A 567,913-nucleotide genomic window follows, 5' to 3' on the forward strand; every position below is an offset into this window, starting at 1 on the left:
GCCAACACTGTTTATAGTGGGGGTGGGAGGCTGCTGACCTCGACTGAGGACATTATCGGGTGGTGGAAGGAGTACTTCAAGGATCTCCTCAATCCTGCCATCACGCATTCCCTGGTGGAAACAGAGGCTGGGGACTCAGGGTTGGACTCTTTCATCACCCAAGCTGAAGTCACCGAGGTGGTTAAAAAGCTCCGCGGTGGCAAGAATTCGGGGGTGGATGAGATCCACCCTGAGTACCTCAAATCTCTGGATGTTGTGGGGGTGTCATGGTTGATACGCCTCTTCAACATTGCGTGGCGGTCGGGGACAGTGCCTCTGGACTGGCAGACTGGGGTGGTGGTACCCCTTCATAAGAAGGGAGACCGGAGGGTGTGTTCCAACTACAGGGGGATCACACTCCTCAGCTTCACAGGTAAGGCCTACGCCAGGGTATTGGAGAGGAGAGTCCACCCGATAGTCGAACCTCGGCTTCAGGAGGAGCAGTGTGGTTTTTGTCCCGGCCGTGGAACACTGGACCAGCTCTATACCCTCAACAGGGTACTCGAGGTTTCATGGGAGTTTGCCCAACCGGTCCACATGTGTTTTGTGGACCTGGAGAAAGCATTCGACTGTGTCCCTTGTGATGCCCTGTGGGGGGTGCTCCAGGAGTATGGAATCGGGGGCTCTTTATTAGGGGCCATCTGGTCCCTGTATGAGCGGAGCAGGAGTTTGGTTCGCATTGCCGGCACTAAGTCGGACCTGTTCCCGGTGCATGTTGGACTCCGGCAGGGCTGCCCTTTGTCACCGGTCCTGTTCATAACTTTTATGGACAGGATTTGTAGATGCAGCCAAGGACCGGAGGGGGTCTGGTTTGGGGACCAGTGGATTTCATCTCTTCTTTTTGCAGATGACGTGGTCCTGCTGGCCCCCTCTAGCCAAGACCTACACCATGTGCTGTGGCAGTTCGCAGCCGAGTGTGAAGCGGCTGGGATGAAGATCAACTCCTCCAAGTAAGAGGCCATGGTTCTCGACCGCAAAAGGGTGGCTTGTCCTCTTCAGGTTGGAGGGGAGTTCCTGCCTCAAGTGGAGGAGTTTAAGTATCTCGTGGTCTTGTTCACGAGTGAGGGAAGAATGGAGCGGAAGATCGACAGACAGATCGGTGTGGCTGCCGCAGTGATAGGGGCACTGTGCCGGTCCGTTGTGGTGAAGAGAGAGCTGAGCCGAAAAGCGAAGCTCTCGATTTACCGGTTCTGTCTACGTTCCTACCCTCACCTATGGCCATGAACTTTGGGTCATGACTGAAAGAACGAGATCCCGGATACAAGCGGCTGAAATCCGTGGCTGGGCACTCCCTTAGAGATAGGGTGAGGAGCTCGACCATCCGGGAGGGGCTCGGAGTAGAGCCGCTGCTCCTCCACATCGAGAGGAGCCAGTTGAAGTGGCTCGGGCATTTACACCGGATGCCTCCTGGACGCCTTCCTTGGGAGGTGTTCCAGGCACGTCCCACTGGGAGGAGGCCCAGGGGACGGCCCAGGACAAGCTGGAAGGACTATGTCTCTCGGCTGGCCTGGGAACGCCTTGGGCTCCCCCCGGAGGAGCTGGAGGAGGTGTTTGGGGAGAGGGACGTCTGGGTGTCTCTGCTGAGTCTGCTGCCCCCGCGACCCAGTCCCGGATAAGCGGAGGAAGACGACGAGTATGAGTACGAGTACGGGTACTACACATAGAATAGACATTTTTTTGTCTTGTCGTTTTGATGATTATGACTCACAGATAATGAAAGCCTAAAATTCTGTCTCAGAAAATTTGAAATGTGCATCATCAACAGGGATAACAGCCTTGAGAGGACTGTCAAGTAAAATCCAAGATTTCGGTAGTCCTTAATGAGGAATGAATTAAGGCCGGAGTCAGTGGATCAGGAGCCACTGCACACAAACAAGTCCTACACACGGGTTTCAAATGTCTTACCTGAGCTAATGAGAAAAGTAACTGGACCGTTGCTCAGTTATCCAAAGTCCTGCTTTTAGATGAAAGCAAAGTTTGCATTTCATTTGGAAATCAAGGTCCAAGAGCCTGGAGGAAGAGTGTCCAGTGTGAAGTTTCCACATTTAGTGATGATTTGGTGTGCAATGTAGTCTCCCGATGTTGGCCCACTGTTTTTTCTGAAGTCCATAGTCAATCGACTTGCAAATCTTAGAGCATTTCATGCTTCCTTTGGCTGACAAGCTTTTTAGAGATGCTGATTTTATTTTCAAGCAGGACTTGACAGCTGCCCACACTGCCAAGACCTTTCAAACCTTTAAAGAAAAAGCTTAAAGAAACGCTTTAACCTCTTAAACCCTATGCCTCTTTTTGAGAGTTCTGCTTGAAAATGAAATGCCCAAAATTAATTGAATATATCTTAGGATCTACTAGGTTTATTTGAATGGTTTATCACAATAAAGGTAACACTTCAGAGAAAAGATATTTATTTTACTGAGCAAGAGAAAATAAATATGGTACATGGCAATGAAAAAAAAAATATTTCTGCCTAAATAATTGCACTTTATAATCTTGTTTTTCTTTTGGCTTTTCCCTTTCACAGGTTGCCACAGCGAGCCACTACCTCCATGTCCTCTGTCACTCCATCATCTCTTTGGTCTTTCCTTTGCCTACCTGGCAGTTCCAGCCTCAGGATTCTTCTACCAATGTACTCACTATTCCTCCATATACATGTCCAAACTATCTCTGGCCTCTCTTGCTTTGTCTCCAACACATCTAACATGAACTGTGTCATTGATGTACTCATTCCTAATCCTATCCATCCTCATCACTCCCAAAAAGAACTTCAAACTCTTCAAAGTATTCCTTCCATCTTCCTATCACAGTTGTTGCACCTGTTAATACATTTCCATCTTGATCCTTAATCACCCTAACCTGCTGAACATCCTCTCATCTCTGTCTCTCTACCTCGCCAATCTGTATAAATCCTTCTTTCCAACCTATCTTTGAAGTCACTGTATGCCCTTTGTTTGTCCCCAGCTACCTCTACCTTCACTTTATTCTGAGTCTCCCTGTACTTATGGCGACACTCTTAAGTCCTGTGTCCCATTTCTTCTTAGCTGATCCCTTTCTCTGTACACACTGTACACATTGATACATGACCATTGGGTCCCAAAGACTTATTCCTCCAAAAGATCAGTGTTTATTGGACACAGACCTGTTGCTTCCACTCACTCCATGAAGCAACCCTGACCAGTCTTAAGGCTGGTCAGGGTTGCTGTGAGTAGTCAGTAGTCAACAGAGACTCTGTTGACTACTGAGAGCCTGAGATCCAGTAGCTGACCTTATCAAATCAAACATAAGGTGGGAAAATCCTGCTTTATCCTGCTGATGTGGACCAGACGAGAAAGAGAAAACATTTCATCCCCCTTTTTTCTTAGTTTAGGTCAAATTAGATTAAGTGGAGATATGTCACAAAATAGGGAAACGTTAATGAGGTACAGAATGAGTACTTCTGCATGGCACTGTGTGTCAGTATGATGTTGGTCTCTATTTGCTGGTGATAAAATCAGATGTCAGCCATTAGTGTGCTGAAATACTGCAATCTACACAGTTTCGTTGAAAAGTGGACAGCAGTCCTCAATAAATGCCACCAGGTGGGAAGGTTAACACAGAGCAATAAATGAAACCAGAGAGAATGGAAATGGAGCTAATGAGAAGCGATAAGATTCACTCCAGTCTTCAATTTCAAGCATGGAGTAGCTGGGATCTCTGAAAGGACAAGAGACTGACATGAGGATGGAGATCTTTAATGAGAAACATTTATAGAGGGCAAAAGAGATACTGGTGTGTCAGGCAGAACAAAAAGCACACGCTGACAATAATTTCTGATTCTGTGAGGTATTACTTTGGGAAGTTTAAATGTTCCAAATGATATGTCATGTTGTCATATGTAAAGTCTAATCTGAATAATTCAAAATCGTGAATATGGCTAATGAAAAAAGGAAATAGGGCCCTAGTAAGTGGTCTCCATTGACGTCAAACTCACTGATATGGTTTGAGGACACACAGAAGTAAGCAGAAACCATTGTCGGATTCCTGTTTTATTTTTTTTGTGGTAAAACTCATTTATGAATTTCAGACTCGTCAGCCCCCTGAGAAGAAGTGAATATTTAACACCTGACCTCACAATGTAAAAAGGCCAAATGGTTTAAATCAAGCAGAAGGGGCTCTGGGGACATCATCAAAGGAAGAGGGTGAAAAAGGACAAATTTTAACTCGGCCTCAGCAATAGGAAGTCATGACTTTTTTAACAGAAACAAGGACACTAAACAACGTTAGAGCAAAATAATTACACTAGTCTTTCAGTTTTAGAGAAAACACGATTTTTGTTTTTGCTGTGGATATTAGTGGCTTGGACAGCACAATGTAAGAATAAAACTGTCCTCTCAATGTCTGATAAATTCAAGATAAAATTGTATTTGAGATTAATCTATGGACCAAAACATTGTTTAGGATAAGATACTTTCTTAAATTGATTCAAATAAAAAATAAAAATAATAATAATTTCCTTGTTTAAACCCCAGAATATGCATGAGTATAACATAAAATCAGGGACAGACTTAGAAAACCGTAGCATGTTGCATGTAGCATCCTTCACATTTTTTGGAAACCCTGGTAAAGTTTGTGAAAAATATATTTACCTTTATTGTAGTAACATAAATTTTAAATAATACAACCTTTAATTTAAGGAAAAGGGGAATAAAAAGATCTTAGGAAGCTATTGTTTAACACAAAATCACCATCACAAACATGCAATTTGTTAAAAAGTTGTACCACCCTCTATTGCTAATAGGACAGCAGTTAGTCTTTTCCTATAACTTTTCACAAGGTCAACTGATAATATTGGCCTATTGATATTATTTGCCTACCTATAAATCGGCTGATATTCTTTCAGTATTGGTATTTGTTCTTGACGGCATAAATATAACATATTTTTTGAATAAAAGCATGTATAACCTTAATAGTTCAGTTATTTCGCTGTAGTTTAGCTAGCAATAGTTTCCAGGTGGGCACAGGTCTCAAAGCTAAGTCATTAAAAACCTTCGTATTTGGGCGGAGTTCATGGCGGAGTGCATTGTAGAGCACGTGACCCACATACGGAGGCCTCAGTCCTCGACGTTGCAGTCCCAGGTTCAAGTTCAGACCCCGGAGACCTATGGGGCATCCCTTCCACCTCTCTCCACTCCAATTCCTGTCTGCCTACCTTAGAAAAATAACACAAAATAAAGGCCATAAAAAACCCCCAAAAAACATTCATATTAAAAAGTTTCCATACATAACCACGTTTTTCAGCCATGAAATAAACAAACATTGTATTGCTTAAATTTTACTTTGTCATATTGTGCAAGGCAAATGGTCGTCTTACTTTGTTGCGTTCCAGGGAGAGCTGCTACTGCTCTGTTGCTTCTCTGCGAAGGGTGCGTTGACATGCAGCCAGAAAGAGAAGCTACACATGCTGTATTTGTTTATGAACAGTGAGGTGAGCTTGTCCGCATGTTTACTTACCTGCTTGAGCACACCATTGACAGAACGACAAGAAACCTCCTTTGCAGCTTTGTGGAACAAATCAGAACAAGCCTCTCCTTTCTGGCACAGCCTCTATGAGCCCTGCCCCCCACACACTGCTGTTATGTATGGACTGTTGGTACAAAACTCTCATGCTCATAGACTAAAATGATAAACAATGACTGAAAAACTTTATGTTAAAAAGAATATTACACTGGACTGGAGGTGATGCTGGAAATAGACACTGTAAATTTAGCTTTGGATGAGAGGAATGTTTTAGTTACGGACATGTTTTACTAAATAAGTGAACTGACCTAATTAAATAGATTTATTAATATATGTTATTCTTAACAAAGGTTGTTTTTTATTTTTGCCTTTTGAACAATGTACCAGGGTTGCCAAAACTCACACTATATATATATATATATATATATATATATATATATATATATATATATATATATATATATATATATATATATATAATTTTTTTAATAATAAAACTGCATGCCTCATTGAAATTTACAACAATTTAAATGATTTATTAAAGAAAATTTAAAAATACTGCCATTTGCAGCTTAGTTTGCCACAGCTTTTGAAGTTTTAAATGCTTTAAAGATTAAAATTCTGTGTTACTCTGCTGATCCTAATAAAAATGAATGGAGAAAAGACAACTTCAAAACCTTTTCTCTTCCTTTTCTCTTCTCTTTCATAGGAGCCGTTACATTAAGCTGATATCTTTTCCTACAAGGTGTCATTCAAGTCTGATGAAGTCTGCGTATTCTTTAAAGCTTGTTTATTCGTTACCTTAGATACTAACCTTTTTATTAATTGTATGCAGTCTTGTTGTTTTGTTTATTTTTCCTTAAATATGGTGTTCTTTTGTTGAGGTTATTACTTATATTTATGAGTAAATCTGTATAAATAATAGCACTTAAAATAAAGGTTGGGAGATTTTTCTAAGATTTTCAGTATGAGATTGTGCTACTGCAGCAACATTTTATTTGACAGGTTTACACATATTTACCAGATGTGCCAACAGCTGTGGAGGGTGTTGCTGCATTGTATGTTACAGATACAACAAAACACATTCACAAAAATAAAGACTTAAGATTGATCCACGGAAACCTCAACATTTTAAATCTGGTTACAAGTTCATTTACAGGCGGGGGCAAAAAAAGAGAGAAGAAATGTTGTGAGAAATGTATTTGCCGAGTCATGCACTGCATGATGCTACATTTTACATAGGCCGTAAATTCAAAATGCATTATTTATATTACCCAAAACCTCAGTGATGTCTGATAGCAACAGGATCCAACTTTCCAGATTATACACTTTTAAAGAAAGGTGGTCAGGTTTTGCAACGGAGACTTGACGCCTGTCTTTACCTTGTAAACATTTTCAGAGGGTTTTTAGATAATTTTGTTGTATTTCTGTACAAAAGAATTTGAAATGGTAAATGGTGATAATAGGATCCTTCTTTAAAAAACAAATTGAATTAAAGAGCACTAATTACACCCTGAGCATCAAAATTAGAGTCATCAGTCCAAAAATACTAGATATGTTTTAATTCAGTGTATGATAACATACAGAAAAAACATGAAACTGAAAAATTTCATGTTATAGATTTGTTTGACCAGATAACAAGCCCTTGCTGTGGCCACAGTGATTAACTAGGAGGTTTGTTTCTCAACGTGATACAAGAATTATGACAGGTCTTTCATTATGAGGCAAAAAGTGGTTTAACAACCATTCATTCATTTTCTTCTCTTGCTCCCACAATTTACAGACCTCTTTGTGAGCCCTGTTTGAATTTTGTTCAGCTGGTCTTCAAGAGGTCCATTACAAAGAGTCATATATGATTATCTCCACAAGTCTCAACTTAGCAGTATGCAGAGGGTATATCATTTGTCATTCCCTCTTTATGCTCAGAATCACTGAACGCTGCCAAGGCCAACCACTTAAAATTTCCACAGAGAATTTGGTCTCCAGGTCTACAGACAGAGAGTTTAACAGTATGCTATGATTGTGTTTTAAATTTTTCACTTTTTAAATCAGAAAAAAAATAAGTGGCACAAGAAAGATGGAAACAACTTATGTGATCCTCCTTTTGGTTTTCACGTGCGATCCCAGATCTTAAAACTGAGCGTAAAATGGGTTTGTAATTTTAGGAATAAAATATAGCAAAACAATTTAGAAATAGATACCGATCACTGCTATATTCTTCAGATTTTGATGTGTTTTTTCTTGCAGTTCCCAGAGATGTGATACAAAAATGTAATCCTAATGTCTGTGCACTTTACTATATATGCAATCTATATTTTGTCAAGTCAACTTGCTGGCACAGTTATTTTATGGTGAATACGCCAATTATAGGTACTTTTGGCAGTGTGAGCAGGTGCCAAGTCCTCCACATCTCCATAAAACTTGACAAGAGTGGGAGAAGTTAAGTGCTCTAAAATTTTCTAGATGGCTCCAGTGACTTTGGACTGGATAAAACACAGTTGCCCAACACAATATGTCTCCCTAAATCATGACTGACTGTAAAAACGTCACCTCAAGTAACTTGGACTATGTGCCTTTTCACTTTTCCTCCAGACTCTGGGACCTTAATTTCCTTTATGCAAAATGTACTTTCATCTGAAAAATGGACTTTGGACCACAAAAAAACAGTCCAGGCTTTTTCTCCTTAGACCAGGTAATACACTTTTGACGTCTGGCTCAGGAGTTTTAGCACTAGAATCTCCAAGGAACTTGTGAAAGGGGGTTGCTTCACAATAATCTCAAGTCTGTGCTTACCCCTGTTACTTGTGTACCTTTTTCCTTCCACCTACTATTCTATTAACATGCTTGGATTGAGAACTCTGTAAACAGCCAGCTTCTTTAGCGAACACCTTTTGTAGCCTACCCTCCTCTTTGTTAGTGATTGTCTGCTGGACAGTTGTCAAGTCAGCAGTTTTTCTATGATGGTTTAGGCTATAACATGGACAGGTACATCTCCAAAAATCTGAATATTGTAAAAAAGTTCAAACTATTAGTCATTCATTTCAGAAAGTGATACTCGTATGTTATAAAAGTTTGACATACATGGAGTGAAGTATTCTAAGCCTTTATTTCTTGTAATTTAGATAATAATGGCTTAAAGGTCATGAAATACAAATCTACCTACATTTATGCATTATTTTTAATTAGTCTTGTGCAATTTTTACATTTTCTACAAAACTGAGGCGAATCCTCAAACAACCAACAAATTATTGTTCTTAAGTAGTTTTAAAACTAATTTTAGAACAAATTAGCTTTTGAACTAAGTTCTAAAACTAATTTGTTCTCATTTCTAGATTCCTCAAGATAAACCTTGGTTTTCATATATTACCATTTCAGTGAATGGTAATATAGCATAATTCTATAGGTTATGGTTTTCAACCATTTTTATCAGTTTTCTTGTTACTTCATTTGTCAGTCAGTCATTTTCTACCGCTTATTCCATAGTGGGTCACGGGGGAGCTGGTGCCTATCTCCAGCAGTCTATGGGCGAGAGGCAGGGTACACCCTGGACAGGTCGCCAGTCCATCGCAGGGCAACATACAAACAACCATGCACACACTCATTCATACACCTAAGGGCAATTTAGAGAGACCAATTAACCTAACAGGCATGTCTTTGGACTGTGGGAGGAAGCCAGAGTACCCGGTGAGAACCCACACATGCACGGGGAGAACATGCAAACTCCATGCAGAAAGACCCCAGGCCAGGAATCGAACCCAGGACCTTCTTGCTGCAAGGCAACAGTGCTACCAACTGCGCCACCGTGCATTTGTATATAATTAATTAGTTTTCTTTTTTCCTTCATTTTGCGTGGTAGTTTTAGTTGAATTGTTCTAGCCTAGTAAAGAGTTTGTTAATTGAAATATGTTTAACTTGGAGTTTTTGTTAAGAAATTCTTAAATGGACTGCGTCCGTGACACTGCTGGACGGTTAGGCAGTGTCTTAGCGTGGTTTAAATCATCCCTCTCTGACAGAACCAAATATGTTTTGTTAGTATCATGTAAGTCCAGACCCCTCCCTGTTACGTTAGGTGTCCCCCATCGATCAGTCTCGGGCCCCCAGCTCTTTTTCAACAACATACTTCCACCTGGTTGTGTCATCAGCAGACACAATTTGTTGTTCCTTTGTTTTGCTGATGACACACAATTATACATCAGAGCTGGTCCCAACCTCTCCATAGCCCTGTCACATGTTGCTGCCTGCCTTGAGGAGATTAAGGCCTGGATGAACGTCCAGCTCCCCTCTACTAGGCTTCGAACCATTGGGGACAGAGGATTTTGCTCAGCTGCAACCTGTCTCTGGAATAGCCTCACTCTAGAGCTGAAAGAAGTGCAGAGTCTGTAATCTTTCAAAGTTGGACTTAAGACAATCTTGTTTAGGAAAGCTTTTAACTGCTCTAATATGTTGAACATTAAATTTAAAATGCATACCAAACAATTGCAACAAGCTTCACAGATTGTTTTAAAATGTGTTTAACTTGTTAGCTTAACTATTTGTATGTCTTTAAAGTCATAAACAAAAAAGTGGTGATGAAAAAATTGCATCTGAGCGTTTCATTTAAACCAACATCAGTCATTTATTACAAACAAAAAACAAAAACAAACTAGATTTTTTTTAACTTAATTTCCCTGTATTTTAGCAGCTGTCACTGTACAAAAATGTTTGTGATACATGCTATAGAATTTAAACAAGTCCTTGGATGTCTAAAAGGTGTACCAAAATGTTGGGATTTTGACTGAATCTGTAGGTTTTTCCAAAATATCCTTTGTCTCATAAATCTTTTGCAAAATTGAATTTCATATTATAGTTATCCAAACCACCAGGTCAGCCGAGGGATATTTAGTACTGGCTTCATGAATGTACACATTCATTCATTTTCTATATTATAAATGGACTGAACTTAGCGCTCTTCCATTCATACTGACCACTCAAAGTGATTTAATAATAATTAATAATTTAGACTTTATTATTCTCAAATGGATAAATTATCCTCTGCATTTAATTCATGCCTCAGGGAGCTGGGCTGCCATTGTGCGGCTCCCAACATGTAGCAGGAGGAAGCTGGTCCAAGTCACTATTTGAACCCAGGACTTACTTGCTGTGTCAACAGTGCTAAAACCTGCACCAGCAGTGAAGCCCAATACACTTTAAAAGAGGTGGAATATTTCATTCTCTTAAAGGTGCAATATTAAGGGCTACCTCATGCTTTACATGTGTATATAGAACTTTGCAAAGTTAATTTCAGCTTCACTATTTAAATGTGTATATTTTTTTTCTTTTTTGCTTTTCGCTGTATATATTTTTACTGATTGCTATATTTTGTCTTTTTAATGTTAGATTTAGCTTTGTGTGTTATACTTAGTTTTCTTTTTAATTAAGTATTAGGCTTCTTATCTGGGACCTGCGTAACAATTTTGTACCTTAACATGTAAATGTGAACTGATATGACAACAAAAATCCTTGAATCCATGAAAAAAAACGTAATTATTGTAACAAATCCAAAATAAAAACGGTTAAGAAAAATCCAAGATTTTATTTGAGTACGTTAGGAAATAATAGTTAAAAAAAACAAAACACTTGTGCCTCAAAAATAAATTTGTCTAAAGCCTTCTTTAGGTTTATATTTTAAAGTATGATCAGTGTCAGAACTTTTAATTATTATTTAATGTCCTACATTTCCCCAGGGGCATAAAAACGTAGAAAGGTAAATTTCTCTTAACCACTTTTCACAATGGGAAAAACAAGAAAGGATGTCATTCAAGTACAGTAAGCCATTTCTGTACCTGAGAAATCTTTGGAGGGAAAGGTTTTCTCCTGATAACTTGTTCTAAGTTTTAACCATGTACATAAGTGTTTCTCATATGGCAATGCCTTTGCATTTGTTACAACTTCATCGTAAAAATTTTAAAAAGTGGTTAATTTTGCCAAGCTGGCTTTTTTCTATTTCTTCCAATGTGGTAAAAGTAAAAAACAAGTTTAATCAGAAACTGAGACATGAACTCATACCCATTTCTGTACTGATTCTGCGGGGCCAATTTTGCATCTCCTTACCAGTTAGTCAGTGTGCGTTAGGGTATATAAGCTATACACAAATTCTATTGGCTAACTTTGAAGAGCTTGACATTATATTATTATCTCATTTTTGTCAAATGTTGTCACTGTCAGATGCGGCGACAGTGTTTGCCAATCATACGGACTCTGATCGAATTCAGCTGTCAGTCAGAAGCAAACCAAGTTGTTTTCCTGACTTCAAAAAGCTTTTTTTTCAGAAATTATGACAAAAGATTTTCATCTTAAATTTAAAACCCCTCTGGGTGACAGTTGTTTCAACAGAACAAGTGGTTTTGAAAAAAAGATAACAGAGTTTTGAAACATTTGGTATGCTTTCCTAACAGCAGAATGTTTCACTGCATAAGAATAAGCATATAATGTCCAAAGAAGGACATGCAGAGATAATTTTTTTCATGTGCATTTGTGCTAACAGTGGATAATGCAGATGACATTGTTGTGCAGATAAGGTGAGAGCAGTCCATTATATGTTATTTTGCCTCTGTCTCCCCCTCCCAGTGCCCTGATTGGGCTTTTCTCATTGCAGTTCCTTTTTTGGAGTAATGCCACAGATGGTGACGAGCTTGTGTAATCCCCGTAGATTTCCACGGTTTATAAACAGCAAAACAAGCAGCAGGTCCCACCGATCTGAACAAACACGTCTAAATCAGGAGGTGTTTATCATGCCTGTTTGGGTTGGAGGTTGTAATTATTGCAAACAAGAGCAAACATGCAAAGTAAAATTGATTTCACAGATCTAATTGATTGTGGGAGAAGCATAAGATTTGTCTGCTGTAAAGCCAGACTCCCCCTCCCATTTCATTCCTCATCACATGATTGTATAAGAGTTTAATATTCATCATATTTGACAGCACCTGAAGTATTTTTGACTTTAAATAAGGTGCAATTTTAGGCATGGTATTATATCTGCTTGCCAATCGTCTCTGCATAGATTATGAAGAGCAAAACAAGCAGTGATTAGCTGGTTTTCTAGTAAGGTACTCAGTATGTTCTGCTGTAGCCAGCATGTAGGCTAAACAGAAATTGGCTCTATTTTGCTTCTCATGTCCCCCAGTGGGCCCACCACCTGCAGGGGGAACCGTGAGGGACCGGTGCAAAGAGGATTGGGTGGCGGACGAAGGTGGCGGACGAAGGTGGAGACCTCAGCGGCCCGATCCCCGGATGCTTAGGCTGGCTCTAGGGACGTGGAATGTCACCTCGCTGGGGGGGAAGGAGCCTGAGCTTGTGCGGGAGGTCGAGAGATATCGACTAGAAATAGTCGGGCTCGCCTCCACGCACAGCGTGGGCTCTGGAACCCATCTCCTTGAGAGGGGTTGGACTCTCTTCTACTCTGGAGTGGCCCACGGGGAGAGGCGGCGGGCTGGTGTGGGTTTGCTTGTTGCACCCCAGCTCAGCCGTCTCATGTTGGGGTTTACCCCAGTGGATGAGAGGGTCGTATCCCTGCGCCTTCTGGTTGGGGAGAGGTCTCTGACTATCATTTCAGCCTACGGGCCGAGTGGTAGTGCAGAGTACCCAGCCTTCTTGGCGTCCCTGTTGGGGGTGCTGGATAGTGCCCCTCCCGGGGACTCCATTATTCTGCTGGGGGACTTCAACGCCCACGTGGGGAACGACAGTGACACCTGGAGAGGCGTGATCGGGAGGAATGGCCTCCCCGATCTGAATCAGAGTGGTGTTTTGTTATTGGACTTCTGTGCTAGTCACGGATTGTCCATAACGAACACCATGTTCAAACATAAGGGTGTCCATCAGTGCACTTGGCACCAGGACACCCTAGGCAGGAGGTCGATGATCGACTTTGTTGTCGTATCGTCAGACCTTCGGCCGCATGTTTTGGGCACTCGGGTGAAGAGAGGGGCTGAGCTGTCCACTGATCACCACCTGGTGGTGAGTTGGATCCGCTGGAGGAGGAGAAAGCTGGACAGACTTGGCAGGCCCAAGCGCATAGTGAGGGTTTGCTGGGAACGCCTGGCGGAGCCCTCGGCCAGGGATGTATTCAACTCCCACCTCCGGGAGAGCTTCGACCAGATCCCGGGGGATGTTGGAGACATAGAGTCCGAGTGGACCATGTTCTCCGCATCTATTGTCGATGCTGCTGCCCGTAGCTGCGGCCGTAAGGTCTGCGGTGCCTGTCGCGGCGGCAATCCCAGAACCCGGTGGTGGACACCGGCACTAAGGGATGCTCTCAAGCTGAAGAAGGAGTCCTATTGGCTGTGGTTGGCTTGTGGGACTCCTGAGGCAGCTGACGGGTACCGTGAGGCCAAGCGTGCTGCGGCCCGGGCTGTGGCAGAGGCAAAAACTCGGGCCTGGGAGGAGTTCGGTGAGGCCATGGAGAAGGACTACCGGTTGGCCTCGAAGCGATTCTGGCAAACCGTCCGGCGACCCAGGAGGGGGAAGCAGTGCTTTGCCAACACTGTTTATAGTGGGGGTGGGAGACTGCTGACCTCGACTGAGGACATTATCGGGCGGTGGAAGGAGTACTTCGAGGATCTCCTCAATCCTGCCATCACGCATTCCGTGGTGGAAACAGAGGTTGGGGACTCGGGGTTGGACTCTTTCATCACCCAGGCTGAAGTCACCGAGGCGGTTAAAAAGCTCCGCGGTGGCAAGGCTTCGGGGGTGGATGAGATCCGCCCTGAGTACCTCAAGTCTCTGGATGTTGTAGGGCTGTCATGGTTGACACGCCTCTTCAACATTGCGTGGCGGTCGGGGACAGTGCCTCTGGACTGGCAGACTGGGGTGGTGGTCCCCCTTCATAAGAAAGCGGACCGGAGGGTGTGTTCCAACTACAGGGGGATCACACTCCTCAGCCTCCCTGGTAAGGCCTACGCCAGGGTATTGGAGAGGAGAGTCCGACCGATAGTCGAACCTCGGCTTCAGGAGGAGCAGTGTGGTTTTCGTCCCGGCCGTGGAACACTGGACCAGCTCTATACCCTCAACAGGGTACTCGAGGGTTCACGGGAGTTTGCCCAACCGGTTCACATGCGTTTTGTGGACCTGCAGAAGGCATTTGACTGTGTCCCTCGTGATGCCCTGTGGGGGGTGCTCCAGGAGTATGGAATCTGGGGCCCTTTATTAGGGGCCATCCGGTCGCTGTACAAGCGGAGCAGGAGTTTGGTCCGCATCGCTGTCACTAAGTCGACCTGTTCCCGGTGCATGTTGGACTCCGGCAGGGCTGCCCTTTGTCACCGGTCCTGTTCATAACTTTTATGGACAGGATTTCTAGACGCAGCCAAGGGCCTGAAGGGGTCTGGATTGGGGACCAGAGGATGTCGTCTCTTCTTTTTGCGGATGACGTGGTCCTGCTGGCCCCCTCTAGCCAAGACCTACAGCATGCGCTGTGGCGGTTCGCAGCCAAGTGTGAAGCGGCTGGGATGAGGATCAGCTCCTCCAAGTCCGAGGCCATGGTACTCGACCGGAAAAGGGTGGCTTGTCCTCTTCAGGTTGGAGGGGAGTTCCTGCCTCAAGTGGAGGAGTTTAAGTATCTCGGGGTCTTGTTCACGAGTGAGGGAAGAATGGAGCGGGAGATCGACAGACATATCGGTGCGGATGCCACAGTAATGGGGGCACTGTGCCGGTCTGTTGTGGTGAAGAGAGAGCTGAGCCGAAAAGCAAAGCTCTCAATTTACCGGTCGGTCTACGTTCCTACCCTCACCTATGGCCACGAACGTTGGGTCAAGACCAAAAGAACGAGATCCCGGATACAAGCGGCTGAAATGAGCTTCCTCCGTAGGGTGGCCGGGCACTCCCTTAGAGATAGGGTGAGGAGCTCGGCCATCCGGGAGGGGCTCGGAGTAGAGCCGCTGCTCCTCCACATTGAGAGGAGCCAGTTGATGTGGCTCGGGCATCTATACCGGATGCCTCCTGGACGCCTTCCTCGGGAGGTGTTCCAGGCACGTCCCACCGGGAGGAGGCCCAGGGGACGGCCCAGGACACGCTGGAGGGACTATGTCTCTCGGCTGGCCTGGGAATGCCTTGGGCTCCCCCTGGAGGAGCTGGAGGAGGTGTCTGGAGAGAGGGACGTCTGGGTATCTCTGCTGAGTCTGCTGCCCCCGCGACCCAGTCCCGGATAAGCGGAAGACGACAAGTACGAGTACGAGTACGAGAACGAGTACGAGTACGAGTACGAGTACGAGTGCTTATCATGTTTAACAGTATGGATCATGGTGTTTTGCCTTGTTCAAGTTGGCCTATTATATTTTGTATACAGGCCAAAAGCTTTAGTTTTGGTCTTATTATCCTGGGTGATGCTTAAAAAACCAACAACATAGTGATTAATGAAGTTAAAATAATGTTATCTAGAACATCTTTTTATTGTTGTTTTGATTTCCATACATGTAAAAAACAAAAACATAGTATAAACATGCACTAAATTTTGTGGTAGCTTCAAGAATCTGTTACTCAGAAAATCGAACTTTTTTGCTATTCTTTTTTTATCAAGCATCACAAGTACACAATTATCCTGATATTTCCGATTAATTAGTCAGGCTAACTGCTTGGGTACAGTCTACTTTTGGCAGCTTAACAGACTTGTGGTTAGTAGCTTGTCAACTATAGATTAAAACAGCACTCATCTAAAAAGAGCTAGGATTGGCACTTCTCCAGTTTTCACACAAGGACTGTTCATGTTTGCTTTGAAATAAATATTTCCAAGCAGCCGAATTTGAAGAAAAGTGTACTAAAGTTTTTCAGCCCGGTGACCTGCAATGCTTACCAACAGTTGGAGAGGGGGCAGAATCATCCTATGTTCCATAAAGAGGGAGCAAACTCTGGTCACTCCTGCACTTTCTCTGGTATCTTATGCATTTTTTAAACTCATGACTTTTTAAAACCATGTTGGTAAACCTTGATCTCACTAACTGCCCCATGCCTATTAAGACTATTGATTTATGCCATCCTCTCTGCACAGAATGCCTTTGTTTGGGCAGGCAAGTTCCTTCCTGTTGACAACAGGCAAAAACAGGAACTTTCCTAAATTGTCGACATTTTCTTTAAATACACCAGTCATCATCAACATAAACTTAAATCAAAGTTGCTGTTTTGAAATTTTTATTATTAAGCTGAAATATATTTCAAAAGTCACATGAGAACTAATCAAGTTTTTTTTAATCTTGGATTGGTAATACCTGAGGGAAAAAATATTTTCTATAAAGCTTGTTTTGTTTCCAAGGCTTTGTTGTGAAAAAGGATATGAAAATAACAAATCTGACAGACATAAGTGTGACGTTAAAAAAATCTGCATATTTGTGAAGTGCTTTGAAAAAAGGTATATGTTAAGCACCCTTTTGTTTTTGTGTTTCACCTTGTTTTAATGCAACCAGAGAGTTGTCTAAAATTAGCAGCACAGTTTGAGAAACAGCAGGTACAGCGCATCGTGCTAATACACTCTGGAGGTGAATTAGCCATTAACTGAGAAGGCTAATTCACCTCTAAACCAGATGTCTTTGTAAAAGTACAGAACTGTAAAACTGTAAATATAGCACTGAGAGAGGTGTTGAGGGCTATATTTAAAGTGTTTGTGCAACTGTTAAGAATTCAAACCTGGCTCAAAACGTAAGCATTCGATCCAAAATAGAATAAACATGTCAAATATCAATGACATCATCTATATGGGATTTTATAGTCAAATTTATCACATGATGTCCATTGCCTTTCCTTATGATTCTCAAATCAGCATTGGCATTACCTTCTACTGCATACAATATCTTAAAAAAGTATTAATAAAGTTTACACAATTTGATAGGTCACAGCAATAAACTTCAACATATTTAATTTGGATTTTATGTCATAGAACACAAAGTAGTGTCATGGTATGACATCCTTGAACTTGGTTTGTGTTTTTGTGTTAACTGTGATTACCTGCCTTTCTTTTCTCCCTGTATATTAGTTGGTCTGTGTTCTTTGTTCCCCGCTGGTTCCTCCGTCACTATTCCTCATTCACTACTCCTGTTTATGCTCAGTTTTGCTACGTTACAGAATTTTGAACACATGTAAGTTTTTGGCTCGACTCATGTTTGTTCATGCTGGATTATGTTACGTTTTGGAGACCTTTAATTAAAGAGAAGCCTTTCTCTCATCATGCGGCTGCCAAGCTCTTATCTGCACTTTGGTCCGATCCAAACCAAACCCAGAACGTGATAAGTAGTACTTAATTGTAAAGTGGAGGGGTAAGACTTTATGGTTTTCAAATTTTCTAAACAGACACAAAAAGATCGGAAAATTGTGGCAGAGAAGCTAGTCAGAGTAACGAGGAAGCCTGATGGAGCAAACTGCAGGACAAACATGGAGGAGACCTGTTCATCTTCCAGCAGAACAACAATCCTAAACATACACCCAGAGCTACAATGGAATGGTTTAGATGAAAGCATATTCATGTATTAACAGGACCCAGTCAAAGTCCAGAACTAAATACCATCGGGATTCTGTCTTAATTTGATATTAGATTTTCACAAGGGACTGGGGACATACCCCAAAGGAAAACAAGCGAGCACAACATCTGGATTTTCAAAATAATTCACTAAAGATGGACTAGATCTGTTATATTCGTAAATACACACACACATACACACACACACACATATATATATATATATATATATATATATATATATATATATATATATATATATATATTTATTAGCAGTGGTTTACATCAAATCAATTAGCTGAGTTACTGTGTTAACTAAGGTATTATAAATCAAGCAATTACACGTTAAATGCACCAAACTAGCAACAAATGTAGCTTGGCTGCACTCAGTGTACTCACCCATTGTTGAACAAAACACATGAAAATATCTGGATGCATTAAACGAAAAATGAAGAAGTTTACCTGCTTTAACTTCCACAGAATGAGTTGTTTTGGACTTGTTTGGACTTTTGCAACAAGGAAGTGTTCTTACCTGCTGAGCCTTGATCTGTTTAGCAAAAGCAGCAACAACCTTTTCTTTGGCAATCTTTTCCCATCAGATGCACTGAACAGTGTGGCTATAGCATCTGATTCAACATTCCCCTTCGTCTGGAAGATATCCCGACCACTGACTTCTTTTCTTCTGCGAATTCAGGGGTTTCTTGTTCGAAGCAGTTTGCCGAGAAGTCCTCCGATCACAATTGGCTGTGCTTGGTGGCACCAGCCCATCTGTTCCTTTTCAGTTTTCCAGCTCTGATCCAGGCAGCTCTGATCTTTTTCGCTTCAGGAAAGTAAAGCAGCCTAATGGCTGCTGTCGTAGTATTGTTGCCACCACCAGCAATGTACCGTTTCACCCTATTAACGCTGTTTTTAACGCAACTTGGCTTCAACCTGAACTGTTTATCATTGACGCTCACACAATGAATGACTGGAGACTTCCCCTTAGATGTCATTTCTGGGCGGCTATGGACTTGCAAAATTTAACATCAAAATATGCTCATTTAGTGTCACAATTGTCTTTTATCATGTCTTTAATCCTAATATCATGCTAATTACTGCTTAATTCCTTCAATATTAAGATGTTTTCTTTCAGTTTCTGCGTTTGTGGGAAAAGTGTGTCAAAGGCATTTAAAAGGGTGTGAATATTCTTAAAAAAGCACTGCATCTTCCATTAACAAATCAAAGTAAAGCGCAGACAATACCACAAATGAACAAGGTATTCACACTGTTTTTGTCTTTCTTTTTTTTTCTTTTTCGCTAATATACACCGTAGCCCAACAAAAACATGAGCACACTTGTGAAGTGAAAAAAGTTAAAGCTCAGCACACTTTTAACAGTTGACTGGTATGTTTTGCTTGACCTAAAATACTATCATAAACATTTGGATTTTCGTGAAGCAACCACTAGCCTGAATGTGTTTCCTTTCACACCATGACTTATTTATATCAGTTTATTTCACTTTGATGTGAGCAATACTTGTAATTGCGTGGACCTCAGTCATCATGTTTCCTTGATGAAATTTTTATCTGTGTATAAATTATGCATTAGCAATGCATAATGCATTGATGGAATTCCACTTTTTCTACAAAACAAGACTTTTTAAAGTTTATTTTCTTAATTTAAATTTCTCTTGGTGGTAACCAAATGTCTGATGCTTGTGTTTTGCAAGCTCAAGGAAACCCTTTCTAAAAACATCATGATATTTGCAAACACTAATGATTACCATTATACATTTTTTACAGACCTCCATTTTACAGAGGTTATTCAGGGGTTTGCAGTGGGTGTATTGGTTATTTCCTAAAGCCTTAGGTCATCAGTGAAGTCCTGGAAATATTTACAGTAGATCCCAGCCATTAACTCCAGAAGAAACTGCAGGAGCAGAAGAACAGTATGTTAACATGCCGTTGCCATAATGTCATATTTTACATTCATTATTTTTTTCCGTGCTTACATCCACAGTACACGTGTATTCGTAGACCTTGAAATCTCTCGCACACATTTCAACAACACATTTCAACAAGACAGTCAGAGACAGCATACCTCTGTCACCCAACGCAGGGTCACCAACACAATACAAAAACAAACCAAAATCCTGGATCCAGATCATGAGCCAGATCACCTCTAAACCTTTATGGATTCTGTCTTGAGCTAAAACACACTTCTAGTAAAAAGATTCATAAGAATTTCTAACTTTTCCCATGAAGTTGTTAACACATACAGAGACAGACAAACAAATGTGGCTGAAAAAACATAACCTCCTCAGAGGTAAAAAACGATTTCAGCAGAATTTTATTTGAAAGACCAAGTCAAAGTAGCACATAATGGGGAAGTAGAAGGAAAAACATTTATGGTTTTGCAGTTCTAGTTTTCTGCCACACATAGCACTTTGTATGTGGGCCAAAAATTCTGGTTTGGTCTCAATCGACCAGAGCACCGTCTTCCACCTTTTGGCTCCTTGGTTTCTGACAAAATCAAAAAGCTGTATTTATGGCTTTCTTTCAACAATGGCTTTTTAGAGGCCAACTTTCCAAAAAAGCCAGATTGGTTTTGGTGCACAACTAAGCGCTGCTCTGTCGAGACACTTTCCTACCTGAACTGCAGATCTTCACAGTTCATCTAGAGTTACCATGGGTCTTTAAGCTGCGTTTCTGATTAGTGCCCTCAGTGTCTGGCTTGTTAGTTAAGATGGAAGTCATGTCAGGTTTGTAGTTGTGGCATACTCTCTTTATTAATGGATGGAACGAACAGTGATCTATTGTTCTATAACCTAACCCTTCTTAAATATTCTTCACAACATTCTCCCTGCTGTGTTCATTGGTCTTCAGGATGCTGTTTGTTTCCTAATATTCTCTAAAAAACCCTTGAGGCCTTCATAGAACCACTGGATTTATGCTGACATACTGAGATTAAATTACATACAGTTTGACTTGAATGGGGTTATTGCAGTTGGTTCCACTAGAGTTCATTTGTGGCAGTCAGGGGGTCTGAATATATATATATAGAGAAGTTTCTAACTTTAATGTGACAAAATATGGGAGAGGTTCAAGGGGTAATAATACTTTTCCAAGGCAGTTTACCTGCACACTTGTAGCCTCTCCAGAACGCAAATGCTCTGCTCTCTAACCACTAGGCCACCACTGCTCCTTATAGGAGTGTGACCATACAATTCAGCAAAAAACTGTTTAAAAAGTGACACAACGAAGGAAAATAAAAGTTTTAAGGGTTTCTGTTTTAACTATGTTTGGCAGTTGTGCATTTAAAATATTTGGTTGTCTGTCAAATAAAGTTTCATCTATGTTTATTACATAACAACTACATTTTCCATATTTATCAACACCCCGGTTAAAGATTTGTTAAAAGCCTTAAAAGAAATTAATTGTTTATTGCAGAGGCATAAGCTGACACTGAAAAACAGTTCGGGACCTAGGACTATTAAATTAATTTAAAGGATCTGATAAAAAATGTTTTAAACAAAATTAGGAGGGTCTATAAAATTAACATAATTGAAGGCTATTTTAAATTTATAGTTTTCTTTGTTATTAGGTTAACAGTGTTTTAAAACATTTGATTAGGATTCCAATTTTGTGTTTCCCTGTGCTATCACCATGATACAAGGACCCATTTCTCATAGTCACCCCTCTATAGAAAAACAGGAGAACATGCCTTTCAAGTAAAACAGATGCATGTTAGTCTTCTTGAGTTGCAGAAATGGCTACAAGAAGTAGCTTCCCTCATATGTTTGGCCATATCTACAGTTAGAGCAATACAGTAAGCAGGGTGTTAAAGGAAGTAAAAAAATCTCCAAAGTTCACTGTTAGAAATTACAGCAAAAAGTGGCATCTTGGGTGTGACAAAGTGTCCATATCAAGTTATTTTAAAACTTTTTACACTTCTTTACCAGAAATGCCAGTAACTGGTTTGAACATTGTATATACATAAAGGTCGTTGTTTCGTAGACTTCGGACACTTTAGTGTTTGAGAGAAAAGCAGAGAGAAAAAGTATGATATTAATACCAAGATGTACTCAGTGGGAAGGGGGTGTAGAGGCAGAAGCTGGCACATTCAGGAGATTGGCAGCAGGGAACAGATGGTCAGGAGGAGAAAGGAAACATGACCAGGATGTATAGTTATGCAGAAATAAGCAAAGGAGGTGCTGGGAGTGCTGATGAGCTCTGAGACACTGGCATCCTAGTTCTGTGTATAATAAAGCTTTACAAGTATCAAAACCTCTGGTAGCAGGAGACAGCAAAAGAAGTTGCAAAGTGTCTCTACAGCTCAAGTTAGATCTGTTCCATAGCAGATGTTACAACATTTTTTATGTTGACTCATTGAGCTGTTTGGGCTTCTTACAATTTGATGTCATAGAGATCAAGATGTATATTCTACAGATGTAACCCTGATATGAGCAACATGGACAGCTTATATACATACCCTTTGTTAAAACAACAAGTTTTTGCTACCTAAAAAAATGACACCATGATAAGTCATTTTTGAACTTTTGACACCCTTAGTGGGACAATTATGTTCAGTACAGTTCAACTGGAAAACAAACAAAATATTGAGGGCATATGTAATATATAATAATGTTCAGCTGTCCTTAGTGGATTTTCATCATATTTGTTTATTTGCATAATGTAGCTAAAGCCTTGGTTTGTTGATAGCTTACAAGGCTCATCAACAAATTATCTCGCTGTAGAAAAGTATCAGTCAGGAGAAGGATTCAACTAATTCTACAACATTACATATGAAGACCATTTCACATAAAACCATATTTGAACTGTCTTAATTCAAAAAGGTATGTTTGCCCTAAATACTGTATATCCACAGTGAAAACATGGTGCAGGCTGCATCATGCGGTGCGGTTACTTCTCCTCAAATAAAACTGGGGTTTTTGCTAAACAATGGCAAAAACTATCCAGAAAACTTCATCTCAAGACCCTGGCGTTTTAACTGGAATAGGCACATTTTTTAGATCCACTGTAGGTCTGTTTTGGAAATGTCGACCTGTTTCGGTGAATGTGTGGCACTGATGTTACTCTTTGAAGAGACAAGTTCCATTCTTCCAGCGTGTAACAACATGAATGTCTGTAGTCGAACCCTCAGTTCAAAGTAAACGCTCAACAGCTGCACACTAATGATGTTGCTTTATGAAAACTCAAAATGAATTCTACTAACTGCAAAATTGCCCAGCATGCTAACAAATCTGAGACTTGGGGGCTTCAAATCTGTTTAATCTTATGCAATTCCATAACTAAGTGGTTCTGGCCTTGATAATTGGCAAGTCAAAAATCCACCACGGGCAGCTAAATCCTAAAATCAGCTCATTTTCCATGCAGTGGTCTGTGAGAACACCAGCTGCCGGTGAGCCATCATTGATGCGAACCCCAGCACAAAGCACTTCACTCTGCATAGGGCACGGGGTTCTGTTAGTGTCGGTATGGATGGGGAGATGGAGGAGGGAGATTGAATATGCATTTACACTGGTCCCAATGGGATGGTGTGTGTCCTTGAAAACATCCTTTTGTTTGTGAAGTTAAAACAAAAGGCCAACGTTGGTTCAGCTGTTAGAGCGCCTGCTTCTAACACTGTGCAGTAAAGATACTGTCATAACCACAGATCTCTCCTGACCTAAATATGATTCATCCTTTGGTGGAAGCCTCAGTAGATAATAAAATAGAACTTGATTGTGTTACCAAGAAGATTTAGCTTTTCATTTGCAGTTGGTGAGCCAGGATAAATATCAGAAAAGTTTCACTGCAATATAAAGATATCCTTACAAGCATTACTTCACCAAATGATGCTGCATCTCCATCACAAGTAAAACTGTGGCAAATACAGTTGTTGGAATTATGATTATCGATTAATTAATATTTATCAAGAATTATAATTAACAATCATAATTTGACTAAATTAATTTCTTAACCAAAACCCTCATTTATGTATCGAAGCCAGAGATGTCCTCTGGTGTTGTAATTGTGGCTCAACGCCTTTGATAATTACAACCGTTAAATACTCAGTAATAATTGATAACTATTACCAGAGATGTCACTGTTTAATCAACCGTTTCTGCTGTAACGTGTGGAACTTTAACCTTATTTTGACTGACAAATTACAGTTGCACAAAATAAACACAAAACGCCTTCTCTTTATCTATGTGAATATTTATTAAATCACAGCCTGATACAATCCGCTCTTCCGATTTAATAATCTTCACCTACTCAAACATGTAAAGTTTTACACAAAAGGGCAAAATATCTAACTAAACAAAATAAAACAAAACAGCAGTAGGTGTGTATGAGATCAAACCAGCAGTTATGGCCAAAGTGATAATATGACAAGGGAATATGGTGTTGAACGAAGCTTTGGGAGCACAGCCCGCCGGAAAGTGTAGCTCAATGAGATGCACAGTCATAAAACATCCCCCGAATCTGGGCAGGGGTGAGCACACAAAGAGTTATAAAACTTTTGGCGGCAAGCTAGTAAGCAGTAAAGTTCAAGACAAAGAAAATGGTGAATTTCCCCATGAGGTCATTATAACAGTTCAGTTCCACAGCGCGCCTGTGCTTGCTCTCAGGTGTTAAACAACCCCGCAAAACACACACAAAGCTGGGTAGCATAGCGGCTTCAAGACATCCAACACAGCACATCAAGGTTTCAATAAAAGGTTGCATGCACATATAATTCAGAACACATTAGATTAAATGGCGAATCTAATCGCATTAAAATTTCCTCTACCCTGCCCAGACTTTTTCTAAGAGAAAAATTAAATTAAAGGATGGGTTTTACTTTGTTGAAGTCTTCCTTCTGACCAGAGGGGGAGAGGAGGAAGGGGAAAGTTGGAAGTTAACGTGCGTCCACAGTTAACTTCGGGAAGAGCGGTCAATCTTCGTCCTTTGGCTTCCTTGGCGAAAAGGAAAAATATGATCTGACCGTCAGCAGTCGACTAGAACCAAGTAAGGAGGGAAAGTTGCGTCTCCTTGAAACTCCGTGGTTTTGGTTACGTGTTAAACTCACGTCTTCGATCAGCAAAGTGAAATTTCTGGCCTTCTCATTCCAGAAACCTCTTTCATTAATTTTTCGTTGGCCAACGAAGGAGAATAAATTAAATCCTCTTGGGACTCTTCTCCAGAAATTGATGCGCTTCAGTTGCTGGTCCGGTTTCCAGTGTGAAAAGCAGCTTCTTTCAAATGTTCGCCTTCCTATATTGCCTCCTTTGACGTCAGACCTGGGACGGCCCCGTCATATCAGCCGCAGTGGCTGCTGGATTTGTAGGACAGACTATCCTGCGGTACAAAATGGCCGATGATGTTGGAAAAGCATAGTGGCGTCCAACAACGTGCAAATGGTCCAATATTCAGCAAACAAGTGGTCCAACACAGTCATATTCAATAAATTAGAATATTACTGAAAAGTTCATTTATTTCAGTAACTCAATTCACGAAGTAAAACACATTATATAGACTATTTACACACAGACTGATGTTTTAAAGCCTGTGTTTCACTTACAGCTAATGAAAACAAGACATGTAAGATTATAATGTTACGTCAGACCAATAAAAACATATTTAAAGCAGAAATGTTGACTTAGTAAAAACATATGTTTAATAGCTGCTTAAAGGTTATTATTTTAAAAGGTAATTTTAATCTGACAAATGAGCTTCATCGGATCACATATTCTAATTAACTGAATATGACTGTATATGTATGTCAGGTTACATCTAAAGGCTTTCACAGTAGCAGGTCTCTGTATTACTGTTCACAACTTCAGTAAAAAAAAAAATAAATTCTTTATACATTATAAATAAAAATGCTGGTCAAGACTTTGCCTTGTAGTTTACTGACGTGTACTTTGATCAGTTTTAAAAAGCCCAGTTCATCTTAAGGTGAAAATAGCGTCAATGTTGAACATAAACATCTTCAAGCTAGTCTGAGTCTTTCTGAAAAAGTTTTCATACAATGCAAGTTTGCTTTTATGCCTTGCAGTTTTCCATATGCAAAACAAGTACTTTGAATAATGATACATTTCAGTCTTTATTTGAAAATACAGAAGATCTCAAAAGTCTACATACCCCTGACAAAATGGCAGATTTTTGCTGTGTACAAAACTGAAACCAGGGTAAATAACTTATTTTTCAGTCTTAATATGAAATTGTTATTAAAAAGAAAACAAGCAAATTTGTGAATAGAATAATATAAAAATAGAATGTTGAACTAACCTTCTTTCACAATTCTGATGCACTTTTAGATTCAACTACATCATTCAGCCTATTTTGATGGGAGTCTATGATAATCCTACTGTCATGTTCTGAAGCAAGCTAGTAGACAAATAATTTATTTTTTTTATTCGGATCAGTGTTTATAAAGTTCTGTGGCATAAAATATTCTGCATTCTATTTTATTGTTTGTTTTTTTAGCTTCTTATTTCCCTATTGTGTATTTAAATGTTCATTTTGCATATGCACTTGATCCCGTATCCTGGGAAGAAGAATGAAGTTCAGCCCAACATCCACAGGGTGAGGGGTGAAAAACAGGTCAACAGTCCATCACAGAGACAAATGAGGCAATCATGCTCACTTGCACTCACACCTTTAATCAATTTGGAAGCCCCATTTAACCTAACCTGCTTGTTTTAGGACTGAGGAGAAAAACTCTTGGGAGGACAGACAAATTTCCCTCAAAAAGGTCCCTTCAAAGATCTAAAATGGAAACCTTCTTACTGTAAAGCAATTTCCACAGCACCATTCATGCACAATGTATTTTCTTTACAAGGAAATAAAAGAACATAGATAAAGAAAATCTAATTTAAAACAAGACACATATGAAAGTTGCAAAGATAAATTAAAACTAACAAATGTTCAACTGCAAATCCATAAATAATTAGGAACACTGAGTGAACAGTGCTCCAACAAACTGTGGGGTCTTCTGATAAGTAACTCTAACATCTATTTGGGCCTAAGGCCATTCAATGCTTAATTTACCAGTAAGGTAGTGAAGACAGCACTACAAAAATCTGGTCTACTGAAAATAAATGCATTCTCCAGTATTGCTATTGCAGAAGACTGATGTAGAAATAAACATTGCAAGGTTAAAATTTAGGTCTGAGTCCATAACAACATGTAGATTTCTTGCATGCTCTGTGGTTATTAACCTCACTGAGTCTGGATGGGTTCTGATCTCTAATCCTGCATAATTCAAACCAAAAAAGGAAAGACATAACTACAAACTAAAAACAGTATTGCAGGAAATTCTGATCTATGCATTTATTGATATGATGGACACACTGACCTAATCAATGTAAGGGAACAGTGGCAATGTGGTGAAAGAGAATTTTAAAGTTGGATGTTATTTAGCATGCTTTTGTTAAGATATGTTGTTGTATTCCAAAATCTGAGCTAGGGCGAACGTGTAGGCATTAAATAAAAGTGGTCCAAGAATGTAGCCTTGAGGAAACACTTGTAAACTTTGTTTTCTCTGATCTATAACAGCCAAATAACTCAGAGTAGTCTGAGTCAAACACAGTAGCAAACAATCCCACCCAGGTTTCTGGTCTATCTGGTTGATCAATTCTGTCAAACACAGTACTGAGATCTAGTCATGTCAACACAGCCTACCTAATTTGGCTAATATGAATCAAAATAATTTAATTTATTAAGATAAAGTATGTATTGAGAAAATTACTTTAAGATCAGTTATATCTGGTCTAAAATTATTTAAAGTTAAGTTTCCTTGACTGTTTAAGTGACATGGTTGCACAAAGCTGCACAACTGTTGCTTACTCCACAGCTCGTTGGGAAGAGAGCATTTATTAGGTTAGACAACAGATGTGATGAGACCAGTATATTTACAGTTTTATTGGAAAATAGTAACCACAACATGGTATACACCTCTAGACTAGATGTCTGAGAGATTACTTCTAAATTAACTATATATACTGAAATCTTCATGCAGTCCTGACTTGCAGTTTCCCATGAATAAGGCAATAAACAGATGGAATTGTATTCCCACTCGCCATCAATAACAAGCATTGCTCCTGGGGTAAGAAAAAAAAAAAAAGCAAGACGCATATAACACTCTCAGCACACTGTCCAATTTCAGATTTTACAAAGCTTGAGAGAGCAGCTGTTATTTCCCAGAGGAACACTGACAAGAAAAAAGCATGTATGTGTCTGACACATTGAATTATAAAATTCTATTGACAAAAAATTTTGAATCTCTTTTTTTTGCTTCAATGCAGCAGTTAGTTGACAAAGTTACCTAACTGTGTCCTAATGCAGTGCCAAACAATCAAATTTATCGAAAACTCCGCATGTCATAAATGTAAACAGCATTGTGCAGAGTGTGTCTGGAATAGCTGTTTTGATCAGCAAGTTGGTTGAAATCCTATCGCTGATGGGTTAATGCATATTAATGACTTGCCTTCGCTATGCCTTTTGTCTCACTGTCTGTTTTGATTTTCATTTGCTGAGGCTTGTTCTGAAATAACTTGAAGCCTTTTCAAATTGTTTTGTGTCACAACAGGTAGTCGGGATTCCGATGTGGGGCTCGCAACCTCGTTAAATCTAGTAGTGCACATGACGGAGCATTCCAAAGGTTACAAAGAAAGGAACACAATGCAATAAAACGACCCTCAGATATATGCAAAAAGGGAATGTGCTCCTCTGCATTACAGATCTGTATCCGCTCCCTAAGCTTTTTTGCTGAACTCACATGGTCAATAAATTCTCAGTGTTAAGAAGGTGCATGAGTAGAATTCTACTCTCGATATCTAATGAAATGACAAGAAACTGACCTTCAGGACACATGGGATTGATTCTTTACCCCCATCCTCTTGGTAATTGGCTTTGTATAGTTCTGCTTCGAATTATAAGTGAGTTGTAAAGAGAATGTATGTCACACAAGAGCACAAAGTCCTTCAAGGTTTACAGTTTAGAAAGGCATCAATAGCTCCACTGGGAGTAGAGATGTCCATGGTTCCAAGATAAAAAGTCTAAAATGCATCATCAGCACATCTAAGTAAAAGGTTCCCTTTTGAACCGTTTTGATTAACATGAAAATATACTGCATTCATTTCTTTTTTGTCGATGAAGATTAGTGATCCAACTGATTGTATAGATGATGAATTTTGCTATCGTTTTATTCCTACTGAGAGAGAAGCCAAGGATGGACTATATTTTCAGCTCCACATCTTTTCTCAGGTGGTTCACTCAGGTCAGTGATTTGATGTGAAGAGAGTGTGGTATGGAGGATCACTGTAAAAAATTGAACCAAATTTGTCAAGCAGAATGTTAAACCATGTGTAAAATCCTTGCGATCAACTTAAGAACGCTCCCTGGTTGAAGCTGCCATTTCCCCTTCTCACCTCTGTCTTTTGGAACTACTACATTCATTTCTCTGCCCCTTGTGGTAACCCTTTGAAAGAAAGGAGGATGTCCAAGAGGCCATTTACCTCCCCTGTGCATGTGCAGTCATTCCTGACATGCACCCAGGTACAGGGTCACCATCCCTAAAAAGCAACTGCATTTTCATACATGAGCAGCTCTTTCTGTCATTGCTATATTTTGTCCTTTTCATAGCTGTAAAAACACGTGCCATGCATAAGGCATTAGATATCAGTATGGTATTTATGAGTTACTTGTGTTGACTTGTGACATTTTTGCTGCTTTGGCTCTGAAAGAGGTAATTTACAGTGCCTTGTAAAAATGTTCATACCCCTTGAACGTCACCTGTCCAACTGCTCGTTAATGCTAATTTCTAATCAGCCAATCACATGGCAGCAACTCAATGCATTTAGGCATGTAGACATGGTCAAGACGATCTGCTGCAGTTCAAACGGAGCATCAGAATGGGGAAGAAAGGTGATTTAAGTGACTTTGAACGTGGCAGGGTTGTTGGTGCCAGACGGGCTGGTCTGAGTATTTCAGAAACTGCTGAACTACTGGGATTTTCACTCACTACCATCTTTAGGGTTTACAGAGAATGGTCCAAAAAAGAGAAAATATCCAGTGAGCTGCAGTTCTGTGGGCGCAAATGCCTTGATGATGCCAGAGGTCAGAGGAGAATGGTCAGACTGGTTTGTGCTGATACAAAGGCGAAAATAACTCAAATAACCACTCGTTACAACCAAGGCGTGCAGACGAGCATCTCTGAACACACAACCCGTCGAACCTTGAGGCGGATCGGCTACAGCAGTGAAGACCACACTGGGTGTCACTCCTGTCAGCTTCGAACAGGAAACTGAGACTACAATTCGCACAGGCTCACCAAAATTGGACAATAGAAGATTGGAAAACCGTTGCCTGATCTGATGAGTCTCGATTTCTTTGGGCCCCTTAGTACTAGTTGAGCATCGTGTCAACGCCACAGCCTACCTGAGAATTGCTGCTGACCATGTCCATCCCTTTATGACCACAGTGTACCCATCTTCTGATGGTTACTTCCAGCAGGATAACGCGCCATGTCATAAAACACGAATCATATCAGACTGGTTTCTTGAACATGTCAGTCACCAGATCTCAGTCCAGTAGAGCACCTTTGGGATGTGGTGGAACGAGAAATTCTCACATCATGGCATCTGTGTGATGCTATCATGTCAATATGGGCCAAACTCTCTGAGGAATGTTCCCAGTACCTTGTTGAATCTATGCCACAAAGGATTAAGGCAGTTCTGAAGACAAAATGGGGTCCAACCCGGTACTAGCAAGGTGTACGTAATAAATTGGCCGGTGAGTGTAGTTTTCTTCGGCAAGATGCGTATAACTGATGAGAAGAACAATGGCGCTAAAAACAGGGCCATCCTGAAAGAAAGCAAGGGACTGCAAAAGGGTTGCGACTGTAATGGAGATTCACCTTCGAGGCAGTGACCCTAAGGATACAGCCAGGCATACAATAAAATGGTTTAGAGTAAAGCTTTTTGCTGTTTTAGAATGACCCAGTAAAAGCTCAGACTAAAATCCAATCGAGAAGCTGTGGCAGGATTTGAAATTTGATCATCTCAGATGCTGTCCATCCATTGTGACACAGCTAGGGCCATTTCGCTAAAAAGAACAGGCAACGGTGTTAGTCTAGATGTGGAAAACTGGTAGAGTTGTTCAAGAAATGCACGCCACACTTTTCAGAACAGTCCTGCCTTAAACACTAAACTGACACAGACACAAAACGCCTAATTTTGATTATGACAACTTTAATACCCTTGCACAAAGATTAAACTCGCTGAACTAAAATCTAATTATATTGCAGGATTTTTAGAGAAGAGGGCATTCAGCTACATTGCCATATTCCTGCAACAGATTATATAAATCCTTGCTCTGATCACAAAAAAAAAAAAAGAAAAAAAAAAAGATTTATTTTCCTGCTCGAAACTGATGTAGCAAAGAAACAGCCTATTCGTAATTGTTTACCGGAGATCAGAAGTATAAGGTGGTTTTCATTGGTGAAGCGTCTTCATTAGTCAAAGGGCGTGGGCGGGACTCTAGCTCTCTGCAGCGAGTCAAAGTGAAAGCAATAAAGGGAAGCAGGAGCTGCACTTTGCCGACGAGCATTTCTGCCGTCCTGCTTCACCACAGTCATCACTGCCCCCTCTGATCAGCGAAAACACACAGGGACTCCTGCAAAACGGCAGAGTTCATCAATGTAACTCGGGTCAGTCATAAACTGCGCTGTTCAGCTGGATAAGTCCAATCTTGGCAGAAAGAAAAAAGAGAGTGGAGCGGCGGCGTAAAATTGTGCAGCAAAAGAGAAGAATATGATTCTCAAACAGCACTTGATCTTCATCCTCTACAGCCTCAGTGCGAACGTCTTTAAAGGTGAGCCCCCTTGGATGGATGTTGCTGTTTTGCAGACGGGCGTGGTGTGCTGGGAGGTGGAGGCTGCGTGGAGTGTAAAAGATCGTATATGATCTTTGCACACGTGAGTGGAAGTTGTCTTATTCAATGCAAATACAAGAAAAGAGAGAGTTGGCCGGCCTTTAAAACGGCGCAGCTTTGGCTGCAGCAGTGTACGGCTGCCGCTGTCTGCCATCAGAGCCAAGTGTGCTGGAATGCTTGAAGTTGAATTGTGCGGCGCAATGAGGAGCAGAATGCGGCTTCACAAGTTTTTGTCTCGGGGACAACTTGGATGTCGCCTCAGGGATTGAAAAAAAGCTGTAGATTAGGTCACTGAAGCCTTGTGTCTGTGTTCATTTATATGGGTATGTCTCCTGAAACTGATACAGAATGCATGAGAGGTGGCTGGTGTCTTTACTGAGTCCGGTGTCATTGAGTGGATTTTTACAACCAGACTGCGCTCAGGCTCATTGTAAGGGATTTAACATCGATTGTACACAATGAATTTACAAAGATAAAAAAAAAAAGAACTCCTCTGTGCAGAAATCAGTGTATTTGGTAAGGTTTTATTTTGTGCTCACTGTTTAAAGTATCGGCAGCACAGTGTAGGCTATGCATGCGCATCTCCAACAGTGATCGTACACATTAAGCACAGCATAGTGCACAGCTCGGCTGCAGGACGCAGGTGAGGTTGCCTGACCTGAAGCCTCTCTGCAGCTCCGTTTCGGTGTCGCCTCATGACAATAGCCCATCTCCCCGCAGACCGTCCCGCTCCTGGACATGCCTGCCCGGCCACCGCCCTATAGGCGACCAGCATTTACACCCTCCAGAAGAGCTGCTGGTGGTGCCGTCAAACGGTTCCCTATGACAAATGAATTAATTAATGTGCCTTCCTCTTTTAATGAAACAACCCCACATGACATCAATGGCATTGTCAGTGCAGATTTAGTGTAAGCTATTGTATAATAAAAGTGATTAGAGCAATTTTAATATAGAGCACAAATGATTATTACTAATTGTTCTTTTACCAGTTTCCCCTATTTGATCCTGAGAAACAAACATTTAATATCCAAAGGACCTTTGTTACTCAGATGCCCTGCATATGTTTTTTTAAATTAACATTGAATCATAGCATTAACACATTTTCTCTATATCAGTTTTGGATCTTCAGAAGAACCCCACCAGATGACCAGAAAGTTTACAAAAGGATGGTCTGATGTGGTCCGCTGATAATCTTGGGGTGGCACCATAACACCAAAAGCCATAATAGAGTCTGAGGAGATTTTTTTATACTGTCAAACAGGGATGGATATTCAAAAGTGATGCTATGTAGGACAAAATAAATAACACAGGCGCACATTCATGCATAACTAAATAGAATAAATAAATACATTAATTAATTAATTAATTCATTCATTATGTGGCAACTCTTAAATCCACAATCATAAATAATGAGGATAAAACAGTATTAGGTCAAGGGGGCTGCAAACGTAATTCACTTCAGTTTATTTATATAGTGCCATTTCACAACACATGTCGTCTCAAGGCACTTCACAAAGTCAGGTACATACATTAATGCCCCCCCCCCATTTGGCACCGATTCAGATGCCAAATATTAGACTTGTTTTCACTAAAATGCTTGAAAGTGGATTGGCATTGGGTCAGAGACTAGATTGACCAGATTTCTGTTAAAAATCACAAATGTATTTATATATATTTTTATGTAATATGCCTTAATGAATGCTCTGTTTTTGGATAGTTGCTGTCAGCAAGTCTTGCCTCATCTAAGAGAGCTGTCCAAGTTGAAATGCCATCATCTGTTATGCATAGCTGTGACCTGAAAAGACATTCAACCACATCCACAGCTTGCCTAGAGACATGCCCCTCTTGGAGAGGATTATGGTTAGAGTTAGATAACCTTGATGATTTTTGCAAGTTTTTATTAACATCTATCTATCTATCTATCTATCTATCTATCTATCTATCTATCTATCTATCTATCTATCTATCTATCTATCTATCTATCTATCTATCTATCTATCTATCTATCTATCTATCTATCTATCTATCTATCTATCTATCTATCTATCTATCTATCTATCTATCTATCTATCTATCTATCTATCATCTATCTGTCTGTCTGTCTGTCTGTCTGTCTGTCGTAAAAAAAAAAATTGACATGTTCTTGGTTTGCATGTACAGACAAATCAAATGTACTGCAGTTTGTCCTTCTTAATATTTTTTAAACAAGTGCACTACATTATAAAACAAATCACTTAAAATCATTTTGAAAGTTAGAATCACCTGTTTAGTTCTTCTCCAATAAATCACCTCAGTAAAGCTCGATTGGAAGTCGATGCCGAAGCAAAGTGACTGTACAGACAATGTATCTGTAATTTCAAATACAATTTAAAAGATCATTGACATAATTAAAATGTAAGCCACCTATGTCCCACAGTTTTCTGCAAAAATAGAGCAATAAATAGATGAAAAAGGCTTTAAATATCAGTTCAATACAAACACATGATAGGTTGGGAGTCACAATTACTATAAATGCAGAAAGAGATAAAATTATTTTAAGGTCCACTGACTTTTGACAACAGCAGGATCATTGTGAACCTGTGACTAATACAGGGACATTAGCATAGCTTTAAAGGCTTAATAATACTGGTATTGAAGGGGTTTGCTAAAAAGGCAGATGCCATTAAAGACTAGTGAGGGTAATGGGAATAGCATAGCAGCTGCAGCAGGTAAAGAGAGAGGGGATCGTTTTAGTTTTTATTTTGTCAGATCAAGTGAAAGATCTGCCTTGTAGTCTTCAAAGCCTAAGGGATAAAAAAGCAATGCTATTCATGCCTCATATCTGAGACATGAAAATGATGTCTGTTAACTACACAGACTGATTTCACTTAAAATAAGCCCCTCTGTATATATCAGCCTTTCCTTGTCCCTGGTGTTTTACGTGAATGGCCTTTACCAATTCAACTCAAGGCTTTTTACTCTCATCCTTAATATTTTATAACCAAATACTGGCAGTAGAAGTAGAGGCAGCAACAAAATTGAACTAATTTGAAGACACTTTTATTTTTTATAATTTCAAAACTATTCCTTGCTCTGCCCCATGTTCTCTTTTTTGAGTGCAACTGACTGAGTGATAGTGGTACCAAAAGGAGACTTTGACAAGGGTACTGAGGCAAATGTTTTACTAAGGCAACACTATTTTATGTGGATGCTGTTATTGAGAGATGAAGACTTAAAGTTAGATATTTTCACTATTTTCAGTATCAGTAAGGTGTTAAAATTCAAGTCAGGGGAAACAGATGTAAGCTATTTAAAAAGGAAATTGTGTTTTTTTACAGCATGTCAAACATGTCTGCAGTTCATTTAGGCTGTGACAGAGAGAGAGAGAGCAATACTTTCAGCAAATAACTGAAAGGCTCAATAGAGTGAAGCAAAAGTGCTGTGTTTTATCCTCTTTGGCTGTCTGTTGTAGAACTTGGTGGACTTGGCAATCCTGACAGCTTTTTTAAAATCTTAGTGTTAAAGTAAGAATCTACATTCTGTTGGGGATATACAGGTCCTTCTCAAAATATTAGCATATTGTGATAAAGTTCATTATTTTCCATAATGTCATGATGAAAATTTAACATTCATATATTTTAGATTCATTGCACAGTAACTGAAATATTTCAGGTCTTTTATTGTCTTAATACGGATGATTTTGGCATACAGCTCATGAAAACCCAAAATTCCTATCTCACAAAATTAGCATATTTCATCCGACCAATAAAAGAAAAGTGTTTTTAATACAAAAAACGTCAACCTTCAAATAATCATGTACAGTAATGCACTCAATACTTGGTCGGGAATCCTTTGGCAGAAATGACTGCTTCAATGTGGTGTGGCATGGAGTCAATCAGCCTGTGGCACTGCTGAGGTCTTATGGAGGCCCAGGATGCTTCGATAGCGGCCTTTAGCTCATCCAGAGTGTTGGGTCTTGAGTCTCTCAATGTTCTCTTCACAATATTCCACAGATTCTCTATGGGGTTCAGGTCAGGAGAGTTGGCAGGCCAATTGAGCACAGTGATACCATGGTCAGTAAACCATTTACCAGTGGTTTTGGCACTGTGAGCAGGTGCCAGGTCGTGCTGAAAAATGAAATCTTCATCTCCATAAAGCTTTTCAGCAGATGGAAGCATGAAGTGCTCCAAAATCTCCTGATAGCTAGCTGCATTGACCCTGCCCTTGATAAAACACAGTGGACCAACACCAGCAGCTGACACGGCACCCCACACCATCACTGACTGTGGGTACTTGACACTGGACTTCTGGCATTTTGGCATTTCCTTCTCCCCAGTCTTCCTCCAGACTCTGGCACCTTGATTTCCGAATGACATGCAGAATTTGCTTTCATCCGAAAAAAGTACTTTGGACCACTGAGCAGCAGTCCGGTGCTGCTTCTCTGTAGCCCAGGTCAGGCGCTTCTGCCGCTGTTTCTGGTTCAAAAGTGGCTTGACCTGGGGAATGCGGCACCTGTAGCCCATTTCCTGCACACGCCTGTGCACGGTGGCTCTGGATGTTTCTACTCCAGACTCAGTCCACTGCTTCCGCAGGTCCCCCAAGGTCTGGAATCGGACCTTCTCCACAATCTTCCTCAGGGTCCGGTCACCTCTTCTCGTTGTGCAGCGTTTTCTGCCACACTTTTTCCTTCCCATAGACTTCCCACTGAGGTGCCTTGATTCAGCACTCTGGGAACAGCCTATTCGTTCAGAAATTTCTTTCTGTGTCTTACCCTCTTGCTTGAGGGTGTCAATAGTGGCCTTCTGGACAGCAGTCAGGTCGGCAGTCTTACCCATGATTGGGGTTTTGAGTGATGAACCAAGCTGGGAGTTTTAAAGGCCTCAGGAATCTTTTGCAGGTGTTTAGAGTTAACTCGTTGATTCAGATGATTAGGTTCATAGCTCGTTTAGAGACCCTTTTAATGATATGCTAATTTTGTGAGATAGGAATTTTGGGTTTTCATGAGCTGTATGCCAAAATCATCCGTATTAAGACAATAAAAGATCTGAAATATTTCAGTTAGTGTGCAATGAATCTAAAATATATGAATGTCAAATTTTCATCATGACATTATGGAAAATAATGAACTTCATCACAATATGCTAATATTTTGAGAAGGACCTGTACACAGAAACTGATTTTGAGTAGTGATAGCCATGCTAATATAAGATCAATATTATAAGATGCTAAAGACAGTTATAAAATGTCAACTTTGTAATTATTTAGTCTTTATTTCAAAATAGTAAAACCCTTCATAAATAAACTGAACTAAATTGAATTGTTTTACAGCCCTCCTCTCTCCTCTTTATCCTTGCAGGGTTATATAGGGGCTGATGCTTCCTTCCAAACAGTCGGTGATATACTGGCACACACAGATTGCTAGTACATCCTTGGGCAACACAGATAAACAGAATGAACAGCCTTGTATGCACAAACTCATAGAGTAACAAATTAACCTAATAGTCATGTTTTTGGGCAGTGGGAGGAAGTCTGAGTGTCCGGAGAGAACCCATGCATGCATGACCGGTATTCAAACACAGGACCTTCAGTACTAACAACTATGCCACTGTGCAGCTTTTTAGTACTAATTTAAATAATTGTTGGATGCAGTATTTTTAATACTGTTCCTATACATCCTTATATTTTAGCTCTTAAAAAGAAATGAGAAAAATCTGTATCAGTAGGTCAAATATAAAAAAAAAAAAACAAGAGAACCAAAATCAGCCATGTAGTCTTCAAAAAGTGGTTAATTTCTGTTTGTCAGTTCTATTAAAATAATCTCTTGCAACCCAGCCAAAATAATCCAATAGGCATAAAAATTGACAAACTGCTATGTACAGCTCTTGCTGGCGTACATTAATGGCCCAGTTGTCCAGTGCCACAACATGAACAACTCTCACTACAGCAGACAGCCCGCCCTTGTTTTATATGCAGTAGCTGTGCTTGACTGTTATTTCAGATGCATGGTTTTATAGAGCTGTGATTACATTATTATGCTCTATTGTCTATAAAAACTGTTTTTTAACAACCACCTTGAAGCACCAAAACATTTCAAGAACCTGCGATATAAAGTTCTTTTGCCTTTATGGTACTTTTAAAATCAAAACCTTCAACAAAAGTTAGGCCAGTTTTGAGGTTAAAAATATTCAACACAAAGTTAGCCTACTTGGCACCAGATTTTGGTTCATGAAAGGAGAGAGAAAGAATAGGGCCCAGAAAATTTATCTTGTCCAACGGCTTTTCTGAGATAGTGCCCATTTCAAGGGCTACTTAAAATATTCATGATGTGAGGGTAAAGTTTAGATGCATGAGGTGTCAAGGCCAGTGCTCCAAAAGTATAAATCATATATTTTGCTTTGTAAAGGTGTGAGAAGTGTCAAACAATGAACAAAAAAAAAAACATACAGCCAATAAACAGAGCATTTCATCGAGAAAAAGGCTGCATAATTACCAAAACATAGCACTAAAATGATCTGAAATTCTAATCTGCTCCAACTGTGGACTCTTCTGCAAATGTTTGAGCAATTAAATGAGTAATGACTAAATGATATGACTTGGGAAAGAAGTATTCAGATTTGTTGAAGCAGTTACAAGGACACTTAAAATATTAGCAGCAAAATGTATTTCACCTAAGGCCTAGTCTTTATCCAGCGTTGCCATTCTAGTGCATTAGTGTATGTAATTTTAAAATTAAAAAGGGAAAGCAAAAAGACTAGGGAAATACTTTTATAAATATAAATATTATAGTGCCTTTTTAGCCAAGAATATTCAAACATATCTGTTCAGGGACACAATATAGACTCAACAGACTAAGATAATTAACATTCATTTAAAAGGTTTATCAGTAATAAAGAGAACATATGACAAATGTTTTTGGTAATAGACTTTTCTCTTTTTGCCATTTTATTTCTCTTCAATATAGAACATGTACAGCATGTAATAAATGACAATGAAGTAAGAAGTTTAGAAGCAAAAACAACGATTTTAGATCAGTACACTTTATGGTCTATGGCATCCCCTGTTTCCTCTGAAGTCATGAACAATTTTCTGAGAAACCATCCTCTCTAACAGGCAAACAAACAAATGGGACTGAAAACATAACCTCTTCAGCGCAGGTATAAGGGAGTGGAATCTACTGAGCGTTCACAGCCTAATCGACAGTTAAATTGCAGTGCACCACATCACATACTGCAGCGATTCTGTAGACAAGACTTCAGCCTCAGCAGCTCTGTTCATGCACCATAATGCTGTGAGTCATTTCACACAGACTCGTCCTTTTTTTTTCTTTGTGTAAGAAATACGCTTACTATTTTTTGCTTATGTGAAATGCTGAAATCCTATTTATAACTTTAGCCCATGGTGCGTCAAGCTGTCCAAATGTTAAAAATGTCTGTTTGACAGAATTTATTAAACTTCCTCCATGTACTGCTGCTTTTTGAAAGGTGCTGTTGCACCCATATGTGCACAAGTGGAAACCTGTGTCAGTCTGTGAAGTGTTGGAGTATCATCACACAATCATAGCATATTTCACCAAAGCGAGCTAATGAAGACAGCAGACAGACTTGTCAAAGGGAGTTATCAGGTAAGATGGCAGGCAGGCTAGTAATGCTAATTAGCCATGTGGTGCAGCCATACTCAGTCTCTTTGCAAACCCCTTGACTGGTTGTAACATGGATGTATGTCTTATGATCTGCACATTTCTTTGTTGGACGGAGTCTTTGGCTTGATGTGATTTCCCTTCTTCTCAAGTGTTTCATCACCTTCTGTCTTATTAAGCCCAAAAAGCTCCCACACCACCAGGGGAACTTGCCTTTTGTTTGAGCACGCCGCCTTTCATCATGTTTTATCTCGTCAGACATGTTGGCGAGAAGAGCCTGGCAGGTGACACTTGGGCGTGCGTTTGACACATCGAACATTCCTTTATGACACAAATTAAAATGTCCTCCTTGATTAGAGATGGGATTGATATTAGTCATTAAAATACAAAACTGGTAGGTGAAGGATTTTAAATATTACTCTGAAAAAGATCCACACACTTGTGAGGTTGTGAAGACTGCAGATTTTAAATATTTCCTCTCAATACTTAAACATAATATATTACTTTGTTCGTAGACTATCTCCTCCATTTTTTTGCAGCTGTTTTCAACATGCTATTTGCTGTTATTCCACACAGGATTTATAAAGCAGGTTGCAATAAATACATACAGATGTATTTCTCTCTCCTAGACATGGCAATTGACTGAGCTTTTACTGTGACTAATTATATGTGCTCTCTTTCAGACTCTAACCTTGAAAACTGGCTCAGAGTTTATCTGTTCTTTCTTTCTAGATGAAACGACTAAAGGAGCTACATCCATTAACATTTACTTTTCCTTCCCATAGAAAGTACTCTGGATCAGTGTTACTGTATTCTTTTTGTGTCTCTGTTCTGTTCTCTCAAAACTCCAGTCGGTCGTGGCAGATGGCCGCTCACACAAGGTTTCTTCCTGTTAAAAGGGAGTTTTTCCTCTCCGCTGTCGCTACATGCATGCTCAGTATGAGGAATTGCTGCAAAGTCAACGCCAGTGACTGTCCACTGTCGCTACATGCTCATCTGGGAGGAGTGAATGCTGCAAGTCACTGACTGGATGCAATCTGCTGGGTTTCCTTAGACAGAAAAACATTTTATCCAATTTGAATAAATAACTAACTCTGACTGCACTGTTCAATGGTTAGGATTAATTGGAATGTATGTACCTGACTGTTGTGAAGTGCCTTGAGACGACATGTGTTGTAAATTGGCGCTATATAAATAAACTGAATTGAATAGATGTTAACAAGCCATTCAAGACTGTACTTCACGATGCCGCAGTTCTCTCTTCTGCACCAAACACAGAGTATGCAGTGAAGTGATCAAAGAGATAGAGAATGGTGCTTCTAAATCATTAAGTGATGCAGCAGGTTCTTAACGACAGTGGAATGATGCATCTGTGCAAATCTATTGTGCAAATCTATAATTATATCAAAATAAATAAAAAATAGTTTTGCCAAAACTACTATTAGTTCTCAGCAGACAATTTTTCCACCCAACCTGCATAGTGCAAATAGCTATTGTCTTTGGAAATGTGATGCAGATTGCGCTGGGAGTAATTTACACAGTTATACATTAAAATAAGTGTTTTCCTCTAAATGCATGCACATTATCTCATTATCTGTTTTAAAGCAGAGAGATGCTATTTGATTGCAGAGTAGTTTTAGGAGCAGTTCTACTTTTATTGATAGGTTCAGAACAAGACTGACACAAACCTGGGTTTGTAGACATTCGACAAATGTTGTCTTGCAACAAGAAGGTCCTGGTGTTTATTTAGACTCTGGCCTTTCCTAGTGGAGTTTCCATGTTCTTCCTGGTAATGCACATGTTTTTTTTCTGGAGAGTTTTTTTCTGGCATCTTTCCAAAGTCCAAAAACATTCATCTTAGGTTGATTTGCCGCTTAGAATTTCTTCTGTGTGTTTTCATGGTTGTATGTGATGGGCTGATGACCTGTCCAGGATGTCATGCACTGGAGACATACAGGGGTTGGACAATGAAACACCTGGTTTTAGACCACAATAATTTATTAGTATGGTGTAGGGCCTCCTTTTGTGGCCAATACAGCATCAATTCGTCTTGGGAATGACATATACAAGTCCTGCACAGTGGTCAGAGGGATTTTAAGCCATTCTTCTTGCAGGATAGTGGCCAGGTCACTACGTGATACTGGTGGAAGAAAACGTTTCCTGACTCGCTCCTCCAAAACATCCCAAAGTGGCTCAATAATATTTAGATCTGGTGATTGTGCAGGCCATGGGAGATGTTCAACTTCACTTTCATGTTCATCAAACCAATCTTTCACCAGTCTTGCTGTGTGTATTGGTGCATTGTCATCCAGATACACGGCACCGCCTTCAGGATACAATGTTTGAACCATTGGATGCACATGGTCCTCAAGAATGGTTCGGTAGTCCTTGGCAGTGACGCGCCCATCTAGCACAAGTATTGGGACAAGGGAATGCCATAATATGGCAGCCCAAACCATCACTGATCCACCCCCATGCTTCACTCTGGGCATGCAACAGTCTGGGTGGTACGCGTCTTTGGGGCTTCTCCACACCGTAACTCTCCCGGATGTGGGGAAAACAGTAAAGGTGGACTCATCAGAGAACAATACATGTTTCACATTGTCCACAGCCCAAGATTTGCGCTCCTTGCACCATTGAAACCAACGTTTGGCATTGGCATGAGTGACCAAAGGTTTGGCTATAGCAGCCCAGCCGTGTATATTGACCCTGTGGAGCTCCCGACGGACAGTTCTGGTGGAAACAGGAGAGTTGAGCTGCACATTTAATTCTGCCGTGATTTGGGCAGCCGTGGTTTTATGTTTTTTGGATACAATCCGGGTTAGCACCCGGACATCCCTTTCAGACAGCTTCCTCTTGCGTCCACAGTTAATCCTGTTGGATCTGGTTTGTCCTTCTTGGTGGTATGCTGACATTACCCTGGATACCGTGGCTCTTGATACATCACAAAGACTTGCTGTCTTGGTCACAGATGCGCCAGCAAGACGTGCAACAACAGTTTGTCCTCTTTTGAACTCTGGTATGTCACCCATAATGTTGTGTGCATTTCAAAATTTTAAGCAAAACTGTGCTCGTTCGTTCGTTCGTTCGTCGTCTTCCGCTTATCCAGGACCGGGTCGCGGGGGCAGCAGACTCAGCAGAGACGCCCAGACGTCCCTCTCTCCAGACACCTCCTCCAGCTCCTCCAGGGGGAGCCCAAGGCGTTCCCAGGCCAGCCGAGAGACATAGTCCCTCCAGCGTGTCCTGGGCCGTCCCCTGGCCCTCCTCCCGGTGGGACGTGCCTGGAACACCTCCCGAGGAAGGCGTCCAGGAGGCATCCGGTATAGATGCCCGAGCCACCTCAACTGGCTCCTCTCAATGTGGAGGAGCAGCGGCTCTACTCCGAGCTCCTCCCGGATGGCCGAGCTCCTCACCCTATCTCTAAGGGAGTGCCCGGCCACCCTACGGAGGAAGCTCATTTCAGCCGCTTGTATCCGTGATCTCGTTCTTTCGGTCATGACCCAAAGTCCATGCCCATAGGTGAGGGTAGGAACGTAGACCGACCGGTAAATTGAGAGCTTTGCTTTTCGGCTCAGCTCTCTCTTCACCACAATGGACCGGCACAGCGCCCCCATTACTGTGGCAGCTGCACCGATCCGTCTGTCGATCTCCCGCTCCATTCTTCCCTCACTCGTGAACAAGACCCCGAGATACTTAAACTCCTCCACTTGAGGCAGGAACTCCCCTCCAACCTGAAGAGGACAAGCCACCATTTTCCGGTCGAGTACCGTGGCCTCGGACTTGGAGGAGCTGATCCTCATCCCAGCCGCTTCACACTCGGCTGCGAACCGCCACAGCGCATGCTGTAGGTCTTGGCTAGAGGGGGCCAGCAGGACCACTTCATCCGCAAAAAGAATAGACGAAATCCACTGGTCCCCAAACCAGACCCCCTCCGGCCCTTGGCTGCATCTAGAAATCCTGTCCATAAAAGTTATGAACAGGACCGGCGACAAAGGGCAGCCCTGCCGGAGTCCAACATGCACTGGGAACAGGTCCGACTTAGTGCCGGCAATGCGGACCAAACTCCTGCTCCGCTCGTACAGGGACCGTACGGCCCCTAATAAAGGGCCCCCGATTCCATACTCCTGGAGCACCCCCCACAGGGCATCACGAGGGACACAGTCGAATGCCTTCTCCAGGTCCACAAAACACATGTTAACCGGTTGGGCAAACTCCCATGAACCCTCGAGCACCCTGTAGAGGGTATAGAGCTGGTCCAGTGTTCCACGGCTGGGACGAAAACCACACTGTTCCTCCTGAAGCCGAGGTTCGACTATCGGTCGGACTCTCCTCTCCAATACCCTGGCGTAGGCCTTACCAGGGAGGCTGAGGAGTGTGATCCCCCTGTAGTTGGAACACACCCTCCGGTCCCCCTTCTTATAAAGGGGGACCACCACCCCAGTCTGCCAGTCCAGAGGCACTGTCCCCGACCGCCACGCAATGTCGAAGAGGCGTGTCAACCATGACAGCCCTACAACATCCAGACACTTGAGGTACTCAGGGCGGATCTCATCCACCCCCGAAGCCTTGCCACCGCGGAGCTTTTTAACCACCTCGGTGACTTCAGCCTGGGTGATGAAAGAGTCCAACCCCGAGTCCCCAGCCTCTGTTTCCACCACGGAATGCGTGATGGCAGGATTGAGGAGATCCTCGAAGTACTCCTTCCACCGCCCGATAATGTCCTCAGTCGAGGTCAGCAGTCTCCCGCCCCCACTATAAACAGTGTTGGCAAAACACTGCTTCCCCCTCCTGAGGCGCCGGACGGTTTGCCAGAATCGCTTCGAGGCCAACCGGTAGTCCTTCTCCATGGCCTCACCGAACTCTTCCCAGGCCCGAGTTTTTGCCTCTGCCACAGCCCGGGCCGCAGCACGCTTGGCCTCACGGTACCCGTCAGCCGCCTCAGGAGTAACACAAGCCAACCACAGCCGATAGGACTCCTTCTTCAGCTTAACTGCATCCCTTACTGCCGGTGTCCACCACCGGGTTCTGGGATTGCCGCCACGACAGGCACCGCAGACCTTACGGCCGCAGCTATGGGCAGCAGCATCGACAATAGATGCAGAGAACATGGTCCACTCGGACTCTATGTCTCCAACATCCCCCGGGATCTGGTCGAAGCTCTCCCAGAGGTGGGAGTTGAATACATCCCTGGCCGAGGGCTCCGCCAGGCGTTCCCAGCAGACCCTCACTATGCGCTTGGGCCTGCCGAGTCTGTCCGGCTTTCTCCTCCTCCAGCGGATCCAACTCACCACCAGGTGATGATCAGTGGACAGCTCAGCCCCTCTCTTCACCCGAGTATCCAAAACATGCGGCCGAAGGTCTGATGATACGACAACAAAGTCGATCATCGACCTCCTGCCTAGGGTGTCCTGGTGCCAAGTGCACTGATGGACACCCTTATGTTTGAACATGGTGTTCGTTATGGACAATCCGTGACTAGCACAGAAGTCCAATAACAAAACACCACTCGGATTCAGATCGGGGAGGCCATTCCTCCCGATCACGCCTCTCCAGGTGTCACTGTCGTTCCCCACGTGGGCGTTGAAGTCCCCCAGCAGAATAATGGAGTCCCCGGGAGGGGCACTATCCAGCACCCCCGACAGGGACGCCAAGAAGGCAGGGTACTCTGCACTACCACTCGGCCCGTAGGCTGAAATGATAGTCAGAGACCTCTCCCCAACCCGAAGGCGCAGGGATACAACCCTCTCATCCACTGGGGTAAACCCCAACACGAGACGGCTGAGCTGGGGGGCAACAAGCAAACCCACACCAGCCCGCCGCCTCTCCCCGTGGGCCACTCCAGAGTAGAAGAGAGTCCAACCCCTCTCAAGGAGATGGGTTCCAGAGCCCACGCTGTGCGTGGAGGCGAGCCCGACTATTTCTAGTCGATATCTCTCGACCTCCCGCACAAGCTCAGGCTCCTTCCCCCCCAGCGAGGTGACATTCCACGTCCCTAGAGCCAGCCTAAGCATCCGGGGATCGGGCCGTTGAGGTCTCCACCTTCGTCCGCCACCCAATCCTCTTTGCACCGGTCCCTCACGGTTCCCCCTGCAGGTGGTGGGCCCACTGGGGGATGGCCTCGCGTCTCTCGTTCGGGCTTGGCCCGGCCGGGTCCCGCGAGGAGCAACCCGGCCACCAGGCGCTCTCCGACGAGTCCCGACCCCAGGCCTGGCTCCAGGGTGGGACCCCGGCTCCGCCGTACCGGGCGACGTCACGTGCCTCGATATTGTGTTTTTCATGAGGGGTTCTTGAACCATTCTTTGTCTGACCCATCACCTAGAACCTGTTTGCCATGGGAGACCCTACCAGGGGCATTTAGGCCCCAGACAACATAGCCTCTAGGATCATTTGAGCACTCAAACCCCTCCACCACGTTAAGGTGACTGTGCTCTTACCCTGCTAATTGAACCTTCACACTCTGCTCTTACTGGTGCAATGTGCAATCAATGAAGACTGGCTACCAGGCTGGTCCAATTTAGCCATGAAACCTCCCACACTAAAATGACAGGTGTTTCAGTTTCATTGTCCAACCCCTGTAGGTACCAGGTTATAAAAAGGGATGGAGGATTTGGATTGTAGATTCATCAAGCCAGTCTTTCAAAGAAAAGAAACACATTTCCAAAGTCTTCCTAAAATAAAAGACTGGCAATGTTTCATAATGATAAAAATATCATTGCTTAAAGGGGACATTCCATGCAAAATCCACTTTTTTAGCTCTTAAACACATTTTTTGTGTATGGGAGTCTGAAAGTCTAGATAATTTTCTATTACGTTTCATTCTCTATTACGTCACAGTATTTTCTGTGGAACATCTAAAGATAACAATAACAATGTATTAACAATATTAAACAAACAGTTTTGCAATCTGTTTGGTTGCCCTTTTTGCCTTGGGAAATACATGATCCAAATGCATTCAGTGATGTTCTTGATGCTAGCGTTAGCTAACTTATTAACTATGTTGGGGTCTTGTTTAAAAGCTGTATTCATTCAATTTGTGGTATCATTAACATTTTAAAAGGTATCTTACGTGTAGTTAGTGTAAAAATATTTTCAGTAACATTAGTAATGGGATTACAAATTATGGGGTGGAGTGGAAGGCTCCGCAGCCTCGAGGAGGCGGGGTGTGAAGTGCCTCATTTGCATTTAAAGAGACCGCAGCAAAATGAGACGGTCAAAAAGGAAGCTTAAAAAATGAGTAAAATGAAGGAGCCTGAGGAGCTACAGTAACGACAAATTCAAACCAAAGCATTGCAGTTCCACTTTAAATAGGAAAAGGAAGGATTTAAAAGAATGATATGTCCCCTTTAAAACAAAATCAAATTTCTTTAAAAGTATTGAGTTTGTACATTTTAATTTGAGATGGCAAATTAAGGTTTTTTTTTTTTTTTGGAGACATAGTAGAAAATTAATCAGTCTAACAACTACAAACTATTCAATGTGCAAAAAGAAGTCAAGAGGATCAGAATTAAATCAAGCGTTGCCTCTTAGTGCTCTTGTTTAAGCAACAGTTGACTGGTTTTGAAGCTCATTGTTGAATATACTAAGAAGCTCTCACCCTCACCATTAGGCTGCTTGATTCAAACAGGATTTTAACGCTTCTGAAATCAGCATAAATATGAAAAGCAACTGTCTTGCTTGCTCACTTTAACTGTCACACTGGGTGTACTTTCAGACTAAAACTGGTGTAGCAGTGCTTATTTTGCTCTTCTATTTCTTTTTTCTTATGAAAAGTGAGTTCTGTTACAACTTGGATCTGATTCCAGCCAATGTGAACCACAATTGCCAGAATGTAAGACGCAGAGAGCCTGTGAGATGTGTGGCTGAGCACATCTCCTGTGGGTTAGAATAATCAGTCAGCAGGAATAAGCTGGCTGAGCTGATGACAAGGTATGGTGGAGAAGGGAGGTTTAAGTTCAAGGATACCCTTTCCTCACTGCTGAGGGTTAGCTTATCCCTGCAGAATGTTTCCCAGCTGCCAAGTGCTGGCTCTGGAGCTATATGCAGCATGCCACTGCAAATGATAATCCAGTGAAAAGGACCAATATGCTGCAAAAGAGCCTGCGCTGCCCTGCTTGCTTTCTGTTGACAGATATACATCTGTGAGGATAAACCCCAAGCTAGAGGCAAATGTGCTCAGACAATTTGGGAAGGGGCTTTAAGTTTAGCTGCTCACTGCTTCAGCACCATACTGAGTGATGTCAGTCTCCCTTTGCCCTGGTCTTTGTCATCCCACATTTACGCCCCATGCACCTTCTGAGTGGCTGTAACTTAAGCTCGGCATTGAATCTAAAAGACTGTAAGGCAGTTACACTATGAAATATTATTTTTGCCTGTTCATGGAGGAGTAAAAGGTTTAAAAACTTTCTTTCTTGCATTGAAGCCTTCATTCCTGATTCTCATGATAAGCTTGGTGACATGTTGGGAGGTAACCTTCTGACCCAGATGCAGAACCATGAGCAGACAACCAAAACAGTTTGTAACTTGTTTATTTAATACGCTGGGGCGAGTCTGGGAGTGGTACTGGTCGGGGCTGGAACCTGGAGCTCTGTGAAGGACAGTCGGATTAGCAAGGGAAGATGAGGAGTTGTGCAGATCATTGACTGTGTGGAGGAAATGGAGAGGGCTTACGGTGCTGGTCAGAGAGGAAGGCTGGGAGGTACGGTCATCGATGCAGAGGTTTGTTCCGGGAAGGTTTATTCCGGGGGTCCAAGTCGGTAAGTCCGTGGGCAGCGTTGCAGAGCGAGCGGGCTGGCGAGCACAATTTGTCCGAGAATGGGAGTCCGTGGGAAGTGAACAGGGCGTCGGGCACAGGCAGGAGCTGCATAGTGAACTGCTGGGCTTGGTTTGTCCGGCTGGTTATGTTCTTCGAAGAATGAAGTTGGTCTCCAGAATGCAGACAGCTTACAGGACCTGGGGTTTGCAGCAGAGGTAAACTTAGGACAGACTGAACAGAGCTAACTGGTCACTAGACAGGTTTCTCAAAACGAATGACATGGAGGCTTGACGTTACCACTCATGTGGGATCATCAGGCGATGAATGCATGTCCTGCAGCTCCTTATAAGTGCCTTCGTCTGGATTGCTCCCAGGTGTGCGGCATTAAGCCCATCGCCACTCATACGTGACTCTCCTCATGACAGACTGACTCAGACAAACGCATAACAAATCCCACAACGTGACACTTGGTAATTCACTTGTTCCCAAGTAGTTAAATCAGTCTTTATATCATGCTTTAAAGTCAAGGAAAGTCACTAGTATTGTAGCTTGTAGTGCATAGACGTTATACATTTAATAAAAAATAAGCGGGCTTGCAAAAGTATTCACATCCCTTGAACCTCTTGAACTTACACTCTGTTTTCTAATCAGGTGACTTTGAAGACAGTTGGTTATGGGCTGCTGCAGCTAGACGTCTTAATCAGTGATATCTGCTATGATTAATCAACATCCATATTTTCAATAAGTTTCATTAATTTTAAATGGAAAATTATTTAAACTTAAATCTTTACACTTTTTCATACTCATTTAAAATGTTTGTTTTTAATCACATTAAGGACATTTGAGTAAAAAAAAGATTATTATTTTATATATTTTTTCTCAAATCAAGAAACATAAAGTTTATGCTGTGATGCTTTTCATCCGAATTTTATTATTTGATTATAATTTATAATACAAAGAATCATTTGGTTGTTAAATTACACTTTGTAATACCTAGATATTGTGTAGAGTGTTTTTATCTGTTAGTGACTCAAAAACCTTAAATAAAGGTTGTCATTGACAGTTAAGCCCAAAATTATTAAGACCCAAGGTAGATTTTGATTTAAAATTAATGGAGTTTTGGTGAAAATTCATAATGAAAGACTCACCTTCACCACCTCCACCTTCCAATGACTCTTCTGTGCGTCTCCCTGCCATCCAATCAGCATCCTGTCTGCATGACTCTTCATCCAATCACCTTCTGACGCCTCGCTTTTAAGGACCTTCAGCCATGTTCATCCTTGCAGGTCAGCTGAGCTCATCCCTCCTCCACCCCACCTCCACCATCTTCCCTACCATCTCCTCCCGGTTTCCTCGCTCCCTGGCCGCCAATCCACCACCAATGTCGGATCAGGGGGAAGACATCTCTAAATCTAAACCTTAAAAGAAAATGTACATCTTAGCTCATGACATTCTCATTATTCATGTCTTCCTCCCAGGTCCGAGCGCCAAAGAAATAACCATGTAATCACGTATCATTAAAACTTTTTTAATTGCCATCCTTTTCCTTGTGAGTCTTTTCAGATTGAATTTTCATTCAACTAAGAATTTTGTTTTTGATTTGAATGAGACAGCCACATCTCAGAAGATAATAAAGGAATGTAAAAGTAGTATTTTCTTTTAATAAAAATGTGTTTTCACTTACATTTTATTAAAATATTGTGTTTCGAAAATTATACCGCTCCAAATAATCAATGCAAAAAAAGAAAAAAAGAATCATTACAGCAATGAAACACTTAAATCGATGAAATTCTTCGAATAATTGCTGAGCAGCTTTTTTGCATGTTTCCTTTGCTATTTTGACTATTTGTCCTTGGAGACGAGCCCCACGTCTTTAAAGTTGGAAGGCCTCTTCCATCACCCTAATCTTTAGCTCAGTCGATAGATTCTCAGGACTCTGACCTGTCCACTCCTAAATGTTAATATAACTTCCAGTCAGAAGAAACATCTTGGTAAAATAAAAAGATTAAAAATTAAAATCTGTATCTGCTGGGGGTATAGTTTTGGACATAACTGTAAATATACATGTAATGTAAAAGCCTTTAATTTTTCTAGAAATTCAGGTATTTCGCTTTTAGATAATGGAATAAGATTATAAAATAAAATAAATATGACTGGGACCTCAAACTTTTTTTTCCATACTTAATTTTTCTATGCTTCAATGATTATATTCCATAATTTCCAGACTTTGTAAGACCACGTAGGACCCTGAAACACTGCAGATGAACCATCTGCTTCAGTGACAAATGAGCCTGGTATAAAAGTTTATTTTTATTTTTTAAAGCCAAAGTAATATAAAGTTTGAAAGTATCCAAGTCAGGTGAATGATTAAATGTTTTGCTGAGAACTGAAGCAGCACAAGCACAATGCCTGTTGAGCATCTGAAGGGAGGTTTTCCAGGGATTAATGATGAGCCAAAAAAATGACAAAGAAATCTGAGGTCTTTAGGTGATTAAATATATTCTTAGAAGTAAATCATGTCATAGATGTTATATTTTCTACTGAATAAATGTTCGAAGACACATTTTGACCAAAATCTGTGTCCATGTATGACTGATTACCACTGTGACATCATGCAATAATGTGCAGACCTACCATGTCATTGCTTCTGCACATATTTAGACACATTTAATTGTGCAGATAATGTTAATATCTTAATAAGTAAAATATAAATCAGGCATTATTATTTTGTTTGAATTAATAAAATATTAAGGGCTTAATTTTATTTATCTTTACCATGGTCTAGTTGGGACTTCATATACATTTTTGCTTTAATTCTAAAGTCTTTGTATACTTCTTTCTATACTTTTTTTGAAAACGTTGAAAGCCAAATTTGCCTGTAAACAAATTTGCTAAAATTCAATTGCTTTTTTACTTTTGGAGTGAAAAAGTCATTCATATTAATTGATTAATTTAGTGGCAGCTCACTTTTTAGATTTTCATTTGTAAGAAATGTTTAAAGCCATTTTTCCATTGTATTGAACATGACAGAATGCGCCGTGAAATGTTCTGTGAACATTAATCCACGCGCAACACTGTATGTCTTTGTAGCAGCACAAAAGGTTAAGAATTTACATTGTTGTGCTGGGAAGGTACTGTTTCCAGCCACATCATGTAATGCAACACAAACAATTGTGTTGTGGCAAAACAATTTGTTTTATTTGTATTTAAAATGAATATGCATGGCAAGATCAAATTAGTTTTTATAGATCTTGTATACAATTCAATTCTCTGTCATAATATGTGTATATTAAAAGTTTTTTAAACTGTTAATGATGATCTACATTTTATAATGGCATTATAAAAGCCAAATTTATGCAAACATGTTTAAAATGTGATGTAGACGGGGTTTAAGGAAAACCTTTGAAAAATGGAAATATGACATTTTTTGATGCAGGTTCTGGTGTGAAGTCTGGTGGTAGGCGTGTGTTCTGTGAGAATTTTGTGCATTGCCGACATTACAGTGTTGTGTCTGAAATGAAGCCTTTACTTCATTTCATTGCTGTTTGCAGGGTTGACCTTTACCATTCTCTCTTGGCCTTCATATCAGTTGAAGTGGGCTATTGCCTGACTATGGATGAGCCTGTGAATCTCATTTGCTCTGCGCGATGATCTCCCTTTTCTCCTTTTGCTGCAGTCACTGAACAAAGTTAATATTTTCTCTACAGAAATTGCATCAGTACACTATTCTTTGACCCAACAGGCAGGTAATCTGTTAAGTTATTTTTATCACAGTGGGTGCTGAACTGCAGAGAAGTTAAACAACTAAAGTTTTCTGTTGTCTTTTCAAAAACATTTCTCATTATAGAGAGTGAAAAAGTATATCTAAGAAAATAAGTATGTCAGTGAATATAGCCCATAAAGCATTTACAACGTCAATATAGACGCTATATACTTCTTTTTGAACAGTATTGGATTTATCTGTGACTGAACAAATGATGCAACGTAAGGGTGGATGGGGCCCTTTGTCTGTTACCTAGAGTATTTCCAGCAAGAAGTCCAAAAAAAGATTTGTCAAACTGTTTTACAAATCCCCTTAGGTCTAAGGGAGACAGAAGCATTTTTGAATTTGTGACTGTTCCTTTCTGTCTGTGTGTGAGGTGTCAGTTTTCTCATTTCATGTCCCTCCATTATCAGTTGCAATTTTTTACTCTGCGAGAAAATGGATGTGTGAAGTAAGAAAGTGTGTAAAGTGTGAATTGTAGGAGTCGCAATGAAAAAGAGTTTGGAGCTCTGTATTGATAAAGGTTGGAAGATAATACATCATTATATCGATGTTCTGGCTTAATCTCTTGGGATAAATTTGAAAAAAAAGTAAAACAGACACAAAAGAAGAAAGTTTGTATTTGTGCGCATGAACACAAAATCGTTACTTTTATTGTGCCACACCATAACAGTACTGTATTTATGTAGTAGTTGTTTTCTGTTTGGAGCCTAGTGGGTAGGATTTTTCGGGAAACAACACAACAGACTGATATTTACGTGCTTTTACTGCTGTAAAGTTTAAATAAAAGCTATCATGTTTTGTAATCTTGACCATGTACTTTTTAATGACCAAATTACTCGAGTTCTGCCTGAAAACAGCAGGTAAACTGGTTTGTTTTGAGGTTTCTGTGGTCTTGATGGGATTTTATTTCAGTTTGTTTCCTTGAGAAATTGATAACATCTTTGTAGCTTTAATACCTAATCCCTTCAGAATACCAAAAATGGGACTTTGCTAGCCTGATAAATGAGATGCCATATACATTGTTGTTATTATCATCATTATTACTTTAATTTGTTTTTTATATTTAAACAAACATGCTGTTGGACCCAGTCATGGAAGAGAACAAGGACTGAACTACACACAGAAAACAAAAGAGACTGGTAAAACCTATAAATCCCAGAGCGCACAGTATTAACTCAGTCTCATGAACAGCCCCTGGGAAGGAGCAGTTCCAAACAGCTGTTTTACAAGTGATGTCATAGAGCTACAAAACTTTGCACTCAGAATCATTTCTTGCTCTTTACCCACAGCTCACCACTGGCTGCATTGGGGAGTACAGGGGCATGAACATCTTGATCTCGCTGGCAGAGTAAAAGACTGCATCCTAGAAAAACGTCTGATCCAATGTAAAGTACGGTCTGCTGTTTGTGTATCAGGTGACCATACCCTGCCCAAAAATAAAACTTGTCACCTGAAACTGGCTGTCTGAGCTTCTGCAGAAAGAATCTGAGCCAAAGATTCTCCATGAAGAGAATCTTCATCAATAAAGTCTCTAACAACGAAGCGTTTTTTCTTCCACTGCCCTGAAACCGCAGCTCTGCACACCTCATGCTACGCCAATCTGAGCAGATGCTTGCCCCAGCTGCTAGACCGAGAGAAGCTGCTACGCATGACCTCCACCTGCTCTGCTCTGCTCTGCTAATGCTAAGACAGTAGCCACCATTAGTTTTGCTGCCATTTGCTGTGATTAGCTGTGGCATGTTGCCATCTTGGTAGACCATCACTCTATTCAGTCGGTCACTGTGCTGGCTACTTAACACAACAATATGATTCAATTGTCCAAAATGCTATTGATTTCCAATTCAGCAACCCATTTTATTTTGAAACATTATTTGAGTAAAATAAACAAACTATTCCCTTCTGCTTTGCATTGTGAACTGGTTGTTTGACCACCTATCAATTGTGGTTTTTTGTTTGCTATCATAGCTAATTTAGCCTCATTCTCAATTTCTTAAAACAAACCTTGGTTCTCAAACATATTCACACTGAGCTGTGAAATGAATGCATTGTTTTATTGGTTATTGGTTTCAGTTTTATTCTTATTTGTTCCTTAGCACTGTTTTTCACCATAGTTTATTCGTTTTTATTTTCGTTTTTACAAAGTGGTTCAGTGATACTAAGAGTTTGTTGACTGACACATTTTAACTGGAAGTTGAAGTTATTTGGTAATACATATTTTTTTTGTTTTGGAGGGAAGTTGTGTTTATTCTGTAGATGTTTCTAGTGCTTTTGGAAGATGCCAAATTACCTTAAAAAACTTGTATACAGGGGAAATACGTTAAATCCAAGAAGAAAAATCCAAACCAAAATCAGACGTCTTCCTACTATGATGTGATCCAGCTGCATACAACAGTCCTTTTAAATGAACACTGTGATGAAATTGTTATCCACTGTGCTCTCTATCTTGAAAAAGGCAAACATGTAAGTCTTTTTAGCAATTTTATTTTTGTATTCCTGTATGTTTTCAGCTCTGAAGGCTGCATGTTTCTGCCAGAGATCACAAGGTTCCTTATTTCAGTGTTTAGCAATTTCTGTTCCTTAACAGGGTATGATGATGCACATGCAGACATGTTTATACGTCTGTTATGGAGAGATGTTCTAGAATTTATCCACTGAATAATGTCATGAAGTTGTAAAGACTAATGTAATCTGCATCCAGACCACAAAGAAAGGATTACTCTTGAGATCCACCAATCAGACGTTTGTGTCTGGTTTCTGGTCGTTGCCAATCTCTGACATGCTGATACTGATTTTAGCCAATTTTGATTTCTCTGTAGGAGCTATAATTAAGAGCATTCAAAATAATTTTCTAGCCTTTCAGCCATTAACAGTAATTTACTATTTATATAAGAAGCAGAGGCAACACTTTTTGAGAGACAAGTCACAGCATATCAGTGTTTTACAGAAAATGTAAAACACAAAGGCAAAATGATTACATAACATTTTACACTTTATTTAGCATCATGTAAGTATTGTTAGCATAAATAACTGTATACACAGTCTCTGCATATTCTTCCTAAAGAACTGGTCAGGAACAGTCAAGCTGAAAATCAGACACCACCAGTCTACAGTTAATTTCTCTGTGCATCTTTAGGTTCAACCATAAAGGCAATATTTGTTTATCTACTGTTCCAGTATGAAAATGTGTTTTTAACATTATTTATTATTATTTTTATTGTTTATTCATATCATAATTTCAGAAAAACCATATAATTGTAATTAAGTGAGTAACAAATGTTAAAGTACAAATAAGAATGACACTCATTTGTTTACAATACAAATAAATGTTGGATTACACCTTATAGAGTTTTTTTTAACCATAGCAGCACAATAAAACAATGGGAAAAACTGTGAAAATATACTCTCTGTTAATAGGAAATCTGTGAAAACTTGATTTAGTGAATTTTAAAACATGTAAATTTGTGTCCTTTATCAGTTTTTTCAAATATAGTATTAACACAGAAAGTCCATTAGTTTCACATAGCCAGCTGGATTTTGCATCATTGAGTTTCTGTGCTCATAAAGGTCCTTCAGTCAAGCAGTCAGGCTGGATGAGCTCCAGATAAAAAGACTACTGCACTATCTTTGGAAAATTGATAACTCATTGGAATAAGTAACACATTTAAGCAGCAAATCATAGGCAATGTAGTTTTTCATTGCAGGGTCAGAATTTGAATATTGGTATTAGGATTTGATACGCTTTGCAGTTCTTTACACGAGTTAGTAATAAAGAGGTTTAGCAAAAACATCAACTACTTCATTCAGTGGCAGAGTAAATAAAAGATGTAAAACAGGTATGGGCTGGTATAAGATCTTCACTGTATGATGGCCTTGAGTAAAAATACCACAGTTTCACAATATTAAAACTAAGATTTAAAATCAAATGTAAATAATTTAAAACATGCTGCCAATCAGCTTATCCCTTGCCAACTGTAGTTTTAATATACCGTCATGTTAATAAGTGATGGGTGGGACTCCTTATGTTTCTGCAACTTGACTGTCCATACACTTATATTTCCAAATTAGTCTTTGCTGTGACTAGAAATAAAGTTGTAGTCATCTATCAGCTAGCTGACCAGCAGTGTGTAGCAACATATGGGTGAGAGGCAGCAATGGCTTACTCAAGTGCCAAACAGCTGGAGAAAATACTGGTCACACCAGGAGCTGGTCTGCTTTAAACAGTAGGAACAGCATAATCACAAAGAAGCCATTTGAGTCCAGTGAACTCATTGTCATGTTCAAGAAACCAGTCTGAGAGGATTCGTGCTTTATGACATGGCGCATTATCCTGCTGGAAGTAACCATCAGAAGATGGGTACACTGTGGTCATAAAGGGATGGACATGGTCAGCAGCAATACTCAGGTAGGCTGTGGCGTTGACACAATTGGTACTAAGGGGCCCAAAGTGTGCCAAGAAAATATCCCCCGCCCCATTACACCACCACCACCACCAGCCTGAACCATTGATACAAGGCAGGATGGATCGTTGTTGACGCCAAATTCTGACCCTACCATCAAAATGTTGCAGCAGAAATCGAGACTCATCAGACCAGGCAACGTTTTTCCAATCTTCTATTGTCCCATTTTGGTGAGCCTGCGGGAATTTTAGCCTCAGTTTCCTGTTCTTAGCTGACAGGGATGGCACCCAGTGTGGTCTTCTGCTGCTGTAGCCGATCCACCTCAACGTTCAACGTGTTGTGTGTTCAGAGATGCTCTTCTGCATGCCTTGGTTGTAACGAGTGGTTATTTGAGTTACTGTTGCCTTTCTATCAGCTCGAACCAGTCTGGCCATTCTCCTTTGACCTCTGGCATCAACAAGGCATTTGCGCCCACAGAACTGCTGCTCACTGGATATGTTCTCTGTTTTTGGACCATTCTCTGTAAACCCTAGAGATGGTAGTGAGTGAAAATCCCAGTAGATCAGCAGTTTCTGAAATACTCAGACCAGCCCGTCTGGCACCAACAACCATGCCTCGTTCAAAGTCACTTAAATCACCTTTCTTTCCCATTCTGATGCTCCGTTTGAACTGCAGCAGATTGTCTTGACCATGTCTACCTGTCTAAATTCATTGAGTTGCTGCCATGTGATTGGCTGATTAGAAATTTGCGTTAACGGGCAGCTGGACAGGTGTACCTAATAAAGTGGCCGGTGAGTGTACTATACAATAGACAAAGGTTAGGATAGAGCAAAGTGTATATATATATATATATATATATATATATATATATATATATATACATACACATACTTTTTTTGCGGGTTTCAGAGCTCAGGAGGACAATTATAATGCTCTAAACCTGAGTAAGTGAGATGCCAAAAAAGAAACTAACTTTAGGATAAAGACTCAAAAAGCACAAGCTTAAGCTCTTGCATGTTTATACCCTTTTATTGACTTCCTCTTTAAAGGCTTCCCACAAGTCTCAGCTAAAGCTGAAGTTCAGATACTGAATGCAGGCATATTTTCAAGTGAAGGTGGGGATAAAAGCGCTGAAACTCATGTCCTCATAAAGAGAGATCAGCAGTGTGTACGGGAGCTGCATACCGATGCAAGAGATGCCAATGCTCAGAGCCAGAGAGCACGCTATGCTGGAAAAAAAAAGCCTTAAGCTGAGAGCAGAGGGATAAAGAAGGAGAAGGTGAGAAGCAGGGAGGCACACAAACTGTCTAAATCGGAGGATGTGAGGTATCTGCCACTTCCCTTACCTGATGTGACTTGAAAATGCAAAAGGGGTTACCACAATTATATGTGAAAGGTTACCAATTACATGTGGCATTATGGATCTACGTTCTGAACACTTATTTCTGACAGTAGTAGTCTGACGGGATTTTTCCTTTCCAGGTAAATGCATACAGATATTTACGGGTATATAAACTCAAGAGAAATAAAGCATGTTTTAATGAGTTATCAGCTGGTTGCCAAGAAAATCCAGAGACCAGCAAAGGCTTGTAGCATTTTCTGCTGCAGAATTGTAACATTCAGATAGCATGTACACAGCAAATATTGTATTAGTTCTTCTCTAAGGGGCAATTTACACCTGATGTACTAAGAGAAAATGGCCACAATAGATCCCTTGTTCTTTTTATTGTGTCCTGTTACAACTAATATCTGCCAACATGAAAGAGTTCTTTCACACATTAATTTAGTAACAGGTCATGAACATCTCTGTATGATCAAAACGTTTTTGTGGTTTTAGGCTAACTTTAGACCAGTTTTAGTTTTTGTTAAATTAGCCATGTAAACATGGTTTTACATGAAGATACACTGGTTAGAGATTTCTGGATGATTTCTGATCTCAGTTTTTTTGGAAAAGCTTTAACAGGCCTGATACCAGTTTTAGCTGCTTTTGATATCTCTTTAAGAACTATAACATAAAATGGATATGAACAGTATTTGTATAAGTTATTTGTTTTTAGCCGTACTGGCTAATACCACAATTTTTGGTATTAATGATTGTACTGCTACACATAAATTGTTTTTGCCAGAAATATTCACTCGTCTGTCTTCACCCACATATGAACATGTGTGAAATTTCTTTTTAAGTTTTAGGGTTTAATATGACGTTGGTCTACCTCTTTCAGCTATAACAGTTCTACTAGGAAGGCTTTCCACAAGGTTTCAGACTTTATGCAAAGTGTTGGCTATTCTTCCAGAAGAACATTAGTAAGGTCAGAAACTGATGTTGGACTTGAAGGCCTGCTTCAGTGTCTCTGCTCTGAAGGTGTTTAGTTGAGTTGAGGTCAGGTCTCTGTGTAGCCCAGTCATGTTGCGCACTAAACTCACACATCCACATTTTTAAATACCTTGCTTTGTGCATGGTTGTCATGTTGGGATTTTCTTTCATTAGAACTAAGACATGATGCCCTGCTTCTGAAAGATTTGTCTCCAGGTAACACATTGAGACTGACCTGGAGTCCAGTGGTGGCATCCTTTACACCACTAAATACATCTGATGCTTTGCATTGGACTTGATGACGTCAGGTTTAGATGCAGCTGCTCGGCAATGGAAACCCATTCCATTAAGCGCACTATTCAGCTTTTCTGAGGTATTCTAGTGGCACGTGAAGTGTGGAGGACTGTAGCTACTGACTCTACATAAAGTAGGTGGCCTTTGCGCTTTATGCACCTCAGCATTTGCTGAACCTTCTCAGTGATTTTACATGGCCTACTACTTTGTGGCTGTGTCAGCTCGAAAACACTGCTTATGACCAGAGATTTCACATACGCTACACGAGAGCGCATGCGCACTTACCTCTGAAACAGAACGGTTGCCAAGGAGATTGGTGCGTTTGATTTAATGGACTCGGAGATTTTACTCAGGTGGTGCACAGACATAAAAAACCACCGCTTGCATTAGGACAGGACGAATAATAAATCACTTACTATCTACAGACTTTTAAATAAAATCGCGAAAACAACCGAACTGTCAAGTTTTTAGTTTGAATGAAATCAAAACTTGACCACAAAGCAGAGAACAATAACTTCTTTGTTCAAAAGAAAAGACGGAAACTGAAGATGAAAAGTTTGATTGCTCCATACATGGCAGTTCTTTAACAATTGATATATATATATATATATATATATGCCCCCAGTGCCTCCCCAGCCCCCCTTTAGCTCCGTCCCTAAGTACCGGCAAAATTTTAAAACTACTTTCACCCCTGCTTATAATCATACACCGAGTAAGTAGATAACATGGGGGTTCAGTGCTTTGCTCAAGGATACTTCAAGATGCACAGGAAGCTGGAATCAAACTGTCAGTTGTCTGAAGACTGCTCTTTAAACTGAACCACAGAAAGTCCATTGCTCTGTTGTGAATAATACTAACTGTATATAGTTGTTCACTGTAAAAGGGACTTTGGTTAAAAAACAGTTTGTATGGAAAACTGACATTTTGAAATTGGAGTTATTTTACAACGGTAGAAGTCTGCTTTGAAATTCGTAGCTTCATCCTCTGGGATTCATACTAAATCAAGACATCAAGAGATTTATCTACTGTTGGCAACATATTAAACTGATTATAAACTTTTAACCGAACCTCTTTTGAAAACTCCTGCACTATCCCTTTAGTGACAAACTCTTGGATTGGCATGGGACTGTCTTTAGAGGGTAAACATGTTTATTTAATTTTAGTGATGATCAGTACTCAATCTGAAATATTGGTGCAGAAAAAACTTTGCTAAACATTAAGTTAACGTTATAGTTGATGCCAATAAAAAATGAGCTCTGAACACCAAAGGAGCCTTTGGGTTTTTTTTTTTTCTTAAAACAAGAAAAGCTTTTTACCAAATGCACAAGGTAAACAATACCCTGCAGGAGGACTAGATAGGTCAGGCCACAGAAAACATTGTAATATTTGTAAAACAAATGTAGCAATAAAGGGGAAGAGGGATTTGTACACACGTGGATTAATAGATTTAGGTCTATTACATATTCCATCAGCTTTCACAAGCCTAGATTTTCTGAGGCTAATTTAAAGAAAACCTTTACATACAATTACATTTCAATAAAAAGGCTTTACAGTATTATAAAGTACAGTTTATTGTTGAACATGTATTTCTTGCCATCCATGACTCATTACATTTTTAATTGATGCTGGACTATGACCTTGTATCTAAATCCCACAATGCCAGACACTCATAGTTCAGCAGCAGCATATTCCAAAAAGCCTGAGGAATTAAGAAGCAGAAAAGTCATCAAATAGCTTCTGATTAGTAAAGCCCCAACCAATAAGCCAGAGATTGGAATTGAAAAATTTTCCAATTGACTATCAGCAGGTGAAATCTTGAAAAATCTATTTTTTTTATGCATTGAATTATTCAAACCCTAAGACCTCAGTCATAAAAATGTCAATTGATAGGATACGCTCTGATCTACTTTTTCAAAGTTTAATGAAGCCCAAATAAGGAGTGAGAACACATGCTCCAATGCATAGCTGGTAATCATCTTGTAATTATTTAATTCCCTGTTGGATTTAAAACTCTCTCTATGAAAGAGCCTGAATCATATTTTTTTCCTCTTTTATTTCTTATAATCATTAAAATAAAAAAATCAGAATTGGTTAACCTCAGAATATGCAGGACATGGTACAGATAAAACTGTTATTGGCCAGAAAAAGTCTGATTGCTGCATTACCATTTCCTATTGCTTTTGTCAATCTTCACAATTGGAAATTGTTTTATCTGCAATGAGTAGACATAACTCTATTGTAGTTTTTTTTTTTAAACTTCCTATTACTAATATGTTTGTTAGAATTTAAGTGTTAGAATTTGCATTTTATGTATCTGCATTAATTTCAGGCTGTTTAATACGAATATAATGGAAACAGTAATCTGAAATATAGTCTGGTTCTACTACAGAGAATGTTGGTGTCAATAACAGCCTTGTCATTCCCAGTTTCAGCTATATCTGTTTTCTTTCACAAATCACAAAAAGAAAGATGCACTTTTTAGGGATTGTAGGGCTGAAACAGCAGGATATGAAGCTGAGATGGAGCCTACAATAAGCTCCTATAATGGCCAGTCTGGATAGACCCTGGACTCTTTGGACTCTGGGATGATTATACATTTAGTATCCTCTAGTGTGAGGACATCCAGTGTGCACCAAGTGACCTTAACCACTAGAGCTGTATCATTCCCCAGATAATGACTATTCTGAACCCCAGGAGCAGGCCTCATCACCCCATAAATACAGGGACCATATGGACCCGCAGTGGAAAGCTACAGACTGTAACTTTTCAAATGGACATGTACTAGTTGGGGGAGGTTGTGCTGTGGAAAATAAGAGAATTGGTCGGCATTCATTGGTTCATGAGAACCGTGTTGTTGTGGAGGCTGTGCTTCAGTTATACTGGTCTAAATGACAGATTTAAAGGATTTGTCATTGATACCTACAGTGGGGTATACAAAGTATGATAAACGGCCTTGGATAAAAAAAAAATCATTTGGCAAATTTGGGATCAATCTTCTGTTATTAATATATATGCTTCAGTTGATGTAAAATGTTGGGTTTTTTTGCTTTGAAAAAATATATAAAAAAATGTACATCCTCCTTTTCTGGGGTAACAGTGCAAGAAGGTTTCTGTTTCTATAGTTTCACTCCGGCTTGAATTGTCACTGTGGGGCCCCACTTTTCACACGATGTAGAAGTGGGCCCTCTGGACATAATTGCTTTCCGCGGTGCTGACAAACTAACCACTTGTGTTGTGCAGAGCTCCAAGCTTCCATAAAATTTAAAAAGTATGTATTAGCTGAACACACTCAGAACTGCAGACGTTTTCCATATGGGCTGAATACTAAGGTGTACTAACACAAAAAAAATAGCGTGCCTCACAAAACTGTTCATAGCACTAACTTTTTCAACTGTTACCATGGTACAACTACAAACTTCAATGTATTTGATGTAGTTTTATGTGCTATACAGGTCCTTCTCAAAATATTAGCATATTGTGATAAAGTTCATTATTTTCCATAATGTCATGATAAAAATTTAACATTCATATATTTTAGATTCATTGAACACTAACTGAAATATTTCAGGTCTTTTATTGTCTTAATACGGATGATTTTGGCATACAGCTCATAAAAACCCAAAATTCCTATCTCACAAAATTAGCATATTTCATCCGACCAGTAAAAGAAAAGTGTTTTTAATACAAAAAACGTCAACCTTCAAATAATCATGTACAGTTATGCACTCAATACTTGGTCGGGAATCCTTTTGCAGAAATGACTGCTTCAATGCGGCGTGGCATGGAGGCAATCAGCCTGTGGCACTGCTGAGGTCTTATGGAGGCCCAGGATGCTTCGATAGCGGCCTTTAGCTCATCCAGAGTGTTGGGTCTTGAGTCTCTCAACGTTCTCTTCACAATATCCCACAGATTCTCTATGGGGTTCAGGTCAGGAGAGTTGGCAGGCCAATTGAGCACAGTGATACCATGGTCAGTAAACCATTTACCAGTGGTTTTGGCACTGCGAGCAGGTGCCAGGTCGTGCTGAAAAATGAAATCTTCATCTCCATAAAGCTTTTCAGCAGATGGAAGCATGAAGTGCTCCAAAATCTCCTGATAGCTAGCTGCATTGACCCTGCCCTTGATAAAACACAGTGGACCAACACCAGCAGCTGACACGGCACCCCAGACCATCACTGACTGTGGGTACTTGACACTGGACTTCTGGCATTTTGGCATTTCCTTCTCCCCAGTCTTCCTCCAGACTCTGGCACCTTGATTTCCGAATGACATGCAGAATTTGCTTTCATCCAAAAAAAGTACTTTGGACCACTGAGCAACAGTCCAGTGCTGCTTCTCTGTAGCCCAGGTCAGGCGCTTCTGCCGCTGTTTCTGGTTCAAAAGTGGCTTGACCTGGGGAATGCGGCACCTGTAACCCATTTCCTGCACATGCCTGTGCACGGTGGCTCTGGATGTTTCTACTCCAGACTCAGTCCACTGCTTCCGCAGGTCCCCCAAGGTCTGGAATCGGCCCTTCTCCACAATCTTCCTCAGGGTCCGGTCACCTCTTCTCGTTGTGCAGCGTTTTCTGCCACACTTTTTCCTTCCCACAGACTTCCCACTGAGGTGCCTTGATACAGCACTCTGGGAACAGCCTATTCGTTCAGAAATTTCTTTCTGTGTCTTACCCTCTTGCTTGAGGGTGTCAATAGTGGCCTTCTGGACAGCAGTCAGGTCGGCAGTCTTACCCATGATCGGGGTTTTGAGTGATGAACCAAGCTGGGAGTTTTAAAGGCCTCAGGAATCTTTTGCAGGTGTTTAGAGTTAACTCGTTGATTCAGATGATTAGGTTCATAGCTCGTTTAGAGACCCTTTTAATTATATGCTAATTTTGTGAGATAGGAATTTTGGGTGTTCATGAGCTGTATGCCAAAATCATCCGTATTAAGACAATAAAAGACCTAAAATATTTCAGTTAGTGTGCAATAAATCTAAAATATATGAATGTTAAATTTTCATCATGACATTATGGAAAATAATGAACTTTATCACAATATGCTAATATTTTGAGAAGGACCTGTATTAACAGTAGTTCATTCAGTTCCTTTTTATTCAATAATCCAAAACAAAATCCAGCACAGCCAGCTACATTTACAAGTCACTTAATTATTACTAAATTGAGTTCACATTATAAATACAACTTTCAATTCTGCAAATAGACTTTCATTGGAACATGTTGAACTGAGGTGCTGAACTGCCTTAGAAGTTTGTGAGAGAACATAAGTAAACAAATAGCACCAGTAAGACCAAAGAACACACCATACAGGTTATGACTAAGATTGTGGAGGAGTTTAAAGCATGGCTTTTTTAAAACTGTATATCCATGATCCAAACCTGAAAAGAGTTTGTCATAGGCCCTTGGTAACTCTGGAAGAGCTGACGAGATCCGAAACTGAGGATGGAGAATCTATTGACAGGACAGGGCAGGTATTGGACTGTAACAGTATTGTTGGCTTTGAAACAAAATACCACGGTTTCTATCATTATTATAATATTTATACAAATGATGGAAATGTACAATAAAAACGCGATCAGAAATATTTCCAAATAGCAGTATTTGTCTTTTTTGAAAATGGTTGAAAAGTGCAGTGGCCGTCTTTGAGGCAGCTGATCCATAGTGGGCAGCAACAGGTGGGGAAGGGGCAGCACTGTGGGAATCTATGCTTCTTGCATCACATTAAAAGAAAGCACTTTAAACTATACAAACATACAAAATTAACCAGTCCATGACCAATGATAGCTTAGCCTAAACAAATATATGAACACAGTGCAATCAAAATAACTGCAGCTGATTTTCTTCTCTTTTTTTTTTGTTGCAATTTTAGGAAATACATTGAGAATATTTCCAGGTAGCCTAAAGACTTCACCCGGCAGATTTTGAATTACTCACACTTTTTTATGGCAGCAGAAGAGCAGCAACCGGAAATGTGGGGTTTAAGATATTTTTGGCTCTGCACAGGCTTTATCCCACACTGATGAGCTTCAGCTGAGATTTTTACATTTAGAAGTAGCACTGAAAAAGACATTTCTTCGCTGAAAGATCAACATTAATTCAAACAATTATGCAGAATACAAAAGGTCTGATCAACTGACTATACCTTGCTGGAAATCTTGAAAGACTAGCTGCATAATGATAATACTAATATCCCTAAACCTTTACTAAATTGCTATTTGCACTGTGTTACTCATTTGTTTTTTTCTTCAGATTTAATGCGTACAACTAGGCAATAAAACACAGAAAAAGCAAGATGTTTTTTTCTTGTTTTTTATATCAGATTTTGAGTTCAAATCACATTACATTCAGTCATAATTTCATGAACAATACAAACAATATATATACAGCTATATGTACAGTGCTCATCATAAACCTTTGTTTGTCCACAGTGTAAAGAGAGTGTAAAATGTAGAAGAGTATTTCAGTCAGCATAACAACCACAACACACACACACACACACTCACTCAGTTGTACTTTTCAATATAATGTTAGTTTTTAAATTGTGTAATTGAAATTATGTAATTAGATGCCTTTTAAATACTTGTAAACAGTTGGTATTCTTCATAAATAAAATGCTCCATTGGGATGAAGATGGGATTTTAGTTGTCCAATCTTCAAACTGCATTTTGTTAAAGTTGTTGAAAGTTTTAACTTAAATTGCATCACTGTGCAGAAAAATGTTTCTCACAGCAAAGTGGCTCCATGCAAGCGGAACAATAAAGTTGTTGAAAGATCCTTCCAGTCACTGACACCCAGCTGTTTGATATGCCTTATGAAGGTGTGGCATTTAAGGAGAGATCATTTCATTCAAATCAGGAAATCTAACACTTTTTATGTGTAGTGTCAAGAAGGAGCTGTACTGTGTGCTCCTCATTGTTTGGCCTTTGGAAACTATTAAAGGGTTTAAGGTTCCTTTCTTTAACAGGGGTGTAAGTGGGTGCATTATTACTGTGAATTAACAGAAACTATGGAAACAGCACTTGTAATATGCTTTCTTTAAACTCACATTTCTGAGAAAAGTTTCTTAGTAGTTGACCCAGTGCTTCAGATTGTACCACATCTGAACACAGAACAGCCACAAGCACATTTTAACCAGTCTTTACTAGGATTATACATATTGATTATCTCACTGTTATGTGTATGATCATTTCGGTCTTCACTGTTAAAATATAATTAATTAATGAAGAAAATAATTGCAAAGCTCTGAATAATTGTTGATTAATGCACAGTGATTGAAGTTGTTAAACTTGTTTATAAATCTATAGAGGGTAAAAATGTTGAGTGTGTTCATAAATGTTGTTCAGATGAAGGACAGAGATGCAAAGAAACCTCAGAAGACTCTTCTTTAGAAAACCATGCAAACTCACGGACTCCTACACATAAACAGGAAGATGGTACATGTTTAGTTTTCTAAAACTACTGTAAGTCAGTGTGCAGGGGATAGTGGAATGCCCTTTAATCACTGACAAGCCTTGAAAAATTGCAAATACGGTTATCTGAAAACTTCATTAGTGGCACCAAACTGTAACGGTAAAGTCTTTAGCATTTTCGCTTTTCTGATTTACAGATTTTTAAACTTGCTTGATGAGCATCTGAAGTTGGTGTAATTCATGTAAATTAATTCCTTGCTAGTACTGTTGGCTCTCCAAATTCATACAGCATGCTGAGTTAAGTGTAGCAGCGGGAGGTTGTATATCATGATACCACACTAGATTAATCATACAAGTTCAGAGGGGAGAAGCACATCTTTTCATTTACTATCAAGTCAATTTAGTTTATATTTGATATGAATCATAATTTCGCGTTCCTATCTGTGTAGATGTGATTTCACTGGATTGTTTTTATTTTATTTACGTTTTTAACCAAGAATGATTCCATTCGCTTTTTACTGTGAAACATTTTTGCTATAATGGCACATTTGCTGTTAGTTTGTATGAACTGCTCTTGATCAACACATAATTGAGCGAACTGATCATTATAAACTGATTAGGCACTTTGTGTGATAAATGCCTTGTGTGTTTCCCATTGTAATATTGGTTTCCATTTGCTTGAACAAGGGCTTTGTGATGAAAACCATTTTCGATCATCTAAAATGCTTAGTCACTGGCACATAATCTGTGAAGTGTGATTTTTATTTCATAGGAAAATGTTGCATTTAATGTCCTTAACCTGTGAATAAAGTTATATATTTTTTTCTTTTCAAAGTATTAATAGAGCACAAAAACTCTTTGATCAAATAAAGCACAATAATTCCTGGATCTTCAATACTTTGCATTTTCTTTTTTTACATGTGTGATATCTTTTAATACTAAACTAACAGTATTCACTGTATCCAAATCTCCATTGGAGCAAGGTATTCAGATTATTTTATTTCTTTTGATTATACAGCGTTGCTCTATGCATAACAATGCTTTGTCATGTATATTTCAAAAGACCAGTTTCCATTTTTAAATTGCTTGAATTATATTGTAGTAATATAATTCAGTAGTGATACGAATGATCTCAAATGATAAATCAATGAGTGGTGAATGTCAACTTGTTTCTATGGTATGATGTGCATACCTTAAAGCTGAACCTTTGCTTGTAGTTGTAGACCTGCTCTGCACATCATCTTAGGGGAATTTCCGCTTAATTTTGTTTACATAACTGCTCTTTTCAAGTCTCTTAGTATTAGTTTTACATTGTAAGCACAGAAATTTAACTTGACATTGCCTTCCCTGGAAGGTCTTGTTGGTATAATCCCTCATGTTCTAAGAAATGCTGTTAATGTTTGTATCTTTTCAGGAGATTTAGTTCAGACAGATTGTCAGGTATTTTCATTTAATTCTGTTTAGGTATAATACTATCTGCAGTGACTTTAAGCTGTCCAGGCTCAGATGCAACAAATATGTACAAACAATGATACTACCACAGCTCAACAATATCTTTTTTTAAATGCTCTATTGGTAATGGACTCCTAAACAATAGTGACTGCAGTTAATTTCAAGTAATCATGTGTGCAACTATATGTAGCTTTATGTAAGTTACAGACAAGGCAAATAGTTTTACGTTTTCAAAGGCCAGAACTGTTTGCATGGAAGAAATACCATCTGCTGAACGTTGAAAGTAAATATGGTGCGGGAGATTGAAAAGTGACCTGTTGTGCTGCTGATTTTACAAGTCGATGGATCGGGCATGGCAGAATTCACCATCTCTTCACATAAGGTCTGTCTGAAATTTTTGCAAATAACCTTTATCATTTAAATAAAGTTTTTTAAACATATAATACAATTGTGCAACATTCCACAGATGTTTCACATGTAGAGGTTAATAAACAGGGAGTTTTGTAAATTACAAATATTTGAATATTAACCAAAGGATGTTTTTTTTAACAACTTTTTAAATCTAATTTTAGAATGGACATAATTTTTACCTGTTAGAAGAAGAAGGGAAAGGTAGTACACATCCATCATAAATTGTTAGGACTACAGAACAGCCAGGTTTTCAGAGCAGACTGCCTATTGTAGTTGAATGTTGTGCTTTTTTACTTTGTAATTGTCTTCTTTTTTTTGACAGAATACTTGCATAAAGTACTCTCCAGTGTACTACCTGAGATTTTCTGCTAGAAAAACATTCTTTATGGACACATGACAGAACATTTCTCAGGCTTATGAGTAGCAGAAATAATTTTTCCAAGGTATTCATAAAGCTCCTTTAGTGGTAGTCCATTAATGTGTGTTGTAAAATCTACACTATGACAACTAAAAACTAAAACTATTGTTATAGGACAACAAATATGTCTAATTTTCATTCTTGCGCCACACCTTTAATACACCAACTTAAGAGAGAGTACTGTTCATTGTAGTGTACATCAATTTTCCTTCATGCATGGTGCAATATTAAATTAGGCATGTATTGTCTTTGTTATATTTTGAAGTGAACTGGTGAAGGAGGTTTCTTTTTTCATGTTCTGTTGGACCGTGTTATTTCTTTTTATCAGTTATTGTTAGATGGATTTTGACACCTTTCCTCATTTAGATCTGAATCACACTTTGGATTAGAAGTTTTAAAAGAACAGGTTTTTTATTAAACACAAGACAGGTTTTGAAAAATCAGCCCATCATATGTCTTAAATGTTGAATACGCTTATTTTTCCGTGTTATGATCAGTGATAGCTCTAATTTTTCCCCTTTTCCTTAATTCCATCATAACTAAGAACTTTCAGTGTTTGGTCTGTAAATGCATCAAAAAACTGCATGTGCTATGAAGCACTTTTTTTTAGTAAAAACATAGGCCAATGTTAGGGATTTGATGCATTAATGATTTATAATCTTGTAATTCCTTCATTTGGTTTCAAATATAAAAACTACTACTTTTATCAACGAATCCATCACGTATACTTTTTTCTCTCTTTGATGGGTTACAGTGTTGAAAAAGAAGACAGAAGCGGTTTAATTTGGAATTGGCCTTAGATAAAAGTGGAACTCGACATCGACCAGGACAACCCTGATCAGTTTGATCAGAAACTGTTGTCACTGTGTTTATGTTGCCAGAAACAGCTACTTTCTTCATTAAAACAATCTTTTTATGCTGGGTTATTTGTTATTAAAAATGTTTATTTTCCACATCATGTATCAAAACATCCTGGCTCCAGTGTTTTTCTTAAAAGTATAAAAAGAGAGATACTGGCAGAATTAAATAAGCAAATTTTAACTAACCATATACATTTGTATTAAGGGTCACAGAGAAGCTTGAGGCATTGTTAGTTTTGTTTGCATGCTCATTACTGCCACTGCTCTGCACTATAGGAATTTGCCTCTGCTTATCAAAAAGTGAATTATCAAGCATGACATAAATGGGCATAATTAGACCATCAATCAAGTAAATTAGTTATGGATTATCTTTCTACAATTGACCCTTTTTTGTTACAGAGCTTCAAAGTGACACTTAAATCAAAGATTTTAAAACTGAGATGGCACTGTCTTTTGTTCTTCTTCTTGCCTTTTTATAGTTTTACATACATGCATTGAATTTCACCTTCAACAATCAGCTGCTTTTATTTTGGTAATAACTGATCTTATATATGTTTTGCAAGAGAATTATTTACTGTCGCTTCTTATAAAGCAAATAAAACACACCTCCAAAGTATCATATTGGAAACATGCAATATGTAGCACCGTTGTTGAATAAGCAAATATTTATATAACTTGCTAATAACCAAATATTACATTTTCAGCTTTTTCCCTTCTGTCATAACATAACTTACAACACTCTTTGTGTGTTCAAGCATCTTAGTCAGTGTCATCTAAATGTGTGTAAATCAGTCCGTGTCATAGCAAGAATATGTTGATTTTAGCTGGATTGTGATAATATTTAAAGGCGATGCTTGGCAGTTTTTGCCAGTTTGACATTTCCAGAATGCTTGAACCAAGCACTTTCTAGTGAGGCTTGAGACCCTTAAATGAAATTGACTTGTATCAGTGGAGACCCCAACAAAAGAGCTGCCAATGTGTGGAGGTGATTTGCGCTGAGTCACTTGTGGGCCTTCTGCTATACCTGAGTGAGCTCTCAGACAGGTTTCCAGACTTAAGATGCAAAAGAGGTGTTGCCGCTCTGCGTGCATCTGCAGCCTTAGTACACACCCAAAAAGATGTGACTGTTGCGTGAAATATCACCTGACTACATCGCAGAGTAAAAAGAAAGATAAGTGAATACTCTGAGAGCAAGTATATTGTAGTTTTCCTTATTGTGGCCATTAAAATATAATATTGCTGTATGATATTGAATGATACAATGCAATTTGATACAATGCTGTGAGTTGTGCTTTGATGGATTACAGTGCAATACAAAATGATACAATATAATACAATTAAATTCATCACAATATGATGCACTATGATGTATTACAATGCTGTTCAATCTGATATAATACAGTACAATGGGTTACAATACAAAAAGCTAAATGGTACACAGTACAATAAAGTATAACAATATGATAAATTGCAACACATTGTACTGCAGCATTACGTGACACAGTACAAACAATATGGTGCATTACAGTTAGATGTAACGTGATAAAATAGAAGTACAATACAATACAGCAGAAATATAATACAATTTTGTTTATTATTTTAAAATCTAGAAGACCTAGTGCTTTACACTGATGGCAGATCCAGGTAGGTCATTTACTGTTACTCACCGACACTTTTCCTAGACAGAATTTTAAAGTACTTCTGTGAAAATGCCTCAGATCGGTGTGGTAATTAAATTGTCTCTGAATTTGAACACTATTGTACAATACATGATTAAACAAATAAATGAAATGGGACATTTCCAGGATCAACTATCATGATGTTTTATTAGGTCAAGGATTCCCCCGAGCTGAACAGACCATGCTGATCTTTATGTGCAGCACGCTGGGAGTTAAGGTCAAAGATATCATATACAAAGCACAACACTTGAAAAAAGCCCTGTATTTTTATTTTCTAAGGTGTCAAAACTTGCTGTTCGGCCGTGATGTCTCTGAGAAACACACAAAGTATCCTTTGTTATCAGAGCTCTAAGGCATCAGCCATGACACTAAAGAAAGCATCTACTTTTATTTTATTACATTTCTTTAGTCCCTCAATGGAATTTAAAGCCTATCTGGCAAAATTATATAAAAGCAGATCTTTTTGACAATTCAAGCGTGGTGAAAAAAATACAACCTAATTTTTCTTTGTATGTTCTGAGATTAATTAATTTACATTAAAAATAAACATCAATGACATTTTTTAAATACCCACAATGCAATTTTGTCAGAGAAAGTCTGCTCATGACAAAGTCTGATGACACTCCATGAAAAATAACATTTCATGTCAGACTTGTTTTGTCTAACAGTGCAAATTTCTTGGTGTGACCTATTTTTTATGTATCACCTGCATGCATTGTATCATGTAGTAAATGTGAAGTAAAGTCTGTGCAGTATTGAGTATTTGCTGCCCCGTGTTGGAGCTGTGTGTGTGTGTGTGTTTGTGAAGGAGCGTGCAGGGAAGGCTCATGCTGAGGATATCTGTCATTCTACTACTCCAAAGAGCTTATCACAGAGGGAACTCTTTCTGCCTCACCAGCTATATGAATTTGGATTCTTTCTGTGCAGCATTTCTGTGTGATACAGATTTTGAGAGGATGACACTGGTGGTCTTAAGGTGCAACTTTACAATGTTTTGCAAAAGTATTTCCACCCATTAAACATTTTAACTTTTTGACATGCAGCCACAAATGAATGAATGTTGTCAAAATGAGGTGAGATCCTTTCTTGTATCCATGCAGAAATTAAACATTCATGATTAAATGAATGAAATATGATTTGGTGTATGTTTTAATTCTTCTTTCTTTTGCAGAAGTGTATCACTATGATTGAGTTTAGCAACAGTCACATATGATGAAATGAGAGCCTAATCTTTAGAGTATCAAATAAGTAATGATCATATTACATGGATAAGATGTTATGAAACAGTAAAATTAATATATCTTTGCACTCTGGAACTGAGGACTGAAGAGGTCTGTATGGAGTCACACATTAACTGTGACTGTCTTATCTTTTTCAGAAGTAGAAAACGTATAATTAAAGAAATATGTATGATGATTTTCTATTTTTCTACAATTATTAAATGTAACAAAGAGGGATAATGTTAATCAATTGTGATGTATGAATAAAAAGAATGAGGTGATGTTTTTTTTAGCTGTAACTGGTGTGAGAGCAAGAAGCAGAGAAATACTGTGTTAGAAAGCTTGAGTCTGAGCAGATATGGAGGGCACCATGGCCTGGGAGCCAGAGGCGGGCGGCAGAGTCATAACATTAGGATGGGAGGGGCAGAGAAGAGCCAGCTTCACGGGAACTGGGCATGGATGGAAGGTCAACGAGCAAGCTCAAGTCATAACAAGCATGGGAGCGAGAAACGAGAAGCATGGCGCACGCTGTTTTTCATCAGTCTGAAGTTTGAAAAACAGGCAAACGTCATGGCACCAGGATAGGAGCGGGAGTCGTGAAGGCTGAAAAACAGGCAAAAGTCATATAACACAGGGAGCCAGCTGCGGGCTGTTTACGACTCTGTCTACGGAGGCTAGGAGACAGCACCGAAAAGTCATGGTGACCGTGTAACTAAATGATGGGAAAGCTTGCCTGGCAACAGGAGATGAGCAGTGAGGCTATCTGCACTATAAAAACTGTGCCAAAGAAAAAACGGGGTTGTTTCCTCGCCGAAGACCAGCGAACAAGATCGGACAGAGAAAGAAGCTACAGATGAATCAGAAGACTGGAGACGCAGCCCCGCTGACAATTCTGCATTATAGAGAGGATCAACCCGTGTGCCCTGAGAAAAGCTGCAACTCAAAATTGAGAATCTGAATTTCATCTGTTGCATTTTTACCAAGACAACTGAAGTTAACTTGGTCAGTGAACAACTAATTGCTCTAAGTTTCAGGCTTCTGGAAATCCTGAACCAACCTCACTTACACCTCAAAGGCTTCCTTCAACTATTCAGCCTCTGGAAGCTACCGACTTTTGAATCATATGCCAACAAACCTTCTGTTTTTTACATTTAAAATTTTTTTTTTATTTTTTTTTTCCAACTTGACCGTCAAAACCTCGAGCATCAGCGCTAGTTGCCTACTAAAGAAATCATTCCAATCAGATCCATGGTGAGCCTCCGTCTCCACAGCCTCTTCAGCCTTACCAGTTTCAGCATTAGGGAAAGATAGGTTAAGTTGATTTATTGATTTATTTCTGTTATTCAAATTATTACGTTTTGCTGATTTTAAAGCTGTTACTGACCCCTGCCAAAGCATTACTAATTAAAGAAAGCATATAAAATTCTAGATTTATTGCAGAGTCACCTTATTTTTGGGTTTTTGTTGGTGGTAAAACGTCTTGTTGCCTGGTTCCAAATGATTTTAGGAAGTTTTTATAGGTTGCCTTAAGCCAAACTTGTTAAAACAATGCCCTTGGGGCTCGTGCCGAGCCGCTAAAATCAACCTAACCCATATACCAATTGCAAGTTGTAAAATAAGGAATAAGCAGCCGTTAACAGAAGTGACTGTCGAGGAGTGGATGACTGCTGTGGGCTACTCGGTCGTCCAGCCCACCAGTTGAAGAACGGCGAGACTTTTGGATGCAGGCTGTTAGAGGTTAGGAGTCATTTCCCGACACCAGCTTAAACAGATTTTCCAGTAAACCTGCTTAGTAAGATCTTTCAGGTTTAGGGAAGTCTGGACCCATTGGATGAAGAGCTGGATTGAGCAATCCCCTTAGAAATAGGGAAGTAGGAGGGAGGGGTTAGCTCATCGGACAACGAAAATGTATTTTATTTGGATATTATGTGAACAACTAACACAAAGTACTTTAATGCAGCCACATTTGGAGTTTTTTTTTTTTTACATAAACATCCTGTTTAAGGTAATTCCACAGCATCTCAATTGTATTTATGTCCAGATTTTAACTACATAAAACCCATTATTATTATTATTATTTTTTTTACCAATCAGAGGTGGATTTGCTGGTGTTCTTTTGATTATCATCCTGCTGCATGACCCAAGTGCGCTTCACCTTAAGGTCATAGACAGAATCTGATAGTGAACAAAATTCATGTTTCCATCAGTGTCCAGCAAGGGCACACCAGGTTTGATTTTATGTGTGTGGTTCCTTTTTTGAATTGCTGTATTGGTTTTATGTTGGAAGTAACAGGATGCATACATGTCAGAAAGTTCCACTTTGGTCTCGCCAGTCCACAGAATATTTTTCCCAAAGTCTGTTGAATCATTAAGATGTTTTTTGGCAAATGTTAGTCAGGCTTTTGTGTTCTCCTTGGGTAGCTCTGGTTTTTACAATTGGATGCAATTTTTGCTCAGTTTCTTTCTTATTGTTGAATCATGAAAACTGTCCTTAATTGAGGTGACTGAGGAATGCAGTGCTTTAGCCACAAAAGTAACCAGTAGTTCCTGATACTTTTGTGACCTCCTGGAGTTGCTGAGGTGCTCCAAGAGCACCTCAGCAACTCCTCCAACGTAGGCTTGTCTGACAAGCTTATCAGACAGGTTCTATTTATGTGATTCCTTGATTTTACAGGTTAGGCAGTAATCAGAACTGGGCCTGGCTGGTGAAATGTATCCAATAAAATGTGTGGAATCACAGTTAATTCATTTAACATGACTTTTTCACATAAGGTTAAGTTGGTCATAATAGTTTTTTTTCACAATAAATGAAATAATTATTTGAAAACTATGCATTTGCTCAAGTTACCTTTAAGTTTAAATTTGTTTGATACTATGACAGATAGGTGTGACAAAAACGGAAAAACAAAATAAGGGTGAATATTTTTTCACCAACTGTATGTATTGCCTCGTCCTGATCCATTATATATAAATCCTATATGTTAGTCTGCTGCTGTAAGATGACAAAATAGCAAAAGGGGTAGAAATACTTTCTCAATCAAGATATTAAATATTATGGAAAATGGTTTAAAAATAAATACCAATGTTTTTCATGTTAATCTTCCCCTGGTTGCTGTGAAGGAAAATTGATAAATTAATGATCTTAATGTTTCCCGCGTTTAACTTGTTAAACACGGGAAGTTTTGAAACAATTTATTGCTCTAATTACTGAACTAAATAAATCTTTCTTTTTTTACCCTCAGTGGAACTGTGCCACAGCTATGGATGAAATACGTTCTATGTGTTGGTTCAGTGTTCTCACAGTAGGCATTAATGTCAAACACACGATGAAGCAGATGGCAAAATGATGCCTCAAGTAAAAGTCCTTTAGAGGCATCTGTTAATTGTTTTTGAAGATGTAAAAAAATTGATGCAATATGCAGACACTGTTATCAGACATAACTGTTCCAAACTGATTTTAACAAGAGATGAGGTGCTGTATTTTCTGATCAGTATTAAAAATACACGCTGTCCTGTAAAACAGATATGTACTATTGCATTTGTGTTTGCAAACCAACATAATACTTGTTTATAGTTTAAATTCATGGATTACTCTTATATTATTTATTCTGCTGAACAAAGTATTGTCAGAAATGAATAACTTTTACAGCTTCACAGTTTTTGTTCTCTTATAAATTAAATTAGAAGCCATAAACCATTGAAGAGTACATTATGTTCTAACCCAAAATAACTAAATTGTTCCTTTTGAGATACTGAGATACTTTTAATTTAAATTATGTCCAACAAGATACATTAAATTACCTTGATCATAGCCTAATAACAGTAAAAAGTAGCACGAAAAATGAATTAACTGGAAATTATGAATGACTGTATGTCAGAAAAAAAGAAATGTAGCACAGTTAAGTACCACATTGGGGTGTACTGCAGAAATTCTGTCCTGGCATTTCTTGGCTTTATCATTTTGAGTTTATCTAACAAAAATGTTGACGGTAGACATATAGTGCCATGCGAAAATATTCAACCTCCTTAAACGTTTTCGCATTTTGTCATGTTAACAAACAACAATGTCAACAACGAACCTTAACGTATTTTATTGAGATACTATATGATTGACAAACTCAAAGTAGCGCATTATTCTGAAGCAGAAAGAACACTGTAGCTGGTTTCAGATTGTTTCACAAGTAAAGGTCTGAAAAATGTGCCATGAATAAGTATTCAGCCCCCAGAGTCAAAACTTTATAGAACCATGATTTGAAAATCACGTGTTTTTTTATTTTTTGGTTAAACTGCATAATAATGCGCTACTGTGTATTCATCTGTCTCATGTCTGTCACATGAAATTCTGCAAAAATATACTGAAGTTTGTGTTTGTAAGGTAACAAAATGTGGAAAACGTTTAGGGCTATGAATTATAGGCAGTCTACAAGCCTTAATAACCTTATTGCAGAGAGTAAAAGATCTGACTAATAAACATTTTTTAACGTCTATGTTCCAGATTCTTAGTAAGGATATACAGTATATCAGTCTTTTTTTTTTTTTTTTTTTTGACAATTAGCTTCATTCTGCCTTTATTTATATTACAGGTAAACAAAACAAATAATGATGTACACACTAAGCAGTCAACAAGTTGCCAATAAACACCAAACGCACAGATCAAACATGGTAAATGTTTCTGATTCTTAACTTCTTGGTGTGAGTTTGAAGAAATGTCAGATTTTATGAATGCCCGTGCAGCAGCAACACTTGTGCATGATAGATGTTAGGCAAATAAAATAAAAGAAATGTCAAATTTCATCTTGACATTCATATCCCCCCCTTGACACTGCTTAAATGCATCACCTGCCTCACATTGATTTGCCCTCTGAGTGCCCCGGCAATCCCCATTCTAATTCGCGGAGAAAGATATTCAGTCATTGAACCAAAGTTTCCTGACAAACTTCACGGTAATAACCAATCAGCCCCAGAGTCTGCCGTTGTGTTGTTGCCTGGAATTTATTTGTCCTCCTATAAATTATTCAGTATTTTGCATCGACTAACTGCCATACCTTTAAAGTTGTGCATCCAAGACCTTGGTACACCTTGCATGTTAATATGCCCAGACACACAGGGTGAGAGACAAATCAAAAATGACCAGGATTTTAGTTTATCTGACTGAAACAACATCTCTTATGCCTCCTCAATATTTACCATTTTTATTGAATAGTAGAGCTGTATTTATATATTTTAGCCTGTACTGTAAACTCCACACTAGGCCTGTTGCTATCTGAATGATGCAGTAACAGCTTGTAGGACTGAGCATCAGATTATTGCACAGAGGAGGCCTCTTTTGTTGTTGGGCCAACATAGTGTGAGGTACTGTGGTCTGTCACCATCAGAATGTCAATGCAGATCCCCAGTCCATCTGTCTATAGACATCTACTGTGAGGGCAGATCCCAACCCCTCCGACACTCAGCGCAATTACAAGTGCCTGGCAGCATAACACAGCTTGTAGCTAAGCTAATACAAGCTCCCAGTGAACCTTGCTGCTCGCATTCCATCTCAGTACTAGTCAGGAAATTAAACTGAACCCATGAATGACAGTTGTATTGTTGTTGAGGGCACTCCAGATAACCATTATTCCTCTAACCATCAATACACTTTTTTTTTTTTATAAAAAAAGGGTTAAGCTTGCTTTAGTTGGTAATGCAATTCAAGTGAGAGGAATAAGATACAATTTATGCTCAATAAAAGCTCATGAAAAGCACTAGAAGCCATGTCTGGGTTATTATTAAGACACAGCTCGACTTTGGAAAAAAAAAGCATTAACTAAAATATTCCTCTTTTATCATATGCTGTTCCACCAGCAGGTGTGAACATGCAAAGTTTAAGGGATTTGCTATTTACTGACATTACGTCAGCAAATGACATGAGGCCTTCAAACATTCAGATAGTGAAATGAGTTTTTCCTGCTACCAGCTGTGGCTAAAGTGAGGTTTTCTTTGGCTGGTAAAGTGATGCAAAGACCTGCTGATCAAAAGCTAATGAGTGCCTTGGAAAATATGATTCTTGCAGAAGCATTTAGTAGAAAATACTGATGAAATAATCAATCCTTTACAGTTTCATGTCAGATATGATTGTTAATGTGATAAAAGAAGGTGAGGTTATGAGGTGTCAGAAGTGTAATAAAAGAACATTTTGTTGCTTTTCCTTGGTGTTGTGCCTTACACCTGATCAGAGGTCTTGATATAGCACTGTGTTTATTAAAATTACTTTCTAAAGAATTGATATAGTGATACATGAGTTCATTGTGTTGATTGTGTCTGAATATAGCTTCTCTGTTTATATTTTGCTTACCTAAATCATAGGGTTATTTAGATTTTAAAAGGTCACAATATTTCTTCTTGAAGTAAAGTCTGTCTGGTTGCAGTCACCGCAATTTTGTTGAAGATGAAGAGTCCCCTCCACTTTTATATAGCTTCTGTGGCAGCATTTTTGGTACACTGAAGGGATGAACAAAACATGATAAAAAATAAAGGATTTGTAAGCACTGTGGGAAAATATTGGTCTTAAATGTAGCTGGCTAATGATGCTCTAGTTGGTATCTAAATCGACACAAAGCTCAATCGCTTTTTCATGGTTCTTTTAAGGAATCTTAGCTTTATTCATTAGCACTACTTCAAAGCTAAAGATGTTGACTCTAGAACCAGTAGAGCTAATCAGGAGAAATGTGGAGCAGCGGTGGCAGAGGGAAGCTAAAGCAGCTGAAAGAGGGAGAGTAATTAGCCAGAGCAGAGCAGAAACAGAAATATAAGAAAACCCAGTGGAACTATCTAACTCTAGATGAATAAAGAACACCAAAACACGAAAGAATGAACTAACAAGGTAAACTCCTAACAAAAGAGAACACAGAAAACTAAACTCAAGAAAGCAGGATGTAAAGAACAAAATAAACAGCAAAGGAATTGCCAAAATACACTCACAGCAGAAAATCCAAACCCAAACACACATTTAAATATGTGCCACAATCTTGTGGCACATATTTAAATGAATCAAATTCATTACAATATAGTACCGTCATACAGGTTAAGTTTGGCTGTAATTATAATACAATACAGTGAGATTCAGGTGATGATATAATGCTGGTAGACTAGAAGACTTTGCAGCATCCTGAGTTTTCATTAAAATGGATTGATTAATATAATATAATATAATATAATATAATATAATATAATATAATATAATACAGTTAAATGACAAAAATAATATGTTTATGCTTTTTTGCTGTAAGGACCACCATAGACTACTATAAAGTATAGGTGCAAACTACTGGTCAAACATGGACTTTAATATTTCACATAGATTACAGGTAAAACAGGTCTGTTTTTTTGTGTAAACCATATTCTGTGACAACTAAAACATCTGGTGAATCCGATGTGTCAGTACACCAAATTTGTCGTTTTGGAAAAGGTATCAAGACATGAGAGTCCACCTAAACTTATTGGCTGAACAAGGAGAGCATTAATCAGACAAGCAGCTAAGAGGCTTGTGGTAGCTCTGGAGGAGCTGCAGAGCGGAGGCTCAATGTCTAGCAAGACCATGGGGCTCGAAACATAAAACCAGTCTTTCAATAAAGACGTCTAGATGAAGACATATTCTTGTAATAAAATGACCCAGTCAAAGTCTAGACCTAAATCCAAATAAGAATCTGACAAAATTTGATAACTAATATTCATTCAATCTGACTGAGGTTTAGCTATTTTGCAATGAAAATGGGTACATATTTTAGTTTCTAGATGTATAAAGCTGGTAGAGAAATTCTCAAATGTGCAGCAAAATGTGTCCTCAGAGTATTGACTGAATACAGATGCATGCTTTTTGGAAACCATATATCCCTTTCATTCTGCTTCAAAGTTATGTCCTACATTGTGCTGGTTTCTTGCAAAAATTAAACAAAAGTTTGTTATTTTAACATGAGAAAATGTGAAAAAATTTAAGAGGTATGCAATGTTTTGCAAAGAAAATGCTCTTACATTTTTAAACAACTTTGAACCTGATACACAAAGGAAGACCTGATGTTAATTTAAACAAAACATTAAATTGCATGTGTTAAATTTATTTGGCAGAAACAGGATGCACATCATAAATTAAAATGTGCGTTCAGTATGATGCAAGGGAAGGCAAAGTACGTAAAAAACTAACCTTTGGTAATTTCAGTGCTATTTAGTAAAATTTTATCTCAACTTTTAGACATTTGAAAAAAAAGAACATTTTATTCAAATGTCTAAACTGTTGGAATGATGTTGCTGTCTTTTTTGATAGCGGCTAAAAACTTGATAGCAAACTTTTTGGTTGCAGCTGTAATATTTTATATGTGTCTGAGTGGCCCTCATTGTTGAGTATTATATCTTTGCCTTTGGTTCTTATATCCCTGAGGAGCTTTGTTATCTAACCAGCCTCTGTTTCTGTGTCCTGACATTAGCTTTATCTATTTTTTTAAACCTGCTCACACAGGTTAGTGCTGATGTGGTAGCTGCAAGCAAGTCATCTTGTTTCATACAAATTTATTCCTGCAGGGAAGTGCTGGTCCCACAAGCTCAAACCTCACTCTCTTCATACAGCACATTCAAAGTAAAACAACTCATGTGAACTTCCCATAGCGTCGATCACTGAGCAGTTGCTCTAGAGTGGATGAAGGTTATGTGGCTTGCTCAGAGGCAGCCTTAAGGTAATCATGAAGCAGATTTTCCCAGATGGGAAAAAGATTCCCAGATTGGATTTAAATGGCTTACCTTCTGTTCATAGGTCTTTGTTGGCTTACTGATTTCTATGTACAGACAACTTTAAGAAGAAGCTGGGATACTTCAGCCATTTTGTTTCAAATATTCCTAAACAAGCACAAGTAAAAAAAACAAGCATTCTGCTTTTTCAGTTATCAGATTTATTGTGTTTTAAAATCTTATAGAAATTTTGAATTTAGTGGCAAAAACAGAAGCAAAGAAATATTTTCTAGGAGATGCAAACCCTGTTTGATCTAGGCAGTTCCTCCAGAGATGGGTGCTGCATTGAACCGTGCTGTGAGAGATGTTCTCTAACAAACTTCTTGATAGAACATCCTAATTCATTCTAAAAGTAAATTACAGAGTTGGACTCTAGTTACGAATACTGAGGGCAATTGGTTGGGCAGCACTTTTTTTGTTAGGGGTATCAGCTTAAAGGAGGCTGAAAAGAAATGCATGTCACATTTTTCAAACTTTTTTTTATAAGAAATTTTGAAAACCGTGAATCATTTACCGTGCATTTAACAATCATGCTGTAATTTGTGTTAGTGAGTCACACAAAATCCCAATAATCATTACATGCATTATAAAGAAGTAAATGTAAAAAATGTGAAAAAAGGTCAAGGGGTTTAAATACCTTTTCAAGGCACGTCTCCAAATAAAGTGTGCTAGCAGTTGGGATGTGCCACCTTTGCATGCTTGCATTGTCAACTTGGTAAATGTGTTAGATAAGATAATCAACATTTTTAAATAATCACTCAGTGACACAAGAACGGGGCAAAGAAATGCACTTCGATAAAAGGAGCTGTCAGAAAGGATGAGAGAATTATCAGTCCAGTCTAATCTTCCTCTTTCAGTCATTACGCATCAGTATGTTGAGTGTCTGCGTCTTCTCGCACACTTCATGTTAGAATCACTTTAATTCAATCACTCGTTGTCAGTTTGGATGTAAGAAGCATTATAACAGACAATTATGCTGTAAAATGTGACATTTTCAACCATAAGGAAAATCGCAGCTACTATATCCCACCAGTAGGTCCGAATAGTTGAATGTTAACATTTATAAACTATTTGGAGAACTTGAGAAAGTAAATATAATACTTATTGTGTCATTTTCTTAGTTGTACTGTGCTAGATATGAGCTCAAGAGTTTGTGCTTTAAAACAATAAAGTTTGTTTCAACAGCCACTCAAAATCTTCAAAGGAAGGAGAGTTTTTGAACAGATGAGACAGGGTTTTATCTCTAGGCAGTTACATATTTAAGCAAGGGTCACCTCCAGACATATGATGAGGACTGATGTCTAGCTGAACGTTTTTTTTTTCAACCACCAGCTTGTTTCAATAATAAAATTCATTAAGAGTATTAGATGCCATATGAGCCTTTTGGATCAAAATGTCTGATTTGAAGAGATGTAAACTCAAGGCAGACAGGTTTCTTTGTAATGCATCATTCATACACGAGGTAATTCAAAGTGCTTTAGAGGAAAATGTCGCGTTCTGTGGTTTAGAGCGACCAACATGCAGACAAGAGCTAGGCAGCAGCATGTTTAAAGGAGTCTTCTTCTTTATTCAAAGAATAATCCAAAACGAAGCAAAGCACTGCAGGTACAAAAACATAGATGAAAATCCAGAACTTACACAAGTTGACTCTGCAGGCACATGATAAGCATAGCACTAAGACGAAGGTGGTGAACGGAGTAGTAACGGAGATTCGAACGGTAGGAACTAGCAAAGAATAATCAAAACCAGAGAGCTTATAAATAGAGGGGAGTGAGGTATGAACCAATGAGAAACAGAGGCAGGTAATTCAATTCAATTCAATTCAGTTTTATTTATATAGCGCCAATTCACAACACATGTTGTCTCATGGCACTTCACAACAGTCAGGTACATACATTCCAATTAATCCTAACCATTGAACAGTGCAGTCAAAGTTAGTTATTTATTCAAATTGGATAAAACGTTTTTCTGTCTAAGGAAACCCAGCAGATTGCATCCAGTCAGTGACTTGCAGCATTCCCTCCTGGATGAGCATGTAGAGACAGTGGACAGTCACTGGCGTTGACTTTGCAGCAATCCCTCATACTGAGCATGCATGTAGCGACAGTGGAGAGGAAAAACTCCCTTTTAACAGGAAGAAACCTCCAGCAGAACCAGGCTCAGTGTGAGCGGCCATCTGCCATGACCGACTGGGGGTTTGAGAGAACAGAGCAGAGACACAAAGAGAACAAAGAAGCACTGATCCAGTAGTCCTTTCTATGGGAAGGGAAAGTAAATGTTAATGGATGTAGCTCCTTTAGTCGTTTCACCTAGAAAGAAAGAACAGATAAAATCTAAGCCAGTTTTCAAGGTTAGAGTCTGAAATAGAGTACATATAATTAGTCACAGTAAAAGCTCAGCCAATTGCCATGTCTAGGAGAGAGAAAGGGTTAAACACTGAAAGACAGGGCTATGTGGATCATCGATAGAGGGTGAGCATTAAGTTGTTGCCAGCAGAAGCTCGGACGATTCCCCTCTCCAGAAAGGTGTCACAGGCAGACACAGAGCCAGGCCAGGTGTAGCTTCTAGGAAGAGAAAAGAGAGAACAAGGTTAAAAGCTGAAATAACAGCAAACAATGCAAAATTGGAGAGTAGTGTGAGAATGTAGCGAAGAGGGTGAAAGTGGTCGTTATGTCCTCCAGCAGCCTAAGCCTATAGCAGCATAACTACAGAGATAGTTTCAGTTCAGATTATTTAGTTAAACGGCGCTTATTTACAACAATGTCATCTCAAGGCACCCCACAAAGGGTCCCACTGATGGTCATTGTTATACTAAAAACCACAATGATTGGGATACCTCTCTCTGTCAGACTGATTATAACCATTAGAAAAGAGAAGGGGTCATACAGGTAGCAGAAATGGGGGGTGTGTTTGCACCTCAACCATAACTGAGCCGGTTTATGCTAACCCTAACTCCCCTTTACTCCAACCAACAGGGAGGGAAGAAGGCTCCCTCCCTGATAACCTAAGCCACTCTAACTATAAGCTTTATCAAAAAGGAAAGTTTTAAGCCTAGCCTTAAAAGTAGACAGGGTGTCTGCCTCACGGACTAAAACTGGGAGCTGGTTCCACATGAGAGGAGCCTGATAACTAAAGGATCTGCCTCCCATTCTACTTCTAGAGACTCTAGGAACCACCAGTAAACCTGCAGTGTGAGAACCAAGTGCTCTGTTAGGAACATATGGAACAATCACATTTCTGATGTATGATGGAGCTAGATCATTAAGGGCTTTATATTTGAGGAGGATAATTTTAAATTCCATTCTGGATTTAACAGGGAGCCAATGAAGGGAAGCTAAAATAGGAGAAATATGATCTCTCTTTTTAATTTTCATCAGAACTCTTGCTGCAGCATTTTGAATCAGCTGAAGGCTTTTAACTGCATTTTGTGGACATCCTGATAGTAAAGAATTACAATAGTCCAGCCTTGAAGTAACAAATGCATGGACTAGTTTTTCAGCGTCACTCCTAGATAGAATATTTCTAAATTTGGCAATGTTCCGGAGGTGAAAGAAGGAAATCCTTGAAACCTGTTTAATATGGGATTTAAATGACATGTCCTGGTCAAAAGTAACACCAAGGTTTTTTACTTTATTACCGGAGGTCAATTTAATGCCATCCAGGTTAAGGGATTGACTAAGCAGTTTCTTTTTTAAAGACTCCGGTGCAAAGACGACAACTTCTGTCTTGTCTGAATTCAGAAGCAAAAAATTTAAAGTCATCCAAGTTTTTATATCTTCAAGACATGCTTGTAGTCTATCTAACTGGTTGGGTTCATCAGGATTTATGGATAAGTAAAGCTGAGTATCATCAGCATAAAAGTGAAAATTTATCCTATGCTGCCTGATAATCTGACCTATTGGAAGCATATATATAGTAAAGGGAATTGGCCCAAGTACTGAACCCTGTGGTACTCCACAATTAACCCTGGAGTTTAAAGATGATTTATCATTTACATGAACAAACTGGAGTCTGTCAGACAGATAAGATTTAAACTAGCCTAACGCTGTTCCCCTGATCCCTACAGCATATTCCAGCCTTTTTAAGAGAATATTATGGTCGACTGTATCAAATGCAGCACTGAGATCTAACAGAACCAGAACAGACACAAGTCCATTATCTGAGCCCATAAGAATATCATTAGTGACTTTCACCAGAGGTGTTTCAGTGCTATGATGAGCTCTGAAACCTGACTGAAACTCTTCAAACAGGTCATTGCTGTGTAAATGCTCACACATTTGATTAGCAACAATTTACTCAAGAATTTTAGATAAGAATGGAAGATTGGATATAGTTCTGTAATTTTTCAAGTCATCTCGATCAAGTGAAGGTTTCTTAAGTAAAAGTTTAATTAAAGCTACCTTAAAAGCTTGTGGTACATATCCATTTACTAAAGATAGATTAATCATATCTAAAATGGGGCTGGTAACCAGAGGGAACACTTCCTTAAATAATATGGTTGGGATTGGGTCTAACATACAAGTTGAAGGTTTAGATGAAGCTAATATTTCTGATAACTTAGGAAGCTCCACAGGATCAAAACAGTCCAAACACAAATCAGGTTCTGCTGTTATTTCCAATGTTGTCTCACTTGCTGAGGATGAAATAATCCTCTTCGGGAGTATGTCAAAGATTTTCTTTTTAATAGAATCAATTTTATTTAAGAAAAATCACATAAAGTCAGAGGAGAATAGAAAACAGGTGTGGACCAGGTAGTAGAGAACTGAGGGAATGTGAATAGTTGCTAAGGTGACAAGGCTAGAAACAAAACATGAGGGAAACTAGATAAGAACATAACCAAAGAACCTGACTACAAAAACAAAACTATAAAGAACAAAGTTCAAGGAAACTAAGCAAAACTATGGACGAAGATAATAAACCAAAAGAGACATAAGAACCTAGAATAATCATTAACTAAAGTAAACCAAGAAACTAGAAGGAATAGAAGAAACATCAAAACCTAATAATTAACAAAGAACCCATAAAGAAACTCTGACCGAAAATAAACAAAACCTAAACCACAAAAAGGGAACCAGGACGAGAAGGAACAGAGAAAATAAACTGGTAAACAAAGAGCGCAGGTGAACAACTATTTAAACATAAATAAACACAGATATACTAAAAGGGAAACTAAACTAGAAACTACAAGAAAGACAAGAGAACTAGAATACAACGAATATAATAATAGTCATAAGAAAACCATAACAAATAATAGAAAATAAACTACTAAAAGAACTTAGAGAAATTCCAAACTAATAGAAAACACAAGACCACAACAAAACCAAAGAGGTCGCTTCACGACAGAAAAAAGAAAGACAGTAAAGAAAAATCTTTGGTCTTTACGGGAAAGCTTTAGTAAACAGTAAACTTTTCATTCCTCATTTAAATGAATTAACAGTTTCTGCAAATTGAATGTTTTTGTGGAGTTAGTTACAGCCACCTTCACTTGTTTTGTTCTGTTCCTGGGAACGCTAAATAATCATGTCTCTTATAATCTGAAAGGTCTAGAAGATTTGTACTGGATATACAACTCAAGATCAATCAGTGCCTTATTGACCAATAACAAGATTTTATATAAAAAGGAGCAGTGATGTAAGAACTTGTTAAATATTATTTTTTCCTAGTGGATTTTGGCAGCAGTATTTTAAATGAGCTGCAGCTGAGTGATTTGTTTTTTAACACAAACAGTAAAGCCCCAGGTAAGATGATCTCAAGTACTGAAAATGAAAGCATGTAGAAGTTCAGGTCTAAGTCCATATAACGGGAGGCTCTATAGTTTTGGCCTCATTGACTCCATCAAAGGCTACGTTAACATTGCAGACAAATGTGGCCCAGATCCTACATTTTTGCCCATATCTGACTTTTTCATCGCAGTCAGATCAGCCCAGTTCCAATCTTTTCACTCCCAAAGAAATTGGAATTGTGCCACTTTTATATGTGTATGGAATCAGATATATATCTGATGGTTTTCAAAGTGTCCACTGTCTGAACATGTGGCATTTTAACCGACTTTTACTTCATTATCCTGGCTCCAACTATGCATCCACACAGACTTCTCTACAAAGGTATATAGCATTCACTGCTAGCCCATTGTTTGTTTTGTTATGATGTGGTCATAACATTGTCAGCTCCCATTGCTCAACACAGAGACGTGGACCTCCATTGCTACTTCTGTTAACAGTGTGCTGCTCTGTGAAGTCTATATTCTCCTTCTGCGCATGCAGGTCGCTTCAGGGTCGTCAGACTGAAGCCTGATGACGGTCGCATTTAATTTGTAGTTTGAACCACTAAGTAAAAGAAAATGGATTTGGGGAAACAATTGCAAGTGATCATCAAGACCTGCAGTGTGTAGAATGCATTTAGGGGCAAAAATCATTTACTTCTGTTTATTTTTACATTAAGTTGGAGAAAATTCTGACCTGGTCTTGAAGAGTCTCAATTTGGGCCAGGAAGCATCATGCGAAAGGCATAGCTTTATAAAAATAAAGCCCAAAACTTAGTACAATGAAGGACAAAATCAGCAAGGAATCCAACAGCAGAATGAAAAAAACATGACCACGAAATCAAGCTGGAGACGACAGGAACAGGTGAGACTGATTAACTAAATGTGGAACAGCTGTGAGAGAGCATTTATGTGGGAGCTGAGAGGAAAAATGGCAAAACACAATTACTGAACCAAACATGGTTAAAATAAAATGAAATAGAGGGCTAAACAAGGCAAAGCAAGTCAGGAACAGGTGTTAAAAGGAAAAAGAAGAGAGATTACCACTATAAAAGAGCTTTTCCAATCTTAGGATTTTGTTAAAGTTTTGATCTGCCATTACTGATCTTCTCTGATTGTGGTTTATTGTCAAGTAATATTATTAAAGACACCCAGAATGTAGTTTTTCTATTTGTTTTACTTTAAAACAAGGTCAAAATGGTTATAGAGTTGAAAATATAAACAGTTTTTAGCATTTTAAAGTTTTTATTAATGCTGTTGTTGTGTAGCATTAGCAACTGTAGAAAGCAGTCTGTGTATGTTAAAGAGGTTGAAAGCTCAGAATGATAAAATAGAGCACCTCTACTGTAAATATGTACCTGCTGAAGTCTGTTTTATCTTTTTCAAGCAACAGCGTTCATAAATGTCTTCTACAAAATACAATTTTCTTTTAAATAGTTTTTACACCTTTGTTGTTTTTCTGACTTAACTTCTAAAGACCTCTCTGATACAGAAAGTAGCTAACTGTACAGCTTTTTCTTTTAGCAATACCCTCTACACCTGAGAGTGTTGTTTCCAACTGGGTAGGCTGATTAAGCTAAATATTAGTTGACTTCAGTCACATCACATTTCTCTGTGCTCTGTGCTCCACACTGAAATCCATTAGAATTTTGGTCTCTGAACTAGTAAGGATATATTTCACTTTTTAGCAGTAGCTGGAGGTTTTCAGTATTTATTATAAAGCCACTGACTGATTATTTTAGGTCAATAGTGAGGATGTAAATCTTGTGTTTATTGAAGAGATTTCGAAGATGCCACTCTGGATCCAAGTTTCCACAGTCAAGCCTCCTCACTCAACTTTTCTTTATGCACCCGTTCAGCTGTCAGATAATTGCTTAGTAAACAACACGCTAATGAACGAGCAATTATTTTCTTCAATTTGTCAAGCTTCTTTCCGGTCAAAGTCAACTGAACTGTCAGGAACCTATGAGCTCATTTCCATATTGTTTGCAGTTGTATAATGACTCAAAATTAGCTTCTAATTAAATCTGAGAAATTCACACTTGAGTGCAGACAAGCGTGTGTGTTTGTCTTTGTGTTTCAATGTACACAGTTTTGTGTATTTGTGTGTGCACTGTGGCTCCATCTACTGAACTTCATTTTGTTCTTCAAAGTAGAGGAAGAAAATTATGGATGAGAGACTCAAGCAAAAATTAGTCATCCAGGTTTTAGTTTGCTTTAACTGAAAGTTAATAGTGTTTGATTGAAACAGAGTATAAATACAGAAACTTATTTATACACTTTAATCATTATGTTTTTTTGTGCTTTGAATTTTGTTGTGATTTATGGGACTTTTTGGAAGGTCAAAACTGCTCACTGGTTTGTTCTCAAACAACTTTGACACAGAAATATTGTAACCCGCTTTTAGTTGCATTGATTCTGAAAGCAATGTTTCTACACCCCTGGCATTTAAAATGTGCTTTGCTTCCACTTTGTCTTATCCTGCCTGCTCCTGCATGGTGCCTGGTCTGAAAAATCACTTATCAATAACTTCTCTCTTGTGGCACATGTAATCAATCAAGCAGCAAAATAACAAAAGCAAAAGATTCCAGTGTATTTCTTTTTCTATACAATATCTTTTTATTTTTTGTTATTTATCAACTGACTCTTGTATCCTTCTTTTTCTACTTTATATAAAAAGCTGTTTTGAGGTGTAGTAATTGCACTGTTAGAACAAAGTAATTTGCTATTTTACGGCACAGTCCTGTAAACTATATATACATGAAATTATTCTGTATGACGGTAGATGGTTTTGTGTGTATGTGGTCATTAAAGTACACATTCTCCTTGCTGATCAGTTATTTAAATTTGCATTTAAATGTGTTTGACCTTGAGACGTTGCACATGCTGCCTACCCTTTGTTGCTTCACACCTTTAATTGGCTAATTATTTTGGGTTTTGTCCGCTGCCTGCTTCATTATAATTTGTGTGTGTGTATTTTTCTTTTTAGTGTGTTGCTGGTGAGAGGTGATTAGGCAGGAGATTTGTACATGTCAATTTTGGTCTTGAGTTCTTTTTTTATCATTGTGAATCATTCTGAAATTTATTCTCAAAAAAACAATCTTGGCCTGTCCAATTATTTAACCACGTATGGTAGAGGATAAGCACCATCAGAATGGCCACCTTGCTGTCAGATTTGTTGCCCAGTCAGGCTTTCACTCAATTAGTTTTCCCTAGGAGTCCCAGTGGAGGGGTTGATGCAGTAGGTCAACTAATCGTGGCACAAAAAGCATATAAGTGGAAGTGAATATGCAAGGTGAGCCTCAAAATGCTGCTTGAAAAGAGGAACACATGTGTTTAAGCGTTGGTATGAGCTTTTAATCAGGTTCTGGTCAATTTTTCTGTACCTTTTTTGTATTTTTGCAGTTTTGTTTTTTTTCTTCCTGACCCTGAAATTTAAAAAAAGAAATGTTTTACAGTAGAACGTTTGTTCATTCATTGGAGATGTTTCAAACCTGGTTTGACGACAAATGATTTAAGGGGATTTTCTATAATCTACTTATAGTCTACTGTAAGAAAATGTAGTTCTGTAATTTCAGTAAAAACCAGAAGGTTGCTCAGATTTATTTTTTGGTTTGATCAGGAGTCATAATGTATCATATTCAGTAAACTGGCCCAAATAGGGTTCAGAACTGCAATTAATGAAAAGAGTGTATTCAACTAACTGGATAAGATGATGCAAAATGTTTGCTTTATGAGAATGAGACTAGATGAGAGTTGAACAATATTTTGGGGTAAACAAAGCATCCCACCCTGTTTAGTTTTTACAGATAGGTTAAGGGGTTTCACAAATCTCAAGCTATTTACGTAGTTCAGAATGATCAAGTTTAGGTTTGATCAGTTATAGAAATGATCAAAAGCAGTCTAGACTTTAACAGGGTTACCTCACAGTGCAAATGAGACCAGAAAGTTACGTAGCTTTAAGTATATTTGGATTTGCTTACGACTAAAGGTTAGCCAATTGCAATTCTCACTGTACTTACAAATCATTCGTATCTTGTATGACACTGTTCCTTTTTTCTACTGAATAACCAAAATGCTGCCACACACATGATTTAAAAGTGGTGGGGACTTCTTCAACGTGTGTGGAAATGTTATCAGACAGCATGATGAGTCGTCTTTGTTAGTCAGCTTTGTGAGAACAGCAAAGCAACTCAAGAATTATTTCATTTCTTGCTTTAAAATTAGTTTCCAACATGGATACTGAAAGGTTTTAAGCTTTTAGAGTACTCATATTCATCATCAGGCCTCCAAACACTTCACCAGATAATTCTCTTTTTATCAGTTCTGATCGGTGATTTGTCTGTGAATATAATTATTATTTTTTTTTTTTTTATTAAATGCTTGAAACATTTATTTAGATGCAGATTTTAAAATAAAAAATTTGCTAAATGTTAAGAACATATATACTTTGTTGCATAAATGGCAATAATCTTGTACTTGCTTTGTTTTCTGTTGGATTCAAAATTACATCTTTTGCACACTCTTTTGTGTTAGTGACCTTTAAAATAATCAAAATTGATCCAAGGCTGAATGGGCTAATCAAATCTAGAGTAAAACTGAAAATTTGTATTAGCTAAAAAATTAGATCAGTGCATCTCAAAGAGTTCCATCATCCCAGAGGATCTCACAGTAGAGTCAGTGTTCCTCCACATGAAAAGATGGAGTTGTTGTTGGTGTAAGGGATGTCCGAATTTCCCTTGTGTGATTGTTAGATAGATAGATGTTGGCTTTTTTTTCGTCTGCAATGAGTTCTGTACGTGTAGCTGGAAAAAAAAGTGAAACCTGATCATTTTAAAGAAACACAGTGCCACTTAACCTTAGAGTTCTGCTTTTCGGCTTCCCTTTCATGACCTTGCTAAAGTTGTTTAAGAGCAGGTTTTGTCCAGGTATTTTTTCATTCTGTAACAGTGGACTGAGGCATATAAAGAAAGTAATAATTAAAGGCAATCGTTTAAATGAAGAACATTAATTAAGGCGATAACAATAAATTCAGATTTATTCATTAATTTGTTGCATCTCGGCAGGCTTTTAAGTCAACCCTGCAAGTGCTCTGCTTCTCCCTGTCATGAACACATACATGCAGTGATGATCCCCTGTACCCTCACATGGTTAAAGCTGTCGTATCAGTACAACAGTTTGTCATTTCGCTCAGCCTCCCCTGGGCACAAGCCATAACCCCAGTGAAAACTGCCTACATCCCTGTAAGCTTCTCGCACCGATAGGCATACCCTTGTTTGATGAGGACACGCATAAACAATCAGGTTTGTTTTAGGTAACATAAATATTCAAAACAGATGGAAGTTGGCCTCCTGAGGATCAACGATGAAAGCCTTTGTAATGACAAAGAATTGCTGAGGAGGAACTGTTTTTTGTCAGCAGACACATATTTCATATTTCAATTCATGTCTACCATACCTCCTAAAAAATTTAAAAACAGATTTCACAGGTTGGAGAAGCTGAAAGGCACACATTCTTTATCGGTTTCTAGTCGGGACTCTCCAAAACATTAATATTTCTCCCACCCAAAAGAAAGTTATTAAAATTAAAAGATTCGTTGAAGCATAAATCTGCTTGGCTTACATACAGAGTGATACATGTCCAGTCTTTTTTTCTGCTAAACTTCATGATTGTGGCTTACAGCTAATGAAAACACAAATTACATACAAAAATTTTATATTACTTGAGACCAATAAAAAAGTATTTTTTTTGTGGTCTGGACATTTTATGGCCTGTGCCAGGGGGTTCCTAAGTGGAGTCTGGGGGCTAGTTGTTTCACTTGGAATGTTTTTTGCGTGGCCCCCAACCACAGTTCAAGAATGATGCAAATTTGACCTCCCAGTTCAGGCTGTTAATGGTTATGGGCGGATCTTGTAATTTTCTATAGTGAGATTTTTAGATACATCACAAAAGTGCGGTACGACCCATAAAAATGAGGAAACTGAGTTTCTTTTAATAAGTCCAACCTAGAAGCCCCTTTATATGTTTCAAATCTACTGTGATTTAGAGATGCCTTTCAAAAAACCAGACCACTTTGTTTTATTACAATATCATTTAATTGCTAAGCAGGTAAAAAAAAAAAAATCTAGGAAGAAATAGAAATGTTTTGCATTTTAATTTTAATTAAAAGAAAAAATATATATATGGCCTGAGAGTACTTTTAACAGGGCAATTGTGACCTGAATGGCAAAAGGTTTGGACACTCCTGGCATACTCAATCGTGGGAGAGACTGATCGCCTCACTAGCCTTATCAGTTCGAGCTGCTGGCTCAAGGCATTGACTCAGCAATGCCCGAAGCCGGCGTTACTGAGGCAGCGGAGGACAGAATGGCTCCAGGGTGGAAAAGTGATGTTAGCAGCAGCATTGCTAACATTGGCTAACATTCAAAGTAGTAACAAACTGTCTGAAAGTTAATATTTACATGTAGATTTTACAGTACATTATCTCCAGTAAAGCATATGATCAAAAGCATAAAATACTGTGACCAGTGCTTGCAATTTCGACTACTGACTTGCTACGGGGGGATGTGTCTGAGTGAGATGGTTTTTTACCCAACGAGGGGCTGTGACGTAGACATGTTCCAAGCTGTAAAATTTGAACCAATAGGGAAATTTAACTGCAGTAGCCATTTTTCAACCCAAAGAGAGCAGCATTAAGACAGTTTTAGGACAAATATTGCAGATAAACATAACGTAAAGATAGCACCCGCAAGACTCAATTTATACAGTTTATCTGCAAAAAAAGTTGATAGGAGGTTTAGTCCCACTTTAAAAGTTGTTTTGCCAACTATCATTGACACCCTCAACAACAAGGGTAAGCAGCAAAAGGTCACTGCTAATGAAGCTGGCTGTTTACAGTGTAAAGTTGCTCCTAAATAATTATTATTTTAGTCAGTTGTCTTTTTTTATTACATTTAATTTAATTTGCATCCATACTAATCTCCTGAATGAGCTGCTAAATGAAAAGTGTTTTTTTTTTTCTTTCCATTTTCTGTTTGTTAGCCTGATTAAAAGGCTCATTCTTCCCCTGAGTTTTATTACAGCTTTTTGGCAATACCGACAAAACTTTTATCATCAAGCTGTTGGACCTCTTTAATAGACTTCTCTGTTTTCAAAGCAAGCATCTGCATCTTGTTTACTCTCCATGCTTTTCAGTGTACTGGAGCAAATGCGAATGAGACCATCTGGTTGTGTGTCAGAACATGGAAACATTAACTGGTTTAGATTTCAGACTAACAGGAAGATTCTAAGAAAAAAACAGTCTGAAGAACCAAAGACAGCTTACTTTCTATTTTTGTGCCTCATTAGACCAAAATCCTAACGGATGTTACTACATCCTGAAATTCAATATTTGAGGCATATGGACCTCTAAACCTTTAGCGTTGACTTCACAGTTCAGTTACCAGCAGTTAAATTGTTGCAGTGGATGATAGCATTTAGTGGCTTAAAGAGAAATCTCCTTTGATGTGTAGCAGAGGGATCATACCAAATAAAACACAAGTGGTTGGACATCAGATATAATTGGATTCGATTCCCTACTAAAAAAAAAACAAACTGCTTTTTCAGCAATCGATTGCTTTATTTCGTGTTTGTTCTGTTTTGATATTTTTGTGTTTGAGAACTTGTCTACTGATATTAATCATCAGTCACTCGGATGTGGAGCTGTTCTGTTAAATTATATCAAATGTCACAAATTCGCCTCAAAACGGATCACCAAACCTAGAAGCTGAAAGAGGATAAAAAAATAGAATGACACATGATAGACAACAGGATATTTTTGTATGATACCATCCGACACCTTTTTTAGGATAAAGAGTACATAATCTCCACAGAAATTGGAAATTTGTCTTTCAGCAGAACTCAAGACTATGATCGAAAGTTGGCAGCTATTCTAAATCAGAATAGCTGTAGCAAATTCTATAAACTCAGTCAAACTTTAATTATATGGACTTTGTCACATAAAAAAACAATGTGTAATGGTCTATTTTTCTATTAGTTTTGCTCTATTGTTGTAAATCATTATTTATTCAAAATATGACTGAGGCTCCATAAAATTGAGCTTTGATGTGTGTAGGGCTCTGGTGACATCACCCAAGGCATAAGGCAACAAATCCTTCTTCTGTTTAAATCTACTTATAATTTTTGGGGTTCTTTTCTTTTTATTTGCATGTTTCTAAATAAACTCATCCTTCAATGGTGTTTACTCCTATTCTGTACAGCTGCATCAAAACATTTGGGCTGTAATTGGGAGCACTGGGTATATTTCAGGAAAATACTGCGACAAAAAAACACATGAAATGGGTTTGTGAAGGAGGTTAGGGCACACTGGAATGACCAGGTTTCATTATCAAAGATCTTCAGCGAACACATCAAGCCAAGTGGTTATAAACCCTCTTGTGACTATGAATCTGATTATATTATTAAATATTTAATATTAATACCTTAATATTTTATCAAATAATATTTCGGTCTGTTAAGGGTTGTCCTGTGAATACCAGCCCAATAAGGCGGTGGCATTAGGACAAAATCGAAAAGGGTGAGCCAAGCTCTGACATTATTGAACAGCAAAACCCTGCACACACATGGAATGAATTCACACAATTTCTTAAAATACAAGAATTTATTAACAAAAATAAGTCAACTCAAAGTCAAACATATTTCAATCAACAAACTCTTCACTATGCTAAAACAATCCAACTAAACTACCATGCAGAATTAAAGAATAAGGTGGGCTATGTACAATATAAACAAGTTGATTAAAGATGGTTGAAACCATGACTGAAAAAGTGATGCAATATTACCATGCAATGTTTATGTTTGAGAACCAAGGATTATCTTGAAGAACCTGGTGAAGTTAAGTTAGTCTTGGAACTAACTTAGGCAATAATCAGCATACCTTTAGACAACCATTCACAATGCAAGATCAGATAAAATATTATTTTAATAAAATAATGTTTTAAAGAATGATCTGCTTAATAAAACCAACCTTCTGGATGAATTCTCAACGGTGTCTAGTTAGCTGCCTTTATTTATTTAAATAATATTTAAAGAAATATTATTAAGGAAATGGTAAAAAATTTAAGGAAATATTTTGGAAAAGAGCCAAATCTTTCTGGAGAAATGGGGCTTAATGGTGTTTAATTAGTTATAAAGTTTAGTAAAATAATGTTAGGGAAATATTATTTACTGAATTGAAAACGAACAACCTTTCTGGGTAGATGATCTTTAGTAGCAAGCACGTGTTCTTATCTGTTACCAGTTAAAGCTAACAAAAGAAGCTGATAGTTTAGCACCAGAATCAAACACACACCTTTAAAATACCGTTAATAAAAGGCTTAAAATGCATAAGCGTGGACGGCGCGTTATGATCAATCTTCTGTGTTTAAAATCACTGTTTAAATAAAGTTTGTCTTAACTTTCAAAACACAGAAACACAGAACACAAAACTGAGCACGTGCTAAACAGATAGCCTGCTAGCACCAAGATAGCTGAGTTTAACACAAACAAAACCAAACTTCATAAAATGAAAAACGTTTAGATTATTTTATTCTAAATCACTTCTATCACTCTGGCCAAACCCTAACCTCTTATGTGAACCGTGCTGAGGAAAAGCTGTCCGGGCGACAACAAAGTTTGAAGAAAGCACTTTGAACAAAGGGTTAGCTTCAGCTAACCTCCGCAGCTGTGTGTGAAGGACGGCTCGTTCTGATGGCCGGCCAACTGCACAGTTACTGTAACCACGGTGATGCGGTCCCTGTTGTCCTCCTTTCAAACCGGGAAACTGCTTCACTCGGCGTCGTAGAGACAGCATCTCTGCTGGGAACTCTCTGAAACACAATTTACTTCTGCAGGCCTCAGAGAGAAAGTCAAGAAACACTTGTACCTTAATTATCCCGTTCATGAATGAAATACCGGATACACAAACAGTAATTCATTTGTACTTAACTTAGTGCATATGACCGCGTGATTGTATGACACTCTTGGATCCAGTTTGAAGAGTTTATGTCTGTTTGCCAGCAAAGAGACATTAGCGCGCTGTGTCCTTCCTGTCCCAGTCATCACCGGCGTGGAAGAGATCGATTCCTTGGAAATGGGGTGCTTTTATACAGATAGTGGCATCATGGGAAGTACCCCTTTCCCTGGCTGTGCCGGAAGTAGGTTAATGCAATTTATTTTGAAAGTTCCAGAAAAGTCTGTACCGGACTTCATGTTGTAACCATGGCTGTCATCCCAACAACCCTATGGTAAGATAAAATTCCCAACAATGTTTACTATGAACTGTTGCATCACCTGCTTCTTTCACTGAAAATATTTACCAGGCAGATAAACTTTTAGACTCAAGGCCTTAACATATTTCTGTATGTTGGACCTCACTGGCAAGCTTCTACCCATATTTATAAAATGTTTAGGTCAGTTAAACCACAGTGGTTACGATGACAAAATTAGACAAATTTGCCCAAATGTACAATATCCCCTGCCATGCATGCACATGCAGTACTACCTGGACTGCCATCATCACCCGACAGAATAATTTAAATTGCTCCCGTTCTAAACATTGTATTGGAATCAATAATGTGAAATTCATAGTCTTCAACTGTGACAAGACAGGGGTATGCTACTTTTTCATGACTAAACCTTGGTCTTTAGGACTGTCAGTGGTTGAAATGTCTTAGCCCTGATAGCCCCAAAGTGGTGAGATAATTGTTAGGCCAATTTCTCAGGAGTTAGATCAGGGGTGAGTTTAATGTACAATTATTGTGCCCCTTGTGATGTCATCAACCAAAATACACACAAAAAACAAAGTTAATCATTTTTTATATGGTATGTAAAAAAATTATCATGCTGTGGATATCCATGCTTTGTTATCCATCTGTGTTTTTATTGTCATTTTACTTATTTGTGAAAAACTACATCACTGTAGTAGCTTTAACTTTCAAATTACCTCATTTTGGTGTGATATTATTTTGTATTGCAACAATAGTAAACATGCCATTTTGTTGAACTAAGAGAGACAAGATTGACTATATTCTCAGGGGGGCTTCACATGACCAAGACCAACAACATGAAGAAAATAATATATTCAGCTCCTGAAACAGAAACAGCAGCAGTTATTGATACAGGGGGGATGGGAGCAAAGGGCATTCAGTGTCTGTTCTCTGTAAATGGTGTGTAGCTGTTTTTAATGGTTGCCAAATTCCAGACTACAAATTTAACTTATCCTTTTATAACATAAGAAACAAAGCAGCTGAGGAGATTGCACAAGGTTTATATGCCATATTTATAGTCTCTGTAGTGGTTCGAATTGAGGTCAGTCAAAAAAATTATTCTTTGTTGTATTTTTATACTTGTTCAGTCTGAACAATCTGTATCAGTTTATATGTGGACATTTTTCAACTCTTTGCTTGTGCTCACACCAACTCCCATAAGCAGTGTTTGCATGTATTAATGCACATCACAGCAATAAAAACTCTGCCTTCGTAGCACCCTGGAATTAGTGGAGAAAATCTAAATTGAGTACAAACTCATACTTTAATCACTGTACTGCAAACTGAAAGTCAAACATTCAGCTGCTGTATCTGCAGATTGATTACGGCTTATAATAATTTAGATTTACAGATGGATGTTTTCTTCCAAGGTAAACAGAAAAGGTTATAAAACAAATATGAGCACCATTGATCATATAGAAATTATAGTTGACATGCACCTTAATAGAATGAATTACGTTTGTGTCCTCAAATATGTCAGTGTTCAAATCATATATATGTGCAATGCATCAGGAACAAATCAGTTTATTAAATCAGTTTATTATCAGTCAGAAAAATAGTACTTACATGTTCAGACTAATATACAGCATGTTAAAAAACAGGTGCAGAATATCCAAAGATTACAGATTGTCGAGATTCTCTTCATTTCTGACGGCTAAAATGCCAGTACTTTAATATTTTGTAAAATGTTACTCAAGTCATTTCAGATTATCCTCTATTGACTTGTTTTATTTCCAGGGTTCTTGAGCAGTCTTGAAAAGTGTGTAATGTGTTTTTGGTATATTTTAGGTCTGGATAAATATTCAGACCCATTTCCTTATTCTAAAAGATGAATTTCCAAAAATATTACATATAAAAGTTGGAAATCCTAAATTCCTCTTGGTGGCATTAAATTCCATGCCAGATATGTGCTAAGGAGAAAGACATTATTAGAATCCTGAAAAGGGTTGCATATAAAATGACATATTCATTCATAACCCATATAAACACTAGCCTTAACGCTGCTGGATTCGGCACCCGACAAATATGAACAACAGTTGACTAAATCAACATCTTTAATTAAATTCCAACTCAAAATGTTTAAGTCAAATTAGTTACCAAAGTAAAGTAGCTCATATAGTTACAATTTCGCTATCGTTGAAACATAATAATACATTTAGAGGTCCATTCACAAGAATAATACGATGGATTTAAATTTTAATAACTTTGGCAGCTAATTTTTATTACCCTATCAATAGTGTAAGCCCTGTATTTCTGTCTAGTTTCTTTTTTTTTTTTGAGACCCACTGTAACGTTTCTTTTTCCAAGTTATTTGGATAATGACAAACACTTGTGACGCAGTAATGCTGTCTCACTCAAGGTTTTGGAACATTCAAGTATCTGCTGGAAGAGCTACGCTATCTAACTTACTAGTAAAGTTGTCTGATATTACATAAAATACTCAATGGTTTTTTATGCTCTAGGTGCATCAAAATGATTTCTGGTATGTTTCTTATTTTAATAATTTCGACTCAACAGATACAAATGAGAGAATTATTTGAGTTACCTGTCGTAAGAAATAAAAAAAAAATCTCTCCTTAAATGATCTCACAAAAATAGATATGAGATTTGCTAAAAAAACAAAAACAAAAAAACTAACAAACCAAGCTCCATTTATTAAATTTTAGAGCAGCTATTTTTACACAATGCATGTATGTCATTGGATCTGTACACCTTTGATGGATGAGATTCACCAGTTAGAGTCTTATAGATTTTGTAGGGTTCAGCAGTGTTATTTTAACAATCTCTTCCGGCTTTCCCTTTTTTTGAGTAGACAGATGAAGGTAGGCATGGGCACAGTGAGGGCAATGAAGTGTGCCTTGCCTCAACCCTGTCACTTTGATAGAGTGAATACATTGTGAGAGATAATGGAAACTTTCTATTCAGCGAGGGCTGGAATAAAGAAAGCCTTCCTACTCATTCATCAACATTGATTACTGTACAGCCCATGGCCTGGAAAGAGCATGGGAGCACCACGTCTCACAAAGACTCTGCTGAATTGCAGGTACAGGAATAAAAAAAAAAAACAACAAAAGTGCAATACTTGCCTTTTAAGAAACATCACCCCAATTTGTTTTAAGGTGAAGTTGTACAGCATCTGATACATTGAGCTGTAGGGTTATGAGGAAAGCTGTTTTAAGTACAGTGTATAAACATCCAGCAGTGCCCCTCTGATATTGATAGTCTAACAGGGTACAGTGACTAATCTTTTGTTAAAACTATATTTGCTGCACAAGAGGCAGAAGTTAATGGTGCATTAAGTGAAATCTAAAATGAGAAAGGTGCAGCTTTTGAAAAGCTTGCATGGCACCAAAATAAAAGCTTGAAACGATCATGTTATGAAGTCAATGTGAGGGATAAACTGTTTCTTTTTTTCAATTTAAGGTGTTCGATACAGGTTTCACCAATTTTGTACTACAACTGACTTGGGATTTTCATGTTTTTTTTTTAATGGGTTTTAAATTTCATGGGACTTTTGTGGGTTTTTACATTTGTCATGAAAAAATAAATAATTAAGACTGATGCTAATTTGCAAAAGTAATTAAGATTAATTATAGTAAATGTTATGGGAAATAGTGTCATTGTGTTTATTTTTACACAAAATATTGAAGGAAAAAGTATTTTCGTAGTTTACTGCAGTGATTCTCAAAGCACTCTGAGAGGATATTGACATGGGGAGATCCTTCCTGGGTAATTTTTTAAGGTTGCAACCCAGAGTTGTTTTTATATTATGTAATAAACAAATCAGTGTTTCTTTAGGAACAGGATAATGGGCATCAAGGTGTTTTTCTGATATGAGGAAGTGTTGCCCTAAATCAGGCATTGCACCTGTCTGAGCACTAATGACGTAGGCACTGGTACATGATGCGTGGCTATATGAAGCTGTTGAACTAAGAGGAGGGAAGCTGAAAAGAAGAGTAGTAGAAACATTAGAATCGATACCCTGCTGTTGATGTCACCAAGAATAGTAAAAACAAATCTGAAATAAATCTGTTTGATGTGTTTTAAAGTTGACATCAAAAAGAAAACAAAAATTAGATGTAGACTGTAGACCTGACAAAAAAAAAAGCACAGATGGCTACCACAAGCAGTATTACTTTAAAAATAGTCTTGGTAAAGAATGAAGCAGCAAACTGTTAGAAAGTGGCATCCTGAAGCAAAACAAATTTCTTCCAAAGACCTGCACTGAACTTTGTTCTTTAGAAGTGTAGCTTCTTTTGATATAGAGTGAAACTGGTTTCTATGTAGTCGATATGACTTTTAAACATTGAGTTTTTAGAAATGTTTTGGGTTTTTATTTGCACAAATTAATTTCAAGGTTTTTAACACATTTTGTTTAACATTTCTAATGATTAAAGACTGATTAAAGAGTCTACTTGGATTTTATTGTTTTAGCAAAGTGGAGTTTCTCCTTGGCGGCTTCATGGTGGGGCAGTTGGTAGCACTGTTGCCTTGCAGCAAGAATTCAATTCAATTCAATTCAAAAATATTTTATTAATCCCAAAGGGAAATTAAATGTTGTTTTAGCTCATATTATGAAGGTTGCTTCAAAGAGCCATTGTAGATGATGATGGCTGTGGGCTGGAAGGATCTCCTGTAGCGCTCCGTTATTACAGCACATCTGAAGAAGCCTCTGAAGACGCTCTGTTGTTGTAGGACAGTTATGAAGAGGATGCTCAGGGTTCTCCATAATGTTCTTCATTTTATGAATAATCCATCTTTCCACAATGATCTCCAGAGGTTCCAGAGGAGTCCCCAGAACAGAGCCACCCTTCTTTATCAGCTTGTTGAGCTTTTTTAAATCCCTGGCTCTGATGCTGCTTCCCCAGCAGATGATGGCAGAAGAGATCACACTCTCCACAACAGACTTATAGAAGATATGCAGCATCTTGCTGCAAACCCCAAAGGACCTAAGTTTCCTCAAGAAGTACAGTCGGCTCTGTCCCTTCTTTTAGATGGCTTCACAGATGCATCTCCACTCTAGTATGTTGTCCAGGTGAACACCGAGGTATTTATACTCCTCCACCACCTCCTTTTCTTCTCCCAAGATGGAAATAGTTTTTGACTTATACCTGTTTCTCTTAAAATCTACAATCATCTCCTTTGTTTGAATCACGTTCAAGATGAGATGATTGTTTTCACACCATGCCACAAAATGGTCCACCATCTTCCTGTACTCAGCTTCTTGTCCATCTCTGATCCACCCCACGACTGTAGAATCATCTGAGTATTTCTGCAGATGACAGGAGTCTGTCTTGTACTGGAAGTCTGAGGTGTACACAGTGAAAAGGAATGGTGAGAGTACAGTCCCCTGTGGTGCTCCTGTGCTGCTGACTACCTGGTTAGACTCATAACCTTTCAGTCTCACAAACTGTGGTCTGTTTGTCAGGTAGTCTTTGATCCAGGAGATTGTGTAGGCCTCCACCTGAGTCTTCTGGAGTTTCTGACAAAGCAAATCAGGTTGGATTGTATTAAATGCACTGGAGAAATCAAAGAACATGATCCTCACAGTGCTGCTGGCTTTGTCCAGATGACAGTGGGTTTGTTGAAGCAGGTGTATGATGGCATCTTCAACTCCAACTCCACAGCGATAAGCAAACTGAAGGGGGTCCTGATAGTTTATTGTTTGCTTACTCAGGCAGGCCAACAGGAGTCTCTCTAGGACCTTCATGATGTGGGATGTCAGGGCAACAGGTCTATAGTCATTGAGGACTGATGGGTGAGTTTTCTTTGGTACCGGAACAAGACAGGAGGTCTTCCACAACACCGGAACCTTCTTCTGGGCCAGGCTAAGGTTGAAGAGGTGCTGCAGAATCCCACAGAGCTGCTCTGCACAGGCCTTCAGGACTCTAGGGCTGACATGATCTGGACCTGAAGCCTTATTCCGATTCAGTCTCTCCAGTTGCATCTTCACCTGACTTCTTGAGACACACAAGTGGAAGGGGGTGGCAAAGGAAGCATCAGCATCTTCTGATATGGTTGAAGGCAAACATGTAGAAGCGGAAGGGTCCATGGCTGAGGTGGAAGATAAAACATTTGAGGTGGGATGTCTGTTTGGCTGTGAGCAGGAGAGGAGGATGCTGAGCTTGTTTCTGAACTGAACCTATTGAAGAATGTGTTCAGTTCATTGGCTCTGTCCAGACCTCCATCGGTCTGATCATCCTTCTACTTGAAGCCTGTGATCTATTTCATCCCTGACCACACATGTCTGATATTGTTTTGCTGGAGCTTGCTCTCCAGCTTCTTCTTGTACACCTCCTTGTTGTCTCTTATCTTGACTTTAAGTTGCTTCTGTAAACTACTCAACAATTATCTGTCTCCCTCTCTGAAGGCTCTTTTTTTTCTTGTTAAGCAGGTCCTTCAGGTCACTGGTGATCCTAGCTTTGTTATTGGGGAAGCATCTCACGGTTCTGGTGGGGATGATGTTATCCACACAGAAGTTTATATAGTCAGTTACACACTCAGTCATGGCATAGATGTCATCTCCATGTGGCTGGCACAGTGCATCCCAGTCTGTAGCCTCATAGCAACCTTGCAGAGCTTCTTCAGCTTCCTGTGACCATTTTCTTACAGTCCTCTTTATTACAGGTTGCCTCTGAACAAGGGGCTTATATTTCGAGCAGAGAAAAACAAGATTGTGATTTGATTTGCCTAGAGGAGGTCTTGCTGTAGAGATGTATGAGTCCTTGGCATTTGCATAAAACAAATCCAAGGTTTTGTTTTCTCTGGTAGAGCAGCTGACAAACAGTTGAAACGTTGGAAGTGTAGCAGAGAGTGAAGCGTGGTTAAAATCACCAATAATTGCCACAAAAGCATTGGGGTTTTGTGTCTGTGGCTTAGCAACAACTGAGCTGATGGCATCACATGCAGTGTCGGCAACAGCGGAAGGTGGAACGTAAACTGTTGCCAAAATAACACTGGTGAACTCTCTGGGTAAATAATATGGACGAAAACGTAGTGCCAACAGTTCAATATCTGGACTGCAGAGATGACACTTCACAGTTACATGTCCTGGATTACACCATCTGTTGTTCACAAGTACTGCCAGTCCACCTCCTTTACATTTGCCGCTCCTCTTTAAATCTCTGTCTGCTCGTATGGTTAAAAGCTCCTGCAGAGAGACGCTGCAGCCGTTGATATGATCCTGCAGCGATGCCTCAGTAAAACACATAATACTGCATTCCCGGTACTCTGGCTGGGTCCTTTGTAGGGCTTGGAGTTCATCCAACTTGTTTCCCAACGATCTCACATTGCCCATCATAATCGACAGAAGAGATGGTTTGAACTTCCTCCTTCTCTCTCTTCTCTTAGCTCTGCATCCACGGCGTCTCCTTTTCAACTCATCAGGGATTTGGGGTTGTAGTTGAAGTATTATTTGAGCTTTTGAGATATTAATTAGCTGCTCCCGGTTGTAAGAAACAACCCCGTTGCCATGGCAATGCATCATAACAAATGTCCAAAAGTAGTCCAAACAAAATCAACTGTATGCACCACAAGAAGAAGAGTTCCCAAAAAAGAATAAATCAGAATCAAAAGGAACAGAGTCCTCCAACCTGCTGCCACCTTGAGCTCAAGAGCGTCCTGAGTTCGACTCCCGGCCGTGGGTCTTTCTGCATGGAGTTTGCTTGTTCTCCCCATGCATGCGTGGGTTTTCTCCAGGTACTCCGGCTTCCTCCTACAGTCCAAAGACATGCCTGTTAGGTTAATTGGTCCCTCTAAATTGCCCTTAGGTGTGTGAATGAGTGTGTGTGTGGCTGTTTGTGTGTTGTCCTGAGATGGACTGGCGACCTGTCCGGGGTGTACCCCGCCACCCGCCCGTAGAGTGCTGGAGATAGGCACCAGCTTCCTTGCGACCCACTATGGAAGAAATGGTATAGAAAATGACTGACTGAGTTTCTGCTTATTTGTTTCTTTATTTTGAAAAACAAAAGACAAAAAAGGTCTAAAGGACAAAATGACAAAAACTAGTTCATAGCTTTTAACACTGGTTAGGGAGAAAAAAAAGAATATTTTTTCTTTACTAAAATAAAACTTAAACAGTCTTTTTGGCGTGTGGAAGTTCTAAAATATGTTCTTCCTCTTAAGCGGCGCTTTGTGTTTTGCGTGTTTTTACTACACACTATACACAGGTCAGTTATCCCTCCATTTGATAATGCCCTTTCCACTCTTGAGTGTTGTTGAAGAACCTCTTTAAAGAGGCCTTCTGCGCGTTCGTTTATTCACCATAACCTGGAGGAATTCACAACATATTTTAAATCAATCACACGGAGACAGCTGTATGCAATTAAAATACCTGGACCAGGGGAAGTTCTCATGTGATCAGGCCACACACCGAGACAACTTCAGAGCTTCTCACTGGGCACATTGCTTTAATTAAAACACACATGAAAATGGGCAGCGTCCTGTTTACAGTTTTTTTCTCACATGTAGTCACGTATACACTTTTTCCGGCTTACCATATTTAGACAGTCATTGTCTTGCACCTGCACCCCCGTATCTACTGATATAAGCAGGGAGTAAGTCAGTCTCTACTTTTCACACACTCCTTCAGCTCTCAGTATTTTTCTGCTTCATCACACTCAAGGCCAAGTTTGTGCAATAACAATTCTTATACTAACACAGGTTATACATTTTGTTTCCCACACTGGTTATGAACATAATAATAATGATGCACACACATAATATATCTCCACAGTGTGGAGGAGGGCCTTTTTTAATATTTGCAAATATTAGTGATGGGACTTATGGCTCTTTGAAGGCAACCGAATCGTCAAGATCCATTCATTTCAAAGAGCTGTTCAAAAGGGCCGTTGAAATGATCCGTTTTTGAAGAACAAGCAATTTTACCCTTAAAATAGTATCCCAAAGATATATAAATCTTTGGGAAACCTGGCATGTGTGGGTGAAATTTATAACAGAAGCTAAATCATCTGGATGAAGTAAAATTAATATTTTTAATTAAAAGCTGCAAAATAGAACCACTGTATGTTCAGGCAAAAAAAAAAAAAAATCTCAATTTTTTTAAAATTCAAAATTAAGTTTAAAATATCAAAATATAAATATCAAATACCCATGTAGCTCTTTAATATAACTGTTGTGTGCAATAATAACATTTTAATGCTATATTTAATGCATAAAACAAAATTGAAAATTGAAGAGAAAAAGTTAACTTGAGTTGCTTTGGCAGGAATAAAAATCACCATCAAATATAACTATTAAGGCAACACACTAATGGTAAATAACATTTAACCGGAAACATTAACTAACATTTGCCACTCATTGTTGAAGCACACTGTGACCGTCCTCCTCCTGTCTCCCACTGCATGCACCCTGTGTCACAGCCAGGTCGCACGCAGCACCGCCTCACCCTGCCGTCATGACACGTGATGAAAACAAACAGTGAGCAATGAGCATTCGGTTTTCGGTTTTCATATTTAATCGCCTAAATAATATAACAAAACTTAGAATTAAATAAAATTTTAAAAAGTAGCATTATAAGAAAGCAATGTAGCAAAAAATAAAGAACAATCGATCAAGGTAAGGAACCATTTAAAAGAATCGATTATTTTGTGAACATCACATCACTAGTATATATATCTTACATGAGTTTATCCAACATTGTGTACCATAACTTTCATGTAGTAGTATTTTCTTGTTCAAGAGATACGTTCTTGACATCCTGACATGATTTAAAATGGTGCTGTATAAATTTAATTTGTCCAAAAAGAGCCTATTGCTCAAAACTTAATCCTTATGCCTCATCATGGTGCAACAAATGAGCCAGCATCAGAATCCTGCAGTATGTGAGATTTGTTTGCACAATCTGAAAAGGCAGCAGTGAAATAGCTACATTTAATTTCACAAATTTAATTTTACATTTAAAAATTAAACACTTGGTTGAATAGGAGTTTCCCCTTGTAACTCTGAAAGCAAGCACAGTGAAGCAACACACTTTTGGACGTACCTATACAGAGAGGACATAAGTTTCAAATAGACAGCCACAGAGAAAAAAAAATTATAAAATGGTTGACTGAATTTGTCATGCTGGATGACAAACCCATCACTGTGGCAGATAATTTTGGTTTCTTTTTCAGCTGCTGAAAATTCAGTATGACCTCCCTTCCCGACAGATGGCACAACAATACCTGAGCTGAAAAAAAAAACAATCACCCAACATTACCTGTGGGTGATTTTACCTGATGTGATTGCTATTGTTTTCACTACACTGTTCGTAGATTTGCCCCATGTCACTGCTTAGCCTGATTGTACAATGGATATACACCTTGAACTACATGCCCAACAGTTTTGTCTACCTCAAACTGTAGACTATAAGCTGGTAATTAAGAAGAAGCTCAAAACATGGAAGATTGGCAAAACTTTTGCTAACATAATTTTTTATGATGACACAAGAAATACAAAGAAACCATGAACTACATTAATCCACCCATTGGCTGCTTCATGCACACTCTTTAGTTGGGTCTGCACAAGGGAGTCTTCACAGTGTAGCATCACAGAAACAGTGACTACCAACAGGAAGAAAGCTGATTCGTTCAGGCGCTTCAAATTTCTGTAGAACTACTAAGGTGTCAATTATGTGCATGGGATTGATTTTGTTAGATTTATTTATGTATGTAGCATTTCACTATAGTGTACATTTATACTGTAAAAAATGCAGTTATTAGAATGAAACTCAGTGCTAACCATTACCTAATCCTAAATTATCAGGGCAAAAAGTCTTGACTGGGACATCCTTACTATTTACTTTTTATTTTGATGCAGTAATTTAATTAAAATCCCAGTAAACATCCTTGGTTTTAATACTGTTGCATGGTTTTGAGCCAAATAGTATAAAACATCTAAACTTTAAATATGCACAGAAGAAAACAGAGAAAAGAAGACAAATTTAGTCCTCAGCCATTGCACAGCTGAGATTTTTATTTGATAGTTAACCTGAGTTTATTTGATATGTGTTGTTTTTTTCCACCTCGGTTCTCCACTTGATGACATTTAGACCTATTATTCACTGCAAGATTCTCCCATCATTTTTACAGATGCTACTCAGTTGCTGGATCTCAAACATTAACCCTGAAACTTTGTGGTCTGTGCATGTGAATGTGAAGTATTCAAGAGAAAACTGGGAGTCATCCAAACACATTTTTCTTCTCCTGCTGCAAAAAGCCTGTGCAGCAGCAATAATTGTCATTATATTATTGTCTGCTTGAACACACTCCAGTGGTGCTTGCTTGTCAATATTTTCCCAGCCCCCTGGAACAGGTGCTGTAAATCGCTCACATTATGCTTGCAAGCCTCGTCTTCTACACCTCATTTAGAATCTGTTATGTTTTTGTTACTTGGATACCACATCATATTACACTTTGAGGTCGGTTATTGCCTTAAACTAATTAAAACTAAAATAATCTGGTTTCTGTCGTCATTTACTTGGGCCTAAAAGTGAGAGACCTTTAATGCTGGAAGTCCAAAAATCTGTGGCTAATCTGTCTGACAGATTATGATGTTTAACAGTGTGTAAGGATTATGATTATTGATTAATTAATATTCATCAAGAATTATAATTTAAAATCATAATTTGAAAAAAATTAATTTCTTAACCAAAAATCATTACTTACAAATAGAAATCAGAGATATCCTCTGGTGTTGTGATTATGGGCTCAAAGCTCTTTAATAATTACAAATTATTAACCAAAACCACCAACTGTCACTGTTTATTCAACCACTTCACCATAGGTGGGGGAACTTTGACCTTGCCAAATAAACACAAACGCTTCTCTTAATTATAAATATGAAGATTTATTGAAGCCAAATAATCCTGATATACCATTATTCTGGTCCAAAAACCTTCACCTAACTAGCAAGCACCATTCTACACAAAGGGAATAAAAATGACTACCTAACCATGATAATAAACAAAAAATATATATGCGCATTTAGTGTCTATGAAGATCAAACCAGTAGTTTTATGGACAAAATGTGTAATTTGGGTTAAATGGAAAGAGAAGTCCTCCTGTCGTGTTGATGTCTCAATCGCAGCAATCAGCTGATAAAACGGTGGGGCCACGCCCCTTTAGCCACAACCAGCTGATCGCCCCAAATCTTGACAAAGGGTCATAAAACTCTGAGGCGGGAACTCAGTGGAAAATTTCCAGCAATAAAACTGGAAGAAAGAGTGGTCTGGCGAGGCCCAGACCGCAGTTTCCTTGAATGAAAACTTTTAAAAGTCCAACTTCTAACTCCTGGCTGATTTGGGATCAGCGGACAAACATTAACCACGAACAATTCACCAGCGCCTGCGCAGCAAATCAAAACACAGCTCAGCATAAAACACTTCAATCAGTATTGCATGCAACAAGTTAATACCTTAGATTAACTACTGGTGATCCTACATCACCTTAATTGCCTCATCCTGCCCAGACCTCTAAATGCACCTATCCGGTTTACTATGAAAAGAACGAAATTACTTTGAAGTTGATTTCTGCTTTCCACCGGTTGAGGGTAGATCACGTCTGAAGAAAAAGAGGGGAGGGGGATCACGCGTCCGTGATCAAATTAAGGAGAAAAAAAAAAACGGTAACTTCTCATCCGTCCAGGAGGGGAAAAGATGACGAACCGTTTAGTTGACTGAATCAACAAGGAGGGAAACTCATCTCCTTGGACATAGAACCTCTGTGGTTTTCCACCTGCGCCGGGTGTCGGCGTGGTCTTCAATCGGCAAATAAATCCTCTGATCTTCTCGTATCAGACAGATTTCCAGCTTTTAAGCTCCTCCGGGAATGGCCTTGTGGAGTAAAAGTTCGCCTGCGAGCTTTTGTCTCTCCAGATATGCGCCTCAGTTACGCTGTCCTGTGAGACAGGCTGGACATGGCCCCGAAACTCTGCATCTCAGCCGGTTTATACTCCCGATGACGTCAGAGCTGCGACGTCTGTTGAGCTGCACATGTCAAAATGTGCGACCAAAATGGATGGCCCTAACAAGTGGCATCAATAACTTGTAGGTCTAGATTAAAATACTATTATGCAACAATGTATATGTTCTTTATTTTTAAGTAAGAGTTGCTAATATTAAGCCAGATTACCCTGAAGTTTTTTTTTCTCTAAAGCTGCTTATAATACAAACACATCACAAACCAAAACCAAACTTACGGATCCAAAGCTTGGCGACACACTACCACTGGTGTTTTTATCCCCTGAAAAATGGAGTGGCAATAATATTTTACACTGTTACAATGTTTGCGCATGTTTCAGAAAAACAAAGATACTGTTAAGACACTGAAAAGTTAAGAGGACATTTTTCCTCCACTGTCACATACAGCACATCTTCTTCGCATCATTTGAGTCCATGACAGCATTAAATGGAAATTTAAACTGATATTCCACAGAAACTTGCACTGATTCACATCAACATTTTGGTGAAGGGTGCGTAGAGAAAATCAGACCAGAGTTTAGATTTATATTATGAAAAACAATTACTGAATTCAATGTGCATTCAATGGGAGGAGGAATGGCAGGGTATCATTGCCAAAGTTAAGACTATTGCACACCCAGCGGTGGTTACTTTCTTGTTGCAGGAGCTTGTGTCCATTCCGAAGCCAGCTACTGATCTGATTAATGATAGGCTGACACCGGTAACTTAGCGGCTGGTGCTGGCAAATGAAAAGGAGAGTACTCCTAGCAATAGCATTGAAGAGTCTGGTGTTAGTATTGGAGAGGCTAGTGACTAGGATACCTATTTTCTTCTCTTTTTTTACGGTAGATGGCGTAGTTCTGTTCCGTTTTTGATGGTGGAATGCACTTTTTTGTTGAGTTCAAATGCTGTTTTGATGTCCGTGTTTCAAAGTGTAAATTGAGCCATACTTGATTTATCTTTGATCAGCTGAGGGGAAACATTTGTATCTGTCACCTTCAGGAAAATTAAATGGTATGTTTAAAGAGGTCATGTTCAATGTATTGGAGAGGAGAGGAGTGTCTGGCCGATCGTCAAACCTCGGCTTTGTGGTGTCCGTCCCGGCTGTGGAATGCTGGACCAGCTCTACACCCTCTGCAGGGTACTTGAGGGTTCATGGGAGTTTGCCCAACCGGTCCACATGTATTTTGTGGACCTAGAGAGGGCATCCGATCGTGTCCCTCGTGGTGCCCTGTGGAGATGCTCCGTGAATACGGAGTCGGGGGGCCTCCGTAGGAGCCATCCTGTACAAGTGGAGCAGGAGTTTTGGTCTTTGTTGGTGCATGTTGAACTCCAGCATTGTTGCTCTTTGTCACCGGTCCTGTTCATAACTTTTATGGACAAGATTTCTAGGCACAGCCAAGGGCTGGAGGGGGTCTGGTTTGAGGACCAGTGGATTTCCTCTCTTCTTTTTGCAGATGACGTGGCCATACAGAGCTACAGCATACACCGGAGTGGTTCGCAGCCGAACGTGAAGCGACTGGGATGAAAATCAGCTCCTCCAAGTCTGAGGCCGTGGTTCTCAACTGGAAAAGGGTGGCTTGTCCTCTTCGTGATTGGAGGGGAGTTCCTGCCTCAAGTGGAGGGGTTCAAGTATCTTGGGGTCTTGTTCACGAGTGAGGGAAGAATGGAGCGAGAAATCGACAGACGGATTGGTGCGGCTGCCGCAGTAATGGGGACGCTGTGCCGATCCGTTGTGGTGAAGAGAGAGCTGAGCCGAAAAACGAAGCTCTTGATTTACCGGTCAGTCTACGTTCCTACCCTCATCTATGGCCATGAACTTTGGGTCATGACCGAAAGAACAAGATCCCGGATACAAGCGGCTGAAATAAGCTTCCTCTGTAGGGTGGCCGGGCACTCCTTTAGAGATAGGGTGAGGAGCTTGGCCATTCGGGAGGAACTCGGAGTAGAGCCGCTGCTCCTCCACATCGAGAGGAGCCAGTTGAGGTGGCTCGGGCATCTATACCTGATGCCTCCTGGACGCCTCCCTCAGAAGGTGTTCCAGGCAGGTCCCATTGTGAAGGTCCAGCAAGGCTTTTTGTGACACCGGTCCTTTACTCTGTCCTGTAATAAAAAGGCAGAGTGCATAGTGCTATTATCAATAGAGAAACAGAAATAATGCAGATATTAAAGCACTATCAATAAATGGATAAAATATGTCAAATAATGCATTACACCATCATGAGTGACAGTCCATGAAAATAGAATGACATAATAAACAAATCATTGTCTATTAAAACAGCAAATTCAATTCTTAAATTATTAATATATTGGCATAAATATTGGGCTTATGTGTTGTTATGGAGCTGTGCCATCTATTTTGAAAAAAGAGAAGAAAAAAGGCATGCTAGTCACTAGCCTCTTCAATGCTAATGCCGGCCTTTTGAACGCTACCGGCGCCGGCCTATCATTAATCAGATTAGTAGCTGGCTTCGGAATGGATATAGCCTCCTGCAACAAGGACGTAGCCACTGCTGGGTCCGCAATAGTCTTAAGTTTGGCACTGATACCGCGCCATGGCGTTTCGGAGAACACCACCCCTATACACCTCCCTCACCATCCTCAACAACATTGTATCGGCCGTGGACCACTTCAGGTTCTTAGGAACCACCATCTCTGAGGACCTGAGATGTTCTTCAAACATAGACACTGTTCAAAAGAAGACCCAGCAGAGACTGTACTTCCTGAGGCAACTCAAGAAGTTCAACCTTCCACAGGAGCTGCTGGTTATCTTCTACACTGCCATCATTCAGTTTGTCTTGTTTTCATCCATCTGTGTGGTTTGGCCCATCCACAAAACAGGACAGGTGCAGACTGCAATGAATAATCAGAAATGCAGAGAGAATAATCAGGGCTGACCTTCCCTCCATCCAGGACTTATACAGGTCTAGGGTCAGGAAAAGAGCTGCTAAAATCTCTGCAGACCCCACACACCCTGCACATAAACTGTTCAGAGCTTTACCTTCAAGCCACCGCTACAGAGCACTGTTCGCTAAAACCAGCCGCCACAGAGACAGTTTCTTCCCCCAGGCTGTTTCTCTGTTGAACATTCAATAGAGTACAAAACAACAGCATACAGATGTTGCAAATGCACCTTATTATTTATATATGTATTATGTACATATATGTGTATATTGTACATTGTAAATATGTATATTCTGTAATGCAAAAACAAAACCAAAGAGCAAAATGTACTGGAGTCAAATTCCTTGTTTGTATGTAAGAACTTGGCAATAAAGCTGATTCTGATTCAAAATCCACGTTGTTTGAAGACTAGTTGGAGGTTCCCACAGTCAGTGATGACATAGGGTTCTATGTCATCTCTGGTGTTGGTCCATTGTGTTTTCTGAAGTCCACAGTCAACACAGTCATCTACCAGGAAATTTTGACAAGCTTTAAAAGATTCTGATTTCATTTTTCAGCAGGACGTGGCACCTGCCCACACTGCCAAAAGTACTAAAAGCTGTTCCAATGAGCTGTGCTTGACTGACCTGAGCCCTGGTAGAGTCTATGGAGCATTGTCAAGAAGAAGATGATAGACACTAGACCCAACAGTATATTCAATCACCTTGTTCCATATTCAATCTGACATCACTGCATGGACTCTGTAGACAAATCTTGTAAACTCTTGACAAGTTGGCACATACCATTTAGCTGTATGGCCATCTGCACTGTTCCTTAAAATGTTTCCTCTTTTGAATCACAGTTGATAGATTTATGTGAAAAGGCTGTATAAACTCCTTGTGTTTGTGTGTTTCACTCACAGTCTCAAAACATACATATAAGATGTTGGAAACTATCAGAACAAACCTTATTCCAAAGGTACAAATGGTAAAGTACAAAGTGGTACCAGATTCAAGGTACAGAGCTTCTACCCTATTTGGTACAGCTAGTGTGACAGAGCATGCTACACATTTACCATTTTAGGACTATTTCTAGGGATTTGAAATATGCTAAACATGCAAAAAGAAATGGAATCCTAATTTTTCAAAAGCTGCTATGCTGGAAGCAGTGGCCACAATTATGGAGAGGACCAACATGAAGGTCTGGTCTGGTCCTTTGTTTACCCTATGTCTCCCTGCAGCCTAGCCCACACCTTTTCCTAGTTCCCCTGATTACCTGGTTGCTTTATTCATTGGTTCATCCTGATTTCCCTGTTTGAATGCTCTTTAGTTTCCATTGTTTAGGGATGGTTCCTTTTTGTTGACATTCTGTCTAGCACCCTGTTATGTCTGGTTACTCTGTGTGCTTGTGTGGTTCTGGTTCGGCTTACTTCTGGTTTCTTGCCTGTGTTGTGATTGAGAACAATTAAAACTCAACTTACCTTCATTCCGCTGGCTCCTGGCATTCTTTTCTGCACTTTGGTCCTACCTCAAACCGCACATCATGACAGAAGGAACCTGCCTAATGGACCGAGCGAGGAGGATACAAATTGAGTTCAGAGCCGGGGAGGAATTGTTCTGGTGTTATTTGCGCCTGCTTGCCTCTCACAGCTCGCTGTGGCAGAGGTTGGAGGTGGCAAACCAGATTTTGGACTGGCTGGAGGTATGGGGAGGTTTCTTTCCCCAGAGTCCCCTGACTCCCGAGATGGTGGAGGGAGAGCGGCAGAGAGCCATGGCGGAGATCGGACCCCTTTTTCATCTCATCCCTGGAGGTCCTGACTCCGTGGGTCGACTACCTCCACTTTTGGCACCTGTTCTCTCCTCCACTCCCCTCTCCACCAAGGGTCGGCGCAACGCTTCTCATGGCATAACCCCTGATCGGCCATCGTCACTGCTGTCGACTCCTGCTCCTGTTCCTGTTCCGAAGGGGTCCGAAGACGAACTGCTCTCACATCTTCTTTCAGCCCATGAGGGATTCGGGGACGGACTGCCTCCACTTTTGGTTCCTGTCCCGAAGGAGCTCGAGATCGAGCTGCCTCCACTTCCTGTTCCTGTCCCAGAGGTGCTCAAGAACGAGCTACCTCCACTTCCTCTTCCTGTTTCGGAGGGGTTCGTGGACGAACTGCCTCCAATTGTTCCTGTTCCTGTCTGTGAAGTTTGCGAGGATGCACTGCCTCCATCTGCTGAGCTTCAGCGGCTCCGCCGCAGATTTCCACAACCATGTCAAGAGTCCCAGCAGTTCCTGCACTGCTCGCCAGGGTCCCAGCGGTTCCTGCACTCCTCGCCAGGATTCCAGTGGTTTCTGCACTGCTCACCAGGGCTCCACCGTCATTCCGGCTCTCGAGAGCTCCACTGTACACCAGCTCCTGTACATTTCAAATAGAATGTGAAAGGTGAAAGTATTATTGATTCTTAGGAGTAATGTTGTCCCGGCAGTTAACAATCAAACCAATAAAAGTGTCTCTTGAATAAGCTGCTAGGTGTACATATGAGGCCAGACTTGCTTGTGCACCCTGTTCATCTAATTTGTCAGGGAAAAACTTTTAAAGAAACCTTTCAGCAAAAATTCCTCTTTTAGTACGAGTCTTGCAATCCGAAAGTTGGGGGTTCAATTCCAGCTTCCTCCTGCCATACGTCATTGTGCCCCTGGGCAAGGCACTTAACCTCAAATTGTCTACTGATCTGCGTATCGTGAATGTGCATATTTGTGAATGCGACGGGGTGAATGTGGCTCTAGTGTAAAGCGCTTTGAGTGGTTGGTATTGGAAAAGCGTTATATAAGTTCCGTGTGCTTACTATTTCTGAAGGAAAAACAAACAAAAAAAAATTATAATTAGGTGACTGCACATTTTTGACCAAATAAAAAAGTCACACTTAATGTAAAAAAGATGCCAGAACTAAGACCAACCAGCAGAACTGTGAGAGCTCTTACCAAACAAACAAAGATGTGAATGTGAAGATGAAGAGTGAACTCTGTTACTCCCTCCATCCTATGCATGCCCTTGCCTGACTGGTCTGACTGTTTTGCATAATGCATGTAATAAATGCAAGCAAAATTATTGTAGCAGTCAAAGCAGCCAGATGTACCTCACCAAGGATAGTGCATAATGCAAATGTTCAACGAGGATGTCAACTCACTTGCCTTAGCACTGTCACCTAAATCCTCAAAATTTTACCCAAATTTCAATTAAATAAAAATGAGTAATCAATGGATAATTGTGGCTGGATTGTCTGCTTTATGTATAACTATTCACAACAGTGTGTCATTGAGGAAATTACAGTTACAGTAATATCCAGCTTTTGTATGACCATAACCACCCAAAAGTGCCAATCAAAACCAGAGTTGCACATACACACCATACCTCACTGGGTCACAGCGATAATGAATAACATTATCAACATTAACAGGAAGTGCATACGTTTCCTAGCATTAATATAATGATGAAGTTGTTCATTTAATAATAATTTTTCTTTATTGATCTCACAATGGATAAATTATCCTCAGCCTTTAAGGGACTAAGGGTCTTGCTCAGGGACCCAGAATGGCAGGTTGTGGGATTCCAACCAGGGTACTTGTGGCCCCTCCAGGACGCAAATGTCCTGCTCTCTAACCACTAGGCTACCACTCCCCCCAATCTTATAAACAGTTTTATCTACTATGTGCCACTTTCACTTTTTCACATTTTGACCCTTGCCATCCTGAAGTTTAATTTATTTTGGGGGATTTTTTTTGGTAAAGAGCCAACAAAAAGATAAATCTAGTAAGCATGGCATGCATTAGTACCCCCCTTAACATTTAGCAAAACCACCTTAAGCTGCAGTTACAGTTTTTTTTTTCATGATATCTTTACCATGTGGCCATTGTCTGTTTTCTGCACACTTACAATTTTGTATGTAGACAAAATTATTCAGTTTTAGACTCACAAAACCAGAGCACCTACTTCCACATTTTTGCTGTGTCCCCTACATGTCTGGGGAAAATCTGCAAATGAAAATTCTTTTGGCTTTCTTTTATCAATCTTGCCCATCTTCCATTAAGACCAGATTTGTGGAGTACACCTGTCAACAAATTCTCCCACCTGAGTTGTGGATCCCTGTAGCTCCTCCATTGCTATCATAGGCCTCTTGGTTGCTTCTCTGATTAATGGTCTCCTTACCTGACCTGCCTCTTTATATTTCAATGGTTTGCAATTGTGCCATGTATGTTCTATTTTCAGATGATAGGTTGAACAGTGCTCTGTGAGATGTCCAAAGCCTAGGGTATTGTTTTATAAACTAGCTCGGCTTTAAACTCGAACTCACAATCAAAAAAGAGTAAAGGAAGCGGAATACATAAACATCAGGACATCTAGACTGTTATATTATCTTTGCTTTCCTTTGTTAAGATGGCCTAGACTCAGAACTCGGTAAATTGTATAATGTTATGAAAATGGTCTACTTTAACCAAAGCCTGGATCTTTTCTAAATCTTTGTCATATTGTTTTAATGTCTGAAGCATGCCTGGTAGTTAGTGAAAACGAATGAAAGCCCAAACAATAGAAACATAAGTTCAGGGTCCTACCCACTAGTGTTCTTACTAATGTGAACTTTGATGTTTGTGCAAAATAAAAATTGACAGATCATGTTTTTTGTTCCAATGAAAATTGTTATTTTGAACCTTCCTTTTCCCGAAAAGCTGTATGCAGGTGTTTCGTTCAAATGATTTGCTCTTTTGAGAAATGCACAAGAGACCAGATCCATAAAAATCTATAAAATTTAACCATTAAAACTGTGTGTGGATGCAAACTTTATAAAGGGTGGCAGAGGTAAGGATTTTTTTAAATAAACAGCATGTGAAGTTGCATTTGTGCGCAAACCACATTTCAGCTCCTCACTTTTAGGGAATGTGGCCACTAGTGGCAACATTAATTATTTTCATACACAAATAAATATTTGCAGCAAAAACTACTCAGTTTAATTTTTTTAAACTGAGATGATTAATAATTAGGTAAAGAAGAATAATCATGTTTTTACTCACTACGCTCAGGTCTAGGATCAAGACCAAACGAAAAAAGAGAGAGCAATGAGCTCTGTTCAGAGAGAAGGCAGTTCAGAACAAATGACCCTACAGAAGTACAAAACAAATGATGGGATTAAAAATGTAGGGCAAAAACTTTAGTTTATGGACCAAATAATACCAGTTTTTTTAAATACTTGTATGCTAGTGTTTAACCAAAACGTTCGTATGACGCCACCTTAAGAACATGGCACACTGATATAACACTACTAAAGGATACTACTCTGTTAATTTGGTTTGCAAAGGACTCTTGAGAAAAAAAGGAATAAATGAAGCAACCAAAATAAGACTGGACCGATTTAATAAACTCTAACGTCCCCTTCCCATCAGACTAAGACTATTCCACAATATTAAAAATCAGCCAGAATGTGGATGGTCTTTTTAGAGTTATTCTGGGCTGCACCAAGAACACATCTTACTCTTCATTATGTATGATGGAGGGGGATAGTTGAAAGACTGTTTGGATTGGGGAGGAAAGTTGATGGTAAATTTCCAGAAATGTTTCATGGAAAGTTAAACTATGGAAGTTTGCAAATATCCCAAAATGAAACAGGATAATTAAAGGACATTAACTGGAGATTGAGGGTGTGAGCTTAGCAGAAAAAGCACGAGGAGTGGATAATGAGGTTTATGAAGTAATTTTACATCAATCACAGCGTGACTCATAAAAAAAACTTCAGAGCCTTGAAGATCAAGAACGCAGTTGGGTTTTCTCTCAGAATTGAGACTTTTGCTGCAATTCAAGGATTGTAGCAATGACTATAGGGCAGTTTTAATCTGGTGTAAAGAGGCCTAAATGGTAAACTACTCACTAAATTTATACTGTACGTGTGTTTGACCTAAAGTATGCCTAAGCTTAAACATGTGGTCTATATGGAAATTAATTGCAAACTGATCGAAGATCATTAGTTTAAAAATAAGTAAAATTAGACTTGCTATTACTAATTAGTATATTAAAAGAATATTCAACTTTTAGAAACATATTTTTTACTATTCAATCATACCAAAGCTGTAGTAGTAGCCAATGGGAGTGTAGTTCAGTCAAATTTCATCATCCTACTGCGGGCTGATTTAATATGTTAGATACTGTCAGGAAGACAAGTATGTCCTTCACATGGAGGATTTGATATGATCAGCTTGTTTTGCCACTGCCAGCCCAAGCCTGCTCAGCATAAAACTAAGAGAGAACGGGTAGACAAAGATGGACCTGGAGTGCTTGCTGGCGATTTTTATCACTATGTTAATGACTTGAGTTTAATTTAAATGTTTGTTCATGCATATAAGAAGAATAGTAGTACATTTTACCTTTTACTTTCACCAGATCTGTTTGAAATGCCATTGCACTGAAACAGGTTTTATTATAACTGCTGCCTAAAGTGTCTCAGCAAGAAAACCTGATTTTAACTTAAAATTTCATGTTTTTAACTTGATTTAAATTAAACAGATTTAATCTGGCTTTTCATCACAAAACACACAATACAACATTTGATTTGTAAGTATTTGGTTGGCTAGGAAACAGGGAGCTGTAATTGATAGAGCAGGTCAACTCAAGATGCAAGCTGGTTTTTTCTCCATAGATAGCAACAGAAAATAAGTGCACTACAGAGTTTCTAATAGCATTCATCACAAGTAAAATAGGGTTGCCTGGCCTATCTGGGTATTGTTATTGAAGCAAAGAAGAATTAGGATTATCATGCCTACAAATAAAAGTCTGTGCATGAATACTTCCTATCTCCAACTAAGATGTTAAGTTATTAAAGACTATAGGACACATTATGTTTATCAAAAATCTCTTGAAATAAGCAATAAGCAACAATCTAGATGATTATTTCCTAACAGGATTTCAAAAATGCTCCCACTATATACAGCCTTGCTAAATAATCCTTATCCTTATGTTTTCCACAGTTGTATCAGTCGTGAGCTCCTAATTATTGTGGGAATTAGACTGCATGATGATGCAGGCTACACAGGTGACTGCCAGACTAAACGGGACTCTGCTCATCACAATATGCAAAAGCATTGTTGCTGCAAGTATAAAGGAAGATAAACTGCAATGCTGACATCTTTCTAATTATGTTTGTTCACTGTATTGGAATCTAGGGCTCTCCTGTAGTGATTACCTACTGGAAATGAAAGTTGTGATACTTTCTTCGATGCCAAATTATGTTGATTAGAAACAAAAACACAATAAAGGCAGTTTCAACGAATTACTTACTGAGCTTGGACTGCTTGAGCTCTCCCATTATGTGCCAAGTGGGACACACAGATTAAATCTGCTGTTGATTTGTGGGTTTATCAACAGTCACATTGCCCTTGGCAAGGCCTCCTGTTGCTTAAATAAAGCACTGCTTGTGGCCATGTTTGTCTTTCCTGAAAAGATATTAGCCTCCACAACTGAGATATGAGAATTGGCATCCAGGCCTTAGGAGTTATTTTAAAGGGCTATTATGTACCAGTTCAAATCAGAAATTAATAATATAATTTCTAACTGCAAATTTGGAAGAGTTAGCATTACCAGCACTCAATAATTGGGCAACATAATAAGAGGATATAAGAAAAGTATGTATCAATGAGAATAAAAAAAAAAGATTTTATTTCAGACTAATGTGATAAAGTCATTATAAATATGAACATTGTGAGATCTAGTGGATAATTGTTATTAGCAGCTTTTACATGAACAAAAGGTATATAGCATGTTTTCAGCAAGCGCAACTAGAGAGGTGGAGTGCCTTGCAAAGTATGCACAGTGCTTACACTTTTACACATTCAGTTAGATTAAAACTTTACTTTGTTTTTGACTAAAGCATAACTGATTTGTCTGTGGTGACAGAGAACATATTTTATCTATCTTACCTGATTGTGGCCCATCACAAATTCGTCTAATCACAGGGACTAAAAAAAAGAAGCGTGTTTAATCTCTTGGCCTTAAAAAATACTTAGTTTGATCTCTTAAACCTTCATTCCAAAAGAACTTTAACAATTTAAGGAAGATTCACAAGTTCAGTCACAAAAGTAATCTGCACATTTTTGAAAAATTCTCATTTATATTCTAAATGTCATAACATTCCTGGAATCTCTTATGACATTAACATTTTAGAATAAAAGACCGCATTGTAGAAATGATAAAAAAATTATATTGTTCTTTTTTAAATCTTTAAATGACCCGGCACTCTGTTATCTCAGTGATCTTTTAACTATACGTACTCCAATTACAACACTGCTAAGTTAAATAATGTTGTTGCCAGATTCAGGTTAAAACAGAGTAGATTGAAACTGTGGAGTACTTTGCCCTTGCTCAGCAGGATCTCTCCTATACAAGATATTTTTAAAAGTCATTTAGAATCCATTTTATTTACTGGCTTTTAAGCTTGGTTAAATTGGTTTATTTTCTGTCTGTATTGTAATTCCTTTGTTTTTTCATATTTTAGAACTTGTACAGCACTTTGGTCAGCTCTTGTTATTTTTAAATGTGCTTTATAAATAAATTGACTTGAATTGTATGCTGAATGTAATCTTTGGGGAATTAGAATGGTGCATGAGTTTCTACTTTGTTGTTTGTATCTCTAACCTGTTACACACATTTCCTGATAGCACGAAAGATAATACTACATTGCTAATTCATGTACAAAAAGCTAGGTTTTCCATCAGTTACAACTATACTGACACAGCCTGGAGGTGTGTTTGGGGTCATTGTCCTGTTGAAAAATAAATTATGGTCCAACTAAACGCAAACCGGATGGAATAGCATGCCGCTGCAAGATGCTGTGGTAGCCATGCTGGTTCAGTATGCCTTCAATTTTGAATAAATCCCCAACAGTCTCACCAGCAAAGCACCCCCACACCATCACACCTCCTCCTCCATGCTTCACGGTGGGAACCAGGCATGTAGAGTCCATCGGATCACCTCTTCTGCGCTGCACAAAGACATGGTGGTTGGAACCAAATATCTCAAACTTGGACTCATCAGACCACAGCACAAATTTCCACTGGTCTAATGTCCATTCCTTGTGTTCTTTAGGCCAAACAAGTCTCTTCTGCTTGTTGCCTGTCCTCAGCAGTGGTTTTCTAGCAGCTATTTTACCATGAAGGCCTGATTCACACAGTCTCCTCTTAACAGTTGTTCTATAGATGTGTCTGCTGCTAGAACTCTGTGTGGCATTGATCTGTTCTCTAATCTGAGCTGCTGTTAACCTGTGATTTCTGAGGCTGGTGACTCGGATGAACTTATCGTCCACAGCAGAGGTGACTCTTAGTCTTCCTTTCCTGGGGCGGTCCTCATGTGAGCCAGTTTCTTTGTAGCGCTTGATGGTTTTGCGACTGCACTTGGGGACACTTTCAAAGTTTTCCCAATTGTTCGGACTGACTGACCTTCATTTCTTAAAGTAATGATGGCCACTCGTTTTTCTTTTCTTAGCTGCTTTTTTCTTGCCATAATACAAATTCTAACAGTCTCTTCAGTAGGACTATCAGCTGTGTACTGTATCCACCTCCTGCACAACACAACTGATGGTCCCAACCCCATTTATAAGGCTTGAAATCCCACTTATTAAACCTGACAGGGCACACCTGTGAAGTGAAAAACATTTCAGGTGACTACCTCTTGAAGCTCATCAACAGAATGCCAAGAGTGTGCAGAGCAGTAATCAAAGCAAAAGGTGGCTACTTTGAAGAACCTAGAATATAAGACATATTTTCAGTTGTTTCACACTTTTTTGTTCAGTATATAATTCCACATGTGTTCATTCATAGTTTTGATGCCTTCAGTGTGAAGCTACAATATTCATAGTCATGAAAATAAAGAAAACTCTTTGAATGAGAAGGTGTGTCCAAACCTTTGGTCTGCACTGTATGTCAGTGAAGAATGTACGTCATCCATTAATCTTTCAAAGCTTTCATATACTGCTCTACCAGGGAATTTAGGGGGTTTTGATTAAGGCTACTATTGTGTTCTAGCAATGCGTACCCAAAAAAAACTGTAACTTTTCTTTAGAACAATATCTGAGTAAGCACATATATCATACAATGTCTTTCATAAACGTCTGTTGATTATGTTTTTATTTGAATATATTTTCTGAAGGGTATTGCTAATGTTAGTTCTGGTTTTTCTGTGATAGTTCATGGTTTAAATATTTAGTTTTGCAATTCTATTAAGTGATGCGCTAACACATTTACAGAAAAATTGTTTTTTTTTAGGTTTTTTTTGCAGTTAGGAATTTAGTGCTTTGTTGTAAAGTTGTATTTTTTTATTTAGAAGCATTGTCTTTTTTGCCAACATTATAGACTGGTAAAAAAACCATATTCCTTAGGTCAAATATCATAAGATTTAATGACGAGTGTTTCAGCTACCTCTTCTGGGACAACTGAAAAGATCTGAGCACAGGGAAAGTAGGTTACATGACAGTGACTTAGTCTGTCTATGGCATGTAACCTACTAACAGAAGCCAATAGAGGCTGTCTTTCACAGTAAACGTCTTTGTAAATGGTGAAAACACTTGTTAGGCAAAATCCAAATTAGCTGGATCAACAAAGTAAAGTGTGAGATGGGTAAAAACTGCAAATCGCATTCACATCATGATATTTTCATTCTGTGGAGTTACCTGAACAGCTAGGCTAATGCTGGCATGATTACTTTCTGTTTTGACACGACGTGTTTATGATTTGGTTCTCAATAAGTTTCAGTGTGGTTCAAGATTATCCTGTGTGGATGACATGTAGAGAAAACATTGTTCTGCTCCTTGTTAAATGTAGTCCATCTTTTTAAATTTAGTACTGCTTTGAGCATCCAAAAATTGAATGACTGGTGTTTTAGCTGCAGGTCACATGACAGACAGACTGGGGCCTGCAGCTGTGTCTACAGTCTCTCGTCCACTGTGAACATCATAGTAAAGGTTGAAAAAATGTCATGCGCAAAACTGTCCCTAATTAAACAGAGAGAAACTGTGCTCCCCAAAGTGGGGTTTATATTAATGTTCATACCGTTTTTCTGTCCATCAAGACCAAGCTGTAACAAAGTTTTAAAAAAGCTAGTTTCATTTTTTTTTAAATAAATAAATGCTTTGCAATCATGGCATTATATAAGACTCCCAAGCCCATATCACTGTAAGATGTATTTCTGGGTGGATTACCAATATAAAACTATTTTAAATCCAAAATTCTAACATAACCCTGAAAAACACATCAGACAATAGTAGGAAACTTTAAACACATGCTCCATACCTTTGTTTAAATGTATTTCAGTAATTGCATAGTAAATGTAATGTTTTATGTATTTATTTTGTATTGATGAAGACATTTCCAGAAATTATGCTTTTTAATAAACGTTTTGGAAAGGTCAAACAATAAGACCATCTCAGAACAAAAATATATTTTAAATGGCCTAAAAACCTTGAGGTCAATGTGTGCCTAAATATCAAAATGCATGAGTTAGAAAAAGATACCTGGGTAGGGCACCAGAACCCGCTGCAGCCTACAGATCCACATTGTTCTAAATGCAGCCCTGCTTTCCAGTGTCCATATGTGCAAGAGAGCTTTTAGATCTTCACTTATAGTAGTAGAAAAGTGGTACTTTATAGGTTGGACAGATGCACATAAGAAATGATTATAAAATGGCTGTTAGATTAGCACTCTTTATGTATCCCGCTTGTTTGTGCTAGAAACATTTAGGTTTTAATTCATAGGATTTTTGTTTTGAGCTGAAGATATTTGAGGACATGTGACAAGATCCAATGTTTGTGGTAATTCACTTCAATAAGCAACCAGACAAAACCATTATGGTCCAAGTAAAGCATTTTTTGGTCCGTATTGGTTGTTTCCTAAAGGATGCACTGAATTAAATTGAATTATTGAATAAAATAATACATCTACAATTCACATCAGTTTTATCAGCTTTAAACTTACAGATGTTTAAAAATCTTTTAACCTTCCTTCGTCAATTATGGATCCATTGTCAGAGGCTGTGGGGGAATTATAGTCCACTGATGTAAAAAATTAGATTAGGACAATAATAGGATTCAATATATTGCTCTGTCCTTTGTGAAATATATTTTAATGGGAGTTGAGACCCTACCAGGCCGTCAGCCTGATGGGTCAGAGCAACTTAATCTCCAAACAATGTCTTCAGTGAAGCAAATGACCTAATTAGCTTTATAATACAGGACATTTCCCTGTTAGTTGTAGAATGAGCAAAATGAAATAATATTTCTCTGCTAGCTGTAATTACACTTGAAATAGAAAAGGTTTTAAAAACAGTGTCACAACTTGTCAAACCAAATATTGATGAGCATAATAAAATAGCTTTGATTGTGATTAATATTTATTTGAGTTATTTTTGAGACATTTGGAGATGCGCATACAATTAGTGATAAAAGACTCTGAAGTAAACATATCTTTTAATAGATTTTGACAGATAAACAAATTAAGGGGTGATAGCCTCCTCGGTGGACCTTCATTTTTATTTTGCAAAATTACTAAGAGAGTATTTACTCCATGAAGCATGTCAAACTCCAGTGAGTGCTATCATTAAATTTGCTCATCTGGTGAGTTAACATGGATCGTTTGTTTTGAGCTGTAACTGCTTGGCCCTGTTTTTTATTGAAATGGAGTCTGTTATGACAGTTTGTTAATACCTGAAGTACAGTATACTTGACACATGGTGGGCAGCAGGAGACAGAGCATACCACCCCCATATGATGACCTCAGCAATCAGCAGCTCTAAAGTGGGTTTGCAGTTTTGCTTTTGGAACAGCTGGGACTGTCTTGGACAATGACAAAAATACATGTTTTTTGTAGTAAATTGTTTTACATTTATATTTTTGTGGCCTTTAGACAAATTCTGAGTTTAGAATTAGACAGAGTAAATTTGTTTTTTCTGAATCAGATAAACATACTAACATAGCAAATTTACAGTAAATGATAGAAACAGGCTGCAAATCATGGGAGATGAATATTTTCATGTACAAACTACATTATTACAAACCAGCAAAAATGCATTGTTTCCTTATTTGGATTTTAGATGGATATGTTTTGATTAGGCATGTCCTAATCAGAAATGTCTTGTCCCAATACAGATCGATGTCAATTAAGATTAAATTTGTACTGACACAATGTCTCGAGGTGTAAACAGTTTTTTTTTTGTTTTTTTTTTATGTGGTCAGATTTAGCCTTTGCTAGACGGCAAGACAAGAATGGGTTTTTTTCAACTCACGCTGATGGTCATTGTCTTTTCCAGATTGGTGGATTGCCCTTTTCCCACACCTCCCATTCAAGGTTGGTTTATTGTAACCAAAGCTAAGAATATTTGAGTCAGGACCATAGTCAAGGAGCCTAATTAGCATTTATGCTGAAAGAAGAGATTGGGCAGCATTGCTGTCACTTCTCTGATTCTGCAACTCAAGCACGTTAAAAAGCACACTGCAGTACTTCAGCACTTTAGTTTGGTCAGTTTGTGTGAGCAAACACAAGCAACTGTGGCATGACATGGACGTCTACTCTGCCACAATCTTTTCAGTGTGTTATTTTAAAAAGTATTTGCTATCAGGAGAATGTGTTTAAACTGTGATCAGGAGAATGTGATCAGGAGAATGCATTTAAGCTATGGGTGACTTTTCCTAAAGCGAAAGAGCAGCTTTGTAGTCACTAAAAGTTATTTTATAATTATTGCCTAAAGAATCAAAATAAAGACAGCTATTGTGAAAGGGTACATTTTAATGGTGGATTGTATTTTCATTTTTCTTTTAAATTAAATGTCGGTTACAGACAAGGTGACATCGTGTCACCTAGTCTCTTATATACTGAAAGCACATTCAAGTCACATTCATTGCCCCAATGTATAAATGTAGGTGAATGATTGTCTGTTGTAGACCTATGATTAACTGTTGTGTCTTGTGTTGTGTTTCTCCGCCTTTTTCACAATGTGTGCTGGGATTGTCTGTGTGACCCTGAATAACAATAAGGGGGCGAATGAATTATTTATTTTATATTGTTCATTTCCCACTCTGATTGAACCAGTGACGTGCTATAGACTAGATCACATTAGGATGTGGTTTTTCATTCTTGTGCTGAAAGATGGGGCTTCCTTTATAATCTCATTAGCCAGAGTAGTTTTCTGAGTAGTCCTCAGTTGCCTTTAAACCTTTTGGGCCAACCTTTTTTATGTTAAAGATGCTGGACTGTGTGACACATATACAATTAGTGTGAAGTCAAATATCATTGCTGTATTTCCAAAAAATACTTATGCTTAAGCTCTACATTGCCTCCTAAAGGATTCATATAACTCATACTTTTGCACATTTTGTCATGTTACAAAAGAAATCCTGTTTGTACTTTTCTAGTATTAGACATGACAGAACCACACAAAGTAGTGTGTAAAGTGGAAGGAAAATTAAGCATGCTCTTAAACATTCATATAACTGAAAATGTGAACAGTGTGGCATACACTCAGCCCCCCTGAGTAAATGCTTTGTAAAACCACCTATAGCCACAAATCATCTGAGTTATGTCTGTAACAACTTTGAAGTGACTAAAATACTGTATTATTCTTTTTTCCACAATAAACTAAGTTGGATTGAAAGGAGAACATCTATAACCAGAGATGTATAGGTTTAATTGGATTTATTTCTAAACTCTGACTGGGCCATTCTAAATGAATATGATTTCAGCCAAATTATCCCATTGAAAATCTGGCTGTATGTCTTTTGCAGTCCTGGTTGAGCCCCGCATTTAGCTGCATCTGGCTTTCCATCATCTCTAACCAGCCTCCCTGACTTTGTTCAAGAGAAACATCCCTACAGCATGATGCTGCCACCATTTTCTCAGTGTGAATGGTATGTATAGGGTGCAGGGCTAGTTTTTGCAACACATAATGTTTTGCATGTTGGTCAAAAGTTTCATTTTTTCTCATCTGACCATCTCATCTTCTTCCACAAGCTTACTGTGTACCTTACAAAGTTTGTGGCAAACTGAACTTGAGCTTTTATGGGTTTCTGTCAGCCATTCTTCCATAAAGCATTGTGCCAGCATTGTGGAGTCCCTGGTTAATAGTTTTCCTATTGACAAATTCTCCCACCTGAGCTGTTGATCTTCATAGATCCTACAGAGTTACCATGGTTTCTGATTAATGCTTTCTCTGCTTCTCAGTTCATGTGAAGGGGCTGTGTCAGTGGGTGTGTTGCTGTGCCATACTGTTTCCATTTCTGGATGATGGACTGAATTGTGCTCCATGAGCTGTTCAAAGCTTGAGATATTGATTTATAAACTAAGCCTGTTTTAAACGTCTCTGTGGCTTTATCACTGACCTGTTGCTTAGTCTACATGATGCCACTGCGACAGATTGATTGGATTATGGGATAATTTATTGTTTGCAAGTTGCATTAGAGGTTTTAGCATATTAATGCTAAGAAGGTCGGCTTTAACATGCTGCTCCAACATTACAAAAATGAATAAAACTGCTATAATCTTTTATGTCATTTAAATTGTACATGGCTTTCATCTCTTTCAAAAGAAAGGATTTTATTTATTAGGCTTCTCAACTAAAGGGAGGGTAATTACAAATCCATACTACACCTTTCAAATTTTAATGTCCAAAAAGTTATCTTTTTCTTTCCACTTCAGAATTATATGCACTTTGTGTTTGTGTCCATCATGTAAAATCCCAATCAATTACTGTACACTGAGGTCTGTTTTTGTAATATTACAAAAATGTGAAAGGGCTCAGGGGGCATCAATACTTTTGTAAGGCACTCAGTATTTTATTTTGAGGGTCAGTTACTTATCTTTGTCACCTTTTTAGGATTGCGTATAATATATTTTTAATAAAATGTAGTGTTATCATTGTTGATTAAATATTCATTATGTTTAAATTAATAAACACTGAATTAATACAGTTTAGAAAGTCTTTTGTCTTTGGATGGATGTTTGTTTTTATAATGCCTTCTCACAGATTAGACCATAATTTGTTCTTCCAAAAGCAATTTATTCCATCTTTCAGGGTAGTTATAAAGTTTCTATGACTATCACATCTGTATAGCAATTTCACAGTTCTTTGTTGATTGTCCTTTTTTATTTGATCCTTACATATTTAGTTGATTATTTATTATTGTAAATCCATGAAACAAAAACTATTTGTTTTGACAGATGCTTGTTGTAGGGCTGCGGCCAAAGCTCAGCTTGATTTTTTTCCAGACTGTAACGCAAAAACTTGTAGTTTTTCTACTTTGTTGTCGAATAACTTTGTTCATTTGGCACACTAATGAGTAATCTCTCTCCTCAAAGGGTTCCAATTATTGAACTTATTTGGTTTGGAGGGACATAGGCAATCGTCTGGTACAGTTTTTTGGCCTAGCTGCTACTTTGGCTGTAACGTTAAACTGCAGCTCTAGTGACTTCTAAATTGCTCTAGTGCTATTTAAAAGTCTTAAAAGCCTAAAGCAGAAATAGGAAAACTGACTAAAATAGCTGACTTATTAAAAAAAAAAAAAAACTTGGGAGGCTTTATGTTGCTTCAGGCTCAATATATGAGTTTGCGTTTTAGATGACATGTTTTCACTAGAAGTATTACTTGTGGGAGATTTAGTCAACCCAATCAGAAATCCTAGGAGATTTGACAAGTCGTACCCTTCATGCAATAGTTGTTAATTATGTGTTTAATCATTTAGGGTGTCTTTAATTTCAATCTTGATAACTCACCCTTTTTCCTCCAGCGTTTAATAAATGCAGCGGATTAGCAGTCCTGTCTAAATGTATATCTCTAAAGGTAACATCAGTGTCATTTCTTGGAGGGAGGGGGCTAGAGAGTTTAAAATGGATGCTTGGGTGAGATTTTTCATCAGCTTAAAATAAATCCAGAAATCCTTTGTACAAGGTGAAAGAGTGAAAGTAGGAGCTTATTTATTTACAGTTGCTGTAACAGCCCCGAGTGATCCGATTTAATCCTTTCAGGTAGCTAATAAGCTTTTAACACTGAGAAGGTGTGTTCTTTTCTCTGTGAGAGAGGGAGTCATTATCAAACCGCTTATTCTTAATGCCAACTGGGCTGTGTTTGTTCAACTGTTAAGCATCAATTCAAAAGGTCCTGACTACTCTAAAAGGCTCTTAATGGGCCAGTGAGGCACAGATACTGTTGGGTTGGACATTAAATCTTCCTTACAATAAATAAATACTTAATCAGTATATCTCTAATTCTGTGTTTAAAGAACAAGTTCTCGCATCCTTTGGATGATTTGTTTTGGATATTTTGACACCACAAACTTCAGTGCATTTAACTGGGATTTTATATAATAGATCAAAACAATGTAGTTTATAACTGTGAAGTGGAAGGAACATGAAACATGGTTTCTTACAATCTTTATGAAAAAAAAATCTAGAAAGTGTGGAGAGCATTTGTAATCTGCCCCCTTTACTCCGAAACCCCCTAGTAAAATGCAGTGCAAGACCTCAAGGGTTTGTTAGAGAACATAAGTAAACAAGTGAGCATCATGAAGATCATGATTTACACCAGACAGGTCAGGGTAACATCTGCAGAGCAATTTAAAGAAATGCTGAGAAAATAGTGTCCCAGGCTTTGGATATCTCACAGAGAAGTGTTTAGTCAGTCATTTAAAAATGGAAATAGTCTGGTACAACTGCAGACTTTGATATCATAAGACCACGGTGGCCAATGTTACACTGTACGATAGAAAATGCCAGGCTGCATGACTTGTATCTGCAGCAAAATCACCTCACACAGGTTTAACCAAGATACCCAACAATAAATGGTCACATGTGTTAATGTGCTTAATGAAGTCAGATGCTGAGAAAGAAGGACAGGAGGATGAAGGAAGGTATAACGGCTTATGACTGGGCAAAGTAGACAAGAATTAGATGTCCATCACAGTAGCAGTCAAACTGCTAAAAATATCAGACATTGCTTGATAGTTTTCACAGGTTGTCTTTGGTTGTGGGAGTGCTAAGTCAAAATTCAGTGAGTCTGTCACACTAAAAACACACATCGATCACATAAAATCCCTAGAAAATGCATTAAGGCTTGTGGTTGAAATATGACAAAACATGAAAACCTTAAATGAGTATGAATACTTTTGCAAGGCACTGTATCCTCCCTGTAAAGTAAAGTAAAATTTTAATTTTCCAGTCCTTAAGAGAACCCGAAGAAAATTCCGCTTAAGTCATGTTTAGATCCAGTAGTGCCTCATGGTTTCAAGCTTTGATAGTGTTGAATGGTAGCAAAGCTTTTTATCCGCACAGGTGTTTGCGGCAGCAATCAGTAGTTAACGGTTCACACAGCCTTGCTCAGGCAGCTGGCATTACCTCTGAGGACTGCTTCAATCACACAAGGTGTTCATGTGTCAAAGAATTTGAATAGTGACCTTTGTGACTCACCACCACGCAGGAGATGTGTTCTGCAGGTTGCAACACTAATCTTGGCTGGAGTCTAAACAGGGAATTTATTAGCACTGCTGCGTACATGCATAACAAATTCCCATCTCAGCCACATTTTCAAAGCTTTTGAGTATTCTGGAGGTGTCGGCAAGGATATTTGGAGGTGAGTTTAATTAGAGCACAACTCCCCTCTGCAGTGCTGGCAAAAGAATACATAATAGCTTGAAGACACAAGAAAGCTGCTTTATAAGCTTGTCATGGTTTTGATTTCTTTACTCTAAGTCTTAATTCTAGTTTGTCTGCAGCAAATCAGTGCTTTCATTTACAAGTGAAACAATTGTCTTACAGAAAGCAATTTTGTATCCGCATCATGAAGCTCGGTGTTGAAACTAAATACATTTATTCGGGGTGGAGAAGCATTCTGGCAGATTTAATACTTATTTTACCATAAAATTCTGATGTTGTGCAGCGTATAGGCAAACCATGGGAGCTTAAAGTGTTTGTTTCAAAAAGTTATGTTTCTCAGACTCTCTTGTGATAGCATCAAAATGTGATTCTCAAACATTAGCCAAAGTATTTTTTTTTTTTTTTGCAGCCAGTGTGCAGCAGGGAAGCTTAATGATGGATTTTGGCACATCTTAGCCACGTGTTGTCTCCTTAAACAGTACACAAAGGAATTTAGGCAGGTATGACCATAAATCTATTTACTGTTACACAAAAAGGGAATTTTAGGTGAAGTAATAATCTGCTTTTTTCAGGCAGGTGTAGCATATCTGTAAAGATAACAGTATACTATATTTTAAATCAATGTAAATGGACGGTGACCAATAAGGTCAATGGGCTAGTTTTTCTCAGAAGATAGGACTCATGAAGGAGCAGACAAACTAGAAGTTTGCAGTTGCATGTGCCTTGTATTTAAAGTGAGAAAAATTATATGAGAGAGAGAGAGAGAGAAAGATAGAAAGAGAGAGAGAGAGAGAGAGAAAAAAAAAAAAAAAAAAGGGTTATTTCAGCAGTCCGGTCTCACTGCACACCTGCGCTTGCTCTCAGGTGGTAAAACGCGCAACAAGCTGGGAGCGCAGCAGCTTCAGATATCAGCACAGCACAGTTCAATAAGCAAGGTTACATGCACATATCATTCAGAACCTATTAGATTCTGACCGATTCTCATCGCACTAAAACCTCTGACCCTGCCCAGGACTTCTAATAAAGAAATAAAAGATTAAAATAAAAGATGGGTTTTACTTGGTGAAATTTCCTTCTGGGGCAGCAAGTGAGAGGGAAAGAGGGGGGGTTTTCGAAGCGTTGCTGCACGTCCGCAGTTAAACTCCAAGAAAGCGGTCAGTCCTCGTCCTTTGGCCTTCTTGACGAAAAGGAAAAATATGATCTGACCATTAAAGTCAACTTGGGATGAAACAGCGGTTCGACTCCTCGAAACTCCGTGTTCTTAGTTACGTGTTAAGCTCACGTCTTCAATCGGCAAAGTGAAATTTCTGGCCTTCTCATTCAAGAAACCTCAGTTAGGAATTGTTCGTTGTCCAACGAGAGAGAATAAATGAATTCCGCAAGGAACTCTTCTCTTGAATGGTGCACTTCAGTTGCTAGTCCGGTCTCCAGCAGAAGGCGGGGTGTTCAAAACGGAGGCCTTCCTATATAGCGTCTTGTGACGTCAGACTTGGGACGCTCGTCATATCAGTCGCAGTGCTCGATGGGATATGTAGTAGCGGGTTGTCCTGGATACAAAATGGCCGATGCCATTGGAGAGGCACAGTGACGTCCAACAACATGCAGATAGTCCAATACTCAGCAAACAAGTGGTCCAACAGAAGAAATCCACAAGGGAGAAGAAGGTCGAGGTGCAGAGTTCGGGTCCCTCTAGAGGGATCCATTTCTGGTCTTACAACATATACAGGAAGATTACCCACACGACCAATCACCACATAGATGTTTGTCTCCCACTTATCCTCCATTTTATGCTTGCCTCTGAACCTCACATTTCGGACCAATACTCGATCACCTTCTTCAAGACTGGCTGGTTTCACTCTTTGGTCAAAACGAATCTTGTTTCTTCTTGGCATCTTTTCTGCATTTTTGGAAGCTAGCTGAAAACTTTCCTTCAGCTGAGAACGCAGGTTCTGCACATATTGAGAGTGTGATTGAGATGATAAATCTTTAACAGGTAAGTTGAAAGCTATGTCAACAGAGAGTCTTGGACAACGACCAAACATCAACTCATAGGGAGTAAAGTCTGTAACCTCATTTCGGGTGCAATTATAAGCATGAACAAGTGGCTTGACATACTCTTTCCACCTAGTTTTCTGCTCTGGCTCCAATGTACCCAACATGCTGAGCAAAGTTCTATTAAATCTTTCAACAGGGTTCCCACGGGGATGGTATGGGGTGGTGTGTGACTTTTTAATGCCAGCAATGTTGCAGAGCTCATTATTGAGGTGAGACTCGAAATCAGGACCTTGGTCCGTGTGCAGGCGCTCTGGAAACCCATAATGCACAACAAAATTCTCCCACAGACATTTTGCAATGGTTTTTGCTTTTTGGTTGGCTGTTGGAAAAGCCATAGCATACTTAGTAAAATGGTCTGTAAGGACAAGAATGTTTTTAGTGTTGCTTTTATCGGCTTCAATTGATAGAAAATCCATGCACAGGAACTCAAGTGGCCGGCTGGTCTGGATATTCATCAACGGTGTCTCCTGGAGAGAGCATCAGCATCTCTGTTTTTGCTGCCCGCACGGTACTGGAATTTAAAGTCATATGTAGACAGCGCAGCAAGCCATCGATGACTAGCAGCATCAAGCTTAGCAGAGGTCAGGACATATGTTAATGGATTGTTATCGGTAACAACAGTGAAACTGGAGCCATAAAGATAGTCATGGAATTTTTCAGTTACGCTCCATTTTAAAGCTAAAAATTCCAATTTATGGGCTGGATATCTAGCTTCACTGGCAGACAATCCACGGCTAGCATATGCTATAACTCTTGTTCTTGATAAAGAGCAGCTCCAAGCCCAATGGTGCTGGCATCTCTATGCAGAATGTAAGGTTGACTTGGGTTGGCAAAACCGAGTACTGGGGCTGTCGTCAATCTGTCAATCAATGTATCAAAAGCACATTGACACTGTGCAGTCCACCTTTCATTAAAAGGTTGCTTTGCATCATGGCTTTTCATTGTGATGGCGGCTTTGCTGCCACAGTTGCGGGCAGGGGGGTACCCTTTTGTCAGGTCATTTAAAAGCTTATCAATAGCAGCGTAGCTATTAATGAACCTGCGATAATACCCCAAAAAGCCAAGAAATGATCGCAGTTCTTTTAAAGTTTGAGGAACTGGCCAGGATTTTAAGGCACTTATCTTTTCTGAATCTGTTTCAACCCCATGTTCAGAAACTACGTGGCCTAAATAACGCACAGAAGGTTGGAAAAACTTACATTTCTGTGGTGATAATTTAAGATCATAATCTCTGAGTCGATGCAACACTCTTATCAACCTACTCTCATGCTCTTCTAGGGTGTCAGAGAAGATAATCAAATCATCCTAGAAGACCAAAACTTATTTTAGATGCAAATCACCCATGCACTTCTCCATAAGGCGCTGGAAAGTACTGGGTGCATTAGTCACACTTTGGGGTATTCTGTTGAATTCCCAAAACCCAAGTGGAGTCACAAATGCACTTTTTGGCTTATCACCTTCTTCCATTTCTATCTGATAGTATCCTGACTTCAGATCAAGAACACTGAACCAACGTGAACCAGTGAGAGCTGAAAATGACTCTTCCAAATTTAGTAATGCATAAGCATCCTTTACTGTTTGTAGATTCAACTTTCTATAATCTATACAAAGCCGAACATCCCCATTCTTCTTCCGAACGACTACAATCGGTGAAGAGAATAGTGACTCTGATTCTCTTATTACTCCTGTCTCCAGAAGATCTCGCAAATGATTGCGAACTGCCTCAATATCATTTGGACGGATAGGGCGAGCACGATGTTTAAATGGAGTCTCATCGTGAAGACGGATATGATGCTTCACCCGATCAGTACATCCAAAGTCGAGGTCATGATGGGAAAACACTTCTGGTATTTCTTTGAGTTTAGCAATAACTCGTTCTTTCTAATCAGGAGGAATTGGAGAATTTCCAAATTCAAACTGGAGATCAACTTTGTCAGTGTTCCTGAGCTGCACATTACAGCAGGATATCTCAGGTAGAAGCTGGGGTGATACTGTAATTTCTGCAATAATAGCAGGAGGCGACAATGTTATGCTCTGTTTTGACTCATTTGTGATAACCACTGGAATCTTGTGAGGTGTATGTTTAGGCAATGACACCAGATAACTTTTCACACATAATCCTCCCAGCAAGGGAGTAGATGGCTGTTCAACTAATGCCCAACCACTAACCAGCAGCAAGCTGGTACAGGCATAGCTTTCTAGAACCATAGTATGGCCTGCTGGAAATATTATAGGCAACTCACTGTCTAGTGCTACATTACATACACTAGGTTCTTGGGTCTGCTGGTGACCTAACTGAAGCAGCTGAAGAACTGCTTTATAGCCATTCTTGGCTGGTCTAAAGCTAACACTTTCATCTTTCAGGTGTTTGTCATACAATTAATCAAGAGTGTTCATTCCAATCAAAACTTGGGACCGAGTTCCACTTTTAACATCTGGAACCACTAGTGCCAGAGTGCAAACATCCAAATCTGTGCCAATAAACTCCTTAGGAAAAATGACTGTCATTTCTATATAACCCAAGTATGGGATATCTTGGCCTGCAGCTCCCTCTACTTGTAACAGCTTATTTAATGATTTCACAGGTTGATGAGAAAAATACTGATTGTAAAATGAAACTGGTATTGTGGCAACTTGTGATCCTGTATCTAACAGGCTTTGAACTTGCTGACCAGCTATTGTTACTTTACCAGTACATTTTGAGCCAATCAACCCTTGTGGCAATTCTGTAGCCTCAGGAGTTACATGAAACAGATTGGTGCATCTTATAGGTGTCTGCTTGGAGGGACTTTGCTGGTCCTCTGCAGTTCCGGTTTGCCCCTCAACGAGAACCTGGCTCAGTTTAACGACAGGGCACTACGAGAGCTCATTTTCTGCCACTTCTTCTGCTTTTCCATAAACTGCTTCTTCTTAGCAGCAACCAGTGAAGGATTAGGAGGATTGTCACACTTAGTCTTTATATGTCCATCTTCCCCACAGTTGTAGCAATAACCTGGCTTGGGTGGTAAAGCTGCATTTTTGTGAGAGGGTTGAGATGCACATTTACTAATCTGTGGGGGCTGACTGAACTTGGCAACATGCATAGATTTTGGCAAAACAGACTGGTTCTGATCAGTCATAAGAGCAACCAACTGTTTTTGTACATCGGCTAACTACTTGGCAAGTTGTTGGGTGATGATAGACAAATTATCATAAGCACTCTTTTCCTCAACTGATCCATAAGCATGATGTGAATGCACACTAGCTCTAGGTTTACTGGAACCAAGGTGCTGTTTCATACGCTGAGCTTTAACAGCTTCTCTGTCTTCTTCTGTTCAACAACAATAGTTCTGCAAAAGACGGAGGTCAACACCAGATCGCCAAGTCTCATAATCTGTTTCATGTTGTTGTCTTGGAGTTCGCCCAGAAAATGATCTAAGTTTTAATGAAGACATGTGCATTGCATTGTCATCGCTTTTCATGATATGTTCAACCACGTACCTCTGCACTTCAGGTGGGTTGATATCTGAGAAAGACATGGCTGGCAAAGGTCCGGAAGGGCGTGTTGTGTAGTGGGCTCCAGGATCAGGTTTGACGTGTGGCAGCTCCCTATCCTCTGCAGTGACATCTTCTGGTTTGAGATGAATAGCATCCTTGGTTGCCATCTGTGATGTACTGGAAGCAGCCATGGCCAAATCCCCTTCATCTGAAGGAGTCTTCAAGGAAGATGGGGCTGGACAGAGTTCAGCGATGGACTGGCCCAGTAGAGACATTACACTTTTGAGAACATCTGTGTAATTCTGACCTGTAAGCTTAGCCATGTTTTTCATTTCACTTAGGTAAGTTTGAGTTTTTATTTCGGTTTCTAACTCAGAGCAAACTACTGACAGTTCTTCAATTTCATAAGTATTTTTTTTAGTTTGGTAAATATATGAGTACGGCAAGATTTTATGCAACCCCTCTAACGCACTCCCTGACGAAAACTCAAAAATTATGCAATTATGAAAATCTGAGTCAGAATCAGTTATAACCGCAAACTTTTCCATTGACCCATAACCTGTCAGAAAATCAGCTACTTCATTATCAGTTTCTGTGTTCATTGCATATTTAATCAACACTGCATTAGGTATTTTAACCCCATATTTCACCAAGACGTCCATAATAACAAAATAGCAAACTGCAATACTTCAGCTTTGTACAAACTCCTCCTGGCCAGCTCGCCAAGAATTTATGTAGCATATCTGTAAAGATAACAGTATACTATATTTTAAATCAATGTAAATGGATGGTGACCAATAAGGTCAATGGGCTAGTTTTTCTCAGAAGATAGGTACAACTCATGAAGGAGCAGACAAACTAGAAATTTGCAGTTGCATGTGCCTTGTATTTAAAGTGAGAAAAATTATATGCATATTTACAACATCAATGAAACATCCGAATGGCCATATAAAATGCACAAAAGAAAAACAAAATTAATCAATCAATCCCACAGTTCCTTAATTGATAGACCCACACTCTTCAGTTCATCCACCCCAAGCTGGGGTTGGTTAGAGATCCCACACAAGTTAATTATAGAGGTCTTGGTGCCGTGCAGGTCATGGACTTACATAAGTCAGATCAGAGTGGGGACAAATTGTTCGCTGTGCTGCAAGGAGCCTCCTACCAGCCTGGCAGGAGAATCAGAAGTCTTCATGCACCAAAAGTGCAATCGTTCTTAGGCTCTAGGCCTGGATCTTCAGCTCACCATCAAAACCTGGCCTAAATAATAAAATAAGACAATTTTTCCAATATATATATATTATATATATAAAATCAAAACATTCCAGTGTACACACAAATTCAATAAATGGCACTCTTTACACTATAAATAATTTCAATCATTTTCAGTCAATATGCATATTCAATAAATATAAAGTTCAATATAAATTACATTAATGAAGTAAAATCCAATAAATATGCACCATATAAATTAGTTGACATGAAATGTAAAAAAACAACTAAACAAGTGCTCAATAATTATTTAAAGGACTTTATTGTCCACCAAATGGGTAATTCAAACTAGTATGGACGTCTGAATTTACATAGTCAGTAGTTTAGCAGCTACATCAACAAATAGTGACATCAATGAGCTAACGCTAAGTCACACACAGAAACACTCACCAATTCCTCAGTTTATATCTCACACAACCGGGTTTTTCTCATCTCATCTCATCTCATCTCATCTCGGCTCACAGTAGTTGGCTCCTACAGCTCTGCTCCTCCCAATGCGGGTTACACAGGTAAGATTGTTTTTTTGAGATGAAATGAATCAAGTCATGGCCAAATGACCACCAACCCTATATGTTGCTCAAATAAGTAGGTGTCTTTTGTATTGCTTCATAATAGTGGGAAAACCTGAAATTGGGGTACTGTTGAATATTGTGACAATATTTAATGTGGTTAATCCAAATTATATTCATCCTTCTATTCGTTTTTCACACTTGAAATGTTTCCAACACACTCCTTAAGCTTTGGATTCTTTGAACCTAAGATCTATATCAGGTGTGAACAAAAAGTCGGAAATAATCTATCCAGTGTGCCAAACGTTTTAATGACACTTCAAATGTTATAATATACCAAATTGTGTAACTGCAATATTGAAATTGCAATGGAAATTGTGATTCAACATATTGTGCAGCTCCATTCCTTTGGTGAAAGGATCTGTATCTTGTACTAAGAGACAAGGTTTTGCAACACGTCTCTGATGTTATGTATCTTTTTTGGCTCTTTTTAAAGAAAATTATAATTAATATGGTGAATCAAGGTACATTTAATGAGGAATGTGTTTCAGTCAAGGACACCAGTTTAGTTATGTTACCTTAAGTATTTTAGAATATTGAAGATACCAACAGGCAACGAACATAAATATATAAAAAAAAATACATCTAAAATGATTTAAGTACGTTAGTTAGTTACTAACTCAATTTTTTAATATTATGTTGCTGTAAAAATGTTAATTTATTCAAATATTTTTACCTTTGGTTTTATTGTATTTATTGACTGTCTGTCACCAATTTGCGCCACATTTTTATACCCAGCCATTACAACTTTTACCGCACCTGCTGATTCATAGTCATTTGTTTTGTTTAAACCTTAGTTCTTTTCAGCATTGTATTTTTATGCATGTTTCCTTGAGTACTTCTTGTTTATGTTTTAGGCCACTTTTGTATTTCATCATGTTCTGTATATTGATTATGTGAAATTTGTATGGATTGTTTCTATTTCTCTCTTTATTTAAACACTTGCCCTCAGTATTTCAGTTATTTCCACCTTTTCTTCATTTAATCATCACACCTCTTAGAATATTGCTGTGAAGATTCAGTTAGTTCCAGTCAGCTTCTCTTGTTTACTTGTTTCCTCTGCTCTCTGATTAAGTTTGGTTCATGGCTTAATTAAACATCAGACTTTGTTCCTGAACATATCACTTAGATGATCTGTGAATATAATTATGCATATACAAAAAATCTTATTTATTTAAGACTTTATTCCATGCCCTGTTTATATAAGTGACTCTAATGACACATGAGAGAGAATAACCCCTGATTAAACCAGAATGCACAGTGAACCATTGAGATTTACTTCCCATACTATCCTTATTTAAGATGGTGGGAAAATAATTTTGAGTCTTTGACTAGTTTGCATTTCAGTTCAGATATGGGCACATTTAGGTGAGAAGTTATGTTTTGCAGCCTGATTTATGAAGATTACCACATATGCCTTTCTTAAACACAACGTCCTCTTCTCTTTCCACATATTGAGGAGGGACAACAAGAAATGTCTCACAATATTATGAAATTTCACTGATACAGGCACAGGCCAAGAGTCATGAATTACTAATTAATTAAGTAAAGTGCACATAAATACTTCAGTTACATTTCTTTCATAGGAGGTTTTAGGGGTGGCATTAAATGTGTCAATGTGGCAAGCAGCAACTGACTTTCTGGGCAACAAGGACAACAAAACTACAAGATAGCAAAGGGGAAAAGCATACTTCTGAATTAATTACCTAAAGCATCTTGGTTGCTTGGTCATTTCAGTGAGTTTTATCTGAGCTCATGGATCAGTTTTTTTCTTTTTTATGTGCAATAGTTTTTTTCACTGGTTTTGTGAACAATCAAGAACAGAAGATTGACCTCTCTTCATTTGTCTGCCGTCATGGCGTTCTGGTATAACTCACACAGCCATCTGTGATGGCTGATCATGGAAGCTGTCAGCCAGAGAACTTTTCAGGCAGTCCAGGTTCATCACCAACTGCTTCCAGGAAAGATTGATGCCAGTGTTGCACTGAGGGATTGCTCTCTGGTGCAGTCATTTGGCACAGAGATTGAGGCTCACCCATGGCAGCGTAATGGTGACATGACTCATCACCAGGGAATTATATAGGGCGGAGATAAATGGAAAACATAAGGCTCATCTTCAATCTATCCTGTTTACTGGAGTTGTAAATGAACATCAAAAGGTGAAAGAATCGAAGCCCCTGCTTTTTAAGTACAGCCTTTGTTAAAAAGCAGATTTTTTAGTTTTTGCTGAACACACAGCATTCCAGTAGTTCAATGAACTAATGGGAAAAAAATCCCTAATCCATTTTGCATCCAATATTTGACTGCAGTAATTCCAAGTTTGAAAGATAAGCAGAACTTTAGCAGAAAGTTGCCAATTAAAATGAAATAAGATTCAGTTTTCTTTGACATAGGGATGTTTATCAAACTGTGGAAGTGAGTCAAGGGCTGCAGTGTCAAAAAGAAATTTCAAACGCTGCAGTAATTTCAGTTTATGGGATCCATTATGCAGTCTTGGTAAGGAAAGCTATGTAATTCTTCTTAACACGTTTTTTCCACAGAAGATGAAAAAAATAGTCATTTTGTACAAGTTACAAGATGGCTTACACCTTTTTATGCCTTGTTTGTGTTGTCCATCATGCATCATTTTCATCCTCTTATTGTTTTACAGACTTCACAAAATATAGCTTGTGCCCTTTGATTTATTTTTTTCTGTTTTATGCGAAGACAAGCCGTCCCTCCACACAGTCTTTTATATGTGAGTGAACGATTAGCTCTTTAAACAAATCCCTCTACCTGTTCCTATCAAGGAGGACTGAAGGTCATTCATCTGTCTGGCTCTATTTTTCCTGCACTTTGTTGTTGAGTCGCTTTTCCAATATGTGAGGAGAGTCATTCCGTTCAATACGCCGCCTGCCTCGGCACTATTGCTCGGCACAGTGATAAATCACAACACAGAGAAACAGAACTTTATTTGCATTCAGCTTCCATCCACTTTTGAAGCTGCAGATTTGGAATTGAATTTTTTTCCCCTCACAGCACTCTTTTTCTCCAGTAAGAGTCTATGATCTGAAAGCTTTCAGCTCTAACTTGTTTTTTTTTAACAATAAAACTTAATTTATACTGTCTATTTTAAAATACTGCAAATATTTGCATATGTCCTGGATGCAGCTGTTTTTGAGGAGAAATCCATGCTGTCAAAATCAGTTTTAGAGCCGTAGGAACAATGTTAGAAAATGAACAGATATTTCTATAAGTCATTGTAATTATAGAAGATAAAGGGGCTGCAGAAATCGCAGAAGATGCACCCAGTTCTCATATTTTGGAAGATACATTGCAGTTTATGTGGCAGAGTAATGTCTGGCTTCTGCCATGCTTTGCAGTCTGCAAAGGGGAATCTATCATGTCAAAGAGGCCATAGCCTCCAGCACTCTCCAGATTGCTCCCTCTGCATACATACTCTCACACACCAGCACATTCAGAGAACCGTGCCTGCTCAAGGGCTGGCCCCTTCCACTTGACCGCTCTCGGTGGCAGAGAGAGGGTATATACTCCCTGTGACAGTCGCACTCAGTCGTCTTCCTGGAGATGAAGCTCAACCCCTCTCTCCTGTTTTGCTGCCGAGAGCTGGCCCCAACACAGAGCCTTGTGCGTTATGACCTTTGTGTCCTACAAGCAAAGGTGGAAAGCCGAGCAAGGAACAACATTTTCTGTCGGGTTTAATGCCAGACAATGTTTCATCTGTTTGTCCGCACTGAACGAATTAGAGATAATTTTGGATTCATCTGTGAGTCAAATGAGTCAACAGTGTCTGCCGTGTAGAGCCAGGTTAATCTGCTTTGCTTGCTGCTGTTTGAAAATTACTGACAGAGTGCTGATAAAGCCAAAACAAATTCAAAGCTCAGGCCACTGTTTCATTGGAAGATCCCAAAAGATAGCTCCCCTCGGATTTCATTTTAGTGGGAAGGAAGCACAGGGAACCTTGGTAATCTTTTTTATGCCCCAAGTCATTTTTACTTTAATTTTTAACAACAAAAACAGATTAATCTTAATAATTGTGTGCATAAAAATGTTGGAATTTATTGAAGCTCTATTTGTATTTAATGGAAAGTAGTCGCCTCAAGGTATAGTCAGTGCCTTGCAGATTTGTACCCACATTTGGTACATAAATGTTGCCATTTTGTCCCTCCCTGCTTGTACTTTGTACCCATGAAAAATTTAAAAAGCATTAAATCATTGTGTATCAGTTTATTTCCGTTTGCAGCCTAGTATCTGTATGAATAGTGGAAATAAGTAGCCATAAAAAAGCTCAGTCTCACGCATAGTTAACTGTACTTCCTTTTCTATTCCACAGCCTATTTCCATTTATTTTGGTGCTCATGTCTGTTTGTGCCTGTTGAGTCTGACGAAATAGAGCCCAGTAGACTAGAAGTAGATTACAGGAAATATTAGGTTTTCAAACTAGGAACAAAACATCCGCTAGCAGATACAAATTGATGCATTGTCAAAAGGAAACGGTGAAATGACCAAAACTGCACATATACCAACTGGTGAAAATGCAAATTGACCATCTTCCAAAATAGTAACTTAGAAGTTGTTTCCCAACACAAGTGGCAGAAACTCACTCCTTTGCTAACCTTACCCCCATTTTATACCTATGAATTGGTATTTTATTTCTTTCAACTCTCATTTCATAGCTGTAAACAAACCGTTTCATACCTATGTACTTAAATCATTGTGCACAAATAAAATGTTTTTGGGTAGTTCACTATTTTCATGAGTAATACAGATATATAATAGAAAATGCTCCACACTCAAAATATGTTCCTGTTGACAACTTTATAATCCAACAGATGTCCATAAATTGTGGTTTGATCCATGTTTGGGGCAGGGGACTTTTAACATATGTGTCAAATTATGACCTCTGATCAAACAAAAATAACTTCAAGCAACACTCAGCAAAGTCATTTTCTCACAGTAAAGCAGGAGTAGATTGCAGAAAATAGTTTTTAATCATTTAACATGATGTGGAAAGTAGGTTCTTCTTGTAAACGAAGAAGGTGGGTGTGAAACAATCAAAACTTCCAACGTGTGCAATGACAAAGGGATGAAATGACCAGCACCCAGAAACATTTAACTGTAACAGAACAAGAAAAATATTAGGTTCTCTACATTTGTCCTTGTTTTGGCAGAATAATGAATACCAATGGGACAATAACAATACACCACTAAATGGAAATTTCTACAGTGTCCTTTATCAGAAAATGGCATTGAGCCCAAGTGGCAGTAAAAGGCATCAAAAGGCAATGGTGTAAAGCTCATATGGTTTTTTTTTTTTTATTATTTGGAACAGTTGTTCATTTGAATTCACTGGAGTAGTAAATTGGATTACAATTCTTTTGCCCTACTGATATCTGATATTTCATATAATTTATTTTTAGTTCAAACTTATCTAACTTTAGAATTAATTGATTTTTTGCCACAAATGTTTCTTATACGGACAAGTGTGAAGACCTGAAATGCATTTTGTTAAGTTTCGAGTTTTTTCACTTAAGGGGAATAGCTGCCTGCATTAGCATCTTATTGTTTGGAATTGTGTTGTGATTTTTATGGTGATTCATTGCAGTCATAACATCAAAACAAGCAACCCCATTGCATTGCAACAGCATGTCACTTAAAAACAAAAGCAAAGGCAAGTATGTCCTACCAGCAGCAGTGTGTACGCAACCATCTGACATGAACACAAAGCCATAACCAGTGTTAGACATAGTGAAGAGGCAGAAGACAGGAAAAAGTCTCTTGTCGGGTCAAGCACCTTAAGCGTTAGTCTTCAAATGTGAATTGTCATCAGCACAGAGAGTATTTTCATGGCTGAATAATGGCTGATGAATGTCACTGCTGGCTAATTTATTTTATTAAAATATATACAGTATATGTGAGGTATATGTGTTGGAACAAAGTTACTTCATTAATGCCACAAAGCATACCCACAAGTTGCCCACCGATCTGCATATCGCTGTATGAATGTATGTGTGTTTGTTAGTGTGATTCGGTGAGTGGTCGCTATGACTGGAAAATCTCCATATAAATTTAGCCCATTTAGCATAGTATATATACCCCATCATAAGAAGAAATGCAGAGAATTTGTTACAAATATTGATTTAACAATAAATTCCAACAGAGTAGACATTTTCTTTTTGACTGACAGAATGCACTGTTTGGTATAATTAACTCTTTAAAGAGTTTTGTTTTACTTCAGCTGCACTGACTACAAGTCACTTATGTCATTAAAATCACCACTCACATTTGTTGTTTTATGCTCTGCTGACTTTAGTGTCATTAAATACATTAAGCATGCCATGATTAGATCTTGAGTGAATACATTATGTGCAGAATTGATTTGTTCTTTTGAATAATCATTCCAGCCCTTCTTAAATTTAGTCAATACAGTGGGAGGTAATGAGTGGCTGGTAGAAATGCATTGGAGGTCCTTTGACACCTCACTGGGTCCCAGATTGCTTCAGGCGCTGATATCCATTCTTGCTTAACCTAATGAAGCATCGTACGCTCCTGTGGCAGACTACTTAATCTCCCAACCATGGCTGCACTGTTTTAGAAAAAATGCCTATGTTGAAAAGTTGGAGGTCAGACCACAACTTCCCATCAGAACACACCAGTTCACACAAGGTGCCATCTGTTGACACGTTACAGACCATTCGGTCTGATGTTGGAACCAAAGGTCATCAATTAAGGGCTCTACTTCTTTTATTTTTTATTTTACAATTATTTAATATTAAACCTGTTAGCTCTATGTTTCACATATTGTTAAACACCTAAAAAGAATATAAAACATTTTTCAGAAGTTATACTGTATATGTCTGCTATTTTATATCAGGCAAAAACTGAGTTCTTCCCAATTCAAAAATGTCTCCATTCTGCAGGAAGAGACACTTTATGCATATTTTATTAGGCTGTCAGAGGGAACTGGGCACCCTCTTGTGCTGAAAAACATGCATACCACACAGACTGTAGCTATCTAGTTTAGATTTCACAAGACACAGACAGTTAGTGTTAGTGGACAATCTATATATGTAATATGCAGTTGATCCATGTGTGAAATTAAAAAGTTTAGGTTGTTTTCAGTCTTACCCTAAAGTGTTGGCTCATAGAAGTAAAACATAACATGTTAATCTAGAAAAAATCTTTTTCACACATAAACAATTTTGCTCAGGTTTTAGAAATAAGGGAGCAAAAGGGTGTAAGGTTTCCACTTGCACTTTACTGCAAGCAGGCGCCATTTTCAAATCTTTCTTCTGCAGGTTTGTCTGTCAATTCAATTCAATTCAGTTTATTTATATAGCGCCAATTTACAACACATGTTGTCTCAAGGCACTTCATAAACGTCAGGTACATACATTCCAATTAATCCTAATCATTGAACAGTGCAGTCAGATTCAGTTATTTATTCAAATTGGATAAAAAGTTTTTCTGTCTAAGGAAACCCAGCAGATTGCATCCAGTCAGTGACTTGCAGCATTCCCTCCTCCCGGATGAGCATGTGGAGATAGTGGACAGTCACTGGCATTGACTTTGAGGCAATCCCTCATACTGAGCATGCATGTAGTGACAGTGGAGAGGAAAAACTCCCTTTTAACCGGAAAAAACCTCGAGCAGAACCAGGCTCAGTGTGGCCATCTGCCATGACCGACTGGGAGTTTGAGAGAACAGAGCAGCGACACAAAGAACAAATAAACAAACAACGAAGCACTGATCCAGGAGTCCTTTCTATGGGAAGGAGAAGTAAATGTTAATGGATGTAGCTCCTTTAGTCGTTTCACCTAGAAAGAAAGAACAGATCAAATCTGAGCCAGTTTTCAAGGTTAGAGTCTGAAAGAGAGTACATATAATTAGTCACAGTAAAAGCTCAGCCAATTGCCATGTCTAGGAGAGAGAAAGGGTTAAACACTGAAATCCATGTGGATAATCGGTAGAGGGTGGGCATTAAGTTGTTGCCAGCAGAAGCTTGGACGATGCCCCCCTCAGGAAAGGTGTCACAGGTAGACACAGAGTCAGGCCAGGTGTAGCTTCTAGGAAGAGAAAAGAGGGAGAACATAAAGTTAAAAGCTGAAATAACAGCAAATAATGCAAAATTGGAGAGTAGTGTGAGAATGTAGCAAAGAGGGTGAAAGTGGTCATTATGTCCTCCAGCAGCCTAAGCATATAGCAGCATAACTACAGAGATAGCTCAGGATAACCGAAGCCACTCTAACTATAAGCTTTATCAAAAAGGAAAGTTTTAAGCCTAGCCTTAAAAGTAGACAGGGTGTCTGCCTCATGGACTAAAACTGGGACCTGGTTCCACTGGAGAGGAGCTGATAACTAAAGGATGTGCCTCCCGTTCTACTTCTAGAGACTCTAGGAACCACCAGTAAACCTGCAGTGTGAGAACCAAGTGCTCTGTTAGGAACATATGGAACAATCAGATCTCTGATGTATGATGGACCTAAATCAATAAGGGCTTTATATGTGAGGAGGAGAATTTTAAATTCTATTCTGGATTTAACAGGGAGCCAATGAAGGGAAGCTAAAATAGGGGAAATATGATCTCTCTTTTTAATTTTCATCAGAACTCTTGCTGCAGCATTTTGAATCAGCTGAAGGCTTTTAACTGCATTTTGTGGACATCCTGATAGTAACGATTTACAATAGTCCAGCCTTGAAGTAACAAATGCATGGACTAGTTTTTCAGCGTCACTCCTGGACAGGATATTTCTAATTTTGGCAATGTTCCGGAGATGAAAGAAGGAAATCCTAGAAACCTGTTTAATATGGGATTTAAATGACATGTCCTGGTCAAAAATAACACCAAGGTATTTTAATTTATTACCAGAGGTCAATTTAATCCCATCCAGGTTAAGTGATTGACTAAGCAGTTTCGCTTTTAAAGACTTTTAAAGGCTTCCAAAGACGACAACTTCTGTCTTGTCTGAATTTAGAAGCAGAAAATTTAAACTCATCCAAGTTTTTATGTCTTCAAGACATGCTTGTAGTCTATCTAACTGGTTGGGCTCATCAGGATTCATGGATAAGTAAAGCGTGTGTCATCAGCATAACAGCGAAAATTTATTCTATGCTGCCTGATAATTTGACCTATTGGAAGCATATATATATTAAAGAGAATTGGCCCAAGTACTGAATCCTGTGGTACTCCACAATTAACCCTGGAGTTTAAAGATGATTTATCATTTACATGAACAAACTGGAATCTGTCACACAAATACAATTTAAACCAGCTTAGCACTGTTCCCCTGATCCCTACAGCATATTCCAGCCTTTTTAAGATAATATTGTGATTGACTGTATCAAATGCAGCACTGAGATCTAACAGGACAAGTACAGACACAAGTCCATTATCTGAGGCCATAAGAATACCATTAGTGACTTTCAGCAGAGCTGTTTTAGTGCTATGATGAGCTCTGAAACCTGACTGAAACTCTTCAAACAGGTCATTGCTGTGTAAATGCTCACACATTTGATTAGCAACCATTTTGTCAAGAATTTTAGATAACTAAGGAAGATTGGATATAGGTCTGTAATTTACCAAGTCATCTCGATCAAGCGAAGGTTTTTTAAGCAAATGTTTAATTACAGCTACCTTAAAAGCTTGTGTTACATATCCATTTACTAAGGATAAATTAATCATATCTAAAATGGGGCTGGTAATCAGAGGAAACACTTCCTTAAATAATTTGGTTGGGATTGGGTCTAACATACAAGTTGAAGGTTTAGATGAAGCTAATATTTCTGACAACTCAGGAAGCTCCACAGGATCAAAGCAGTCCAAACACAGATCAGGTTCTACAGTTACTTCCAATGTTGTCTCACTTGCTGAGGATGAAATAATCCTCTTTGGGAGTATGTCAAAGATTTTCTTTTTAATAGAATCTATTTTATTTTGGAAGAATCCCATAAAGTTATGACTGCTGAGAGCTAAGGGAATGGGTGGCTCAACAGAGCTATGACTGTGTAAGTTTAGCAACTGTACTAAAGAGAAACCTAGGATTATTCTTGTTCTCTTCTATTAATGATGAGAAATAAGCTGTTCTAGCCTGAAGTGTCTTTTTATACAACAGTAGGCTATTTTTCCAGATTAAATATGAATCCTCTAGGTGTGTAGAGCGCCGTTTTTGCTCAAATTTTCTAACATTGTGCTTTAAAGTATGCAGCTCTGAATTAAACCAGGGAGCCTGCCTCCTATGAATAATTACCTTCTTTTCCAAGGGGGCTGCATTGTTTAATGCACCACGCAAGGATGAAGTAACACTATGAACAAGAGAATCAATTTGTGAAAGGGAAGAAACAAAATTATTGCCCTCCACTGTGTTTTTCTGTGATAACGAGGAAATCAAAAGTGGAACAGATTCTTTAAAGGTTGTTACAGCATTGTCTGATAATGATCTACTATAATGAAATCTTTTTTCAGGTGTGGAGTACTCGGTTAAATTAAACTCAAAGGTTATTAAAAAATAGTCAGACAGGACAGGGTTATGAGAAAATATTGTTATGTCTTTACACTCAATGCCATATGTCAGCACAAGGTCCAGAGAATGAAGACAAAGGTGGGTAGGTTTGTTAATGTTTTTAGCAAAGCCAATTGAGTCTAAGATAGCATTAAGGCTATATTTAAGCTATCACTTTCAGTGTCAACATGAATGTTAAAATCCCCCACTATAATAACTTTATCTGTATTTAACAGTAAATCGGATAAAAGGGCTGAAAACTGATCTAAAAATTGAGAGTAAGGGCCTGGTGGACGGTACAAAACAACAAACAAAAGTGGTTTTAGTGCCTTGCAATTTGGATGAGGAAAACTAAGGATTAAATATTCAAAAGAGTTGTAGCTATTGATTGGTCTGGGACTAGTCAATAAATCGGACTGAAAGATTGTTGCTACTCTTCCTCGCCCAGTATTTCGAGGAATGTGAAAATTTAAATAATTAGTAGGAGTTGACTCATTTATAGTAACATAATCCTCTTGCTGCAGCCAGGTTTCTGTGAGGCAAAATAAATCAATCTGATTGTCACAAATCAGGTCACTAACTAGCAATGTCTTTGAAAAAAGAGATCTTATGTTCAGTAAGCCACATTTAATTGTTTATTTTTCTTTTTAGTCTGAGTTGTTCGTTCGTTCGTCCGTCGTCTTCCGCTTATCCAGGACCGGGTCGCGGGGGCAGCAGACTCAGCAGAGACGCCCAGACGTCCCTCTCTCCAGACACCTCCTCCAGCTCCTCCAGGGGGAGCCCAAGGCGTTCCCAGGCCAGCCGAGAGACATAGTCCCTCCAGCGTGTCCTGGGCCGTCCCCTGGGCCTCCTCCCGGTGGGACGTGCCTGGAACACCTCCCGAGGAAGGCGTCCAGGAGCCATCCGGTACAGATGCCCGAGCCACCTCAACTGGCTCCTCTCAATGTGGAGGAGCAGCGGCTCTACTCCGAGCTCCTCCCGGATGGCCTAGCTCCTCACCCTATCTCTAAGGGAGTGCCCGGCAACCCTACGGAGGAAGCTCATTTCAGCCGCTTGTATCCGTGATCTCGTTCTTTCGGTCATGACCCAAAGTTCATGGCCATAGGTGAGGGTAGGAACGTAAACCGACCAGTAAATTGAGAGCTTTGCTTTTCGGCTAAGCTCTCTCTTCACCACAATGGACCGGCACAGCGCCCCCATTACTGTGGCAGCTGCACCGATCCGTCTGTGGATCTCCCGATCCATTCTTCCCTCACTCGTGAACAAGACCCCGAGATACTTAAACTCCTCCACTTGAGGCAGGAACTCCCCTCCAACCTGAAGAGGACAAGCCACCCTTTTCCGGTCGAGTACCATGGCCTCGGACTTGGAGGAGCTGATCCTCATCCCAGCCGCTTCACACTCGGCTGCGAACCGCCACAGCGCATGCTGTAGGTCTTGGCTAGAGGGGGCCAGCAGGATGCCCCTCCTTGAACCGTCACCTTAACGTGGTGGAGGGGTTTGAGTGCTCAAATGATCCTAGAGGCTATGTTGTCTGGGGCCTAAATGCCCCTGGTAGGGTCTCCCATGGCAAACAGGTTCTAGGTGATGGGTCAGACAAAGAATGGTTCAAGAACCCCTCATGAAGAACACAATATCGAGGCAAGTGACGTCGCCCGGTACGGCGGAGCCGGTGTCCCACCCTGGAGCCAGGCCTAGGGTCGGGACTCGTCGGAGAGCGCCTGGTGGCCGGGTTGCTCCTCGCGGGACCCGGCCGGGCCAAGCCCGAACGAGAGACGCGAGGCCATCCCCCAGTGGGCCCACCACCTGCAGGGGGAACCGTGAGGGACCGGTGCAAAGAGGATTGGGTGGCGGACAAAGGTGGAGACCTCAACGGCCCGAGGGAGGGGCTTAGGCTGGCTCTAGGGACGTGGAATGTCACCTCGCTGGGGGGGAAGGAGCCTGAGCTTGTGCGGGAGGTCGAGAGATATCGACTAGAAATAGTCGGGCTCGCCTCCACGCACAGCGTGGGCTCTGGAACCCATCTCCTTGAGAGGGGTTGGACTCTCTTCTACTCTGGAGTGGCCCACGGGGAGAGGCGGCGGGCTGGTGTGGGTTTGCTTGTTGCCCCCCAGCTCAGCCGTCTCGTGTTGGGGTTTACCCCAGTGGATGAGAGGGCTGCGCCTTCGGGTTGGGGAGAGGTCTCTGACTATCATTTCAGCCTACGGGCCGAGTGGTAGTGCAGAGTACCCTGCCTTCTTGGCGTCCCTGTCGGGGGTGCTGGATAGTGCCCCTCCCGGGGACTCCATTATTCTGCTGGGGGACTTCAACGCCCACGTGGGGAACGACAGTGACACCTGGAGAGGCGTGATCGGGAGGAATGGCCTCCCCGATCTGAATCCGAGTGGTGTTTTGTTATTGGACTTCTGTGCTAGTCACGGATTGTCCATAACGAACACCATGTTCAAACATAAGGGTGTCCATCAGTGCACTTGGCACCAGGACACCCTAGGCAGGAGGTCGATGATCGACTTTGTTGTCGTATCATCAGACCTTCGGCCGCATGTTTTGGACACTCGGGTGAAGAGAGGGGCTGAGCTGTCCACTGATCATCACCTGGTGGTGAGTTGGATCCGCTGGAGGAGGAGAAAGCCGGACAGACTCGGCAGGCCCAAGCGCATAGTGAGGGTCTGCTGGGAACGCCTGGCGGAGCCCTCGGCCAGGGATGTATTCAACTCCCACCTCCGGGAGAGCTTCGACCAGATCCCGGGGGATGTTGGAGACATAGAGTCCGAGTGGACCATGTTCTCTGCATCTATTGTCGATGCTGCTGCCCATAGCTGTGGCCGTAAGGTCTGCGGTGCCTGTCGTGGCGGCAATCCCAGAACCCGGTGGTGGACACCGGCAGTAAGGGATGCTGTTAAGCTGAAGAAGGAGTCCTATCGGCTGTGGTTGGCTTGTGGGACTCCTGAGGCGGCTGACGGGTACCGTGAGGCCAAGCGTGCTGCGGCCCGGGCTGTGGCAGAGGCAAAAACTCGGGCCTGGGAAGAGTTCGGTGAGGCCATGGAGAAGGACTACCGGTTGGCCTCGAAGCGATTCTGGCAAACCGTCCGGCGCCTCAGGAGGGGGAAGCAGTGCTTTGCCAACACTGTTTATAGTGGGGGCGGGAGACTGCTGACCTCGACTGAGGACATTATCGGGCGGTGGAAGGAGTACTTCGAGGATCTCCTCAATCCTGCCATCACGCATTCCGTGGTGGAAACAGAGGCTGGGGACTCGGGGTTGGACTCTTTCATCACCCAGGCTGAAGTCACCGAGGTGGTTAAAAAGCTCCGCGGTGGCAAGGCTTCGGGGGTGGATGAGATCCGCCCTGAGTACCTCAAGTGTCTGGATGTTGTAGGGCTGTCATGGTTGACACGCCTCTTCAACATTGCGTGGTGGTCGGGGACAGTGCCTCTGGACTGGCAGACTGGGGTGGTGGTCCCCCTTTATAAGAAGGGGGACCGGAGGGTGTGTTCCAACTACAGGGGGATCACACTCCTCAGCCTCCCTGGTAAGGCCTACGCCAGGGTATTGGAGAGGAGAGTCCGACCGATAGTCGAACCTCGGCTTCAGGAGGAACAGTGTGGTTTTCGTCCCAGCCGTGGAACACTGGACCAGCTCTATACCCTCTACAGGGTGCTCGAGGGTTCATGGGAGTTTGCCCAACCGGTTCACATGTGTTTTGTGGACCTGGAGAAGGCATTCGACTGTGTCCCTCGTGATGCCCTGTGGGGGGTGCTCCAGGAGTATGGAATCGGGGGCCCTTTATTAGGGGCCATCCGTTCCCTGTACGAGCGGAGCAGGAGTTTGGTCCGCATTGCCGGCACTAAGTCGGACCTGTTCCCTAGTCTGAGTTGTGTTTATTTTTATTAGATTTTCTTGATTTCCTCGTTTTAGATTATTTTTTAATCTATTCAATTTTGGCCGTTGGCAAGACACTGTCTTAATAGGGTAATGGGTGGGTAGCAGTACAGAAGCTGCAGAGAGGAGTGTTAAACTACGACCCTGCTTCCTGGTCTGAACCTGTTCTTCCTGTCTCCATCCCTGTTTGTTTTTCCTTTATGTATTTTTTTCTTGTTTGTTGTTTTGATTTCATATGCTTAATATGTTTCCTTTCTGTACCAGTGGACAGTTTATAGAAGTCCATAAATAACAAAAAAGATAATTTGCTAATTTCTATGCCATATTTAATGCACTAAAGGTTTAAGTATGATATTTATCCTTACAATACAGCCAGGAACAGGTGGCGACGCTGGCGGCTATGAACTAGATGCTGAGGAAAAATGTACAAAATCTCACCAAAAGGATGATGCAGCTCTCCAGCGACAACAAAAAAATAAAAGAAGACCATACTGGTTATTCAAGCGAGAAGCATATGGAACAACTTTGTTTTCTTCGGTATTCCTGAGCTGAGAAGATCTATAGGCCATTGTGCAATATTTTCCCCAGCAACAGCAAGATGCCGAGCAACGTCGTTAAGACAGTCACATTTCAGGGTGTGCATCGTCTGGGTGCAAAGCACTCCAACAACCCCTGACCAAGACCCACTGTAGCAAAGTTCAAACATTTCAGACAGAAAGAACAGGGCACCACGTGGCTTGGAGGTAGAGCAACCATACCATATGCAGAGGCTACAGTCGTCAACACAGTTCTCTTCGGTTTTATTCCTGGCCCCCGACCATTTGCTGCATCTCTTCCTCTTCTTTCTCTGCCCTTCTTCCTGTTCGGCTACTAATGTATAAAGGTCACTAGTGCCACAAAAACATGTCAAAACCTGTGGAAGGAACCTGCGTGGTACGAACTACAGTTTGAATGATCAGCTTCTGAAGGAAATCCTTGAATACCGACATGCTCTTTTTCCTGTGAGGAAGAAGATCAGCGTGGAGGGAATGGCGTGCTGTAGTCACGGTTGACAGGGTTTATATAAATGGTCAGCTGTTCCAGAATTGGGAGATCACTCAGTGACTTTACTGAGTACAACAGCAGATAGCATTAAGCAGTGAACACTGATTAGACGATAGGTGAAGTTTATTGGCATTTAATAACTTTAAAGTTAACGGGCACTGTTATTGTAATTTTGATGTGTGCGATTCCCCCGACACCCACTTTTTTTCTTTTCCCTTACTTTCTCACAGATGCGCACAATCTTTTCCTCTTTCTATATCACACACACACACACACAAACACCCACACACACACACATATTCACAGATCAACACAGACAATCCTAATGATTGAAGGTCATACAAGCGCTGGTTACCATTACATCAATGTGGCCTGCCTACTTTGATGCCAGATCAAGTCTTGACTTAATAAAGTTAATTACACAATTAGGATTTTATCTTGAGATATCCTTTGTGTAGAGCAAATCTGCCTTGTCACATGCAGGCAGCCAGTTTTCCTGTATGGTATGCCTAAAATGCCAATACTGGACATGTGGGGAAAAAAAGATTGACATTAAGAAAACATCCGGTTAGATGTCTCAGGTTTTAGTATTTTGAAGCTGAAAATTGTTACAATATGTGGTTGATAGTTACATTGTAGGCGAAAGGGAGTTCTGTTCCTGACCATAGTTGAATTTTGGATTTAATAACTTCAGAGTCTGGGCAAGTAGGCATCAGAGAACAAACATGACAAGTTCTGCACTTCTGAAACAACTAACAGTGGCACAGATGAACATGAACAGGCTTTTCTTTAATTGTAAAGTCACAGAGTGCATCACCAGATTTCACCACACTGTCATGTTTATGTTGGCATGTTGAGGGGTGAAACATTGTTATAGAAATGCATTACCACCCTTCATCAAACTGAGACCAGTCACAGGCAGGATTATGTAAATGAACCCAGATATGAGAATTAGTATGCCCAGGATAGAGCCAGCAGTGCCAAGATGAGCTGGCTGCAAAGCTTTTACTCCGAGCCAAGAGTCTCTGGTTCCAGCAGCGGAGAACATGTGTTGGTCTTGATGTTACAGTTACTTTGCATTTTTGCTCCTGACAGTCTTCATCACCCTTTTGGAAATCCTAGAGGTAATTGGGAATGTGTCCGCAGTTTAACTCTTCTATGTTAAAGCTTTGTCCCCACCTTTACTGCTCTACAAATTCAGTGTAATGGACCATTTCTTAACAATCACAATGCAAATCAACAAACTAAAATCCATCTGTGAGCCTCTCAGCTTTTAGCACATCAAATTGCCTGGTTATGTTGCACAAATACATAGACGTAAAAAAAAGGCTGGGTGACATGGAGTTGTTAGTGTACTTTTGGAGAAACTGTGTTTCTGTTGATGGACCTGTTGCAATTAGCCACCATTGCATGTTGTTTCCTAAAGCAACTACAATCTTTGAAATAAAAACACACTAACAAAACTAAGGAGTGGATAAATAAATGGAGACTTTCAGACATGCATTAGAGAGTCAAAACAGTCTAAATCAGCATTTTACAAAAACATTAAGTATTCTCTGTAGAGTGAGACTAATCCTGTCAGCTCAGGGCGAGAACAGTACCTGCACATTAAGGCCAAGTGCCTGCTCATTTCCCCACACAATAAAAGACAGACATCTTCCCAAGTGAACACCATCAGACACATTTTTAATATTCTCGCCATGAGGACGTACCTTCATAAGGAGCATCAGCATCTCTGAGCGTATGGCTGTCCTGGGAAATGAAGCTCCACTGAGCTGAAGGTAATGACCATATCGCCCGCAGCTCTTCAAGAGAAGGCATGAATGTTGCCGGAGGCCACTGTCAGGAGAGGAGGGCAGTGTGCAAAATTTGTCAAGGCTCTTGTTTAACAGTCGCTTTGAGATCCATATCCTACTTTCCAAACTAAACTATTAGAGTTAGGCATATAATACTTATAATAATGGCTCCTATAACAAAGCTCTGATGTGTTCTTCATGAAATTATCATTTAATGACAACAGCTAGGGCATGCCTCACTTTATAAATTATACCTAATGATTCCCTCAAATTTTTAACATAGCTTTCTGACTTCCTGACCCATAATCTGTAGCTTTCTTTGAAATGTTTAAGTGTGGCAGTGAAAACATATTAGCGATCAACACTATTATAATGTTTGTGGCATGTTTTTATCATTAAACAGAACAATATCCCTAAAGTCAGAGTGAGATACATGTTAGAAAAGAAGTAAGGCTATGGGCCTGTGGTACAGGATAAATAATGCCCTTGGCTTTCAGCACTTTGTTTCAAAGCCACAGATCACAGCCTGCAGACCCCATGGCCATGCAAACCACCACCGGGCAGCGGACATTACTAAATGACCAATGGTTCTTATGTGATATTGCATTCTCCCTTGGTATATGCTGCTGTAACAGAAATGCTATATTTCTTTATTGTCACTCTTTTTTTACTATTGCATAGAATTCATTGTGGGGTTTATTCTGTGTACTTGAGCATCCCCCATGAAATGGTTTTGGCTTACTGAGGTATTTGAGTGAATAACCTCATGTGGTTTCTTTGACATCAAATTGAACGTTTGCAGAATTGTGATTAAATCTAAAACTGGTAAAAGCAGTATTTTAAAGCGTGTTTTTACCATGTAAAACAAAACTTTCTTTCACAGAGCCTAATTTTCCTTAACCTTTTATTTAACTCTGTCTGTCAGTGGGGTGCATTTCCCCTGTGAGGTCTCAAATTGGGCTAGTTAAGAAAACTAGGAGCACTGACACTAAGAGGTTCATTTTCCTAACATTTAGTGGCACTAGTGGCCTTTATTCAATTAATCAGACATGAAAGGGGTCAGAGAGAGAAGGAGGGAGGCATGCAGCAAAGGTCCTAGGGTCGGGGGTTGGCTGTGTCAAGGTCAAACAGCCTCTGTATGTGGGATGCCCACTCTATGCTACGTCACATTTCACCCAAAGACTGTTCTACCGCAAGACTGTTGGTTCAATTTCAGTGATCTAGGGACACGGATCTCCACCATCTCTTCATGTTTTGGGATTCTTTTTTAAAGTGATGATGGTTTAAAAGCTAAATGAATTTACTGTAAGCTTTGTAGAAAAGTGTAACAAGGACGGATGCAAATTTTAGTCTTGTTCATCATGGCCTTAACACGATGGTCACTTATCAAGTTTTTTAACTGTTTGCAGATTTATAAATAGCATCAGTTTTCTTTGGCACGGCCAAGAACACCTATCATAGGTTGCATTTACACAGCAGAAGATTTTTACAGAAACTAGGATGTTATTGTCATTGCCGGTTCCAGGTCTAAATCAGATTACAAGGGTTGAAAATTACCCCAGAAGACAGTCCTGGTAGTACTTTACCTTAACCAGGGGTGTAGTTTTGTTGCAGTAAGATGATAAAAGTTTTAGTGGTTGAATTTTCACAGTATCTTGTTTGAGTTATTTTCAAGTTTAAATTCTTCTACAGCTGATATTTCCAGTTGACTTTAAACAAGAGAAACAACATTTAAACCCAGTCACTCATAGTGAATATTCTCGTACTCGTACTCGTACACGTCGTCTTCCACTTATCCGGGACCGGGTCGCGGGGGCAGGAGATTCAGCAGAGACACCCAAACGTCCCTCTCCCCAGACACCTCCTCCAGCTCCTCCGGGTGGAGCCCAAGGTGTTCCCAGGCCAGCCGAGAGACACAGTCCAATCCCCTGGGCCACCTACCGGTGGGACGTACCTGGAACACCTCCCAAGGAAGGCGTCCAGGAGGCATCCGGTATAGATGCCCCAGCCACCTCAACTGGCTCCTCTCGATGTGGAGGAGCAGCGGCTCTACTCCGAGCCCCTCCCAGATTGCCGAGCTCCTCACCCTATCTCTAAGGGAGTGCCCAGCCACCCTACGGAGAAAGCTCATTTCAGCCGCTTGTATCCGGGATCTCGTTCTTTCGGTCATGACCCAAAGTTCATGACCATAGGTGAGGGTAGGAACATAGACAGACCAGTAAATCGAGAGCTTCACTTTTTGGCTCAGCTCTCTCTTCACCACAACGGACCGGCACAGTGCCCCCATTGCTGCGGCAGCCTCACCAATCCGTCTGTCCATCTCCCGCTCCATTCTTCCCTCACTCATGAACAAGACCCCAAGATACCTAAACTCCTCCACTTGAGGCAGGAACTCCCCTCCAACCTGAAGAGGACAAGCCACCCTTTTCCGGTCGACTACCATGGCCTCTGACTTGGAGGAGCTGATCTTCATCCCAGCTGCTTCACACTCAGCTGCGAACCGTCACAGCGCATGCTGTAGGTCTTGGCTAGAGGGGGCCAGCGGGACCACATCATCTGCAAAAAGAAGAGACGAAATCCACTGGTCCCCAAACCAGACCCACTCCGGCCCTTGGCTGCGTCTAGAAATTCTGTCCATAAAAGTTATGAACAGGACCGGTGACAAAGGGCAGCCTGCCGGAGTCCAACATGCACCGGGAACAGGTCCGACTTAGTGCCGGCAATGCGGACCAAACTCCCGCTCCGCTCGTACAGAGACCAGATGGCCCCTAGTAAAGGGCCCCCGATTCCATACTCCTGGAGCACCCCCCACAGGGCATCACGAGGGACACAGTTGAAAGCCTTCTCCAGGTCCACAAAACACATGTGAAACGGTTGGGCAAACTCCCATGAACCCTGTAGAGGGTATAGAGGGTATAGAGCTGGTCCAGTGTTCCACGGCCAGGACGAAAACCACACTGCTCCTCCTGAAGCCGAGGTTTGACTATCGGCCGGACTCTCCTCTCCAATACCCTGGCATAGGCCTTAACAGGTAGGCTGAGGAGTGTGATCCCCCTGTAGTTGGAACACACCCTCCGATCCTCCTTCTTATGAAGGGGGACCACCACCCCCGTCTGCCAGTCCAGAGGCACTGTCCCCGACCGCCACGCAATGTTGAAGAGGCGTGTCAACCATGACAGCCTCACAACATCCAGAGATTTGAGGTACTCAGGGCAGATCTCATCCATCCTCGAAGCCTTGCCACCGCGGAGCTTTTTAACCACCTCGGTGACTTCAGCCTGGGTGATGAAGGAGTCCAACCCCAAGTCCCCAGCCTCTGTTTCCACCAGGGAATGCATGATGGCAGGATTGAGGAGATCCTCGAAGTACTCCTTCCACCGCCCGATAATGTCCTCAGTCGAGGTCACCAGCCTCCCACCCCCACTATAAACAGTGTTGGCAAAGCACTGCTTCCTCCTCCTGAGGCGACGGACGGTTTGCCAGAATCGCTTCGAGGCCAACCGATAGTCCTTCTCCATAGCCTCACCGAACTCCTCCCGGGCCCGAGTTTTTGCCTCTGCCACAGCCCGGGCCACAGCACGCTTGGCCTCACGGTACCCGTCAGCCGCCTCAGGAGTCCCACAAACCAACCACAGCCGATAGGACTACTTCTTCAGCTTAACAGCATCCCTTACTGCCGGTGTCCACCACCGGGTTCTGGGATTGCCGCCGCGACAGGCACCGCAGACCTTACGGCCGCAGCTACGGGCAGCAGCATCGACAATAGATGCGGAGAACATGGTCCACTCAGACTCAATGTCTCCAACATCCCCCGGGATCTGGTCAAAGTTCTCCCGGAGGTGGGAGTTGAATACATCCCTGGCCAAGGGCTCCGCCAGGCGTTCCCAGCAGACCCTCACTATGCACTTGGACAATCCATGACTAGCACAGAAGTCCAATAACAAAACACCACTCGGATTCAGATCGGGGAGGCCATTCCTCCTGATCACGCCTCTCCGGGTGTCACTGTTGTTTCCCACGTGGGCGTTGAAGTCCCCCAGCAAAATAATGGAGTCCCAGGAGGGGCACTATCCAGCACCCCCGACAGGGACACCAAGAAGGTCGAGATGACTGTCAGAGACCTATCCCCAACCCGAAGGCGCAGGGATGCGACCCTCTCATTCACTGGGGTAAACCCCAGCACGAGACGGCTGAGCTGGGGGGCAACAAGCAAACCCACACCAGCCCGCCGCCTCTCCCCGTGGGCCACTCCAGAGTAGGAGAGAGTCCAACCCCTCTCAAGGAGATGGGTTCCAGAGCCCACGCTATGCGTGGAGGCGGGCCAGACTATTTCTAGTCAATATCTCTCGACCTCCCGCACAAGCTCAGGCTCCTTCCCCCCAGCGAGATGACATTCCACGTCCCTAGAGCCAGCCTAAGCATCCGGGGATTGGGCCGCTGAGGTCTCCACCTTCGTCCGCCACCCAATCCTCTTTGCACAGGTCCCTCACAGTTCCCCCTGCAGGTGGTGGGCCCACCACCATTCATAGTGAATATTAATTTTTTTAAATACATCAGATAATAAATAGAAAATAAAAACAAGAAACACTGTTTTCCAATCCTTTTTTAGAGATGTGTTTTGCTTATAATTTCCTTTGCTTATAATTAAAAACAACAAGTTTAAGTTTAAAAGATGTTTCTTCCAAGTGATCCTGAATGTTTCTGCTGTGAAATAATCTTAAATTATACCTGTGAAACACTGGGAGATTATACAAACAGGAGCTCTCCTCTTTTTGGAGCAAGTAAACATAACGTTTCTTACTGTTAACCCTTTTTCTGAAGTTTGGAGCAACTTGCAACCAGCTATAAAATGTAATTGCTATGATAAAATCAACTGTTGGTATTGTTAGTAAAAATTACTTTTCAGGGTTATTTTTTAGTCTTTTTCTTCTTTGCTGTTTACATATGTCATGGGAGGAGGAGTTTATATTATGCATTTCCACTATGTTTGAAGCAATTTTACTTAGACCTTTAGCCATAACTCCTATGAAACAATCTATAATCAGTGCCTAACTGGCTTAATTCCACTGGATTTTGCAATTAATCTAAAATCTAATTTTTAAAAGCAGCCCAAAATCAGGGTATCTTCCCACATCCTTAAAGCTGATGCAGCAACACTCCTGCTATAGAAGGAGGAAACCTTTCAGTATCAGTGGATGTGAGTTTTGTAAGCCCACAGTGGAAACACAATCAGACTGTCAAGGTGAAAATAAAAGTTTCCATGAAATGTTTTAAGGGATGCTTTCCAAGTCACCTAGTTAAAATGTGCTTATATTTTATATATGTGAGTGGAAGGGGAAAGAGGTTTTAACGAGCAACCTACTAAGATTATAGGAGGGTTCTATGACTAATTTTAGAGGTTAGTAGCTGACAACAAAAAAAGAATAAAACATAACAGCTGAGGGCATTGTTGTTCAAACATGCATTTTTAGGTATTTTCAAATGCTTTTTGTTCTCAACAATCTATATTATTCTATTTGGGATTTTTTGGTCTTTTTTAGCCAATTTTAATGTTGATGCTCAGTTTTTGTGAAGCACATTGGGGTTTTAGTTGTGAAATATCATATATATAAATGAACTTTACTTACTAACTAGCATAAGGGTCTTTTTAAGAATCCCCTTTGTCCTGGCATTTACAGATGCCTAATCGTTCCTATGATCAAATAACAAAGGCAGCTGGCTTAAAAAATAAATGATAAGCCTTAGATCACGCACAAAAGATATGGGAAATGTGAACAATTTTACTACATCAGATTTATAGGGTATCAGCTACAACCCTACATTCTTTAAGCCAGTTGGCTGCTGGAAGATTTGTTAGTATTCACTCTCATCAGGGATAAGCTGATACCCATTTCTGTCAGAGCTGTATAATGATGATAATTCTTTAGAGTGTCATCTTATCCCTGACTGCTTCAATGGACCAGTTAATTTAAAAGTGTGGCTTTCTCTCCTCATACAATAGAGTGTAGGATGTGTGTCTGTGACCATACGGATGATTTTGATGAACTCTTAGGATCTGAGTATAGGGATATGTTAAAGTATGGTCACACAGTGTCAACTTTTAGATAATTATTGATCTGTTCATAAAGAACACATTGATTCACAGTAGTTTAAAAAGGTCACAATGTCTTGTTGATTTTTGTATACACACACCGCTCTGCACAAGGCTCTGGCACACTAGGTGAAGATGTGCAAAAAGCTTTTAAATAAATTAATCTTTCAATGCAGTGGCATGAACTCACTCAGATTTTTTTTAAAATATCCATTCTTAATCTAGATTTAGTATATTTATTTAGTGGGGGAAAAATGTAAGGCTAGAAATTCATTTTTCACTGCTAACTCTTAACTTGAACATAGTATCCAGAAATGTTTAATTAGTAATCTATTACTTTCTGTTTCCCAAAGAGGAGCCATTCTTCTTAGCAACTCTTCAAAGTGGGAAAGAAAACGTATCGGGGGGAGGAGGGATTTACAATTCTCAGTGTTAGAGAACTGCAGCAAGGTCCAGCATATGGCATCTTGAAGTCATCTCCTATCTACATGTCAGCCGGTTATTAGACAGATATGTCAGGAAGCGGACGTTTTCTGTCACACCATCATGAACTAAACGTGGAGGTTAATAAACGCTTCTGGGACTTAAACTGGAACCATATGCTTTGGTCAGACAATACTAAAATTGAGCTTTTAAGATGAAACCCTTGAGGTTGAAACAATGGACAAATAGGTGAAAAGCACCATTGTTAAATATAGCGGAAGATCTGTGATGCTTTCAAAGGCCCTGTGAACCTTTTAGAGTGCTTTGCATCGTGAACTCTTTCAAAAATATTTCAAATTAATGTTTTATTAAAATCTTGCGGTCTCTGCCAGAAATCTGAAAATGAGTCATCATTTGGTCTTTCAACAGGGCAGGAACATGGAAATGGTTCACCAGACACAAAATCAAACTTTTTTTCTATAACAACCTCAATCTGTACACCTAAATCCTACAGAACACCTGTGGGATAAATGAAAGAGAGCAGAGCATAAGAGAGGAACCAAGACTCAGGACAATTAAGCGAGATTATGCAAAGATTCCTCTCTCTGTATGCTTTAACATTTGGTTATCTTATTGGAAAAGACTTTTAATTATGGTTGTCCAAAATGTTGTCCTAAAGATCTAATGTGTGAATTATTTTTTCCTCAAAAGACAAAGTAGAAAAAGTAAAAAATGTTATCACAAGCATTTAGGACTTCTTCTCAAGGGGAGGTATAGGTCCTGCATGGTGTTGTTTGGTTTGAACACTATAGTATTAAAATCTGCCTCACAAATAAGTTCAATACCTTTATCTTAAAGTATGAGAATCACTCATTTAAGCTTATTTAAATTGTATTTGTTGTTGACATCTTATTAAAGAGGTCATGTAAAGACAGAGAGGTACAGTTGGCAACAATTTTGTGCAGGAGAAATGCTTGTTAGATCAAGAAGCTGGGGTGAAATTTGTGCTCTGCTAGTTTCACCATGTAAGTTTTATTAGTCGTGTGTTTGCCTGTCGAGAAGGAGGAGTGGTTGCAGTGAGTCCCAACTGTGAGTTCTGGAAAGTCAAAGCTTCATAGTTCCGGTAAAAGACAACATTCATGCTGAGCCGATGTTACAGGCTACTGGCACTCTAACATTTTATTGTGTGTCTCCCTTCTTCCTGTGCTTTCTCCCCAAAATTGTCTGCTTCCCTCCTGTCATGAATCATTGGTTCTTTGCAGAGTTTGTGAGACCTGTTCACTCCAGCAGTTTCTTGTGTGCCACTGGAACTAAATGAATTGGATACTTTGGAGAAAAGATGCTGCTTATGATAGAATAAGAATGTGTAAATTTGAAAGCAATATGCTGTAGACAAAACAATCAGGGGTGTAGTTAACACATGCTGCTACACCTTCACTCCAGCATAAATATGTAAATGTTTATCTCTAGCACTCTTACCACTGTCTCACACTTTTGTGTATCAACCTTTTTGAGTAGAAAACACATCCACAAATTGATCACCACACAGCTGGGCTGCCACGTGTTTTCTTTTGGACAGAAAAATTTCACTGCATGAGTGCCACAATTTTTAACATTCAATGTATACCACACTTGTGCACCACTGCTACAGCATTTACACAACTGATATAATGACATAATGAATACCTACTTAATTGTCTGTCCACTTGGGCCACTGATAGAACAATGAAATGTCATTCCCAGATTGTCAGTTGATTCCTTACAATGAAAAGGAGATAGTTTTGTCGCAGCAAAGTAACATACCTTGCCCTGATGTCGTAGAATACTGAACTCCTCATCCTTGATCCCAATATACATGCATTTATCAAAACAGGAGCGTACCAGACATACCTCAAAGGTGTAACTGGACTTGATGTTTCACAAAAATCATGTGGCTGGCATATTGGAAACATGCAGTTTTCAATGTGCCGACATGCAGGGCAAGATTGGAAACAGTGGGACAGCCTGTTTAGTTTCTCTCCTCATCTAACAGTTCCCACTCATATCTAATCAGGACTCTAATATTTTGATTTTCAAATCCACAGATAACCACATTAAAGCTCGAGATGCTGGTGACTAGATTTTCAGTTCGATTAAGTCGCACTGACAGCAAGACTCCTCCAAGTGGAAGCCGTTACTGTTGGGAGATCAAAGCTACTTTCTGTATTAGTAATGTGAAATAAATGTAGAAAAATATTCTAAATGCAACTGGTTCATGAGAAATTAAAATCAGCTAAAACCATTACTGGCAGGTCAAAATTTTACAGGAACCAGAAATCAGTCATAAAATGTTGATAAGGGCATTTCTACTTCAAACACAAGAAACAATTTTAGGCATCTGTGCTTTGATATTTTTCATTTTACGTTGCAGAACTTCACTTAAACCGAGATTTTGTTGCACTTATTTTGCACAATGAAGAATGACTTAGCAATTCTAGTTGTCGCTCAGCATGCTGGCCCCAGAGTATCATAAGCTTGAGCATTGGGAACACAGGTAGATGTGGGCAATCTGCCGACTGGGACTTTGGGTAAGTGCACAGCACTCATTAGCTTCCTACTAGCTATCTTTTGTCCTTGGAATATTGCCCAAAATGCTAATGTCATAGTATTTTTATCTGTTCAAGCTGCTGTTGTCAAAAATAATGGCACTGTGGGGTAACAGCTAAGAAAAGTGTAGTGACTGCAATTTCTGTTTTTCCAAAAGAGGAATAATGAAGTTTATGGTCTGTGTTCCCCATGGGAGATGTAATTTTGTCTCTATACTCTGACAGCATATGATGTGCATTTCCTTCCCAGTAGTAAGAGGAAAAAGATTTATTTGCTTTACTACTTTTACTGGACCTAATTGGACATTATTCTCATAACTTTGGTGACAGGCGCAAACGTACCTAAAGAACTAGTAGCTAAAGAAAAGTTAAATGTTATTCCCCAGAGGCATTAAAAAAAGATGTTCAGGCCTTACATTGGAGCATGAAATACTTTATGCTTGCTGTCCTTGGTTCATGTTATATTTTCAAACTGTCAGATAAACCACACACAACCATGAATTAACTGAGACACCAGGAGCCCAAGCTTTGCACTTTCTCTTGAGTGTGCAAGCTGATTGTAACATTCTAGTTTTTTGCCACTCATGGATAGATGAGCTGATGCTCTGTCAACCATGTCAACAAATCTTTCGTGCACTTTTGATCATTCTGCTGCTGTTCTAACCTTCACTTTTATTGCAGTTCATGTGTAAAATGGTGCTGGGGCTGCAATCTGCTGTCCAATATCAGCTGTCCAGTAAAACCAGAGTAATCTGTCTCAGCAGCTCTGTTAAACTGCCTTCATTCCTCAACAGAAATGTCAGTTACTGGCCATAGGTGTTATTATTGCCTGGTACCATGTAAACTAAAGTCATGATTGACTTCATCTGGCATATTATTGTTGATCAACCAATCTTGAATACACAGTTTTTGCATTCAGAGTATTAAGATTCAGTCATCTTGACTTCACAGTGTCATTGCCACATGTGCCTGACATATGGATGTGAAATTTTGTGTGTCATGAAGTTTTTCTTATCCTAAAAGGCATCTTAAGCAGCACGTAAGGTTTTCAGATTATTCTTAGGGATGTTCCATTATGAGCTGATCTTTTAGCAAAGGTATGTTTGTGCATTACTACTGAAAACTGTTTGCTGGAAATATGATGATATCAACCAATAGTCTTTTACAGTGCTATGCTTCAGTGTATTTTATTGGGAGTTTTTGTTAAGTACAGACCAACAAAAATTGCTCATACTTTTGAAGTGAAAGCAAAATGGAACATTGATTTTAAATATTTTTACAAATAAACTAAAAAGTGTTATGCAAATTTGTTTTTAGCCCCTAATGAGTTAATACCTTAATCCAAGTCTTTACGGGTATGCCTTTAGTAGCGTTGCACTTCTACAGATTAAAAATGTATTCAGCTTTCTTTACTCTGATACTTCTAAACAAGATTCAGTGCATCCAATTGTTTTCAAAAGTCACCAAATTTGTGAACCTCCCTGTTTGTCTTTTATTCTTAGTATAAATACAGCTGCTCTGTAAAGGCCTCAGAGGTTTATTAGACAACATAAGGGAACAAACAGGGGACATATCATGCAAAATCCACTTTTGTAGCTTTTAAATACATTTTGTTGTGTACTTGGATTCTGTAGGAGTACATAATTGTGCAAAGTGAATTTAGTCTCTCCAGGTGTTGCAGAGATCTTTATATTCTGTTTGGGTCATATTTTTCAGTTCCTTCAGGTTTCTCTATCATCTGTTACGTTTTTCTAACTGTTACATCACACTATTTGCTGCAGAACAGCTAAATAAGCTCATGGAGTTCCGGCTGATCAATTGTGTGTCCGCCATATTTGTTTCTTGCTGCAATTATGTAGTCCAAGCTCAAGTCTGCCTATGCTGAAAGAGGATATGTTTGGTTTGGTTGTTGGGTGTATTAACCCACACAATTCATTACAGTGTCCCCCAGCATCAGAAAATCTTGGAAGTAAAAATTTTAAAATTACATTTTTTATGGATATCTACCCATAATAGGAGGGAAATTCCTATTTCCCCCACTTTAAGGATGTGTGCCTTCAGCAACCTCCTCAAGGATTTGCTGAAAAACTTCATCTGATTAAGTGGTCAGTTCCTTCTGTCAATCGGAAATGATGGACACAGCAAAGTAGTAAGCTGCAAATAACGATAAAATGACAACAAACTTTATTTTAGACATGAATTTATTGTGTGTTGATATGACTATGACACCCTGGCCAATGTTTTGATAGCAGTAGCATCGTGACTTCTGCTTATGTTATTGCTGTGAGCTCGCTTTTAGCTCCTTGAGGACATAACCTTGTTTTGAATATCAAAACAATAACACATAAAGAGTTTTGCATTGTTTTTGCTGTTTTTGTCTTGTCTCTGCGGTGCTAGATAATTGTACCTCTTCTATCAAACTACAAAAATGGCCGAATGGGTCAAAGTGGAGTGTTTCTTGACCTGGTGAGGGGCGGGTTGTGAATCGCCTCACTAGCATTTAAAGAGACACACCTCAGAACAAGGGAAAAAGAGGAGCCTGTGGAGCTACAATTACAAGGAGTTCAGACCAAAGCATTGCAGTTCCACTTTATATGCACCACAACTGAATGATTTAAATGTGAAAATGAAGGATTTAAAAAGCATGACATGTCCCCTTTAAGACCAAGGAACACAGCAGACAGGTTAGTGATTTTAAAGTAGGGTTGGGTTATAAAACAAAATCCTAAGCTTGATCTTTAGCACTGTTTAATACATCACCTAACACTACCTATCATCAGATTTGCTCATGTCACCTTGTTGACAGAAAAACACGAACCTTTTAACAGCATTGTCAGTTCAGCCGTCATCCAAGAGAGGGTGTGCTCTGAATGCCCTTCACTACAAGGGGCTTTTGGATTTAGTGGGCTGGTCAGATGAAACCAAATTGAACTTTACAGATTATATGCAAAATGCTATATGGGATGGATAACACCACACATCACCCTTAAGGCACCATCCCCACTGTTTAAATGTAGTGGCAGCATTATGCAGTGGGAATGTGGGAATTTCTTTAGCAAGGACAAGGAAACTAGTCAGAGTTGGCAAGAACATGGATGGAGCTAAATACAGGTCCTTCTCAAAATATTAGCATATTGTGATAAAGTTCATTATTTTCCATAATGTAATGATAAAAATTTAACATTCATATATTTTAGATTCATTGCACACTAACTGAAATATTTCAGGTCTTTTATTCTCTTAATACGGATGATTTTGGCATACAGCTCATGAAAACCCAAAATTCCTATCTCACAAAATTAGCATATCATTAAAAGGGTCTCTAAACGAGCTATGAACCTCATCATCTGAATCAATGAGTTAACTCTAAACACCTGCAAAAGATTCCTGAGGCCTTTAAAACTCCCAGCCTGGTTCATCACTCAAAACCCCAATCATGGGTAAGACTGCCGACCTGACTGCTGTCCAGAAGGCCACTATTGACACCCTCAAGCAAGAGGGTAAGACACAGAAAGAAATTTCTGAACGAATAGGCTGTTCCCAGAGTGCTGTATCAAGGCACCTCAGTGGGAAGTCTGTGGGAAGGAAAAAGTGTGGCAGAAAACGCTGCACAACGAGAAGAGGTGACCGGACCCTGAGGAAGATTGTGGAGAAGGGCTGATTCCAGACCTTGGGGGACCTGCGGAAGCAGTGGACTGAGTCTGGAGTAGAAACATCCAGAGCCACCGTGCACAGGCGTGTGCAGGAAATGGGCTACAGGTGCCGCATTCCCCAGACCTGGGCTACAGAGAAGCAGCACTGGACTGTTGCTCAGTGGTCCAAAGTACTTTTTTCGGATGAAAGCAAATTCTGCATGTCATTCGGAAATCAAGGTGCCAGAGTCTGGAGGAAGATTGGGGAGAAGGAAATGCCAAAATGCCAGAAGTCCAGTGTCAAGTACCCACAGTCAGTGATGGTCTGGGGTGCCATGTCAGCTGCTGGTGTTGGTCCACTGTGTTTTATCAAGGACAGGGTCAATGCAGCTAGCTATCAGGAGATTTTGGAGCACTTCATGCTTCCATCTGCTGAAAAGCTTTATGGAGATGAAGATTTCATTTTTCAGCATGACCTGGCACCTGCTCACAGTGCCAAAACCACTGGTAAATGGTTTACTGACCATGGTATCACTGTGCTCAATTGGCCTGCCAACTCTCCTGACCTGAACCCCATAGAGAATCTGTGGGATATTGTGAAGAGAACGTTGAGAGACTCAAGACCCAACACTATGGATGAGCTAAAGGCCGCTATCGAAGCATCCTGGGCCTCCATAAGACCTCAGCAGTGCCACAGGCTGATTGCCTCCATGCCACGCCGCATTGAAGCAGTCATTTCTGCAAAAGGATTCCCGACCAAGTATTGAGTGCATAACTGTACATGATTATTTGAAGGTTGACGTTTTTTGTATTAAAAACACTTTTCTTTTATTGGTCGGATGAAATATGCTAATTTTGTGAGATAGGAATTTTGGGTTTTCATGAGCTGTATGCCAAAATCATCCATATTAAGACAATAAAAGACCTGAAATATTTCAGTTAGTGTGCAATGAATCTAAAATATATGAATGTTAAATTTTCATCATTACATTATGGAAAATAATGAACTTTAACACAATATGCTAATATTTTGAGAAGGACCTGTACAGAGCCATCCTGGAAAAAAAAAAAAACCTGTTCTTAATCCAATCTGAGCCAAATTGGCAAAAAAAAAAGAAAAGTTTTAGCATGTAATTGTTCGAGGCTGGTAGAGAAAACCCCAAAAGATTTGTACACCTCACTTTTTCACATTTTTTAGAACAAAATTTTCTAAAGCATGTGTAATTAACCTACTTCAGTTTGCAATTATGAACTATCACATAAAATCCTAATAAAATACATTGACGTTTGCAGATATGTTGTGACAAAATGTGTGTGTGAATAATTTTCCAAGGCACTATATTGCTGACAACTTTATAGTTAATTTACAAATAGGATACATTTTTTTTAAAGAAATCACAGATTTTCATTATATTGTTTCAAACCTATAGTCGTAAGAATGGCTTTTAAAAATTACCCTAAATATTAGATCTTTTAAATATTTATCAAAATTGGCCTGGGTACTGATGGAACCCAACATTTCCAAGTTTTCAAGGTTGATCTCTTCTGACACCCAGCTGCAGGTAATCAGTCTCTTGCAGAGTGTTTTCTCTGTCTATCTTGTGAGAAGTGGAATAGAAGGTTTTGCTGCGGACATTACTTCGCGAGCTTCCTACCCAGGTCTCTCCTCTCTCCAGTGGCTTAAATGATACTTCACCAATGGTGTGTGAACAGCCTGTGTCCCATGCCAATTATCCAGCACTTCAAACACATAGATAGCATTACATATTAGCCCAAGTTGATTGTATTTTAATTGCAAATGTGCATTTTTTTAATTGCTATTTATTTATTGTGGTTTCTTTGGAGCATGCAGTAGAGCAACCTAAATCCAAAGGCCTGTAGTGAAGGGCATTCACAGCACAGCTTCACTTGGATGACGGCTGAACTGACAATGCTGTTAAAGGGTTCTTGTTTTTCTGTCAACAAGGTGACATGAGCAAATCTGATGATTGTTAGTCTATGAAAGCAACGATCAGCAAGACTGTGATAGATATCAGTTGTGACAAGATTACACACAACACAAGCAGGACAAACATGAGTGAAAGAGACACTTCTTTGGACAGTTGCTGGAATCAAGAGATGCTGAAGCTGAACTGTAAGGAATTTGAGAAGTTAGTTTAGGCAGCACCAGTCAATATTTATGTATTTCCTATTTCCTCCAGAGTGAAGAGTAAAGCACTGAATAAATAATAGAACAAAGCCAATTTTTAGTCCAATATAAGCAACAACCTCTGCAAGACCTATTAGTATGAGCAACTTGATCTGAACATGAAACTAATTCCAATTTTCCTCAGTGTTGCTGCATGGAGAATAAGAACTCACGGCAACATGAAATGAAAATGGCAGAAAGTTACTCTTGAGTGTACAAAGGATAAAATTATTTTGCACCAAAAGGAACTGTTACGATACGATTGTAATAATGAACATTCTGAGTCTTATCTGGAAGCAGTGTCTTCACCCAAACACTCTGGCAATTGGTGGATTAGAGAGCTATAATTATTGAACATGGTGTGAGAAAATGGTATTTACTGGCTTTATCTCAGTTCATGATGCCAGCCTGACTCGATTAGCTCCTTTAGTCAGGAGCGAATGAGGTTATGGGCCTTATCAGGTTGGAATGTGCCTGTGAGCTGTTTGCCTGTTTACCTTTGTCAGTCACGAAGACCTGCTTATTGATGGCCCAGGTCTGGGAGGCTAAACCGATATTACAGTTTTTAATGGCAGCTGAGCAGATACTGTTCTCCCCTTACAGCTCAGCCAACCTTGTTCTTCCTGCCTCCGAGCAAACATGCTTTTAATCAACTTCTGGACGCCATACTGAAGAGTATCTTAAAAGCTGTGTTAATTAATGAAAAGAAAAGATGCACAATTGTGTTCAAAGGCAATGGCGGCTTTTCACTCAGCTATCCTCTTAACAACTCTGTATTTCATTGCTTATATTCAGTCTAGGCAACATGTGAAGAAGACATATTCAAATAGTACATTGGTGAAAGATTAGCTATTTGAAAATATCTGCTGTAATTTAAGCAAAACCAATAGCTGAATAAAGAAGATTGGATCCCAATTCAATTCAATTCAATTCACTTCAAAAATACTTTATTAATCCCAAAGGGAAATTAAATGTTGTTATAGTTCATATTATGAAGGTTTCCTCAAAGAGCCGTTGTAGATGCTGATGGCTGTGGGCAGGAAGGATCTCCTGTAGCGCTCCGTCTTACAGCAGATCTGAAGAATCCTCTGACTGAAGACACTCTGTTGTTGTAGGACAGTCTCATGAAGAGGATGCTCAGGGTTCTCCATAATGTTCTTCATTTTATGAAGAATCCTTCTTTCCACAATGAATTAGTGAGCAAGCTTTAAAAATATATAATACCGACACCTGGGATTCAGTAGAACCTGAATAATTGTTTCTAAGTTAAGAGACATAAATTCATTACAGTGATAGCAGTTACTTATTTCTTTAATTTAGCTCTACCCATCTTCCCATCCACTCTGATGAGCTTGCTTGTTGGCTGAATAAAACCATTACAGAGTATGATGGTGCCACAATGTTTCACTGTGAAAATGGTGTGTTCAGAGAGATGCGCAGTGTTTGTTTTCCCCTACACACAACATATTAGATGTGGGCCAAAAAGTTAAATTATGTTCAAATTTGGTTAGAATTATTATTTATTTTCATGTTCATTGCGATCCATATAGGGTTTGTGGAAAACTGCAATTAGATTTCTGAATTTTCTCTACAATAAATTTGTTCTTGCCATTACTCTATCGCTTCATGCTGTCCTGTCAATTGATTGACCAAGCCAAGCTGTAGATTTCTGTAGCTCCTCCAGAGTTACCATGAAACTCTTTGGTGCTTCTCAGATTAATGCTCACCTTGCCTGGCCTGTCAGTTTAGGTTCTGAAGGCAGTGGTTGCATTGGATTTTATTCAGGGGCATCATAATAAAGGGGGATGATTCCACATGCATGTAACACTTTTTAGTTTTCTATTTTGAAAAAGAAATGTGTTCATTTTCTTTCACTTCACAAATATTGAGTACTTTAATAAAATGCATTGCAGTTGTATTATGACTGAAAATTCAAGAGATATGAAAACATTTGCAAGACACTCAGGCCTATTAATAATTGGAATGTATAAAGATGGTTCAGTGTCAAGGTGAATGTATGTATATTCTGTCTTACAAAAAAAAACGGATACCCTGAGAGCACAGCTTCAGATATAACATTTGGTAGTGTGCCCAGGTGTGAGAACATTAGACCTGCTGGTGTATAACAGGTGTGTGAGAGAGGACGGCTCGGAGGCTCAATAATGAGAGGTGTGGGAGCAAGACCCCCATCTGCTGCAATGCACAGAATTCTGATCCAATAAAATTTGACACAGTAAAGTTTTATCTCAGATGTGAAAATGCAACCCCCGCACAAATGTTTTTTAATTCTGACATATTTATGTAAATATTTTTTAAACATAGGTTCATGCCTTTACTTACATTCCTTAAAATGAACATATGATTCTTTTGCATTTTTCAAATTTGCTTGCTAACATAGGTGTATATACATCGAGATGAGCTATGGTGCTAGGGGTTTAGTAAAATCTTTTTAATTTTGCAAATATGTAAGCGTCCAGTACATAAACACTATTTTAAATTTAACATTGTTGTAGTGTGGATAATGGTGTGGGAGTTGTCATAATGCAGTGAATCCTTGAGAAGTTACATGCTGTCTTTTGCATTGTGAAAAATCTACTTTGTAACTCTGAATTTTATCTGAATTTCTTCTTAGAATTTTTATTTTAATCTGTACATAAGGCTTGGACTCTCACTCTTGTTCATTTGTTTAGTTCATTTTTTTTTAGGAGGAAAGAAGGCTCTGGGAACCAGGTTTCTCTGAAGATCCCCCTACACCATTGATGTTTGTGGGATTTCCTACTGTCAGCCAAGTGGCTCCCGTGTTGCTGGATATTGGTGTGTCTGTTATCAAGACAAGTGATTCCCCATGTAGCCTGCTTCCAAACCTGTCAGGGAACTGCATTCAGTGTGGCAACTGGCTCGTTTCCAGCAGACAGCTTGTCTCATCCACAGCAGGGCGTGTCTCTGGTCAGGCAGCTGTTGCCTTTTTTTCCGTCTTTCTTGAGTGCTTTTTCTCTTTCTCTAGACTTTGCAGGCGAGTGTGTAGCTCATTCGTTTTGAAACGTTTTCTCAGTCTGCCATAAATCAATGGCATAGTGGTTTCATGCACCCAAGCTATAATACATATCCAGTGGTCATCACAGTAATAATGATTTGTCCAGGGGTGAGCAGACAGTCAGGAGAAAATCTTATCTTGGGAGAGCCAGCAAACCAGCAAACAACCTAGGGATTTAAAAGCTCTATATCAAGGGTGCCCAAGTCCAGACAAGCATGCGCTAACCGTGGTAGAAGGCCCTACTAAATACTATGTAAAACATAATGGTAATGAATGGAGGCAGTTGAAAGTTGCCCTTTTTGTAGACTTATACATTATGTTTTATCCGTGAGTGTTTAAGTACAGTGGAGCAATTTAGAAGTCAAAACAGCATTCTGAAGACACCGTCACACCACTCAACAACATGTTTTTAAAAAAGTCACATTAAGTCACATTAATGCAACAGATGTTGTGGTGGCAAGGAAAATTAAAGCACTGGTATACAATCTGTTATTCATTTGGCTCAGACATTAAGAAAACAAGTTGCTGATGCTGCAAAATATTAAAGGTGAACATGAAGGAGGAATGTTTGTGGTATTGGTTTAATTTAATAATGCAACGGTAATTCAGGTGATAGGGGTTTGTCCTGTAAATGGTGGGTTGGCAGTTCAACATTATGTTCAAATACATATAAAAAGTAAATACCAAGGTAAAACAATGCATTTTCTTTTTTCAGGAACTTTATGCTCACAATCAGTCAATTTGTTCGTCTGGCTGCAAGCTCAGGTACTTCTATCCATCACTGCAGTAGCATGAACTGTATTATGTACTCATTACTCAGCCTTGGGTTGTTCCTTTTCTTAAAGTCAGGAGCGTATCATAAACCTTGGGGAAAAAGTGCTTTGAACTGAGAGACTGGTTTTGGTGGATGGAGGAGAAATACCCCCTCTTCAGATTTACTTACAGCTTACTACTTACAAATTTTACCTTCTTCTGAGTAGCGAGTTTAAAGTAAAGTGAGAATATTCACTCCATCTTTTTCCATATTGCCAATAGGATTGCAAACATTTACTATCTGAATTAACATATTTCCATTTGAAAGCTGTTTCCTGTCCAAAGAAATATCTGTTTTCTGTTTTAAATAACTGACAGTTGTGCTTAGATGTTACCTAATGCTCCATCTGCATCAATTTATGATAATGGAAATGATTTTAAATGGGTGTCTCTCCAAAGGCTGTGATTTATCTATCTATCATAGTTTGAAGATTTTAAGATCTTTGGCTCTAAAATTGAGGTTTTTCCCTTTAAATGCAGGTTGCTGGATGCACCACATTGTTCATATTTATTCTGTGCATGCAGAAACTTCTGACCAGCTGGCACTGAGTGGCTTTGGCATGAGCCAAAGAAATAAAAGCTCAATTTAGTCATGATTCACTTTTATCATGAATGATTAGGAATTTCTGAAGGCATCCTTAGGAAACATTCAGACAAAGTCATAATTATGCTCAAAGCAACTGACAACATCAAGAAAATTGAGTGAGATCTTTGACACACTCATCTGGGAGGAGTGAATGCTGCAAGTCAGTGCATCAATGCAATCTGCTGGGTTACCCTGGATAGAAAATGGCTTAACTAATTTGAATATTAAACTGAACTAGAGTGCATTGTATGATAACTAGGATAAATCTGGAATGTATGTATTGAATCTGTATGATTGGTTTTTCAGTTTTTACTTTTCTGTAAAGTGCCTTGAGATGACAGGTGTTGTGAACTGGTGCCATAAAAATAAACTTAATTGAATTGACACTAGGAATGGATTTGATTTTAAATACACTCCCTCCAAACTGTAAAGGGAATTAGTGTAATTGTCATTCCCTCATACCAATGTTTTCCATCGTTTTTTTTAAGAAACACAATAATTTTTTAGGAATGTTAGACAACATGGAAGAAAAGATTAGGGTAAATGTGAGCAGACATTTTTCAGTTTCTCCAATCCATTATCTTTACCCGCTTTACCCAGTAATGTGAGGAAGCTGGGGAACAGGGAAAGAACCCACACATGCAGACTCTACCGTGGAGCCTATGTTGCTCAAAGATGCTGAAAAGGTTAAAAAATTTAGCAAATCTGCATACAACCTTTATTTTGATTGTTATGTGTGTAGACTAAATACATTATTTTTATTTGATAGAGGGCTAATATGGAAGTAAAATAGTCTCATTAGAGTCAGACATTTTGTAGACATTGAATTTATAATGCTGAATTTTTCTCCTGTTCAATTATGTATGTGATTTTTTTTTTGCACTTAAAATTTGCCAGCAAAACTATCACCTGCAAGAATTCGCTTGCAAAAATTCACTTGCAGAAATTCACCTGCAAAAATGTACCTGCAAATGTAGTGACCTTGTGGTGACTCGTGCCAAAGCAATCAGCACTAGATCGAGTCAAGTAGCTGATAATGCATCTTAGCATTGGATGCCACCTGCCAAACAAAATCCAAGAAGAAGAAGAGTTGAGCGGCTTTTAGCCAATCAAATTACGTTCATTTGATCACGTGACTCACCAGTTCGCTTCTACAGAAGCTCTTCTGTTGACCCAGAAGTAAGGGACGAAGCTGAAGTTGACTTCCGGTTGTAGCTTCCGATTTGGGAAACACTTAAAGGGAAATTTCACCTCATTTTTCGTTACCTTGAGCATCTTTAATCTCCTCAAACTCAAAAACTACAGTACTTAGACACTTCAAACCTGGACTAAATTATTCTACACTAATAGCAGAATCTTATAAACACAATTTGGGATTTGTGAAAGCTTTATTTGATTTGTGAAAATGTAATAAAGGGCCATATCAGTACTTTTTTTTCTCCATTTGGACCATCTTAGAACTGATCCTGCTCCAAAACTTGCTCCAAAACCTGCCCTTTAACTGTTTCCCGAATCGGAAGCTACTACCGGAAGCCAACTTCAGCTTCGTCCCTTACTTCTGGGTCAAAAGAAGCGCCTCTGCAGAAGCGAACTGGTGAGTCACGTGATCAAATTAACATAATTTGATTGGCTAAAAGCGTCTCGACTCTTCTTGAATTTTTTTTGGCAGGTGGTATCCAATGTTAAGATGCATTATCAGCCGCTTGACTCAATCTAGTACTGATTGCTTTGGCGTGAGTCACCACAAAGTCACCACATTTGCAGGTACATTTTTGCAGGCGAATTTCTGCAGGTGAATTTCTGCAAGTGAATTTTTGCAAGCGAATTCTTGCAGGACAATTTCTACAGTTGAATTTTTTCTTGCGAATTTCTACAGTTGGATTTTTGCAGCTGAATTTCTGCAGTTGAATTTTTGCAGGCAAATTCTTGAAGGTGAAATAAAAAATAAAAAAAATCACATACATAACGGAACAGGATAAAAATTCAGCGTTATAAATTCTATGTCTAAAAAATGTCTGATTCTATTGAGACTATTTTACTTCCATAGGCTAAACTCTGAATCCTGTTTATAATGTCTATGAGAGCATTTCTGATCAAGCCAAGGGCTTTAAGAAAAGGAGTCACTGACCAAAGGATAGAAAAACAATAAAAATACATAAGAAATTAATTACTTTACACTTTCTTATAACAAGAGGTCTTTTTAAGATTACATTTTTTTCATTTTATAAATACAGCACTATTCGGATAAAACATTTCAATTACTTAAAAGTAGGATTTACGATAATAACATATCGTATTTAATACAGACTAGATAATTAAGAGATCTGTCATTTTTATATTTAAGGTATAAATGACAGAAATGTTCTTACCAATCTCTTTTTTTAAATACATATTTGCCCATATTTGGAATATAATAAGATTCTGATGACTATATTTTAGAAAAATATAAATTATTTGAAGTGGAATCAATCCAATTTGCGCCACATGTTTATACAAGAAATATGACTGATAAAAAAATTTTTTCATACAACTCTATAAACTGAGATGTAAGCAAATGATTTAGACATGCTGCTAATAGCAAGTAACTTCTAACAGACCTCATGATTAAAACTCCTAAATTAAAAATTCTAATAAATAGCTTTACAAGATATTTTATGCCAAAAATTTAATTCCTGGCTGACAAGTTCTATATTTTCGGACATTTAAAGTATAAATTGAAATACATTTGTTTGTACTAAGGATAAGCTTTAGATATCATTTAACACAATTGATAACCGTCCTAAAAATTTTCTTTAGACCCTGTTTGGCCATAATGTTACAATGAAGATTGACACTGAAGAATTTCCTGATTGGTGCCTTTTTTTTTTGCAACTTCTTCAGAATAACATCTTGTAATTCTGAGCAAGTTTTCAGTTCAGGCTTGTGTGATGTTGACAAGTCTTTGCAAGCCCAGATTGTCTGTGAAGCATAAGCTACACAAGGAGGTAGAAGACATTAAGGATGATACTTGTGGAAAATCAAACAGATTCATCAGACTGGATTCTTTTCCAGCCTGCAGCTCTCTCCAGAGATTGACCCATCTTTGGAACTGTATTTCTGTAACATGGAAAATAACTGTTTTGAATGATAAGTAACCCATATACCAGCAAGGTGATAACGTACATTTTAAATATGCACGACACAGCACTGCTTACAGTCACCAGTACCGGCCTGTTCTATCACATTTTTCAGGCTTTAAAAAGTTTTGAAACATCTTATTCAATCATTCTATCAGTCTTTCGTCCTCCAGGGCAAGGTAAATAAGCTTACCCCAACAGTTCAGTCAGTTAGACACACTTTTTTCAACAAACATTTGCTTTAAAAATCTGCTTTGTTTCACAGAATGAAATTTCTTGAGAAGCTCAGCATTTATTCCACCTTTAAAAGAGACATTTCAGCTTGGGGTAACATGGGCCATAATAAAAGAAATGATAATAAAATCAGCTTCTTGCATGAAAACAGTTAAAGTTTTGTTGTTTTAAATACATTTTTAAAATTATATTGTATTATTTGCCATGTGTTGGCTAGTTTAATGCATTTTTCTCATGTCTCTTGAAAATCATTAGATCTATTTAATCTTTGGCATGTGTATTTCTGCTGTAATCGTTGGCGGTGGCACAAAGACTACGGAGGACTCAGGAATTCTGGATTGCCTTAAGCGAAGACTCTAATCAGCATGCATGGGGCTTCAGCAAAGCAACTGGGCAGTCACATAATGTCAAGCAATTTTCTGTAAGTGAAAGAAACCTGATTTGGTGCAGAGTGGCAAAGTAGATGGACTCTCTAAAATTACTCCGAAACATCTGAGTGTACATCAAATACACCATAGCTGGACTGAAGCATAACCTCATGGCATGCACAGCATGGTGTATATACTGCACTACATCTAAGAGGTAATGCTTGGGGACAGAGACTACATCTTGGCTGACCTTGTGTTTCCCTTAACACAACTGAAACAAGTGACTTCATCGACTTACTGTATCTCAAATATGTAAAGTTAATGTCAATGGTTTAATCTAATAAAACATTCCTCCTTCACTGCTCATCTGTTTTGACAAAGATGGCAGTAAAACTACCACAAAGCAAATTGTATATGTAATATAATAAAATCTAAATTGCATTAAAAACATCCAAAACTGCCAAAAAAGTTTGTCTGTGAATAATTAACTTTTAAAAGGACATAGCTGCAGTAAAAATATTAGTGGTCAAATCTGAGGATGCCATAAATTTAATGCTTTTGTCAAAACAAATAGCATATTTGGATAATAGGCATAACAGTCGTCTCTAGGGTATCTGATCTCTCTGCTTCTTAAAGCCTGATCATTTTGTTCCCTTGCCGTTTCATGCCTGACGTTTTCAGGTGTGGATAAAAGCATTATGACATGGGAAGCTTCGCATGGACGATGTGTCAACTTCTACCCACATTGTATACATTCTCTATGTATTTAGACAACTAATGATGTCAAATAAATGCAGTTTACGTTATTCAAATGAATAATACCAGCAGTAGGTCACTCAGTTATTTAAAAAACATCTGAGCAATATTATAATCATTTCCACAATTCACCAAAATACTAAACAATAATACACTGATATTGAAAGATACATGGGTAGGAAATGATTTATTTAGGGGTACAAAATGGACATAGCATGGAACAAAATGTCAATATTCAAGTATTAAATCAAATACAAATTTGCAAAGTGGCGAACTGACCCATAGCCACCTCCAGACTTAACTTTTCTTGTAGTAATAATTTAATTTACCACAGATACGCTATCTTCCATAGATGTTCAGATTTGAACTACTGGTTTAAGAATGATTATGTAGAAATAATGAGGCATTTACAATGCATATTTTCCATTATTTATTGGAAAAATGAGATAAAAAACTGCTGGTGTAAAAGCACTTATTTCTTGGTCGTTTCAAGAAACAGTACAAGTCACTATAATGCAGGTCTTCAGTGTTGACGACGCATGTTTCAATTCAAAAAGGGACTGGACCAGCACCTTTGAATGTGCATGTCTGCATGAGCATAACCTGATATTTTTTGAGAGAAAGTTGCAGCAGCATTAATTTGGAACTTGTAAAACTGTAGTTCTAAAGCTTTTAGTAGCAGTTGACACTGACAGCTTTGTGCAGATTTTTGGTCAGTGGTTTTAAGTTTTACAACAAATCTTCTGATAAAAAAAGCATCCAGCTTATCCAACCTAATTTTTAAGAAATACATGAAATAAATACATAGATATATAAGTCCCAGACAACACGCTCTAATGAAGGTTCCTAATACGTTAAAATTATGTCAGTATGTCATTCTAATGGCAAATATTTCATGACAGACAGCTGTAATTGATCTGGTGGAATTCGTGATTTTTTTAACTAAGGAATTATAAAAGATGTGCAACACTCAGTTTTACGTGGAGGAGGAATTGGCTGAGCAAAGGTTTGGTATCTATAACCAGGACACCCTGCTCCAATTTCTGAGCACTGCTCTGTCTCCTGTTAATTGTTGTTGGGGAAAGAATGGATAGGTTTAGGTTAGAGATGTACCAATCACATTTATCACCAATTACCAGTCTCTGCTTGTTTGTATATTGCTGTTGTTATTATTATTATGCTGTTATGTTCAAAACTTTTGAAATGAAATGTAACAAAGCAGATTGATTTGACAGGTAAATTATAAAAGAAGCATAACCAGCATGCACAATTGCCCGGGTTCGCCATTCAAATTATCTCATGATTTTCCCTTAAGGGCATTTGGATGTTAGCTGACATAAAGATGAAGTGCTTTCCCATCAAATGTTTACGTATGGGCAGATTGTCCTTGGACAGTTTGCTGTGGGACATTGGCAAAGAAAGAGCAGTGACCTCAGTCACGGCAAGCTGAGGGACAGAGGTCGACTCTCACTATCAGAAGACAAACCTCTCAGTGGTTGGTTAAACTCATCACCACAGGGACAAATGGTACACAACAGAAATGTGTCTGACAGATGATGATGGGATGTTGTCACTGTTTTTTTACAGTTACAAATACAAGTAAGATGTAGGCTGAGTGCTCAAGATTTGAGCAGGCCATTATCCATTCTTTCTCCCTTGCTATGGTTCTCCTTTTCCATTTTCTTTCTTATCTTTAGTCAGTTATGTGCTGTTATCCATTTTGTTGTTGTGGTCTTCAACATATTGCAGTAATTTGCCTTTTGCTGGTTCTCCTTTTGTTATACGAAGGGCTTAATTAATTATTTATAATCATCATAATAATAATAACAGTAATAATAAGCATTATTGTTATGTTTGTCTTCACTTTTGGCATCAGTCAGATTTCTTCAGTGTTTTTATTTGCTATTTAGTGAATATTATTTTGTGTCCTGTTAGTTATAAACAGAGATAAAGCAATTATGCTCAGTCAACATATATTAGTCCGCATGTAGCTTTTAAGTGATGTACGTTTTTTCAGTGTCATGTAATAACTTCTTCATGTGCTGCATGGAAACTATCTATTGAATACATGGACAGCTTCATGTTCATTAAGAAATAAGATTTTTCTTTTCTTAATCAATTCAGCACAGAACTTCTTAGTCCAAGGCAATATATCAAAACCATTAGTTGAGCTTATTCAGGGATATTAAAGCTAATGTTGTTATTGCTACGTGCGAGTCAATTTGTCAGATACAAATAAACCCTGAAATAGCATTAACATATTAGAAGTGCCAAACTGATCATTTGCTTACACCTTGCCATCCTTTTACCTAGTTAATTACCAATGTGCCTTGGAAAGTTGATGCGCATGTAATATATAAGTGTGGATATACATCATCATCAAAAGGCACATTTATTTTACTAATTCATTTAAAAAATGGAAAGTCATATTATGTAGACTCATTATACACAGTTATATATTTTTAGCATCTATTTCTGTTCGTTTTGAAAAGTGTGGTTTGCATCTAATAAAATCAAATGAAACATTTTTTTTCCTGTGCAGCATAACTCATCTTCCTCTTGATATCTACCCATAGATTCTCAGTGGGGCTTATGTCAGGCTAGTATGGTGGCCTATCAAAGACAGTGATATCATGGTCATTAAATCAGATATCAGTACTTTTGGCAGTGTTGACACAGGTCAATTGCTGCCGAAAAACAATATCATTATCTCTCTAAAGCTTATAATTACAGGGAAGCCATAAGTGCTCTAAGTGTTCCTGCTAGGTCCTGACTTTGGACCTAGCATAAAACACAGTGGACCAACACCAGCTCATAATATTGGGTCAACAAATCATCACTGACATGAAAACCCCATATTCCTGTAATAAAAATCACATATTATTAGTTTTTTATATATATTTGTGTTGAAATATTTCACTCTGAGCTTCCCTTTTTGAATTGGCTTCAGGTTTTCATGCTGTTTAGATACAGGAAATTTAATTAACTCTGACAACACAATGATAATAGTTTTGAATAAATCTGTTTGAAGTATTCATCATAAATGTGGGACATACTAATGCAGTAAACCTGAAGATCTTATATGTAGTATATGAAAGGCACGTGAGCTTACAGAGATGTGTATTGGGTTCTTTTATTGGTTTTCAGTGAAAGTCCTCATAGGAATGTCAAAGTCTTTTTACTTCTCTGAAAGAATTTATTGATATGCTTCCCGTGTGCTTGCAAACATTTTCAGTTCACAGCAATGAGAATCTTATCACGGTGTCTGACTTTGTCAACACTATTGAATTTTGGCAGAGCTGGAGATTAATAACTTCCACCTGAAACTAAAATAGGAAGAGTTGAACACTTGGAGTGAAGATGAATGAGTGTCAAAAACAAGGAATTTTCCATTAGATAGAGCCATTGCATGCATCAACTTTGATGTTACTAGTTTCTTCATCTGATAAGAGTTCGTTCACAAATTGCCACGAGGTGACCTATTTACAGATAAGTTTTTTGTCCTTTTCCACACTTCAGGTTACCAATGACCTATTTTAAAGTCAAAAATAGTACCTTTTCTCCACAAGGTTTCAGTCTTAGCCCCGGGTATGAGTACTATAATGAGAAAAATGACCACTGTTTCTACTGAGCATTTGGTCTAAATTTTAAATACAGAGAGCATGATAATCATTTTTATTTAACCGGCAAAAAATAAAACATTGCATACACACATGAGCACACAGTAATTCCACTAAATTACTTCACCACCGACACGTTATTTATTTAAGGTAAGGACATATTCCCATGCACAGTGGATAAACAGACAAGCACGGCTTTGGTGAGCATGTTGAATACAAATACAACTTATTCAATTCAGTTCAGTTTTATTTATATAGCGCCAATTCACAACATGTCATCTCAAGGCACTTTACAAATTCAGTTCACTCAAATCATACAGATTTCAAGTCGGGTACATACATTCCAATTAATCCTAACTAACAGAGCTGTCAGATTCAATTTAATATTCTACTTGGTTAAAATGTTTTTCTGTAGAGCCAGCCTCTCACGGGTGAGGGGAGAATGGAGCGGAAGATCGACAGATGGATTGGTGTGGCTGCCGCAGTAATGGGGGCTCTGTGCTGGTCCGTTGTGCTGAAGAGAGAGCTGAGCCGAAAAGCGAAGCTCTTGATTTACCCATCGGTCTACGTTCCTACCCTCACCTATAGCCATGAACTTTGGGTCATGACCAAAAGAATGAGATCCTGGATACAAGCGGCTGAAATGAGCTTCCTCAGTAGGGTGGCCGGCCACTCCCTTAGGGTGAGGAGCTCGGCCATCTGGGAGAGACTCGGAGTAGAGCTGCTGCTCCTCCACATCGAGAGGAGCCAGTTGAGGTGGCTCGGGCATCTATACCAAATGCCTCCTGGACGCCTTCCTCGGGAGGTGTTCCAGGCACGTCCCACCGGGAGGAGGCCCAGGGGACGGCCCAGGACACGCTGGAGGGACTATGTCTCTCGGCTGGCCTGGGAACGCCTGGGCTCCACCCGGAGGAGCTGGAGGAGGTGTCTGGGGAGAAGGATGTCTGGGTGTCTCAACTGAGTCTGCTGCCCCCGCGACCCGTTCCCAAAGTGGGAGACGACGACTACAAGTAAAAAGCTTTTCTATCTAAGGAAACCCAGCAGATTGCATCTAGTCGGTGACTTTCAGCATTCACTCCTCCTGGATGAGCATGTAGAGACAGTGAACAGTCGCTTGCATTGACTTTACAGCAATCCCTCATACTGAGCATGTAGCGACAGGAAGAAACTTCCAGCAGAACTAGAACCAGGCTCAGTGTGAGTGGCCATCTGCCACGACCGACTGGGGGTTTGAGAGAACAGAGCAGAGACTCAAAAAGAACACAAAAGCACTGATCCAGGAATACTTTCTATGGGAAAGTCCTAATCCAGTCCTGGGTTAGGTAAGGTCCGATTCAGGCCTGACCTGATTTAGAAACAACACTGTTGGATTTGACTCATCATACACAGTTAGATTTTCAACCCAATAAATATGTTAAAGGAGGGGAGGGCAATTAATGTACCCAAATGACCTTATGAGTAGCCAGTTGCTGTTGAGACTCAGATCATTGCCTGAACTCAATAATGCGAAAAATTTTATTTGATGACAAACTCTCTATATGAGTTTTAGCTGCTGCTTGAAACAGCAGTGTTTGCAAAAAGGTGGCACGTCATACTGACAGCTCAGTGTTTATCATGTCACAGTAATTTATGATCCTTTTGAAGAACCATTGTCATAAAATGAAAAGGCTGTAGAAGTCCATTAATTTCACTGTTTTCTTAGACTGGCATTGTTAATTCAAGCAGTAATTCCTGAGAACAACATAACCACTTTAGCCCAGACATTAGCTCATTTGTACTTAAGAGTAGGGATTGAAACAACATTGCTTCACACTCTTTCATGACCTTTAGCATCATGTCCTCTATTGCAGTCTCCATCTAGCAAGCAGGATATCTTATTGGCATGCAAAGTGTGCATTTATGGCAAGTGGAAAAGACTACTAAAATTGTTCATGTGCTGCTAGTATTGATTTTATATTGCAAAATGAATACTGTTAAAAACTCTACATTCTGCATCAGTCTCTCTTCTTAACATGAGCCCACATTGGTTGATAGATTAAGGTGCTAAAGTGGCTTCCCAAATAGAGAAAGACAGCAGTCGCCTTTAAAATAAAAGCTACAGAATAAAAACTACACATGTTTAATTTCTGATTATCTTTTGACCACTGTTGGTCAGCCTGAGACATCTAATGGGTCGAATTTGCCTGAAGGCTGTAAAATATCTGAACTAAAGTGGCAAAATTTTAATGTTAAGGCTACCAAAGAGAGCTGTAAAGAATAACTTATAACCAATCAAGTCATGTTTGGGTTCAAAGAAATTACTTTTATGTTTATTTTAATTCTCCTTTAAATATTATCAGAGACAAAAAAAAATAAAACAACCTTGTAATTTCTACGAAGACTTACTGACAAACATTTGAATTTGGTTTGCAAGTTTAATACTTGTTATATAACACTGAGTAAAATAGTTTCTGTTCATATTGAATTAATAACCAATTCTTTTGGTCAAAGTATGAATGTACTAGCTTGCCCTACCTACTTACCAGGTAAAAGACTTGAACAGATGCCAAAAAATATTCATGCTCCTGCCCCTGTAAAATTATTCTCAGTCAACCAAGAAGTTTATTCTGGTAGCAGACGGACATTGTTCAAAACATAATAAAATATGTAAATTCAGTATTATTTTTGAAAAAAACAAAAATCCGTTTTTAGTTACATTCTATTTATAAATGGCAAGTTGAAAATTCTAACCTTCTCAATGTTCATTAAAAAAATCTTTTTTGGCATTACAGCAATCAAACCCTCTTTATAATTGCTGAGCAGCTTCTTTAAAGTTTCCACTGGTATTTTGATGATTTGTTTTTGGTGATGATCTTTAAATCTTTGAGGTTAGAAGGCTTCCTCACCATTACCTTAATCTTTAGACTGATGTTACCAGGAAAGAAGACACTAGAATGTTATCATTTAATATTTTCATTCATGTTTTATTCATTATATTATCATGTAATCATATATTCATATTTAAATTAGCAACAGTTTTTGCAAAGTAAGGACGTTTATTTAAATCTGATGAAAATGTTTGTTTGGATGTGCATATGTTCCTTTTATAAAAAAGGGACCAACTCTTAATTATAATCTTTGATACAATGACTGGGTTATTAAATGTTTTTTTTCTTTTCTTGGAGAGTATGATCTGTCCAAAATCAATCATGTTGGTAATTTCATAATGCAGTATAGTATTTAAATTCACAGTCAAGGATTCAAGTCACATAATAGTGGTATTGTACAGGATCACCCTTCACGGGAACTAGTTCTACTTTTTTAAGAATAAAGAATTTCAAAATATATAGATCATGACACTAAATTCCCGACAAAGCTGCCCTCGCTTCACTGCTTTATCACATAATACAGAGTTGTATTGACTTAGATGACTCACCAGTGTCCTGTGTTCTCTGTGATTGCACTGATCTCACTTTTGTGACGTCTTTCTTCCAGATATAATGAAAACAAATTTGAGCACATTTGTTCAAGTTTCCACCTTGGTCATCAAATCAAATATGTCTTTATTTGCGCAAAGAATATATTAAAAGAGCAAAACTGTGATATTTTCAATTATTAGCAAAACAGTTTACCTTTCCTTTTCCAAGGGATCTTTTTGAGTTCAAATCAATAGCTTAACTTGCTATCACAATCAGAAAGAGGTGTAGTTCAGTGGAGGTTCTTATATGAATGGCACTCTATGACCTCGTCCTTCTGCCACTCCATACCACCAGGTACATTCCCACTCCCCCTACAAAGCCCACTGTGGAAAAATACACATATAGGAAAAATTATGAAATAATATTGATCTGATAATAACTAAGATGAATGGATGGATACAGTGCACCCAAATAGTATTGACAGCACTAGACTTTTTTTCACATTTAGAGTTGTTACAGTCTTTTTCCAAATGGTATTAAATTAATCTCCATCTTCGACATTCTACACACAATTCCCCATTATGACAATGTGCAACATTTGTGAGGATTGTTGCAAATGTATTACAAATAGAAAACTTAGAAATCCCATTAATGCAAGTATTCACAGCCTTTGCTTAATAATTTGTTGATCCATCTTTGGAAGCAATTGCATAACATTTAATATGATGCCACAAACCTAGGACACCTATAGTTAGGCAGTTTTATCAATTCTTTTTTGCAATACATCTCAAGTTCTATCAGGTTGGATGGGAAACATTGGGCAGCAATTTTCAGATCTCTCCAGACATGTTCATTCAGATTCAAATCTGAACTCTGGCTTGGCCACTCCAGGGCATTCACAGAGTGGTTCTGAAGCCACTCCTTTTAGATCTTGGCTCCTTGCTTTGAGTCGTTGTCCTGCTGAAAAATGAACCATTGCCTCAGTCTGAGGTTAAGAGTGCTCTAAATCAGGTTTTCATCCAGGATGTCTCTGTACATTGCTGCATTCACCGTTTCCTCTGTCTTAACTAGTCTGCCAATTATTGCTGCTGAAAAACATCCTCATACCATGATGCTGCCACCATCATGCTTCACTTTAAGGATGGTATTGGACTGGTGATGAGTGTTGCCTGGTTTCCTCCAAACATAACGTCTGGCATTCACACCAACTTCATTGTCATCAGTTTACAGCAATATCTTCTTAAATTGTGCGTACCACAGGAGGGTGCCTATATTGAATAATAATAAAATTAAGCAATGGAAAGCAGTTTTAGGGCACAGCTGGCAAACCTAGCCTGTGGGGTGCTTGTTGTCGCATCCTAAATGCCAGGCGGCCCTGGATAAAAAGCCATATTGCTAACAAAAACTGGCTAGTGTGGTGGATTGTTTGTGAGAAAATATAATGTTTGAATTTATTTGCTTGGCATATGATATTTTCACACAGGCTGTGCAGTTTCATTTTTATATACAGTGGCTTCTAAGTTTTTAACTAGCAAATCTAGACTTATTTGGTAATAATAATGTCCTTATGTTGTCTTCTCCTTATAAGTTACTTAGGAGTTAATTTGAGTGCTCACTATTATGTAATTGTATGAGACAAAGTGCTTGTCTAGGGTTAGAGCAAATTATTTACCAATCTGTTATGTTGTGGCATGTTTTTCAATGTACAGCCTAATTTTCACTACAGGTAAAGCTAAGATCGATTAAATAAAATCTGTCCCAGTGACACTGAAAAATGTTGTGATTAGCAACTTTAAAGCTTTTTTTTGGTTTATTTGTACTGTTTCAAAATCCCTTTGATATTATAAAGAGTATAACAGCTATTATTTATACATCAGTACTTAGTTGCTTAATAGTGTCTTAGTAATCCTTCTGTTTCAAAATAACATGTAAATGGAAATTAATCTAAAGTAAAATGAAATTGTTTCAGAAATATTTTTTAAATAACCAGTTCCTCAAAAAATGGTGTCCATTAAATTTAACTTTGACTAGAACAGTTACATTTTTTTTTCAGTCCATACAAACAGAGCATATTAGTTATACACAACATTCTGCAGACATGTTCCACCATTATTCAGAGACCTTTTTAGGGGGGGGGGAGTGTTGCTCTGACTTCCATCTTATAATATCCAAAAGGTGTCAGAGCTTTTGCTTTCTTTTTTAAAAACTGTCTGATTTCAGTGGTATGCTTTGAATTGTTATCATGCTGGAATTTTCTTTTTCTTCTTTCAAGCTTCAGGAAAATGGAAGTCATCTTGTCAGCTCATTTTTCAGTGCGTTCACAGGAGCCCTTGTGATAAATTTAAAGACTGACCGTTTAAAGACTAAGTTGCCTAATATATTCTCTTCGTAAACCTTCCGTTTCATAATAATATGTAAATACACATGAATCCTAAGTAACATGAGATTGGCTCAAAATGATTTTTTTAGCATCTAGTTGCTCCAAAAACGAAGGCCATTAAATCTAACTTTGATTCTTTGTGGCAGTTTGGATTTTTTCAGTCCATTCCAACCCAGAGGATACTTGTTATACACGAGGTTCTGCAGACATGTTCCACCATTCTTCAGAGACCTTTTCAGCTTCTCTTTGCTGCATGCGGGAGTGTTGCTCTGACTTCCACCTTATAATATCCAAAAGCCATCAAAGCTTTTACTTTTTTTTTTTTAAACTCCTGTCTGATTTTGGTGGTATGCTTTGAATTCTTATCATGCTGGAATTTTCTTCTTCTTCTTTTTCTTCTTCTTCTTTCAAGCTTCAGGAGAATGGAAGTCATCTTGTCAGCTCATTTTTCAGTGCATTCACAGGAGCTCTTGGTGATGTCTTTAAATATTATGTCCCAAGAGGTTTTGCACTTTGCAACCCATCCGTATTATTAAATTATGGTAAGAGTTCCTCACTTCCTAGACCAGGAATTCCAGGTCAAGTTCATGCCAAATAATCTGAGCTGAGCATATTTATCTTGTTCTCATTATAGCAAAGGACGTGATCCTAATATTCATTAGGCTTCTTTCATGTTCTCTAGCAAAATCTAATTTTGCAGTTTCGTCTGTAGAAAAAGCAATTTTTTTCTCTTGTACCCCATCCAGTAAGGTCAATAATACAGCACCCCGTGCATTGTATAAGCTGTCACAAAAACAGATTTGTTTTTATAAATAAGCCCTCTGACGAATTGACTGCAATATTGTGTGGTTAGTTCTCTTGCCTTGTAGTTAAAAAATATACAATCTAATTGACCTTGTGAACATAGATTACATTTATTTATCTTTTAAAATTACAACTTTCTCTTTTGTCTTTTCTCACTCATGTAATAAAAAGGTGCAACTGGCAGTTAATGGATTTTTACAATATAGGTTATGTTAATTTATGTCATTCCTGTCTCTTCATAAACTGTATCGTTTCATTGCGTCATATACTATCAGTTAATCTATCTAATCCACTTCTATTTCTACTATTCAATCATTTAGTTTTTCTTAACATAGAAAGAAGAAGAAAAACAAAAAACACACAATGCTATCAATAGAAAGTGTTGATTCCACCTATCTAACTTATTGTTTCCTTGTTTTACCTCCTCATGCTATCAGTGGCTGGGACAAAAAGCAAAGCGAAAGGTGAGTTATTGTTTCCATTTTCTTGGTACATGATTTATGTTGCACACAGTTTCCAATAAACAAGGTCTGGATCAACCCTTTATCTCCCCCAAGAGCCCAGCAAGCATTAACATATGTTGCTTTGGATAAAGCTTTCTCTGCATGTTGTTTTTTTTTTTTTTACCAAACACTGATTTCTTCTGAAGAGGTATACTGAGCCTACTCGCTCTCTCCCAGATACAGGCTACTTCACATATGTATAGATTCACACTAGGGAGATGCCCACATCTCGCAGTTATTCCTCCCTGTATAGAGCTACCACGCAGCTCCAGTGAAGCAGCTGGGGCTTGTTCCTGATTCAAGGACAGCTCAGAGGCAGATGAGTGAGAGGAACGTTTTTCTGTCTTGCTTTACCCACTTAGATGTTCCAAGTTATATCAAAAACTTTCTGGTCACAAGACTGCTTTTCAGACTTTAGTGTTTTACCTCCATTGACTGGCAATTTATTATGGTCTATTACACACAAAGAATGATGTTTCTTTAAAGCAAATGCTATTGAGGCAGAAGTAGTTTAGCCAAACTATTGGTGAAATATCGTGATCTAGTTTTCTTGGATTGGAGAAAAGACTAGAAGTAGCCTCATTATTGCTTAAAGACCTCCAAGTGGAACTTTCTTACAAAATGATCAGACTTAACTGAACTTTTTACACTGGATGAAATAAGAAATGGTGAAATTATAGAATTATACTACACTCACCGGCCACTTTATTAGGTACACCTGTCAAACTGCTCATTAACGCAAATTTCTAATCAGCCAATTACATGGCAGCACCTCAATGCATTTAGGCATGTAGACATGGTCAAGACAATCTGCTGCAGTTCAAACCGAGCATCAGAATGGGGAAGAAAGGTGATTTAAGTGACTTTGAAAGTGGCATGGTTGTTAGTGCCAGACGGGCTGGTCTGAGTATTTCAGAACCTGCTGATCTCCTGGGATTTTCATGCACTACCGTCTCTAGGGTTTACAGAGAATGGTCCAAAAAAGAGAAAATGTCCAGTGTGCAGCAGTTCTGTGGGCATAAATGCCTTGTTGATGCCAGATGTCAGAGGAGAATGGCCAGACTGGTTCAAGCTGATAGAAAGGCAACTGGCAATAAGCACTCGTTACAACCAAGGCAAGAAGAGCATCTCTGAACACACAACACGTCGAACCTTAAGGCGGATGGGCTACAGCGGCAGAATACCACACCGGGTGCCACTCCTGTCAGCTAAGAACAGGAAACTGAGGCTACAATTCACACAGGCTCACGAAAATTGGACAATAGAAGATTGGAAAATGTTGCCTGGTCTGATGAGTCTCAGTTTCTGCTGCGACATTTGGATGGTAGAATGTCAGAATTTGGCATCAACAACATGAAAGCATGGATCCATCCTGCCTTGTGTCAATGGTTCAGGCTGGTGGTGGTGGTGTAATGGTGTGGGGGATATTTTCTTGGCACACTTTGGGCCTCTTAGTACCAATTGAGCATCATGTCAACGCCACAACCCACCTGAGTATTGTTGCTGACCATGTCCGTCCCTTTATGACCACAGTGTAGCCATCTTCTGATGGTTACTTCCAGCAGGATAACGCATCATGTCATAAAGCACGAATAATCTCAGACTGGTTTCTTGAACATGACAATGAGTTGACTGTACTCAAATGGCCTCCACAGTCACCAGATCTCAATCCAACTGACCACCTTTGGGATGTGGTGGAACGGGAGATTTGCATCATGGATGTGCAGCCGACAAATCTGCAGCATCTGTGTGATGCTATCATGTCAATATGGACCAAACTCTCTGAGGAATGTTTCCAGTACCTTGTTGAATCTATGCCACGAAGGATTAAGGCAGTTCTGAAGACAAAAGGGGTTCCAACACGGCACTAACAAGGTGTACCTAATAAAGTGGCCGGTGAGTGTATATTATATCAGTTCATGGATGAGTTTTTTCAAGATAAGCTTTTTACCTTCTAAGAAACTATAAACTGTAACTATAAACTTGCACTAGCTATTCTGAGCTAACTACTTCAATACCTTCTAGGGGCCTACCTAGAAGGTTTTCTGGGCATGTCCTATTGGGAGGTGACCTCAGAGCAGAACCAGAACTTGCTGAAGAGAGATTATATATCCCTCCTGACCTGGCATTGCCTTGGGATCCCAATGATTGAGCTTGAGAGTGTGGTATGGCTGTTACCCTGATCTTGGATAAGCAGAACAGTGGATGGATAGTGCTAGCAAGCTTGAGTATTCATCCCTTGACCAAAGACTTAGTCCAAGCATGAATATAGTCAGATAATACTGTAATTGTTAGACAGAAGTCTGAATGGCTTTACCTTTTTCATCAGATAGTACTCGTACTCGTCGTCTTCTGCTTTATCCAGGACCGGGTCGCGGGGGCAGCAGACTCAGCAGAGACGCCCAGACGTCACTCTCCCCAGACACCTCCTCCAGCTCCTCCGGGGGGAACCGAAGGCGTTCCCGGGCCAGCCGAGAGACATAGTCCCTCCAGCGTGTCCTGGGCCATCCCCTGGGCCTTCTCCCGGTGGGACGTGCCTGAAACACCTCCCGAGGGCTAGGCCTTACCAGGGAGGCTGAGGAGTGTCATGCCTCTGTAGTTGTCATGCCCCAGTCTGCCAGTCCAGAGGCACTGTCCCCGACTGCCACGCAATGTTGAAGAGGCGTGTCAACCATGACAGCCCTACAACATCCAAACTTCAGCCTGGGTGCTGAAAGAGTCTAACCCCGAGTTCCAGGCCTCTGTTTCCACCAGGGAATGCGTGATGGCAGGATTGAAGTACTCCTTCCACTGCCCAATAATGTCCCCAGTCGAGGTCAGCAGCCTCCCAGCCCCACTGTAAACAGTGTTGGCGAAGCACTGCTTCCCCCTCCTGAGGCGTTATCTGATATTTAATGTAGAATTAAATTAAATTAAACTAAAAATACAATCATTTGTTTAGTAACCCAGTGGCTCTTGTTGGCCCACTCTTTGGTAGCCTTAACATTGGACATTAATCACTTTCATCCATATTTAAGGTTAAAACCTAGCCCAGTATGACAGTTCGAAAGCATAACCCAGCTGTGTTGTATTAATTGAACCCAGGTCTGGATTAATTTTTATTTGTCCCAGAATTGGGTTAAGATCATCTAAATGTCAGTCAGTCAGTCAGTCATTTTCTATACCACTTCTTCCAGCCTTAGCCTTAATTTCACAGTATATAGACAGAAAATGGGCAGAGAGAGATGTGGGGAAGACATGCAGCAAAGATCCCAGGGTCGTGAATCAAACCCTGGATAACTGGGTGGAGTACTCAAAGCCTGTGCATGTGGTGCACACACTCTACCCCAACACCACATGGTACCCTTTGTTGTTTTTAATAAAGTCACTTCAAGCTATAGGTTGAATCTGCCTAATGATTAGCACAAGCTAGTGCTATGTTCAACAATCAAATGTTTTCAAAACTACTGGTCAAAAGGTCCTGTCCTGTAACGGTGGGTTGCCGATTCAAACCCCCGCTCCATCCATCTCAGTCATTGTATCCTTGGGCGAGACACTTCACCCGCCATGCCTGCTGATGGTGGTCAGAGGGCCTGGTGGCGCAGATTGTATGGCAGCCTCGCTTCTGTCAGTCTGCCCCAGGGCAGCTGTGGCTACAATGCAGTCTACCACTCTCACTGTGTGAATGAATGAGTGGATGACTGATTGTAGTGTAAAGCGCTACACAAGTGCAGGCCATTTACCATTGTTCATAATTGTTGCCTTGCAGCAAAAAGGTCCTGGGTTTGAATCCTGCCTGGGACCTTTCTAGGTGGAGGTTGCATGGTCTCCCTATGTACACAAGGGGATTCCAGCTTCCTCCATCTGTCCAAAAGCATGCATGTAATCTTATTACTCCACTCTAAATTTACTTTAGTAGTAACTGTATGCATGGTAATTTGTCTTTGTGTCCATGTTGCTTTATAATGAACTGTTGATGTACCCTCTACCCTGTCTCTCACCCACTTATTGCTGAAAAAGGAGAACAGATCAAGTGAAACCATGCAAGCAAACAGTCGGCACATACAATATACAGATAAACATAACAGTATTTAAACTAAATACTGGTTGTCTAGTAATCCAGGTTATGGGTTTTGTGTTTCACACCACTCTTTGATTTCCTTAATGTTAGACGTTAGTCCCTTGAAGTAATGATTTAGACTGAAAACCTAACCCAGTATACTGGGTCAAGCCCACAACTAACCCCTGTTGTGTGAAAGCCACCCAGTAACCCAAACTCAGGTATTTTCATTTCAACATTTCTAAGAGCATGCAGTTATTTCTTGCTGCACAAATCTTTGAATTCCACTACAGAGTGTTTTTTAGTTATTTAGGCAGTTGCAAAAAATTTGCTAACTTGCATTTTGCAACAAAATGTAATGCTCTCTTCAGAAGTTAAAGAACAGAAATGAAAACTGGGCAAGTCCAAACAAAGCAAAAGAAACCAACCACAGGCTTAACAAGGATGATAAACAGCAAGGTTGAAATGCAAATTCAAGGAGTACTTATACTCACAAAGGGTAGGAGCTAATTAGATGCAGGCGATGCACGTAATTAGCAATCTAGGACCAAGGGTGAAAGTACATCAGAAAGAAAACCCTAACCCTAACTGAAACAAACCATGCAACACTCTTATAAACCGCCTGGGACACAGAAACATTAACCCTCCGGTTGTCCTTGGGTCAAAATGACCCGCCACTGTGTTAAAACTCCCCAAAAATCCACTAAATGCTATTTTTTTTACTTGAAATTTTATGACTTTTCCTAGATTGGCCCCAACAATATAAAAAGTGAAATGTTGCTTTTATTCATATTTCCATATAAGATGTAGAAAAAGAGGTACAAAGGTGGTCTTTGAGTCAAAATGAACCGTGAGACAAATAGAGTTTAAATCAAGGTCACAGAGTTATTTACAAACAACAGAATGTTACAATGTTTTAGATGTGTCTCAGATCAATCAGTAGCAGAAGTAAACAGGTGGTGTTCTCGCAGGCTTTATTTCCAGAGGTTATAAAGGTGCTGCAGATAACAGGACCCCAAATTCTGTCTGTGCTGAAGCCATGAGTGAGTGATATACTGCTGAAGACGCTGCAGAGATGATTTTCTCAGATGTCCAGCAAGACAACTCTGATTCAGAAGAGGAAGTGGAGGATGTATCCGAAGAAGAAGATGGGGAGGAATACAACCCAGAGCATGATGAATCATCTTCAGAAGAAGAAGAAAACCCTGAAGCTGAAAGAGAGACTTTCCTTTCAAAAAATGGCAAAAATAACATGGTCCTCAGCAGCATATGACCAACACGGCAGGCGTGCAGAACAAAACATCATAAAGATGACCACACGACCCACAAGGTTTCTCATGCCCATGATATTGTCTCTACATTCTACCTGTTTATCACACCAGCAATAGAAAAAATAATCCTGGGGATGAGACATCTGGAGGGTTTTTGCAAATATGGAGACAGCTGGAAAAAGATGGATGAGATTGACCTGCAGGCCTACTTAGGGCTGCTAATCTTAGCAGGTGTATACAGGTCCCAAGGTGAGGCTGCAGCTAGTCTATGAGATGCTGAGAGTGAAAGGCCAATTTTCCGTCTTTCACACCTACTCAAGACTGCTACGATTTGATGACCGTGAGTCAAGACCAGCAAGACGTGTGACAGACAAACTTGTGGCCATAAGAGAGGTATGGGACAAGTGGGTGGAGCGGCTGCCCTACCTCTACGATCCAGGGCCTGACGTAACAGTGGATGAACAACTGGTTCCATTTAGAGGTAATCTGTTTTCACATTTGTAATAAAAGTGATTTTCACTATTGATTTATTTGACTGTTTCCTGTGACACTGATACTAATCACTGATGCTAATGTCTTTTGTCCTTTCTGGCAGTATATGCCCAGCAAGCCAGCAAAATATGGGATCAAGTCATGGGTGGCTTGCGATGCCAAATCAAGCTGTGCTTGGAAAATGCAAGTCTATACTGGGAAGCCGACCGGTGAATACCCAGAGAAGAACCAGGGGATGCGAGTTGTGCTTGATGTGACAGAGGGACTGAGGGGTCACAATGTGACATGTGACAATTTCTTCACCTCTTATGAACTCGGACAGCAGCTCCTGAAGAGGAAGATCACCATGGCTGGTACAGTTTGAAAGAATAAGCCTGAGCTCCCACCTGCACTGCCTGCGTCAAAGGAGAGAGGTCCTCTCCTCAAAGTTTGCCTTCATGCCCAACACCACTCTAGTTTCCTACCTCCCAAAGAAAAACAAGAATGTAGGTCTTCTGAGCACACTGCGCACAGACGGTGACATTAGCGATCGTGAGGACAGGAAGCCAATCATCATCCTAGACTACAACCGCAACAAAGGAGATGTGGACAACCTGGATAAGGTGATTGGAACATATAGCTGCAGAAGAATGACTGCCCGCTGGCCCCTGGTCATCTTCCACAACATCATTGATGTTTCCTCCTACAATGCCTTTGTGATTTGGAGAGAGATCAACCCAACCTGGATGTCTCATAAGCAGAACAAGAGGAGGTTGTTCCTGGAGCAGCTAGGAAAGGCACTTGTAAATCCACTCATTGCAAGAAGGAAGCATGTCTCCCGCACAGAACCTTCAGCAGCAGTTGTGAAAGCTATTCAGAGTGCAGGACCTCCTGATCAACCTGAGGATCCATCTACCACAGCCACTTCCCCAGCTAGGGCAAGTAAGAGGAAGAGATGTCAGTTCTGCCCTCAAAAGAAGGACTGTAAAACACATACTGTGTGCTTCAGGTGTAAGAAATATATCTGCAAGGGCTGTGCACTTTTATACCGCCCTACATGTGCTAATTAGTTGAATGGGTTATGTTGTTTTTCATATTTTTGTATTATACATTGTCTTAAATTGTTCACTGGAGAAAAAAAAACCGAAACTGAGTCATTGGGATGAATAAAAATGTATTCAAAACTCCTTTTTGCAAATTTTTTTTTCTTTTCTTAAGTTATAGAAATTCAAGTGAAGAAGGAAAACTTAAGTATTCACACATTTTGAGCTCAATGACAATATGCAAGATCAAATTTGGTGTTTAAAATTCAATTAAGCTGCTTATATTGGGGGTTTAGGGAAGACGGGTCATTTTGACGCAGAGGACATAGGGTATATACAGAAAATGAGGACAACAGGAGGGTTAAATGTAAAACCATGGTAACCACAGAAGAAAACTAAAAAACACAACACAAATCTTCATTGACTTTCAGGAACAATAGATGATGTCGTGGTATTTTGAAATTGCATGCTTTTAGTTCTATCTAAATTTCCGTATTATTTGGGCCAGTGGGGGTTTTGTTTGTGTGTTTTTACATGCATGTTTCTTTTCTTTGTACTTTGAACGTGACTTCAACCAAACCTACTGATTAATGTTGTTCATTTACATGAATGTATTCCACAGATTTTATTTTACATTCTTTTCCAACTGTAGTGCTTTCTAATTACAGAAGCAATTAGGGGAGTAGTTTTTAATTAACAAAAGATACACATTCAGCATTTGTACTTCTGAAATCTAGTTCAACACTATGTAGCCTTTTTCCAACAGCACTTTCAGCACTCTAATTATGGTTGATTACTTGTATTAATAATTATGAAGATAATACTGTATATATAACAACATGTAGCAGCTTCTAATAGTGATTAATGGCTTTTGTCAGTTTTCCACCTTCATGGCGATGTAATTTGTTGCATAACATAGGGAAACGAATAGAAAAAGAAAAACCCAGGAAGAAGCTATGATGTGTTATCCCACATGGTGTCATTATAATGGAAAACGTGGCTCTGAACACCCCTCGGAGGACTCAACTGACCAAATGAGGAAGTGCTTTGACCAATATGAATGCACACTAAAAGTGAACCACTCATTAAAATATAAAGATGTATAAGAAGAGTAAACTCAGCAAAAACGCTGCGTGAAATAACTTTTTTTGTAGTCACAATTCATTTTTAACAATTGGAGGTTGTAGGATCTCAGCTCCTCTCCTCCTGGTTGGTTCTGGCAGCTCGTTATCAGCAGCTGCAGCTCATCTCCTGATGAGCTCACTGGGCTTCTTAAGGCAGCTGCTGGAACAGGTCTTGGCTGGAACATAACCTCAGTAATGTGGACTGCCTGCCTGCCTGTCTGCCTACCTGCCCGGCTACCTGCCCGGCTACCTACCTACCTACCTACCTACCTACCTGCCTGTCTGTCTACCTGTCGACCTGCCTATCTGCCTGCCTGCACCTGGTAAATACTCACCTAAGGACTGCACTGTAAATATACTCACCATCAGCACTCTCACCTTGGATTCCTGGATTCCGTCCTCCTCCCCTGGTTCCTGGACAACACCAACTTTTCATCCTAGGCAAGCCTATACTAGGAATAAAACTTCACTTACTGTCTACATCCTGTGTTTTGAGTCTGTTTTCATCCTCTGGTTTGTTCTACTTTGACTACCTTAGTGATTCATGATAGAGGTAATAATGCCCTCTGTAGTATTCTCTTTTTTATATAAAAAGGGGATACCCCCTGTGCCTTGGAAGTATTGTAATATATACCCATTTAACTTTTACACATTTTGTCAAGTTAAAACAACAGCAGGCAATGTATTTTATTGGGATTTTATTTGATGGAAAACCACAAAGTAGCGGATTATTTTGAAATGGAAAGAAAATTATATTTGGTTTTCAAAATCTCACAAATAAAAGTTTAAATAAAAGCAGTTTGGGGATATGTCTTTATCAGAGACCCACTATGGAATAAGCGGTAGAAAATGACTGACTGACTGATTTGATCTTAACCATTTCATTGTAGCTCTGGCTTGATGATAGGTTTGGAGTCCTGCCGGAAGGTGAATTTCTAAAATCCCATTCAGTTTATATACAGGTCCTTCTCAAAATATAAGCATATTGCAATAAAGTTCATTATTTTCCATAATGTAATGATGAAAATTTAACATTCATATATTTTAGATTCATTGCACACTAACTGAAATATTTCAGGTCTTTTATTGTCTTAATACGGATGATTTTGGCATACAGCTCATGAAAACCCAAAATTCCTATCTCACAAAATTAGCATATTATTAAAAGGGTCTCTAAACGAGCTATGAACCTAATCATCTGAATCAACGAGTTAACTCTAAACACCTGCAAAAGATTCCTGAGGCCTTTAAAACTCCCAGCCTGGTTCATTACTCAAAACCCCAATCATGGGTAAGACTGCCGACCTGACTGCTGTCCAGAAGGCCACTATTGACACCCTCAAGCAAGAGGGTAAGACACAGAAAGAAATTTCTGAACGAATAGGCTGTTCCCAGAGTGCTGTATCAAGGCACCTCAGTGGGAAGTCTGTGGGAAGGAAAAAGTGTGGCAGAAAATGCTGCACAACGAGAAGAGGTGACCGGACCCTGAGGAAGATTGTGGAGAAGGGCCAATTCCAGACCTTGGGGGACCTGCGGAAGCAGTGGACTGAGTCTGGAGTAGAAACATCCAGAGCCACCGTGCACAGGCGTGTGCAGGAAATGGGCTACAGGTGCCGCATTCCCCAGGTCAAGCCACTTTTGAACCAGAAACAGCGGCAGAAGCGCCTGACCTGGGCTACAGAGAAGCAGCACTGGACTGTTGCTCAGTGGTCCAAAGTACTTTTTTCGGATGAAAGCAAATTCTGCATGTCATTCGGAAATCAAGGTGCCAGAGTCTGGAGGAAGACTGGGGAGAAGGAAATGCCAAAATGCCAGAATCCAGTGTCAAGTACCCACAGTCAATGATGGTCTGGGGTGCCGTGTCAGCTGCTGGTGTTGGTCCACTGTGTTTTATCAAGGGCAGGGTCAATGCAGCTAGCTATCAGGAGATTTTGGATCACTTCATGCTTCCATCTGCTGAAAAGCTTTATGGAGATGAAGATTTCATTTTTCAGCACGACCTGGCACCAGCTCACAGTGCCAAAACCACTGGTAAATGGTTTACTGACCATGGTATCACTGTGCTCAATTGGCCTGCCAACTCTCCTGACCTGAACCCCATAGAGAATCTGTGGGATATTGTGAAGAGAACGTTGAGAGACTCAAGACCCAACACTCTGGATGAGCTAAAGGCCGCTATCGAAGCATCCTGGGCCTCCATAAGACCTCAGCAGTGCCACAGGCTGATTGCCTCCATGCCACGCCGTATTGAAGCAGTCATTTCTGCCAAAGGATTCCTGACCAAGTATTGAGTGCATAACTGTACATGATTATTTGAAGGTTGACGTTTTTTGTATTAAAAACACTTTTCTTTTATTGGTCGGATGAAATATGCTAATTTTGTGAGATAGGAATTTTGGGTTTTCATGAGCTGTATGCCAAAATCATCCGTATTAAGACAATAAAAGACCTGAAATATTTCAGTTAGTGTGCAATGAATCTAAAATATATGAATGTTAAATTTTCATAATTACATTATGGAAAATAATGAACTTTTTTGCAATATGCTAATATTTTGAGAAGGACCTGTATGTACCACCAATTCACAACAAATATTGTTGTGAAAAAACTACAAGGAAAACAGGTCCAATTTATGTCCAGAATATATAATCAAGTCAATACAAAACCGTAGTATAGAGTCAAATTACATGTCATGTGTTGTGACCAGTTCCCCTGTCTATGTTGAAGAAAAACATCCCCACAGCCTGATGCTGACCTTCTTCCATGTGTTTTTTATGTCTCCTACATTGTTGTGGCAAAGTGTAAATGGCATTCCTTATGACTCCTTTTCACTTTCTTTTCTTTCACATTTTCATAAAGTCCAGATTTGTGGAGTGCACAAGTAAAAGTTCTTTTGACAGATTCTCCCACCTGAGCTGTGGAGCTCTGCTGCTCCTCCAGACATACAAGGGCCTCTTGGTTGCATCTCTAATAAATTATCTTCTTGCTCAGCCTGCCAGTTTATGTGTGTAGCCATGTCTCAGAAGGTTTGCACTTGTGTCATTCACTTTTAATCTTCAGATAATTGATTGAAAACATGTTCAAATATGTTCAAAGCTTGTGATATTGTTTTGTAACCTAATCCAGCTTTAAACATCTTCACACACATGATTTTTTGCAGTGTTCCTTGGACTTCATGATGCTGTTCTGTTTGTTCACTAATGTTTTTCACCAAACTTGTAAGGCCTTCAAAGAAGAGCATGATTTACACAGGATAAATCACACACAGGTAGACTGTTTTACTTATTAGGTGACTTCTAAAGGCAATTGTTTCCAGGGAATTTATTTAGGGAGGGCTGATTTGAAGGCACACTACATTTTCCAGGTTTTTATATGTAAAAAAAATATTTTCTGCCACTTCACAAGTATAACCCACTCTGGTTGAGTTACCCAACTTTATCAGACAAAATTTCAATAAAAGACATTAAAGTGTCCTTTAGCAACATCAGGGAAGGTTTAAAGGGAATACATAATTTTGTAATCGCAGCTGTAAAACATGAGGCTAAAGCAGTGAAAGTTGTTGACACTTTTTAAAAGCATATTTAGGCAGGTTTTATTAAAATCCACTAGGATGTCTCTGACAGAAATTATTCTCCTGTTTATATATTTTTTCTTTAATGTTCTAACATATGCCCACCATATCATTCATTTAGAAGCATAATCCCAAGGCTAATTTGTGTAACAGAAAACAGCGTATTGTAATTAACATGATCAGAACTTGTGATGTTTCCCAGAGACAGCACAATTATTCTGACCCACATTCTAAAGCTGACATACTGAATTTCCTAACTTTCCCTTCCTTTTTACCTGTAGAAAAAAAGTACTCCAAAGACCTTTTCCCAGCAGGGATATTTATTACCAGTTCTGTCGATTTCGCACCCCTACCCTTTCCCTCACTGTGGAAAATCACAGGGGAGGACGAGGCTCAGAACCACTTCTCTGCCAGGGAAGGCTCACTTTTGCACTGATGGCATTCAATAACAGGCACTAAGTGCTTTTTGTTGATGGCGGATAAGGGTGACAGACAGCTCACTCTGTCCAGGTTATTTCCTTTGTGAAAGTCTTCATCAGCTCAATCAAGTGCCTACGTCATTTAAAATAACACTATCAGCTCAGACTATGATTACAATACTGGGCTGATACTGTGTTGTTTGCTCACTGCTGGGTTATCATGTGTCTGTGTTGTCTGCAACTCATGAAATCATTGTATGAAATCACTGTAATCCCAGTTGAGATAGAGGATGAGCAGAGACTAATGTGTCTTGATAAGATTCTGCCATGAGACTGATCCCAAATGTTTTATTATACAAGTAAAAAACATAGGAGCCATTTTCACAAAAGAGAAACAACATGCAATAAAGATACTGCTCTTTGATTGCATGTGCTTTGGTGTTTACTCATAACTGGCCTGCATATAGTATAATCCTTGTTGTACTGTATTTACATTTTGATGGTGCGTGAAAGAGAGTGACAATACCAGTCTGGCCTCCAGTAATTACAGCATTTAATGTTTTACTATAATTGTATATGGATTTTCTATGACTGAATGAGCTTCATTCTGGAGGGCTTGTCTTGCAAGATTTTAAAACGTTCCCCGTTGATTTTAAATAGAGACATTATTTAAAGCTGACAGTGCTCAAACCAGTTGTGGTACAATTCACCTTGGACGGGTAATTTACAGATTATCCTGAGTTAATGGATCAGAGTTAGATTTAGTGTTAATTAGCTGCTGCCCCCACAACAGTTGTTCAAATCTCTCTAATTCACTGGGCTGATTGCTTTTAAAATTGCATCATTTACAGAGATCCCCTGAGCAGCAGGTTTGCACAAAACAAGGGATGCTTTTCTGTTGAGGTTAAACCAGTGGGGCATAAATTACCCTGCCAGAGTAAATGATTGTTTTAGGTGACAGATGTGACCTTTTAAGCAGAAATAAATTAAGTGAAATATGTTTTTGCCCATGTTGTTCCTGTTCAGGAAAGGTCACTCAACAAACAATCAGATATGACTGGGCTTGTTCATGAGCCAGCTGATAAAAACTGTCTTATCTCTAAAGCCATTCACTTTCAGAGTGCCTTGTTTTTAGTGCTTACAGTTTTATACCAAAAACGTCATGTCATTTAAATGTCATATGTCAGATTCTTCTTTGGATTGGTTCTCTGTTTTTATAAGCATGCACTGACAGCCATTCAGCTAAATAAATAAAAAAAATGGACTATTGTAATATTACATGTGTGAATGTGTGTATGAACGGATGGATGACTGACTGTTGTGTAAAGCGCTTTGTGGTCCTTGGACTAGATAAAGTGCTATACAAGTGCAGGCCATACTGAAGCATGAGCTTGGAACGCGAGTGGCCTAGGCATTTATTTTATAATACCACAACAAATTTGGATTTTCCTCTCAGATTATAAGCCTTTTTATAGTCTATAACGACCTTCACAGTGGCCACATTTCTGTGGCTAAATGTGGTCGGACAGATCTGGCTGTGGAAAGAGCTTCAAGGAGATCTGCTGAAATATTTGTCATTAAATGTTACAATGCCCAAACAAAATCCTCAGGTTGTGATTCAGAGGATTTTGGTTTTTTTTGTTCGATTTGCCCAGACACAAACTAGAATCACACTGAAACATGTTATGAGCAGAATTATCAGCAGTCCGATCAGAACAAAGGGTAGACAAGCTAACATTAGCCTAGCACTTCAAAAAAACTCACAATGAAATCATGCTCACCAGGAGCAAGGGGTGAATTTATTGAAGACTGTAGCTGTATGTGTCATGTCAGATAAATATTTTACAAACAAAGGTTCCCTACAAGAAGCTCATGGGATAGCGTGTTTTCAATAATCTACAAGCACTGATTTTGTTAATTGTAATATACAGTATGACTGGGATTTTTGAATAACTTGTATCAATCCTGAGGAAGATGTATTATATAATAACTATAATAACTACAAAACTTTAAATGCATCATCAGAGTTCCCTTCATAATATGTCATAACAAGATTGAATGAGGGCCCAAATGCAGAATGTAGGGAGCAATGAAAACCAGAGAGTATACATGGGTGGTGAGGGAAACGAACACTGAGCTAGACAGGCTAATCTGATGAAATGTGGAGCAGCTGGTGGCAGGGAAAATCCAGAGCAACTGAAGGAGGGAGGCTAATTAACACAGATGAGTTGTAACACAGAGAAGTCAAGGGAAGTAACATAAATATCTAAACACAAGAATAACCACAAATATAATCTAATTAGAACAACTGCAACTACAACAGGAAAGTGCAGAAAATACACAAGACACTCAAAACACAAACACCTAACACAGGAGAATCAAGATATAGTGTTAATGAGGCATTGCATCTTTTTATAATACTGTACATCTTTTTTAAAGATATTTTATTACTATATATTGAGAAAATATTCAAAATGTTATTCTTTGTGGAAAGGTTTCTGTACGCAATTAAGCATTTATTACCTTTCATCTGACAGCCACATACGTCATTAAACAGGGGTTGTAGCTTATTGGTTGTAGTTTATTTTTTGGGATTTTTTGCAAGGCATGTTAGCAAGTTGTGGTTCTCTGCGTCTTTATGTGTTCATCAGTCAGTGAAAGCTAAATCAGATGACTAAAATGACCATTTCAGTATATTCCATTTCATTACCTTAAAATCCACATGGAAATCTTTACCAGTGTGTGTTTTTGGTCATACTCCCACTTTGAAGCATAATCCAGTTGCAGCATTTGAAATTCTGAGCAGTACAGGCTGAAACATGTCGGAATTCATTCAGCTGCCTTTGTCTGCTGTCATATCATCAGTGACCCACTGCTATCTGAAGTCATATTTGCTCTACCACATCAAGGTGTTTTACAGTCGATGTGCTGTGCTGTAGAACATGAGTTATTTCACACTTTCCTCATGTATTTTCTATTTTTTTTTCTTTTGGGTTGAGTTTGGTGTTATTTTCCTACAAGATGTTGTTTAATAAATCAGTTCTTCCTGTTAATTAATGTTTTTTAGCTAAATCTAAACCTCTGGTCTTTTTGTACATGAGTCTTATAACTGGCCTAAACTCCATAAAGAATAATAAGTTTCTACTGTAAGATTTTCTGATTATAGTAGAATACAACCTGACGAATATACTTTGGTGGATGTTAAGGAGGTTTTTATTGACACAGAAAGAATCGAACCACTATCATCGCTGACATCCATGCTTTTTTATGTTGCCTTCCTTTCATTTTTGTTGGTTTTCACACTCATAATATGTGAAGAAAAGGCAACAGATAAAAACATTTTTTGGCTTTAGTTGCAATATTTATGTTACACTTGGCAGAAAGTTAAAGCATGAGCAAACAAAATTTTGATGTTGAAGTGGCAAAACAACATTTTGAAAGACTTGGTCTTGCCTCTGTCTTTCATTGCTTTTTTAAAAATCTTTCTATGTTTAGGGAAATTCCTTTGTCTTCCTCCCATGCTTGGAAGCACACTTTCCCCAAGCCAGTTATTGTTTTAATCTGAAATTATTCTATGGCATTCTATCGCTACAATCAGTAGGGACTCCAAATGTGGTAGTATTTATAGAACAGTTCTGACTCATTGGCCAAAGCTTTTTATTAAAAACTTTGCTGTAGTTTGGGCTGCACATTAAAATATTGAAACAGTGCTCTGTATGAAGGATTGCAGCAAAGTTGACAACAAACTGCAATCGAATGTCAACCACATATTCATTCAGGAGAAGGGATTGCTGCAAAGTCAGTGACTTGATGAAGTGGGCTGGGTTTTCCCTACATACAGTAGAAAACCTTTGACCAATCTGAATAATAAACAGAACTTGACTACGTTGTTTAATAGCTAGGGTTGAATTGGAATTTACATAACTGACTTTGAAACTGTCTATAAGATTTGATGGAATTTGATTGAATTGACGCTATATAAATAACTTCACATAAACATAAAATAAATACAATGCCCTGCAAAACTCTTCATACTCTTGAACTATTTCACATTTTGTCACATTACAACCACATATTGTACATATACACATTGTATTGTGATTTCATGTTATAGACCAACAAAAAGTCATACACAATTGCAAAGTGAAAGAAAATAATACACGACTTTCTTAAACTTTTGTTTACTAATAAGAAATCTTAAACATGTGTGGTGTACATTTGTATGCAGACCCACTGAGTCAAAGCTTTAACTGCATTTACATTCACTGCAAGTATTTAGCATGAATTTAGGTCTGGAATTTGGCTGGACTTTTCTAATGCATTAATGATAGGGAGCTAAATTGGGGCCATAAAGTTTGTTCAAACGAAAAAAATTTGAACCCGAAAAATAAAAGTTTGTTCAAAAGAAAAAAAAATTAAACCTGAAAAATAAACGTTTTTTCAAACGAAAAAAAAATTGAACCTGAAAAATAAAAGTTTGTTCAAAAGAAAAACATTTGTACCTGAAAAATTATTTTGAACCTCCCCCAAAAAATTTTAAAACTGGAAAAAAAGTTTTGCAACTGAAAAAAAAACAACAAATGTGAAACTGGAAAAAAAAAAAAAAAAACTACTCAGATTGAAGTTTTTTTTTCGAACTTGCAGATTTGTTTTTCAGCTTCAAACTTCTGGCCCTGTTTTGCCATGGGGGGCGGGGCCTCAGATCACGCGGGTGCGGAATCATGACTGACAGCTCAACACAGCGGCTGAACAACATGTTCCCAGCTGTTGCATTCAGGGACCGTGGGAACTGGAATTATCTGTAATACATCATCAATATTCTATATATATGTGATTGGTTTTGAAAGGTAACATGCTTCACCGATAGAAGCAGTTTACATGAATACACGACGCAAATCTCAGAGGAGAAAATATGATTTTGACCGATTTGCACAGCATTTTAAGTCCGTGTTGGAGATGTCCCATGCTCTCAACATAAAGCAAAAGAACCACCAGACTAAGCAGTGGTATGAAACCAGATGCAAAACGAACCGGTATTCTCCAAATATCCTTGCATAATTAAGCCTGGACTTGTTTTCACATGGACTGGACTCGGGTTTCGGTTTCTGGTGCATTTTTGATTAAAACGTGTTTGGTGTTCATTTAGTGAAGTGACTCACAGCCAGGGTCAAATTGGTATACGGGGAACCGGGGAAATCCCCGGTGGACCGCTGGCTTAGGCATTTCTTATTTTGTGAATGTTTAGTTTTTAATAACCGCCCTGCACAAACGCAGGGCGAGCGTGACATCAAGTAGGCAAGAGGCGACAGTTTTTGGGGCGCTGATATTTTGCTGGACCATTGTGCCCTAAACTATGCCATATCAACCTGTTACGGATAACCTTTATGACTCATAGCAGTTTTTCTCACTTATACCATACTGATATAAAGCATAAGTTCTAATGTTTCCTTTTTGTTAGAATAGGATAAGAATGCTCATCGAAATACATTACAAGGATAAATGGCCCAAGGTTTGTCATGAATGACCTGTGGCTGGGGCACTGGGTTTGATGGTGGAGCAAGCTGTAACTGGTTTGATTACAATGCAGCAGCACACTTAAATTAAGGATGGACACCCGCTACTACACAACGTACCAGATAGACACCACAATGGTGACACATAGTCTGCTGATAAACACTGAGGGAGGGCACATCCATTGCATTGGAGTGCCAGATATAAAACTACATGTGACCTTCGGGGTTCTTTGTCATCCTTTCACAGACTGCGACGGTCTGACACCTCGGCGCTGATCTCTGTAATCATTCCTCTGCCTAATTTAGATCAACACTAGAACTCCCAGAATTCTAACACTACTAGAACTCACAAGCCCGTCAATTTGACGGCGAGCATTCTGGATGTGAGGCGGTGATGACGTCATCACATTACATTGGTCAGAATGCTACAGGTTTTCTTGCACGCTATAAAATTATGATTTTGACAAGAATTAATAATAGTATTTGATCAAAACCTATTAAGTTTTATTATTATTTATAAATAGTGCTGAAAAATAATACAGAGTAGTGGGTACATTTAAAAAAAAAGCTTTACTAATGTGACCAAAAGCTGGCCAGCTCCCCCCTTTCACTCCGCGGACATAAACTAGTGCTAAAAATGCCTTCAGCTCATCCACACTCATGTCCGAGGAGGAATCATCTCCTAAAACTCTGCGGGCCTCAGCCACAGCGCAGCCCTGAACGTGGATGAGCATTTCGCCGTCCTCCGAATGCGGTCTGGGCATCTTGGATGTGGCGCTCTGTCAACGCGTTCTGGCTCTGACGCCTCCCTCTACTTTCTTCCTCCCCTACCACTGTCCACACAGTGCCATCCTTTCCTATCTCCTCCTTCTTCCCAGGTGTGCGCTTGTCTTACAATGAAAACGCTGTGAAGCGCAGAATAGATTGTTGTTACTATCTATGACCTAACTTATTGTTTATTTCTTTTTCCATGAACAGTACCTTGCTTTTTAGCGTCTCTCCTGCCAGTGAGCTGGATTGCTGGGTTTATAGCTGGGCACTGGGGACCAGGCTCGTCTCCCTGTCTCTGAACCTGCGCTGATTGTGGCACTGTTGCTATAGTTTATAGATTATTAGTTTACTAATCTATAAACTATAGCCTAAAATGATAAAATTGTTACATAGGCTAGTCTTTTACTACCTTGAAATATTGCGCCACAACCTACTGCTAATGGGACGACTCGTGTTTTTATAGCCGGGGGGAGGCTCCCTCTCTGATCCGCTGTCACTGGAACTAAATGCTCACCAAGAGCCGTCAGAATCCCTCTCGACCCCAGAATCACAATCATGTAATTTTTGAAGCATTTCCAATGCCTCTTGAGCAGAAAATATCCTTCTGGAAGCCATTTGTTGGACGCCAACAATCTCCTTCTCAAACTGTGTTCTAGAGTGGCGGTTGCTAGGCAACGCTCGCTCGTATACTCAGCCGCGGGAAAAAATATCAATGTAAATAATAGGGCCGTCAAAATAGCGGCCGTGGTAGTTAGAGGTAGAAATACTTTTATTTTATTATTTTATTTATCTTTTAAAAATAGAGACATAGGAACACACAAGACACAGGTTTAGAAAAAGTCAGGATGCCAGGAAGATAAGAGTTTTAATAAACCAGAGTTATGGCATGTTAAATTTTCAAAACCGTCAAATTGACAGCCCCGGGAGTTCTAGTGCTTAAAGTTAGAAATTCTTTGAGAGTCGTTCCTTTAAGAGTCAGTGTTAGAGTTTGATCGCTTCTGGGGACCAAGGACCGGAGGACCGGAGGAACTCCGAGAGGTCTGACCGCCAACAGGGTGCGGTAGCTCGGACAAACCTCTCCTCTGCTCCAGTCAGGCAGATCAGCTCTGCTGCGCACTGGTGAACAGCTGATCTGTAACACATGAATATGCGCTGGAGGGCGGCAAGCTGAGCTGACAATGAAGAGCGGAGATCAGAAGAAAAAGCCCGGGCTACTAAAACAAACAGTGGCATATATATATGTTATGACCCAGTCAAGCCAAAGGGGCAATAAGCAACAACTAGAATGAAGTTAATTAACAATATTTATTGTTACACAGATAAGAGGGTTTCCCATTACTTTTACCCATTCATTGTCAATCCAATAATGTTCAACCCAAATTTAAACACCACTTCAGGAGGACAAACCCGCATAAACCACTACAATGCTCACTGCAAACTTAAGATGCACTCAATTTACCGCAAAACGATCTCATGCAATCCAAACTCAAGATCACACCAAACAGGATCGGGTCTCAGATATTTAGGATTAACAGCGACATGGAATATAAGTATTCAGGAAGTGACCCCAAAACAAACGGAGAACAAAACAAACAAAATAAATGGAAGGTTGTTAGCCCGCCCTCACAAGGACTAAAAGAAGACAAGCAATCCGGAAGTTTTAATTATAATCATTGGCATGCTGTTGGATGTGTCATAGGAAGTGAAGTATTTGTCTGATGTTTTGTGTTTATCTCAGGACTGTAAACTAATTCAAATGATAAACATGTTGTATAGAAGTCAAAGCTTATGCTATAAAGACTTTATACAGAAGTGAACTCTGTAATCATGAATGTATCTCTTAGACATTCAGTATTGTATCTTCATGCAACAGCACTAGGCGAGAGAAAATTGATGTCTGGTTGTCAGAAAAGGGTAGTTCCAAGGCTGGTTCTTCTTTATTGTTTATGTACATACAGTAGATCTGGTCCAGCCAGGAAGTAAAACCATCGGCATGGATACACACTAGCAAACGCACTGCAGCACAAGGGTGTGACAACTTGATGACATCTGGATTGTGCAAGGAGCATATCAGGAGGATTTAAAATCAATGGACAATCAACAGTAAATGATCCTGCAACAATAGAGCTAAAAAGACCCTTTAACATCTAGCAGCAGATGTTTGTAGTTGCTCCGTTGGGTTTTTGGTTCCTCTGTTGGGTTCATGTTAACTCAGGCAATTGAGTGTTAATCACTAATGTATACAGTGGCCTACTTTGATTTTTAAGATGAAGCAAATAGATAAACGTTCATCTATGTTCCTGCTGTTACAAACACAAAGACATTTCTCAGATTTTCACGATTTCATGATTTTTCTATTTGTTTCTTTATGACACCGACATACATTAAAAACTCGGACTCCCCCCTGTCCTGTAAGGCCAGAGACAGCCACCATTTCTGCTGTTGTCATACATAAAGTTATTAATAAATTCGAGTGGCATGCATTCAGTGTGGGAGAAGCTGCATCAAAATATTTTTACAGATTTTTCTCTGGTCATTATTGAAAAAGCCCATATAATTATTTATATCTTTATTTGTCATCAGCGAGAGCCTTCAAAGGCTTTAACCAAAGTCATTGAGATAAAAGCGAAGTTTGATGGTTGGTTGAAGACGGGATCTGTGTCTTTCAGAAAAACAAATATCCAACAGAGCCAGCATTACAAGTCCTAGATATATTTAATATTCAGAATTGACATATTGTAGGTAAACGCTGAAGAATTTCTAAGTGTAAACTCTGGCTCGCTGGCAGTTGTCTCATATGAAGTGAGATGCTTGTCTGATATTTTTGTGTTCCTCTAAGGATTTTAAACTTTTCGAATGCAAATAGTATGAATAAAACATAAGAACTAAATGGTACATTATTGTGCAATGCAACTTATGCTGCATAGCTTGCATTAATCAAAAAGGATTTTTCAAAAATTGTCATACATAGAAGATAAACAAGGAATTATTTTTAAGTATTATTTAATGTTATATCTTCCTAAATATGTGTAAAATGACTGCATCTTTAAAATTATATTTGTTTCAAAATAAGTATCCTAACGCATTAAGTGTAGTGTTTCCTCATATATTCTAACAAATACTAACAACAATGCAACCAAGATGACATTAGTGAACATTGAAAGTATCTTTTCTCTGGTCCGTATTCAATCAAGATCCCTGTGTGTGTGTGTGTGTGTGTGTGTGTGTGTGTGTGTGTGTGTGTGTGTGTGTGTGTGTGCGTGTGCGTGCGTGCGTGCGTGCGTGCGTGCGTGTGTGTGTGTGTGTGTGTGTGTGTGTGTGTGTGTGTGTGTCAAGCTGTTCAGTATAGTATGGGTCATTGCTAGCCTAAAAGATACTTTAGAGGACAAATAGTTTAAAAAGACTTCTCAGCATGTACAGTTGATGGGGTGTTGAATTGCAAATATCTAGTAGGTGCTTAACATGATGGGTGGGATTGTTCCTGGAGGTATTTAGTGCAAACTGTTTTGTGAATCCAGTGTAAAAGCAAAGTAAATTGCAGGAACAAAACAGCTACAAAAAAGAGGGGATTAAACTGCTTTGTGTGTTCTCCCCCACAATAAACATCTTGTATTTATTCCCAAATGAAATGCCATGTTTTCACAGGAGTGCGAGCTGCAATCACTTCAAGTTCTTTATGTTAAAATCCACATTATTAAGTTGAAAGTTCTCAAAAACTAACTTCGACGCATACATGCACAACACCGAACACAGTTGGTTGCGCTACCCTTTGATAAAATATCACATTCTAAGGCTTTGATTTTATCAATCAGAGCTTAAAAGGGCTTTAGAGTCATAAATGATTCACTTAAGAAATTTGACAAAACAACATGATTTGTAGAAACAGGTTTTTTCATAGAATTTTATCACTGGCAGACAATGTAGTTACTACATCTCATCAGTATGCTGAGAGGAGCCTAACACATCCAACACCTCTATTTGCAAAGAAGCGTCTGCAAAAATCAAGCACGAGAGGTAAACTTGCTGCTTGATAACTGCCTTGAAACCATTCCACGGGAAAATGAATCATAGTTATTAATCCCTAATGAATGAGGCCATTTCTGGAACTATATTTTGAGTTATTTGTTTTCTTTCACTCCAGCTCACAGTTTACAGTTTATTCTGCAGCGGTGTGCTTGACTGCACTCTAGCCATTCATCAAGCCACTGCTTTCCATTATTTGGTGCAGTCAGCTGAAACTGAGAAAGGTTTTTGGAATGGTAAGCCTCATTCTTCCTCCACCAACTCTCTGTTCTGCTGAACAGAGATGTTCTTCATACTGTTTCCCTTATGAGCTGGCTCATTGGTCATTAGATGATTTGGTAAATTTATTTACGCACCTGAATTTCATTATGCTTACGTTTTCAAAAATGCACCAGAAAATCTAATAAAATGGTACAAAAACAATAGCCGTAAAGTCCTCCATGTACAACCATTTGTCAGTTTTTTCTGACCGCTCCCTTGAGGTGTAGTCTCACTTTTTCTGCATAGAGACTCAGACCACAAAGCACACAGAATCAATAACCTAAGTATCCCATTCTTTGTTTCTAATATTGCCCAAGCTCAGATTTCATCAGGCTATGGTCAAAGCTGCATTTTGATTAGAGCAAATCATCTGAGATGAAATGAAACTGTTTATTGCTAGTATACACTCAACTGTTGGCCATTTTAAACATCTGTGTTCGATTTTGCAGACTACACCTGCTGCACAGACTTTATCCCTCACAGGAAATAGAAGCATCTACGTTTAGTCTATGCTGTGTGTTAGCTGACATCTGCTTCTATGGTTCCTGTTCAAAATCTAATCATCAAATATTTGTGTTTACAGCGAAGCAATCTTCCCATCTGATTTACATTTCGATGTGTTTTAGCTGTGCAGGTAAATATTTGATTCATGAGACAGCGTCACCCGATTCTGTATGAAAGTTAATGTCACCATAGAGAGATGTGTCAGTAGCATTCTAAATGTCTGAAGCACAGCAAACAGCTTGACTAACCTCATGTGTGCTGACATTGTGACTGATGATCAGTCTGCCGGTGGCCCACCTGAGTGTGGACTATAATCTCTTAGCTCATGGTGATATTGCCAGGTTCAGCTTTTACTGGAGTAGCCTTTTTTCTGCTCTCTCTCTATCTATCTATCTATCTATCTATCTATCTATCTATCTATCTATCTATCTATCTATCTATCTATCTATCTATCTATCTATCTATCTATCTATCTATCTATCTATCTATCTATCTATCTATCTATCTATCTATCTATCTATCTATCTATCTATCTATCTATCTATCTATCTATCTATCTATCTATCTATCTATCTATCTATCTATCTATCTATCTATCTATCTATCTATCTATCTATCTATCTATCTATCTATCTATCTATCTATCTATCTATCTATCTATCTATCTGGTGGTTGTGGTGTCAAGTGGTCAGTTAAGAGACAGACTCATTTGATTTCTAAATATAACACTAAACAATAAAACCTTTTTATTGTTACTGGCAAGGCAAGGCAAGTTTATTTATATAGACAAATTAAAGTGCTAGACATGAAAAAAAGAAAAAGAGACAGAATAGGAAAAGTACATTGCAGTGCCATAAAGGTAATTAAATAATTAGAGAATGAAAAGTGAATAATTAAGAAGATGATAATAAAAAATAAGTTAAATAAAAAATGAATGATAAAATGATTGATAAAATGTTTACAGATTTTTGGGTGTCTATTCCAGATTAGTGAAGCATAAGAACTAAAAGCTGCTTCTCCGTGTTTGGTTCTGGTTCTGGGTATTCAGGGTAGATTTAAGCCAGAAGACCTGAGATGTCTGGGTGGTTGATACACTGACAACAAGTCTGACAGCAAGACTATGTTCATTGTGAAACTCATTTCAGATTTCAGAAAGAAAAGAGGCCCTATGAGACTATCAGTAGCAGTGCTGAAATAAGAGAAAAGGAGGTAAAGACACGCTGATGCCCAATACTGAAATCCTTTAGTGTGCTGAGCTCACATACTTCTTCCAAAGGCACATCACATGAAGTTTATTGCTGATCATTTTATCATTTTTGATCATTGGCGAAGCACACATTTGAGTGTATTAGGATTGTTTTAAAAGGTTTTAGAGTTTTTATCAATATTACTTTTCTTCCTATGCATATTTTTTGTGGCACTAGTGACCTTTATTTTGAAAGTGAACTAACAGGAAATGAGGGGGGAAGAGAGAGGAGGAAGACATGTAGGCTGGGACTCAAACCCAGGATAGGCTGCATCAAGCACTAAGGCCTCAGCACAGAGTCATATGCTCCATCCCTGCTCCACCACCACGACCTTCCTTTGTATATTTAAGTGGTCTACAAGTATGTACTCATTTATGCAATTCTTCTTTTTTCCAGTGTTTTTTGCAGATGATAAAATTAGAAAAAAAAAATTTAGAATTTCATTTTGTTTTAAAAAAAAATAATGTAATATTAATTGCATTTTCTATTGTTTCTGATGCATTATAAATTGCATAATAGAAAATCATATACATTTATTCCATAGGACAGTTAAAAGATGGTCTTTTAGGCAAAGTTATATTACTAATGTTAAAAAATAAGGAATCAAGCTACTTTTTGATGATGTTCATTCAGTTGTTTTACTTTGTAGCAAACAGAAAGCACATAACTCTAAACTATTATATTTTATAGTTTAGCGATGGGGCTTTTTAAAACATATGTGCAATTATTAGCAGATACTTTTTAGATCAGATACAGAGGTAAAAATTAAAGGATTGCAAGCAAGACATCACAGCTTGGACTTTGTTGCACCTTCTTTGGCTTTTATATGACAGCATGAGTTGAAAGTTTACAGCATGGAGTGGGTCATGAATGTTTTTTAAATCAACTTTCACCATAAGTTTCCAGTAGGGTTAAGATCTGGAAGTCTTCTGGCCACAGTATTGAGTTATATCTCTGGAGAAAAGGCTTTTATACTCTTTGCTCAGGGGCAAGATCTATTCTCATCTTTAAAAAGGACTTCATAACCAAAACTACTTTTAAGATAATTTCAATGTCCAGCTATGCATTAAATGTGGAGGTACATGCAAATGTTGCCGGGGAGACTTGAACCTGGGACTGCCTCATCAAAGACCAAAGCATCTTGTACATGGGTCATGCGCTTAAAACTCTATACCACCAACGCCGCACCCTCACGTCTGTTTTTTATACAGGGTTGCAGATATTTACACCAATGAACAAGGTTGTAAACATAATTTAACCCTTAAATAGACAGGCACATATAAATACATTTGAAAATTATTTCATTACCATTTTTTGATGTATCTAGGCCAAAATGACACACATTTTGTTTTGTTTTTAACTAGGACTCTTATTTTTCAGTTTACAGTTTGTATCCCCCAGGATACATAGCCTGTTTAGGGTTAAAACAAATTTACAAAAAACAAGAAGGCTTCCAATCATCCAAATACTTTCTGATTTCTGTCTGTATGAGGTTCATCAGTTACTAACATCTCCCCTGTGTAGAGCCTTTTCTACCAATATTCTAGCACCAATGAAAACTCAGGAAACAGTTCTCAGAAATTCTCTGGGTACAAATAGGATGCACGTCGAGGGTTAGGGTTATAGGATAATGCACATTTGAGGGTAAAATAAATTAATTCATATGAAAGACTGAAAATAAGTTAAAGTCTAAGAGTTTTCCTGTTTTATATCCCTATCTGGGCAACATATCCCCTAAGATACAGATCCGTTATTGCCAGAGCTGTTAATATTTTTTTCACAAATATGTATTCAATCCTTCTAAATAACAGCTTTTTACAAAATCATATCCTCTAAAGTATGTATTTGAAAAGTAACAACTCTTACCTCACAATCTTATCTTTCTCAATGAAGTCTGCGATTTTCGACTTATTAATGTTTCATTTTTAAATGCTGACAAGAGGTCACATGACCTCAGGAACCCCCACCCCCTAAAAAGTATCCATTGATATAAGATGCAGGTGCTTCATAATCTTCTTGTCCACAGCCTGTGACATGTTTGTATTTCCTAAGATACAAAAACCAAAATCCAACATTTAACACATTTCCTAAATTTAAAAACTGATCTTTAATGGGGTAATAAAGTAAGATATTTTTTTGATTCATTTAGAACATTGTTTTTAGTTTAAAAAAAAGTCATACATAATTTCTTTAGGGCATTTCTTTCTTGTTACTATATTGATCGTTTTTATGTACAGACAGGTGACAAATAATTTACATAAAGTGTCTTTGTAAGCTGTTTGACCACGATCAGTTCAGTTTCATTTCACCATGTTTCAAATTCCAACTCTTTAGACCTCTGCAGTTGAAGCTGAACACCAATCTTCTAGCAATACTCCCTCACAGATCAGCTTAGTAATTGTAGTGGAGACACATATGTCCACATTCTGACACTTCAAACTGAATTCTCCCCTGTGTGTACAACCCGATTGAGCTCTGGAGACAGCATAGACTAAAAATGTATGATTCACCTTTTTCACACTCATCAAATCATTCAGTGACCCTATGGATAGGGGCATTCTCATCCTGGAAGAGACCACTCCCATCTGGATGAAGATGTTTCATCACAGAGTAAAGGTGATCACAGAGAAAAAAATGGTATTGATTTGTCCTGACCCTACCTTCTGAGTGTACAAATGACCGAAACCATGCTATAGCAAAGAAGCGCTGGATACTTTCAATGTGTGGTTCTGTTTTCATTTTTTTGTATGTAAGCAGTAGAGGTTATGATAGGTCTTTAAAGAAATTTGAGCAGTTCAGAAAGTAGCCAGTAGTATGAAAACTAAAACGTTTTCATGATCCATGTCAGGCTTGATTATACATTTTGATTTATATGTTTAAGCCTGTATATTTCCATGGTTTGAGGGCTTGAAAAAAAAAACCTCCAAAGAACAATGGGTTGCAAAAGTACTCACAGCTCTTTTTCACATTTGCTTTGTTAAAACCAAAAATTTCCAATTATTGCGGGTTGGGGGGTGGGGGTGTGTGAAATTACAGGTCATAAGCAAGTACTGCATGATTGTAAAGAAGGGAAACATACTTTTCAAATTTTCTTGCAAATTAAAATCTAAAAAGTGTAAAGGCAATGAAGCAGCCCATGGATTGAATAGAACCACATTTTGCAGCATTTACACCTGCAGATTCTTTAGAGTTTGTCTCTATCAGCTTTACACTTGTATAGGCTAAACTTGTTGCTTAAATTCAGCCAGATTGGATGAAGAGCATCTGCCAACTGCTTTTCTCCAGTCTTGCCACAGGCTCTAAATTGAATTTAGGTCTTGGCCATTTTTTTCCATTCTTCCTCCGGGTGTCTTTCACAGCCAATAACAGGATTTCTTCTGGGATTGCCCTGTATTTAGTGACATCCTTCCTCCCATCAGCTCCGACTAGCTTCACTGTCTCTGTTATGGCATCCCTCCAGCATGATGCTGCCACCACAATGTTTCATGGTGGATAAGGTGTGTTCAGTGTGATGTACAGTGTTAGTTTTCAGCCATACATGTTACATTAAATGTAGACATAATTCAGTTTTGGTCTCATTTGACCAGACCACCTTCTTCCATGCATTTAATATGCCCACTATTGGCTTGTGACAAACAGCATAACAACAATTCTTGTGATTTTCCCCTTGCCATTTTTCCAGATTGTCAGATTTGTGGAGAGCAGTACTTATAGTTGTTCTCTCATTTGTTCCCTCTGGAGGAGCTGCAACGATTCTCCAGCTCTAGGTCCCCTAGGGTTATCCCCTTGGCTGTTTTTTTAATAAATGCTCTCTTGTCTGGCCTGTCAGGAATAGGTCTTGTTCTATTTCGAGTTGTGCCAAATGTTTTCCATTTTTGAATAAAGAATTGAACATTTCTCTGAGAGATGCTCAAAGCTTGAGATATCGTTTTTTAACCTAATCCTTCTTTGAACTCCTCCATAATTTTATCGCTGGCCAGTGTGATATGTTCCCTGGATTTCATGATGCTGTTGATGTTCTGTAACAAACCTCTGAGGCTTGTTAGAAAATACACACAAGTGGAATCTGTTTATTTTTTATGTTTTGGTTTTATATATTTATGTAATGTTTAATTATATAACTATATGTAAAAGTTTCCTTTTATTTTATTTTATTTTATTGTAAAGTACTTTGTGATGCCACGTCTGTGAAAGGTGCTATACATTTTGCTTTCTTTCTTACTAATTGGATTTAATTTAGGAGTATCAAAGTAAAGGGAGCTGAATGCAGAGGCATGCCACTGTTTTTAGATTATTATTTTAAAACACTGGAACAGTAGATAGTGTGAAAACAGTGTATTTAAGACTTATTTTCCTACTACATTACCTTTCCGTCTGTTGAATTTGTACTACCAACATGCATATTGATGATACAGAAAAATGAAAAATATGATGAAACGAGTCAAATAACTTTATTTGAAAATGTGCACAGTACATTTAAAAAATGACAGGTAAAAGAATATTAAAATACATCAAACAGAATAAATAAGCCCATAAAGAATTTTAGCAGGTCTGATTGAATGATTTTCAATTACTGTTCATGGTCAAACTTCTCCTCACCTCATGCAGACAATGGGCTTCATCAGTACAATCTAGGTCAAGGAAGGTCTACAGATCTTTGGCTCTCCCACCATTGTCTTCTCCCATGTGTGAGTGGGACTAATGAGGCAGACAGCAGCTCCCTAAGCTGAAACATCCCTGCGGTGAACTGTAGCTAGGAAAGGCACAGACAATGTCACCTTCAAATCCAGGGACATATAGGTGTACCAATGGAAAGAAAAGCAGATCTGTTAAATCCAGAGAAACATGTAAATCTTCTTTGTGTCGCCATCCGATACAGCCTCAAAACGAATTCGAGACCGCTAATGCAACTTTTGCTTACTGACATCCTTAAAAGGGTGGATTTTGGCTTTTTTGAAAAGAAAAACCACAACAGCCTTCAAAGGAGAATTAGTTTAAGACTTGTTTCTGAAGCTAGGGTTCAATAAAATGCATACAGGATAAAAATACTTCTGCAATCTAATTAGGGGGACTTTGCTGAGACGACAAGTACAAATGTGGAATAAGAAGGTAAAACCCTGCAAGGCTGGGTGATTTGGTCTCATTTGGAAGTATTTGGCGCAGTGCAACAAGCGGCTGTTCTGGGCCACAGCAGTCGCTCTGATCGACGGTCTACAGTGTCTGGGATTATGTGTCAATTTACCACCCAGCTGCAGTTCCTCACTCTGCAGCAGAACAGGACTACCTCTAATTAGGCCAAGCTACCAATTAGGTCTTTGCAATAAGGCAACACAGAAGGAAGTCTGGGTGACTAACACCTACTATTGTTGTCACCAGAAAAAGTAACATCAGTCCTTTAGCTGCAGAAGCTGTTAAAAACCTTTTGTGATATACTGAGGAGAATATTGTAACTGGGAGTTATGAGATAACTTTGATGTTAGATTTGAGTGAAAAAAATCTAATAAAAAAAAAGAGACTGAAATGCAATTTAAAACTGATTCTTCTTAGAGCAGTGATCTCAAGCTTTGTCTTATAATCCCACAGGTAGCCAGGGTCAGTTCCCCATCACTCAGAATGTGACGGTGGTGGAGGGGGGCACAGCCAACATGACCTGTCGTGTGGATCATAATGATAACACTTCCCTCCAGTGGTCAAACCCTGCACAACAAACTCTGTTTTTTGGGGACAAGAAAGGTGAGTGATATTTCCAGTCATGAGAAAAACTGAAATGATGAAATGTTAGGATGTGATAAATATGTCTGAGACAGATTAAATTACATCAGCATCTATTCAAATTATTTATAAAATTCTGAATGTTCAAACATGTCCCGTCTTTTCTGCCTGCGAGCACACAGTTTGACTGAATAAACTACAGAGACATGATAAAAGGGAAAAGCATTCATTACTCCTAATTCTGAAGAAACTTTCAATGTTATTTTTTTCTTTTTGTTGATGTCCCAGGGCGCAGACTAAGCAGGAATAGACTGTTTTATATTGCACTTTTAGTAATCATGCAACACTCACTGTGCTGTTTACAGCATTGTAGTGCCTGTGGATGTTGAGATGATTGGTCTTAATTAGTGTCTCTGCTGCCCTAAATTTGCATTGTTGTTTTGATATCACTCTAATGTGGAAGTAGAGTGTTGCAACCTAATGAAACATGGCCTCAGCTAGGATGAAACATAACATGCTCTCACAAGCCAAATCTAATTTAAAGGTGACAAAAGTCTGGATTTGATAAATTAGAATTGGGGTGAAAGGGAGTGTAATAGAGGACTGGTTTTGTAAGGGTCGGAGTGCTCATCTATCAGTGTTTCTCACAGCATATTATCCATTTCATTTCTGCTGTAGCTGCTAATACAATATCATTGGTTCAGTGATTGAAGATGAACTTTCCCTTTGAATAACAATTGATGGGGAAAGGAAGATGCCACAGCAAACCAGGAGAATGAGAGTCACAGTCTGGTTTGAAGAAATACTTTCCTCCCTCACTACTGATTGGATTTAGTAATGAGGTCTAAGGTGTTTTATTAGATGGAACTGCTTCCAAATACAATTAAATAAAAGTTAACTGAATCTTAAACAGATCCTCTTGTGTAAATGGATGGAGTGTGCCCTGAAGATGTGAATTAACGTAGTATATGTCCTAGAGAACTAGCATGAATTAACGTAGAAATCAAAGAACAGATTATTTTATGCATCTTGGTGTACTACAAATTAAGGTAAGGCATGTTTATCTGTTTAGCAGCATTCATCCACAAAATAATTCAGAGTGCTTTAGTGGAAGAAAAAGGAATAAAGGTAAAGAATATGATTAAAAAACAAGAAATGCATTAAATGGATGATAGAAAAAATTTAAAATTAAAAAAAGAAACAATAGAAATAACTGATAAACTTTTTGACAATGTTTTCTGTTATGATTTAAGGGAGCTGACAGTTTCTGCAAATCTCAGATTTTCAGGGAGTACACAAAGATAAGGAGCATAGAACCTCAATGCTGCCACCATTTGGTGAGTCCTTGTCCTGGGAACATGCACTGAACAGGTCTCTGATGGCCTGATGGGTCTACAGGGGTCATACCTGATAAGTAAGTCTGAGATGCATTCTGGCCTAATCCCTCAGCGTTTTAAAGACCAAAAACAAGGTTTTAGAATATGTTATTTTACAAACAGGGAGTCAAGCACCATTTTTGATTAGTTTTATCAACTGTTAATATTACAATAATCTAACCTGCCTAAAAGGAAAGAGTGCATTGTCTTTTCTGTGTTCCATTATGATAGGAAACCCTTTATTCCTGCAATGTTTGTACAATGGGAAAAGGTTGTAGACTTTGTGGTTTTCACAATTTAGGTCCTTAACTATACATATGTTTCTTGCATGCTCTGTGGTCATTTGGGAAATCATACACATACATAGGGTAAGGGATGTTCTAATACTTTTTGCTCAGAGCTAGGGAACGCATGTAGATATTAAATAAAAGTGGCCCAAGAATGCAGGCTTGAGGAACTCCACATCTGTTCTTTGTTCACTTATTTGACAATTATCAAATAACAATTTGTGAAAAGACAAAAAGACGTACCAGTCTGCTGAGAAGATATGAACCAATTTAGCACATTACCAAACAATGCCATCCACTTTTCCAGTCCATCAGGCAGAATGGTATGATCTGAATTCGATGAGGCATTTTGTTTAAAAGGTTTTGCAGAAACTGCTTCATAATTCCTCTAAAAAACAACTCATAGTCATTGCCTTTCGGTTTTTTTCAGTAGAGCTTGAAGAGCAAAATAAACAATGGCGCTTTGCTCATCTTGGGTACCAATTTATATTACAGGGAAAACTTATTTTGCTATGCAATAAGGATGACAAAATTAATGCTGTTAATGCCAGTAGAGGTTGACAGAGCTAACTGTGGGAACATTTCCTCTCTATCTCCCACAGCCGAATAAAAAGCTTTATTGGCATAACTAATGCGATGCCCGGGAGGCTATCAGAAGAAATGGGAGGCGTTGAACAACACAATATTCATATGTAGAACAAAGTGGGACACCTGGAAAGATATGTCTGCTGTGCCAAATCACCAGTTAATTGCTTGGCATAGAGTTACAACTATCCTCTTACTTGTTTTGGCCTCTTGTAGAACCAGTGAAAAATGCTGCATTTAACCTCATGCTGTCTTTCAACATGAAACTGTTGAGTTTAAGGAAGCCCTGCTCACTTTCTCTGATAAAAACTTCATGAATTGCTGTGACTGAGTAGATTAAATTATGGCAGCAATGATGCATTACCTCATTATCAGTTTTAATTCTTAAAATTATTTGTTTGTACCTACCAGATACATCAGTTTACAATCAGTTTATTCAGATGCTTAGAGTCCTTGTTTGTCTCTCCATGTTGTACAATTGTTTTGGGTGACTATAACGGTCCCCTTCAGTCACTTCAGAAAGATTGAATACCAAAGATTTGGATGTGTGGTTCTGTAAGCTAAACAATTTGACTCTTTGACATTCTTTTTTTATGTACTTGATCTCGTTCCCTCTAGCTTAGTATGAACGATAACAGCAATTCCCTTGATGTGTTTTATGTTTAAAAAAAGCTGAGGGCAAGAAGTGTTAAAATGCCCTTTTAAATTTAATTTAGACTAGCTACCATAATTTCTAAAGTGATACAGTAAAGTACGATAAAATCTGATCTTTCTATAATTTGATTAATTTTGAATTAGGTGACGGCATTGGAATGTACAAAAGATAAACTAACCATTGAAGTGACCAGTATTGCCATTTCTCTTTAACATGTGTGCAAATATTACAAAACAAACAAACAAAAGGATTAAAATATTGTAAATAGTCAATACACTACACCAAAATTAGAATTTTGAAAAAGAGCGCAAAAAGAGGAATATTTGTTTCCTGCATTGTGAACTTTTGGGTCAACAGATGTCATACGAGATTGTAAGACAGTAGGTGGCTAAGAAGTGAGGCTGATACAAAGATCATTAGTTTAGAGTAATTTGTTAGTTTAACAAACATAATGGATGAGTGACTTTAAACAGATTCCATTGTTAATGCTAAGGCATTTTCATCCTGTCTTTTGCTTGAGGAATACAACTCCGACAGAAGAGGCGTATCCGCTGCAAACCGTTCATCCAGAATAACACTCTGATAATCCATTAACCATGACAGATATGAGAACAAGGGCTGAAACTAGTAGTGGCAAGGCCAATAGTTGCCTTCAGAACTTAAATCCATACAAATCAATATATATTCCATTTTGATGTTTTTCATTTCATTCTCTTGTGTTTGCCAACTGTAAACACTGCATTTGGCTGCTATCACCTCAATTATGTGACATACCAGAACAGCAGGCATAGAGATAGGATACAAGTCTACTGTTATATCCTGAACATCACACCCTCTACAAATTGCACAAACAGAGCTGAGAACTTTTGTCAGTTGAGTATAACTGAATTGGGTGCTATGTTTGCTACTGTAAGTCAAATTTTGTTCATTTTGCCAATGTGATAGTAAAAAAAAGGTAGACCATATGAGAAGATCCCGTGACATCCCAGAATAATCTTAGTTAAGTTTTGTGGATTTTCAAAAGTAAACTGAGCTCAGGTGCGATGCGAGATCATGGGTTGGAACCTCTCTGCATATTAGTCAAGACATTCCTCGTCTTGTATCATGCCAGCTTGCTCTTTGGTCTGCTCCGTCTCATCCATTATGTATATCCAAGTCTAGGTGGAATGTGACCACCACAAAGGTTTCAGATTACACCATGGCAAAGATCTGCTTCCTGTACAGACTTGAGAAAGAAAGGATAAATTGGCTTAATAGTTCGGCTATTGCTTTCCTCACTCATTAGGCCAATTAGTGGTCACTGCTGTGGACCAGCACTTTGGTGGGATGCCGTAATAAAAAAAGTGATTCAGACCATATGACTTTTGTTGAATTATCCCTATTATAAGTCACCAATGTTGTGAAATATTATTACTGAGCAGGACAAATGAGAACAGAGCTGTCCTTTGCTGTCTTCATTATGATTTATTTCACTCTGGGTTTTGTGGGAAAAGGATAAAATGCTAGTGAGGCTATAGAGAATGGTAATGACATTCATGAAGCCGTACAGAATCTCATCAGATATGGTGAATATGAATAATACAGTCATTAAAAAACGACTGTGGATTTCATGTGGAAGGGAGATAACTAATTTAATCAACAGCATGTGCTGCAATGTGGAGATGTATAACTATATAAATATTATATATGTACCAGAGATTTATGTTTCAAGCACCAAAATTACATCACTGTCCTTCATTACATTGTCCGTTTCTCAATTTCAGTCCCATCTTTTCTAAGTTCATGGTTCATCATTCATGATATTTAATTGGGGATCTCAGAATGAATCATAAAGGTCACAAAGCAAAATTGATCTTAATTGGCTTGTTGTAATCAAAATGCTGTTATGTGCTAAATGAATGCTCTAATGCGAGCATTAAAACATTCATTAGCCTGAGAGAATGAAAGATAATTACCAAGGATGCAATTACAGGAGTGCGCACCAGTAAAAGCACATTTAAATCGCAAATTTATTAAATACACAACATTTACTGTTCATTTTAAGCAATATCTGTTATATAAATATTATTTGTATTATTATTATTAGAATTATTATTATTATTACAACATTCTTTGTCTTTAAAATAAATATTCTTCACTGGTAAGAAGCTACAAGTTTGTTCTTTAAAGTGCTGTTTACTTTTCAGTTAATGTTTTTACAAGGAGCAAAATGCAGAAAGGGGCCTCATGGCCAAAGCTAATGTCTTCTTAAGGGACTAATGGGCTTTTAAGCATACTGTTTTACTTGTAGCTTCACTGAAATGTGAATTTGCCATTGTGGCACCATACACGCTGCTGTGATTGCTAATGTGAGAAATAGCTCCGGGATGTAAAAACAGTGGATCTAGTTTGTCAAATCGTATTTATATACTATTTATATAAGCTTCTTAGAATAACAAATAAATTGTAAATAATTTCAGGTTTGTTTTGATAAAAGCTAAGTTCTGGCTGTGTATCTCTTCACTTGTGAATACAGTTGCATCTCAATAATGTGAGATAACAAAGAAAAGTAAGTTTATTTAAGTAATTTCATAAATGCAAAATGTAGATTCATTTGAAATGTAGATTCATTTGAAGATATGATCTTCGAGCAATGGGCAACAGTACAGTCATTTTTCTCCTTATAACAGATAAGATGCTCACGATGTTTTGTCTGGTTCAGAAGTGGCTTAACACAAGGGATGTGCCCCAGTCCATGACTTATGAATCTTCCTCACTCTTTTAAATGGGCTTTGCTTCCTCTCAAGTCTATGGTTGCTTGTGAACCTTTTTCTACCACACGTCTTCCTTTCACTCAACTTTCTAATAATGTGCTTTGATCCTCTAGCTTGTTTTGCAATGGCCTAGTGTCGCTTACCCTCTTTGTTGAGGGTTTCAGTGGCTTCCTCCTGGACAACTGTCATGTCAGCAGTGTTCTTCATAATCGTGTAGCCCATAACATAGCTATAACATAACTTGTGTATTTAAAAACCTTTTACTTATGTGACATAAAAGTTTTCTAAGGAACTGAAACTTTGGGTTTCATTAGATGTAAGGTACTAAGAGCCACACTTCAGTTATCACTCTGCATGTAATGATTGTATAAAATATGGGTTTCCATTTTAAAATTGAATTGCTGAAATAAATTAACTTTTCAGTGATCTAATTTAGGATGCTCCTGTACAGTATCACAGTGTACAATGAAGCTCTTATGTTAAGCGTCTAAGAAACATGCAAATATTCTCAGTCTCATTTCTCCCTCATTGAATCAGATATGTATTAAGAGATTTCCTCCTTCTTTGGTATATCACTTCAAGCACTGAAAATTTGTCTAATTTGAGCAGCATCTGCTCTGTGGGATTTCTGAGCGAGCAGGCAGTGACAATGGCCCTCTGGAACAAGGCTCTTTCCTTCTGTTAATTGTAGCCACATGTGTGGTGCAGAAGAGCCCCCTGCCTGCACCACTATATACTTGGAACTTATCCAAAATCGCCCACACAGCCACCAAGCGAGCACAGCCAGCAGCAAACACCCTCTAATTGCAAAGAGTGGAGCCCATGGATGGAAAGCAGGCAGGGGTTGCTTGCCAGAATTCTGTGTTCTTGCTGAAGGACAGCAAGTGCTTTCACGTTTCAAGACTAGCTCAAAGTGGTAATAGGCCATGCAAAAATGGTGACATGGGAACAAGGATGTAAAATATTTTGACTGAACCTGAGAACTCTCAGCTTGGTTCCAAAAGTAATGGATGGATGTAAAATGTACTTTTTATGTCTAGGCTTTCAGAAAATCTTTCATTGTTTGAGGTTAGGAAAAAAAATAGCATCTGAGTGCTAAAGATGAAGTGAATGTCATGTGATTGTAATTCTAGATTTTGTCTCCTGCTATCTAAGGACAAATCTGACCAGGCTGTCAACCAACCTTAGAAATGTCTAGAAACACGCCATTATTATCAAAATAAATTCTAATAACAGTTTAAAATGTTTTTTGTCCCATTTTTGGACATACTATAACTGAACAAGTTCCAGGTTTAACATTGACAAAGAAATTACAAACTGTGTCATGAGGGTGTTTTGTCTTCCACTCACAGTGCAAAAGTATTCAGATCCCTTGAACTTTTTCAAATTTTGTCGCTTTACAGCCACAATTCTTAATATATATATATATATATATTTTTTTTTAGACAAGTGCATGATTGCAAAAGTAGAAATAAAATGATACATGAATAAATTATTTTTACAAACAAAAGCCTGACATTTCTTAGATAATTCTGCTGAAGAAAAGCATCCCCTAAGAATAATACCTCCATACCATTTTTCATGTTGGAAATGGTGTGCTCATTGTGTTTTCTGCCACACAGTATTTTGCATGTCTCTGAACAGATCTCCCTTTCACATGTTTACTGCATGATTTACATGGCTTTTTTTGACAACTGATTCTAACACACAAACTGTGGATCTCTGCAGCTCCTCCAAAGTTACCATGGGCTTCTTAGCTGCTTCTCTGATAAATGCTTTCAGCTTAGGCATACGGCCATGTCTTCATATTTTTGCAGTTGTGCCCAAGATTGTTATATTACATTGATAGATTTAACAAAGCTCCAAGAGATGTTCAAAGCTGGGGATATTGTTTTATAACCTAACCCTGCTTTATGCATCTCCACACTTGATGCCTAACATGTCTGGTGTGCTTCAAGAAGCAGTTTCTTCAGTAATGTTCACCCCAAAATGTGAAGCCTTTATAGAACCGCTGTTTCAATAATACAATTAAATTACAAACAGGTGGACTTTTACCTAATTGGGTTACTTTTGAAGATAGTTGGTTGTACTGGAAGTATTTAGTGGTAAAAGAGTAAAAGGGGCCGGGCTTTCTACAAATGAGCGTCACATTTTTCACATTAAATTTTTAATTTTTTTTTAAAGCAGTGACTTTGCAGGCTACTTTGTTTAGTTTCACAAAAATCCCAATTAAAATCCATTGTTATTTTTTACTACATGATGAAATGCAAAGAAAATCCAAGGGGCATTAACAGTTTTGCAAGGCATTACGGTAGGTAGAGCTAAGTTCTGTCAGAAAAATAAATAAAACATTACCTGCAAAGGTCTAAGCAATAAGTTTAACTACCAATCTTGGCAAGGCCTCATTCACAGATTCACTCCTGCTATGTCATTTAGCTGCCATGCTACAAGGCTGCATCATCCACGAGGTCACGGTACAGATTTATGTTTCTGCCTAAGTAGAATGAACAGCAGCACAGCTATCTAGGGTTTGGGGGAAATGAACCTTTTCATCACATTGATTTCCCAAAGTATCTGGAAAAGAACTTTGTCAGCCGTGGCATTTTGGTCTGATTGTGATGGATCTACACACAACCTGGGCCCTTTGCCTGGATTGGATTCCTAGTAGTTTGTTGTCCTTGTCATATATTTGAGCAACAGACAATACTTGTCTTTGGGTTGTGCATCTTATTTTTTCCAATATGCCTTGAGTCATTTGGGTTTAATGCCACTGGCTTTTTAACAAAATAGCATCAGTCAACACCATCCTTTTTTAACGGTAGGGTTCGGTCTTTTCTTGGGTTTTGTCTATCAGATTCAATATATCAGCAACTGACATTTGGATATATTTCAGTTCTGAATAGTAATGTGAAGTTCATGAATTACAGAAAATGAGCTCAATCCTTTTACCTTTAAATGTCACTTGAAATGATCAGCCGTCTGTATTGCATTGGGTCACTCTTTGGTATTTAAAAAGAGACACCACACCAATTGAACAGCAGACATTAACAGGCCTTTTTAAAGAATGAGAGATTTTAGCTTTACTCTATGAATTCCAATGACAAGGACATAATAAAATTAAGAAAGATTTGTAACCACTCCAATAAACTTTTGGGGAAAACTAAGCCCTGTAGGCTCTGAAACTAATATAATTCTGTGGAATTATATATTTATAGTGTGACAAAAAAATTTGTAGATTGTGTTGATCTATGTGTGTTTTAGTATTAAATATAAATCCAACGGTTCAGTTTCTAGCCTCAGGTTTGTTAGAGAACATTAGTGAAGAAGAAACATAATGAAGACCGAGGGAAAACACCAGACAGGATAGGAATGACGTTGTGGAGAGGTTTATAGCAGGGTTAGTTTAAAAAAAAAAAAAAAGATATTCAAAGCTTTAAATTGAACACTGTTTAATCCATCATCCAAAAGTGGAAAGAGCATGGCACAACCGCAAACGTAACCAAGAAATGTCCCAAGTCATTTTTATATTTTGCCACAAGCCATGTAGGGAACATAGTATGTGTGAGAAGGAGCTCTGTTCAGATTAGACAAATTTAACTATTTAATCTAAATGCTGTGCTCGGAGAAAATCTAAAACTGCACAACACCCGGAACACACCATCACCACCATGAAATACATATGTTGATGGCAGCATCATACTGTAAGGGATGCTGTTCTTCAACAGGGACAGGCAAACTGGTTAGGGATTATGAGTAGAGGAAAACCAATTGCATGAGATTATTCATGTTTTGAGGATGGCCCACTCAAAGTCCAGGCCTAAATTGTTAATCTATGGCAAGTCTTAAAAACTGATGTTCACAGATTCCCTGCGTCAAATGTAACTAAGCTTGAGCTATTTTGCAAACACAATTTCAGCCTAGATGTGCAAAGCTGGTAGACAACCCCCAAAAGACTTGCAGCCATAATTGACTCAGGGGTGGGGCTGAATGTGTATGTAACAGGAATACTTTTACTAGGTACTGTATGTGCCAGTATGGCGTACAAAAATGACAAATAGCACAACATTAAACCTTTGTAATTATCGAAAATTATACCTTTTTTAATCGAAACAACAAACTAAAGGGAGTAAGCTCAAACAACATCAGAGAGTTTCACTGGCATTTTAATCCTTGTTGACAACACTAGAAATGTGTTGAAACAGCATAATTTCGTGCTGATCACACCTACTGTCATAGTTTTTGTTGCCGACGTGACCCACAAGCAGAGACTCTGGGAAACAGAAAAGTTTGTTAATTTTATTGCAAACTCAAGTGGAGGAGCTGACACCAGATGATCAACAACCAGACCCCGACGCTGCATGAAAAAGGCAACAGGTAAGAAACTGAACCTCAGAGTGTGAGCTAGATGATTTAAACAGCTTACAGATCGAGGTAGAGCATCCGCCAGGGAGAGGGGCACAGAGTCAGAGGGAGGTGGGTCCAGCCTGCCACGTTCTACAGCAGCCGGAGGGAAACACCAGAGGACCTAGGATCGCCAGCCAGGTTCAGTCCAGGTTTAGGGGGGGGGGACCTCACACGGCAACAATGATCCAGGGTTCAGCTTGACCGATCGAAAACCAGTACCTAGAGCAGGTAGGTCAGGAGGAGGTTAGTGCAAGTCTTACTAAAAAAAAAAAAACAGATTATCTCACAAAACTTTCAAAGGTTTCAGAGCTGGCCAGAAATATATACCACAGAGGGCAAACACTCAGGCAACGAAGTGCCGGCGATCCATCCTCTTTAAGCTCCCCGACTGATGGGTCAATGAGCCACACCTGTCACCCCTCGACTTTCTCCACCCTGCGGCACCTAGTTGTGGTAGAGGGTTAGTAGCAGGTGGAAATGCCTCCAGACTGACACCTACTGGATGACACTGCAAATGTTTCATACAAACAAGTTTCTGACAGTTTATCACAAAACAAAAACAGCAGCTCTCCATCAACAAATCCGTGTTACAGAACAGAGAAAACATTTAGCAGCATCTCAAAAGGGTGTTTGTGCTTCCAGGAACAAGGGGCTAGAAAGGAGAAAACTTGGCTTGTTTCTTTCTGTTTTTCCTCCATGTGTTACAGAGATAGAGGGATATAGGCTAGGAGAAGCATGTCATCTCATTCCCAGCTTTGATCCTCCCAGTCTGTAATTCCATATCTTCAGTTGCTGTGCAATGTTTGCTTAGACCTCAACACCTCTCCAGTTTGTGGATCCACCAAAGACTTTGCAGTTTTCTGCAGAAGCCTTTGGGCAATTTTTAGGCTGGATTGTGAGAATGCTGAACAACAAAGAGCAGCTTTGTTTCACGATGCTACAGCTAGACTATCAAATGTTTGTATTAAACCCTGTAGCAGGTAATAAGCTGGCTGCCCAATGGTGTGACTTTTTATTAATTTGAATTCTTGCTTAAAGATTTCATTAATGTACACTACTCTTTATCCTTCAAAAATAAAAATTACATTTTCATTAGAAACGTTTTCCAGCTATTAGTCATTTTGTTCCCTGACTGTCATTATGTGATAACAATCATCACATGTAATTAAGTATAAATAGCAGCATTTCTGATAATGATCTATTTTCTGTGTAAAACCTCATAAGCTTTTCACCCTGTTACATTTAGTTGTAATTCACGTCTGCTGTTTTTGTATATTTGAAATAAAATGCCAGCTGTGACCTACCACTAGTCCTAAATCCTAATCAGCAACCTTCCTACAGCATTTGGCCAGATTTTCTCTTCGGAGCGCAGCACAACGGAGTTTAAATAACCTCAAATGGAAAAACTCCCAGCAGAGAGCTGGGCTGGCCTGAAGGGACTGAGGATTAAGAATGCGTAATTTATTCAATGAAGCCACTTTGCTTCTTGCCCTCTGTGGTTACTCACTTGTACTCCAACAGAAGAAGAAGGTTATTTAGGATTTATTAGTGTAAAAAGGGATAAAAAAAAGTACAGGCTGACCTTGCTCAGTAAATACATCTAATTTTTTGCAAGTTTGTGGATGTGTTATCACAGTTGAATGAGGAGTGATGGATTATGCCAAGCGCATATAACCTAAAACATTTTTTATTAACAGTTTGTCGTCGCTTTGCTCTGAATATATACCAATTTAGATTTTTTGCATGTAGATGCTACAATGTTTTAACACAGGTAATGTTTAAATAAACTGTATGACAGTACGTTTTCTGCATCTGACATTGAATCATACTAAGCTGCTTCTCTTTAAGATGAGTTAGGATTACCAAAATGATTTATTTTTGCCAAATGCCAGAATAAAAGCAAAACAATTTCTTTACGATTTTTTATTTACCTTCTTTAAAGTCAGGGGTTTACCTATACCACCTTTGTATTTGGTAGTATTCCCTTTTAAACTGTGTAAGTTGAGTCAAATGTTTTTAGATATCCTCAAGCTTCCCCAAGCATTGTACAATAGTTGCTGGAATTTTGTCCCTTTCTGTGGAGCTAAATTGGGGCCATAAAGTTTGTTCAAAAGAAAAAAAATGTAACCTGAAAAATAAAAGTTTGTTCAAAAGAAAAAAATTTGAACCTGAAAAGTTTTTTTTACCTCCCCCCACAAAAATTAAAAACTGGAAAAAGGTTTTGCAATTGACAAAAAAAAGATGTGAAATAGGAAAAAAAAAAAAAGTTGAAACAACTTCTCAGATTCAAGTTTTTTTTTCGCACTTGCAGATTTTATTTTTCGGGTTTAAACTTCTGGCCCAGTTTTGACGTGGGGGGCAGGGCCTCAGATTACGGGGGTGTGGAATCATGCCTGACAGCTCAACACAGCAGCTGAACAACATATTCCCAGCTGTTGCATTCAGGGACCGTGGGAACTGGAATTATCTGTAACACATCATCGATATTCTATATGAAGAATATGGAATATTCTTAAGGAGGCCTTATCACCTCCTCACTGCCGATGTTGTTTTTGGGATGAATGTTCATCAGGGCCAAACCAATGAGCCTGGTGTCCGACATCATGTTGCATACATTTTAAGCCGACTCTGTGTGCTAAAGGTCCGCTCTGCTGAGGCAGTGGGCACTGGCATAGTCAGGAGAACATTTACTGTTGTATGTACATTTGGGAAGACGTTTCCATAAACAGGCTGCCTCTCCACTGAGCAGACACCAAAATCTAAGCACATAACTGGGGACTCTGGTGGGCTTGCGTGGATAGGTGCTTAGTGACAATTTTCTTGCCGTTACTCCATTCACTCCCTGGCTTTGTTCAGAGAATCATGTCACCAGATGAAAAAAATAAGTAAAATTCAGTTTCACTAAATCCGTAGATGTTTTAAGCTAATCTGCTTTGATTGGTTTTGCCAATATCTGATATGTCAGTAACCAGGTGGCCTGTTGCTGTGTGCTGCAAACTGCGGCTGGGCTTCTGTGGGAGGGTTGTAGCTGTGGAGGTGGAGACAGAAAAGCTAGCTTTATTCGTGGGAGAAGGAGGACTGAGATTCCCAAAAGCTCAGGTTCTCTGTCTGTGACATCTTGAGGAGGAGTAGGTGAAGCGACAACATTTGCTTAATTTCTTCTGTTCTTGGCAAACATTTTGACAACATTTAACGTTTTAAATGTCTGCTTACTCATTTTTTTGTTAGCTTCACCGCACAGTCACATTTAACTTTTGGAAAAGGTGCCACCTGCCAGATAAACAAAGGTAAACTAACCACACACATGCACTTACCTCCTCTGGTTACTGCCACACACTCATCTGAACCAAATAAGTTTCTCTTGGTCTCATCAGACAACAGGACATGGTTCCAGTATTCCATGTCCTTAGTCTGCTTGTCTTCAGCAAACTGTCTGCAGGCTTTCTTTTGCACCATCTTTAGAAAAGGCTTCCTTCTAGGACGTCGGCCATTCAGACCAATTAGTTGCAGTGTGCAGCATATGGTCTGAAGACTGACAGTCTAATCCCCCCACCCCTTCAACCTCTGCAGCAATGCTCGCAGTATTCATACGTCTTTTTTCAAAAGACAACCTCTGGATATGACGCTGAGCACTTGCACTTAACTTCTTTAGTCGACCATGGTGAGGCCTATTCTGGGTGGAACCTGTCCTGTTAAACCACTGCATGGTCTTGGCCACCATACTGCAGCTCAGTTTAAGGGTGTTGGCAATCTTATTATAACCCAGGTCATCTTACTGTGGAGCAAAAAATATTTTTTCAGATCCTCAGAGTTCTATGACACCACATTAACACACCTGCTCCCAATTCACATCTTAGACCTTGTAACACTAACAATTCACATGATACCAAGGAGGAAAAATAGCTAATTGGGCACAATTTAGAAATTTTCCTTTAGGGCTGTATTTACTTTTGTTGACAATTTTTTGACATTAACAGTTATTTTGAGGAGGCAGCAAATTGATGCAATTATACAAGCTATACACTGATTACTTTACTTTGTATCAAAGTCTCAGTGTTATAGATGCAAAGAGTTTTCTCACCTTTTTTAGAGGTTTTTGCTGCTGTTGCACTTCAGTGCATTCCACTAATGCTTTCTGTACTCTCTGTGACTGTGAATAACCTCATCACCCTAGAAAGCTAAACAACTATTGTATTTGAAATAAGTTAGGACACAGCTTATTCAGCCTTTTTCTGATAAAGGTTACAGAAATTGCGCACAGTATCTCTACAGTTGCAGTTGCTAGGTTTATATAAGTTTCCTCCTTAGTGAGATGTGTTTTTTTCTATGCTCATTGTCATTCTGTTTTCTCATTCCTTTCAGCTCTGAGGGATCACAGAATTGAGCTTGTAAGAGCCACGTCACAGGAGCTCACCATCAGAATCAATGACGTCAGCCTGTCAGACGAGGGCCAGTATACATGCTCACTCTTCACCATGCCTGTCAAGACAACTAAGGCCTTCCTCACTGTTTTAGGTGAGCATAAACATTTTGGATTAATGTCCACATGCCTTTGTCTTGCATTGGATTTTTCAAATGAGCATTTTAAATTATGGCATAATTATGGTATACATAAGTATGTTATATATTAGGGCTGCGATGTGATGCTTTAATTTTGATAAATTAATTACAAAAAGAAATGATTCGTTCAAAAACACATAGTTCATAGTGAGTAAATAACAAATGTATGAGTGCAAGTGAATGTAGCACATAGGAGGGATCGACAAGTAGGGTACTTCTTCAAAATACATTTTAATGACAGTTTTATATGACTAAACAGAGCTGGATGACTTAAGCTAAACTCTGCATTTGAAAGTAAACATCACAGATGGTTATTACTACAGAGCCTCAAATTTAAAATCCAAAGCCAAAGAATATCTGTCATGCAATGAAGCGCATCCTGAGAAGGTGTCTGCAAAAAGTGACACTGAGAAAGGTTGAGATTTCTGAATATAGAACTAAATGGCAGATCCGCAAATCAAACTTTTTCTCCAACATAATTGCAGAATTTAGAAGAACATGAAGTGCAACACTGCTGGTTTAATAGCACTTATTGAACATTTAGTGATCCACTTACTAACAAAATTATTGAAATTGAAAAGCTTTGTTTATTGTGTCCAATGTTGTTTAATAAAAATGGGATTTTTATACTTTATCCAACATTTCTTTTGTTTTGTATTGCTACAGACAGACAGACAGACAGACAGACAGACAGACAGACAATAATGTTTTCAGTCCAGATTTAAAGGAGCCAAAGGTTTCTGTACATCTCATGCTTTTGTTCAGTTGGTTCCAGAACTAAGGAACATAGAAACTGAATGCTGCATCTCCTTTGTTTAGTTCTGGTACTGGAACCACAGAGTAAAGAGGTATCTGATAACCTGAGTGGTTTACATAGTTCATACCTGAGAAACCAATGTTGTAAAATGACTATTAAATACAGGGGTTGGACAATAAAACTGAAACACCTGGTTTTAGACCACAATAATTTATTAGTATGGTATAGGGCTTCCTTTTGCGGCCATTACAGCGTCAATTCGTCTTGGGAATGACATATACAAGTCCTGCACAGTGATCAGAGGGATTTTAAGCCATTCGTCTTGCAGGATAGTGGCCAGGTCACTATGTGATACTGGTGGAGGAAAACGTTTCCTGACTCGCTCCTCCAAAACACCCCAAAGTGGCTCAATAATATTTAGATCTGGTGACTGTGCAGGCCATGGGAGATGTTCAACTTCACTTTCATGTTCATCAAACCAATCTTTCACCAGTCTTGCTGTGTGTATTGGTGCATTGTCATCCTGATACACGGCAACACCTTCAGGATACAATGTTTGAACCATTGGATGCACATGGTCCTCAAGAATGGTTTGGTAGTCCTTGGCAGTGACGTGCCCATCTAGCACAAGTATTGGGCCGAGGGAATGCCATGATATGGCAGCTCAAACCATCACTGATCCACCCCCCTGCTTCACTCTGCACATGCAACAGTCTGGGTGGTACGCTTCTTTGGGTCTTCTCCACACCGTAACTCTCCCAGATGTGGGGAAAACAGTAAAGGTGAACTCAGCAGAGAACAATACATGTTTCACATTGTCCACAGCCCAAGATTTGCGCTCCTTGCACCATTGAAACCGACGTTTGGCATTGGCATGAGTGACCAAAGGTTTGGCTATAGCAGCCCGGCCGTGTATATTGAACCTGTGGAGCTCCCGACGGACAGTTCTGGTGGAAACAGGAGAGTCCGAACATCCCTTTCAGACAGCTTCCTCTTGCGTCCACAGTTAATCCTGTTGGATCTGGTTTGTCCTTCTTGGTGGTATGCTGACATTACCCTGGATACCGTGGCTCTTGATACATCATAAAGACTTGCTGTCTTGGTCACAGATGCGCCAGCAAGACGTGCACCAACAATTTGTCCTCTTTTGAACTCTGGTATGTCACCCATAGTGCATTTCAATATTTTGAGCAAAACTGTGCTCTTACCCTGCTAATTGAACCTTCACACTCTGCTCTTACTGGTGCAATGTGCAATCAATGAAGACTGGCTACCAGGCTGGTCCAATTTAGCCATGAAACCTCCCACACTAAAATGACAGGTGTTTCAGTTTCATTGTCCAACCCCTGTAACTCAAGGATGATTAAACTCACTCAAGCAGGTTTAATAATGTTCATGATGAGAGGAAAGCAGCACTGTGTAAGTCGGAACAGAAGGCCTAAACACACAAAGCAGACAGCAGATATTTATAGCCCGCATGTTTACGGGGGGGGGGTGGACTTAGACAAGCCCATTCGGCATATGTTTTCTGTAACCTAGGCCGGGGGGAGTAACATAAACACCCCATCTCTTGCTCAATGAGATTGGACTTTTAAACCTGAGCTAGGCATTTTTCCCCTTACACTACTCTAGTTTGCAACTGCACAAAATATAATAATTTTTATAAAACCAATAGGACCAACATTTTAAATTATATCTTTCAACAAACAAGGAGCATGTGTTTTAAAGTCGAGTGTAATGTGGTCCATTTTCCTGGTGTTGGTCAGGACTCTGGCAGTAGAATTTTGCATGAGCTGCAGCTGATTGAGACCTCTATACCACTATAATATTCTACCTTAGTGAAAACAAAACTTACACCAGTTGCAAAATAATACTGGAAATGATATGTTATCAGAGGAAATTATGTAAACTTAACTGACTATCAATAAGCAAATTAGTGATCCACATGTATTCATGACGTTAATCTTATGTATGCTTCGGTGAACAACAGGAGTGCCAAGTCGGCCAGAAATCACAGGATTTACCAAGCCAGCCATGGAGGGAGACGAAATCACCCTGACATGCATCACATCAGGCAGCAAACCTGCTGCCAACATTCGGTGGTTCCGAAATGACAAGGAGGTCCAAGGTAAGGCAGTGATACGGGTTAAACTAAGAACTGTATCCTCTCTTATAACCTGCACTCCTTAGGAGACATTCCTACTGTCAAGTCATTCAGCTGCTTCAATTCCTTTGTGCTCATATTCATGCTCTGTTACACTGGTCTGGGCATTGCTGCTGTCCTTGTAAGCTGACAGATGTCACTGGACAGGCCACTTATGGGAGAGGCATGAATGCCAGTCAATTTTAAAGCAAATAATCCGAGTAGTAATATAATATTGTTGTACAAAACATATTATTTAGTTTGAAAAGACAAGCACTACTTATTGTAGAAATTAAATCAAAAGCTAAATTTTCTGTCACACGTATGCTGATATTTCTAAAAATGCATTTCATGTGGTTATATTAAAATGAAGTGTATATTGATAAAACAAATTGTCCTGTCATGTCTATAAAGGATGTTTAAAGCGTATGTCCCCTCCCACTTTGTGTAGTGTCTTTTAGAAAGAAGTTGTAAAATGTTTTGTGTCACAGATATTGGACAGGCTAAGTTACTTTGGCCACTTCTGTTTCTCTGTTTCTCCCTAACCCTATTGACTCATAAAGGATAACAGCTTATAACCCCTTTGTAAGGATTATGATTATTGATTAATGAATATGATCAAAAAGTCTAATTAAAAATCATAATTCAGGAAAATAGTTTCTTAACCAAACATCATTGCTTACGAAGAAATCAGAGATGTTCTCTGGTGTTGTGATTATTGGCTAAAAGCACGTAATAATTACAATTAGTTAATTATTGTTAATAATTGATAATTATTAACCAAAACCATGCTAAATGTCACTGTTTAATTAGCTGCTCCACCAATCATAGGGGGAACTTTGACCTTATTTTGACAGATAAATCACTCTTGCATGAAATAAACACAAATGCTTCTCTTTATATTTGTGAACATTTATTGACCATATTGCAATTCAATTACTATTCTGGTCCAAAAATCTTCACCTAACTAAATATGCCCTATTCTACAAAAGGGAGTAAAATTACAATCTAAAAATAATAATAAAAGAAAATGTATGCGCATTGAGTGTCTGTGAAGATCAAATCAGCAGTTTTATGGACAAAATGCGCAATTTGGGTTAACTTGGAAAGTGGAGCAGAACCACTGTACAGGGAAGCCTTCTTGGTACACTGATGCATCTGGATGGCGGCTATCAGCTGGTAGAGCGGTGGGGCCACGCCCCTTTAGCCACTAACGGCTGATTGCCCCAAATCTCGAAAAAAGGGTCATAAAACTCTGAGGTGGGAACTCGGTGGAAAAACTCCAGTAACAAAACTGGGATAAAGGAGTGGTCAGGCCATGAGGCCCAGACCGCAGCTGCTTTGAAAAGACTTTTAAAGTCCAACTTCTAACTCCTGGCTGATTTGGGATCAGCCGCACAAAAACCTAAACATGCACCTTGCTGATCGCATCCTTGCTCAACGATTCAGCAGCACAGCAAATCAAACTGCTCAGTATAAATAATTCAATCATTACTACATACAACAATTTAATACCTTGGATTAACTACTGGTGATTCTAAATCACCCCAAACTATGCCTCACCCTGCCCAGACCTCTAAATGCACCTATCCGATTAATATAAAAAAGAATGAAATTACTTTGATGTTGACTTCTCTTGAACGGTTCGAGAATGAAAAATGGGGGGGGGGGGACCAAAGTGTCACGCTTCCGTGATCAACTCAAAAATGGTAAACTTTTCATCCGTCCAAAACGGGGAAAATGAGGGAGCATTGCAGTCGACTGAAAAACAAGGATGAAAACGTGTCTCCTTGGAAACACCTCTGTGGGTTTTCACCTGTGCTGGAGTGTCAGCGGGGTCTTCAATCGGTATATGAATCTTCTGACCTCCTTGTATCAGACAGAATTCCAGCTTCCGGGAATGGCCGTGTGGTGGAAAAGTTCGCCTACGAGATTTTGTCTCTTAAGATATGTGCCTCCGTTGAGTCATCCCGTGAGACACGCTGGAAACGAAAGTTTGGTTTCCGCAGGTTTTATTATCCCGGGTGACGTCAGAGCTGCGATGCCTGTTGAGCTGCGCATGTTGATCTGCGCAGCCTAGTCGGTCTGTGCGACCAAAATGGATGACCCCAACACCTTAACAAAACTAAATAACTCGGTGTAACCTCTTGCACGTAGATGCAATTTTTTAAAGTCTTATAACCACATGTTCTTACAGCAGACTATGAGTAGAATGTTGTAAATTACTTGTAAAGTCCTTCTGTGTCAAAACCTATACGAAACACCCCCTTTGTGGGCATGGTCCCATGCCAAAGGGTTTTATTTCAATTCAGAGTTGACTTGACTAAAAAGGTAGAAAAGGACAAAAGGGTCAAATGATCAGCAAGTCTTTTAGAAATGTTTTATCCACACCCAAATGTTATTGAAACTATGTCAGATCTTTTAAGTGATGATGTAACACAGATAATGAAACACATCAAAAACAATAAAGTTGTTTTAATATAGTTAAGAGATTAGGTAATGTTGTCATTGGGTCATAGCCTACAGCATCTGTTTAGCACTTGTATTGTTCTATTACAGTTTTATAAATGTGTGTAAGTATCTGTCATTTTGTGTCTCAGAAATGCAATGTTCATGCTGCAGATTTTTTTAAATGTCCAAATAACTTGCAGTCTAGTTTAAGTTGAAATCAACAAATGCTACATTTTTAGATGTGTAGCAAGGCAATACTAGAGCATTATTTACTTAAACTGCAAATGTTTGTAAACATGAGAACCAAGAAATGCAATTTTTGCATCTAAGAATAGTGCAGAAGAAATTACATTAGCAAATACATTAGCATCTTCTCCCGATCCAGATCAATAAGTACTGGTGCCCCCCAGGGGTGTGTTCTATCCCCACTCCTCTTCTCCCTGTACAAAAATGACTGCACCTCATCGGACACGTCCGTGAAACTCATTAAGTTTGCAGATGGCATCATTGTCATTGGTCTGATCCAGGACGGTGATGAGTCTGCATACAGACAGCAGGTGGATCGGCTGGTACACTGGTGTACTCAGAACTACCTTGAACTCAACCCACTCAAGACTGTGGAAATGGTGGTGGACTTTCGGAGAACACCACCCCCATACACCCCCCTCACCATCCTCAACAACACTGTATCGGCCGTGGACCACTTCAGGTTCTTAGGAACCACCACCTCTGAGGACCTGAGATGGTCTTCACACATAGACAATGTTCGAAAGAAGGCCCAGCAGAGACTGTACTTCCTGAGGCAACTCAAGAAGTTCAACCTTCCACAGGAGCTGCTGGTCATCTTCTACACTGCCATCATTCAATCTGTCCTGTCTTCATCCATCTCAGTGTGGTTTGGCTCATCCACAAAACAGGACAGGTCCAGACTGCAATGAATAATCAGGAATGCAGAGAGAATAATCAGAGCTGACCTTCCCTCCATCCAGGACTTATACAGGTCTAGGGTCAGAAAAAGAGCTGCTAAAATCTCTGCAGACCCCACACACCCTGCACATAAACTGTTCAGAGCTTTACCTTCAGGCCGCCGCTACAGAGCACTGTTCACTAAAACCAGCCGCCACAAAGACAGTTTCTTCCCCCAGGCAGTTTCTCTGTTGAACATTCAATAGAGTACAAAACAACAGCATACAGATGTTGCAAATGCACCTTTTTATTATATATGTGTATATTGTACATTGTGAATATGTATATTCTGTAATGCAAAAACAAAACCAAAGAGCAAAGTGTCAAATTCCTTGTTTGTATGTACGAACTTGGCAATAAAGCTGATTCTGATTCTGATTCTGAAATTCAAGACTAAAAGATTGAAGAACCGTTGCTCCCTTGCTTAATGACAGAGAGGGTGCAGCACAAGGATGTTTAACACAAAGGAGCTCTCTATGAAGGCTCTGTGTGACAGTTGTCCTTTATTAAAAATTTGCACCAGAGAGATTTTTCTTGGTGGTTCTGTCTGTGTCTGCCCAACATGGCATTATGATTGATGGGAGAAGGGCTTGGATATGAAGTTTTCCTGTTGGAATGACATGCACGTAGCTTCCTGAAAGGCCAGTGGAGAGCTGGCACACAGCATCACAACCAGACACACTGTCCATCTCAAGAGGCACTGAGATTATCTCTTTTGTACTTCAGAGTTGTAAAACGCACTTTAAGATAAATCTTTTAACCTCAGAAATCTATATTAGTATATAGGCATGTCTTTCCTGTATTTTCTGAACACTTAAAGAATGAAATAATATGAACATCTGTGAAATGTAAACATCATATCTCTAAAAATAATCAGGTACTACAAAGCTGCATCCGACTGGTGTCTTGTGTACAGATATTTTATTAATTTTACTTGGGTGCACTGGGTTTTATGCTGCTGGGGCAAACAGACCTGCGTGCACCTCACAAAAAACTGATAAAGAACATTGTAGAGACTGGAGGTCTTGACTTGAAAACCTAATTTCCATGTCAAAGTGTCAAAGATGGGGAATGTCAATCAGTGCTCCAGGATCTAAATCTTTTGTAGGCTTCGCTTTAAAGCTTTCTTTGGTGTGTATATGCTCGTAGCAACATGGTTTGTCACTGGTTCGTCTGTAGAAGATCATTGCCACTAGTGTCTGCTGTCAGTCATATTTATCCCTACGGGTGAGGGGGACCAGTCTGTAAAGCTCCAAGACGACTGCAGGTGTAATAGCAAAAATATGTCATATTTATTTCATGCTCTGATGATTTGTTTTCAAAAATTTATTTTAGAAGCACACAGCATTACAAACCTCAAAGTGCAACTGTCATCCAGAGTCAAGTAATTTGTTTACAGGGTGCAGAGCTATATACATTTCTTGCCATTGAATGACAGCTCAGATTCAAATTGTAATTTGCTGTTTAAAATTCACCCACCATCACTCCCTTTGCATTCACAAAGTTCTTTCTTTGTGACACAAAGACGATTCCAATTATCTATTCAAGGCAAGGAAAGTTATTAAGACATTTGAATTCAGATAATGAGGAACCATGTTATCATGATTTTTTTTATCAAATTCAACTTTGATCAGTCCAACATCATTTTGAAAGAATAAGCAGAGCAAGAGAGAAATATTATGATGCAGTGTGGTGTACAGTGCCAAGGAGTATACTTTCAATGTAGTTGGTGGGACTTTATGAGAGAAGTTAACTCAAAGAAGTGCAAAATTGTGAAGTAGACGGAAAATAATTAATGGTTTTCTGAGCCATTTTCTTTCTTCATTCACAACTTCAAGTGTTTTGGGATAAGTCTCTACCGGTTTTGCACATCTAGTGCCCCACACGTTTGCCCATTCTTCTTAATACCTCTAGCCTAGTCAGATTGTTTAGAGAGTTTATCTGAACATACATTTTCAAGTGTTGTCACAGATTCTCTTTCTGATTCAGGACTATACTTTGAAATTCTAACATTGCAAAATGATGTTTTTAAAACCATTATGTTGTACCTCTGTCTGTATGAAAAGGATTGCTGTCCTTCTTCAAGTCTTTTGTAGCCAGATTGTCCAAGAAATAAATGGATTCTCCTGTATTTAGCACCATTCATCTTCCTATTGACTCTGACCAGCTTTTCTGTATCTGCTGAAGAAAAGCATCCACCCAGCATGATGCTGCCACTGCTATGTTTCTTAATGGAGATGTGCTCAGTGATTTGATTTTTTTTTTATTGTTTTTCTTCACGCCTCTCTTGTAGAAGGCCAGATGGAAAAGCAGTCGTCTTACAATTGGAATGTTGGCTTTTCCTTTTTAAATTGCTCCATACTCTTTCCATTTTTGCATGATGAATTGAACAATACTTTGTGAGAAGTTCAAAGTTTGGGATACGGTTTTAAATCCTAACCCTGCTTTTTTTCTCATTTATTTTTTTTTCTTAGGAAGCATCAAGTTTACAGCACTAACAATTTAATATTTTAATATTAATTTTAACCCTACAACATCCCACCACCCACCTCACAGTTCCACCATCCAACCAGACCAAGGTAATCGAAGTCCCAATCAGAAAGTAGCCTCGTAAGATTAGATATTAAATCCATCCAAGTTGCAATGGTGTTCGAAGTTGCATTATTGATCCTTACCAATGACAGTTTCAGATAAGCAATGTCCATATATAATTAAAGCCAGTGACTGAAAGATGTATTGTTAGGAGGCCTCCATCTCTGGGCTATAATTTCCCTTACTGCCGTCAGACCGGCCGCCCAGATTTATCCCAACCCTACTTTAAACCTCTTTACGACTATATCTTTGACCTTTCTGCCGTTTTCCTCTGTCTTCATAATGCCATTTGTTTACTACTTTTTTTTACTAACAAACCTCTGAGGCCTTCCCAGAATAGCTGCATATACCATATATGCAGAATACATTACAGACAGGTTGACTCTATGTACTTTTCAGGTGAGTACTGAAGTCACTGGTTGCGCTCGATTTTATTTAGAGGTACCAGAATGAAAACTTTTACTATATATGATGAATAAAGTGTTAATATGTAAACAAATCACACTATTTTGTCAAATGATAGTAAAAGAAAAATAAATGCCAAATGAATGTCTAAAATCCCCAGTCAACGTGGACTAGATCTCAATGTGTTAGCAGGCAATTTTGTAAGCATGTACTATCCATGAGTTAGTATAAGATGTGTATCAGGTGGCTGACCAGCAGTGCACAGCAACAGTTGAGGGAGGGGCAGTGCTGTTTTACTTTCTGTTTCATACAACTCCAGTCAGCTTCTCTGGCATCTCATTAAAGGGATTAAACCATAGGAGCCGTAGGATGGAAAAATCTTGTTTTGAAACCATAACGTTTTGCCATGCCTACATTGTACTACACTAGATGACCTGTTTGTTGGTGAGAATAAAATGCATCTGTGATTTTACACATGAACCCATTATTATCCTTGTCAAAGTTATCCACATTTTGTTTAAATGCCATAGAATATGAATGCTGGCCTCACCACACATTTCACACTGTAGCATTTACAGTTTAATCACCAGATCAGCCAGGATACCTTTGACTTTGTGAAGCTGTTGAAAAGGTCTGCAACATCATGGCCACAGTTCTCACACGCCATCTATACCAGACGTTTGACACTACTGCTGGAAATGGTCAGTTAATCCTTAAATATAAAATAAATAAATAAATGCAAGATGATGAAATCACTACTGGAGCAAAGTACCTTGTCCTGATACAGCACAGCACAGTAAATATCACACCCTTAATCCCAATACACATGTGCTATTAAGCAATAGGTATCATCAGGGTTCTTCTCATTGATATAAATTTATTGACAAATTCAAAACAGATGTCGGTAACAACAAAGGTAATCCTGATATGTAAAGAAATGAAAGCAAAATAGTTCAGAAATGTGGAATGAAACAAGGAATAAGTATTAAGCGCATTTACAGAGATTTATTCAATACTTTGTGGAAGGGCTTTTTTTTGGTAACTTCAAGACATTCTTCAGGACTGATGTTGACCCATTCTTCTACACAAACTGTCTTCAGTGCTTAAAGGTTCTTGCAGTCCTTTCCACACACTATAATTTTAAATTCTTTCCTTAGAGCTTTTGAATTGTCAGGTGATTAATTGGGCCATTCTAACAGTTTTACTTTCTTTCTCTGAAACATGTATTCCCTGTACCATTATACTTCATTACACTTTTTGATTGGTTTGTATGTGTAGATTACGTGTCAGTACAGGTATTAGACATATATTTACTGTGAAAAATGTAGACATGTTTGGTACTTTTTTTTGCCCATCAGCTAAAATCAAATTAAATATTCATATTAAATACTTTACCAACTTGCCTTATAAAACACAAATATGGGTTGCAGGAATGTATGGAAGTTTCAGTCTACTCTGAACGAGAAGTCCCTTATTATAAAGACTTGGTCTAAAATTTTCTGATGCTTCTTGAAATAAACAAATGAAATTCATAGAGATTTACTTTTGAAGAATGACATGTTGACGGAATAAAACATTAAACTATAATTACTCTTAGAACAGGATAGCAAATCAATTACTCTATAAAAAGATATTGCACAATGAGTTTAAGTTTCATGAGATCTTGGATATCTTTCAAACCATGCATCTGAGGTTCTGATGCTGAGGCTGTAACTACAGGTATCGTTAAATTTTCCTGTATTTAGATCCTTTGGCCTCTTGGGCGTTGGTTCAAAGCAGATGCACCTGGGCACATTCCTGCTCCTTACAAAGCTGGCACAACGTCCTCTCTGGCGACGCCAGCAGCTGCCTTGAAACAGGCTGACAGGTTCTCTGTTGCAGCTCCAATGCTGCAGGCAGCTTGACAAAATGAAAGTAAATACTGCAGAGAATTGTGTTTTATGCCGCAGAGACACTTCCTTTACCATCTTTGTACTGATAGGCAAAATGCAGGGCGTTCATCTTTTAGATGTAAGTCTTGTCATTTTGCAGTTTTTTTTAATTATAAAGGCATTTTATTGCTATTACTTTTAAGTTTTTGTGTCTTTTTAGGTTATTTTTAACCTAAAATAAACCATTTTGTGTATTAAAAGCATTAAAAGCAAACTTGAAAAACGAAAATCATTTGAAATGGTAATGGATTTAATATATTTATTTATCTATGATTGAAGGATGATTGAGTATTTAAATATATGGCAAAATTATAAGTACATTTTCTGTATATCTGGTTTTCTTAAAGAAATTTGAACATCCTAAAGGAAACTGAGACTTTAGAGTTTCAAATCATTAATGTACTGAACAGACTGTGGTTCCAGTGGTACATAATGCTCACTTATGGTACAATAAATGAGCAATCCACTACACATAGCCAAATGTAAAAAAATAAGTGTAGCTGAATAATTGGAGCAGATCAGCCCAAATTATAAGGAAATCGTTGATCTGGGTTTTATTGCAAGTAGCTTTTAGCACTTAATGAACTAATGAATTTCATGTGGTATTTACACCCTAGATCAAGCTCTGGCTACACAAATATTTTTAAAATTTTAAGCTTCGATATATGAATCAATGAAGAAACCTTCATAAGTCAGCAAACACCTGAGCTAAAACCAGCATCTGGAGCTCTTTATGAGTGAACATTTGCAAAAAAACTAAAACAAAACAGAAGAATAAGTGAAAGAGTGACAACAACGGAAAAAAATCCCCCCAGTCTTCTGGTGAATAGTGTGTTTTTGTTTGAGTGGGATGTTTTGAGAGATGGTCCTAGAGGAGCAAACACGTTCAACCAACCGAGTCAACGCTCACATTGCTCTCTCTTCTCTATTCTCTCTTCCTCGCCTCAGCTTTCAAAGGCCAAAGATTCTCTCCCTCAAAGGAGATGCAGGAAAATAACACTGCAGCTTTCTTTTCCACAACTGACGTTTTTTAAATAGAATTTATTATTTGTCTTTTTAAAAATTAACAAGGAAAGTTTTGTTTGTCTGTCATTTCTTCATTTTGTCACATTGCAACCACTAAGTTGGATATATTTTATTAGGATCGCATACCCAGGTAGGGGATACAGAAAACATGACGACCAAGGTGCTCTGGTCAGATGAGACCAAAACTAACACCATTAACATACCACTTTCCCCTTGAAACATGGTAGTAGCAGCAATATGTTGTGGGGGTGTCTGTCTTCAGCACGCAGGTTGCTAAGAGTTTATGCTAAAATAGATGAAGCTACAGGGCAATTCTGGAATAAATCCTGTCATAGTAAAGATTTGAGACTGGATTGGAGGTTCATCTTTCTGCTGGACAAAGAACCTAAACATAAAGTCATACCTACTATGGAATGGTTTAGATCAATGCAATTATGTATTGTTTTATGTTTGTCCATCACATAGATTCAGAATAAAATTATATCGAGGTCTGTGATTATAAAGTGACAAAATGTAGAAAAGTTCAAGGTGTATAAGTGCCATTGCAAAGCACTGTATTATAATTATGCTAATAACTAAAACTGTTTTCAGAAATAATTTGTCCACCTAAGTTGTATACGTTTTCTTTCGCTCCAGGCTCTACAGAGATCAACGCTACAGGAAAGTCATTTACAGTAAGGAGTAGTCTCTTGTTCCAAGTGGATAAACGGGATGATGGCGTTGCTTACACCTGTAGTGTGGAACATGTATCTCTGTACAAACCCTACATGACAACTGAGGTCCTGGAGGTCCACTGTGAGTATCATCACCCATAAAGACGGATTAGGAGTAGGCATTGAAAAGGAATACAGACAAAAGAATGAAGAAGCTTACATTTATGTCTGCATGTTTATCTTAGCATTTGTTATGGATTAGTGTAGGATTAGTTTTGCAGGTAAGGGATTACTTCCAAAGTACAACAGAGATACAGACTAGAGCTATAGCTACCCAACGGGTAAAGAGCTAACTACCTTTGCATTTTGTAAGTGTTAAAGCTTCTTGCACACAGTCGTGTTCCAGTATTGGATTTTATTTTATTTATTTATTTTTTGCAGATGCTCCCCAACTTGAAATTACACATTCACTGATAATTCCACAAGAAGGACAATACTTCAAACTGGAGTGTGTTTCCATGGGCAACCCAATGTAAGTTGGTCCCTATTCACAACGACAATTTGTATTTTCTAACTTTAAAAACTGGATAAAAAAATAAAAAAAAGAATTGGATTTAAGGTATATTTTCTTCCCTTGTCTCTCCTTGATGTAGTTTGTCAATAATGAAATCATTAGGAAAAATCTACAATCTATAGGATTCTTTGGTGTTTTCTTTCCCAGACCTGAACCAGTGCTGTGGTCTAAAGATGGAGGAGAGCTGCCAGACATTGAGCGTATGATTGTGGAGGGTAGAGAGCTAACCATCACGACACTAAACAAAACAGACAATGGCACTTATCGTTGTGAGGCCAGCAACCATGTGGGGACCAGCTTTGCTGAGTATATTCTGTTTGTATATGGTGGGTACCTATGTAAAGACTTGTTTTGTTTGTTTATTATCAAAGGTTGTGCTTAATGATACTTTGATTTATATTAATAATTTATTGGTTAATGGAGAAGTCAGAGGAAGTCTATATTGAACTAGTAGATGGAAAAAATAAATAAAAACAACTAAAAACTTGATTATTGGTAAGCATAAACTCCCACTTTAATGATAAAACAGTTTTTAGACAACGAAGAGGAACTTCAGCATCGCCTGGAATTTGTTTGACAATCACTGCCACTGATATAAAAAAATTGTTTTATATAATTAACATGTCAAACTCAGTTGACAAAAAATTTGTAAATTAAGATAAAGACTAACCTTGTTAAAGGATTAAAGGAGTTATTTTTATTAAGGATACATTAGGTTAAAAAGTTTGTAAACTTATTAACTATTAATATTTTCACAACTAATTTTGTTACAGGATATTTTAGGCAAACAAATCACATTTATGGTCCTGAGATATTTATACATAAAATATTTTTGGTCCAGTTAAAACTGTTCATTAAAAGAATTTGTTTGAACAGCAATAATCAGGTTTCAATTAGTATTTCGTCAATGAATGTGACATTGTAGGATGTCATTTCACTTTTACCATCTATTCAAAATATAGCAGTCTGACTGAACTAATGTTCTTCTTTCTCTATCCGTCATGTTATATGTGAACAACATCGCTTTAAATGTGGGAGTATTTAGAGTTTTGGCACTAGCATCTCAAAAAAAGTATTCTCTCTTTGCCAGATTTGTTCTGTTTTTGCTTCTTTGTCACAGATGTTTCAGGCCATCAAACAGATTTTAATATCAGATAAAGCTAACCTGAGTAAATACATACTTTAAATTATTGTATTATTTACTAAGGAAAGAAAGCTATATAAATCATGAAAAAAAGTAATTGTCCCCTAAACCTAAGCGTTAGCAATAACTGTTAATCAGCCATTGCTGTGGATGAATTTTGGCCCACCCCTCTTTGCAGATTTATTTATTTATTATTCATTTATTTGAAATGGACAGTTCACATTAATCAACATTACCGCGATATGCGCAGCAGAATTAGCACAATAGCTGAAGAAGCTAAAGCTAAACACAAAATTTACACAACAAATAACTGACAAACAGAAATCTCATCAGTTGTTGAATCCAGCCATATTGGAGGGTTCTATTAGATTTAAGTTGAGACTTTAACAAGTCTACTCCAAAATCTTTATTTTATTCATTTTTAGCCATTTAGATGGGGGCACCCTGGTGTTGTTTGGATCATTGTCCTACAGCATAATCCAAGTGTTCTTGGGCTTAGTGACGTGAACTGACTGTCAGATGTTCAATTCCATTCAATTCAGTTTATTTATATAGCGCCAATTCACAACACATGTCGTCTCAAGGCACTTCACAAAAGTCAGGTTCATACATTCCAATTAATCCTAACAATCGAACAGTGCAGTCAGAGTTAGCCTTTTATTCAAATTGGATAAAAAGTTTTTCTATCCAAGGAAACCCAGCAGATTGCATCCAGTCAGTGACTTGCAGCATTCACTCCTCCTGGATGAGCATGTAGAGACAGTGGACAGTCACTGGCGTTGACTTTGCAGCAATCCCTCATACTGAGCATGCATGTAGCGACAGTGGAGAGGAAAAACTCCCTTTTAATGGGAAGAAATCTCCAGCAGAACCAGGCTCAGTGTCATCTGCCACGACTGACTGGGGTTTTAGAGAACAGAGCAGAGACACAAAGAGAACAAAGAAACAATGATCCAGGAGTCCTTTCTATGGGAAGGAAAAGTAAATTTTAATGGATGTAGCTCCTTTAGTCGTTTCACCTAGAAAGAAAGAACAGATCAATTCTGAGCCACTTTTCAAGGTTAGAGTCTGAATGAGAGCACATATAATTAGTTACAGTAAAAGCTCAGTCAATTTCCATGTCTAGGAGAGAGAAAGGGTTAAACACTGAAAGACAGGGCCATGTGGGTCATCGGTAGAGGGTGAGCATTAAGTTGTTCTCCCTTTATAGGATTTTCAAATAAAGAGTAGAATAGATGGTTTCATCAACTACAGCAAGTTTTCCTAGTACTAAAGCAGCAACACAGCCTCACATCACACTGCCACCACCATGTTAAAATGTTGGTATGCTATTTTTCTGAAATGTGTTGGTTTTATGACCATTCAAGACATTTGACTTTTGTCTCCTCAGTCGACATAATATAAGGTCTTATGTAGAATCAAAGTGTGTTATTATTTTATGTTAGAAGGGTCGTTCTGTTCTTTTCTGAGTTAATGTTGAATCATTAACACTGACTTTAACTGAGGCAAGTGAGGCCTGCAGTGCTTGAGATGTTCAAGGTTCTTTTGTGACCTACTGGATAAGTCATCAGGACACTTGGAGTAATTTTTGGGAAGGTTTACCACTGTTCCCTGTTTACTCCACCTGTGGATAATCCATCTCACTGTGGTTTCCTGGAGTCATTGAGTCTTTAGAAATGGCTTTTTAACCCTTTCCATTGCAGAAGGAATGTCAATACCTTTATTCTCATCTGTACTTGAATTTTCTTAGATAGTGGCATGACGTGTTGTCTTTTGAGATGTTTCAGCATACTTTGTTTGGTCGGGCAGGTTATATTTAAGCGCTTTGTTGATTTAACAGATCAGCCAATAGTCAGGCTAAGATGTGGTGAATTAAATTTATTATTATTTATTTATTAAATTTACTATTATTTAACAAGGTATAGTGTTGTCGGGTATTAAAATGTGCTTAACGATTTCAAACATGTAATTGTGGCAGAAAAGGCTAAAATTAAAATGGCCTGCAAGAGAGCCAGCATTTTTTTCACAACACTGTATCTTGATTGCATTGTCTCAAAATAAATAAAGTTTTGTGCCTTGAGATGTATGTGGGAAGATTGTCAGGCACCAGGAAAACATAAACTACCTAAAGTACAGACGGTGTTCAGAATTTCAGGCAAATACAATTTTTAACTGTGTCTTTAGTAGTGAACCTTAAATTTCTGGAAAAAACCCTGATCTGTTTTATCAAAAAAAATAAAGTGCACAGCCAAAAATGTAGTTTTGCAAGTCATGCACACAAAAATTGACTGTGATTGTTAGAAAATGCCTGCACAAAACACAGCCTCACAAATCACTGGAGGTGTATTCAACAAAATCCCAGAGAAAATAAAAGCAGGGGGTACCAGGAACTGAATTTGGTCAGGGACTCTGCTCATAATCATCCAACAATCCTTTGATTAGAACATCACTAATGTTTTATTGAACTTCACATGCGTAAGTATAACCCACATGTTTAGAGACCTCAAACCATGAATTATCTGATTAATTAGTATTAATTAGAGTGAGGAGTGCAGGAGTTCTTTTAATATCAAAATAAATTGCAAAGGCTCTTTTGTAATCATGTACAAAATTACCTTGTTATAATGTATCTAACACAAATATGAGAATAAATATTGTAAGTTAATTTCCAACATTTATTAGTTTTTTACTTCTTTGTCATGGCCAACACATGGCACATTTCTGAAGCTTGCAATTAGGAATCCACTCTCAAATATGGCACTGATAAAGCGCAGTATCAGTGGATGAGGGTGTAAAAATTTTGTTTAGTTTCAGTTTAGGAAAAGACATAACAATCCCAATCCTAATTAATGGCTTAAACAGACAGACACTATGCTGCAGGAAACAAATCATTACTGTCTAAGCACCCTGTGTTTATAAGATGTATTAAATAAATCAATGAATACAAATTTGGAATTGAAAACAGAGGCCCGAATATGCACATTGTGCTGTACCAGAGTGCAGTGGGTCTGGGAGGAACTTATTTCTGCACAGTGAAGCTACTCAATGCACAAATTTACTTGATGCATGGCAACATCTTTGGGAGATTTGGAAAGGCTTTAGAATAAAGAAGAAGTGACAAATTTTTTCTTTCAGACTATGTTATGTTTTTGACCAGCAAAAGAAAACTTGTTTAGAGCAGCAAATGTTACGACCTTTTAAAAAAAAATTACTTACAATTAAAAATATATATATATCTACTATAGGAAATTTGACATTTTTAAAGAACTACAATTTTATTTCTATTATTAGGTGTGAAAACAAATGGATACATTTTCCTCTGTGGAATGATGATATGTGTGGAAAATTATGTAAAAAAGTACATAGTTTCAATCTAATGACATAAAAAATATTTTTGGTACTTAGTGTTATTCCTTTGTTGAAATTCAATGCAATTATTTCATGAAAAAAATGAAAAACTGCTAAAACCTGTGTTCCTTATTATATCTATATTTAAAAACATTGATTGGTTATTCATAATTTTTAGCCAAAGTTATTAAGAGCCACAGTGAAAGGTCTTAAGAACCACTTGCTGCTCCAGAGCCACAGGTTTCAGACCCCTAATCTTTCTTATCCCATCATATCTGGTTACCCTTTGGTGATTCTTTAGTCACATGTAAAAGCTAAGAAGCTGCCTAAGAATGTGTGCTGTTATTTTAAATAAAAAAAAATAAAAAAAGCTTGTTAAATTTAATGGTACTGTAAGGGTTTTTATATGCTTAGAAGCCTTTTAAGTCTACACAGTCAACTAAAGAAAAAGGAAGTACATCTCAGTAACCCTCGCACACAGAGGTCCTAGTTGCTAGGGAAAATGAAAAATTGAGTCAAGCAGGTAAAAGATGTGTTAGACAGGCTCATTTCCACTGATGATGACACTCATTCTTCAGGGCTACATTGTGATGAGCTGAATACTTGCGAGGTCTTTTCGGATCATCTCAGCCTTTAAACCTAATTTGCTAATGACAGGGAAGCAGAGGAGCCATAAATGTCATCCATCAAGCACAATTTATCACTGTCTGAAAATACCATCTTTAATAAACCACCTCAACTACAAATAAGAAACACTGCACACAAGATATTGGAGTTATAGTAACAAACACTAGTTTTCCTAAATACAGATGGAAGCCCTATAAACCTTAAGCCCCATTTCTTACTTTACAATATGTTGCCTTACATTTCTCTGTCTTTGAATCTACAATTTCACCTCAACAAGCATAAATGTGGGGGTCTTCTCAGATCTTAACTGATCTGCAGGGCTGTGAAAAACCATGTGCCCCGTACAGACTTGTTTTGTTCTGACTTTTTGACACCCTTAAATGTTTCAAATCATCAAACAATTTTTAATATCAGGCAAAGATAACCTGAGTAAATATGAAATGCAGTTTAGAAATAATCATTTAAGATTTATACTGCCAAAAAAGGGTGGCTGCACGGTGGCACAGTTGGTAACACTGTTGCCTTGCAGCAAGAAGGTCCTGGGTTCGATTCCCGGCTGGGGTCTTTCTGCATGGAGTTTGCATGTTCTCCACGTGCATGCGTGGGTTCTCACCAGGTACTCTGGCTTCCTCCCACAGTCCAAAGACATGCCTGTTAGGTTAATTGGTAACTCTAAAATTGCCCTTAGGTGTATGAATGAGTGTCTGTATGGTTGTTTGTGTGTTGCCCTGCGATGGACTGGCAACCTGTCCAGGGTGTACCCTGCCTCTTGCCCATAGACTGCTGGAGATAGGCACCAGCTGCCCTGTGACCCACTATGGAATAAGTGGTAGAAAATGAATGACTGCCAAAAAAGGGTTTCCAAACCACTGTTGGCCTATGTGGAAAAAGTATTGTTCTAACTGGTTGTGCCACCCTCAGCAGCAACAGCTGGCCTTAAGCAATGGTGATAACTGGTAATAAGTCTTTTAAATTGTAGTGGAGGAAGTATGGCCCAGGCTTCTTTGCAGAATTGTTTAATTCAGCCACACTAGAGGGTTTTGAGCTTGAATAGCTTATTAAAGGTCCTCCATTGTCGTGCTACATAACCCAAAGGGGAATGGGCTTAAGGTCATGAACTGATGGCCTGATATTGTCCCTCAGGGTGAAGGCAGAATTCATGGTTCACAAAAGCAGCAAATTATCCAATTCCTGAGAAGGCAAGGAAACCTCAAACATTTACGCTACGAATATCATGTTTGACTGTCAATATGACGTTCCTTTTGTGAAACACTGTTAATTTGATACCAGTCAAATACACAGCTCCCATAAAATGCTCCTTTTGTCTTGTCAGTACACAGAATGTTTTTCTCGAAACTCTCATTAAGATGTTTTGTTGGCAAAAATGAGACTGTCCTTTTTATTCTGTTTGGTCAGTGGTGGTTTCCATCTTGGACCTTGTGTCCAGGTCCTAAAGCAACAAAACTGCCACATACTGTGAGACTCCCACCACCTTGATTAAATTTTGATTAAATCCTTTGGTTTTACAAGTGATGCGATAATGATGCATGTCAATAAGTGTGACCTTTGTCTCTTCAGACCACAGAATTTCTTCTGAGAACGTTTAGGTATAATCACAATCATTTAGCTATTTTAGATGGGTCAGTGTGTTCTTTGGTGAGCAGTGGTTTTCTCCCCCATACCAGTTATGCAAGTCTCCTGCTTAATGTTGAATCATGAACACAGACCTCAACCGTGCAAGTGAGGTTTGCAGTCCTTTAGATATTGTTCAAGGTTCTTTTGCGAACTCCAGGATGAGCTGTCAATACCCTCTTGGATTAATTTTGGTGGGCTGGCCACTTCTGGGAAGGTTCACCACTGAATAGCTTTTTTCTTGATTAAATGAAATGATCATTGGCTATCTTTGTCTGATATTAACTTTTATTTAATCAGCGATATTGTATGTGACAAAAAAAACAAAAATAAAACGAATCTGTATTTGGGCTGAGCTCTAAACCTGACTCCAATAGTATCAGCTCTATTTTGATTTTCAAAACATGTCCAGCCCTCTATCTGTCCATTTTTTATTTCGTAATGCAGAGATTCCAACATCAGATTACTGCATCCACAGCTGCATTAACAGGTACACTTACACCCTCACTGAGGCCGCGACTCAACACTTCATGCCCTCACAAACATGATACCGAGCACACACTTGATGATTGATGAGCTAACAACCAAGCTATGAGCTAGAAAATAGACTTGTTTCAGTTGATGAGTTCAGTGTGCTCTCCTTTTCATTTTCCCTTTTAATACACAGAACTGTTTTATTACACTGTTCCAGATTAGTTCAGACATTACAGGAGAAAGTTATCACCTTATTTATTTAATATTCGCAAATGACTGCACAAATATAAATATATTTGCAGAGGCGGAAAATAGAAAACATAAACTGTTTGGAGGGTTCTTATGCTCAAGGGTTTCTACCTGTTCAACAATTCAATAAGCATGCATTTGTGCTACTATAATTACCAAAATCATACAACCCATGTGCAAACTTTGGCTTATATCTCTGAATGTTATTAGTGTAGTTGTGTTTATGCATAACGTGTTCATACTGATCCACAAGAGCACTCTGCAGGTAAAATATGATAAATGATTACCTTGGCAATCAAAATAGCTTTTGTGTTATAATGGGAAAATATAAAGGGTATAAACATTGTAGATGCAGTTCATTTTGATAAACAAGTGATGAACTTTGGCACAATGATACATTTCCTTGTAAACAACAAAAGGTTTCGTTTGTATCTGATATTTTTCAATAAATGAATTTTGTTTTCATTAGGATTCAGTAAACATGTTGAAGGAACATTTGCAAGGCTACTGTTGATTTACCATTTAAATTATTTGCTGTTTCCATGAGATTTCTTTTTCCACGGTACAGCCTTGTAGATTGCAATGTTGGGCTATTGTTGCAAAAGTTAATTGACATCAGCAGAGAATATTAAAATACTGGAAATGCTGCTTAGCAAACAACCCCAGAGAAATGGCTCGTACTTTGAGAATGTGGAACCTAAGACCAAAGATTTAAAAATAAGGACCAACACAAAGTTTACAGGAGAACTCTAAGTTAAATCAAAATCAGTTTTGCAAACTATGATGTTACATTTGAAGAAAGCCAGCATAAAACCAGCTTTCCTTTTTATATTTTCCACAGTTAAAACATTTAATAAGTGTGCTATGCGTTTGTGTTCAACCAAATGTACTTTTCCATAGCCCCAAATACAATCCAGGGAAGCCGTCTAATCAGTCAAGTTCTGAGTGTGATTTATTCTCGGTTAAACACAGCTGTTATAATAAGCCGTCAGAGGTTTATTAGAGAACCTTCTTAAACAAATGGCATAATGAAGACCAAGACGCACCAGCAGAGTGAGGGATAATGCCGAGAAGACTTATAACACAAGGTTAAGTTATCAAACTATATCCCAACCTTTGGACATCTTAAACAGCACTGTTGAATCGATTATCTTAAAATATAAAAGGTCCATACCTAAGTCCATGCCTAAATCTAAATGAGAATCTCTTGAAGTAGGATAAAGAATTAGGAAAAAAAATAGACTCTAGATGTGTAAATCTAATAGAAACATATCCCAAAAAAATTGCAGCTGTAAGTGCGAAAAAGGAATTCTACAAAGTATTGACTCAGAGGCAGAATACAAATGTGTGCCACACTTTCCAGAAATTTATCTGAAAAACAAAATTAAAGAATATATATGAAAAAAATACACGTGTTAAGCAGAGGCAAAGGAATAAACAAAATGTTCTCCATCATATTTAAAATACACAGAACCAAGTGGCAAGCTAATGACCCATTCAGAGCTACAGCTGAATAATGCTGGAAAATTATTTGTAGAAAATTATTTCATCAAGTTGCTAATTGATATATTTCCTCTGCACAACATCAATGATCTTTTACTAGTTCTCATAGACACAATGATGAGTTGACATATGGTTCAAAACATGTAAGAGCATACAAGGGAATAAAAAGAACTACATAGGTACTGAGCCCCAGGCTCTGTTTGGCAGTCTCTGTAAAATTAGACTGAAAATCTGTGCTCTAGACTATGACTAAGGAATACTATGACATGTATACTATAAATGCAAGAAAAAAATGTAACCTCAGTCAGACACTGGGAGCTTTAATCTAGCACTCAATTGGACTTTAGAAGAGAACTCTAGAGGCCCACTCAAAGCTGCTTACTGCACAAATTACAATCAAGTGCAGTGCAACAAGAATGTGCTCTGTCCTGTTGCTGTTCTGATCAGGGAGATCCCACCCAGTCAGTTGCAAGAAAATATGTAAAAAGACATGTATGCTAACAACAGCCTGAGTTATATGGATGGATGGATGGATGGATGGATGGATGGATGGATGGATGGATGGATGGATGGATGGATGGATGGATGGATGGATGGATGGATGGATGGATGGATGGATGGATGGATGGATGGATGATCACTTATGCTAAAATTAGTTCAGCTCATTCACTACATATGTTGTCACACAGCAATTTACAAACAAAAAATCTAATTTTTATATATATATATCTAGTCTATTTAAATCCAATCATACAGTCAGATTCAAAGTCAAATAAATACGTTAAAGTACATGGGTATAGGCACATGGCTACCAGCAGCACTAGTGCTCCATAGCACTGGCCTTTCTAATAAAAGGAAGCAAAGGAAAATCAAAAAAAGAAGTAGGAATAGGATGCTATAACCCAGAGAGCACTTCGGAGCTTATAAAAGAGTTCTGTTTTCACATTGACCGGCTGCGTCCCTGTTGTTTGGGCCCATAAGACGGATATCTTTTGTGTAATGGCTGCACAGGGAGGGTTTTGCCCTTTTAACCCACAATGCAAAGCTGGAGTTGTGCAGTTCATGCAAAACAAATAAACGGGTTTCAGAGGTGTCATTGTCACTTTAGCCTAAAAACCCCATAAGACTGTTCACTAAATGGACTGAGGAAAGCCACGGGGGTAGTGACCATGAGTTTATCTTGAATGAATCGCCAAAGATGTGGGGATACATAAGGACAAGACATCCTTATGGAAGCTTATGTATCATCAGCAAACTAAAGGTGTTGAAGATATTGGAATGTTCCACCACTGACTAGTAACATGTCTGCTCCAACAATCTAAATGTAATATAAAAAAGAGCAATGGAGAGAAAGGGTCTACAACAGCTGACAGGACCTCATGCATATCCTCTACATAATCCAGAACATAATGATGGGATAAATTAGTCATAAGGGTATCGGGGAAACCCTACCAAAGGAGTAGACACTGAAACAGCTACAATTCTGTTTCTATCAGATCCAGAATAAAAACAAATGGTGATGGTTACCTAACTGTACATTGTCTGAGTGTTTGAATACCTGGACCACAGGGCACCAGTAATGATTACCAATTCAAAGCGCCTGCCCTATTAGGAAGAAGGGATAGGAGAAATAAATAAAAAAATCAGTGGCTTCTAAGGTAGAAAGTTAAAAAGATTTAGAAATTATGGTCAAGAGTGTTGTAAGGCCTCCTTAATTGAACCCTTGAAAAGCCACAATCTGCTGGCTTCCTTTAACCCAACAGAGTTTGGTTACAGGTTTGACCCACCATATTGGATTCGATAAGGCAACGGTGCAAAAAACCACCATGCAGGCCAAAAAGATCAATGAATACAAGCTGGAAATGTTTGTTTACTCTTTTTAACTTAATTGTAATAAAAATGATCAAATTAAAAAATAAAAACAAAAATCTCAATGTTAACCAAATAACATTCATATTAAATGACACTGTTTAAATTACTAGCTTTTCATATTGACTTTATGACGAACTCATTGCCCAAAGTGTGAATGTTAAACATACCTAGCACAAGCTTGCACTAACTACTTAGTCGGTAAAACGTTATTGTTATACTACGTGAAAAAAGTAATTCTCTAGTGTGAATTAAAGGCAATAATATACGACATTAACATTACTATAAAAAATACTAAAGAATAATATTACTATCTAAGGATTTCTTATTTTAAGAGGTTTAGTATATTTATATCAGGTTGTTGTGTTGTTTAAAATGATGGCCATTGAACAATAAGGGTCCTTCCAGTCTCTTCTTCACCCCAACAAACCGGGTAACTATTTTTGTTCCATTGTTTGGTTAAAGCTACCACACTTCTGTCCCAATAGCATAAACTCTGCATTTGGATTAAATAAACAACAGCTTTTAAAAGAGTAAAGGCCTGTACATATTCTGCCAGAACCGAGAAATGTATTATTTCTCCCAGAACTGCAAGAAAAAAAGTACGCTAGCTCTGGTTTGAAAGTTTAGCTCATTTTCGACTCATCCTTTGGGCAATGCGTTTTACTCTTGTAATGTCTGACAACCATTTGGTGATTGGTCAAAAATTTGTGGTGTTGATAAATGTCTGACTTGGACTTCCCAGGAGTTCTTCAATTGAGTTTCCAATGAAGTATGAAATGTCCACAGCAGAACAAACTTTGTTCTTGTCCTTGCCACCTTGAATGAACAAACACATTTCTTGTTCCTTGTGGAGTATATACAGGCTTTGAGTATTCCATCAAGTGAAGGAAAAACTCTGGACTTAATTAATCATAGGTAACATGGGAGATGTTTTTTTTTAACCATGGAATTTGGGCTTTGTAAGAACATGTATATAAACCAAACATTATCTTCTACTGCTCACTTGGTGAATATGTTTTCTTCAATCTAGCTCAGGACAACAGGAAGCTTTTCTCTTCACTTCTGCACACTATTAAACAAAATCCAAGTTCATGCTAAGCTATTATGTTTTTCTTCGAAACCTGTGGTCACCTTTTATATCATGGTGTTGTTCCCCTCATCTCCCCCTACTGCTGTCACTGTCTACAACCATGGCAACAGCCAAAGATTTTCCAGGGCCTACAACAGGTAAATATCCCAGTGGATGATCATTGCAAGCCAGAATTAGTGTGTGTGATGCTGGAACTGGCTCTGGGTCAGGATACATCATGGCCTCACCCTGCATGAGCCAAATCATCAACATGCATGGATGCTCACTCTGCTGACACTAGACGCTTTCTATCTATTCATGCCACGGACTGCATAGGTTATAGTACAACATGTTGCTACTTTGGTTTGCCTTTTGCAAACTAAGTTGTATATGAGAGAGGAAAAGACTGAATTTGTTTTTGTGGTAGTGTTGTTGTTTTATGTATAAATGAAAGTGCTAAAATGAAAATGAAATTCAATAATTATTTCTGTCCATGTTCTGTTTATATCATCATATTGTTCTTGGAAAAAATGTTTCTGTTTACTATGCCTTAGGTCGTTTTTGTATAAATTTACCTGAAATGGTATTTATTAGTTAATCCTATCCAGTATAAGTTCTTTAAACTACAAAAGCATTTGTCTATGTAAAATTAGTAGGAAAAGGGGTTTAAACAAGACCCTTTCCTATTTTCTCAATTTCACCTAACATGAGATCAGAGAAAATATTGCAAGGTGAATTGTTGATTTCTTTATGAGCTGCTCAATTCAATTCAAATTCAATTCAAAAATACTTTATTAAAATGGTGGGCAACCAAAGTGACTGTAGTTTTCTTAAAGATGCTTAGAACCAAAAGTGGCTGGTGGCATGCCACTCCTGCTGTAATAGCATATGTCGACTCTTTTGTGATCATCTGCGACTCTAAAATGGGATTTAGTGGCATATGCCAAATCAACAGCAGTGATTCACTGTCCTCAGATGGAATGCTGCTCATGTTTGAACGATGCCAAGAAATGTTCAATGCTTCAGACTGTAACATTAGTACTGCTTGCTTGATGCTTAATATGTATTGTGAAGCAATTAACCAAGCTTTATTGTCAATAGAGTGCTATGAAAGTACTTGAAGAAATGTAATAGCAGTATAATTTCCGTTGCTAAGTAACATCATTATGAAAGGCGGTATTTTAAGGAAATGCTTTTCAAATGTGTATCAATAGCAGGCTATCTAATCAAGTTAACAGAAAAATCAATCATATTAATCATATTATTATCACTTTTACATAGTAATCCTCTCAATAAAATGCCAAATTCACATTGGGTTCTTCATAATGTTGATTACAAAAAGGCCTTAAGTTATCATGCATCAGAAGTTGCGTGATACCTCTAGTTACCAGAAGAAAGTAATTTAAATATATAAATCTAAAAAGCCTATCAACAAAGAGCATACAAATCATATAAGATATGGTAATAATATAATAAGAGACTGTCAATCAAGAAAAAAGTTTCTGCACCAAAATTTTCATCTTCAAGCGCGACTGAAACCTGCAGATGCCCACATAGACAAGCTAAAGATCTTTCGCAGCAAGGTTTTATGGTTAGACATGATAGTGATTGAGCTTTTTGGGCAAAATGATGAGGAAAAATGTTTGAAGGAGTCGGGTAAAACTTTGTGACCTAACAACACTGTACCTATCAAGTGTGGTGGGGTTAGTATCATGGTGGGCAGAATAAAAAGAGAAGACTCTGCACATGAGACAAATGCAGCAGTAACAAAATAACCCAAAAAAACACTACAACGTGTTGCTGTGGTTACACAAGTGACAGTATTGCAAGGATTCATAGGTTTTTAGATCACATACAGTATATTTCTATACCTCTGTATACAATCATCACTTCCTCCCTTTGGTTCACCAGATAGACCGCTTGTTTTTCCCACTGTAATACTCCTGTCACACCAGTACGTATCAGCCTTTCAAACATTTTAGAGTTTTACATTTTCTCACTTAATGGGTCTCTTTATTTTGATGAGTATTTACATTGTAGATTCTCACCAAAGGCAACAAAACTGAATGAACACGCATGGCATTATATAATAAATAAAAGGTGTGAAATAACTAAACATTTTTATATTTTAGATTCTTCAAAATTAGCCACCCTTTGCTTTGATTACTGCTTTGCTCTCTTCGCATATTTCTCCATGAGCTTCATGAGGTGGTCACTTGAAATGGTTTTCTAAAGAGTCTTGAAAGAACTTCCCAGAGGTTCATTCAGAGATGGTCAAAGGTTAATACTTCAGTCATCACAGCAAAGGGCGGCTACTTTAAGGAATCTAAAATATAAAACATAACTAAAGTACTTTTACAATTTTTCATTTGCTACATAATACCATATGTGTTCGTTCACAGTTTTGATGCTTTTATTAAGAATCTACATACAATGTTAATAGTCATAAACATAAAGAAAACAATTAAATGACAACGGGGTTCTAAAACTTTTGACAGGTAGCGTATGTTTGTACGTGGTCCAAAGTATTCTTGTTTGGTCTATACCAGAGTTCAGATTAAATTTCACACCTGCCCAAAGAAACACTATCCAAAGAAACAAACTCTGCTATGTTTAAAGCAGACCAAACAGCTCTGGCATGAAGGCACCATTAACATCACCTAAAATCAACAGCTAGATGGTTGAAAAGGACACAGTTGGATTTTCTAGAAGGAGAATCATCCTAAACACACATCAAAAATGGTTTTAGAATGGATAAAGCAGTCTGACATTAAGCTTCTGTAATGCTCTTTCTAATGCACTAATCTAAACTATGATGAACATTTCTGAGAGGGATTTGGGAAAGAAAACCAACTAATTTTGATGCGCTTTAAGAAAAAGGGTTAATTATCCAGTCATAATTATTCCAGAGTCTTGCTGATGAATACAGAATGGGAGTGCTATGTCTGTAACTCGCTTAGACATGTAACCAAATATTAGTGTCTTGTTTTGAAAAACACAGTTGTATCTTGTACCAGAACTACTGAAATCATTAAAGATGCCAAATTTATGATATTTATGCGGATAATGACAGTAAGTAAACAGTACATTATATTACAATAAATCAAAACTGTACTTCTTGAGAACTTTTCACTGAACCAGAAATGGCGTCTCATCAGCTGCTTTGTGGTCTTGGCACTATTTAGTTTTCCTTTGTGGCTTTCTGTGGTATTTTACATGTCATCCTGTTATTTTTGTGCCCTTGTTCTTAATTTTTTTTCAAGTCTTGCTTTTTTTTTGTTCAGCATTGAAATAGAAAATAATTTAATGTTAAAATTTACACAGCATGCTTGGGTACATGTGGTTGCCTATCCCAGTTTCTTGCATTTAGTAAGAATGTACTAAATGGTGCTTTTCTCAGCAATGAGAATGAATGTGAAAACAAGTGATGACATTTGCTTATGCCATCTGTTGACAGTGGATTCACCATTACATATCATTATACCCATCAACATTGAACCAAACTCAGGTTACCTTTACAAGTGATCTTTGTCTTAAAACCCATTGTGGTAGCTCGTGGGTCTCTGTATTGTATTTAAAATGCATGGAATTTTTAAAAACATAGCATGACACACAACTACATCTTTTTTACGTTTCTTATTTTGGAATGGTAAAAATGAAAGGGTTTGGACATTTTTTTTGTTTAAAAGGTTTTTAAAATATAACTGCTATTATTTCATGGGGTCACTTTGCAAAACTGAGCATGAGCCATAGCTATTTATCAGGTTGAGATAATGAGAACACAAGAGGTGCACCGTATAAACACAGGCAGTTACAGTTTATAATAGGACAGACACTGGGGCATCATACTGAAGCTTGAAAAACTATATGCTCCTCATCTGCTCGGAGACCTCAATACACTTCAACAACTTTCCAAAATAAACCCTGTTGCTGAGCAGAGAATGTATCAATAAATATAAAGGATGAGAACTGCAACTCTGGCAACATAAACAAAACATTTGTCATCAGGTAAACATGAGGTCAGTTGGTTGATTAGTTGATTGGTGCTATTTATGATAGCTAGTTATATATATCTATGGTTGTATTTGTGGTTATTTGTACAGTTCAGGAAAATAAAAGGTTTTGAGAGAGGCAGGTTCCTTTACAAATTATGACAAAAAATAACTTGGGACCTTGTTTTGTTCACTAGCTTACTAGGCACATATAATTTCTACAAATGTTGTTCTTCAGTTGTGTTCAAGGTTGTAGCTCGTGGTAGTAATATAGTTATATATATGGTTGCAATTCAAAGTTAATTTTGACACTTTAAACTCAGCCATCAGTGCATAACCCAATGGCCACCCAAGACAAAAGTAGTAATGGCAAAAATATTCATAAAGTGAAGATTTAATATGATGATTCAACCAGTGAGGAGCAGGAGGCCAGAAGAATTGTTGTCTGAGAGCAGTAGCTTCGAGACCTAACAATCTGGTACTGTTGAGGATTTTTAAAAAGAGCTAACATGAGTCCAGCTTGCCCATAATTAACCACAGTGGGGAACGACCACTTGTGTCAAAAACTGTACTTCAAAGCACAAAACTTCAAGCAGCCCTCTGATAGAACTGTTCCAGTTCTGACCAGCATCTGATATGCAGAGTCATGTATCAGTGTGATCTTCCAAACAACTGTGTCCCCAAAATAGCTTGCATTGCATTAGGAAGCCATGCACTGGTTTTCACCTCTCTACACATAAGTCTGTGTTTTATTCATAACAGTTTCCCTGCGTCAGACCACTCAAACTCTTTAGGTCTGTCTGCAGTTAGTTCCCCCTTAACATCATGCTTGCTTCATAATTCTGAGGCAAAAAAATGTACCTCTTCATCCGTTTGCTTTTATTAAACTGTTTTCCTGTGAAGATTATCTCTGTAGCAAAAGTTCTCACTTCATCTTTTTTCTGTGTAGAGAATAAGCTGCCCATTTAACAAATTCCCAATAAAATGATTTCATTTATTTTGTTGTCAAGAAAACGGCTGTGATTTCCAAACAGTGCCATTGGTGCAATCTCATTATCTTAACAGTGCCATCCTGTTTTAGTGGGTGTGACATAAAAGTCTATTTTAGTTTCAGAAAAGTGAGCTTTAAAATTTCTACCCTCTTTGAAAATCAGTGAAAAGGCCAACGGCAATTATATTTTGGCTTGATACTTTCTCGATTTTCAGGTTTTCTGGCTCAAAAAAAATGATAAAAGCTCTTAAAAATTTACATCTACATCTGAGATTATATCAGCATAATTACCGTAGCCATATATTTAGTTTGAAAGTTTTCTAAATGCCAAAAGCTGCATAAAACTGTGGCATCTCTCAGTTAATTCTGTCCTTCCACATCCATCTCACTGTTTTCTTTCAGATCCTAATGCTTTAGGACAACGTGGGCCTGACCATGCTTTAATCGGCGGTGTTGTTGCAGTCGTGGTCTTCATCACCTTGTGTTTGATAATAGTTCTTGGTAGATATCTGGCTAGACATAAAGGTAAAACAGGTCACTTGCATTGTTTTTGGATTAAATGAAAAGATGCTTTGAACTTTTCTACTGGTGGACTTTTGATTTCCCTGCATATATATTTACAGGAACATATCTAACACATGAGGCCAAAGGAGCAGAGGATGCCCCCGATGCTGACACGGCTATTATCAATGCTGAGGGAAATCATGTGCATGCAGAGGAAAAGAAGGAGTACTTCATTTAGACCTCTTGCTCCTTTCTCCTTTGTTTCAACGTTCAACAAGAGACATGCAATTTCGAGCTGCCTCAGTGTCACAACATGATCTGGGTTTACTCCTCACTTTTCTTTTCCAGAAAACTCATGCTTGGTTTAACATGACTTTAAAACAGCTTTCTCCTTTTGTAATCAATACAAACTAAAAGTTGGATTGGATTTTAGTTTTCTGTTGCCTAAATGAGACGTTTTTCTGCATTTCTTGCCTTGACTACGTGAACAATTTTCTTTATTTTCTAACATAACTAATACACTTTTTAAACACAGAAGGGACAAAAGATGTGCTCAATTTTAAGACAGTCAAGGTTGAGCTTTTCAAATTGTTTTACTTTGAGAAGAGAATAGATGACATGCATCAGTTTATCAAACATTTACATAAGACATTTCCTTCTGAATTAAGCAGTTGTCTTGGATGTCACCCGGATGTTATCCTACCACAGCCATAATGTGTAACATAACATGACAGACACTTTAATATGACAAACTGTAGAAGCACAATCTACACAATTGTCCTAAAATGAAACCATCTCCTTCTTAACAAGGGTGTATAATCTTACACTTATATGTTTTCAGTTGTCTCGTATCCTGTTATTTTATACTATGAAAGTAAGAAATTTAAAGCACAAAGTCTGAGGACTAAAAAAGAAGGAAAAATACGTGAACTGTATCTTGTCTCAGGATTCAAAACGAGTCTAGATGGAGAGATGGAGTCCGACGTGAAATAAAGATTTTGGTCATCGTAATGGATCAGGAATATTTGTTTTTTTGGTTGGCTATTTAATGTAAAATCCAAACTGAATGAGTGGAACTTTGGAGGTTTTATTATTTATGTTGAATTTTATTGAACAATAACTATGCTTAATGTGTGGATATTGCTGTACAATACTTTGCTAACGTGAATATTTGTGAAAAATATTGTTGAATCTTGGGATCCCTGGCACATTACGTTTTGTATATTAGCATCTGTTGATTTTTTTCTCCATTTATCTAACCAGAGTTTGTTTTGCCACAAGGCATGTACAGTGCTGTGAAAGAGTAACTGCCCCCTGATCGATTTCTTCTGTTTTTGCTTTTTTCTCATGACAAATGTTTCAGATCAGAGAGGTTTTAACTTTAGACAAAGATAACCTGAAAAATGAGTTTTTAGTTTTTAGACTCTACCCAAACCAACCTGGTCCTATTTAAAAAAAAAGTAACACCCCGCCTACTTTCCCCTTATTAAGTCACAACGCAATTTTTTTGTTCAGTTTCACTTGCCATACCCAGCTCTGATTACAGTCAGACACATAGAATCAATAAATCACTTAAATAAAACCTGTGTGACAGCACGAAGTAGGCTAAAACATCTCACAAAGTCACACATTATGCCCCAGTTCACTGATGATGATTAAGGTGATTGACATCTATCAGTCTGCAGATGGTTACAAAGCCATTTCTAAGGCCTTCTGACTCTGGTGAACCATAGTCATACCTGTTATCCAAAAATGGAGAAAACATTGACCACTGGTAAACCTGTACAGGAGTGGCCAGTCTACCAAAATTACTCTAAAAGCACATCTACAGCTAATACAGGAAGTCACAGAAGAACATCAAAAGTACTGCAGGCTACGCTTGTATTTGAAAATACAAGGTATTTTTGTATAATTCAACAGTAAGAAATGGCATCCATAGAAGAGTTCCAGAAAACCAGTGCTGACAAAAATAGCACAAAGGACTATTTCACATTTCCCAAAAAACATCCTGGTTATCCCAGCAACATTTTTGAATTTTTTCTGTGGATTAAGAATAGTGGAGCTTTTTGCAAAGTGTACATCCTGTTATATCTGACGTAAAACCAATAAAACATTTCAAACAAAGAACATCTCACCCACAGTCAAACATGGTGATGCTGGTGTGGTTGTGTGGGTTTGCTTTGCTGCTTTCAGAGCAGGAAAATTTGCTCTGATTGAAGGAACCATGAGAATCCGTATGGAAAATATCCAGACATCAGTCAGTGACCTTAAGCTTAAGCTCACTCGGGTTATGCAGCAAGACAATGATTTGAAGCATGAAAGCAAGTACACCTTATAATGGCTCAAAAGACACCTTTTGAAGTGGTCTAGTCAAAGTCTGGATTTAAATCAAATTGAGATGCTTTGACAAGCTGTTCATGTTTATAAACCCTCCAGTTGCAAGCAAAATGTTTCTCCACAGCGATGTTAAAGACTCATTGCCAGATAACACAAATGCTTGATGATAATCATTGTTGACAAAGCAACCAGTTATTTGGTTTAGTGGGTAAATATTTGTCACATACAGTTGGTCTGGGTAGCTTTCTCCTTTAATAAATGAATTTATCATTTAAAAAGAGCAGTTTGTATTTACTCAGCTTGTCTTTTAAACGTTTGATGATCTGAAACATTTCAATGTGTCAACAAAGCAAAAACAGACTACACATGAAAAGGTGCAAGTACAGCACATCAGATATTTTCAGTAAACGGAAGAGGAATACATTCCATTCCTGTCACTTTGACTGTTTTCACACTGTCTTCAAACAGGGATTCTGATGAATTGCTTAAAATTGAAAAAAAGACTATGTATTTATTATTATGACTTATTCAGATTTATTATATGATACTATATTAATTAGTGTTATTGTTGTTAACACTGAAGTAGTTGTCTGACATTACCTTTTCCATTTTCTAATTGTGTGATTTATCTTCAAGAACAGTACAAGGATCACCGTTATGGCCTTTGAGTTTGCTGCAAACAGTACATGACCTGACATGACATGTTGAGGCATTGGTGAATCAAACATCCTCTAATTGTATATAGTCATTGTATCAAAGAAATTGAACCACATTGCCAATGCTCATACATGATATTTTATTGGTTCCATATGATGCTATAAATAGTCATTTTGTACAAAGATTGAATTGCTGTAATTAATTTGCTTTTTATGGAGGGTGTCTGAGGTTTGCTTTATTTCTCAGTATTGACTATTCATTTTTCAACTATGCCACTGTAAAAAAATAAAGAAAAACAAACAAAAAAGAGGGACAAAGTGCGAATTAAAAAAATGAACAACTTGAAAACTCTCATTTTCTTGTGATTAGATTTGTGGTTTGAAAGGAGCTCAAAATCAAAGATTTTTACTTGTGAATTACAAGGCTCTTACTTGCTGTCATAATATCAGCCTTTACATCTTCTGGTAAGTGAAAGTAGCATATTTTGATTGACAGCACTTGGGCTCAAGCTGTGCTGTAATTGTTGTTCATGGAACTGTAAAGTCTTACCCAGCCAGCAGTATTATAAATAAATGCAAAGTGTCTATTTTTAGAAAGATTTCTCAAGGCTCTCATCTCCAATCATTTAATGAGCATTAGAAAGACAAAAAGAAAAATCTCCCCGATTTTCTTCCTGTTTCACAACAGCTGAATTGATGTCACACATGAGGCTGCTGTTTAAGTAGTTTGGATGTTATTTGCTTTGATAAAGAAGAGAAAGTACTGTGGGTAATGAAAACTGAAGACAAACTGCCTGATTTAAGCTTTTCGGGATGCTGTCCACACCTTTGGACTTCAACAGAACTTGGCCATTGTGAATATACATGAAACAAACCACTGAATAATTATTAAGGATTTTATAATACTATGGGTTACAGTAAATTTTTTACATTTTGTTACATATAAACTGCAAAACACAACATGTTCCTTTGGTATATCGTGATAGACCAAAACAATTTAGTGCATAGTTGAAAAGTAAAAGTAAAATTATACTTGTTTTACTTTTTTGTTACCAAAATAATCTGAAAATTATGCAGTGATTTTTATTCAGCCTGCTTAACTCTAACCCCTTTAATAAATCTACAGAGGAATCAACTGCTTTCAGATGTCACCAAATTAGTAAAGACAGTCCAACTGCGTGTAATTCAAACTTAGTATACATATAGCTGTTCTGCGATGTCTCAGAGGTTAGTTGGAGAACATTAGTGAACAAACAAAATCATGAAGACCAAAACAGTGGGGAGGAGGCCATGTTGTTGAAATAAATGCCACAAGAAGACCCGTTTGCAGTTTGCGACAAGCCATGTAGGGGACACACCCAGCGTGTGGAAGAAGTGCTCTGGTCAAATGAGAGCAGAAATGAACATTTTGGCCCACTGTGTGGGGTGGAAACGCTGTACTTCGCCTTGAACATATCTTTGTCATTGTGAACTGTGGTGATGGCAGCATCATGCTATGGGAATGCTTTTCCTCAGCAACAACAGGGAAACTGGTCAGAGTTGATAGAAAACGGATAGAGCTAAATGCAGAACCATCAGGGGGCTTAATACAAACACACAAAACACTTTTCAGACATTTATTTTTGCATTAAAAACCATGTAGCCATCTCCTTCCGCCTCTCAATTATGCACTACCTTTGTCATGATCCTTGGATTTTCATTTTCTGTTTTGATATTTTGTGTTGTGATTATTTTTGGGGTTTTCATGTTTACAATGGGAAATTTACGCTGTATGTTGCTTCCTCTTTTGTTTTGAGACCCTTTGTTTTTAGCTATTTTTGTGGTTTGTCTAAAGATTTGGGTCCTTATTTTAGTGTTAGTCTTAACCTTTAGATTTAGAAGATCCTTTTTGTGTCCTGTTTAGTTCCGCCGGGTATTCAGTCTGTGTTCATTAGTCACTTTCGCTCAGCCGTTCACTCCTGTTCCCTACCCATGCTGACATGTAACCCATTAATTAACTCACTTGTTTGACATTTCAGCAATTACTCCTTCCCACTATTACAGCACCTGTTTTTTTCATTCCATCCTTGATCCTCTGTTGTACTTACATGCTTTCTGGTTCTTTTGAGTTTTTCTCCCTGTATTTTCTCTTGTCTAAGATCTGAACATTTTTTATAGTTTTTTAATTACTCACTCAACATAGGACTGTCAAACTCTCTCAAGAGTTCTTTCAATGACAACAGCCCCAATGTGACAATGTTGTGTTGGTCTATCACATAACCCCCAGTAAAATATATTAGAGTTTTTGGCTGTAACAGGTAAAAAAGCTCGAGCGTATAAATTCATTTTTAGGGCACTATAGGTTTTTAGTGGGCATAAATGTTTTGAGATAAAATCTAACTTTGTACCTTATCAAATACCAAGCATTCATAGTGTATGTTCAAACATTCAACTGCATAAGTATGCATTTTATGCACAACACATAAACTTGAATGTATGTGAATAAAAGGTAATGATCTGTGTAAGCAGTGTAAAAAAACTTGGGTGATCAAAAGTACACATGGGTAAATCGAGAGCTTATTACATAGCCTTTAAAACGAATCTGAATGGTACTAGGATACTGGATGCAAGACATACCAATAAAGCCAAAAAAATAAAATAAGGGATCTTTCATGGTCTATTCACACAAATTACCCTTTTGAAATTTGAGGATTAATTTGCAGCCTTGTGCAAACTACTGAGGTCATATTAAAAATCTCAACATCCTAGCAGGGAGATCTCGTTCCAGGACACAAGACGCGAGTCATAATGTTCCTCCATTCTTCAGCTCCCATTGACCTTGAGCATAATGTTGCTTCCCAGTAGACTAATGTTGCCATTATCAACAGACTGTCCGGCCAACCATCTGCCTGCTTCACGCAGCACAGCTCCCCCTCTCCTCTAACAGACACTGCTCCCAGTGCTCACTTCATAATCATTACCAGCAAAAGCCCAGCCAGTTCAAATAAACATCAGCTCCCTCTATTGCACTCCTTCACATTATTAAAAGCTCAGTGCTTCGTTAAGTTATGTAAACTGTGATAGACTGTCTTGAGTAATGCCTTGCAGAAAATAATGCTTAAAATCCATCATAATCTAGTAATTGGATATTGAGAAGGGTGAACATTTCTGTGCAATCACAAATAGTGAGTTGGCAAATGGATTTTCTCCTCACCACTGAAATTTGAGAGCAATACCCTGGGCTATGTAAGAATCACAGCGTGACCTCTAAGGAGGCCTTGTAAGTCTGACAAAAGTGAAGAAACTGATCCCCACTGTACCCTGTGGGCTCAGTTCATATAAGTCATCCAGTTGACAAAAAGCTCTTATCATGGCAGAACAGAAGAGTCTAACAGAACCTCTTTGGGGACAAATTGATATCTTAAAAATAAGTATTAACATTTGCACAAGTTATGTATGCAATGTTGTTCTGATTTTGAAATGGCATTAATAACATCCATTCCTGTGTTAACAATAATTTTCCACAGCTCTATGTAATTTAATCATCATGGGCATTCAGTTCTTCTAGCCTAAGCATCATCATTCTGGTATGTGTTTTTCCTTCACACAGTTTGGTTGCAGATTGGTAAAAACTGAAGCCACATAGGACAGATAAAGGGATTTTAGAGATGAACTGGAAGCTATGTGCTTAACAGATATGTTGAAGATGGGGAGAGGTGGCCTAGTGGTTAGAGCAGGGCTCTTATGGCTGCAGGTTTCCTGGTTTGAATCCTTCAGACTGCCACTTCAGCTCCATGAGCAAGACCCTTAGCCCTAGAATGCTTTGTTGATTCTGCACAGAAGCCCTCTGCCACCTAAGGGAAGGGTTAAACGCAGAGGTCAAATTTCATTGGAATGTACAAGCTTCAATGACAGATAAAGATAATGATGAAGAAATATTTTCATCTGGACTAAGCTGTAATTAATTAATAAATTTTAATACGAATGAGCTATTAAGTCAGTACAAGTTACAATAATAAGCGATGGCAATACTTGCATAAATGGCGCCTTAGGCAAAATCCCCCATTCTGCTATCCCTAACACAACAAACACACATCCACACTCCTGACAATGCCCATTTTTTAAAATAAATAAATATAAATTACATGTTATTCTATAACTTATAAGAAAAGATTAGAACCAATTTTTTTCCTCACCAAGTAAAAATTTATTAAACTGCAAATCAGACACTACATTCATTATAATTATGATTTTTTTATTAACAGAGGTGCCCATGGAACATTGAGCGGGCATATAAATGAGCAAAATCCCAATCCTGCTGGTATTTATCGCATTTAAAACAAGCTGAATTATTGTAATATAAATACAGCATGCCAAACTGCACACATATTTTGACATCTACCCATAGAAAAACAGCACACACTAATTACTATTACTAAGTAAATGTAAAATGCTTTTCATTTTGTGGAATTTAGTAAGTCTTATCATTGCAGTTATTGACTTACAGCTGGCAAAAAACCGAAATTAAGTTTCTCAGAAAATTTGAATATTTTATTACACTTTGTGTTTCATTTGGAAATGAAGGTCCCAGAAACTGGAGGAATAGTGGAGAGGCTCAGAATCTAAGTTGCTTGAGGTCCAGTGTGAAGTTTCCATGATCGGTGATGACTTGGGGGACATGTCTTCTGCTTTTTTGTCCCACGGTGTTTGCACTTGTGTTTGACACCGAGCTGCAAAATCCACCTTTGCTTTGCATGTTAATTACAACACAGAATTTAAGGACATCATCTCAAGATTTTTCTTTTATTGATCTTATTTGTTGAGCTAATCTAAATCACTCAAAGCTCTATGAACGTCAGATCCGAATGTAAGTTGGAAAGAGTCAAATCATTTGGAACAAAGAACTTAAACTTATAAATCCCCCTAGATGCATCACCATGCTGTTAGATTAGATGAATGTGTACAGTCAGGAACAATTCCCTGATTTGCTGCATGAGGGGCTCCTCTTTGTGTAGTAGTTGCTTCACTGCTCGAATGAGGCCACACGCAGGTCCATAGATTGATGACAGAAACAGGACTAACCATGTATTTTAAACCCATTCATCTAAACTGACTCTAACACTCTGCTGTTCATCTTTAAATAGCCTGCTCAGGGAGTGTATGTCTACCATTTGATTTATTCTGCATTGTACTTTCAGACCTAATTAAAGCAAACTGTCTGCAATTGTTAGGGTAAATTTAAAATGACATGGGCAAAATAGCACATAAAGGCAGGTACTGCTGTTTATGGAAGTGGTGGAGAGGTAATCTACCTGTAGCGCAAGCTATGCAATAAACAGCTTGCCATCTGTTTGAATTTGAGCACTAGAGATCGCTCCAAGGAACTCACTAGGGACTTAATTAAAGTTGGAATATTATTGAATAAGAAAGCTGTGTTGCTGGTGTAAAATAACATCAAGATGATTTCTCTGGTATAATTTTTTAACATACATACTTTTTTCTTTAAAGCAAAAAAAAAAAAAAAAAGAAAACCGAATGTTTTACCCTAACAGATTATTTTAGGACAGACACCATGTGATTTCAGATTTATGATAGAAGTGCCCCAATAAAGCAACTGTTTAGACAGTACAGTGTAAATGATCTAGGAGAAATGCTATTGCCTAAATACACATTCATTTATAGTACCAATTTAATTTATTTGATAAGCAATATTATGTTTTCCAACAATTTACAGATAAAAATGAAACAGTTTTTGAAAATATAAAGTACTGATAATGTTTACCGTTTTAAATATGTGTAAACTACAACTGGCAAAATACATAGAGTATAATTCAAGGCTTTTTTAGAGATGATGGATTTAAATGACTGGAGAGTCATGCTGTCCAGGGTTTGAGATATTTGAGCATCAAGATGGTTTAAGTGGAAATATACACTGCTTAAAAAAATAAAGGGAACACTTAAACAACACAATATAACTCCCAAGTAAATCAAACTTCTGTGAAATCAAACTGTCCACTTAGGAAGCAACACTGATTGACAATCAATTTCACATGCTGTTGTGTAAATGAAATAGACAACAGAGGGAAATCTTTGGCGATTAGCAAGAAGCACTCAATAAAGGAGTGGTTCTGCAGGTGGGGACCACAGACCACTTCTCAGTACCTATGCTTTCTGGCTGATGTTTTGGTCACTTTTGAATGTTGGTGGTGCTTTCACACTCGTGGTAGCATGAGACGGACTCTACAACCCACACAAGTGGCTCAGGTAGTGCAGCTCATCCAGGATGGCACATCATTGCGAGCTGTGGCAAGAAGGTTTGCTGTGTCTGTCAGCGTAGTGTCCAGAGCCTGGAGGCGCAACCAGGAGACAGGCCAGTACACCAGGAGACGTGGAGGAGGCCGTGGGAGGGCAACAACCCAGCAGCAGGACCGCTACCTCCGCCTTTGTGTAAGGAGGAACAGGAGGAGCACTGCCAGAGCGCTGCAAAATGACCTCCAGCAGGCCACAAATGTGTATGTGTCTGCACAAATGGTTAGAAACTGACTCCATGAGGATGGTATGAGGGCCCGACGTCCACAAATGGGGGTTGTGCTCACAGCCCAACGCAGGACGCTTGGCATTTGCCAGAGAACACCAGGATTGGCAAATTTGCCACTGGCGCCCTGTGCTCTTCACAGATGAAAGCAGGTTCACACTGAGCACATGTGACAGACGTGACAGAGTCTGGAGACACCGTGGAGAGCGATCTGCTGCCTGCAACATCCTTCAGCATGACCAGTTTGGCAGTGGGTCAGTAATGGTGTGGGGTGGCATTTCTTCGGAGGGCTGCACAGCCCTCAATTTGCTCACCAGAGGTAGCCTCACTGCCATTAGGTACCGAGATGAGATCCTCAGACCCCTTGTGAGACCATATGCTGGTGCCGTTGGCCCTGGGTTCCTCCTAATGCAGAACAATGCTAGACCTCATGTGGCTGGAGTGCATCAGCAGTTCCTGCAAGATGAAGACATTGAAGCTATGGACTGGCCCGCCTGTTCCCCAGACCTGAATCCGATTGAGCACATCTGGGACATCATGTCTCGCTCCATCCACCAACGTCACGTTGCACCACAGACTGTCCAGGAGTTGGCGGATGCTTTAGTCCAGGTCTGGGAGGAGATCCCTCAGGAGACCATCCGCTGTCTCATCAGGAGCATGCCCAGGCGTTGTAGGGAGGTCATACAGACACGTGGAGGCCACACACAATACTTAGCCTCATTTTGACTTGTTTTAAGGACATAACATCTAAGTTGGATCGGCCTGTAGTGTGTTTTTCCACTTTAATTTTGTTTGTGACTCAAAATCCAGGCCTCCATTGATTAATAAATTTTATTTCTATTGATGATTTGTGTGATTTTGTTGTCAGCACATTCAACTTTGTACAGAACAAAGTATTCAATGAGAATATTTCATTCATTCAGATGTAGGATTACAATATTATTCAATATTTACAATATTTACAATACTGAATTTGGGTTGTCTGTTTTTTAGACTTGAAGTTAGAGTTGCATCATTTTATGACATGGTAAAAGCCAGACCATTTTCATGTTAAAATCCTGAAACTTACACAGAAAGTACTTTCTCTTTAACATGGCTGTAAATCTATCTTTAGTAAAAAAGGTGAACCATTCTTTTATTGAGATTTGGTCAATTAAAAATATGGATATACAAATGTATCTCAAAAACTTGATAACAATATTATTAAAATGTTTATTTATTTCCATATTTGAGTTCATAAACTTAAACACATATCGTCTTTAAAACATGTCTTTTCTATTTTTTCTTTTTTTCTTGAAAGAATAAACTCTGTTGATAAATCTTTACATCTCCTTGTGGATCAACTCATAAATGTCCAGTGAAAAGTATCAAAAAGGCCTTAAGACTTTGACCAAACTGTCTGAATCTGCATCAATAGGCAAGATGTTTCTTTTCTTTCCTAAAAAGTTATATCTGTGGAGACACTAGGTTTTCCTGTGACAGCAACAATATATCAATTCAATACAAAAACACTGTGGGATATATTTCAAGCATGTATTAGTTATTGTTATTACCATTTCATATTGTCAGAAAAGCATAGCTAAAGAACATGACTGGTCACAAATTGCTGTGTACAAGCATGGTAATAATGAATCCAGGTTGCCTGCTGTCCTGACAAAATAAGGTGAGATCTTTCCATGTAATCCATGCAACATTTATTAAACACTCAGTTGAATCAATAAAAAAGTAAAATAAGTATATTGTCACATTCTGGGACTAAATGACTGGAGAGGCCTGTATAGAGTTGTATATTAACTGTCTTATCTTTTGCAGAAGTATAAACCATAAATGTAGCCAAAGGAATTATGTATGATGATTTTCTATTTTCTACAAGTATTAAATGAAATGACTGATCTTTTTTTATCCATCAGAAATAGAGAAGTAGGAGGGAGGGGTAAGCTCATCGGACAACGAAAGTCCAGAGTGAAGTTTCTACAGTCAGTGATAATTTGGGGAGTCATGTCATCTGCTGGTGCCAGTACTTCATGCTTCCCTCAGCTGATAGGCTTTGTGGACATGTGGATTACATTTACCAGCAGGACTTGGCACCTGCCCACACTACCAACACCTGGTTTAATGACTTTGCTTAATTGACTATAAAACTGACCTGACCTATCTTTTGAGTGTTGTCAAGTGGAAGGTGGAAGAAACCAGACCCAAACATGCAGACGAGCTGAATGCCGCCATTAAAGTTTCCCTAACTTGTTTAAGACTTTACCAGAGCCACAGGCTGATCTGTATTGAAGCAGTTATTTATGCAAAAGAAAGCTCAACCAAGTAATGAGTGCATATATTGTACATTATGTTGGGACCCAGCCATGAGTTACAACATTAAAGGCCAGTAATAACTTTCAAAATAAATCGCATTAACTTACTTCCAGCACAGCCAGGAACAGGAACAAGAGGGGTAACAGCGGACTTCACGTGATGTCACTGTTTGAATAAAAACCCCGTGTTCCAACAAACAGTCCTCTTCCACGCAGGTCCCCAGCGGAACTGGAAGGAGAGACACAGCGCGCTAATGTCACTTTGCTGGCAAACAGACATAACTCTTCAACTTGCATCCAGAGTGACTACGATTAGATGCAACAAAGTTGCTGTTCGAGTATCCAGCATTCATTCATATAAAGGTGTAAAGAGACAAGCTTGACTTGACTTTTCTTCTGAGGCCTCCAGAAGCAGCCCTAATCGAATCGGATTTCCCCCACGGCCTGGAAAAGGAGGCCGGGACTGCGTGTACGTCCAGGTAGCGAGAGCTACCCCGCCGCATTGCGGCCACTCGGCAGGGCTGGCAAGGCGAGCTGCCCCGCTCCACAGCTACAGAGGTTACCCACACGTAGATGTTTTCCTCAATGCCCTAGACAACTTCTCTTCAGCACAGTTAATGTGAGAGGTAGTGTTTGGGCAGAGAAGATTAGTTTAGGGGTAAATAATCTAAATAATGTTTAATGATGTTTGTTTTTGTTTGTGTTGAGAAACTCGGCTACAGTAAAAGCTAGCAGACTTAGCATTCAACTAAGGATGTGTTCTGTGTTGCTTTTTTTTGAAGTTAAGACAAACTTTACAGAAAGGGTGGGTTTTTTTAACACAGATTGGCTATAATGCACCGTCCACGCTCATGCATTTCAACCTTTTTATTAGTGGTATTTTAAAAGTATGTGTTTGATTCTGGTAACCAACTATAAGTTTCTTTTGTTATACCCAACCACTTAACAGCTAAGGACACGTGCTTGCCTACTTTATGTCAGGGTCGGGGAGTATCTGTTTTTTGTTTCTTGCCTGCTATTTACTCTGCTTAGTCCATTGGTGGCGTGGGAGCTCATGGGTGCACAGGTGACAGGTGTGGCTGATCCTGCTTAAATGCTGTTGGGAGCATTTAAGTAGGAGGCTGCCAGTACTGCAACACCTGAGTGTTAGCCAACAGTGGTAACAGACTCTCGCCAGACTCTAGTTTTGTGACTAAGCTTTCGTGTTTTCATAGAGCTTCGACTAACCATGCGTCCTCCTTCTCAGGTTGCTTTCAACCCCTGGCTCAGTTTCCAGTTTGTTTCCTGTCTTCTGGATCTAAGATTCAAACCTCGTGTTACCTTCTCTAGACAAATGCCAAGCTGGCAGCTTCCTGGCTCTGCGATCAACAGGACACAATCATAGCGAACCTTGTTCACCCTCCAACAAGCTCCCGTGCAAACCCCACCATCCAGCGAACCACGCCACCTTTTTTACCCACGGACTAAGCTTTACTGGACTTCCCGGAGACTTCCTTCAAGCATCCATAGACCAACTAGCCTTGGATATTACCCTCTTCAGTCTCCTCTGGTCTCATGCTCTCTTCCCTCTTGGCGGTTCCATCATCTCCTCCAGTAAGTAAATTATATTACTTTACTACAATAGTCATCCCATCCCTTTGTTCTTGCCTGTTCTCCCCTTCTCTGTGCAGTTGGTGATCTAGCGGTGGTTCTCTTGCCACCAACTCATCCCTGTGAAAATACATTTCTTAAAAATCTGTAATATTCTCCTGAGTGTAATTTATGCATGTGGGTCAGATCTTTATGAGTCACCTGTGGATCATTTACCCTGAAAGGTAGTTAGTTTCCAATCTAGGAAATAATATTTCTCTAAATATTATTTTACTAAACTTGATAACTAAGTAAACACCATTAAGCCCCATTTCTCCAGAAAGATTTGGCTATTTTCCAAAATATTCCCTTAATAATATTTCTTTAAATATTTTAATAAATAAAGGCAGCTAATGAGACCCCATTATACATTTTGTCTGATCTTGCATTGTGAGCGGTTGTCTAAAAGGTATGCTGATTATTGTCTAAGTTAGTTCCAAGACTAACTTCAAGATAATCCTTGGTTCTCAAACATAAACATTGCATGGTAATGTTGCATCACTCTTTTGGGTCATGGTTTTCAATCATCTTTAATCAACTTGTTTATATTGTACATAACTCATTAGTCTTCCCTATTCTTTAATTCTGCTTAGTAGTTTAGTTGGATTGTTTTAGCATAGTAAATAGTTTGTTGATTGAAATATGTTTGACTTTGAGTTGACTTATTCTTGTTAATAAATTATTGTATTTTAAGAAATTGTGTGAATTCATTCCATCTATCTGCAGAGTTTTGCTGTTCAATAATGTCAGAGCTTGTCTCACACCTTTCTATTTTGTCCTAATACCATCGCCTTACTGGGCTGGTATTCACAAGACAACCCCTAACAGACTGAAATATTATTTGATAAAATGATAATATTAAATATTCTCAGATTCATAATCATAACAAACATTAAAGTTTTAATATTAAATAGTATATTCATATTTATAATCACAACAATTACATGGAAGTATTTTTCAGTAAGCTGACACTACTGTATTAAAAACTTTTTGTTGGGCTTATGAATTAATGAGTTTCAGTTCTGAAATTGAACTGTTGAAATAAATTAACTTCATATTGATATTTAAATTTATTAAGATACATTTGTAGATACAGAAATTGACATGGGCAATATAGTAGGTTGGTAGTTAGTACTGCTGCAGCTAGAGGGTTCTAGATTTAAATCTAACCAAGGTGTTTTAATGTTGTTTGCATGCTCTCCAGGTGCATGACTAGCTTTTCTCTTGGCACTCAGGCTTCCTCCCACAGTCCTTAAATATGCATGTTCGAATAACTGCCCACTCTAAATTGCCCTGAGGTGAGAGGGTGTTTGTGCATGATTGTCAGTCAAGTGTGTCTCTTTGTTTGACCTATAATAGACTGGTGACCAGTCTAAAGTACACAGTTTATCATCCATAAACAACTTTAGATATACAGAACTTGATCATGAACATCATTATGTGGATGGATGATGGATGTATCTATTCTCTCCTATGTTCCACTGTAGAAATTCCCCTGGACAAACTGGCAGCTTTCACTGCCTACAGAATATTAATATGTAAACAGCATGTAGAAAAGGTTCTGACAAACTGCTGTGCCTGCAGGATGCCAGCTGTCTAGAAGTGGGTGGGCATCAGGTGTAGCTTCATTATCATAGTATAACAGGACGACAACAAATTTTAACTTTATAATTCAACATTTGGTTTTTCATCTACTAGAAAAACTGTAATCATGTTGTTCAAAGGGTAGTCCTAACAAGTGAAAAACATACAGTCAAAATAGTCAAGAATGTTTAATAAAAATATTTACTTAGTACAGCTGATCCTTTTTTCTTTACTGTATTGAGCTGCTGAGAGAGTTCATCTCAGCTGCCTGTTTTATATTTCAATTGTAAGATTGTGGCGCAGTTTGTACGGTGGTGCTGATAGCGATTTTAGAAAATGCACAAGAATAATTAAACAATAGGGCTGTATTTTTAGAATTATTTTCTATTCCAAAATGTTTACAAGGCATCTGATTAGGATGTCTCACTGTGAGTAGATCCAGGGCAGACCCAGAACACACTGGAGGGACTTTACCTCCCTTCAGGGAACACCTTGGAATCCTCCAGAATGAGCTGGAGTGGCCCTGGGAAGAGGGATGTCTGGGTTGCAGAGTGGTATATCAGTTAGCACCGCTGTCTCTCAGCAAGAAGGACTCTTTCTAATTTCCTTTTTGTTTAGTCTGCATTATCTTCCTGTGAGTGTTTTCTCACGGTGCTCAAATTGGCTTCACATACCAATGGCACCTTCAACCGGAAATTCTAAACAGACATTAGAAGTCTGTATGGTAATCGCTTCTGTCTTTGCACCAATATTTTTGTCTGTTGAGCACTGGTATTGAGAATCCAGCTCCCTCATGACACTGAAGAGAAACTTGGTAGGTGATACTGATATAAAAGGATTCTGTAAATCTAAACATAAAATAGTTTAAAATGAGAAACTGAAACATCCACAAATAAGCAAATATCTATGATACTAGACAGTATATTGACACAAAATAACTTGATTTGTAGCACTTTGGTGGATAAAGGGTGCTTCAGGCGAATCAAAAAGCAGAGAATGAATGGGGTATGTGGTTTACATGCTTCCAGAAGAGAAAGCATGGCTGTGTGCTTTACTATGCCAGTCTGGAATAGTGGAGCTCTGGGATTACTCCAGTCAAAGAGCTCAGTAAGAAAACTGATTAAAGAGAAGTGAGACAAGAGAAAATGTTTAATTCAGTCATATTTGGTATTCATAGGGTGACAAACTATACAAGGGTTCACCTTGAAGGGTCATCTGGAGGGAAGGTCCAGAATCCTAAAGAGTGGACAAGTTAAGTTTTCACACAACACTTGGAAACAAAATTGATTGAGTTGTTAATTGCTTTGATTATCAAGTTTATTTTGGCTGAATTGAAAATGGTAATTCAACACATAGCGAATTGACAGACTGATATTCTTTGAGACGGAGCGCTGGTGTGCAGCTCCTATGACATAGTAATGGATTTAAAACGATAATCAAAGCAGAACTTCAGGCACTGAATATCAATGAATACATTCCTTCTTTTCTTTTAACCTACAACATCATTACAGTCAAATGAAATGTACTTCTGGTTTACATGTTTCATGGTAGGATATTGCTTTTTAAACATAGTGAGTAATTTTGTCTGAATGTTTTCAGTTAGGTTTTGTTTAATTGTGATCATAATAAATCCATAATGTCAAGTCAATAATAATATCACAGCCTAAATTACACTCCACAAAAATAGAGAACAGTGAAAAAGTGACCCATTCTTAAAAAACACTTAAGTAAAATGAGTCTTGCAGTGTGGACTAAATGTACAGTGCTTTAAAAAGCATTAAAATACCTTTTAATCTTTTCACATTTTGTCACTTTACAATCACAAACATTCATGTTTTCATTGAGATTTAATGGGATACATCAAATCAAATTATTGCCAAATTGTGAAGTGGAAAGAAAATAATCAATGATTTTGAAATATAACAAAAATGCTTTAAAATGAACCATTCCATTGGATCTCTGGAGTCATGTGTAGAATCACTGTTCTGCTAGAAGGTGGACCTCTACCAAAGTGTTTTGCTAGCACTAACACGTTTCTTCCATTATCTCCCTGCATTTAACTCCATTCATCTTCTTGTCAACTCTGACAGTGTTTCCCTGTCCCTACTGAAGAAGGCATCCCCACAGCATGTTGCTGTCACCCCAATTTGCTACCACTAGGATGGTGTTTTGAGACTGATGCACAGTGTTAATTTTCCACTGCACACAGCATTTTGTATGTACCTCTTGGCTGCTTTGCTGTTTAATCTCTTTCAATCCTTTGCTATTTCATGATAAAGGATGACAGTGTTCCAGAGCATGTTCAAAGCTTAGAATATAATTTATAACCTACACCTGTTTTAAACCTTTCCACACCTTTATCCCTGTATGCCCTAATAATTACACTATATTTGTCTGCAGATGGTTTTGAACAATATTGTGTAAACTCACTGTTTTCCTGATGAAATCTCACTATGTTGTAAGTATCTCATCATTTTGTTTAAAAATAACTAAACTATAGTGTTAAAAAATTAACTGGATTACTGTCTGAAACGGTAAAGCTAAACCAAAGGAAATGATTGATGGTGATCATAAATAATGATCATGTGTAAATGTCATAGTATGTTCAAATTAAGAGCTGAAAAATATAAAAAGGGACTCAAGGGATAAACAATACCTGCAGCCATTTTTCAAGTGTTTTTCTCTTGATCAACTAGAAGTAATATTCAATAGGAACTATCGAAAATACTGCATTTAACTGATGCAAAAGTGGCTTTAATAGAGACATTATATGAAGAGAGAAGTAGGGTGAAGAACAGAAATTGCTCTGAACCGGCATGGTAAGATTTTGAATTCGCTTCTACATTCAGGCCAGGTGAGCTGTACCACTGTTTTAAGGCTGAGAAATGCATAACGTGACTCTGAAGGATGAGAAATCCTAAATGTCACCATTTTCTTCTTCTTATATGATTATAATCTCTCACATTAAAATTAAGGTTTCAAATTTAAATTCTAAAGCGAAGCTTATTGCATAAAACATGAAATGTAAATACTTTCAGCATTTAGTATAAATCCAGAGCAGTTGGACCCAGAAGCGGAGGTTTTTAGCCAAATTTCTACTGTTTACAACTACTTCTACCATCTACAACTCCAGTCTCGAAAATGATGCAGCAGTTAATGGGATACTATTTCATGAACCTTAACACCATCATTAGGTTTGCATTGGGGGTTATTTACACAGCAGCTGATGATGATATACTTGGGAACCTTTGTGGAACACACTGAGAACAGAATATGTTAAGCGTTTCTGTGATATAAAAGTAAAGAGGTCTGAAAAGCAGAAAATGTTATGGTTTAGGGGAACTCTATTTTATAGATGTTTTTGTACTGCTCACTTTCTATTAGTTACCCTATCTGTTCTCCTTCACACATCATTGGTGCTATACCACTAGCGACATATATTGTTTTTTATGTAACTGCCCAATGTAAACATGATGACAGCCAAAACATTTCAGAAAATATCATTCACATAATCCACTATGACATTTTAGAGACATTTTCAGATAGCAGTGACCAGTTTGATCTGGTCCTTTTTGGATTAGCTGTTAGCTTTACCCCTTGGGTTAAACTAATCTGGATTTACAAATATGTAATTTTTTATTAGAAACTAATTTAAAAAATCTTGAACTATAAATTAAAAACGAGAACAAGAACATTCCACAAATATTATTGAGTGGTATCAGTCTCAAAATTGAATATTAACTAATGCAATATATTTAAGTCCTAGGTTTCTAATAAGTGAAGCTAAAACACACCTAGCATTTAATTTATGCTTTCTAGTCACAATCAAGCTCTTATTTCACATAAAAACATTAACATGTCACAGAACAATGAAATACAGGGAAGAGAATAAGTGGAGAGAAATAAACGGCACAGTTGCCCCCACCTTCACCTCCTGCACCACTGTCTCGCCGCAGTTTGGTGATAATGATGCTGAAGTCACGGAGGCCCATGAAAATGGAAAATGCCCCATAAATTTCTACACCTGCAGAGCCTTGATCTACTGAACCATCTCATTGACATGGAGCTTAAATTCACATTCACATTGTCCAGAAGGATAATCAGTGCTCTCCAATATGCTGCCATATGTGGTGTATTGTAATCACGTACCTTGTTAAACAAAGATAACTAATACTTTAACTCACAGTAGACTATAGCAGCACAGTTACATTTATATGGCAATGTTTTAGTATGGAAAAGTCTAAGTGTCTGAACATAAATGCCTTTTCTGAATAAATTAATATTTCTTCTGTTAGCAAAGAACATCATTTCAGATAAACAGTACAATAAAATGCCACATAAAATATTCATTGATTTAAACATCGAAAATGTGTTTATCAGTAACTCAGTTTAACTTAACTGAAGGCATTTCCTCCATAGCAAAATTCCTGTTGAATATACAGAAAATACAATGTTACCTTCAATGTTTTGAAATTTTAGTTTGAATGTGAAACTTCAGAAGGCATTTGGATACGGTAATCTATTGCTGTCTAAATGCGGTTGAATGGTCAGGGTTAGGACTGATCTACAGAACAAACCACGCCTGATTTTCAAAGTCTTTCTTAAGAGACCTCTGACAACCCAGGGTTCAGACCAGGAAGCAGGGTCGTAGTTTAACACTCCTCTCTGCAGCTTCTGTACTGCTACCCACCCATTACCCTATTAAGACAGTGTCTCGCCCACGGCCAAAATTGAATAGATTAAAAAATAATCTAAAACGAGGAAATCAGGAAAATCTCATGAAAATAAACACAACTCAGACTAAAAAGAAAAATAAAACAATTAAATGTGGCTTACTGAACATAAGATCTCTTTTTTCAAAGACTTTGCTAGTTAGTGACCTGATTTGTGACAATCAGATTGATTTATTTTGCCTCACAGAAACCTGGCTGCAGCAAGAGGATTATGTTCCTATAAATGAGTCAACTCCTACTAATTATTTACATTTTCACATTCCTCAAAATACTGGGCGAGGAGGAGGAGTAGCAACCATCTTTCAGTCCGATTTATTGATTAGTCCCAGACCAATCAATAGCTACAACTCTTTTGAATATTTAATCCTTAGTTTTCCTCATCCAAATTGCAAAGCAGTAAAACCACTTCTGTTTGTTGTTTTGTACCGTCCACCAGGCCCTTACTCAATTTTTGGATCAGTTTTCAGACCTTTTATCTGATTTAGTGTTAAATACAGATAAAGTTATTATAGTGGGGGATTTTAACATTAATGTTGACACTGAAAGTGATAGCCTAAATATAGCGTTTAATGCTATCTTAGACTCAATTGGCTTTGCGCAAAACATTAACAAACCTACCCACCTTTGTCTTCATTCTCTGGACCTTGTGCTGACATATGGCATTGAGTGTAAAGACATAACAATATTTTCTCATAAACCTGTCCTTTCTGACCATTTCTTAATAACCTTTGAGTTTAATTTAACCGAGTACTCCACACCTGAAAGAAAATGTCATTATAGTAGATCATTATCAGACAATGCTGTAACAACCTTTAAAGAATCTGTTCCACTTTTAATTTCCTCATTATCACAGAAAAGCACAGTGGAGGGAAATAATTTTGTTTCTTCCCCTTCACAAATTGATTATCTTGTTCATAGTATTAATTCATCATTGCGTGGTGCATTAGACAATGTAGCCCCCTTGAAAAAGAAGGTAATTATTCATAGGAGGCAGGTTCCTTGGTTTAACTTAAATCTGTGTACTTTAAAGCACAATGTTAGAAAATTGGAGAGAAAATGGCACTCTACACACCTAGAGGATTCCTACTTAATCTGGAAAAATAGCCTACTGTTGTATAAAAAGACACTTCGCCAAGCCAGAACAGCTTATTTCTCATCATTAATAGAAGAGAACGAGAATAATCCTAGGTTTCTCTTTAGTACAGTTGCTAAACTTACACAGAGTCATAGCTCTGTTGAACCATCCATTCCCTTAGCTCTCAGCAGTCATGACTTTATGGGATTCTTCCAAAGTAAAATTAATTCTATTAAAAAGAAAATATTTGACATACTCCCGAAGAGGATTACTTCATCCTCAGCAAGTGAGACAACATTGGAAGTAACTGTAGAACCTGATTTGTGTTTGGACTGTTTTGATCCTGTGGAGCTTCCTGAGTTATCAGAAATATTAGCTTCATCTAAACCTTCAACTTGTATGTTAGACCCAATCCCAACCAAATTATTTCAGGAAGTGTTCCCTCTGATTACCAGCCCCATTTTAGATATAATTAATCTATCCTTAGTAAATGGATATGTACGACAAGCTTTTAAGGTAGCTGTAATTAAACCTTTACTTCAGAAACCTTCGCTTGATTGAGATGACTTAAAAAATTACAGACCTATATCCAATCTTCCATTCTTATCTAAAATTCTTGAGAAAATAGTTGCTAATCAACTGTGTGAGCATTTACACAGCAATGACCTGTTTGAAGAATTTCAGTCAGGCTTCAGAGCTCATCATAGCACTGAAACAGCTCTGGTGAAAGTCACTAATGATATTCTTATGGCCTCAGATAATGGACTTGTGTCTGTACTGGTTCTGTTAGATCTCAGTGCTGCATTTGATTAGCTGACTGCGGTGGTATTATTGACATTTTGTGAATGGAAGTAGTCTTAATAACTTACAGTACAGCTGCTGCAGATCAATAACACGCCTCTGCCAAATAACATCTTTACTGCGGACGATGAAGGTAAAGCATTCCAAAGAAAATGTTTACTATGACAACTTCTGCCAGGTATATATCAGTAATTAACCTTTGTTGGGGGAAGAAAGGAGTTAGGAATAAATTAAGATGTTCTTTGCCACTTGGCTTTTCACACCACTATCTGATGGCACACAGTTACCTTTGGCAATATCACTTCATGCAGGAAATCAAGGAATAAACAGAAATGACATTTGCAGTCTGCAATTTTAAAGAAACAACACTAACACCATTCAGTAATTTGTGAAGTTAACTATAAGTCATGCATATGTGGTTCAAATTAGTTTGACATTTTTCAGAATAGCAAGATCTAGATATAACAAAGAAAAGCCAGTTTAAATTGACAAAACTGAGGGGGTTATTAGAACCAGTTCATTCAATGAAACATTTGCACTGATCCCCTATTTAGTTACAGCCACACCAGAACTGTGGATGAACAGGCAAAGCATCAAATTATACAAACAAGGATTTTTTTATTGCTCAAATCCGTGGTGCTTCCATAACATCCCTTAGACGTGTGTTTAATAAATGTTTCAGATGAAATATTTATATATAATCCCACATTGGTAAATCATAAGAATTTTGACCATACATTTAATATATGTTGGTTTGGATAAACTGGAATATTATTACGAACATATTTAGTGTTATAAGTGATCAGTTTCATATAATCACAGTTTACTGCGCTGATAGGTGCCATCCAAATGTTCTCTTAAGAAAGACTTTGAAAATCAGGCTTGGTTTGTTCTTTACATCAGTCCTAACACTGTTTGCTAATTTTCATTATCTATTGGTGCCATCTGCTGGACACGTTACCCTGTTTGTAAATAAATTAATTTCTCAATTTACATTTGTTTGTGAAATTTAAGCTACACGTTTTGATACACATTTTAATAATTTGTGAAACGTTGTTTTGAACTGGACTTTCTCAAGTCATCTGGTATGTTAGTAGGCTTCTGATAAAGAAGTGCTAAAATAGATTTAGAGTGAGCTTGTAAAAATCTGAATAATAATGCATAAACTCAGTGTTCAAACATCAACATCATTTTCAGCATGATTGTTTAAAACGTTTCTAATTTAAATGGCAATTGGCAAATTGTGTAGCAAATAGCCTTAAAGACATTTCATATACAGGTCCTTCTCAAAATATTAGCATATTGTGATAAAGTTCATTATTTTCCATAATGTCATGATGAAAATTTAACATTCATATATTTTAGATTCATTGCACACTAACTGAAATATTTCAGGTCTTTTATTGTCTTAATACGGATGATTGTGGCATACAGCTCATGAAAACCCAAAATTCCTATCTCACAAAATTAGCATATCATTAAAAGGGTCTCTAAACGAGCTATGAACCTAATCATCTGAATCAACGAGTTAACTCTAAACACCTGCAAAAGATTCCTGAGGCCTTTAAAACTCCCAGCCTGGTTCATCACTCAAAACCCCAATCATGGGTAAGACTGCCGACCTGACTGCTGTCCAGAAGGCCACTATTGACACCCTCAAGCAAGAGGGTAAGACACAGAAAGAAATTTCTGAACGAATAGGCTGTTCCCAGAGTGCTGTATCAAGGCACCTCAGTGGGAAGTCCGTGGGAAGGAAAAAGTGTGGCAGAAAACGCTGCACAACGAGAAGAGGTGACCGGACCCTGAGGAAGATTGTGGAGAAGGGCCGATTCCAGACTTTGGGGGACCTGCGGAAGCAGTGGACTGAGTCTGGAGTAGAAACATCCAGAGCCACCGTGCACAGGCGTGTGCAGGAAATGGGCTACAGGTGCCGCATTCCCCAGGTCAAGCCACCTTTGAACCAGAAACAGATGTAGAAGCGCCTGACCTGGGCTACAGAGAAGCAGCACTGGACTGTTTCTCAGTGGTCCAAAGTACTTTTTTTGGATGAAAGCAAATTCTGCATGTCATTCGGAAATCAAGGTGCCAGAGTCTGGAGGAAGACTGGGGAGAAGGAAATGCCAAAAATGCCAGAAGTCCAGTGTCAAGTACCCACAGTCAGTGATGGTCTGGGGTGCCGTGTCAGCTGCTGGTGTTGGTCCACTGTGTTTTATCAAGGGCAGGGTCAATGCAGCTAGCTATCAGGAGATTTTGGAGCACTTCATGCTTCCATCTGCTGAAAAGCTTTATGGAGATGAAGATTTCATTTTTCAGCACGACCTGGCACCTGCTCACAGTGCCAAAACCACTGGTAAATGGTTTACTGACCATGGTATCACTGTGCTCAATTGGCCTGACAACTCTCCTGACCTGAACCCCATAGAGAATCTGTGGGATATTGTGAAGAGAACGTTGAGAGACTCAAGACCCAACACTCTGGATGAGCTAAAGGCCGCTATCGAAGCATCCTGGGCCTCCATAAGACCTCAGCAGTGCCACAGGCTGATTGCCTCCATGCCACGCCGCATTGAAGCAGTCATTTCTGCAAAAGGATTCCCAACCAAGTATTGAGTGCATAACTGTACATGATTATTTGAAGGTTGACGTTTTTTGTATTAAAAACACTTTTCTTTTATTGGTCGGATGAAATATGCTAATTTTGTGAGATAGGAATTTTGGGTTTTCATGAGCTGTATGCCAAAATCATCCGTATTAAGACAATAAAAGACCTGAAATATTTCAGTTAGTGTGCAATGAATCTAAAATATATGAATGTTAAATTTTCATCATGACATTATGGAAAATAATGAACTTTATCACAATATGCTAATATTTTGAGAAGGACCTGTAGAAGTACAATGTGGTGGGATTACTGAGAAGTAAATTATGCTTTAAAATAGAATTGGCCAATGGCAATAAAGGATTGTGAAAAGGTATGTTGAGGAACATGTTCTCTGTCAAAGCAGAGAAATCATGACAAATCACTTTTATTTTCTTTAGCTTCACAAACTAACTCTAAAACAGGGAACATTAGCTGAATGTTGTTTACTTTTGATTAAAATCCAGTCTTTAAGTTTGACTAAACAAAGATCAAGTATACCTCAAGCATGGCAGGTGCATGTCAATAAATGAGATAATCAAAAAGTTACTTTATTTGAGTAAGTCAGAAAATAAAACTGTGTTATTTAGATTCATTACTTGGAGTGATATAATTCAAGTGTTTATTTCTGTTTACTCTGATGCTAATGAAAAACAAAAAGGTGTAATATTACATAATTGTAATAAAAAGGAATTTTTAATACAAAATAGTTAGAATACTGACATTTCATTTCACACTCAAAAGGGTTCCTTTTGCATCAATCACTGTGTCAATGCAGTGTGGCAGGTGGTCAGCCTGTGGCACTGCTGAGGTGTTAAAGAAACCCAGATTGCTTTACAAGCGACCTTTAGTTCGTCTGCATTATAGGGTCTGGTGTCTCTCATTTTAATACTCTATATTCTGTATCTAATGTTAACTGTTTGTAAAGAAAACTGATTCCAAAAAATACATACACCCCATTTGCTGTTCTTGAATATTGGTGGGGATATTACAATGGTATTTGAATTAAAACCCCCATATCAGCCACTTATGGTGTTTGAAGGCAGTAGCACCCAGATCAAAGTATGACCTGAAGCACAATTATGATTTTCTGAAAACACAACAAAAAACTGACAACCTTCAGAGGATTCAGATTACATCATTATATAGCTTCTTTGAGAGAGGGAAGTAAATTTAACAAAAATAAGTAGACAATCTCTAAAATCTAAGAATGATTCTTTCTGTACCATCTCCACCATTGAGGCTCATTTAATAAAGAAAAAGACGGTCATTTTGTTTTAATCACAACTTGTGCTCTGACATTGGCTACTACCTTCCTTCAATGCCAAAATAAATCTGAAAGACATCACAGCAGCCTTTCTCATTTAAGAACTGGTAGAGCTGTCCAAGGTCCATGTGATTGCCTCTATTCCCATGAGGGTCAAACATTGCCTCTTCAAAGCATGTGAATTTGCGCAGGGAGTCTATACTCTCAACACTCTTGCTGTCCTCGCCTTGGCGATTAAGGTTAATATCCTCTCTGTGTCGAATCATGATCTTCTTCCACGTCAGAACCTTCACTCTGAAATAAGTGAAGAGTTTTAAACAATGCTAATCTTTGTTCTGTTTCAAAGTTGGCAAAAATATCAGTAATAAAATGTTACCTGGACCAAAACTCCTCACAGGCTGATTGAGGACCTTCAACACACACAATGCCAGGCTTTCCTGGCATGCTGAATCCTGAGAGGCCCAACTCCTTAGACCACTCCAAGATGTTCTTCCTCTTTGACTTGTTGTAGATGTGGTGACTGTAGATCCACAGTCGGCTAAACACTTCTTGCAGGGGTTGAGAAGCAGACTCCAGTTTTGGAGCCTGTGATGCTGAAAAGCTCTTCTTAATGAAATGCTCCAAGTTTTCTTTCACCCATTCCACAGCAGCAAGCACACATAATTCTCCCAGGCAGTTTCCCATGAGGTATTTATGGAGATCTGTCTGGATTTCTGTCTGCTGGGCCCTGTTAAGAGCTGAACACCTAGACCATCAATACAACATGTTATCAGTTAAAAAAATAAACACAGTGGAAAACAGGACCAAGACCAGAAAGACAAAGAGCGCATAATGAAATGGTTTGTAGTCAAAGTTATGATTCATTCTGGGATCCTTTTTTTCATGTCAACACTTTTCCACAGTCAGATTCTAAAGATGTCAGATTTATTTAGCCAGTTGTCAGGCTTCAAACATGAAACCAGCAGAAAAACTGAATGAATGAATGAATCAATGAATCAATGAATGGAAGGAAGGAAGGTGTACGGATGGATGGATGACTGGTGGATTTACAAATGCACAGATTTAAAGAATATAATAGGGAGAAATATTATCCATACTCTATTTTCTCATCCCATGACTATGCAGACTAATTTTCCAAGACTGCACAGTAACCCTTTTCTTTTTTACTTTGATGTTTAACATTAATATACAAAAATATATTTATACATAAATAAAAAATGATTTAGCTTTTTTATTCAATAACAGTGCAAATACATAAATCCTTAAAAGAAACACACTTTGTCCAATAAGTGTTAAATTATCATTTCCACATTTCACTGTTCCGCAAAACTGGTCATGCAGGGCAGCCAAGGCCGTTATTTTAACAGATGAAAACCGAACTCAAGCTTTCATAGCAGCAGTCCAAACACTAACGAAATTTCAGAGTTGGTCTGACTTCTGTTTTGGTTAGAGACGACCCGATCAGACTTTTCCTGGTTGGAAAAAGAAAATGTCAATGACAATGATAAAGTTAGGTTTTAAAATTCAATAAGGCAGACTATACAGGTACATCTCAGTACTTTAACTGATTGTAGTGTAAAGCTTTGGAGTCCTCAGACTAGATAAAACGCTTTACAAGTACAGGCCATTTACCACTTACAAATCCACAAAACTCAAGAGTATGGTTGGGATTGTTAGTTTTGCTATTTTACTTTTTTTCACTATGGGTTCCATGAGCACCATTTAATTAATCAAGTAAACCTTATCATTCATATATTTAATAATACGATTGAGTGAAATTATTGTGTGCCGTTTAGTGGTACAAATACACTACTTAATAGGTGAGTTTGGTTTTGTTTTTGTGGGGCTCTGATTGACAATATCTGAAGCTTGAGATATTGTTTTGTAACCTAACCTGCTTTAAACATCTCCAGTCAACTTTTATCATGACCAGTTTGATGGCATCCCTGGTATTCATGAATCTGTCAGTTAAGTTCTCAAGCAAACCTCTGACACCTTCACAGAACAGCTGTATTTATAGTGGTAATAAATGACACTGGTGGATACCTAATTACTACATGTATTTTATTTGGGAGCATCGAGTGAAGGGAACTCAATAGAAATCTTGGCAACACTTTACAGATTTTTACATGTCATAAATTCTGTAAACCATGTATTGCTATATTTCTACATCCCAATTACGCACTACTTTGTTTTAGTCTATCACATGAACTCCCAATAAAATATAGCGAGCTGTGTGGTTGTAATGACAAGATTTGACAGTAGTATGAAGATAAGGTACATCAAATACTTTGTCATAAAGTTACGTGTTTAGATTTAAAACAAAATAAAAAAAGACAGGTTTACCTTACTGTTATTTCAGGTAACACACTGGGGTATTCCGATGGATAGGCACAGGACAGAATAAACTCCGTCTACAAACAAGGTGAATAAAATAGACTTAACAATTAACTTTTGAAATGGATAACTTTTATACCTTTAGCTTGTCATTACAGACTTATTACCCCATTCATGACTGAAGAGTCCAGCCTCTGTTTGATGAAAAACCGGGGTCTGGAGGGAGGAGGCTTGTCTCCAGAAGACGAGTTTTCCACGTAGCTCCTGAGGTCAGCCAGAGCCAGCTGGTCGGTTAGCTCCAGCTCGTCCTGACCGGGAAACATGCTGGTAAGCAGCTCTACCTCAGCGAGCTGAGACTCGGCCCACTCCATGTTAGACATGCTTTAAAGACTAATTTTAACGTGGACATATATTGAAAAAAACCCGACATCGAAATCTCATTTTCTGAACACCTTGCGGAGCTTTCAAGTCGGACTCTTATAAACGTGGCACACAGGAAGATGGAGCAGCACTACTGACTTCGTTGCCCGTTAAAAAACGACCCGTCAGCGCTTCCGCCTTGTTTTGAGTGGCAAGTTCGTATTGGAAACCGGTCCATGAAGGCCGATATTTGGAGACACGGTTTTCCAAATGAAACAGTTACAGGAGTTTACGTTCTTATTTTCACAGATCTGTTTCATAAACAATAGCATATGTTTATTCAGTAGTTGGCATGATGATTGATGAGGCAAAACCTCACATCTCCAAATCAAAATAAAAAAAGACAACCTGTGTGTTTTGTTTATCTCTGAAAAACCTAAACCATTTTATTATTAGGGTTTTAACTAGAGTAAAATATTTCACACTCACAGTTTTTGTTTCTTCAGAATGATCATTATTATTATTAATATTATTATTTAATGGTGGTCTTTATGAGCTCAGATATCCATCCTTCTTATTGCATATAAAATAAAGGCTTCACATATGAGTACTCTGTTTTTAAAAATTTTGGGTCAGTGTACAATTCAATAACTATTGCCACTCACAATATGGGAGCGACATTGACGTACGATCCGGACGTTCATGCGGGGGTCCTTCTGCTTCTATTCTTCTATCACACGCATCACATTTTTTGTTCCTCTCCTGACCGCATGTGTGTCATCTGGTGTTTTTGAGACAAATCAGCGCAGCTGTCTGATTATTACAAACTGCAACCAGTTACAAGTATTTTGATACATGTAATCTCTCCTACCTTTATTCGTGAAAAGGAAGTTAATGATGTCCGGAATTAGGAGCGCATCTGAACTAAGTAAACGAAACTGAAAACGGCAAAGGCTTTAGCCTCTGTTTGTAACAGTAAGTGGACTTTAAGAGTTTACTCACATTTTTTTTTTCTCTCATGAAATGTCCTAAACATTGAACGTCAGAGTGTGGTGTGATCACTAGTTCAGACGTGATCTTTGGGTAAATGTTGTCTCTTTAACAGGCATCACTAAATGAAGTGGCTTAGGTAAAGAATGGGAAAGAAGAGGGTCAAAGACAGAAGCTTCAGAGAGGATGAGGACATTGAGCTCACAGGTAAATAATAGGAATTATATGAATTTTATGTTTTTTAAGAACCTGTTGAAAACCTGTCGAAAAATATAAAAACATGGACCTAAATTTTTCTTCTAGGTCCATCCTGCAGACATATTAGGAAAGGCTCTGACCAAACTCTTCTTAAAAAACTGTCTGCTGTTTCTGATTGGGTGAGTTGTCAAGATTGTAAGAATGAGGAGAATAAGGAAAATATCAGCACGACTCAGCCGGAGGAACCCGAAGAGGAAAAGGAAACTGTTGGAATATGGATGTGCTTGAAATGTGGGCATAGGGTGAGTTTGTAAGAGCCCTTTAATCCACAGATTTTTGACTGTGTATAAATCTTTTTAAATGACCGTTCCCATGTTTCTTACAAGGGATGTGGGAGGCATTCTGAGAAACGGCATGCCGTCGAGCATTATGAAACTCCTCGGTCGGATCCACATTGCCTGGTGGTTGGTTTGGACAACTGGAGTGTGTGGTGAGCATGTTTTAATGTGTCGGATAAACATAGGGACAGAACTTTTTTAATATTATCAAAATCTGGTCTCTTTTTTTTTTTACATTTTCTTTTCTTTAAGGTGTTACATATGTGATGATGAAGTCCAGTACTCAAGTACAGGACAGCTGGCACAGCTGGTGAACAACCTGAAAAAGCAGATCTCTACAGATCCCATGAAAAGACCACAGAAAAGTAGGTAGCAGTAGATTACTGTATGTCTAACGGAAATATATCTCTTTCCTCTTGTCTCATTTTATAGTTTGCACATCCAGTATTTCTCTTCTTGACTATTCTCATCCAGGAATGGGGGTACAGTTACTGGTACTGAGGCATACCAAAGTCTTAAAAAGTTGTTGCTTAAAAACTCCCAAACTTGTTCATTTTAATGAGATGACAAGAAAAAGTACAGTAGTGGCTGGATCTCCATTCAGAAGTCTGAAGCAATAAGTAACACGGTGCTGTTCTTCCCCTATCCTTTGCTGCACACTACCAGCCAGCTGGCTAAAAGAAGGCTGTGACACTTTTCCAATGCTTACATTATAGACAAATACAAGCTGTCTTTGTGTGTGCAAAACTGAAGGAGCACCACACACCACAGATAACATTACATGTGCTGTTAGAATGCTGTAAAGACTTATCTATGCCTCCTTCCATTAGCTCTTCCATCTTTTCTACTTATTCATTTAAGAGCTGCTTCCTAATTCCTGTTGAGACAATTCTCTTGTTCACAGAGAGAATTACACAGGAGATGGTACATTTTGCAGCCAAATTAAATAAATGAGATGCACTTTCCATTACCAATTTGTTTTCCTTATTCAGGAGTGAAAGAGGATGTGGATCTGTTGGAAGTGAAGCAGGAGACAGAAACTGTAAACCCAGAAGAAAGTGAGGACAAGGAAATCAAAGACAGCCGGAATAAACAAAAGAAAAACATCAAGGATATGGTTGGAAAATCCCAAACACACAACACAGTTGAGGAAAGTAGCAGTGTTCCAGTGAAAGGGCTGAGCAACCTTGGAAACACCTGTTTCTTTAATGCAGTCATGCAGGTAAGGCTGTGCCCTTAGCTGATCCCAGTCCAGACAGAGGTCAGAGTTAATCATTTTTGTCACTGTCCTTTCCAGAATCTCTCTCAAACTCAGCTCCTGAGACAAATTCTCAATAAAATAACAGAAGAGAAAGTCAGCCTCGATATTAAACCTGATGCCTCTTTGGATCTGGTGTGTTTGCACTGTGCTGAGCCACTTCATACACCACATAGACCTCTCCAGTTCTTACACTTTCATTAATACAATCTGTTTATATTTTCTGAGTGCAGGAGCCTATACTAGTGCAGTTAGACCAGCCTGGATCTCTTACATTGGCTATGTGTAAGCTACTTGGTGAGATCCAGGAGTCCAAAAGGGCTGTGGTAACACCGCGTGAGTTGTTCACACAGGTTTGTAAAAAGTAAGTGTATTTATTATTTAACTTGGACCTACTGTGCTTTACTTGTAATTCTGTCCTTGGCTGCAATGGACATTGTTTATAATTTCCTCTAATCTCTGCAGGGCTGCCAGGTTTAAAGGATTTCAACAGCAAGACAGCCAGGAGCTGCTCCGGTACCTGCTGGATGGGATGAGAGCTGAGGAACTTAAAGTATGCATTCGGTTTTTAACAGATTCCTCTTTATATGATGCCAGAGGTAACATTTCCATTGAAAACTGTTCTACTCCAGACACGGCACTTATAAATAGGGGTTCTACAAGTCCATTAAATCTGTGCAAAATATTCTCATGATGCTGCTAAGAAATCTTGTTGCGTATTAAGTAAACAAAATGCTTAATATGTGAAAAGGTATGCATGAGTATCCATTCTTATTAAAAAAGTTTATAGGATGTGCTGCTTGAAAGTCTTGTTAATCTTCATAGAGCAGAAGTTTTCAAAGGTCCATCTCCGTGTTACATAACAGATACTCTGTTTTGTACCGCCGAGTCTTACCATAAGTCTTCCTTCCTTTTTTTTTAAATAATTTCTTTTTTATTTTATTTTCAGAGATTCCACCAAAATATCAAAATCGCTTTTGATACTTTGGTAAAATGTATTTAATTCTACCCCTTCTCCATTATCTACTCCTAATCATAAATAATCTTCCTGTTTCCCGTTTGTGAGTTTACAATGCTGCTAAGCCCATGTCTCACATCTACATTATGTTCTCCTTGATTCTTTTGGTCATTTGTATTTAAAATTTCTTCTGTAGAGAGTTAACACGGGAATAATGGAGACTTTAAAACAATCGAGCAAAGTTACAGATGAAGAAAAGCTGAAAGCTGTAGTTAAAGGTAAGTTGATTAAACTTTATTGTGGTCTGTGTCATATGCATCAAAATGATGTTTAGCTTTTGGTTCACCAGCCGTGAGCTTTTTGAAGGAAACACGGGCCTCTGACAGTGATGTTTTATTTTCAGAGTACGAGAAAAACGGAGTTCCTAAAAACTTTGTGGACCAGGTTTTTGGTGGTGAACTGACTAGCACAATAATGTGCCAGCAGTGTAAAACGGTGCGTACCGCAGCGCAGAACTTGTTCATTTCTTTTCCATATTTGCTTACATTACACACACACAACTTGTATATATTTTATTTGTATTTTATCTGGTATGCTAAAACAAAGTAGACCATATTCATTTGGATTTAGTCCCCAAGTCAATACTTCCTTTTTTAATCTGATTTTCCTTTACAAGTTTTCTCTATTTTCCACACGGCTTGTGACAAGCTCAAAACAGGACTTCACAAAAAGATTTTTATCGATAGCTGTCTTTTTGTCATATTTATATAAAGACAAGATTAGTGGAGCGCAAAAATCTTCATTGTCCTGACAACAGATTCTCTCACATGAGCTGTGGTACTACAGCTCCTCCAGAGTTGCCATTGGATCTTGACTGCTTCCCTGACCTGTCACTTTAGGTGAAAAGACATTTCTTGGTAGATTTGCAGTTGAGCCATACTCTTTCCAAGTGCAAAACTTGGGATTTTCTTGTATAACTTTAAACTCGTCCGCAACTTTATCCATGACCTGTCTGCCATGTTCCTTGGTCTTCATGATGCTGCTTGTATGCTTATGCTCTACAACAAACCGCAGAGGCCTTTGCAGAACAGCTTTATTTATACTGATATTAAATTTGACAGATTAGGAATATGTTTTAGTTATGTAATGTCTGAAGTCCATTAGCTGCACTGGATTTTAGGGGTATCATAGTAAAGGAGTCTGAATATGCATCCACACTGCAATAAGATTATTTGTAAAAAACTGAAAGCTGAAAGCCACGTATTCCTTACTTTCCACTTCACAATTATGCATTACCATACTTTGTGTTGGTCTATCACATGAAATCTGAATAAAATAGATTAAAAGTTTGTGATTTAATCTTAATCCATGTTAATCCTGCACACAATAACAGCCATTACTCTCTTACTTTATTTCAGGTGTCTGTTGTCACAGAGATGTTTTTGGATCTTTCCCTTCCTGTTTCGGATGAGGTGAAGCAGATGCTTTCTTTTGACTTTTTGTTGATATTTATCTTGGGGAACCTTCTATTGAAATGGTTGTGCCTCTTTGTGACAACCCCTTAAAGGCGTACAGAAAGAAAATCCCCAAAAAGGCAGTTCCTAAGACCAGTGAATCAAGCCAACATGGCAGAAACGGCCCTGATTTGACCAGCGGGAACGGCGACATTCCAACTGGGACCAGCCGCAGGTGCCAGCAGAAAAAAGCTAAAAAGCAGGCAAAGAAGCAACCAAAGGTATTTCAATAAATACAAATGTGGATTTTATTTTATTTTTTTCAATTATTAATCTTTCTGGTATATAAAAATATATATTGTGTTCTTGTCTTAGCATCATGAATGGCGGCAGACTATAGAAACCAGAATCACTTTAGGAAGTCTGACATCTCCAAGCAATGCACGTGAACAAACGGATGTTACTGAAGATGCAAAAGACTCGGGGAATAATGAGAGTGTGCCACATGAGGAAGCCCCATCGAACGAACCAAATCCTGAACCTGTCTGTGTGTCTGAACAGGATCACAATGTCGAGCAGGAAAAAGAGGAAGATAAGGATTCAGTGACTGAAGGTGTCTCATTAGCTGAATCATCAGTCAGCAACCGTTTTATCGTCTTGTCAGAGGAGCAGCACTCGCGTGACAGCTCTTCATGTAACGAAATGTCCAACACGGATCTGGAAGGAGAACTGGACACACAGTTGGCAAATAAACTGGAACGAGTGACTCTGGATGATGCGTTTATAGATGATCCTCATGCCATAGAGCAAGCCGTGGAGAGTGAAGACGAAGCTCTGGAGGATATGGAATATACAGTAATAAACCAAGACCCAGAGCTGGCCTTCAACACCCTCTCTACCAGGACAACCCCAGAGAAACAGGAGTGTTCAGTGCAGTCATGTCTTTTACAGTTCACCGAAGTGGAAACTCTCACACAGAACAATAGCTTGCTGTGTGTCACGTGCACTAAGCAACATAGGAGGAAAGACAAAACAGGAGGTATAAAGGTTTTACCCACCATATTAACATAACCCATTAACATTTAGTGTTTTTAGAATTGCCAAATCCAATATATCCAAAAATGATTGTTGTTCTTTTTGATTGGTTTAGGATCCAGAAAGAACATCTACACCGATGCCTTGAAGCAAATGTTGATCTCGTCCCCACCATCTGTACTTACCCTTCATTTGAAAAGATTTCAGCAGGTATGACAGCTTAATAAAGTGTATTTAAGCCTTATTTTCTTTTTTTTTATGCACTTAATAATAACTTTTGTCTTTTTCCTCTAGAACGAGTACAGTATTTGTAAAGTGAACAGGCACGTCCAATTTCCTCTGATTCTGGATCTTGCTCCTTATAGTGCAGTCAACTGCAAGGTTAGTGTGGGAAATAATACTTTTTATTTTTTTTGTAGAAACAAGCAATTTTTACCAACACATATTTTTGTCCACACAGAATATCTCTGAAGGAGACACTCAGATTTTGTATAGCCTGTATGGTGTCGTGGAGCACAGTGGAACTATGAGGTCCGGTCATTACACAGCCTATGTAAATGTTCGACCCAACTCTTTAAAATCCTCATCAAATGATAAACAAGGTAGGTTCAGTCGAATATGGATATTAATAGAACAATTGTATAACAGTGCCCTGTAAAAGTATTCATAGCTCTTGATTGTCTTCCACATTAGGGCCACAGCTTTTAATGTACTTTATTGGGATTTTATGAAAGAGAGCAACACACAATAGCATATTGTTGTAAAGAAGGACAAGGATACATGGTTTTGAATTTTTAAAGAAACAAATGAACATTTTAAAAGTCTGGGGAGGATTTTTATTATTTTTTTTTTTTTTTTTACTTTGATTCCTGTAAATAAAATCCAGTCCAACTTGTTGCCTTCTGAAACAGACTCGAGCCGACAAGCCCACACACCATATTACAGACACAGCAACTGTGTGTAAGAAGGTGCTGTTGTCTGTTTAGACCACCTTTTGGAGTACATGTTAAACACAATGTGTTGAGCAAAGCAAGACTGGCTCAGTCAAGGTCATGATTCAAACTTTCAGGAAAGCATATAGGCAAAGGTTTCAGCCTCTAGATGTGCAGAGCTATTTTGTGTTGGTCTTTTACATAAAATCCCGATAAAATAATTACTTTTGCAAGGCATTTTACATTTTAGTAACAAACAATTTCCCTTTCAGGAGATGGAGACCCTCCTAGAGGATCCTGGTTCCATATCAGTGATACAAGTGTCCAACCTGTCAGTGAAAGTAAAGTTCAGAGCTCCCAAGCCTACCTCCTCTTCTACGAACGAATCTTCTAACTGTGCATATTTACTCAGAAAAGACCAACCAACCTGCTGCTTCAACTCCAGTGCACAAGAGATCTTATCCAGGACTTTGAAATTGCATAGATTTACAAAAAGGATATTTGATGGCATATATACCTTTTCATTTGAGTTAATATTTTAGGTGTTCTGCTGAATATGGGAGTAATTATACTCATGATTAACATTAAGCCAACTGGGAAATGAGAGATAAATGGAAATCTATGAAATATATAAATCTCGGTGTTTATTTTTATGATACTTTTCCATGTAATTAAAAGCTTTAAAACTGGGCGTGTATTCTTGTGTGGAGTCTCTGGGACTGAGCATGCGCAGTGAGCGCTGTTTGGTTTTCCTGGTTTTAAAGTCACATGACAAGAGGAAAGTCCAGCTTCGGTCGGCCACAAACTCCATCCCAAATTTACGTATGTCAGTGTCAGTCATCTAACATGGCAGGTCAGTGAATGTTTAACCCTTTTCTAATAAACACCTTTAGTGCGATGTTACTGACGGAGGGTCCTTTTTGAGCCAACAACAGAAAGGAAGATGTGTTTACTCAAAAGATAGCGGTCTGGCCTACCGTGGAAAACACTTTCCATTTTGTTAACATTTATGGCACGATAAAATCTGGAGCTGTGTGTTTTTCAGAGAAAGTACGAAGGAGTTCGAAGAATTTCAAGATATTCGGCGCTTTCCGCTGTTAGTCTTACTTTATTGAACTTGGCGAAACGAGTCAGCAGTTTTTTTGTTTTTTTTTTACCGTTGAACTTGGTTGAAGCTGAAGCGTCTGTCTGCAGTCAGGTTTACATTGAAAACCTTTCAACTAATCTCAAACATGTCTGTCCCCATGGCCTAGATGGTCGCAGATTTGTTGTGTAAAACATAATTATCTCCTTTGCTTTTTTATTTTTCTACCAGTTATTTTAATTTAAGTAAAACAGCTGCGTCTGTTGCTCTCTATTAGATCTTTAAATTAGACCAAGGCACCAGTAGTAGAACATAAATATATATATATATATATATATATTATCACGCAAGTGTTAATTGTATAATCAACTAGATGAACAACATCCCTCAGGTGAAGCGCACTTTTGCGCTATAAAACCTAGTTAGTAAAGCTCAATAGAAATGGTAATAAGTCTGCATAACATAGAACAGCAATAGATGGAAAATGTCATGTGAAACTAAACTGTATGAAGACATCTTTTTTTTTTACATTAAACTAGACTAAACATTTCATAAACATTAACCCTGTCAAAATAAAAACTATTCCTTTTTCAAAGATTAAAAGTTTACATACAGTAATTTTACAATGCCTTTAAACGGTTTGAGAAAGCGCAGATGATGACGGTTTGCTAAATTCTAATTTAAATTAAATAGGAGTCATACTGTTCAGGAAAGAGAGGGATTCTGTGTCCCAGAGATGAACGTGCAAAATGTCTGCAGCAACATGGGCTGAAAGGGCATTTTTGAAAACGTGCCCTGTGGCCTGATGAAACTAAAATTGAACTGTTTGGCCATGTTGAGCATTTTTACAGAAGGAGGGAAAAGGGGGAAGTTTACAAGCCTGAAAAACCATCCCAACTGTGAAGTATGGGGTGCAGAAGAGATTGTTGCCCTTCACAAAATACTAGGCATCATGATGCCATAATGAACATTATGTGGAAATAGTAAAGCAACATCTCAGACCCATATGTTTAACCCTGTAAGTTAAACATTTGGCGCAAATAGGTCTTCTAAATAGACAATGGGCCAAATCATGATGCCAAGTTAAATTACAAAGCGGTGTATGGACAAGAAGGTGAATGTTTTGGAGTGACTATCACAAAGTTCTGATCTCAGTCCCATAGAACATTTGTAGCAAGCCGAAACGTTTGAGCGAGGCGGCCGACAAACCGGAATAAAACATTAGGTATGTCTTTGTATACATACAAGTGTGTGCTAATACTTAGCTTCAACTGTAGATAATATCATGTCTCTGGTTTCTCAGCAAATGCTCAGCAGGTCCCGCATGATCTAACACCATCATATCACTCACCCCTAATATTAAATAATCACATTTACGCAGACAGCTTGTTGGTTTTTTGTGATGCTGCTTTAAAGCAAATCTAGCAGAGTTTGTGGTCCATTTCATTGTGTATGAGTTCACGGTAAAAACATTGGGAAGGTTTTTGTCTTGTTATTAACCAGCACTATAACATGACTGGATAGCTATTTTTACTCCCTAGGCTGAACTTCTGAGAACCATGACTCTGCAAGCTCCTCGCACATCCGTATTCACCTTTCAGTCTGCATTGCACAGCACCCATGTTCTCCAGTGTCTGAATGAGCAGAGGCAGCAGGACATCCTGTGCGATATGACGTTGGTGGTGGAGGACAGGAGTTTTCGGGCCCACAGCTCGGTCCTGGCCTCATGCAGCGCATACTTTCGGAGCAGGGTTACTAGTGTCACCAGACAGAATCCCATTATCACCTTACCTGAGGAGGTTGGTGCTCCAGCTTTCATCTAAATGATTTGATGTTCTGCAGATGATGTTACGGCATATTGTAAAAGCACACCAACGCTTCTGAGCTTTTTTACAATCTATCATGTTACAACCACAAACTTCCACATATTTTATTTGTAGTTTATGTGGTGTAGACCAATACAATATCCCAAGTTTTGAACTTCTCATGGCGGACTAGTCATTCTTTTAGTTTAAAATGGAAAGGTCATGATACAACTGCAAACCAACAAGACATGGCTTTCCACCTAAACTGACTCGCTGAGCTATGAGAGACTCTGGGGGAGCTGCAAGGATCACCTAGCTCAGGTGGGAGAACCTGTTTACTTACTTGTTCCCCAGATTTGGCCTTTATGGAAGAGGAAACACGTTCTACGACGAAAGCAATATGAAGTCTACCAGCCATGTAGGGGGCACAGCAAATATGTGGAAGAAAGTGCTCGGGTCAGATGAGACTAAAAATGAACTTTTTGACTTTTACGCAACATGCTATGTGTGGTTAAAAAAACGAACACTTCACATCTCCCTAAACACACCATCCCCACAATGACGGATGGTGGAAGCATCACACTGTGGGGATAGTTCAACCCTGGAGAAAACTTGTTAGAGGCTGTAAAATTCTTCACATTATGCATTCCTCACAGAAAACCAGTAAAATGCATGAAAGTTGGTGATTGTAACACGACAAAATGTGTAGAAGTTCAAGGGGTATGAATGCTTTTCCAGGGAACGGTAGTATCAATTAAAGTGTGCTGTTAAGTTAGTTTTTAAATTATGTCATTAAAAGAATGTATTTCAAAACATGCTGTGTTTAAGTTTATAGAAATGGAATATAGCTATTTCATGCAACACCCCTGCTGAAAATGATAACCTGTGCTTCTTTTCAAGCTTAGCCATGTTTTATCTCAGCTATTTATGGTGGAGTTACTCCTGGTTTAACAAATGTCCGTTCTCCACAGGTGACCGTGGAAGGGTTTGAACCCTTGCTTCAATTTGCCTACACATCGAAACTTCTTTTCACCAAAGAAAACATCCATGCTATTCATACCAGTGCTGAGATTTTAAGATTTCACAACTTGGAGTCGGCTTGCTTTGATTTCCTCATCCCCAAGTTTTCAGAGAGAAAGAAAACCTCACAGGAGGTCAGGAATAAGGTCTGCTGTCAAAGCTTGGAGCCTGGTGCCAGTTTGGACTCTAGTGTAAAAGGTAGCCATGCAGAATCGTTCGAGTCAAACAGCTCAGTGCCTTCAGGAGGTGATGAGCAAACCGATTTCTCATCACAGTGCTCTCAGAGCACACAGGGTCAGGCAAACAGTGGACAGGAACATTTTTCTTTTGAGAACTGTGAGCCGCAGATGGCTCCCTTATCTTTGGAGTTAGCAAATGGTGTGTGCCCCCTGTTGTCTCTGCCATGCCCGGACGCTAACAAAACAGATCATTTCTCTCATTTTTGTAAAAGAGACATTTTACAAATTGTACATGTAAGTGATAGAAGTGAGTTGAGTATGGAAGGGTGTGACACGTGCTGTGAGCTGTCAACACCAGGGGATGAGAATCCACCAGAAATCACTGAGCCGGCGGGCACAGATAATGAAACAACTGTTCAGATGCTTGGTGCTGAAACCAGCTGTACCCCAGGCTCATGTCCACTGAAGACGTCAAGGGCGGAAGATTGTACTTCAGTACTACAGCAGATTGGGGTTTGTCCTGAACAGGTAGCTGCTGGTGATCTATCAGGACCTGTCTTAACTCCCCAAAGCTTTGAGGCAGGGAATGGAGAGCGGAGCCGTGTAGAGAGGGAAGTGGCCGAACATTTAGCAAAAGGGTTTTGGTCTGACCTGTGCCCCAGTGAGGCTCCACCACCATCCCTTGATTCAGCAAGCCAGAACAATTTGGCGAAGGCCTCAGACTTTCACTGGCTTAAGCACCTGGATCTGACATCCAGTGTAGGTGACTGTCCCTTCCTACGGGACCTCGATGACAATCCTGGTACACAAGCTGACAACCTTTCCCAAGCAGAGAAGAGTCCCTGCATGTCCTCCTCACTCAATTCTGGGGATGAAACAGAACTGGAAACAGACGGGGACACTGAGGCCAATCACAAAAGAGCAGCAGAGGTCATCGTTAACGGCAGGCAATTTTATTTTTTAAGTTAAAATAGAGAAGATAAAATAATTCTAACATACAAACATCTTTTTTATAGATTCAACTCCCGTTCCCAGTGGAGCAGATCTCAGTTCTGAGCAGAAGTGCATTTCAACAACTTGTTAGAGACCATCGCCTGACAAAAGAGCAGCTCGAGTTTGTCCATGACGTTCGCCGACGAAGTAAAAACCGCGTGGCCGCACAGCGCTGTCGAAAGAGGAAGCTTGACAGCATACACCAGCTGGAATGTGAAATAAAAAAATTAGTAAGTTCACTTTTATGTGTTCAGCATTTTTACCATGTCAAACTTAATATAAATCTATGTTGTTCATAGTTTACAGTACCATCATTCACCTTAAAGGGATAGTTTTTTTTTTTAAGTGATGTTTTGTTAAAAGGTTACAAGCAGTTATATTACCTGCAGCAGATAATCCTCTTGGCATCTTCTTTTAGTATAAATCTGAAACCAAAGCCCATTTCTACCCTCTTAAAACAACTCTGGTTTCAATAACATCATAGTGCTTTATGCAAATGCCATTTTATTAACCTTTAAATCATTGCCGCATTTGCATTGAGTTATTAAAAGAGGCTATGATGACATAGAAAATGGTGGTAGGAGGCTGCACACCAGCAGGGCTCTTCCTGTGTAAAACAAATACTAGGAACTGAACATGTGAAGCATTTCCAGGCGTGGTGACCATCTGATATGTAAGTAAAGTTGTGTTAAGAGCCAAAACGTTACATTGGTTTAACTGTACCTCATTTTACTGGAGTAATCAAAAAGGTCAATGATGTAAATGTACAATAAGGCCAGGTTATGATGGCCAATGATAACAGGCCATCAAACATTTTACCGGGTAAATATAAAAGTACATTTAAAAAAAGATATTGAGAATATTAAAACGTGGTTAATTTTACTGTCGTCTCTTCACAGAAAAGTGAAAAAGAGCAACTGCTTCAGGAGCAAAAAGACCTGAAGAAAAATCTTGCAGAGGTTAAGCAGAATGTGTGTGGCCTGTGTAAGAGCGTCAACATCGAGTCCGGCTCAGATCAGGACCACTTGCGACTCCTTGCCAGTCTCTCTTCACCCGACTTTCCCATCTCATGTCCCAACCTTGTAGAAAGTAACAAGGAGTCCCAGCTCACTGTTGAAATGGTGAGTTCCTGTTTAGAGTGTCGACAGACTGAACCACCTTCAGCCTGTGTTCCAACTGCTGAGCTACAGCCATGCACAGAGGACACAGGCTGTCCCGTCTCTGGTCCTTTGCTTAGTGTCTGTTTGGACATGTCCAACAGCTTGTAATTGGGCTGCATACTCATCATTAGTCTAAAATCTACAGGACCAAAGAGCAAATGGTTAATCGTTTTATACTGCAGTCCTATTTTTTCAAAGACTTCCTTTTTATTTCATTGACTCATGTCCTAAATGGGGGAACTAAGTTCAAAAACAAACGTGTATCATTTCTTTTGCTGTGAATCTAACCAGCATTTCTCCAAAGGAAACACAGAACCCAGTATTTCTGATCTTGAAGGTGCAAGTAATTTTCTGACAACTTCGAAAATGTACTGTGTCCAAATCAGGGCTTTAGGAGGCTCCCTCAACTGAAGTTAGTTCTTCTCAGGGAAAATAAATGACCTAACTGCATTTAACTCCCACTGCATACCCATCTTCCACACAAAATGATTCTTCATTGTTCACAATGATACTCGCGTTATGATTTTTAAAATGAACTGTTCAGTAGATTCTAAGTGAATTTTACAGCAAGTCTAACTTCCTGGTAGTATTATGTGATTCTACATGTAGGTTGAATGATTAAGTTTTCAGTTTCTCTTAAAATTTGAGAAATGATTCTATAAAATTTGATAGTGTTACATAATGATGAAAGAAGTTATGGTATTTTAAATAAAATGTGCCTTATACTTTTGTATACTATCAATTCAACGACATTATGTTGTTTAATGAAAAAATGTTTGTTCGTTGTCTTAAGCACTGTTGCACATTAATCCAATAATAATACTGATGGCATTATCTTTAAAAACGTTAGGCCTTCTGCATGTTGAGCATTGTTTTTCTAAAATGGTTTCATGAATTGCACATTTAAATAAACATTTTGTTAATGATCCGTTCTTTTATTTCAAGTCAGAAGGTTTGGGGATTTTTTCTGCTCATTTCTTGTACATGTCCAAACTGGCCAGTAGATGGAAGTGTGCTCTGTCTCAGACGCTCTTCACTGATTGAATAGAAAAATATGTTCTTCACATTTACAGTTTCTTTTGGATTCTTCATGCAGATTAGCATTAGCAGCCTTATCTTTTAGGCAATTTAGTGGACAGTGGTTGTAAAATAATTAAGATTTCAAACAGTGGTTTGATGGTATGAAACCAGTGATATGATGGTTTAACCATCATATCATAAGGTAATAAAACTGACCAAATGAGCATCATATGACCTTGGTTCAAAACTGTTTGTCAAAATTTTAAAAAGTGTAACTGACGCGTTTTTTTGTTCAGTGGTTTACCAGTTCGTCATTTATCTTTAAAAAATATGCAGATGTTTGAGAAGAATATGTAAAGATTTGAATTAACTGACCATAGAAATTTAAATAACTGGGATTGCTTGTGCAATGTAATCCAAATCCAGCTCTGTAACCTTGTGGTTTATTCTGAAATAGTTCTAAATCCTTTCTTTCCCTTGTTCTCAAACATAAGTAGAAAAGTAGACCCCTGTTACTGAGATAAACAGGCACCCTCACTAAAACCCTCTGTCATCTGTAGAAAGCAAAATAAAACCTTCTTCAGTGGTGTTATTAGGTTTTAAATTGATTGGACAAACCATGAATGCATGTGTTTTTCAATCTACAGGTTTTGATATGGCTTATAGGCTCTTGGAACAGGTGTTGGTTAGACGGGCAGTAGCCTTCTTTAATGAAAAATCTTGTCTCTAAATCAGCAAAACACTCTGATGCTCACAAAGTATTACCAAATTCTTAGCATTTTTATAACAGCAGTCCAGCTGTTGTAAGGAAGCAAAGTGTGTTTGCATATTAGTTTATGTGAAAGTAATTTAAAATTAAAATGTTCAGGAATGTTTTAAACAAGAGCCAGATTACGACATAAAAGTGTACTCTTCTGCTTTCAGTCAACTTGCTGTTTTCATGTGACAGCTTCATCACATGGTTTGAGCTAAAGCATTAAAATAAGCAAAAAATATAAAAAATTGTTTTATGTTGTTATTTTTAATATAATATAATATAAATATTTTTACTTTGAACATTTCAAATTTTTCAGTTGTGGCCATTAGTGAATTATTTTTTTCTTTTTTGAAATGTTGATTATTTTATTTTAATGTGTCTGGTTGCGGCATTTCAGGCATACCATATAGAGAAGCTGGTTGCCTACATGTGCCAGAGCAGATTTGCTCTACAGAAAAGATAAATCAAGACTGGATCTGGCATCAAAGTAGGCTGGCCACATTGATATAATAGTAACCTGTATTTGTATGACCTACATCTGTTGGGATTATTTGTGTGTCTGTTTGCGTGGGTGAGTGTATGTGTAAAAATAAATGTGTTTGTGTTGGGTGCATGTGAGCGAGTTTGTCACCTGAAGGTGGACATTCAGAGTGGTGAGAATAGTAGAAGGCCTGCAACACACAGGACCCAAGAGCAGCTAAGGACAGATGGATCTGTCTCCGAAAGGCCGCACTAGCCCCAGGTGGACGGGCTAGGAATCACCGAAGGCCGTCCATAGAGGTAGGTCGGCAGTGAAGCACAGGAGCTGCCCCCTGAAGGCCAAAGAGGCACAGGGTGAGACGTGGAGCACCGAGCCACACCGCCATCTCCCGCCATGAGGCCAAGCCAGGGACCCAGCTCCCTCTGCGGGACAGGGCCGCCGCCAGCAAGACAGCTCAGTACCAGAGACCCACTCAGAGCTCCCAGCATGCTGGGCATGCACCAGCCCACTGCGGCACTCAGAACTCTGAAGGACCACGATAGGGAGGGCAGTTTCCATCCCAGATGCTAAGCTATCCCCTGGGAGGTCCCCAACCCCACACCTCCAGTCGAACCAGCACAGGCACCTGGGAAGGATCAAATGAGCACCACGCCGTGCTCCTGAAGCCCAGCCCCTCCAATCCGCATGGGTGTCTGTGGTAATGTGAAGTGTTGAATGCAGATGTGTATGCGTCAAGTGCATTAAAATTGGGGTTGTGTGCAAGACCCCACTGCTTGTTGACAGCGGGTTTCCCCACCCAAAGAACTAAGTGTCTATAATGTATTAAGAGTTTTGCACAAGATTGGGGCCAAACGTTGCGGACTGCATGGTGCTCACCTATGACTATAAGGACCATCGTCTCCACACATCAAGACGCTACTGATGTGTAGTGTGAACGTCAGCAAGTCATCATCACCACGTCCAGATGCCTAAATTCATTAGGTTCCTGCCATGTGATTGGCTAATTGGCTATCAATTAAGAACAGGTTGAATGGGTTAATCAAATATCCCTTTGCTTATACTATATTCAGAGATGTTCAGAAATGCATTATTTATTCAAAGCATTGCATGGGAAATCTTTTGCAGTAACTTGCAGTTGGTTAAATAGGTGTGTTTGCAACACTGGTATCCACTCTTAGATGATAAAAAATATCGGACACATAGTTTTTTTAAGGTAGCATTTTTCAGACTGTAAAAAGTGATATTGTGAACTCATAAAAAGCTAAACTCAGAGTTGTTGGAAATATATAAAAATGCTTTTTTTTCTGTTGATCTAATTGATATTTTATATTGATTGAATTGTATCAGCTAAAACTCGGGGATAGCAAAATCATTTTTAAAACTTTTTGTGTGCTTTATTGCCAAGTCTTTAAAATTAAAGGGAATATTATGTGAACCAAAAAAAATACATGTTATCATTAAAAAAGAGACATCTTCACCTTCCACAGCAAAGCATTGTGGATTACATGGGTTTGTAAAATTTCCCTCACAAACACACCAAAAACATAGGATTCTAATACCCAGTGATTGTGCGTTTTATATACAGTTTAGATCTTGGAGCATTGTAGTGCAAAAGGAAGATCCTGTTTTTCAAGCTAAACAGGACGAGACTTGATTTGAGGCTGAAGCAGCTGTGCGGCATGGCGAGGTCAGAGGCCCATAATCTGCAGCCTCATTCATGCAAGATTAAAAACCTGCTCTGAGTTCTGATTAAGAACGCAGGGTTAGAAGATTAAAGACCAGCAAACAAAATGAAAGCAGTTAAAGCCCAATCCTGGAATTCATCAGAATACCAGAACCTTAAACAGTCATATCGTGAGATTAATGCAAAGCCTGCTGTGTCTGTCTTGATAAATCTTCTGTGTCAAAGCTTATAAATTCCCATTTTACCCTAACATCCCAAAGATCTGTCTCTGTGTCGGCATCGTTTGCTTGTTTTTTCTTCCTTCACACCATTTCCTGTTGTCCATAAATTATTAGAATTTGACACAAATTTTCAATGGAGAATTGTTTGCATGTATTTCTTTATTTAAAGTGGATAAACTAGTTATATTTTAGTTATTTAAGTCTTTAAACTCTGACAGAACTCACACCAGGGGTTGGAAGTGGTGTAAAGTAAGGAAATAAAAGATCTCAGATGGTTTTTGTGATATTGTTTTAAAGGTTATTACAATAATAATTAAATACCTTTTAATGTCACACTGTTAAACTGGGCTTTTAAGTGGATTTTTCAATGCCATGGATTCAATTCTAACTATAATTTAAGTTCAAAGGTACTGTTTTGCTCCTATGTCCAGTTTCACTTTGAGGCAAAGATAAAACGTCAAAGGGAATAAAATAATCCCACAATCCAATAATACTAGATCAAACTAATGATGAGTGAAAATATTGGACTTTACCTCAATAAACAGCAGGTTACATTCACATTCATGATTAGCTTTCATACTAATGATCCAACATATTTTTCATTTCTAGTTTTTGGATTTTTTTTCTTTGGTTTTTAAAACATTTTGGACTAAACATGAGATGGTTACCATTATCAAGATATACTGTACGTTTTACAGAGAATCACACTTGATTTCAAACTGCAGTCAAATATTAAATACACAGGCCACACAAGTATATACAGTGGAAAAACAAATGCTTGGGCTGCATGCCTGATTTACACTTTTTAAACAATGCTGTCTATATATTCTACAAAATCATAATTAGCTAAATGCTTCTAATTGGTTTTCGATATTCTGGCAAGCATGTTTTACTCACTAAAAGTTGAGTGTAAGGATTGATTTTCACAGTCTCTTGTCATAGCAATACAATAGAATCAAGGCTGAGGGATAATTCACCAAGCTGTTCAATCTGCCTTTTGCAACTTGATGGATTGCATTTGCTTTATTTTTGCACTGGATTCACAAGGCAGATTGCTCTAAATACAGCTGAAACCCAATGTTTACATACACGTTATAAAAAGACACAAAACATTTTATTCTCACTATCCGACTTTCAATTATTAAATGTTTTGGTGTGAAATGTGTGTCAACCCAAGAACAAAGCCAAAAGACCTTGTGAAGACGCTGGTTGAAGCCGGTTAGAGAGTGTCGTTATCCACCGTGAAGAGCCCTGACATTAGCTGAAAGGCTACTAAGAGAGAAGGAAGCCAATACTCCAAAGGTTTGTAAATGCACTGAGGGACAAAGACCCCCATTTTTGGAGACGTCTTATGGCTAAAATGCTTCCGGTCCCAATAATTACAGACAGTCAGGGTGTGGAATCAAAGGGAGCCACCCATCAGGCACGTATCACTCTTATCCTGTGTTGGAAAAAAATTATTCTGCACTACTTCAAACTTTTTAAAATTGTATAGGAATGCTGTAATTTATGTTGACTTCTTGTTTATCCTCAAAATAAAGAATTAGAGATGAGATGGTACATATTTATATTATAGACTTTTTGCGAGCATGGGTCAAAATACTAGAGAATGACACAATACTTTAATCAATCCCAGTTTAAGATCCATGACCTCCTCACAAAGTCTTAAGCTGGTGAACTACTGCATGGTCACTGATTACATACCAAAGTGACTGTGAACTTAAGTTTGAGGGTAGTGCTGTGCCCCATTGACTAGATTATATAAATGAGGTCCATAATACTGTAATCTCCAAGAGAAATGAGAGAAGGCAGGGGGACATGCTGACCCTAGTTAGCTTGAACCCTGAGATGCAACAGTCAGATTAACAGCTACTTGAACAGTGAGAAATTACACACGCTTGGTGTTTCAGCTCAGCTTTCAACCCTGTGATACACTGCAAGCACAGACGAACAAGTTGTAAATAAACTATAAACTTAATGGAAGCCTTGGTAGGAGCTAAAAGTATTTAACAAGACACATTTTTTGAATCTATCAGTTTCAAAAGCTTTTGGGGAAAGCAAAAGGTGTACAGTTACCAAACTGTTTTTTTTATTATTTTTCTTTACTGTTATAAGACTCAGGAATCAGGTCATCGCTGTTTTCCCCAGAAGAAGAAAAAGACAGATGTCTGCCTTTTCCATGCATTCATCAATCATATAACAGCAGAAAAGCAAAAGTACAGTAACCCCTTTCCAGAATTAACCAATACTGATATTGTGTGTTTAGTTATTGTCTTTTGCCCATTTCCGATCATTAACTGCCAGTTAGTCCAAACAAAAATGCTGTTCAGAAACTATTACACAAAGTCTAACATAAAAAAAAAACAGGTTCATTGTTGATCAGCATACTTCAGCCATTCATTTGGGGCGTCAAGTTTTTTGCTGTCAATTCTGCTTATTGAAATATTGGTAGAGCTGCACATTACATTGAATTGCAATCATCAGCGAAGTTTTAATCTCTGCCTTGTTGTAGTTGCAAAGAAAAACTTGAATTCAATAATTGGTAGTCTATAATATTTTACGTGTTATGAATTAAATTTCAGTTTGCCTGTTGGATGGAGTTTCACTGCTCTTTATTTTCACACCCAGTGTATCATAATTACCAGGATCCTAATGCTCAGAGAGAATAGTGGAGACATTGTGATGATGGAAATAAAAGAAGATTGAGTGAACTGTGGGTTGATTACAATCAAAATCACTATCGCAATATTCAACCCTGTAGTTAAAATGTTTCTATTATAGGATTCACTAAGACAAATAAAAAGACAAGCCTAATGTCCTGATAATAATCACCCTAGTCTCCTGGGTTTATTTCCTGAAGCCGTAAACTGTAATATTTTATTTAAGCGGTGAAAATAAACAGAACTCAAAATGGAAGCACCAGAATTCAGTCTTGATTAAAATGTTTCCGTTTTGTAGCCAGTGCATCAAACTTGGTTTCAATTGTAGTCAAACAAAGAAAGTTCATACACAGTAGAAAAACAAATGCTTGGATTGTTATGATTGATTTAAAACTATGCTGTCAATATACTGGAAGAAATCATAAGTGACCTAACTAGCAAAACTGACCGAAAATGTGAAATGTTTAGTCAGATTACATGTCAGACAGAGAGAAAATAAGGTTATATCTCTTTTTATAGAGTAAACATCTGGTTTTAACAGTGCTACAGACTCGCACCCCTTTACGTCCAGCAAGCAGTTTGCACATATTTTTGCATTTGGTTGCAGTTGTCTTCTCTTAAGCAACAAAGTAATCAGATTCAGTGAAATTATCAAAGTGATTAATCTCACAGTCCCTCATCTCTCGATGAACACAACTGCCTTCATGTGAAGCATCTGTTCAAATGTTCCGAGGTCCTAGGGTTTGTCTTCTGTATTTTTAAAAGTGGCAGCCTTCTTTTAAGCACAGTTTGTACAATTTATTTGATTACAAAAATTATTGTCAAGTATTTCAAACAGACTTCACTGGAAACTGACCTGTTTTTGTCAAAGCAAACACCGCAGCTTTTTCTTTGCCTGCACCAAAAAAGCCATCAAATTTCAAATAGCTATGCAAGCAACATGTAAATAGTGTGCTGGCCGCATCCACTGTCACCCATGGTAAAGATGTATAAACATCCTTAAAATATATTTATCTGTATGGCAGTTGTATAATCTCACAGTGAAAAGCAATGCAAATGCAATTATTTGGTTGGTAAACAATCCCTTTAAAAAAAATGTAACTAAAGCATTTTAAACTTTTGGAACCTTGTAAGTTGATCAGTTTCTCAGAACACCTAGCATTCCATGACTTCTTATTAAAGATATAAATATGACAACATAAAAATCAATTTATTTGAGCAACTTTCCACTAGGCTGGGTAAGGACCTATTTTTATTTTACCACTGCACAGTAAGCAGGATTGTAAAGAAGCCAAAAATTAAAAATTTTCAAAGCTCACTATTAAAGAACTGCAGTAAATAATGTAAATGTCATCTTGGGGTGACCAGTACACAGTCTGCTGCAAACGGGTTGTTTGAGAGTGATGCCAAAAATGAAAAACTAAACATGAAATTTACTAAGCTCTCCTGGGACTTTAACTAAAACCCTGAGTTTTGTTCACACGAAACTAAGATTATGCTTTCCTGAAACAAAATCTGGTGCATCTGCCGTGAAACAAAGGTGGAATGTATGAGAAAAAACCTGTTAAGTGCAACATTAGATCTGTGATGCTGTGGGTCTGTTTCTCATCCATAGACCGTGGGAACCTTTTAAGAGCGACTAGTATCAAGAAGTCTTTGAAATATCAGGAGATTCTGGTGGATTCTGCCAATAATATGAAAATCGATCGTTGTTTGGCCCTCCAACGAGATGAATGTCCAAAACGCATACAGTACTTACCTATTGGAGTTTTGTATTAATATCTCTTATCCATAAAAAACAAATTGACTGAGCTAAAAGAGCTTAAACAAAGAAAGTCAAAGGTTAAAGGGTGCACTGATCTCACACAACTTTAGTCATTCCAAAACAATTTCAACATGACAAATCTTAAACAACTATGTTCATAAACTTCGCTTTAGACAAAAAGAAAAAAATAAGTATACCAGCTTTATGAACAAGATTTTCAATGAACAGTCATTCATAAACATTTTGAAAACAACAGTCAGTGAATACGTCAAGGTTTCTGTGCAATGCTCTGCTGCAATGGAAAACCTCCCAAACAAACAATTTTTTAAACTACTATGGCAGAGAAGTCTGAATTGTTATCACTGTTTTCCATTTTCCCAAAATGTGACAGTATAACAAAGAGATGGCGAGGCCAGACAGTCCAGTATCACAATTTAGATACTTTCTTTAAAAAGGGATTCTAATGTAATCTTTCAATCAAGACTAACCTCTTTATGTTCACTATGTTAAAAACTACTAAAACACAAAACTTTGTGTTAAAAACATGTTCTTTGATTGTAGCAATGCAGTTTTTAGGTCTAAATTTAATCAGACTTCTAATTTTCATCGGTTCTCTGATTACTGTAGTTCTGTAAAAGAAAATGGTAACACAAAGTTATAGTAGGTGCAATAAAGTCTTTGACTGAGTCCCATAATATGCTAATACTTGTTGTGCCATTCGCACTGGCCAACACTCACCTCCTCAATGTCCAAGTTTTTTCTGGATTTGTAAATAAATTCTCCGATTGCAACAAAAACTGAGAGGACTAGTCCGGCTGCCAACACTATAAAGATTCCTCCTATGTTCTCTACACCCAGAGCACTGGCCTCTTTGCTGTCTTCCTCTGGACACCCATTCCCTCGCCACCATTTCTCTTTCATCATGTGCAGCTTTCCTTCTTCCTGAAGCTGCAAGATGGCAATGGTGATCTTGTCTCTGTAGGGGGAGCCTGGAGCAGAACAGAGCAGAATTGAGCTGATAAAATGTTTTGCTTTTCATAATGCTGTTTATTGGACATGGAAGCATTTACAGGGCCGTTTTATAACCCTTGAACGTTAATATATTTTGTCATGTTACAAACACAAACTTAATTTTATTAGGTGCTTTTTACAGGTGCTTTTATTCTTCAGTCTTACCAATTGGAGTTCCCACACCGTAGCCCTTAGAATCTATCAAGCCTCCAATCTGCGTGAGGTTGCAGTTGCGCTGGCTGATATACTCGATGCTGGTAGACTCCATCAGAAGAGCGTAGTCCGTGGTGAGGACCCTCTGAATTCCCTCCCGGTTATTTTTCACCAACGCTGTATTTTTTCGGCTACTCATAAATGCCCACATTTTCTCGTAGGTTGAGATCTTAGATTTCTGTTAAACCAAAATCATAATTCATGTACAAATGAGCAAACATTTCACAATCTTCTTTATGTTTAGCTAAGTTAAACTTTCCTCACACCAATTAACTAAATGTATGTAGACATATCTATTACAGTATGTTTTATCATAAGTAAAACAGGATTACCTTAAAAAAGGTCATGGTAGAGCCATCTCTTACTGCACCATACTCTATCTTGGTTTGCTTGGCCAAGTCATCCGCAGAGTCAATTGGTGAGTCCATTCTCTCCACAGTGAGGAAAGCAGCCAAATTGGCAGTGTATGAGGAGATTATGATCAGTGTAAAGAACCACCATATTCCTCCTACTATCCTTGTTGAAAGGGCCTTAGGCATCAGTTCGGACCCTGTATGGTATTATGTCATATTAGATCATTCGTCCCAAATTAAAATAATAATGAAACACAGAGTCTTAAAAGTATTTACGAGGGGCCTATGTTGAAAAAACTATATAAAAACTGTACAAGCTATCAAGTGCTCCACTGTGCAGCTCACTACTTCCTTAAATTAATTAATTATTTTAAAGCTTTTAACACAACTTTAAAAAGGGTGCCATTAGGTCTGAATGATGCTGTATGTTAAGAGCAGTAATAAGCATACCTTGCTGCATAAGTGCTCCAACTCCAAACCAGACACTGTTGATTAGAGTAAAGTTGTTTTCAACCACATCTGAGTCTGGATTGCAGGGGTGAGGGTTGTACCATTCATATGGCGTGAACCTGAAGATTACAAATTGAAACAGAATGAAACACAGCACAAAATGGCTGATAAGAATGTTTACATTTACCTAAGTATTTTTGGGCGTTTAATCAAAAGATCCATTGCTAAATTACATGCCAGCTGGATTTTGGTTGAATTCTCTTGTTTATATCTCTAAAAATCCCTTAATGATAACAAAAACTGTACTTCTCTGTTATTTAATCCATCATTGTGTGAAAACAATTTAAAACAATTTTGAGCTCATAAAAAAACTTACCATGTATTACTGTCTAACTAATTGGTTTACTTTCATTCCTGTATGAGATTACCTGGCGATGACAAACAGCACACAGCTGACTCCAAGGCATGCCAGCAAAACATACATCCAGATATCAGGAGAGAGCGGGTTGAGAAAGGAGAACACTCCTGGATTTGTGCCATTGGGTTTGTGGTAAAGGATGCTGATTCCTAATGTCATGAAGGGCTTTGAGAAGTCTATCACCTTTTCCCTGACGTATGTGATGGTAAGAGGGGCCACAGCGAGGTCAGCCACCTGGGACCAAACAAAATCCCACTTTCATGTGATGTTACAGACTACTTCTTTTATTCCTCCAGTAAAAGGAAACCCAGAGCAATACTTACATGGTCAATAAGTTCTCGCACCATGCCATTCCACTCCCCCTTGTCATTCTGTGCTCCGTATTTTCCATCTGACACCAGTTTAACCTCATAGGAGAAGCCCAAAATGTTGGAGAGCTCCTTGAGCAAGTCGAGGCAGTAACCTTCAAAGCGGTCATTACCATATAGCGGCTTATCGGATTTTTTATACATGACATACGGATTTTCCTGGTAAAGGACATATAAGGTACACTAATTTAGTTTGAAAGAGTATTAAGGTATGCCTAATCAAGTGCTTACTGCTGATTAAATTTTTTTCTGTTCCTACCAGAATAGTAGTGACAATGAGGGTCCTATTGGCCATTGAGTCTGTGACATTTGTTGAAGAGTCCTTGCTGGTTTCTGTTAAATTAAGGCCCGTCTGGGAGTTCCAGATACCTATCTGTGGGGAAGAAGAAAACATCTAAATACCTACACCAAAAGGAGAATGCAGACCTGAGACTAAATCAACCTACACGCATTCAGGGAAAACAACACAGGAGGGAACAGAAACCGGTACAATTCCAGTCGGAACTTCAAACACATATCTTCAGCACAAATCCCATTTTAATATGGGGTTTTTAATAATTTATTTGACCCTGGGTGGAATTATCAGACAACATACAACTTTAATATTTTTTTAAACAATAATCGTGTGCCATTGCTGTCTAGTTTATGTGGATTTTCTCTAAAACACATTTGGTCAAAATTGTAGCCATCAACAAGCTTCTGACCTGTAAAAAGCTTTTGTTTCCTTTGGAACTTGCCAAGTGATATTTAACCAGATATTAGGGGGTATGTGTTACAATTGGCTGACACAAATAGAATAAATAGAACATAAATAGAAAAGGCAACAGAAACCTTTTGAGATGGTCCCAACCTCTACCATATGCTTAAAAGCCAAAAAAATTGAAATAAAAGCCAGAATTATGGTAGAAACTTCTTTATTTTTACCAAAGCTGAATGTTTGAGGTTCCACTCTTAAAGAGACATTTTGTCAAATATTAGTTTGGGTGTGTGTATTTGAGTCAGTGTGTATAATTTTGACACTGTTTGGATTAGATAAATAGCACAATAAATTCAGATATCTGCATCCAATTCTTGTTTTTTAAGTCATTACAGCTGTGTGCTGTAAAATTATTCCACCCATGAAAAAGATCAGGTTAAATGCATCACTAAACAGACAGAATTAATGTGACATTAATATCCGTGATGAATGATAGTCAACTTCTGACCATAATAGGAGTTGGTAGCAAAAAACATTACACCAGAAGGAAAGGTTTGAGATTGTTACACAAATTGAAAAATACAGGTAAGGAAACAGAACACAACAAGAAACGATGCAGCCAGTGCAGAAACATTTCTTCCCAACAGTTCCTAAACCTTTTTTATTAAAAAGAGAAAATATAACAGCAAGCATTCGGGAAATATTATTATTATTTTAGCCTGCCAGAGTAGCTAAAATACAGACCTTTTTCCACACTTTATTGAGGCGGTTGCCCGTCATTGACTTGCAAAAACAATAAAGAGAAAGAAATTTAATCACAGGGCCCTTAGCTTAAGTCTAAATACAAGAATAGATGATAATTTTGACTTTAAGGTCAATGTGGAAACTAACTCCCTCCAGTAAGTTTTCATTTAGTTTTATTTTTCACTGTAAATTATTGGAAGTTACCTGAAAGTATTTAGGTAGATTGCATTTAAAGATAATAAATCTCTTACTGCAATGCCAAAATGCCGTATACTATTGTCAGTGAGATAAAAGGACGGTCAGCATTTAGGGAAGTACAACTATTTGCAGCATTGTGTCAAAACATTTTACAAATTTCTTTATTTAAATTATAATCTGAACACTAGCTAGGAAGTATACTTTTCATTAAAATATTACTGAGCAAAAAACTGTAGAAAAGCTGTTGAAAATCTAAAAATAATAATCAGACACACAAGCTTTGTTGTCATAGCATGAGTTAGTTTTTAAAAAATGAAATTATAGCTCAAGTGTACAGTGCAGTGCTGTGAAAAAGTATTTGCCCCTTACATATTTCTTCTGTTTTCGCTTTTTTGTAACACTGACATGTTTCAGATCATGAAAAGGTTTAATATCAGACAAAGATATATTGAGTACATTCAAAATGCAGTTTTCAAATGCCCCTTTTGTTAAATCTCAAGTTAAGTGTGATGAACCAAATGTTGGCAATGTCCTGATTACTCACAGGAGAATAAATAAGTCACTTAACAGAACGTGTCTGACAGCATGGAATAGACTGAAAGGCCAAAATTCTTCAACACCAATGTAAAAAGACTCAGTTCTATCAAATGCTTTATGTCAGTTTTTGCCACTAAGAGTGGGCCAACCAGTTACTAAGTTTAGAGGGCTTTTTTACATCGAGCCAAATTGGTTTGGTAAGCCTTCACTTATAAATGAAAACATACTTTGAAAATTGCATTTTTGTGGTTACTCAAGTTATCTTTTTCTGCTATTAAAAAACAGAAGAAATCTGTAATTTGACAAATATTTTCTGACAGCACTGTATCTCTCTTTTTGAATTTCTGTTACTGAAAGTGAGTAAACAGCAGTTGGCCTGTAGCTTCATACATCTTTTCCTCTGGACAGCTCTGTGTAATATTAACTCTTATAGGCCTGCACTAACAGAATATATAAGTCAGGGAGTTCACCTTCTCCAAACCATCTTCCTTTAGGCTGATCACATCTAAATCAAATTCTTTGCGCAAGCCATCTGTTTTGTTAATGGCGATTTGTCCCGTCAAACCATCCCATTGTGTCTGTGTCAAAGAGAGGACAGAAAACACAAACAGTAAATCATTATTTTTTTTTTATGAATGAATGACTACAGAATCAAGCAGAGGCCCAGAAAAAAATTACAGTTTCTGAGAAATGTATAAATGATGAGATCTTCATTAGGAAAGAACTAACAATTAACTGCATTTTAATGGTTGTTTTGATTGGCTGGATTCTCAGTCAAAATATAAAACGTCCGAGTCTTAAACATTGTGATGATGATATAAATGAGCAGAAAGATGTGGCCTGAGTTTAACTTCTCAACAGCATTGCTCAGAATTTGAAATCTGTTGATGATTAAGGGGCTCTACTCCGAGGTCTCGGATGGCCAATCTCCTCATCCTATCTTTAAGGGAGTCCCTGGCCACCCTGCAGAGGAAGCCTATTTCAGCCGCCTCCACCGGGGTCTCGCTGTTTCAGTCATGACCCAAAGTTCATGCCTAAAGGTGAGGGTAGGAACGAGACTGACTGGTAAATTGAGAGCCCCCGCTTTTGGCTCAGCTCTCTTCACCATAATGGACCATTGCAGCGTTTGCATTACTGTGGTGGCCGCACCAAACCGTTTGTTGATCTCCCGCTCTACTCTACACTCACTCATGAACAAGACCCCAAGATACTTGAACTCCTGCACTTGAGGCAGGAACTCTAATCCAACCCAGAGAGGGCAAGCCACCCTTTTTCCAGTCAAGAACCATGGCCTCAGAATTGGAGGAGCTGATCCTCATCCCGGTCATCTGCAAAGAGGCGAGACGAAATCCACTGATCCCCAAACCAAACCCTTCAGGCCCTTGGTTGTGCCTAGAAACCCTTTCCATGAAAGTTATAAACAGCAATGGTGACAAAAGGCAGCCCTGTCAGACTTCAATGCAAACCAAATTCCTGCTTTACTTGTACAAAGACCGGATAGCCCCTAATAAAGGACCCTGGACTCTATAGTTCTAGAGTGTCCCCCAAAGGGCACCACGAGGGACACCGTCGAATGCCTTCTCCAGGACCACAAAGCACAATGTGGACTGGTTAGGCACCCTGTAGAGAATGGTCCATGACCAGGACAAAAACCACACTGCCCCTAGGGCCGAAGTTCGACTATCAGCCGGACTCCCCTCTCCAACAACCTGGTATAGGCCTTCTCAGGGAGGCTGAGGAGTGTGATCCCCCTGTAGTTGGAACACACTCTTCATTACCCCTTCTTGTTTAGGGGGACACCCACCCTGGTCTGCCAGTCCAGAGGCACTGTCCCCGACAGCCACACGATGCTGAAGAGTCGTGTCAACAGCCCCACAACATCCACAGACATGAGGTACTCAGGGCGGAACTCATCTGCCCCCACAGCCTTGCCACTGCAAAGCTTTTTGACCAACTCAGTGACTTTGGCCTGGGTGATGAATGAGTCCAACTCCGAGTCCCTGGTCTCTGCTTCCACCAGGGAAGGCCTGAAGGCAGAATTGAGGAGATCCTTGAAGTACTCCTTCCACAGCCCAATAATCAAGATCAGCACGTAAGCAGTGTTGGTGAGGCACTTCTTACCTCTCCTGAGGCACCAGACGGTTGCCAAAATTGCTTCAAGGCTGAATGATAGTCCTTCTCCATCATATAAACAAGGCACTAAAAATTTCATCATTGTCGTCAATGTCAACATCTCTGCCTTCAACCACCACATGATCCTCTTTGAACCGGTCCCAACTAATAAGCTTCTTATATAGATGTTGAAACTCTTTATATAAATATTAAATAAAAGGTACAGCACCTGTCAGTTTTTTTTCATTTTCATCTTATTTTTACTTAGATAATACTGTCATGTTTATAATATGACACCATATGGTATTCATTTGTCATAGATTTGGAAATCATACAGTTGTCTTATTTTGTGGATAAACACACAAATGAGTATTTTCACATAAAAATCAGCTTCCCAAAAATCTAAGATGGATGGATGGATGGATGGATGGATGGATGGATGGATGGATGGATGGATGGAGTTAACTCACGTCTTTGAGTAGGTTCATGAAGCGCGATCCAAAGCGCCAGGGTTTGTGTCGATGACACTGCAGAGAGCTGACTGTGATCTGTGAGGTGCGTTGTGAGGCAGCAGCCACCATGTAAACAGCATCATACATCAGAGCCGCTTCGGTCTAGAAGAGAAATAATCCATCAGTGGGATCACAAATCACATGCCGCGCACTTATCACATCAAGACTGTTGATGTATGTGCAAAGCCTCATGTGGTTCTTCAAATCAGATGCAATCACACAAAACAACCACAATCACTCACAGAGAGCACAGTTTGGTGTGTGATTTTTATACTATACACACAATCAGAGACCTCCATGAATAACTGCTGCATCCACAGCATCAAATGTTTGAATGAAAATTAAATTAATCTGAATAAGACATTTTGCTTCCCTCCAAAACATGATATATTTTATGTACAGATTATGTCTTGCTTTGCAATTGCAAAAACTGATACTATTTCATTTGAAAATAGTTTTAAACAGTCTGGCAAACAAGGATCTTGTGCAAGATGATAGGTCTGTGCACTTTTTTTCTTTCAGTTTTTCTTTCCCCAAATCAAGTGTTGAAAGCCCCAGGGTGCTGCATACTGAACACAGAGTGAAGCCATTCTTAAACTACACTGTTGTTAACATAGCTTATCCTGTAAACAGGCCTTGAACATGCATGTACACATTGAAAATATTTCTGGTCAGACGTTTACATACAGGCATTCTGAATATGAATAGCATATTAATTTTGGGCTGTTATTGATTTTTATTGTCATCTTTCTTTTTCAATGATAAACTGATTATACAATGCATAGCAAAAATAAGCCAGAATGGGAGTCATGTTTAAATTTATTATTTGCTTTCTGTAATCCACACATCTTCATAACTATATAGGTCATACAGTACTGTTTAAAATTTATACAAACATCCCAGTAATGTGTATTTAAATGTCCTTTGGAAAGCTACATTTTGACCACATACTTTTGTAGCCATCAACAAGCTTTTGGCATAATTCTGGTTGGATATTTGACCACTCTTTGTGGCAGAACTGGTAGAGGGGTTTTAAACTGGTTGGTTTTCTGGCATAGATCTGGTTTTTAAGCATAATCCACAAATTTTCAATAGGGTTGAGGTCAGGGCTTCGGGAAGGCCATTCTGAAAGCCTAATGTTAGCCTGCTTTATCCATTCCAAAATCAGTTTTTATGTGCGTCTGGGAATATTTTCTGGTTGGAATACCCAATTGGGTAGAGGTTTTAACCATTTCACCTGAACTGTTCCCCTCAGAAGAAAGGGATTTGGTTAGGATGTTTAGGATTCACCTAAAAACCACCAAGGTACAGGCCTGCTGTGCACTGGAAATTGCAGAACCTCCAGCATGACTGTCCACAGTGAAGTAAGTTTTCCATTGTCATTGGCTGAGAGAAAGCCAGCTGTTCCGAAATTAACACCATCAAGATTGACTCAAATTTTCAGCTGTCCACATGGATAAACCAACTGTCTTCTGGAGAGAATGTTGATGGTCAGATGAATATTTAGGCCTTTAGATCTGTTGAAGACTGTATAATACTATATGTTAACCAGGGGGGTGGCAGCATCATGCTGTGAGGTTGTGTTGCAACCAATGGTGCTAAACACACCAAAACTGTTTTTCAAACTGGATAAATCAGGTCGACATTAACTCTCTGTAATGGCACTATCTTCAGCCACATTGGAGGTTTATCAATAATTATTAAAAGCTGGTTATATATACAAAGTATTTTCAATAGTAGTCCATCATCTCTCTGCACTGAGCCTCTTGCCCATTTCTGATACACCCCATCGCTGCAGAGTCATCTGAGTATTTCTGGAGATTACTCGGCTCTGTCATGTACTGGAAGTCTGTGTTGTTCATAGTGAAAGAGGATGGTGAGAGTATACAGTAGTCCACTGTTGCCCCTCTGCTACTGACTACCTGACAAACAACATTTCAGTCTCACACACTGTGGTCTGTTTGTCAGATGGTCATTGATTCTGCCGATTGTTGAGGATTCCACCTGAGCCTTCTGGAGTTTATGACAAAGTTAATCAGGCTGAAATGTGTTAAATGCACCAGAGACCTCAAAGAATATGATCCTCAGTGCTGCTTGCTTTGTCAAGACGACAGTGGGGTTTTTTCGAAGCAGGTGTATGATGGCATCTTCAACTCCAACCCCATGTCGATAAGCAAACTGAAGGGGGTCCTGATGGTTCATTGTTCGCTTACTCAGGTGGGCCAATAGGTGTCTCTCTATGACCTTCATAATGTGGGATGTCAGTACATCAGGTCTAAAGTCATTGAGGACTGATGGGTGAGTTTTCTTTGGAGCCGAAACAAGGTAGTACGTCTTCCACAACAGCAAAACCTCCCGGGTCAGGCTGTGCTGCAAAATGCCACAGAGCGTCTCTGCCATCTGGACCTGCCGCATTGTTTCGGTTCAGTCTCTCCAGCTGCCTCTTCATCTGACTTCCAGTGACAGGTGGAGGGGGGGTTGATGGGGACATGGGAAAAACAAGCATCTCTTCATTTGGTTGAAGACAAACATATAAGTAGAAGGGCCCATGGCTGAGGTGGAAGATAAAAATATTTGAGGTGTGATCGGAAAACTGTGGGTCAAAGGAGGGTCGGATGTCAATGTGACTGGAGACAGGAGAGAAGCATGCTGATCTTGTTTCTGAACGGAACCTATTGAAGAATGTTTTCAGTTAATTTGTTCTCTACATACTTCCATCTATCTGATCCTCCTTCTGCTTAAAGCCTGTGATATTCTTCATCCCTGACCACACATTTCTGATATTGTTCTGCTGAAGTATGATATTCAGCCTTTTCCTGTAAAGCTCTTTGTTGTCTCTAATCTTGAGTTTAGATTGCTTCTGTTTATTCCTCAATAATTTCCTTCTCACAGTTCTCTTCATTACAGGTTGCCTCTGAACAAGGGGTTTATACTCAGAGCAGAAAAAAACAAGATCTGATTTGCTCAGAGGAGGTCTTGACATTTACATAAAACAAATCCAACTTTTTTCTGGTGGAGAAGATGACAAACTGTTAAAACGTTGGAAGTGTAACAGAGACTGAGGCCAGAAAAAAAAATCATCAGACTGTTGGGACCCAGCCATGGAAACAAAATTAAAACTCCGGTCCACACTTTTCTGGAACTTTCAAAATAAATTGCATTTAACTGACTTCCAGCAACTGAGGAAAGGGGGGTAGCAGCAGACTTCCCATGATGCCACTGTCTGAATAAGAGCACCCCCTCTCCAACAAGCCGACCTCTTCCACAGGCTGATGTCTCTTTCCTGGCAAAAAGACATAACTCTTCAACTGGATCCAAGAGTGTCATAAGATCATGCGATCATATGCACAAGTTAAGTATGAGTGAATAACTGTTTGTGTACCCAGCATTCATTCATGAAAATGGGAATTAAGGTTCACGCCTGGCTTGACTTTCTCTCTGAGGCCTGCAGAAGCAAACGGTGTCCCAGAGAAGTCCCTGCAGAGACGCTGTCTCTACAAGCCGAGTGAAGCGGTTTTCCTTGCCTGAGAGGAGGACAAACGAGTAGCCGCATTACGGCAGTTAACGTGCAGTGTGGTCAGCGGACAGAATGAGCCGTCTTCCAGCCACAGCTACGGAGGTTAGCTGGAAGCTAACCCTTTGTTCACAGAGCTCTCTTCCAACTTCATTGTCGCCCGAACAGCTTTTCCTCAGCACAGTTCATACGAGGTTAGGTTTGGGCAGAGCAGAGAAATAGAAGGATTTAGAATGAAATGATCTAAACATTTTTCATTTTATGAAGTTTGGTATTGTTTGTGTTGAACTGAGCTATCTTGGTGCTAGCAGAATATCTGCAGCACACATGTTCAGTTTTGTGTTCTTTGTCTGTGTGTTTTTAAAGTTAAGACAAACTTTATTTAAAGGGTGATTTTAAACACAGAAGATCGGCCGTAACGCGCCGTCCGCGCTTATGCATTTTAAATCTTTTATTGACAGTATATTTAAAGGTGTGGGTTTGATTCTGGTCCTAAGCTATAAGCTTCTTTGTTAGCTTTAACTGCTAACAGGTAAGGACGTGTGCTTGCTGCCAAATAATATTTACCCAGAAAGGTTTAGTTTTCAATCCAGTAAATAATGTGTACCTAACATCATTTTACTAAATTTGATAACTAAGTAAAGACCATTAAGCCCCATTTCTCCAGAAAGATAAGGGTTTGTTAATTGAAATATGTTTGACTTTGAGTTGACTTATGTTTGTTAATAAATTCTTGTATTTTAAGAAATTGTGTGAATTCATTACATGTGTCTGCAGAGTTGATGCTGTTCAATAATGTCAGAGCTCGTCTCACACCTTTCTATTTGGTCCTAATACCATCGCCTTACTGGGCTGGTATTCACAGGACAACCCTTAACAGACCGAAATATTATTTGATAAATTATTAAAATCTTAATATTAAATATTAAATACTATTCTCAGATTCATAATCCCAACAAGATATTACCACAAATGCATTGGAGTGTTTTGTCTGTAACTTACCTTACCGCTAACAGCTCAATTTCCGGGCTGTAGAGGTGAGACTTCACAGTAGCATGTTTCTGGATTACACCATCTATTGTTGACAAGCACTGCTAATCCACCTAATTTGCTTTTGATCCTGCTCTTAAAATATATGTGTGCTCATATGGTCGGAAACTCGGCAGTGAGACCTTGGAGTTGGGGGTATGATCCTGCAGCCATGTCTCAGTGTAACACATGACTGGTGAAAGAGATTGTTTCAGCGTTCTTCTCTCTGTCCTATTTGCTCCAGCTCTGTATCCATGACGCCTCCTTTGCAACTCATATGGGATTCGGGGCTTTAGTTGAGGTATTATTTGAGCTTTTGGGATATTAATCTGCTACTGCTGGTTGTAAAAAATACCCCATATTGTTGCTATGGTTACGCCTCATGAGTAATTGTCCAAAAAGCAACGTTTCAACCATAAAATGTGGAATTAAAGTTTTTAAAAAGAAAAAATCAGCATGAAAGCAACAGAGCTACTCCAACATGCTGCTACCTTGAGTGGCGCAATTTTAGAATGAGTTCTAAATAATTCTTAGCAGAACTGTTATTTCTTCTAAGAGGGTAGAATATCCAGCCCAGATCTAGCTTATGGCTACAAAAATGTATGATTTCCCTGAAACTTGCTTAGGGGAATTTAACAAAATATTTGTGGGGGAATTAAAGAATCCACAGTTAATTCAAATTTATTCTTCCAATTATTGCTCTGAAAACATACAGACACTGTATGTTTCATTATCATTCCACATTTAAAAATAAACAGTTACAAAAATTCAGACCAATAATTAATATGAAATCATGTCTATCATGAGTGTATGTAAGCTTCTGCCCAGATTGGTATGACAAATTAAACTTACAGTCATCATTCCCTCCATCATTCCAATCTCGACCTTGGAAGGAGCCTGCAGTCGCTCCATGGCCCACCTCTCCAGCACTGAAGCAACTTTAGGATTATCCACATTGAGCAGCCTAAATCCTGTCATGTTGACCCCACTGTAGCGGTAGGGCTCCAGGTCAAGGGCGAACAAGTCCTGTAAAGTTTAACAACTCGATCTAAGATGCCGAATTAATTTAATATGCTTTAAAATTAAATAAAAAGATTTTAAATAAACTGTTAGGCCAATAGTCAAGTGGTAGCATAGAATTATGTCAAGAGAACTGAAACATTAAGCAATTACCTAATTATTTTATATCCAACATATAATAAAGCAAACACCTAAAACTGTCAGTCAGTCAGTCATTTTCTACCACTTATTCCATAGTGGGTCGTGGGGAAGCTGGTGCCTATCTCCAGCAGTCTATGGACAAGAGGCAGGGTACACCCTGGACAGGTCACCAGTCCATCACAGGGCAACACACATACAACCATACACAAACTCATTCATACACCTAAGGGCAATTTAGAGTGACCAATTAACCTAACTGGCATGTCTTTGGACTGTGGGAAGAAACTGGAGTACCCAGTGAGAACCTATGCATGCACGGGGAGAACATGCAAACTCCATGCAGAAAGACCCCCAGCTGGGAATCGAACCCAGGACCTTCTTGCTGCAAGGCAACAGTGCTACCAACTGCACCACCGTGCAGCCTGCCTAAAACTGTGTCAGGTAAAATCCCACATAATTATGACAGAGACATAGAACTGAATGTGGAATAACCAACTTGTATTCATATACATTGTTTTTATATGTTTCGCAATCATTTTTAAAGAGTAACATCATAAGACAAAGCTCTTTCCTTAAATCAGCTCACTTGTGGACTATTTTTCCTTACCAGTGTGGTGAAAAAGTAGTGATAATATTCAGTCATCATTCCCATGGACAGAATCTAAATAGAAATAAAGATGGTATTCAGTTTTCCCTTTAAATGCACTTTTTAAAGGTATGCAGTGAAAAATCTTGATTTTCATTTTTTAGGACAAACCCAAACCACAATTTTGGCAATGCATTCATTTACTTTGATTGGCTCATTTTGTTCTATTTGCATAGTTTGTTTTAACATGGGTCCTTGTGAATAAATGCCACAATTTGCTCCTGTCTCTAATTAATCTGTGCAGCATCTCTTCCTGGATTGGAAAAAGGAAATGGGATTTCTCCAGGGAGTAGAATTGGACTAATTTTGCTCAGAGTGAATATTAAACACAGAGCACTGCAAAGAACCACAGCAGCACATTCTATATTTAGACATGTTAAAAGAAAACTTCTATAGATCTGTGGCCAATGTACCTATAAAATTTGTTTACCTGCTTTAGGACGTCAGCTGATGTTTGGTAAGAGCAGTCAAAGATGACAAAGAATTCCTTCCCCTTCTTCATCTCTTTCAGCAGGGGACGGGCATCCTTGCTTCCTGATGGAAGCTGCCGGATCTTGATTTTGATGGTGTATCTTGATGGAGCTTTAATCAACTCTTGCAAACGAATGAGGCCTTTAATTTAAACAGCAGACCACCATTATTGAAAAACACTTTGCACATTTAAGTGGCACTAAACCAAGCAGTAAACAATATTCACCTATCCTGAGGTAAAAAGTACCGTTCTTAACCACAAACTTGAATGTATCTTATTTGGATTTTATGTGATAGGCCAAAACAAAGTAGAGCATAACTATAAAGGGAAAAGCAAGAAATACATAGTTTCTAACATTTTTGTACAAATAAAAACCTGAACAAATTAGGTGGGCACTTACTTATTTACAGGTACAAGTCTTTTGGAGTCTTTGTCAGTTGTGCAAATCTAAAGACTAAAATGTTTTTGCCTATATCTCTTTGAAAAATGGACACACATGGGAACATTAATTTAGTCTTGACACAGATTCTCCCTTGGATTTAGGTCTGGACTATGACTGGGCCATTCTAACAGAAATATGCTGTGATCTAAAGCAGTGCTTGAAGCTCTGTTTGTATGTTTAGAGTTGTTGTCCAGTTGAAAGTTGAATCTCTGCCTAAGTACCACTACCATGTTTGACAGTGAAGATGGTATGTTCAAGGTTCAAGGCTAGTGTAAGTTTCTTTCTACATCGCATTTTGTATTAAGGAAACAAAGTTAAATTTTGCATTAAAGACACAAAGTTAAATTTTGATTGTTCTTACCACTCTTTCATAAAGGCTAAATTTGTTGAGTGCAGTACTAAAACCTAAGCTGTGGATCTCTGCAGTTCCTCTAGAGTCACCAAGAACAACTTCTTTGATGAATCCTCTTCTAGTCCCCCTGTAAGTTTAGATGGAAATCAGTAATGATAGGTTTGTAATTTTGTAATGATGGATCATGATTTTGCCATACTGCTACTGTTTTCAAATGATGGATCAAACAGTGCCCTATAAGATTTTTTAAAAGTTATGCACTACTTTGTGTCAGTCGATGGACATTAAAAACCCCATAAAATACATTAGAAGTCGTAATTGTAAACAAAAATAATGTAAAAATGTTTGATTGGATTAATATTATTTTACAAGGCACTGTATATGACTTGGAGACAGAATGTAGATCAACAAGCAAAACAGAGTGTATGTAGAATCAGTGAGTTTTTAAAATGATCTTTTACATTTTTGTATGATTGATTTACATTTTTTACATATTTTGACTAGTAACATTGACTGGTAAATTTTTCATTATCAAAAATGTCACAGTTCAAGTTATTTCATACTAAAATGAAAGATGAATGTGTGGAAAAAATTAAATAAAACCATAACTAGCTTTCCTAAGCTAGCCATCTCTCATTCCAACGTTGTGTTTAGTCCAAGCACAGAAGCAATGATGACAACTTTCTAAAACAAATATGTTTTCTGTTTGTTTAACAACCAACAACTATTTAAAACATGCTAAGATCTAATTATGAATATAAATTTGCGAATTCTTCATTTGTCACATGTTCTTTTAACCAATTTTATAATCGCAGTTCTTCAGGAGGACCTCTAGAGGGCAGTGATAGGAAATACTGAAGAGTATGATTACGGACACACAGCAAAGACCGCAGTTTCAGACGCACGTTCAGACCCGCAGTTCTAGTTATGTTTTTGCGACAGTGCCATCTGCTGGACGACTGTAAAATGTTTGGAGGCTGATGTTTGATTAGCTTCGCTAAGTTAGCGTTACAATGGGTACATTTATTAATAAAAAATTAAAGTCCATTTGTGTACAAGTAAAGCCACAAAGGTTGCTAATTTGCAGCCAAAGTTTACCGTTAGACAGTTTAAATGCAATACTTTATTCTTTATTATTAGAAAGTTATCGAGGAACAGATCCCCTTTAGCGAATGCTTGACTTTCATGTTGGTAAGTCTTTGGTTAATTTTGAGATAAAAGTATTTTGATCAGCTGAAATGTGCATATATATTTAGCTATATGAAACCAGTCGAAATACATTACATTCGCTACTGTTATACATACATATACATATATATATACAGGTCCTTCTCAAAATATTAGCATATTGTGATAAAGTTCATTATTTTCCATAATGTCATGATGCAAATTTAACATTCATATATTTTAGATTCATTGCACACTAACTGAAATATTTCAGGTCTTTTATTGTCTTTATACGGATGATTTTGGCATACAGCTCATGAAAACCCAAAATTCCTATCTCACAAAATTAGCATATTTCATCCGACCAATAAAAGAAAAGTGTTTTTAATACAAAAAACGTCAACCTTCATGTACCTTCATGTACAGTTATGCACTCAATACTTGGTCGGGAATCCTTTTGCAGAAATGACTGCTTCAACCTCTATCAGCCTGTGGCACTGCTGAAGTCTTATGGAGGCCCAGGATGCTTCGATAGCGGCCTTTACCTCATCCAGAGAGTTGGGTCTTGAGTCTCTCCACGTACTCTTCACAATATCCCACAGATTCTCTATGGGGTTCAGGTCAGGAGAGTTGGCAGGCCAATTGAGCACAGTGATACCATGATCAGTAAACCATTTACCAGTGGTTTTGGCACTGCGAGCAGGTGCCAGGTCGTGCTGAAAAATGAAATCTTCATCTCCATAAAGCTTTTCAGCAGATGGAAGCATGAAGTGCTCCACAATCTCCTGATAGCTAGCTGCATTGACCCTGCCCTTGATAAAACACAGTGGACCAACACCAGCAGCTGACACGGTACCCCAGACCATCACTGACTGTGTGTACTTGACACTGGACTTCTGGCATTTTGGCATTTCCTTCTCCTCAGTCTTCCTCCAGACTCTGGCACCTTGATTTCCGAATGACATGCAGAATTTGCTTTCATCCAAAAAAAGTACTTTGGACCACTGAGCAACAGTTCAGTGCTGCTTCTCTGTAGCCCAGGTCAGGCGCTTCTGCCGCTGTTTCTGGTTCAAAAGTGGCTTGACCTGGGGAATGCGGCACCTGTAGCCCATTTCCTGCACACGCCTGTGCACGGTGGCTCTGGATGTTTCTACTCCAGACTCAGTCCACTGCTTCCGCAGGTCCCCCAAGGTCTGGAATCGGCCCTTCTCCACAATATTTCTCAGGGTCCGGTCACCTCTTCTCGTTGTGCAGCATTTTCTGCCACACATTTTCCTTCCCACAGACTTCCCACTGAGGTCCCTTGATACAGCACTCTGGGAATAGCCTATTCGTTCAGAAATTTCTTTCTGTGTCTTACCCTCTTGCTTGAGGGTGTCAATAGTGGCCTTCTGGACAGCAGTCAGGTCGGCAGTCTTACCCATGATTGGGGTTTTGAGTGATGAACCAGGCTGGGAGTTTTAAAGGCCTCAGGAATCTTTTGTAGGTGTTTAGAGTTAACTCGTTGATTCAGATGATTAGGTTCATAGCTCGTTTAGAGACCCTTTTAATGATATGCTAATTTTGTGAGATAGGAATTTTGGATTTTCATGAGCTGTATGCCAAAATCATCCGTATTAAGACAATAAAAGACCTGAAATATTTCAGTTAGTGTGCAATGAATCTAAAATATATTAATGTTAAATTTTCATCATGACATTATGGAAAATAATTAACTTTATCACAATATGCTAATATTTTGAAAAGGACCTGTATACAGTACAGACCAAAAGTTTGGACACACCTCATTCAAAGAGTTTTCTTTATTTTCATGACTATGAATATTGTAGCTTCACACTGAAGGCATCAAAACTATGAATTAACACATGTGTAATGATATACTGAACAAAAAATGTGAAACAACTGAAAATATGTCTTATATTCTAGGTTCTTCAAAGTATCCACCTTTTGCTTTGATTACTGCTCTGTACACTCTTGGCATTCTGTTGATGAGAAATGCAAAATTGAAGACATACTGAACCAGCATGGCTACCACAGCATCTTGCAGCGGCATGCTATTCCATCTGGTTTGCGTTTAGTTGGACCATCATTTATTTTTCAACAGGACAATGACCCCAAACACACCTCCAGGCTGTGTAAGGGCTATTTGACCAAGAAGGAGAGTGATGGGGTGCTGCGCCAGATGACCTGGCCTCCACAGTCACCGGACCTGAACCCAATCGAGATGGTTTGGGGTGAGCTGGACCGCAGAGTGAAGGCAAAAGGGCCAACAAGTGCTAAGCATATCTGGGAACTCCTTCAAGACTGTTGGAAAACCATTTCAGGTGACCACCTCTTGAAGCTCCTCAACAGAATGCCAAGAGTGTGCGGAGCAGTAATCAAAGCAAAAGGTGGCTACTTTGAAGAACCTAGAATATAAGACATATTTTCAGTTGTTTCACACTTTTTTGTTCAGTATATAATTCCGCATGTGTTAATTGTGTGAAAGCTGAAGGCATTCACACTTTTTATACTTTTTAAAATATTCAGCTTTTTGTGGCGATTTTTGGCCCATTGAAATGAATGGAAAATATTAAAAATTTCGCAAAATTCAGCTAAAACTTTGTGCTCTTTAACAGGTTACTACTTCTGCATACTTTCAGCTAGAAACACCATTAAACTTTTAAAATGTTCACAAGACATTAAGCTATCTTCAGATGATTCAGCTTTTTGATATCTATTACGGTTCTTCTACAATTACGATTCAAATTTTAGGCAAGATTTTTGCCGTTTTTGATTTTATAATGTAATCCTATGGCGGAATTCGTCAGTTGGTAGAGTGTACGCTCTAGGTTGTCCAATAACTTGAGAAAGTACGAACAAACTCTCCTCACTTGCTCAATTTTCACTCTACTGGCACAAATTAGGTATCAAAATGTAGGATGCTCTTTCGCGATTCAGAAAATGTCACCCTCATTAATGTAGGACTAACGGATTTCACGCAACACGTCCGGGAGCAACGCAAAGTCAACACACCCTGAATGGAAAACCTATAGGAATTTCAGAAAAAATCAGAGCAAAAAATCTTTTAACCAACATGTTTTCGAATCGCCGCCTCTCCTAAACCGTTCAAGTTAGAGACATGAGCTTTGCACCAATTAATCTTCAGACCTTGCTGGCGCTCACAGTGAAGGAATTCGTTTGATACCTTTTATCGTTGTGTCATAAAAAAGGTTTGTTTAGGAGTACCAAATCTGTCCTTCTCAAAATCGCTTGAAATTAACAAATTTCCAAATTATCCACTTTTCTACACTGTCACATCTCCTACACAGATTTATGTAGACACATGAAAATCTCCAGGATTGTTCACCGATCCCTGCTGATACCTATGGTCCAAAAATTATTTGGATACTTTTTATTGTTTCCTCGTGAAGTAGATTTGTTTGACATTGAAAAATTCACCTTCACTCAGGTTAAAAATGGTCAAAATTATCCGCTTTTTCACAGGGTCACACCTCCCAGACAGATTTTTGTAGAAAATTGAGAAGCTCCATGATTGTTCACCAGGGCCTGCTGATTAATACAGTGCATGGATTAAATTGATAGCGCTTATAGTTTCTGAGGTATTAGACGTTGTTCAAGAGCATGTTCAGGCATTTTTGTGTTTTTCTCCATTTTTCCCTTTTTTCACCTAGTGTTGTGCCTTTATTATTATATTTTCAACAAAAATGTGTTAATATTCTCGTTCTCTTGTCCATTCTGAGAAAAACGGTCCAAGAATGACGTTGATAGCCCTTACGGTTTCCGAGTTATGGGCAGTAGTTCGGGAGCATGTGCCACCATGTTATAAAGCCAGGCCATGATGAGACACAAAGTGAGCTGCTGCGTGAGTGAGAAACAGCAGCTTTTGGGCGCTCATTAATTACCATAGCAACAGAACACAGCTGCCAGTGAAGTTAAGTAACCTCTGACAGAGAGTGGCTCTGAGACTGAGCTCAGGCCAGAAGCTTCCATGAGTGATCACAATAAGTCAGTCATAGCTGACAACCACATTAGATTTACAAAATAAGACCTACACATACTCTACAAAATAAAAGCCTTTTTTTCACACTGAACATCAACCTTCCACATTTACAAATGATTTTTTAAACTGATAATAGCATACACAATGATTTCAGACAAGCAAGCAGGTTCTATATGACTAATGGAAATAACCCAGACTTGAAAGGACAAACCTGTTAGATTTTCAAAAAAGGACAAAACATGCTCTACAAAATAAAAGCCTTTACATTTTAAACTATAGAAAATTGCAGCACTGGGCTTCACACTAATGTTGGAGCTCATCCAGTGTTTGAAATAGGACCAGATCAGCCCTTTAAAATAAGGCTTACTGAAATTTACAAAATAAAAGCCTCAACCTTCCATAGTTACTAATGATTTTTTAAGCTGATAATAGCATAGACAATGATTTTAGAACAACTAACAGAACTAACCCAGACCAGAAAGGACAACAACGCTGGACTTTCAAAATAAGACAAAACATGCTCTACAAAATAATAGCCTTTACGTTTTAAACTATATATCATTGCAGGACTGGGCATTACACTACTGTTGGAGTTCACACAGTGTTGGAAATGGGACTATGCTAATCCTTTGAAATAAGGCTTACTGAAACTTTCAAAATAAAAGCCTCAGCTTCCATAGTTTGTATTGATTTTTTTTTAAGCTGATAATAGCATACACAATGATTTTAGAATAGCAAACAGGTTCTTTATATCTAGTGGAAGTACATCAGACCTGAAAGGACAACCATGCTGGACTTTCAAAACAACACCTAGACATACCCTACAAAATAAACGCCTTCATATTTCACACAGCGATAATTGCAGCATTGGTCTTAACACTATTGCTGGGACTCTGTGATGGAAATGGATCTACTTTATCCTTTCAAAATAAACTCACTGATATTTACAAAATAAAAGTCTCAACATTCCTTAGTTGGGGCCTGCCACAGTAATGAAGGGAGAACAGTGAGTGGCTTGACTCCCATGCCATTGCCTGGTGGCACCTATTACTACACATCTCTAAACTGGATTCTTTATTTATTGGCAACTGCCAAAGCAATGCAAGGACGCATGATTACTGGTGAAACAAGAACAGGTCTAGATAGACATCTTAACCTTCTACCCTCAATCATGATGCACACCGTTCTGTTGCTTTGGTTCTGTACCTCAGCCCCACAACATTTGGCTCTGGTCCAAGAAGCACGCGCCAAGAGGCAGGCCCCGTCTAAATGTCTTCAGAAATTTTATAGTTTATTACTATTATTATTGTGTGAATGCTGAAGAGTGAATAGTTTTAAACAGCAATTTCATAGACTTTTGAATATACGCTGTAGTAAGCATTAGAATTTTAGCTCATATTTAGCTCATTATAAATTTAACTCATTATATATTGCTTTTTGCATGGTAGATGGGTTAAATTAATATCAGCCTTCATGCTAGTGATAGCCAATATGCTAATGTTATCATTTTAGCTTCTCTTTCTCCTTTCTTCTCTCTTAGCTGAAGAACACTTTTGCATTTTTTTGGCAATTTCTTGTTTGTTTTTGTGTTTCTTCAGCGTATTTGTTGTTAGTTCATTTTTTTCTGAAATTTCTGCAATTTTTTGTGTATTTTAGCACTGACTTCAACTTCTTAGGCTATATTTTTGCTTCAGTCTGCTTTTTCAGCTCATCTATGGCAGCTCTTTCCTGCTTTTTTAAAGTTTTTGTCAGTTCTTGCATTTCAACAACTCTTTCAACAAGTAGTTTTGAGGTAACTTTACATTGTTAAGCTGTTTTATAGCTAATAGTCTTCCTGCTCAAACAGATCAGATGACAATTTTTCTTTGCTGTTTCTGCTATTTCTACAAATTTATCAGATTTCTGCAGTCAATTTCAGCTTCTTTCTGCCAGCTTTCAGCTAAAAAATTCAGCTTACAGCATTCACACTGCATTTTCGCAGGAAATGCAAATTTTTCTAGTTCATAGTTTTGATGCCTTCAATGTGAAGCTACAATATTCATAGTCATGAAAATAAAGATAAGTCTTTGAATGAGAAGGTGTGTCCAAACTTTTGGTCTGTATATATATATATATATATATGTGTTTTTGTTTAATTATTTAAAAATGTATTAATCTCAGAATAATTACTGTCTTGTTCTGGTGGCCACAAGGGGAAATTGGATGTTACAATGTGACAAAAGTCACATTATAACTTTTGATTTAATGAATTACATTTATTTAGAACATTTTGCTGAAAATATGCACATTTTTTTAATTTTTACAAGCTGAAAGAAAATACTTCTTAAATATTCAGAAAAATGTGCTTGTGATTGTTTTCAGAAGCAAACTTTTAATTTAAATAATCCACTTGAGCCAGATTACAGACAGGTTCCCCGACAACGTGGGGAACTACAACTGAAAAGGAAGCTGCTCATTTTTAAAGGTAGAAACTGTTCTTAATCTCTGTGTTGTGTAGGATTGGAATATTTCACATTTACTTTCAGTACCAGCTGTCCCTTGGTACAATTTTGTTTCCTATGAAGAGACAAAGTATTATTGTTTGATTTCCATGCATTAGTTTTTATTATCACATAGCTGTGTTGGGATCCGGCGCTAAGTGACTAATGTCTGTGCAGAGCTACAGTAGGGTGCAGTCACTCATAATGAAAGTCTGCGCTTCGATTCGATGACAGCAGGTTATGTGGCCTGAGTCTTACAGCAGGAGAGTGATGTGTTTTCTCTTAACTTGTGATAACTGTGATAGCTTTTCATTTAGAGCAGCAGTTGAAATTAGCTGATTATTTTATTTTGTTGGAAATCTGTCGGTTACTCCTGTAATCTGTGGGGCTCATTTAGAGTATTTTGCTGTTTTCTGCATTCTTATATAGTACAGAATAACTGTTTAAATTGTGTATTGTAATTCATATTTTAAATCAAGACCAAAAATATAGAATTTATTTTATTTTGGAATGTTTTTTCTTTCACAAATGCCCTGAAAAGTGAAATTAACAAAAGATACAGTAACAATTTAGAAATCTGTTTTTCTCACTTTGAATCAACAAAGCAGTCAATAAAGGTAAATAAAAAAGTTCTTACATAAAAACAGAAATAGAACATTTCCTAGCTTCTTGTTCTGCGCTGCCGACTTAAAGAATCACCTAGTGAATTTAGCATGCATTATTCTTTTTTGCTATCTTATTTATTTCATTCAGAAAACAATCAGTTATCTTTTATCATCTAAAACTCCTGAGCGAGAACCCAGAGGTTCAAAACAACAAGACTGCTAATTAAATGAGATGGATGATTTGATTATGAAAAAAATGTAATCAGCTCAAGCATTGGGGAATTTTCAGATGGAAATCTGACTATAAAATTTACAGTAGTTTGATTGGTTTTATTTTTAACTATTTCTAGTTCTGCTGTGGTTTTCCTTTTTTTCTGTTTTTCAAGTTTATACAGAACAACCCCACATAAATATCACTTAAGGTATTAAAATAAAACTGGGAGTGTTTATAAAATGACAATTTATTTTTCACATATTTAATTCTGTCTTTATTTGCCATTTTCTCACTGCTGTTTCCTCTCATTTCTGACTTTAGTTACTTCCCATGGTTGTAACCGTTACTGTGTTGATTCATTTCTCCAATAATGGACAGGACCTTTACTTGAAGATCTGCTAATATATATATTTAACTGACTCAATAGTATTTTGCTCTGATTGATTCCCTAACATTAAACTGATCTGCTAGAAGTAGTTCACTGATTGGAGTGGCCTCTGAATTATCATTTCATCAGAAGGTTGCTAAATGAGCTAATAGACTGCCACAACACCTACCAAGTCCAGCAGAAGCTTGGCATGTTTGGATTAATAATTTTATCATTTCCATCTTTCATTTTGTCTTATTTTTATATCAACTTTGCTTTAGCTGTTGATATGTTTAGCCATGTGTTGGTAGCCTTGTAGTTGTGCCATTCTCTTTTTGTCTCTATAAAATACAATGAAGTTTGTGGTTGTAATGGAACTAAATGTGAAAAAGTTAAAGGAGTATGAAAACATTTTTGAGTAGGCATATGTAGGTTTATCTCGCTGCTTACATCTACAGGCCAAATCTGAAGCTGATCTTCTGTGTTCTTTTGGTAAATCTCACTTTGACTCACCAGTTGCATCCTCATAGACCACAGTGACTGCTTTCCACTTGTAAAACTGCACTATGTCTAACACAGCTCTGCTTATAGAGGCGTATTCAGGGTGGAGGTTAATGTAGAAGCTGTCCTTGTTGTCCACTGAGGGGTGTTTCCAGCGTGTCTGGATGTGAGGGACCTCCAGTGCGTTACAGATAGACTGAACCGCGCTGACAGATGAGCTGTGAGATGGACCAAAAACAGCCCCAACTCCCAGAGCCAACTGGTCACATGCTGGAGTAATAAATGGAAAAACAAATGACCATCAGGGTGATATCAATATCTCTTTCTAAAATATCAAAGGGTTTAGGCGAGAATGGTTCTTACCTCTTCTGGAGGCTTCGAAACTGTCAAATAGATTTATTCTCTGGATGTCGTAGGTCAGCGTGGTGTTTGGCATTAAGGTCCGGTTCCTGTTTATGTTGGTTACAGCAAATTTAAAGGCTAGTTCTTCAACGCTAATGGGCTCATTTTCAAGGGTCTCGAAGATGCCCCCTATAAGAAAGAAAATATGGGTTGAGAACCTTTCATCATTGTGACCAACTAAGTATTTACAGTCAGTCAGTCAGTCATTTTCTACCGATTATCTCCAGCAGTCTATGGGCGAGAGGTGGTATACACCCTGGACAGTTCGCCAGTCCATCACAGGGCAACACACAAACAACCATGCACACACTCATTCATACACCTAAGGCCAATTTAGAGAGACCAATTAACCCAACAGGCATGTCTTTGGACCTTGGGAGGAAGCCGGAGTACCCAGTGAGAACTCACGCATGCACGGGGAGAACATGCAAACTCCATGCAGAAAGATCCCTGGCCGGGAATCGAACCCAGGACCTTCTTGCTGCATTATCTGCACCAATTTGTTTGGGGTTTTTCCTCCAGTTTTGAGTTCAATTCTCACAGTAACAGTGGTTCAGTGTCATATAGTGTATTTCTGCCATGAAAAGCGTACTGAAGGGCATGAGATGACTGGATTTAGCTTCATTCACCATAGAGCTTGACCCACTCTGACTTGAGCTTATTTACATAACCTGATTTTCACAAACTGACACAATAGCTTTCACAAAAGTGTAGGAGGGTTGGATTGGATATGCCAAACATTATTTTCATCTTCCAGCGGAAGAGATATAACATCTTGAAGTTTAACATCTCCAGGAGTATAACAGTGTCAGGGAATCTTCGACAGTGTCTCTTATATTGGCCTCATATTTAAGGAAAATCTGAGGATATTAAATAACAGCAAAAACATCTTTTTTAGTGATTCAAATGAAAAAATAATGGCTGCATTATACATCCTAAAATAGTAAAATGGCTCTGCGTCTCAACTTGAGAACAGCACTGAGATTAATCCACCGAAAGCATGTCCTGTCCCACAATGGTTTAAATTTAGCATTCCCAAACCCTATTGCTTTCATACTTTAAAGTAGTCTAGAGAAGCTGGCACTGGTGACCAGGAGGTCAGAAAAATATCTAATATCTTGCTTTCCCCATCCAGTGACACTGAAAGACAATTAAAGGTACAGTACTGTTTCTCAGATAGAAAAATTAAATCAGATGTTTTTTTCCAATCAGAGAAAATATCATAAATTAGCTCTTATAGTTTGCAATAACAACAACACTCTTCTGTGGGGTAGTTGTAACTGAGGGAAGAAGACTTAAATTTAGCTATTTGTTCTATCAGTAATTAGTTTATAAATGGAGTCAGGAAAAAACAAAGAAATCAGAGAAAGCCCTGAAGGTATAAGCTATACAAAACAGAAACTGTATTTTATATGGAGGCATGTCAGCTGTTCATTAAGAGCTCTACTTTTAAACTGAGACTGGGACTTTGGCTAAACATAAAACAGCTATGTTGCTCTGTTTTATCCTTTTAAGCTTAAAACCTCTGCCTGTCATGACACATACTGGATTTATGTTGGCAGCATTGTGGGGTATCTCAGACTTATGGTAAGGACCCGCATGTTCTCCCTTGGAAGTACATACAGAGACTGCTGTTTATGCTAATGGGCCTAACTGGTAATATAAAATTATTTAGGCCGTTTAAAATATCAACTCTAACCATTTAGTGTTTTTCTTTAATACGGTAAAATCTGTTTAAAGCTACAATCTGTCACATACAAGCTACATTAAACACTGAAAGACCACTCACAGCAGAAAGGCTTGAATTGAATATCTTGTACTGTTGATTAGAGTTCTTATTGCTTAACATCAGCAAAGCTTTACAAAACCAGAGATGGTGAATTGGCAACGAAACACGGATCATTGCATCTCTAATAATGACAAATTCTTCTTTTCTGTATTAAATAAACCATTTTTAAAGAGACAGTTTTAATTACCACTTTACTCTGAGCTCTTTCTGTGGAAAAAAACACAATATATATTGCATTGTTGCACTTTTTTGCACACCCTAACTCTAAAGGCAACATCATCACAATACATGAACACTAAATATGATTTTTTTAAACCAAGATGAGATCACCATTGTCTTGTTTGTTAACATTTTCTGTACAACTATCTTTCAGCTACAGTCACTGTGTGCTCTGCTGCCTCAGGGAGGAGGAGGTTGTTCCAGTGTTCTGAAAACTGTCCAAATCTTAATCCAGCCTGCTGCCCCAGAAACATGGCGGCCCTGCCACAGCTGGCAGCATAGACATACGTAACTCCAGCCAGGCATGAATACTACATAAAAGATGTAGCATAAATCTCATGAAATACATTGGGATTAAGGCTAGGAAAATGTTGGATCGTCCCCACTTCTTTAAAACATATAAACCTTTAGAGGTGGGGTCTCTGAAAAGACACTACAGGTGCATCTCAAGAAATTAGAATATCATTGAAAAGTACATTTATTTCAGTTTAATTCAATATAGATTTACAGCATGCAGAGTATTGTATTTCAGGTGTTTATATATGTTCAGTTTGATGGCTTACAGCTAATAAAACACCAAATTACTGTTTTTTTCAGAAAGTCAAAATATTACTTAAAACTAATAAAAATTGTTTAAAAATGTTTAAGACAGAAATAATATGTTCTATAATATGGTCTACAAAATCATGGGTAAAACCCCTAAACTGACAGTTTTCTAAAATACAATATAAATTGGAAAGTGGAGTGAAAGGAAAAGATATGGGAAGAACAGGGATGTAATCAGCAAGCATAAGCGTAGCCTTGAGAGGACTGTGAAGCAAAGCCTACTTTAGAGTTTATGGGAGATTCTCAAGGCGTAGACTGCAGCTCGAGTCAGAGCTTTCAGAGCAAACACACACAGATGGATCCAGGTGCTGGGCTGTACCTGTCCCTTTCCTTGTGTTACGCTACTCCTGAACCAAAGCTAATGTCAGAGGAAGTGCATTTTGCATTTCATTTAGGAAGCAAGATCCCAGAGTCTGGAGGAAGAGTGGAGATGTACAGAATTCAAGTTAGGTTGAAACCAGTATGATGTTCCCACAGTCGGTCCATTGTGTTTTATGAGTCAGCGCAGTGTGCCAGTCATTTTCTACCGCTTATTCCGTAGTGGGTCGCGGGGAAGCGGGTGACTATCTCCAGCAGTCGCCAGCGAGAAACTAAATTTACGGTTTTCCATAATCATCAAAATTAACAGAAATAAAGCTTGAATCACATCACCCTGTGTAAATAAATCTACAAATGACTTTCACTTAAAACTATTGTACTGATTCCCAAATGTGCCCCATTTACATGAATAAAACAAGGACTAAACAATGGTAATTTAAAGTTTGCAAAGTTCATAATTGTCAGTTTGTTATCATATTAACAATGAGCACAGATTAAAAAAAAGCTGCAGTTTTGATGTTTTGAAAGCCTGTACTTTACCACAGAGGACACAGATGGTAATTGGGCATTGCACCTTTGAGCACTCTTTGAAGAATTGTGAAATTGTAATTGATTTTGGAAGGAAGGAGTCCTTTAAAAAGCTCCCCTTGAGACCCTGATTGTGAATGACCTTTTTCTTTGGTGTAGCATAGCCCCAAACCCCACACTGAGAGAGCCTTGTCTGGGCTCCCTGGTCACTAAAAGCATGCTTTAAAGTGCCAATCCTAATTATGGTTACCAAGCCTCAGCGAGCAGCTGCTGGGATCTGTTAAACACCTTAAATCTGTCCACTAGAAAATAAAATTTTCAGCCATAGATGCTCTACCTGTCATCCTCAAAGTGAGATGTGGGAGCATATTCCATTCTAGATGGGGTTTCTTGTATATAAAATGGGAAATAGGCCTGTTTTTGACCATCTGGTCTGCTTTGTTAGGTAAGAGTGCCATGGCTGCAGCTTTAATATCGCTCCAGGAACAAAACAATCCAAGTGGCAGCCCCACAGCATGGGATTTTCCTCATATTAGAACAACACTTAAAAAACAGACAGTCCAGTAATAGCAAGAAGTGAAAATAGCTGCTGCTATTCAGACTCACATTTTTTACTTGCAATTCTCATTTAAAGAGTATCCCTTACATTTTAGCCAAATGACTGTCATATTTGTGACAAAACACCGATTGCCAAATTTGGAAGATATAATAATAAGAATTATTAAAGCCTGAACATTTTCATATTCTATTGTCAACAAGGAACAAATGTATCTGAGTTCTTTACTGTTTGTCATTTCCTCTCTGAAGCTCTGTGAAATGGCACAGAGAAAGAAGGTAAATTATTTCTCCTTCATTTCCACTTGAGTCAAGATCTTGAAACGTCGTGCTACATCTAATGAGTTTCTTGATTTGAAGAGTGCAAATAAGACAATTAAGAGCCGTGGCTATTTGTCCTCAACAAGATGAGTGATGGGCTAAGAAATCAATCCTGTTCCACATCAGAACATATGCAGAAAATGTTTCCATTTTGCAGAAAGCCTAATATCTAGGATGACAAACATGAACACTCTTCAAATAGTTGGACTTGCTACCAGGAACATATATATTATGCACCAGATTTTTGCTGTAGTCACTGTTGTTGGCTTTTGGAGTGAAGCATGTTTTCCACTTGTCTTTTGAAAAACTATTTTCAAATAAGCTAATACGTGCATGCAGCTGAAAACTCAGGCAGAGCTTCATTAGACTTCACAAATCCATTGTGCTCAAATCACCCGCAAATAATTAAGTTTGCCTCTGCTTTGGGCTCCGACCGCTGTGGTCCAATGAGACTGAGTCAATTTTGTCAGCAGAGGCGTTTTATAATTGCCTCTTAATTCTGGAGAGAATATTTGTAATGTGTGAAAACAGTTCAGAATATGGTTTACCATATCGGGGAATCAGATAGCTTTAATGTAAATCAATACAAAACAAAAGGAAATATCCATCTGTGTGGCTTCACAGCACCACCAGATTCAACCCAGCTTGAACGAGTTACAATAAACTGTCAAAATAAATGGCCAAATGGGTTAATTTTTGATGAGGATTAAACAGTTGATTTAATTGTTAAATGACTGTGACAAATGACACTACAACAAAACAACCTACTTGTATGGAAGGTTTATTAATCTTTCTAACTTACGCACTGTAGCTGTTAATTTAAACAATTTGTGTAGGGTACATGCAAATATATGAATGTATGGTAGGAACTCTATTGCATGTATTATAATCTGTGAAATTTAAACTTGTAGGATAAAAAGATACAACAAACCATGATCTCATGACCCAATTTAGCGTTTTAACTACATGGCATGACTTCTCATGTATGCATTAAAGTAGGTTTGTTTATATAGGTGCACCAGTTAATAGAGGTGCACCGCTCAATCGGCCAGCCGATTGATCGGCCTCGCTTTCCTTAATTTTGGAAGATCTGTGATCAGCCGATACTTACATGTGAAACCATCTTATCCACCAATCTTATCTACTTGTCTAACCTGTTGCACGAGTTTTGTTTCTTTTTAAAATGTGAAAAATGTCAGGCTTTTTAAAGATCAATGATCGGCCAGAAAGCTGCAATCGGTGCATCCCAACCAGTTAAGCTTTTGCCAACCAATTATCACCAATCTTCACCAATCAGAGTCCATTAAGGAAAAATTGGCTGATTCCAATCTCTGGCCAGTTGATTAGTGCATAGTGTCTTGTCCCAAATGCTGCTGTTTAAGATATCTATATAATTCATATTTCAGTATTTATCCTTATTTAGTTTATTTAAAAAATATGTAACAATTGACTGATATATATATCTGATATATATATACTGATATATATTATCTGTCAGGAATAAATATTTACCCTACCTGTTTACAGTTGACACATGGGACTGGAGCTGAAACAATTAATCGAATTAATCGTGATTAATCGATGATTGAAATAATCATCAACTAATTTAGTAATCAAATAATCGTTAACTGGAGTATACAGACTCTAAAACCTGCTATTTGCTAAACTCCAAGCAGTAATTAGCTGCAAACTGTACAAAATATATATATATATATATATATATATATATATTCCATTTAAGATGAAAAACCTTCTTTGTCTGTAAATGTACTCTATCCAGAACTCCTCAAATGGCTTAGATATAGCTTCACATGGAATAAATTATGTTAAAAATCTCCTATTAAGCACCTTTTGCAATCCAATTATTAATCAGTTAATCGAAAAAAAATGTCAGCAGAGAATCTTTCAAACAAAGGGATAACAAGGTCGTAACACCAAGGTTGATCTCTGACCTATTTTAAGTTGTAATTATACCTATTTGTATTTCTTGTATAGTAATGGGTGATATGGACTTGAAATATTATCAGTTAGTATTTATTGAGATGATAGTTAAAGTGATTATAAAAATATTTTCAAAAAGTCAAGACTTTCTGCGATGTCTGCATATAGACAGAGCCTCCCAAAAAACAAGTATAACTCTAAAGTTAACTCATTATAGAAACACTTGTTTCATTAGGTAACATGGCTTTACTGCTAACAGTACAGAATAATTGCATTAAGTCATATACATTATTTATTTATAATCCGTTGTAACCAATAGCGTAAAAACAGTTGAAAGAAAATCCTAATCACACTGTCAGTTTTTTTGTAAAAACATCATCATAGTTATTATTATGACTAACAAATTACTTTTTTTTTCACAATAACATGGTAACTGTCCATCTTTTCTTCTGGCCACCTTTGTTATAACTTTGGAAACAGAAGAGTTAAAAAATTTAGAGTGACAGTATTGGGATTTACGAAAACTGAAAAAATAAAATGTTCTGTTATTGCTGCCATTAATAATTTTATAGATAATATTTAGGATCTTTGCACTTCCATTTGTTTAATGGACCAAATAATGAATGTTAGCACAAAAAACAGGTTCTGCTCTTGTTTCTGGAAAGTTTTCATTACCTTAGGTGGTGCTTTTAATAGACTTAATTTCCTCCCTTTATAAACAAAAACAAAAACAAAAAAAAACATAATGGCAAGGACGTTTATTACTCTGGCTATATATTTATAGGTTACCTTATGGAATTTAATTTTTATATCGTAATTTTATCTTCAGTCTTTTTGAGAACAGAAATATCACTTGAAAGACAATCTTTAAAGCAGAGAAACACAATGACATAGTGTTTTCTTTTTCTTCCCCTCACCATTCTGGGCTGGTACCCAGTGAGGGCTCCCTCCCCACCCCACCCCTTCACACCACCACTCCAACATGGGTTCATGCCAGACTGTGAATGAATGAGGAGGTCCTAAACAGTCTAGTTTCCTCGTTTGATGTGGAGCACTGAGGTTCCTCTGTGCACAAAATAGTTGCTTACAAGCCCTTAAGCAAAAATATTATCTACACAAATGAGAAAATCATGTATCATCTACATAAAACATACAGACATCAGAAAAATAAATCTAACAAGCAGGGAAATATAGTGGAAACAACAAGCTGTTGCCTCTACTCTCCCAGAGATGAGGTTTAGCTGCTGCTTAAGTACCATATTTGGGGAAGAGACTTTTCTGCATAAAGCAGATTAGTGTTAGTTGTTTAAGGGCTTGGGGGAAACGATTTACCATTATTACCAACCCCAATGAAAAGAGTGAAAGCCAGTCATATTCTAGTGTTAACACTTGCCAAGTTAGAAAAATGTTAATTGAGTCAAGCCACACACCATATGGGGGAGATTAAGAAGTGTGGGGGTCATGCAGAGAAGGACAAAGATTAGGTGACCTCGGAGGATGATAGATGATTGAGAGAGATTAACAATACAGAGCTCAAATGGAGAAAGAGAGTGATAGCAATAGCGTTGACAGCAGTGATAGTTATGCAACTCCGCAATTATACAATGTCAAAGTTTTGAGAAGTAAAAGAAATTCTGAAAAATACAAGTGGTGCCTGTGGCTATAAAAGTGGACGAGGGAGTCCCGGGGTCTAAATTTTAAAAAGCTGTATTTATGATGCAATCTCCTAGCCCATGGGAGGAACCCAGAACTAATTGGAGAGAGAGGAAACTTCAATACGCTTGCAAACAACAGCTCATTGTTGCAGAATTACATCAGAAATCAAAGGGGAATTATGAAACAGTAGCAATGAGAATAACTTTAGGCCTAAAGAGCATATAGCAGGGCTTGCCCAAGGTACAGGTGAACTTTGTGACAGCTTGGGGACCATTTCTTGCCTGGGGGCTCAAGGGAAAAAATGTATTAACAGAGGACATGTTACCAGATATGCCATTAGTGCACTTACACAGGAAAATTTTCATTATTTGAAAATTATGTCAAAGTCCTAATTTAAAGCTAGGTCAATAATTGTTTTGTATGAGATGGAAAAAGATGTCATGCATAACATAAAAAGGAAGATCAAGCAATATAACGGACAATATAATGGTGGGTAAGTGATGCTGTGGCGAATGTTGGGCCCCAAATTAAGTTCTGCTTAGGGTCTCATAGAACCTTAAGCCGTCTCTGGTTTTCAGCATGATCAACGTTGGACTTTTTTTGGTTACTTACTTTTCTATTTTCTATTACTACAAAAATATGATTTTGTATGTAGAACATGCATTAAGATGTAACTGATGTTTAACTAATTTATCCATTTCACTGCAGGCTATGTTGTCAACATGACAGCATAGGAGAGAGAGAGGGACACTGGCAAACCAAAGTGGATTAGAATAAAAAAAATCTTGTTGTCATAAACAACCAACAGCTCTATCCACAGAATATCTCATGGAAAAAAAAAAACTTTGAAGCATGCTGCATCCCCATGGGATCCTAGTTAGGACTAATATTTATGCTATAATATTTACAATATCATAGCAAATAACTGCTAGATATGCAACACGATGCTTGTCAGTTACAAAAATATTCATAATAAAGCTACACAAATTATTTATGATGTGTAGGAGGAACAGAGTACCACACTTTGACAACAGAACATACATTTCTTGTAGCTGGAATTTGACTCATCTGAACCAACATTATAAGAGGGTTGAGACCAACATTTACTAATATCTCCTCATATTTAAAACATGCATGAAAATAATGACACAAAATCTCCTTTATTGCTTTTTAAATTATTGAAAAAGCCCCAGCTTTTAGGGAAACAAGTGGAGTCATATACTAAAACAGTGACTGAGATTTTCTTTAAAATAATGACTCTTTTAAAACTTACCAATTCTTAGGACCTGCTGTGAAGTGAGCCAAAGCCATCCCATAAAGTACACCAGTGAAAACAACAGTCCCGTCCTTTTCACCATGGTCACCCTTTCAAATTTGAATTTACCATTGAGATCAAGTTTTTTTTTTTTGTCCTCAGTAATTCATGCTGATAGTTTCCCAGTCCTCGTATCCATGGCAAAAATCAACCGGAATCCATCCCACATCCACCCCTCACACATTGTAAAAATCTAAACAAAACAAATATAAAAAAAATATATATATATAAAAAACCATATATATCAGAGTTTCTAGCTAATCAAAAAACCTCCAGTTTTCCCATTCTAAGACCTGTTAAATGCTTCCAGTCTTTTACTTTCCAGATTCATTCTCAAATTGAAATTTCTAATTATGTGTTCCCGGTGCACTGGAGTTGTAAGCTGCAACGGAGGCAGAGGACTGTGCGCCGCGCTCCTTCTGTCAACTATGCAAGAACAGAAAACCCTTTCTGTCAGCAATTTTCAAAATAAAAGTTGAACTGATGAAAATATCCCTGTGAATGAGGCAGAGAATAAACATGCTTAGTGAGAAATAATATTTCACAAAACTCCTATGTATGTTTTTTGTTTATTTCTTAACATTTCAACCTTCCATATAAACGCCGATCTGTATTCTGTAATTTTGGAATTCACCCAGATATTAAAATGCTCTAATTTTGCTTTAATCTCTATTGTGGACATCATACTGAACTTTTAATGTGTATTTATAGGTAAAAGTGTGAATTTAGATACATCTTAAGAGAGAGATTTGTAGCTTATTTTTAGTTGCAGCTTAATGTTTTTTTATAACTTTTCTAACCCTACCTTTTAAATCATGTTTAGACTCTACAGGTCCTTCTCAAAATATTAGCATATTGTGATAAAGTTCATTATTTTCCATAATGTCATGATGAAAATTTAACATTCATATATTTTAGATTCATTGCACACTAACTGAAATATTTCAGGTCTTTTATTGTCTTAATACGGATGATTTTGGCATACAGCTCATGAAAACCCAAAATTCCTATCTCACAAAATTAGCATATCATTAAAAGGGTCTCTAAACGAGCTATGAACCTAATCATCTGAATCAACGAGTTAACTCTAAACACCTGCAAAAGATTCCTGAGGCCTTTAAAACTCCCAGCCTGGTTCATCACTCAAAACCCCAATCATGGGTAAGACTGCCGACCTGACTGCTGTCCAGAAGGCCACTATTGACACCCTCAAGCAAGAGGGTAAGACACAGAAAGAAATTTTTGAACGAATAGGCTGTTCCCAGAGTGCTGTATCAAGGCACCTCAGTGGGAAGTCTGTGGGAAGGAAAAAGTGTGGCAGAAAACGCTGCACAACGAGAAGAGGTGACCGGACCCTGAGGAAGATTGTGGAGAAGGGCCGATTCCAGACCTTGGGGGACCTGCGGAAGCAGTGGACTGAGTCTGGAGTAGAAACATCCAGAGCCACCGTGCACAGGCGTGTGCAGGAAATGGGCTACAGGTGCCGCATTCCCCAGGTCAAGCCACTTTTGAACCAGAAACAGGAAGACTGGGCAGAAGGAAATGCCAAAATGCCAGAAGTCCAGTGTCAAGTACCCACAGTCAGTGATGGTCTGGGGTGCCGTGTCAGCTGCTGGTGTTGGTCCACTGTGTTTTATCAAGGGCAGGGTCAATGCAGCTAGCTATCAGGAGATTTTGGAGCACTTCATGCTTCCATCTGCTGAAAAGCTTTATGGAGATGAAGATTTCATTTTTCAGCACGACCTGGCACCTGCTCACAGTGCCAAAACCACTGGTAAATGGTTTACTGACCATGGTATCACTGTGCTCAATTGGCCTGCCAACTCTCCTGACCTGAACCCCATAGAGAATCTGTGGAATATTGTGAAGAGAACGTTGAGAGACTCAAGACCCAACACTCCGGATGAGCTAAAGGCCGCTATTGAAGCATCCTGGGCCTCCATAAGACCTCAGCAGTGCCACAGGCTGATTGCCTCCATGCCACGCCGCATTGAAGCAGTTATTTCTGCAAAAGGATTCCCGACCAAGTATTGAGTGCATAACTGTACATGATTATTTGAAGGTTGACGTTTTTTGTATTAAAAACACTTTTCTTTTATTGGTCGGATGAAATATGCTAATTTTGTGAGATAGGAATTTTGGGTTTTCATGAGCTGTATGCCAAAATCATCCGTATTAAGACAATAAAAGACCTGAAATATTTCAGTTAGTGTGCAATGAATCTAAAATATATGAATGTTATATTTTCATCATGACATTATGGAAAATAATGAACTTTATCACAATATGCTAATATTTTGAGAAGGACCTGTAATTATAAAGCAAGTCTGTGCATCCACCTTTGCTCACTTTACCTTCTGTGTAAGTGCTTTTATTGTGAAATAAAGCCTGCGTCGTTTCTGCCCTCACTGCTTGTGCCTTTGGCTGATTTGACACTGCTGGAGACCCCCACCACTACCACCACCACCTCCACCCCACACAGTCGCTCGATTGAGGGCACAGCCAAGCCGCTGATCTCCAAACATGGATATGTCCTGAAGATTAACTTCAAATCTGGCAACATTCGACCTCAACATCTTTGCTTTGGTACACCGAGGAATGATTAAATCTTTGCTCCAGTCCTGATGGAAAAGCAAATTTAATCCACAAACTGCATGGTGATGCCCCCGATAAGATTAACTATCTCAAACTGCTTATATGTGTTGAAGTTAAATGAATAGGTTAGTGTTACTTTATTTAAATATGCTTTAATCCGTTAAACAGTGGTTTGAGAAAGGAGTTGGGAGTTCCCTTGACACTGGTCCCCATAATGTCTTCGCCCTTGAAGCATCAATAGTGCCTCATAGATAGTTAAGTAATAGTTAACATTAGATGAAGTCTATCGTCCTTTTATATAAAAAATCCAGACTGAAAAGAAAAACGGTGTCCTCACATTCCTGTGTAAGGTAATGTTTGGTGTTTCCAAATTATTCCTTTTATATGATTATTTCCCTCAGGAAATAATCAGTTGAACACAGTGGATGAAAAGTAGTATTCATCTAGCACCTGCTCCATAAAATGTGTTGCTTTCTGTGGCGTCATCTAGTGGTTAAAAAGTGGAAGTGCTGGGATGGTTAACGGTGTATGGGTGGGTCCATGCTATAATTCCACTTTGCCACAGTTTTGGTGTTCCATTAGCATATATAATCCTTATAAATCATAGTATATACTGTAGCTTTTTAAAATAATACTACAGTTTAACAAATATCCTAATATTATACAAATGTTGAAATGTTGAATCAACAAAATTTTGAAGTATTTTTGACCAAAACTGTATAGAATAACTATTCAGAGCAGGGCAGTTATTAAAATTATTTTAAAGGTTTAGCAGATTCCATTAAGGATCTTGGACTAACTTATCTTCGGTAAACTTACCCACCTCAGGGAAACAAGGAAAAGAAACCAAGTTTGTCTTGTTAATCTGCTTTATTAAGCAAAGTACACCTATCCACTATCAAGTACTTTTTACCCAGATTTTTCTTTTAATGAACATCCAGACATTTTCTATCCCTGCTTATTTCTTGTCAGGGTTGCAGGGGGCTGATGCCTCTCTCCAGTGGTCAATAGGTAGGATACAATGTGTAATTTTGAAGTTTAAGAAGAAAAAAAAACAGACTACACAATATAACAACTGATTGCTTTAATCAGTTTAAACACACAAAATCTAAATAAAAGCAGCATAATTCAACAGTTATTACAAAAAAACACTTCACACATCATCTACGTGTGCAGCTTTTCTTTGCTGTAGTGCATCTCCTTGGGCTTTCCAGAGCCTCTGTGTATGGAAACCTGGAGACATCTGGTTCATTTATTGAAAGTCGCATGCAGGCTGCAAGATGGTCTCCCTCTAGCCATGTTTGTCTTGATCTGCAAAGACATTAAATATTAGTCTTTTAAAAGTGATAGCTAAAAACTTCAAATAATGGTAGTTTATAACAGCAAATGCCATTGTGAAAAGTCTTAAACACCCTGTTTGTAGTGAAAAAGTCCCTCTCACAGTTGACACTGCTAATTGGGACTTTAAGGACAATGGAAGCCAGCAGGTTGAGAAATAGTGAACCAAACTCCTCATATTTTTAGGCCAGGTTAGAAAGTAGGTCAAGTTGTGTCTTGTTCTCAAAAGATAAATAATAATTAACATAGTAAAGTCTTAATATGATCATGTACAAATGTCACATCACGTTACCTTGAGTGGACCAGAAACCATGTCTTCTATGTCTCTATCTGTTTCTCTCCATCTCTCTATTTTTATCTGATATAAAAGTATTTACACACTGTACTTACTTACCAAAATCAATCTTGTACAGCCAGGGGGAACATTTTTCCTTCGATATCTAAGCTGGGTCAAAACCTCCCACCCGGGACGGAAGCACTTAGGCTATTTTATGTTATGGCTGCTACTCACAGGAGAGTAGGTGCTGCTATCCTCACAACTCTGGGGGAATTTGAAAAATCACAGATATTTTAGCTTGTTTTGCAGGTGGTTGCGACGTCTTCTCTGGTGTGGTCTGTCTCTACTAGCGGGAGTGTGTCTTCACCTGTGTGTGTGCACATGACGCACGTCAGGGTGGAAATCCGCTGCAGGTGATACAGAGACTACAACATTGTAGAGACACATCCATGTAGAGGCAGAAATAATTGTGTTGTGAAAATAACAGTGTATAGACCTGTTTTTAAATAGGAAAGGTTACCTTAAATGACTTCTGTTGCCATCTACATTATTTAGAAAAAAAAAGTCATTAAAAATCCTTGAGATGTGCTCAGACATTTTGGTCTTCTACAGTTGAGACCAGACATTAGCTTACACTGTTTAATAAGAGTTAACCTTTTTTTTCCCACGCTGTCAGATATTAAAGTACATTTTTTCTGTTTTCGGTTAAGCTGAATTACCTAAATTAATTCTATTCGGTAAATGTCAGAATAATCAGAAACCAGTTGGTTTTAGATTTTTTTATTTTTATTTTCCTGAAAGTCTGACGTTTACATAGATTACTATGCTTTAAACAATTTCAGAAAATCTAGATGATGATGTCACAGTTTTGCCAAGCACTGATACGTTAAATCAAAACATTTAAATTAATATTGTTTGTTGTATTTTAAGAATACACCTCAAATACTCTACTTCCTTGAGTTTGATCATAAAAAACCAAAATAAATCACTGAAGATATTACAGTATTTTGGACCTTTTCAAGTACTTTTTTCAGATGCATGGAGGTGCCGCATTCATCTGTTCAAACCATTATACATGGCTGTTAGCAGAAAGAGAATCTCCAGTAGTCATACGGTTCAGGAAGGAGACAGGTCATGTGTCACAGAGGTGGACGTGTTTTGATGCAAACTTGCATATCAGCCCCAGCACAAAACAAAGCAGACCATTTAAAGATCCTGGCTGAACCTGGGGGTAGTGAAAGGATTATTCTGACATGCACTAAAGCCGTTACTCTAAAAGCAACATACAAACGCCAGATCACAGTTTACAAATGCACCGAGGGACAAAAACATACATTTTTGGAGAGATTTGTCCAAAAATTCAGGTGTGGGTCATAATGACCATTGTTACATTTGCAGGAAAACGGGGGAAGCTTGTAAGCTGGAAATTACCATCCCAACTGTGAGGTACAGGGCTGCCAGGAGAGACTTTTGTATTTCACAAAATATAAGGCATCATGAGGAAAGAACATGTGGTGGAAAGTTTGGAGCAACCTCTCAAGACATTAGCCTCTAAGCACACTTCCAGATTAGTTACAAAGTTTTACAAAGTTATAATTACAAAGACTTGATCTCAGTCCCATAGAAACTTTGTAGGCAGAGCTCAAAAGGTATGTTGAGCAATGCAAATCATTTAGGTAAATCTGGCATAAAACAGGAAAAGTTTGGTGAAATTTAATCTCCAACATTGAATGTAAATATTAGGTTTCTATTGTATATCCAAAGTCTGAGGCTTTGGTGTTCCTGAAAGATTATTTATATTTGTTTGGAAAGTAAACTTTGATTGGATCAAATGTATTTTTTGTTCATGTTATGACCGTGAATGAACAGCTTGCATAGGAGATCTAAAACTTTCAGCGCTCTATCTACATTAAATTACATCATAGTTCATGTTTGTTTATTAAGAAAACTGTGTTCTACAGACTGAAATCTATACAGAAATGTATCTTGTCAGAGAAGATACACAAACTTTTAATACATGTAAGACAGCATTGTTCTGTAAGACTGTCAACCAGCAGATAAACACAACTGCTTAATTTAAGCACAGAAATAGCATCAGATCATAGGCTGAGTATGAGTAAGCAAACAGACAACACATTAAATCATCATAACCTGCGTTCAAATTATGAGAATATTTTTCATGTCAAAAGTCATGCCAGGGTTATAAGAGAAACATATCACCTTCATTTAATAATAAGTTATATGCAACTGGATCACACAACCCACTAAATGAAGTGGGGTTTTGGGTTACATACATTGAGTTCCCTGCAATCTGAAGGCTTCCAGCCTGGTTGGAGCATGCAGACTCGTTTCCCTGGGCTTCACTGTTCATCATTTCTTGAGCAACATTTTGTAGTGGTTTAGAGAGTGGTACATCTAAAGGTTTGCTGTTGTGAGAAATCCTAGTTGACTTGAGGGCTGAGACGGGGTAATAACTCATCATAGTTGGCTTGTTGTCTGAGGAGAAACATCTAGAGGTAAACAACAAGGCTGAGGCAAAAAGGAAAGTTCCCGTTACCCAACCGATGTAGAGAGCTTCTCCAATCACTCTTCTCTCGGTATCAATCAGCAGGGGATTGTATAAATCCGTTACGATGACATGACCAGTCCATGACACAGGTATGAAGACACAGATACAGGCCATGAACTGCATTCCTCCAGCAACCATTGGGATTACAGTTTTAGCCCATTTGAAACGCTGAAAGCAGGAAGTGCTTTTCATCCCTGCTAGAGGCACTAACAGCCCCAGCCCTGACAGTACTACAGAACAGCACATCAGAACTCTACCAGCTTGCAGCTCAGGGGACAGATAAACCAAGTAGTCATACATCTTACATTGCATCCTGATGTTTGCCTCTCTGAAGCAGTTCATCCACACGCCCTCCCAGCGCGTCTCCATCTCAGTTTTGTTTTCTCCGATGGAAACCGTGACCTTCCACATAGGCAAGCCAGTCGTTGCAGTCGCACCAATCAGCCCGATCAGTCCGACACACATTGCTGTAATCTCAGAAACACCTTGAATCATTGTTTAGAATCCAAGAGTCGCGTGCATATGTTCAAGATGAAATGAGCTCACATTCACCGAAAATCTGCGCTTAATCTTTAGCACAGTATTTGACAGATATAGTAAACTTCTGTGGGGGAGAAGTATTTCTAGTGCAATGAGGGTGAGGGTTACCTTTGAGTTAGTTTATTGTAACAGCCTGTTTGTTGTGGGAAAGATGCTATGCAATCCTCTGATTGGTTTAGAGAGATTAATGTAAATAGAACGTCTGTACCTTTTGTGTTTATGAAATACCAGGCAATGGAGGCACACCATAGCACTGATCATTATTTTCTCTAACATTGACCACAACAAAACAATCTAAAAACTATCGATAACTACAAGAACTATTGTAGAATTTGTATGTGTTATAAGAAGCTTTGTCAGGTGGTCATTTTTAATTTCAGGCAAATTTGTAATCTGAAAAAAATGCTTCTCGAATAAATTCTGTTGTTGACAAAACATTAACCTCAGGTACTACAGTTACAGGTACTCTGTTACAAGTTTTGGAGTGGCAATTACAATGCTGGAATAAATGGAGAATAAATTTCGTTTTGAAGATAGTGTCTGTGATATCTATCTATCTATCTATCTATCTATCTATCTATCTATCTATCTATCTATCTATCTATCTATCTATCTATCTATCTATCTATCTATCTATCTATCTATCTATCTATCTATCTATCTATCTATCTATCTATCTATCTATCTATCTATCTATCTATCTATCTATCTATCTATCTATCTACATATATATATATATATAGTTCATGTACATGTAAAAGTAGACAAGCAATTGTTTTTGGAAAATGTATATATTATATATAAACATACATATAGAAACCCTGCAATGAAACATGAGATTTAGTTGTAAAATATTGTTCATCTGTAATCAGTTCTGTACTGTAAGCAGATACGCCTCCACAGATAAGAGCTTTTTGACTATTTAAAAGTGTTTAAGATGGATAGGAATTAGGAATTTTACCTGATGTGATCAGAGGGCCCGCTGGCACCGGTTGTATGGCAGCCTCACTTCTTTCAGTCTGACCCCGGGGCACCTGTGGCTACAATGTCCAATCACCACAAAAGTAAGAATTTGTACAATATTTTTTATATTTTCTCACGCGAGGAAAGTCATTCAGTGAAGCCACACAGGTCATTGCTGTTTCCTAAAACACTACAGGAATATGTAAAGAATAGCAGATATGATGATGAATATTTACAGTACCACAGATTCACAGTATCATTATTTACACAAACATTTAAAACAAAAATGTATAATACGATCTCATCACTTTAATTCAAATCAAAAAAGCAGCAATTATTCCTACTTCTATTTAATATTATTACACTGATTATTGCAATCATGAAAATGTTATATAGAACATAGTTATCAGGCCGTTTTCCAGCAAAAGCCCCAGGATTTGTTTTACCCGGGTAAAAGGAATCCCAGGGATTTATGTACGTTATGTTTCCATTTAAGTTGCCTGGTTCCTGCAGAGCCGTCTGCATAAAACTATGAAAAATTTTAAATATTAAAGAGTTCATACTCCACTAAGTTAGGTTTACAGGAAAAGAGAATCTTTTTTTATGTACATGGAAAATTTGAAGTGCTCTGATCATCGGCCCTGCATTAAAACATTTGACTTACAGAACTGCGACAAAATAGTTAATAATTAATGCCAACAATAACTTAAAATGTCGCAAATGTCTGGCGAAAAATATTTTAATTGTTTTTCTGGTACTTGCAGTTATTCACCACATACCTACTAAACATTTGATATTCACTTTCAGTCGCCACAAACAGACAACATGTCTACTTTCTCCTAAAATCATCTCTCAAACTACTTTTTGTGACAAAAAAATAATGGTATAAAAATGATTAATTTGAATAGTAACAGCTGTCATTACTGCAGCAGCTGGTGCCATGCCTCGCTGCACACAACCTCGTCCCCTTTAACAAACCTTGGGAAAGATGAAAAGACCTACCCTTGAAAGTAATGCTCCAGGAAAGTGAAATTAATTTAAATTTGTATCAAAACGTGACCTAGGCTTTATAAAACCTGGGGCTTTCTACAGGCAATGGAAAAGGGGCTATTGTCATGTTGACGCTTGTATTTGCTAAATGTAGTAACAAGTTTCAAGTAGTGTTCTATTTTTTTGCAGTTTAAATGTTTGTATCAACATGGGTCTAAGAAGCTAATATTATTGCATTAATAACTAGAGCTCTCTGCTCAAGTAGCCAGACTGTCATTGACTGCTTAATAGATGTATGACTCGTGGCTTGCCAGCTGTATTTTTAAAACTGTTATCATTAGGTCGGATCAGTTGCACTCCTTTTGTTTCCCCAACATGAAGGTCCGGGTTTTTCATGACTGCTATTATTTCCAGCCACATTTGTCCTCTTTAACAAGGGCAAAGAAGTCTTCCTTCGGCTTGCTGATTGCCAGTACAGTGGATGAGGGCATTACATACAGCTGGGAAAATCTGGTCACTCTGGCACTTTCTTTGCATAATCTTAAATTACTTTAAACTGTGGGAGTATTATGGCAGAAACGTTTAGCAGTTTTGAAACCATTACTTTTCAAAGGTTTGGTATACCTTGCCCTACTCATGCCTGTTGATAAACATATAGTAAGGAGATCATCACAATGCTTTTGTCACTAGCTGTGTGTGCTTCATTCCAAAGCCACTTGTAGATGTCCGTCACATGATTTTCCTGATGGGTTTTCTGTGGGATGTTTACTGTTGTTTTAAGGGTTCATAGATGAGTGACCCTGCTATGTTCAGAGGGTTGTGTGCAATGTTCATTTTGAAATTATTCTTATTTAGATTTAGTCTTGTTTTAGTCACCTGTAATCGTTTTAGTTTTACTCTACTTTTAGTTCACACAATTTTACAAAACAGAATACATGAATAAAACCCAAATTCTAATTCAATGTAATCACAACTTCTCATGTCAGTAGATTATAGAATATTATGGCCACAAGCTGTATTTTTAGCCTAACTAATTGGCCCAAAAGTCTATTTGTAGCCTGAACGATATTTGGTAAAAATGAAATATATTGTTTCATCCTTACTCCAGTCCTGTGTTTCAATCACTTATGATGTGGAGATCAAGTACGAAAAAGGCAACTAAATATAATAAAAATAACCAACTCCAGCTTTGTTAGCAATATCTTATATTAAGTAAAAGAAGCTAACAGAAAATGTCCAGAACAACAATCTCGGCTTCTGATGATTCTCACTGCTTTGTTTACATCTGTTCCTCACATCACTCACAAACTGTACGCCCCCTAGTGGCGAGCTCGGAAACTGCATCAAAGTCCTGCCTTCAGAACTTAGCTTTACATTGTCACACGATGCAAAATAAAGATGAATAAACCAGATTCCAAGCCATAAAACCAAACACTTTTATATAGGATAACATGCAAAGTTCTTCACAGTTAAGCTTAAGAACAATATAAAACATGACATGCCTTGCTTCGCTTGCCAAGGGTGCAAAACTTCTGCAAAAATTTAAAGAGTGGGTCTCTCACAGGTGGAATAGTGCTAGCTGGAGTCAGCATGAGAGCTAAAATACCACATGGATGCAAGATGGAAATACATACAGTATATGCTATAGATGGTTTGCATCCATTTCAAAACGAACATGTTAGACAGGAACAAAACTGACAGACACCATCGGGCAGAAAAGGTTAAAAAATTACTTCAACTCACAAGCTGGATCAGAACCTGCTGCAACCCTCTGCATGACAAACTCCGTCTTATACAGATTACTGGGCTCACCCTCCTCACTCTGCTATACATGTTACCGGGCCGATGGCTCAAACGCCTATAATTAAAAGAGAGAGAGCAGTGGCTCATTACATTAAACCAGTAACATACAGGTCCTTCTCAAAATATTAGCATATTGTGATAAAGTTCATTATTTTCCATAATGTCATGATGAAAATTTAACATTCATATATTTTAGATTCATTGCACACTAACTGAAATATTTTAGGTCTTTTATTGTCTTAATACGGATGATTTTGGCATACAGCTCATGAAAACCCAAAATTCCTATCTCACAAAATTAGCATATCATTAAAAGGGTCTCTAAACGAGCTATGAATCTAATCATCTGAATCAACGAGTTAACTCTAAACACCTGCAAAAGATTCCTGAGGCCTTTAAAACTCCCAGCCTGGTCCATCACTCAAAACCCCAATCATGGGTAAGACTGCCGACCTGACTGCTGTCCAGAAGGCCACTATTGACACCCTCAAGCAAGAGGGTAAGACACAGAAAGACATTTCTGAACAAATAGGCTGTTCCCAGAGTGCTGTATCAAGGCACCTCAGTGGGAAGTCTGTGGGAAGAAAAAAGTGTGGCAGAAAACGCTGCACAACGAGAAGAGGTGACCGGACCCTGAGGAAGACTGTGGAGAAGGGCCGATTCCAGACCTTGGGGGACCTGCAGAAGCAGTGGACTGAGTCTGGAGTAGAAACATCCAGAGCCACCGTGCACAGGTGTGTGCAGGAAATGGGCTACAGGTGCCGCATTCCCCAGACCTGGGCTACAGAGAAGCAGCACTGGACTGTTGCTCAGTGGTCCAAAGTACTTTTTTCGGATGAAAGCAAATTCTGCATGTCTATCGGAAATCAAGGTGCAAGAGTCTGGAGGAAGACTGGGGAGAAGGAAATGCCAAAATGCCAGAAGTCCAGTGTCAAGTACCCACAGTCAGTGATGGTCTGGGGTGCCGTGTCAGCTGCTGGTGTTGGTCCACTGTGTTTTATCAAGGGCAGGGTAAATGCAGCTAGCTATCAGGAGATTTTGGAGCACTTCATGCTTCCATCTGCTGAAAAGCTTTATGGAGATGAAGATTTCATTTGTCAGCATGGCCTATCACTGCGCTCAATTGGCCTGCCAACTCTCCTGACCTGAACCCCATAGAGAATCTGTGGGATATTGTGAAGAGAACGTTGAGAGACTCAAGACCCAACACTCTGGATGAGCTAAAGGCCGCTATCGAAGCATCCTGGGCCTCCATAAGACCTCAGCAGTGCCACAGGCTGATTGACTCCATGCCACGCCGCATTGAAGCAGTCATTTCTGCCAAAGGATTCCCGACCAAGTATTGAGTGCATAACTGTACATGATTATTTGAAGGTTGACGTTTTTTTGTATTAAAAACACTTTTCTTTTATTGGTCGGATGAAATATGCTAATTTTGTGAGATAGGAATTTTGGGTTTTCATGAGCTGTACGCCAAAATCATCCGTATTAAGACAATAAAAGACCTGAAATATTTCAGTTAGTGTGCAATGAATCTAAAATATATGAATGTTAAATTTTCATCATGACATTATGGAAAATAATGAACTTTATCACAATATGCTAATATTTTGAGAAGGACCTGTACAAGTAACTTTAAGCATTATAAGCAGGGCCAACTCTAGCCATCGTTTGATGCTGCATCAAACAACTTTGTTAATTTGGCCATCCTGTCTTATGTTGAAGAAAAAGAGCTAAATGTAAAAAAAGAAAGACACTAGGTGACATTTGTTTTATATTAATCGTGCAAATGTATAGCAGTCATGACAAAATACACAGTCTGACAATGAAGGACAAAGTCACCCCAGCTGCACTGATAGTTTGATTTAGCTGACCCCACCCATAGATGTGGGTTAGAAATGCATTTGTATTTAGTTGTACTCTATACTCAGAGTATTGGTTTTGGAAAATAAAAATCTGTTTTTCTTCACATTTTTTTTAAATGCCAAGTGGAAAATTATGTGAAGTCTAACTTTTAATAAACTATTAGCTAACCAGCAGCTATTTGCATGTTTCCAGTGGTACTTTGACAATGCAGGTGAAGAGGATGTGTGCTTATTTTGTGTTTACAGTTTAGCAGTTCATGGGGGCATATCACGGAACGTTATTTTCTCCAGCAATAGAAACAGAAAACATAATAATACTGGAGTAAAACTAATAACAACTCTAGGAATTAAAAATGTCAGTTTTTTTTTTATTTTTCTTCAGTTAAATGTGATACAAAACAAAGATCAGTATTCAGTCAAATGAACAACAGTTTTCTGTTTTGTCTACAGTGTGGCAGATAGGTTCATGTTACATCAAATAACATTGCATTTATCATTTTCTGACATTTAAATTGAAATATTGGCAAATATTTTAATTCATTGAGATCCACTTATACTGCTTTGAGGTTGTTTTAATTTATTTTCCATATAAATTGTATTTCATTGTTGCCTATGATTTTGCTTTTTCTTTTTCTAATGAATATGCTCATTTGTTTTAATTGTTATTTTAGTCTTAGAGAAAGCCAGGGTAAAACATCCATTGTTTTTTTGTATCATAATCTAAATGCATGTGACTATAAGCTTTTGCTTTTTTCAGGGTAATTGTGCAAGTAGTCATTAAAGGTCAATATAAGTAGACAAAAGAAATATGTAATTATTTATTTGGATCTGTGCTTAGTTGTGTTTTTCAGTTACTAAGATCAATATGCAGTGAAATTCACACCTCAGGAATCAGTGTTAAGACATGACATCATGTTCAGTCTAAAACAGTCATTCACTTTAACTTTAGCTGTAAAAATGCAAAATATACATACATCTTAAGTAATACAAATAAAAATCACTTTGGAAACTGTACATGCCATTTACAACATTTTGCTTAGACATCACGGCCCCGCATTGACCAAGAATCCTAAGACTAAAAGTAGCTCCTAGTGACATCATTCTCAGATTTTTCCTAGAATTTTTCCTCGGTAAGATAAAAAATTATTCACGCAGCACCTTAGGCAATGAGAGAGCTCCTTATGTCCGAAAATGTTAGAAGTAGTGAGGAGGAGCCTAAGTGTGTCTTAAACGGAGAAGATGGAGGAAAGACAGAGAGAAAGAGGAGAGATGCTGTGTGACAGTTTAATTTTGTTTAACACATTTGCTATCCAGTCTAAATTCTTTGATCAGTTCATTTCTCTTCACTGATTACTAGGAGAGCATTTGGTTTATTTGTCTTTCTCAACAACAAATCACAGCTCTTAGAAGATAGCGTCACACCTAGCAACAGGGTCAACCACACCTCCTCACCAAGATGGGAATTTCTGTTGTCTTCTCGGTCAGTCGCTCTAAGCAGCGAACTGAATCAGTCTTAAGCTAGCAGGCATTTTTAGGCTAAGATATGAGCTCTCTGAGAGGACTCTGAGAATCTTTGTGAATACAGACCCTGGTGTTTTAAAAACATGTTTACCTGGAAACTAAAGATTGCGCTGCCATGCCAATCCATGTTTAAAAAAAACTACACAGCAATATTTAACAATATTGTTCCCATCATCTGGTTGTGGTAAGAGCACCAGCTGCTGAGGCTGCAGTGTTTTGGCCCTGTGTTCTGAGCATCAAACCTGTTGCAGCCCCGCATATCAAGGCTAAAGGCCAGCAATCAGCTCCTGCAAGGTCCGTTTGCCTATTTGTTTTAGTTTTCGTCTTTGTCGGGGAGAATTTTTTGTATTATGTACCAAATGCTAACAATGAACTTTAACCTTTTTCGGGTGGTTGTGTAAGTAGTCAACAAAAGCAGACAACAAAAACATTTTTGTGGCACTGTAGACAAGAATTTCTGTATTTAATTTGTTTTACATCATTGCTTTGTTGTGTTTTTCAATAGTCTGAATTAAGAAGTGCATTTGTCACCTTTAGATTTGAATTTATATTTTTTGCTTCATGTCGATCTGTACAAAAAGTGAAGCATTTATATAGCAGGATTTTCTATATATATCTTTAGAAATTATATAAACAAATAGGTTTTATCACAGAATGATGATTCTTATATTGATCCTAAATCTAATAAGAATATAAGAAGAAATCATTCACATATTTTATAATAATAAGTATAAATCAGGCAGTATTTTCACAGATATAATAAAAAAAACAATGAAATAATGTACAGTAATAAGTATAGATCAAGCGTTGTTTTAGGTACAAATAAACTATGCAAAAAAACCCACAAAACTAAATCAAACAAAAAACTTGAATGGGATCAGACAAACACAATACATTAGACTTATTTTCCCGAGAGCAGATTCGATCTATTTAAGATACATTGGAATTATTTGATCTTAAGTGGTTTTTAGTTCAGGAAAGCAAAAAATCGAATTAAACTTTATTTTATATGTACACTCCATTGTGGCTATGTCTATAAGACTCTGGATGAGCCATGGATTCCTTATAAGTTATGAAAACAGGAGTCTGTGGGACAGGATGGAAGCTTGACTGGAAGGATGAAGATGCATTGCCGGTGTAAGTTGTTGAGTATGGAGTGGGGTTTTGGGTCATATATAATTGGTTTCCTGCAATATACATACTTCCAGTGCGTTGAGAGCTTTGCGCTGAAGATTGATGAGCCAGGCTTCCTTGATACACTAATGATGCATTTTCAGGAGTGTAAACTATAGTTGGGTTCATCAGGCCTTCATTGCTCGCCATTACTTGAGGGACATTTTGCAGTAGTGCTGGATGTTGTTGCCTAACCAATGTGTTGCTCTGGATAGAGTTTGGATATGCATTTGACTGGATACTTGAAACACTTGAGATGGGGTGATATCTTGTCATTGCTGGTCTGTTCGCTTCTGGCTTGTAATGCAGTAATTTAGGTGGGGCGTACATGTCAAATGAGTCTTTGTCTGAGGGTATATGTCTGCAGATGAACAACAAGGCTGAGACAAAAAGTAAAGCTCCCGTCAGCCAACCGACGTAAAGAGCTTCTCCCAGCTCTCGCCTTTGGGCATCAATCAGCATTGGATTGTAAAAATCACTTACGATGACATGAGCAGTCCAGGACACTGGTATAAAAACACAGACGCAGGCCATGAACTGCATTGCTCCAGCAACAACTAGAAAAATTGTTTTAGCCCATTTGTTATCTTGAAAGCAGGAAATACATTTCATCCCAGCTATAGCTACCAAGAGCCCTAACCCGGACAAGGCCACAGAACAGCACATCAGGCCTCTGGCAGCCTGCAGATCAGGGGGCAGATACAACAAGGAGTCGTACACCTTACACTGCATCCTGATGTTTGCCTGTCTGTAGCAGTTCATCCACAAGCCCTCCCAGCGCGTCTCCATCACAATGATGTTTTCTTCAATGAAAGCTGTCACCCTCCACATAGGCAGGCCTGTCGTTGCTGAGGCGCCGATCAGCCCAATCAGTCCGACACACATTGCAGCGATCTCAGTAACACCTTGAATCATTGTGTATTATCCAAGAGTCCTGCGTGTCCAAAGTTAGATGATCTTGCAGGCAGAAAAAAATAAGTATGCTCAACCTTTAGCTGAACATTTGAAGAAAAAATGTGTTTAAGGTGATGGTATGTCCAGGCTGTGAGGATCTTTCTGTTTGCTGTAAGAGGCTGTTTGTTATGGTAAATATGCTTACCTATTACCTGATTGGCTCAGAGAGATGCAGGTAAAGAGGACGTGTGATTATTTAGTGTTTACAGTTGAGCAGTTCATGGGGGCATGGCCCTGAACATTAGTTTCTCCAGCAGTAGAAACAAAAATACAATAATATCTGAGTAAAAACAAAATCCGGTTTTTATTTTTCTGTAATTATATGTGATATAACACGAAGATCAGCATACAGTAAAATAAACAAGCCCGACAGTTTTCTGTTTGGTCCACAGGGGAGCAGAGAAGAGCTTTGAGGAGATGAATTAAGAGGTTCACATTACATCAGCTATTAGGACCAGTGATCCATATCTACATTTGAGTAAATCATATGTGTGTGAAATAGCAAAACTGTCATATACACATATACACACTTATACACACAAAGTATCAAAATGTAATTATATTTAATGTTGTAGATAGACGTTGCCCATATTTTTCATTTTTAAATGGAAATGTGGTGACCTTTAAGCTTAAGGACTAATCTACTGCATTTGTACTCTTCACTGAAAGGTTCTGCTGCTAAACATGTGGAGCAACATGTGGACAAGCTAACAAGGATGTTTTAGTCTAAATTCAAAGTGACTTGCAAATTCTGGTCACATGATCCCTTTGTCAGCTTGCTTGGCTTGGCTGAGTTACCTTTGCATACACGCCCTTAGTGAGCAGTGTTTTCTGAGAAACCTATGTTGATTCTGCCATTTCCTCCATTCTGTCGTACAGCACGACGGAATGCCTAACGCTAACCTACAGTCATAATAATAGATTGAAAAGGTTAACATGGGTTTTAGACATTGCTATCAGATTCAGTGTAATAGAGTCAGTCAGCGGTTTATCTTGTACTGTCCAAAGTCACACCTGCCATTGTTATAGTTTGTATATAATACTTGGTGGAACTGGTACAGGTCATTCAGGAAAAGTAAATCCCTTTTAGAGGAGTCTGATTCTGGTGGAGTTTCGGCTCTCACAAAAACATTTTGAAATGTTTTTGCCACTTACATACGTCATTTGCCAGCAATAAAATACATTTTACCAGTATACTCACATACACGTCTGTCAGATTACTACACAGTTGAGGATTGCATAATAGTTGTAGACAAAATACAGATTTACAACATTTTACCCCCATTTTGACAATACAGGTTCAGAATTAGCATGATATATAAATGTATATTAATAAACAGAACACAGTGGGTGGCTAACTCCAGTAAGCTAATCATGTGTTGAGGTCAAAATGCTACCAAAAGTACAAGTGCAGTTTAAAGAATATGAAAAATATGTTTTTAATTGTCCATGCTATTAAAGACATTTTGCTTACAATTAGTGCTTTAATTAAATGTTTTTACCTTGAAAATAAAGTATTGTACCACCTTGCCAGTCATGTTGGGGAACAAAAGGCTTCTAAGGACCACTGCTGGTTATTATTTTAAGTGTTCACAGATAAGCAACCCCACTGTGCACAGAGGGGTATCTGGATTGGTAGCTGTAGATAGTTGATGGCTGTCTTGACAACATTGGCTGAGGTTCTGATCGAGGGATAAGCACCAACTGCTGCGGATGTAGAGGCTGCAGTGGCTGTGGGGTGTAAGCCCTGTAGTCTGAGTTTTTTGAATATATGTACCGCGGTGATCCTTCGTCTTCAGACTGTATATTGCAACAGACAAACATGCATCCTCCACCAAATAAGAAAGCAGCCGACACCCAACCAATATAGAGAGCTTCTCCAAGCTCCCTGCGCTGGGCATCAATCAGCAAAGGGTTGTAGAAGTCCCTGATGATAACGTGGGCGGTCCAGGACACAGGAATAAGAACGCAAATGCAAGCCATCAATATCATGCATCCTGCAATGATGAGGACCAGTCTCTTAGCTCGATAGTTGTTCCTGATGCAGGATGTGCACTGCATCCCGACCAAACAGATCAGCACACCAAGGCCACACAGAGCCAAAGAGCAGCACATTAACCCTCTTGCAGCTTGCAGGTCAGGGGAAAGGGCCAACAGAGAGTCGTAGACTTTACACTGCATCCGTATGTCAGCTTGTCGGTAGCAGTTCATCCACAAGCCCTCGTAGCGAGTCTCAAACACTATAATATTCTCCCCAATAAAGGCTGTGACACGCCACATCGGCATTCCAGTGACCGCAGCTGCCCCAATCAAACCTATCAAGGACAATAAAAGTCCCACTATCTCCAGGGCTGAGTTGGCCATCCTGTCTTCAGTCACTCATCCAAGCTCATAGGTGCAATAGCAATGGGATAGTATTTGGGTATAGCTTAAAGCAGTAGATTTCCCCTGTCGAGTAGCAGTTCATCCAAATGGAGGAGGAGCAGGTTAGTTGTTCACTTCTGCAAGCTCTTCCCTCTGGATGTTATGATATAATGGGAAGGGGTGGGAATATGTACCTGTAACTAGGAGACCGATTCCTTTGTGTTTTTTTAACTCTGCACACCAACCCCAGGAGCTTTTGTTTGCAGCTACTTTGTTTATTCAGAGAGATCCGTTTACATTCTCGGATATCACTTTACAAGAAAGCATTAAGGGGAAAAAAACATATATTTTGTTGTAAGACTATAGTTTAAAACTGTATGTTAATATTTTATCCTACTGATTTCAGCAGGTTAAATCAGTCAACTGAATTTATAAAAATAAAAAAAAACTTTAATCTGAAAAGAAAACTTTGAACCACAGAGAGATGATACTTTCCTTAGCACAGGTAAAATGCTTCTGCCCTTATTTCTGGAGGAATGTGACAGTTTTTAACTCATCTGCAGTGTGGCAGCTTTTCAATCACCCACTCTAGCCACGCTGCACCCCAAACCAACCTGTAAATCTCCCACTAACCCTTTAATAGGTTTTACTACACAATCCTCTTGAGGCTGTAGTTATATCCTTTTCCTGTGCCCCTTTCTGTTACATGCAGTACTTTTCTTTCCACCCAACTCATTATTATTCAAACACCCAGCTTCTTTAGCAATGACCTTGTTTGGCTTACTGAGGGTGTGATCGTCTACTGGACATCTATCAAGACAGCAATCTCACCCATGGTTGTTTAACCCATACACATTTCTATAATACAAATTATTTTTTGCTGGACTGTTTTAATATTAAATTATCTGGAAAACTGAAATTGAGTGGGTTTAATTAGCTGGTTATTCTAAGTGATAAATGAGTTTCATTTTTTAAATAGAATTACTGAAATAGCAAATCATGGCAATTAATGATGTGTTTTATATACCTTTTTACCACTTTGTGTTTCTTTTGAAATGGCTTATATTTTTAAGTTGCATGTATCTCTATTTATTTATTTTAGTTTTAATAATTTACCAGCAGTCTTTGTAAGATGTGATTTATATCTTTATGTATTAAATGCAAATTACAGTAAACCTTTACAGTGAACTTTTTTTGTAGTAGTTGCAGAAGTCGTGATGATATGTAATTTGACAACTAAACAGATTTCAAATGTTACGGCTGTTATAGACACAATGAATAGATCTAAATATTTTTGGGGATAATTGCTTAATTGTGTATTTTGATTAATTCAATCATTAAGTGTGTACCCATCTGTTTCCGAATTGTTTTGAAGTTTTTGTTGTTGTCTGATCCTCATGTGAGGCTGTAGAAGAAATCTGGAAGTTGCACCTGTCCATGATTGGGACTAAATCTCTCTGTATCTGTTCTTTTTTTCCTGTTTCTAACCAACCTGGTTTTACTGGTTAGGGCACATTTCGACTGACGATGATTAAGACCACATAACTTTCCGTGTACACACCCGTAAGTGAAACAATAGGAGCAGGAATATCTGGATTCCAAGACAAACAAAAGCTTTTGAAGAAATGAAGTTTTAATTAAAGAAAAACATACAAAACAACTTTTGTCTCCCTTTTCAATTGTATATGACTGTTGACATTTAATTTTAGGTGTCATTTTTGAAAAAAGCTATATACACAACAAAATCTCAAAGGTAAACAGAAAATATGTGCAGGTATGAATAAAGTCTAGTGCATAATTTTAACTTAAAAGAGCCTGTCTGTATATTCTGTAAAGGCCTAGATATTATCACATTTCTGCTTTATTCCTATTAAGGATGTAAAACACACACACAATAGGCGCAATAAAACCAAACTAAACATTTCACCACAGTTCCTCATGATCAAAACACAATCACATACATGATGAATTTCAGTCTCAGCAATACACTTGCCCCGCTTTTTAAAGTAATAAGTAGGGATTTTATAGTTATACACCGTCTTTGTCTGGATTGTCTGGTTTAAAACTCAAGTCCAAAGATCTCCTAGTACTGATTCGGATTATAAAGCACAGATCCTGGTGGGGGTGCAGAGTATGCAGGTTGGTAGCTGTATGCTGGCTGGTATGTGTACGGCTGGTATGTGTTTGTAGGTTGGTAGATACTTCCTCCAAGGTTGTACATAACTCTCTCCTCTTCGTTATTGGTGCGGGGAGCATGACGGCACAGCAGGATCACTCCGGCTGTAAAAAGCAAAGCAGAAGTCACCCAGCCGACGTACAGAGCCTCTCCAAGTTCTCTCCGTTGGGCGTCAATCAGCAGTGGGTTGTAGAAGTCCATGATGATGACATGGGCAGTCCAGGACACTGGGATCAGGGTAGTTACACAGCCCAAGAGGAAGAGACATCCTCCAGCCACAAGGACGACGTGTTTTGTGCGAACACGATTATCCACCAGCCTAGTGCATTTCATTCCCACCACTGAAACAATCAGGGCAATGGTTGTGATAGCCACAGAGCAGCACATCAGACCTCTGGCTGCCTGGAGATCTGGTGGCAGGTATAGCAGGGAATCGTACACCTTACACTGCATCCTTATGTTGGCTTGTCTAAAGCAGTTCATCCACAAACCTTCCCATCGAGTTTCCATCACAATGATGTTTTCTTCGATGAAGGCTGTTACCTTCCACATGGGCAAGCCAGTCACCGCTGCCACTCCTATCAGTCCAACAAAACCAATGATGAGGGCCACAACTTCACAACAGAGTGCATTATGCCGTTTCCTCTTGTCAGCTCTTTGTTTTTCCTCGTAAACAGAGTCCTGGTAATCTGCGTAGGTCAGGGGCGGCTTCTGGAAATTCTTGTCATAGTAAGACCCGGCATAGGACATTGGTGGCTTGGTATAGCCACTGTAGGCTGTGTAGGAGGCCATCGCAGGAAGCACCAAAAGCCAAAGATGCACTCTCTGGCTGTTCTCTTACAGCTCCGGAGGTGAGTCTGAAGAAAAGGATTAGCAACAGAAAATATACACCCACAAAAACATGCACATGATGCAATGCAACCTGACTGGTTGATCTACCCGGCATCAAATAGATGCTGATGAAGGAATGCTCCTTGTTTGATTGCAAATGAAACTGCTACGACCTTCAATTAACTGTTTGGTGTTGTGATTAGGAACTTTTTAATCACTTTTTTTTATCAAACATGCTATCATTTGATAAAGTTGAATCTGATCAGTTTCTGCTGTTTAAAATAAAGCTGAAGAAAGGGCAGGACAAGATACAATACTGTATTATTTAGACATTAAGCAGGAATGGAAAAAAAGTTTTATATACAAGAGTCATGAACTGGCCTTTCTTGCCTTGAAAATGATTATTTTTTTAATCTTGAGTAACCACCGATTTTCATAAAAACATGACAAATGTACTGTTATTTATGTGCTTATGTTTATGAGGATGATTGGTACAACTTTTTTATTTATTTATCCAATGACTGAATCTGTTAACGAACAGAAAGCCGATCACAGAAAGCCAAACCTGTGAAGTTTATATGTAAAGTAAGCTGATAAGAAGGTGTTGAGTGCAGAAACATGAGGAGGATTGGTTTCACTTGCCAGAGATCCTCATCTTTTTGTTAACACACTGAAATGTTACTGATATGTTTCTTACGGTAGCTTCAGATGTCTAAGTGTAATCTGTCTGCAATGTTAGGTTTATTAGTCTCGTCATGCAGGTGCAAAAAAAATAACGAACATAATTACATAGATTTTGGTGTAGGGCTGCCACAACTAGTCGACTTATTTGATGACGTCAACTATATTTACTTGTTGACAGCGATATTTTTAGTTTAAACATACATTTATGAGTTTTTTCTTTTTTTCTTAAAAACATTACACAATTTTTCTACTAAATTGCTGTGTGCAGAAAAACCCTGAGTACAGCCTGTAGCAGCACATGTAAGCAGTTGTGACCTGCTCTAGCCATTGGTATGTCCCATCAAGGCTACAGCTTAAAAACATGGTAGGTTAAAAAGCTGCTTCAATGTCAAATGAGATGGGTTATGAAAGTTCTCAATGGTTGAAGCGGTCTTAAGTATGGAAGTACTTAAAGATTGGTGAAAATAAATGGAGGGTGTGGAGGCTCTGTAAGTTTTGCTGCCAACTAAGATGTTTTTACAGTTATTTGCACAGGATGATCTTTAAGCCAGATATCCACCAATAAATTCTTCCTAGCAAAAAACAAAAACCTGTTCTAAATTGACATTTTTTTTATCCATAATCAACATTTCAGAACTCTTAAAACATTCTTTTTAGTATGTCACACTTCCCATTCCTGCGTATTGAATTTTATACTGCAGCTTTGCACAAATGCATCTAGAATGAGCATTGTCATGTCCTTAAGGATATCTGAAATCTTCATTTGTACTTAGACGAATAGTTTTTATGGATATCTGGACTACATCCACTGCCTACATTGGGCTATTTGTAGAAAGTAATTTCTGACTTCAGTGGATATTTACTTATGTTATTGGGGCACCTTATTTAATCAATTTAAGACCCTAGAGTTACACATAGATTAATAGAAATAACTTAACAGGCAGTTGGTTTGCTGTGCAAGTGAATTAGTCCAGTCCCATGTTATCCTGCAGGTGTATTGGAGCATGCGGAAAATATGTAACTACAATGAAAATGTACTTAAACAGTTTGCAACTTTTTACTCTCCCTTTTACGACTCAGGCTCTGACATTGTCTACATAATCCTGAAGTTTGTGCAAAAAGCAGGATTGCCGGCAAGAAGACATCCGTAGCATGGCTGAAGTTATTTCTTTGATTTCTTGACATGAGTAATTTTTTGATAAAACCCTATGCTGCCTGGTTTATGTGACCAGGTTTAATGTGTTCACATTTGAATTGGTTGTAAAGTTTAAGCGCTAAATCAGTCTGAACTTTTAAGCTCGTGGATTTGACTTTAGCTAGAAGTGTGATGGTCAAAAAGTGATGGTCTGCCAAAAACTGATCACCACGGGGGGGATTTTTGGGAGGCAAAAACAATTTTTGGCTATTATAGGCATTTTTTCAGCATGGGACTAACTATATTTGGTAAAATCTATAAAATCTAATCCCTCTGAGTGAAACAGTCATTTTATGGGTAGAAACCTGTCAGTTGGGAAAAAAAAAAGTAAGCCTTCTAGTTATTTTGTACTGTGCACAGTACAACTTGTGCCAAAGCTTTGCAAATATAACCTTTTTGAAATAAAATGTTGTTAAAATGTATTTTTTACATATTTGTTAACTATGTCATTATGTCTTGACAGTAGAATATGGACAGATGATCTGTGAAAAAAAATCAAGCGCCTTTGGCTCTTACCAATGGCCCTACTGCCATTTGCAGAAACACACCGCTCCCTGTCAAAACCTACCAATCAGAGCCAGGAGGAATGTCTTAGCAGTGTCAATCACACTTAAGTATGCGATGCTCACACCCTCCCCTGCACAACACGTACTGTGGTTCAAGCTCAAGATTGCTGGTGCGTGGCACATCTTAGTTTATACCTCAGCCACTAAAAACACTAATTTCTCCTTTAAGGATACAGTTTGATGGGCTTATTACTTCTATAACCCTCAGTATTTTACAGCTACAGTCAGAGAAGTGTCTGTCCATCTCACCTATCATCGAGTCAATGATGGATGGCATCTACTGATCCTAATGGCATCTTTGCTGTTGACAGTTTGCTGTCCAAGAGTATTTGTTAAAAGACTATCACAGTCTACTGGGTGTTTGTTTTGGTCTTTTTGACTTGGCAATGGTAGAAATATTGCAACTGTTGCATGTTTCAGTCACTGTACTCCACAGCTCATCAAAGCTCTCTTTGTGATGGATTTCCAAAGTGTGTCTGAGAGCTTCAGTAAGGTCAACTGCTTTGCTAAGATCTACATTAGTTGACTGGAGTACAAGGACCACAAGGAGTCCATTGAAATTCAAGTATTTCTGAGAGCTTAATCCTCTTGCTTTTGCATCTGTTTGTGGATTAGTCTCATAGGAAATTTCCTCCCTCACTCTAATTACTGCAGTTGACCTGTCTAGGTTTTTTACATGCAGCATAGCGACAGGCCTACTTGGTGTCACTCGGTTTTGATAATTATTGCGGTGGCCCACTGAATATTTCAAGCATCTTATTGTGAAAAATAAGCTGATTGACTTTCCTCAATCATCTTCAGTTCACTTATTGTGAACATGTGAGCCTAACATGAATGTATAGTCTTTTCAGCAAAGCACATTTTCTACAGTGTTAGCAATAAGATTTCAACAGGGTGCAGTGCAGTCTTTGATGCAGATCCGTAACTAGGTTTTTCAGGGACTTAATACTATATTTACATTTATATATTTTTGGTGAATTAAAATTGATTTTGAAACTATAAGAGGCTTTTGGATAAACAAGGAATTTGTTTGTACAAGTATGACTATAAGGATTAAAAAGCTGGGGAAGCACAACCCCTGCATTCATCACAGTACTGTTATGTTACAGAATGGTTGGAAATCTAAGCAAGCTTAGTGCAGATAAATCGTCCAAACTTTATTTTTATTGCTATAGTCCCGTTTAGAATAACATTTTTTAGAACGTATTTATGACATGCTCAAACAGTTGAAACTGACACTTTCACAGGGATAACATTGCAGGTTTCGGGGGAAGAAAAAGGTAAGGCACACCTTTGCTGTAACCTTGGGCATACAAGTGTTTTAGTGTTAATATTGTTTGACTTCAAGAACTAAACCACCAAGAAAGACATTCAAAATGAGAAACTAAGCAGACTGTGTGCTTTTGTTTTTTTTTTACTTTTTTACCCTGTTGTTAGTAAGGGTGTAATATAGTGATCACCTGGAGAAAACATTACACATACTCTACCTTATCTATCAGATGTTCTTTATTTTTAGCAGAAATTTGTTGGTCATATAGTGTCGTTTTCTTCTCTTTGTGGCAGTTTCTGTAAAATGTAACTGTGGTGCTGTTTTCAGCTCCTAACAGAATGTAGGATATTTTTGTTTATGGAAATAGAAACAAAAAATGAAAAATGCTGTATGACTATGAGTGTATTTATGTTGTGGCTTTTGGTTTTGGCCTGACACCTCTGGGCCACCGTACAAACCTCACTGTCATCTTAACGTTTTAGGGATTTTTAGATATCTTAAACTAATGCTAGAACAGTTGTAATTGTTGGTATCTTAAAATGTTATTTATACTACTGATTGTGCATGTCCTTGATTTCAGTTTTGGCTAATATATATATATTTTTTTTTTTGTTTGACTCAGGAGGTTAATATTTTTTGCTATCTAAGACAGTAATTAAATATATCATTATATATGGTTAAATGTTAAAATGGCTTGCCATTGTAATCACATTTAATTGTTTAGATAATGTTAATATCTAGATTAATCTAATTTGAATAGGACAAACTTTTAAATACTAATAATACAGGTAATTCATTCAAATCATAGTAAGTTACATTCTTCAGTATCACATTTCAAATAAAAAGTGTATAAGAAAAGGATAATTTTTCCTTTTCCTTTTTTGGTTTATTTCTAGTTCAATTACAACATATTTGTGTGTTATGCAATAACATTTTGAGTTTGTTCACAAATAATAAACTAAAATAACATGAGATTGCTTATGTGAACAAAAGTTAATTGCTTAAATTAATAGCATACTTTAATTGTTTACAAAATTGTTGGTTAATTATAAATAGTTCAGCACTAATCTGGTGCAGTCAATTAAATTAGTTAAATGTTAACAATTAATTCCATAGACAAAAGTTTAAACCAAGTATTTGCAAGAGAAATGACTGACTCACAAACAACCTTTTGTTAATGCACAGTGAGCTATGTTGGGTGTAAATGTTTGGTGGAAGTGCAAATAAAAAATCCTCAAGAGCCGATAAGCAAAATTAGTTTCTTATTAGACTACAAGAAATTCAAAATATCAATAATATTTTTTTCATTTACAAAATACCCACTGTCTTAATAATTGAATGCTTTTTATTTACACAATTGGTTGAATGATAAAAAACATTTTTGATTGGAACTTCTTGTAATGAAATACCCAAACCTGTGATTCATAAAATACCTTGCTTTTAACTGGCCTGTGCAAATCAGCTTGGGAAGTTTCTTAGGTTGTATGTTGACCTTTTTTTAAAATGCAAATGCAAAAAGCATAAAAACAATTATAACAATTATTTACACATATTCGTGGAATTTATGGAAGCTGGATCCTGTCTTGGCGAGACCCACGCTGTCCTCTTTCACAACACTCTTTTCCTCCATAAGATATGCATCATTGTAGTGGTCTTCTTCTTTGGATGTCCGTTTGCTGTATCTGAAGAGCAGGATGATTCCAGTGGCCAGCAACACACCACAAGTTCCCCAGCCAATGAAGATGGCTTGTCCAAGCTCTCATTTTTGAGCATCCAGTATTGAACTGTTGGATAATCGAGTGACACACCCAGCAGACGGGGATGAGTGTGATCAGAAACGAAAGCAAATACAAACATCCCCCTAAGGCCAGAGTGATGTTTTTGCACTTTTGTTTGTCACCACAACAGTAGTTCCTCTGGATTCCACAACCTGTAACAATCAAGGCGATGAAGACCAGGGCAATGGAGACGCACATCATTGCCCTGGTCACCTGCAGCTCAACTGGGAGAATCAGCAGTGAGTCATAGACTTTGCACTGCATATTAATGTTAATCTGGCCCTCCCAGAGCTCCTCCATTACAATAAGGTTGGCTCCAATAAAGGCAGAGACCTTCCAGGTAGGCAGAGCAGTTATAGTTATTGTCCCAAACAAGCCAATGAAGCCTAGGATCAGGGCAACAATTTCCAGCTTTGCTTTCATGGTTTAGCAGAAGAAGTGCATACTTGTCTTGTCTTTTTCTTGTCTAATGCAGGCACTCGCCAGCCCATCGGTTTTACAAGGCTCTAAATCTGATGTAGTGTCACCCTGCTGGTTTGCATTACTTTAACTGTAAAACAAATAGTGAGGAAAGGGAAACTAAACTGTGTTGTTCTTCACCTGTCAAAATGTCAATGCCACTTGTCATGCATTGCATGCAAACAGTTTGCAATGATAATGGTCAACATTCTAGCTGTTTGGATGTAGTGACTCTGAATCTATAGGTATAACCTTCTTTACCTTCCATAGCTAGTTGACCCATTAACAAAACTTAAAAATCAGTTAATATGCTCTAAACATTTACACTAAACATTTACATACTTTCTAAAAAAAACCTGTTTTGAAATAAACTGCTGCGACTCAGATTACAAAAATGAAGATAAAATTATTTCAGAAAGAGGTGATTTAAATTTCTTTTTGTTAGTTTTAGGAAAATACATGTTGTCCTTACTTATCCTCATCATTCGAATGAGTGTCATTAATTTTGGGATTTTGAGGATGCATTTGAACTATTCTTTTTTCAATATGGAATAATTCTACGACATACAACAGCAATGGTTTTTAACATGTAAGCAGGGGTGAAAGTTAGCCGGTATGGTCCGGTACTGCGTACCACTAAAAGATTCTGCGCCGGTGTTACGTCGATTCAAGTTTCCCCATCAGATACGGCTTCCCCAGCGTCTCCTTGCCGCTCACGCGGCAAAAAAGGCATGTACTTGTTGCAGGCTCGGAACCATCGCGCTGTGCTCGCACCACAGGGGAACTACAGTAACCCTGAAAGCTCAAACATCGTGTTTCGGAGAAGTCGATCTACATTTGTTGAGCTAGTGTGTTGTTATTAGATGAACTAATATATCATCATTAGATGGATGGATGGATGGATAGAGAGAGAGAGAGAGAGAGACTACAGATATCTACAGGTCCTTCTCAAAATATTAGCATATTGTGATAAAGTTCATTATTTTCCATAATGTCATGATGAAAATTTAACATTCATATATTTTAGATTCATTGCACACTAACTGAAATATTTCAGGTCTTTTATTGTCTTAATACGGATGATTTTGGCATACAGCTCATGAAAACCCAAAATTCCTATCTCACAAAATTAGCATATCATTAAAAGGGTCTCTAAACGAGCTATGAACCTAATCATCTGAATCAACGAGTTAACTCTAAACACCTGCAAAAGATTCCTGAGGCCTTTAAAACTCCCAGCCTGGTTCATCACTCAAAACCCCAATCATGGGTAAGACTGCCGACCTGACTGCTGTCCAGAAGACCACTATTGACACCCTCAAGCAAGAGGGTAAGACACAGAAAGACATTTCTGAACGAATAGGCTGTTCCCAGAGTGCTGTATCAAGGCACCTCAGTGGGAAGTCTGTGGGAAGGAAAAAGTGTGGCAGAAAACGCTGCACAATGAGAAGAGGTGACCGGACCCTGAGGAAGATTGTGGAGAAGGGCCGATTCCAGACCTTGGGGGACCTGCGGAAGCAGTGGACTGAGTCTGGAGTAGAAACATCCAGAGCCACCGTGCACAGGCGTGTGCAGGAAATGGGCTACAGGTGCCGCATTCCCCAGGTCAAGCCACTTTTGAACCAGAAACAGCGGCAGAAGCGCCTGACCTGGGCTACAGAGAAGCAGCACTGGACTGTTGCTCAGTGGTCCAAAGTACTTTTTTTGGATGAAAGCAAATTCTGCATGTCATTCGGAAATCAAGGTGCCAGAGTCTGGAGGAAGACTGGGGAGAAGGAAATGCCAAAATGCCAGAAGTCCAGTGTCAAGTACCCACAGTCAGTGATGGTCTGGGGTGCCGTGTCAGCTGCTGGTGTTGGTCCACTGTGTTTTATCAAGGGCAGGGTCAATGCAGCTAGCTATCAGGAGATTTTGGAGCACTTCATGCTTCCATCTGCTGAAAAGCTTTATGGAGATGAAGATTTCATTTTTCAGCACGACCTGGCACCTGCTCACAGTGCCAAAACCACTGGTAAATGGTTTACTGACCATGGTATCACTGTGCTCAATTGGCCTGCCAACTCTCCTGACCTGAACCCCATAGAGAATCTGTGGGATATTGTGAAGAGAATGTTGAGAGACTCAAGACCCAACACTCTGGATGAGCTAAAGGCCGCTATCGAAGCATCCTGGGCCTCCATAAGACCTCAGCAGTGCCACAGGCTGATTGCCTCCAAGCCACGCCGCATTGAAGCAGTCATTTCTGCAAAAGGATTCCCGACCAAGTATTGAGTGCATAACTGTACATGATTATTTGAAGGTTGACGTTTTTTGTATTAAAAACACTTTTCTTTTATTGGTCGGATGAAATATGCTAATTTTGTGAGATAGGAATTTTGGGTTTTCATGAGCTGTATGCCACAATCATCCGTATTAAGACAATAAAAGACCTGAAATATTTCAGTTAGTGTGCAATGAATCTAAAATATATGATTGTTAAATTTTCATCATGACATTATGGAAAATAATGAACTTTATCACAATATGCTAATATTTTGAGAAGGACCTGTATACTGTTGTGATCCTATATGGTCCTATAAACCCAGTCAGATTCTCACTGCATAAAACAGGGGAAACGGTCTCTGATGGATCTCCACACCCTGTCAGATACCGTTTTAATTTGTTTGTATCTGACCTGCGCCATTGAATACATAACATGTTTACATTAATATAATTCTATTTGCTAATCATATGAATGCCTAAAATCTGCAGATGACTTTATTGTAAATAAAAAAATATAAATACATCAAATATAATAATTAAAAACCATTAAAGAAACTGACTTACAGAAATATAGCTAAGTAAATACACCTGACCCTTAAAAAAAAAAAAAGAAAGAATGAAAAACGCTTTTCTACCTGGCCATCTCTGACTCAACACTTGGTGGTCTCTCCAATCTCAAGTTCTGACCCTCTCTAGGAGCTTGAGGAATCGCTCTGTTGAGTAATGCCAATATGTGCTGCCCTGCTTCAATTGCTCTCTGCTGGTCATACTAGAGTAGGGAAATAGGAGAACACTAATTTAATTTCATAATTGAACATAACACAGCAAAAGGTACATTACATATAATTCAAAATATGATCTAAATACCAGACAGATAACAATTTATTAACACTAATAAAAAAAAAGATAGAAATTATGTGAACATCCTACCTCTGCCTGTGATCTACCAGTTTGGTTTTCCATTTTGCATCTAGAAGAAAATATATATTTAGATGTTACATTGTCTCCCCTTATCTACAGCACTGATTATGTGCTCGGGAAATAAATAATATGATTGTACAGTCATGTGACATGTGTGGTGTAGATCATCATGGACATAATGATGCTGTGTTTCCCCACCTTAGCATCGCTGCTAGTTAGTACACACACGAAGGTAACAGTTTCTTAACATTTATTTCCATCACATACATTTGGTATTTTGCCACACTTAATGCATCTCGACAAAGGTGCACTAGTTCACGGATTTAACATTAAGACAGGCAAACATTACACAAGCCCAGTTTATGCACTTTACTTGATGCTAACATTAGCTAGCGTGCTATGCTAACCGGGACGCGGCACACAAGATAATCGTCTTCCTAAATTGTGTAAAACTTTCTTCTTTGAAAAAAGGATGGACACTTTAGCAGCTCATGAACTGTAAATCTGTGAAGATTACCATTCACGTTCGGTGTTCTCCTTTCTTCTGTAGAGTTGATGTCTCCTCACTGAAGCGACGCTGCAAGCCCTGTAGTTCGAGCAGAAGTTCAGAGGTGGGGGGCATCAGTCAGCGCTAACCAATAGGGAAACGTCTTACATCGTTCGTCTTTAGGCTCCGCCCAGGATGTTCATGTTCCCAGCACTCACAATTCTTTGAGTTCAACCAAAAACAGAGCGCGTCAAAACCAAAAGAGCGAGAGTCGTAACCAAAGATTTTTGACATGCGCAAATAAAAGTTTATGTTTTGCAAATAACTTTTTTCTCTTCGTGAGAAAAAATTTGTAATTTTAATCAAAAAAAGTTTTTTCAAAAAAAATTTTTCTCCCCAAAATAAAATATTCCATTAAAAAAAATAATGATCACAACTTAATATTTTTTGATTGAGATTAGTTTTTTTTTTTTTGGTTGAATATTCCAAAAGTTTTGACCACAATTTATTTTTTTGATTGAGATTAGTTTTTTTTTTATTAGTTTTTTTTATTTATTGAATAATATTGAGACAAATTTACCTCCATACATTAGGACAGGACGAACAAAAAAAATCACTTACCATCTACAGACTTAAATAAAAAATAAAACAACCGGAATGTCAAATTTTTTATTTAAATGAAATCAAAACTTGACCACAATGCAGAGAACAATAACTGCTTTGCTGAAAAGAAAAGACGGAAACTGAAGATGAAAAGTTATGCATCAGAAAATGGTTTATCAATTTTGTTGCATGGCAGTTCTTTAACAATTTAAATTATATATACAGTACAGACCAAAAGTTTGGACACACCTTCTCATTCAAAGAGTTTTCTTTATTTTCATGACTATGAATATTGTAGCTTCACACTGAAGGCATCAAAACTATGAATTAACACATGTGGAATTATATACTGAACAAAAAAGTGTGAAACAACTGAAAATATGTCTTATATTCTAGGTTCTTCAAAGTAGCCACCTTTTGCTTTGATTACTGCTCCACACACTCTTGGCATTCTGTTGATGAGCTTCAAGAGGTAGTCACCTGAAATGGTTTTCACTTCACAGGTGTGCCCTGTCAGGTTTAATAAGTGGGATTTCAAGCCTTATAAATGGGGTTGGGACCATCAGCTGTGTTGTGCAGGAGGTGGATACAGTACACAGCTGATAGTCATACTGAATAGACTGTTAGAATTTGTATTATGGCAGGAAAAAAGCAGCTAAGTAAAGAAAAACGAGTGACCATCATTACTTTGAGAAATGAAGGTCAGTCAGTCCGAACAATTGAGAAAACTTTGAAAGTGTCCCCAAGTGCAGTCGCAAAAACCATCAAGCGCTACAAAGAAAATGGCTCACATGAGGACCGCCCCAGGAAAGGAAGACCAAGAGTCACCTCTGCTGCGGATGATAACTTCATCCGAGTCACCAGCCTCAGAAATCGCAGGTTAACAGCAGCTCAGATTAGAGAACAGGTCAATGCCACACAGAGTTCTAGCTGCAGACACATCTCTAGAACAACTGTTAAGAGGAGACTGTGTGAATCAGGCCTTCATGGTAAAATAGCTGCTAGGAAAACACTGCTGAGGACAGGCAACAAGCACAAGAGACTTTTTGGGCTAAAGAACACAAGGAATGGACATTAGACCAGTGGAAATCTGTGCTTTGGCCTGATGAGTCCAAGTTTGAGATCTTTGGTTCCAACCACCGTGTCTTTGTGCGGTGCAGAAGAGGTGAACGGATGGACTCTACATGCCTGGTTCCCACCGTGAAGCATGGAGGAGGAGGTGTGATGGAGTGGGGATGCTTTGCTGGTGACACTGTTGGGAATTTATTCAAAATTGAAGGCATACTGAACCAGCATGGCTACCACAGCATCTTGCAGCGGCATGCTATTCCATCCGGTTTGCGTTTAGTTGGACCATCATTTATTTTTCAACAGGACATGTCACGGTTCTGTCACGGTTTACTTGGAATTGGACCCCAGAATGCAGACGAGCAGGCAGCGTGAAGAAAAGGTTTAATTACAAAAACTCACACTCAGCAGCAGGCAGGAACAAAACAAACGGGCAGGCAAGACAGGCATGGCATGATCAAAAAAAAGACAAGACTTGGTTAGAGAACAAGACATGAGCATGAGAGTGAAAGATGTTTCCGCAAAGACTAACAGAACAGGTGTGAATATATGGCGTGAAAACCAGGTGAAGTAAGGAGACAGATTAACTTGAAGCAGGTGAACTGAATAAACTTAATTAACAGAACTAAACGTGACTGGAGCAAAACAGAGACTCTTGAACACAAACTAGAAAAACATGAAGCAAAAGCATAACCAGATCCGAAAACCAAACTTGACAAAACATGAACAAGACGACAAAACAAAAGCATGACCAGGAAAATGAACACAAACATGATTCAAAACTTGAACAGTGAAAAACATAAGGAAAAACCCCGAAACCAAAAACCAAACAACCCTACATCATGACAGGACAATGACCCCAAACACACCTCCAGGCTGTGTAAGGGCTATTTGACCAAGAAGGAGAGTGATGGGGTGCTGCGCCAGATGACCTGGCCTCCACAGTCACCGGACCTGAACCCAATCGAGATGGTTTGGGGTGAGCTGGACCGCAGAGTGAAGGCAAAAGGGCCAACAAGTGCTAAGCATCTCTGGGAACTCTTTCAAGACTGTTGGAAAACCAGAAACAAAAACAACCCGACCAGGGCGGGCGGTGGGGGCCTTGGTAGGAGGGCCAAAAACAAAAACAGAGTTCAGGCGGGCGACCAGGAGGTCGTCCCGAGCAGGCAAAGAGTAATCAAAGCCAAAGGTGGCTACTTTGAAGAACCTAGAATATAAGACATATTTTCAATTGTTTCACACTTTTTTGTTCAGTATATAATTCCACATGTGTTAATTCATAGTTTTGATGCCTTCAGTGTGAAGCTACAATATTCATAGTCATGAAAATAAAGAAAACACTTTGAATGATATATCACTTGACTATATACATTGTCAAGTGATTCTAATTTCTAACTTATACAGACAGCCTACAGTAAAGTAAAATATTGATGTTTTAATTAGCTTGAACTTTGCTGAAAGAGAGAAAGATCTCGAGGGGGCCACAGATGAGTGTAACAATTAACACACACACATTTTGTATATATATATATATATTACCCCCAGTGCTTCCCCAGCCCCCACCTCTAGCTCCGCCCCTAAGTACCGGCAAGAATTTTAAACTACTTTCGCCCCTGCATGTAAGTGTATGGTATTTCTTGATATGTTAGCACCTGACACGTTTACATGTTATATGTTAGAGTACTAAATGAAATGGAAGCAAAAGTTGGGTGCACACGTTTACATTTATTTTTATTTCCTTCAAATTCATAAAGTGTCAAAATTAAACATACATGCCTAGATTTATAAATACACCCCCACCAATACTTGGATAATATCCTCCAGAAGTGAAATGTTTTTGTAACAATCGACAAGCCTCTAGTATATTTCTAGCTGGATGTATAACTGCTCTATTTATTATAAATGGTAACCCTCAATTCAGTTGGTTGGATTCCTGAGATTGACCCAACTTTAAGTACAGTCTACAAATATTCAATATGGTTGAGGTTGAGGCCATTTCAGAAGCTTAATATTAGTTTTGATGTGTGTTTGGATCAATGTCCTTTGGAAAACTCAGATTTGTCCAAGTTACAATCCTCTGTCCCAAACAGGTTAGGATGTTCATAAACAACCCAGAAACGACCAACGCTCTAGATTATCATAAAGCTGCAATTACCAACCTCAAATGCCAAAAGTGAAAATTACATTAACACTGATGATGAGTGTATGCTTTGCTCCAACCGGAACTGCATGTCTGTGTTTTTTAGTGTGACTGAAAGAACGATTCTACTTACCAGCAGCAACTTTTAGGAGTAGTCATTCTGATGATCTCTCAAACTGGAAAACTTGAACTACCAGTTTTTGTATCTATGAGCACATATTATGTTTAGTACAGTTCTCCAATGTGTTGTGAATATTGAGAGTTGCATCTTGTATTTCATTACAACTTTTGTAAAATAGCTAGACACACTTCTGATAACTTCAGTCATTAGTTAAACAGCAAGTCAAAATACAGCCAACTCAATCTAATCAGCTAATGTCTATACATGTTTTTTCAGTTTTACAAAGAAGTTGGTTGGAGCTATAAGGACTTAGCACGGGTAGTGAGGACAGCACAGGGTATTGTGGGATGTTGTCTACCGGATCTGGATTCGATTTATGTTGCACGAGTCAGAAAAGGGACAGAAACATTGCTACCGACAACACCCATCCGGGCAATGAAATGTTTGACCTACTTCCATCAGGAAAATGATTTAAGAACATCACATCAACAACAAATCTCGGACTCAGAAATAGTTTATTTTCCAAAGCAGTGAAGGCAATTGTCCCCCTGCAGGGAGACACTAAACATCCCTGCTGACAATCAAACCACCAACCCATCTCAGACTGTTTCAGCACAAGCTGAAATTTATGTAAAAACTACATGCCACATTCCATGTACATATGTTCTATTTTTCTAAAAGTTTTTTTAAATTTTGTAAGTGCCTATGACCTACATGTGTATCTTTTGAACCAGGTCTCAGCTAAATGTCATTATGGTGACATAATGACAATAAAAAATCTAGAATCTATAAGTTCGCATGGTGTTTAATATCAATGTAGCAACAGTTATAATACTGCTGAAAATAAAGAACATATTTAAACAAGAGCTTATCTAAGATGAGAAAATAGAAAGTGTTTCAAAACAGTGAGGGATTTCAGAGTGGTGAAGAGCAGCCATTCCTTTCGTGACACCTTGTTTGGTCTAAAAAGGTAACACCCTGTTGATCATCTGGTTTCTGGGAAGTAGGAGACACAAAGAATTGTGGCAGGAAAGGTCAAAGAACAGGAACAGAAACTGGAAAACCTGCTGAACAGGTTCACTGGCCAAAACTGCCGTCATCTGCTTTGAATGTAAACAGATAAGATCATGGTGAAAAACCCATAGAGGTAAAGTTAAACATGTCATGTTCTGATTCTGTCAAGGAAGGCTATGTTGTGAAAGAAGTTCTGCTGCTGCTAAAAGTTTCATATGCTGATTTAATTTTAAATCTGGATTTAATGGGTATGAAATAAGTGGACTTTAACCTAAAATAAATCAATATAAATAGGTAAAGAGTAAGTTGTAACCTGTCATCGGAGAGTTTGAGGAAGGATCAATGCACCCTCTGCTGTATGCAAATATGACTGCATAGCTGTTGCTTTAAACAATAACGTTCACATTGGTTCTCAAACTTCATAAAGAAAGTGCTCTCATACTGCGTTTTCCAAGTGCCACCATATTTATTGCTCATGCACAGACCAGGTACCTTTTTGCTCAATTTTGTGGAACTTGTGACAGTGACAATAAAGGATATCCTGATTCTGAACAAACATTTAAAACGGTAGTCTGCACATCTTGGACCTTTCCATTGATACTACATGTTTGGTTAAATGACAAGGTGTAATTATGATAAAAATAAAAACTTTCAGGTAAGCCCCCTGAAGTTAAAACTTAAAATCACAATTATTTTGTCAGGATCGAAATCACAATTATTAAAATAATTCTTTATTGAGTTTTTAAAAAAATAATGCATCTATTGCACTGAATTGCCTTGAACATGAAATTCGTCATGTCATCATCTTGTTGAACCTTTCCATAAAGTATTTTTTTCAAATGTTTGACATTATATAGTAAAATAGAACTAATAAAAAAGCATTAATACATTTTCTGCAAAACCTGAACTGGAAAATAAAATGGAAAACTTTAAAACAGTCAAATAAAAGCATAATAGCACAATAAAAATAGAAAATTATTATTATTATTATTATTTTTTTTTAAACAAAGTTATTTTGACCAAATAAGCTTTCTCATATTTTAGTACTGTTTCTGGGGTACAGTATTACATCTGTATTAGTTGCTCATTGCTAACTCTTTCGGGTTGAACAGATTTGTTGTGTTGTGTAGTAGTCCAGGGGCTAACCCAGCAGCAAATCTGGCACATTGTGTTCCCACACAAAATTAACTAAGTGCAGTTGTTTTAGCTAAATATAGGCCAGAATTATAATAAAATAATGATATAAAATTTTTTTTTTTTGCACAACCGACTTTTTCTCTAAAATGTACATCCAACAAAAGTACTGGAAGTAGCCTCCTTACCAGCAACAAGAAAAAAATAGAAGACCTATATGAAACAATGATCTCTGCATGCCCCGAGGACACAGTGTAAAAAAGAGTATCAGACTTGATATGTGAATATGATGTTTAATATCTAGCTACTCTCTTTTTTTTGTTTTGTTTTTTTTGGTGTTTTTGCTTTATCATTGTAATGTGTGATTTATATCTGTTAAAAAAGCTATAACAAAACACTGTTGTCTTTTAAGAGTTCAAAGAGCAGATCAATTATAACTATATAATTTTGTACCTAAGGTAAATTATTGCTTTAAAGCATTTGCATTAACTCGTAAACCCAGTCGCAGAGCTGTATTTTAATGCTCTGAAGTTTTGAAATGTTTATTTTTATCTGACGGGACATAGCGGATAGTAGTGATGAGATACAGGAATGAAAGAGGGTGATAAACAAGATGGGATTAGGTCAAGAGCAGCATCATCTGTACCCTGTCGCACAATAAACTGCTCGGCGGGAAAAGTCTCCATTTCGAACTGTTTTAAATGTAACACCGTGTTCCGATCCACCAGTCGCGGGCATTCTGTGCCGATGAATTCCCCTTCTCTGTACCCAGTCTTATTGAATGGCATGATAAACCATCTTCTTTTGTTTTTTGTGGGAAATGTAGGAATGTGTCACCGGACAGTGCGCGAAGAGTCCGTGCCGCTCACCGTATTTGCGACTCTTTGCGAGCCTTTAGCCTTGGAAAAGAACTGACTCATCTCTTTAGTTTAAATTTATTGCCTGTGAGATTAGCCATTTTCCTAAGGATTTACAGAAAAACAACTAAACACCCTAAAACCGTCTAACTACTTTTACTCAGTGCCAAAATCTAAATCTGAATAGGGTAGTAATATTATTGCATCTGAAAGCTCATAAATTAAGGCTGATATTTAGAAATATTTCACAGCAAATGTATTTTACAGTTATTTCCAGATATGAAATATTTAATGATTTAGATTTATACTTTTCAGTCTTTATGACTATGATGAGATGTAGAGAAGAGCTTTAAAATAAGTTTTACACCAAGACCTTTTCTCAGCATTATTGAGAAGTGATGACAAAGAGCTACAAAATGTCACTTTTAATGAGTGTATAATACCCTAAAATAAAACAGTGTGAGGCTAGCCTGTTTTTTTATTGCATGGTTCTTGTTTTATGGAATTTATTTAGTTTATCAGCAGAATAAGTAATTAGTCATTCTGCACAGGATTACTGTGCCTTACAAAGTTATTCTTACCCTCAAACTTTTCCACGTTGTCATGTGACAACCACAAGCATCCATCAATGGTATTAGTTTTATCTGACAGACCAACACAATGTTAAGAAAAGTGGAAGAGAGATAATACAGGGATGGAAAAAAATGTTGCAAGCAGAAAAGTGAAAAATGTGTTTCACATTTTTATTTAGCCCTTTCAATTAATACTGAAATCTTATATTTAGTTTTTCTTTGCAAAAAATCTAAGCTTAGTGGGATTGGATGGAGATCGCCTGTCAACATCAAATTTCAAGATTTGCCACAGATTCTTAGTTGGATTGAGGCCTGGACTTTGACTGGGTCATTCTAACTCGATTATATTGTTATCTATGCCAGAGGTGGGACAACCTGTTTTCTGAGGCCAATGTGCTGCATGTTTCAGATGTTCCCCGAATCCACTTCATATGTGAAAGGAAACAAATATAGTAATTTGTGTTGGACCACCAAAAAGTACTATTGAAGTTTGTGCCTGCCATGTGAAAAGATTTAGAAAAGTTTAGGAAGAAAGAACCTTTGCAACTCACCTTCATATCCTCCCATTTGGTGTTGTCTTGTTCTATTAATTTTTCCTGATGCTGACTTTACTTGTAAAGGGATTCTAATTAAAATGTAGGCTTTGACTGCAGACATTCTTTCATTTTCTGCAGTAATAAGAAATCTATATACCAATTTTTCATCACTGAGTTGCAGCTTGTCAACACTAAAATTGTCTTTTGGCGCTACACTTTTTCCCTTGTGTTGTGTAGTTGTATACAGTTGGCGTATTGCATACAGCTCAGCATCCATCTCTGTAAAACTATTTGGAGCTGTGAGAACATGATAGGCTGTTTAAAAATGAAAGCAAATGAATCAGAACAGGACCATTTTGAATTAGAAGTAGGAAACAAAGGTATTTATTATGATATCAATACATTTTATATAAACACATAATAAAAATGCAGTCCTAGAAGCATAATGAGCTTTTTTAAATTATGACTTCTTTTATTGGTCAGACATCCTGCCAGTCTTTCACCTTGATTGCATTAGCAACTTTGAACTTTCTTTGTGGAAAAAAACAAAAGTTACTTCTGATGCTCGTTAATAGCAAATTAGTTTTACACATGAATAAAAACCATTGCTTTGAAATACATTACTAAAAAAAAAAAAAAAAATTAAGAACGCAGAAAAATTTCTGAAGCTAAAGTGTAAATTTTCCACAATAAAGTGAATGTGGTGTGTCAGCGTGTATGAGCTGCGTACCATCGGTACAACACGTGATTTCACAGCATTAAAAAAAAAAAGACAGCAAATACAAATTCAAGTAAAAACAGGATAATGTTAAATTAAAAACCAAATAAAATCCAATTGCTTCTGACATTACAGCTTTTACATCATTTTGTTGTTAAATGTAACAATAGAGTAAAGTAAAAGATCAAAATCCTAACACATCAGTGTATATTCCTGTGAAAATGTACAGTAATCTATGCAAGACTGTCATCGGCAATTTATTATTCTATGTCTTTAAGGACAAATAATATACAGCCCTTACCTATGATAATATCTCTGAGTCACACAGACGAAACAAATATTAATGTTCTCACAATACCCAAATTTGGCAACAGCAGGCAGGACTACAGAATGCCGCCCAAATGTGCAAACCATGCCAATCAAAGCAAAGGATTAGATCCCATGATTGTACCATTATTTCACCTCTCCAAGCAAACACTTGACAGTTATGAAACGGCATCTGAGTTGGGATACAGCTACCTCATTCTGGATTTAATTATTGCTCCACAAATGATCAAAAAACGCATTCAGCATAAGTAAGGTAAAGGAGGGTGTACTGTTTCTTTTACTAGCTGTGTGATATACATCAATGCTCATGCACTGTTTGTGATGAATGATCGTTGTGCAGCAAATATAAAGAGATTCCTATCCCTTTCAGCTCTTATGTTGCACCATCAGGGGGTGAACCTGACGGCTCCCTTCGAACCCAAACCTCATCCTTCTCTGCTTGATTCCTTTCCCCGGAGTTGTCAGTTATTGAGCTCTTCCTCTCTGTGTCGGATGCCATCTCTTCATCAGGTGTCTTGCTCACAGCTGGGGACTGCAGGCTCTTGCTCCCATCTGTTTCAGCTCCCTCCAGGGATAAAGCCATCATGGGGCTCTCCAGATCCGCCTCTTCAGATAGAGCTCTCGGTGTTTGGCAAAACTCGTCATCTTCATCACTTAGGATGTCTGTCTCCTTCATTTCTTCCTGGTCTTCATACTCTTCGAGGTCAAACTGCTCCTCCACCCAGCGGTCTGTGTCACCTGCCAACTCAGACTGCGGCTCATCCTCCTGCTGCAGGGGAACAGAGTCTGATTCCTGCGGTGTAGCAAGGTCCTGCTGTTCTGAGTCCCCATCAAAAACAATGTCGGTGTCTATGGTGAAACGATTGCGCACCAGCTTTCTCCTGCCTAGAGTCCTGGTCGGGGCAGATGCTGGTAGGATAAATAAAAGAAAAACACAATCAGTTATATTACTTTAATACTTTATACAACAACCTTCATCTGTATTTTCACATGCAAGTATTTTAAAGTATACTGTTTCTGCACATCTGGACACTGAAATATTTGTTCATTCTGTTTTGCAAATTAGTTTAAACCCAGTAAGATTGGAATTAAAACATCTTAAAACATGAATATTTGATTCTCAGTTGGAACTGGGTCTGGATGTAGACTGGACCATTCGAATGCACAAATGCACCTTATTCTAAATCATTATTTCCCAAGCTGCATATTTAAGGTTGTTGTCCTGCTGTGTTGTAAATTTGACCCAAAGTCTAAAGTCTTTAGCCACGTCTCACAGGTTTTATTCTGGACTGGGTTTTAGGCTTTAGCTCCTATCTTCCAGTGAACTCTGACCAGCTCTTTTGTGTGGTGTTTTCTGCACCACAGTATTTTGCATCTAGGCCAAAATGTGCATTTATGTATTATTTGCCCAGAGCACATTCTGCCTAAAAAGCAAACTTAAAATAATTTAGCTAAATTGTTTAAACTTAGTAAAATGGGATTAAGAGAATATTAGAACATTAATAGAATTATTAAATCTTCCCACTGATTCTTAATTGGATCTGAATTTTAATTCAGATCCAATTCTAATGGATTTCACTCAAACATGACTTTCTTCTTGCCACTCTAAAACAGATTTGTGGAGAGCACAACTAATAGATGTTCTGCTGATGGATTCTCTAAATTGAGCTGTGGATCTCTGCAGCTCCCCCAGAGTTACCATGGGACTCCTGGCTGCTTCTTTCCTTTTCCACTTTGTCAGTTTAGGTTCATAGCCATGTTTTGGTAGGTTTGGAGTTGTACAATAGTATTTCCATTTTTAAACGATGGACTGAACAAAGTTTGGGATATTTTAAAACCTAACCCCGCTTTATAATGTTGCATAACTTTATCCCTGACCTGTGTGGTGTGTTCCTTGGTCTTCATGATGGTGTTTGTTCACTAATATTCTCTAATAAAACCAGAGGTGGACTCTCTTTACTAATTACGTGGGTTTAGCAGCAAATTGGTTGCACTAGATTATGTTTAGAAGGTAAACCAGCAAAGGTGGATAAACACAAATGCAAAACAATTCAAATGTTTTATTGTAAAACATTTTTGAAAACCATGTTTATATTTTCCTTCCACTTCACAATTATATGCTACTTTTAATTGGTCGTCATGTGACAAAATGTAAAGAAGTTAAAGGGGTATAAAGAATTTTGCAAAGTACTATATTAGCTAGTAGTAAAATGTTTGGATGCAGGAACAACCTGGATTCCACCAAAGATCCTTTCTGTGTCAGTAAGTAAGGAATTGGGGCACTTTAAGCTGTAGGCTGAATACAACCACAGACTGGCATTTACCGGCTCTATTTATGGCTGGACGGGCTCCCTTCAGGGCACAGAGTCGCTTTCCTCCAAATGGCACATACTGCTGGTTCAGGGGTAAACTCTCTGTTTTTAAGAGCTGTCGACGGTGCTTTTCCCTCAAGATGGAGTGGACCGTCTTCAGAAATTCCTTTCTGCTCTCCGGAGAGCTGAGAAAGGAGATAGAAAGGTTGTGTTATCAGTTTGTCACTGTGTTGAGAGCAGCAGGAAGGAGCAGCACACAAGCTTTAATCTGCAATGAAACTCAACCTCCTTCAGGAGAAAATCCTCACCTGCAGCACAAGTGAAATGTCCTCTCGGGTCGTCCCTCTGATTCTGATTTTGTGTGAACTATTTCACACATTGCAGAACTCTCACCGTCTGTGGGACACAAACATTTGCATCATTCACATAGAAACATGGTGAAATTAAAACAAAGCTGTATTCAGTGCATTGTCTACCTGTGTTTGACAGGGATCTGATTTGAAGGGCATCTGTAGGGATCATATGACGGAATCGGAAAGGATCTTTTTCTTCCGAAGATACAGAAACTCGATGAGAGCCGCCCTTAAAACGAACAAAGATTATATGTGAACATTCACTAGAAAGCTACTTTTGAAACCTGTTTCACTTTTATGTTGCTTGTACAGTTGCAGATTCTAAAAGCAGCTCATAGGTGCCTTGTTCGTGTGAAAACTTACAATTTTCTTCTTCTGCTTGGACTCTTCTTTGCATACAAAGACCACAGCAGTTTTGAAAACTGAAATGCATTAGGAAAAAAGGTGTAAGAAAATGGCATGCAGTTACCTCCAAATCATCACTGAAGACATTGCATGTAATTCTGCAAGTTTTTTTAAAACATTCCAGAACAATTGTGATAATTTGGAATGTCAAAGCTTATTGATATTGCAGGTATGAAAACATTATCAACACTGAAGACCTTCTGCACTATCATGCTACAGCAATAACCCTAAATGCTGTGCAGTTGTATGTGTAAAAGCTCATATTGACATGTTACAATCACATACTTGAATGCGTTTTATTGGGATGTTATACAGGTCCTTCTCAAAATATTAGCATATTGTGATAAAGTTCATTATTTTCCATAATGTAATGATGAAAATTTAACATTCATATATTTTAGATTCATTGCACACTAACTGAAATATTTCAGGTCTTTTATTGTCTTAATATGGATGATTTTGGCATACAGCTCATGAAAACCCAAAATTCCTATCTCACAACATTAGCATATTTCATCCGACCAATAAAAGAAAAGTGTTTTTAAAACAAAAAACGTCAACCTTCAAATAATCATGTACAGTTATGCACTCAATACTTGGTTGGGAATCCTTTGGCAGAAATGACTGCTTCAATGCGGCGTGGCATGGAGGCAATCAGCCTGTGGCACTGCTGAGGTCTTATGGAGGCCCAGGATGCTTCGATAGCGGCCTTTAGCTCATCCAGAGTGTTGGGTCTTGAGTCTCTCAACGTTCTCTTCACAATATCCCACAGATTCTCTATGGGGTTCAGGTCAGGAGAGTTGGCAGGCCAATTGAGCACAGTGATACCATGGTCATTAAACCATTTACCAGTGGTTTTGGCACTGTGAGCAGGTGCCAGGTCGTGTTGAAAAATGAAATCTTCATCTCCATAAAGCTTTTCAGCAGATGGAAGCATGAAGTGCTCCAAAATCTCCTGATAGCTAGCTGCATTGACCCTGCCCTTGATAAAACACAGTGGACCAACACCAGCAGCTGACACGGCACCCCAGACCATCACTGACTGTGGGTACTTGACACTGGACTTCTGGCATTTTGGCATTTCCTTCTCCCCAGTCTTCCTCCAGACTCTGGCACCTTGATTTCCGAATGACATGCAGAATTTGCTTTCATCCGAAAAAAGTACTTTGGACCACTGAGCAACAGTCCAGTGCTGCTTCTCTGTAGCCCAGGTCAGGGGAATGCGGCACCTGTAGCCCATTTCCTGCACACGCCTGTGCACGGTGGCTCTGGATGTTTCTACTCCAGACTCAGTCCACTGCTTCCGCAGGTCCCCCAAGGTCTGGAATCGACCCTTCTCCACAATCTTCCTCAGGGTCCGGTCACCTCTTCTCGTTGTGCAGCGTTTCTGCCACACTTTTTCCTTCCCACAGACTTCCCACTGAGGTGCCTTGATACAGCACTCTGGGAACAGCCTATTCGTTCAGAAATTTCTTTCTGTGTCTTACCCTCTTGCTTGAGGGTGTCAATAGTGGCCTTCTGGACAGCAGTCAGGTCGGCAGTCTTACCCATGATTGGGGTTTTGAGTGATGAACCAGGCTGGGAGTTTTAAAGGCCTCAGGAATCTTTTGCAGGTGTTTAGAGTTAACTCGTTGATTCAGATGATTAGGTTCATAGCTCGTTTAGAGACCCTTTTAATGATATGCTAATTTTGTGAGATAGGAATTTTGGGTTTTCATGAGCTGTATGCCAAAATCATCCGTATTAAGACAATAAAAGACCTGAAATATTTCAGTTAGTGTGCAATGAATCTAAAATATATGAATGTTAAATTTTTATCATTACATTATGGAAAATAATGAACTTTATCACAATATGCTAATATTTTGAGAAGGACCTGTATGTTAGACCAGTGCTTCTCAAAGTTTTTAGCTTCTGACCCACAAAATAAAACAGCAAGAGGTTCGTGACCCCGACTCTTGATGGAGCATACAACCATTTTTACCAAGTTAAGTGGTACAATGACAACACAATCAGCATCAACAGCCACAATTGTCAAGTCTTATTTTTATCTTTTACAATATTTATAGAATATGCTTTATCATTGTCATTTTTGGTATTTAAGTTAATTTCTGAAAAAGATCTCAAGATTCCTCCATTACATAATCGTGACCCCATGTGGTCTCCTGAAGCAAACTTTAAGAACCGCTTTTACACAAAGTAGCGCAAAATTATAAGTTTGATTCTTTCTCAACTCTTGTGTATTTGTACTCCACCCCCTTAGTCATTACTTTGTAGAAATGTTTCTACCAGCTTTTTGAGACTGAAACTTCAGCTCATTCTATGCAAAGTAGCTCAAGCTCAGGCAAATTGAGAGCAACCCTAAGCAGCATTTTTAAATTTTACCACAGTTCCTTATCTGCATTTAGGGTTTGAACTATCACATAAAACCCAAATAAAATACCTTGAAGTTTGTTGTTGTAAGGTGAAAAGTGTGAAAAAATTCAAAGGGTATAAATATGATTGCAAGACATTGGGTTTACAAGGTAATGCAGACTGATATTTCTGTGCAATATCTGACAAACTAAAAGGCCTTTTGTAAATTTCCCAGTGTAGAATAAAGATCATTGACTTACAAGAACAAAAGCTCATTTTAAAGCACTTTTTATGTTTGCTGACTAATTTTATTAACTTAATGGAAGCAGAAAATACTTGTGTTTATTTTTATTACTAAATAAACCCCAAATGGTCTGAGTGGGTTAACTGTTAAAATCTGAGTTGTGCCTTTGTTAACATATTGTAACACAGAGCCATTTTCTGGTGCCTTTTGATGCTGAAACACATAGGAAAGTAAAATAGATTGATTCAACTGAATATCATCACTGACATACCAAATGTTGCCATCTGTGGTTCTTTCTTCCATTTTCCCAGGGAAACAGGTGGGTTGATCCATGTCACTATGTTGTGGAGCAGCAGATCACCCATCGATAGATCAGCCACCTGGCAGTTGTGTGAAAATATCAACATTGTCATCTCACAGGGACTCTTTATTTTTGACAGAACAATGTCCAGCTGCACTTGTCCAAACCCACCTCTTTCTTTTCACTGCTCTGCTCAGTGATTAGCTGGTCAAACACAGCTCCAAACTCCTCATGGATCTTCTGCATTTCATTGATGTGGCTGGCAACCTTGTTCATGGCCTTTATAGCAACTAGAGTCAAGCAGAAAACATTGTGTTTTGAGCTAAACTGTTGTGACGGTTCATGTAATACGTTCCGATCTCCTGTGTCAGAAAGATTTGATCTCCTCAGTAACTGTGACATTGTCTTACCATCCAAATGGTAGTGTTCCTCACTGTCTGGATCTGTTAGTGAGTAGAGCTCCCTTAGCAGAAGGGGGTATTTTAGCACCCTCTGTATGGGTTTAATCAAGTAAGATTCTAGGGTGTAAGAGTGCTGCTGTTTGGGGTTCCGCTCATCAAGAAAGGCCTTGAAATAAGGGTCAGTTTTGGCTGAAATGACAAAAACATTCATGCGTTTGCAAAAGGTTTGAACAGGTAATACAGTTTGTAGCAGTTTAAATAAATATTTTTGACATGTAATTTGGCATACTTATGATGAAGGGATATTAAGGCATATAAAGGTTCAAAACTGCCAAAAGTTTCCATCATATTCTTATAGCTTAGTCCTTTCAATGAGATGCCAGGGAAAGTATGGAGTAAACAGCGTTCCCTCCGGCTGAATGCTACAAAAAAAAAAAAACACAAGGACCCTCCCCTCCTCAACCTGTTGCTACACACTGCCAGTCAGCTGGCTTAATGAAATGTAGCTATTTAGAAAAACATCCAAGTATAACATTACATTAAAACATCCAAGTACAATTTATGTTAAATATGTAGTGCAGGCAGGTACAGTTGGACATTTCTGAGCTTTGATGTTGTAGCTGCTGATTTAAAATGCTAACAAAGTACATGTGGAAACAAATATAACATTTTAGAAAGTTTCAACAACTGAGAACTTTTTAGTAATAATTACTTTCACCTGTAGCTGACAGATGTCTGTTCTTATTACTAAATCACAACCTTATGCAGTTCTTTACTTTATGCAGTTCAGTTACAAGTTAGTGAGCTCCTGTTTGTTTGAAATCCTGTAAAATATGGTCACCTTCTGGATTCGGGCAGCGTTGGTGCAGTTATTTGTTGCCATTGTACATTGCATTTCTGTCTGTGGAAGTTTATATATTCTGTATCAACATTGTTGGCAGAGCATTGCTAGTAGGGTTGCAGGATCTCATTTCTTTAGATTATGCGATATTGTTATATTTCGTTAAAGTAAAGCCTTTCTTGCAAAGTGCCATCTATGGTTTGCCGTCTTGCTTAGAGGAAACGGGTTTAAGCCAATATGAGATCTGAATATGAAGGTGAGCACTTAATGCTGGATTCAATTAGTCTCTTAAATTGGAGTTAGCATCCAGGAATAACATCACTCCTGAGAAAAGGGCATTCTAGTGGCAGAAAATCCGAGGACTAATAAAATACTACCAATCTTTTTGAGGCTTGAGCTCTTATTTTTAAAAAGGTAAGAAATTAAGTAGTACAAGAGACACCATATGTTTTGACAAATTTGTTTTAGGGCTGCATGATGCAGGAAGAAATATAATTGCTATACTATTGCCTAAAATAGAGATAATGATATTGATTATGATTAACTCACATTTTTCAAACAATTTTCTTTCTTTACCATGAGAATGGTGGAGAATGGTGGGCATTACATCAAATAGAGTATCGATATGCAAAGGTCGAATGCATGACACCTGAAATATAGTATTCTCCTAATTATGGCATTCAAGCAGTATTTTGCAATTGCAATACTGTTTACACTGAGTATAGCGAGTCCATAAGTGTGCAGCTTTATTGTCAATATTCAAACAAAGGGTACTACGTTCAACCGTTGCTTCCAAGAAAGATAAACACTTTTTGAAAATCTTTCCAGTCACAAAAAACACAGTCAAGCTAAGGGAGCACCACACAGCACTCCTATAAATTTAATCTGTTTTAAAAGTAGCAGAAACGCTGTAGACCAACCGACTATGAGCTGGCTACCCCAGCAGATAACCTGACTAAATAACCAGCTGATTCTTGTGTTACTTTAAAAAAAGAGCATAAGGGCAAAATGTATAATATTCTGTGCAATTAGTACAACTACTAATAAGATACTACACATTTTAGGCTTAAGACTATGTATACAAATTGAAATAAAATTAATAAAATGCTATAACATTATAATTACAATATTACATTATTTTTAGCAGCAGTAGAAGTAAATGATGCCTTTCTGCTTTAGTGAAAGCAATCGCATCATGCTATACATTTTTGTTTTAATATTTATGTAAATACCATACATAAATGATAGTTTGACTCTGTTATACTTTGAGAACCCCATACTGACCCATGCCGAAAAGTACTGAAGAGATTGTGATAAACAGTAATAAAAGCTTTGCTACTGTGGGGTAAAAGTTTGATCCACTGAGTGCACATTTCTGCTCGACTTTTAGAAAAACACATTAGTCACAGTCTTGCCAAATACATTAAATTGTTTTGTGTTTTTTCTTGAAAGGGAATAAGTATTTTAAAACTCCTGTATTCTAAAAGCCCCACAGAAACCTGCATAGGAGATGAGCAGTTGACTCACTGAATATAAATGTGGCAAACAAAGCCATCCAGTGAAGTTATAGAGAGTGGGTGTAGTAGCTTCAGAACAGTCTGTTCAACACTTCTAATTAAATATCATGCAATTTTGCCAGGCTTTTAACCCTGAGAGCTTCCAGCTGGAAAGTATACCGGGGTCAGATGGACAACTGTGGCTGACAATTCTGCAGAGGAGATTTATTGAGAATTGCAATATACAGCAGATGGGTTCCGGATAAATACACACTCTGCTGTGAGCCAAGGTGGAATGTCAGCCTAAGGAAAGAAAATCTACTCACCCTTCACAAGAACCTTTGGGACCTTGGTGTGGCTGGCGCAGAAAGCACTGTAGATCTTAAAACGGTCCGCATAGTACAAGAAAGAGCCTCCCAAAGAAAACAGTATTTTCTGTGAAAGAGTTCGGCTAGTCAAAAAAAGTTCATCTAAATGCTTGATTCTGTTTATATTTCTGGTCTATGTCTAAAAAAGGAGTTGTACCTTAAACTGATACACGCTCTCCAGCTTCTCCAGATCTGGAACCAATCTGGTCCCATCTTCCAGGGTTTTTAGAAACTCAACCTGGAATTCCACCATTTCCGGTAAGTTGCCAAACAGAACATCCAACTGGAAAAATATATAAAACAATGTCCATGTTATAATATTTAAATAGCTTATTTTAGTCCTCTGTAACAGTTAGTGTGTAAATTCAAATTGTCATATGACATTTTTACATTCATTGCAAATGCATGTAAAAAAAACTCTCGTCATTCTCTCTCATTATCAATCCCTCTTGTTCTACAGAGTATCACTTCACATGATTATGCAACAAACCATTAACAGAATATATCACCAGAGCTGGTCTCTAAAAGCTACCATTGAAAAGCTAATGCATGGGAAGCATTTCACATACCTCATCCTGTGTGAGGAAGTTCTCTTTCTGCAGAGGGGTTAAATATCTCCCAATGAGACAATTGAGATCCTGCAAGAAAAGAGTTAATTTTGTTTGATTTGATTTTGTTTTACCATGTGGGATACTGACAAAAATACAGTTTCAGGCGAGGCTTACAAATTTGTCAGATACATTGTGGATGCAGCAGGAAATTGACATTCATCATCAAGAGTCTGAGGAAATGTTAGATGCCTTTTTAAGGATTTGTTTTAAAAAGAAGGAGATAGAGACCAAGTCACTTTTGGCAGCAACTGATACCCAAATGTGACATGCAGGATGTTTGTGAAAAATGGCTAAATCTAAGATGTCCTGATCAAACAACATTTTAAGCGCCTTAGTCAACTGTTCGGAAGCTGGTAGAAATGAAAAAGCCTCAGTTTTAGGGCAGCACAAAAGGCACGTGGGAACAGCAAACTGTATGATCTCCAGTCCAAGTTATTTAATTTCAGTAATTAAATTCAAAGAGTGAAAGTTATATGTACAGTGCCTTGTGAAAGTTTTCAAAAGAGTGGCAGCACAGAGAGGGTTACCAAAGGTAACCCTGAAGGAGTTGCAGAGTTCTACAGCAGAGACTGGAGTATCTGTCCATAGGGCCACAATAAGCCGTGCACTCCATAGAGCTGGGCTTTATGGAAGATTGGCCAGATAAAAGGCATTACTTAGTATTAAAAATGCACGTAAAGAAGAAGATGCACGATCCCCACAGTAAAATATGGTGGTGGCAGCATCATGCAGGGACCGGAAAAGTGGTCTGAATTGAGGGATGGTGCTAAATACAGGGATATACTTGAGCAAAACCTGTCTGCCTGGGATTTAAGACTGGGATGGAGGTTCACCTTCCAGCAGAACAATGATCCAAAGCATACAGCTAAAGCAACATTTGCTAGGTTTAGGGAAAACATTTAAATGTGTTCGAGTGGCCTAGACAAAGTCCAGACCTCAATCCAATTGAGAATCAGTGGTTACTTGAGCTGTAAATTGTGAAAATGTGTGAAAATGTGTTCTGTAACTGAAATGTTGCAAACTCAAACAACCCATTTTAATTCCAGGTTTGAGGCAACAAAACATACCAAGGGGGTTGAATACTTGCAAGGCACTGTAGATTCATTACACCCAGTTTGATATATGGGTCCTTCTCAAAAAAGTAGCATATTGTGATAAAGTTCATTATTTTCCATAATGTCATGATGAAAATTTAACATTCATATATTTTAGATTCATTGCACACTAACTGAAATATTTCAGGTCTTTTATTGTCTTAATACGGATGATTTTGGCATACAGCTCATGAAAACCCAAAATTCCTATCTCACAAAATTAGCATATCATTAAAAGGGTCTCTAAACGAGCTATGAACCTAATCATCTGAATCAACGAGTTAACTCTAAACACCTGCAAAAGATTCCTGAGGCCTTTAAAACTCCCAGCCTGGTTCATCACTCAAAACCCCAATCATGGGTAAGACTGCCGACCTGACTGCTGTCCAGAAGGCCACTATTGACACCCTCAAGCAAGAGGGTAAGACACAGAAAGACATTTCTGAACGAATAGGCTGTTCCCAGAGTGCTGTATCAAGGCACCTCAGTGGGAAGTCTGTGGGAAGGAAAAAGTGTGGCAGAAAACGCTGCACAACGAGAAGAGGTGACCGGACCCTGAGGAAGATTGTGGAGAAGTGCCGATTCCAGACCTAGGGTGACCTGCGGAAGCAGTGGACTGAGTCTGGAGTAGAAACATCCAGAGCCACCGTGCACAGGCGTGTGCAGGAAATGGGCTACAGGTGCCGCATTTCCCAGACCTGGGCTACAGAGAAGCAGCACTGAACTGTTGCTCAGTGGTCCAAAGTACTTTTTTCGGATGAAAGCAAATTCTGCATGTCATTCGGAAATCAAGGTGCCAGAGTCTGGAGGAAGACTGGGGAGAAGGAAATGCCAAAATGCCAGAAGTCCAGTGTCAAGTACCCACAGTCAGTGATGGTCTGGGGTGCCGTGTCAGCTGCTGGTGTTGGTCCACTGTGTTTTATCAAGGGCAGGGTCAATGCAGCTAGCTATCAGGAGATTTTGGAGCACTTCATGCTTCCATCTGCTGAAAAGCTTTATGGAGATGAAGATTTCATTTTTCAGCACGACCTGGCACCTGCTCACAGTGCCAAAACCACTGGTAAATGGTTTACTGACCATGGTATCACTGTGCTCAATTGGCCTGCCAACTCTCCTGACCTGAACCCCATAGAGAATCTGTGGGATATTGTGAAGAGAACGTTGAGAGACTCAAGACCCAACACTCTGGATGAGCTAAAGGCCGCTATCGAAGCATCCTGGGCCTCCATAAGACCTCAGCAGTGCCACAGGCTTATTGCCTCCATGCCACGCCGCATTGAAGCAGTCATTTCTGCCAAAGGATTCCCGACCAAGTATTGAGTGCATAACTGTACATGATTATTTGAAGGTTGACGTTTTTTGTATTAAAAACACTTTTCTTTTATTGGTCGGATGAAATATGCTAATTTTGTGAGATAGGAATTTTGGGTTTTCATGAGCTGTATGCCAAAATCATCCGTATTAAGACAATAAAAGACCTGAAATATTTCAGTTAGTGTGCAATGAATCTAAAATATATGAATGTTAAAATTTCATCATGACATTATGGAAAATAATGAACTTTATCACAATATGCTAATTTTTTGAGAAGGACCTGTATATCAGTACATTTTGATATGGTTTACAGCCAATGAAAACCCAGTTTCTCAGAAAGTCTGAATATTACATAGGAACAAAAAATAAATAAAAGAACTGATTTTTAATGTGGCACAGTGACCGGACTTTTCTTTAGTTGTGTTGTATTCTAAATTGTATATTTCATGTGGATGTAAATGTCACAGAGTGTGAAGGACAAGTAGAGAGGCACAAAATCCAAGACCCTAGTCGTCTGCTGGTGTGGATCCACTGTGTTTTCTTATGTCAGCTCAGCCGTGTGCTTCATGCTTCTGTCTACTAACACGCTTTCGAGGATATGCCGACTTCGTTTGCAGCAGTACTTGGGATCTGCCCACACTGACAAAGCTACCAATACTCGGTTTAATGACCATGGCATCACTGTGCTTGATTAGCCAGCCAACTAACCTGACCGAAACCTCACAGATAATCTATGGGGTATTGTCAACAGGAAGATGAGAGACACCAGACCCATCAAAGCAAACGAGATGGAGGACACTATTAAAGCAATCTGTGCATCCTTAACACTTAAGCAATACCAAAGGCTGGCCACGTCCATGCCCCAGCACATTAATGCAGTAATTAATGCAAAACAACTCACCATGTACTGAATGCATACACTGTACCATATAACAAACCTTTCTGTAGGACGACATTTTTGTATTAAGCCATTTTTTTAAATCAGTCTTAACTAACAATTTTCTTCAATTTTCTGAGGAACAGAATATTGGGTTTTTGCTATAACATTGAATCATAAAAATGAACAGAAATAATTGCTTGAAATTAAATCACTCTTTAGGGGTTTCCCTGTTTTAACCGATTTTCTGAAAAAAAAAACTGATATGCATTTGTCTAAAAGACCACTATAAAAACAACCATACAAACTAATATGACTGCAACATTTATTTTTAAATTGTTAATTATTATATAAAGTCCTCTCTGGTGTTTGTCCCTCTGGCTTTTTAGTCCCTGTGGCTTTTTTCATGAGCAGTTAAACACACAAACATAAAGCGCGACCTAATGTCAGACCAAAGTTAATTAGAACAAATCACCCAAAAAAAAAAAAAAACACCCCCTTGAACCAAATGCAATATACAATCAATCATTTGTAATGGGATTTCTATAATAAGTACATTTGTGCTTCCTGAAATGAAAGATAGGAAAATGTCAAGACTGTCTGAATAACTATTATATACCATCTCTAACCCAGTTAATCCACTGAGCCATTTTTATACCGGGTAGGGAAAGATTATAAAATATCCAGACAAGGGCACAGCTGTGTCCCCATCATGTCTCCAGGGACACGGAGATAAATATGGATTGGTTATATAGAATAGACCATATGAAGCTTAGCACACCTCAAGATGGATGGGAAATCTGACTGATAAACAGGAGAATACATGCACTCACAAACACCATCTGCTTCGTACAAGTAAGATGATCGATACTGACTTTGACATAGGTGCGCTCGGTCTCCACAAGTTCACAGATCACTTTGCGGAGCTTGTCGGCATCAGACAGCTGTCGGGGAGTCGCGGTAGGTGGGAAGGGTGAGTCCGGGCTTGGCGAAGAGGACATGCACTCTGAGGGATTCATGTCATGGAGACTGCGACAGAAAGCAGCAACCTGCTCCGTACTCTTTAAAGAAAAAAAGGAAAAAGGTCATAAAAGGTAAAAGTATAGTCCCAATGTAAAGTCATAAAAGGAAATATGCATGAAGCAACCCATCAACATCTTGAAAGGGAATGTGTAGGCATCACCTACCAACTGATGTGCACAGACTCATGACTGTGCAGAGAGTGAGCCTAGAAAGAGGCAGAGAGGCAGCTCTAAAAAAATCTTTTGCACTAATTTGGTCTATTTCAGTCTATCAGAACTATGACTTTCCGACCTCCTCTTTTTCACTCACATCTCTGGTTGCATTCCTTCTGCTGATGGATTAGTGGTGTAATATTTCAACTCTTTCAATGGATCAAAATATACACACAACACTGCGTCCACAAAGAGTATGGGTTGCTATGGTGATTGGCCCTGATGTGCATTAGACTATTATTTTGGACAAAAATAGACCCCTCTCGACAAAAGCCTACATGGCTGAACAAATAATTGCTTTGTTTGCAAAAGGCTACAGCCTTGGCAGCCAAACAAAAACAAGAAACACCAGCTTGTAACATCAATAGAAACACAAAAGAGAAAGCACAAAAAGGCTCCTTCCTTATCCATCACAACTCGATTTCATCCTATTGTGGAATATCATGACAAAAAAAGATTAACTGAGAAAATCCTGCACAGCGGTCGTGGCCATACAAAAGGCACAGCCAGCAGGAGTACATTAAACAATGTGTAAAGGCGGGCAAAGATGTCTCTGGCTCATAATATGCGCACCTTTCCAGACTTGACAGAAGCAATTTATTCTGTCGCACATACAAATTCCTCTGGGAAGTAATAATGATATAAGCTCCACACAGCTGCAGAGGATGGATGGTTATAATCTTAATTAAATCAAATCAAATCAAAGCCACTGCCAGTCAGTACATCTCACTATATCAAAACTGCCATCTCCTGTACATAAAACGCAACGCACAAATAAAACTGACCTTTATTTCTTAAAAGGATTGTTTCACTACATGTAATGTGAATAAAACAAACAGAAAAGATTTGTTTGGTTTTTTTAATCATTGAGTAATATGTAATGAACAAAATAAATTAAAATGTAATCAGAGACAGACACCTCTAATCTTTTGCAGATTTTTTAAATGTGTTTGCTTGATTTGATAACAATGCTGACAGACATTTATGTGAGGCACGGCAGATGACCATTTGATCCTTCTGAAATATTTCCCGATATTCTCTGAAGGCCTCCACACCAACTCGGAAGTGCTATAATGGCTGAAAACGTAATCCCACAAATGCATTTTATAACATCTGAGAAGAATTTCATCAGAATTTGTGGTGCGAGCATCTACAAAAACTTTCAACTTGAAAGTTGTAGTTGGTGAACAAAGCACAAGTAAACTGTTGAAAATACAGTGAGGAAAATAAGTATTTGAACACCCTGCGACTTTGCAATTTCTCCCACTTAGAAATCATGGAGGGATCCGAAATTTCCATCTTAGGTGCATGTCCACTGTGAGAGACATAATCTAAAAGAAAATCCGGAAATCACAATGTATGATTTTTTTAAATAATTTATTTGTGTGTTACTGCTGCAAATAAGTATTTGAACACCAGCCAATCAGCAAAAAGTCTGGCCCTCAAAGACATGTTAGTCCGCCTCTAAAAAGTCCACCTCCACTCCACTAATTATTCTAAATTAGAAGCACCTGTTTGAGGTCGTTCGCTGCATAAAGACACCTGTCCACCCCACATAATCAGTAAGACTCTAACTACTAACATGGCTAAGACCAAAGAGCTGTCCAAAGACACCAGAGACCAAATTGTAGACCTGCACAAGGCTGGAAAGGGCTACGGAGCAATTGCCAAGCAGCTTGGTGAAAAAAGATCAACTGTTGGAGCAATTATTAGAAAATGGAAAAAGCTAAACATGACTATCAATCTCCCTCGGACTGGGGCTCCATGCAAGATCTCACCTCATGGCGTATCAATGATCCTAAGAAAGGTGAGGAATCAGCCCAGAACTACACGGGAGGAGCTGGTCAATGATCTGAAGAGAGCTGGCACCACTGTTTCCAAGGTTACTATGGGTAATACACTAAGAGGTCATAATTTAAAGTCATGCATGGCACGGAAGGTTCCCCTGCTTAAATCAGCACACGTCCAGGCCCGTCTTAAGTTTGCCTATGACCATTTGGATAATCCAGATGAGTCATGGGAGAAAGTTCTGTGGTCAGATGAGACCAAAATAGAACTTTTTGGGTCTTAATTTCACTTGCCATGTTTGGAGGACGAAGAATGATGAGTACCATCCCAAAAACACCATCCCTATTGTGAAGCATGGGGGTGGAAGCATAATGCTTTGGGGGTGTTTTTCTGCACATGGGACAGGACGACGGCACTGTATTAAGGAGATAATGACCGGGGCCGTGTATTGCGAGATTTTTGGGAACGACCTCCTTCCCTCAGTTAGAGCATTGAAGATGGGTCGTGGCTCGGTCTTCCAACATGATAATGACTTGAAGCACACAGCCAGGATAACCAAGGAGTGGCTCCGTAAGAAGCATATCAAGGTTCTGGAGTGACCTAGCCAGTCTCCAGACCTAAAGCCTATAGAAAATCTTTGAAGGGAGCTCAAACGTGTTTCTCAGCAACAGCCAAGAAACCTGGCTGATCTGGAGAAGGTCTCTGTGGAGGAATGGGCCAAAATCCGTGCTGCAGTTTGTGCAAACCTGGTGAAAAACGACAGGAAACGTTTAACCTCTGTAATTGCAAAGAAAGGCTACTGTGCCAAATATTAACATTGATTTGCACAGGTGTTCAAATACTTATTTGCAGCAGTAACACACAGATAATAGTAAAAATTAATAAAAAAAATCACACATTGTGATTTCCAGATTTTTGTTTTTTTAGATTATGTCTCTCACAGCGGACATGCACCTAAGATGAAAATTTCAGATCCCTCCGTGATTTCTAAGTGGGAGAACTTGCAAAGTCGCAGGGTGTTCAAATACTTATTTTCCTCACAATATATCTGATCTGTGGTTGATGTCAATGTCAACTTTATTTATATAGCACTTTAAAGCTAACATCTTGTATCTATGTGGGTAGTGTGCATGTGCATATACAGGCATGTTTGTGGATGTGTACATGTATGTTCTTTTAGGCATATGCATTTACATATGAATATATGTATACAAGTATGAACACAGATGCACTTATACTCAAGTATGGATAGATTTAGACATGTTTTAAATTATATTTTATATATTTTAATTGGCCATAGGTGTAACAACCCATTTCAGTGCACGTAACTGTCCATATGACAAATAGGCAATTATAAAACTATTAATATATTAAAAAGCTAAAGGTTCTACCTCTTTTTAATTCAAAAGCCAAAGAGTAGAGGTGGGTCTATAAAACTGCATTTAAAGTCTCCAGACTATGAGCAGTTCTTAAATGGATCAATAATTATTTCACAGTTTTTGAACAGCAACAGAGACAGCACGATCACATCTACTTTTTGTGTTTTTGACCTTAGCGTTCTTGTGGATGCATATTGATTTAGACAATCCATTGCATATGAAGGGGCAATACCATTAAGACCATTAATGGTATTGCTGCATGTCTTTCCCCCTCAGTCCATTTCCTGTCAGGTAACTGTCAATAAAGGCCACTAGTTCCAAAAAACAAAGCAATAAAAAAAAAAAATAATAATAATAATAATAAAAGTTAGACAACCCATCAGAAGTGCAAATAAATAGTTTACTCGTGTCATTTTTACTTGGTTATACAAGCAGCCGCCATATTTCATCTGAACCTAAGGTTGGCTGGAGACCTCCGGCTTTTCTAACCAAAATTCCAACTTCAGGTAATGTTTAATTTTTCCGACTTCGAATTTGGAAATTCCCTCCTACCAGTCCTCAAGACATTGTACATTTAGTGCATGACAATTAGCGCATTTTAACACGTATTACACGTGTCTCACTGAAGTGCACTGAGATAGGATAGATTATTGTCCACAGCCTTGGATAGTTTTTATCAGAGATGTTCATGCTTCTAGATCACTGGGTGCCGAGCCTTGGAGCATTGGCTGCTGACTAAAGACAGCAGACGTCGGTTGTTTGATAGAAAATAATAAGAACTGCTTCTCGTGCACCCAGTAGTGTGTATCACCTCATATCATTAGACCTCTAATCATCAGCAGAAATAAGATATCTGTAAGACTATGCTACTGTCTCTAACAAAAACAAAAGAACCAGTCAGAAGTTTGGATGTGCCTATTCATCATTCTTCAAGATGAAAAAAGTTTATGCTTTTTAGGCTCTTTAGTTCAGAGCTCATCATCACACATAAGATGTGTGTTATAATTGCCTCTGACTGTCACCTTCTGTCTGTTCTTCAGATCCAACAAATATTTCTCCCCCTTACGATTCTCCTTTTTCCTCATTTGGTTTTAAAATTTCTGTGACAATGAGTCCACAGCAGTGATGCAGGTTTTAGTTTAGTGACTGAATCTGTGATATTAATGTCAACAGACTTTCACTGAATGCAAAGAATACGAGAAGGTCAAGTCAACAGCATAACTAATCTGTGGCACTAATTTCCTACTCATGTGGTAAATTAGAGGTGAAGAAGAACATGCATGGTGCATGTGTGCACTGCTAATGTAGAGTGAAAACTAAAGAACAAAACTGGACATTTTTTACCACCACTGAAGGTTACCACCCCTCACACAGTGAGAAGACACGAAAACAGTGGCACAAATTAAAATGATAAATGTGTTTTTTAATGCATGTAAATAGAGAACACCAAAACTGATTGCCAAAGATGATTTCAGTCTGCACACATAACAAAATGGGATGACAATGTATTACAGGTCCTTCTCAAAATATTAGCATATTGTGATAAAGTTCATTATTTTCCATAATGTCATGATGAAAATTTAACATTCATATATTTTAGATTCATTGCACACTAACTGAAATATTTCAGGTCTTTTATTGTCTTAATACGGATGATTTTGACATACAGCTCATGAAAACCCAAAATTCCTATCTCACAAAATTAGCATATCATTAAAAGGGTCTCTAAACGAGCTATGAACCTAATCATCTGAATCAACGAGTTAACTCTAAACACCTGCAAAAGATTCCTGAGGCCTTTAAAACTCCCAGCCTGGTTCATCACTCAAAACCCCAATCATGGGTAAGACTGCCGACCTGACTGCTGTCCAGAAGGCCACTATTGACACCCTCAAGCAAGAGGGTAAGACACAGAAAGACATTTCTGAACGAATAGGCTGTTCCCAGAGTGCTGTATCAAGGCACCTCAGTGGGAAGTCTGTGGGAAGGAAAAAGTGTGGCAGAAAACGCTGCACAATGAGAAGAGGTGACCGGACCCTGAGGAAGATTGTGGAGAAGGTCCGATTCCAGACCTTGGGAGACCTGCGGAAGCAGTGGACTGAGTCTGGAGTAGAAACATCCAGAGCCACCGTGCACAGGTGTGTGCAGGAAATGGGCTACAGGTGCCGCATTCCCCAGGTCAAGCCACTTTTGAACCAGAAACAGCGGCAGAAGCGCCTGACCTGGGCTACAGAGAAGCAGCACTGGACTGTTGCTCAGTGGTCCAAAGTACTTTTTTCGGATGAAAGCAAATTCTGCATGTCATTCGGAAATCAAGGTGCCAGAGTCTGGAGGAAGACTGGGGAGAAGGAAATGCCAAAATGCCAGAAGTCCAGTGTCAAGTACCCACAGTCAGTGATGATCTGGGGTGCCGTGTCAGCTGCTGGTGTTGGTCCACTGTGTTTTATCAAGGGCAGGGTCAATGCAGCTAGCTATCAGGAGATTTTGGAGCACTTCATGCTTCCATTTGCTGAGAAGCTTTATGGAGATGAAGATTTCATTTTTCAGCACGACCTGGCACCTGCTCACAGTGCCAAAACCACTGGTAAATGGTTTACAGACCATGGTATCACTGTGCTCCATTGGCCTGCCAACTCTCCTGACCTGAACCCCATAGAGAATCTGTGGGATATTGTGAAGAGAACATTGAGAGACTCAAGACCCAACACTCTGGATGAGCTAAAGGCCGCTATCGAAGCATCCTGGGCCTCCATAAGACCTCAGCAGTGCCACAGGCTGATTGCCTCCATGCCACGCCGCATTGAAGCAGTCATTTCTGCAAAAGGATTCCCGACCAAGTATTGAGTGCATAACTGTACATGATTATTTGAAGGTTGACGTTTTATGTATTAAAAACACTTTTCTTTTATTGGTCGGATGAAATATGCTAATTTTGTGAGATAGGAATTTTGGGTTTTCATGAGCTGTATGCCAAAATCATCCGTATTAAGACAATAAAAGACCTGAAATATTTCAGTTAGTGTGCAATGAATCTAAAATATATGAATGTTAAATTTTCATCATTACATTATGGAAAATAATGAACTTTATCACAATATGCTAATATTTTGAGAAGGACCTGTATTTGTGACAGCTTGCAATCAGAACAGCCTCCTCCTTCCAATATGTGATGTTAAATTGAGTATGTCGGGATCAATGTCTGAACAAGACTCCTGTCAGTCTTCAGCAGGGTTGGAAATCTTATGTCAGACTGACTAATAAGAGATGTAAACAAAAGCATGCATTTATGGCCAATTTAGCTGCACACCCTGGTACAGGGAGGCTCTGAATGTATTGATTGCGAGGGAGCGATGGCACTTTATATCTGCATATATTTTCAGAACCCATAGTATCTTTCAAAGGTTTTTGTGTTCAAACTTTCTTTATACGTAGAAAAGCAGTTTGATTTATTCTCACAGTTTACTTGACAGATAAAACCAGTAGGGATCCAAGCAGATAAAGCAAGTTAAAAACTCATACATATAACAGAAGATTAGGCTGAGCCAGGAATTTAGAAGATGTGGACTGCAGGTGGAGTACATACTTCCAGCAGTTTTGGGAACAGAGCATGAGTCATCTTCATACATCTTCGTTTTCACTGCCGTACTTGTTGCTTCTACTATATGCAGCTTCAACCCGCCTACGGTTGCAGTTCACGCAGAAAAACCAAATATTTTGCTGTGCCCAATTTGAACCAGAGTTCACGCCCTGGAACCTCTTTTTGGCAATGGAAACATGAATCACTGGTTGAAATCACATTGGTGGAAAAGGGGTTACAGAGGAATCCAAGACATTCACCTACAACAGCTGCAATCATTTTGTTAAACCACTGCCCACTCTGTGTGTAATGAATCTTTGCATGATATGAGTTTCATGCTTTGAACTAAATGAACTAAATAACTTTTTGATTGTATTCTTATTTATAGAGCTGCACATGTTTTAAACAGTTATTGCCCACCCAATGTGAAGATATGCAAGAAGCCTTAAAGTAAATTCATCGTTATGACTGCAGTTGCTTAATCTAGGTATTAAGTCCTCTGATTCCTTCTGCCTGTTTTGTCAGCGCAATTTTCCAAGTTTCACAGAGCCAAGAAAGACAGTCACGGTCTGGTCATAGTCCTCACAGTTTGGTCTAATTAACACCATTGCAGTTCTGAGCTCATGGACAGTCATAAGATGGCAAAGAGACAAAGGACGAGCTTTGAAGAAACAACAATGCTTTTTGGATTATATTCTATGAACAAAATGTAAATCAAACAGACAGCCATGGGTTAAAGTGTGAGACTTCAGTTGATTATTTCCCAAAACATATGAAATATAGATGAAACACAAAGCATCACTGCACTGATGAAGTAGAGAGAGAATTACATATCTGCTCTCTGAATCTGACAAAACTGATATCACAGCTCAAGACTGCAAGGGAAAAAGCGCCCCAGCAGTCAATCATCGCAGCAACATGGAGGGTAGTTTGTCAAAGTCTTGTCAAACCCAGGTTTCACAGATCAGATCTGTAGAGAAGGAACTCCTGCCTGCAGCCGTTTGTTTGCTTATTTTCTTGTGAAGCACTCCGGTGATTATGGGGCAACTCTGCGACACATCGATGACTCACAGCTTCCTGTCTTTAGCAAACAATAAGGGGTTTTAAACAAAAGCGATGATGGAAAGGTGTTTTCTTCCCTCAACTAGGAATAACAGCTACTACAGCAGTAACAGCAACCCAGGTAAAGAGAGATATGGGATAGAAATCTCACCAGATGCAGCATGTCATAGATGGAGTCTGCAGAGCGCTTTCTGTGCTTGCTCCACTTCAGGACGGACATTGCCCAGTGCAGTTGGACAGTCAGCGTCAGGTAGTGACGGAGAGTGCAGGAGAGAACTCCAGGTATCTTAAAAGTCAAGTCTGCACTGTGCCTCTGAAAAACATTTCGTTGCCCACTTTTGCCTTTCCTGTTTTAAAAAAGAAGGTGCTGTGGTCCTTGAGTGAAGCTGCACAGCCTCCTCCTCTCCGCCCACCAGCACTTACAGCCTTCCAGCTCCCCCTCTTTTGCGCCTTCACATACTGCTGTAGCTCTGTCACTAATATTCTTCTGTTTTCTCTCTGCTTTTCTCTCTTCCTTTACAGACTCTGTAAACTCAGGCACACTGAGTGAGCGTGAGTATCTGTCCAGCTCTGGCAACATTGTAAATGAGTTTTAATAATCCCTGAACCTAGCGCAAAGCAGTGCAAAGCAGTAGGAAGGAAGGCATTTCCTCCTCAAAGGTTGCTGTGGAGCAGGATTGGCTGGGTAAGCAACACAGCAGTAGAATATAAATGTAAGGTTTGATGAAGAGGGCGAGGGGAGGGCTTTGCAGGAAAAACACATAATGAAGAATTTATTTATAAATTGTAATAAATCATATGAAATAGAAGCTTGGATAGGCTACAAACTCCTATTACAATGATGGCATATGCATATATTCCAGTTGTGCAAATGAAATTTGGTCTCCAGGTAGACAATTTGATCTTAAAAGAAATACTAATCATATGTCTGAGAAAAGTCAATGAATCCGTAGGAAGAATTCATTTTGTTTAAGCCTTGATGCCGTAGAAGAGCATGCACTGCACGGGACGAAATCAGGACAGCTTCAAATAACTACAACTCTTAGATAGGGGAAGGAAATCAGTGAACATCGCTGAGTTTACAGTGCCTTGCAAAAGGATACCCATCCTCTGAACCTTTATGCAATAGACCAATACAAAGGAGTATTGGGGAGCTTAATGTGGAAGTAAAAATATTTTTGACAAAAAACAATCGAAAGGTGTGCCATGCATTTCTGTTGAACCCGTGCTGTGTTCCTTTGTTTTGATGGCCTCCACAATACAGCTGAATTTATGAGATTACATTAAACACATGTGGCCTCTTATTGTGTGACTTCTAAAAGTGTTTGTTTGGGGTATCAGAGTAAAGAGGGCTAAAAACAAATGCTAACACCTTATAGATTTATATTTGAGAAAATAAGAAGAAGAATCAAACCAAGAATCTTCTACTTCACAATTACAGCTACTTTCTGTTGGTCTACCACAAACAATCCCAATAAAATACACTGAAGTTTGTGGTTGCTAGCTGTTTAGCTGTTATGTTTTTTACATAACTTTGTATTTTTATGCACAATATTTTGCAGCAGCATATACAGGGGTTGAACAATGAAACTGAAAAACCTGTCATTTTAGTGTGGGAGGTTTCATGGCTAAATTGGACCAGCCTGGTAGCCAGTCTTCATTGATTGCACATTGCACCAGTAAGAGCAGAGTGTGAAGGTTCAATTAGCAGGGTAAGAGCACAGTTTTGCTCAAAATATTGAAATGCACACAACATTATGGGTGACATACCAGAGTTCAAAAGAGGACAAATTGTTGGTGCATGTCTTGAGGGCGCATCTGTGACCAAGACAGCAAGTCTTTGTGATGTATCAAGAGCCACGATATCCAGGTTAATGTCAGCATACCACCAAGAAGGACGAACCACATCCAACAGGATTAACTGTTGACACAAGAGGAAGCTGTCTGAAATGGATGTTCAGGTGCTAACCCGGATTGTATCCAAAAATCATAAAACCACAGCTGCCCAAATCACGGCAGAATTAAATGTACATCTCAACTCTCCTGTTTCCACCAGAACTGTCCGTCGGGAGCTCCACAGGGTCAATATACACGACCGGGCTGCTATAGCCAAACCTTTGGTCACTCATGCCAATGCCAAACGTTGGTTTCAATGGTGCAAGGAGCGCAAATCTTGGGCTGTGGACAATGTGAAACATGTATTGTTCTCTGATGAGTCCACCTTTACTGTTTTCCCAACATCCGGGAGAGTTACGGTGTGGAGAAGCCCCAAAGAAGCGTACCACCCAGACTGTTGCATGCCCAGAGTGAAGCATGGGTGTGGATCAGTGATGGTTTGGGCTGCCATATCATGGCATTCCCTTGGCCCAATACTTGTGATAGATGGGCGCGTCACTGCAAAGGACTACTGAACCATTCTTGAGGACCATGTGCATCTAATGGTTCAAACATTGTATCCTGAAGGCGGTGCCGTGTATCAGGATGACAATGCACCAATACACACAGCAAGACTGGTGAAAGATTGGTTTGATGAACATGAAAGTGAAGTTGAACATCTCCCATGGCCTGCACAGTCACCAGATCTAAATATTATTGAGCCACTTTGGGGTGTTTTGGAGGAGCGAGTCAGGAAACGTTTTCCTCCACCAGTATCACGTAGTGACCTGGCCACTATCCTGCAAGAAGAATGGCTTAAAATCCCTCTGATCACTGTGCAGGACTTGTATATGTCATTCCCAAGACGACTAGTACTTAAAAAAGTCACATGGAAGTCCTTTTAAAGTAAGAGCCTGCTGTCTTAATTAAACCATGTTTTTTTCCATCAGAAGGAGAACATTTTTTTATCAGCCAAAAGAGACTTAACTTATTCTTCATTTTGACAGTTATGCTCTCAGATGTATTTTGCAATTTGTGTCTTTAGATCAATACACCTCAGTCACTCTAATGCCTAATAACTGTGCACAATAAAAGATTAAAAATCAAGCTTGATGAAGACAAACATCACCAACATGCTCCAGTTGGAATGCTCTGTCATATGTCAGTTGTCTTTATGATGTAGTTTTCCTTAGGCATAAAGGGGATTTTTTGTATTTAGGTCTTAATCATTTATTTTGTCAGAGGCTACTACATTTCTTTACAGTAGTGTTTAGTCAAAGAAAGCCCCAACACAGATTTGTATTAAACTGCAGCACCTATAAGTAAACGTGAGTACAAACTGCAGAGCTTTGGTAAAACGATTAAATGAGCCAGTAACAGGCGGTGACGCAAACACTGCTGAAGCAAATGTTCATAAGAGGTTTTTTTTCATAACAGAAAGCTGAGAAAGGTTGCTGTGAAGGACACGTAGCAAGCATCAAAGCAAGATGTGCGCTCACATGTTTGCTGCAGTCTTACCTTTCTGCACTCATAAAACTCGCTGAAGATCTCCGCATCATCTAGGCTGTCTCCAGAGCTCTCAAGCAACAGTCCCACACCATCGTCCAGAATCTCCTCTGAATCACAAACAATCATGAGCTTTTTTGTTCCATATTAATGTATTTTCTTATTTTTTCATATTAAAACGATTTTACTAAAGTCATGGTTGAGAGACCCAATTTATTTGTTTAAAACTAAACGTATAATATGGGTCTTCTATTTTCTAATTTATTTAGTATTTTTTTCCAGGACTGTCTTTGCTGGCAAAATGGCCATACAGTTTGCAGTTGAAATTTTCCTTTCCACCCTTTCGATGCATAGACGTCACTACGGTAAACAGCTGTTCAAAAGCTGTTAAAAATATTGGTAACATATTAACTTTGGATAATTACAATCGTTAATATTTTTGAGCATTTAGCAAATTCGAAAACTAAACATCTGCTCATAAAATTCACATCATGCATCACTCCATCTTTGACAAACCATTACAGCCATTAAATGTTCTTGAAAATACTTTAACAGTAACTAATTTCTAGGGTAAAATAAATCTGTATTTTTAATAGACTGTAAAATTCAGGTTTTGCAAATAAATCTTTATTTTATTAGACTTTAGCGCAATACATGACTTGAAGACGTACAGGCATTGTAGTTGATTTAATATCTAAGCAAAATGAGGATAATCGTGAAAAGATGCTGAGGGAGTTAAAGATGTGGAAGTAAGCTGAACATTTTGAGGAAACTGAGGACAGAACTCAAGATCAAACTGTTTCAGTGTGGAAGTCTTGTTTTTGAGTTCATTATTTGTAATAACAGATTTCCTGGACACGTTTGTTTACCGTTGTGTTCATTTATGGCCGATTTCCATTTTCTTTAGTGCCACAAAGAATATTTGTTGTTTTTGTGGAAGTGGTAATTATTAAAATTGGACGTTATGTGTGGTTTAAAAGACAAAGATTTGAATGATGGACGATTGAGAAAGAAGCAAATAGAGAGAAGAGTCTAAGAAGTAGGTGCAATAAGAGAAAATGGTAAAATTTGTAGCCAACTTATATTTTTTCATAGTTTCGACTCATATGGTCTAATTAATTTGCTTGTTGCAGAAAAAGCATAAATGCACATTGTCCACTCAAATGAACAAAGGAAACCTATTAAAAGCAAGTTTAAAAAATGTATTAAAAACTTATTTTAATGCCTTAAGATGATTGAAAACATTTCCTGATTGAGGATATCATAATTCATGCATGAAAGGGTTGAATTTAACTTTATCTTTTTTATCTCACCTATGGATATAAAAAGATGCTTTAAAAATGCTAGAGAACCATTTTCTACTGCTAGATTTGCTCAAGAGGGTTTATTTAAAAGGACTGTTTACCTTGGCTTTGGGAGAAGATGTCAGTGTAGAGGTCTTCTGCTACATCAGAGCGGCGCGGTGGAAGGTAGCAAAGCTGACGGCGGTCCACAGAAGGCAAAGTGTTGACTGTCAAAGCCAGAGACACTTGAGAGAATGCAGCTTTCATGTCTGAGAAATTGAGACTGTGAGAGTCTTTTCCATTCAGCTGAAGAATTTCATCTCCAGCATTCAGACCTGTAAAGTAAGAACAGGATTCAATTCATTTTATTTTCTCAAAATTATTCATGCAAGAGTTAAACATTTTTAACTGCCTGCAATGTGAGCTACCAATACATGTTATTCAGTATTTACAGGAATAATTATCAAAATAACAAAATTAAGAGTTAGTTGAACTTTGAAGATAGTTGTGGTACATTCCTTGGCACTTTTATACGCAAACTAAGTACTGTTACTGGGAAATAGCTTAAGCTTTTAAAATATACCATCTATATTAGAAATGAAATGATCAGACAGATACCAATTCTGGTTTTCATTGATGTCTTGAGCTCCCAAATAAAATTTTGCTCAATCCCTATTTTCTTATTTCACCACATTATTGGCATCTGAATCACCTTAGATCAGCTAGACTGCTTAATTCTACACTTAATATAGTAATGAATTCACATTTGCATAAACTGTAAATATAATAAAATAAAACAAAACAATAAAAATCAGTAGTACCAATGCCTAGTTTGGCATCTAGACCAGAACCAACTCAAAACAGAAAACCCAAATCACGGTGCATGAAGAACATGCTGTGGAAAAGGTCAGTTTTGTTCCATGTAATGAGAAAAGAAAATATTTTTTCAGTATTAAACCTTCTGATCATCAGTCACAGATGATCAAGAGAAACTGGTCAATTTTCATCACTGGCCAGTTTACTGGTTCATCACTAATCTAAAGCCAACGTGAAAAAAAAAAAAAAAAGGTAATTGCAAAAATATAAATAACGCATAAGTGTTGGGAAACAGCTAATGCATTAGATTATTTTACGGATATTTGTCGTCTTTCTAACAAATTAATGCAACAGAAAATAGTACTTTTGTTAGAAACAAACCCTTAGCAAAGGCTAATCCCCCGGCCTTCACATCAGTGATGTAAAACTGTTGTACTCCATCCTCCTCCACCACTGAGATAGAAAAACCTGAAGGAGAAAAAGAAAAGACAGAAAAGGATTGAAGAAAAGGATTTGCACAGCATAGTCGGAATATTCTAAAACAACCCTTTTCAAGGTTGTAAATAATTCATTTATTACACTTAAAACAAAAGTAAAAAATATAAAATCTGTATTGCAAAATAAAAATTGTGCTTACCATAACCAATCATACAGGATTCATCTCTGTCAAACTGGATTACTTTTGTCATTTTGGAACAGAGCTCAATTTCTTTGTACAGCTGTGAAGAACAAAAAGGAGTTATATAAATCCTGAGGCTCTGTCTAACTTTAGTCATAGTGTGGTGGGCGGGTTATTGACAGCAGAGAAAGAGAGCATTCATTTTCTTCCTTCTCACAAAAAGCAGCACTAACAATATAAAAGATGATCTACATGTAAATACAAAAGTGTCTCAGTTTATTGTAAAAAGGTCTCCATATTCATGTTTTGGAGCATGATCTCTCATGTTTGTCCTTATGCAGCCAATGCAGTTTAAAGCTCAATTTATTAAGCTTGGCCTTGGAGAAGCTGACGGGAGAAAAGCAACAAGATCATTTGCAAACAAGCAGTCAAATACCAAGTCATATATATCCTCTTCTGGCTTGGGAATGTAGAATTGCACTTTGTTTTCCATGAGGAATTTCAGTCGCAAGTAGTGTTTGGTTGGGTCCAGCTCATGGGTCTGCCAATGCAAAAAAGAAGTTATGATTTAATAGCAAAGCAACATGAATTTTCTTCTGAAATTGTATAAACAGCACTTATGCATGCAGATGTTAGCAGAGAACAAATTTAGCATAAAAAAAACAAATGATACGTAGTTCCATTACCTTGCATATAGACTCAAGAACACACAGCGTAGACTCCCCTGGCTGGATGGTGGTTAACACAGGCTGGTCATTTGGCAGACAAACCCAGGAGGGAATTAGGTGTTCAGGGACCCACATGTCGTACTCGGTGCTGGGTCGAGGAAGGCTTTTCACTGCTCCGTCTTCAGTTTTCTTTCAACACAGATATGAAAAGATATAATGGCAGCCTTTGATTTGATCAGCTTGGTGCAACTTCACCTTTTCTTAAATCAACCTTTTTACTTAGACTTCTCTGTTTTAATTCCTACAGTCATTCATAAAATGCTGGTGCATTTCAAAATTACAATATCATTAAAAAGTTTATTTATTTCAAAAATTCTATTCAAAAAGTGAAACCCATGTATGTATTCATTAATTCATTCAGTGTTATATTTCAAGCATTTATTTCTTTACATTTTTATAATTATTGCCCAAAGTTCAGTCTCCAAAAAAACAGCAAAAAATTATGGTCTGCCATGTTATGGCTTCCAAGATCATAGGGATAAATGCATGCTTATTGAGGAGGAAGGAAGGAAAGCCAAAAAAGGCAATTGCTAAAGAAGTTTGCAGTGCATGGAATGCTATATCCAATAATAATGGGAAATTGAGTGGAAGGAAAAGGTGTGGCAGAAAATGGTTCACAAACAAGAAGGACAACCACAGTCTTGAGGGGATTATGAAGAAAAGCCTATTCAAGGCTTTGGGGGAGATTCACAAAATGTGGACTGCAGCTTGAGTCAGAGCTTCAAGAGCTACCACACACAGGGCTACAAAATTAACATTCCCTGTGTTAAGCTAGTCTTAAACGAAAGACATAAGCAGCATCATACCTGGGCTAAGGAGAAAAACGACTGGACTATTATTCAGGTGTCCACGGTTATTTTTTAAGATGACAGAAAATGTAGCATTTAATTTGTAAATCAAGATCCCAAAGCCTGGAGGAAGAGTGGACAGGCAACAGGTGCATGTTGCTTGAGGTCCAATGTGAAGTTCCACACTCAGTAATGAAGTAGGGATCCATGACATCTCCTGATGTTGGTCCACTGTGTTATTATCAAGTCCAAACTCAACGCGGTCTTCTACCAGGGAATTTTAGAGCACTGTGTGCGTCGCTCTAATGCTAATGTTCTGAGACATTGAAGTTTGGGTTTTCATTACTGTAAGCCATAATAATCAAAATTTACAAGAAATAAAGACTTTAAACATTTCACTATGTGTATGACTCTATGTAATATATGAGTTTTTCATTCTGAAAAGTGACAAAAGGAATCAAACCTTTACAATATTCAAATTCTGCAATGTGTTCCTGTATTTATTTGGGATAGAAATATCCTAAAATATTACTAAAAAAAGAATGAAGTTAAGGTCCATATAAAACTGACCTACTCCCCCAGACCAATTCGTGTTAATAAAGAGCAAATGCTTACTGAGTTTTCCTTCACAGAATCAACAAATATGCGATCTACTGGCTTGTTCTCAGGCTCTTCACCATCAGCAAACACCTGCAGGGCCAAAAGAAAGAGGTTTAGTCTTACCTCAGGCAGAATAGTGGAGGACTGTTTGAACAAAGAGCAAAGGAAAACATCTGTGCAGCCAGCTCTGGTTGTATTGGTGCCTTGAGATTTAAAAATAACTATTCAATGATGGAGGACCACACAGACCTGGCTAACCGTAGGGTGGGCTTTTGTTTTCTTCTTTGAGGTAGTGTCTACACCCCAGAGGGAGGAGAACCTGCTTTTACGCTTGCTGCAGGAATGAGACATGGCTTGCGTTCTGCGTCTCACTCCAGTCTCTGTGCGAGCTGCCACCTGCAAAAAAAAAATATATATATATATAAAACATTCTCTTTACAATTAAAAATCATGTTTAAGAAGATCTTTAAGACAAGAAACTAACAATAAATAATAAACATTTATCAAAAGCAATTTCACTGCGGTAATGGCAATAACGACTTGATTTTAAATAAATGAAATCGGAAGTTGAAATCACACACATCTAATTGCAATACACAGAGAGAACCCATTGATCAAAAGCTTTTAAATCTGTTTTAAAGCCCGTACTGATAAAATTTTTTGTGAATGTAAGGATAGGCAAATTAAAAAAGCGGAACAGTGGGCTGACGCTTCAAATCACCAACTGTTATCAAACAGCTTAAACCCCCACTTGCCTTAGAACGCTGCGTTGGTGGTTACAGAAGAAATAGCACCTGAATGATGGCTAAAAATCAAATTGATGTTTTTCTCTACAACAGTTCTTTTTATATTTGGACTGCCTAAGCTTGCTGTGGCTGTAGGAGGCTGGTACACAACTAAAGCCTGTCAAATGGTGACCCGTGTAATACTCAACTACCTAAATAGCAATCACGACATAGAGAAGGATTCTTCAAGGCAATTTTGTGCCAGGTGAGTCATCAAGTTAACACTGTGAGGTACAGGGGTTGGACAATGAAACTGAAACACCTGTCATTTTAGTGTGGGAGGTTTCATGGCTAAATTGGACCAGCCTGGTAGCCAGTCTTCATTGATTGCACATTGCACCAGTAAGAGCAGAGTGTGAATGTTCAATTAGCAGGGTAAGAGCACAGCTTTGCTCAAAATATTGAAATGCACACAACATTATGGGTGACATACCAGAGTTCAAAAGAAGGACAAATTGTTGCTGCATGTCTTGCTGGCGCATCTGTGACCAAGACAGCAAGTATTTGTGATGTATCAAGAGTCACGATATCCAGGGTAATGTCAGCATACCACCAAGAAGGACGAACCACATCCAAGAGGATTAATTGTGGACGTAAGAGGAAGCTGTCTGAAAGGGATGTACGGGTGCTAACCCGGATTGTATCCAAAAAACATAAAACCACGGCTGCCCAAATCACGGCAGAATTAAATGTGCACCTCAACTCTCCTGTTTCCACCAGAACTGTGAAAAGTCAACAATGAATCCGTAGGAAGAATTCATTTTGTTTAAGCCTTGATGCCGTAGAAGAGCATGCACTGCATAGGACGAAATCAGGACAGCTTCAAATAACTACAACTCTTAGATAGGGGAAGGAAATCAGTGAACATCGCTGAGTTTACAGTGCCTTGCAAAAGGATACCCATCCTCTGAACCTTTATGCAATAGACCAATTCAAAGGAGTATTGGGGAGCTTAATGTGGAAGTAAAAATATTTTTGACAAAAAACAATCGAAAGGTGTGCCATGCCTTTCTGTTGAACCCGTGCTGTGTTCCTTGGTTTTGATGGCCTCCACAATACAGCTGAATTTATGAGATTACATTAAACACATGTGGCCTCTTATTGTGTGACTTCTAAAAGTGTTTGTTTGGGGTATCAGAGTAAAGAGGGCTAAAAACAAATGCTAACACCTTATAGATTTATATTTGAGAAAAAAAGAAGAAGAATCAAACCAAGAATCTTCTACTTCACAATTACAGCTACTTTCTGTTGGTCTACCACAAACAATCCCAATAAAATACACTGAAGTTTGTGGTTGCTAGCTGTTTAGCTGTTATGGTGCATAAAAATACAAAGTTATGTAAAAAACATATTTTGCAGCAGCATATACAGGGGTTGGACAATGAAACTGAAACACCTGTCATTTTAGTGTGGGAGGTTTCATGGCTAAATTGGACCAGCCTGGTAGCCAGTCTTCATTGATGGCACATTGCACCAGTAAAAGCAGAGTGTGAAGGTTCAATTAGCAGGGTAAGAGCACAGCTTTGCTCAAAATATTGAAATGCACACAACATTATGGGTGACATACCAGGGTTCAAAAGAGGACAAATTGTTGGTGCACGTCTTGCTGGCGCATCTGTGACCAAGACAGCAAGTCTTTGTGATGTATCAAGAGCCACGGTATCCAGGGTAATGTCAGCATACCACCAAGAAGGACGAACCACATCCAACAGGATTAACTGTGGATGCAAGAGGAAGCTGTCTGAAAGGGATGTTCGGGTGCTAACCCGGATTGTATCAAAAAAACATAAAACCACGGCTGCCCAAATTACGGCAGAATTAAATGTGCATCTCAACTCTCCTGTTTCCACCAGAACTGTCCGTCAGGAGCTCCACAGGGTCAGTATACACGGCTGGGCTGCTATAGCCAAACCTTTGGTCACTCATGCCAATGCCAAACATCGGTTTCAATGGTGCAAGGAGCACAAATCTTGTGCTGTGGACAATGTGAAACATGTATTGTTCTCTGATGAGTCCACCTTTACTGTTTTCCCAACATTCGGGAGAGTTACGGTGTGGAGAAGCCCCAAAGAAGCATACCACCCAGACTGTTGCATGCCCAGAGTGAAGCAGGGGGGTGGATCAGTGATGGTTTGGGCTGCCATATCATGGCATTCCCTTGGCCCAATACTTGTGCTAGATGGGCACTGCCAAGGACTACCGAACCATTCTTGAGGACCATGTGCATCCAATGGTTCAAACATTGTATCCTGAAGGCGGTGCCGTGTATCAGGATGACAATGCACCAATACACACAGCAAGACTGGTGAAAGATTGGTTAGATGAACATGAAAGTGAAGTTGAACATCTCCCATGGCCTGCACAGTCAGCAGATCTAAATATTATTGAGCCACTTTGGGGTGTTTTGGAGGAGCGAGTCAGGAAACGTTTTCCTCCACCAGTATCACGTAGTGACCTGGCCACTATCCTGCAAGGAGAGTGGCTTAAAATCCCTCTGACCACTGTGCAGGACCTGTATATGTCATTCCCAAGACGAATTGACGCTGTATTGGCCGCAAAAGGAGGCCCTACACCATATTAATAAATTATTGTAATCTAAAACCAGGTGTTTCAGTTTCATTGTCCAACCCCTGTATATTATGAAGGAAACTGTGCTAAAAAAATCCTAGAAAACTTGTATTAGTTTAAACTGGGTGATATTAGGAAAATATGACATAGAGATATCATTGTTGCATATTACAATGTCAATAATGCTTGTGATTAACCAGCGTTTTCCTAACTACTCTTGTCCCTGTACAGGTATAGGCATAAAATCACGGAAGGTCCTTCCAACTGGGCAAATATGTCACTGGCAAGCAGAGTCTGAATGCATGGCACCTGTTACTGTATATTACAGTCTGACAACTATTGCATCCAAGCAGTCTTTTGCAATTACGATAGTGCACACTTTGATTTTGCAATGTCAGTTGCAATTCAATGTATTGTGCAACTCTAGTTTAAATACATGGCAAGATGACATTATGACAAGAGTCATTTAGTAATAGGTATGGTTTATTAAAGTCAGAATGAAGTACATAGAGGGTATCTACCAGTGCGTGGAAGGAAGAGACTGAGAATATGCCCAGTCTGCCCATTGTCAGCTTGGTGGGGCGAGAGGCGAAGGCCAGAAGGCGTTTAGGGTTGGGCAGCTCTCCTCCTTGCAAGCTGGCCAGGTAGCACCTAAAGCGAAACAGATCCATGTGAAACTGCTCCAGGTTCTGCTCCCACAAGAAGATCTGTGGATTGAAAGTGAAACGACAACACATCCATTTAATTATTTATCTACTTTAGATTAAAGAGAGAGCGTCTTTTCCCTTACCCAGAGGCTTTGTTAGCAGTTTCCTCAAACCCATTTGCACTCTTTGTGCCAAATAGTTAAATGTTTACTGGGACTGTAAAGTAGGACATTGTGATTATTCACTGGGCTGTCCCCTCCCAGTCACGATCCTGAGTTGGTGTTTGGAAAAGGCCTCTGACATTGCCAAGGGAAAAAGTTCTGTTTTACTGCCAAGTAGCCCAGAGAGGGCGAAACAATACTGCACATTCCACTGGCAGATAGAAGCAGGAAGTGTTTCAGTTTTTCAAGGAGCAGTCTTATATTCATTCAGCTCTGCAAAATTTCCAACCTGACACTACCAAACAAGCACCACGTAACTGACCAAACTACAGCTATTTGATGTCCCCTCTCTGTAAATAATCCTATTAAAGACAATGTGAGCTTCTCAATTAATGGGGCATGGATCTCTGTTTAGCCGTGCCAATAGCATAGCAAGTTTAAAGAAGTATGTGAGTAGCACCACCAGCTGCTCAGACAATAAATCTGTCTCCTAGTGTCCACATGCGACTCTCTGCTTCTCTGTCCAAGTCTTATTTTTCACAATAAACCCCTCCAACACTAACTGTAAAACTGCTAATATACTTTCTTCCTCTTTTGTGTCTTCTATACCTTTTTGAAAAAAACAAAAAAGTGATCAAATGCATCTCATTATCTGCTAACATTTAAAAATGTCTGCCAGTATGGTTGTACTTGGAAACCTTAATGTTTACAGACATGATAGTTCTAAAACAAAGACATTCTTGGTTGTAATTGTATTGTCATAGATGGATTCATCTAAGTAGAAAAACATTGATTACTCAGTTGTTTCTTCAATGAAGCTGACAATTATTTTTAACCTTTTAATCTACAAACTTTTGCATTTGTTTTTTAGTCGACATACATCAACATAAATAAATATACATTTGTACTTCTGGGTGTTTTGAAAACAATATAAGTGAATTAAAACACATTCACATTTTTCACAGCCCTTTCTTTTACAGGTATTCATTCATTGTATTTCCTAAAAGCTCAAACTGACCACTGATTTAGTCCAGTTTAGTTCAGTTTAAGCTAAAATGATGGAAAGATAAAAATAAAGTTGACTCTTTGGAAACACTTTTGTTTCACATAGTAAGTTTCAAAAATGGGGTAAATTTCATTGTTTGGTACTTTTAATAATACTTTTATCTATTTTTCACCATCATGAAAATAAACACAAATTATATTTCAACAGCAAACTGATGTGCAGTTGAAAGTTAAAATTCTCAAAATAAACATTTTGTTAAAACATCACCTACAAGTCATGAAAGGATTGAGTGCAAGAACTGATCAAAGTTCAAGAAGTCAGCCAATGGGTTAATACCCAACAATCCAGCACTGTGACAGGGGTATCAGAAAGAGTTATGAAACTTACTTGATCCAGGATTGTCTTCCTCTTCTTGGTGTCAGTAACAGCTGACAGTTGCATCTCTCCCATCTTCTTCATCTTTTCGTCCATGTCGATCTTCTGCTCCAGTTTCTTGATCTCAGCACGGAGCAGCCGAACAGTGTCTTCTCTGTGATGCTGGCGAGCGACGGCAGTGGCGCATGCTGAGTGGATGGCAGTGATCCAGTTTTCCAGCTCTGTCTGGCTGCAGGTCTTCATGGGGACAGAAAGCAGAAGTTTAGAGGTTAAAGTCCTTGACATACAGAGCCTTGCAAAACAATTCATATTTCTTAAAAACGTTTTGTATTTAGTCACATTACAATCACAAAGGTTGATTTTATGTGATAAACCAGCACAAAACTGTGAAGTGTAAGGAAAATGATGCATAGAGTTTCATTTTTTGTTATGCAATAAAACTTGAAAAGGGTGGCATGCATTAATGTTCAGCCTCTTTTACTGTGATACCCCTAAATAAAATCCAGGGCAACCAATTTGCCTTCAGCGAATGTGTGTAATCAGAATCAGAATCAGAAAAGCTTTATTGCCAAGTACGTTTTTGGACATACAAGGAATTTGTTTTGGCGTAGTCGGTGCAATACAATACAAATTAAACAGTATAAACATATCTACAATATAATATAAATATATGTGCACAGTTTTAAGTGAGTGAGAGTAAATATGGAGCAGTATAAGATGCAAGAGCAATACAACAGTGCAGGTGATCATTGTGCAATTATGGCTGTGCAAGTAAAGCAGGAGTCCAAGCTGAGCGTTAATGTAACGCATAGAGTTACAATTTACAAGTGTCCTGTCAGCAAGAAAGGGGGGGTGTGGGGGAAAGGGAGAGTGTCAGGGTGGTTTCCGGGCTTTGTTAACCAGGCTGGTGGCAGATGGGAAAAAACTGTTCTTGTGGCGTGAGGTTTTGGTCTGGATGGACCGCAGCCTCCTGCCAGAGGAGAGAGTCTCAAAGAGTCTGTGACCGGGGTGGGAGGGATAAGCCAGAATCTTCCCTGCCCGCTTCAGGGTCCTGGAGGTGTACAGTTCCTGGAGCGACAGTAGACTGCAGCCAATCACCTTCTCAGCCGACCGAATGACACGCTGCAGCCTGCCCTTATCCTTGGCTGTAGCAGCGGCGTACCAGATGGTGATGGAGGAGGTGAGGATGGACTCAATGATGGCTGTGTAGAAGTGCACCATCATAGTCTTTGGCAGGTTGAATTTCTTCAGCTGCCGCAGGAAGAACATCCTCTGCTGGGCTTTCTTGATGAGGGAGCTGATGTTTGGCTGCCACTTGAGATCCTGGGAGATGATGGTTCCCAGGAAGCGGAAAGATTCCACAGTGTCAATTGAGGAGTCACAGAGGGTGATGGGGGCAGGTGGGGCTGGGTTCTGCCTGAAGTCCACAACCATCTCCACTGTCTTTAGAGCGTTGAGCTCAAGGTTGTTCCGGCTGCACCAGTCCAACAGATGGTCCACCTCCCATCTGTACGCGGACTCGTCACCATCAGGGATGAGTCCGATCAGGGTGGTGTCGTCCGCAAACTTCAGAAGCTTGACAGACTGGTGACTGGAGGTGTAGCTGTTGGTGTACAGGGAGAAGAGCAGAGGAGAGAGAACACAGCCTTGGGGGGAACCAATGCTGATGGTCAGGGAGTCAGAGACGTGCTTCCCCAGCCTCACGTGCTGCTTCCTGTCAGACAGGAAGTCAGTGATCCACCTACAGGTGCAGTCGGGCACATTCAGTTGGGAGAGCTTCTCCTGGAGCAGAGCTGGGACGATGGTGTTGAAGGCAGAGCTGAAATCCACAAACAGGATCCTGGCATAGGTTCCTGTGGAGTCCAGGTGCCGGAGGATGAAGTGAAGGGCTAGCTTGACTGCATCATCTACAGACCTGTTGGCTCTGTAGGCAAATTGCAGGGGGTCCAGGAGGGGGTCGGTGATGTCTTTTAGGTGTGAGAGCACAAGGCGCTCAAAGGACTTCATCACCACAGAGGTCAGGGCGACGGGTCTGAAGTCATTAAGCCCTGTGGTCCTTGGCTTCTTGGGAACAGGGACGATGGTGGAGGACTTGAAGCAGGCTGGCACATGACATGTCTCCAGTGAGGTCCTAAAAATGTCTGTGAAGACTGGAGACAGCTGATCAGCGCAGTGCTTCAGGCTGGCTGGTGAGACAGAATCCGGTCCAGCAGCTTTCCGGGGGTTCTGTCTCCTGAAGAGTTTGTTGACGTCCCTCTCCTGGATGGAAAGAGCCGTCCCCGGGTAGGGGGCTCGTGGGGGGTTACTTCAGGGTGGGGGTTGGAGGTGCCAAGGCCCCTCTTGAGGTTGGGGAGGTGGGGGTGGAGGATTGTGGCTGCAGGTGTTGGGGGGTGCCGTGGGGGATGGTTGCAGGACTGTCCCTTTGTCTTTCAAAGCGGCAGTAGAACTCGTTCAGGTCGTTGGCGAGGCGTCGGTCGTTGATGGAGTGGGGGGCTTTCGGCTTGTCGTTGGTGATCTGCCTGAGCCCTTTCCAGACAGACGCAGAGTCGTTGGCTGAGAACTGGTTTTGGAGCTTCTCAGAGTACAGTGGTTTGGCCTCTTTCACTCCCTTGCCAAACTCGTACTTCGTCTCTCTGTATATGTCTTTGTCCTCACTCCTGAAGGCCTCTTCCTTATCCAGTCTTAAACTTCTGAGTTTGGCTGTGAACCAGGGTTTGTCGTTGTTGTAACTCACCCTGGTGCATGATGGTACACAGCTGTCCTCACAGAAGCTGATGTAGGAAGTCACAGCCTCTGTGTACTCGTCCAGACTGTTGGAAGTAGTCCTGAACACATCCCAGTCTGTACAGCCTAAACACGCCTGGAGATTCTCCACAGCCTCACTGCTCCACTTCCTTGACGTCCTCACAACAGGTTTGCAGAGCTTTAGTTTCTGCCTGTATGGAGGAATCAGGTGGACCATGATGTAGTCGGATTGGCCCAGTGCAGCACGTGGGACGGCGTGATAAACGTCTGATGGTGTATTCTTAGTCCAAATATATCATTTCTGTAAAGTTCCCAGAGGCTTGTTAGAGAAAATTAGTGAACCAATAACATCAAGAAACCTTTGGAACACATCATACAGTACACGTAACAATTTATTGAGAGGGTTAAAGCAGGTTTAGGTTTTAAAATAAGATCCTAAGATTTAAAATGTCACAGAAGTCTGGTCCATCCATCACCCCGAAAGGGATGGCACAACTGCAAATCTATTAGGATGTTAGCTGTCTACCTAAACTGACAGCATTATTTAGAGAAGCAGCCACGAGATCCATGGTAACTCTGGAACAGCTGCAGAGATTCACAGGAAAGAGAGGGAGAATCTATTGACAAGATATCCGAGTTGTGCACAAAGCTGGCCTTTACGGAAGAGTAGCAATAAGAAACCCATTGTTGAAAGAAAGCCTGTTTGCAGTTCGCCAAGTAGGAGACACAGCAAACATACAGAAGCTGTACTGGTCCAATGAGACCAAAACTACTTTTTGGCCTCTATGCAAAATTCTATGGAAGATGGACAGTTAATCTGTACACGTGGTGGTGGCAGCATCATTTTGAATGGCCTAGTCAAAGTTTGGTCCTAAATTTAAATTAAAATCTGTGGCAAAATGTAAGAATACTTTTTTTTACAAACACTCTCCATCCACTTAGACTAAGGTTGAGCCATTTTCCAAAGAAGAAAGACCCAAAATGTAAGTCTCTAGATATGAAAATACAGTAGAAACATTATATAAAATGTAGTTCTATATTCAGTGGCGCTAAATACAAAAGCATGCTTTTTTTATTGGTAAACATTTTATATATACATTTTGGATGTTTTATGTATATTTTATTTTTCCCTTTAATACTTAGTCATGTAATTGGTATTGGTCTATCTCATTAAAATTCCACTAAAACAATTTATGGTTCGTGTTTCTAACACAAAAAATGTGGACAAGTTCAAAAGGAAAAACACTTACGCAATGCATTCTTATACTTGCCTCTTAAGTATTAAATTACTGTAAAGCTCAGACTTTGAGTTGTTAACAACATACAGTGTATGGAAACAGAAATTATTTTAATATGCTGAACCTCCATTATAGAATAGCAGCCTGGTGACATTCAAACCTTTACATACCTGGAAAAGATATGCATCGCCCAAAGAATTGCTGAGGCAGAACACAAAGTCCTTTTTGGGATGCTCTGGCACTGCTTGGACAATACTGTTCTCCACCCATATGGCATGCTTGGGAATACTGTTGTTGTCAATCCCTGAACGGCCATCCGTCTCATAAAAGAAGAGAGTGCATCCTGGGAAACCAAAAACTTTTTTTCAGAAAACATACTCACTGGATTCAGTCTTAACGGAAATATTAACAGAGATTCTCTTCATTTTCTTTAAAAGCCAGATTCACTTCAACAATTTACTTCTGCTCTCCAGTGGCCAAGATAAGAAGTGCAGCAGCTCTGATTTAGACATGATTTTTACTTTACTACTGTCAAGCAACATGAAGGTAAAAACACAAGTTTAAGTTTATGAACTGGTATCTATATGCTGCATCTTATGCCTATCAAGGTTTTAAACTTAACAATTCATTAATAATATAAAGTTAAACCAGAAGTTTACATACACTATATAAAAAGGAAGGTACAACTTCCGAGATGCATGAAGGTGCTATTTTTATTTGTTCAAACAATTCAACACAACTATAAAAGGCACCATCAAGTCATCACACAGTCCAGGAAAAATGGGTTCTATGTCCCAGAAATTAAAATGTGAAATGTGCATATCCCCAGAGCAAAGGTTAAAAGCTTCGTAAAGATGCTAGGAGAGTGTCATTATCCTCAGTGAAACAAATCTAGAACCGACTGAAGCCCATTGAATAAGAAGCCATTACTAGTGCAAAAGCAACATAAAAAGCAAAATTACAGTTTGCAAATGAACTCAGGGACAAATAATAATATTAATTAATTAATATTTAGAGAAATATCCTGTGTTCTGATGAAAATAAAATTGAGGTGTTCGGTCATAATGACCATCTTTACTTCGGAAAGAAAAAGGAGGGAATCTTGCAAGTCTTGGGGGTGACAAATACAGGGGTGGCAGTATTAGGTTGTGAATGTTTCTACTGCAGGGGTTACTGGTGTACTTAAAATAGATGAAATAGATAGATGGAGCAATAGATAAAATAGATGGCATTAGGAGGACAGAACATTATGTAAAAATATTAAAACAAAATCTTATGAAACCAGCCCGAAGGTTAAAGGTTGGGCGCAAATGGATCTTTCAGATGGGTGAAGACCCAAAGCATACTGCCAAATCAGTTACAAAGTGGCTTATGAAGCACAGTCACTGTTTTACAGCTGTCACAAATTCCTAATCTCAATTCCCTCGAACAGTGGTCCTCAAACTTTTCATAACATGTACCACTTCATCAAATAGGACGTTTTCTGAGTACCACTATGACACATATTTTGAAATGGTAGTGCAACAAAACTCGGAAATTTTTTTTTGTCTTATCTGTTTATACTATTTGACTGGTAGAAGGATGTGGTGTAATTATGCACAGCGATTTTACTTTAAAGTTTTAAAAACAACAGAAGTCCCTGGATGTGGGAAATTCAAATCAGAATCAGAATCAGAAAAGCTTTGTTGCCAAGTACGTTTTTGGACATACAAGAAATTTGTTTTGGCGTAGTCGGTGCAATACAATACAGTACAAATTAAACAGTATAAACATATCTACAATATAATATAAATATATGTGCACAGTTTTAAGTGAGTGAGAGTAAATGTGGAGCAGTATAGTGTTGGGACCCACAGCCATGGATTTCAACATTAAACTCCGGTACGGACCTTTCTGGAACTTTCAAAATAAAGTGCATTAACCTTCTTCCGGCACAGCCAGGAAACGGGATAACTGCGGACTTCCTGTGACGCCGCTACCCAAATAAAAGCACAGCTGTTGCTACATCTGACCTCTTCCACACGGCCTTCCAGAGGGACCGGGTAGGGGAGGAAATCGCGCTGATGTTTTTTGCTGGCAAAGACATAAACTCTTCAAACTGAATCCAAGAGTGTCATAAGATCAGGCGATCATATGCACAAGTTAAGTATGAGTGAAGCACTGTTTGTGTACCCGGTGATTTCATTCATAAAGAGGGGAAATTAAGGTATAAGCATTGCTTACTTTCTCCCCGAGGCCTGCCAAGACTGTGTTGCAGAGAAATCCCCAGTAGAGAAGCTGTTTCTACAAACCGAGTCTGAAGGAAGGACAACGGCCCGCACCACCGTGTTTACGGTAATGCACGGCTGGTTGACGGACAGAACGGGCCGCCCAGCTACAGATCTGGAGCTAACCCTTTTGTTCACAGAGCGAACGCACCTTCAACCCCGAGGTTAGCTGTCAACCGCTTGTTGACTGTGGATGCTTCTTCAAACGTCATCGCCCCTTGGACAACATTTCCTCACCATGGTCAGAGGTTAGGTTTGGGCAGATTAACAGTTAGGATGAAATAATCTGAACGTTTTCATTTATGAAATTTGTTTTTGTGAAACTCGGCTATCTTAGTGCTAGCAGGCTATCTGCATCACACGTGCCCTGTTTGTGTTCTGTGTTTGTGTGTTTTTGAGTTAAGTCAAACTTTACTTGAAGGGCGATTTTAGACACAGAAGATTGATCATAACGCGCCGTCCGCGCTTATGCATTTTAACCCTTATATTAACCCTGGTATTTTAAAAGTATGTGTTTGTTTCTGGTGCTAAGCTATCCACTTCTTTGTTAGCTCAACTGCTAACTGGTAAGAATACGTGCTGCTGCTAAAGAGTATTTAACAGGAAGGTTGTTAGTTTTCAAGCTAGTGAATAATAGTCCCTAAACATAATTTTTCTAGATTTGATAACTAAGTAAACACCATTAAGCCCCATTTCTCCAGAAAGATTTGGCTCATTTCCAAAATATCCCCTTAATATTTCTTCAAATGTTATTTGAATAAATGAAGGCAGCTAATTAGACACTGTTGAGAATTAGGCATCCAGAAGGTTGGTTTTATTCAGCAGATTATGCTTTAAAACATTATTTCATTAAAATATTTTATCTGATCTTTCATTGTGAATGGTTGTCTAAATGTTGCTGATTATTTCCTAAGTTAGTTCCAAGACTAACTTAACTTAATTTCTAGATTCTTCAAGGTAATCCTTGGTTCTCAAACATAAACATTGCATGGTAATGTTGCATCACTCTTTTGGTCATTATTTTCAATCATCTTTAATCAACTTGTTTATATTGTACATAACTCATTAGTCTTCCCTATTCTTTAATTCTGCTTGGTAGTTTAGTTGGATTATTTTAGCATAGTAAAGAGTTTGTTGATTGAAATATGTTTGACTTTGAGTTGACTTATTTTTGTTAATAAATTCTTGTATTTTAAGAAATTGTGTGAATTCATTACATGTGTGTGCAGAGTTTATGCTGTTCAATAATGTCAGAGCTCGTCTCACACCTTTCTATTTTGTCCTAATACCATCGCCTTACTGGGCTGGTATTCACAGGATAACCCTTAACAGGCCCTAATATTATTTGATTAAATATTAAATAATATTTTCAGATTCATAATCACAACAATAGGATGCGAGAGCGGTACAACAGTGCAGGTGATCAGTGTGCAAGTATGGCAGTGCAAGTAAAGCAGGAGTCCAAGCTGAGCGTTAATGTAACGCATAGGGTTGCAAGTTACAAGCGTCCTGTCAGCAAAAATGGGGGGTGTGGGGTAAAGGGAGAGTGTCCAAATGGATAAGTTAGAGTACCACTAACGGCAGCCTAAGTACCGCCAGTGGTACAATTACCACACTTTAAGGATGGCCCCGGAAAATGTGTGTGCAGAGCTCATAAGGTGTGAGTGCGTGTGTGAGCAAGACAGCCTACAAACCTGACTCAGTACACTAGTTGGGTGAGGATAAAATGACTATTGTGAGAAGCTTGTTGAAGGATATCCAAAACATTTGACCCAGATCATGCAGTTTAAAGGGCAGGTATACCAAATACTAGGTAAACGTATGTTAAGTGCTGGTATTTATCAAATAAAAATAATCTTAGAAATATAACAGATCTATTACAGGAAATGTCTAAATTGATTTAATGTCTGACGTGAGTATATATAGTGAGAATAAAACTGTTTTGTGTGTTTTTATACAGTGTATATAAACCTCTGGTTTCAGCAATAGTTTTAAAAGTAAGTGTTGCTTACTCAAGTGTATTGCTACAGGGTTACATCGTGTTTGAACACACCTTTAAGGGAAACCCAGTATGTCTTCCACTTGCGTCTTGTGGCAGATTCCACTTTCTTGTTCTTTTTGTGCACAAGGAAGTTCTTTACAGCGAGTTTCCCAGCTTTGCGGACCATCCCCTGGACAACGCTGAGCAACAGATCAGACTGGTAGGCGGAGCTCATAGTGCTCTGCTCATCACTCAGGGCGGAGCCCGCTTCCTCCAAGCTCTCTGTCTGGCAGGAACTCATCTGTAGTTCTTGACGGAAGTTCTCGTACACACCCTGCACACCCTCGCTGGCACCACCGCCACCACTGCTGCTACCACTATCGCTGCCAACGAACACGCTTCTTCCGTGCATAGAACAGACAGAGAAGGAGGCTGACATTGTCTTGTAGCGTCGAGGCTGGTGCTCTACCTCCACCATCACCCCGTCGATTCCGCTGTCTTCATATTCACTGCCATCTCCGGCTGTGACGTCCTGGAATGTGGCGTAGGTACAAGGCAGGTGAGACAGCTTAGCAACCACGTTTTCTTCATAACCAAGAGAGCAGCCAGTAAACAATAAGAAATATTGTATGATAGCTCAGTAATATCTGTAGATGCAGCATAGAGCTATTCTTGAAATGTAAACAACTTTGAAAATCCTAGGCTAAAGTAGAGTCTATGTTGCCTAATGCAGAGACTTTGCGTAAAATTAATGAACAACAAGGATTCTGCTGCTGCATGAATACAGCCTGCCCTCCCTGAGGCACCACAAGGTCTGGACTCTCCTCATGGAGCCAATGGCTCCTGGGAGATGAAGGGGGATACACAGAGCCTGGTATCTCCATCTGGTCACATGACTTAATCATGCGCTCTAGAGCTCCATTCAATAACGTTGACCGTGCCCTGTCATGACAGGGGCCACCACACCGATTTACTGTTACACTCTTCCACAGGCCTCCCTTCATTATCATAACAAAGGCCACGGGTATTTCTAACAGGGAGAGACTTAAATCTGTGCTCACTCCCTCCCTTCTCTCCAGTCTCCTTTCCCAGGAAAACAATGGTTTCATCAGAGATGAGATGTGGGAGATTTATCTATGAGGTGAATGCAATAGAAGAAATTATTAGAGACAAAGGGAATTAATAATTGTACAACAAAATAAGTATAGTAAGCTTTTTTGTCACACTTGTTTTAGATCAAACTAAATTTTGATACCGAAGACAATCTGAGTAAATAAAAAAAAAGCAGTTTTCAAATGATAAATGCAATGATTAGGGAAAAAAGTGATCCATACCATCCAGGACTTATGTGAAAAAGTAATTGTCTTCTAAACTTCGTAGGTCTTGCCACCTTTAGCACCAACAACTGTCATCAAGTGTTTGAGATAACAAAAGGGTGTTTCACATCACTGTAGGGGGATTTTGGTCAACTCTTCCTTGCAGAATTTTTAACATAGCCACACTGGAGACGTCTTGAGCATGAATAGCCTTTTAAGGTTCATGCGACAGCATTTCCATCCGAACTTTGATTTGTAAAACCTTAATTTTGCTTTTTTTGAGCCATGTGTGCATGGTGGAGTGCTTCGGATAATTTACCTGCTGCATAACCCAAGTAGTCTGATATTTTTGTTTAGGATTGTTGTTTTTTTTAGCATAGAGCAGAAGCCATGACTCTAAGTTGTCCCAATCCCAAAGAAGCAAAGCAGCTCCAGACCATCACAGGACCACCACCATTTTTGACAGTCAGTATGATGTGTGTTTTTTGAAAAATGCTGCATTGGTTTTAAGTAGGTAACTGACTCTTGGATAGGTTCATCACTGTTCCATGCTTAATTTGTGGGCATTAGCTTTCACTGTGGTTAGCTACAGTGCCAGAAATGACTGAAACCCTTTCCAGACTGACAGATATCAATAACTCCTAATCTATTCTTGAATTTCTTTACATTGGGGCTTGATGTGTGGCTTTTTAAGATTGTTTGGCCTATATCATGTATTCAGACAGGTTCTGTTTAAGTGATTTCCTGATTCAACACATCAGCTAATAATCATGCCTGGGGGTAGCCAGTGAAACTGAACTTCGCTTTCCAAAAAAGGTGTTTAATCACAGTTAATTCGGCATTGATTGCTTCTTCACATATTGCGAGGTGTGTTTGGATAGCTCATACTCGTAGTCTTCCGCTTATCCGGGACCAGGTCGCGCCCAAGGCGAGCCCAAGGCGTTCCCAGGCCAGAAACAGTCCCTCCAGCGTGACCTTGGCCTCCACCCAGTGGGACGTGCCTGGCACACCTCCCGAGGAAGGTGTCCAGGAGGCATCCGGTATAGATGGGAACGTCTGGCGGAGCCCTTGGCCAGGGATGTATTCAACTCCCACCTCCGGGAGAGCTTTGACCAGATTCCGAGGGTTGTTGGAGACATAGAGTCCGAGTGGACCATGTTCTTCGCATCTATTGTCGATGCACGCTGTCAAGCTGAAGAAGTAGTCCTATCAGCTGTGGTTGGCTTGTGGGACTCCTGAGGCGTCTGACAGGTACTGTGAGGCCAAGGGAGCCACGGACAGGGCGGTGGCAGAGGCAAAAACTCAGGCCTGGGAGGAGTTCGGTGAGGCCATGGAGAAGGACTACCGGTTGGCCTCGAAGCGATTCTGGCAAACCGTCCGGCACCTCAGGAGGGGGAATCAGTGCTTTGCCAACACTGTTTACAGTGGGGGTGGGAGGCTCCTGACCTCAACTGGGGACATTATCGGGCGGTGGAAGGAGTACTTCGAGGATCTCCTCAATCCTGCCATCACGCATTACCTGGTGGAAACAGAGGCTGGGGACTCGGGGTTGGACTCTTTCATCACCCAGGCGGAAGTCACCGAGGTGGTTAAAAAGCTCCGCGTTGGCTGGGCTTCGGGGTTGGATGAGATCTGCCCTGAGTACCTCAAGTCTCTGGATGTTGTGGGGCTGTCATGGTTGACACGCCTCTTCAACATTGCGTGGCGGTCGGGGACAGTGCCTCTGGACTGGCAGACTGGGGTGGTGGTCCCCCTTCATAAGAAGGGAGACCGGAGGGTGTGTTCCAACTACAGGGGGATCACACTCCTCAGCCTCCCTGGTAAGGCCTACGCCAGGGTATTGGAGAGGAGAGTCCGACTGATAGTCGAACCTCGGCTTCAGGAGGAGCAGTGTGGTTTTCATCCCGGCCACTTGATAGGTTTTTTCAATTAATAAATTAAATTAGGATTTGAAAACTCCATTTTGCATTTACTCGGTCAGATATTATAATTAGTTCACTGATTTGAACCATTTAAGTGTGACAAAAAAGCAAAACCATAGAAAACCTGGAAAATGAACAATGTTTTTCACAGTACTACACATTTGCCATTGGCAAGTTACCCATATCCAGGTATAAAACGTTCAAAATACTTTTCCTACAGTTTAAAATTTTTTTATTAAAAAAAAAGTAGTGCTGAGTTGCCCCTCTCCAACCTGTTGCTGCACACTACTGGTTAGTTGGCTGAAAGAAAGCTACTACACTTTTTCCCTCACTTGTTAGAAAGATAAACACCATTATTTGGAAATATTTGCGGCAGCATAAAACCCAAGCAGTCGAGGTGGGGAAACTAAATAAGGGTCCTCCATCACTCAAGGTGACACCGTTTTAAACCTACAGTGGGCTGCATCTATGAGCGGGATGTCTGGTAAACAGCTAACTAAAGGGTTTATCCAAGCAGACTAATCAGAAGATTTCAGCTTGTTATTCTAATGTTACACTAAAGAGAAGAAGAGCAAAATGAAATATTATTCTGAGCAATACACACTTTGCACAAGAAGCGGTTGTTAATTCCATATTTTGGCTTGAGTATGCAATTATAACTCTAATACCCAATATGCTATAGGAACAAATGTATCTTTTTCATTCTAGATAAAAGCTTTAAGGGTCATGTTACACAAAAATGTGTAACATGACTTTGATTTGAGGAAGTTTTAGTGCTTTTAATCAAGGTTATCCTACTATCAAAATCTCTGTGGGTTTACAGATTTAAAAAATACAGTTCTTTTGTCTTCCATAATCTGTGTCATGTTTTAGAAATGAAACACTGAATATTATTAGAAATTTAAATGATGAACTTATGAATAAAACAATGATCTTACCTGTATAGTCTGTGCCCTCCTGCCCTGCATACTTGTGCATATTGTGGCTTGGAGGTTGCTACGTCCTTCAGACAGGCAGTGGGAGCGTCGGCAGGGTAGAGTATAAGCGCCATATGCACTCCCATCCTCCTCTGATGGTGACAGCATTTTACCATCCTTCCCCTCTTCCATAGACCTGTTGATGTCATGCCACTTGGCATAACGGCCGTGGGTCTGCCTAGAGGCTGGGCTTGTGTCACTGTACAGTTCATCCAGCGAGTTTGCCCTGTCTGTGGAGTCTCCTGGGCTGAACTGCATGCGACCTTCACAGTCTGGGAATTCTCTCTCATTAGCCATGTCGATGATCTCCTCAGTGCTGGTTAAATTATCTTGACTGACATCTGACAGGGAAAATTCTAGGTTGTCATCTTGCCAGGTGTCTGCAGATTTTGATCTCTTTTTGAAGCTGATGGTATCTTTCGAGCACTCTAAAGTCTGTTGGATATATTTCACCTCATTTGTGTACACTTCCTCATCCTGTGTCTCTTCCGCCATAGGACCAGGTAGGGTTATGTGCATTGTGTTCATGTGCACTGAAGGACTCACCAGATCATTATGAAAGGACACAGGGCGCAAACTCATCGCCACACGATCCACCCAAATGGCGCTTCCAAAGTCTGGGAAGTTGTTTGTTTCATTGAAGGGTTCCAAACCATTGTCAGCTAGGGATTGTGGGATGCTAGGGGTGCTACTTGACCGAGTGCTCGTCTCAGAGTTTCTGTGCTCCATTTTTCCAGATGAAGCATGGCGAGAATGTTTGGACTGTTTGTTGGAAATGCGTAGAGACCGAGACATGTGCTTCCGTGACAAATAGCCACGTCCAGTACTGTAGAGGGCATGTTCCCCGTTTTGGCTCTCAGTGTTCCCCATGATTTAGGGCCTGAATGGAAAAGACTGAAATTCATTTATTCTGCATTTACCGCACTAAACACATGACAATTGCTAAACATTTTCGGCATACCTGCAGAACTATAATGGCTTTTCTGGCATCTTGTCACTGAATCTTCAGACGACTTTAGACCACAGCAGCTGATATGATCCAAAAAATCCTGGAAAACAAAAATCTAAATTACTCATAACAGATTTTTTTTGTAATCTGTGTTAAGAAAATAAAATTATATTTGTTTTTCAAGAAAATCTCCTAAGTACTTAGAGCAGTAAATAAAGAATGAAATGGTAACATTAGACACATTCTTTTTGAAGGAGCAAAGAAAAATGAATACATTTTAAAAGAATCAAATATTTTTTACTCGGGAAATGGATGTAGGAGGCGGCTCACCACTACTGATCTTCCTGTAAAAAACATGAACTGAGAACAGGATATGTAAGGTCTAGGACAAAAACATTATGTTGGTTAAAGTGAGGGCTGATTTTATTGCATTTTACAATTCCATACTTCCATGCCAGTTTGAGTTATTTTAAGATGGTAGTTTGGTTTTGGCCCCTCTTCAACTAGCTTTATTACCTACTTAAAGCATTTTAATGAACCATTTGTGTAAAAATCCTGAATTATCCATTTGAGCAAATAAAGACGTGTTAACATAAGAAGTTATTTGTTTGCTGATGGCTTGCTACACGTCCCGAAAGAGATCACAGAGAAAAAATAATTTCAATAAGAAACAAATGTCACAGTGTAAAACGGTAAAACAAATGCAACTTCAAATGGTTTACTCAGCTTAACTATCTTTACTGACCCAGTTTTGATTATAACTATTCAAAACCTGCTCTTAAATTGTAACTATATGATTCTGTCAACACCTTTTAAAGTGCACCAGTGACTGCAGTGACAGGTCGAGTGAACACGAGTTATTTAAAGCTGAAGTGAACCAACGTATTATTCAATTACCATTTGTTCTCAGAAGCTACCCCCTGCTGTACAGAGGACTGCAACCAAGGGGTGGGTTTTCACCATGCCACTTACTCAGACTACATCTACCTTCCTTAAGGCAGGATAGTTCCCTCAGTTTTAAACCCAGGGACCATCAGCAGATGGGAGTGAAGATTACCCAGGGATCTAGCTCTTCTCCCCCCTTGATGTTTCCTCTCCTATCTTTAGGACTCTTTGGGTGTTACAGTGTTTTTGTATCTATGGGTGTAGCTGATGCATGTAAGTGAAAAAAACTAACCGCCTGCTGCTGCATGCACTCAAGCTTGCAGTGATGGGAGTGTTATGTAAACTCTTGCTGACCTTGTTTTTCTACCTTGTTGCACCCATTTCTCTCTTAATTCTGTTCCTTTAAACACCACTTACTGGCACTGCAAAAGATAGTGTTTTAGATTATTAATGCAGTGCTTTTCTTTTCATATATCTCAACCAAAAAGGAAAAAAAAGGAACGAACACAAAATACAAGTCCCTGCAACATTACCCTCTGTGCTACATCTAGACTAGACTGTACTATTTCCTGCTGAAAACCTTTCCTTTTTTATTTGTTTGAATGTTAAAAATTAATGGTTCGGCAGATACCATCCTTGGAGAGAATGGGAATGTTTTTAGGCCTGATGTCCAAATCTGTATCTCTGAATAAAGTTTCTGCTAAAGAAGAGCTCTTAAACTGTGCATTACATTCTGTTAAAATATATTATATTACATTACATTGTTATATTATTACAAATTGATACATTTTCCCATTCTTAATGTTGCATCATGATTTTATCATGTTTTAGGCAATGACGACAAGTTTAAGTAGCAGAATGAAAGGTTTATTCAAAAACCACTTCTGTCGTTGAAGGAAACTCACTGTGTGGTGACCTTACATTTTAAACGGCAAATAGATTTTTTATGCCACGAAACAAACAAAAAAACCAAAAAACAGGAAGTTTTCCAAATATCACAAATAAACCAAACAATGCCTTTGCATCAACTACCCACTGCTAAAAATCTACTTTGCAACAACATCCATAGCCCTATAGCTTTTTCACCCTACAATGATTTGTTTTTGCAAATAAGAATATGAAAGGCTGGCCCTATTTACTCTGACATTTCTAAATAAAATCCAATGCAACACATTGCCTTTAGAAGTCAACCAATTATTAAATAGTCACCTTGTGTAATCTCAGCATAAATACAGCTGTTCTTTGAAGAGGTTTGTTAAAAAACATTAGTAAACAAACAGCATTATGAAGACTAACACAGCATACAGCTCAGCGATAACGTTATGAAGACGATTAAATCAGGTTGAGGTTATAAAACAATACCCTAAGCTTTGAACATTTCCCAGGGCAAATCCATCATAGCAAACTGGAAATAGTAGGACACAACTGCAGGCCAACGAAAACATCACCATCCACCTATATTAACATGCTGGACAAGAAGAGCATAACTCAGAAAAGCAACTAAGATGCCAATGACAACTCTGGGGAAGCTGCAGACACCCACAGCTCAGGTGGGAGATTCTGTTCACAGGATAACTCTTAGTTGTGCATTCTACAAATGGTTGGAGACACAGGAAACTTGGAAGGAATTGCTCTGGTCAGATTACACCAAAATGTAACGTTTTTGTGTGCATGCAAAACGCTATGTGTAGCGTGAAACCAACACTGCACATCACCCTGATTTTATCACCCAGTGACACATAGTGGTGGCAGCATCAGGAAAGCGGATGCTGGTCAGAGTTGATGGGAAGATGGATAGAGTTAAAAACAGGGCAATCCTAGAGACCTAAGACTGGGAAGGAACTTCACCTTTCTACTTTGCGTAAAAACTAAAATTAATAATTAAAGATGAACCAAGAGAACAAGTAAAAGAAGCCAAACAAGAGTTGTACTGGATTGTGAACTATTGTGGAATAAACATGTTGATAAACTGGTAAGTAGAATGGGAAGAAGCCTGGCAGACATAAAACGCTGCTCATCACTTCTGACAAATAATATCTTCAGACAATTGATCCCTTGTCTTATTTCATTTAGATTATTGTTCATCTGTGTGGTCTGGGGCCTCTGATACAGTAAAACACAAACTACAAATTGTTCAAAATAATGCATCTTGGTGTGTACTTAAATATCTTTTTCGAACAAATGTTAATATGATGCTTGTCAGATTATCTTGCCTGAAGGTTGATTTCTGGTTTATTTTTAAACTGGTCTTATTCATGAAAAATGTCTGAACAGCCAAATACAATATACAATAGTTTACTTTTCAGCACTGATGTACAGTTATCCTACCAGACATTCAGTTGATGGTAGATTCGTAGTCCCAAACTTTAAAATATATTATTTTAAAAAGTCGGTCTTATATAGAGCAATGGCTACATGGAACACTTTACCAATAAATATTATTAAGCAGAATCAAAACGATCAATTAAGAACAACATTATAAAGGTATTTACAACAGAGGCAACTATTCTAAATCGTTTTCCCTATTCTATGTGTCATATTGAATATTAATTCCTCGTATGTGAAATGTGTGTTATGTGTAGACATACACTACCGGTCAAAAGTTTTAGAACGCCTTTCTCATTTAATGGTTTTCTTTATGTTTATGACTATTTACACTGTACGTAGATTTTTAATGAAAGCATCCAAACAGTGAATGTAGCCGCCCTTTGCTGTAATCATTGAAATTTTAACCTTTAGCCGTCTCTCAATGAACCTCTGGGATGTTCTTTCAAGACTCTTTGGAAACCATTTCAGGTGACCACCTCATGAAGCTCATTGCCAAGAGATCAAAGCAGAGGGTGGCTATTTTGTAAAATTATAAAATATAAAAATATTTAGTTATTTCACACTTTTTGTTTACCACATAATTCCATGTGTGTTCATTCACAGGTTTGTTGTCTCTGGTGAGAATCTACAATCTAAACAGTCATGAAAATAAAGAGACACATTAAGTGAGAAAGGCATTCTAAAACCTTTGGTAGTGTATGTTTTAAATATGTATGTAGTATGGCATACCACAGCATACATTCACTGTTTTGATTTGATTTTGACCCATGACCTTTTATTTGTTTATTATTTTGTTGTCTATTGTGTTTTATATGTATAAATGTAGTTTGTGTGAAAGGACCACAGGAAGAGTAGCAATAGGTAACTGCAGCTAATGGGGATCCAAACAAACAAACAAATGAGCATGCTGAACCTCCCTGCCACTTTAAACCATTATAACTTAACGCGACATATGAGTGCTTGCTTTTTAAGCCTGGATGCACATGTTGTGTTAACCATTTCAAGACACATGAACAGTTAAATAACACAGAAGGACTGAAATCCTGAATATTGTCTCTCTGCCTTACTAACCTGCAACAGAAAACAAGTATTGTTTCAAGCTTTTCTAACCAGACTTTACAATCCCCATTTCTGATTGTATGTCTTAAATGTGTAGTTGTATTATTTAAAAAAAGACTCCAAATTAAAATGTTTTCCACAGTGCCAGGACTGACCAAACTAAGGAGAACCACAGTTGTTTCTCTTCTTGACACGACCCAGCACAAAAGAAATGCATCCACCAGTACGAATGTCAATCCTTTCACAACAATGCATGTGCAAGGTATGCATAATGGTACTGGGATGGTTGGAGACTGCTTATCAACATAACCATGATTTACAAAGAAAATAATTTTTAGACACATCACAAACTGCTACCTCTGCCATGGGAAAACACAGCATAAATGAGTCTTATTGGAGTTTTCCTTAAAGCTCACTAGTTCATTGCTACCCTGGGACTTTTACGTCTCCTACACATGACATAAAAAGAGATTTGCCTCTCATTTCAGGAGCATGTGTAGGAAACACGGAATAGCTTGACTCATAAATTGCTCCTGTAACAATCCAAAAATAGGAACATAACAACAAAACAACTGTTTTATTGCATCTCCAAAACAGCAACAAAGCTGCTTCTTGGAAAGGAGACATTCAACAAAGCTATCTGGGAATTTGGGAAGGTGTACATACTAAGCAAATGGAAAGCATCAAACTGCCTTTAAGTAGCCTAAAAATTGCAGTTCTTTATACTTTAATAACCAGGAAAGAAACATTAAAGGCTTCTGGATTCATTTCAACAAGTGGTTCTCAAAGCTGGTGAGTCAACAAACGTGGATCTTGTGATCCTCTTCAGAAGATAGGCTATTTGTGTTGTCGTCACTGTATCCTTTTAAAATCAAGTCACTTTGAATAGAAATGCTTTTATACTCCACCGATATCTGGGGGTTATAAGTCTCTTCTGCTATTATATTCTGGGTCCAGCCACGGATTAAATCAGTCCATCATCAGAATATCCTTCAGGTCTAGCACTTTCCTGTTGGGTCATAGTAGTCATGTTGTAACATAGTAAACTCTAAATGTCAAAAGAAAATGAGATACACAGAAAATCCTCATAAGGATTAAAATACTTGTTAAAATACTTTTTCCAATCGGTTTCAATATTTCAAAGATTTTTAGGCTTAAATTCTTTTTTCAAACGCACATACATTTTTTGTTCCAGGAGGTTGAATGTTTTTACATAATATTTTTTCAGTATTTTGAACTAATGCTGTGGGGAGTCTGAGCTGGAGCTTTAAGGTTTTTCGTTTGAAATGTCTTGATATATTGTGCTTTAGCGTGAGCTTGCTAGGACGTCCTTACTTTGGAGCGTTGTCAACTCTCGTTAATACTGAATCCACTCTAAAAATCGTTCTCACTGCAGGATGTTGGTCTCTAAATTACCTTGGACTGGCCTTATAACGCAGATTGATGGGTTATTCTCCAAGATCAATACTGATGTCTTTTTCCAGTGCATTTTATAAAACTGAATGCGACAGACCAGCAAACTGCTATAACGTCTGGTCACACTTATTGTTATTAAGTAAATCAATGCATCTGATTAGCTGTGCCTGGCTGCTAATTAACCTCGTAATTCAAATATATAGCTTTTCCATTTTAGGCAAGGTTTTTGTATAATAAATAGGATGCTTGACTTTGCCGTTTTTCATTTGGTGTTGTAGTTATCTCTTTTTATGCCCTGGTAATACCAAGATTTGTTTAATGTCCTTACAAATAAAAGCTTCTGAAACAAAAGCATGTAGGAAGTGGGATGTCATTATGTTACGTCTAAACTATGTGACAGGATGATTTAAGGTCCTTTTGTCACTAAATAACACTTAAAGTCTCATGGTTCAGAAATTCCTAGGCTTGCTGGAACAGGAAGAAAAAACACTCAAAACCCCTTATTAACTTTGTTTCTCGGACGCTCAGGGACAAAAAGCCAAATTACTTTTATCTTTTGAGGATGCTCCCACAGCCAAAATCGGATCTACGAACAGGTAAAATTACACAAATATCCTTCATGTCATCAACATTATGCAGTTTAAATAATTTAGCCAATAAGCCTATACAAAAAACAAGGCCTAATATAAAAAGCGACAAACAAACTGAGAACATATGTAAGGCTGAAAGACATGCCTGACACTAACTATACTGATGAAACGAAAGAATGCATTGGGCTCACTAGTAACAAGCTGCAACACAAAACCCTGTAATCTAAACATGACAGGCTCTTAGGATAATAACACCGGTAGGGATACAGGACAGGGAAGGTGTTCGGCAAACACTGAAGACAGCTCATGTTTTCTAGCTGATAAACTCACATCCTGATGTGTAAGGGGGAGTAGGTAGCAAATAGGAACACTATGACTGCTTCTTTAATCATTGTTTAACAACGTATAAGAAAACAACATTCTTAGTTCTATTCTGACAACAAATTTGATCCTCATTTTTATTTTATTTTGTGTTTATTTAAACTGGGATCGCACTAATATGCCATATTTCTTCTTTCTAGGAGGTTTCTAGGTCAATTTGGCAGTATACAATTTAACAAAAGAATTATATGAAAATTATTTTTTTTTAAATAATTTTTAATCTTACGTTTCAAAATGATTGAAAGGCAAAGATCTACAAAATCATAACATATTTTATCGTCAGTAAAAAGCTGAAGAGAAAGGGATACAGGTCTATGGAAGGCTAAAGAAGCAATGCAGCACCACTGACACCAACTTAATAAAGCAGTTTGCCTGATAATTGTATCATTAACCTTTAATTTTAAAAAGAAAATGAAAAGGAGGAAGTAACATGGGAATAGACCCTAAAACAAGGGGGAATCCTTAGTGTTATTGGTGGCTGTATAATCAGTGTTGGGCCCAGTAGGGTCTGGGCTCAGCGGGGCGTTATCCATTAAGCTGACCAGTGGCCATCTGGAAATGGTGTTAACAGTCAGAACCTGTTAACACCATTTCCCCCAGATTTAACAGTGGTAAAATCTCTAGTGTCAGTCAGTCAGTCATTTTCTACTGCTTATTCCATAGTGGGTCACGGGGAAGCTGGTGCCTATCTCCAGCAGTCTATGGGCGAGAGGCAGGGTACACCCTGGACAGGTCGCCAGTCCATCATAGGGCAACACAGAAACAATCATGCACACACTCATTCATTCACCTAAGGGCAATTTAGAGTTACCAATTAACCTAACAGGCATGTCTTTGGACTGTGTGAGGAAGACAGAGTACCCGGTGAGAACCCTTGCATGCAAACTCCATGCAGAAAGACCCCCGGCTGGGAATTGAACCCAGGACATTCTTGCTGCAAGGCAACAGTGCTACCAACTGCGCCACCGTGCAGCCCATCTCTAGTGTCATTCAAACAAAAAAATATTAAAAAGCCAAAATATTATTCTAATAATAATTTATAAAAATAAATTTAACAAGCAATCCACAACATTTGTTAGTTTAAACTTAAATGCAGTTTTTTTGTTATAACAGCTTAAAGTGATGACGTTATACTTGCAGACTGTATTTGCGTATGTCTTAACATCAAAATGTTGAGATGATTGTGTCATTTTATTGTTTTAGACCAAACAGCAAACATCTGCCCCAAATAGTCTGGGAAGGAGAAAAAGAACTGCAAGCTAATTTGCACGATTCCTGACTGTAAGTCAGTTGCATTCACCTTCAGGGAGGCAATGTGACATGTTAAAATCAGTATACACGGGTTTCGGTAAAGCACCGGTTTTTGTTCTTCCATCAGTGCCAATCAGAGCCTGGAACCAATCCTACTACAAAGTCATTTCATACAGGAAATGGTAACCACTTCACACCTTCACACCACAAGCTAACTGTAAGAAGGTTTTTAGACCACTGTAAAAAACGGTCTTGTGTTCCTTAAAGGGATAGGGAGTCCAATACTGAGCTGCAGCTGTTATTAAAAAAGCCTAGCGACCTGGTCCTTACCAGTGCTTCCTTTAAGGTATCCTTGTATGCAGTCACTACTACCCCCTGGCAGAAGTCAATGGTTGAGACCAAAATGTAAACAATAGGCCAGAGGAAACAGAAAAGCCAAACTAGAACCAAATTATTCTACAGGAAATGCACAGGTGGACAATTATATTTTAGACATTTTTCTTCTTCCAAACTAGTCCTGGTGACAAAGTAATTTCAAAGATCAGAAAGCATGTGTCCAAACAGTGTCCATACTCAGTGACACGTCCAGTAAACTGGATCTCAATCCAACTGAAACATTTTTTAATATATATTTTTTAAAAGGTGTATAACTGTGTGACAAGACTCCACCATTCAAAGCTGATCTGTCAACAGCTATGTAAGAGTGTTGGTACATGTTGAATGGGGGAACCTTTTTTTGAGTGATTTTTCTAACCAATGTCTAAAAGGGTTCAAGCTGCCATTTAAGCCAATTAAAATACAACAAAGTAGTTATTGTGATGTTTTGGTCCGTGATTCTACATTTCCTTTTATTAAGGGATTCCGTTTTTTTCTTTTCTACTCAGTTTGAGTCAGGAAAGTCAAAAAATAAATAAAAACAGGTCCCAGGAAAAAACAATGATAAAATTTTTTGAGCTATGTTTTACCAAACTGGTAAAACAGATCATTTTGCCTCATATCTGTTTTTGTTCTTTACTACCCAATTAAAACAACATCCACCAAAAGAGGTGATTCTGTAATTATTAAAGGTATATTTAGTTTGAACACAGAAAGAAAATGTTTTTTCATTATGATATGACTAATCTATTAATAAAGAGATGAAGAATACTGTTAAAGGTAAATATTAAACTGTTGTCTCTAAAATGTTTTACTGCATGCTATTTTACCATAGAATTTTGCCTATTACTCTACTTTACGGTAGAATAAGGTATATTATAAATTTTAAAAACTTAATAATGTAAGAAATATTTATCTCTGAATTGTGAAGGAGGGTGAGGGATTTCTGGTAACCAGTCCACTACCTTTTCTTTCAATACGAAGGCACCTCCAGAAGTTTTCCGATGACATGGCCACTGTGGGCCGTGTCTCTGAGGGGAACGATGTGGAGTATAGGGAGCTCATCACAGACTTTGTCGGCTGGTGCACATGGAATAATGTGCGCATCAACGTCAACAAGACAAAGATGGTAACTGACTTCCACAGGAAAGCCACTCGTGCCTCACTAGTAAACATCCAGGGCTTGGATGGTGGGGTATGAGTACCTGGGTATTCACCTCAACAATAAGCTGGACTAGTCCACACACCCAAGAAGGGCCAGAGTCGCCTCCACCTTTTGAGGAGACTGAGGTCCTTTAAAGGGTGCAGGGCTCTCCTCAGGACATTCTACAACGCTGTTAGCCTCTGCCGTGTTCTACGCTATGGTCTGCTGGGGGAGTGGCTACACAGAGCGGGACAGAAATAAACTGGACAAGCAGATCAGGAGGGCCTGTTCAGTTGTGGCCTGTCCCCTGGACTATACAGTGGAGGTGGGGAGGGGAGGATGTTGGCTAAACTGACATTCATTATGAACAGCGGCTCCCACAACACTGCGGGGGCTCCGGGCCTTCAGCAGCTGATGCTGCCACAGTGCAGGAAGCAATGCTTCAGAAGGTCCTTCCTCCCATCAGCAATAAGACTCCACAATAAAAAAACCATAAATGTACAATACTGTCATTACATATATGTTTTACCTCGTTTATATATCTTCTTTCTATATTATATAGTGTTTAGATATGTTGTAAATTTATTTCAGATATAGTGTTTATTTTTTTAAATTATATGACATTTTAATTTCCCACTTTGGGGATGAATAAAGACTTATCTATCCTAACAAGGAAATATCCAAATGCAAATCAGTTCAGAACATTTAGCAACCACACAGAGGAATGAACCCTATGATGACATAGGAATGAATGGAAGTAAATATGTGCCATCAGGATTTGAATAAAAAATGCCTCTGAAATTTGAATGTTGTATATTAGTGCTTACTTTTTCAGTGTTAAAATAAATTCAGAATATATTTTTAACCTAAAAAAAAATTCAGTGTCATTATTTGTACATGGTTGGAATTTTCATTTGTTAAATAATTTCACATTACTATTTCAAAGTGATCAAATTTTCAATATACCTATTTTTTCAGTTTAATTTTTCAGTGTTAAAAAATTCAGCATAGAAAAGATTTAACTTTTCAAAATTCAAATACAATAGTTTGATCGTCCTCAAATTCGCTGTCTCAAATTCAGCGTCTAAAAATTCGCTGTAAAAATGGCAAGGTTACTTCAGGTCACAGACATTAGCAATGGATGTCAGATTCCAACACCCAGCCAATCACATGACGCCACCGTCAAATTGAAGAAATACCAGCATCACGGAGGCTGGCGACCATGGAGGCGAACGCAAACCCTACGGTGAGTTTAATGCTTTCATATTTCTGTAGTATATTTTATTTTGCGCATGAAGTTTGATACATTATCTTAAAGCTTGATTTAAAACACGGGTTTGGGCCATTGTTAATCTTACACCATGTAGTGCTGGCATGTTACTTCTTGCTATCTCCTAGCAGCCCTCTCCGCGCTGTCCCACATCCAATTTCCTCCGTTTTATTTCAAAATGAAATACCACTTGCGCCAAGTCTAAAATCTTTAAAGAGAACTGATGGGTGGCGACTTTCTGGGTTGTTTGTAAGTTGTCTTAGGTGATACTGAGACGGGCAGTCTTAGTAAAGTTGTAACTTTTCAGCCGATACTACCGCTAATGTAGTAAGCTAATATGGCTGCTTCAAGGAGGGGCTGTGAACACTTCCGACATTTATTATAACCACAACCCCATTCTGTTCAGCTACTGTATTATTCATGTGACTTCATTTATGAATGAATTAATAAATTTATTGTCATTACAACATCATCCAAAATACCAGTTATCTACCAAACTGTAGATTTACTTGTGTTCGATATAGTTGCAACAATTTTAATGGGAGAAGAGCACAGTAGGACTGCCATCCTTTTCGTAAAATACGGGACGCGATTTGTTCCGTATTTCTGTATGTCCGACAGTAACGTCTATCACACACATATAAACATTTAGTGTAACAATAATTACAAAAATAAAACACAGGACATGTTAAGGTCAGCTAAATTGTGGCGGGAGCTAGTAAGGACCCCCAGAACGCTACGGACCAATGATGTTGTCACGGTTGCTTAGAGATGGACACTAAGCCCCTTTTGCGCTGCACCGCTGGAGCAAAGATACAGACGTGAGAGGGAAGACGCACATCCCAGGCTGAACAGTGTCAGTGAGGATTAATGCAAGCAATTTTAAAAAATGTTTATCGTTGAGCAGTGAGCTGCTGTATGATTTCAGACAGGATCAGGAGAGGAACACGGCTGACCCGTTAGAACCTAAAGAACCAGACATCAGCGTCTGTTCATCCCTCAATCATTTCCTGAAGTTGAGAATGCCTCAGGAGATGCTATGACTGATTCAGTTTCTTATTGTGCTTTTAGCAAACTATAGTGGATTGAGTACTTGCTTAAGATGTTAATTATGGATTAAACTTGATTGAATAATAGTATGAGCCAAGATAATATAAGTGGCCATTTAAAGAACAAATCATACTAATAAAATAACAGTAAATATTTCCCAATTAAAAGTTGTTAGGGCTTTCTTTGTGTTTTATTCAGAAATGTTGATATATTTTAGGAATAATTGTTCAGTGGTCATTTAATGTATTATTTTATTAATGTTATTTACCAGTTGGGATAACCTGTCTTCCTATCCATGAAGAAATAACATGCCCAATGGCAGCACTAAGGGGGGGCTAAGAGGGGCACTGAAGAAATTATACTAAATGTCTTTTTATTCTTTAAAACTTATGGTGCTGCAGTTTTAACTGCTCTAGTGAGATATAATGACACTTTCCATCTGCTAGATCAGGGATCTGCAACCTCTAGTTCTGGACTACTCACTTAATATATCTGTTTTTTGTTTCATCCTTTTGTAAATAACCCCATGAAAAAACATTGACTATTGGCCCCCGTGGTAAATTTGATCTGGAACCAGCCTCCACATACATATTTGCACATAACTTTATTTCTTGCTGTCTGAGAAATTTCGAACATTAAATAAGGTGTTATGATCAGTTACTCAGTACTTGAGTAGACTTTGTATCAAATACTTTCTATCACTCCACCAGCCATCCCACCATATGAAAGAAAGGTGACACGGGCTGTAGCATGCGTCCTTATTTTAATTTCTGAAAGGTGGCAACCCCACAGCACAGAGTTTTCTCGAGTAAAAGTGATCATTCTCATAAAGTGTAAATGTCTTTTTAAGTGATCCTTTTTCAACTGCTACTTTGTCTTTTATATATTTTGTGACTACAGGGTAGTTTCAGCTAACTTTTCAATGAAGCATCCCTGTAGAATTTTTTTCTTAGTTGCTTGCAGTGGTACCTCACAATTCAGTTTTAATCTTAGCTCAGTTGAAGTAAATGCATGTTTGTGTGTTCTCTCTGTGTAGTCTAGCTCTATCCCAACATGTAGCTCCAGAACTGACTTGGATTTTAATAAAATGTAAAACTGTCAATATTTCCAGTTACTTTAGTTTTACTAACATACTAAGTTATCCATATGTTGCAGATGTATGGCAAATTAGATTTGTAAATGTGATTGTGGCTTTGTTCTCTTCCAAAGCCACACCACCTGAACTGAAAGACATGATGAAATTCTGGAGCGGATGGGAAAATCTGCCGGCAAGTCTGTCTGTGGAGATTGTTCACGGAAACTACTCAACAGCTGCTACATGCTACGAAATGTTAAGAATTCCTTCTCACTACAGGAATTACAAATCTTTCACTGATGGTTTTTTAGCATGCATTTCCTGTACGCAAACTGACTTTGGCTTGCTTTGAATGATCGACCTGTTAAAAAAAAAAAATCTACATTTAAGCTGTAGCAATTCTTTGTTTGTGAAGCAGCTTTGTTAAAATGAAACAGTTTTGTTGAAATGTAGAATCAATTCACTTTTCTGATTTGTCAGATCAGAAGTTCGATACATATGATTATATGTAATCATATGTATTACTCGTTAGAGTAACACAACATTGTTGTGTTATTCTAGTTCCTCTAGTTTTGAATTTGACAAAACTAGAGGAACTAGAGTAACACCATGTTCAGAGTAGATATTTCATTTCTCTGAGTCAGTACTGTTTGTACAGGCAGTTTTAAATATGAAACTGAAATTGTTTTTTATGCAAAAGTTTATTGAATGTAGTTAGATGAGTACATATATGCTTGAAGTATTAGAAAATAAATTTTATAAGACAAACTAAACTTTTTTTGATTCTTATTATGCAAGAAATTTAAAGTCCTACAATGTACAAATGTACCTACTAGGTTCCTTTTGAGTAAAGAAAAAAACAATCAAATTACAAACATGTCTACCATAAAAGCACTAAAATTCAACTTTGTGGTAACATGATCAGCATTTTGCTCCTTTTCTCAGGGTTTCGCTCTAATTTTTTTTCCCTGTGTGATAGCAATACGGTTCTGTAAACTGGACAACTTTCACATAGTAAAAAACTGCTCGCAAAATTGAACAGCAGCAATATAAATGTCACATCCAGAAGACAGTGATGTGGCTTTTGGGTTTACTGCATTTCTTAAGACTGCCATTTGTTCGTCAGTCAGTTGCAAATTACAGTTTGGTACTGTGACATTTGACTCTTCGGGAAAAGGAAGCCCGTTGTCCTCCCATTCAATTTCGGGAATCTGTACACCCTGGAAAACAAAGAAGGGATCAAGAGAACTCAACATTTACTTAGTTAGATATTATAGATTACTATTTTAAAAATTAAGTGAATGATAGTATACATGCTACACATTAAATTGTCCAATTAAAATGTACCTCTGTTCTGCCACTGCGGAAAGTATCCAGATCATCCTGCAGACGAGGCAGGAAGACATAATGGCAACAGAAGAGGTGCTTCATTTGAAATGTCGAGGTATCCCTCTTCTTCAAGGTAGTGTAGCACATCATAGTAGATGCACGTTACAGCTGTCCACAGATCTCTCCACAGTCGCTCAATCCTTCAAGTATGGAGTAATAAACGGTTAAAAACTGCCCTTCAAATCTCGTCATATTGAAGACCACACAAAGCTAATGTTATAGACATTGAAAAGCATCACATATTGAAAGTAGTCATTTGTACAAACCTTTGATTGTGCACACTCTTCCCAGATATGAAACTGCTTCTTCCTGTTCCACGAATCATAAAAATAAGTCGTGCCACGTCCACATTTTCCACCCCTTGATCAGCACGTACCCTAAAATAAGTGTGTAACGTATTCATAATTTGCCTATAATTACAACATTAATGACAAATTTTAGCATAGCTCAAACATTGTTTGTAACCAAAAATATATTTTGGAGATACAACAAAATAGTGGGGATTTTAATTGTACCTGAGTCTTCAATAGATGAACATTGAAGACTCACGTACAATTTATAAAATTTCTGTTTAAATTTTATGTATATCCAATATTGCATAAGATAAAACAAAAACTTTGATCACCTCTGTAAATTTCGAAATATTTCTCCTTAGACAGGGACAATTTTTTTTGTGTAGCACATTTCATACACAGAACAGTTTAAAGTGCTTTACATGACAAAACAGATGCATTAAAATGCAGTACCTAGTGGTAAGTTACTGAAATGCAACAGTACATAGGGTTTTAATCATTACTTTAAGTTTAAATTCTTGAAGTATATTCCACAGATTACAAGCATAATGGATGAAAGCTGTCGCCTTTTGGTTAATCAATCATAGCATCTCCTGAGGCATTCTCAACTTCAGGAAATGATTGAGGGATGAACAGACGCTGATGTCTGGTTCTTTAGGTTCTAACGGGTCAGCCGTGTTCCTCTCCTGATCCTGTCTGAAATCATACAGCAGCTCACTGCTCAACGATAAACATTTTTTTAAATTGCTTGCATTAATCCTCACTGACACTGTTCAGCCTGGGATGTGCGTCTTCCCTCTCACGTCTGTATCTTTGCTCCAGCGGTGCAGCGCAAAAGGGGCTTAGTGTCCATCTCTAAGCAACCGTGACAACATCATTGGTCCGTAGCGTTCTGGGGGTCCTTACTAGCTCCCGCCACAATTTAGCTGACCTTAACATGTCCTGTGTTTTATTTTTGTAATTATTGTTACACTAAATGTTTATATGTGTGTGATAGACGTTACTGTCGGACATACAGAAATACGGAACAAATCGCGTCCCGTATTTTACGAAAAGGATGGCAGTCCTACTGTGCTCTTCTCCCATTAAAATTGTTGCAACTATATCGAACACAAGTAAATCTACAGTTTGGTAGATAACTGGTATTTTGGATGATGTTGTAATGACAATAAATTTATTAATTCATTCATAAATGAAGTCACATGAATAATACAGTAGCTGAACAGAATGGGGTTGTGGTTATAATAAATGTCGGAAGTGTTCACAGCCCCTCCTTGAAGCAGCCATATTAGCTTACTACATTAGCGGTAGTATCGGCTGAAAAGTTACAACTTTACTAAGACTGCCCGTCTCAGTATCACCTAAGACAACTTACAAACAACCCAGAAAGTCGCCACCCATCAATTCTCTTTAAAGATTTTAGACTTGGCGCAAGTGGTATTTCATTTTGAAATAAAACGGAGGAAATTGGATGTGGGACAGCGCGGAGAGGGCTGCTAGGAGATAGCAAGAAGTAACATGCCAGCACTACATGGTGTAAGATTAACAATGGCCCAAACCCGTGTTTTAAATCAAGCTTTAAGATAATGTATCAAACTTCATGCGCAAAATAAAATATACTACAGAAATATGAAAGCATTAAACTCACCGTAGGGTTTGCGTTCGCCTCCATGGTCGCCAGCCTCCGTGATGCTGGTATTTCTTCAATTTGACGGTGGCGTCATGTGATTGGCTGGGTGTTGGAATCTGACATCCATTGCTAATGTCTGTGACCTGAAGTAACCTTGCCATTTTTACAGCGAATTTTTAGACGCTGAATTTGAGACAGCGAATTTGAGGACGATCAAACTATTGTATTTGAATTTTGAAAAGTTTAATTTTTTATATGCTGAATTTTTTAACACTGAAAAATTAAACTGAAAAAATAGGTATATTGAAAATTTGATCACTTTGAAATAGTAATGTGAAATTATTTAACAAATGAAAATTGCAACCATGTACAAATAATGACACTGACTTTTTTTTTAGGTTAAAAATATATTCTGAATTTATTTTAACACTGAAAAAGTAAGCACTAATATACAACATTCAAATTTCAGAGGCATTTTTTATTCAAATCCTGATGGCACATATTTACTTCCATACATTTCTTTTGACAGTAATCATATCAAAGCACGGCTCTATATCAAAGATGATTGTGACAGGCCTAGTCTGAAAAAGGTTTGGTGGAAATGTTATTGAGAGTAGAGCCAGATGCATTCTGTTGAGACGAATAAAAGTGAGCTTTGAGGTGTAAACTGATCTCTCAGCACCAATATGTAACTTTGACAGCATTATCAAAAGAGAGCAAGATTTTGGATTTTACCTGGTTCTACTTTATCAAGATTTCTGTAAATTAAAATGATGGCTTTTGAAAGGACATGATTTTGTTAACCCAATAGCGTTATAATATACTGTTAACTTATTTAATAAATTAAATGACTTATATATACCTGCATCAATTTAAGATTAAAAAATATTATTTATTGAGCACAGTAACAAGACGGCATGGATCATAAACAACCTTTTAAAAAAATTATAAAAATAGTAAAACTATGTCGATCTAAAGATTCTCAGCTTGATTGGTTTAAACTGAAAAATCCCTGGGTGCTGCCACTGAGTGAAGACTCAAAGGTTAGCTATTTTCAGAATCAGTTAGGTGTTTGAAAATACATCAGGAGACGCATGCAGATGCAGAAAGCTATGTCATGTCAAAATAGGTCTGTGGTTCCTTCAGGCTGTGAGAGCGCAAGAAAGAGTGAAACCTTCAGCAGATAACAGGAAGGATAATCGTTGTATAGCAAAGCTACTCATCTTAAAGCATGCCTAAATATTACCTAAGGGACAAAAATGTTATAATCAAAATAATGGAACAATATTTTTCAATAGATCCATTCATACATTTTACTTGAGCATTTCCAGAAAGCCAAACGTCAGCTTCCAGGTCAGTAAATGTGGAAAACCATTCATGCTTGTGTTTTTCTTTTTATAGAGCAACATAAGTACACACTACACTCAAAATCACAACTGGGTCAACGTCAAGATGAATGTTCGTCTTTATGATTCCAATATTAATGAGCAGGGAATTCAAGTTTCAGGATGTTTTGCAAATGGAAACTGGAGAGAGAATATGTATATTCTTGCTACATGCTGCATTGGGGGAAAGGTGCACCTGTGTGTCCCCTACCTCATCATGGATGTGAGAATAACTTCTCAAATTATAAAAAAACAAAAGGAAGATAGAATTTGTGGTTTCCTGCATATCTTCTTCAGCTCACCATCAAGGCTATATGTAAAACATTTGAAAACACAGAAAAAGCATGAAGTTGTCTCTTGTGCACCTCAACAATAAGTCCCCTGAAGCTCCCATCATTCTGCTGTGATGCACTGTTCCACAAAATTGAAACAATCATGATCCCAGCCTACATGATTGCACAAAACAAGGTAGAAAATTAGCCAATGTCCTCTCAGCAATTCTGTTTATAGTTTATATTAGTCATCTTTACTATCCTGCATATGCTGGAGCCTAAAAAGTTGATTTTTTACTGGACTCCACTGCTTCCTGGAAATCACCAGGTTTTCAAGGTTAGTAACAAATATGGCAGAGCTAAACACTACAAATAAGTATTTTAATGTTAACAAATCTCCATGTGCTTGAAATGACATTGGCTTTACAAAAAACTGATGTAGACTGGTGTAGAGAGATTTCTGCATAGTGGTTATCATCCTATTTTCTGCTTATATGGCCAAAACGTTACAAGCTTTGTATCTGAAAGAGCACGTGATCCTGACAAATGCTCTTGGCTTGTAAATTTACAATACAGCCTTTGTTTCGCTGTTCACTGGACTTTCAAAGCTTAAGATGCCAGACTATCCAAACCAGTTCATACACACATTTGCCTCTTCTAAAAACAGCAGCAAATTGAATGCTCTGCATTTTATTTCTGTACAAATCTAAAAAAAATCTAATTTTTAAGATTGCACTTGAGTTATAACAAAAGCACTGTTAAGATTTACAACCCAGGCCATCAGATTCTGACCCCCTGTCCTGCTGAGCCTTGAAGGGCACATCCATTACCATAACTATGACAGCAGATGACCATTTCTCGCCCTTCTTCTCACCGCGGGAATCACAGCTGCTTTTAAACACAATGCTCTGATTTTAAATGAACTGAGACATCATGAAGTCTGCAGCTACCCCCCTCCAGGATGTGCTCTGGGGATTCTTTTTGACTTTGACCACCTCTCACATTTGCAATTCATCATTTGTCTTTCCCAGCATCACAAAACCACCAGTCCCAGCACCAGCAACTGATTTGTCATTCCAATGACAGAGATGGGCTTCCTTGTTTGTGTCCTGCAGGGAATGGAGGGCAAATAATGGCCTACTGACCTCAGTTGTAGGTAATATTTTGCTCAACACTGTAGTATTACAAGTATAAAATGGTGGAAAACATAGGTCCCTTTCATACATGACCCTCTCAAGCTGGGTGTAAAAACGCCCTCTTTGCACATTAATGTCTAATGTAAAAGCATAGATGAGGAATGGAAGGCTGAAACTGATCCAGAGAGGATACGCCTCTCAGCTGGCTAAGTCAGTGGGCACAGAGTCAAATTGCCATGTATGTGTGAAGAAGGGGGTGGTACGCACAGCACACCTCTCCAACCAGCAACACGTTTGTTAGTTTCAATTGTAGCTGTCTGTAAAAACACGTTGATTTGGCTCTGAGCGCCTCTGTTTGGACTGTGAGAATTAACAAACAGAAACAGCTGTGGTGTCACAACAATGTTCAATTACACCTATAAAGTTTAACAAATGTTAGAAACAGGACGAGACTCTTTAAAACCCAAAGATATGGTCTCAAAATAGAGTAAAAAAAAATAATCAAAAAAGGAGAATTCGTGGAAACCTGAAACTGAATCCAATACAAATACAAATTCTGATTATCTAACTGGAGTGTTCAAGCAACTGGATGAATCTGTTTTTACTGACATACAAACCCATGCCTTACAACCTTAAACTGCATACATGACACACACTCAAAATGTTTTACCTGCTTTGCAGAGCTGGGTTTTTGTCTTTTGCAGCACAAAACAAGTCTTTTCAACGCCAAAAATAACACTAAGCAGCGAACATAGTAACTTACCTTTTAATGGACATGCAGGTGTTCTTTTGTTTTCTGCCATGGAGTAAACAAAAGATATCGCTCAAATAAAATGGAAGCAAATTTTAAGACCTCTGCAGTGAATTCACAGCAGAATGACTACTATGAATGACTACTGTTTGCATGGAGTTGGGGAACTGAGAGAGGAAAAGAGGGGGAGTGACTTAATAACCTGAACCCTCCCACCCCCCTACACACACACTCCAGCTGATTCTTTCTTCCCTCCCTTCCTATAATTCCAACCTCCTGAACTACAAATCTATTGCCAGCAGGAAAGCTTGTTCTCTCACTCCATAATTTACCTCTAAGATAAACGTGATATTTACACAAATTGCTAACTTTAATGTTAGCAATAATGGGTTTTGTTGCATTTTTCATAACAATAACTGCAAAATTAAAGATTTCTATTTTTATTCCAGATCAGCCAAGCTACACTTTATTGGCAAAAGTAATAGTTAGCAGCAACAACAGCCTTTACTCTTCTGGTCAGTCTTATAAATAGAACAGACTGCTCTGACTATAACTTACAAGTCAACAATGTCTAGAACCAAATTAACCCAGCTGTCTTCTACTTAAGCACTTATGAAGAAACAGGGTAATTCAAGTATTACTTCCTTTCTTACTTTAAGACTTTCAATCCTAGATACAACAGGGTGTTGTTATTTAAGCACTCACCTTTATATCTGGGGCTCATAATAATCAACTAAACTTACTCCACCTAACAGTCACATGGTGACAGCCACTGGATAGCAGTTTTTACCAAGAAATATTACACCACAAGAAAGTAATCTTAATTTTGGCATTCTTTTTTATGTTTAAAGAGTAAGCTTGTTAAAGCTTGATTCTGGAAAATGAAACAGCACTCTGCTGTAATGCATAATTCCCATGATTCAGGCAACCTAATGGACTAAATGAGAAGAATACAGCACATCTTGTATAGTAATCACGTCAGCTGTGACACAGGTAATGGAATGCAGAGGACGACGCGGAGAAATAACAGAGGAGAATATAAGAGTGAAACAGCTTTGCATGCACACTGAGCAGTGAAACATGCCCTGAGCCAAGTGTGTGTGAGACACCCTGACAGTCAGGGAGGAGAGAAAACAAGAGCTATGATCTTATGGTGCTTTCTGTTCGTACTCAGCAGTTGGGATTTCCAAGTTTCAAGTTGAAAAAGAAATCAAATAGAAATCTCTCGGAACAAAATTCTGACTTGGAAAATCAGGGTTCTGTTGGCCAACCCTGAGTCCACTCCTGTCACTTTGGAACGCATTGAACTAGTGTCACACATAGTGGGGTAGATCCGGTCCTGTGTACCTCCAATAAACCAATGCAACATCTAAAAACCAGATGTTGGACATGCTAATCGCTTGTTTTTGCACAGAAAACTAATTTCATGCTCTTTTGATCGCACCTAACCTACAACCAAAAAACCTGCGCTACTTACCTGGTCCCCTACATACAAAATCAGACAAGTTTAAATGATTTAAACAAATAGTGTTATACAATCCATTTGCTGGAGTCATGCAATGTACAGAAATAAAATGCCATCAGTAGCATTTATTTCTTCACATTTCTTTCTTTCTATTTATTTAGAACAATAATTAGTAAAGCCTGATGGTTTTCCGACTTGCAGCTAGAATGTCCTCAACTGGGTTGGAACATCCAAGGTCCAACTCCTAAGGCAAATTGAGGTCAGCATTAGTCTACTGTTCTGAATGTTTCTTAAATTGATATTTTGAAAAAAAGTGTTTAAAAGCTTGTTGGGATTCCCATCGAAAGTGCTGTTATAGCTCAGCTTCACCAGTAAGTGTTGATGTCAACACTAGCTAAAGCTGTTCTAGGTGAAGATTCTTCCAAAACTACCGTAGGTCATCTTTTCTTTGCCCCCCATTGACCTTTTCCGATTATTTATTAACTTCTTTATCTTACATTTGTAGTTTATTTAGAAACACAGATGTGGAATAGCTGATAATAAAAAAAAAGCGATAGTAAAGATGGCATCCACGCTATCATGTTTATTATAATGCTTTTATTGTATTGTTATTGCTAACTGCTTTTATTATTATGATATAATCTTGTATTTTATTCACCTGTTCAGAACTTTGATTGCCTTATGGTAAATTAAAGTGCTTTATAAATAAAGTTTTGATTGATTGATTTTTCTTTATAAGCTTTTTTATTTTAAAGATCAAACATTTTTCTTTACAAAGACTCTCATTTGCATGTGGACCAGTGGTGGAAAAATGGCAATCTCAGTTTTGCTATATATTATATTATTAGACAGGGTGGACAGTGTTTTAATTCATAGTGAATTTAGCCAAAATAATAATTAAAAAAAATTACTGGCTCCCTCTATAAGAAGCTTAACATGGCTCAGAAGGTTTTGACCCTGATAACATAAAAGAAATGTCCTCGCAAAGACAAAAGTGCCTTGTTTAGAGAGGGATTACATGAGATGAAGCTCTGAGCTTGATTTCACCCAACTAGGGTCAAGATATTCCAAAGTATATGTGCACAAAAAAACTCACTATTGCCCCTTTTTATCTTTTTCAGTTAGTAACGAAAGAAATGCTGCCTTGTGTTTTAAAAAAAAGAACTTGGAAGCGCATGATAAAGCATGAAGATATGTCAATTAACATACTCTGTGACCCTACCCCTAAGCACCTCTTCTTTAACAAACAGAACACTGATTAAAAACAAATTGCATGAATGATGTGGGTTAATGCTGACGCCTTGTCTACTGTCACCACAGGCATTTCAGAAATGTAGATTGCTTGTGTGCTGCTCAGCTAAACTAAAAGCAGCTTTTTCACTACTGGCATAAGGCTATTAGGCCTACACTCAGTCAGGAGCAGATGGAACTGGACATCCAATGAATCGATTCCTTTTAAAAGGAATTTGGTTGGTGAAACTACGGTTGCCGACTTTCTACAATATTTTACATTGCTGGTCCTGTCCAGGGACCCAGATATGTTAGAGTTTTAAATAAACTGTCATTTAATGCATTTGCGGGCAAGAAAATCAAATGATTTCCACTTCCATCATTGTTAGCGAATGGACACAGACAGTCAACAGAGCTCTCTTGAAGTGTTTGTTTCTTTCCTTATATTTCCTTAAAAGGACAAGGGGATTTTTCAAGTCAGGTTCTATTAAAATGTAATAAGCAGTTATTATTTCACATGCAGTAAATAACTCTTTCGGCATCTTTATTCAGTGTAAATCCAGAATATTTGGGCCCCGAGGCTGAAGCTGACAGCTAGACAGAGAGGGCCAAAGCCAAAGCGGACTTCTACTGTCTTGAAACAACAAAACAGCACAATTATAACCACCTTTAAACAGTTGTCACGTTCACACTAGATGGTTATTTAGTACAAAGCTAATTATTTACATGTAAATCTGAGGCAATGCAGCACTAATGATATTCCTGTGAGGAAAAAGGTCCTGAGAAGTGTTTCTGCTAGGTAACTGCATAATAAAATAAGGCAGTGTGAAAATTGACAAAGCACAGACTGCTGATATATTTTCTGTTGTTACACTGATTTACCCTAATGTCTCCAAGTTATTCTGACCAGTAATGCTTAACATGTTCCGTTCTCAGGGCGTGTTTCACACAGGAAGGAACATTGGTGATGCACTGCCTCCAACCTGTATCTCCCAAGTAACTAATCGTCAGCTTATGGGTAAATCAATATCAAATACAAACATGGCAATGATTTAAGGGGTCGTTAAATAAAATTCACTATAAATCCTCATTATTGTTTTGAAAGTGGAATTATTTTAAGATGGCAGAAGTCTGCTTTGGTCTTGGCCTCAGTAGGACTAGCTGTTAACCTCAGTCTCTGAGATCTAATCTCTAACTAATTTAGATTTATACAAAATAAAGACAACAAGAGAGTTATTTACAGCAGGTAACATATTAATTGTGTTCAACATTTCAACAGAATCTCACACACAGCTGCAGTTATTTATGACATCCATAGAAAGGGTGAATTACACAAACAAATGAGGAAAATTTCAGAATGAAAGTGAAAGTGATTCATAAAATTTACAGATCTGTTGCTTTTTTCCCAGTTTGGTGTAACCGTATGAGGGTTGAATTGCAAGCCTGCGTGCTTTATTGTCACATCACAATCCTTTATTTAAATCAATGTCTGTCCCAGATAATAAAAGGGTACATATAGCTGTATGTTAGCAGGGTTTACAGCAATGACCTTCAAACAAAGTTAAAATGACTATTTTCAAGAATATGTATTGTGAAATTGTGAAAATGAAAACATGCTATAAAACTCTGCTTAAAAAGCCTAAGAACAACCATTCTAAATAAAAAAAACAACTGTTGTTTTTCTTCTTAGATTAAGGTCACTTGTCCTGATTTATTTTACATGTATACAAACCTGTGCTGGTTTATAAAGTAAGACAGCACCTCAACCTCTTGTCTCTATGTTTAAATGTGACAGATGAGAATATTTTTAAATGCCATTTTTGGTTACTGTTTAGGGACATCAATTATTACTTCTTTGTTCTCCAGAGAGACTGTTACTAGCACCAGATGTGGTAAAAGTCAGCAAGGTTCATGCCTTTCTCAAGGCACCAGATCCCATGTCTAACTGACTACATCACAGTCCTGTTGCCCAGAAGAGCCTGGATAAAGGCCAGTTAATAAATAGCTGCATTGTTTTACTATAGCAAATGTGCACAGACAACTTAAAACAATGTTTTCGAAATGATGTAGTTGTGATTTTAAATTCCTTGTTGTTCTCTATTAAGATGAAGGACATGGAGTAAATAAACAATACTGATCATAAACAAGTTGCATTACATTTCATAAGGTCACAGCAGACCTGCAAAATCTATTTTAGAAATATTACACAATCCTAAAGCCCATCACCGACGATAAAATAAGAATTTAGTTTGGCAGCCAAACTGAAAATGGTGGAGAAAATTTAATCCATTGAAGGTTTTTATATTTTGCACACATCCTCCTCTTTCACATCAACCCCATCCACACCCATATTCCTATAATAAGATGATCCATTGTACCAAACAGCACCCTGCACAACATATTTCTGAAAAAAAAAAATGTAAGTGCTGTGCAAGACATGAAAGCACTAACCAGTGCCTGGTAGAGATCATTAGTGGATGATCCAGTGGTCTCCAGTTGAGAGTTGACTCTCAAGAGTCAACATCAAAGACAGCAGTATGGGAGAGGAAAATAATTTAGAGTTCAGAGAAAAAAAAAGCTCAAATCCATCGGACAAGGCTGAACCTACACTAGCATGGGCTACAGCTCTTAGTATTGCTTATTAGGGATCCTTTGAACATATTGAAGTGCAACTTCTCAAGCTGCTTCGTTTGGTCAGCTGTATGTTGAGCTAGTTAGACAAAACACTCGGCCCAACATTTGCATGCAATTTTCTCCTTGTTAGACCCTGACCAATCACTGTCCAGATGGAAACTCAAACAGTTACATGGCTGCACTGATGCCGTTACCGGGTTAAAAAGACTGAGCGTTATCTATTTTCAGTGACGGGTGGCACTGAAAATTCATTCATTAGCTTTTTAAAGCACTTGCATGTATTATAAAACCTAAGTGTTACCTATTAAAAAGATTCACAACACTCCCAGGTTTAGGTAGCTAAAATTTTGAGATTAATTCATAGCCTATATCAAAAGGGATAAAAGATCATTTAGACCAACTTGTGAAAAATTTCAAATGTATTTTTGCAGTTGCATTGCATTTCTTATGTCAAAACAATTACTCAGAGTTTTGCAGGTTTAAATGGGATTCCCCTACTAGGTCTTCTCATCGCAAAGATTGTGGAATTTATCACAAATTAAGCATTTAATTTAATGTAAAGCTTTTAAAAATTAAACTATTTTGTAAGGCTAAAGGGTGTACAGCAACGTTGCTCTGTTTTATCCGTTTTAGCCTCCAACTAATGTCTGCCATGGAAAAGGAAAGGTGCTAAATACACGAACCATGCTAACGGCTAGTACAGGATGCTAAAACGACCCCTCAATAATTTCAGTAAAACTGTTTTACAGTAGCTGCGTTCTCATATATAGTGTGGCATCATCTCTGATCCTGATTTAAATGACTTAAGGCTGCTTTTAGAACGCTTTAAACAATATTTTTTAAAACTGTTTCTAAATCTTTATATATTATAGTTCTGCAAAAGAAATCCAAATTAGCGTGGTAAAAATGCTGATTTTGATTGTGGAAGTGCAATGGGGTTGCTACTTACTTAAAAACAGTGTTCCCAGGTTAAAGCTTTACAAAACCAGATACTGGAAATTTCTGATTGGGGCACATCTGTTTAAATGATTTCTGACTGGACAGAGAGTAAAAAGTGAGCTGACAAGTACAAAAACTATGTTTTTTGCTCTCAAGCTGTTGCTGCAGGAGGATGTTGAGGTTGGTGAGTAAACCAGATATTAAACAGTATTTGCTCCAAAGTCTCTGTTAAAATGTGAATAGTCACAAATGACCTTTGATGGGAAAAATCTACTACGTTTAGTCCAATAAACCTTGACGTTTGCTTGTATCCACTAAATAGATGCATAGAGAAAAGTACGCTAGATACATTAAAGACTTTACTAAATTTGTTTTTTGACTGATCCTACAGGGAAGTTGGCCTTACTCTGGTCTCCACAAAGTGACTCATAGCCTCAGCAGTTTAGTGCACTTAGCATCCATTATTCATCCTGAAATCACAAGACTTGATCACCCATGTGAAACTGGGACCATCACCACGTGTATTTTTGACAGCTGTTGATGTGTTTTTGCTCACTGGTCCAGACAAAGTGGAACCGAGTTGTGATGAGATTTCTGAGTGTTTTTGTCACTATGTTTCTAAACGCCATAACCACTGTGGAAGGTACTTGAGAACCATAGAATATTGTCCATGAGCATACTTGGACCCAAACATTAGCTAACCCCACGATTGCAAATAGCAACCTACTGTAAGTCTTCAAAATGCTGTTGTTTTTAAAAGGAGCCTAAACTGGCTTTAAAGCTCAAAGTATACCTCAAGTCCTTCCTTGTTTCTTTCTAGAACATTTTGATTAGAATTTTTGGCCCGCTATAATTCATGAGAAAACCCATGTATTTATTATGCTTGATTATCACAGAGCAGTACTATAGGCATGAACTTAGAATGAACTTAAGGATCATACAATTCCTAATCTACTTTTTTCTAAAATGATGTACAGGTACGTGTCATAAAATTAGAATTAAAAGTTCTATATTTTTGTCACTTACGTAAAAATAGAGTAAAGTATTTCAAGCCTTTATTTCTTGTAATTTGGATGATTATAGCTTACAGATAATGAAAACCCCAAATTCAAATGAAAACCCAAACACCCAATAAGTTCTCAATGGGGTATATCAATGCAGATGACAACAGCCTTCAGAATTACCTGAAGGCTGCTATAAAATCAATCTGGGCTTCCATTACACCTCAGTAAAAACCACAGGGTAACTGCCTCCATCCCAAGAAGAATTGATATTAAGCTGCTAATACACAAAGAAATGTATGGAAATGTACTGAAGGTTTTAACTTAAATTACTTCGGTTGGGGTCAATATTAAAAAGTTGTCTATTTTGGATGTTTTCTACTTTTGTGGTTTAAATGTTATGTTCTCTAATGTTTCCACATCACACACAATCTGCCTTTTCTGTTGTTTTTAAAAATATTTTCCACAATAAGCCAACAACCTGACTAAATTGTTTTAACATAGATAAAACCAGGAACCCAAACCATGCTAAGTAACACAGTATGTGGTGGTAAGTTGCATTCTAATGAATGGTTTACACTGATGTTATCACACCATACTTTATTTATTATTCACTTGACACTAAACATAACATCAGAATGGCGTTAATATGTACATTGCAAATGAGAGAAGAGTTATGTGCCAGTGGGATGGAAATGAATAATTCCAAAAGAGTATGTATGAGCACTTATCATGCACATATCAAGAAAACACTGTGTTTTGGTAGCACATACATGAAGAACAAAGTCATGGATTGTCTGAAAAGCTGACAAATTACCATACGAATGTGCAGACATTCTTTCATGAGCAGACAGTTGGTCTAACATTGGAGAAGCCAGAAAACAGCAAAGCTGGCTGCAGCTCAACCACACAAACAGGGACAAACAGAAGGTCAGCTTTCTCAACAGGCATGTCACACAGATGGGTTCAAGTTACCACCTTTAGGACACATCCCTCAACACTGAGGTCATTCGGCTTTCTTTTTTGGTGGTGGTGGTGGTGGGGGGGGGGGGTCCACACTTTTCCACTTCACCTGCCAAATTCAAACGGCTTTTGTTTAACCATGCATACATTTTGTAATCACTCATTTTGTATTTCATTTATTTAACCATAAAAGCCCTTGAGATTACATTTATTTTTTGAAGGAGATCTGACCCAGAAGGCAAACTCTCATAGACAAAGGCATTAAACTTTAGTGTATCTTTAGCATTACTACATGAACAAAGTGTAACAAAGCTTTTTTCATATTAAGAGCCAATTTTAGGACAACCAGTCATGTCCATATCAGCCAAAATGCAGTTTGAAACATCAAAATTTCAGAAAAGAGCAAAATGAGCAAAGAATATTGTAATCTGTAAAAAGATGCACTTCAAATGCAAAACTGTTCTTTCAGATGTTATTAATAAAAACGGAAAATGGGGCTTAATATTGAGCCGTGGGGCACTCCTTTTAAAATCCTCAGATTAATTTTCATCATGAAAAACATTTGTTCTTTCTACAAAGTGTTGCCCACCATTCAAACCAACATAACTGAACCTGGAGCATCTCACTGAACAGGTCAACAAACAGCGCAGCACATTGCTGGTTCCTGACCAATGCATATATATCACCAATTTAGCTTTCATTGTAGTACTATGGCTGACCAAAAGTCAGACCAATTTTAACTAAAGATGTTTTTGTGAATCAAGTATTGCCTTCAGTGAGTTTTTATTTCAAATATAGGATATCTGGCAACAGTAAAAAGTTTGGATATAGGGTGACAATGACTAACCTCTGAGGGCCCCACCCTTTACCAAGACATTATACATAAAATATATTACACATTACATTAATATACAAGTTGTGAACAGGTTATTTCACAAATGCCTAAACTTTAACAAGCAAAGATTTTATATATTACCTCTCTTAAAGTTTGAGTGTCCAACTGTTGGTATATTTATGTAAGCTGATTTATTTTCCTTAACCACTGGGGTACAGAAAGAAGAGGCACTGCTGCCACAACCAGTTCCATTCACATTTCAAGTATTCCAGCAACTAAAACAGTATTCTTAACACAATTCTGGAAGGGTGAAAAAAGGCATTTTGCTGCAGTTGCAAGACACTACCTTGAGTTTGTGGGTCATGCTTGTGTTGGGTCGCCATAAATGCAAGCTGCAGAGAGAGAATCTGCCTCCCAGCAAAGAGTAACGTTGTCTGTGTGTGCAAAAGCTGTGTTTCTCTTAGCAGACTGAACTGAACAACCATTTACAGCAAATGTTTTTCACATAATGAAATCATTTACTGTTCATGCTCCTCAAAACACAACATCTAAAGTGAAGGCAAAAAATGATGAACAGAAATTATTATTGTTAAGGTACAACGTGTAGAATTACCTCAAAACATGATGAATAACAAAGCTCTGTATTATCTACAGAAAAAAATAGAGGAAGAAGACACTGTCAGCAGCAGATTGTTGCTGTGACGCTGCAACAACATGACACGATAAGGTCACTGGAGTAAACCATCAGCACCAGTGCCTAATCACCTTTCAGATGAGTCACCTGTATTTAAGCATTTTCAATACGGAATGTAATGGGTTAACAGCGAAACAACAACAAAAGCGATAAAAACCCAAATAATAAAGATTAAGCACGAATTTTACCGCTCTAGATCATAGAAGGAAGATGTGACGATATGGAGCTGGACGGAATGCTGCATGTTATGCATATCTTGCAAAATTTCTCAGTCATGGTGTATTCTTGCAGTAGAATTGAAAGTCATATGTCTGGACATGCATGCACTGAACCTGATGTGTCTCGTCATTCAGGCACATGCCCGCTGTTGCACGCCGAAACGAGCGACTGTGGCTGGATTGGCCCATCGGACGCCAAACGCTGCGCACCCTGAGGGTAAAAAGCGCATCCTGTCGGCTTGCCCACTGGACCGCACCGCAACGCACTTCAGTGCGCCAGCGTCTCGCCTCCAGGAAACTTGTATGAGTGACGCGCTCATGCGTGTACGCGGCGATGGGACCACGCAGACGCAGGATCCGTCACCGAGCTTATATTTTCCTCCCTCTCATTAGGAAGGCCAACATGCTTCCCGTTCCCCTCATTTATATACATACCTGTCTTCACCTTCTCTGGGATGTGGCTGCCTCTTTCCAGACACTGAGGTATCCATTTTCTTCATGCCGGTTTCACTCATCTATGGCACGGAACGCTGCCGCTCCTCCAAGCGTCTGTGTGCGTCCACTGACCATGCGTGTTGTTTCCATATCACTGAGAGGGGCGGAGTCCACGACCCTTGGAGACGGCGCGCAACTGGATCATGACAATGCCACTTACCTACTCTTAGAGCCAATCAGATGCCAGTCCATGCAAATGACCTACTGCTGTTTGCACGCAATTAGTTGTTTTTCCAAGATGAAACTGCAAAATGCATGCAGCAGGTAAATTCTGCCTTTAAACATACGAGGTCTTGATTAAAATTTGTATCGGTGCAATGCCTGTGCGTCCTCCACAAACAGAATCCCTTTCATTGGACTTCTTTTATTTTATAAATTCAACAAGATGTTTGACACTGGAATAAACAAAATGTAGATTACTATTCCTAAATATAAGAATACTTACTTAGATATATTCTATAGAGTGATATATTTTATGTTGATTCGTGTGACATTTGAATATTGTAGCTTACAGCTTCTCAGTAAATTAGAAAATTAGGAAGCGAAAAATGCCCAAGCAACATGGATAACCATCTTGAGAGGATTATGAAGGAATGCAACAGTTGTACCCCATGTCCTGGGTACTCTGTGACTGCTCTTGAAGCACCAAAATCTAGCTGCAGTACACACATTGTGAATGCCTCCAAAACCTTAGGCTTTGTTTCACTATATTCTATAGGCAATTATCCCTGTTGCATGTGCACCCTTTTATCCTTAAACTTTTTCTTTCCACTTAATTTTCCATTAACATGCTTACAGCACTCTGTGAACAGGTAGCTTTCTTTAATTAGGTCTACTTGAAAACTGTCATCAGTCTTCTCCATGTTTGTGTTAGGCATAACCTCTGCAATAAAGAAAACCTTTTTGTTGGCCTTCTATATTAGAATTTCCTTTCATTAAAATTAACAGAGGCAGACAATTCACATACGTTTCTGTTTGTAATTAATCTGAGTTTCTCTTTTTGAATTAAATAACTGAAATAAATTCATTTTTTATTATAACTTAGCAAGATGTACCTGTAGGAAAAAGAAAACTTTACCCTTTTGCAGAACTGACCAATTTAATAGAAATAGTTAAACCGAGGCAGAACCGTAACCACACAAAAACACATCGGGAAATGGTGGATATTTTTTATTCAGTGCACATAGTTGTACAAGGTGTGACCTTAATGTATCACAGGTTTAGAAGTAGGATTTATTCCACCCTCTACTGGCGGCAGATTAAATTATTTTTTTCTGACATGTCAGCTGCTAAAAACGGATAGGATAGATTTTCTCTTATTTTTTGTACTTCAGAAGAGAAATGCTGAGTATTTAAAACAACATATAATGCCATCAGAGGGGAGCATACACAAATGTAAATATACAAAAAGGTAAATATATACACGCATGTTCAGGACATACAGCAAAAAACAAACAGGAAAAAACGTCTCTGGTGAACTTACAGGAGCATCTTCGGAATACAGTGTTTTAATTTGTTAGTGTCGGAAACGGAGAAAAGGAGCAAGTCTGAACAGAAGATACAGCGCCACCAGGTGCTCACAGGTTTCCTTGCTGACACAGATTTTGTGAAAACCTTTAACAGATGTTTTACAGACTCCCCTTCAGGTTCATTATAAACTATTCTCTACCACCTCCCTCTTGGAAATGGTGGGCGTCCAAATCCTGGTCTAATGGCTCGGAAATGCCCCCTCTCCCCATCATTCATAATCTCTGGTCCCATGGATGGATGTCGTTGGAAAGGAGGACCCCGAGGAGGAAAGGGCAGGGGCATTCTGAATCTGTTTGACGGAAACATCGGCCCTCCTGGCATCATTTGCGAGGGCATGCGTTGCATGTTTGGAGGAGCAGAGAAGGGACGCATGTGAGGATTTGGTATGCCAAGCGGAGGATGCAGAGGTGGCATTCCTGGTCTGGGGGGACCCTGCATGACTGTAGGGTTTGGCAGCATTAAAACCTGTGATGCTGGAGAGCCGAGCTGGTTGCCATCACCAATAGCTGAGGAGGGATCATTGTTTCCAGTAGAATCTTCTGTGGACTCCACTGGAGCGTTAATATTTCCTGTTGCAAAAAAGAAAACAGTGAGGTCTCATTGTTTCCACATAAGAGTTAACCATAGAAGCAGAAAGAAAGAATCAAATGTTTTCGATATAGTAGCAAATGTTTTCAATCATCAAGAAATCCAGAAGTAACCAGTTTAATGTAATGCTTCAGCAATACTGGAAATATGCACAAAAGTTTTCTCAGTATAATTTACCTCCTACTAGATGTGCAGGGTCAAACTCTGTGGGTAAGAAAGGAGCTCCTCCTAGAGCTAAGGACGTTGGGGAAAGCATGATGGGGGCAGAAAAAGGAGGCGGGCTTCCAATTGGTTCATACTGCGAAACTGTTGGCATCTGGAAAACAAAATAAACATATTGCCATCTATAAGATCTTAGTTGGAGATGTTGATGTGATAAAAATAGACAGTTGCAGTTGGCAAATTGTCATTCATGAGTTGGATATTTTTGTATACATTTTTTCTCATGGTCAGCAACCAGTAAAAATGTAATTTATAGTTTAAACCATGTTTGACTCAGAAGTGAAAATACCCCTTACAGGACAACAATGTACCAGTTCATAGTATCCAGGTTCTATATTTGCCAAGGTTTTTAAAAAGTTACCACTTCAAAACTGCTAAAATGTTCCATCATATCATTCTGGTTTACAGTCCCTTAAATGAGATTTCAAAGAAAATGCTGGGGTGACCAGAGTGTGAAGTAGAGACCTAATTATAGTGCTGCCCCTCTTCCATCTATTTCTGCACACTGCTGGTCAGCTAGCTGAAAAGGGGCTACTACACTTTTCCATAACTTCCAAGAAAGATATAAACTAAAACCAAACAAACTAAAAAAAAAAAAAAAAAACACCCACAGGTGAACCACTGTTACTGTTTTATGATTCCATAGCAAGCTACATTCAACATGTCTAACAGTCAGTTAGCTGAAAACAGCTTTATGGAGATCCTGGACGTTAAGCACATACTTTGTATGGTGGTTTTAAATTAGGTCTACATGATAGAATCTAAATAATAATAAAAGGCTTTGTAGAAAACATTATTACAAGTGTAATATTCAATATATTCATTATTTTACCAAGAGTAGTCATATCTGTTGCTATTCTGTTTTAAAACTATTCAATCATGACATACTTTGTGTGTAAATACTGTAATATCATGAAAGCTTTTGCTTAAGGTTATCATGCCATGAGAATGCCTCATACAAGCTCATGTATAACAATACTAAAAAATGTACACATGATAGGGACCCGGAAATACACCACAGATAGTTTTAAAACAAACCTTGATTTGTTAGTTACTCACCAGAATAATAAAATGTTTCAAAGGTTGCTCTTTTGCAATAAAATGATCATTTATGGACCTCACATATACAGTACAGACCAAAAGTTTGGACACACCTTCTCATTCAGAGTTTTCTTTATTTTCATGACTATGAATATTGTAGCTTCACACTGAAGGCATCAAAACTATGAATTAACACATGTGGAATTATATACTGAACAAAAAAGTGTGAAACAACTGAAAATATGTTTTATATTCTAGGTTCTTCAAAGTAGCCACCTTTTGCTTTGATTACTGCTCCGCACACTCTTGGCATTCTGTTGATGAGCTTCAAGAGGTAGTCACCTGAAATGGTTTTCACTTCACAGGTGTGCCCTGTCAGGTTTAATAAGTGGGATTTCAAGCCTTATAAATGAGGTTGGGACCATCAGTTGTGTTGTGCAGGAGGTGGATACAGTACACAGCTGATAGTCCTACTGAATAGACTGTTAGAATTTGTATTATGGCAAGAAAAAAGCAGTTAAGTAAAGAAAAACGAGTGGCCATCATTACTTTAAGAAATGAAGGTCAGTCAGTCCAAACAATTGGGAAAACTTTGAAAGTGTCCCCAAGTGCAGTCACAAAAACCATAAAACACTACAAAGAAACTGGCTCACATGAGGACCGCCGCAGGAAAGGAAGACCAAGTGTCACCTCTGCTGCGGACGATAAGTTCATCCAAGTCACCAGCCTCAGAAATCGTAGGTTAACAGCAGCTCAGATTAGAGAACAGGTCAATGCCACACAGAGTTCTAGCAGCAGACACAACTCTAGAACAACTGTTAAGAGGAGACTGTGTGAATCAGGCCTTCATGGTAAAATAGCTGCTAGGAAAACACTGCTGAGGACAGGCAACAAGCAGAAGAAACTTGTTTGGGCTAAAGAACACAAGGAATGGACATTAGACCAGTGGAAATCTGTGGTTTGGTCTGATGAGTCCAAGTTTGAGATCTTTGGTTCCAACCACCGTGTCTTTGTGCGGGGCAGAAGAGGTGAACGGATGGACTCTACATGCCTGGTTCCCACCGTGAAGCATGGAGGAGGAGGTGTGATGTGTGGGGGTGCTTTGCTGGTGACACTGTTGGGGATTTATTCGAAATTGAAGGCATACTGAACCAGCGTGGCTACCACAGCATCTTGCAGCAGCATGCTATTCCATCCGGTTTGCGTTTAGTTGGACCATCATTTATTTTTCAACAGGACAATGACCCCAAACACACCTCCAGGTTGTGTAAGGGCTATTTGACCAGGAAGGAGAGTGATGGGGTGCTGCGCCAGATGACCTGGCCTCCACAGTCACTGGACCTGAACCCAATCGAGCTGGACCGCAGAGTGAAGGCAAAAGGGCCAACAAGTGCTAAGCATCTCTGGGAACTCCTTCAAGACTGTTGGAAAACCATTTCAGGTGACTACCTCTTGAAGCTCATCAACAAAATGTCAAGAGTGTGCGGAGCAGTAATCAAAGCAAAAGGTGGCTACTTTGAAGAACCTAGAATATAAGACATATTTTCAGTTGTTTCACACTTTTTTGTTCAGTATATAATTCCACATGTGTTAATTCATAGTTTTGATGCCTTCAGTGTGAAGCTACAATATTCATAGTCATGAAAATAAAGATAAGTCTTTGAATGAGAAAGTGTGTCCAAACGTTTGGTCTGTACTGTACATACGACGAATAAGGTAACTTGTAAAAAAGTGAATCTGTCTTTAACAGATAAATATAAACCCAGTTAAATAATTCGACTTTAATTTTGAGGGAAGATATCCTGTAATGAACAAAGTATATATTGAGCCCTATGGCTCTATTGCAAATTATTTCTTCTGTGGTTTAAGTGTCCTCAGAAACTAGAAAAAAAAAAAAAAGAGGATAAACATTGTTTTCTTGACAAAGTACTCCCCTAATGAATGCATCCTTGGCTTAATTTGTCTTTGCCATTCATTGGGTGTTGATTGCTGTTTGATCTCTTACGTTTGAAAATAATCCTCGATATCCTCCAGCAGTAGGAAGCATAATTTGGTTTTCATACATATCCTTGTCAAATAATAAATGACATTACTTCCTTGCTGTTACTTATTAAAGGTGCGTGTGACACAAAATGCCTGCATTACAAGTCAAATTCATTAAATGTGTATCACAGCAAATCTTTACTGCTTATCTGTCAGAAATAAGCGCTAAAAGAAAATGGTTAGATAATGCAGCTGTGTCACTTGTCATGTTTAATTACAACTTTGCCAAACATTTTGCTATACAACCCAAAAAGTCTTTAATTTATAATACGTGACTTTCTTAATTTTCACCTCTGTTCTCATCACAGCTGGGATCTGTGGTGGGAAGGACAAAGTAAGAAGCAGACGACCTGAAAAAAGGAAGATTTTGTTTTTCTTGTAGTTTAAAACTATTTCCTTCTTACATTCTCATAGAATCAGAAGTTAAGTTGTAAACAGTCTTAAAATACAAGATTCTTTTTTAAATATTGAACACATATCCATTTTTATTAATTCCATTAATAATAAATTATAAAAACGACAACCGTGTTAGGAGATTCTGCTGTGATTATTTCATATTCAGACTAGTTAACTTGTGTTTATAACTAGCTGGAGTCATACACTGATGTTAAAGGCAGAGCATGTTTTTCATAAGTCAATTTGCATGGTTGAAGACATAATACACTAACAAAATATTTTTAAAAATCATGCTACATGAGCACAACACTGGAAAACTGGGATGTATAATTACTGAAAATAAACCAATAAAAATGTCTCAGAACTTTGACACATGAATCAGATTTTCTGTACCTCTCGCCTTTTCTGAGAAAGATTATTTGTCAAAATTAATCAGCCTGTCAGATTTATTTTAAGAGTAAGTCTTTAAAATAAATCACAACATACTCATGACTACATGATGGTCAAATTTACATAAAACACTTTGTCTAAATAGCTAAACAGAATCAAATGTCTGTCTTGGTATTGTTAAGCTGCCTTTAAAACCTAGACTCCTTAGCATTTACAGTGTCTTGCAAAAGTATTCGCTCCCCTTGCCTATTTTAACGTTTTGTTGCTTCACAACCTGGAAATAAAATGGATCGTTGACAATGTGTGGCATTTCACTTACAGAACATGTCAACAACTGTGAAGATGGATTTTTTTTATTGTGATGCAGACAATAAATAGGACAAAATGACAGAAACCGTCAGTGTGCATAAATGCTCATCCTTCCAGGAGCTGGAGCAGTTTTGCCTTGAGGAATGGGCAAAAATCCTCGTGGAAAGTTGTGGCAAGCTCATAGAGCCACCTTTTGCGGCAATTAGGAGTTTTGCCCATTCCTCAAGGCAAAACCTACCAGCTCCTTCATGTTGGATGGTTTTCACTTGTGACCAGCAGTCTTCAAGTCTAATCAATGATTTTCAATTGGACTGAGGTTTACACTTTGACTAGACCATTCTTAAACATTTAAGTCTTTTCACATAAATCCCTGGAATGTTGGTTTAGCAGTATGCTTCGGATCATTGTTCTGCTGGAAGGTGAACCTCCTACCTGTAACAATTAACAGGCAGACTGACACAGGTTTTGCTCAAGAATATCCATGTGTTTAGCATTAACCATCTTTTCCTCGTCTCAGACCAGTTTTTCAGTTTCTGCTGATAAAAGAACATCCTCACAGTATGATATTGCCACCACCATGTTTCACTGTGGGGTGAACCTACCTCCCTAATTTGGGGAGTGCCACCCACACCTTTTGGCAAGCTAAAAACCTCCACTCTTATTTTTAATACTAAGTAATGGCTTTTTTTCTGGCCACTCTTTCATAAAGTCCAGCTCTATGGAGTGTACGGATTATTGTGGCCCTATGGACAGATGCTTCAGTCTCTGCTGCTTTGGTCTCTGTGCCCCCTCTCTGATTAATGTCCGGTCTGTGACTTTTGGTGGGCGGCCCTCTCTTGGCAGGTTTGCTGTGAAACCATGTGCTTTCCATTTGAAGATGATGGATATGATAGGGCTGGGAGGAAAATCAAATATTTGAATATTTATTTATAACCCGACCCTGACTAATATTTCTCAACATCTTTGTCCCTGAGTTGTTTGGAAAGGTCCTTGGTCTTCGTGGCGTAATGGCTCTTGCTTAGTGGTACTGCAGCCTCTGGGGCCCTTCAGAGAAGGTGTGTTTATGCTGACAGATCATGTGAAAGTTAGATTACATGCAGGTGGACTTCATTTTACTAAATATTTGACTTTTGAAAGTAACTGGTTGCATTAGAACTATTAAGGGGCTTCAAAGCAAAGGGGTTGAATACATATGCACATGCCAACTTTCCAGTTTGGAAGCAAAATAAGTAAAAAGCCAACATGCTTAAATAAAACAGTATCTCAGGGGTAAAAAAGCACATCAAATACACAAAAAGATACAAATATCCAGTAGTAAGCCACAGGATAAAATTTGCCATCTAAACAATTTTTCCCTAAATGGAAAATATTTAATCTTTCCCAACTAATATAAATATTTAATACAATCAGAAAATATTGAACAAATTGTTTATCGCACAACAAATAGTTTTGAGTTGTTATACTTTGTTTTACCTGTAAATATCAGAGGATTATAGAGGCAGAAGAATTCTAGATTTAATTGTTAAAGATGTTTGTAACTCACTATTCCTAATATGTAGTAAAATAATGATTTTCTGATTATTTTCAACAGGACAAATGCAATAAAAGCAGATGACAGATCAATACAAAGAACTATTTTTTTAATATCACTGTAGTATTTTATAAAAGGACACAATATTAATGTACAAATTAAGATGTTTAAATACATCTGAGCATAATCTTATTTTTAATTTATTACTAACAGTATTTAAAAGAAGATATGTCTCTACACACCATATTATTATTAAATGTACTTAAAAATGATACAATTAACAATATTACAGTTTAGCAAAATTGCACATAACTTAAAGCAGTTGTGCTCTGTGGTCTATGGACAGACCAGATAGCTTTTTTTTTCAATTTCATTGTATTTGTGACAGTGACAATAATGATATTCTATTCTCTGCCATCGGATATTTCCTCACCTGTCTAATTGTAAGTGATTGACAAAATAAAAAAGTAATACTTGTAAAGGTGAAGGAAAATAAGCTTAGATTTCAATATTGTTTTTTCAAATAAAATTCAGCACAACCGGAAACCTTCAAAAGTTACATAATTTATGAACAGAGTCCACCGGTGTGTAATTTAATCTCAGTATAATTTCAGCTGTTCTGTGAAGGCCTCAGAGGTTTGTTAGAGAACATTAATAAACTAACAGCATCAGGAAGAACAAGGAACACAGCAGAGAGAATAAAAATACAGTTGTGGAAAGGATGTTTCAACCTAACTCTTAGATGTTAGGTTGTAACATCTAAGAAAGCAGTGTTAAGCTTATAATATGAAAATTGAAAGAATATGCCACAACTACAAACCTTCCATGATATGGTCATCCACCTAAAAAAAAAAAAAAAAAAAAAAAAAACGGCCAGGCAAGCAGAGCATTAGCAACAGAAGCAGCCGGGAGGCCCATGGAGGATCTGCATGGATCTTTTGTTCACGAGAGGGAATCTGTTAAGAGGATAACTGTTAGTCATGCTCTCCATGAATCTGGCCTCTATGAATGAGTGGCACGATTGCTGAGTTTTGCTTTTTTTTAAAAAGAAAGCCCGAAGAAATTCCCTTTGCAATTTGTCACAAGCTGTGCTTGTTTATTGTTTGGAACAGTAAACACGTGGAAGAAAATAAATGTATAGCTATTTTTAGCTGTAAAGAGACACATTGAGCACAACATGGTGGTGGCAGAATCATGCTGAGGTGATGTTTTTTTAGGCAGGGACAAGGAAGCTTGTCAGAGTTGAAGGGAATATGGATGAAGCTACATACATGGTGATCTTGGGAGGACACTTATTTGGGATGCTACAAAATACTTAAGTCTGTGATGGAGGTTTACTGTCTAAAAGGACGAGAACCCTTAACATAAAGCCAGAGCTGCAATGGACAAGAAGGTTGAATTTAAGATTGAACCTGAAAGGAAAAAAGGTCTATTTTTTAAATATCATTTAGCAGGTGTGTAATAGACATCTTAATGAAGTCTGGAAATGACCGTGGTTGCATTAAATACTGACAGCATTATGTCAACATTAAGTGCAGAAATTTTACTGCTCCATATTTTGACAGAAGTGAGTCACTGAATTAATATAAAAGTGCATCCTACGAAAACATATTTTATTCCTTAAAGATATCTTTATCGTTTTTTTTTTTTATTCTTTTGTCACACTTAGATGTTTCAGATCATAGAACACGTTTTATTATCAGAGTTGACCTGATTAAATACAAACAACAGTTTTCTCATAATGATTTCTTTTAGGGAAAAAGCTATCCAAGCTAACCTGTAGAGATGTGTTAGATTTTGAGATCTTTTAGCCCACTTCATGTTGTCACACAGGGTGCTTTTTAAGAGATTTTTTTTTATTCTGTCCATCAAGGCAAGGTTTGAGGTAGTGAAATTAAACCAAACTAACTAATAATTTAATAAGGCTCAATTAATGATGTCCCTTAATAAAAGAAATCCTTACTTGAAAACCCCTTTGTATTTACAGAGGTTATCTTTGTCTGATATTTGTTTAACAATATAAAACATTTGTGTCAAAAAAATCAAAGCAGAAAAAATCTGTAAGGGGCAAATACTTTTTCACAGCACTATAAGAGCTACTGTAATCTGGAATCAGAATCTCAGACCGCCACTAAGTGAAAAAAGGATTCTTTATTGGCTGCACTTGCAAAAATATTAAAGCCCCTTGAACCTTTTCCCATTTTGTCACATTATTAAAAGAAATAGTGTATTCCACTGGGATCTTATATGATTGACCAACAAAATTATTACAATTACCGCAAAGTGTAAAAAGGCTGATATATAGATTTAAAATAAATATAGAAGTATGAAGTGTATTTGTATTCGAGTTCACACTATGAACAGCAAATTTTTGCTGCAATTACAGCCTCAAGTCTTTTCATTGCACATCAAAAGACTGAAATGTTTGCAGATTTTTCTTTGCATAATGGCTCAAGCTCAGTCAGAATGAATGAAGAACATCTAAACTCTTTTTAAAGGCCTTTTTTAGCCCCAGATTCCGTGTTGAATTTAGGTCAGGGCTTTGTCTAGGCCATACTAACACATGGATATGCTTTGACTGAAACCTATTCAATGACCCGATGAAAGGTGAAACTTCACCCCAGTCTTAAGTGTTTTTCAGCCTTTGAAAGGTTTTCTTCTAGGATTGGCCTGTTCTTAGCTCCATTCGTCTTCCCATTAACTCTGACCAGCTTTGCTGTACCTGCATGAGAAAAACATCACCACAGCTTGACCATGTTTTTCTGTGGGGGTGGTGTGTTCATCTTATGGTGACCTCATTTTTTCCTCCATAGATAGTGTTATAATATGAGCAAAATACTCACTTTTTGTCTCATCTCACCAGAGTACCTTCTTCTACATGTTGGCTGTGTCCCATACATGGCTTCTGGCAAACTACAAAGATGACTTCCATTCAACAGTAGCTTTCTTTTATTTTTATATGTATATATACTGGGGTTGGACAATGAAACTGAAACACCTATCATTTTAGTGTGGGATGTTTCATGGCTAAATTGGACCAGCCTGGTAGCCAGTCTTCATTGATTGCACATTGCACCAGTAAGAGCAGAGTGTGAAGGTTCAATTAGCAGGGTAAGAGCACAGTTTTGCTCAAAATATTGAAATGCACACAACATTATGGGTGACATACCAGAGTTCAAAAGAGGACAAATTGTTGGTGCACGTCTAGCTGGCGCATCTGTGACCAAGACAGCAAGTCTTTGTGATGTATCAAGAGCCACGGTATCCAGGGTAATGTCAGCATACCACCAAGAAGGACAAACCACATCCAACAGGATTAACTGTGGACGCAAGAGGAAGCTGTCTGAAAGGGATGTTCGGGTGCTAACCCGGATTGTATCCAAAAAACATAAAACCACGGCTGTCCAAATCACGGCAGAATTAAATGTGCACCTCAACTCTTCTGTGTCCACCAGAACTGTCCATCAGGAGCTCCACAGGGTCAATATACACAGCCGGGCTGCAATAGCCAAACCTTTGGTCACTCATGCCAACGCCAAACGTTGGTTTCAATGGTGCAAGGAGCGCAAATCTTGTGCTGTGGACAATGTGAAACATGTATTGTTCTCTGATGAGTCCACCTTTACTGTTTTCCCCACATCCGGGAGAGTTACGGTGTGGAGAAGCCCCAAAGAAGCGTACCACCCAGACTGTTGCATGCCCAGAGTGAAGCATGGGGGTGGATCAGTGATGGTTTGGGCTGCCATATCATGGCATTCTCTTGGCCCAATACTTGTGCTAGATGGGCGCGTCACTGCAAAGGACTACCGAACCGTTCTTGAGGACCATGTGCATCCAACGGTTCAAACATTGTATCCTGAAGGCGGTGCCGTGTATCAGGATGACAATGCACCAATACACACAGCAAGACTGGTGAAAGATTGGTTTGATGAACATGAAAGTGAAGTTGAACATCTCCCATGGCCTGCACAGTCACCAGATCTAAATATTATTGAGCTACTCTGGGGTGTTTTGGAGGAGCGAGTCAGGAAACGTTTTCCTCCACCAGTATCACGTAGTGACCTGGCCACTATCCTGCAAGAAGAATGGCTTAAAATCCCTCTGACCACTGTGCAGGACTTGTATATGTCATTCCCAAGACGAATTGACGCTGTATTGGCCACAAAAGGAGGCCCTACACCATACTAATAAATTATTGTGGTCTAAAACCAGGTGTTTCAGTTTCATTGTCCAACTCCTGTATATATGCCATGATATTATATATATATATATATATATATATTTTTTTTTAGACAAACTAAGGCTTTCAGAGCTGTATTTACAGAGGGGAGAACAAGTATTTCATAAACTGTAGAACTCTTTAATTTTTAATCATAGGTACTCTTCAACTGTGAGTGATGGAATCTAAAACAAATGAGATTTCAAAGAGATTTTCAAGTAATTAATTTGCTTTTTATTGCTTGACATAAGTATTTGATACATCCGAAAAACAAAACTTAATATATGATACTGAAACTTTTGTTTGCGATTACAGATATCAGACGTTTCCTGTAGTTCTTGAAGATGTTTGTACACACGGTGGCAGGGACTTTGGACCATTCTTCCATACAGATCTTCTCCAGATCCTTCAAGTTTCGGTGCTGTCGCTGTCCCTCCAAAGACTTTTAATTGGGTTCAGGTCTGAAGACTAGCTAGGCCACTCCAGGACCTTGAAATGCTTCTTACAGAGCCACTCCTTAGTTGCCCTGGCTGTGCGCTTTGGGTCGTTGTCATGTTGGAAGACCCAGCCATGACTCATCTTCAATGGCCTTATTGAGGGAAGGAGGTTGTTGGCTAAGATCTCCCGATTCATGGCCCCATCCATTCTCGCCTCAATACAGTGCAGTTGTCCTGTCCCCTTTGTAGAAAAGCCTCCCCAAAGAATGATGTTTCGACCTCCATTCTTCCCGGTAGGGATGGTGTTCTTGGGGTTGTAGTCATCCTTCTTCCTCCAAACACGGTGAGAGGAGTTTAGACCAAAAAGCTCTATTTTTGTATCATCAGACCACATGAACAACATGAACTGGATCATCCAGATGGTCATTGGCAAACCTAAGACGGGCCTGGAGGGGGGACCTGCATGGACTACAGAATTTTAATCCATGGCGGTGTAGTGTGTTACTAACGGTCTTCTTTGAGACTGTGGTCCCAGCTCTCTTCAGGTCATTGACTAGGTCCTGCTGTGTAGTTCATCAGTGATCCTTCCTCAGGATCACTGATGCCTCACGAGGTGTGATCTTGCATGGAGATTGACAGTCATCTTGAACTTCTTCCATTTTCTTATATTTGTGCCAACAGCTGTTGCCTTCTCACCAAGCTGCTTGGCTATTTTCCTGTAGCCCATCCCAGTCTGGTGCAGGTCTACTACTTTATCCCTGATGTCCTTGCTCAGCTCTCTGGTCTTGGCCCTTGTGGAGAGGTTGGAGTTTTGTTTGTTTGATTGAATGTGTGGACAGATGTTTTTTTTTTATACAGAGTTCAAACAGGTGCAGTTAATACAGGTAATGAGTGGACAACGGAAGTGCCAGTAACAGGCCTGTGAGAGCTGGAATTTGTACTGGTTGTTAGGTGATCAAATACTTATGTCATGCATTAAAATACAAATTAATAACTTAAAAATCACACAATGTGATTTTCTGGATTTTTGTTTTAGATTCCATCACTCACAGTTGAAGAGTACCTATGATAAAAAATAAAGACTTCTACATACTTTGCAAGTGGGAAAACCTGCAAAATCGGCAGTGTATCAAATACTTGCTCTCCCCACTGTATAAGACTAGATTAAACACAGATGGAATTTTTTGTACTGATTAGATGACTTAAGGCAAATTGGTTGCATTGGATTTTTAATGCTTCTAATGATAAAAAAGTAAAAAAAGGGTCAATGCAAATGCAGGGCATTTAATGCCTTTAAAACTGTATGACTTAGGTCAAACATTTTGAATATCTTCCCCCCAGCTTCTCACAAACAGTTGGCTCCTACAGAGAAAACCAGAGTAACTGTGTCAGGTTTGAGCTCTGCCCACCAATTTTCTAGGGGATGAGATCATGGCTTTGTGATGGCCAGTCCAAAACATTCATTTTGATATCCTTAAACCACTTTGTAAGCATTGGTGGTATGCTTAGGGCCATTCTCTATTTGTGCCCAAGCTTTAAATTCCTGGCTGTTGTCTTGAGATTCAATATTCCCGCATTCATAATACTATATATTTTTTTTATGTGCCCCAGTCCCTCCTGCAGCAAACCATGCACCCCCACCCTGGCACTTCACAAGTGAGATGATTTTTCAAGCAGTTCGAACAGGACAAACAAAACCTCAGGTAATAAATATTTCTGTCAGTAATATGATCATCCTTTTGATTCAATATTGTATCTTTCCCCATTTTGATTATTTGTATGACTTTATCCTTCACAGAAATTCTCTCCATGAATAAGCAAACCAGTGAGACTGCAAATAAGGCGTCGGGTACTCAGTTCAGAGTACCGTCGAAGACGAGTTTATGTTGTAGAAATATGTCATGTCCATGTTATATTTGAGATTGTTATATTTGTCAGATAAATTTGTTTTGAAATACAATTTTAAATATATCATTGTAATGTTGCAGAGATCTGCCAGCTTGTCACCTAATCAGTACTATTTTTTGTGAGCTTTGTAATGACAAGCTTTAGCTTGGAGAAAAACTGTACATTTGTTCGACCCGGCCTTATGGTGTCTCTGCAGGGAGGCACTGGCAGTTTTCAGCTTGGCACCAGTGTTGGACATTCACCATTTCCTCTCTTATAATTCAAAACTGAACTTTAAACAATCAGAAAGAAATCTTATGAATAAAGATTTCGGTGAATAAAACCAACCAAATCCAGGCTTGGTTACTTCAATTGGGCACAACCTCCTGTCTTGTGCTGGTTGGTCAGTTGGTCATTGCGTGTGTCTTTCTCCTTCATCACTGCATTGGGGACTACATCACTTATTCAGCTCTAAAAAGCTCACAGGAATCAGAATATTTGTCATGTCCACATTAGATAACTGATTCTACAATTCGTTATTTTTCAAAACCGGTTTGTTATGGTGTACATAAGATTGCTTGGAATTCATAACATGCTAGAAGAGAATGACTCCCTGGAGACAATTTAGTCCATACTCAGCATAGGGGAAACAAGGTTGCGCTCTACTGACTGAATTTTAGTCTTAGTAAAAATAAATTCAGTACATTTAAAGAGCTTTTAAATTTTCCAAAATATGTTGAACATTATATCATAACACCTTTATAGTCATTGCATTTGGTCAACCTCAAGATCAGGGTCTGTGGAATGAAAAGATGATTTATTTCAAACTGATCTAACCTGAAGGCATTTTCAATGGTCTAGGTCAAAAGAGTAAAGTGTTAACATCTTTGTATACACAAGCAACTACAAGCTCATAACTCTACATTTTGTTCTTTTAGTTAAAGCCATATTTCGCAGAGAGTTTACAAAGGATCAAAAGGATCTCATTGTACAAAGGTATCTCTCAGGAGAAGGCAAAAAATAAATAAATAAAATCAACAGCAATTTTTATCATTTTGAAAGTCTTTAAAAACAAACACATCTGAATACAAAATTCTCCAAATGAGAACATTGCATTTTTGTTCCAATTATATACTTTTCTCTGAACACGAATAAGTAAGCAGTCATTTGCAAACGCTTGACCCACAACGCAAGACAGACCAGTGCACGCTTGTCATGACCCTAGCTTTGTTGTCCAAGTATACTGTACATATACTTGGGCAGCACGGGTGTTTCATGTGCGGCCTTTCTGGCGTGTTGTTTACCCTGCTTTTCCTGGGGCAGGCACACAAAACAAACAACGTTGCCGACGCTTAGGTCCAGAGCCATCAAAGAGGTGTGTGCAATTTTCAAAAAAGTGCAAAGCTCCAGGGAACATCAACCAAACAAAGCTGTCTCACATAGCAGAACTCTGTAAACTTACAATGACCTGGAACCTTTCCAAATATTTTGAAAAGCAGACAGAGGGAATTATCAATTAACTATTTTTGAATAGATTGTTATGTGATTTCTGCCAGCGCTGCTTGGCAGTTAGTATGAAAAGCCAACGATACCCAAATTTGTTGCCGTCATGTTGGGATCTGGGCCCAGTGGATTATCTTCAAGGCTTGAGAACACACCCTAATGCCTTTCCTTGAGTCAGAATGGAAGTTGTTTGTCCTACCAAAAAAAACCTCACCTCTTAACTCTCATTTTCAAACGTGTTTCTCCCAGATAGTTTTGTCATTTCACCATACGTGCTCTAGCAATGTTATAATATGATTAATATTTCTCTAAATTTGAAAATTACAAGGATTTCAAGTGCTGTCCATGTTTTGGGTGGGGGGTAGGAACACATGTTTTTTATTTTCATTATTTGATAAGGGGAAACAAATGACAAATTTTGATTTCATTTGTACTCGAGGTTCCAGTGTCAATCGTGAATTAGCACAACAATTACATGTATTTATAGTTTCTTTGAACACGTTTCAGGCCAGCCAGAGCATTCTGTATCAACAGTCTTTGTATACATGTACTTGGGACTTCTGATAATATATTCTATTTATATTTCTCTTAACAGATTATAAAGCATGGTATAAATAACTGTTTACACCATTACATCCCACTAACCAACTGTGATGTTAGATCTCATCTCCATCTTCTGGAATGACCGTTTCTGCCTTTCAATGCACAGCCAAAATACCAGTGTTATAAAACCTTGCCAAAAAGACTATTATGATGTAAAGTATGACAATAGTTTTTCCTGCAACTGAAATTCCATTTAAGCTTAGCTCATTTCAAAAAATACCTACTCCAAATAGGAATTTATTCAGGTTAAAGTCACTGAAAGAGGTTTTTTGATTTGCATATTACTGTTTTAGAGTAATATAAACTTGGTTATTAACAGGATAATGACCTGAATAGTGTTTTAAAGAACACATAAAAAAACCAAAAATAAAACCTGCAGATCTGATTAGGATAAAAATGAAAACTAACACCTCTAGATATTTTAATAAGCTCTATTTAAAATACTCCATGACAAATAATAACAATAAATTGTCCACGGACATTCTAAGTCTCTAAAGACATATGGGACAGGTGGGGTTTATACAGCGCTAAAAATTACTTTAAAGGTTAGAAGGTTAAAACTTATTTCCCTTTCTACATTTCAGTGATTAAAGGATACAAATAACTAACTTCAATGTCCAAATTTAAAAACTCCTCACAAGAGTGCATGCAAAATTCCTTTAAAACAAAATTCCTCTACTTCCATTAATAGAGAAAAGTTAACACTTTTCACCATTCAAAGGAAATCAATGGAGAATTTAAGTAATTGAATTACAAGATACAGAGAGAAGAAACGAGATCAGAAAAATTAAAAGGGTCTGCTCTTACCCTGTATGTGCGTGTACTCCATCAGCAGAAAAAAGGGACAACAGCTGCTTTTTCCTCACAGCTTAATTCCTCAAAAGTACATCGCAGCAGGCAGACAGCCAGGTATTAGAATGTTCAGCAGGACTCTGCTCTTGATAGATTTTAGCACTGCTTTTAGTTGGCTACTTCAACATGCACAATTATTTTTTATGAGACTACACAAAGAAAAACTTCAGGCAACGAGCCTTAATTTACCTTTAGAAAAAAATGATCCAAGAATCCTAATATTTTTCCTCCTACTCACCTTTGTAAGGCCTTCTCTGCGTGTCTGAAGTTGTCCTTGGTTCTAGTTCATAGTCGTTTTGTTTTATGAAAAGCCTCTTCTTCAAAACGTTAGGCCATTTGAAATGACTAACTGTAGAGATTTTTCATTGCAATCAGTCATTGTAATTTTCACGTTACTGTAAGCACCATTTAGGCACACAATATATATATATATATATATATATATAATGTTCAGGGATTTTAATGAACAAAAGCTTAACTCCTCCCTCTACATAGAATGACACCCAGGAGAGTTGGTTAGGTTTTTTTTTTTTGCTGAAGGTAAATGTCTCTCTTTATTTCTAAAATCTACGGGTTTTACAACTTGCTGTAGCGACCTTTCTACATACCTAAATCTGATGTTTTTCATAGAACTATAAGTAATCAAAAGTTACATTTAAAAATTGCAAGTCTGTTTAAAGTTGTTACCTGGGTTCAAATATCTACAGTGCCTTAAAAAAACAATTTATACCTCCTAAACCTTTCCACATTTTGTCATGTTATATTCACAAACTTCAATGTATTTAACTAGGATTTGTGATGAACCAACACAAAGCGCATAACTGTAACATTTCAAAAAGTGTGCATATGTACTCTGCCTACCTGAGTCAATACAATGTAGAACCACCTTAGGAAAATAGCTCTATAGGCTTTGCACATGTAGAAAAAGAAAAATGTTGCCCATTGCTCTCTGCTACTTTATGACGTTTTACGACAGTTCCTCCGGAAGAAAAGCATCTTCACATCATAATGTCACCACCATGTTTCATAGTGCGATGGTGTATTTAGGGTAATGTGAAACATTTATTTTTATCCAGAGAGCTCCTTGCAAGCAGTTTAAAAAGTTCAGTTTTGGGTTTTATTTGACCATAGCACCTTCCACGTTTGCTCTATGCATGCGCCCGATGGCTTGTGGTCTTATAGCTTTTTTGCCCTTCTTCCAGAAAGGTCAGTGCACAGCTAACAGTTGTCCCCTCGACAGACACCCAAACCTCAGCAGTGGATTTCTGCAGCTCCGCCAAAGTTACCATGGGCCTCTTGCCTTCTTCTGTGAATGATGCTCTCCATGTCCAGAATATCAGTGTAGACAGTCATGTTGTGATGGGTTTTACAGTTGTGCTATTTACTTTGAATTTTCTTGTGATGTATTGATATGTTCAAGTCCTAGGATATGGTTTTATGAGCCTGCTTTAAACTCCTCCACAACTTGATCTCCAACCTGTTTGTTGTGTTCCTTGGTCTTCAGGAGGCATTCACAGAACACATGTATTTATACTGGGTTTGTAATGCTACAAAATATAGAAAGGTGTAAGAGGTATAGATACTTTTCAAACATAGCATCCATTAACAGTTTCAAGGCACTGTATTGTGCTGGAAGAAGTGAGATGAAATCTAGCCCTCAAATCCTGCAAATTTTTACAAATAAGTTCTAGAAATCTCATAAGAATGCTAGTAACACCTATGCCCTTATGGTTATATTTGTAGTACTTATTTTAGGCATTTAGCATCAGTCATAAAACACCTGAATATATTTTACTCATCGCAAAGCATGACTAACAGAGATAAGATTACACAACACAGGGGGGCATTCGTATTTAGTAAAAAAAAAAAAAAAGGCCTTAGTGTTGGTGTTTTGTGTGGTAATAAGTTTTTTGCTGAAACCAGCAAACCCCCGCATGATGACTAAAGTGTCCCTGCTGAAACAGACAACCTACACATTTGGCTGAACCTGGCCAAGTGCTGTCACACCCTCTATGTTAAATATATATAAACTAGCAAAGTTCAGCTGCATGTTCAAGAGCTCAACTCCTTATATCCTTTACATCTAAACCTTAGACATATGCATTCTTCCCCTTTCTCCACCACTTCTTTTCAGGATATCAGGCCGGCAAACTGAATGGTTTTAGCACAATCGACACTCTAAACAGCTGTTTAATGTCATTACCACAAACCACATAGAGTAAGCAGATATAAGTATTAAAGGCAAACTGATCCACGAAGCAAATTCTATGAAAGTGAAGGATAGTAGTGGACAGTAAGATATCAATAAGACCCAGAAAATTGTTGCCATATTACAAGACAAAAATATTTTAATGCAAGTACTACTGGAGGTAGAGAAGTGTTGTTAAAGAGGAACTTATTCAACGTCTTGGCACAAGTAAACTATAAAGCAAGCAATGAGCAACGACAAACAAAATATTGAATTTACCTCAGTTTGTATTCAAGAGTAAATCCAATTTTTTTCATTTGAGCATGCATCTAGGCTGATCTAATTGCAAGTGGACAAAGCTCAGTGCGGGTGCAAATGTAGGACGACTTGAGGACACACTCACATACACCGAGACCATGTTAGCTGGGGATCATATCAGATGTAGCCACATTCCTTTGGAAGTGTGTCCTGATCCATATCGAAGAGCAACCAACTCACCTGATGTGCCTCCAAAAAAGCCTTTTTTCTCTTCTGGTGTCCCAAAAGAAAAAAGTATATAAAGCTGGGTCCACACACAGATCTGGATTCTTTCTTTGATAGTGAACTAAATAGTTATGAGCATACAGCTGCAGAGCTTCGGCTCCATCCAGCTAGGAACTGCTTTTATTTTCTTCCTTGAGGCAAAAGCCTATTTGCAAGGCATGCATATGCATAGTTGTGAAAACTGGTATTTTAATATAAAAATATATATATCAAAACTCAATCTGGTATGTGTCTTTACACAGAACTGTTGCTAACATTTGACATGTATTCCAATCAGTATACTGCTCTGAGCGGATCATTTTGAATGGTTTCTCCCATAGGATTTCAGCCCGAGAAGTGAGTCTAGTAGTGAAAGTGCAGTAGTCTCAAAAACCTCAGTTGTGCCACAAACTGAACTCCACAACATCAGAAGACTAAAACCCCAAGTTACTATTAATTCGCTCTCCTTTCAGACATATTGCAAACAAATCCAATTTATATAGTTGCTATAAGACAGCTTTGACAGAAAACAGAATCAATTGTTAAAAATATTTCAGATGATATGTCAAAACAAGTGCCAGGAATTTAATCCAATAACTTGTTAAAAGCTTTTGTGCTTAAATAGGATTCATGGTGATTATGGGGATATGCAAGAGTGCTGATTTATACATTGGCTTGTAAAAGTCTGCACAACTCAAGAGGTAAAATAAAAATTAGATCAATATCATTTTTAAACCTTTCTATGTAACATACGGTTGAAACACACACTATAAACAGCTTTTTTCCATCAGTGTCCAACATTAAACTGCAATATGCATTTCCTGTTTTAAGCCTTTTAGGATTACTTAAATAATTTCCATTTGCTGACTGCCTTAATGAAAGCATTTTTCTACCCTTCGTTGAAGGTTACAAGTTTACATACATTTTCTTACTATGTAGTAGAATTGCCTTTTAAACTATCACAATAGAATTAGTATTAGTTGAAAAAACAGAATCATACTCAGTCTTGTTTTTTCCTCCCCAAAATGTCTATCAGAAGCACTGGTCTTTTGTTTCCATAATCCTTTAGATGGGAGTTGAGCCAAAAAGAAAAAACTGCAAGATGAGGCTGTCTGGAACAAGGAACTATGAAAATAGTGTATCTGATATTTGTTTATAACTAATTAACAATGCCCTGACCGGCTATGTGGTTAGTGTTTTATGTTCAAAGAGACCAAGCTAGGAAAAGTCATCAGTATTAACGACTGGTCACAGCTTGAACTAAAATCTGCTCTGTGGGACTCATTTTTAATGGTGTGCATAAGATTTCACATTTACAGTGATAACTGATAAAAATGAAACTATAATTTAATAATTTAGTATTTATTTATATACTAATTTACTTTAAAAAATATGTAGCAGTGCCATGTTTTTTTAACTTTAGTATTAGAGCTATTCTGCATAACTTCAAAGAAAACCATCAAGATTACAGGAAGATTGACCATCTTCAACACTGACCTGGGGGCTGTGCTATGATGCTAGAATAGCAGGTTAATCGGGGTAATTTCAGGTTACTTTTAGGAGTTTCAGCATCATAATGCTGGTTCAATTCATACATGGGTCTGTAAAACACTCTCCATATAAGAAAATAAATGTTACTTAAAATGCCTCCTCTAAAAATATGTCCTCACCATATATCAAGACCGTCTAAGTGCAGACAACCTAGATTCTTTATGTACTCTGTCCGTACATTTATGCACACGCTCTTATTGCTTGTCCAACGTTTTAAAACTTGTTTAATATCACAACCCAACCATAAGATGTTTTATGTAGAATCAGTCATGAACTTACACATTTACAATATTGCCACCTGCTGGACTAAATTGGTTTTATCTTAGCAGATCATTCAGTGCAATGAGTAAATTTGAAGTCATGATTGTTGCACAGAGATTAAGATTATAACCTTCAGGTGATTTCAGTGTCTTATATAAAATGTGCAATGACAAAATATTAGATAATTCATGCTTTAGTAATCCGTCTGTGAAACTGAATTTGAGGCCAGCTTCTTTCCTGTCTCTTCAATGTGATTGGTCACTTTATTCCAACTCCACCTGTTTTGCATGAATGCATACACAACCAGAGTCGGTAACCCTGAGTAACCTACCGAGTTGATGACCAACTTTGTAGTACTGCTTAAATGCAATCTTGAGGGTTAGTTAAGCCAGATCCCTCAAAGGAAACTGATTTGTCAAACCTGCTTCATACTAAAGCCATGCTGCTGCTAAAAGCATAAAACTACCTTTTTATTTTACTAGTTTAATTATTGTCATTGCTTCAAACAACGACCATTTAAACGAACCTTGCAGTCATATTTAGAGCCCAGTCCTTATGATGGGAGGACTGAGTTTTAAAACCAGGACCTTGTTGCCAAGAAGCAACAGCACTAATCATTGCCACCCTGCACCGAGCCCCGTCAGGCTCCAAACACAGTCTAAATTAAAACACAGTTAAATGTGTTATTGAAAACTTGTATTTGGTGCTCCTTGTGCATTGTTGATTATTTTGAAGTCTTTAAAACAAGCTAGAGAAATTATCAGTGAAGTGTTAAGTTAAGCTGCAGTTAACCTTTTTTAGGAAAACAATTGTCAGGACCTTTTAATATTAAGCAATATGTAACATTAAAAACACATTTGAAGAGATCTCTATAATCAGCTGTCCAATTACCCACTAACCAGCAGTGGGCAACATTTCTGTCAGCTTACCTGGATTTTCCAATCTGAATCTCCTCTTCCCAGTCAGACCTTTATGTCCCACCAGCAGCAATTCAACAATGGGACAAAGAACAACTTTTTCTTCAGGTGAGGTGCTGAGATTATTGGTCCTGACATATGGAACGATGCTGCTGACCAATTTTATTTCGGACACTTGCTGGTCATTCATTCAACCTGTCCATTTCACAAGATGATTTCAGGGCCCTTTTCATTTGTTTTTTAACCAAAGGTGGCTTAAACAAAAACTTTGTACACTCCTCAATAATAGCTTAGAAATTAACTTTTTTCCAAATTACTGGATACTGAGTGTCTGCAAACTACAAAATTTAAAATTCTGACACACAGTAACGGAGGGTAATCTTAACACATTTTACCATCTATTGATGGATATAGGTTAAGTAGCATATATTCTATGTAATTCATAGGTAATATTAAACACACATTTAATATTTTGCCAGAAAACCCACTGCCAACAAAAAAGTTCCACTGATTTTGAATAAAGTATGGGTACTGAGCACAGAAAGGATAACAGAAACGCTTCCCTTCACACATACCACAATAATGAAAGTTTTTAATTACTGGTTTTATTTGAATAAGATGTTACAGTACAAGATTACCGAGTAGATATGCAAAGACTTGACCAGAAAGAAAGTAGAAATAAAAAATAAGCACTTTTGAAGGTGAGCAGAGGAGCCTATCTGAATTATTGCAAGGAGGGTGAAAATGTGATTATAAACAGAAATATGACACGTAACATGGAGATAATACTCAGCCTTGCAAAATACTACAATGAGAGCAATATCTACTACAAATGTCGTGTTTGGGAGAGTTGGCTTTAAATTGGGTGAACGAAAAAAAAAAAGGAGGCAAGTAAAGGAATGTCAAATAATTGTCTTACCTCTTTTAAAACCATAAACAGCTATAATTAAGCCTAGCTTTCAACACCAACTCCACAAGGCACAGGAAAAATTATTATTATTTAGCAAAGTAATCAATGCCACAATTCCCATGAATATGTAACTGGAGCATTTTTTAAATTAAAACTTTATCACAATTTATACCATTCTAAGATTCTTATAGGGTGTACAAACGTTTAGTTACTAATCAATGACTTCCTGTTTCCCTGCAGTTTAAATCACAGAGGCCCATTTCTAACAGCCATTCTTCCAAGTGGAAAAAACAAGAGAACATGCTGCTTAAGTAAAGCAGATGTGTGTGGATCTTAATCCTAACAACTAGTTTTAAATAATTGAAATTACAACTAACAAGGTTGGGCGACTGTAGGAGAGGTAAAAAATATGGTGTCAATAAATGTAAAGGGCGCAAAACTAATGCTGAAAAAAAAAAAATGGATTTTGTGTTCGTCAAAAGAGAAAAATGGGACAGGTGAAAGGATTGGCACCATGTAGTTTCTATGGCTTTATGTGAGCAAGACAATTAAACAAATCATAAGACATGTCAGGCCATTAGCAGAAGACAATTAGCATAATAAAAAGAATATATAATAATTATCGGTAAAGGGCCTCATCAGGAAATGTGAACATTTTCTCACTTCCCTACGGGGGGTGATCTTTCCATTTTCTATTTCATACCTTTGTAGATCTGGTCGTTTCATGCTCATCTTGTCTGCCACAAGATGTTTTGCACCGATCGATTGTGTATCAGCTGGTACTCACCAGGAGATATATCTCAGACCCCATGTGACATCCCTGACTTAAGGCCTTCTTTAAAAACCGTATTTCCCAAGTCAACAAGCTCAATGTGGCATTAGAACCAAATTAAATCAAAACAGGGTGCAATCCAAAGTTTTGTTCAGAATATACTGCACAATGAAAATAACTTCTAAGTGACATTTGAGCATTTTAATAACATCTCTAAAAGAATTGTAATAATTGATTACAAGAGCAATAAACGGATGTGTAGTAGTTTATATTGATGGGTATAAAATGGTGTGTTTATGGATACAGAGTGGGATGGCCTACTCTATATTGAAACATGAACCCTAGAAGAGCCAAACATGTAAAGATGTACAATAAAACAAGGTCTATTGCAGTTAATTCAATTCTACACAAATGTCCACCAGGTCATAAGTGAAAAAATGCAACATCTAGTGAGGCATGACATGGATAATAAGTACTTTTAATTTCTTTCACCAATAGTATAAAGGATTTTATTTTAAAACTAAAAGTTAATTCTGTATTCTTCAACAACATTACAAAGTAGTGATGGGTAAAATACTTTATCAGGTAATACTTAAACTTGACAAGAGTAAAAAACTAGACGTTTTGTAAAAGAGCACATGGCCAGTTCACTACAGACTTACAGACTGTGTCACTAATTTAAGAGTTTGTATTATCATTTAGTTTATAGTCTATATTAAAACAGGCTTTACATAAATGTATCAGATCAGGCAGAAGAAATCATTTATCTTTGTTTGGCCAGATTTTTACAAGATGCCAAGCCCCTTTAGAGCACCTTGTATCCACAATCAAAAACAATACCTGTCTAAATATTATCCTCCCACATATACTGTGATCATTTATATGTTTGTGCAAAAAATAAATAAAAGTTCACAAGATCATATTAACTAAATAACGCTGGAACAGTGCCGGACATTAAAGTGATCAGTCACATAATGCACCTACAGTAACTACTGACAGAACTCCTCTATTCCAAGAAAATTTTATTTATATGCCATATCTGATCTAAACTAACCTATAAGCTTTCACTTATTTCTTTAGATTTTCATTTTGAAATAATAAGAATGATTCAGATAGGCTCCACCACAAGTAAGAAACAATATCTTGTTTTTGTTATAACCGCAATAAGACATGTTGTCAAACAATCTCTAATGAAGGCCATTAATCCAAAAAAAAAGAGGAGGAAACGTTTTAGTAAAAACAAGAACGTGTTTAAAGACTGCAAAAAAGTTACCTGAACATGAGCACTGACAGTCACATCTGGTACTATTTCCAATGCTCCATTTACGGCAGCCTGGCTGTTAACTTCCTTGGCATTGTTCCACTCTGGAGTATCAACAAAATCATTGACAAGATAAGGAAACATGCATCTTAAAACCTTGTGGTGTGTGAATTTAGCTACTGATGTAGAAAAACATGCATTTAACCTGGTTTTAGTGTCTCTGGATCCAGCATGCCACCCTCCTGATAGCTCTCCAACTCCTCAACTTTGACTTTGCTCCAAGGAATGTAAGTAACTCCCTGGTCCACCTCCCAGAACTTTTTGTGTGCTGGCTTTATACCTTTGTTTAAAGCCCAAGCAATCTGAGAGAGAATTAAATAAGGTGCAGTGATCCTGTTATACAAAGAAAACTAAAATTTAAAGGACAACAAATATAAATGAGTAAAGGACCTACCTTGGTAGGTTTCTGGTTGACTTTGTATGACCCTCTACTCAGTTTTTTTAAGGCTGTATAAGCATCTTGTCGGTGAACCATAACAATATAGGCACAACCTCTTGGAGGAATCATCTGAACACAAAGTTAGGGGTTCAAAGTGAAAAAAAAGTTAACATGAACTGTTAGCCATAGATGTAAGAAGTATGTATGACACAAACTGTCCAAACTCACATTGATGGACTCAATCTGACCAAACTCTTCCAAAAGAGACATTACATCAGACTGCTGGGTTTTCTTGTCAAGCTGCCCAACCCAAAGTGTGGTACTGCAAACTAGAAGCAAAAGAGAATTGATCAACTTTAAGTGGAATGTAGGTTTTGGTCGAAGGTTTTTACAGTGATGCAACTTTACAAATGTCCTTTTAGTAGTGAGCTTTTACATTTTTTTCCAGATCATTGTGGAGTATGATCTGATGTATATTAGGTCTTTGCCAAGAGCTTTAAAAAGCTTAACGGTTTGCCTTGTTCAGACGATAAAACAGTTACATGATTTGTTTTACCTAGGCAAAAAATGACCACAGAACCTAATCATGTATATTTCAGTATATGATTAGTACAAGTGAAGCTTTGTATGAGTACAGCTGAAAATTCAACTATCACTCTTAAATCTTACTAATGGCCTCAAAAGAGAAAGATGTGCTTCAAACACCAATGACAACTAATTCCAAAGAGAAGTGTGCAGTCGACAAATCTTTGCAGCAGATGGCTCAACATCAAGATGATTCGTGCATCTGAAAAGAGCTGTGTTCTAGAACACCAAGAACTTCGCAGTGAGAGGTCCAATTAGAGCCAGGAAGGTTTTACCAGAACCAAGAAGCTCAATGCAAGTGCCAGGAACGTCTTCTTCTAAAGAGAGCACTACAGTTTCCCACTAGTACAGACCCGACAATGGCCAAGTTGGTGTGAACTGCGCTTAGAGTGAGGAAAACACTTTTGGACAATGGCCTTCTGACAAGAAGAGCAGAAAGAAAAAAGCAACAGCTTCCTACAATCCAGACACAATTTGGTGATAAACTATGCCCTTTTCAAAATGATTAAGCACTTTGTCAAAATGCACACATGGAAAAGCAGTTCAAAGATCATGACACAAAAACAGGATCTGCAGCCAGGAAACGTTTCAGATTAGAGCTAAACTGAGAACATGTTCTCAAAAAGCAAGTGGACTAATTGTGATAAAGTTCAAGCCTTAATAAGACAAGAATACATCATCATAATTCAAGGGTCAGAATTATAAATATTAACCCTTTGGAACAATTTAATATATTTGCTAAATTGAAGCTTTTGAAACTTAAACTGTTTTAATTTATGTTGAGAATATCATAGAAACACAAACAGAAATTGGTAGGTTGTGGTTTATGGCTAATTTCCATGTATTTTCACGTGTTTTTCTGCTCTTCTGTTTTCATGGTTTCACACTATGTGTATTATATTGAGGATCAATAGAAAATTTCCTGAAAGGTTCTGCAGCCCATTTGTGAGAAGGCCCGGGTGATTTTATTTATAAATTTAATTCACCTATTGAAAAAAGATTGCTGAGTGAAATTAAATGAAATGTTAAGATAAAAGTATATTTTTTTGTATTTAAACATCAGTATTTTCTTAACAAATTGTCGTTTTTGGGAAAAAAAGACCCTTCGAAGTGAAATGTACATGTGTTACTAAATGTTGCAATGGAATTTGGTGCAATTTGACAGAGACTTGTATTTCATTGTATAATTAATGTAATAAATGTTGTGCAAAAGGAGGTGAATTCTCAGTCGCAGTTTTTTTTATAGCAGGAACAGCTGAAAGAGACTAGAAAATACTGAATGTATTACACACATATGTCAAGTGAACAGTGAAACAGAAATAATCCTCTGCTTATCTTTTTTATGCATATACCATTTCACTCATAAAATCATGAGACATATTTGGCACCATGACACTTATGGCAAAATAATTTTTAACCAGACCCAACTGATATGAATAGAATAATGAATAATTGATAACACCTTTTAAATTGAAAAGTGAGCTTTTATTTTCAATGCTTTTAATAATAATACTATAACTAATTGTGAATCAATGCTGTATAGTTTTTATTACTCATTACTTATTTCTTTATTGGCACATACCGCTGAGAGTTTGGCTCTTCATGCTGGGAAGACCTTTCTGTCTGCGTTCTCTGTCCTTCTCTCTTTCACTCCTATCCTCTGAACTCATGTGAGGTCTCCAGCGCCGTTCTCTGGAGCGAGAGCGTCGGTGCCTTGACCACCTGGAGCGAGATGAAGATCTCGATCTCGATCTTCTCCTTGGAGATCTGAAGTACAAACCAATGACAGTTGAAATGCAACAGAAATAGCCATTTCTCACATGAAAATGACCCATTTTATCATGATCTCAACGCTGGCAAGAGAACAAACCATAAGAGCTCAGTTATTACTGATGTAGAATCTAATATATTAATCAGAAAATTAAATGATGACTCAACAGTTAAAAAGACTTGGCTGTGTGTTAGGAAGCCCCTTCAGAAATCATTACAGATGTTGGGGGACAGATAGATGCGCTCAAAGCTAAGATGAGCTCTGATGAAACTCAAGGCATTACATGAGGACTGCAACGAAAAGCGGAAGGTGTGTAAAGGAGCAGTATCAAAGATCCTTACTCCCAGCAGCCATCAGACCGCAACACCAGATAGTAATGCTCCTAAAAGACCACGGCAGGGTGCAATACTTCACTGCAAGCCTAGTCATATGATTACAGGTGATGGCCTATTTGCAATTTCTTCAGTGCAGGTCTATAAAATGCCTTTACCTTTTCTCAGTCACTGGATATTATTCCTGATTTTGTATCTCTTACTTGCATGCAGCTACCACAGGATATATATGCTACGGTTAAATAATCAATCAGCACATGTTTATTAATGACTTATGTCCTATATTTATATTTTTAGTAGCGATTCACAGAGAAATTGACTAGAATAGGACAGTTTTCAGTTTGATTGTCCTTGACCAATGACCACCTAGTCGGAAACTCTAGAGTCCAATCTTTTTACGACTGGTGAAGGTGAATAAATTACTACTTCAGGACTTCAGCGTGTGGAGGTAGTGACTGTGAGAATAGACTCAAAGTTAATGATTTAGCTGGCATATGCCCGTTTCCAGGTGGTTTTTTTGTTTACTACAGGGCAATGAAGCTCACTCAATCCAAAACCAAAAAGACCCTCCGGGTTAAACCCCAATAGACCGAGAAGTCTGTGCATATTATCTACAGAGCAAACCAAAAAAGTATCAAAGTCAATTATTTTTATTTTTTTAGCATATCTGTGAAAAATGTTCATAGCTAGCAAACTACAAATTTAATTGGCCCATATTTTATTAACCATCAAAAACACGTCTAAATAACCCAGCACTTCCTAACAAGGATGATTGTCAGGAAGTGTACCGACTGAGCATCTACTAATAAGGAGTCACTCTGATATGGAGAAGTTTATTACATGAAAGACTAATCAGATATCTAGGAAACCTGGCACACGCCTGTACGCGGCTAAAATTAGGCTGCGTCTTCAATACGGTAATAACGGACGGAACTACGCCGGGCTTATTAATAAAATGGTGGAAAAGACCTTGATCTGACCATTAAACTTTGAAGAAGAAAAAAAAAAAAAAAAAAGAAAATCTGCAAAAATCACTAGATTGTCCGAATGAACTCAATTCTTCTGACTATCTGAACATTTGGCACCCTTTAACTTCTTCCTCCATCTTAAAGTCTGTGATTCTACTTTTTCAGAGGTATGTGATTTTTCCAAGATCTTTATATGCATAAGCATTATAATAGATTGGTCATTTGTGGCCATTTGTTTCTTTCAGAAAATCCTTGATCAACAGGAGTCCTAAAACTCGAGCTTGAACTAGATGCGTATTTGGTAATTTAGGAACATTTAGAAAATTTCTGGACACTATGTATTTTTAGTGAATTCAATAAATTTGCTGCACAGTGTCAAAATGGCCGTTAGCATTCATTGCAGTCTTTGATTCAGGGGCGTGGAAATTGTATAGATAGATGAACCACTCAATTTCTGAGACTGAGAATAGTTGAGAATGTTTAGAATAATTGTTAAATTTTTGTGATTTTTCAAATCTAAGAATAGGGGAAATTGTTTCTTACTCTTTATTCTCTTTTCTGTTGGAAAAACCAAAGGATTTTTAAAACATAAAAAAAATACAACACAACCAGAACTTTTACGTTAAAATTGCATTTTTGCTCTACATTACCTGTTCAACCCCAATTACTAAAAGTTTTCTTTTTTTTGATTGTTGCATTTGGATTGTGACACAGAAGTGGCAGTTCTGAAACATGTGGAGGTCATTGGTGGTAATGCAACTGATCTTGATCTCACACACATTACTAGGGGTTAATTTCACCAGGACCACGAATGTCCTAATAGATCTAAACAGTATGCCATTATTAGTATTGCTGCCATCACGACAAATGCTGTTAAAAATGATGAACCTGGTTAACAGAGGATATGGATACTTTTGCTTCACGTATTTCAAATGTTGCTACAAACACTGCCTTTTTTGGGTAAAGTCATTAAACTGGACTGAACAAAGTTGAAGTCATTGCCTTTATTTATAAATGTGACCTGACCATGTTGAACAGAAAAACAAGCCCATGAAATGTATACCAAAAAAAACGCCAGACAAAGCTGAAGGACAAGGAACACAGACATATCAAGAAAGCACCTGTAGATACTCTAACTGGGCCTAGGTGAAGACATGAAGGATTTCATTCCCAACTCAGTCCAATAAGAAAAAATAATAATAATAAGATTGTGATTACATTTGTGGCTGGAGTATCTATCAAACTAAGAAATATATCTTCCAAGCATAATATTCATAGCATTTTAAACCCAATAACACACAGTGCTGTCTTTAAAAATGGCCATAATTCCAATTCATAACTCATTTCATGCAAAAAATTCAATACACTTAAAAAGTAACCACTCCTAAGGCAGAAATTGTACCTTTAATTAACCACATTTACATTAAAGATTTTGATCCAACAATTACTAAAGTTACACCTATGTACTACAGCTACCATGACAGCATCTTTATAAGCATCTTTAGAAAACAAATGTCTGAAGGTTTTCCAAAATTTAGACTTTACATCTCCAGGTTTTAAGACTCATTTACATGTGAGCTTAGCTTGCATAAATGGAGCCACTCACAAAAGCATTAACGCACAAAACTGGATATTTGCTTGGTGTTTTTATACTGTTTAATTTGTACTGTATTGCACCGACTACGCCAAAACAAATTCCTTGTATGTCCAAAAACGTACTTGGCAATAAAGCTTTTCTGATTCTGATTCTGATTATATGTCCCACCACCATTTTGGATTCATCATAGAAGCATTTTCTTTAATTACTTTAGGCCAAACATGACAAAGTCAGTATACATTCAACCTGTACTGAGCCAAACTAAACACATCTCCTTTAATTAAATACAACAATACAAAAAACACACTTTTCAGATTCAGATCTTTATAGATTCAAGCAATAATGTTCCACATTTAGAAGACCTATTTTTTTTTTTTTTTCCTTAAAAGAAACAAGGTCTTTATAGTTCTACATAAAAGTTCCAGTTCTTTGTGTTGAGTTGTGTTGTGTCTGAAAGTACATTGTATTTAGTTCAACTTGCATAAAAGGAGCACCCTACAGCAGACTTTTTAGAGTTTCAGTTGAAACATACAGAACTGACTGGAGATTTGGTTGGAGTTTTTTAATGAATAAAGCAGTATAAACAGGAATAGTTATTGCCTGGATAGATACATTATACAACAATATGACCACTTGAAAACGGTCAATGTGGGTGTTTAGAAATTTTTAAACAAGACCTTTTATTTGAGAATAAAATAAGTTTAAATAACTTTGGGGTTGTTTTGATACTTTGACAAACTAGTGTACTAGCTGTACCTGAATGCAGCATTTGCAACTGTTGGGAGAAATCCCCTCCGATCAAGATTTCTATTGCACAGGGCGGAAACCTCAATAGTGTTTACTCTTCACTAATAAACATGTTTAGGGGCAAAGCCTACTGTACTACTGCAACGGTGTATATAAATACATTAACCGGCCACTTTATTACACCTATCCAACTGCTCATTAACGCGAATTTCTAATCAGCCAATCACATGGCAGCAACTCAATGCATTTAGGCATGTAGACATGGTCAAGACGAACTGCTGCAGTTCAAACGGAGCATCAGAATGGGGAAGAAAGGTGATTTAAGTGACTTTGAACATGGCATGGTTGTTGGTGCCAGACTGGCTGGTATGAGTATTTCAGAAACTGCTGATCTACCGGGATTGTCTCTAGTGTTTATAGAGAATGGTCCAAAAAAGAGAAAATATCCAATGAGCAGCAGTTCTGTGGGCGCAAATGCCTTGTTGATGCCAGAGGTCAGAGGAGAATGGCCGGACTGGTTCGAGCTGATAGAAAGGCAACAGTAACTCAAATAACCACTCGTTACAACCAAGGCATGCAGAAAAGCATCTCTGAACACACAACACATCGAACCTTGAGGCGGATGGACTACAGCAGCAGACCACACTGGGTGTCACTCCTGTCAGCTTTGAACAGGAAACTGAGGCTACAATTCGCACAGGCTCACCAAAATTGGACAATAGAAGATTGGAAAAACGTTGATTTCTGCATTTGGATGGTAGGGTCAGAATTTGGCATCAACAACATGAAAGCATGGATCCATCCTGCCTTGTATCAACGGTTCAGGCTGGTGGTGGTGGTGTAATGGTGTGGGGGATATTTTCTTGGCACAGTTTGGGCCCCTTAGTACCAATTGAGCATCATGTCAACACCACCGCCTACCTGAGTATTGTTGCTGACCATGTCCATCCCTTTATGACCACAGTGTACCCATCTTCTGATGGTTACTTCCAGCAGGATAACGCGCCATGTCATAAAGCACAAAAAATCTCAGACTGGTTTCTTGAACATGACAATGAGCTCGCTGGACTCGAATGGCCTCCACAGTCACTGGATCTCAATCCAATAGAGCACCTTTGGAATGTGAGATTCGCATCATGGATGTGCAGCTGACAAATCTGCAGCATGTGTGATGCTATCATGTCAATATGGACCAAACTCTCTGAGGAAAGTTTCCAGTACCTAGTTTAATCTATGCCACGAAGGATTAAGGCAGTTCTGAAGGCAAAAGAGGGTCCAACCCGGTACTAGCAAGGTGTACCTAATAAAGTAGCCGGTGAGTGTATATAAGTATGTAAATTAAGATCGCTTGAATATAACGCCACCAACAGTCCCACAATACATAGCATCATAATAAACAGCCCTCAGCCTGACAATGGAAGCTTTAAATATTTCTCCTAGTTGAGATGTTAGTAGGTTGTCCCGGTAAGGCAGAGCTCATGACATCTTGAAATGTTTACCCAAAGTTGACTTATCAGTAGCTTCTCTGTTTGTGCTAATTATTCAGTGCTACCACTGAGCAATAATTTACTTAATCTAACATGGCATTAAAGTTAAAACAAACACCTAATGAATGAAGTTCAGTAATTAATCCCATGATCACCTGCAATCTGCACGAAACAAAAACGTACTTGTCGTCTTTTGCTTTATCCGGGACCGGGTTGCGGGGGCAGCAGAGACACTCAGACGTCCCTCTCCCCAGAGACCTCCTCCAGCTCCTCCGGGGGAAGCCCAAGGTGTTCCCAGCGGCCTCCTTCCGGTAGGACGTGCCTGGAACACCTCCCGAGGAAGGCGTCCAGGAGGCATCCGATATAGATGCCCGAGGCACCTCAACTGGCTCCTCTCGATGTGGAGGAGCAGCGGCTCTACTCTGAGCCCTTCCCGGATGTACAGAGACCGGATGGCCCCTAATAAAGGGCCCCCGATTCCATACTCCTGGAGCACCCCCACAGGGCAATATGATGGACACAGTCGAATGCCTTGTCCAGGTCCACAAAACACATGTAGACCAGTTGGGCAAACTCCCATGAACCCTCGAGTACCCTGTAGAGGGTATAGAGCTGGTCCAGTGTTCCACGGCCGGGACGAAAACCACACTGCTCCTCCTGAAGCCGAGGTTCAACTATCAGCCAGAATCTCCTCTCCAATACCCTGGCAAAGGCCTTACCAGGGAGGCTGAGGAGTGTGATCCCCTGTAGTTGGAACACACCCTCCGGTCACCCTTCTTACGAAGGGGGACCACCATCCCAGTCTGCCAGTCCAGAGGCATTGTCCCCGACCGCCACGCAATGTTGAAGAGGCGTGTCAACCATGACAGCCCTACAACATCCAGAGACTTGAGATACTCAGGGCGGATCTCATCCACACCCGAAGCCCAGCCAACGCGGAGCTTTTTAACAACCTGGGTGACTTCAGCCTGGGTGATAGAGTCTAACCCCGAGTCCCCAGCCTCTGTTTTTACCAGGGAATGCGTAACGGCAGGATTGAGGAAATCCTCGAAGTACTCCTTCCACCACCGGACAATGTCCCCAGTCGAGGTCAGCAGCTCCCCACCTCCACTGTAAACAGTGGGCATGGAAGTCCCCCAGCAGAATAATGGAGTCCCCGGGAGGGGCACTATCCAGCCAAGAAGGCCGGGTACTCCGCACTACTGCCCTACTACTGTAGGCCGAAACGACAGTCAAGAGACCTGTCCCCAACCCGAAGACGCAGGGATGCGACCCTCTCATCCACTGGGGTAAACCCCAACACGAGACGGCTGAGCTGGGGGCAACTAGCAAACCCACCCCAGCCCGCCGCCTCTCCCCGTGGGTCACTCCAGAGTAGAAGAGAGTCCAGCCCCTCTCAAGGAGATGGGTTCCAGAGCCCACGCTGTGCGTGGAGGTGAAACCGACTATTTCTAGTCAATTTCTCCCTACCTCCCGTACAAGCTCAGGCTCCTTCCCCCCCAGTGAGGTAACATTCCACGTCCCTAGAGCCAGCCTGAGCATCCTGGGATTGGGCCGCCGAGGTCTCCACCTTCGTCTGTTGCCCAATTCTCAAAAATGTCATTCACCAAAACTATTTTGCAACTGCACTAGTAGTATTATTAAATGTAATGATAACGTACACTATAAGTTATATGTTTGAAACCTGGTCTAACATGTCATGCTCTGGCATTGGGGAACAGAAAATTAACATACAATGTACTTGATGTTGTCCAAAAAATTTCTTAAGAGGAAAATCTGGATCAAATTTACAACACTTTTAAATGTGATGATAGAACTAGAGGTAAGAGGAATGTCTTTTGAAGAATTACTGCTGCCAATACAAACTCACTGGGTTATCCACCTCTCCTTCATTTTACTCCTTCATTCCTCATGCAACTACGACATTCAACCCTCTCTACAAATCACTACATCGTGCTTCACAAAACTTTTCACATCTACATTACACTCAAAAACAACTTTATCAACCTCCCAGCCAACCCCCAATGATCACCCTTCCTTTCCCTGACCTGACTTGACCAATGTGATGGTTTTTCTATATACATGAGTACATTTGTTCTTTATCAAACCATTTGTAAATTACTCTATTGTTGTTGGACTGTTTTACCAAAATTCCATTCAGTGTTCCAAATGCTTGCACAATTTCGCAATTGCGGTGTTTTCATTTAATAAGAAATACAAATAAAATTACACGTGAATGAGTTAGTTCCTCCTACTACTTCCAGTCGTGTTCTTCATCTTTTTTGCCAGTAGCACCATACGGTTGTTGATCACGTGACTCGTGTGATGCGAAAAAGTTGTTTCCATCGCAGTTTTGCGAAATACACTAATTTCAATATGGCCAAAAAAACCACCTCTTCCTAGCACAAGAACTTTTTATAGAAAAACGGGAGTTTTTTTTATAAATTGCCGCGTTTCCATTAAGCGTTTTTTTTTCTCGTAATTACAAATTTCGTAAAGAGACTGCTTTTTCTGGCCAACATTGGTTAGCACATCCAGAGAAACAATATGTTAGCAACTAGTGACTTCTGTGTCGATCCATACCGTTGTATCCTCAGCATGAACTGAACGTAAGACAAACATAAGACAGTCATGACTTAAGGTGGGAAAGCTAATCCGCAGCCAATCAGCAGCAGGTGTTAGGTTTCAACAGGTAAGGAAGGGAGAGAGGAATGGGATGGAGGGGCAAATACAGCGAGCGCAATACAAAGCAAATAAACTGGAAGAGCTGTGGGAAAAGTGTTGGTGTTAAAACACCCACATCCCCAACGGTTGTGACACCCATGGAGTCTTTTGATTTATGAGTCTATGCCCATCCATACAGTAACATGAAAACAATCAAACAAAAAACCAACTTCAATAACTACAAACTACTTACTTACTGCAAATAGGGGTATTGAAGAAAAATTTATATCTAGATGAGATCTGCAGCTAGCGATTACTGCGAATGAGAAATACAACATCTAAGGAGCGACCGCGCCTTCAAAAAGTGCTATGGCGGGGACAAACCAGTTCTGTTAAAATTTCTGAAATAATGCGCGCCCAAATACTGTTTTTAGCTGGGGGGGGGGGGGGGGGGGGGGGGGGGGGCAGATATGCACAACCCAGTTTCTGTAAAACTGTGGTTACAGTTACAGTTACAGTGTAGTTACCCTCACTCAGCGGCTGTCTCTAGAGTAAGTACTTTTGCCTGAGGCAACAGTTATTTTATTAAGCAATAGATAGCACTGCAGATAAAATCTAAGTATCCAACAACAGGCAGCAGAAGAGGAGAAAATACAGGTCAAATTATTTAAATATAGTAAAAGAATTCACTCAAATACTTCCGAGTACCCCGATTACTAAAATTCCTAAAGGCAAATTATCTGCTTCAGCAAATACTTTAAACTTTCCGGAAAAGAAAGCACTGTGAAGTGCGTGCATTGCAAACCTAAATTAGCATTCCATAATACATATAAACATATTTTTCTGCCACTCGACATTCTGTGATTGTGCATTAACTTTTTCACAATATTCAAAATTTCTGAGACATGGAATTTTGAGCTTTCATCATCTCCCATAATCAAAATAATTTTGTTAATGCTGTCTGTGGTTGAGAGATGGTAAACAATCAACTGATGATACATAAGCAACAGTAACACCAAATTATAGGTAATTTTAAACATTTGTATTCTGTTCAGCTTCAGAGCATAGCAGATTAGAGCAGACGGTACTCGTAACGTCAAAATATAATTTAGAATGTTTCAAGTTAAAGCAGTGTTGAAGAAAAATTTGGACCATAGATTTAGTCGTTTGATTCTGTTTCAATTATTGCTGTTTCTTTTTGGTGTAAAAAAACAGACAAAAAAACATCTAATGATTTAGGCCTCACATGGCACAACTAAGGAGTGGCTACAACAGGAACATAGCTATTCCAAAAGACGAGGAGCCCTAAGAACCATGAACAGGTAAAATATTAATTTTAAATAGATTTGATCCTGCACTGCCAATAAATAAATTAGCCACTGCACTTAACTTTTTGAGTCAGGCACTGCAGTCAAGCTTGCCGATGTTGCACCTGCTTCGACAGTGAGCTGTAGCACACACTGTCCAAAATCTCCAATAAATGTGCGATTCTAACATACTTTCAACATTGCTAGTAAAAGTTATTAAACCAAGTGTCGGGTGACTGACTTTTTCTAAAGGCTAAAAATCAAACAAGGCTCGATAACGACTCATCTTTCAATGGGATGAATTTCAGGTGCCGGACCAGAATCTTTTACACTGGTCCATTACGTCCTCGCCTCTTCAAAGTCACAGGTAGACCTGTGACTCTTGTTTTTCTTTTACAGGTATGTTCTATTTTTTGTCGGTTTGCTATGTGTCAGTTTAATTTTACATTTTCTTTATGCTTTTTTGGAAATTGTTATGCTGCCTTTCATTTGTATGTGGAATCTTTTAACTTTAAGGGAAATAACTAGGTATGCAAACATGCTCAAGGTACAGCCCTGAGGTAACATAGCCCTGAGTGTGCAACATAGAGATACACAGCCAAAGTGGGCGTGTGTTTCTGCACAATTGCAAAAAGCATTAATTGGACACACTTGGCTATCACTTGCACACTTCTAACCAAAGACATAACTTACCAAACACCTACTTTTTCCTTTACATTCAGCGACACTGAAACATCCAAGGGTCATAATGCAGTGCATCTTAAAATCAACCTTACAGGAAATTTTTCATTTTTGGATCCAAGCAGCCATTTTTAGGTTTGACACATGTAAAATTAACTCCTAGGGATTTTAAGGAATCTGCTTCAAATTTGCACTATATACTTCTGAAGTTATCAAAAGGAGGACTTTTCGTGCAGGTCTAGGGGGCGCGGCTCATACATAAAAAGTTGCAAAAACATTAAATATCGATCTGCATTCAGTCTTCCACAATATTGACTGCTCATATTACCTGAACCCCACCCCATGAGAAGGAAGTCAATTTTTTTTTACCAGTGCCTGTAACTCTCTGGCCCTCTTGACCCACTCCACTTCAAGTTGTGACAGAGGGGAGATAACTAGTTGGTCTTACAGTTCTCAGAACTGAAGAAGCCTTTTGTATTAGGTAAAATGTTTTCAAGAAACGAGAAAAAGTCCAGTTGACTTCTATTTAAACACTTAAGATTGTCCTGTCCTCGATGACTAAGAATCTACATCAGTGTGTTAAAATTATGTTGCACTTTCTTTATCTCCAATAGGCTTAAAAAACCCAAATTGTAGGTCCAGACTCACAGTAGATTGTCAGATTTCAGTAATATATTAAAATGTTATGCATATATGCATACAAGCCAGCTCTCCCAACTATCACTAATGTTATTACAATGCGTGGGGCAGGGACTCTGCTGTGGAGATATTTAAACTCATCAACGATTCCCTTTGCAAAACACAGACTGAAATGGGAAAACAGTCAAAATCTGCATGAATTGGGAACACACTACAGCATAAGCAGTAGGTAAACTGTATGATGTACACAGAACCACTCTTAGCCAGACCAGTGAGACCTGAACTAATCATGGTTCCAACTGTTCCGATTAGAATGGTCAACTTTAACATAACCATACCTCTAAAAGCGCAGCTGCTTTATGCGTTGTGTTAGAGGATTGAAGAACCCTCATCTGTTTTACTCCACTGTGAAGCTTGTCTGCTTTTCTGAGGTAAACTGTTATCACAAGTGTTTAAGTTGCAGGAGCAAATTGTGGCCATTTAGGTCAAGCAGTCTTTGAGCTAACTTGCAGCTAAGCTCATCGATGAGCAGTTTCTAACAGAACTGGCCTTTCTCAGCTCTGTTTGGAAGACAGAATGAAATGAATGTCCAACTTCAGGGCAATAACCTGCATCTTCCTCAATAAAATCCACAATTATCTGCTTCTCTTGAAAACTAGATATGTGAAGCAAATACATTAAGACAATAAATATGGACCAATTTGAGAATCTTGGTGTATTTGTTGAGAAAAAGTCTTAAGGAGCACGGCTCTTGTCTAAGAATACTCTTTAAAAAGTACAATAGTACTCAGTATGACTGGGTGAGAGATCCTTTCGATGCAGCTCTACCTGTTTTGATTTAGCACTGTACTTAAGGCTGAAAGCACTGAACAGTTTATGGCATACAGACTGCCCCCTTAAACTGAAAATCTTTGGATGACTCACACTCAGATGCTACAACAGAAACATGACCTGATTCATTACAAAATGTGGCAGTAGAACCTGTAAGAGGTCCTCTAAAACATCTGGGCTTAACACTCAACTCAAAGGTCATTGCCTGCCAGCTTTTAAGTTAACGCTTTGCTGTACCAAAGCTTTTTATTATGGTCTACTTCACTGCTGACAGCTTGTAGATTACCACCTTCCTGTGTTGGCAGCAAAACGAAACACACACTTAACCAGTCAAACATTTGCACACCTTTTCATGTAACCATTTGTTGTTGCAAAAGGTAACTTTAAAAATGTTCTTAGTACAAATCTCAGCAGCTATCTGGAGCTAGAAAGCCATTTTCCTGCTTAATTACTGAGAACTGAACTGATAATACAAATGCATATTACTACAGGATTCAGTATATGTCACAACAAGACCACAGTTAGATAAAGTTGACCTTACAATTACCGCAAACTCTACTACAACATGCTGGAGATTGCTAACATTTTACAATTATAAGTGAAGAGGACAATCATTACCTAGAAGCAGATCTGGACCTCGCATTATAGCCTCTGGCTCTCCCATCCTGCCTCATGGAAGAATTTTCTCCTGAATTCTCCTATTACACAAAGAAAACAAATAAACCGTTTTTAGTACCTTTCCATGATTAAAAACAGGCTGATTATTACAAATGGCACTTAAGGATTGCAGTTCGTGAACATCTTTTCCAGAATTCATTAACAGTGGTATTGTATTACTTCAACTAAACACAACATCTTAAACACAAGTTGGCAAGCTTACCCATGACTGAGTGTCGGACTCTTTTACAGAATTAACTCCATCTGGTGTCAAATGTTGTTCAATATGGCTCACTCCTCCACTATGCTGACAGACAAAAAAAAAAACAAACAACCGCAGCTAAATTATCTAAAATACCCACAAACCTACAATGCTATTGCAAAATAGCACCATCTGCTTAGGGGAATAAACTATGAATCACACATATAGTTAATATTCTAAAAAGTATTAATCATATTTTGTGTTTTCAATAAATATACCTTTCCATCCCCAGTCCGTCCCAACACATCTGGATGAACATCTGTGTTTAGCATCTGAACAGGAAACTGGTTTAACAAATTTTCAGGTGTACCTCTGTCAGGACAAAAACACACATTAGAATCATACTAACGAGTATACCCACTAAGATGTAATGACTATCAATATCTCATTCAATTGTAAGAACATATTTTACTTGTGAACAGTGTGTTTAAAGTGATTTGGTGTAATCACTATTCATTCATTGTGATTGTTTGATAAGCTCCAAAACTATGCATAAAAACATAGCCATCAATCATAGACCAAAAAAAAAGCTCTCGTACTCGTCGTCTTCCACTTTATCCGGGACCGGGTCGCGGAGGCAGCAGACTCAGCAGAGACGCCCAGACGTCCCTCTCCCCAGGCATCTCCTCCAGCTCCTCCGGAGCCCAAGACGTTCCCAGGCCAGCCGAGAGACATAGTCCCTCCAGCGTGTCCTGGGCCGTCCCCTGGGACATGCCTGGAACACCTCCCGAGGAAGGCGTCCAGGAGAGCATCCGGTATAGATGCCTGAGCCACCTCAACTGGCTCCTCTCCATGTGGAGGAGCAGCGGCTCTACTCCCAACCCCTCCCGGATGGCCGAGCTCCTCTCCCTATCTCTAAGGGAGTGCCCGGCCACCCTACGGAGGAAGCTAATTTCAGCCGCTTGTATCCGGGATCTCGTTCTTTCGGTCATGACCCAACGTTCATGGCTATAGGTGAGGGTAGGAACGTAGACCGACCGGTAAATCGAGAGCTTCGCTTTTCAGCTCAGCTCTCTCTTCACCACAACGGACCGGCACATCGCCCCCATTACTGTGGCAGCCGCACCGATCCGTCTGTCGATCTCCCGCTCCATTCATCCCTCACTCGTGAACAAGACCCCGAGATACTTAAACTCCTCCACTTGAGGCAGGAACTCCCCTCCAACCTGAAGAAGACAAGCCAGAACCATGGCATAGGACTTGGAGGAGCTGATCTTCATCCCAGCCGCTTCACAATCGGCTGCGAACCGCCCCAGTGCATGCTGTAGGTCTTGGCTAGAGGAGGCCAGCAGGACCACGTCATCTGCAAAAAGAAGAGACGAAATCCTCTGGTCCTCAAACCAGACCCCCTCCGGCCCTTGGCTGCGCCTAGAAATCCTGTCCATAAAAGTTATGAACAGGACCGGTGACAAAGGGCAGCCCTGCCGGAGTCCAACATGCACTGGGAACAGGTCCGACTTAGTGCCGGCAATGCGGACCAAACTCCTGCTCCGCTCGTACAGAGACCGGATGGCCCCTAGTAAAGGGCCCCCGATTCCATACTCCTGGAGCACCCCCCACATGGCATCACGAGGGACACAGTCGAATGTCTTCTCCAGGTCCACAAAACACATGTGAACCGGTTGGGCAAACTCCCATGAACCCTCGAGCACCCTGTAGAGGGTATAGAGCTGGTCCAGTGTCCCACAGCCGGGACGAAAACCACACTGCTCCTCCTGAAGCTGAGGTTTGACTATTGGCCGGACTCTCCTCTCCAATACCCTGGCGTAGGCCTTACCAGGGAGGCTGAGGAGTGTGATCCCCCTGTAGTTGGAACACACCCTCCGGTCATCCTTCTTATGTAGAGGGACCACCACCCCAGTCTGCCAATCCAAAGGCACTGTCCCCGTCCGCCAAGCAATGTTGAAGAGGCGTGTCAACCATGACACCCCCACAACATCCAAAGACTTGAGGTACTCAGGGCGGATCTCATCCAACCCCAAAGCCCTGCCACCGCGGAGCTTTATAACCACCTCGGTGACTTCAGCCTGGGTGATGAAAGAGTCCAACCCCGAGTCCCCAGCCTCTGTTTCCACCAGGGAATGCGTGATGGCAGGATTGAGGAGATCCTCGAAGTATTCCTTCCACCGGCCAATAATGTCCCCAGTCGAGGTCAGTAGCCTCCCACCCCCACTGTAAACAGTGTTGGCGATATCTCTCAACCTCCCGCACCAGCTCAGGCTCCTTCCCCCCCAGCGAGGTGACATTCCACGTCCCTAGAGCCAGCCTAAGCACCCGGGGATCGGGCCACCGAGGTCTCCACCTTCGTCCGCCGCCCAATCCTCTTTGCACCAGTCCCTCACGGTTCCCCCAGCAGGTGGTGGGGCCAATGGGGGAGGGTCTCGCGTTTCTCGTTCGGGCTTGGCCCAGCCAGGTCCCGTGAGGGGCAACCCAGCAACCAGGCGCTCTCCGACGAGTCCCGACCCCAGGCCTAGCTCCAGGGTGGGACCCCGGCTCCGCCGTACCGGGCGACGTCACGTGCCTCGATTTTGTAGTCGTCATGAGGGGTTCTTGAACTGCTCTTTGTCTGACCCGTCACCTAGAGCCTGTTTGCCATGGGAGACCCTACTAGCTTGATCAATTTAAACACGTTCACCTAAACATCCAAATGCCTCATCTTGCTTTATTAAAATATCTATGGGTCAGTGGACCTAATATCTCGAGATAACAATACCTCAAGCTGGTTTTGAGCCGAGAATATTACCCAATTATGCTGAAACAACAGGATACCAAACTCATTTTGTTGGGATAATTGATTATTTAATTACCATGAAATAATTTGAGCTTGTTTCCTTCTGCACTTTTATTGTCTGTTAATCTCAAAAATTAAATGCAACGCTTGTTTTCTTACACTAAGTTAACTCAATGTCTTGAGCCTGTTTTGCTTTGGGACTTTCATTATTTCACTGAACTGGGTGCAACCCAAGAACCACTCATTTTTGCAACATAACCACAATGTTAAAAAATAATTAAAAAAAAAGATTTCGTTTCTCAAGATACTGAAATAAAGAACTTGAGAAAAGTCAAAATCATATAAGGCAGTTTTGAATATAACTTCTACTTTGTAATATGTTCTGCTTAAGCTTATTTACACCACCCTTTATTTGTTGTACTACCTTTGCCTCGTAAAACTGTCATCACAGAGCACTTTGGCAGAAATTGGTCTGTTTTTATAAAGCACAACAAATGACATTTACTTTGAGAGTTGAGAAAAGCTTATTGATACTGCCCACAAGGTAAGCAGATACATTTTTTTTTCATTTGTGTGAGATATGCAAATTTCATTTTTGTGGGTACCACTGTGCTTATTTACTTTTTGCAGTTAGTCCCTACATAGTCCTACACAAAATGACAGCCATCAGGCAAAAATTAACAATAATACTAGAATGGATCCCTTAAAAACAATTGTGGAGTGAATTGATGAAAGGCTTACAAGTACAATTTTTAAATTGGTGTTTCATGTAAAATGCAGGAATCCTCATCATAAAAATGATGCCGGTTTTTGACTATTTTGTTTCCCTTTCAAACTCACTGTAGGTGAATGTTGTCTTCTGAAACTGGCATGTCCTCAGGTTCATCATCATAGTCAAATCGGTCAAGTAGTTTCTGAGAAGAAAATAAATAAATAAAAACATTGTTGTGCAAAAAGGGTAAATGACAGAACTACATCTTCAAAAAACTTGAGACAAGGAGCAAAATCAATACCTCAGCTAATGAGCCCTTCTTCACAGTTTCAGCACTACATGGGTTGAGCTGGGTTATTGGCATCTGAGGTTGATTTGTTATGTTATTTCCAATTGTAGGAGCTCCAACTGTCTTATCTGCCTGCTGAAAGTTCTGGATCATCCTCTGCAGCTGGTGATCAAAAAGAAATATTAGAAAATGAAATCTTGACTTAATTTATGGGGAACACAGACAATTTATTACTTACCTCCTGAGCATGAGGGGTTTGAAACAGTTGTGCCACAGCAGCTAAAGCTTCTGGAGTGGGTAGCTGCGGTACAACAGGTACAGCTGAGGCATTACTGACCGGAGGTATAGTTTCTGGTTGGGGGTCAACAGGAACTGCTCAGAAACAAGAATATAGAATGATTTAACAACAAGGGAACACAGTTCATCAAAGTACAAGACACATCATTTTTAAGTACGCTTGTTACTATGTTTTAACACTTCATTACCTTCCAAAGCAGGAGGTGGCACAACAGTGCCATTGGCCATATCCATTAGAGGACGAAGGATCTCCATATCAAACACATCATTCTTCAGCCAGAGGTTTAGCACTCGAACAATTTTACTCTGAAACAAAAATATACATATGTATATTTAGGAGTTTTTGAAATGACTCATCAGTGTTACAAAAGAACATCAAATGTACAAATAGTACCTTATCATCCTCCGGACAGCGGTAGAGGTTTCGGAAAGTATCTGTGAAGTTCTTTAAAAACCTGGGTCCAAAAACATCCTTTTCAACACCAAACTGATGCCGTGACTGCCGAACAATGGAATCAACTACATATAGACCAGGAACCTTCAACTCCGGCTTGCACTAAATCAAAAACAAGCAAGAAAAAAGGTGTTCTCAAGTTTAACATCAAAGGTCTTTACCGCAGCCAGGAAGCAAAATGAAACCTTTTACTGGGTTTGTTCAACATGGACCAAGTACATAAATGCAGTAAGCACTGATTCCACCTGAACCTCAAGTAAAATTTGGGTTTTACTGTCTTTATCAAGCAAGCCTCCGTGGAATATTTATTATCTCTACACTTAGTTAAATGTATATTTTTAGTTGTTTATTTGACCAATGAATAAAAAATTAATTTACAAAAAATGTTTATGAATGCACATACCTTCTTGATGAACTTTTCAACAATCTGGACAACGTGTTTGTACAACTAAATAAAGAGATACATACAAATTAGTACCAGACAGAAAGAAAAACAGTGTATAAAGTAAATTCAGTCACTTAAAAAGCACCATATAACAGTCATCTGTTTATTCTTTTATAAGCATATTATATACATTTACCTTAATGGCTTTAATAGCCGATTTGGTGACAGACATCATTTTAGCCCGGGATATTGGAGGCTTCATCTCGATCATAGCGAACAACTGATTTAATAAAAAAAAGATCAGATTATATCAGTCCATCTGAATAGAGAAAGCAGATTTATCCATGAAGAATTGTAATTCTATCACTTATGAAAAACAGTTTGCCTTCCATGAAAAACAGCTACATAAGACAAAAATGAATGGAAGTACAGTATTGCATTCCAACTAGAAAATGTAGTGCTAGCAAACAAAGCAAAGTTTCCAGTTCTTAACCAGGACAGCCAAGTCCAAGGACAAGCCAACTCATTCAATTACGGTTTATTTTAGTGTCTTTCTTGCAAAGGACTGTAGTCCATAGTGAGAATTAAACCACATGAGTAATATTGTTTACCCAGTATCCCTGCAAATAGATGCTATAATGCCCCCACATCAATTTGTTTGTTATACAACCAATGGTGCCAATGAACGCTATCACAACAAGCCTTATCAGCTGAACTCTTGTACGCGCCAACAGCGCAAAACAAACGAGTTAAACAGATCTTTTAGCGCAAGATTTATTTACATCACAAGGGAATATAAAAAACAACAACAACAATGTTAAAGAACCAAATCAGAAATAACATTTATGGATTAATGAGCAATAATGTGCTTTGAGCGCAGCTCACTTGTCTGGGAAGGCTCCGGTTTTCAGTTGAGTTTTTGTCTTTCGGTTGAAACGCTGAACTCCAGCGCCAGTTAAGCACTGGAAGCGATTTGGTGGGAAATGCCTCCTACACGTGTGTGTGTGTGTGTGTGTGTGTGTATATACCTGATCGACAAGCGGCACATCGAACCCGCCCAGCGTATTTATATTCATTCATGCGGTTAAGGTAATTTTGTTTTTATAGGCCTGGAAAATGCACTAATCTTTAACGTTTGAAATTAGTTTTGCACTAAGAAACATCACAAATAGAAATCAGCAAAGCGACATATAGGTTTATCATTCGCCCTTGTTTTTTTTAAATCTGCCTACCATTAGCTACATATTCAAATATTAATGTACCAGACGTAGTATTTCCAACGTTAATTAGAACACAGTCGTTTTCTGAACGTTCTCACTAAGTTTTTGTAGTAGCATGTTATTATCTGTAGCCCGACATTAGAGGCCTGTGTTCAACACTGAAGCCAGGTTACAGACTCAAACAAGATGTACATCCTAAAAGTACAGAATAAAAGGAAAATGTGGGTTAACAAGGTATATTTTTGATGGTTGTGAAAATTACATATCCCACCGGGTAAACTAAAAGAACTAGCATAAGTTAGCATTACCCTTAGCTTAACGGTTTAGCTTTGGCACTAAACACTAAATAACTTACCTCCGCGTTGAACGCGTTTACTGCATCCATGACTTGTTAGTATGGCGAATAGTTCAACTTTTAAATTTATTTTATACTTTTAACTAAACACAATGATATAATGTTGTGTAGCCAGAAACATTATAACTAACCATGTCAAATGCCTCTCTAAGTATCAAATTTCGCAAAGGCTAAGCTAAAAGCTAGGGTTTACCACCCTGTAGAAGAGAGATCCGTCGAGAGGGGTTTTAGCTGCAGTACTATCTAGCGAGCTCCGCCGGAAGCGGAAGTAACAAACCGGATATACATCATCTCTGGACTAAAAACGCCTTTAGCTTTTTTTTTTTTTTTTGTCGGAAAGGGCACAGTTCCGACGTAATTAAAATACGTGACCTGTTTGTAAGATTTTTAACGTTTGAACAAAGACTGTATATTAAAAAAGAAGACATAGAGATATAAATGTTTACATCTTCCCCTGCTGCTCGGGCGTCAGAAGTTTGACAGCTGGTGCTCTTGACATCTGAAGGGAAATGGCTTATTACATCTTCAGAACATAATTACGTTTTGATATACATTGAATGATAATAAATTACTTATTATAAAAAATTATAAAGACAGAAACATCATTTTGTTTTGTTGTACCTATTGGATTGTTTTTTAATCTCTGCTCAGACATGCACTGTTAAATTTGTTTTTAGTGAAAACATTATTATGGGGGGGGGGGGGGAGGAAATAATCACGGTAAATGTTTTATTCACTAACGAAAGGGTGAAAAATTTTTTTTTAGCTCCTTAATGAAACTATATGTAAAACAATGGAATCCCGACCCCTCAGTTTTTGTCTTCTACACCCTTTTTACTTGTTTTGTTTTTGTTTGTTTTATATAGGAACTGGATTTTATGATTTTTAGGAGAAAAAAAGTACGGGTTTTTGTAGAGGAAGCTTTCATTAGTGCAAAAAAAAAAAAAAAAAAAACAATGAATAAATAATGGACCGTCATGATGAATACATTAACAATAAATACATCTTTAGATTCCTTACAATATTTTTTGGATTATTCTCCAAATTATCCATCCTTGGACGAATTATTTGTGAAAACATAGTAAATTAACTGGAGTTTGTAGTTGCATCTTAATAAAAGTAACAGCTCTACGATATGATCACAAACTCCGAATGGAGAAGTCGTTTTTTATCTTCTTTATGTAAGATGTGTTGTCTGCTGATAAGGTCAGTATATTGGTCTTGGCGGGGACGTTGTTTAAGACAGTACAACTACGAAATTAAACGATCACGTTTCTGAGCCAGCACTGTTGACGCTCAAAAACGTGTGATGTCAAGAGGTGATGCTGCCTTCAGTGTTGTTGGATAAAAAAATATCAGCGATCATTTACAGCGACTTATGTCCTAGGCAAAAGTGTTTAAATATTTCTAAATATAAAAGTAAACTCCGAGGTAGTCTACGTTGAATTACAAAACACAAAGATGGGTTGATGTGGCGAGTGAGGGAACATTAAAAACGTAGTAGTGTTCCGAGATGTGTAACACTAGAAACTATTAATAGATTAATTAATTAAAAGGGTGTTGCTGTATGTAGTTAAGGATATGTAGTATGATAATCCTCATTACTTTTAAACACCTCCCCCATAGTTCTTCTGTTCGCTTCAATTGAACGACTCAGACGCCCTCGTGCGGCAAATTGCAAGTACTGCATGCATGTCCTGCAGTATACTGTAAGTCAAGTCAGCAGCAGAATTAACTGAAGACCGCTCAAACAGATGAAGGAATATTTGCTGGGATACATAATACTTTTCACATAAAACATTTGTTTGGTTCTTTTGTTTTCACTATGGTCGGATCGACTTTGCTTCTTCATTCCAGAAACAAAACAGCTAACCATTTGTCCAAAAATGACACTATGGTTGTCCTGGGGAACTCCACCAGTGCTCCTCCATATGAATGGGAGTACTACTTTGATTATCTTGATCCTGTGTTGGTGGATGAGAGCCAGCTGAAGTACCATAAATGTAAGTTCTTATTTACTCCTGACGTCTCTTTTCTTGTCTTTGCAAAAGTTTTGTAATGACAACATGACCAATGTCCTTTCCTTTCAGACTCAATTGTCATTATACTATGGGTAACTCTGGTTGCTTTTGTGGGATTTCTCTTTCTCATTTTGAATCTAATGTCTCTCAGTGTGAAGTTGCCAAAGTAAGTGTGACACATCTGTTGTCAAAGCTTAGCTGCTTAGAAACTGAAAAATTACCCAGATAATATGCAGTCTGCTCTGAATTATCCTGATCCGGTTCTCCTTCATGTATTAAAATGTGCTTTTATGCTCACTCCAGGATACACAAACCCAGAGTTAAGCGACAACACGAAGGCTCAACTGTTTTACCACAGGATGATTCTGGAGGTCAGTAGTAGAAATGTATAAACTATGCACTTTGAAATTATAGTGCTTTTAGCACTGTAGAAAAAAATACAAATAATTCTTATCACTTTACTTACAAAGTAAAAGGCTGCTGTTTATGCACATGTTATATATGGTTTTCTTAAGCATTAAATGGCAGTGTGCTTACATTAGAAACATTCCAACAATATTACAAAATGGCCATATTGTCCATTTTATTGTAAATAGCAGAGACTTGAGATTAGTCTAAACATACCAAACAAACAGAACCCTGCATTGGCGAAAAACTACAGGAAGCTTCGCTTTTAACATTTTATATAGTCATATTCAATGAATTAGAATATGTCTTCCAATGAGGATTGCTTGTCAGATTTAAAATATATAAAAAAAAGATCTTTAAGCAGGAATAAAACATACCTTTTAAAAAGCCCACATTTTTTTATTTGTCTGATGTAATATTCTGATCTTAAATGATGAAAGGGTTAGGGTTAGGATCTTAAATGTGAAAATCATAATTAACAGAAATAAAGACTTAAAAACTTTAGTTAGTGTGCAGTTAATCTATATAATGTGTTTCACTTAATGAGCTAAGACACTGAAATAAATGAACTTTTAAACAATATTCTAATTTACTGAATGGGTTTGTAAATGTTTATTTCATGTTTATAAACTTCAGAGGTCTCTTTAAAACAAAATTCAAAAAAAGCAAAATGAAAGTCTGCAAAACTGAAAATACACAGTGAAATTTTGAAGTGTTTCATTAACTTTTCATCCTGATAATTTCATGACAGATGGCTCTGACGGCTGTTTGAGCCTTTGATGATTTGGACCCTTTTTCTTTTTGGATTTTGCACTTGGCTCCGGTCACCAAGCCGACGTGGGACAGGAACAGGTCTGCTGAAGCTGCTCCACTCCACAGCTCGTGGATGTACAACGACAACAGAAACAGTCCTGGTGCTGGAAAGAAGAAAACAAAGCTTAAATAACCACAGCTTATTAAAAATGAGTAGAAATAAACAAAAAAATGTTTCATCTTATTTATTATCATCAATTACTTTTTCACACTAGGCCAGGTTGGTTTTTCTCTTAATGATTAAAATCATAATTTGGAAAATTAGCATTTTGTATTTACTCAAGTTATCTTTACTCAATATTAAAGGGAACATATCATGCAAAATCCACTTTTTTAGGCCTTAAATACACATTGTTGTGTACTTTGGAGTCTGTAGGAGTGCAGAAAACCTGAACCGAGTCTCTCCAGGAGCTGCGTAGCTATCTTTATTTTCTGTTTGGGTCATATTTTTCAGTCCGTTCATTTTTCTCTTTTTTGAACTGTTATGTCACAGTATTTGATGCGGAACAACTAAACAAGGTAGAATTCCGGCTGGCCAATTTGGCATATCTGCCATTTTTATTTCTTGCTGAAAATGCTAAATTGACAACTTTATTTTAGACATGAATTTATTGTGTGTGGACATGATATCCTGACCATTGTTTTAATAGCAGTATAGTAGGATCGTTCCTTCTGCTTATGATAGTGCTGTAAGCTGCTTTTAGCTCCTTGAGGACATAACTGTACTGCGTGTTTTCAATATTATTATTACATAAACACCTTATCATTGTTTTTGCCATTTTATCTTGTTTCTGTGGTGCTAGATAATTGTATCTCTGTAATCAAACTACAAAAATGGCCAAATGGGGTGGAGTGGAATGCTCTTTGACCTGCTGGAGCTGTTCTCAGATGCACCTAAGAACAGAAGTAAGAGAGGATCCTCAATAGGAGCTTCAAAAACAGAGGAAATCTGTAAGGGGACAAACACTTTTCCCAGCGCTGCAAGTGTGCATTCCCTTAAACTAGTCCATTTTGCACCTTTTGATTTCTGAAAACACTCTTTTACAGCAGGAGCACTTGGTACATCTTGCTAGAGCAGGACAAGTCTTCTTGGCCTCTGCTTCTCTGTGTTTGTTAAAAAATGTATATTAAGTATCTTTGTATAAGAGGGGGAATTTCCTGACTCAGAAAGATCAATAATGATTAGCAGCTAAGAATAATGGGTTTATATTTAACATATCATCATATTTATGCTTCCAATTAAATTGGTTAATTTTACAGTTAAAATAAGTAAAACAAAGAATATAAATAATGCTTATAGCCATTTTCTGAGTCATTAAGATCAACACACATCTGCCTTTCTTGGATAGCATGCTCTCTTGTCTTTCCCATTTTAATGAGAGACTAAGAAAACGTGTCTCTTAAAATTTATACAAACAAGACACTTTACATTTATTTTATAGCAACAGTTAGTGTGTACAAGTTATGCTCCAGTGATATTGTTGATAATTATTTCACCATGTGTGCCCCCCCACCCACCAGGAGTGTCAGAATAAGCCGTCAGGTTCTTACCATGTCTAGATTGGTCCTGATCTGGCATGCAGGCAGAGATAACGGCTCGATGGAGCTCCTGAAGCTGGCCTTGCATCTCCAATAAGCGGATCATAATGTTAGTGAAGAGCTGGCAGATTTCGATCCTCTCTGAAATGCTGGAGTGACCCTGACCTTCAAAGGTGTGATGGAAGAGGTGAAGGAGGTCAGCTTTAAAGCCTGAATCGAGCATCAACACATCCACGATTTCTCTGTGTTTGATCACGGCCTTTTCAAACCAGGTCAGGAATTCTTTAGTTCTGTTTTCATCGTACACGTCCTCCACCAGCCACCTCAGGGACCACTTTGTAAGCAGGTGTGCCGTATCACAGGCCAACTCACTGGAATCCAGTTTGTCTTTTGGCTGAAGTGACTGTGGTTCTGAGAGTTGAAACACAGGCTCCCAGTGAACAAATACACTGCTGAGGTGCACTTTGCAGCCTACCAGAAGACTCTCTTCTTGTTCCACAGTCCAGCTGTCCTCTGAAGTGTTCTCATCTCGAAAGCGGTCGAAGGCAATGCGGCCCTTACGTCGCACCTTATACTTCCCTATCCCTGAAGATAAAGATGAAAAATTCTGGTTAGATTTAATTTATTAGAAATAATATTGCTGTAGTGTGAAATAATGAAGCTCTAATGTTTACATTTACTTTCGTAGCCCTAAAACCTTTTCACATTTTGTCTGGAAAATAAATGATATATGGTAGTTGCAGCATCATGTTGTTAGGCAGAAACAGGGAATTTGGTCAGGGATGACTGGAAGATGGAAGGAATACAGGCCAATATTGGTAGAAAATCTATTAAGAGGCTGAAAAAGACTTAAGACTGTGGTGACGTTCAACTTCCAGTATGACACCAATCCTAAACATAAAGCCAGAGCTACAGTGATTTGATACACCTTTGCATTTTTTACAGTGCTAAGGTGAGCATATCCCCAAAAGAATTGCAGCTGTGATTGCAGCAAAAGGTGGTCCTACAAAGAACTCATTCAGGTGGTATAAATGCATGCCACACTTTCAAATATTATGTGAGTAAAAATGTTTAAAGTCATGTATTGTGTTTGTCTAGAATTCACCATCATGCACTATTTTGTGTTGATCTATCACAAAATTAAATAAAGTAATTAAAGTAAATGTAATTTCAGCTATAAGGTGTCAAATTCGGCACTAACCCGTTAGTTCCTTTAGTTTGTGCTTTTCAGACAGGGCTTGTATTTGGTCTAGAATGGTGCTGTTGTGGGACAAGGAGGCCCAGCAGAGAAGCAGAGAGAGCATTTCAGTGGAGGACAGCAGCTGTGGGTGGAGGGTCAGCCAATCAGCTTGTTTGTTTACAGTGAGAGCTGTCCCCTGATGCACGAGGACAGAATGAAGAGTCTGAACAAACAGGCTCAAATGAGCGGCCTTCACACCCAACCTGGATGGACGAGATCACACAAACACTGGCATCCTTGACCAAAAGACACTCATTTATACTATAAGCCACTTCGTTGCTGAATGTGTCTGGTAGGTATAAAGTTTTACCTGAGGTGTCTGCTGATGGCTGACGTCACACAGAGAAATTCACTGATGAGTGGGAGTGGCAGACATTTCACTAAATGCGGAGGTTTCTTCTCGGTAGACGACGTGCCGCCAAGTACATCAACCTTCTTCTCCTTCTGCACAAGGTTGGTGAACCACAGAGTATGAAGCAGATTGATGACTGAACATATTGTCTGGTGGGTCAGATTCCTGCAGAAACAGGACCGATTAATGTTGCAAATATAAAACAAGACCATAGAGAATGCCTCACAAAACTGTTCATGGTACTCTAACGTCTTCCCATTCGGTCGTGTTACGACTAATGAACTATATTGGGATTTGTTTTTAGATGGAAGAATACAAAGTAGTGCATAATTGTGAACTAGAAGGAAAGAAAGGGTTACATGGTTACAAAATTATTTACAAAAAAAAATTTGGAAAATGTGTTGCTTAAGTTACAAAATTGCAAATCTTTTGGGATTACTTTCTACCAGATTTACACATTAAAATACTGAAATTTGTACTCATTATTTGCGAAATAGTTTATGCTTAGATAGCACGGAGAGCATCTTTGAACATTAAGTTTTGCAACAAATTCTCAATTGGATTTAGCTGGCACACGGCAAGCGGGACTTCTTTCAGCAATAGCTTTCACTCGTTTTTCACTCGTCCATTTTTGCCAGATCTGTAGTGCACACAACTAACAGCTGTCCTGTTGATAAGATTCTCCCACATGGGCTGCAGATCTCTGTGACATCCCTACTTCATCCTGACCTGTCTGCTGTGCTCCTCGGTTCTCTAGCAAACATCTGAGGCCTTCAGAAAACAGCTGTAATAATGCTGAGATTAAATTAGTGGAATCTATTTACTTATAAGGTGACTTCTGAAGGTAATCAGCATGCATAAACACCACACCTTTCAGACTTTTAGTCTGAAAGCTATGTTTCCTTTGCCTTTACAATAATGTCCTACTTTGTTTTGGTCTATCAGAATAAAACACATTCAGGTATGTGGCTAAATGCTTTTGAGGCAGTTCAATCCATCCAAATAGTCAGAAATATGAGAACTTACTTTTTATCAACAACTTGTATCATCCAGCTCAAGAGCCCACAGCTCTTGGTGAGGTTATAAACCGCTTTTGGCACACAGGTAGCCTGACACAACACCTTGATTATCTTTGCCTGTGTAAAGATTTACATATCAACATCAAATCATTTCTTGACATTTCAAAGAACCAATAATCTTGTTCCCCAGAATGTTTCCTAATTAATGATTCAAAATATTAAAATAATCAAACATCTAGAAGATGAAATGAAATAAGCTCATCATTGTCTCAGTTTACTGTGATTTTATATATATATATATATATATATTTTTTTTTTTTTGCAGCAGTGTGTACCTGAACATATTCACTGCACAGAGGGATGTTGCTGAAGCCCAGCAGGACCTGAAAGATGCTTTGGTGGTTGCATAGTTCATAGCTATGTCCATCGCTTATTCCTTCCTCCAGTAAATTCAGGATCCAATCACGTTCCACTTTGTGCTAGAGGAAAAAAATGGGAAAGTCAACTCCCACACCGGCCTTAACCCTTTCACAAAAAACAGATAACATCCCACTGGAAACTGGCTGAGCTGAACAAACATATGAAGGTTATATGGTGTTGATGCAGGAACGTTTACTTAGTCCTTTATTTATTCCAGAAACATCCACCTCCTTATCAACCATTAGATAAAAGCAGGGAATATTTTACCTCTAGGTCAAAACCATAAAATAGCTTGAAGAATTCTGGGACTCTTCTCAGGTCTAAACTCTGGTGCGACAGCAGAAATCTGTTGAACACCAGATACATGTGGTCCTCTGGGAGAACACAGAGACAGAAGGTAAAGTTCAGAAATCCTGAAACGCATAAATAACATTTAATATTGATCTAATTTCTGTAGCGAATGCTACAGAAAGTATCGAGGGTCGAACGACGAAAGTCAAGGACTGAATCCAAAGCTCAGGTATACACACCGGGTCTGAGCATCTGCTGAGCCACCTTGCTGATGTAAATAGCCAGGACAAATGGAAGTTTCTGATTCTGCTTCGGAATTCCATTCTTAACGATGTCCATCAAATAAAGCAGCTGTCGGAAAAGAGCAAAGCTCGTCTGGATTACTGAGGTGATTTCCAAACACACACACTGTTCATTATAATATACCTGTCTCTTCTCTCTGAACCGAGCCCCCTCCAGATGCTGGTAGAAACAGGCCAGTACATGGTACGCTGCAGCTCTCACGTTCGGGTCAAAGCTACTAAGAGCCATCACGGTAACTCCAAGAGCGTGGCAGGATACGAATTTAAGGCAGTCAATAACACATTCTGGCACAGAACAAAAGAACATTAGATGTTGTTCTTTTTTTGGTTGTGAGAACAGTATTTAATATTGATCACAGTATTCTCTTGTATAGCGTCTGGGGTGTGGTTGCAATTTGTGTTACTGTCATTTAGTATTTCATGTCTTCTACACCCTTAGTAACTTGTGGCGTCCCTCAAGGATCTGTGTTGGGGCAAGTTTTCTATACATTCTTCCTGCTTTCTTTGGGTTGAATTTTACACAAATGCAATATTTCATGTTATTTCTGTGCAGATTTCTATGCCCTCGACTCCTGATGACCCTACACTGGTACTATCTTTTTTTCAGTTGCATTGATATTGCGAAAATGTGGAAAGCTAATAAATTCCTACAGCTGAATAAGCAAGTCAGACATTCTAATATTTTCTCCTTCAAATACCTCCCCTGAACCTTACATTGCACTCAACAACGTTTTCATCTAATCTTCATACTAAGCCCAGAACTTTGGAGTCATTTTTGATTGCTATTTCAAGTTCAACAGCTGTTTTTAACAAATTGGAAGCCTTTCAAATTTTACCGATATTTTAAATTCCTTTAGTTTTTCTTTTAATTTGTGCATGCTTTGGCCATGGAAAACCTTTCATGTTTTTATGCTATCTGAATAGTTCCTCTTAGATGTTTTTTGTTACCCTTGTTTTAAACGTTTGGCACTTTTAAGTCACTCTTTTTTTACTCTTTATTTTTCCATTTCAACTGACTATGTTTTTTAATGTTTCCACTTAGTCTTTCTGCCTTTGGGCTCATTGTACTTCACTTTGGTGAACCATATTGTTTTAAACGTGCTTTATAAATAAAGTTGATTTGATTTGTATTGACTTATTTCCCTAAATAATAGCTCGTAGTATAATAACTCACCTGGTCGCAGTATAGCACTGAAAAGGGGCAGAAGGAAACACGGATCATACAAATCCCCAAGATTCTTTACTGAATCATTACTGTACAGCAGCTCTGTGTCATCCTGAATGAGAAATTTAAGAAGACATTGTCGTTCACAGCAAGCTTTTCGAAGGAGGACATTTACAAAACAAATGCACTTTGAGATATGAACCTGTGGGATAATTTTGCGCTCCTGTGGGAACTTTAAAACTGTTTGGAGCATCTTGTCAGCTTTCAGCAGTGCCAACACATCGTCTGAACCCGGCTGCTTCCACAGAGAGGCTCCCAGGGTCTTTCTGGTTTTGTGATGCTCAACAGCTGCGGAGCCCCACAGGAGCGATCTGCGGAAGAAATGTCATCCTCAGCGATTGCATCAAACAATTGTACTTTTTTTCCAGGCACAACATAAAAACGATGAAATAATAAATCAAACTTACTGAAATTTCAGCAAGCTGACCTGGTTTCTTTCATATTCCCGAAGAAGCAGTAACAGTTTTTGATCTGCAAGGCAAAATATGTGGTAAGATGAAAGAACATAAACATATACAAAACGGAAAGCACATGCTGATCCATCCCTGAATGATTTTGTTTTACCTGAAGTTGAAAGTGTGGCTCCATATGCTGCCAAAAGTACAACAAAGTGATTTATGTTGCACACCTTTGGGCACGTCTTCACCAGACAAAGAAGAAGTGAAACTAAAGCTTCTGAAATGACAGCAAAATGCATGTTTAGGTCCCACAATAACATAAATGAATGAACACTGGCGGATGATATCAGGTTCTAATAAGAAACTCAACCTTTGACTTGACATCCATTAGGCTCTTCACTAGAGTCAAGCATGATGGGCAGGAACTGAGAATGGCTTGTGGTCATCATATGAAGAGTAGATAAAGGAAGCAGATCCTTTTGGAATTCTGTACTTCCGTACATCACCATCAACAGACTACTTAGAGTGTTCAGGAAATGCTCATTACAGTACCGATACCTGCAGTATTGAAGAAAATTGTAAAATCATTGATTAATGTTAATATTACATATTGTATTTGATAGAATAAAGTGTTTGAATGTATAATTTTTACTTCAATCCATTTTTGACAAAACTGCTCCAGTCAGACGCACTGAGGTCTTCAGCAGATTTCTGTAAGAAAAAATGAATAAATAACTAAGAATACAAATATCTGTAATTGCACAGGAATGAGGAAATCAAACCCACCAAGAGTTGCTGAAGTCTTTTTAAGATCCCCTTCTCCTGGTCTGCTGGAGAACCAGCCTGATCTTTAGAGCGGCAGTATGAAGCCATTAGACACTTTAAGGCTGCAGCAACAACAGCCCGTCTCCATTTTTCTTGCTCTTCTGTGCAATCAGCTAGCTTTTCAGTTATGACATCTACAAGACGCCATCTGACAAAAAGAAAAATAACTTTTACCCGGCAATGGTTGAAAGGGATTAATTACAGTACCTTGCAGAAGTATTTACATCAATTAAACCTTTTCTTAAAACATTTTCTCACGTTACAACCACAGATGTCATTACATTGTATTACAATTACAATTAGCAAAAAGAGTCCACCTATGTATTATTTCATTTCAATAAAAATCCAAGGGTTCTGTGAAGGCCTCGGAGGTTTGTTAGAGAACATTAGTGAAGAAACAGCATCATAAGACCAGTCAGGGAGGACGTTGTGGGGAATCTTAAACCAGGGTTAGGTACAAATATAGGGGTTGGACAATGAAACTGAAACACCTGTCATTTTAGTGTGGGATGTTTCATGGCTAAATTGGACCAGCCTGGTAGCCAGTCTTCATTGATTGCACATTGCACCAGTAAGAGCAGAGTGTGAAGGTTCAATTAGCAGGGTAAGAGCACAGTTTTGCTCAAAATATTGAAATGCACACAACATTATGGGTGACATACCAGAGTTCAAAAGAGGACAAATTGTTGGTGCACGTCTTGCTGGCGTATCTGTGACCAAGACAGCAAGTCTTTGTGATGTATCAAGAGCCACGGTATCCAGGGTAATGTCAGCATACCACCAAGAAGGACGAACCACATCCAACAGGGTTAACTGTTGACACAAGAGGAAGCTGTCTGAAAGGGATGTTCGGGTGCTAACCCGGATTGTATCCAAAAAACATAAAACCACGGCTGCCCAAATCACAGCAGAATTAAATGTGCACCTCAATTCTCCTGTTTCCACCAGAACTGTCTGTCGGGAGCTCCACAGGGTCAATATACACGGCCGGGCTGCTATAGCCAAACCTTTGGTCACTCATGCCAACGCCAAACGTTGGTTTCAATGGTGCAAGGAGCACAAATCTTGTGCTGTGGACAATGTGAAACATGTATTGTTCTCTGATGAGTCCACCTTTACTGTTTTCCCCACATCTGGGAGAGTTACGGTGTGGAGAAGCTCCAAAGAATCGTATCACCCAGACTGTTGCATGCCCAGAGTGAAGCATGGGGGTGCATCAGTGATGGTTTGGGCTGCCATATCATGGCATTCCCTTGGCCCAATACTTGTGCTAGATGGGCGCATCACTGCAAAGGACTACCGAACCATTCTTGAGGACCATGTGCATCTAATGGTTCAAACATTGTATCCTGAAGGCGGTGCCGTGTATCAGGATGACAATGCACCAATACACACAGCAAGACTGGTGAAAGATTGGTTTGATGAACATGAAGGTGAAGTTGAACATCTCCCATGGCCTGCACAGTCAGCAGATCTAAATATTATTGAGCCACTTTGGGGTGTTTTGGAGGAGCGAGTCAGGAAACGTATTCCTCCACCAGTATCACGTAGTGACCTGGCCACTATCCTGCAAGAAGAATGGCTTAAAATCCCTCTGACCACTGTGCAGGACTTGTATATGTCATTCCCAAGACGAATTGACACTGTATTGGCCGCAAAAGGAGGCCCTACACCATACTAATAAATGATTGTGGTCTAAAACCAGGTGTTTCAGTTTCATTGTCCAACCCCTTTACATGCTGAAGGACTGGCAAAGAGGCTCATGGTAACTTTAGAGGACCTGCAGTGATCCACAGCTCAGGTTGAAATATCTGTTGATGGGAAAGCTATTATTAGTGAATTCCACAAATCTAGAACAAAATTGAACTTGCAAAAAGATATGTGTGGTGAAAAACTAACACCCATCACACCATCCTCACAGAGAAACATGGTAGCAGCCTCATGCTGTGGGGATGCTATTCTTTAGCAGGGACATGGAAGCTTGCTGCAAATAATGGGAAGATTGGTGGAACCATCACAATGTGCACTTGTTGGTGAATCCCATTAAAGTACATTGAACTCTGTGGTTGTGACTAGTTTTATGAATACTTTTGTGTGGCACGGTACACTGTTCTTTAGCATTACTGAAACTTTTACCTTTCAAAGCTCTCTGCTTTTTGAAGAACATCTGGAAGATCGTTGATAAAATCCCAGATATCGTTCAGGTCTGCAGAGAGCTTGATCAGACTTGCAGCAGCTTCTACAATATGGATGCCAGAGTCTTCGGTCAGGTTTCCCAGAATACTCTGAGAAAACTTGGAAAGAAGTGCTTTTTTCATGGCTTCTAAAACGTCTTTTTGCACTATGGAAAAAAACAATGGTATATTAATTAATGAACAATCAAGTAAGAAAAAGGGACTTAGAAAATAAGTTAGAACACACCATCTTTTGGTCTGGCGGGGTCTTCTCTTTGGGCCACCTGTAAATAGGTATTAATCAGAGGAAGGAAAGCCTTTGTCTCTGAGACCTTCTCCATATTGGCGGGTTCTTCACACCACACTTCAAAGCAGAGGCGGTGAAGCGAGCAGTTTTGCAACAACAAACAGCTGATAGCCACACAGCCTGGGAGAGACCGCCGGAGGCAGTGCAGCAGCACATCAGTGTGGATAAGCTTGGCGCTGCCTGGCTTGCTGGACAGAATCTGGAGCAGGAAGGCTTCCAGCTCAGGGCTGGAGCAGGACAGAAGCAGGGTGCCTAAGCCATGGAGATGTGCTGGTGTCAGAAACGTGTTTTGGTTCTGAGAAGAGGTAGAGTAATATTTTGTGAGGATTTGCAGTGCTACATGACCGTAAATGCTGAGCTCAGATTGTGTCCCTTCACTGCCGGGACAGATGAGGCTTTCACGAGGTAGCAGCAGCAGCCTGGAGACCAATTCTCTGAGGTTACTGGAGTCCATGTAGCTGTGCAAAAAGAGGAGTGCCTGGAAAGACCTGGAGTACGTCTTTGCAGGGTGAAAACCCCTTTCAACCAGCTCCTTCAAAGCACTCCTTTCTATAGCACTTAGGTAGACAGAAATCAGCTCCAGGTGATTGAGTTCATCAAGAGTGGGAGCACTAATCTTCAGCAGGCTCAGAATATGGTCTGTCAGCTGAGCACATAAGCGCTTTAGTGAAACAGGCTTCAGAGGGTGAGGAGGCAATGTAGCCAGCTCCAGAGCCAGAAACCACTGCTCCAGACATGGATGCTTGAAGATGGAGCCCAGAGCTGAAACAACAATCTAAACACAGAGGATTTCAATTAGAATAAGTTATGTTTAAAGTTGTTAAAAAAGTCGCTTAAAAACCTTTCTCAAACCTGTTCTTTATTGCATTCCATTGGTGATGACTGGTTCAGTTCCAAAAACAGGTCCGATCCCTCCTGGGGTTTTTCTGCTGCTGGGTCTGTATTTATAGCCTCCTGAAAACTTTGTAGTCTGGTTACTACATCCTGGAGCATCCCCATTAGGGCCCTCAGAAATGCATCTCCATGTTCTTTGGAAAACTTAAACAAAAGAATTAGATGCACTAAGGTTTTTATTCGATTTATTTTCACAGTTTACTGAGTGCTGTGCTTGTTTGTGTTCCTACCTTTCCAAAGTCTTCCACCGTGGATTTAATGTAAAGTAAAATCTGCTTGATTAATACTGGGAACTCTGTCAGTGACATGGAAGCTAGAGCTTTTTCTGTATTCTGCCTGAAAGTGTCCTCAAGCATAGCACCTGGTCCCTGAATGTACGCAGTTTTAATTAGTGAGGAGCATGAGCTCGGGGCTGACAGTTCCTCCGAAACACTTTCAGAAGACTTGAACTGCATGAAAAACAAAACAGATAAAAAAGACATTCTCATTTTCTGAAAGCAGAAACACTTGCAAAGGTATTCATACCTCTAGAGATTTTACTTATTTTCTCATGTTATGACCACAACCTTTAGGGTATTTTATTGGGATTTTAATGATACACCTCAACAAAAAGTAGGGTAACTGTGAAGTGAAAGGAAACCCCCCCCCCCCCCCCCCCCCCCCCGGATACCTATAAAAGTCTCCACTGCATCTACTTTCCTTCAGAAATCACCTAAGTAGAGGGTCCATCTGTTTGTGGTTTAGTTTAAATCCAGCTGTTCTGTGAAGGCCTCAGAGGTGTGTTAGACAGCATTAGTGAACAAACAGCATGATGAAGACCAAGGAACACAGCAGACAGGACAACGATAAGGTTGTGGAGAATCTTAAAGCAGTGTTAGGTTATAAACAAATACCCCAGAGCCTTGAACATCTGACAGAACACTGTTTAACCTGTTCCTTAAAATGTAAACAGTATGACAGAACTGCAAGGTACACAGACGATCCACCTAAACCGACAGGCCAGGCAAGGAGAACATTATTCAAAGAAGCAGCCAAGAGGACCACGGTTACTCCTGAGGAACTCCAGTGATCCACAGCTTAGATGTAAGAATCTGTCGACAAAAAAACTATTAGTTGTGCAGTCCACAAATCTGCTCTTCATGCAACAGTGGCAAGAAGAAAGCCATTTTTGGAAGAAAGCCATAGGAAGTTCTCTTTGCCACAAACCATGTTGAAAACACAGCAACCATGTGGAAGGTTTTCTGGTCAGAGGAGAACAAAGTTGAACTTTTTGGCCTACGTGAAAAACACTACATATAAAAAACACTACTGTTAACTTACTGTGAACATATCATTTTTAACTCAAAACATTGTAGCGACAGTATCATGCTGTGGGGATGCTTTTCTTCAATATGGACGAGGAAGCTGGTCAGACCTGATTGTAAGAGGGTTGCTGAGGTTCATCTTCCAGCAGGAAAACGACCATCAACATACAGTCACAGCTACAATGGAACAGTTTAGATTAAAGCATATTCATGTGTTAGAATGGCCCAGTCAAAGTCCAGATCTGAATCTAATTTAGAATTAGGACATATAAGAAACAATGATGTTCACAGATGTTCTCCACCGCACCTGAATGATCTTGAGCTATTTGGCAACAATGGATAGACATTTCAGCCTCGAGATGTGCAAAGCTGGCAGAGGCAGGGGGGTTGAATACAAATACATGCCACACTTATATTTTTATTTGCATATACTTTGTGTTAGACAACATAAAATCCCAATACAATATATTTGGGTTTTTGGTTGTAATGTGAGGAAAGGTAAAAAAAAAAAAATGAAAGAGGTATGAATACTTTAGCAAGACACTAGGCATTATACTCCTTCTACAGTATCTTAATGGCCCGGACTCACCAGCTCTTCTCTGCACTGCTGCGGCAGCCATCTGGAGTAATACTGATGGAGGTTTGCGATGGACTGATGGAAAGCAGGGAGCTGGGAAGAGACAAGCTCTTTATCGTACTGCTGAAGAGCCAAACAGAGGGGGAGAGGGTCTCTCTGACAGTGCAGCACATCAGAGAGCACTGCAGACAGGTATTCACATACAACACCTGGCGGAGGCAAGCGCAGATAGTTACCGACATTACAGCATACAGTCTATTTTTAATGCTTAAAGGTGACGCTTAATTCATAGGGAAATGTACTATTTTGCAGATCTGATTTTAACAAAGCCCTAGAATCATGTAAATAGCCATCACTGATTAGTAAGTGTTTTATTCTAAGTGATGTTAATAATTTACCTCTGTCTGCTGGAAGTTTGTTTCGTGCTTCCAGAGCAGCAGGTACCACTGCACTGAAGGGGAAGGTTTGTATAATGAGGTCTTCACTCAGAGACGGGCCAAACTCTTCCATCTCTCCATCGCTACCCTCCATAATGACGTCCAACATGTCTAAAACATCTGAGAGTCGTAGACATGGGAGGCAAATAAAACAAAAGAACCTTCAGAAATGATGACTATTTCAAGAAACAAGCTTTGGTTCCATGCTTCAATGTTCACCATCTATATGTGAGACTGGAACACTCGCTGCCTCCCCCTCCTGGACGCTCAGATTAGCTTGAAGGTTTGCGGCATCCTGAACGAAACCTGCAACTCTATCTGTGTAATTGTAGGAACTGCACACCAATTTGACCAATACCTGCAGTAGAACAAGATAAGTTTACAATGAACTTTGGCTTAGAAACTCAGAAAAGTTTTATTTTTAGGTCAAATAAAGTAACAGTAATATGTCAATATGCTGGTTAAATGTTTGCCTTGGGAGTTTAATGATGTATTTGAACCAAAAACAAGAATTCAGTGAACATGTTTGAATGTTTTAATATTTTCTCTAATCCACAAATAATCAAAACTTGAAATGCAAGCTTAAATATATACATACTCCCCCACTATTAATCTGTTAAATGCCCCTAGGCAAGTGGCACCTTGACTACACACATTTCTAAGCCATAAAAGAGCTTCTCGCATAATTCCTGCTGAATACTTTTTGACTCCTCTCTGTAAAATTGGTAGAATCTATTTAATTTGGTCGGTTTCCAGGCAAAGATCCAGCTTTAAAGCCAGCTGACAATATTTTTATGTAGTTGAGGTCGGGCCTTTAGGATGGCAATTCCAGAAGTCTTATCTCTCTGTTCCAAAGCCAGTTTTGATCCGGTTGGAACAGCCAACTGAGTCCAAGTCTCACCATCAGATCCAAACTACCAATAACTACCAAACTACAAATATTTTATGACCAGATAAGAAAGCTTGAGCCTTTTGGCCACAATGAAGAGAAGTATGTTTGGAGGAGTCAACGTGAGGCTTTTAAACCTTAAAACACTATCAACTGTCATCACTGTGGCGAGCAGAATCATGCTGGGGTTACGTTTCGCTGCCAGTGGTAGTGGCGCATTGCACAAACTCATTAACCTCACTTTAAATCAACTGATTGATGCTTTAAACCTGAACCCAACAGTGAGTTGTAGAAGAAAGCATCCTGGTTTTGGAAACAACGAAGCAGCCCTAAGTTAACCTTTTGGAATGGCCCTGACCTTAACCTATTAAGAATTTGTGGACCGAGTATAAACACTAGACAACCAACCAATGTACATCAACTCCAGCATTTATGTGATAAAACATCTAGTCAGAATTATGCCAGAAGCTTGTTGTGCACTACAAAAACTCGCAGAGGAAAAATTAATTAAATATTTTATATCTGGATATTCATTAGAAGTTATTTGTTCATGCACCTTGACAAAATAATGTTTCAAACATGTCAGCAAAGACAAAACAAAAACAACAAAAAAACTGATATTCATTCCTATGGTGAGTGTAAGTAAACTTGAGACCAGCATTATATATATATGTCAACTAGTTAGACTTACCCTCTCCAGGAAATGGATCACCGTCTCCTGTTGGTCTGGTTTTATTCTGGCCAGCTGGTCCAGCCAGAGGTTCAGCTCAGTAAAGGTGTACTCAAATACCCCAGTGTCCCTCAGAACCTGAATAAATCCCAGGGAACACAGTTGTCCACGTGTTAAGTTCAAGTTTAATCACTGCTGATCAGTTCAGCCTCGTGAAAGGATTTTCTGCCACCAAATGCAATAAAACATTCTGTTGCAGTATGCTAACCCATCCCGACCAAGTACGCCGCAAAAGTGTTTTACCTACCTGGAAAACAAAACCTAAATATATAAAGCACCCTCACATAATTATTTGTACCCCTGATTAGGTTATAAAGAGCCTTAAAACAATAGAATAAACTCGAACTGAAACTAGAAAAAAATTCACTTTCAACCTTTGTCCTATATGAAAACTTGTTTTCTTTCAAAATCCAAGGACCTACACTTATTGGCACCCTTAACAATTTCTGTGAAAATCAATGTAACCAAAGAATTTATGTAATTTAAACTTTGCCATTTTGAGGTGTATGGCTGGACAAGGACCCAAGTTGTCTTGCGACCACAATTCAAGTCGGTAAGAAATATTAAAAATATCCCCAAAACTCACTGACATCTTGGGGTCAGCAACTCTCCATGACAACCATTAGACACCATTTACGTGCAACCTGGTTGTTTAGGCGGCAACAAAAAAGCCCCTTCCATCCTACCATCACAAAGACAGATGTGTGGAATTTCATAAACTCTACTGGAACCTAAACTGGAACTGTGGCCTTTGATCAAATCACACTAAAATATAACTTTTCGAAAAACAAACACTCCAGGTGGGTTTGGCATCAAACAGAGAATGACTGTGGTGAAGTATCTCATGTCTGTTCATAAGTATGGTGAGGAATATGTGATAATGTGGGCCCGTTTGTCTTCTAAAGGCCCTGGGAATCTTATCAGAGTGCACAGCATCATGAACTCCTTCAAATTTCAGGACATTTAACAATACAAATCTGTTTGTCAAACTGAATATAGGTTGTTAACATGTCTTTCGGGTCGACACCAGTCAAAAACATAAAGCAAAATCAACAGAGAAATGGTTCACTGGGCAAAAAAAGAATCAGTTTTTTTTTTTTATGGGCATCTCAGTTCCCAGACCCAAATCCTCCAGAAAACTTGCGGTGAGTTGAAGAAAAGAGAGCATTCACTGTGTGCTACAACTCTGTGAAACGTTACAGCAAACAAAGGCTGTAATGTTGTTAAAAGTGGGTTTCCAGTATTAACAGCAGGGGTCCCAAGTTAAAAAGCAGTGATTCTGTTGAAAACAATGTCCAGTGCAGCAAGATCATTTTATTTGAAGCTCTGTTACACATCTTTACCAGTAGGAGTCAATAATTAAAGAGGGTTCTGTTTGCATCTTTACTTCAGACATCATGTAGTTTAAAAGCGATTTTAACCAAACAAAATAAGAAAAATGTGAAAATGTTTTTTACTTTTAGAACTAGCTTCCGTGTGGTGGAACTCAGGTGGCTGCTGCTGCTGCTCACAAACATTCTCAGAAGCAGGTAGAGTACAGACTTCTCTCCAGGTGATGATTCAGAATTTACAACATCCTGTGAAGAACATTACCACAGAGTGTATTAAGAACAAATTACCCTCCGTGGAAATTCAATGGGACAAATAAAAACGGCATCACCTGTAAGTGAAACCAGGAAAACTTGTTTGCAGGAAGATCTAAAGCCAGTTGAAGTATCTGATACTGCAAGACCGGAGGTATTTCTTCTCTCATTCCTTTCTCTGACACAATTCCTGAAAACGTTTTTTATCGCTTGGTTAGAAAAGTCTGTTTTAATTTTACACAGCTAATCAAAAATCAATACTGGAACTCAGCAACAACACATTTACCTTTCAGGAGTTTGCTGAAGTCAAATTTGGACTGTGTAACAAGATGTGGCACCACCTTCTGGTAAAGACATATGACTTGAAGAATAAAGGCCTTCAGCACAATGACCTCAGCCTCCTCTGCAACTGTTTAACAACAAAGTGCACGAACTGGTCAGCTGAGGATGACTAACATTAGTAATAAATATTAGAAGAGAGCAAAACTAGAGAGCAGAACTAAATGGTTCCTACCAGGCAGTTCATTTTTATTTTCAGTCAGCTCGACACCCTTTTCACCTTTTGCCTTTTTGGCATCACAATCAGCCTTTTCCTTCTTGCTAAGAAACTGCCATGTTGAAATTATGAGTGTCATGTCAGGCAAAATCTGGAACAGAGCATGAAAGATGGAAAATATGTGAACCTTTAACACCACCTAATAAAACATCCCTTTACTTGAGCTTACCTTGCCAAGTGTCTCCCTGTATTGCTGCACGAGCTCCTCCATCATTTCAACAGTGTAAAGAACTGACTTGTGCCCCGCTGACTTGTCCGAGAGATACTCCATGTTCTTATTGGCTTTTTTCAGAATGAAATTTATCATGGACACAGTTGTAAGCTGCACTGTTGGGTTTGCAAGCTGTTGATCAAATCAATGTGTAGTTAAATTCTTCCTGTTTTCCCCCAGTGTTGACATATATGATGAATAATATGACGTTAAGAGACTCACGTTGAGGCCCTGTGTAAAGAATGCCTTGTTGCACACAGGAGGAAGAGAGACGACCATAATCATGGACAACAGACGTGGCAAAGGAATCATCTCACCAGTTTGAAAGATTGTGGAAATCTCTGGCTGGGTCTCGTATATCTGATTAAGAAAGACAGAGGAACATTAACTGAAGCATTATCACCTCGTTGCAATTTTGTAGTTTTTCTGTTTTGAGAATGTAGTATCCAACTTTTGTGTGGGGTTGTAGGGGTTTATAGAGAGAGGTGAAGGGAGAAGGTGTCTGCGATGACATTATAGCAAGGGGAACCCTTACCAAGCCCAGGCACAATAATAAAGATAGTCCGGATCTTCAAAGACTCCATATAAGGAGCAACAAATTGCTTGGGCAATAAGTGGGTGTGTTGCATATGATCTACAAAGATTGAGTTTATAAGATGGATTATAGGTGCAAATGTGGTGCAGAGCGCCCTACTTAAATGTGGAAATTGCATGTTACTGGCTTTCAACATGGAGAGTGTCGGAAAGCAGAGCAGCTGTGAAAGAAAGATGAAGTTCGAAGCTATAGAGTTGGATGTAATAATAAAAGTAAAAATTATTGCATTTATATAAGTATCTCAAAGTGCTACAAAACAACACTAAAAACATTTAAAAACATAAAAATACTAAAAGCTACAGTTAAACCATGAAATTTCGATTATAAAACCTCCGCCAACTCATTCACACCCCCAGCGTTTTGTTTTTAAATAACATGGTACAATATTTTTGTGTGCCAGTTTGCACATGCCTTTCAAAAGTGATAAATATAGTCGCAAAAACAGCACCTACAATCCGTTTTTAGGTTACATAAATTGCGTTGTGGGTGATAATTACATTTACATACCCTCCCCCATAAATTTGTGAATTTGGTTCATTAGCATATGCTTTGCATATTCAGGAAGGAAAACAAAATTAAAAGTTTGTGCCCGCTGTTCCACGGATTTTACACACTCATTTCAATTTACACCTGATTTGTAGATAAGCTTTGCACACACAATCCAGTTTGCACGTGTTTTAGTACACGCAAACCTTTTGAAGATCATGCCCATAATGTATAAAATAGTTTGTCTTTCACCTCTGGAACAATGCCAAAATTAGAAATAACCCTTACCCTTTTAACTTTATGTTCTCTCTCTGTTTTTTTTTTATCTTCCTAGAAGCTACATCTGACCTGGCTCTTCTGCTCTCATGGGATCTTTGGATCACTGCTGTCAGATGCTTTTCGTTCCTTTCTCACCTCTACAAGATGAGTCTGTTGGAAATCAGTTCAAACGGCATCATAAACTGTTTAGCTGTGGCCCCTTCCTGGAGGGGGGCGTTGCTGCAAAGTCAACGCGAGCTGTCCACAGTCGCTACATGCTCCTCCAGGGGGAGTGAATGCAGCAAGTAACTGATTCGATGCAATCTGCTGGGTTTCCTTAGATAGAAAAACGTTTTAACCAATCTGAATAATAAACTGAATCTGACTGCACTGTTTAATAGTTAGAATTACTTGAACTGTAGGAACCTGACTTGAAATCTGTATAATTCAATTGAATTGACTTTGTAAAGCGTCTTGAGACGACATGTATTGTGAATTGCTGCTATATAAATAAAACTGAACTAAATTGAAGTTTACAAAATGGAAGGCGGTTGGGATGAAATGGATGTACAAAGTGGTAAGGGGGAAACTGCCCCAACGCCAGGGCTTTTCACCCACACAAATGTCTGCAAATAGGAAAATAAAGCAACAATAATTACCCTTTTAAGGAGTCTGACATTCTCTTGCCAAGCACTTCTAATCCGCGGGGTATATGAATAATGAGTCTCCTTGAAAAATCTGGACAAGATGTCAGGACTCGCTTTCAGTACATTCACCACCAGCTCCGTCACCAGCTCATCTTCAGTGGCCTGTTTCAGCCCAACCAAGAACTGAAGCAAGACAAGGTTGCCAAGTCTGCAAGAAGTAAAACATTATGATTAACAGTCTACTTTTTTAAAAGCGGTAAAATGTGTGCTTGAAACATCAACTACTGACCTGCCAGCTGTGCCAAAGCTAGGGTCGTGGAAGCTGATGCCGTGCTTCCGAGAGCAGCACAGGTCAAAAAGGAAACTGTGCACAAGTTCCCGGACAACTGATAGCCCAGCGGCACCAGAGTCCTCCACCATCTTATGAAGACAGGATACCATACATGTTGTCGAGCCGTATTTAGCAGAAACAGTATTGTGTTATAAGAATGTAACTCACTGTGTCGTCATCAGTGGTCGCATCAACAATCCCATTCCATTTGTACAGAGATGCAATATTGGCCAATACAGCAGGGGTGAAAAATCGCACTTTCTGCGTTTTACTGATGGCTTTGTTTAATACAACCTGCAGAAGGACAAATATCAATAAGTAAATCAACAGAGCTCATAAGCAGGAGATTATATTTTAAATGAGTGATCTGATGTACTAACTCTTGTCTTCAATGATGACAAAATCAAATTGACCGTGGACATCCTGTCCTCCTTCAGACCCGTGTTCAAGATGTGCGGCAGGAGTTCTAACCCATCAGATCAATGTGTCATCCACACACACACACACACATAAAAAAAGTATTTTGTCCAAGTAATGATCTACATTTAAATCTTACCTTTAACCTCTAAAATCTGTCCAATGATTGCACTATCTCCAGACACTAGAAAGGACAACACAAACTGGATAAAAGCCAGTCTGACATCAGGTTTACCCTGCGAAACACATTCAGAAGATTTAACTTAGCTCAATTTAGCTCAAACAATGTTGCCAGAGAGAACTAGAATGACAACACCTGCACCATACCCGTTTATCTTTTCTCTTTGCCAGTCCAGAAAGTGTTTTGAACTGAACATGACTGAAGACTTCTCTGGCAGCTTCAACCCCCTGAGACACCATGGCAGACAGGAGATTGAGGCACTGACGGACAAATCTGTTCACAGCAGTAAAAAACACATTAAGGATATTGTTGCGGAACTGCTGTGGATTGCAAAAAGTGCTCATACTCCTTAAACTTTTTCACATTTTGTCCAACACAAAGCAGTGCGTAATAGTGAGGTGGGAAACAAAGAGGTTTCACTTTTTTTTTTTATATAATAAAAATTTGAAAAGTGTGGCAACCATTTCTATTAGGCCTCCTTGAGCCAAATAGAAATGAGTCTTTTGGGGTACATTTCTACCAGGTTTGCACATCTACAGATTACTTTTTTTCTTCCAAAGTAGCTCAAGATAGGTCAGATTGGATGAAAAGTGTCTGTGAAGATAACTTTTCAAATCTTCTCATTGATTGTCAATTGTATTGAGGTCTGGACTTCTCGGCCATTTTAACACAAATATATTGTGATGTAAATCATGTTATTGTAGCTCTTTGTGTATGCTTCAGGTCATCGTTGTGTTGAAGGTGATCCTACACCCCAGGCTCTGACAGGTTTTCTTTCATGATCAACCTGGACGTACTCAGACCAGTTTTCCTTGTTGAAGAAAAGCAACCCACACAAAAGTGCCACCAAAAGGTTTCAAAGTTTGGATTGTATTTTCAAGGTGAAGTGCAGTGTCAGTTTTCAGCCACAAAGTGAAGCATCGAGTCAAAAAGTCAAGTCTAAGCAGAACAACCTCTCCCACATGTTTTCTGCCACCCCTAAATGGCTTGTGGCAAACTTGATACAGGGGTTTTATGTCTTTCTTTTTGCCACTTTTCAGTAAAGGTCGAATTTATGAAGTCCACAACTAATAGTTGTCAAGTCAACAGATTCTTCTACCCGAGCTGTGGATCTCTGCAGCTCAACCAGAGTTGTCATTGGCCTCTTGGCTGCCTCTCTGATGAATGATCTCTGTGTATAGTCTGACCGGTTAATTTAGGTGGACAGCCATTTCTTGGTAGGTTTACAATTGTATCTCACTTTAGTTTTTTCAAATGATGGATTGATAATTGCTCTGCAACTCTGCATGAAAATGCTATTTGTTCTCTATCAAACCTCAGAGGACTTTACATCCAGCTGTATTTATACATTACGTTTTATACAGATGGACTATTTACTAATTAGATTACTTTTCAAGGCAATTGTTTGCACTGGACTTTGTTTAGGGTTATCAGAGTGATGGAGTAAATAGAAATGCATGCAACACTTTTCAGATTTCTGTTTGTGAAAAAACCTTTTAAAACACGTTCCTTCCATTTCACATAAAATTTCAATAAAACACATGTAAGTTTGTGGTTTAGTGTAATAAAATCTAAACACATATATATATATATATATATATATATATATAATACTGACCCGTGATTCGCTGAATAAAAAGATCCGTGCAGACGTTTCATGTAGTTAGAAACAATCTTTTTCACTATGACATTCCCGACCATGTTGAAGTGGGAGAGATCACTGGCTGTCCTCAGAAGTATCACTTCCAAGCTCCCGAAAATCAGCATCATCTGGACAGAAGCGAAATTTGATCAGCAGGACAAGGCAAAACACGAAAATATTTCCATTATTTGACAAAGTCTGCTCCAGCTTACCTCGGACTCTATGGGCTTATCTGCTTCTAGCAACTTGAATATTTCTGCACACTCCATCGATATTTTAATATAACCCTCGACCACATCATACAGGTCGGAGCACGGCAGCTTCTTCGCAGTTGATATGAATCGTTCCAGCCCTGCGGGCGACAATTAAAGAGATTAAACCTGGCGTACATATTTTCATATAGTATAACAGACCGTCAGAGTAAAATCTAATCTTACCCTTCAAGGCTGTGGTGGGATTTTTCAGCATGGTTTTAAACGCCGTTCCGTTAAACTCCGGAGCTTTCTCCTTTTTCACCGGAAGTTCCGTCTCCACCGAGGCGTCGCTGAGGCGCTTTTTACTCATTTTCATTAATACAATTATTTACGTCAATAAAGGTAACTTTTCATCTCGCTTTTTTGACTTCAAGCGACTATCAAACAAACCCACGTTGAGGCGTAAACAGAGAAATCCCACCTGAGATTACTGTTCGGGTTGAAACTCTTGCTGCCAAATGTTTGTTCCGCTATATTTACACGGGCTTTCGATTTTATGTGGTAAATTATGTCATTTACTCAAACAACGTATTACATTATTGTAAGTTATAAGTTTGAAAGGTTTATTACATTATTGAATTTTGAAAAGCGTTGCCCTGTTTTAACCTCAGACATTTAGTTAGGTGTTTAAGTGAAAAGGAACACAATGGTAAAATCCAAAGAGTTGTCTGAAGCCTTCAGAAACAAGACTGAAGGAGCTCAAAAGTCTGGTATGGGATTTAGGTCTCAAGAATATGAAATGAGCAATGGCACTTCATGGAAAATAGTCTCTATTTTTATGTTCGTGTGTTGATGCATTTAAAAAGCACATTATTTTATAAGAAGGTTCCTAATTAGATTTTCTGTTTCAAACTTTCTATCATGTTTATGTTTATTTGTACGCATTTGATGTGTTTTATGTAATTATGTAATTAAGTTTAATTGTATAACTATGTGCATTTTTCATTTTGTTTTATTGTGAAGCACTTTGCTATGCTATGTCAGTAAGAGGTGCAATATAAATACATTTTACTTACTTAAGTGGAGGATATTCGAAGTTCACCATGAAAGGAGACAGCTTTACCTAAAATCCTAAACGGTACCTAGCAACTGTTCATATGAAGGTGAAGGTCTGTACAATCAGAAAGAGAGTGCACAAGTTTAACTTACTTAGGTGTGCAAGGAGGAAACCTGTGCTTTCTTAGAAAAAAAATGAAGGCCAGAGTAAAGTTTGCCACAGAAAACCTAAGTGAAGACCAGGACTTTTGGAATAATGTGGTTTGGACAGACGAGTCTATAATTTTATTATTTAGGTACCAGAAAGATTACATGTTTGGCATAAACCAAATACAGCGTTACAAGAAAATAACCTCTTATCAGCTTTTAAGCATAGAGGTGGAAATATCATAACTTGGAGATGCTTTGTTGCAGCAGGACCTGACCAGCTTGATGGAAATGTGAGAATATTTGTAGGGAAAAATAAAACTGAAGCTCCTGAGTATAGCCCAAACTCCTGCAGCACCCCCTTTTATACTGGCTTATTTTTACGTCAGTCAGAAAAAATTGAAAAATCAAAATGTAAAATAATTTTTTACTAGTACTAATTCTTCTTTGTTTACTCTAACACATTACTTGTGTTGTTTGTAACAGCAACACATTTATGACATTTATTATTTATTGAATTAATTATTAATTTATTTGCTTGTTTGTTCGTTTTAGTTCCAACGTGTTCTGTTTTAGCCTCCGCCTAATCCCAGCATAAAACACTGAGGAACCATGCATTAAGAGCATGTAAACATAGTTCTGGTTTAGCTTTGTTGCCTTTTTGAAGGGTGTGTGGTTTACAACTAAAGTAGAGCCTCTCCTTGGTTTTTCTTTTAACCGATGGCTCAGGAGCCCACTGACCAAACTTTAAATGTTATCTTAAAGCAATGAATGCCAATTTGTGTTCAGCAACACCTATAAAAAGAATGTTTTCTATTTTTACTGGGTACTTATTGTAGTTCCACAAAAACAATTGGACATTCAGAAAGTCACCATCTCCAAAATACACAAGTCTTTATTTGATCACTGCTGAGAAAGTAAAGATGTTTTGTTGTATGAACTTGAAAGAAAAAACATGACACAGGAATAATGTGACATCTATTTATTTTATCATAAAAATTGTGTAACTAAAGCTAATGCTGTAAACATACAATAAGGGAGTAATCTGTAGATTTTTTCTATTTTTAGAGCTTTAATTGAACCCTGATTGTTTGATTTTTAGAATAAACCTAAAGCAATTTTGTAGGTGAGCAATATAGTAATAAATGACCACCATCTTCTATAGAGTATTTTTATATTATTAGAGCCTTTTTTTATTTTGTCGTGCTTTACTCTTGTGTTTGTGTTTGTAAACTGCCTTTTATGTCTTTGATTAAATAAAAAAAGGCTCATTTTATGACAGGCATTCCAAATTATTTTATGGTATTATGTCCACCAGGGGTCGCCTTTGCTGATTACAAAGCTTGGCTATGATGCACAAACCTCATCCTGAAAACAAAAGGCCTTAACAATGACCAGATGTTTGGTTAATCCATTGGCACACTTGTTGAGATCTAATCCAGTCAGATGGTCATGCTCATAAAAACTCTATAGAATAGTGTAATTTGCTGTCTAGATTAATGTAAGGTCATTTAACATCTATTGTGAGGCTGGCCTTGCAGAGTCTGCTATTGTCTGGAATGTTACTTGGTTTTCAGAAGATTTAATTATAGCTTAGTGCCGTGCATGCTATAAAACACATCTGCCTGTGGAGTTAAAACCACTAAAAACTACTTAAATTGCATTTTTGGGCTAAATCGTTCTAAATATTTCTGTCATGACAGCACATAAAAGCATCCATTGTCTGTTTTTGTTTTATTTAAACAATTTAATTGCATGGTTTTTGTAACTAATTAATTAAAAAATGTCACTTTTTTATATTTGTAACTTCCTTTATTGTTTTTGTTTTATCTATTAGCAAATATTTGGCCAACGTCTTCCTACAAAAAGCTCAGGCTTTAAATTATTTGATAAGAACTGATGTTTTTATCCGTATTCTTAAATTCTGCAGTCCAACGGGTAAAAAAACAAAAAACATTAAAATGAAAAATGGCCTGCATAGCATTAAAACAGCTTATGTCTGACTCTGTTTGACTTCCAAATTTCCATTTATTTATCATTCTCTTGCATTTTTTTTTTTCAGATAGTTTTCCTGAGGAACAGGGTTCTCACCAAAGGTAAATATTTTCTTTCATGATCTCTTTTGGTTTAATAGACAAATGGTTATGGTCTATATCAACAAGCAACAAAGTCTTAACATTTGGTTGTAGAATGAAGAAAAAAAGGTTAATGTTTAATGCAAACACAAAAGCTATTTTATTACTTTTTTTTAATTCATTCAATCCATAATTTCCCTTTTTTGTCATGACTGCTCAAAAAAGTGCTTGGTTAATGCATGTCAAAGAGGTTTTAGGTTAATAGGTTTGGTATTTACATCAATATTGTTGCATTTTTAATTTACATTATTTTATTTTATTCCTTTATATGTCTCACATAAACGTTTAGCTGTTTATAGACTATTGTTGTGGCAGTGTTGTCTCAAATGATTCTGAGCATCATTTCTTCTTCCTCTGAACTTTTGAACTATATTTCTAGTTACTGCAGTATCTCATGGTGATTTGTGTTCTGTTACACTTTTTTTTCTATAGAAAGTATTCCTCCTTGCCCGCGGGTTTTGTGTTTAGACATGTCTTTTTCCATGGATTAAGCCGTTGATGGAGGTATTGCTGCCATTAACGATGTGTAATCTTTGTTGTTTGCCTTCCTACGGAAAGTACTACTGACCTTGTGGTTCTGTGCTTAAGTTCTGCTCCTTTCTTGGCTGAAACCATTGACTGAGCTCTTACTACTGAGCGTACTCTATGTTTTTCTTTCCCATAAATAGTACTTCTGGACCTGTGCTTCTGCCTTTTTTCCATGCCTGTTTCCTGTCCTCTCAGCATCTAGCTGGTCTTGGCAGATGGCTGCCCATACTGTGCCTGGTTCTGCTGGAAATGTATTTTTGTTAGAAGAAAGTTATTAGTCTCCACTGCTGCCACATGTTTGCTAAGGATGAGCGATTAAAGCAAAATCAGCAACTGGAATAAATCGGAAGGTCTTTGATCGGCAGATAACTTTCTATTTCATCTGGCATAACAGTAGTAACCCAGTTTTACTGGATTGTATCACACACCCACTGTCCACTTTCACAGCTCTTTAACACAGTGCTTAAATTTGACTTTACTTATTACTCATTGTAGTCGTTGTCGTCTTCCGCTTCATCCGGGACCAGGTCGCAGGAGCAGCAGATTCAGTAGAGACACCCAGACTTCCCTCTGCCCAAACACCTCCTCCAGCTCCTCCGGGGGGAGCCCAAGGCGTTCCCTGGCCAGCCAAGAGACATAGTCCCTCCAGTGTGTCCTGGGCCGCCCCTGGGCCTCCTCGTGTGATGTGCCTGCAACACCTCCCAGGGGAGGCATCCAGGAGGCATCCGGTATAGATTCCCGAGCCACCTCAAGTGGCTCCTCTCGATGTGGAGGAGCAGCAGCTCTACTCTGAGCTCCTCCCGGATGGCCGAGCTCCTCACCCTATCTATAACGGAGGGCCCGGCCACAAAACCACAGCCACACTGCTCCTCCTGAAGCCGAGGTTTAACTATCGGCCGGACTCTCCTCTCCAATACCCTGGCGTAGGCCTTACCAGGGAGGCTGAGAAGTGTGATCCCCCTGTAGTTGGAACACACCCTCCAGTCACCCTTCTTATGAAGTGGGACCACCATCCCAGTCTGCCAGTCCAGAGGCAATGTTGAAGAGGTGTGTCAACCATGACAGCCCCACAACATCCAGAGACTTAAAGTACTAAGGACAAATTTCGTCCACTTCTGAAGCCCTGCCACCGTAGAGCTTTTTAACCACCCCGAGTCCCCAGCCTCTGGTTCCACCAGGGAATGTGTGACGGTAGGATTGAGGAGATCCTCGAAGTACTCCTTCCACCGCCTGATAATGTCCCCAGTCGAGGTCAGCAGCTTCCCAATCCCCACTGTAAACAGTGTTGGCGAAGCACTGCCTCCCCCTCCTGAGGCGCCGGACGGTTTGCCAGAATCGCTTCGAGGCCAACCAGTAGTCCTTCTCCATGGCCTCACCAAACTCCTCCCAGGCCCGGGTTTTTGCTGCTACAGCCTTGTTTTGAATCATCACGCTTGGCCTCACAGTACCCGTCAGCCGCCTCAGGAGTCCATCAAGCCAACCACAGCCGATAGGACTCTTTCTTCAGCTTGTCAGCATCCCTTACTGCCGGTGTCCACTACCAAATCCAGGGATTGCCGCCGCGACAGGCACCGCAGACATTACGGCCACAGCTATGGGCGGCAGCATCAACATTAGACGCGGAGAACTCTCTCCTACACTTTGTATTTCTTGTATTTAATCTATTTTTTTTACCCCTGTTCCTTTATTTTCCAATAAAGCAGTTTGAATTACCTTATATATGAAACGTGCTATACCAATAAAATTACCTTATTTTTGACTCCAGAGCAGCCTTAATTCTTCATGGCATAGATTCAACAAGGTATCCCCAACATTCCTCAGAGATTTTGTTCCATATTGACCAGAAACAACATACAGTTGCTGCAGATTTGTTGGCTGGACTTCCATGATGTGAGTCTTCAATTCCGCCAAATCCCAAAGGTTTTCTGTTGGATTGAGATCTGGTGACACTGGAAGGAATTAGAGTACAGTTAACTCATTGTCATGCTCAAAAAAACACTTTGAGATGATTTGGGCTTTGTGTCATGGTGCATTATATTGCTGGAATTACCCATCAAAAGATAAGTACACTGTGATGATAATAGGAAAGATGTGTTCAGCAACAATATTCGGGTAGGTTGTAGAGTTTAAACAATCGTCGATGGGTAATGAAGGGCCCAAAATGTGCCAAGAAAATATCCTTCCACCATCACTACTAGAACCATTGATACAAGGCAAGATGGAACCCTGCTTTCATGTTGTTTTCATCAAAATGTCGCATGTCACAATGTTACTAAATGTCATAGCTAAACTCTGCTGTCCAATTTGCATGGGCCATTGTCAATGGTAGCATTAACGTCTGGTTTTTGGTTCTGTTTTGTAAAGATAGTGCTCTACATACCTTCATTGTAACGAGAGGTTTTTTGAGCTACTGTTGCCTTTTTTTAAAAAGTAGAAAAAAAAACTGCCACTACTAGAGTTTATTTAAAAAAGAAGAGGGCAGTAAATGGGCTACGCTGAGTTCTGAACCCAGCCAAATTAAAGACAGAAAGCCTTAGTACATGGTTCACCGAGTCTAACTATTGCTGCTCACTGGTTATTTTTTCTTTTTAGACCATTCTGTGTAAACCTGATCAGCGGTTGTGGATGAAAATCCCAGTACATCCGCAGTCTCTAAAACATTCCCACCATCCCATAAAGCACCAACAACCATGCCACGGTCAAAGTCAGTCTCCAGTTTCTTCCTCATTCTGATGCTCGGTTTGAACTTTAGAAATTTGTCTTTATCACGTCTGGATGCCTAAATGCATGAATTTCCTGGCATGGGATTGGCTGAGTTGATATTTGTACTAACAAGCAATTGAACAAGTGTACTTAATAAAGTGGTCAGAGAGTCTTATTAGGATTAAATTGGACTGTAGTTACTTGGACATGAATCCAACTTTATGATTGGATCATATTGTAAAGAAATGTACGGATTTGAACACAATTTAGGATGAAAGGGATTCTATGTAACTGCATAAAAATGTTACCTATTTCTCCAATAAAGTGCACTAAGATTACATTTGTTGTGAATTAGTGACTGAGGTAAAATTTTAATTATTTTTCAACATTACTAACAATTTATTGACAACACATGTACCTAAGACTATACAAATTGTGCCAAGCAAGGCTGGTGCTGTCTCCTGGTCCATAACATGTGGATTTATTTTGTAAGGTTTGGCATAGTAAGAACTCTTTCCTAATATATGTTCCCTTTGAACCAAAATGGTGGGTGTACAAAGCCTGTCACGGCTTTGACAGGGATGGTTAGGCCTTTATGGCTCCAGGATGTAGAAGTAGGATATTCCAGAGTTCAAAGTGGTTAAGCCATGTGTGATCCTGACGGGGCAAACCCTTTCCATTTTTGCCAGAAGCAGAAGAAAGAGGTTATTTATTACACTGGTCTCCTCAGTGTCAGCAGTTGCTATACCAATTATTACTGATATGGATCAAAAATGTAAAACCTAAGCTAAATGCAATACCAGAAATGCTTTTTCTTAGATTTCTTTTCTTTTCTTTTTTTTTTTTTTAACATATTTTACTGAAAACCTTACTGAAGAATGCTGTCTTTTTTCCAGCTCAATTGTAAATCACAAGCTTTTATTATACTTGTGTTGACTTCTTTTGTTACAATGCCAGTAGCTCAACTTGGTCTGGAGAGAAGCGCTGGGTGGTTTCCAAAGAGCTCTTTTCCACAGCTGAAGCCACTTTACCATGGCTGTTTTCACCACAGTGAACCACAGGCCCTTCTGTGAGGTTGCTGCGCTTCCGTTGTGTGCCTCTCAGAACATTTCAGGCCCTGCTCACCGTAACAGTGCAGCCAACACTGCTAAAGGATCAAAGATCACCTCCTGCTTAACAAACAGCAAGGCACTCTGCCTATCAGAAACATCTGGGAGTGGTAGGTTGCAGCTGCTGGTGTGTGCCCACGCCCTCGAAACAATCAGACCAGATGTGAATATCGTCTCATGTAAGGTACAAATGTTTCTGTTAGAGTCATTCACCACAGAGAGATGTAGGATGCTTTTTGAGGTCCTATTAAATTTAGACTGTTTGTGCTGCACCCAGATTGGGTTTGGTGCCTTGGGTTATGCCACTGGCTTGTGGGTTGTCGCTATTTAGCAAGATGATTCAAAACAGGGCTGACTGCATAGTGTTCATGGAAAAGAGTACAAACAGTGTTTCCTCTAAGTGGTTGGGTGTAAATATTACCAATGAAAACATGGGGATATAATGCTGTAAAGCTGTTTGGCAGATTTCACACAACAGGTGCAGCAATATGCCTCAATTCAGTTTATTTATATAGCGCCAATTTACAACACATGTCGTCTCAAGGCACTTCACAAAAGTCAGGTACAAACATTCCAATTAATCCTAACCATTGAACAGTACAGTCAGATTCATTTATTTATTCAAATTGGATAAAAAGTTTTTCTATCTACGGAAACCCAGCAGATTGCATCGAGTCAGAGACTTGTAGCAGTCACTCCTCCTGGATGAGCATGTAGAGACAGTGGACAGTCACTGGCGTTGACTTTGCAGCAATCCCTCATACGGAGCATGCATGTAGCGACAGTGGAGAGGAAAAACTCCCTTTTAACAGGAAGAAACCTCCAGCAGAACCAGGCTCAGTGTGAGCGGCCATCTTCCACGACCGACTGGGGGTTTGAGAGAACAGAGCAGAGACACAAAGAGAACAAAAAGCACTGATCCAGGAATACTTTCTATGGGAAGGAAATGTAAATGTTAATGGATGTAGCTCCTTTAGTCGTTTCATCTAGAAAGAAAGAATAGATAAACTCTGAGCCAGTTTTCAAGGTTAGAGTCTGAAAGAGAGCACATAGAATTAGTCACAGTAAAAGCTCAGTCAATTGCCATGTCTAGGAGAGAGAAAGGGTTAAACACTGAAAGACAGGGCCATGTGGGTCATCTGTAGAAGGTGAGCATTAAGTTGTTGCCAGCAGAAGCTTGAACGATGCCTCTTTTCAGAAAGGTGTCACAGGTAGACACAGAGTCCGGCCAGGTGTAGCTTCAAGGAAGAGAAAAGAGAGAGAACATAAAGTTAAAAACTGAAATAGCAGCAAATAATGCAGAATTAGAGAGTAGTGTGAGAATGTAGCGAAGAGGGTGAAAGTGGTCATTATGTCCTCCAGCAGCCTAAGCCTATAGTAGCATAACTACAAAGATAGTTTCAGTTTATTTATTTATATAGGGCTTATTTACAACAATGTCGTCTCAAGGCACCCCACAAAAGGTCCGGAACGGCGCGGAGCCGCTGGGGAGGCAACACCAAACCACCGAGTGCCAGAGCCCGGCCACCCCAGAACGGGCCACATGTAGGGGCACTAAGTAAAATAATAAACTGATAAAGTAAATTAGGGTATTATTTACCCAATAGAAATTTGTGATAATTATGAATCCACCAATCTGCTGTTTTTTTTTTTTTTATTGTGTAAATAATCTGTTAGTATTACTCTAAATGAAAGCATGCAAGTTATTGGTTTATTAGAATTCACTTGTGTAACCATGATGTATGGCAAATATTTAGAAATGCCAATAATGATTTGTCCAGAAATGTCCTTTGTTTTTTAAAGAATAAAAAAAAAAACTACTACTAATGTTGATTATTTCTGGTGTAAATGTACCTTGTGTAAAAAAGATGCATATTTTTTCAGTTTTATATGCTGTACAGCAAAATAAGGTCTCATAAAATTAACTACTATTACTATTACTATTACTTTAAATTTAAAAGAATCTTTGCCTTAGATGGCATTTTAAGCCTCCAATTAATCTATGTTAATGCTACGTATACTAAATATATTCTATTTCCTGTAGAAATAATTTATATTGCAGAGTTTCACTTGTAAATTATCATGTAAAAACAGATGTAACCCCTTTTTGAAGAAATGTAACCCTGGAGTATTATGCTACCACAGCCATTTCTTACTGTGGGTTATGGTGTTGTTTTGGTGATGCACTATTTTTTGTGTGTCAACATACCTTTAGGAGTTGTGGCCCAAGAATTCAGGAATAATTTCATCAGACTATAACACTTTCTTTTACCGGGCCTGGATGTTTTCTTTGTTAGATGTAGCACACAACCAGTAGTAACAGATAACCCTGCAGCTCTGTCACTGTTGCTCAAACTGTTGTCCCAACTAAATTCAATCTTGTCATCAGTTTTGGAAAAATGTCAGGATTTTGTAAAATTTTATTCAAGTGATAATGTGTAATGTCTTCTGTACAAGCTGCAAACTGTCAGCTAAAAGATGCAAATGAGAAATGAATTTATATATTATTAAAAAAAACTTTTCTATGTAACCTTAGCAACACAAAGACACCCAGAGAGTGACTGTAGTGTAGCTATGTTCATGCAGTGTAGATGATGTTAAAACCAGACCTTTTCAGGTCTGGAGAGAATCCTCCACTCCTGCAGACTCCCTATGGTGATTAGAAAAACACTTTGGTGGATATTACACCCTGTTTTTCTTTCCCTCTCATGTCTCTGCCTGTTCTCTCTCTCTGCACCCCATTAAAACAACATCTTTGGCCCAGGCTGACCGAGCATGACATCAGGAGTAAGGTTTAGTAACCTACCCTCACCATGACCTTTCATACCCCATTCATAGGAATAAAACATTTTGGTTCTGTACATCAAAGAGGGGTCTTCTGTTTTTACTGGTTCTATATATATTCCTCAGGTTCTCTCTGGCATCTTAGACATTTTTTACTTAAAAAACTGTACCCTAATTATGCAATTTTAATTTGTTTGAAATTGAAATTGTACAAGAAATATTCCTTTATTATCTGCTGTTCTGTTTCTCCAACTTGATATTCTTTTAGCAGTCAGAAAATCACTGAAGAACGCTTTATTATCTCTGACCTTTTAGGTCCAGAAATCAGGCAGTGAAAATGTACGAACACGTAGAGAGTGGAGTTAATAAGGTTATCTGTGCGATAATGACACTTCCTGATAACTCTCTCTGAGGCTTTTCTGTGAGCTATGTTATAATTGTCAATCAATCCAATATAACTACAGTTCAATGGAGAAAATATAGGTGAAATTGCTTTAGACTTATACCTTGATATTCTACTTGAAATATAAGTAGGAAAATGAGTGTAAATCCCGGTGATAGTGCAATCATTGAAGTTTCATTTAAATGTTTATTTCATTTGAATTTCTCTTTCACATTTTTATGAATCATTTGGTGTTTTTTTTCCTGTTTTGACTATTGTGTCTATTCGGTGTTGAGTAGAAATGGATGATGGAGCATTTAGTTAAATGCTAGAAATTAAACTTTAAAAACTTGTATTCTACCTCAACATCCAGAAGGCCAAGGCTGCCCATCTCACATCCTGATTTTCTGTCAAACTGCTGTATTCAGGCAACTACTGTATCTGTCATGCCATCCGACTCTTGGACTGATAAATTAAAGATACCCATTTTGCCTCAGGATGGTTTTTAGTCAACTTTTCTGTGGATAATGAAAGGGTAAAAACTGGATACAGTTATGTTTTTAAATAAATGCTTATAAAATAATTTTTCTCGCCATTAAAATGATTTTGCGGGTTATCTGCAATTTCTAATGCTCAACCCTGACTGTGGGCTATGCAGCTGTTTTTTTTTTTAAAGTGCTACTGATTATAGTATTTTTGAAAACCAAAGCACATATGGCTTTTTACAATATAGCAGCTCTGGTGTTTAACATCTGTGCATGACTAATACTAAAACATGACATACTGATGTAGACTCTTCCCATGGGTCTCTCATATGTTAAATTTACTCCATGTCATCTTCGTTCTCCATCCTTCTTGCTGAGCGTGCCATCGATTTCATTGGCTTTGCTTTTTAGCATTGTTCTTAAACTTTTGACAAGCATTTGATATGTTTCCCAAGACGGATTTAATTTATGCAACAGGCTGCGTTTCATGCTTTAAAGGGTTTTACAGATAACCGACTAGCTGTCCAGACCTTCAGAGATGAATGTGTGTAGTTAAAGTTAAGTCATCCATCCATCCATCATCCATCCATCCATCCATCCATCCATCCATCCATCCATCCATCCATCCATCCATCCATTCATCCATCCATCCAGGTGGGCAGGGCGGGTTTCCAGCTGTCTTTGGATGAAATGGTGGATACAGCCTGGACTGGACAGCTAGTGACCAGAGCCTTTCTGCATGCAATTAACATGTTCTCTCTGTGCAAGTGTGTGTTCCCTACAAGATCCCCAGCTTCCTCCCACAATGCCAAAACATACATGTTAGGTTAATTGGTCTTTTCATATTGCCCTTAGGTAGGAGAGGGTGCAAGCTTGATTGAATGTCTCTGTGTTACCCTGATGGACTGGTAACCTGTTCAGGGTGTACCCTGCCCCTCAAACAAATTACCACTGCAGATGGGCAGCAGCCCCTCTATGACGCTGCGCAGATAGGTGTGTATAGACAGTAGATGGAAACTTGTCATGTTTTTTTTTAATTTATTTTAATAGTTATTTTATCTGGTTTTAATGGTTTTATTGTATTATTGTACTACGGTTAATTCAGTTAATACTACAGTGAATATTTGCTGATTAATTTTAGTTTTATCCTGTGTGCAGGATTGTGGTCAAATGTTTTCAGTGAGCTATAAAAAAAGGTTTTGATATGACTTGATCACAGTTTTTTCACCTCATTGGTCAAAATCAGCATTTATCTTATTTTTAGGCTTCTTTTATCATCTTGCATTCTGCTTTCATAGTGAACTTGGACTAGGACGTTTTGAATGTCTACCACACGTAGACTGTTTTTGTACAGTGGCATGGTTGATTTCAAATTCTTTTGAGACCTCTTTAAATGTCTTACCAGACTTATTAGTTGCTACAAATCTTTTTTCTGAAGACTTTTGAAATCTCTTTGGATCTCACCAGTGAGAGCCTTCACTCTCACTTCAACAGTACCAATGTTTGCATCATGCGCTTCTGATGTGACATCCCTATGTGTAATTTTTGCCATTTTAAGTAGGAATGTTTTTTCCTCTCCAAAAATGTTACACTTACATTTAAATAAAAGTGCCAACGGTCTTTTGTCCAGTTTCTTATTGTTTGTTTATTTATTAAAATACTTGAATTTCTTGGTATTGTGAAAATTAAACATTAAATATTCAAATATGAAAACTGACTGAAGGCACTTTTTTGATTCATCTTATGAATAGAAATAGGCTGCCTAAAATGGAAAAAGAAAATGTCAAAAATGACTGCAATGAGACAATCCATGTGTTTGGTTTTTAATTCTGCTCAGTAATAATATCCTCAGCTTCTTGCCAGCACCTATTGCATATATTAACTCTAATATAAAACAGGATAGCCAACAGCTTCTTGTTCTATATTTTCACATGGCCGTTATCAATTTATATTTAAATACCATTTCTAGCTGTTCAGACTTGTTCCTTGTTACGTAAAAGTTTGTTCAGGAGCATGACCGTATAAATCTTGGGTCTCTTGACAAGTTAAGCCTTGACGTCTGATACCGTATCTCCAAATATATAGTTGACACATAATTATTTGCACATCTGTTATTTCTAAAGTATGACTCCATTGTAAAACAAACTAAATGTATTTATTAGGAAAATCTGTAACACAGAATACGTCAGAGTAACCTTTCTTGTCCTTGAAAATTTGTTTAGCTTGTCTTCCATAATGTAATTCACTAAGTGTTTACACATCATTACATTTATTTATTTTTATCCAATACCTTGCTTATTCAGTTCAGAGGAAATGTGACATGATATGACTTTTATTCTCTGAACTATACATAAAGGAGAATAATTTACTGGCTTTGGGTGGGTGTGGGTCGGTCATGTTTCCTGTGGAACAAGCCAAAAAGTTTCACATGTGCCAAGAAAAATGGTCACAGCCACTAACTCAGGATAGGGAAAATAGTTTCCATGTTTCTAAATTATTCCTGTTTATCCTGTCATCCATGATGATTTGATGATATAGCAAAGTTCAATAAGGCTACCATGGCAAAGAGTTGAAGGAATTCCCTTAGCTTGCTTTGCTCTGACCCTGACTGTGATTGTTCACATTAGTGCCACAGCTTATTGGTCTTTGTTAGAAAACGATGGAAGAAATAGACAACAATTTCTAAAAGTTCTTAAGTGACAGCACTCCTAAATGTGAAGTAATGGTTTTAGATTCCTTTTTACTCACGTTTCTTTTTCTTCAAAGTAATGTTTGCTTGAGGAATTTAATTGTTTTGGAAATTCCAGGGCATCGCTCTCAGTGCGGTGCATTCCTTCTCACCACGGCACAATGCATTCCTCAGGAATAAAGGTGATCTCCATCAGAATTAGTCAGACCCCCAGGAATGTCTCAGGAATTTCGTCTAGCAGGAAAACAAAATGTCAGACAAAGTGATCGATAGTGTATTAATTAGAGTGAAGTCTTGGTCTTAGGTGTCTTTGTTATATACCCAACTTGCGCACAGTGGCCAAAAAATCCTCCAATCCAAATTAGTTTTAGAATTTAGTATTTTTAAGCGTGGCAGATTTCTTTCAAGGTAATTCAATTTGCATTGTTATAAGAGTGTCTTATATCCAGATTGCTTGCCAGAGAACAGGATTTTAATAGGTTTCTGTCAATAATTCTGTTTTGATTTTTCTTAGGTAAAAGTTATTTTCAAAAACTTTATATAAACATAAATCCTTATTGAGTTTAGATCCTTGTACAGTTCATTTGTAAAGAGATAATGAGAGACAGAGTGTTTTCTTTTTTATCCATAGACATTCATATCTTTATGGGTGTCACAAAAATAGGTGTTGGTTGTGGAAGACCCAAATGCAGGCAAAAAAAGGCAGAAGTGGAGCACAAAAAGGATGTTTAATAATACAAATAGCAACTCACAAAAAAAGTCCAAGATCCAAAAACACAAACTGAATATCGTGAAACCTTTTAAATCCAAAAACAAACCAGGAACTTGGTGGGAAGTCGGTGAGGGCAGAATTACACAGGACAGTATTGCACAGATGACATAGCAAAGAGCAATGGCAACCAGCTTATACACTGATGGAAGAGTGGAGAATGGCATTAAATGCAGGTGAATTAATCAGTGGAAAAGGAACAGCTGTGGAAGAGAGCAAACAGGCAGACTGAGGAAAGGTGAATAATAAACACAAAAGGAAGCTGAATTAGACACAAAGAAACTACAAACCACAGGGAAAAGACTAACACTGATCTAAGAGAAATGAATTCAAATGCACAAGAACAGAACAGAAGAATTAATTAAAAACTAAACACAAAGTAACTAACTAATATGGCAACACCTTTTCAAACAGTAATGCGCACGGAGAAATCAACAGTATAGAGCAAGACCTTTTAAACAGTAAGAAAGAACTTAGAAGTAAACAAAACACAAGCAAAAATGAAAACCAAGACCCAAGCACCCAAGCATCATAACAATGAGGATGCCAAATTAAACATTCAGAGTTTAAGTTATGTTTTAAGTTGTACTGGATGTTGGTCATTTTAGATCTTCGGTATTTTGTGCTTTTGAGGTTTTGATTTGTTTTGTGCTGTTTTTCGAGCACGGAAATGAGACATCTTCAATAGGTTTTGCTCCAAATGTGCGTTAATTCCTACCTTCTTTAACAACCCATGAATTAGATAATAATTTTCCATTATCAACTCATAGTCAACTCTAGGAATTGTGACTATGTGACTCTAATACAGGTCCTTCTCAAAGTATTAGCATATTGTGATAAAGTTCATTATTTTCCATAATGTCATGATGAAAATTTAACATTCATATATTTTAGATTCATTGCACACTAACTGAAATATTTCAGGTCTTTTATTGTCTTAATACGGATGATTTTGGCATACAGCTCATGAAAACCCAAAATTCCTATCTCACAAAATTAGCATATTTCATCCGACCAATAAAAGAAAAGTGTTTTTAATACAAAAAACGTCAACCTTCAAATAATCATGTACAGTTATGCACTCAATACTTGGTCGGGAATCCTTTTGCAGAAATGACTGCTTCAATGCGGCGTGGCATGGAGGCAATCAGCCTGTGGCACTGCTGAGGTCTTATGGAGGCCCAGGATGCTTCGATAGCTCATCCAGAGTGTTGGGTCTTGAGTCTCTCAACGTTCTCTTCACAATATCCCACAAATTCTCTATGGAGTTCAGGTCAGGAGAGTTGGCAGGCCAATTGAGCACAGTGATACCATGGTCAGTAAACCATTTACCAGTGGTTTTGGCACTGTGAGCAGGTGCCAGGTCGTGCTGAAAAATGAAATCTTCATCTCCATAAAGCTTTTCAGCAGATGGAAGCATGAAGTGCTCCGAAATCTCCTGATAGCTAGCTGCATTGACCCTGCCCTTGATAAAACACAGTGGACCAACACCAGCAGCTGACACGGCACCCCAGACCATCACTGACTGTGGGTACTTGACACTGGACTTCTGGCATTTTGGCATTTCCTTCTCCCCAGTCTTCCTCCAGACTCTGGCACCTTGATTTCCGAATGACATGCAGAATTTGCTTTCATCCGAAAAAAGTACTTTGGACCACTGAGCAACAGTCCAGTGCAGCTTCTCTGTAGCCCAGGTCAGGCGCTTCTGCCGCTGTTTCTGGTTCAAAAGTGGCTTGACCTGGGGAATGCGGCACCTGTAGCCCATTTCCTGCACACGCCTGTGCACGGTGGCTCTGGATGTTTCTACTCCAGACTCAGTCCACTGCTTCCGCAGGTCCCCCAAGGTCTGGAATCAGCCCTTCTCCACAATCTTCCTCAGGGTCCGGTCACCTCTTCTCGTTGTGCAGCGTTTTCTGCCACACTTTTTCCTTCCCACAGACTTCCCATTGAGGTGCCTTGATACCGCACTCTGGGAACAGCCTATTCGTTCAGAAATTTCTTTCTGTGTCTTACCCTCTTGCTTGAGGGTGTCAATAGTGGCCTTCTGGACAGCAGTCAGGTCGGCAGTCTTACCCATGATTGGGGTTTTGAGTGATGAACCAGGCTGGGAGTTTTAAAGGCCTCAGGAATCTTTTGCAGGTGTTTAGAGTTAACTCGTTGATTCAGATGATTAGGTTCATAGCTCGTTTAGAGACCCTTTTAATGATATGCTAATTTTGTGAGATAGGAATTTTGGGTTTTCATGAGCTGTATGCCACAATCATCCGTATTAAGACAATAAAAGACCTGAAATATTTCAGTTAGTGTGCAATGAATCTAAAATATATGAATGTTAAATTTTCATCATGACATTATGGAAAATAATGAACTTTATCACAATATGCTAATATTTTGAGAAGGACCTGTATCTACTATCTACTAGCAGAGGGGTATTGTTAAGAGGAAGATGAGAGACACCAGACCCAACAAGGCAGAAGACCTGAAGGCCACTACCAAAGCAACCTGGGCTTCCATTACACCTCAGCCGAACCACAGGCTGATGGCTTCCATGTCACACTGCATTGAAGCAGTAATAGTAATTCATGCAAATGGAGGCCCAACCAGTGCATAAAAATAAACATATTGGCATCTGCCTCAGGAAACCGTTTCCTCTTTAAGCTCCTCCTGGTTTTCCTTGATGAGGTCCAGCTGGAGGAAACACCTGCTGGTCACACCCTATAATAAGAAAAGGTAGGCGAGACACACACACACCAACCTGCACACAATTCCCTGGATATGAGACTAAAAGGTATTAAGATGATTATGTAACAAACAGTCACTAAATAAAGAGGAAGGCATATAGTGAAATGGTGAAGTGTAGGTATATGCAAGAATCTTCACTTAATTAGGGAAATTGATCTTTCAGGTACTTGCAACAAATGTCAACAGGCTTCATTGCATTGCATTATTTCTGTAAAACCAAGTACTTGTTTTGCTTGATGAGAAAAAGTGAAAAAAAAAAGTAAATTCTTGTGAGGGTTTGTGGTTCCAATAATATGGCATCAACCGGAATTATGCACCACCCTAAGCGTGTCACATTTTGTAGTTTGTATGAGACCCAAACGTTGGCAGGTGGTAGGCAGAATCATTTTGAGGTGATCTTTTTAAAGGTATAAGGGATGCTGAAACACAGCAGAAAACACAAGAGGAACCAAAAAATCATGGGAACAAGCGAGGATAGAATTAAGACTGGAGGATTAAATACTGAGGAGCAATGATTACTGGAGCAATGGAACCAGTGAGTTTAATAACCTGACGAGAAAACAGCTGTGAATGAAACATGTTTAAAGGAGGGAAAGAATGACTAAATCCCTTAAAATACAAAACTCACAGAATAACACAAAATTTTCCTTCCTTACTTCCTTCATCAAAGGTGTTTAGCACCACCCTCTTGTAGCAGCTGTAAACAATATAGAGTCTGCTGACATGTAGTAAATAGATGATAAACAAGCAGCTCACTGCTTTGTTTTAGCAGAAAGCATTGTTGAAACACAAAAACAGATTTTTTTAGCCTATTGTACATTTACAGTGTTTGGGGGATCTTTGTCAACCATAACTCTTTTTTGCATTCATTGAGTCACACATATTTGAGTTAAATTTCCTGCACACAAACAAATCATTCCTCCTAAGCAGAAACTGTCGAGGAGAAGGAGGGCTCTGCCAAATTTAAATTTTGCCTCTGGAATGAGATTCCGTGTAGAAAACAAATGCAATCCTTTGAAAACTAGGCTCGCTCTTTCTTGGAGATAATTCTCCATCTATTCCCTTTGTCTTCTATTACAGTGTGGAAAAAGAGAGAACAGTTTAGTATCCACACTGATAAAATACACCCTACTCACCAGCCCGATCTCACTAACCCCTAGGAACAAAAGAAAAAATACTTTATTTTTCTAAGTTAGGTCAGACACAAAGGAAAAAACTTTGGTGGTATTATGGGTTCATGTGAATGTCTCAAACTTTATGTGAATATGTGTGGTCCTTATTTTAAAAAACAGGTCTCTGTATAAGAAAACCAATTTTTTTTTCTAAGCATGAATGATTTATTGGGATTATTTTTGCAGGCAGTGTTTATTCAAATCTATGAAATCTATTGATTAACATTATGACTACAAGCAAATAGCTCCTAGATCTATTATCAGCCAAATGAAAACCATCTGTGCACTCAGTATCCTTTATCCTCATAATAGGATCGTGCAGTGTAGGTCTATGTAAAATAAATCCATACGGTGAATGTGCAAAAATATGCTGTTAACTGTCTACAGATTCCTTAATTTGATTTATACAGAGTGTTTAAAATAACCTATGAACCTTCTCTGTTAAAAGATAACATTTAGCAAAGTGAATCTCATATTACCACACATTCTAAAAACAATCTGCAGGAAATGTTCTGACAGGGCTTCTGGTTAATGTTTGGTCTCAGCAAAGGTCTACATCAGACTGCTTGTTGTACTCTTAGAAATTCATAGCTAACCCGGTCACAGAAATACTTCCCAAAGTGTATTGATCCAGGTAGTAGTCCGGTCCAGTCTTTATCCACTTTTGGCATAAAGTCAATTTACATTTAAAACAAAATTAAGGGATTTTCCTATCAGAAATAACAATTTGCATTTTAGTTGCTATGGTTGCAATTGTGTATTTTAGCTAAAATAAGTCTCTGCTGTGTTTGCTGTAATAACAAAAGCAACCTTTTCATATTGAATAATTTGAATCTGTAACTTAAATGCATGAACTTCCTGTGAGCTGACGGAAGAGGTTTACTACATATAATGTTATGATGTCTCAGAGAAGCCAGTAATCTTAATCAGTAGTCTGGCAAATGTTCTAAAAAGTATGAAGGGAATTAGTGAAGCTCTGCAAATTGATTGGAGCTGAACTGTCCGCTAATTATTTCCATTTTGTGAAGAGTTTTTACCAACTTAGGGGAAGTAAGGCTGATCCCAAGGCAGCTGAACCATTTCTTGGACAAGAGGGTGAATGTTCAAACTTTATTTCTTCAGTATGGTTGGCTGATCTCTGGCTGGCGTTGTTACTGAGGACAGATAGGCAAGTTATTTATGGTAGATTAAGTTATTCCACTGGATCAAGCTCCCGTGGTTTGAGGTGAGATTCATAGCAGATTATTGCATTCATGGAGTGAACCAGGATGTGGCAGAAGGATTCCCTATTAGCAGCAAGACAGAAGTTCCAGGAAAATTCTTAAAGGAGACTATGAGATAAGGATGAAGCAACAATATTTTACTGAAACCACAACTAGTAGAACATATGGATACTGCAATCAAGAGAATCTGGCATTGCTGCTTGATGGGTAGGGAGTGGGAGATCCTTGCACCTGCTCCAACTCTCCATCAAGTTTAAACATAGTTTTTGAAAATAAACAAAAACAATCAGCTGCATCACATGAACATAACAAGTTGTCTTTGTGAGAACAGAAATAACCATTGAAATATCATATGGGGCAACTGAAAAAGTGTGGACCTTGGCTACTGTCTGTAGTAAATTAATTCAAAGGTTTTAAAGCTAGGACCGTTTTTGTTCTAGATCATTGTAATTTTCTATGATAGACTGAGCTTTTCTACCTTTAACTTTAGCCTTGATTAAATTTGAATGGTTTATTATTTCTGCCATGGACTCTGAGCAGGACAAGAGGAGCCAAGCTTTTTGATTTCCCCTCCAATTCATGGCTTATTATCACTAAAATAGGCATGACAGAAAAAAATACTAGGACTACAACCTTGTGATGTGGACAGGGTCGAACCTCAAAGTAGAACTGCAGATTTATACTTCATTACCACACATTAGTTTTTATTCATGATCTGCTATGACTCACAGCAGTGAAATGAGTGGCTATAGGCATTCAGCTGCAGTCACTGCATTATACATGTGCTCCCACGTTTTCACAGAATCTTTACTAATCTGCCTAAAACCATAACTAAATGCATCAATTTGACATTTTCAATTTAGTAAATCTTTTTATCTTTCAGCATACATCACAGTAAAAGACATTTCTGTCACGCTCACATGTTTGATAAGAATGCTAACAGGAAATTTGACAATACCTATATAAGTCTTGTCATAGTAAAATTAATTTCCTCATGAAAAGTTGATCTTGATAAGTGCATTCTGCTTTCCATCACTTATTATTTAAGCTCGTACTATAAAACAGGGTTAGCATCTTGGATTAATGGCACCCTGGATCGAACCACTCTGAACCACCACCAAAATGATTCTATTCAGATGTGACCAGTGTGCGCCATGTTTTCAAAAAACGTCTCTAAACAGCCTCACAGGTTATAAAAAAAAATAAAAAAAAAACAGGAGACAAGGTGTTATACATTTATTTGTAGCTCTATCTCAGTACAGTAACTTTTATTCAACACTTTAACTTGTGCAAACATTGTGCATTGTGATTTTAAGCTTTCTGTTTTTGGAGATGCAACTGTGAAGCCGTCTACAAGAAGGGACAGAACAGACTGTACTTCGTGAGGGAACTTAGGTCCTTCTGTGTTTGCAGCAAGATGCTGTATGTCTTCTATAAATCTGTTGTGGAGAGGGTGATCTCTTCTGCCATCATCTGCTGGGGTAGCAGCATTAGAGCCAGGGACTCTCAACAAGCTAATTAAGAAGACTCGCTCTGTTCTGGGGACTCCTCTGGAACCTCTGGTCATCATTGTGCAAAGAAGGACTCTACATAAAACAAAGGTCATTATGAAGAACCCTGCGCATCCCCTTCATGAGACTGTCATTCAACAACAGTGTCTTCAGTCAGAGGCTTCTTCAGATCTGCTGTAAGACAGACCGCTACATGAGATCCTTCCTGCTCACAACAATCAGCATCTACAACGGCACTTTGAAGAAACCTGCATAATATGAGCTCCAGCGATATTTAATTTCCCTTTGGGATTATACAGTATTTTTTAATTGAATTTAAATTGAATTGAATTTCACTGTTATGATAGTTTGGACACTAAATCAAACTGCATGGCCAAAGAACATGTCCATTCAAAGCAACATTTTTCTCAAAATGAAACTGTTTTGGTTTCTGGCAGTTTTTGAAGTAGAATAGATGATTATCCCTGTGGATGCTAAGCTGTGGGCTATCAAGGCATTTTGATTGGTGCAGGTATTTCTGTGTGAGTTTGCCTATTTTACTGTCACAGTCATAATGAGAAGCTGGCACCTCTGGAACTCATTCCATTCTGTGATAGAGAGCTGCTCAGAGTGGGGAGAGATGATTGGGCTGCCTGAAGGAAAATAAAGGTTTAGCTAAAAAAAATCTTGTGCTCTGGCAGGAAGGACATTGTCTACCCAGTGTTCATTTATGGTTTTGTTTTCCTAATCAGAGCAAACAGAACATTACATCTACATCATCACTTTAAATCATATATTCTGCCATTGGGCTTGTTTATTATAAGTCAAACTACTTCATCATAAATCTTGAAGCTACATCCAAACGGTATCAGATGTTTCTCAGTGCGACACTGGCACAGCGGAGTGCCCTTTGTTGTACTCTCATTTATCAGCTCTGGACAGAATGTGGCACAGATTCAGGGTGTTTTAAGGATTCCAATGACTGACAAGATAGTGAGGCAGGGCTATGACTCTTGCATTGTGGGAGATAAAAGTGGGCTTCCTCCTGAGAGCTGACAGATGATGCATCCTATGCTCCTTTCAAGAGTCACGAGATCCCAGGAAACGTTGCAGGCTTTGTTTCTTTTCTAGACTTTAGATGAAAAATACCCCCAGGAGGCATCTTGACTGCTAACATCTGAGGGAAAATGCTTTGTATATGATGGCTGGGACTTCTCGTGATGCTGTGTTTTTGTTGAGGGTATTAGGGCAGTTGTAAATTAACCCTTGGAAAAGAGCCTGAGAGCCCCAAAGCCGGAGCTATTATTTTACATTATAGCTGTTTACATTGTGCCTGATAAGTTTCTTGAAGAAGTGGTTTGTTTCTCATGTTTAATTCATTTAATTGCTTGTGTCACCATTCTGGGCAGTTTTTAAGATAAAAAAATCACACAATGTTACAGTTTTACTCTTCAAACTCAGTGACAAACATTAAAGCAGCTAGCCAGACCTTTCTGTATAATTAATTCAAACTTTCTTCAGGTACTGTATAGTTAGTCACCTAGACACCATCAGTTTTTGTTTTGCAATTTTACTGCAAAATGTTATTTGATAAAAAATAAAATCTACCTCCCAAAAAACAAGTTTCCACACCCACAGTCCTATGGTGATATCACTGAAGGCATAAGGGAACTCATCAGAGATCATTTGTTGTTCTTCCTTCTTTACTTGCATGTTTTAAATTAAATTCCTTCTTCAAATGTACTTGTATTCTATATGGTTGAAGAAATACATCTGAGCCATATGTGGGAACACTGCATAGATTTCAGAGAAACCTGGCAACAATAAAATAAATAAAAGAGGTTATGGAGGTGGACCAGGTCAACCAGATTGGGGAGATTACATTATCAAAGATCTTCAGTGATTAATTTGAGCCAAGTTCTTACAAATCCATCACCTTGTTTATTAGCTTGGTTGATTCTTACCATTAAGATGCTGCATTACCTGGATCTTCAAAAGCCGAAAATAATCATCAGGGAGACAAATTTATAATGAGCCTAATAATACTAGTTAGCCCCATCATGTATGAGCAAAAAATACTGCCTACACAATCTTAATCATTTCAGTCAATGATAAAGGGAAGAAGGAAAAATATAAAAATATCTCAGCGCTTCAAAATAAGTTGTTCTGGTACGCTAAAGTGGTATGAGTTCAAAATGCATACAGTACTGCTGCATTTGCACATCACACACAATAATTTAAGGTTATACAACTTGGGATTAGTCATGAATATATACAAGAAATAATGAGGAGAAACTCAAACGTGAATTTAACAGATTTATATACAGTAAAGTTCTGAAGATGAAGTCCTTGTCATCATAGCTTGGGAAGTCGTCTGAGTCAAATTCTAGCTTAGATACTTAAGGTTGAACCCCTTGCAATTAAAGCAGAACTCGAATACTTCAGTCAAATGAAGTCAAATCTATGACAAAATCTGTCTATAGTTTCTCATCTGCCATATTTTCTAAAGCCAGCTGATCAGCTCAGTTTATATGCCTGTTGTGATGTAATTCACCCAAATACAAAGTTGAGTTAGCAGTTTATTTTCTTCCGTGTGCTTTTAAAAATTGTTTGTGAAATCCACATGTCATCACCCCACAGTGCTTTTATTGTCAGTGGACAGATGAACATCATCAAAAAGTTAATTTCTTTCAGTAATACAAATACTGGACCTTGACCTTGAGGGGCTGCAGGGTGGAGCAGTTGGTAGCACTTTTGCCTTGAAGCAAGAAGGTCCTGGGTTCAGACCCCACGGGCCAAAAATGTGATCCATAAACAGGGCTGTTAGGTTAATTGGTCTCTTTACATTTCCTTAGATATGAGTGTATGTGTGCATGGGTGTTTGTCCAATGTGTTTCTGCGTTGCCCTGTAATGGACTGTCCTCGCCCAATGACCGCAGAAGAAAGGCTCCAACCCCCCCGTGACCCTGCAAGGACAAGCGTGTATGGACAATGAATGAATGACCTTGATTTCAAATTCCAATTCAAAATTTACCGT

The 567,913-nt window shown here is 38.6% G+C and overlaps 13 protein-coding genes and 1 pseudogene across 23 annotated transcripts; 4 read left to right on the plus strand and 10 right to left on the minus strand.

The window, feature by feature from the left end:
- The first annotated feature begins 31,439 nt into the window (after nt 1–31,439).
- cadm2b (cell adhesion molecule 2b) lies at nt 31,440–269,760 on the plus strand. 3 transcript variants are annotated; one of them, XM_047391445.1, is made up of 11 exons: nt 31,441–31,845; nt 190,861–190,887; nt 220,767–220,916; nt 235,318–235,470; nt 238,263–238,400; nt 248,423–248,581; nt 248,881–248,971; nt 249,161–249,339; nt 261,063–261,089; nt 266,317–266,439; nt 266,538–269,760. In XM_047391445.1, the coding sequence occupies exons 1-11, from the start codon at nt 31,785–31,787 to the stop codon at nt 266,654–266,656; spliced, it is 1,227 nt and encodes a 408-aa protein (XP_047247401.1). In that variant the 5' UTR covers nt 31,441–31,784; the 3' UTR covers nt 266,657–269,760. The 3 variants fall into 3 exon arrangements, with proteins under 3 accessions (XP_047247403.1, XP_047247401.1, XP_047247402.1); XM_047391447.1 differs by lacking the exon at nt 190,861–190,887 and having other exon boundaries at nt 31,440–31,845; XM_047391446.1 differs by lacking the exon at nt 261,063–261,089 and having other exon boundaries at nt 31,442–31,845.
- Nucleotides 269,761–291,226: 21,466 nt separating this feature from the next.
- On the minus strand, nt 291,227–295,148 carry rwdd2b (RWD domain containing 2B). Its single transcript, XM_047391448.1, has 4 exons — nt 294,463–295,148; nt 294,305–294,372; nt 292,335–292,703; nt 291,227–292,252 (listed from the first exon to the last, which is right to left on the minus strand). The coding sequence occupies exons 1-4, from the start codon at nt 294,673–294,675 to the stop codon at nt 292,000–292,002; spliced, it is 903 nt and encodes a 300-aa protein (XP_047247404.1). The 5' UTR covers nt 294,676–295,148; the 3' UTR covers nt 291,227–291,999.
- usp16 (ubiquitin specific peptidase 16) lies at nt 294,485–302,507 on the plus strand. 2 transcript variants are annotated; one of them, XM_047391442.1, is made up of 18 exons: nt 294,485–294,622; nt 295,761–295,852; nt 295,949–296,145; nt 296,230–296,333; nt 296,434–296,546; nt 297,174–297,403; nt 297,479–297,574; nt 297,673–297,803; nt 297,905–297,992; nt 298,594–298,675; nt 298,801–298,892; nt 299,816–299,869; nt 299,965–300,132; nt 300,227–300,890; nt 301,002–301,096; nt 301,181–301,267; nt 301,347–301,488; nt 302,091–302,507. In XM_047391442.1, exons 2-18 carry the CDS (start codon nt 295,792–295,794, stop codon nt 302,210–302,212), a joined length of 2,526 nt encoding a protein of 841 aa, XP_047247398.1. In that variant the 5' UTR covers nt 294,485–294,622; nt 295,761–295,791; the 3' UTR covers nt 302,213–302,507. The 2 variants fall into 2 exon arrangements, with proteins under 2 accessions (XP_047247398.1, XP_047247397.1); XM_047391441.1 differs by lacking the exon at nt 294,485–294,622 and adding an exon at nt 295,386–295,630.
- Nucleotides 302,508–302,545: 38 nt separating this feature from the next.
- LOC124883946 (transcription regulator protein BACH1-like) lies at nt 302,546–308,985 on the plus strand. Of its 2 annotated transcripts, XM_047391444.1 has the most exons (6): nt 302,556–302,671; nt 304,058–304,127; nt 304,444–304,701; nt 305,679–306,836; nt 306,923–307,129; nt 307,799–308,985. In XM_047391444.1, exons 3-6 carry the CDS (start codon nt 304,462–304,464, stop codon nt 308,165–308,167), a joined length of 1,974 nt encoding a protein of 657 aa, XP_047247400.1. In that variant the 5' UTR covers nt 302,556–302,671; nt 304,058–304,127; nt 304,444–304,461; the 3' UTR covers nt 308,168–308,985. The 2 variants fall into 2 exon arrangements, with proteins under 2 accessions (XP_047247399.1, XP_047247400.1); XM_047391443.1 differs by lacking the exon at nt 304,058–304,127 and having other exon boundaries at nt 302,546–302,671.
- Nucleotides 308,986–316,728: 7,743 nt separating this feature from the next.
- On the minus strand, nt 316,729–351,239 carry LOC124883950 (glutamate receptor ionotropic, kainate 1). 2 transcript variants are annotated; one of them, XM_047391449.1, is made up of 16 exons: nt 350,822–351,239; nt 341,577–341,744; nt 341,226–341,483; nt 331,041–331,222; nt 330,572–330,625; nt 329,656–329,829; nt 324,219–324,362; nt 322,107–322,214; nt 320,902–320,940; nt 319,720–319,833; nt 319,416–319,619; nt 319,103–319,326; nt 318,675–318,793; nt 318,204–318,421; nt 317,824–318,049; nt 316,729–317,636 (listed from the first exon to the last, which is right to left on the minus strand). In XM_047391449.1, exons 1-16 carry the CDS (start codon nt 350,904–350,906, stop codon nt 317,347–317,349), a joined length of 2,607 nt encoding a protein of 868 aa, XP_047247405.1. In that variant the 5' UTR covers nt 350,907–351,239; the 3' UTR covers nt 316,729–317,346. The 2 variants fall into 2 exon arrangements, with proteins under 2 accessions (XP_047247405.1, XP_047247406.1); XM_047391450.1 differs by lacking the exon at nt 320,902–320,940.
- Nucleotides 351,240–354,527: 3,288 nt separating this feature from the next.
- On the minus strand, nt 354,528–382,578 carry LOC124884330. 2 transcript variants are annotated; one of them, XM_047392207.1, is made up of 8 exons: nt 382,475–382,578; nt 381,967–382,006; nt 381,672–381,805; nt 361,879–361,993; nt 359,144–359,222; nt 357,948–358,127; nt 357,368–357,569; nt 354,528–354,769 (listed from the first exon to the last, which is right to left on the minus strand). In XM_047392207.1, exons 2-8 carry the CDS (start codon nt 381,997–381,999, stop codon nt 354,619–354,621), a joined length of 894 nt encoding a protein of 297 aa, XP_047248163.1. In that variant the 5' UTR covers nt 382,000–382,006; nt 382,475–382,578; the 3' UTR covers nt 354,528–354,618. The 2 variants fall into 2 exon arrangements, with proteins under 2 accessions (XP_047248163.1, XP_047248164.1); XM_047392208.1 differs by lacking the exon at nt 357,368–357,569 and having other exon boundaries at nt 354,631–354,769.
- Nucleotides 364,151–367,552, minus strand: LOC124884331 (claudin-8-like). Its single transcript, XM_047392209.1, has one exon. The coding sequence runs from the start codon at nt 367,410–367,412 to the stop codon at nt 366,330–366,332; it is 1,083 nt and encodes a 360-aa protein (XP_047248165.1). The 5' UTR covers nt 367,413–367,552; the 3' UTR covers nt 364,151–366,329.
- cldn8.1 (claudin 8.1) lies at nt 367,733–369,959 on the minus strand. The gene has a single exon (XM_047392212.1). The coding sequence runs from the start codon at nt 369,813–369,815 to the stop codon at nt 369,042–369,044; it is 774 nt and encodes a 257-aa protein (XP_047248168.1). The 5' UTR covers nt 369,816–369,959; the 3' UTR covers nt 367,733–369,041.
- Nucleotides 371,431–372,848, minus strand: LOC124884333 (claudin-8-like). The gene has a single exon (XM_047392211.1). The coding sequence runs from the start codon at nt 372,781–372,783 to the stop codon at nt 371,899–371,901; it is 885 nt and encodes a 294-aa protein (XP_047248167.1). The 5' UTR covers nt 372,784–372,848; the 3' UTR covers nt 371,431–371,898.
- On the minus strand, nt 377,962–378,922 carry LOC124884335 (annotated as a pseudogene).
- Nucleotides 382,579–390,850: 8,272 nt separating the features above from the next.
- On the minus strand, nt 390,851–471,134 carry LOC124884248 (rho guanine nucleotide exchange factor TIAM1-like). 3 transcript variants are annotated; one of them, XM_047392061.1, is made up of 27 exons: nt 470,794–471,134; nt 440,712–440,799; nt 439,712–440,630; nt 435,608–436,067; nt 431,458–431,630; nt 427,317–427,541; nt 425,637–425,822; nt 422,012–422,158; nt 421,778–421,852; nt 420,333–420,503; nt 420,083–420,187; nt 419,665–419,746; nt 419,409–419,495; nt 418,334–418,546; nt 416,941–417,038; nt 405,382–405,567; nt 401,180–401,248; nt 400,768–400,893; nt 400,569–400,677; nt 397,915–398,094; nt 397,676–397,794; nt 397,475–397,583; nt 394,563–394,621; nt 394,323–394,428; nt 394,155–394,242; nt 393,859–394,031; nt 390,851–392,443 (listed from the first exon to the last, which is right to left on the minus strand). In XM_047392061.1, the coding sequence occupies exons 3-27, from the start codon at nt 440,618–440,620 to the stop codon at nt 391,908–391,910; spliced, it is 4,791 nt and encodes a 1,596-aa protein (XP_047248017.1). In that variant the 5' UTR covers nt 440,621–440,630; nt 440,712–440,799; nt 470,794–471,134; the 3' UTR covers nt 390,851–391,907. The 3 variants fall into 3 exon arrangements, with proteins under 3 accessions (XP_047248017.1, XP_047248018.1, XP_047248020.1); XM_047392062.1 differs by lacking the exon at nt 470,794–471,134 and adding an exon at nt 470,329–470,693; XM_047392064.1 differs by lacking the exons at nt 416,941–417,038; nt 418,334–418,546; nt 419,409–419,495; ... (10 more) ...; nt 440,712–440,799; nt 470,794–471,134 and adding an exon at nt 413,699–414,186.
- An 874-nt stretch (nt 471,135–472,008) lies between these two features.
- LOC124883775 (SR-related and CTD-associated factor 4-like) lies at nt 472,009–518,453 on the minus strand. Of its 2 annotated transcripts, none has more exons than XM_047391099.1 (18): nt 518,197–518,453; nt 516,818–516,901; nt 516,640–516,684; nt 516,177–516,338; nt 515,971–516,088; nt 515,724–515,857; nt 515,498–515,647; nt 515,325–515,398; nt 511,972–512,065; nt 511,715–511,798; nt 511,453–511,532; nt 499,393–499,577; nt 497,454–497,554; nt 497,241–497,354; nt 496,992–497,148; nt 496,799–496,890; nt 473,149–473,287; nt 472,009–472,952 (listed from the first exon to the last, which is right to left on the minus strand). In XM_047391099.1, the coding sequence occupies exons 1-18, from the start codon at nt 518,224–518,226 to the stop codon at nt 472,519–472,521; spliced, it is 2,277 nt and encodes a 758-aa protein (XP_047247055.1). In that variant the 5' UTR covers nt 518,227–518,453; the 3' UTR covers nt 472,009–472,518. The 2 variants fall into 2 exon arrangements, with proteins under 2 accessions (XP_047247055.1, XP_047247056.1); XM_047391100.1 differs by having other exon boundaries at nt 518,328–518,432.
- On the plus strand, nt 517,556–522,207 carry LOC124883776 (melanocortin-2 receptor accessory protein-like). Of its 2 annotated transcripts, XM_047391102.1 has the most exons (5): nt 517,556–517,710; nt 520,054–520,199; nt 520,287–520,383; nt 520,521–520,588; nt 521,377–522,207. In XM_047391102.1, the coding sequence occupies exons 1-5, from the start codon at nt 517,700–517,702 to the stop codon at nt 521,403–521,405; spliced, it is 351 nt and encodes a 116-aa protein (XP_047247058.1). In that variant the 5' UTR covers nt 517,556–517,699; the 3' UTR covers nt 521,406–522,207. The 2 variants fall into 2 exon arrangements, with proteins under 2 accessions (XP_047247058.1, XP_047247057.1); XM_047391101.1 differs by lacking the exon at nt 517,556–517,710 and having other exon boundaries at nt 519,902–520,199.
- Nucleotides 521,223–543,953, minus strand: urb1 (URB1 ribosome biogenesis homolog). The gene is made up of 39 exons (XM_047391098.1): nt 543,706–543,953; nt 543,481–543,620; nt 543,245–543,396; nt 541,773–541,899; nt 541,585–541,681; nt 541,409–541,494; nt 541,197–541,322; nt 540,987–541,117; nt 540,710–540,905; nt 538,934–539,071; nt 538,670–538,843; nt 538,459–538,591; nt 538,231–538,353; nt 538,022–538,134; nt 537,819–537,938; nt 536,323–536,439; nt 534,962–535,100; nt 534,704–534,862; nt 534,318–534,514; nt 532,655–532,873; nt 532,383–532,568; nt 531,471–532,305; nt 531,186–531,390; nt 529,011–529,197; nt 528,877–528,935; nt 528,595–528,782; nt 528,391–528,501; nt 528,234–528,297; nt 527,969–528,137; nt 527,776–527,878; nt 526,726–526,886; nt 526,539–526,650; nt 526,276–526,382; nt 525,924–526,067; nt 525,596–525,705; nt 524,528–524,734; nt 524,179–524,420; nt 522,990–523,562; nt 521,223–521,542 (listed from the first exon to the last, which is right to left on the minus strand). Exons 1-39 carry the CDS (start codon nt 543,836–543,838, stop codon nt 521,346–521,348), a joined length of 6,780 nt encoding a protein of 2,259 aa, XP_047247054.1. The 5' UTR covers nt 543,839–543,953; the 3' UTR covers nt 521,223–521,345.
- Between the last annotated feature and the right edge of the window lie 23,960 nt (nt 543,954–567,913).

Source organism: Girardinichthys multiradiatus, chromosome 18 (assembly GCF_021462225.1).
Source record: "Girardinichthys multiradiatus isolate DD_20200921_A chromosome 18, DD_fGirMul_XY1, whole genome shotgun sequence".
NCBI classification, from domain to species: Eukaryota; Metazoa; Chordata; class Actinopteri; order Cyprinodontiformes; family Goodeidae; genus Girardinichthys; species Girardinichthys multiradiatus.

Excerpts from the sequence above, each read along its gene's own strand:
- LOC124884330 (XM_047392207.1), bottom strand. The coding sequence starts at position 381,999 with ATGGAAAACCAAACTGGTAGATCACAGGCAGAG. Across the intron at positions 381,806-381,966 it reads CTGGTAGATCACAGGCAGAG|TATGACCAGCAGAGAGCAAT; the intron begins GTAGGATGTTCA and ends TCCCTACTCTAG. Across the intron at positions 361,994-381,671 it reads GTTGAGTCAGAGATGGCCAG|GCGTTTGAGCCATCGGCCCG; the intron begins GTAGAAAAGCGT and ends TTTTAATTATAG.
- LOC124883946 (XM_047391443.1), top strand. The coding sequence starts at position 304,462 with ATGACTCTGCAAGCTCCTCGCACATCCGTATTCACCTTTCAGTCTGCA. Across the intron at positions 304,702-305,678 it reads TTATCACCTTACCTGAGGAG|GTGACCGTGGAAGGGTTTGA; the intron begins GTTGGTGCTCCA and ends CGTTCTCCACAG. Across the intron at positions 307,130-307,798 it reads AATGTGAAATAAAAAAATTA|AAAAGTGAAAAAGAGCAACT; the intron begins GTAAGTTCACTT and ends GTCTCTTCACAG.
- cadm2b (XM_047391445.1), top strand. The coding sequence starts at position 31,785 with ATGATTCTCAAACAGCACTTGATCTTCATCCTCTACAGCCTCAGTGCG. Across the intron at positions 248,582-248,880 it reads TGAGGTCCTGGAGGTCCACT|ATGCTCCCCAACTTGAAATT; the intron begins GTGAGTATCATC and ends TATTTTTTGCAG. Across the intron at positions 261,090-266,316 it reads TTTTCCAGGGCCTACAACAG|ATCCTAATGCTTTAGGACAA; the intron begins GTAAATATCCCA and ends GTTTTCTTTCAG.
- LOC124884333 (XM_047392211.1), bottom strand. The coding sequence starts at position 372,783 with ATGGCCTCCTACACAGCCTACAGTGGCTATACCAAGCCACCAATGTCC.
- LOC124883775 (XM_047391099.1), bottom strand. The coding sequence starts at position 518,226 with ATGGATGCAGTAAACGCGTTCAACGCGGAG. Across the intron at positions 515,648-515,723 it reads AAACCCCTCATGCTCAGGAG|CTGCAGAGGATGATCCAGAA; the intron begins GTAAGTAATAAA and ends TTTGATCACCAG. Across the intron at positions 499,578-511,452 it reads AGGTCCAGATCTGCTTCTAG|ATCTCCAAGGAGAAGATCGA; the intron begins GTAATGATTGTC and ends TTTGTACTTCAG.
- usp16 (XM_047391442.1), top strand. The coding sequence starts at position 295,792 with ATGGGAAAGAAGAGGGTCAAAGACAGAAGCTTCAGAGAGGATGAGGAC. Across the intron at positions 296,547-297,173 it reads CATGAAAAGACCACAGAAAA|GAGTGAAAGAGGATGTGGAT; the intron begins GTAGGTAGCAGT and ends TTCCTTATTCAG. Across the intron at positions 301,097-301,180 it reads ATTTGAAAAGATTTCAGCAG|AACGAGTACAGTATTTGTAA; the intron begins GTATGACAGCTT and ends TTTTTCCTCTAG.
- LOC124883776 (XM_047391101.1), top strand. The coding sequence starts at position 520,022 with ATGGTCGGATCGACTTTGCTTCTTCATTCCAGAAACAAAACAGCTAAC. Across the intron at positions 520,200-520,286 it reads CCAGCTGAAGTACCATAAAT|ACTCAATTGTCATTATACTA; the intron begins GTAAGTTCTTAT and ends CTTTCCTTTCAG. Across the intron at positions 520,589-521,376 it reads ACCACAGGATGATTCTGGAG|ATGGCTCTGACGGCTGTTTG; the intron begins GTCAGTAGTAGA and ends ATTTCATGACAG.
- rwdd2b (XM_047391448.1), bottom strand. The coding sequence starts at position 294,675 with ATGTCTAACATGGAGTGGGCCGAGTCTCAGCTCGCTGAGGTAGAGCTG. Across the intron at positions 294,373-294,462 it reads ACTCTTCAGTCATGAATGGG|ACGGAGTTTATTCTGTCCTG; the intron begins GTAATAAGTCTG and ends CCTTGTTTGTAG. Across the intron at positions 292,253-292,334 it reads TGTGAGGAGTTTTGGTCCAG|AGTGAAGGTTCTGACGTGGA; the intron begins GTAACATTTTAT and ends CACTTATTTCAG.
- cldn8.1 (XM_047392212.1), bottom strand. The coding sequence starts at position 369,815 with ATGGCCAACTCAGCCCTGGAGATAGTGGGACTTTTATTGTCCTTGATA.
- LOC124884248 (XM_047392061.1), bottom strand. The coding sequence starts at position 440,620 with ATGGGGAACACTGAGAGCCAAAACGGGGAACATGCCCTCTACAGTACT. Across the intron at positions 431,631-435,607 it reads ATACTGGGTTTCCCTTAAAG|GATGCACTCTCTTCTTTTAT; the intron begins GTGTGTTCAAAC and ends TTGGTTTCCCAG. Across the intron at positions 394,243-394,322 it reads CAGATCCCTGTCAAACACAG|ACGGTGAGAGTTCTGCAATG; the intron begins GTAGACAATGCA and ends TGTGTCCCACAG.
- LOC124884331 (XM_047392209.1), bottom strand. The coding sequence starts at position 367,412 with ATGATTCAAGGTGTTACTGAGATCGCTGCAATGTGTGTCGGACTGATT.
- urb1 (XM_047391098.1), bottom strand. The coding sequence starts at position 543,838 with ATGAAAATGAGTAAAAAGCGCCTCAGCGACGCCTCGGTGGAGACGGAA. Across the intron at positions 543,621-543,705 it reads TCCCACCACAGCCTTGAAGG|GGCTGGAACGATTCATATCA; the intron begins GTAAGATTAGAT and ends TGTCGCCCGCAG. Across the intron at positions 527,879-527,968 it reads AGCGCAAAATTATCCCACAG|GATGACACAGAGCTGCTGTA; the intron begins GTTCATATCTCA and ends TTTCTCATTCAG.
- LOC124883950 (XM_047391449.1), bottom strand. The coding sequence starts at position 350,906 with ATGGTGAAAAGGACGGGACTGTTGTTTTCACTGGTGTACTTTATGGGA. Across the intron at positions 319,834-320,901 it reads TCAATAAAGTGTGGAAAAAG|ATAGGTATCTGGAACTCCCA; the intron begins GTCTGTATTTTA and ends TCTTCCCCACAG. Across the intron at positions 318,794-319,102 it reads GTGCTGTTTGTCATCGCCAG|GTTCACGCCATATGAATGGT; the intron begins GTAATCTCATAC and ends TGTAATCTTCAG.